At 35.8% G+C, this 514,731-nt stretch overlaps 4 protein-coding genes across 6 annotated transcripts; 3 read left to right on the top strand and 1 right to left on the bottom strand.

The window, feature by feature from the left end:
• Positions 1 to 66,222: 66,222 nt before the first annotated feature.
• On the bottom strand, positions 66,223 to 289,954 carry Dnaaf3 (Dynein axonemal assembly factor 3). Of its 2 annotated transcripts, none has more exons than XM_090410152.1 (16): positions 289,930 to 289,954; positions 283,239 to 283,348; positions 263,893 to 263,934; positions 251,709 to 251,809; positions 245,309 to 245,402; positions 229,443 to 229,536; positions 201,056 to 201,119; positions 176,180 to 176,262; positions 151,849 to 151,942; positions 127,881 to 128,003; positions 103,846 to 103,968; positions 97,884 to 98,010; positions 84,799 to 84,913; positions 70,417 to 70,491; positions 70,233 to 70,314; positions 66,223 to 66,575 (listed from the first exon to the last, which is right to left on the bottom strand). In XM_090410152.1, exons 2-16 carry the CDS (start codon positions 283,327 to 283,329, stop codon positions 66,519 to 66,521), a joined length of 1,365 nt encoding a protein of 454 aa, XP_090266278.1. In that variant the 5' UTR covers positions 283,330 to 283,348; positions 289,930 to 289,954; the 3' UTR covers positions 66,223 to 66,518. The 2 variants fall into 2 exon arrangements, with proteins under 2 accessions (XP_090266278.1, XP_090266277.1); XM_090410151.1 differs by lacking the exon at positions 289,930 to 289,954 and adding an exon at positions 289,683 to 289,904.
• Positions 289,955 to 292,481: 2,527 nt separating this feature from the next.
• Positions 292,482 to 294,800, top strand: LOC150095476 (protein Hook homolog 3-like). Its single transcript, XM_090410687.1, is given in 4 exon segments — positions 292,482 to 293,591; positions 293,594 to 294,119; positions 294,217 to 294,235; positions 294,322 to 294,800. Coding segments are annotated over 4 exon segments (1,932 nt in total). The 5' UTR covers positions 292,482 to 292,619; the 3' UTR covers positions 294,737 to 294,800.
• Positions 294,801 to 307,060: 12,260 nt separating this feature from the next.
• LOC150095475 (pre-mRNA splicing factor cwf19l1) lies at positions 307,061 to 468,676 on the top strand. Of its 2 annotated transcripts, none has more exons than XM_090409920.1 (14): positions 307,061 to 307,136; positions 337,473 to 337,557; positions 345,988 to 346,063; positions 346,221 to 346,322; positions 350,636 to 350,844; positions 360,923 to 361,041; positions 376,643 to 376,727; positions 397,494 to 397,619; positions 415,955 to 416,066; positions 435,585 to 435,664; positions 442,427 to 442,636; positions 450,654 to 450,767; positions 461,826 to 461,923; positions 468,455 to 468,676. In XM_090409920.1, exons 1-14 carry the CDS (start codon positions 307,117 to 307,119, stop codon positions 468,594 to 468,596), a joined length of 1,578 nt encoding a protein of 525 aa, XP_090266046.1. In that variant the 5' UTR covers positions 307,061 to 307,116; the 3' UTR covers positions 468,597 to 468,676. The 2 variants fall into 2 exon arrangements, with proteins under 2 accessions (XP_090266046.1, XP_090266047.1); XM_090409921.1 differs by lacking the exon at positions 307,061 to 307,136 and adding an exon at positions 307,549 to 307,664.
• Positions 468,677 to 476,693: 8,017 nt separating this feature from the next.
• Positions 476,694 to 514,451, top strand: RpS11 (ribosomal protein S11). The gene is made up of 4 exons (XM_090410125.1): positions 476,694 to 476,726; positions 493,245 to 493,373; positions 500,023 to 500,228; positions 514,284 to 514,451. The coding sequence occupies exons 1-4, from the start codon at positions 476,715 to 476,717 to the stop codon at positions 514,405 to 514,407; spliced, it is 471 nt and encodes a 156-aa protein (XP_090266251.1). The 5' UTR covers positions 476,694 to 476,714; the 3' UTR covers positions 514,408 to 514,451.
• The last annotated feature ends 280 nt before the right edge of the window (positions 514,452 to 514,731 follow it).

Raw genomic sequence — 514,731 nt, 5'->3', positions numbered from 1 at the left:
TTACGTAATTATCTTGCCAAATCTCCTGGATAAGATCGATTAACACCAGCTATTCCTCTCTTTTTCAGAGATGTGTTAATTTTAAGGATATGGATTTCAGTCAGCTTATTATTAATCTGTTTTCCATTCCATACATTTTATTCATCTGCTGTGCAGCAATTTTAAAGGAGCCTGCATTTTTTAACGTATGATACTTGGAATTCGTATAATGGGATACACCCTATGTTGAGCCATTGTTTCTCCAGATTTTGAGAACGTGTCTGTCAAAGGAAAGTATTGTCCAAATAATATATGTGAATTACTAATGCGATCAGCCTTGCAAATATTGAAGTACCTCTGATGTATTAATATTTATTTATTATTAATTTATTAATCTTCTTTATAATATCTTGAACTATTCCTAAATTACGGAAGTTATTTCTGAAAATTTAATGGAAAGAATGCATGGGCAATAAAAATGTTGGGAAAACAAGAGATGCAATGTTATCGATGGGAGGAAGCCATTAAATAAACTTTTAAAATCATTTTTAAGCGGTTCGTATGATATTACGGGATTTTTTTAAATTATTCACCAACCTTGGTACTGTTATCACATTCACGGCATCTGAAGGATCCCATTATGCTAAAAAGCACTGCTTTAATGCCGAAATCTTCTTTTGAAGTGTGCTTTAGCTTTAAAGCAGTGCTTTTTAGCATGCTGCACTTAATCGAATACACTGTAGTAAGTTTTAAATAACCGAAGCAAGACTGTGTTTGTCGCAATTCTCAAACATTAAAATATCACGACTATTTCTTTTCTAAAGATGTGTTTTCTATAAAGACAAGCTGACCAAAAAACACACGCAACTGATACATAACATACATGATTCGTAGAAAATGCATTCTGTATGCTTTTGATTTTTGAATTATGGCCGAAGCAAGTAAGTCTCTGAGGCCAGTGTTTTATGCATATTATTGTGTATTTTTCTAACCAAGTTTTATGGACGAAAAAATCAGTTTCTGAAAGGGGAAAACCTTGCATCTCCGCATGGAACCAGCTACATCACCTTCAGTTACGGAGGAATGAAACCGTTTAAAGATTCTTTGCATTCCTAGACAGATTTCGAACCCAGGTTTTTCCAACCAACCAATGTGCTATGAAATTTCTTATAATTTGAGTGAAAAACCGGCTTGTTTGGCCGAGTAGACAGCATAACCGCTCTTCAACCAACAGTTCTTGGGTTCGAATCCAATCGTGGTCATGAATGTTTATAAAAGCCTGATCCTCTTGATGAGCGTGTATAACTCCTTGAGTTTATAAGAATTTTTTATCATAAAAAATACAAAAGTGCTTTCCAATGGGAATTCTGGCAGCCTAAGAAGGCATCCACCCATTTTCAACTTTCATTCCTTCTGATGATGAAAGTTTCCTCTGAAATTTCTAAAACTTTGGGCTAATGATTTTGTAAGAATGCAGTGCACTACTTCTAAAGAGTCGAATTGATTGATGAGAATAGTTTTACTTTCCATGATAAGGATCCTATGAATCAATTGTGAGATCATTATCAAGTTTTTGGAATGTTTTTTTTTTATTCCCAAATAGAATTGTGTTTACTTTTTCCTTCGCGACGAGTTAATTATAGGCTACTAATGATTTCAAAATCCAAGAGTCACGGTAATGATTCGCTGACTACGTTTATTATAAGAGTAATTATGGCAAAAATTCGACAGCATGTAAATTAAAATGCCGAAGATAATACTTTAGGTACTATCGTTCAACAGATTTCGATCGTTTGTTGACTAATTTACCTGCTTCATTATAGCTTATTTTCGTGCTTTTTAAAAGGATAATATAGGAATACATTACTCACTGAAAACTAATCTAATACAAATTAAATATATAAATATATATTCAAAGTTTGTCACAAGAATTTATTCTAGGAAGTGCAGTAACTTGGGCACTGCCGTAACCTTTGCTATGGCGCAGTGTGACCTTTGCTGTCCTTGCGCCGATAAATCTTAAATCAATCAATCTCCTATTGATAGGTTTAGACGAAATTATTAAATAACTAAAACTAGCATGTACTGAAAATCGTTATAAAATAGTTTTCAAATTGCTCTAAAGCGGATAATTTCCTCTAAGCTATTTTGAAGTGAGAGTTAATAAGTAACAGAGGTACCAGCTCACACGGTAATTTATACTTTGGAAGTTGAGCAAGGAAAGAGGTACTTTTGTAGGGATTTCTGGGTTTGAAGCTATAAGTTTTTTGTTGGGAAATTGATAGAATTTAATATAGATAGGAAGAAAGCATAGGCAAGGAAAATATATAAAGAGCAGCGATATTTGACTTCCAGTTTAAACAATGGTATAGATGGAGCCGGAATAGCTGTTACCTCAAGAGAAACTTCGATTTCATGGTATATACTTTTGTTCGTCTTTTATTTGATTATAAAAGATAGACTTATTCTACCTTATGACGATATTTAACTGCCAATTCCATGTTCTGAATGTGGTGATTTAATAATTACAGGATATTTGATTGCATAAAAAATAAACCAAAAGGGCTGTTTCGAGTAACCCATAAACCCACTTTATCTAGGACAGAAGTTTATCATTTAATTAATTTTTGTGTTCTGGTGTTTAAGGGCATGCTTACGGCAACAAATTGTGAAAGGACGTGAATATATATATATATATATTTCATTTGACGTAATTCTAAATTCAAGATTGTGTTACAATTGTTTTTAATTCCAAATACTGTATTTAGTATTAAAACAGTAAAATGATTTGTAAATGAAGCATATTTTTCTGTATTAATCACTGTATAATCAGTATCATATCTTCTCAACGTATTTTAATAAACACAAATCAATTAAATGCATTAAATTTTCTGTTCACTACAATAAATCATAGCTGATAATATACTCAAATCAACACAACGATCTGCCTTGAAAAGAGCACTAAAAATTTAGATCACGACTAAAATCAAAGATCAACAACAAAAAAACATCTAAATGGAGGGTTGTCTAAATTCAAAGAAATACTTCGAAAAACGAGGCACCAAACAGAAGAAGTATTCATCGATACCACGAATCGATAGCATTGCCAGGAAACGCGAATAGCCGGAAACGGAATGGAGAGACAGCAGTTTGTGTCACTCGGACTTTTCTAGTTGGATACAGAACAGAAGACCGATGTGTTTTATATATTATACAGATTTTAGTTAGCGCAGGATTAATAGTCCTGTTTTGTGCTTTGTATGATTAATATTTTAAAATTGAGAATACAAATAATGTCAAGCTGTAGAATATGAGTTGCTATCTCGCTATTATCTTATTAAATAAAAGATAGGGAGAAAAGCGATATAGCCTCGTTCCATGACAGAATTAGAATCTTGTTCCATTCCTATGAAAACCATTATTGTTAAAAATGGCGAATTTGTAATCAAAACGGAAAGATTAAAGAGCATTTTGAACATAACGGTTTTTATAACAAAGACAAAAAGAACGAAGAAATCGATAACTATAAAATGTTACATTAAGAAGAAAACCAATACAGAGACTATCAATCGAATACATGAATGATAAAGTCGTTTCTCTTTCCACTTATTACGAAGATAATTCCTTGTTAGACTGGTCCTTACATCGATAGCGTTGTCATTATTTTTACCTCAAATCAGCATCCTTTAAATCTCCACGTAATGCTCTTCAACATGTATTTTGAAATAGGCAGATGCAGGAATCGCATGACTCATAAGCACAAAAGTAAAAAAACAAAATTTATCAACGCGAGATACACAATGGGATGCAAGTGTTTTTCCAGATAGTGCAAGTAGAACTAAAATCATTCGTTGAAAGTATTGTATAGCAGAGGTAATGCTGTCAAGGGTCAATGCCTTTATATCACTAGTAATGATAAAAGACAGTGAACCAATCAATGAAACAGTAAAATAATGCTTAGTGAAGGATTTCATAGCCATGTAACCAAGATCAGTTATCTTTTATCAAGAGATAACCTACCAGTATTTAGTACTTTCGACCTAACGCGTTCCAGTTGTACGCATCGCGACTAATTCACTTGGCGTAAACAACAAACAATTTCGTACAACAAAACTTTTCAAATTTCGATGTGGACACCGTGAAATCTTTCTGCAAACGTACTGTATGTTCCATATCCACATATGTTAATTGGACAAGAGTCCTTAGCACAGTGGCGAGGACGATGTCACATTTGTGCTACCGTTGGAAAGACTGGTTCGTTCTCGTCTAAGACGAAAACCCTTTATTGGGCTTTCTAAGCGAAGACGAGAACGAACCAATTGCCCCGCTCGGATTTTTCATCCAGTATTTATTATCAGTCAGATATTTAGAAAGTTATTTTGGTAGGAAAGTTAAAATACATACGAGTTCCCTCACGTTATGTCCTTGAAAGTTCCATCCTTATTGTATCATTTCAACGAAACTTCATTTGCTTAATGCATCTCTGGTGGGCCTGTTTGGAAAACGCCTGCAAGTTGCATTGTCATATTCAGTTCCATATCCTTTGCCTCGAAATCATTTCTTCTGAAGAAAAACACCTTGGTCTGTAGAAGAAGACACGGTTGGGAGCAGAGGGGGAGATGAAATCACATGTGGTGCTGTACTTGGCTAATAGTTGCTGGAGAGAGACCGGCTTCAAATAGTTCAAAAATCTGGTATTTATGAAACTATTTCTGAAGATCTGCATTTCGAAGGCGTTGGTGAAGGTGAAAAATGCTGCACGCTGTAGGTCTGTATTATGGCCTCCGCGAGACCAAAGGGATCATTTACGTTACACATTAAAAATCAAAAGTAATAGACTTTTTCCCCCTCTAAATCTTGCTGCTCTTTCATAAACGCTCACAAGTAAAAGTTTTTTTTTTAATCCCTTAGGGTTTAAAATCAATGTACTGATGAAGTAACGGGAAGAAATTGGATGATTGTCTAAAGGCAGAATCGAGTTTCGCATTTATCAAGTCATTCAAGATTCGCAGTGAAGTATTCACAGTTCCTTTTTTATTACTTAATTTATAATAATTACATTATTGTTTTTTTTCTTCTTTTTAATAACATCCATTATATAATGGGTTAATTTCATCTTTTACTTTAAATTTGCTTTCAAAAGTCATCCGTATTGTAACTCTTTTTTCGTCAGAGGCATCTCTTAAGTGTATTCCTGAGTGGTATGGCATTCGTTTCAAAGTGGAAACGAACGAAACCTGTCGGTTAAGGATCTCCTGTTTCCTGATACTTCATTTTTGGTGAATACTGTCCAAAACTGCATTTGTAAGCGAACTCTCTATGGCTAAAATGTGGCAGACAACATAGTCTGACTCATGGTCTTGAGAAAGAAAAAATTCTGTCCCGTGATTCTAGCTTATGTTGATCAGTCCTCATATATGCTTTTCCGGGTTAGCTAAGTTGATGGCTGCAGGTTCGAATCTCGTGGGCATAGATATCTTCACGGTAGTACAGATTTTCGCCTGGTGGAAGATCATCACTACCACCTTGATTTCATGTTTTTTCCTAGAGTATTTTTTATGGGGGGGGGGGATGGGTTATCTACGTCTTAGCCCGGCCTTTGTCCTAATGTACCTTAGGTTTATAACCATTTGTGGGTAGGCTGCACGCATGCGGGCACACACACACACACACACACACACACTTGCAGAATGTTTCCTGGAAGAAGGAATTCTGCTCACATCATACTTTGAAGGTAGTGTTATGGTGCTTGGTTACTCTTAATTTAAGCATTATATAAATTGTAATGGAACAACCAAAATGCTGGAGGAATTGCTTTGAACATAATATTCTTACCTTACCCTCGTATTCCTACTATATTCTTCTATCATTTTTTTTTCTCTCCAGTTGCACTAATTGTATGTCCATTCCACAGCGCAGCTGCGAAGAGGAAGACCTCGGTTGCGGGAGGGGGCATAAAAACGCAGTTAGCGAACATACTGGTCTCGTAGCTTTAGTTTCCGTGGCTGTAATGTCAAATTGCGTAACCGTAAAGTCATTCGTTTTTTTTTTTTTCATTGCAGAATGTCCCGCAAACAGTATACTCTGTCAACACAATATGCCATTTCTCTCAAAACGAAGTGGATCAAGCTTAACGTTGTGCCGAGACCTGAAGGAAGTCCCTATCGTTAATCCGCTAACAGTATCTAGAAATATTTTCGAGAGATGAATCCAAGCTGGACAAGGAATTGCTTTGAACACAATGTTCTTGACGAATATATTGTGCAGAATGTTATAACTGCTAGTTTTCTGTCTTCCTCTGCCATGATGAATGACCTTTGAAAAAGAAGCCGTTAGAGAACTGTTGTACATGAAGTAGTCATCCGCTTAATTACAAAAACCTTATACTGTTAATAGTTAGCCATTAATTTGAAGGTCTACAGTTTTCCCCTTGTTGTGATCCACAAATTTTGTACGCAGTTTTCACTCACTTTATAATAGGAAGGCAAATTAAACAAAAAAAAACACTCTATTAAGATGCTTTTAATTTGACATCAAAATAAACAAACGAAAGGGGAATATTATTATTTTTTTTAACTACAAATTTTTGTATGTATTTGTTCCATGAGTTTTTAACACCTCAGAATGTGACTGGCTGTTCACTGTCATTGGTATCAACCTTTTCGCAATCTTCTTATTATGTAGACAGATAATCGTGAGTGTTATCGTAAACGGTTCCGTACGAAATGTGAAAATCGACTGTTGCTTTTTGAGTGACAGAATCCATGGTAGCAGTATTATACTGTGATTGAATTCTAACCTACCAGATCTTTCTACGTTGTTGACCTAGCAGAAAACGAGCATTCCTCACCTTGTTATCTGCCGATCAATGTCACTTGGTATGACTATCTGCGGTAGCAAAAATCGCATGCAATTTTGTTGTGCGGTTTTTTAGATGCAAATAAGAGACACCTCGCTTTTTAAATGGACTAACAGCTAGCGCTGTGAAAAAAGGAAAAAAAAAATATAAGGAGTTATCTTTCGTTTGTGTATCTGCAATTTTATTGACAACAAATATGTATGCTAAATTAAAGTTTTTTTTTTTTTTGCAAACGTGACTTTCACTGACGCCTACAACAACTTCCTGAATACATTCAGTAAAGATATTTTTTTGTACATCCCTTCTCCAACCATCAGAAAAACCAGAAAAGGTATCTATTCAACATGTGTTGCCGGCCTGATAGAAAAACACCACAAAAGAACTCAATTAGGCGAGTAGTGTCATTCACGAGACAATTCTAATGATTCTTCCACCTGCGCAAGAGTTATTGTTGATCGGTAGGTGTGATACTTTGTTTCCTGTGAGCCAGACGCATTCATGTGGATATACTGGGGGCGGTTAGATGAAGAGCTAATGCGACAGGAAATTAAGAATTTCTACTTCTTTATATAACCTGTTTTGCAACAAAGATTGAATTATATTGGGGAAGCTGTAAAGCAGTTTTTACACACTGGGATTGGTTTAATAGACTTCCGAGGAGGTATTTTAACGAATGCACGTGCAATCTTAATGACGGAAACAAAGAAGAGAAAATAGTTAAAAGGAAATTTTATCATTCAACAAAACACGTCTCACTGCATTCACTCAGTTAATGATTTTATTTATAATTGGGTATTTAATTGCAGTAGTGATTAATTACAAGATTTTGAAACGTTTATTACCTCCTGTTACTAATGTGGACTTACCGCCGGAACACGGCATTGTGAATACAGATTTACAACTAATTCATGATGTTTGGTAACTGAACGAGCTAATGGCGTGGGCATAGCAGGGAAATCCTAGAAACAATGAGAATGTAGAAAAGCATGTATTTAACAAAGTACACTGACTGATGAATTGCTAACGCTGTTTATGCCCAAAGGAAATTAAAAATCAGTTTATTTTACTAAATACTCTAATAAACGCAATCAGCACTTTTTCTATCTAGCTATCGTATAATTGCCACCAAATTTTGCTTGCAACACACTCTTGAGAATAAAATTCGATTCCATTTAAAGCACTGACAACAGATTTTCTTATGTCTTAAATAAGAAAATCTGTTAGAAATTCTAACAGCTTTTCAGTTAGTATTTAATACTGAATCGCAAGTACATCTCTAGAGCTTCACTCTTGCTTTCCCTGAGCAATCCAGGAAGAGTGTATTCCACACCTCTTCTTCCTTCCTACTTCTCTTTATACTTTTTCCTGCATTATAACTTCGTCATTCCAATCGGAAGAGTTGTCTTCCTCTTGCAAATTATTCCCCAGCCTCTCACACCTATCTCGCTTGAAAATTTTAACCGCAATTATCTTTTATTGAATAATATTACATCTATTCAATCTATTCGAAGCGTATTAGGCTAACCTAGTGGCTGTGCGCTTGGCAACCATATGCCTAGGGAAGGAGTGTCCTAGGTTCGATTCCCGTCGGTGACGTGAGGAGCTGAAGGATCTTCCTCAGCCATATCCAAGTTAACCGGTCTTGGGCGTGGATAGTAGGTTTTTTCCCCAGTTTATCCTGGGCTTTTTCATCCCGCAAAGCAGGCAAACCAGTATTGAGAACTTAATACTACAGGACATAGGATATACCGGGGTTGGGCTGACCACCTTTCCTATGAACGATTTGAGGTATGATGATTAATAAACATCTCATCTCATGGATGTTCTTAAATTCAGACTGGAATATTGTGTTGGTCACTCTTCCGTGCGTATCTCTTCACCAAACCTTTTCCTGTGTATCTCTTCACACTACGTGTTTACGATCACCGCTTTCTGGTATGGAAGGCTATTGTACATTAAGGGATGGTACTATAAAATTGCCTCGCTAAGATACAGTTGTCCAGAAGATCGATTGTAGGACCCAGCATTCATGATTCGATGCACTCTGACCAGCGGACCTATTCGCTACCAACAGAAGCAACTTCACTTCATTACAATATCACCTTCCAACGTTATCGTTTGGGGCAGTGAGCTTTCTCCAGTCTTCGTCCACGCCCAAACATGAACATGTCCATCAGGCCAGAAAAGCATGTAACCGTCGCTTATCAGAACCAATTTCCATTAGTATTTTGTTTAATTAATTAATGTTTGTGCTATACCCCGTGCCAACTGCGTATTTGTTATGGATAAGAAAGATTTCTTCAACCAAAATTCATGGCACATATTTCTGTCATGGGAATATTTATGGGATTACTTGTGTTGCGTTGCATCTCCAAACATATTCTTTACGATCTGATGGCGAAATGAAGTAACCATTTTCCCGAATGAATATCCAAGTGGATTACGTTACTGCTTTCCGATTTCCAGTCAACACAGTTCGAACTGAGTCCAAACCCCATTGTAGCATTATAATTGCCACTGCCTTGTGTGACACTCACCCTTCTGTTTGACGGAGTTCTGAAGTGAATTGGAAGAGTACCATGTTCGTGTTTGGTCTCAAAAGTAGTGTTTCATATTATGCAACCCTTGGCCCATTGACGACATTAGGTGTAATGTAGTGCTGTCAGTAGGACAAGGAATTTGAATCGACATTTAAAGAAAAAGAAAAAGAAAAAAAAAAAGCATTGAGCGTTCAAATCAGTCAGTATCTTCCTCTGACCTCCATTTCTTAGCTTGTTACCAACGCTTGTTTGGGGGTTGGCATGCGTGATTGTTGCTCCGTATCAAGTACAGATATCCTTTTTCTTAAAATGATAGTTTTCTTTCGCATTCCCTCAGAAGTCCTGATAAGTGACTTTCGTTTACTTATCGTTATTCATTCAAGATCATAAACATGAAAAACGAATTACTTTGTATCATTTTATTAAGTTCGATCAGGAAATGGTCTTTTATTCTAAACGTTTTATTAAGTACATCCAAGCAATTCTATGGCATATCGACATAATATAATACGCCAGCTTGTTTTGTCCCTCCCCATCCAACGTCTCTCAGTCATTTAACGATTTCACTTCAACCTCCTTTCATTACATTTAATGTGACGAACTGTTTCTTATAAATTAAAAATAGTGAATATGTAAATTAGAGTAGGACGTGAAAAATATACGAATCAACTTTATAGCAGGTTATAAATGACGCAGAAGATAGAGAGAGAGAAGACAGAACTAATCTTGACTACGTATTTTAAATATGCAACTTTCTCTTTCCATTCGACAAGAAAAAGAAGAATAATGACGAGTGTGGGCGTTCGGAATAATGTCAATAAATTGTGCTCCTGGCCGGTTTGCTGTTTTAGGAAATGAAGAAGAATAAGAAAGATATACCTGTGAGAGATAGAACGTAAAACAAGCGTGTTTTTGAAGCATCATAAGCAGTTGTCAGTAGGGAAGTCGAACTATGTGTTAATGTTGTGATTTTGTTGTGGTGGCTGCTCACGAATCGATTTTTTAAGCAGATGTATACTCAACGCCTTTGTGTGTTCGTAGCTTCAGTGATATTCAAACGAAGTGCTTGTTTAGTATGCATTGAAACCTTTCCTTCGTGTCGTTGTTTTTCAACTCACTCTCTTCAGTCAAGAAATGTTGAGATGTTCGCTGTTTCTTGTAGCTGCCAAGGATAAGTCTGGAACATCTCGCAAGCATCATTAACAGTGTTTTGATTACCTCTAAGTAAGCCAGAAGATTAATCATGAACGACGTATAGTCACGGTATGTGTCAGTATATATTTGATGGTCCAGTGATAACTTTTATATGGGCGATTAAGATCGTCCTACAAAGTTGCCACTTCTTTCATTCATTGTGAATAGTCGTTTGCTTGGACAGGACCAGACTGTCCAAATTTCACGCTGCATGGTAGCGTGAAGTTTTAAGTAGTCGTTATAATTTTGGTTTTCTTTCTCTTTCTATCTTGTATTAGAACAGTTGCTAAAATTAAAGGTAGCTTTATAATTTTGTGATAAGTAAGCACAATGGTGAGCACATTTCTTTTTTTTTTCGTTTTGGATTAAGAGCTAAGGTACAACCAAACTAACGGAGATTACGATACTAAGCATGCTGCAACCCTTTTCCCGCACACACAATACACCATGCCCAATTTAATTGAGAACCTAGGATATGACTGTCAAAAATGCCACGAGAGAAAAGCAATAATTGCTGGCACATGGGAATACACAATTTATGCAGAAGTGAAAAGAGATGGGCGTGTCGCGTTTATGTTTATAGACAAAAAATGGTTTAGTTCCGTAGCTTCAAAAGAAACTTTTTTTTTTCTAAAATACATTTGTTGAAACTCTTGATATTTTTTGATTTTCGTTTCGAAAAGAAATATATCAATAATATAGCGATAAGTAGTATTAATATAAATGCCGTTTAAAGTAGTCTTATTCCCAGCTTACAACAATGACGCTGTGAGTAAACATAATCAGCTGTCACTAGTAAGCAGCAACGGAACATAGATGTGAATTCATCCCCCCACCCCTTTTTTTTTCTTACCTACGCCGTTTAGTCATTTGTTTCACGTTTCATCCAAGAAAGCTGACTTTTGTAAAAATCTGAAAACAGGTTTCAAAGATGCCTGTAAGTTGAAATGGTCGTTGTAATATATTTTCCTTCCCCAAAGAATAAGGTCCTGTGTCTAGGACAACCACATGTCATTTCGCAAATTTAGGCACAAGGCTCTAATCGAATGCCATATCCTACTAATGTCCATACGTGTAGTATCTGCACTAAGTATAGACACTAGGATTCGTTTGAAAAACTTGGAATTAGGTTTTAATAACTGGGGGGAAATAAAAGCATTATGATTTCGGAAAAACCAAAAAAATAAATCGCAGCAAAATGCTCCTGAATATAAGAATTTTTGAGTAATTTAAGTCAACATTGAAAGAGAGTGGTGATGTGTTGCTAAAAAAAATAAACACATTCTCGTAAACTAACGCACTTTTTTGTGCTTAGAAACATCAATGTATGAATAAGCCATTCGTTGTAATTCTGAATAAAAAAATTCTCGTTCATTCACTTATTTTTGCGTGATCCTCCATCTGAACTTCCTTTGTATATTAACTGGCCTAATGGTCATTTTAAGTAAGTCAAATAACTTGAAAAAAACTAATTTTGGTAATTACCAGGCGGTTTATCCTATCTCCATAAGTCGGACCAAAGACATTGTGTTAATAAAAAGGAGTGGTGCAATAAATTACTTTTCATGAATGAAAAAAATTGATATATTAAAAATTTAATTCCACCTTTCAAACCCTAATACGAACATCATTTTGAAATCTCGTAATCTTATGTACATTCATAGGCCATTTCAAACGAGTATCACCCCTACTCTCACCCAAGTATGCAGAAGTTGACAATCGCTATGGTAAGCAATTCGTATTTTCCCGCTATGCAGACAATGTGGGAAGAATTTGCACGTTTGAAGCGAACTGCAAATTATTTTTTATACAGATGGAGTGGACAGATGCCGATCCTTTTACAAAAACGGCGATCCCACACGTTTGCTCATCAACTGGATATTATTTTGTTTCACGAGAAAGTGCAAAGTACTGTCGTCGGAAAAATTATGGATTCTATTCGTAGCTATTTGGAGAAGGTTGAAAGGAGACAAAAGTGAAAGAATGGAGCCCTGTGGTACTCCGGTATTCTCAGTTCTGAGAATAAAGACCAGAGAGAAAGCTGGCATTCCCGTTGCAAAAAACAAGAGACTGTTAGATAGAATTTAACAATTGGATGGTTAATAGAACTTTGTATCAAATTTGAACAAACGCCTTAAAGGTATCAAGCGCAACTACTTGAATTTCTCCAAAGTTTTCCATAGTATTTGTTCGAAGGTGGTAACATAAGCAAAAAGATCCGCTCTTGACTGCCAATCTGCATTCTTCGACTCTCGAAAAAAAGTTTGATCAACTATTTATTTTCCAGGGTATAAATTTCAAATTTATTTATTTATTAAATTATTTACATTTTTCCCGCTTTAGAAAAATTTGAATAAATTCGTTTTGAAATTTTCAAAAAAAAATTGTTTTCCAAACTGTTGACTAAACCAATGGAATCGAGAAGTATAAAAAAGGCACTCCGAACACAAAATGGGTGTTCGGGGTGAATCCTAGAACACAAACTTTCAGAAGAATCGGATATGCGTAATTAAGATGAGGAGACACGTTAGTATACAGATCAGACAACAGATTCTTCTGATCTGACTAACAATCTATTTCTTCGGATTTTTCTGAGAATTTTCTGAGGATATTTACTGAAAATTGAAGGAAATTATAAATTGGAGGAAAATACAAGCCAGGATATTTATCTTTATTGTATGAGATAATGGAAGAGAACCATTTTGGATTTCTAAAGTGGGGGAAACAAGGTTCAGCAAAAGATACGGCCAATAACGTTTGGTATTAGAGACCAAAATATACGATTTCTGTCTGCAGTTCATTTCTGTCCATTTCTGTCAAATTCACACACAAGAGTGGTGAATTTGACAGAAATGAGTTTGACAGAGTGTGAATTTGCCATAAAAAGCTCATGCTGTATATGAAGAATTTTGAGGACTAAACATAATTTCAAAGATATATCGATTTCGTTTTTTTATAATGTAATTATAAGAAATTATGGCTGATTTTTTTTTAAAGCGATTAACAGGAACTTAAAATTCTCCGAGCTGTTAAAAGTTGTTTAATTAAAATTTAAGTAGGCTGTACAAAAAAAGAAAATAAAAAAATATCTGTCTCCCGATTTGTGGCGTGTAGGATGAAGAGAGACCAGTTATTTATTTTTTTTTTTTTTTAGTAATAAATCACCACGCGTGTTTTGCAGTCCAACGTCAAATAACGAGTTTTACTAGTGAAAAGTGGGCTTAGCGTTTTTTGTTAAAATCTTTTTTTTTTTAAACATTTGTTAAAGGCTCCAGCTTCTTCTTCTAACGACGAAACTAAGTTCATTACGCAGTTTCAGGGAATTTTTCGCAATTCGCATGAAAAGGGGCTCCTTTTAGGATGCTATTCAGTATAAGAGCGGAACATTTGTACCTTCCCGTGAGACCCGCAATATGGGATCAAACTTACATGGGCCTAATGAAGGCTCCGAGGAGATTAACAAAAGTTATCAGTGTAAAAAGATCCAGAGAAATCTTGTTCCGTTGGGGTCCTCAATGATCGTAGATATTCTGCTGTGACAAAGTGTGTTTGATACCAAGAAATGCAGGCCAGTTTTGAGACATTTAGCTGGAAGTAAGTCAAAGGGGTTATACAAGTCCCACACTTGATATTTTACATACGACAGTGTGGAAAATGTTTACATCAGAAATCATACAAAGTGCAGATTCTCACAGCGAAGTGAAAATGAAGGATTTCCCAAGTCAGTTTTTCACGTTTATTTTTTGGTGACGAGTATGTGGGTGGTATAATAAACATAGTTAGGATTTAGAAAGTAAAAATCCTCCTATACCGAAAATTATGTTCGTGACGCACCAATACTTAATATTTTTTTTTTTTTTGCGTCATGAATAATAAGGCGTATGTCCCAACATTTTTCACATAAGACAAGCATGTTAGTAGTATTGTATACTTAGATGTGCTCCAAATTTTTTTGGAAATTATATTAATTTTTTGTTTAATTTCAGAAATGCATAGGAAGCTCTTTGACTATCTTATTATGCATATTTTTATATAACGTATATCGATAAAACAGTACAACTTTCAATACATTTTTTGTACAACTTTACAAAGTTGCATTTATAAATTTGCCTTTAAAATATAATTTAAAGGCAAAATCGAAGTGAATTTCGCTCGAGATAAGTTTAAAACATTGTAAATAACCATATCCACCCAAATGCAGCAGTGTACACAAATTTCTTACGCGCCACAGTCGCATATCTTCATGAATACGAATATCACTTTCGCAAACGATAAAACTGTATTATAAAATAAAAACGCCTTTCATTTTACTGCATGCATGCAGCAATTTTATTTTATTTGTCTGATAAGCATATTTTACGTAAAAATCTTGTACGAAATCCAAATGTCTGAAACATTCACATCACTCTTTTTCCTAAAGCATTTTTTTTCTTTCTTGAGATTCTCAGGAGCCCCAAGACTAGATGCACGAAAGATAGCTTGGAGGAGAGTAACAGCAGATTTCGGATCAATCTAAAATATCAACCACTACATCCTGCATTATCCTTGCTGCAAATCGTGCACGTGTAACTGCTTATCACCATCCGTAACAGGAAAGAATATGTTATCGTGAATCTTGAAGCACCTAAGATTTGATCAATATTCGAGAAAGTAGGACAGGGCAACGGAGACTACATTCTTGAGTGTCTTTTTATATAAAAGAAAACTCTCTGACACACTTCCAAATATCTCCTGGGAAACAGAATGATCAATACAGTCGCAATTTCATTTTTAGATATTATCTGGAAACCCGGAACACTTGCGTGTATGTCTCGGTAATGGCCCTTCCGTTGCTGATTTCTTCCATTAGAGAATATGAGTAGTATTCTAAGTATTCTCACAAATATTCTACTGAATATGGTTTCTTATTTCAAAAGATTTACTGCATGTAAAAGTCTTTTTTGTTCTGTTCTTCGCTATCACTTTCTGAGCCAGGAGAAAATGAACATTAAATGGAACAGCTATCCGGCACTGAACCATTTCGATTCAGTGTCAGGTAGCTCTATCATTTAATGTTCATATTATGCACAATCATGAGAGACAGGGTCCGCTTTCAGTATGGGTGTCAGCTCTTATAAAATTTTGAGATACGGTGAGGAAATGAGGGATTGTTTTAAAGTCACACACACAAAAAAAAAAGTGTGTGTGATTTTTAAAAGTTGTGAAACTAGTTCAAAAGAATTATATGCGCATATCCGTGTCCCTCTGTAAAACTGGTTACAACCAGTTTTGTTACATTCCTGTTTTAAAAATCAAGAACCTACACAGGTCTCGGATTTTGATATTTTCATTTTAACATTACTCAATAGAATAAGCCATAGAATACATTCTATGGTTTTACTTCCTCAATAAGTAGTTCGATTAGTCGACCATATTAGGTCCGGTCTTTTTGAAAAGTAAAAATCTGTACGCTGTCTTGACATTGGCAAGGCGCTGTCCATTCTTAGAGCAAATGATAGTCAGATGAAGCTACGTCTAGACTGGATACATGTACTCTTTAATTTTTTTTTTCTTCTTTTTCTGTTCGAACTGCTGTGATTTGTCATTGTATTGAAGGAGTTGCCGCTTTCGATTGACCATTGATAACAGCGCTCGAAAAGAACAGCATGCTCACCGTAATTGAAAATAGATGTCAGTGGTGATTCTGGAACGTGATCAAACTGGGTTAGTTCCTCAAATTTTAAAAAACACAAATGTCTTTTGTTAGCAAATCGATCCCTTGCCAAGACTACTTATTACGTTGATTCATCTATTTTGTATGTTCGGAAGGTTCGATTAGCTCTGCTTTTCATCGCGGATAACAGATTAGTTTAAAATGAGGAATCGTGAGGATTGGCAAGGAATTATAAGCACGGCGGTGAAGTTTTTTCTGATGTATGTCAGTTCGTGCAGAGTGTTTGAGTATCTTCTGACTTCAGGAGAGAGAGAGAGAGAGAGAGAGAGAATGTGACAATGCACAGTGCCTGTCCACAATCAACGTATTGGCCGCATCGTCTTGATGCAGTGTCTCGATCAATTAAGAGTGACCGTCTTGAACGAGATTGTTCTTAGCGATTTCGGTGGCCTTGAACTTTAAGAACCGTCAAATCAAACGCAGTATTCTTCACCATTCTGGTCTTTTGCTTTGCAGGTGTTTAGAACTATATTTGCTGAATGACCAAATTGGAATTCGTTAAGAGTTTATTCATTTTTTTATTATTCAAGAAATGAGAAACAATAATGTAATAAAAACAACACAAAAAACAATTACATGAAAACAGAGCTATTTTGTATTACTTTTTGAAATCGAGGGATATGATTCCCGTGCAAGTTTCAAGGTAGTAACCTCCTATACTGAAAGGCCTTTCATTACTTTAAGTTATGTGAATCGATTAAACACTAGCTATACTTTAAATAGTTTTTTAATTTGACTAAATTAAACTCTTTAGAGTTTAATTTAGTCAAATTGTTCAACACAATCTTAAATTGTGAAGTTAAGGCTGTTGTATCATTTGGGAGTCACGTATGCAAAACTTAAATTATTATTGCATGGTGGTGGCACTCTAAATGTTTTCTTTTAATGGCGGTGTTCTGTTTAATAACCAGCGTTTATTTAAATGAAGGAATATTAGTATTTTGTTTAGGCAAATCTGTCATAATGTTGTAAACGTGATCACTTTGAAGTTATTGTATGCTTTAGAAGCGCGCAACGTTAAATGTTACTTGGAGTTTTTCTGGACAAGTAATTAGATTGTGTACATTTATTTTGCAGTCATTTCCCAGACTGCATATTGCAATATTGCGTGGCCCCCAAGAGTAATGAAGAGTGTATATAAAATTTTCTTACAAATTGTTTTAAATAATAAAGCCTATATAAGATGTCAGCCTATTTCGTAAAGTACGTGTATATGTGCTCAGTTTCAAGTTACTCTCCAGACACTAAGGTACTTCTAAGAATCAACTCTCCAGAGCTGTACTGTTGTTTTGTAATATAATTTAACTGATGGTATTATCATCAGCAGGTCATTCTTCTTTTTGGAGCTGATCTAGTGTACTGTATATTAAAGCTACCTTATCTACAAAACAAGTTAGAGAACTTACAACTAACTGTGAAAATAGGGGTCTCTATAGACCTACAGTTTCAATATAAAGTAGTTACTAAATGTCTCTCCTAATCTTATTGTTTTCTACTTGCCAGGTAACTTTTAAACTATTCATTACAATGCACCTCGCATTGAATGTGTTTTCAACTGAAGGCGAGTTAGCCGGCCTCTAACCCAGTTGAAAGCCCCCCCCCCCCACTTCTTAGAAAATTAGATTTTTTATTCAGCAACCATTCCAACCGGCCAGAAAAATCTATGCAATTTACACACAAGAATATTTATTTAGGCATAAGGCTGACCTTATTCTAAATTTTTAAATTAAGTTTTTTTCTCTAAACCAAAACTGGCAGTCGTGAAAACAACTTCACTAACAATTTATCATATTTTCTGTTTATATTTTAATCGCCTTTTCTAGAAACAAACAAAATCGATATTAGCTTGTAGTTACCGATAAGTTTTTGTCTCCTGCTTTAATTGATGTATTAATAGCTAATTTTAAAATACATGTATGTTAAATATATAGTGTGCGTGAATCCCATCAAAACTTGTTACCCTTTTTATAAACTTTAGACGAAATAAGAGTTAGATAATCCTGAAATTTTGCAATAGAGATCTAAATACGATTTTTTATAGCCACTTTAGATCCCCGATAAGCAGGATGGTGATTTCGCATCAATGAAATTCATCTACAACCTAAAAGCATTTGCAAGAATTCATGCTGAATCTCGGTGGTGGGTTCAAGTCTTAGCCTGTTGGTTGGAAATCACAGACCCAATCCACTCGGTTGAACAAGCCGGCAAGTTAGCTACCATTCATATATATATATATATATATATTTTTTTTTTAATTGAACAAATTATTCATATACTCTACTCGCAAAAACAAGTTCTTTAAGTTCGTATGCAGAACGATAAATAAGGCCACCAAAACAGTCCGAACAGTTTTTATGAAAAAATCAAAACATTCGTAAAAAACATTATAAACTGGATATAAACATTATAAAACAGGCAGCTTTATCATTAACAACCTTTTACCAACAAGATCGATTTATAAATATCATTCCTATAAACCTTCAGAAGAGAGAAGTCGTTCAGCTTCATTTTTCCCATGTCTCCAGTTTCGAAATTATCAGTTGCGCATGTGGATGTTCAGCGATAAGAAAATTTGATAATCAGACTGCGAGATATCTGGGGAGGACCGAGGAATAGTAGGGATAAATTTCTGTTCAAGGCTGTGTGATTTGTCCCTGGCTATCCATGCAATGAGTGAAGACACGACATGAATAACCCACAAAAGTTCCAACTTCACACTGTCCTGAATGTACACAATGACTTTTGTGGCTAGTCATTGCAGGCTGTGTTGGGAGTAGTGCATCACGAACTTTCTAAAATGATGCCGAGTAGATGTTCCATATGATCATTCGGTCAAGGGATTGAAATTCGTAATGGACGATACCACCTGTACCTACTAGACACATCAAACGTTTCTGTTTATGAACTGAAACTTGAGGCACAGGTTCGCCGGGTGGGTTTTTCTACATAAATTATTCTGCGTCGCGCGTCAACGACCAGTCCAATAATGGCTTCTCATTGTGAAAGCAAATAAGCAGTGATGTTCTATGAAGTTTGGCGTCGATTGTGATTTTGTGAAATCCATTTGCTCAATTTGTGCACCTTTTTCAAGTGTATAAATATAAACGCTAATGGGTTCATCACTCGTATTCATGCTTTCAGAAAGCACCTGGCATACATATTTGTTTTGAATACGGGACATTTCATTGAAATTATCAAATTAAAAAATAAACTAATAGGCTATATAATTTTGCATTTTGATGACAGTAAGCTATTTGGTTACATTAGATGAAAATCCTTTAGAATGAATGACATTTTTTAAGGTTTTTCATGACGTCCTATTAATTATGGCTTCCATTTTTATTTGGCTGATCCACAGGAGTTTTACAATTTCGGAAGATTTGATAGATGATCATAACTTATTTCCAGGTTGTCCAATTTCTGATGTTTACAGCAATTTTAATACCCAAGATATGTTTTTTTTTCTTATTTGCACTTTGAACCAAACGTTTTGTTTTTTTTTTCAAGATGACGGCCACCTGTTTTATATGTTCCAAACGCTCTTTTCCCCTGCCTTGAACTTTATCCTGCAGCCTTAGGTTGAACCACTAGTCTTATTGTGTTTGTGTATTTTACGTAAACATGTAGTGGAATATGTGGGCCGAAAATCACCGTGATAAAGCCCTTCTAAGAAAAACATTATCTGAAAATATGTAAAAAATTAAAAACTGTTAATTATGAAGCCTAAGGTGTGAGAAATAATTGGCAATAAAGAAAAATTAGTCTCATTCTGTTATTTTGATTACTGAGGGATGAAACTGAAAAAATAAAACGCACTATTTTTCTAGCTTATTTTGTCAAACATCCACCTATCAAGGCAATTTTTTTGGATTATGACTGGTGTAAGTGGTGTTCTATATGAAAATGGCAAATTGAAGAATAAAAATAATTTTCAAAATAACATAAATATGAATAAAATAATAATAAACAAACAACATAAATAGCATTTACTCGTTTCATTGAGTAAATGCACAAGTCTGTTCGATGTTTAAAAGAAAATGATTTGTTTATAATCTGAAATACATCAATGGCTGTCGGACACACAGCGCAGTACTAATTCGCACTTTTTAGAGTTCGATAAGCGATTTAAAAGAAGTTTCCCACTTGGAAGATATTATTTTAGTGATGGCTCTTCCACTCAGTTATACTGAAAGAACTTATACCGAGAGTTATACTGAAAAAGCGGAACTTTTTAAACCAGACTAACTACAAAGATGACTGGTTTATTCGTAGAGTGGGATTTTTTTGCCACATTTCATGGCAAGTCGCTGGGAAGGGGAGTGGGGATATACAATTAAATGTTTTTTTTTTAATTTGGTACATCTGCCATAAGCATGATGTACCAATCTATGTGAAATTGCAAGTCATTCTATGAAGTAGTTTGTTTTATACAGCTGTCTGAAGCAAACGTGTTGTCTGTATCCCTTGAAATGGATAAAACTGAGTATCGTGCTGTTATAAAATTCTTTGTAAAAGAAGGTTTAATACCAAAAGAAATTCAATCGAAGTTCATAAAAGTTTATCAGAATAACGAAGGAAAAGCACTCTTTTCCTTCGTTCTCAACAATTAAGAAATGGGCTGCCGAGTTTAAACATGGCCGTACAAGCCTTGAAGATGATCCACGTGAAGGACGTCCAAAAAGTCTAACAACACCAGAAATCATTGATCAAGTGCATGCTATGATATTGGATGACCGGTTAGTCAAAGTATGTGAAATTGCTGAGACTATAGGCATTTCAAAAGAACGTGTAGGATATATTTTGCATGAAGAATTGCATATGAAAAAGCTCTGCGCAAGATGGGTGCCGCGCTTGCCCACAGTAGATCAAAAACGCACTCGCACGAAAATCTCTGAACAGCGCTTGGAGCGTTTTAACAAGAATAAAACTGATTTTGTGCATCGATTTATTATTATGGATGAGACTTGGATTCACCAGTACACACCAAAATCCAAAAATCCAAACACCAGTGAAAACAGTGAAGAGAAGCGGGTTGTTCTCTCAAAGAAGACATAGTCGGTTCCATCAGCAGGAAAGGTATGGTATCGGTGTTTTGGGATGCTAAAGTTTATTAATTATCTTGAAAAGGGTAAAACAATAACTGGGGAATATTATTCCGATCTTTTAACCAGACTAGACAAAAAAATTCGTGAGAAAAGATCCGGTTTGCAGAAGAAAAAAATCATCTTTCATCAGGAAAATGCACCTACCCACAAAGGTGTTTTGGCAATGGGAAAATTAAGGGATCTGCACTATGAATTGTTGGAACATCCACATTGTTCCCCAGATTTGGCTCCCTCTGACTTCTATCTCTTCCCAAAACTAAAACTCTTCCTCGCTGGTCAGCGTTTTTTTCGAATCAAGAGGTGACTGCAGCTGTAGAGGGGTATTTTGCAAATCTCACTGAGAACCACTACTGGGACGAGATAATGGCGCTGGAGTATCGTCGATAAATGTATTAGCCTTAAGGGAGATTATGTTGAAAAATAAAAATAATTTCGAAATTATAAATTCGTATTTTCATTGTTAGACCGAGAAATTTTCAGACCACCCTCATACATATGGCCCGTAATCTATCTGAACTGATTCTCTATTTGATTGTAATTATAACTAAAAGAAGAATGCAGATCAGCGCCCAATGTAGTAAAAGATATGATACGGAATATGTTCGGAGTCACTTGCATTTTTCTCTTAAATAATGTGCAGCATTCATTATCAAAATTAATTACGTGAGCATGGGACTAGTTTTAGACAAGTTGCTATTGAAATATTTTCGCTTTAATAAGGTTAAGACTGCGTTTTCGGCAAGAATGCATTGTGTATTTTTATTCTTATGAGACAAATAGCAGAGAATAGTAAAGGATCAACATAAATAGCATTGACACTATAGCAGGAAGATGTTGTTCTCTTATACTCGTAATTAAGATGAAGAGCAAATAGCATTGCTCTTACGACAGATAGTTGAAGACAATTTCTTCATGGCAGCATGACCGAGAAAATGTGGTTCCCACTTGGACTGTATGAGGAAGATTATAAAGATCACTTAAGATTCTTTACGAGCCTCTGTAGCTCAGTCAGTATAGACGAAGCCCTTTGGTCGGAAAGACCTGGGTTCGATTCCCGTCAGTGACGTGAGGAACTTCATCTGGTCTCTTTCGACCAAAGGTGAGTAAGCCGGTCTCCTACTGAGGTAGGAGTTTTTCACCCGGAAACTCGGGTTTTTAGATCCCCAGAACAGGCAAACCGGCCCCGTGAACACACATGAAGCACAGTCATAAATACGTTCCAGCCATATGCCGGTCCCGAGCCCGGATAAAATTGGGGGGTTGGGGAGAGCAATGGTGAACTGCCCTGTAAAAATTTCACCAGGAATACTTTATGGGCAATGACTACAAAGTCACCTACGGTCGGAACCAACTGAAAGGAAAGATCAAGATTCCTTACTTCAAAGCGCTGGCATTTCAGAAATATGTGCCGGATGTTCATCACTAGAAGCTAAATGGTCTAACGTTGATAGGTTTCTACGGAAGCCATATTGAAAAAGTTCATTGCTCTAGTTACAACAGAAGAGAAGCACGGATCATTTTCTTCAAGATCTTGCTCATGCAACTGATAAGAGTAATGAGATGATCATGAGTTTTGATCCTTTTTCACTTCTGGGAAGGCACAGTAATAATTGCCTTCTGCCATTAATTTCGAATGTGCCCTTCTGTAGGTAGTCACTCTGGGACTCTTCGTGCTGTAGCACTGACTGTAATGCTGTTTTTTGTTCTTCTCTTCAAGAATGAATGATTATGTGGTTCTAAACTATGGAAGAGAGATGATGGCCTGGAAAGCAGGACGGTGTCAACAGAGAAGAATGAGTCTTTGGTTTGAATTTATGATAGAAGCAACAATGAGACCAATACTGTATTTATGTGCGTTAACTGCGTGGTTTTCCTCATCCGTTCACTCGTGTAGTGGAATGAAAAGACGAGGAAAACCTTTTCGGTTTTAATCATGAACTGTTCCTCGGTTTTGTTCTTGGATCCAAGTGAGGAATGACTTTTGTCGTGTTGTTGTTGTTGTGCAGCCTTCGTCAATAAGGTGACGTGTGATACTTCTGGTAACAAAAATAATATTCCAGATCGTGATATGCACTGCCAGTGGGTAACGTCTTTACGACGATGTATTGCAAAACACGTCAAATATGTTTTATTTTAAATGTCTATATTCTAAAATTACGTATGATCAGTTTTGCTTACGGCAGGGTGAACTAATCTTCACTGCAGGCAGAGATTAGTCGTCCTGTGATTTCCACTGCAGTTAAATAATATGTAGTTTGTCTATTAAGTTCAGGCTTTGGGAAAAATGCATTTCGCAACCAAACATTTCAGAATAATCTCGAGTCCAAAATAATTTCGAGATGATCTCTGAAGTGAATATTTGGTTTCGAGATTTAAAGTGTTTTCAGTTTGAAAGTAATGTGGATTGAAAATGTGAATGAGGAGTTTTTGTTAGATTTTAGAAAGAAAAACAGAATAAATGTTTTTTTTTATATAATAACTATAAAATACCAAAGATTAAACAGCCCCCAGAAAGGTGAGATTTATTCTAGAATTAAAGCCTTTTCAGCAAACTTTAGTCCAAGTTTAAAATCTGATAAACGATTTCCGAAATCATAATTACTTTAACATCGTAAAGACTCGATCAGTTTGTGATTTGAGGTCATGTGTAGAAAAAGTTATGTTACTTGCGAATAAGTTTTAAATTTTTAAAAGTTAAAGGCTTAATGAAACGTATTTTACGATAGTCCAGTCCAGGAGTCAACTGGGATGATAACAAATGATAATTTAGTCGTAAACTGACCGGACGATACTGAGCGATCATTATAATAAGGTAACTGTTTGTTGCATGCGAATGTGTTACGGTGCTACCTTTTGCACTTGATAACGGCATTTTACAGTTTACTGTCTTACACCGAAGACTGAAGAAATTTATACTGGAATGGGATGAAGAGCCTTATCATTCTTGTTGGTCACATTCCACCCCCCCCCCCTCCTCCTTATAATCTCTTCCTTTTTTGATTGAAAAGAATAGCGAAATACAAGTCATGAAATGCTTGTCAGGCGCTTTTTCACATGAAGGCCAATCGAGAACGGAGGTGCACTACACATGAGCAAGAAACGATTACCCACATGATTGCTTTTTATCGACAATCCGTGTTGTCATTATCTTTACTACGATGAACAGTGATATACATTGTCACGGCGAATAAAAAAAAAATTATTGTCTTGATCGGTGAATGACGTATACGCAAAATACTTGTCGAAAATGCTTAGCTTTTTCGGTTTCAACTAGCCAGTCCACACTGATGGTGGTTCGCGAGCAAGTAAACACTTCACAAACAGTAGAATATATAAAATAATGCTAAAAAATCAGTCATTTTTTTCTTATTGTTGGGTAGCGTATGAAATATTTGGCTGCGAATGGTTTTTATTTCTTTGCACCACCTTTTGCCTTTTATTACTGCAGAACACTTCTGTGGCGTAGAAATCAGATTACTTGCTGTTTCACTGCTGAGTTCACGATACCACATTGTTTGCATTTCACTTTGCATTCTTAATGCATTCTCCAGGCTGTCATCAGGACGATAGTGTTAGGGAAATTATTTTTTTTTAACATATTTCGATGTTTTTTGACCACTGCTATAATTCAAGAAAAGCTAAAAGTATCCATTCAATCTAAGCAAAGATTGTTTTCCTATAAAATATGAACAATTGTTTTTCTTTTTTCGGTTTTAATGCCAAGTGCTTGATTAAATTTCATATTGCTGTGTGGCCATGCAACCGTAGATTAGAAGGATCATATCAGCAACATACCGATGCACCTGAGCGCAGTATTTTATTTTTCTTTGGAGAATTTCATTTACATCAGCCACTACAGCACAAACTGCTTTTTTCTTTCATAATTATTTTATAACTAGACGATCTTTATAGCAAAATGTAACTTATTTGGTACGTAGTTCCACGAAGCTTGATTTATTTTTCCGTACAGAACAAAAAAAAAACAAAAAAAAAAAACAATCCAAACTCCAAAAGCTTAAAATTGTTAATGAAACGAACAATTTTTGTTTTTCTTAAACAAATAATTAGCATTCAGTCAAAAATATTGTTTACAGCGATGAAATCTGTATGTGTTAATTTGCTTGTTTCACATCTAGTTCTTCGTTTTTGAAAGTTTCTTCTTTTTTTTTGTCATAATTTTAACCGGACATTTTCAACGAAGTTTTCTCTTCATATATTTTGATTTTGTATGTCAGTGGTACCAAGCCTACTGCCCACGAACCGGACATATTCCACTAATGAATATAAACTCGACATTCAAGAATGTACAGAAATCTTTTACAAAAGACTTTTAATATATACGGAAGCATTAAATCGTGAATTTCCACACGCATTGAAACATTGAAATTGTTGCATACGAATTTTCCATTGTTGGAAGCAGTGCTGCAAGTCATCAGATGTTATCTGCTTCAGCAGGGCTACCGTTTTCTCCTTTACCTCATCCACTGACTGAAAATGGATGCTCTTCAATGCGGATATTGAATATGGTTTGTTATAGCTCTAAATATGAAGTACTCGAATTGCTTCAGATTTTTTTTTTCTTTTTACCATTTTAACAAAAACAAAAAAATCGATATGAAATTGATGAACAATACAAACCACAACAATATATTTTTATCTTCTTTTTGGGGGTTACTGTAGATGATAGAACATTTAGATGTTCGCTTCTTCATCAATATTCTTATCTTTGTTTCAACATCACTTAAACAAACCAAGGAAAGAGATTTAATGATTCAAGCATAATATATATATAATATATATTTATTATTATTACATGACACCGCCAGGGAGTCCAGAGACTCATCGAGGGAGGACACCTACTCTACATCTCTCTGTTTCCACCACTCAATCCACCAACTACCGCCTGCCACCACCACTAGTATTTCCACAGACAATCACAAATATCTATGCCCACGGCGGGATCCGAACCCACAGTCTTTTATTTGGAGAGCGGATACGCTAACCGCTCGGCCAACCAGGCAGGCCTATACGGAAACTTTCATATTATATGAAAGTTTCCGTCAAGTACCCCATTCCAAATGTGGAAACACTGCCCTAAGTTTCGGATTTGTTCAAAATCAGCTACGCAGGTTGAAAATGACATCTTGAGTGGAAAATGATACTTTTCGAGGCGAAAGAGGCTCTGGATGCGATTTGAGATCATTGAAAGATAACCAGGCGAACGAAGCCTTCGGGATATCAGGGTGATGATGATAGTTCATAATACATGGTTATATATCCGTCTGAAATAATACGGTACGGCGCAAAAAAAAAAAAAAAAACAGTACTGAACTTCGACACCCCCCCCTTCAGTACATAACATATATCGTTGTAATTATTCAGTACTTTTTTTTTTGTGCCATATGTATAATATTCTCAAGAGATTTGAGATGTGAATCACCCATAAACGACTATGTATTAGCCGTGTGCGGGCAATAGGATGGTTCTTTTTAAACCGCATTGGAACTTGCAGCATATAAACCTAATCCCGAAATTATAATCTCAATATCGGTTAATTTGCAATTGTACATCAGCATTGTTGGTAGATGCGTCTTGAAGTTTACTTGCTGGTGATAGCCAAGTACCTATTGCCTAACAACAAACAAAAAAAAAAATCAGACTATTTGAGTGAATCAGTGGGCCGGCATTACATTTTTAAATACCTTACTCACTGTGAAATAAGATTTTTTGTTAAGAAAAGCAGCAAAATAATTCCATCTTGTATTGTATTTTCATATGACATTTATTTTTGCAGAGTATGTGCAAATTATAATTTATAAGTAAATTGCAGAATAGCAATACTTTTATCTATTGCACAATAGCGATGCATTCCCAATGGCGAAGTGACAAAATTTCATTTAATAAATAAATTATAGAAAAACTTAGTGATGAGTTGTTTCGTTCAACAAGCCCAAACGTTGTGATCTCATTTTCTTTGGTTCAAAACGTTGTCCTGTTTCGGTCACCACCTTAGCGACATTCACACCACAATGAACGTCAGCAGCTGTGCCATCGCGCTTGGTGTAGTAAAGGCAAATAGCACACGTTTTTCTTGATTGGTGTCGATAATCGATGCGGAGGTCGGGAGCACGAGAATGATTCTGAATTATGTATCTGCAGCAGCCTGTTCATTTTCGGAGTGTGCGAATTAAACCGGACGAACTGACAAAAGAAAACACCTGCCAAAAGTTGCATGGCCGGAAAAAAAATCAGATGTTGTTTACGCTGCGAAGTTGAACGCGATTGTCTTTTTTTTCTATATATCTGTGAAACAAATAGCAATTTATTCCGCAAGAGTGTTATTTGTAGAAATAAGACATTTCAATTGATTTTGCCATGAAACTCGTATCATTATGATAATCATTCTCTAGATAGCATTGTATGTCATTTGATAATAATTAGCAATGAATTATTTTGCAAAATAACTAGCTGATATGCAGGCTTAGAACGAAATTGAAATTTTTAAAAGTAATTTTTTGTTGGTGTTGTTCTATCCGCTGGTTAAATTCAGTCCTCTTTCCACCAACCCCTTGAATTTTCCAGTCGCTTGGCGGAGTTTGCCACAAAAATAAACTTGGAAGCCGTGGGTGTGAATGGTTGTGATTGTCTTCATTAGGTGGAGTATGAATTTAATCGCCCGGTGTGAGGTCACCTTATTGGAGTCCTGAAGTAGCATAGAAAGATCCCATATTTAGTTTCTAGAAAAAAGTTTCCGAACTATGTAAAAATAAATTAAAAATGCAGAAAATTAGTAAAAAAAACTATGAAAAAAATCTTCGCACACCCGTATGAATGTACTATAGGTTTACAAAAACCTTTCATGACTGGGAGCTACACTAAAAAAAATATAAAAAATAAAAAATGGCCGCCTAGACATACTTTGACGACTACTCGAGTTTTTAATGGTGAAAAGAAATTGATATAATAAAAACATTTGGACAAAATAGTTCTTTTTATTATATTTAAAAAAAAAAAAAAACCTCATTGAGGTATTCATGTCTGTTGGACAATTTGCCACACAAGCAGTATGTGTCAGGTAATGCATAAGATTATAACAGAAAAGCCCGTTAAGAACGTCTTGGAAATTTTTATAGTGTGACAGTTTGACAGCATCACTGAAGACCGTGTTATGTGTCCATCATGATTGACTTTGAGGACTAAACAGAACAGAACTGAATGACAAACAGAAAACCACCTTACATTATTAATATGATAAGAACATCACCGAGGCAATAGTCAGTATTGAATGATCAGAAACGTCGTGCACATTGCGCTTCTACCCTTTCGAACTATTATGCTACATTATCCCCTAATGTGTGTTGAGATGCACATAAATGAGACAAATTCATTGGTATTCACGCTGCACGTAGATGGCAGTACAAATCTATAAACAGCGTGTGAACACGAAATCAGACTTTTTCATTTTATGCCGTTTTGAGTTATAAGCTAAAATTAAATAGCCGTTATCACTTTTCTTTTATTTGTTCATAACATTTAAGTTCATTTTCATATTAATAGTCTTATATTACATTTTTACTGGATTTGGATGATATTTTTGGTAGTTCTAATACCTGTAACTATTAGATAGTATGGACTAAAGTAACATTTCAGTAGTTCAAAAACACAATATCTGTAAGAAGAGATCGGACTGTAATTCCACTTGTTGGTGGAAACATAGGAAGGAGAATACCGAGGATACAAGTGGTAAGATGATATACAACTTAGTCTTGGCTAGAGTTTGTTCTGTGAATTTAAATTAATTACTACTCTGTATCATTTCAAGGAAAGCCAGGAAATCATGTGATCGGCGACCGACATGAAAGCTTAGAAATAGTTGAGAAAATGAGCGAAACTTGCGCGCTACAAATTATTCTTAAAAAATAAACCCTGCCCTCTTCACTTTTTCATTATTTGTTTGTGCTGTCTGTAATCACCCCCTTGCAAATACTAATCATCTGCATGCATTCTCACAGATCATGGAATAACGCCTGACGTAGGCAACTTATGTACCGTATATAAAGGAATCTTGGGAGAGTGTGCTTATCATAGGATCATAACTCGAAAATGCATTAGACGAATAAATTACTGTAACATATTGCAGTTTAAAAACAAAGCCTAACAAAGTGTACAGCACGATATAGAATGCTAGCTCTATAATATAATACTTTTCTAATAGAGCTATTATAACGCATAATATCGAAAAAGTATCTTAATGCAAAATGCCTAACACAAGAAGCAATACGCTTCTTAAAAACCCAAACAGATGATCCAGCACAGCAATAAATGATATTACGAAATATACACCGATAGCAATTATATAAAATATACAAACAATTTTGTGTGTGTTATATAAAATCGGAATCTTCATAATAAAGATTTAAATTTTCTGTTATGTTTGGATATATCTTTCCTCAGTAAGCAGTAGAAGTTTGGAATTTTTTTTATCCTGTAGAGACCTTGAAGTGTCTGAGTGATCTCATTTTTAGTTAATGATGCTAAATTTAATTATTTCACATATGACTGAAGGAAATTTGATTTCTAATTATAATCTTTTCGTGAATGTATAATATAATGCTTTTTTCCCCACTATCCTACTTCGCCTATGTGCATTATATTGTCATGGCGTTTTAGTTTATTGCAGTTTTGATTACACCTATTAAAAATAACTGATATATATCACCTTAGCGTATTTGTCTTATGGACATTTTGATGCACTCCAAGATAAGTAGGTCTATTTATCTGTTTAGTTTCCTTACTGTCACTTTTTTTTTTTTTTTTTCAGTGATTACAACTTTTGACGTGTTACGAAATTGGGAACTTTAAGCAGAGAAAACGATACATTTAGACTCATTTTTATAGAAATAACCGTAAAAATGCATTTTATTACGGTCAAAATTTAATAAGGTCAGTGACCCCGGTTGAATCGGCTGCTGTGAAATGTCAGCTCTCCCCCTCCCTATAATTGCATGAGCAGCCATCTCTTTGTAGAGTTTCCGAATCAAATATTCTGTAATTTTGCTGAAACTCTCAACCTGGAGCGATGTTTGCTGCTTATTTTGGTATTATCCTACACATATATTTTCATTTAATTTATTAGATTTTTTAAAAAGTTATTTTTGTAGATCTTCTGGTTTTGGTGTCTTAACTTTTCACAGAAAGTTATATACTTAATTCAATTAATTGGAAGTTTTTTTCACTTCAGTTCAATTCAATTAATTTAATTAATTAGTTAATGAATTAACTTAGTACTCATTTTGCCGTATTATATTATAATATGAGGCATTTAGTTTTTTGATCCATAACCCATAATCCTCTGAAACTAAAATAAATAAAATTTCATCTAGGATTTGTATTACTAATGTCGTAGTTTTGTGCAACTAAAATTTTAGTTTTATTAAATAATTTTCATTAAACATTAATGAGAAAACTGAAGTATTATTCATTGCACTGTTAAGGCCTTCATACCAAGCGAAGCGCACATCAGCTTCATGTTCATATGAAACAACTCGAGATTGGATGAACTAATTTTGATGAAAGTTAATATACAATTTTTGAAAAAGAATTGCCGAGAAGCTTCCATATTTGTAAAACTTGAACAATATAATTTTTACATGAAGAATAAAATATATTTTTTAATACACCAATAAAGTCACTGAGTGACGATGCACGCTGCTGTTACCTTCCGCATATAGTCTAAGACGCTAAAAACTTCTGATTTTCAGTTAAGGGGGGAGTCAGCCGGTCTCATGGGTTTTTTCCTCCTACAAAACCGACAAGAACACCACACCAACTAAACTAACGTACGAACACACTGCCCTCATAGCCTTACTTAATTAACAAAAAAAACACAATTCGATTAATATCGAAATCAGGATTCGAACTCGATGATCTCGTGCCAGCACCTGTTGCTCTATTTATAAGTAATATTTCCTAAATAACATATCTTATATTGCGAAAGCACATTCTGCGAAAACAGTTTCCTAAATTGCTTGTAGCATACGCGTGAAAACTTTGGAATATTGCGTGTGAGAAAGAGCAAATGGTTCCCTAAGAAAACCCAAGAAGTTCTCTATTCTCTCTAGCAAAAGCAATATATAAATACCTCATATGTTGTATCCATATCCACTGCCGCTTCTGATACCTACCAAATTATAAACGTATTAGGTATGCAACAGATACAGTCAAGTCACTCAAAAATTTTTATCGGATGCTCTTAAAGTTAGCCTTAAGGTCGGTAATACACAACTGACAAATAGCGCATGCGCCTCAAGGTTTTATTATTAGTACTAAACATTCATTATTTTTAAAAAAATCCTTAGCAAACGCACGGAAAGTGTTTTAGAACAGGTTTAAAAACTTTTCATGGATGGAAATCGCATGAAAATTGCCATGTAACTGACTCAATATTAGAATAACGCAAGGTTTCTCCTTAAGTCCAATTATTTTATGTTTATAACTTTTGCTTCTGGAGGTTCAAATAAATCAATAAAAACATCGAGGACATAGTCTTACTGTGAGCATTACACAATGCTAAATTAGTGTGTCATGAACAATATCTGCCGTATTCTTGATATGAGGTCAAGGTATGAAGTGATTTTTTTTTTTTTTTATTGCAAGAGTTTACTAAAGGAAATAGCTTTAAAGCCTTGTTCTAAGTAAAATAAGAGGAAATTAATAATCACTTGGTTTGATCAAAAGGAGAGATATGACTTCAGTTAACAGGAAAAGTTGATCACAATCTTTGGTGTTCCATTACTAAAAAAAAAGCATGCATTTCTAAAACTATAAAAAGCAAACTAAACGAACAATAAAGGAATCTTTTTTTCTAGCCAGCTCGAGCTAAAGTCACATATTCCATAACTTCACTTTTTTTCAGCTCATTTCAACAAGCTTCATTACTTATTACAAATAAAAAAATTCTAGAAATTCTTTATTAATTGCAATGACAGCACTAGCGGTTAATCCTTAGTGCAGTCATCGCATTTTTAACTAAAATTAATTTATGTGATTTTAATTTATTTCGAGTTACTTAAAACATCTAAAAAAAACTAATCTAAAACCTAAGCCTGAAATAAAATAAATCTATTGCATAAGGATTTTAACTTGTACAGCCTGTACTCTCCGCACCTGTCCAAATCAATTGTTCCGTACGACAAGGGCTCTCTCTCTCTCTCTATGGTCCTCTTTGTATTAGCAATCGAACCACTAATCAGAGCAAAAACACAAATAGGAACAAATATTCATGGAGAAAGCGAAGCAAAATTGCTATTTTATGCAGACGATATAACACTCGCACTAGAAAATGAAAAATCCACGAAAGAAACAATAAAAATATTGGACTCCGATGAAAAGCCAAAACGGCTATTTTTCTGGCGAGGTTGATAAGTTAAGGGGATAAAAATCCCTTATTGTTTTTCAGCCAGTAAGCGAAACTAATGAGACCTCAAAAAAGGTTGAAACCGGTCTGGGTAGTGACCTCTCCTCATAATGTAAAACAGTACTACATCTCCTAGGAGCTGTGTGTTTACATTCTGAAAAAATATCAAGAATAGTGAGGGATCTTGCTCCACCTTTGCAACGAGTTGCCGTGGTGTGGCACTACCAAGTGGTCACGCTTGGATCTGCCGACAGTTCGTCGGCATGAAAACGTTCAGATCGTAGTTTTCGATCTTAGTTTCGCTTACTGGCTGAAAAACAATAAGGGATTTTTTATCCCCTTAACTTAAATATTGGACTCCTTTGCAAAGGCGTCAGCTCTTAGGGTGAACGTGGCGAGGTCTTGCTGTTTGGTGGTTGGCGACCTGGAAAAGGAACCAGAAATACCGGCCCAAATGTTGAGAAAAAACTACTTGCCAGTATTAGGAATAAAAATTGGAGGTATAGACACATTTGTAGATCAACGGAAAGAGTTGTATGAACCCAAATTTAAAAAAATAATAATAATATGCGAAATAGACACCTTTTCGTGAGAGGCAAAGCTAGGATTTGCAATATGTACTTAGCCTGAAGACTGTGGTACAAAATACATAACATTCCATACCACGGACAGTGGGCGGATAAAATTCAATGGCTCTTTGCGACATACATATGGGGGTTCACAATATGAACTAATGCGCCGTACAACACTCTTTCACGAAATAGAAACTGTAGGTCTCGGTTTAACATACATCTAAAGACCTTGATTATCTGAGCCATAACTGCAGTAAAAGCACATAATAAATCATACCATAGATATGCAATTGCTTTTCTACAAAAGTGCCTCCCTGACAAGGTCATCAGCTCTCTTCCTTCGATCAAAAAGAGACCACCCAGAATGTTCACCGAAATGGCTGAAGGATACCGGTTTATAGAAAAAAATTAGGGCATTGACAAATTACTATATACGAAAACAAGAGCAATATATGCAAAGCTAACTAGAACCATTTTTCCATTACCTCAACTTCGAGAACAAAAAAGAGGGAAGACCAAACTAAGTTCAGTGTTAAATAATATATTTCGTCTTCCAATAAGTCCGTTCTACAAAACTTTTTCTTTAAAGTGCATCATGCATGTTTGCCAACCAAAATGTGGGTTGTAGCAAAGGGATACCACTAGATGGTCTTGCAACCTGTCAATTCTGTAAAGAGCCAGAAAAACTTTATCATAAGATGATTTATTGTAAAAAAGCAGAAGAAATCTGGAGTCTTGTGAAACAATGGATGCCACAGAATCAAATAATTAATGAAAATCTAATATTTTGGCTAAATGAGAAAAAGTTAAGCAGAGTACAAACAATCATAATTATCATAACAATGTATACTATCTGGACATACAGGTGTGACCATATGTATGACAGAACACGCGGTGAAAACATCCAAACAAAATTCAATAGATACTTGCAAGATGTCATGAGGAATTCTATCCAATTGAAAATAATGCAGAGGAATGGGAGTCCTTGGGAATTCACACACATCAAATTAACTAATGCTACCCTTCAGATAGCTGAACAGGAAGAACATTCATAATTGTGTTTATGTTATGTTATGTTACTTCTGGTGTGTGGGAGAGGGATGGGTCATCAATTATCAAGAATGCTAAGTGAACTTTAAGGACTCGAAATATGTAATCAAATAATGGTGTGGTAAAATAGCTAACAATTAAAATTGTTAATAACAGTAATACAAAGGTATCGAGATTTAAAAACTGAATATAATTAATAATGTAATGTCATGTAGCTGTTCACTGTTAAAGGCGATGAGAATTAATTTCGCAAAATGAATTACTTGTAACAAATGGTAATACCTTTAAGGAGGTTGAAGCATATGCAAACATATGATGAATATATCTATCAATGATGTATCTATTTTACTGCTGTGTATTTATTTTTATTTGTATAATAACAGTAATACAAAGGTATTAAGAGTTAAACCTAAATGCAACTAACTGAAATGTTATATAACTGATCCCTGAGACTATTAGAAATAAATTCACAAAATGAATTACTTGTAACAAACAGTAATACAGTACCCCTAAGGAGGTTAAAACAAATGTAAATATATAATGTATATACCTACTTGTGATGTGTTTATTTTTACTACTATGTATTTATTTGTTATTGATCTGATAACAGTAGTACAAAGGTATTAAGAGTTAAATCTGGATGTATATATCTATTTATGATGTAAATATTATACTAGTATGTATTTGTTTGTTATCGTTTTAATAAAATATACTCAGTGGATGTGGCGTTTGCATACCACGGCGCTTGACTGCACGAAGGAAGACTTGCTTTTGAATCTAGTCAGCGATTAGAGGAAATTTTTCTAAACCTTTTTTCGACATGTTCTCGAGTTAGTCGATTTCTGGCACAGGCAAGCGGTTTTTTTTCCCGGAAACTCGAGTTTTTCGTCCCGTAAACTCAAGAAAATCGACCGTAGAACCCACACTAGTTCAGACATTAAAATATTGTGTTAGGGACACGAGATGGCGGCACTTGTTGAGCAAACTTCTTCATTGCGTGTCGCTTAATTAGTAATGACCTTGGGCCAGCTATCTCTGATTGGCTACCAGGGGAGATTGAATTGTCCACTCAGTCTCCAAAAGTCACATACTACTAAAACGGCCTCGCCTACTTCCTATACGGGAACAAAAAGGCGCTAGCTGTGTTTTTTTTTTTTTTTTTTTTTTTTTTTTTTATTGTCCTTCCTATGTTTTTGGAATATTTTAGGAATTAATATTAAAATTTAAATTACTTTTTTAACTTGATTGTCTCTTCTATCTGTTATGGCTCTCAAGGTATGTAGCGGCAGTTTGAAAAAGAATTAAAGCATGGTTATGAACACGTCTGAACATTCTTTCATCAAGAAATACTGGAACAGTCGGTTTGTTATCAACCGCACTCTTTGAATCTATTATCTCTATTGTTTACAAGTGTTGAGCAGTGACAATTACCGCTCGCAGCAGCAACTGCATCTTTCATTAATCTGGATGTCAAATGGGGACCGACATAAAATGTGGATTACTCATAAATGCTGTACGTCATGTAAAGTGAATTTAATTCGATCGATTCAGAAAAAAGGCCCACCTATTATTTTTGAAGTAACATTCACTTATAGCTACCGAAAGAATTACGTAAGTCATTGATAGTTCTGTTTGATTACCCAATATATCTTTCTCCTTGGATCTTCCATTATTCACTGCTGCGGATATTGCAGTATTAACGGACTGCGAAGTTTCTGCTTCATTGAAAATAAGAAGTTGGTATATCATCAGATGAATGCTTTTATGAAATTGTCAACAAGCTTCATGTGATTGAACAGAAGGAATTAAACGACCACTTTAAAGATTGAATTTTCTAAATAACAATCCCAACGGTTGAAATCTGGTCTTTGACTATGAAACTTATTACTTCAATGAAAAATGTTTGTTTCTTTTTTGAAATATTCCTTGAAAAGATTTTACAGCAGAAAGAGAGTAAACAAGAAGTCGCTGATCCTAGGAATAATTTCTGCTACTGTTACACATTTAAACTGGGTCATATAAAATATTTTGAAGCATCAACAAAAATCTACCCAAATTCCAGTGCCAAACTGCAAGATTAAATAAATATATATTATATTATCGCCTGGATTCCTTTTCTTGTCAACATTAGTGCAGTGGGTGACGGGTAGAGTGAACAGTTAGACCAGGACCACATGGTAATAGAGCAACGACACCGAAAAAATAAACTTCAGGTACAACTGTCGGAGAGGTGCTTCCGAGAACTAGTACTTATGTAAAATGATATGCATATTTTAAAATTATTTTAGTACTGTAGATAAAGTACATTATACAAGTTGTGAAGTTTCGCTGTTTATATTAGTTAAATTAATTTTATAATTGAATTTTTTTTTATATAAAATAAATTTATAATCGGGATTTTTTTTTCTTTGAACAATACTAACCAAGCTTATGTATTAGCATACTATATAAAAAAAAAGTCAAGTTATATTTTTAAACTTGAGCACCCTAAAAACACACAGGCAACCATTTGTTTTGATGCTAGCTACGAAATTCTTGTTTACCAATGTTATTTGAGAAAAATATGCCATTTAATATGCAAACGAATACTGTTCATGATTTATGTTATGACAAAATATGGAAACGTTTACTGAAAAACTTCCTTTTGTTTCATAACATACCGTATATCAATTGCTAGTTCTCTCCTATTATTCTTTGCAATGCCGTCTTCAGTTATCTTTTGCAGTTATTTTCCAGCCAGCGATCTGCAACATCTTTCTTCCTTTTTGATTTCCTCCTTATTCTATTTTCCTGCCCTTTGTCCTTCATATACCAGTGGAGAATCGCCAGAGAAATCTGTCCTTACATTCTTTCATATTCCTATCTATCATTTCCAGCCATTTCGGTGGAGTTGAATACGAATTCATTACTCGTCGTACACATCGGTAGATAACAGTTCATTCCCCCCTCCCTTTCAGGAAAATCAAAATCCACGGACTCTATTTGTTTCGCACAAGTCATTTCTTTTCTTTTCATATATTTTAATTTATTTATTTTTAATCGTTTCTTTTTTTAAATATTTAATTTGTTTAATAATATATAACATACAATAGAAATGATGTAATCATTTCTTTTCTGAAATGTGTGATTTTACTATTTTAATGTTTCGATATGCATTCCTTAGTTACATTTAAACCTCGGTAGAATACTATACTTACGGCTGTGATCACTAACGAATAATTGCATGAGTAATCACTATCTCGATTGCCTATAATTTTGAATGCACATTTATTATAGCTTTCCAGTGCAATCTGACCTAGCTATTATTGCCACATACCCTCCCCCCATTCATGTTTGAACACTTCCTAGCAAATTTGAATGATTTTCTGTACTGCACTACAAATTTTGAGTACTGCAAAGTATTCAAAATTGTACTGTCTGTTGCCATTCTAAGATCAACGCAGTTTCTGAAAACTGTTATTCGTAAATCTCATCTCACGATGGCAAATTATGCAACTGCTGCATAATTTGCCATCTCCGATTGCAAATAACGTTGAACTGAAATATGACAGAATAGTGCATGCTGTATTATAAGCATGAATATTTGCCAGAGTACTTCATGTAGATTAAAAATTAACCTTGTTTACTTTGCTCTTTTAAGGATAAAAAACATGAAGTGGAACGTTTTAGATGTTCCCCCCCCCTCATTCATATATTCGGAGTATTCCTACCGAGGAGAATTAAAACTGGGGAGAGTTTTTGCATCAAAACTTTAAAAAAAGAAATCAGCATGGATTCATCCTGTGAATCCACAGCAAGGAATTAATAGTGGAAACGAAAAGTTTTTACTTTGAATGTTCTGCCGTGTTTGACGTCGACAGGTTCATTTTCATTGATCATTCACAAATGTACGTGACTATTTAAAATAATTTCATATAAAATAAATATATAAATTTATTATAGTTTTATTTAAAAATAAAACTTTATAAATTAAAAACTATGATATTAATCTAAATGATACCAAATTTTTGAGGTGGGGAGGAAAGGCACTGCGTAAAAAGAACTATTCCGGCCATTTCATAATTTTGTTGCCTTAGGCAGTTGTCTGTTCGTAAAAATGAGGGTGAACTCTAGTGGAGGAAACCAGTGTACACAAAGGAATGATCATCAAGCTTGGCGAACGTGACGAAAATGTTAAAATAAGTGTTATGAATAAAGAAGTTAAATATAATAAGCAAAGCGTTATGATTTATCCCGTTAAGTAATTTAAGAGAGGACGAAAACGTCGTTTTGAGTTCACTCGTATGGTTATTGTTCGTACGGGATACGGTAAAGGGAATTCCCTCTACTGTGCGTTATTGTGCACAGTAGAGTTTACACAATCATAATTGATCAGGTACAATACTGGTACCCGGTCAATTATCATTTGAAGTGCCTTTATCGGAGCTTTTCAATGGAATGTGATTTTAGTCGGTTTCATAAGGGTATGAAGTTCTTTTTTTTTTTTTTCTCAGAAATAAAATTTGTGAGTCCCGCAACCAGGCAAACTGGTCATGAGAAAAGACGTAATTTACACACACAGAAAAAAAAAAAAAATAACAATAATCTCTGGTGTTACTATTGTAATACTAGAGGCCGCAATAGCGTTACCGTTGTTCAATATCTTCAATTTGTTGTTCTGCTATCATGGCCAACTTTCCTACTTCAGAATTTGAGGAACCGTTAACAGTTGCATATCTAATCTTGAAATGCTTTTCAGTGGTAAAAATAAAGAAAAAAAAATTTATTGATTACTTATTTCTAGCTCCATTTACACATTCTTATGACTAAATGGATGCTGCTTTTAAATTGCTCCTTCATCCATAGTTTCTTTCTTGGCCCTACTCCTGACACCCAAAATTTAATGGTTAATTGAAACTTGAATACGCCTTACTAAAAATCATTTTAAAACAGTGTTTAATTATAGAATTCACTGAACAAAATGTTCAGTGAATGAGTAACTGTACGAGGGTTGCTACTATCAGGAGATAGTAGCAAATCATTTCTTCATGGGAGGCAAGTGACACTGTTGATGTTGCAGAAAATTCATTACTCACCTTTTTTTTTATTTCAGTGTGCTCATGTGTATAATCAAATATAGCTAATAATTCATTTTACTTTTTCTTGAAATACTTTGCATTTTTTTGAACTACTTTTCAGAAAAATACTAGAGTACAGTATAATCAATAACCGAATGCTTAGCCTCTTTTAGAGAATTCATGTTGCATTTTGTCAAACATGAAATATCTCGCTGACAACTGTTCATAACAAATGATCTTGTATAAAAATTGTAATAATCAAAATGTTACATTAAGTACTATACTTAGATCTTTATTCGTGGTGAATGTTCGTTAAGTGAGCTGCTGAGATGTCCTATCGATTACTTGGTGTCTAAATAAAGTAGTTCACGCTGACTATTTTGAAGCACATTAATGATAGTTATAAGGCCACAAAGATTCCATTAGTATTATTCATTTACTTAATAACTCAGCTTTATCACTTCAGCAAAATTATTTAATGCTAAGGAAATGTATACAATGTATATATACAAAAGTACTCATTCCATAAACAAATCCTCTATTGTCTTTTTATTCCTCAAAGGAAGTGGACGGAACTCTTTAACTCTAACATTTTGGAAATTGGTAGACAACCGTTTATCAATAGCTGATTTCGTGATTACTGATGATTTTAATGACTTCTTGGCGTGCGTACAGTAAACAACTATCGCCATTTCACGAACCCAGTCCTTGATTAGTATGACTGTCTAAAACAGCATGAGTTCTGTGGTCAGTTTTTCTGAAGTGCAGTGTTAAAACCCGAGTTTCTAGGATAAAGTCCAATTTTTTTGAGCTAAAGATAACTTGCGAACCAGCTAAAAAGAACACTAAAAAAAGTCCTAGTCGGAGACAAAATCAAACCTACAACAGTCTTTCTTTTCATAGTGTATCATTAGATTACTAGAAACCTTGCCACAATGTTATATTGAGCATCCTGATTCCTTCAATGAGATAACAAAAAGTTGATCGTACATTTAACTCTCTTCTATATACAAGTCCTCGGTGACACATCCAATGGAGAAATTAGTTTTTTTTATTTTTATAAATTGATGGTTTTATTAACCACATCGCATTTTTTGCACTAGTTTTTCTGTTTTTTTTTTTTTTTTTTTCTCAGATTATTCGACTCATGCTATAATTCAGGGTGTCCTTCTGTTACACCTAATATCTGATTTTCTTATTCTTCGATTAGCATTTGTCAACCGTTTTGCCTCTGGATTTAGCCATCTATAAATTTTCTGTCTAGTAATATTTGTATTTCATTGGTTTTCACCTTGTGACGTGGACTGTGTGTATGTCTTTTTCGCCCATTTAAGAGAGTGACTATCTTTTTCTCCAAATTCCCACCATTTTCTATTCGGTTTAACGCTCCCAATCCTTAACACTTCTTTCCTGTGTTTCCATTAAATGCAGTAAAAATTTAATAAATTATTAAATGCACTCAAAGGAGTGCTATATTGAAATTTCATGGTTTTCAAAAATAACCTTTTAACTAAATTTTCCACAGAAATTTAGTTGGCCGAAAGTAACTGAACCATGGGAGAATATGCGAACAATCACGAAGGGGATCGATTAAACATAGACCTGACAGAGCTTACAAATGTACAGTATTGTATGAGAGGAATTCTCGATTCCTTTTCTTTTTTGGCATCAAATACTTCTGTTCAAGATTATGCTAGAAACGTTAACTAGATTTATATTTGGATGCGAGATTATTTGCTTTCTGTCAGCTTGAGTTGTTTTTGTAGAATATTACTTCTTCTAATTTGATTAATGATGCTTAATCACTTCCGGAGTTATCTCACTTAATGACAATTGTGGTGACGAAAGTCTTGGGATATAAAACTGTAGAGCAGGAGTGGCGCAACGATCTTCGATGTGGAAAACCAAGACTGAAGTTTAGCGATGCAAATTGCAGCTGCCATAGAGGAGCCATGGCAAGCGATAGAGATCAAACGATTTATGAATTCCTTTTCTTTCTAATTAAGATCTATGTTACGAAATAAAGCAATATTTCAGCGTGTTAAACCTATTGTATCATTATAAAGACGTAGACGGCTCAAACATAATGTCAACATTTGTGATGTAGCAATTGTGGTTAATCGTTATACTGAGTTGAAAATAGTTCTAAAGAGATCTGCACAAGAGTGTGATATTTACCATTAGTCCTCCAATATTCTCATTCTCAAATATAAATCCGCGAGAAAGCGTTGAAGGAATTTTTAAAAACCCGCTTTCAGTCAACCGACAAGCATAATAAGTGAAGGATATAATGAAAAAGAACTAATTCCATAAATGTTGATGTATAGCAGAAAGAGATTATAAATAAATACCGAAGATTAAAAACAATGCTAAGTAACTTTTTAATTAAATAATAGTAGTAGCAGGCAGATTGGTCTCAGTATTTTTCATGTAACTCTTCATTTTTCAAAGATAATATATGCGTTTTTTTACTTTTTTTTTAAAAGGCGTTTTTGTCCCTATCTCCCAGAGAATACGAAAATGTATTCTCTAGGAGATATTCTTTTGCTATTTGCACTCGTTTACCACCCTTTAAACTAATTTAAATTCCATTAAATGGGCACGAAGGCTTCCAATATTTGTCTTAGACTCTGCCAGTAGAACTAGACAATCTTCTGATTGTCCAGTTCTACTGGCCCTTGCTTTAGAAAGCAAACAAGATACTTTATTTTTTTTTTTTTTCAAGCTGCTTCAGAGTATCAGTCTCACATCAAGAAACAAATACCACCTACCACCCAAACACATTTTCGCCATTCATTCCACAGCCTGCTACTGGTTGAAAAGTTGAAAAGACATCCACGCAGCCAATCAGGCTAATAGATGATAATTTTATTTTAATTTAGCATTTTGCTGATCGAGTGCAAACCCAAATGTCACAGGAAATTGGCTTTCACTTCGATGTCATATTACGCAATTTACTGTCACTGGGTCCTGTTAATGCGTTAACTACTTAGCATTCGAGCTAGCTTGCAACATGAGTCACCTAGTCATATTAAGAGTAAATTTCAAAGGGCGTGCCATTACTAAATGATGATAGAGCTATATCATAGCCTATTTGTATGCAGTTGCGACATTCTCATCTCTGTATGATCAACAAATTCTAATTCCTCGTACTGTTTTTACATCTCGACAGCAGGATGTAAAAACAGACATATTTTTTTCTCTTATATAAAACATTTTCGCTTTCTGAATGGTTGAAGATGAATGTGATATTATGTTTGTTTTTATGGCAACAATAGGTTTCAGCTGGAATATATGAGGTAGAACAAAAAAAATTATGAGTGAAACAAAAACCCTTGAACGCTTAATGGAACTAAAATTCTTTGATAGCAGTGTTGAAATGCTGTTTCACGTTCTTGTTGTAGTAATAGGAATGTTTACATGTCTTAAAAAAACATTCGTGTAAAGTCCGGTGATGGAGCAGACTACTAAGTAAATATTCTCGCCGATCTCCATTTAGAATTCCAAGGTATAGGTGGCTCCACTTATCAATAACCATACCACCTGTATTCTTTTGACATCTTCCACTTGCAACAATACGAAACATATAAGTTTCTTTTGTTACCGATAATGCCCCCCCCCCAAAAAAAAAAACACGATAATGAAATAGGACATTAATTCCAACGACATGTTCAGCTTGGGGTTGCCTTAAATCTCATTTATTAAAATTTTCTGTAGGTATGTTATCAATCCAGTTGCATAAGTGTCTCGTTTGCAGATGCACACGGATTAGTCTGTCCTTTTCCAATGTGTGCCAAATATGGACCTCAGAGAAAGAAATGCTGTCTCATGCGGAGAATTAATTTGATTCAAAGTGGTGCCAGAGTTTGCAGTTTTCGATCTCCAGCTTGGGGAGACTTGAGGAGGTTCGCAGAAATGCTTCCTTTACAAGCTCAAACAGGTCTCCTTTCAGAATCAAGAACACCCGGTTTTTATAAGCTTTTTTTGTGCCATGTCCTGGTACTGTTCTTAGATGGTGGAAGCTTCTGAAAGTGGTTTTATTTAGTCCTTTATTTAGCTTAACATAAGTTTCCACTTATGACATCGTCATGCTTTGATTTTTTGTAACATAGCGTCTCATGATTTCCGATTTTTTGGGTGTTATAGGCGTACAGCAGCAGCAGCGGGAGAAAAAACTTTCCACCATCTGCAAACAACTGCAGATCATCATTGAAACTCCTCCCAATATCATTCACATACAAGCTAAGCAATAAAGCCCCAAAACAGATCCTTGGAGAGCACCACTAGTTACTTATCTTCAGGAATATTGCTCTTCCATACACTACTTGCTGATACCTATCAGACAACCTGTCTCGAATCTAGCTCACTAATCTACTATCCAACTCCATCCATTTCAGTTTCATTACCATATTGTCATGTAGCAATCTATCAAAGGCCTTGGCAAAATCTAATACCACTGTGCATGTATTACCCTTATCCGATGAATTTGTCACCTTGTTATAATAGTAGATTGCTAAAACACAACTTTAGTAATCGCATGCTGATCATCAAAGAGAATGCTGCTGTTGTCAATCTTGGTACTCGCTTACCTCTCGAACACTTTAACCACAACCCCAGAGAGAGAGAGATCAACCTATAATCCGAAGCTTTAGTCTTATCACCTCCCTTATGAAGCAGAACAATTTTGCACTATTTCCAGTGCTTTGGAACTGGACGAAATGTAAAACTCGCGTTTTACATTTCGTCCTAGTTCTAGTTCTACTCTTGTACTAGTTCTTGTTAAATTCCATGGAACATTCTCTTAAAACACTGACGATATGTCATCAAGCCTTATTAACATAAAGTTTAGTTTACTCAATTCATCATATACCCCTACTCACTCGCCATCCTCGCCTCCTCCCCTTCTCACTGCATTCATGTTCTGTATGATGTCGCATACACAAGAATGAAATACCTTTATGAATTGCTCATCAAATACCTTAACTACGAGCATATCCTCTGCTGCATTTATCATTCTGCCGTTTTCACCAACCATAATATATTTCCATAACGATAGTTTCTTTTACTGGTCACGTATCAAAGACCTCCCTGGGATTTTTTTAAGCCAGGTTGGCTAACTGCTAATCGTACTGCTCTTCTGTTTCCCTTGCCAAGAGTCATTTTTGTACTGCTCATGCAACTGGTTATGACCACTCACTTTGTGCTGCTTCCAGAATACCTTCTTCCAGATTGCATGCCTGGCCTCTTCATTCATCCATTTCACACTTGTAATATTTAACCCCCTGACCCATGGAATATATTCTGACATTGACTTCACCAGATAAACACATCGCCCACTGAACTATAAACCTTTACGTGCACTTGCGTATAAGCAAAATACTTGTTATAACTTTCATCAAGTGTTCTAGGCAACTATCTAAGAATGCAGCTTGTCAGTAATCGTCAGTAGTGCTGATCACAATGGGAAAAACAAATGATCTTTCGAAGTTCGACAAAGGGCTTATTGTGGGTGCCCATCTCGCTGGAGCTGCGATTTTGAAACCAACACAGCTGATTGGTTTCTCAAAAGGCGAGATATCCCGGTTGTTTAATCGGTGGAAAAACAATCCACATGCTTGTCTAAGAAGCATAACTGTGGTCCTAAGACCTGTCAAGAACGAGATCGCCGTTGTCTGAGAAATTTGTATAAGCAGAACTTTTTGTAAGCAGCAACTGGCCGAAGCATTTAACAAAGGCTGTTCCCGACAACCTTCATGTCGGGAAGTGCAGAAAACATGTCTTGGTGCGACTTGTTTCTGCACACATGCGCAGGAAATTGAAGAGGATCGGTATTGGCTGTCGCAACCTATACGAAAACTACTGATTTTTGCGAAGAACCGGTAAGTTTGGTTACAGTGTAGTAACACCGTGACTGGGTATTGGAAGACAGTCATGTGGTCCGACGAGTTATAGTACACGTTGTTCTGTGCCGACGGTAGGCAGAGAGTTTGGAAGAAGCCACATGAAGCAATGAAACCAGCTTGTAAACACAACTCAAGGTTCTGGAAGTAGTGTCATGGTGTGAAGAATGTTCTATTGGTATGGAACGGGGCCCCTGATATTGTTGGGTGTCCTACAAGGAATATCTTATCGTTGTTGCCGAAGAAGTCCAACCACGCAATGTTAGCTTTTTATACAGCAGGATAAAAAGGGTATAAAAAGGAATTGTTCAGCAGTGGTTCAGCGAGCATGACAGCGACTTACACCATCTTTCGTAGCCATCATAAAGCCTGGATCTGAACCGCATTGAGAGTGTATGGCATATTATGGAGAGACAGATCTAGCAGCAAAGTCCCCTTCCGTTAAATCTGAGCCACTCGAGGTTGTCTGGTGAACGCCGGTGTGTTGCAAATGTAGATGAAATCCAACAGCTTGTGGAATCTATGCCAAACTGCATATGTGCAGTAATTTCGGGCTAATTTGTCATAAAGAAGGTCCAACACAGTAATAAATAAAGGTTTCTAATTCAGTGGTATGTATGTGTAGTTTTTGCAGGGCCCAATCAGCATTGATCTACTTTCCATTCCGTGATATTGCTGCAAACTGTCTCCTGAGTTTGTCAAAATCAGGAGACAGTTTGTAGCCTTATAGTTCCACATGTATTCCTTTCTCACGGAAATCCTCATATGGCTTGCCATCATCTAGATTCTAGATGATCATCTCATAATCACTCACCAAGGATTTGATACTCCATTTATAATAACATTCTCTGATGAGATGATCAAATAAAAGACCCTTGATCAGTGGCATAGAAATGCTTTGGCGTTGAGGCAATTGCCAGCGGCATCAGTGGAAAGATATTTTACTAGCTATCGAAATTGTCACAAGCTGTAATAAAGGCGCATCGCTACGAATTTCCCAGGGGCGTCAAACATCTAGCTACGTCGCTGCCCACGGTCCTTGTATGCCCTCTGTTACTTACTGCCTAAGGCAGTAAGTAGTACCAAAGAGATACCAATCTCTTCATTGGTATCTGGGAACAGTCTATATTATATTACCATAATTGAAATCACCCATAATGATCACTCTTATTTACCAGGATAATTGACCTATACATTGACTTCTCGCTGTCCTCCACATTATCAAGCCTATTCTATTTATCAGTCTATTTTTCTACCCACTACAGGGTGAAGGCGTCTCCCATTGTAGGAGGTTTGGGGTCTGCTGCTCCCATGGTGACCCAGTCCATATTGGAAGAGGACATAACAAACATCCATACCTACGTGGGATTCGAGCCCACAGACTGTTGGCTGGGAAGCGGATATGCTAACCACTCGGCCAGCCAAGCCGGCCTATCAAGCCTATAGCAACACCCAATTAAATATTTCATACTGCCTCAAACCACTGCCACTATTTTTGCTTTGCATCTCCATCCTAAGTGGACATAATTTCTCTTTTAATATTACCCCTCCTCCTTTCTGCCTTGTTTATCTTCACGAAAAAACATTATATCCATAAATCTCTATCCTGTCAGGATACTGTCTACATCCAACCATACCTCACATATTCCGAGGAAATTTTTTAACTAATTAATTCGTTCAATGCAACAATTTCGTTTCCCTTATTTTGTATACATCTTGCATTCATAAACACGTACAACAGCTCATTTCTGGTTCTATAACAAGTCCTACAGACCACTTCTCGGATGACTCCTCATTACCTTCCCCAGTCCTTCCTTTTGTACTACTGCCTATTCAACAACCCTTTCCAGAACAAAATGCTCCACTTACACCCCCAGGCTAGCTTAGTTCCTATTTACGAAGGTGGTCTGAAAAGTTCTCGTCCTCGACCATAGATGGCAACACTATCGGCAAGATTTTGTGTCTAAGTTGGTATATCTGTCATAAGTATCCATGTGAAATTGCAAGTCATTCTATCAAGTAGTTTGTTTTATACAGCTGTCTGAAGTAAAAGTGTTGTCTGTATCTCTTGAAATAGATAAAACTGAGTATCGTGCTGTTATAAAAGTTCTTTGTAAAAGAAGGTTTAACGCCAAAAGAAATTCATTCGAAGTTCATAAAAGTTTATCAGCACTCTTTTCCTTCGTTCTCGACAAATAAGAAATGGGCTGCCGGGTTTAAACGTGGCCGTACCAGCCTTGAAGATTATCCACGTGAAGGACGTCCAAAAAAGTGTAACAACACCAGAAATCAAATTCCGCGAAATTGCTGAGACTATAAGCATTTCAAAAGAACATGTAGGATATATTTTGCATGAAGAATTGCATATGAAAAAGTTTGCGCAAGATGGGTGCCACACTTGCTGACAGCAGAACAAAAACGCAATCGCATGAAAATCTCTGAACAGTGCTTGGTGCATTTTAACAAGAATAAAACTGATTTTGCACGTCGATTTATTACTATGGATGAGACTTGGATTCACCATTACACACCAGAATCCAAATAGCAGTCAAAACAGCGGGCAGAAGCCGGTTGTTCAGCGCCAAAGAAGACAAAGTCGGTTCCATCAGCAAGAAAGTAATGGCATCGGTGTTTTGGGACGCTAAAGGCATATTATTCATTAATTATCTTGAAAAGGGAAAATCAATAACTGGGGAATATTATTCCAATCTTTTAACCAGACTAGACGAAAAAATTCGTGAGAAAAGTCTCGCTTTGCAGAAGAAAAAATTCATCTTTCATCAGGACAATGCACCTGCCCACAAAGGTGTTTTGGCAATGGAAAAAATGAAGGGATCTGCACTATGAATTGTTGGAGCATCCACTCTAGTCCCCAGATTTGGCTCTTCTATCACTTCCCAAAATTAAAACTCTTTCTCGCTGGTCAGCGTTTTTCTTCGAATCAATAGGTGATTGCAGATGTAGAGGGGTATTTTGCAGATCTTATTGAGAACCACTACAGGGACGGGATAATAGCGCTGGAATAAATGTATTAGTCTTAAGGGAGATTATGTTGAAAAATAAAAATAATTTTGAAATTATAAATTCGTTTTTTCATTGTCAGGCCGAGAACTTTTCAGATCACCCTCGCACATCCAACTTTTTTTTTTTTTTTACGATTAATTTGATTTTAAATGCTGGTATTTATTTCATCCGTAATTACGGGAAATAGGCTTTAAAAATTCTCCATTTGGTATTCCTTTTTATAAATAAAGATGTTCAGTGTTTGTATGTCAGGATGCTAGTTCCGTTAAAGTATCACATAATTTGAAGCTGTCAAAAGCTTTTACTAATTATTAGTTTATTATAAAAAGCATTTTTCATTTTTTACAGACTACATTAAACTTGCAAGAAATTATATTCTTGTTGAATCCTTTAGCCGATTGTAAGCAAAGTCTGCGCATGAACTATATTCACGAACAGGCTACTTGTACATAGAGGCTGATGACTTCACATTCATTGCCATAGTATCCCGTAATGCAAAGCACACGTCCTTTCGAACGTATATAAAGACATGCTTTATGGTATGGGTCACTACCCGGATCGGTTTCGACTTTTACTGAGGTCTCATCAGTGGAAGCCAGACTAAGAGATACCAAGGCTGAATTAATGCAGAAATGATATATTTTCCAAGTAGTAAAAAGATACCACCTTATCATTAAAATACTCCTGATTAGAGATAGATGAAAGATTTTTTCATTTGGTTAGGAATTAAATTAAACTTGCCAAGAAATTATATTCTTCAATCCTTTATCCGAGGGTAAGCACACAGTTTGCACGTGAAATATCTTACACTCCGAAAGGATGTACGCTTTGCACGATGGGATACTATGTCAGTTGTTATTAGCTTCTATATGCATGTAGCTTAGTCGTGAAGATATTTCGCGTGCAAACTTTGCTTATACTTGGATAAAGGATTAAACAAGAAAATAATTTCTTGTTTAATTTAGTTATTTGCTTTAAAAGAAATATGTACCATTAGTATATGATCTCCTTTTAATCATGGTCCTTGTTCGTCATTATAATTTACGATTTTCGTTCTTCAAAATTTGTTCTTCAGAAATTTATCCTCGATAATTTTATGCGCAGATATTTTTTTTTCTTTAAGCTTGTAATTTTTTTTAAAAAAAATGCGTAGTGTAATATAATTACACAAAATTTGACGTTGATATTTTTCATCTGGTGTTATTTTAATATTTGTTTTGAAACAAATGATACCATCACGGTTTTCTCCAATGTTTCTTAAAAATTTTCAGCTACTATTTTGAAGTTTTCCTTCCTCAGAACTATTAGGCACTTATTTTCTGCATTTTTTTCCCGTACATATTATCATCCTTTTATATCGGTTTGAAAACCACGTTATTACTGCTACACCTACATTTGTTCTCCGTACTACACGAAAAATATAATCAACTGAATTTAGGCATTTCTCTGTCGTATTCCTTATTTGTTTTCGATATTCATGCTATTTTTACATATATCTAATTCTTCAATTCGTTCTTGTTTTGATTTAAGAAACGAAAGGTTATAAATTTCCAATTTCTCATGTTCTGTTTCCAATGTATTTTCCTTTTGTTCTTTCCCGATCAGTTTCATTTGAGCAGTCCGATGCATTTGATATTGCTCCTCTGAGCATTTCAGTTAGGTTACTAGGTCTGCTTGTGATTGCTGATTTGGCCATTTTGATATGGTCATTATAGCAGTTTATACCAGAAGCGAATATCGGCTATTGTAGTAATTTGTGGTTGTAGTAATCGGAAGGTATATGTGTGCAAACATAAATTTTCTAATAAAGTAATTTAAATAAAAACTGTAATATATCGAAGAACATTTATCGGTCAGATGTTGCTATTTTTTTTTTTAATTATAAAATGTAACGGTATGCAGTTTTATTCTGCTGTTCTTATTTATGAAACATGGCTTGGTAAACCAATTTTTAATTACGATAATGGTTGCTGTTCTTTCTGGACAATTTGTCAGTTACCTACCTATAATTAAAACAGACACAAACTTGGCCGCTACTTGTAAAATCATTAAATGGCATTTCATTCCTGACGTGATTTTCAACAGAAAACGTTTTTCCCTTCAGAGGTTTTGCATGCTCTTTTTTGCCCACCTACAAGTCTTCGACAGTGGCTGATTCCGTTTCCTTAATAACTTTCGCCTCTTGTTTCCACGACTTTAATAACCGCTGACGCCGTACTGGTTTAGTTCATGCCACCCGACGCAACTTCCCGATTATATCAACCTCATTTGAAGTAGCACAGATGGCAAACCACAGATGGAAGCAAATTAAACCATAATTTATTTAAAGAATTGCTCAGTATTTGATTCTACACTGACGTATTAGTAATTGTTAAAATATGTAAAACAAACGAACCGCTTTAGCAGAAAATTCGTACAAAAGTTGAATTTTTTTTCGGTGAAAAGTAGGATAAGTGAAGAATCAAATATTGTTTAATCTAGTTTGCTCAATGTAAAGTCTTATTGGTTGAGCTAGTTAAACAGCATTTGAAGCCTCCACCTTTAGACGTATCTCAAGTTGAGAGACCTAGCGCACTTCATAAATGGATTTATTTATCCTCTCCCCCTTTAATGATGGATAGAAGCAACAGATAATTTTTATTATGATTTGAACCATTAGTACAACAACATAGAGCATTTGAGTACAAGAAGGCTTGCCATCAGTACCCAATAAATAGTAAGAACAAACATTATTGAGATTGGTAGATTGAAAATTATTTTATTCGTAAAATGAACGTATTTATGACCAAATACTCCAGACTGCTTTAGTAGGCTCTTATAATCGTTTACGCTGTTTGAAATTTTTAGAACGAATTTTCAACTGTTGATATTTCCATCGTTTTCGTGGAAACTATCATGATGACTGACAAATTTGTAGCATTCAAAGACCATGTCGAATGGGAGTACTGTTGGTAAGAATCCGAAAAGTGTGTAATAGTTAGCTTGGTTATGAAATGGTTTTTTCAGCTTATTCATTGCAGGCATAATTTTTGTCTAATTTTGCTACTACAAAGACCCAACAAATTTTTACAAAATTCAATATACCAAATATCCATAAATTACAACCTTTAGTAAAGAATAATTACTATTGGGTTGAATCATTTTGCCAATAAAAACGATCCGATTGTCCATATGGATCAACAAAATTGAACCATATGGACATGTTGTATTGTACATCCGTTATGGTTTATTATTATATTTTTTTTAACTTCCATTCAGCGAGAGTTAAGTGATTGCCGTATATAATTTCGAGACGCTTTGCCTCTACAAATCACCCGATTGAAATTAAAACTTGAAATAGCTCGATAAATATTTCGTCTTCCTTCTAATGTGGATTTTTTTAAAACAAATAACGATCGAAATACAATTTCAATGATGATAATAGTTATAAAAAATAACATAAATAAAAATTTAAAAACAAAACGTGTCTAGAGTTAACTTTGGTTGTGCCCATCTTAGCATTTTGAGAAATACTTCTAATAAGGACCTATTTACATTAATTTCGGAGCATAACCGAAGTACAGAATTCAAACTCCGTAATAGTTAAAATTATCATTCAATATTCAAAGGACATCTAAATTGAAAAGAAAGGTGACCCACCACACGGAAGTAAAATTAGTGGAAATACTTCGGGTAGAAATATTCTGATGAAATTTCTGAAAAATCAAAACAGCGATAGAGGTATTTTCATTCAGTGCGATATTGTGCACAGTCTTGGACAGTGTTTTGCAGCACGAAGTGAGAAAAGAAAATTTCCGGACTGACAGATGTAGCTAGTACAATATTTCTTCAGTAGGTGTACGTAAAGCATAATCTGCTGTCTTATTCACCATTTATTTCAGAATTGTAGCTCGCATTCTTGCGAATAGCACCTGAATTGTGTAGTCACGAGAATTATGTGAAGTTTCCCCTTCGTGTTTTTATTTTATTTTATTTTTTTAAGTGAATCTCACTTATGAAATACTGTTACCCCATAGTACATTACCTTTAGTATCAGTGAAGGGCTAAGGGTTACATAATCCGGAAATCTTGCTCTAGAGACCAAATGTGGAACTTTTTTCAAGCCGATTCAGGCTTACAATCAGCAGGATGTTGGTCTACATACCAAACGATGAAATTCATCTCACCTAAAGACATTCACAAAATATCCATGCTCGCGGTTTGATTCGAACCTGTTGCCGGTTACTTGGAGGGTGTATGCACTAACTAGGACGCCGGTCCAAATCCCGTTTAGGATTCAAAGAATATTTACAAAATCTTCAATTAGAATTGAGTTAGATAGTTTCATTCTTAAGTGGCAGGGTTTTAAATCTCGGATTTTCAACCTACAAAGCAAACAAAAATGAACAGACGTAATATGCTAACCTTATACATAGTCAAGTATCTATGTAGGCTGCTTGCAATTTCCATAATTCATGCATCTAGTTTTTGTTTCGAGCGACTAAAAACCTTCGAGATGTTGAACCTGTTTTCAGGGAATTTCGAAATAATGCGCAGAACTAATTTTCCAGGTGAAGTAATATGTTGATTGAAGCTGGATGCTCATTGACAAGAAAATATAACCTGGTTCTAAGCAGATGTTTTGAGTCATGTGCAGAAAAATGTCAGCGAAAACGATTCAAAAGAGAGAGGAGTAGAAGGGATTAATTTCTCTACCATGACAATACTCTCGTTCAGCTTTGTGCTGAAATTTGTCTAGAAACAGCATGTTGTACATTAATTTCCAGATCTGACACTCTGCTGGTTTTTCGAAATTTAAGTTGGCATTAAACGAAGGATATCACGACAGTCATAATTGGAGGGGGAGGAGGAACTGCATGCACGGAGTTAAAAAAAAATTAAGAAAAAAAACCTCCCTACAAATGTTTTCAATAACGGTTATAAACGCTGGACCCACAAAGAATACTTTAAAAAAATGAAAACATGGAAAAAGCGCATAGTTCGATTACCTCTCTGAGAGAGAGATCAGAAACTTTTTGATCACATATATTTTGCAGGGAGGAGGAATGAAAATGATTCCTTAAAATATAGGATCACTTAATATTTAAAATGTTTATGTTAATTGTAACTTTTATTTCGTTAACATAAATGGTATGCTATGTTTTGTTATTTGATTAAATAAATTCTGCACAGATTTTTGGCCACTGAAGTTAACTGCCTCATCTCCTTGCGCATAGGTACTAGAATAGTCGGAGAATAAAGGCGAACTTTATTTCCTTGCACGGATCTTAAGAGGCAAGAGACATACGGATGTGACGTTATGTATCCATGACAACCATATGCTTTGTTCGATTAGTAGCCGAGCTCATCATGCTTTAACTAACAAGTGGTTATGTGACAAAGCAATAACAGAAATCTTCAAATATTTTAATATGTCTGTAGAGTAAAGATACCAAGAAATTATATTCTTGGTTTAATCCTTTATCCAAGTGTAAGCAAACAAAAGTATGCGCATATAGTATCTTCAGGACTGGTCTACTTATATAATAGAAGCTAATAAGTTTACATCAATCGTCTTAAGTATCCCATAATGCAAAGCGCACCCTTTTTCGGACATGTATAACGCTATGCATTATGAGAAGGGCTATTACCTAGACCGGTTTCAGGATCTGGCTCCCACTGATGAGATCTCAAAGTTCGAAACCGGACGTGCATAATGCATAACCTTTATACACGTCCGAAAAGGGATGTGCTTTGCATTATGAGATACTAAAGCAATTGGTGTGAAGTCATTAGCCTTCATACTAGTCCAGTCGTGGTGAAGATGCTTCAGCGCAACACTTGGATAAAGGATTAAACCAAGAATATAATTTCTTGGTATCTTAATTTATATTATTATTATTATTACGTGACACCTCCAGGGAGTCAAAAGACTCATCGAGGGAGAGCGCCTACTCTACAGCTCTCCGTTTCCACCACTCAATCCGCCAACAACAGCGAACCGCATCATCCACAGTCCATCGCCAGCACTAGTATTTTCACAGACAATCACAAACATCCATGCCGGCGACATTCGAATTCGTGGCCGTTACGCTGACCACTCGGCCAACCAGGCCGGCTAACCAAATGGAAAAAAAAAAAAAAGAAGTTTCAATATACATGTTGTTTTATAAGAAATATCTGGATTTCGTTCAAGAATAGCGAGTTGTTTTGCTTAGTGTTCGATATTATTTCTTTCTTTTGAAAACTTTGAGCGTAAACGTATTAAAAAATGAGATTCGTTTTATTATTATTATTATTATTATTCCTGATACCTCCAAGGAGTCCGAAGACTCATCGCGGGAGGACATCTTCAACTGTCTCTACACCTTACCTCTACTACGAATCAACGCCATCTACCGCCCACTTCCAACACCACAACTAGTAATTTTTGTCTGTAAATTGCGTGTGTTCTGAAGGGCCGATTTGTATGTATGCGGGATGAAAAACCCGAGTTTCCGGGAGAAAAAACCCTGCTACCTCCGTATGAGATCGGCTAACTCACCATTGATTGAAATCGACCAGATAAAGATTCCTCCCGTCGCGACGAGAATCGAACTTAGGCCTATTCCAATCGAAGGGCGCAATGTACCGTCGTTCTTCCAATTGCGCTACGGAGGCGCTTTATATGCAATATAAAACGTTCAGGATCACGTTTTTTAATTATGCCGATTTCAAATTTTACGTACTTCATTAGAGCGGATGGAATGTAAAATACTTGAAAGATAATATCTGTAATCACACAATATTCAGCAATATTGCTTCATTTAGAATGATTGTCCAAGTGCAAATAACGAGCAACTTGACGAAATCAGTAGAGACTTGCAGCATTTCTTCCGAGCGGATCAGTTGAATGAATAAGAAAACGCGTCACTCTGAATTATTTACCGTTCATGTGCAGTGGCAAAGAGCGAAAGAAAAACAATTGACCACGGAATAACGTACGGAAGCTTTTCCTTCGAACATACATCAGATCAGGGTTGTCAAGTGGGGCTCCTGTTTTATTACATCACTCTGTTAGACGTACGTCAGACATGATTATTTTTCTGCCACAGTGCGAGAAATCCGCATCTTCCTCAATACGACAAAATAGTTGAATGTTGTCTTACTTGTAATACAAACAGAAATAGAATCTGTTATATCTGTGTTAGGACTGAACAAACGACCAGCCCACAACGCTTTCTGAAATCAAAAGCTTCGCACAGGCACTCCATTTCAGTGATGTGATAGTATTCAAGGTAAGATTAGTAAAATTATTTGATTCGAATAATAGCAACGATGAAAATGTCATTACTTGAGCAAATCTAGGCAGACTAATTGTATCAGTGATATTTTCATTACTGATTAACGAAGTTCAAATACTTTGCATCATATTATCAATATTTTCTTTTTATTGTAGTATTATCTTAAAATTACTTCCTTATATCTTTGTTAATCTAAGACAACTCTTAAATGAAGTAACTTTCTCGAGAAATTTTTTTTTTTTTATTCCACATATCACGTATCGCTTTTTAAAGGAAAAACTATGTAAATACATGAAGTTTTTTGCTTTTAAAATTTTCAGATAATTCTTTTACATAAATTATATTAGTATACAGTATTTTGAAATCATAACATTAAACCAGATGGTACTGGCCTAGATTTGTTGTAAATTCTGTTACGCTAGGTTTTCAGGACTTGTAGGTTCTATTTTGCTAGGGACTAGAACTTTTTAAACAGTTTTCATAGTTAGTCGAACTTTAGTGCAAGGAAGTAATTTTTTCTCGAAGAAAGAAACTGAGAAACTCTTAACTATTTGTATGTACTCAGCGTAAGACACTGAGTACGTATAACAAATACCAGTTAGAATTAGCAACATCTCTTTTGCCTATAGAGGAATTTACTGAGGTTTTTACTCCTCTTACTGAAGAAAAAAAAAAAAAAAATATATATATATATATATCATACAACTCATTTACGAAGAGGATAAGAGAAAATCGGAAGAACAAGCTGGGGTCCTGTAAAATACTCTCAGTATTAGCATTTTTCTACTACTACAAACACACACACTCGAGGGGGGGGGTCTGGAAAGTTCTGATAAACCACCTAGAACAAAAAATTAATTAATTTTGTCTTCTTATATATCCTAAAAGAAAAAGAACAAATTATTAGAATTTGATGAAACATGGGAATTAAAGGGTTTTAAGATGTGTTCTTTTTTGTGGTTATAGCAGCTGATTTAATATATTTTTGTTTTAGGTGTTTATCAGAACCTTGCAGATCCCCCCTCGTATATTACACTTTTTTGATTTTACATAATCGTCCTGTATCTACTTTTTACCCAAAACATCTGTGGATTTATGTACTTAGTAGTGTCTTAGAAGACCGAATTGTAAGATTTGAGAATATTGGATATCTAAGAAATAACAGATTAATTTAGAAGAAAAGCACTGATCTAATAAAATTGAACTTTAGTGCAATAATGGTATGATGGACATCTTTTGAAGGAGGTACAGGAAGATTATGTAAAATCAGGTATAAGAAAATAAAGCGCATTAAAGCTGATATTAAACCAGAAACATTAAATTTAACTCTACGTGTTATTCAGATGTTATTCAATTCAGTTAAGAGGCTAAGGTTTGAGGGATTTATTGAGGAATATAACGTGTTCAGTAAACGTTATGTTAACCTGTTATATTTCAAATGTGTTTTTTTTTTGTTGTTGTTGTTTTGTTTTCCTGTGCCAAAATCATTTGCAGGTAAGAGGTTTTATAATACGTTTATTTCAAATCCTTTAATTTTTACCTTTTGAAAAATATTTTAGGGTCCCAAAGGGTTTCTTGCACCCAGATCTCCTTTATAGAGAAGGTCAGCCCTGCCCCTGTGCCTGAAGGCATGCAACTGGGGAAGAACAGAGCGCTTCCACAAGTAGAACTAGTTTTTATGATGTGTCTAGGTCAAACCCAGAAGGAAGCTTGGTCACAGATGTTGCTGGTTGGAAAGGGGAGGCTCCCTGTTTCACAAAAAACCACAGGATTGGAACTTGGAATGTTAGAAGTATAAAGGAACCAAGGTAAGCTGGAAATAATAAAGATGGAAATGGGCAAGAAGATGGATATTGGTAATAAGTGAACTTAGATGGACAGGAATGGGCCATTTTCAGTCAGGGGACTATATGGTGTATTACTCAGGACATGAGACAAGTCGTAAAAATGGAGTATCTTTCTTACTCAGGAAAAAGATGGCTAGGTATGTATTAAGTTATAATCCAGCAAGTGACAGAATCATTTCTCTCAGAGTGAGTGGACATCCAATGAATATGACCATCATTCAGGTTTATGCACCCTCTACAGAGGCACCAGCAGAGGACATTGAAGAATTTTATGCCAAGTTACAAGGAGTGATAGATGCAACACCAAAGCAAGATTATGGCTACTTATTGGAGATTGGAATGCAAAAGTGGGAGAGATTGAGGAACAAGGAATAACAGGTCATTTTGTTTAGATATTCGTAACGCTGCAGGGAAGAGACTAGTTGAGTTTTGTGTAGAGAATTCTTTGTTTGTTGCTAACACCTGCTTTAATCAGTACAAAAGAAGACTTTACACATGGATATCACCTGATGGACAATACAGAAATCAAATTGACTATATACTTGGACAAAGAAAATGGAGAAGTGCAATTCAGTCTGTCAAGACTTTTCCAGGTGCAGACTGTGGAACAGACTATGAGTTATTAGTGGTTACGATACATGTGAAATTACAGAAACTGAAAACAACACAAATGTCGATCAGATATGATCTTGGAAATATATCAGCTGAATACAATATTAGTATACAGAACAGATTCAACACACTCAATCTGTGTGAAAGAGAACCAGATGAACTATGGGAAGAGATTAAAGATACAATTAAAACAGAAGCAAAGAAGAATACTCCAACAGTTTGTAAAAAGAAGTTTAAATGGCTGTCAGAAAATGCCATCAAAGCTGCTCAGGAAAGGAGGAAAATGAAGGCCACAGGAAATTTGCAGGAAGTATGGCATTTGAATGCAGAGTTTCAATGACAAGCCAGAAGAGACAAGGAAAAATACTTTAACCAGGAATGCCAAGAAACAGAAGACCAAAACAAGAAAGGAAAAACAAGAGATCTTTTCAAAAAGATCAGAGAACTAACAGGGAAGTTTAGTGACAAGGTGACAATATTGAAAAGTAAACACAAAGGATATCTTACAGAAGCTGCAGACATCAAAGAAAGATGGAAAGAGTATACAGGAGCCCTTTACAGAAAGGACTCCAAAATTACTGAGAAATTTGAAGAGCAGGATTATACCCAGGAGCCAGTACCACTGGAGAGTGAAGTGAGGTGAGCACTGCAACAGCTATCCAATAAAAAAACACCAGGAGGAGATGGAATACCTATTGAGCTGCTCAAATCCTGGAAGAAGAGGCAGTTAAAATGTTAACAACTCTATGTCAGCGAATTTGGATCACAACTAAATGGCCTAGGGAATGGAAAAAATCAGTTTATATACCTTTATTGAAGAAAGGCAATGCAAGAGAGTGCGAAAATTACAGAACTATAGCACTGATTTCTTATGCAAGTAAAGTCTTACTTAAGATCATTCAGAAAAGACTGGAACCATTCATAAAGAGAGGAATTCATAAACAGATGAACAGTCAGGATTTTGAAAAGGCAGAGAAGCAAGAGATCAAATTGCCAATGTGAGATGGATAATAGAAAGAGCACAGGAATATCAAAAGAATGTCTACCTTTGTTTCCTTGACTATAGCAAGGCTTTTGACTCTGTAGATCATGTGAAACTGTGGAATGTGTTAAGAACAATGGTAGTACCAGAGCATTCTCATTATCCTTCTGAGGAATTTTTATTACGAACAATAAGCTACTTTCCAAACAGATCTTAGAGAAACTGAGTATTTCACAATAGGTAAAGGGGTGCGACAAGGATGTATTTTATCTCCGTACCTGTTTAACTTGTACAGTGAATACATTTTAAGAATGGCAGGGCTGGAGGAGTCTTCAGTTGGAATTAAAATTGGTGGTAGAAATATTGATAATTTGAGGTATTCAGGTGATACCACTTGCTAGCAGAATGCAAAGAAGATTTGGAGGAACTTATTATGAAAGTTAAAGAAGAAAGTGCTAAATATGGTCTTAAACTTAACCTCAAAAAACAAAAGTTATGACAACATGTGAACTTAATGATTTTGAAGTAGATGGGGAGAAAATGGAAGCAGTTAACAATTTTGTGCTCCGAGGATCCCGAATTCATAAAGACAGTTATTGTACTGAAGAAGTTAGAAGATTATTACTCAGAAAGAAAGCAATGACAAATTTAAGCAAGATCTTTAAAGATAAAGATATTAGCCTCGCAACAAAAATCAGAATCGTGAAAGTAATAGTATTCCCTGTGGTACTGTATGGATGTGAAAGTTGGACCTGAGAAAGAGTGAAAGAAGGAAGATAGATGCATTTGAATTATGGGTTTGGAGACGCTTACTAAGAATACCATGGACTGCAAAGCAAACCAATAAATGATAGACAGCATAAAGCCAGATTGCTCTCTCCAAGCTATGATCATCAAGCAAAAACTGTCATACTTCAGACATATTACATGAGCAAATGACAGTCTGGAGAAGATGATGATGCTTGCTAAAGTTGATGGAAGCAGGAGAAGAGGAAGACCAAAAATTAGATGGGTGGATGGAGTTAAAGAAGCAATTGGAATGCACTTGGAAATTCTGAAAGATATGGGCAGGGACAGATCTGAATGGAGAATGTATGTTCATAGAATCACCAGGAGTCAAAAACGACTCAATGGAAAATAACAACAACAATGATGGTGATGTAAATGAATTCGGTTTTGGAACGAATGGTAACAAGCACATAGATCAATTTATGGTGATATCATTTGAAAAATATGCATTAAATTCAGAAATCGCTTTCACGTGAATTTGTCAACAAAAAGCAACAATGCTGAGATAAGTTGTTCACCACAGGTGGTGTTCCAATAGTGTACCACGTTTCATCAGAAATCGAACATATGATGTGTATCATGATGTTGAAAAATTCATTCTCCGCGAATCTAGCGGGGGAAGGGGAGGGAATGAGATCTATTTCTATTCCTTGAATAATTTATGTGTAGTCACTTGAAAGATTTATAGATAACCAAGTTCTGTAAAGAATCACAGATCAGGACAGGTGGAGTATTGTCAGGAAATGCTTAAGCAATTCACTGCACTGCCGTCCTTTGTTTCCACATTTTCAGAGAACAGTTATGAGATATATTTGAATGGGAGCCATCTGCAAAATTTGTTCTGTGGTCATAGAAATTCCTCAGTATATCAAAAATATCGAAGATAAACCCATCACACGTGATGTGGGTGATGATGAAGAGACAGCACTGCATCATTCAAAACTTTTCTTCTGGATCTTTTTACTTACATTCCTTATGCAACTGTTCTCTGCTCCTCTCTCTCTCTCACTCTTTCTTTATGCTTTTTCCACCCATAATATCTGCATTTGCAATTCCTGTTTAATTTCTCTAGTCATCCATTTGAATCTTAATTGCTTTATCTTTTTCACTCGAGGTATACCATCTGCCACTGCTGTCAATTTTTTCTTAAGAATTTCCCATGTACTACTGACCTCTTCTTCTTTCAAATTCTTTCATACACATGTACTACTGACCTCTTCTTCTTTCAAACCAGCTTTCAGCAGTGCAGTGCACTGCTGAAAGCTGGTTTCTAAGTCTATGATAAGTGCCTACCTCTAACTCCACATAAATTTCTTATGCTTTGATACTTCTACATGCCTTTTCACCAATCAAATCAGGACCACATGGTTGCTCTCACCAAACAGGGAGAAGTATGATATCTTAGTGTCACAATCAGATCTTCTGATGCAATGACTAAGTTCAAAAAAATTGATCCCCATGTTACCTCCACCACATGCTTACTAAGAAAGTTGTAGCTTAAGAAGTCCAAAAAATTCAGTTCCCTTAGTATGCCACCTTCTCTGCCCAATTTATATTGCTATAGTTGAAGCCCCCTCCTCCCATAATGATTACTTGCCAAGCTAATTTGCCTAAATATTCCCTGCACATCTATAGCAACATCCCAACTAAATTATAGTTCATATGGACTAATGGATAAGGCTAATGGACTTCAAATCAGAAGACTGCTTGTTCGACTCCTGTTGCAGACATTAAATTTCACTGGCTGGTTGGCCATGTGGTTAACGTACCCATTCTCCAACCCACTTTAGATGGGAGATGAATTTCATTGCCTGGTGTGAGATCACTGCCCCCACTTATTGGAGGCATGAAGTGGCTTGAAAAAGTTCCACGTTTGGTCTCTAAAGTAGAGTTTCTGGACTATGTTAAAAATATAAACAAATTATATAAAACTGATCAAAAAAATAGAAAAAAAAACAAAACCTTAGCCCATCGACGATACAGAAGGTTTGCAATGATGAGTGGGAGCAACATAAAAAAAAAAATCTTGTCTCATAAAATTTTTATCTCGCACCATATTCTCTCAACACCACGAAGGTTATTTCTACTCATCTCTTATCATGAGTAACACTCCACTACCACATTTAGCTTCCCTATCCTGCCAAAATATTCTATACCCTGATACCAACAATCTTTGGAGAGACTAAGTCAAGTAATGTCTCAAACTCAATCCTGTTATTCCTAATGCTCCCAGCATTTGTATACACTGCATTGTTGATATTCATATAGCTATTATCACTCTCTGTATATTCCACCTGGCTCTGCAATACGGTGTACACTAACATGTCCAGAAAACAAGTCTCTCCAAATGTAATCCATCTGTTGCATACAGTTCCCTTCTATCCTCAAATATACTCCATGCATCTGCATATCCATCCTTATAAAAAAAACAAAACCATGCTAGGTAAAAAAGTACATGAGGAACGCCTAAAAATTGGGATTCTGTGTAATAATGAATGAAATGACTATCAACAATGGTTAATAATCAACCTACGTTCTTTCTTTAGGTAAAATTAATTTTTAAGCAAATTTCAGAACTAATTTATGATGGAACAATATTCAATGGCAGGGCAAATTTTTGGGATTTTTCAAGATTTAAAAAAAAAAATTCTAGTTGCAGAGAGTAAGGAGGAAGGAAAGCAATATCATAGAAGAGCAACATTCCCCATTACAATGGAAAGATCTAGGCCGGAATCTCTTCAAGAAACCAAAGAAAATTTATAGCCCTTAAAAAAAAAAAAAAAAATTGATAAAAATCAAGTGGATATTAAATCCAGCATTATTTCAAAGCTGAATACAGAAACTATATAAAAGTTTCATATGAAATTTGACCAGAGAACTTATGGGAATACACTTGCCAGCATCTTTCCTATAAGATTAAAAGTAATTTTTATCTACTTCAAAAGAACATATACTACATAACTTTTGCCAAGAGTTCTTGCAGGCATTCCTGATTTCTGTCTAGCATCTGAAGATAACTGTATGGTGCAATTTCTGATTATTAATTCTGACCTAATTAAATGACTAAACTTAAATGTCTGTAAAAATACTAGTGGTGGTGGACAGTAGATGGCGCTGGTGTATATGATGATAATAGTTGCAGTTCACTATAGTTGGTGAATTGAGTGGTGGGGACGAATAGTTGTAGAGTAGGCACGCTCCCTGAATGAGTCTTCAGGCTCCTTGGAGGTGTCACATAATAATAATAAACATAAATTATGTAAGAAAAAAATAAAGAAAGTAATACAAAACACTTATTTCTGATAATGGCATATATATCTCATGCCATTATTAGAGTGAATACACAACAATTGATAGCTACACAAATTTACATAGTATAATAATAATCTTGTAACTTCTAGTAACAAGAAGTTACAAGAGTGAAAGAAAACAGACTTCATAAAGTGCATTCATTTTACTGCTCAGAGGCCAGCAGTATAACATTAAAAGCTAAGGAACAACTGAAACAAAATATGGAGTGCATTACTAATAAGGTACATGTATATATAAAAGGAAGCCTCCTACATGAACAATAACTATACAATATACAAAAAACTGTATAAGAAATATATATAGAAAAAGGGGAAAAAATTAACAGATTTGGTCGCAAAGTTTTCATGGTGACGAGGATATGTTGGAAAGGGTCCAGAGAAGATTCACAAAGGTGGTCAGTGGTTTTTGGAATATGGAGTATGAGGACAGATTGAGAGAATGTAAGCTGCAGAGCCTGGTGAATAGGTGGAAGAGGGAGAAGGGTATATGATTGAGACATATAAGGCTAGTCATGGATTATTATCACATCGACATGGAGATTTTTCATAGAATGGGAGAGGGTGCTAGGACAAGAGGTCATCGCAGGAAACTGTATAAGGAGAGTGTGAGCAGAGGAGTGAAGAGTAGATTCTTTGCATGGAGAGTGGATGGTAAGTGGAATGCATTGCCTAGTGTGTTGTGGGTGTAGATACATTGAACCGGTTTAAGGTACAGTTGGATGAGCATTGTGTTCAATAGTGTGTACCTACCACGATGAGTCTCTGACTCCATGGAGGTCAAATGCTAATAATAATAATTAGGAGTGATCATACAAAATCAACAATTCCCGAAATTTTTAATACATTCACAACAGGAAGTTTGTGCTGCGTTGCAAAATACAGCAGAGACAAATACCAGGTGAATGTGTTAGTCACTGGGATTCATAACTGATCGCAGAGCATCATTCTTTAAATAGTTTTTCAAATTTGAAAGAGTTAGAGAAAGATTTTGTCTCAGAGGATTCCATAGGGTAAATTAAAGATGCTAAGAAATTATATTCTTTTTTAATCCTTCATCCAAGTATAAGTGAACAAAGTTTGCTTGTGGAATATCTTCACAACTAGGCTACTTGTATATAGTGGCTGATGACTTCATATTAATTGCATTAGAAATTAAAGATGCCAAGCAATTATATTCTCGGTTTAATCCTTTATCCAAGTGTAAGCAAACAAAGTTTACACAGGAAGGCACTTCATGACCAGGTGATTTGTATATAGAGGCTAATGACTTCACATCATTGCCTTAGTATCTCATAATGCAATGCATATGTCCTTATGGCCATGTAATGTTGTGCATCATGGAAAGGGCCACTATGCAGACCAGTTTTGACCTTTATTGAGGTCTCATCAGTGGGAGCCAGACCTAGAAGTGATATCAAAGTTGAAGTAATGCATATTTCTATATAAAAGTGGTCAAAAGGTGTCACACCTTATTGCTAAAATACTTTGGATTATAGACAGATGTTGAAAGTTTTTTCACTTCGTTATACTATAAATTAAAGATGCCAAGAAATTATAATCTTGGTTTAATCCTTTATCCAAGTGTAAGCAAACAAAGTTTGAGCATGAAGCACAAACTTTATCCAAGTGTAAGCAAACTTTGTTTTATGTACAAGTTCATACTTCCCTTTTTTTTATGTAGGTTTGATGGCCTGTCACAGCCAAGTAAGTTGTCCTCTTAGAATCCTTCTTAAAGCTTATGATAAAGCAGTTAATGTATCTGAATTGTCTGCTATGTCTATAAATTGCATGTGTTCTTCTGGTAGGCCTGCCTGTTTTATGAAATGAGAAACTCAAGTTTAAGGGAAAGAAAAACTCTGCTGCCTCTGTATGAGACTGGCTGACTCTCACCTTCACTTGAAAAGTAATGATAAAGGTTCTTCATGTCCCAGACAAGATTCAAACCCAGGTCTTTCTAACCAGAGAGCATTGTCAATACCAGCTGAAATATGGAGGCTCATATGGATGTTTCTGTTTACATATACAGAATTATATTAATAATATTATCTAACTAATAATATCTAATTATAACTAATATTATCGATATTCTTAATATTAAGAGGTAGAGGCTCTTATTATATTGCTAGCTTCAAGTAATAAAAAGAATGCACTTAATGGCATTCGTTTTCATTACGAAAATGAATGCCATTAAGTGCATTCTTTAAGTTCATGAAACTGTCCAATTATTGTATGTCACTCTGTGATGAGATGATGATGCAGGCAGTGTGCACAAGCATAAAGTTTAATGAAAATTGATATGCATTTTGTTATTTTATGAGAGAAATTATATGTACTGAATATAAGGATTAAGACTTTTAATTAAAATATCCAAAGTAATTCCTAATATTTTAGCAAAAGTTGAAATGGCATCATCAGGAAATAACACATGTATCGATATCTGTAGGCATGCATTTGAGCAAAGTAAGACTGAAACAAGGAAGAATACAGTTTGTGTTCAGTTATTCATTAAATTGCTATTCCCCACCCACCCACACACACACACAAAAAACATTACAATAAACAAACATGCTCTCCTTCAGGATATTCTCTAAAGTAACATAATAAAATTAAAATCATCACAAAAGTAGAGCTAGGCAATATGGTCAAGTTAAAATAACTTCAGTGTGTGTGTGTGGGGGGGTCTCTTAACAGTCATAGCATGGAACCACAACAGTCTTAAACATGATCCTCTACTTAAATCTGGTACTTGATGTAAAGCTAGATGTCATCTGCTTTTCAGTAAAACATCAAACCATCCTGCTAGCTTATTTATTTCTGTAGATAAATATTAATAATGTGAGTCTAGCTGTAAAAGTTAAATCCACCTCTATTTCTTCTCTCGTCTTCCACTGTTAAAGTACTGTTTATACCTATACTATAAGTGAATTTTTAATAAAACCAGTCTCTTTTTGAACATTCTAAAAGTAACTTGATTACCTACTATACAGATGGTAAATGATGATAAACTATCTCAAAATATTTGAGTGTTTTTAATACTTTCTCTTGAAGTATGTGGAAAGCAAACCACCTAACACAGTAAGCAGTCAGTAAATACTTACTTCCATTAAATTCAAACCAACAACTATAGATATTAGTACATAATCAACTTTCAAAATGTGATTTTTACCCCAAAAATCTAACAATATTTTATACATAATATTTCTGAACTTATTTTTTTTTAACTACCATGAAATTTTGCTATGCTTAGATGACTGCTTTTATATGAAATTTTACTGAAAAGTTTTTTATATTTCAGTGTCCATCCCATCAACTACTTCTGGAGAATATCATAAATGCATCATTTTCCGAGTTTTCAGATATAGGCTGAAAAAAAAAGAGCATACTATATAATACATATATATAATAATTAATTTTAAGTATGACATTCAGAAGCTTTTAAACTGCCCAAGAGCATTATTCAGTGGGCAGTGTGCACAAGCATAAAGTTTAATAAAAATTGATATGCATTTTGGTATTTTAGGAGAGAAATTATATGTACTGAATATAAGGATTAAGACGTTTAATTAAAATATCCAAAATAATTCCTTATATTTTAGCAAAAGTTGAAAATGGCATCATCAGGAAACAACACATGTATGATACCTGTAGGCATGCATTTGAACAAGGTAAGACTGAAACAAGGAAGCCAAATGTCTTACAGAATCCGTGAATACAAGGATTAAATCCATTGTCAAAGATTCTCTGAAAATCTGGAGTGGTACTTAGCAACATTTATAACACAGTCTATGGGTATCGGGACTCACTGAGGTTCCCACAAAAACATTCCCACACACCATAACACTCCTCTCCTCTCCTGCCTGTCTTTCTGCTGGACCATAACAATGGAGTGATTCCTTTTTCCAGGTTTTCAGAGAATCTTCGGCATGATATCTTTGTGGCATAACTGGAAGAATTTTTCAAGGTATTGGCTGAAACAAAGAAAAAGGAAAAGTTTGGTTAGTGTTGAAGATCTAATCAGCAATTAAGAAATGATTACCAGACATATAGAAACGTTTTGGATAATTTGGAGAAAAGAGTAAAGCTAATAATAATGGTAAGTAGCTGCTGAATTTCTGTTCAGGACATGGGCTAGTTATTATTAACACCATATTCCAACATAAAGATGTGCCCAAAGAGAAAATGTAAGAAATAAAAGTCTCAATGACTCTTGATAGCAATGCCTTCTTGCAGGTTCATGACGTTAGTATACAGACAATTTGAAATTACAAGTGATCACCATTTAGTTTTGAGCACAAAAAAATTGAATATCATATTGAAAAGAAGTGTTCAGGAAAGTTTTAAAACAAGTCAAAGCTGAGCAGCTTTTAAAGATGAACTGCAGATCCAAATACACAAATATCATCATAATCTATTTCCTGATATGTACCCCCCCCCATACTATGACAGTACTACATGATTAAGTTTACATTATTATTAATCTCCTATCAACAATTTTCCTCCAAATTAGTCTATTACTTTAAGCACTCCAATATTGTCATATCTAACATGTGTCTTATCTAAGGCACTTCTGACTGGGCAGCACATCACATTGACCTTGCTTGTGAGCACACGTTTCCTAGAAGAGATACCTCTGTACTTCACTCGCTCTTGGAGGAGTCAATAGCACAATCCACACGCAAAATGAGGAGTTCCTGATTTTCACATGTTTTAACTTGTTGCAGTATTTAAAACCATTCCAGGCTCATATTAATTTTGATAATTTTTCATGGAACACTTATTCACTTTCTGTGGACCACCGGTATTCCACAGAACACAGTTTGGGAAACTGGTCTAGAAGAACACAAATCATACATCTGCAATCACGACTATGGTCAATCTGGACTTGCAGACCATGTTTTGGATACAACCCACAGGATCACCTGGAGAAAAAACACCATGCTCCACCATAGTAAATTCAAAAAAGAAAGATTGTTTTTAGAATCTGTGGTGGCACCCAGAAATCAACCAAATTTAAATAAATATGATTGCATAAAACTTCCCAAAATTTGGGAAACATTAATTATCAGAGATCCCACATTACATCCTAGGCCACCTACAAATGTCCATAGAGGGTGCACCACCTAGATAGGACTTTAGAGTCACCAACATGTTTCACTTAGTATTGTATTGTGTTGTGTTGTGTTTGAATGTGTTGTTCCAAAAGTTATCTGTAATTCCTGAAGATGTCTCAGTGACTGAAATGAAATATTGGAAGCATTAAAATTCATTTTAATCCCAGTGCTGATAATATTCCATTAAACCTCCAACATGATGTCCTTACAGCACTTGAGCCTAAATACATGTATGGATGGGAGTATTGGAGATATCGACCATTGCATGGGGCTAGTGAAGAAATATTTATCAACAGCAAATATAAATTACATTTCTCAAATGAAAAAATTAACAAGATTTTAAAAAATGGATGCAGAATGCAAAGAGGTTGTGGAAAAAGTATAGAGAGGTGAGAGCAGCAGGAGAATATAAGATGCCAGGAAAACAGCTAACATTGTTAGAAAGACAAAACTAGAATACAAGAAGGGCCTCATGATCCAAGGAAAATCCTAAGGACTTCTTTTAGAGGAGAAATAATTACGGAAAAACGGAAATAAGAGGGTATCAATTGACCAATGCATATGATATATATATATAGATTAGTATAATAATTTTATTGATATTTCATCCTGGAAAAGTAAATTTCATTACAAGAAGGATAAGGAGAGTTCAAGTACTAGAAGAGCACAAGGAAAATATGTTTTGAATACCAAGTACTCTGGATGTTAATGAAGTCTTTGGGACCAACTGAGATTTCACCATATATTTTAATAGAATGTCCTAGGGAAAACTGACAGCTCTAACAACTGACCTGGCTACTCAATGAAAGTTTAGCTAGAAAGAGATAGGTAGGTACCTAAAGAGTGGGGTAGTGGTAGAATGGAGGTATCAAACTACAGACAAGTTTGGTTTGTACTTCTTAGGTTTTGGAGAAATAGTGAGAGATTGTGTACAAAATTGGACAGATGAAGATAATGCTATTTGTGAGAGTCAGCATGGATTTAAGGGCATTCTCGTTTCAGAATCTGACCAAGTGTTAATAAAGTAACAAGAGCAGTTGTGAAGGAAAAGGCAGGTACTGCCTTTTTTGAATTTACAAAGGCAATTGACAGAGTGCTACATGATAAGCTGATAATCAAATTGCAACATATGGGTTTAGATATCGGGTTAGTGAACTGGATTGGTTCTCTGATAAACATAGTTGTGTGCAAGGAAGTGGTATCAAAGGTCATAAGTGGGTTTCTACTATAGGGTTTAGTACTGGGACCTCTGCTATTTAACCCTTATGTCGGTGACATTGTTAGTGGACTGCAGGAGGATATTCAGTTGTTTTTGGATGGTACAAAACTGGGAAGGGTTGTTAGTGATGGTGCCAATGTCAAGGCACTTAGATGTGATTTGAATAAGCTGGGCAGGTGGGTAAATGAATGACATTTCAATTTAATGCAACAAGTAAGGTCTTGACATTTGGGCAAGTGAGCATGTATCAATGAAAAGATGCATCCTCACTTGATGGAATTATACTAAAGGAGATAAGAGATCTTGATGGTGATTGGTAGAAATTGAAGTTTGGGGGAACATATTGCGAAGACAATGAAGGTAACCCAGAGGTGTGCTGTAGTACTGAGAAGGATATTGATCAGCAGGGATAAGAGTGGTCATTCAATTGTATAAAGTTCTAATTAGACCACATCTGGAGTATTGGGTTTTGATTCTGGTTGCCCATGATTTGAAGACAATAAAATAACCTTAGAAAGAAGTTAATTTATTATGTCTTTAAAAAGATGAGAAGTGGTTTCTCGCCCTCTTACTCAAATTGTAAATTAGAAAAAGTGTATGGTAATTGATGTGAATGAATACTATTTAACACAAGTAGTATTCATTCAGACAAATTCGTCACATATATTTATAACTATAATCAAATCTTACCTGAAAATTAATTTCTTTAGCCATATTTGTTACTTTTGTACGAAATTCCTTCAAGTGTTCTGGTCTTAAGTCCAGCATAAATCTAAAAGATGTTTATACTGGCATTAATTGTTGCATGAAAAAATAAGGTAAAATAACAAAGTTTTTGCACAAAGTATGATAGTGATAAAAAAAACAAACTTACTTTGCAGTTTCAGCAATAATAAGGGCATCAGAAGACAGAATCACATCTATGTCAGGCTTCAGGTAATGAACCATACTAAAAATATTCACAGTAAAAGAAATGCTTTAACAATTTTACTTTAATGTTAAAAATTGTTAAAGTTAAAAATGGATAAACTTTGAAAAGCTTTTACATGAGGTAAACAGTGACAGAAGATATTCAAGAGAAATGCAGTCAGTAGTATTTACCAATAGCTGAGGTATTTATAAAATAAAATAAAAAAAAGCCAGTAACAACCTGAAATATGGAAAGGTAGTTAGATTAGTTTGATATTTAATTGGAAACATTCAAATATTTTACATTGGTTATGCTGCATAACTCATGATGCTTGGTCAGAAAGTCAAATTCCATATGAACTGGAAAAGAACTCTCGGATGAATCATTTACAAAAAACAATTTGGGTTCATGGCAAGTTATAGGGGGTTATCAGGACTAGAACGTAACTTTATAACAACCACAAAAATTTTCACCTTAAAAAAAAGTTTCAGATTAAAAAATTGTAGTGCCATTATTTTATTCCCTTTTTCACTCTATGAGACTTTCCCTGTTACAAGGATCTTATTAAATAAACAATTATCAAGGATTTCATTAACTCCTAGAGCACACCTTGAAACTACTTCAAGTTTACTCACTTTCGATCTGTCTATTTCCCATTGCTCTAACTTTGAAGAAAATTACTAATCAGATTGAAATACTTAATAAAATACATGTTTAATAACTTCATATTTTCTATAAATGGTATCTATGTTACCATAAGGAAAAGCTTTTGCTTCCATAATAAAAAGACTGCCAGAAAAAAAAGTTACAGGTCTGAATCTGTGAATCTAGTTGCTGATACGAGGAACTATATCTAGGCTCTTTTTGTACTAATTGCTGAGTTGGCTGATGTCTAGCACAGGCAAGTGAGGTTCTTTTTTTCCCCTAGATTTTTACCCATGCCACTAAAAAATAAAAATAAAACTGATTGTAGAAATTGCTATATTTCAGACAATAATAATACCAGTTAGATTAAAGATACCAAGAAATTATATAGTTGGTTTAAATCCTTTATCTAAGTGTAAGTAAACAAAGTTTGCACCCGAAATATTTTCAGGACTGGGACAACTCGTATGTAGAAGCTGATGATTTCACATCACTTGTCTAAGTATCCCATAATCCAAAGCACATATCCTTACAGGTATGTAAAATGCTATGCATTATGAGAGTCTGCATGGATTTAAGGGCATTCTTGTTTTAGAATCTGACCAAGTGTTAATAAATATTAAGTGTTAATAAAGTAACATGAGCAGTTGTGAAGGGAAAGGATGGTACTGCCTTTTTTGAATTTACAAAGGCAACTGACAGAGTGGTAGTATCACTCTGGGTAGTGACCCACAGAGTGATACTACCCTGATAGATTTTGACTTTTATTGAGGTCTCATCAGCAAGAGATAGACCCAGAGGTGATACTAAAGTTGAAGTCATAATTTCTTATACGAGTAGTCGAAAGTTGTCGCACCTTATTGTTATCTTTAAGTTTATTACTATCAGCCTGTATATACGAGTTGTTCCAGTCCTGAAAATACTTCAGGTGCAAATTTTGTTTGCTTACACTTGGATAAAGGATTAAACCAGGTATATAATTTCTTGGTATCTTTAATTTATAGTATAACCAATTGGAAAAATTTCCAGCAAATACTAGTTAGAGTTTAGAAGTCTTGAAGTTATTGGTAGTCAGGAACTCAATTACTGGTGGCAACCAGGGGCTACCACAAGACTGGCTGTGTATTTATAAGGCTAAAGGAACTCAGCCTATACCCTTTCGGAAATATAAGGTATTATGGGATTTATTTATTTTATATCCTATGTAACGATCACACAACCACCATTTCCACCAGTCAACAGGACTTCTTGGGATTTTGTTCGGTTTGATTGGCAACCTAGTACTAATAATGTTGTGGTTTCTGTTTCCCTCCAATTCTTACCATTCTTCTTTCTGGTGTGCTTTATACTCTTCATGCAACTTTTGAATTTCTCCTGCCTCTCTATAGCATCTCTGCCAACCTCAGTCCATGATGCTTCCAAGCTGTTTTGTAAGTCTTTTATAATCACCTGCAGTACTGGAAGCCCTGACTCACTTTCACCATTTTGATTTAGAATCAAACCTAAAACTCTTAAGCTCAATCTCTGTTTGCATGTTTAAAGTAAGCAGGTATCTGTCAAGACAATGCCTAAACATTTTTTAGTCATCCCTGCTCTCCACATGCTTTGGTCCTAGGTTTAATTATCTCATCTTCAAACAGAATGGGCTCAAACCACTGCAATGTTATTCTCTTATATTGTCAGTTTTAGTAGGAAATTAGTAGGCAAAATTGCTCTGCTATCATGAACAACACTTCCTACCTCTTGTTTTTCCTACATTCACAAAAACTACCATATTCTTAATTCTTTATTCCTATCAGTTCATCATCATTGTGTAACTAAGTTTGGTTTATGCCAGCTAGTGCTACAAACATTCCCTTTATTTCTGAAACATTAACATTTGTAAACAGTGTGATCCATAAAGCAACTTTTTGCCAGTAATCAGATGGTGTTTTGGATTCTATTACTTGAAAACTATGCTCTCCTTTATAACATATTAAAAGTGATTTCACTTAACTATCTACCCCAAAAGAAAGGACAGCAATAGTTCTAAAGGGAATAAAGGTCGCTAAACCAACCATAAGTACTAAGTACTCAAAGCAGTTCAAGAAAAGTTTTCCCATACTTTATTATTGGCTGTAGACAGCATTAGCAGTCAACATGTAGCCATGTCTGCATACGAAGCAAAGATGGTGGCAACAAAACAGAGTGATGACAAAGTGCTAAGAGTTCTATTGCCACAGATAGACCTCTAGAAACTTTAAAATGCCAAAGCTGCAAGATAGACATTATGGAGGGAAAAAACAGTTTAATTTGCACTTTTTTGTTGCCAGTGGACTCATGCCAGTTGTGCCAAAATCAAAAAATTGGTGCTCAAACCCTTAAGCAAACTCAGCCAGCCATTTTTCTATCACCCATGGAACAGCACCTTATCATGCTCAATGAAATCTTCTCCCAGAAAATTTACACAATTGAAAAACAGCTTGAAGCAATCCATGACTAGTCTTGAAGCTAATATGCCTACTGCAGATGACACCAGCAAGCTTTGTAATGAGATTTCAAAGCTTGCTGGTGGTTTCATCAGTCCAAGACATGATTGAGGCAGAAAATAAAAAGTACAATGCCATCATCTTAAATTTCCATTTGGAAATTTAACTGACACACAACTCTAAATGATGACACTTGCATGCTCCCTGAACAATGCATCTTGGACCCCAAGAAAACTGTCACATGTTTGGTATACCACAATTACATGGAGAGATGGAGCAAACTTCCTGAGCTTTTTAAAAGCGACCTGTGATACCTCAACAAGCAGATCAGCATTCATATCAGTTGTGAACAGCAAGTCGGGAGGCACCAGTCCTGAATCATATGTATGAGCCCAGCTGGATCTGATCTATGCACAGCATGAAAAAAAGAGAGCAATTACGAAAAGAAATGGAAGAGAAACATCAAAGTGAAGATGAAGAATGGACAATCAATTACAAAGAAGGGACACTAGTGAGAAAATCAAACTCTGTAAATAACCAACATGAAAACCTAATCCACTGCATAGCGAACATGTAGGACCCATGTGATCAAAAGCAAACTTCACAGAATCTTCCAGATACATTTCACAAACATATGTGGGTCTCAGCTCTAACCTTAATAGTGTTCACTTCCACCTTCAGTCTGCAAAACCTCACTTACCCTGAATAGGTGAGGTTTTTACCTCACCTACTCTTCCTTCACTTACTTACTTACTTTTGCCAGTTTTGACCTCCTTTGGCTAAAAATCACTATCTCATTCTACCAAATTCATATGATTCAATCACCTTTCCTCACCAGCAACCCATCTAATTATGCTGTGAATGTTGCTTCCCTCTAGGTGGCTCAGACCATAATATAGTGCGGATCTCTTCTCCCATGGAGCAACACACAGAAAACCACTCGAATCCATGTGTTAAATGTCATTACCAGAAAGCCAAGTTGAACAATCTTCGTAACTTATACGTCTCATTTCCTTGGACAGATTACTATTTTCAGCCACCTGAGCCAAACTTAAGTACAGAAGGAATCTCTGAAATAATTCTCATTGGCATGGAAACATTTATTCTCCACTCCATCCTAAATTCTTAGTTACACATACTCACATGAAGTATGTGTAACATTATTATATTTAAAGCTTTGATAATACATACATATATATTTGTTAAAATAAAATTATTAATAATGAAAACAAAACAAAATTATATACAAAAAATATGAAACTTCAAAAAGATATTGCATATTCCCATGTTTAAATTCCTGGTTTCGGTTCACCTGCATTTTTTTTTTAAAAAGTATTATTATTATTATTACGGGTATCTCCATGGAGTCAGTAGACTCATCGCGGGAGACCCAAACTAGCAAAACAATATCTGTCATATCTCTTCTTGAATTCATTTACAGACGAAGAGCTCACAACTAAGTCAGGCAATGAATTCCACTCATTCACCACCCTCCAGGCAAAAAACCTTGTTCTGACACCTTTGTTAACCACACTCTTCTTTAATTTCCAGAGATGACCTCTTGTTCTTCCATCACTTTCACACAGCTGAAACATTTCCCCTGCATCAATCCTATAAAAACCTTTTAGTAATTTGAATGTTTCTATCATATCCCCTCTTCTTCGCCTATCAACCAATCTCTGCAATCCACAAGCTCTCAATCTATCAATGTAGGGAGCATTTTTTATATCACTCACCAACTTGGTCACTCTTCTCTGAACCCTCTCCACAGCCTCCTCATCTCCAAGGAATCCAGGTGACCAGACCTGAGCACAGTAATCCAAATGTGGAAGTATCAATGCTTTATAAAGGGGAATAATAACCTCTTTATCTCTGGATGTCAGTGTGTTCCTCAACAACCAAGTAATCCTATGTGCAATCTTGGACACCTTAGCAATGTGTCCTCTGAACTTCATCTCCCTATCAACCAATACCCCTAAGTCCCTAGCCTCATCAATCTCTTGGAGTACCTTTCCATTGATGTAGTACACAGCTGGTAATCTTTTAATCCCAAAATGCATGACTTTACACTTTTCCACATTGAACTGACATCCATTTTCTTTTGCCCATTTTACCAGCTTATTTAAATCCTCCTGCAAACTTTCAACATCAGCTTGATCCTGTGTTAACTGCCTGGTTTTTCTTTTTCTTTCTTTAAGGAGTTCAGTGTAAGGTCGAAGAGATGCGATTACACTCCTTTTTATGTTTGAACTCTGTTTCCAAATCGTGGTCCATTTTGCAGAGTTCATCAGTCAATGTCTCTATGCTTGCAAGGATATGCTGTAAATTGGCTGTTTTCATATCTCTCAGAGGACCTTCTTCGTTTTCTTTCTCCTCTTTTGAATGTTGACTTAATTGTTCAGCTAATTCTTTTAAGTCTTCATTGGAAAGCGGTTTATCATGGCTCTCTAAGACTTCTGTCACATCTTCAATAACATTCTCCTCTTGCTCTAATTCCTCGAAGTCATGCATAAATGCTGGAAGAAGTTTTCGCCATGCTCCTTTTAAACACTTTGCTGACACGTCATTCCAAGCTACCTCGATGTTGTTAATGCCCTTCAAAATATCGAATGACCGCCAATAGTCTTTAATAGTTTTTCCTGAAGTGTCCAAGACTCTTACCATTTCCATAAATGTTATACGGAGGTAATAGGCTTTGAAGATTGATATAATCCTCTGATCCATCGGTTGCAAAAGCAACGATGTTGTGTTTGGGAACATGTAAACAACCTTGACATTCAATGGTGTTCTTACTTCAGCAAGGTTTCAAGGATGTCCAGGGGCATTATCCAAGAGAAGCAATGCCTTGGCTGGCAAATCATTTTCTTTACAGTCCATGCAGTAGGACAAAATGATTTGTCCTACTGCATGGACAAATCATTTTGTCCATGCAGTAGGACAAAAATAATTTGTGTACCAATCTATAAAAATGTCTTGTGTAACCCAAGCTTTCTTGTTCCATTTCCAATTGACTGTCAGCATGGCTTTTAGACCCTTGAAGGCAAGTGGTATCTGTGAATGGTACACCAACAGTGGTTTAAGCTTCAAAGTTCCGGAGACATTTGCACCCAACAAAAGCGTAAGTCTATCTTTTGCAGCTTTAAAACTTGGTTCTTCACAGGAAATGAAGGTGCAGATGGAGGTAAGTTCATACTTCTACAGACGTTAGCACGTGTCGGCCCATCTTCCATTCTTCGAATCACCTCCATCTTCTTTTCAAGTGTGATTGATTTCCACACCTTCTTAACACCAAGTTCTGCTAATTTTTCTGCACTTCTATTATCAGACATGGTACTTTATTAATTTAAATAGAACAATTAGGTAGATTCAACATTAAAACTGGGTTTGATACATATACGTCGTAGTAGCTCAGTAAACACTCAAACACTAGAGTGCCTGCTAGCTTTGTTTCTCAGTCAACCACACTACAGTAAGAAAGGATGCGCAGGCAACTGGCGTTAATATGAATCGGCATAAATTGAACCGTCGTAAACTGAGGGCTGCCTGTACATGTATCTCAGTTTGATAAAAACTTAAAAACTGAATTGGCACTTCTTGAATGGCATAGATATTATTATTCATGATATTGCTTCAATGATCCATATATATTGTTGCCATTCAGATTGGATATAAGATAAACACTTAGTGAATAGTTAATATTTTATGTGTCATACAAAAAAAAAAAAAATCTCATCTCAGGCTTTTTTCATCATTGATTATTATTTAGAACAGCAAAAGACTCATCGATATATATATATATATATATATATTAGGGTTACCAGGTAATTTTATAAACTTGATTATTTTACTCCTAATCCCAAGTAAGCAAACAGTTAAGTTTGCGCCTGAAACGTAGTTCAAGTCTAAAGGTGGTGCAACACCAGGGCAACTCATTGTAAAGGTGGGTAAAGCTCTGATCACTATTCTTAGTATTTTCCATAATGTAAAGCACATCTCACTAAGAGATGTATATTGCAATACATTATGGGTGGAGTCACTACCCAGACCGGTTTCAACCTTTTTTGAGGTCTCGTCAGTGAGTAGCAAGACCATAAATACCAAGGTTTTAGTAATACAGAGCCTTATCAACTTTACCTATCCAAGTTGCTAAAATGTGTTTTTATTTTGAATAATCTCTGGAGGAGATATAGATGTAAATAAGATTTTTTAACTTGGAAATAATGTATATTAGGGTTACCAAGTAATTTTATAAACTTGGTTATTTTACGTATATTATTTCTGGAAAAACTCCCATGTTACTCCTCTTAATAAACTATTATAATTACGGCTATTTTGCCTGTTTCAGTTTAGGAGTGCCCCTGTTTAAATGTCAAACCCCGACCAATAGGCGATAACACAAACACTTCAAAAACAGAAGCACCTACCCGACCTGAAATAGCATCCACTTTCCCAATGTGTTCAGATGACGACCGAGAATAGTCAAAACAGACCGCACCCCGTCAACCCTCTTTCCCCTTCCCCCCCTTTTTTTAAAAAATCAACCCTTTCACCTTTCCCCCACCCTATACAATATAGTAATATAATAAATATGTTTATATATATATTACTGGGAAAAAAACCTGAGTTTTTCTAATTTAATTCTCCCAAATTGCCTACCCCCCCACACACACTCAGTAGTTTTCAGACATCACATAAAGAAGAAAAGCCGCAACACCCAGAAAAAGATATGTGTAAATTTCTCTTCCTTATGCTACATATACTTTTTGGTAAATTACATCTACAATGCCCTAAGAATCCGTGAGTAAATAGCCAATGACATTTAAACAGGGGCACTCTTAAACTGAAACAGGCAAAATAACCGTAATTATAAAGACTTGAATTTACAATGAGTTGCCCTGGTGTTGCACCACCTTTATACTTGAACTATGTTTCAGTAAACGTAACTGTTTGCTTACTTGGGATTAGGAGTAAAATAACTAAGTTTATAAAATTACTTGGTAACCCTAATATACATTATTCTCAAGGTAAAAAATCTTATTTACATCTATATCTCCTCCAGAGATTATTCAAAATAAAAACACCTTTTAGCAACTTGGATAGGTAATGTTGATAAGGCTCTGTATTACTAAAACCTTGGTATATAGGGTCTAGCTACTGAGGAGACCTCAAAAAAGGTTGAAACCAGTCTGGGTAGTGACCCCACCCATAATGTATTGCAGTATACATCTCTTAGTGAGATGTGCTTTACATTATGGAAAATACTAAGAATAGTGATCAGAGCTTTACCCACCTTTACAATGAGTTGCCCTGGTGTTGCACCATCTTTAGACTTGAACTACGTTTCAGGCGCAATCTTAACTGTTTGCTTACTTGGGATTAGGAGTAAAATAACCAAGTTTATAAAATTACTTGGTAACCCTAATATACATTATTCCCAAGGTAAAAAATCTTATATATATATATATATATATATATATATATATATATATATATATATATATATATATATATATAAAGATTTATATATATACACACTTTCCTTTTCTTTATTTGTATATTTTTTTGTAAGATGATGCAAGTGTTCATGGCAAAACTAAGGTTTCCACCAACCTTGTTACAAAAAATAAACAAACTAGAAAAACAAAATCTAATTCCAAAGTAAGACTACTAAATGATTCAAGTATAAGAAATTTATACCAACAGAGGATTAATAACTACTTAGAAAAAATACAAGAAAATGAAGACATCGAGAAAGAATGGAATAATATAAAAGAAATTATTACATCAGCAGCATATGAAAGTCTAGAACACACAAAAAAATTACATATATGGGACAATGAAATAAAAACAATTTAATTGAAAATAAAAAGCTAGCTTTTAAAAGATGGTTAAGTAGCAAAAAGCAAGAAGATGAAATTGAATATAAAAAAAGATGAGCAACAGCCAAAAGAGAAACCAGAAAGAGACACAGAGAAAGCTGGGAAAAATTTGTATCATATCTAGAAAATGACATATACAAAATAAGACCCAATGCATATAAAAGACTAAAACACATGAATGCAAATATAAAAGAAACTGCAAATATAAATTGCAAAATAGACGAAAAAGAATTCTTATTATTATTACAGGCAACTCCAAGGAGTCCTTAGACTCATCGAGGGAGGCCCTAACATCATGTCAAGAACAACTGTTCAACAATCACACAGTATCTATCATACTTCACCTTGAACTCATTCACAGTCATGGCACCCACAACAGACTCTGGCAGCTTATTCCACTCATTCACCACTCTCCAAGTAAAAAACCACCACACTCTCGCCCAGTTTCCATGGATGTCCCCTAGTCCTCCCACCACCAGAAAATCCAATTCTTGGATTACTTCACAGATCTTTGGACAGATAATACCAACATAAAAAAAAATTATGCCAATAACTTACAAAATGCTCTAAATGATATAATACAATGAAAGAATTAAAAGACAACCTAAGTAAAATAAAAAATGGCAAATCAGCAGGAGAAGATGGGATAAACTCTGAACTGTATAAATTTGCTGGAAAAAAATTTCATCAAATTATTAAAATTTTTAAATAAAATATATACAAATGGACAAATACCAATAGAAAAAACAAGTATAGTAATACCTATATTTAAAAAAGGGATAAAACAAAATCTGCTAATTACAGAGGTATTAGTTTATTGAATACTTGCTACAAAATATATAGTAGAATACTTAATGAAAAATTGAAAATATACAGCGAAAAAATATTATTAAAATGTCAAAATGGATTTAGAAAAAGACACTCTACAATAGATGCAGCTTTTTGTTTAAAACTGCTTATAGAAAAAAGAATAAATTTAATTTAGAAACTCATCTTTTGTTTATAGATTACGAAAAAGCATTTGACAAAGTAAAAAGATACATACCGTTTGATATATTATGAAGAATAAATATACCTAATATTTTACAACATGCAAATTGAATATATACAAAGATAATGAAATAAAATAAAAATAAATGAAAAGTTTTTCATTCTCTGAAAAACAATCTATTAACCAAGGGATATCCTCTATCTCCAACACTTTTCAATATTTACATTAATGAAATATTAATACAATGGAACACTTTAAACAATTCAGGTATAGAAATTTCCTGGAATAACAAAAATGCACTATTATTTGCAGATGATCGGGTAATAATAGCAGATAAGGAAGACAATTTACAAAGAGCAATATATAATTTAAACGTTATAGTAGAACAGTTTGGAATGAAAATATAATATGAAAATATATAATGCCATTTTGTGGACAAACTCCAGTTAGAAGAAAAATAGTTATTAATAATAAAATAATAGAACAGATAAAAACTTTCGACTATCTTGGATGTGAAATATCATATGAAGGAGAAAAAGACATAAAATTAAAAACTTAAATATTTTTACAGATTATAGACCTGATAAATAGAACACTCAGTCCAAATATAGTACAAAAAAGAAACGTGTTAAAATATACAATACTTTAGCAGTGAAATTTGGGCAAAAAACAAACAAGATAAAGACTAAAAACAAGTGAAATTAGATTTATGAGAAGAACTGCAAAATACACATTATTAGACCAAAAAAGGAACGAAGATATTTTAAAGGAACTAAAAACTAAACAATAATAAACAAAAATGGACAGAACATATAAACTGAATGGCCAACGCCCAATATCCTAAACAAATAATAAAATATAAACCAATTGGAAAGAGAAGGCCAGGTAGAGTAACTAAGTAACACAGTACTACAAACCAATCATCTCTATGCGTGCTAGCACCGTAGCAGCAATTCATTGTTTATCATCAAGTGGCCTAGACAAAAGAAAAGAATGGTGTGAACAGATATCAATTATGTATTATTTAAATTAGTGAATATTAGTCAGAGTTAGAATGGTGAGTCTGTTGCCGCGGTATGATAGAGAGGAGTTTAGAAGGATGGCCATAATCGCAAATGACATTATGTGCAGGTTATGCAGATGGTGTGGTGTGGAATGAGTTTGATGGGCGAAAGGATTTATACAAGATGGATGGCCTGCATTTGAATGGATTTGGTGTGCGAAGACTGGAAAAAGTGTTGCTAAATGAAGTGAAAATGGATGTGCAGAACCAGGTAAACTAGAACTGCCAAGGATGGGGGGGGGGGGGAGTGATTATGCGGATATAAGTGAGACAGTTGAGTGTAAGAATGTATATAATGTACCCGAGCCAGCACTAAGGACAAAAAATCGGAATGGTTATTGGGATAGTTAGAATATCGTATCAAGATAGCGGTGGGACAAAGGGATCACTGCATTTCATGTATACTAATGCCAGGAGTATTAGGAACAAGAAGGAAGAATTTTTGGCCTTGATTGGATCTTCCTGGCCACAGGTTATTGGCATTAGTGAAACATGGCTGACAGAAGATGATATAGTTAGTGGGATAGAATGTGTAGTTTATAGTGTGTTTAGGAGGGACAGAGAGAATAAAATGGGGGGGGGTGTTATTGATGATAGCTGATGAACTGCAGCCAAGGAGAATTGAAGTTGTATTGCAGGATAGTGAAAAGAGCTAATTTGAGGCTATTTAGTGTGAGATTGAGACTGGCAGAATAAAATATACAGTTGGGTGCTACTATAGACCAGGTGATGGAATAGATAGTGGAGATAATATGCATAAACAAATTGATGGAAGGAGGGTAATTATTATGCGGGATTTCAACTATGGTAACATTGATTGGAAGGAGGAGAGGACATATGTGAGGAAGGAAATGGATTTTATTCAATTATTAAGGGATAACTATCTGAGACAGCATGTAACTGAAAATACTAGGGGTGTAAGAGTGCTTGACCTGGTAATAGCATCTGAGATTTTGACTGTAATGAATATGACCATGTTGCCACCAATTGGTGAGAGTGATCATAAGGTCTTGACCTGGGAGGTGGCTAAAGGTGTGGAATTTTCGATTAAGACAGGGTATATGTGGAATTACCGTGCTGGCAAGTATGACAAGCTTAGGAGATTGCTTGGATCAGTGCCATGGCATGTACAACTGCAAGGGCTGGATGTCGATAGAGCATGGGAAGTGGTCAAGGAGCATTTACAGGAGGTTATGGCTGATTGTATATCTAGGGTCCGAATAGTAAAACAAGTAGGGGTTAAATGGATGAATAACACCATTAAGCTTGAGCTGCAAAAAAAGAAACAACTGTGGAGGGAATTTAAAGAAAGAGGTGACCTGCAGGCACATGAACGGTATAAAGTGCAGGCCAGAAGGGTAACGAGTGTGGTAAAAAAAGCAAAAGCGGATTATGAAAGGAAACTAGCTATGGAAGCTAAAGAGAATCCCAAACAGTTCTTTCAATATGCTGCAAGCAAGAAAAAAACTGTACACGGCAAAATGATTTTAAGGAATGACAATGGGAAAGAGGTCACTGAATCAGTCGATATAGTGGAATTACTGAGCGAGCACTTTGCAAAATTATATCATCCAGGTGGTGACATTGAAAAAATAAAGGAACCATTAGTTTATATGGTAATTGTGATGAAGTGGAGTGAATAGTCTATTACAGAACCTTCATGTGAATACATCTGTGGGATTGGATGGTATACCGGCACGGGTCTTGCATGAAGCGGCTAAAGAATTATCAGTGCCCTTGACCATTTTGTTTAATCTGAGTCTCGGGTCTGGTTTAGTCCCAAAGGTGTGGAAAGAGGGGAAAATAGTACCACTGCATAAAGGAGGATCCAAGACTATGGTTGCAAATTACCGACCGATCAGCATATCAGGAGTCGTTGTCAAGGGAAAGGGCTTGGAAAAAGTAGTCAAGGGAAAAATACAGAAATGGATTGATGATAATGAGGTACTGTATGGGGGACAGCATGGCTTTGTGAAGGGTAGATCATGCCTCAGTAACTTGCTCAAGTTTTATAACACGGTGACGGCTGAACTGGATAAGGGTAATGGTTTACAGTGATACTGCTGGACCTGGCAAAGGCATTTGACAGATACCACATGGAATTCTTATCCGTAAACTACAACATATGGGAATGGATATAGGGTTGGTGAGATGGATAGGTGGGTGGTTGATGGACAGATAGTAGCTTATTCAGGAGTAGAGTCCAAAAGACGGCCTGTGTAAACATCAAAGAGTAGTTTATTCAGGAGTAGAGTCCAAAAGACGGCCTGTGACTAGTGGTGCGCCACAGGGTTCTGTTCTTGGACCACTGCTGTTTAATTTGTTCATTAATGATATAGGGAAGGATCTAAGAGGTACAGTTCATTTGTTCGCTGATGATGAAAAGTTAGGTAGGGCAAGTGAATGCAGAAGATGTCAAAATCTTGCAGGATGATTTGGATAGATTGGAGTTCTGGGCTAAGGAAAATGGATGTCAATTTAATGTGACAAAATGTAAGGTTATGCATTTTGGGGTGAAAAGATTAGCAGCAGTATACCACATTGGTGGAACTGTACTCCAGGAGATTGATGAGGCCAGGGACTTGGGAGCATTGGTGGATAGGGAGATGAAGTTTAGGGGGCACATTGTGAAAGTAACAAAATCAGCTCATCAACTCACTTGGCTGTTGAAAAATACCTTGATGACCAGAGACAAGCAAGTTATTGTACCTCTGTACCGAGCCTTAATAAGACCTCATCTCCGCTACTGTGCCCAGATGTGGTCACCTAGGTTCCTTCTTGATGGGGAGGAGGTGGAGAAGATCCAGAGGCGAGTGACTAAGATGATAGCAGGTCTATGGAATGAACCATATGAGAACAGGTTGAAGATTTGTGGGTTGCAGAAATTAGTTGATAGGCGGAAAAGGGGAGATATGATTGAGACATTGAAGTTGCTAAAGGATTTCTATAGGATTAATTCAGAGGATATTTTTGAGATCAGGACTGGTGGTGGGAGAACTAGGGGACACCTATGGAAGCTGGGCAAGAGTGTGGTTAGAGCTGGGTTCATTACTTTTAGAGTGGTAAATGAGTGGAATAAGCTGCCAGAGTTCTGTTGTGGGTGCTATGATGGTGAGTGAGTTCAAGGCAAGGTATGATAGATACTGTGAGAATGTTGTATAGTTGTGTGGACATGATGTTTAGGGCCTCTCTCGATGAGTCTAAGGACTCCCTGGAGTCACCCGTAATAATAATAATAATATCAGAAATATTAATTAACTCACAAATTATTTTATGATGTTCTAAGATTATGATAATTACCTGTTTGAAAAATAAACAACATCAAAAAACTTTTCATATATAGATTTCTTATGAAGTCCTAAAATAGACGTCAGAGAAAGAAACCATACTTTTGCCCATTCTGTAGGAATAAAATCTGAAAAATTTTACTTAATATTAATTAAAGAAAATGTCATACTACATAAATATAATTAGAGATATAAATAAAAGTTGATTGTAAATTTTTGCATTTAGAATAGTGTTCAGGATTTTAAGATTCTATATGATAAATATGTTGTCAGTTGAATGAACCTCCCATGATGAGTCTGTTGACTCTATAGAGGGTGTAATAATAATAATTAACAGGGACAGGAAAGTCATTTGATTGTAACACTAAATATATTTTTCTAATTAATATAAATCACAAAAAATTACTGTTACTGCTAATGAAGAGAAAAAAAAATCTATAAAAATAAATCTTTACTGAAATCCAAGTGTCACTATGGTTTTAAACTCACAAATATTCTAACATAAAGCAGAGTGATTATTATTATTACACCCTCCATGGAGTCGACAGACTCATTCTGGGAGGTTCATTCATTAATTAAGTAAAGAACATTATATAACAATTAGTATTTACAAATAACTATATAAAATTATATATACAAAATTAGGATTAAATAGTGCAGATGGTATGGTGGACAGCAGGAAACAGAGCAGAGTTTTGCACTGAGTTCTTGGCCTCATTAGAAGTTTCACATAATAATAAAAATCATTTAATATAAATAATTAATAAATGATTATTATTCAGGAACTTCATGGGGTCATAACTCATCATAGGAGGTCCATCTTAAACAACATTCTATCATATCATACCATTCCTTAAACCCATTCACTATTCATGCTCTCACCACCCAATCAGGCAATGCATCCATGGTCCAATCACCCACCATTGCAAAAAAAAAAAAAAAAAAAAAAAAAAAAAAAAAAAAAAACTCATCCTCTTATTCCTGTTCTAACCAAAAAAGAATTCCCCAGTGTTAATCCTGTAACTACCTCTCAAAAGTTTAAATGTCATCTCTTCTATCAATCAAACTATGCAGTCTGCATGTCCTCAGCATATCCTTATAGCTAGCAATGTATAGTGCTGATATCATTTTTGTTATCTGCAATTGCACCCTCTACAAGGTTAATTTATTCCCTTCAAATCCAGCAAACAATTCAGAGCACATTAATCTAGATAATGGCATGACCTGAGCTTTAAGAAAGATGTTGACCTGCTGGTCAGCATCTTTCTTAGTCAACATTTTTCCTATTGCAGCAATCCTTTGGGTAACCTTTCTGACATGTCTCCTAAACTTCAAGTTTCTATCAATCATCACCTCACAAGTTCCTTGTCTCCTACAGTTCCTTCAGCAGAGCATATAGCCTCCCATCTATGGATCCCAAACTTCAAGACCTTAAGACTGGATATTAGGAGGTTGTTGAGAAGGATAAAAAAAAAAAAGATAGTGTGATAGGAAAGGTAGTCAGCATGCTTCCCAGATATAAAAGTGATAACATCAGGCAGAAATCAAGGATTATAAATGATGTTAGCAGAAATTTGTAAAGAGAAAGCAGTGTAATTTAAAGATACCAAGAAATTATATTCTTGGTTTAATCCTTTATCCAAGTGTAAGCAAACAAGTTTGAACCAGTGTGACACCTTTTGACTACTCGTATAGGAAAATATGACTTCTGCATTACTCCAACCTTAAGGATATGTGTCCGTAAGGATATGTGCTTTGTATTATGGGATACCAAGGCAAGTGATGTGAAGTTATTAACTTCTTTATACGAATTGCCTCAGTCATTAAAATACTTCAGGTGCAAACTTGTTTGCTTACACTTGGATAAAGAATTAAACCAAGAATATAATTTCTTGGTATCTTTAATTTATAGTATAACCAAGTGGAAAAACTTGCAAGGAGTGTAATTTGTTAATGTGTAGAATGAGTTTAAAGGACAAATTGAGCTGTATAACAGCAATGGACTTCATTTGAATGGTTTTGGTGTGAGTCATTTGGAGGGACTTCTGCTGGAAGGGAAAGTAATAAGTACAGAAAATGAATTTGAGTAAGTAAGAAGTGATGTGAAGGAGCAGAAGAGTAAAGAAGAAGAGACTGAAGTCATGCTTATCAATAGAGGTGAGTAGCATGAGTGTAGAGAATAAGTCTGCAAGACAAACAGTGAAACTCAGGGTGAACAGGAGAGCACAGCATGAAAATGACTGATGCTCAAAGAGGAAGCATACAAAGACAAGAAGGGAATGGGATGGACTGAGATGTAGGGAGAACAGTTGGATTTGAAGAAGGTCCTAGGATGGGTAAGGGGAAAAAGAAATGGCTTGAGAAAGGTATGGAGAGGTCACATCTCATACATGGTATCGGTAGAACTTGTTATAGATCCAGGAATGAACTGTTATGTTTGTATATGAATGCCAGAAGTATAAAAAAAAACAAGGGAAATGAAATGGTTACATTGAGTTTGTTCATCCAAAACCTGTTGGAATAAGTGATGCATGGTTGGATGAGGATGACAGTCTGGAATAGAAATGGAAGGGTATGATGTTTTTGTGAAGACAGAAAGGATAACAGTAAAAAGGGGGGTGAAATGCTTCGATAATAGAAAACAATTGTCCATACAAGGTAGAGATGAAAGGGGGAAATAGTGGCAGTGCTTTTGAGGCAGTATGGTGTGAGACAGAGATGAAGAGAATGAATTACTTAGTAGGATGTTGCTATAGTCCTGGTAATGTGGATGGTAGTGACCATGAAATGTATAAGCAAATTAGCAATCAAACAGGAAAAGGGTGATCATTATGTATGATTTTAATTATGGCAATATAAATTGGGATGATGAGACAGCAAATGGAAGTAAAGAAAATGAATTTCTTGAGTTTTTGGGGGGATAACTACCTCAGACAGTATATACCACAGAGGGCACATGAGGATTGAGGGTCTTGGATTTGATCATCTCATTGGAGATGTCAAATCTCCCTGCAATTGGTGAGTGACCATGAAGTGATTACCTGGGTGATTGCCAGCCATGTGAGGACTTCCAAGAAGAAAGGATATATGTGGAACTAAAAGGATGGTGATTATGAGAAGCTCAGGAGACAGCTTGCAGCCATTGCATGGAATGAGGAGTTGGGTGAAAAGGAGATCAGTGCTGACTGGGTGCTAATTAAGAACTATCTAGTAGAAGCAATGTCTAAATGTATTCAAAGGGTCAGAAGGTTAAATTAGGTAAGTGTGAAATGGATGAATGAAGAGATTAAGGATGCAAATACAGAGAAAGAAGGCATTATTGGAGGTAACATAAGATGAGTGGTAATAATTAATGTCATGAGGAGTACAAGAACAGGCAAGGAAGGGACACACTTGGTGAGAATAGCAAAAGAGCAGTATGAGCAGCAGTTAGCTAATGAAGCCAAAAAAAAAAAAAAAATCACTAGGGAGTTCTTTTGATTATGTATCCAACAAAGAAAAAAAATTACTGTAGGATAATACTGACTGGAAAAAAGGTATAAGAACAACTTCTGCAGAGGATATAATTAATATTTAATGAGCAGTTCATAAAGGTCTTTCATCCTTGTGAATGTGACATCATGGAGAGTTTGAAAGTAGCAGATGAGGAGGAAGAGAGACTGACTTTAGGCAAGCAAGAGGTATATGGTGAATTGAGCAAATTTTATGTTAATAAGGCTGTATGACTTGGTGATATATTGCCATGTATTTTGAAGGAATGTGTCAGGCAGTTGACATCTGCCTTGACATATTTGTTTTATATAAATCTTACATTGGTCAAGTTCCCAAGGAGTGGAAGGAAGGGAAGAGTGTACTGCTTCTAATGGAGGTGACAGTATCCTAGCATCAAATTATAGTTAATGAGCAGTTCATAAAGGTCTTTTATCCTTGTGAATGCGACATCAAAGAGAGTTTGAGAGCAGCAGATCAGAGTGTCAGGTGTTGTCGTTAAAGTGTTGGAGAGGCTAGTGAAAACCAGGATCCAGAATTGGGTTGACAACAGTGGTATTATCTTTGATGGACAGCACAGATTTGCATAAGAGAGGTCATGTTTTAGTAATCTACTTACTTATTGCAATAAGGTGATAGCTGCATTGAACAAGGAAGATGGATACGCAGTGGTATAGTTAAATTTTGCAAAAGCTTTGGATAATTGCCACATCATAAGTTAATAGTGAAATTAGAGCTGATTGGGTGGATATTAGACTAGTGCACTGTATTGGAGGTTGGCTATCTGATAGGTATCAGCAAGTTGTGTATGGGGTGAACAATATCCCGGAAGAGTAAAGTCACTAGTGATGTGCCTCATGGATCTGTTTTAGGGGCATGACTGTTTAACCTGCATGTTAATGATATTGGGGAGGATTTGAATGGGAATATTCAGTTGTTTCCAGATGATGCAAAGTTGAGAATAACTATGAGGAGTAGAGCAGATATCATGGCCTTCCAAGAAGACTTGAATAGATTGAGTGAATGGCCACAGAAGTGGAGATGCCAATTCAATGTTGCAAAATGGAAGGTTTTAAAATTTCGAAAACAAAGATGGGATATAAAATTTACTCTTGGTGAAGATATATTGTTGGAGGTGGAGGAAATCAGAGATCTTGATGTGATGGTAGATAGGGATGTAAAATTTAGAGGACACACTGCCAAAATTGTGAGGACAACACAACAAATTCTGGCAACGATACAGAGGACACTGACTTGTAGAAGTTAGAAGATTCTGGTTCCATTGTATAAGGCCTTGATTAGGCCCATGTGGACTACTGTGGTCACTTGGTTTTCCAAAGGAAGAAGAGATATTGGAAGGGGTCCAGAGACAATTGACTAAAGTAATTTCTAGTCTTTGGAATCATTTTTCTAACTTCCTCCCTATCAATCAATCTATCATGTCAGTCAATCACTTAATGAGATGCTCAGTTTCATCCTACGCATGCTTCATTCACTCTTCATTGTCCCCAACTCTTTCTTACATCTTCCACTCTAATTTCATTATTATCACTATTAGCAATTCCATCTCTTAAATTGTTTACATTGATCATGCTACTTTCATTTTTCAAAGAATACAATCTATTCATATTGTACAAGTACATGCTCTTTCTTTTCATTCCTCATAGTCAAAAACTTTTGGCATTTTTTTTTGACACACATTGGTAAAGGAAAGAATTTAATATAAATCCTATATATTTTGCTCATAGTAACATGATTATCATTCAGGGAGAATACAGAAAACTGGTTACAACACTCAAAATATATGAATCACAAAGCATGAGTATACTTGTCTCTGTCACAGCTTAGTGAACAGGAAAGTACATGATTAAAGTTCAAGAGAATCAAGTATAGCTTTGTAATTCAAAGTTAACTAAATAATTGATTTTAAAAAAATTAAAGTTTATATCAATTACTTCCCAGAACTTTAAATTCAATCATCAATTCCTTGGAACTTGTGAAACCATTCATCATCTCCTCCTAATCTCAACCAATCCAACTGCTTGCTGTCCCGCTGTTACCTGCTGTGGCAAAACAGTCATCTCCTTAACTGAGATCCCCATTCTGAAGACATTATCAAATCAAACTCTTTGATCCAATTTCTTTTTTGATGTAGTTAATGTAGCTTTGATGTAGTTAATTTATTTTATTTCATTTATTTATTGTAATTTTATTTTCACTAGAGGTCAGGCCAGTAGAATAACCATTGATCAAATCATTATCTCCTCAGCATACTGTGTGAAATGTAATTTAGCTTGTCTCTATATATATATGTGTATGCTCCAGATGATGAATTTAATATGAAGGTCAAAACATCGGGAAATTAAAATAATTATTTATAACATGGTTGTAGACTCCATAATTTGTGTAAAATGAATGCTGATCATTGTGTAACGCTAAAGGAAAGAAGAAAAAAAAATGGATCTAGTTTCTTCTTTCACTTGCAGACTGAGAAAGTTGTCTTGCAACATCTCAATAAATTCTCCTTTATTCTTATCATGAGTTTACTCTTCTATCCATCAATATTCATATGATTAAGTCAATCATAATGATTACTAGTTTGGTACCTATCAGGGTAATTTGGTGATGCACTTCATCATCTCCATTAACTGAACTGTCAGGTCTGTAGTCACACTCCACCACATACTTTATCCTGTTAGCCTCTAATTCATACCAGAGTCTCAAACTCACTGCTACATGGACATTATCACTAGCATTGTTTTCATACCTTCTCTATTATCCTTCCAAAAAGTACTGTACGTTTACTATCGATCCAGTTACTAGGTCTGACTTTGAGAGCCACGTTTCACTAATGCTGACAACTTTAGCCACAGTATATTGACCCAATCAAGAAACTCAAGTTCTTTGTTCCTGACTTGTGACATTTGTGTATAGACATATTAAGTTATCAGCTGGCTTATTCATATACTGACATCTGCAGTCTGCTGGGCACAACTCCCCCCCCCCCACACACAATTACTAATAATCCTCAAGTTTCATCATCTGTAAACAACCGAACATATTCCTGCAGTCTTGTGACAATATCATTGATGTAAAGATTGAAGAGTAATGATCCGAAGACTGAACCCTGTGAAACTCCACTAACCTTCCTACTCCCTGATACTGCTCCCCCATATACAACTCTGATATCTACCAGACAGCAGATCACCAATCCATTCCACTAACCTGATATCCAAACCCATCAAAAAAATGGTGGCTGTGTATGCCTTATCCTCATTCACTGCTCTTGCTAAGCTATTGTAAAAGGTAACCAGATCATTAACAACAAGAATGCCCTTTAACAAATGTATGCTAGCCTGCATAAATAATATTGCCCTCATTTCCCCAATTCTTTGAGTTCTTATCAATCTCTCCAGAATCTTAACAACTACAAAAGAAATGCAAAGTCTATACTTTGATATCTCTATTCTACCACCACTCTTATTGCAATGGTACTATCTTATCCTCCTTCCACTCACCAGGAACCCAGGATCAGAGTTTTCCTCTTCTTTTCAGTAGTATAAAGTATTGGGAGGGAGAGATGTTTTGATTAGATGAAAGAAGGAAAGAATTTTAGTTTGTCAGGCTGGTATGGTTATCATACAGTCGGTGAGTTTATTGCACTAGAATTTGTTCTTTTATCACATTATTTTAGAAGTACAAATAAAACATGTTTTTGAAAACTAAAACCTTGTCCCATATTTAATCTTTGAATTTTAAAATTAATGTTATCTTTACATTTGAACAATACTTAATATTTAATCTTAGATTTAATGTTTATTCTTCTGTTTTGCATTTAATTCCAAATTTCACTTAATATTGTCAGGTAAAATTTCTATCTCTAAATAAAAAAAAAAAAATAAATAACTTCTCAGAAAGTTCAAAACTCATTATAACCTAGGACAGGACTCTTGAAGTATATCTTTTAACACTCTTAAATAACCAAGAGTGTTGAAAGATATTAAATATATTCATAGAATTGTTGATATTAATGTTTGTTAATGTATCTCTTGACTCCATGGAGGTTATTGAAATAATAAAAATTATTATTAATTTGAGGATTAGTGAGTAATGGATTGATCCATATAACTTAAGCTTAGCTGATCACTTTTTTCATCCACATTTTTCAATGTGGAATGAAAAAATAAAAGCAGAAAAGCAGGGAGTATGGTAAGTTTGAAACATTGTGAAATTTTTGAAGATTTTTGTTACATGGGAGGATGAATGGTGGGCAAGAGTAAATAGCTTGCAGAGAGAGAGATAATGTGCTAAAAGAGAAAGTGGAATGTCTTGGGAATGAGTTGAGAGTGTGTGAAAGAAGAGATTAGGCAACTGGAAACAATGAATGTAAAATGAATCAGAGTAGGAGTAAGAGAGAGTTATGGGAATGATAAAAGAGGAGAGAATAGGTAAACCAGTAAAAGAGAGGGAATGAGAAAACTGTGAGAGTGCTGGAACCAAGGATGGATAAATGATAGGAAGATAGGTAAGTAGGGAAACAAAGAAAGAAAGTGTTTAGAGGAGAGAGAGAGAGAGAGTGAGTGAGGAATACAGGTGAGCAAGGAAGAAACAGTGGTAAGATGTGTGATGTATGAAGATTCGATGATCTGTTTGTGTGCAAAATAGGATGCCTAATGAGTATTTGCCTGGAGGAACGATAGATAGTGTGACTATTGCAATTAAGCAAGGTGAAAGGGTGGATGAGATGATTGTAGGCACGAATGACTTGAGAGGCAGTGTGAATCGGGTGGATCTGAGATCTGAGGTTCATGCTTCAGGTTTTATGGAAGAAGACAGAGGGAAGATTGTGTATGTGTGTTGCCCAAGTATCATAATGCAGAGCCACAGAGAAGAGCATCAGTCATCATCATCATCATGCGTATCAAGGATTTAGGCCTGGCATGGCCTATTCCGGCCTTAGAAGTCATCGTTGAATCATTTCAGAGGACGTCCTGGTTTTCTTTTTCCTAATGGCTTGTACTTTAAGGCTTGTTTTGGTAATCTTTCTGTTTTCATTCTTTGAACGTGTTCCATCCATTGATGTTTATATTTTATAATTTTTTCTATTACTGGTTCTTGGTTTAATTCTTTCATAATTTCTTCATTTCTTTTGTGATCAAATAGGGTATACTTAGCAGTTTTTCTCATAAACTTCATTTCTGCTGTTGTTAATCTTTGTTTGTCTTTTTGTTTTATTGTCCAGATTTTGCTTCCATACATTAAGACTGGTAGGGCTAATGTATTGTATACTTTTAGTCTGGTTTGTTTTTGAACTAGGTTTGGTTTAAATATAGAGTTAATTACACTTGTTATTTTTAAATATTTTGTGATTTTTACGTTTATATCTTTTTCATTTTCATATGTGATCGTACATCCTAGGTAGTTAAATGAATTCACCTGTTCTAAGATCTTGTTATCTATTACTATTTTAGTTCTTGCTGGATCTAGTCCTTTAAAGGCCATAGTTTTTGATTTTTCTGTTGATATTATCATACCATAATCTTTGGATATCTCATTTCTTTCTGTAGTTTATCTTCAGAGTTTGTAATTATTATTTGGTTGTCGGCAAAGAGGAGAGTGTTTAAGTTTACTGTAGGAGAAAGTTTAATTCCTTGATGTATATTTTATATTAAAAAGAGTTGCTGAGAGGGGACATCCCTGTCGGACCCCTTGGTTTATCTCTCTCTTATATGATATCTCGTGATTTAATCTTATTTGTATTTGATTATTTTCATATATACTTGTGATAGCTTTTAGGATATTATTTGGTATTTGTCTTTCTTTTAATATGTTAAATAATATGTTTCTTTTAACTTTGTCAAATGCTTTTTCAAAGTCAATAAATGCAATATCTGTTTCTAAATTGTATAAATAATTATTAATTATTAAAATTATTATTCATTTTAGGCAAAAGGCTGGGTCTATACATGATTGTCCTTTTCTAAATCCATTCTGTACTTCTAAAATAAAGTTTTCGGAATATTTCATTAGTTTGCTATTTAAGATTCTGCTATATATTTTGTAACAGGAATTTAGTATACTGATACCTCTATAGTTTTTAGGGTCATCTCTATTACCTTTTTTAAAGATAGGAATCACAATTGCTTTTTTCCATTCTATTGGGGGGGATACCAGTTGAATAAATTTTATTTTAAAATGATAAGAGTCTTTCTTTGAATCTAATTCCTGCATATTTATATAGTTCTGAACCTAGTTTATCTTCTCCAGGTGATTTTCCGTTTCTTGTTTCTTTCAGGCTGATTTCTAATGAACAGCATCAATAATGAATAGTATAATAGTCAGAATGTGTCAAAAGAGGCTTAGAATACATGGATGCTTGGAGGGCATTTGAGAACAGTGAGGAAGTGTATGTGAAAGGCAGCCTGCATTTGAATAAGGAATGGCATCTGGAGAGAGTGCTGTTCTCTGAACAAATCAGTATGTCAATGCAGGGGAACTAGAATTATCAGGGTGGATGGTAGCAAGGGTGGCTTCTTGTAGGAATAGGTGATTGGGAGAAGGGGAAATACATTGGGTAATGCTGAATCCAGTGGAGTCTGGAGGAGATAATGATAGGTATAGAAACAGTGACAATGCCTTGATTCTTTATACTAATGCCAGGAGTACCCAGAATAAAGGAGATGAATTGGTGGTGCTGATAGCTTCAGCCTGTCCATAGATCATTGGGATCTCTGAGATGTGGTTAATGGAAGATGATATACTGACAGGAATAGAACTAGCAGGGTATAGCATTTTTTTGGCAGGATAGGAAGGGAAAATGCGATGGTGGAGTACTGCTTATTATAAGTGATTATTCAGAGTGGAGGATTTGGAGGTCAATGGCACTGATGGTTTTGAAATCTTATGATGTGAAGTAGAGGTGGGCAGGACAGGATATTTAGTGGGGTGTTGCTACAAGCTGGGGATCTCTGAGATGCGGTTAATGGAAGATGATATACTGACAGGAATAGAACTAACAGGGTATAGCATTTTTTTGGCAGGATAGGAAGGGAAAATGCGATGGTGGAGTACTGCTTATTATAAGTGATTATTCAGAGTGGAGGATTTGGAGGTCAATGGCACTGATGGTTTTGAAATCTTATGATGTGAAGTAGAGGTGGGTAGGACAGGATATTTAGTGGGGTGTTGCTACCAGCTGGGGAGCAGAGAGGGTAAAGAGCAGGAGATGTTTAGGCAGTTGAGCTTGGCAAGTGCAAGAAGAATGATTGCTATGGGAGATTTTAACTACAGTAATATAAACAGGGAAGAGAGAACGGAATTTCTGGATTTTCTTGAGGGCCAAATGTCTTGGGCAACATGTAGTAGAAGGAACATGAGGTTCAAGAGTTTAGATTTGGTCATAGCATCAGTAGAGCTGATTATAACTGAGATGAGATCTTGGCCCCAGTTGGAAAGAGAGTGACCATGTTGTTCTGACTTGGAAGATGAATAGACATGCAGAAGTATCAAACAAAAAGGAATGTATGTAGAATTATAAGGCATGTGATTATAATAGTCTTAGATATAGACTTGGGGCAGTTTCGTGGAGGGAAGAATTGGAAGACGAGAAATCATCAGTGCTTGGGAAATCATCAGAAATATTTATTAGCAGCAACAATAGCAAGCTATATACTGCAAGGGAAGAAGAGAACACAACTGAGTTTAAAGTGGATGACAAACATCAAACAGGAACTGTAGGTAAAAAAGAGGCTATGGAAGAGATATATCTCTTATAAGGAGAGGGCGTGGAGAGCAGATGCATGAAGAATATGAGACTCAGGCAAAGAGAGTGACTAATATGGTAAAGAAGGCAAAACTGGAATATGAGAAGAGATTGGCCCTGAGATCCAAAGAAAATACTAAGGAATTTTTTTTCACTATGTGGCCAGTAGGAGGAAAAATGATTGTGGAAGAATGATATTGTTAGCTAAAAATGGGAACAGAGTGACTTTTGCAAAGGACATAGTGGGGTTGTTCAATGAACACTTTATTGGGTAATTCATTCTGGAGAAGTAGGTTTTAATACTTGAGGGATAGGGCAGTTTCGAGGTTTAGAAGTGCAAGAAGAGAGTGTGTTTTAATTACTGAGTACTCTGGATTTCAATAAAGCAATGTTACTGGATAGGACTTTTCCATGGGTTTTGAGAAAATGTGCTAAAGAACTGACAGCTCTGTTGACCTGGCTTTTCACTGAAAGTCTGGCCAAGGGTAGTAGTAGATTGCAAGTGTCAAACTATAGACCAGTTTGTACTTCATCAATAGTTATTAAGATCTTGGAGAAATTAGTGAGGAATCATTTACAGTGTTGGGCAGGTGAAGGTAATGTTAACTGTGCAAGTCAGAATGGATTTGTTAAGGGATACTCTTGTTTTAGTAATATGACTGCTTTTTATAACAAAGCGACAAGAGCAGTTAATAAGGGAAAAGGCATATTCAGTCATTTTTTCCACTTGGATTTTACAAAGACATTTGACAGGGTACCATATGATAAGCTGATATTTAAGTTGCAGCACATGGGTTTACATGTAGTTTAATGAACTGGATTTCGGATTGGCTATCGGGTATCAGAGAGTTGTGTATTGGGGGGGGGGGGAGCAGTATCAAGGAGGCAGAATGTTACAAGTAAGGTCCCACAGGGCTCAGTACTGGGACCTGTATTGTTTAATCTTTAATTCTTGAAGTTTGGGATACATCAATGAGAGGCTGCATACTCTGTTTGAGGAACTTAACTGGAGGAAGTGAGGGAGACAAGGTTCTATGTGTGTGTATGGGGGGTGGAGAGTGATGACTGATAGAAACCTGAAATTCATGGAACGTATTGCAAAGGTGGTGAAGGTAACCCAGGGGATTGCTGCAATACTTAGTTAATTAGCATATGATGATACAGCAGCCGTGAGTGCAATACTGAGAAGGATGCTGGCCTGCAGAGATAAGAGTTGTCATTCCATTATATAAAGCCCTGATCAGACCACACTTGGACTATTGTGCTCAAATTTGGTCCAGAGGATTTGAAAGGGATAAATTAACCATGGAAAGAGTGCAGAAGCAGATAACTAAGATGGTATCAGGACTGTACAATGTTAATTATGAAGATAGGCTGAGGGAGTTTGGACTGCAAAGCTTGGTAGATAAGAGAGAGGTGATATGGTTGAGACTTTTAAACTGTTGAGAGGTAGTTACAGGAGGATTGACACTGGGGAGTTTTTCCCTTTTGGTGGAACAGGGGGATAAGAGTGAGGACAAGGGACCATCTCCTGAAAGTTATGAAAGGAAGATTGAACTGTGGAATGCAATATCTGATAGTTGTGAGAGCACAAACGGTCAATGAGTTCAAGTATGATAGAGTTTGTTTTGTAAGATAGGCCTCCCACAATGATTCTCGTGACTCCATGGAGGACTGAATAATAATAATAATAATAATAATAATAATAATAATAATACATTTATGTCTCTAACTCCATAATATTACTCATAGGCTTTAAATGTACTGAATTCTAACATACAACTCTTACAAAAACACATGTAAGAGTTTAATATATATATATATATATATATATATTGTTAACTTACCTGTTAATTTCACTTCTTCAATAGATGGCAAATCAGAGGAAACAGGTGATGGTTGTTTTGGTTTTTGATGGTGAATCAATTCATACAGTAAAGTATAAATATTATGAAATGAAATATCTTGTCCATTCTATAAAGTATATAAAATACATAATGTGATGCTAAGAATTTTGACATTATCAATAAATTAAGATCAATGTAAATGTAAGTTGCATATACTGTTGTTGATATAACAAATACTACCAAACAGATAAAATGTATATTCAATGTTATATAATGTATTCTTATGGAAACTCTTGAATGGTGTGTGTGAATCACAATTAATGAAGAATGAATTTAAGAGTTCAAGGTATGATAGATACTGTATGAATGTCGAATAGTTGTGATGAAAATGATTTGGGGCCTCCCTCGATGAGTCTAATGACTCCCTGGAGTTGCCCGTAATAATAATAATAATAATAATAATATGTCAGTGAATCAGTCAGAAACTAGATTTGTCTCATCTCAGATGATAATCAACAATTCAAAACCAATGTTCAAGCCAGTGAAACACATAATCAAAAAGCAGTAATAAGCAGCAAATATGGGGACTCTGAATGGAATATGTATCTTTTACATAGTGCAATATTATCTTAATGTTCTAGTTTTTGATCAATTTTGAAACTTAAGTTTTTAAGAGCAAACATTGTTTACTCTTGATAAATTAAATTAATAGTACTGTTTATAATCATTTTTAATAAAGTCCAATGCCAAGCTGACTTTAATTTTACCTTTCAGCTTTATATACTAGTATAAAGAATTGCTGTTTTGTGACAAGGCCTAAACATATTAGATACACATTTAGTGAATTTAAACAGCCAACACCAAAAATCCACTTCATAACAACAACAAAAAAAAAAAAAAAAAAAAAAAAAAAAAAAAAAAAAAAAAAAATAACTATCTGCCTTTCCTAGACAGTTACATGCCTTTCAAATGGTCCATTATCTTTTTCTATTTATAGAAAGCTAACCCATACTGGGAGATGGAGATATTTAGATAATGACACCAGCCCAACAGTACAATATACTAAAATCACATAGAGTGAAGGCGATCTGTACCATTGATATTGCTCTTATCCAACTGAACTTGCCTATCTTCACCACACACACACACTTTCAGCCAATAGCTATAACTCCCCCCCCCACAAAAAAGTAATAAAATACTAAAAGATCCCCCCCCCTCCTTTCCCTAATACACAAAATCAAAGCAAAATTGTTACTATCCCATATATTCAGAGCACATCTGAAAAGATATCCTGAGTGCTTAATAAATATAAGCTTCACACCATATTCAAACTATGTATCAAACTAGCAATCCTCATCCATTCATCAAGGACAAATTTTATCCTTTATCACATCCAGGACTAAATAGGTGCCTTATACTTACGATATGGTTTACTATGGACAGATAGGAAGATCTACTGATGTAGAAATACATTTGCCACCATCCTGATGACTGACCATGCTTTGGATCCCACCACCTTCCCACAAAATGAAAAGAAACCAAAGTGCTACACAAAGTCATTATTACAAATTGGAGAGGCTATTTTTGGAGTTGGCAACAGCAGCTATGAAGTATTGCTCAACAAGTATGGTTGTATTGGTTTGCTAAAAGTTTTCAAGATGGTCATTTTAAAATTGAACTAATACTTGTAAAACTTCTCTTTATCCAGTAATGGATAACACTAAATTAAGTATTATGCATTACAATTTTAAACCACTTCCATCAATAAGTAATTGTTGATGTTTACATAATGTGACTAACTGTGCTCTCAGGATCATGGGTATAAACCAGCAAAATGTTAGCATCTAAATAATGAAATATCTTATTTATTTCATTATTTAATTGTGTTATAAATTTGGTGACCTCATGTGCAAAGTTTTAATAGTAAAAAAAACTGCTACTCTGCTGTTTAGATTTCCAACAAGAACAAGCTCTTCCTGTATCTTTACAGCATAATACTATCCTCTTCAAGAGAACTTTTTTTAAAAATTGTGCTGCTGCTGCTTCTTGACTCGAGCCTTATTTGTACCTGTGGGACACAGTCACAAATGAAAAGACAAAACCATGAAAACAGGCAGAAACACAGAAAACATTACCTGCAATCTCAATAGAGTGCCTATAGTATAAGAAAAAGATTTCAGCTATTTGGGTGTCTTTTTTAATCAAGTTGGAAAATTAAATATGGGAGTAGACAATAGAATAAGCAATGCTGATGCAAAGAAGGAGCCAGCTAAATAAACTAATATGGAAAAACTAGTTGAATAAACTAATTTTTCCATATTAAAGAATGCTAGACTAGAAGTATACAAGACTATATTCAAACCAGTTTTAACTTATGAATCTGAGAATTTGATTACAAATAAAGCAATATATCAGCTATAGACAATAGAATTGTAAGAAAACAAAAATACAAGATTGAACAGATTGCATCAATGGCAGTATCATACTGAAAACTGAAGATATTATGAACGAATTTCATTGTTAGCATTCCGGAATATGTATTTGCAGAGCTAATCTAAGATGTTATGCTTACTTGGTCTGCATGTTAGCCTAATGGCTTTGCACTTCGCAACCATATGCCTGGGGAAGAAGTGTTCTAGGTTCGATTCCCATCGACGATGTGAAGAGCTTAAGGATCTTCCTCAGCCATAGCCAAGTTAGCCAGTCTTAGGCATGGGCAGCAGGTTTTTTTTTCCCTAGTTTATCTGGGGTTTTTCATCCCACAAGCAGGCAAACCAGTCCCGTGAACACACATGCATTACAGTCAAGAATACCGCCCTTATGGGATGCGGCAGAGGAGTGGCGAGCCAGCTGCATTAATACGCCAGTAAACCTCTCATTAGGAGGGGACTCAACCCGTCCTTGGACGGATGAGTAAATGGAATGGATGGATATGGTCACTTAGCAAAACAGATGTCTGATGTCAAAATGGCAAGAAAATTGCCCACAAGGAGACCAATATCTAGTGGTCTAATGTAGTTAGAAGACTGAAATATAAGATCTGACAGTATGCAGATAACAGATTAATTTGGAGGAAAGTTGCTGATAGGAAATTTACATTATTTTATTTTATTATTTATATGCTTTTCGTATAAAAATATCAACATGTGTTGTTTGACTGTTCACCTTAGAATTCAATGTACTTAACATATGCAAAGTATCTCGTTTGTCTTGTGTTGATAATTCAGATTTTTCAGAACTGCATACTAGACAGCTGTGGTAACCTGCATTATTGATGTGATAAACTGGATATTCTAACCAATTTTAAATATTATCCCAAGGAGCTAGTGCTTGCCCTGATAGAAACGAACAACTGCTTTAATCCATGAAAAGTTCCTACAAAAAAAAATGTTTGTTCTCGTAGACAGGCTTATACGTTAGTTATGCATTACTAAATCAATTAAGGAATTTAACAACATAGATACAAATATAAATTAAATTACACTTTAATAAATATTTCCAATCTTTCGGCAATGTCACATTGCCATCTTCAAAAGGAACTTACAAAAAAAGGCATGTGCATGTAGGCAATACAACACGGTAACTGAGAATGAAGAGATGAAGCAATTGTTCTCCTAAAAGTCCTGATGGTGTCCTCCAGCAGGCTAAGTAGGTGTTCTTGGCCGTTGTGCTGAAAGGCTGCTGATGTAAGCCTCCCAAATTTGGGGCAGTCGCATACAACCAAATTTGTTGAGGTTTGGAGAATTTCTTAGGGCTGAGGCTGATTTCATAAATAGTCTTTCGAATTTGTATTTGCTATGGTGTATTACTGTAGTAAATACAAATAGCAAATACCAGAATGGCTGTACTTGTGAAAACGGATGTAGTCCTTGTGTTCAGAAATTCTGATATTCGCTGTCCTGCCTGTTTGGCCAAAATAAGACAGTTTGCAACTGCAAGGGACCTGGTATACACCAGGTAGGTCTAGGGGAGGTGATTGGTCTTTAGTGGAGTGGATAAGGGATGCCAATTTTCTATAAGGCCTGTAACAGGAGGTCAGGTCATGTTTTTTTAAGATTTTGGTAATTTTTTCCGAGGTTCCTCGGATGTAGGGAATGGTGATGGATTTAGAGTAATCCTTGTTGTGGAGGTGGGGGGGGGGGCTGTGGCTTGTAGGCTTTAATATTTTTTGGATTTTTTGGGGGGTAGTCATTGGCTGAAAAAGTGTTGAGGATGTGATTTAGTTCAGTGTTTAGGGCCATGTCGTTAGAACAGATTAGTTTTGCCCTGTTGTATAGTGTTTTCACCACTCTATATTGTTGTGTGTGTGTGGTGGGGGGAATTGTTGGTGAATGTATCTGCCTGTATGGGTGGGTTTTCTATAAACTGAGAAAACCAAGGTTCCATCAGGCTGGCGGGTGACTAGTGTGTCTAGGAAAGGGAGGCTGTTGTTTTCCTCTTTTTCCGGGTAAACTTGATTCTGGGGTGTTGGTTGTTTAAGTGTGTTAAGAAGGAGAGGAGTGTTTCAGAGCCATGTGGCCAAATAGCAAACACATCATCAACGTAGCTAAGCCATATGGTTGGTTTTTGTGGGGCAGAGGCTAAGGCTTTTTCTTCAAAGGTCTCCATGAAGAAATTGGCCAAGGGTGGAGAGAGTGGTGAACCCATGGCTGTCCCCTCTGGGTTCACCACTCTCCCTACCCTTGGCCAATTTCTTTATGGAGACCTTTGAAGAAAAAGCCTTAGCCTCTGCCCCACAAAAATCAACCATATGGCTTAGCTACGTTGATGATGTGTTTGCTATTTGGCCACATGGCTCTGAAACACTCCTCTCCTTCTTAACACACTTAAACAACCAACACCCCAGAATCAAGTTTACCCCTGGAAAAAGGAAAACAACAGCCTCCCTTTCCTAGACACACTAGTCACCTGCCAGCCTGATGGAACCTTGGTTTTCTCAGTTTATAGAAAACCCACCCATACAGGCAGATACATTCACCAACAATTCCCCCCCCCCACACACAACAATATGAAGTGGTGAAAACACTATACAACAGGGCTAAACTAATCTGTTCTGACATGGCCCTAAACACTGAACTAAATCACATCCTCAACACTTTCTCAGCCAATGGCTACCCCCCCCCCCCAAAAAAAAATCCAAAAAATATTAAAACCTACAAGCCACAGCCCCCCCCCTCCACAACAAGGATTACTCTAAATCCATCACCATTCCCTACGTCCGAGGCATCTCGGAAAAAATTACCAAAATCTTAAAAAAACATGACCTAACCTCCTGTTGCAGGCCTTACAGAAAATTGGCATCCCTTATCTGCTCCACTAAAGACTATCCACTTCCCCTAGACCTACCTGGTGTATACCAGGTCCCTTGCAGTTGTAAACTATCTTACTTTGGCCAAACAGGCAGGACAGCGAATATCAGAATTTCTGAACACAAGGACTACATCTGTTTTCACAAGTACAGCCATTCTGGTCATGCAGACCATCCTCTGGATACATGCCACAGAATACAGTGGAAGAAATCTACAAATTTGAAAGACTATTTATGGAATCAGCCTCAGCCCTAAGAATCTCTCCAAACCTCAACAAATTTGGTTGTATGTGACTACCCCAAATTTGGGAGGCTTACATCAGCAGACCTTCAGCCCAATGGCCAAGAACACCTACTTAGCCCACTAGAGGGCACCATCAGGACTTTTAGGAGAACAATAGCTTCATCTCTTCATTCTCAGTTACTGTGTTGTATTGCCTACATGTACGTGCCTTTTTTTGTAAGTTCCTTTTGAAGATGGCAATGTGACATTGCCGAAATATCGGAAATATTTATTAAAGTGTAATTTAATTTATATTCGTATCTACATTTTTCAGTTCCTTAAGTGATTTAGTAATAAATAAAATGTTTGATGTTTTAAGTTATGAAAGGCATGATATGTTTTTGTTAATATTCAATGATAAAGACTGTTACCTTTATATACTTTCCAGAAGATTTTTTCAAGAGCTCTTTCTCTTCACATTCAATTCCATATGCAAGATATGGGCTGGAAACTATATCACCCCAATAACGTGTTGAAATATTGCAATCTTCTCCCTGTATAGAGAATTTGTGGCATTAAATTGTTAATTTTTTACATATAAAAATAACTTGTTCAATGTAAGCAAAATTCATTGTATTATACAATATAGATGAGGTTTCTTAAGTACTGTACATTTACTTATAATAGTAAGAAGAGACCTCTTTAGCCTAGATCATTCTCAATTCTCATTGGGACATGGATCCTACAAGTTACTGAAAAGTGTTCCAGGAATGCTGGTCCATGCTAAATTGACTCTATCTCATAGCTGCTTCAGAATGAATTGCAGCAGATCACTGTCATAACAGCTCATTCTACAAATGGTAATTTGGACTGTGATATGGACACTGAGCAGGCCAGTGAAGTATGGTAAAGTCATCCTCATGCTCCTGGAAGTAACTGCTACAAAATGGATAAACTGTAAGCATGAAGAGCTTTTTAGTCAGCAACAGCATTCAACTGGGCTATGGCATTCACACAACATATGCCAAAGAAATAAATAATATCTGTTTAGCTCATAACATCACCGATAATTGCATGTAATTGCAATGTCTGTCTGGCTTGATGAGTCATTTAACTGCTCCTGCATATAATAATGGAATATGTTGACATATAAATACATAAATAGTGGACATAACTATAAATAATTATACAGTAAGTGTAATTTATTTTATTTATTTTGTAAGTGAATACTTACAAAATAAATGAAAATAAATTATTTAATGACAGCAAAATTTTTGGCTTCTCTCAAGACCACTTTCAGTGCAATTAAGAGAAAACAAAATAGAATAACAATTAGTAATAATAGTACATATTACAATATGATGTTGTTTATTATTTTAACGGTATAATAGAACACAGAAACTAAGTAAATAATTAATTTATTAACTAGATGCTGATATTTCGCTGGTATTATAACCAGCATCTTCAGAGCACAAAAACACTGTTTGTCACAATACGCGAGACTAAAACAACATGGTGTACTTCAACAAAACTGTAATAGCAACACAAAGACTAGAGTCCTGATTTTGGCACCCTCTATCTGAAAAAAAAAAAAAAAATTCCATTCTGTACTTTAAAAAGGCACTGGACATTCTTCCAGTGCCTTTTTAAAGATTACCTCTGCGTATATGTTGAACAAGGTGGTGGAGCATGCATCCTTGTCTCACTCCTCTTTTGATGTTAATATCACTGGTGGTAATGTTGTCTAATTGAATGGTAGCTGACTGATTCCAATACAGATTTCTTATTAGTCTTATGTCTTGTTCGTCTAGCCCTATTTGTTGAAGGACTTGTGTGTCTGACTTTGTTGAATGCTTTTTCAAAATCTATGAAACACATAAAGACAGATTTCTGTTTTTCTGTGCATTTTTGTATCAATATTTGGGCACAGAAAAGGCCTCTTTAGTACCAAAATCATTCCGAAAGCCGAATTGCGTTTCACTTAGAGTTTCTTCACTTTTTCTATAAATACGATTCTCATTTACTTTAAAAAATATTTTTAATGTTTGGCTCATTAGACTAATAAGGCAATATTCACAGATATTAAAGGGATGATAATGTTTCCCTGGTTCTCTTCACATCTGAGCATGCCTGGAATTGCTTTGTAGAGCAAATTGTAGCTCATCCATTGATCTCAGGTCCAGTTGATATGAGCCCTGGCCCATTTTCATCAACCTGTATGCAGACTACTGGTTGACAAGCATACAGGTGACCTTCCTGAGTACTTCTGTGCACACTGGAAGCGGATACCAATGTTTCTGTAGCCAAAGCAAGGTTGAATTTTATCTGATTCAGGTTAACACTTCTGTTTTGGCGAGAAGATAATTGGAGATATCAGTCACCCACTGCAGTTTTAGCCCTGGCTTTCCCTCACTATATTTCTGGGATGCTGTTTATGATTGTTGTAATTAGTTACACAGTCTGAACCATAGAACAATGACTCAATGCAACAATCTGGCTACCTCTACCTGAATTTGGCTGGCATCTAGTCTTATGATGGTTCACTACCTGAATTCATCAGTTAAATGGTGCTTGTAGCCACATCCAAAAATTTTTTTTTATCATAAAATGTCTTGTTTTTGCTCCAGACAAAATGAAAAAGACTCCAAAACACATGCTTTTATGCCATAGCTCATTTGCATATACTGCTCTGATAGTGCCTTTCGTTTGTATACGATAACCAGACTCAGTCACATTTTACATAATGTACCTGACTTTTTATATGCCCCCCCCCCAAAAAAAAGAGTTATATCTGTTTTTCTATTTGTTCTGTAATTTGTGGAAACCATTATAGATATAATACTTTCATATTTTCAATATATAGAAAATTGGACAATTTTCTATATATTGAAATTCTTCAAAATAAAATCTTCACTTATACCTTTCCTTGAATGTATTAATGACAGAGCACTCATAACAGATTCTGATAACTCATTCCACTCTCCAAATGAAAAATGCAATCCTCACTCCCTTGGTTATAAAGAGGAATGATAACTTTCTTCTCTCTTGTGTGTATATTCTTCACTAACCAAGTAATCCTATTAGCTAATTTGGTTGCTTTTGCAATATGTCATCTAAAAAATTCCTTATCCACTAGCACCCCAGATTTCCTAGCCTCAATTTTCTAGTACTGTTCCCTCAGTGTGGTACACAGCTTGTAATCATTTCATTCCAAAATGCATAACTTTGCACTTTAAACATTAAACTGATAACCCACTGGTTTTTGCCATACTGTTAGTCTGTTTGAATTATTCTGCAAGTTTCCTCCATCACCTTGATTTTGCATCAACAGCATACAACTGAACATTCACTTCATATCATTTATGTACAAATTAAACAGCACTGGTTCAAATACAAGCACTGTGTATACCACTCTTTGTGTAACATGTCATCATATAACCATTCCCTTTATCCAACTCACCTGTCACTATTATAAAAAGTTAATAAAGTATGAGCTACTCTTCACAAGCTATGCTCACCTCCAAAGAACATCATTTTCTTATCCACCCATTCCAGGATCATGTCTTTGACCAACTTCACATGCTATTTCTACCTTTATTACCATTCTGGAGATAGAAAATGGTCTGTAATTTTCTACTGCAATTTTAGAGCTGAACTAGACTTAAATTAAATGGTAAAGTCAGAGTCGATGCCAATTTCTTTGCATATTTACATAATACGTGAACTGATCCCATCTAATTCCACAGCCATATTTGCACAAAGATTCTGGAATACTCCAAATATACTTCCACTTCATCAACCTCTATTTTCATTTCAGTTCTATTACATTTGTCAGTATAGTATTTTCACTTGGATGACCCTTGCAAAATGTCACTCAGTGACTGAACTGCATCTGTCACCTCACTACCATCACCACTTATTAAGATCATTCCATAGTCATTTTTCCTTGTACTTTCCACATTTTAAAAGAACTCTTTGGGATTTGCTTTGGCCTGGTCAGCTAATTTGTTCTCATAATTTGATTTTATCTACCTTACCCTGTTTGTCCTCGAGCCTCGTAACTACTCATGCACTTGCTGATCACCTTTCTCCTTATATCTTCCACGACATTTTTTTTTGCTACAGTAATAACACTACTCATTCATCAAATTCCTACCTGATTGATCTTCCCTGGGTATGCAGCCTGATAATTGCTTCTTGCAGATTGTTATGCTACGGCACCACTTCAGGCTGCCTCCTAAACTTCTCATAATCACTAGTCCTGTTGTTCCACATATACCCTTTCTTAAACAAAATTCCATATATTTGGCAACCAACCTCCCAAGTCAAGACTATATGATCACTTCTTCCAATTGGAGGCACTATGTCCACTTTGGTTATGAATCGATCATATAACAAGATTTGGCATTCTGAATCCCTGATTCTCTTCTATCACTGCTGTTTCTAATAATTGTAGAAAGTTCCAAGTTTTAATGAAAGCTAAAAACTTCAAGTCATTACCTATTAGTAGATGAATAAATTCCATTTCCTTCCCTTTGTGTGATCTTTCCTCCAACCAATCTATATCCTCACAGTTGAAGTCCTCCATAATAATTATGGGGTAAAACATGATGATGCATATTTTCCACGTCACTTCTGGCATGCACCCACTATAGCAGTAACAGACAGTTATAGACAGTTATGACAGTCCTATCAACAAGATAATAATGAAGTATGGTTATTGTTCTCTTAAAAAACATTTCTGTAGGATTTCGGTTCTGTATGTCTAAGGTAATGTACTTTGGAAAAAAAATGTTCTTAAGTTCAAAAAAGAACAAGCCTGATCTGTTGTCCCATGCAAGAGTTTGCCAAGTGTTTTTATCATATGTCTATCTGTACCTTGATCAATCAGATAGATCACCATATAGCTGTTTAGAAGAACAAGACTATATTAGATACTAATTCTTACACATCCAGTCTGTGTAGTTACTTCCATTCAGAGTTCGTTGGAACAGAAATATTGCTTCCATTACCTGTTAGAAAAACTGTATAAAGGGACCTATGAAGTCCTGTTCTACAGATAGAATTTAAAAGAAATGATTGTTTTAAACTATCCCAAGTTTGGGAAGTTATCCTACTTTAATAATCTTAAAAATGCTTAATAATTTCATTGTTATTTTCTTTGAATTCAAATAGTTACAGATCACATTCCTCCTCTTAATTTAACATCATATTGTAATTGTTGTTTATTATTTTGGTGTACTTCAACAAAACTGTAGTAGCAACACAAAGACTAGAGTCCTGATTTTGGCGCCCTCTATCTGAAAAAAAAAAAAAAAAAAAACGCTATCATATATTACTAGAGTCCTAGAAAAGTGCTAGTTTTTTCTTAACATGACTTAGGATGTTGGTGAGGTGTGGACAGTATAAATAGTCCCACATACAAACTAGCTTTTTGAAGTACAGAATGGAAGAATTGTTAGTGAGAGTGGCTAGTAGCTTCGCTAAATGTCTAGCTAGTTTGTATGTGGGACTATTTATACTGTCCACACCTCACCAACATCCTAATCAAGTCCAAGCCTCCAAAAAATAATATCCCACATAAGGAATTCATTGCTATAAAAGAGCTACACAACAACAGCCAGATTACCATAACAAAAGCAGACAAAGGAAATGCAACCGTGGTGATGGACACAACTGAATATGAAAACAAAATGCACACACTATTACAAGATCAGTCAACATACAAAATTATAGATCGCAATCCTACCAACACACAAAAGAATAAGGCATGAAAATTATTAAAAAAAGTCACTTCCTGGCCCAAAGACACAGTTAACAAACTCAAACCCTTCCATGTTAAAACACCTAGGATCTATGGATCACCAAAAATTCACAAACCTGGCACACCCCTACGCCCAATTGTGGACAGTATAAATAGTCCCACATACAAACTAGCTAGACATTTAGCGAAGCTACTAGCCACTCTCACTAACAATTCTCCCTCCTTTATCAAAAATTCAGCACACCTAAAAAGCATCTTACAACACCTCACCCTAAAAAGCTCAGACTTAATAGTAAGCTTTGACATCACTTCACTATTCACAAATGTACCACTAATAGAAACCCTCAATCTACTGAAGTCACACTTCCCCCCTGATATATTTGAACTATTCAAATTCACAATACATGCAGGATATTTCACATGGAAAGGGAAAATATACAAACAAATTGATGGGACAGCCATGGGCTCCCCCCTTTCTCCCCCCCTAGCCAACTTTTACATAGAACACCTGGAAAAACAAGCAATCAATACAGCCACTCTCAAACCAACACTTTGGCTATGCTATGTTGATGATGTGCTTGCTATTTGGCCACATGGCCCTGAGACATTGAAAACATTCTTAGCACATTTAAATAGCCAATATCCAAAAATCCACTTTACTATGGAACTGGAAGCCAACAACTGTCTGCCCTTCCTGGATACACTCATCACACGTCTCCCAGATGGTTTTATCATTTTCAGTTTTCAGAAAACCCACACATACAGGCAGATACTTACACAAACAATCACACCATCATCCTTCTCAACAATATGGCATATTAAAAACGCTAACCCATAGAGCGAGAGCAATCTGTTCAAATGACAAGGCTCTTACTGCTGAACTGACTCACTTATGCCAAACCTTCTTGGCCAACGGCTACAATCCACAAAAAATAAACAAAATACTAAACACTCCTAAGAAACCCCTCCCACCATCCACCACAGAGAACTACAACAAAACAGTCACCATCCCTTACATTAAAGGCACATCCGAAAAGATCTCAAGAATTCTCAATAAACATAAACTACGCACTACATTCAGACCATGTAGCAAATTAGCCACCCTCATCCGCTCACCCAAGGACAGCATTCCTCCTTTATCACATCCAGGAGTCTACCAAGTACCCTGCTCATGCAATCAAGCCTACTACGGTCAAACAGGAAGAACTGTGAATATCCGCATCAGCGAACATAAACGATACGTCCGGAAATATCATTATGGGAAGTCGGGCCTAGCAGACCATGCTCTGGATACCCCTGCACACAGGATCAACTGGAAAAACACAAAAGTACTACACAGAAACCCATATAAATCAGAGAGATTGTTCTTAGAGGCGACAGAAGCCCTAAAACACACTCCAAATATCAACAAATATGGCTGTATTAACTTGCCGAAGATCTGGGAGACAGTCATGTTAAGAAAAAACTAGCACTTTTCTAGGACTCTAGTAATATATGATAGCGTTTTTTTTTTTTTTTTTTTCAGATAGAGGGTGCCAAAATCAGGACTCTAGTCTTTGTGTTGCTACTACAGTTTTGTTGAAGTACACCATGTTGTTTTAGTCTCGCGTATTGTGACAAACAGTGTTTTTGTGCTCTGAAGATGCTGGTTATAATACCAGCGAAATATCAGCATCTAGTTAATAAATTAATTATTTACTTAGTTTCTGTGTTCTATTATACCGTTAAAATAATAAACAACAATTACAATATGATGTTAAATTAAGAGGAGGAATGTGATCTGTAACTATTTGAATTCAAAGAAAATAACAATGAAATTATTAAGCATTTTTAAGATTATTAAAGTAGGATAACTTCCCAAACTTGGGATAGTTTAAAACAATCATTTCTTTTAAATTCTATCTGTAGAACAGGACTTCATAGGTCCCTTTATACAGTTTTTCTAACAGGTAATGGAAGCAATATTTCTGTTCCAACGAACTCTGAATGGAAGTAACTACACAGACTGGATGTGTAAGAATTAGTATCTAATATAGTCTTGTTCTTCTAAACAGCTATATGGTGATCTATCTGATTGATCAAGGTACAGATAGACATATGATAAAAACACTTGGCAAACTCTTGCATGGGACAACAGATCAGGCTTGTTCTTTTTTGAACTTAAGAACATTTTTTTTCCATAGTACATTACCTTAGACATACAGAACCGAAATCCTACAGAAATGTTTTTTAAGAGAACAATAACCATACTTCATTATTATCTTGTTGATAGGACTGTCATAACTGTCTATAACTGTCTGTTACTGCTATAGTGGGTGCATGCCAGAAGTGACGTGGAAAATATGCATCATCATGTTTTACCCCATAATTATTATGGAGGACTTCAACTGTGAGGATATAGATTGGTTGGAGGAAAGATCACACAAAGGGAAGGAAATGGAATTTATTCATCTACTAATAGGTAATGACTTGAAGTTTTTAGCTTTCATTAAAACTTGGAACTTTCTACAATTATTAGAAACAGCAGTGATAGAAGAGAATCAGGGATTCAGAATGCCAAATCTTGTTATATGATCGATTCATAACCAAAGTGGACATAGTGCCTCCAATTGGAAGAAGTGATCATATAGTCTTGACTTGGGAGGTTGGTTGCCAAATATATGGAATTTTGTTTAAGAAAGGGTATATGTGGAACAACAGGACTAGTGATTATGAGAAGTTTAGGAGGCAGCCTGAAGTGGTGCCGTAGCATAACAATCTGCAAGAAGCAATTATCAGGCTGCATACCCAGGGAAGATCAATCAGGTAGGAATTTGATGAATGAGTAGTGTTATTACTGTAGCAAAAAAAAATGTCGTGGAAGATATAAGGAGAAAGGTGATCAGCAAGTGCATGAGTAGTTACGAGGCTCGAGGACAAACAGGGTAAGGTAGATAAAATCAAATTATGAGAACAAATTAGCTGACCAGGCCAAAGCAAATCCCAAAGAGTTCTTTTAAAATGTGGAAAGTACAAGGAAAAATGACTATGGAATGATCTTAATAAGTGGTGATGGTAGTGAGGTGACAGATGCAGTTCAGTCACTGAGTGACATTTTGCAAGGGTCATCCAAGTGAAAATACTATACTGACAAATGTAATAGAACTGAAATGAAAATAGAGGTTGATGAAGTGGAAGTATATTTGGAGTATTCCAGAATCTTTGTGCAAATATGGCTGTGGAATTAGATGGGATCAGTTCACGTATTATGTAAATATGCAAAGAAATTGGCATCGACTCTGACTTTACCATTTAATTTAAGTCTAGTTCAGCTCTAAAATTGCAGTAGAAAATTACAGACCATTTTCTATCTCCAGAATGGTAATAAAGGTAGAAATAGCATGTGAAGTTGGTCAAAGACATGATCCTGGAATGGGTGGATAAGAAAATGATGTTCTTTGGAGGTGAGCATAGCTTGTGAAGAGTAGCTCATACTTTATTAACTTTTTATAATAGTGACAGGTGAGTTGGATAAAGGGAATGGTTATATGATGACATGTTACACAAAGAGTGGTATACACAGTGCTTGTATTTGAACCAGTGCTGTTTAATTTGTACATAAATGATATGAAGTGAATGTTCAGTTGTATGCTGTTGATGCAAAATCAAGGTGATGGAGGAAACTTGCAGAATAATTCAAACAGACTAACAGTATGGCAAAAACCAGTGGGTTATCAGTTTAATGTTTAAAGTGCAAAGTTATGCATTTTGGAATGAAATGATTACAAGCTGTGTACCACACTGAGGGAACAGTACTAGAAAATTGAGGCTAGGAAATCTGGGGTGCTAGTGGATAAGGAATTTTTTAGATGACATATTGCAAAAGCAACCAAATTAGCTAATAGGATTACTTGGTTAGTGAAGAATATACACACAAGAGAGAAGAAAGTTATCATTCCTCTTTATAACCAAGGGAGTGAGGATTGCATTTTTCATTTGGAGAGTGGAATGAGTTATCAGAATCTGTTATGAGTGCTCTGTCATTAATACATTCAAGGAAAGGTATAAGTGAAGATTTTATTTTGAAGAATTTCAATATATAGAAAATTGTCCAATTTTCTATATATTGAAAATATGAAAGTATTATATCTATAATGGTTTCCACAAATTACAGAACAAATAGAAAAACAGATATAACTCTTTTTTTTTGGGGGGGGGGGCATATAAAAAGTCAGGTACATTATGTAAAATGTGACTGAGTCTGCTTATCGTATACAAACGAAAGGCACTATCAGAGCAGTATATGCAAATGAGCTATGGCATAAAAGCATGTGTTTTGGAGTCTTTTTCATTTTGTCTGGAGCAAAAACAAGACATTTTATGATAAAAAAAAATTTTTGGATGTGGCTACAAGCACCATTTAACTGATGAATTCAGGTAGTGAACCATCATAAGACTAGATGCCAGCCAAATTCAGGTAGAGGTAGCCAGATTGTTGCATTGAGTCATTGTTCTATGGTTCAGACTGTGTAACTAATTACAACAATCATAAACAGCATCCCAGAAATATAGTGAGGGAAAGCCAGGGCTAAAACTGCAGTGGGTGACTGATATCTCCAATTATCTTCTCACCAAAACAGAAGTGTTAACCTGAATCAGATAAAATTCAACCTTGCTTTGGCTACAGAAACATTGGTATCCGCTTCCAGTGTGCACAGAAGGACTCAGGAAGGTCACCTGTATGCTTGTCAACCAGTAGTCTGCATACAGGTTGATGAAAATGGGCCAGGGCTCATATCAACTGGACCTGAGATCAATGGATGAGCTACAATTTGCTCTACAAAGCAATTCCAGGCATGCTCAGATGTGAAGAGAACCAGGGAAACATTATCATCCCTTTAATATCTGTGAATATTGCCTTATTAGTCTAATGAGCCAAACATTAAAAATATTTTTTAAAGTAAATGAGAATCGTATTTATAGAAAAAGTGAAGAAACTCTAAGTGAAACGCAATTCGGCTTTCGGAACGATTTTGGTACTAAAGAGGCCTTTTCTGTGCCCAAATATTGATACAAAAATGCACAGAAAAACAGAAATCTGTCTTTATGTGTTTCATAGATTTTGAAAAAGCATTCAACAAAGTCAGACACACAAGTCCTTCAACAAATAGGGCTAGACGAACAAGACATAAGACTAATAAGAAATCTGTATTGGAATCAGTCAGCTACCATTCAATTAGACAACATTACCACCAGTGATATTAACATCAAAAGAGGAGTGAGACAAGGATGCATGCTCCACCACCTTGTTCAACATATACGCAGAGGTAATCTTTAAAAAGGCACTGGAAGAATGTCCAGAGGAATCACAATAAATGGAAAGATTGTTAACAACCTACGATATGCAGATGACACCATGCTAATTACAGATAACATTATGGATCTCCAAAAACTCATTGACAGAGTATACATAAAAAGCCAAAGAATGAGAATAAATATAAACATCAACAAGACAAAATACATGGTCATCAGCAAACATCTAATCTCATCAATGAAACTGACACTCAATGGGAAAAATATCGATCAAGTGTCAAGATATAAATATCCTAGTTGCTGGTTTAATGAAAGGTGGGATCCTGAAATAGATATAAAGACAAGGATTGAAGTTGCATGGCAGTCCTTCATGAAAATGAGGACATTATTCTGCAATAAAGACCTGAACATGGAAGTCAGATGGTGAATGCTGAAATGCTACGTGTGGTCTATTCTGCTCTATAGAGCTGAAACGTGGGCATTGAAGGCAACAACCATCAAGAAAATTGAAGCCTTTGAGATGTGGCTATACAGAAGAATGCTAAAGATATCATGGACAGAAAAAATTACCAATGAAGATGTCTTAAAATCCATTGGCAAAGCTAAACATCTTATACAAATAATCAAGAAACAAAAAAAAAACATCATATCTTGGCCACATCATGAGAAATAGCAAATACCAACTTCTACAAACTATTTTGGTAGGAAGAATTGATGGCAAAGGAACTAGAGGAAGAAAAAGAATATCATGGTTTAACAGCATCAAGACATGGACAGGAAAGAGCAGTGCACAACTGCTCCAATTAATGAAAGAACGCAGTTTGTTTGCAAAGATGGTCGCTGACCTTCGATAGAAGATAGCACCATAAAAAGAAGAAGAATATCTGTGAAAGGGACTTATGGCGGAGGTAGTGCGGTGGCTTGGGGAGGCATCATGATGGATGGACACTCAGGCCTGTATGCACTTACTAGTAGAACCATGAATTCTGCAACTTATAGAGACAAGGTCCTGAACCCCCATGTTCATCCATATGTGGGTGCAATAGAGGAGACATTTATCCTACAACACGATAATGTTCATCCTCATCGAGCAAAGCTCATGGACCATGAGCTTCAAGAAAATGTCTCCCCCATTTGTCAAACGACAGTTCATCACATGTTGCAAATGCGTTTGATTGAAAAAACAATTCACCAATAATTTTTCAATGAATTATTTTATAATTTAAATTATATATCTAGTTTAATCCTTTATCCAAGTGTAAGCAAACAAAGTTTGCACCTGAAGTATCTTCAGGACTGGGGAAACTCGTGTCAAAGGTGAACTGAGTTCTGATCACTTTCCTTTGTATCCCATAATGCAAAGCACATCTTCTTGCAGACATGTATAATGCTATGCATTATGGGAAGGGTCACTACCCAGACCAGTTTCCCTGTAATAAGTGCAGGGTTACCTCTCTGAAAATTCGTGAGAACCCCCAGATTACCCAACAATGAGTGACCTGAAGGATCAAAACTCAGCGTTGTTCCCCTCAGCGTTTGGCTCTACCCAGTGGCAGGCTCACCCTCACCACCAAGCAGAACTGTTTATATTTCATCTGAGGGGGTAACATCAACAGCTGGGCCTCAGTTGACTTCATGGGCTACAGCATTGCCATCCATTATCCCTCTACCTGGGTAACAGCAACAGCTGAGCCTTAGTTAGAACTTCATTGGCTACAGCATTGCTATCTATCACCCAAGTTTCCAACCGGTTTTGACAGGTGATACTAAGGTTGAAGCAATGCAGAAGTCATATTTCTATATGCCAGTTGCCAAACGGTGTCACACCTTATTATTAAATTACTCTGGATTAGAGAACTATCTTGGAAGTTTTTTTTTTCACTTGGTTAGACTATAAATTATATATTTAGTTTAATCCTTTATCCAAGTGTAAGCAAACAAAGTTTGCACCTGAAGTATCTTTAGGACTCACTGGGAAACTCGTGGCAAAGGTGAACTGAGTTCTGATCACACAAGTGTAAGCAAACTCAAGTCAAGGCATATGGAAATATGACTTCTGCATTGCTTCAACCTATCACCTCTGGGTCAGGCTCCCACTGACAAGACTCTAGATCGAAACAGGTTGGACGCGTCGGTGGTGGATAGCAATGCAGTAGCCAATGAAGTTTACTGAGGCAAGGCTGTTGCTGCTACCCAGATGGTGGTGGTGGTGGTGGTGTTGGGGGGGTAATGAATGGCAATGCTGTAGCCCATGAAGCTAACTGAGGCACGGTTGTTGCTGTTACTCCTCAAATGGAATATGAGCTGCTCGGTGGTGGGGTGAGCCCGCCACAGGGTAAAGCCAACACCAAGAGTTCTTCTCAGTGACAGGGTGAGCCTGTTACTGAGGGGAACAATGATGAGTTTTTGATTCATTATTGGGTGATCCAGGGAATCCCAAGAGATTTTGGAGAGGTAACCCTACACTTATTACAGGGAAACCGGTCTGGGAAGTGACCCTTCCCATAATTCATAGCATTATACATGTTTTTCATTATCAGATACTAAGGAAAGTGATCAGAACTCAGTCTACCTTTGCCACGAGTTGCCCAATGTCCTGAAGGTACTTCAGGCGCAAACTTTGTTTGCTTACACTTGGATAAAGGATTAAACTAAATATATAATTTATAGTCTAACCAAGTGAAAAAAAAACTTCCAATATTTTATAATTTGTTGAAATAATTTTTTTATGTGTATATGATTTAATGATTATTTTATAATTCATTGAAAAAAGTAATTTTCTTGTGAACTATTGTTTAAAAGTGTTTGGTAACATACCTAATGTTACTCAAGATACAGAGACAACATATGTAAGTAGTCACTGAGATGCAATAATTATTTTGTTGTATTTTAGAACAAATTGTCTGTAAGTATACATGCTGCTTCATTATGTTCATAGTGATTTATCTCTAGACAAGAAATTTTGTTTTACCTAATTTTTTCACAAACAACAATGGTCAGATTGAAATCAAACCTAAAAAATGTTAATATAGATCTTAACTATAAAATTTCATTAAATTTGATGAGCTAATTCAATCATGATATTCAGAAATGATATGAGTAATGTGAAAGTATATCATTTCAAAACTTCTTTATGAAAATGTTATAATAAAAGTGATCCAGTTAGAATTAAAACTAAACTGAGCAGATAACGTCTTGTGCAAACAAATTCTTCAAATTCCATGAAGTCAGAGAGTTATTATAATATATCATTTTGATACATTGTCCCTCTGTAGCCTCAAATATAGCTGAACTGAAAACTAGAATGATTCGACAAATTTTTGTGAAAATTTCAAATACCAAATCTGAGTAAAATTCATTCCATATAACTGTGTGTGTGCATGGAAGTCACATACTAATAATAACAGTAATAATAACGGAGCCTCCATAGTTCAGTAAATATGAACACACATACTTACATATCAATAAATATGAAAAACTTATTCGACAAGAAAGACAATAGGAAACCATGTTGTTCTCGAATTATTCTCTAGTAATGTAACATTGCTATCCCACCAACCATTAGGTTGATGAGAGGATGATGAGGGGGAATAATAATAACCATTGTTATTACTACTACTAATAATAATAATGCACCTACTATTAATAATAGTAATTAGTAGCAATAGGTGTCTTTAATTAGGAATGTAAGGATTCCATGCTATGAAGCACCCATGTCTATATAAAGATTTGTTACAAAATCTTTTCAAGATTATGTAAAACAAAAACAAAATACATGAAATGCATATACTGACTGAAAAGCATATCTCTCAAAAAAAAAAAAAAAAAAAGAAAGAAATAAAAAAGAAAATTACCACACACACATATAATATATATACAAAGGAGGATATCATACTAAGCTTCAACTGAATCACAAACTAATCCAATAAAAACTACAGTTCTTTTTGATAAACACACTACATTTCAGATCTTATAATTCATGTTTCAATGAACTGTTCATTTGATGATTTGTAGTTTCAATGAATTGTTGGTTTTTGACAAATTGCCTTTTGATAAATTATGTTTTCAATGAAATACTTTTTCAAGAAACTGCCTTCCAATTAATTGCTTTTTCGATTAACTGTTATTCAATGAACTGTCTTTAAATTTATGGTTTATTCGATTGTGTTTCAATAAATTGTTTTCTGTGAATTTTCTGGATACTGTAAATATGGACTGGTCAGTCAGGTCTCCTGACCTTAATCCTATTGAACATGTCTAGGATGCTCTAAGTAGATGTGCTACACTACTCCCCCCCCCACTCCCCAAAACCTTGACAGACTTAGAGTGCTTTGCAGGAGCAATAGTTATTACCAGCTGAGCTCCTGGACACCATCATAAACAGTATGAAACATTGTGATAAATGATACCTGACACTGGGTTTAATAGGTTGTGATAATATGGTTAGATAGTTAAACTGACTAGTTTTGCTACATATGCTGGTGTTTCTTCTGGGTTAGGAAGAACAAAAAAAATACAATAATCAGTAAACAAGAACCATTACATAACTAAAACTTAAAACATGTAGGAACCGTTACACAACAGTAAATAAAACAAACATGGAGTGTGGAAGCTGGCATGGGTCAGTCATTGTTCGGTAAGTATGCATGATAGTTGGCAGAAAAGTAAAAGTCTGACATGTGGAAAAATCTAATAAGTGGCTTCCAAATATCACATAAAATCACTCCCTGGTTTCTACTGAGTGTGCCTTCTTCCATACTTATCACAGTATTGAATGAGACAGGAGCTCCATGCCTTACATAGAAGATGATTTCAGTGCCTTCAACATCTTAGACTCTTTGATGTTGAAGGCACTAAAGTCATCTTCTATGTAAGGCATGGAGCTCCTGTCTCATTCAATACTGTGATAAGTATGGAAGAAGTGGAAAGCTAGGCCTGAGCTGTCTTCTGTTATTAACATCTCCAATATGCTCTTTTTGTCTAATTTCAAAACTTCTAGATGTTTGCCCTATGTACAAGGATGGTCTAAAAAGTTCTCAGCCTCAACCATAGATAGCAATACTATCAGCAAATTTTTTTTTTACAAATTGGTACATCTGTCATAAGCCTCTGTGTGAAATTACAAGTCATTCTATCAAATCGTTTGTTTTATACCGCTGTCTGAAGCAAAAGTGTTGTCTGTATCCTTTGAAATGGAAAAACTGAGTATCGTGCTGTTATAAAATTCTTTGTAAAAGCAGGTTTAACGTCAAAAGAAATTCATTCAAAGTTCATAAAAGTTTATGGGCACTCTTCTCCTTCATTTTTGACAATTAAGAAATGGGCTGCCAAGTTTAAATGTGGCCGTACCAGCCTTGAAGATGATCCATGCGAAGGATGTCCAAAAAGTGTAACAACATCAGAAATCATTGATCAAGTGTACAATATGGTATTGGATGACCGTCGAGTTAAAGTGCATGAAATTGCTGAGACTATAGGCATTTCAAAAGAACGTGTAGGATATATTTTGCATGAAGAATTGCATATGAAAAAGCTCTGTGCAAGATGAGTGCCCTGTTTGCTCACAGCAGATCAAAAATGCACTAGCATGAAAATCTCTGAATAGTGGTTGGAGCATTTTAACAAGAATAAAACTGATTTTGCATATTGATTTATTACACCAGAATTCAAACAGCAGTTAAAACAGTGGACAGAAGCCAGTTGTTCAGCGTCAAAGAAGACAAAGTCGGTTCCATCAGCAGGAACGGTCATGGCATCAGTGTTTTGGGATGCTAAAGGCATTTTGTTTATTAATTATCTTGAAAAGGGTAAAACAATAACTGGGGAATATTATTCCGATCTTTTAACCAAACTAGATGAAAAAATTCATGAGAAAAGATTCGGTTTGCAGAAGAAAAAAATCATCTTTCATCAGGACAATGCACCTGCTTACAAAGGTGTTTTGGCAATGGGAAAAAAATAAGTATCTACACTATGAATTGTTGGAACATCCATCCTATTCCCCAGATTTGGCTCTCTCTACCTCTGACTTCTATCTCTTCCCCAAACTTAAACTCTTCCTTGCTGGTCAGCATTTTTTTTCGAATCAAGAGGTAATTGCAGCTGTAGAGGGGTATTTTGCAGATTTTACTGAGAACCACTACAGGGTTGGGATAATGGCACTGGAATAAATGCATTAGTCTTAAGGGAGTTTATGTTGAAAAATAAAAATAATTTTGAAATTATAAATTCGTTTTTTCATTGTTAGGCCGAGTACTTTTCAAACCACCCTTGTAAGCAAGGCCAAAAGAATATGGAAACTCCATAATGTTTGTAATTCTAGTAAAAAGGCTTATACATTGGTCATACATAACTGGTAATTAGCTTACAGAATTAACAACGCATATGAAGGATATTAATTAAAGGCAACTTTAATGAATAACTTCTATATTTCGGCAACGTCACGTTGCCATCTTCAGGGACATAAAAATATGGTATGTGCACACAAGCGCTAACAAAATCAAATGAGGAAGAAGGCAAGAAACTAATATTGTTCCTAAAGTCCTAATGGTGCCCTCTGGCGGGCTAAATTTGTTGTCTTGGCCATTCGGCTGAAGTTCTCATAACGTAAGTCTCCCAAATTTGGGGAAGTTTCATGCACCCAAATTTGTTGAGGTTTGGAACGTTTTTTAGAGCTGCTGATGATTCCTTGAATAATCTTTCGTACTTAAACTTGCTGCGGTGTATTATTTTAGTTTTCTTCCAACAAATTCTATGGTGGGCATCTAAAGCATGGTCTGCCAGCCCAGAGTGGCTGTACTGGTGAAACCGGATGTAGTCTTTGTGTTCTGAAATCCTGATATTTGCTGTCCTGCGTGTTTGGCCAAAGTAGGACAATTTGCAGCTGCAAGGGACCTGGTATACACCAGGTAGGTCTAGGGGAAGTGGTTGGTCTTTGGTAGAGCAGATAAGGGATGCCAACTTTTTATATGGTCTGTAACAAGAAGTAAGGTCATATTTTTTGAGGATATTGGTTATTTTCTCAGAGGTGCCCTGGATGTAGGGGATGGTGATAGATTTGGTGTAATCTTTATTGTGGAGGAGGGGAGGGGGATTGTGGTTTACTGGTTTTAGTATTTTTTGGAGGTTATGGCCATTAGCTAAGAAAGTGTTGTGGATGTGGTTTCGTTCAGTGGTTAGGGCCTTGTCATCTGAGCAGATTAATTTTGCCCTGTTATATAGTGTTTTTATAACCCCATATTGTTGTGAGGTGGGGGGGGGGGGAATTGCTGGTGAATGTATCTGACAGTATGGGTGGGTTTTCTGTAAACAGAGAAAACCAAAGATCCATCAAGCTGGTGAGTGATTAAAGTGTCTAGGAAGGGGAGGGTATTGTTTTCCTCTTTTTCTAAGGTGAACTGGACTCTGGGGTGTTGGTTGTTTAAGTGTGTTAGGAATATAGAAGTTAATCATTAACATTGCCTTTAATTAATATCCTTCATATGCGTTGTTAATTCCGTAAGCTAATTACCAGTTATCCATAATGTTTGTTGAAAGGGTTGTGGTCCTTAATATTTTGCAGGCAAAGAGATCTTTAAACTGTGAACTGAAACAGGAATATCAGAATGAAATGGGTGACAATACCTGCTATAGGCGACCTGAATGCAGGTTTGGTTAAGAGCAGTTGTAAGAATAGCAGAATTAGATGAACAGGTTGCTGAGGTAGAACCTGAGAGAGGGGCTACAGTACACCTGATCTGGGGAGAGGAAAAAAAATTCATCAACCTGGATTCTTCTTTCTTCTTTAGTATTCTGCAATTGAGCAGGTTTTTTTTTTAGTATCAGAAACTTTCCTTCCACTCTCTTCTGTTCTGAGTCTTCTCTTTCGAGGTGTGTACCTGTCTCCATTGAGCATGTCATCTAGCACTGTTTTCCTTACTCTTCCTCCAGGTCTTTTTCCATCTATTTTTCCTTTGATGGCATCTCTGATGATTCCATTCCCTTTCAGAATATGTCTGATCCAGTTTCCCTTGCTTCTTTTTATCCTCCTTAACATACTTCTTTCTTTCTTCTACTCTTTTTAAGACCTCTTCATTAGTTATTTTATCTGTCCATTTGATTTTTTCCATCCTTCTCCAAATCCACATCTCAAAGCTTTCCAAAATCTTATTTTTTTCTTTCTTCAATGTCCAAGTTTCAGAAGCATAGAGGGCAACACTCCACACATAACATTTTATTAGTCTTTTCTTTAGGTTTCTATCCATTTCACTTCTGAATAAATTCCATTTTCTATTAAACGCATCTCTTTCCATCACTATTCTTGCTTTTATGTCACTTTTACATCTTCCATCACTGATAGTAACACTTCCTAGATATTTAAATGTCTTTACTTAATTCAATTTTTCCAATTTATTCTGATATCCATATTTTCCTCTTTCCTTGCTATTTTCATCACCTTTGTTTTTCTGATGCTAATTTTCATTTCATAATTAATACAGGATTCCAGTAATCTGTTCAACAGATGTTGTAGTCCTGTTTCAGTGTTTGATAGTAATGCCTTGTCATCTGCATATCTTATTGCAAATATCTGTCTACCTCCAATCTTTATTCCTTCTTCCGAATTCTCCAGTGCTTCTTTTAGCATTGATTCAGAATACATGTTGAACAAAACTGGTGACAGAGAGTAGCCTTGTCTTACTCCTCGTCCAATGATACCTGGTTCTGTTGTACCATATATGTCTCTCACCATGGCAGTTTGTCCCATATCAGTCCAATCGCATCTCTTGTTCCCCTGGAACAAGAGATGCAATTGGACAGCAGAAAATGCAATTCCACAGAAGAAATCAGAAATATTTTGGATATTTCCAAGGCATTTGACAGTTTTAATCTCCCATGTACCACATGGGATATGCTTACATCTCCCATGTGGTACATGGGAGATGCTTACATAGGAGATACATGGGAGATCCAATTTAATCTTACATCTCCCATTGTACCACATGACAACCTGGATTAAGGACTAAATTGGAACCTAAGATAGTGAGATGTGAGATGAGATAGTGAGCTAGGCAAAGTGAGAATTTTGCCCAGCCTCTAATTGGTAACAAATTAGGGGCTGGGTAAAGAACCTTCAGCAAAGGACAAAGGACAATCCATCAGCAGAATACTACTGGCCTCTTAAAAACAGAACTCTGAATCATTTCATCAGAGAAGAGCAATATAAATGTAATCAAAGTGGGAAAAAAAACATTCTTTTAGATGTTTTTCTTTATACAACATTTCTACTCTAAAAAACATAGATTAAACTGAAGTTTAAGGTTCATATTGAACAAAGAATAAATGACTTTTACCATTAAAACTATAGTGTTTCTGTATGCTTAAAGCACTGTGCTCTCCACAGAAGAAATTAGAAATATTTTGGATATTTCCAAGGCATTTGACAGGGTACCACATGACAAGCTGATTTTTAAGTTGCATCATATGAGTTTGGATATCAGATTAGTGGTGATTGGTGATTAGCTCTCTGATTAGAGAGTTATATATGTTGGAGCAGTATCAGAGAGTGGGAAGGTTACAAGTGGAGTTCCACAGGGCTCAGTCCTGGGACTATTGCTGTTCAATCTTTGTTAATGATATTGTCACAGGACTACAAGGTGTTCAGTTGTTTGCAGATGATGTGAAGCTTGGGAGAATTATTAGTAATAGTGCTGATGTTTTGGCTCTTCAAGAGGATTTGAATAAACTGGAAAAGCAGACAAATGAATAGGGATGTCAGTTTAATGGAACTGGAACTAAATGTAGGGTTTTAAAATTTGGGATCCACAGATGAGATGCTTCATACTGACTTCGTGGAGTTATACTGGAAGAAGTGAGGAAGTAAGGGATCTTGTGATGATTGTGGATAGAGATTTGAAGTTCCAATGACATATGACAAAGGTTGTGAAGACATCTCAGAGAATTGTTGTAATGTTGACCATTAACCATGAGAGATAAAAGTGAGTTGTCCCATTGTATAAAGCTTTGATTAGACCACATCTGGATTTCTGTGCTTAGATGCTCTCACTGGGATTTGAAGGGGATGAAGTAACCTTGGAGAGTCTGTAGAGAAGAATAACAAAAACAATATCTGGACTGTACAATGTTGATTATGAGGATAGAATGTGGGCATGTAGACTGATTTATTTATTTAGCGTATGATGTACAGGTCTCAGAATAAAACATACAAATTACATAAAACAGCATAAAAACAATTGTAAAAATCATATTAAAAGGGGTACACTAAGTTGAAATGATTAAACATCAGAATTAAGAATCAGGAGTCAGAGCTTAATCCTTAAATCCCAGATCCACTCCAGGGATTCTGGGGTCAGTTTAAAAAAGCCCTCTTTAGAACCCGAGAATGAGTAGATAGGGCACTCAAGCACAATGTGATTGATAGTCTGGATCCCTCTTCCGCATTCACAGTTTGGAGTATCAGACCAGTTCCATTTATGCAAGAGATGCTTACATCTCCCATGTCCTGTTCTGATCCGATTTAAAGTGGTCCATACATGTCTAGGGAGATTGAAGCCCTCCAGACAAGATATCAGATTTGAGATGGGTATTTGAAGATTGGAGGTATGTTGAAACCAATACTCTCCCCATGACTCGCATAGGTCGAAGTTCTGGTTGTTTATTTGTATTGCACTCCTCCAGGCAGGGTGCCTGGATTTCAGTCTTTGTGAAGTATGGAAGGAAATGTCTTGGTGGATAGGCAAGGAACTGTTTCGAATTATTTTTGTCCATAGTTTGCTTAAGGCTTGGGTCCTGCAGAGTGAGGGAGGAGTTATATTACTGAGAATTGGGAGCCAGTAGCCAGGAGTAGATCTTAAAGCTCCAGAGATTATCCTCATAGTTTGATGCAGCTGGACATCGACCAAAGAAGCATGTGCACTGTTCAACCACACAGGAGCACAATATTCTGCTGTGGAATAGACCAAAGATAGTGCAGTAGCAGCAGTGTGTTGGCATCAGCACCCCAAGAAGTACCAGCAAGTTTATGCATTATATTACTACGAGTTTTTAATTTCGCAGCAATATTTTCTAGATGATATTTAAATGTTAAACTTCTGTATAGGGTAACTCCTAGGTATTTTGGATGATTGTTAAATTTCACCTGTTTATTTCTGAAGTAAACTTTTGGGATATAGTTGGCCTGGATATTACTTAAATGAAAGGATGCTACTTCAGTTTTGTTCAGGTTAGGTTGTAATTGCCATCGTCTAAAGTATTTATCAAGTACAGCCAGATCTTCAGTTAAGGTGTTCTCAGCTTTTTGGAATGTTGAATGTTGAGTTGCAATGGCAATATCGTCAGCATACATGAATCTCCGTGATGCTGTCTCTGGGATATCACTAATATATAAGTTAAAGAGCAATGGGGCAAGAACTGATCCCTGAGGTAGGCTATTTTTAATCTTAAAGAATTTACTTTGGGATTAGTTGAGAGATACTTGTATCCATCTGTCTGCTAGTATTTGATTAATTAGGTTGGCTAGTTTTGGGTGATGGGATGGTTTCTAGGAATTTTAAGATAAGACCCTCTCTCCACACTGTATCATAGGCAGCAGAGAGGTCCACGAATACCGCTATTGTTTTCAATTGTTTTTTATAACCATTCTCTATAAAGGTTGTCAAGGCCAGTACTTGATCACAACAACTTCTGTCAGGTTTGAAGCCAGCCTGTTCCTGTGGAGTTCTGTTATGTATACTTGAAGAAATTCTGTTGTATAGCATTCTTTCGAGACGTTTCAGGCAGATACTTAACAAGGCAATAGGATGGTAGTTGGAAGCAATTGTAGGGTCTTTGCCAGGTTTTAAGACAGCAATGATTTTAGATCTTTTAAAAATTGATGGAAGTATGCCAGAGTCCAGGATATTATTGTACATAGCAGTAAGCCATTGAATAGTTTTTGGTCCACAGTTCTTAATGAATTCAGGGTAGATGTTATCGAGTCCAGCCGCCTTCCCAGTCCTCAATGAGTTAATTTGCCTGGGTTCCTGGGAAGTGAAAGCCTGAGATAGCGATGATGGTGGAAGATCTGTTTTGAGATTTTTTAGTTTTTGTTTCACCTCTCTTGTGGTTACTTTATCTTGAGGATATTTAGTCATTGAGACTATATGCTTTGCAATGTGGTTTGGATCTATGGCGGGCAGTTTACCAGAAGTCCTTGTATTAGGGTAAAGCTTCCTAATCAGGGACCAAGCTTTTCGACTGAATGAGTAAAATTCAAATTGTTCATTGTTTTAATCCATTTGTCTATTCTAGCATTGTCAAGAGACTTCAGTAGATCAGTGGACATAACTGAGCTACTGAAAATTTATGCTTCTGTACTGCAGACGATTATGGCAGCCAAATTCCCATCTCTAGGAAAGTATTAGACAGTTTTCCAAATAGCCAACATCGACCTATAATCTATAAAGTAGGCCTAAATATTCCAATCATAAGAACAATATTAAAACCTAGGTGGAACTTTCTCAAAGCTGACTGGGATTCTTTTAAGAAACAGGTTGACACTTAATAAGATTCATAAAGCCCACTGTAAACTCCGGACAGAAGGCAGGAGAGGGGGGTATATGATCAACATGATCAAGACATATGAGTCTTGTGATTCCATGAAAGTCAGGAAAGTAATAATAATCATAATGATATTGAGAAATCAACACAAATAGATGAAGCTGGGATTCACTATAAATAAGACGGCATGATCATAAAGATGTGAAATAGGCTAGTATACTATAGAACCATTAAATTTCATTTAATGGACAAAAGGAAAAACATGACAGACAATTTCAAGGTGTCCATAAAATTTGTGGTCACTATAAAAAAACACTTAGAAATAACCATACCATAAAATATGAGTAGTCTTCAGAAAAACATGAACCAATGAAAAAATGGGCTATATGAAAAACTTAAAAAAAGTATTGATGAGCTATCACATAGAATAAAGACATGCAAGTAACTAAAATCTTGAAGGTTAATTTGATGGAAAATTCCAGTCTTAACTGTATTAGATTTATACAAATTCCAATCGTGATAGACAATATAGGTGACGTATGTTAGATAAATAAATAAACATTTACTTATAACTGCATACATTTCAGATATAGTTTCATACTACTGTGTTAAGTTAGTGTTACAACATTTCCACATTCTACAAAATCAAGTTACTGACAATTAAAATTTTTTTATTTAACTGAAGTAGTGATTCATAACATGTTTGAGGTGAAAGAAGCAAAATGTCAGCGAATAAATCTGTGACTAACCTAAAACCAAGATGACAAAGCATGAACAGTAAGGCCCTCCTGCTATATTTTCTCTTCAGCAAATTTTAAGATTTCATATTTAAATGTCTAAACATGTCTATCACTATGGTTCAGAAGTCCAACTTACTGATATTGTGGATAATCTTGAAGAGAGCGTTTTATTAGGATATGTATATATTCCTTCTCTCATTTCAAAGGCAACACCAGTGTCTCGCCATTTATCATACTTCTCTATACTAATCATGTCAGCCTGAAACAATGAGTATAATGAAAAAAAAAAGTAGTGTTTTAATAAATCATAATATATATTGATACATATATATGTATTCTTTAAAAAAATTTCAAAGGTACTAAATTAAAGAATTCTTTAATATGATATAAAGAGAAAAACTTCATTTTTCAAAAATTTAACAAGTACTTGTAAAGTGTCCACCAAAAGGGCCCAAAGAAAGCCAATTACTCTATAATTTTGCTGCATTCAGCATTCCTGGTGAATTTCTCTGACTCACGATCTGTAAGCAAATATATTATTATTATTATTATTATTATTCAGGCCTCCATGGAGTCAAAAGACTCATTGTGAGAGATCCTTCCTAGGAAACACAAAGTGTATCCTACCCACCTTGAACTCGTTGACCATTCTCGCTCTCACAACTCTATCAGGGAATGTATTCCACTGTTCATCCACTCTCCATGCAAAGAAACCACTCCTCACCCTTTTGCTCACCGCTTCCTATTGCAGCTTCCAGGGTGGCCCCTTGTCATCACTCCTTTCTGCTGTTCCATCAAGCTACAGAACTCCCCAGTGTCAACCCTGTAACTACCTCTCAACAATTTAAAAGTCTCAATCATATCACCTCTACCAAACTTTGCAGCCATTCCCTCATAACTAACATTGTACAGTCCTGAAACCATCTTTGCTATCCGTCTCTGTATCCTTTCCACAGTTAATTTATCCCCTTCAAATTCTGGGGACCAAATTTCAGAAAAATAGTCTAAGTATTGTCTGTTCAGGATCTTGCACAATGGAATGATAACTCTTTTATCTCTGCAGGTCAGTGTCCTTCTCAGTATTGCAAAACTCCTCTGGGTTACCTTCACCACCTTTGCAATATGTTCCCTGAATTTCAGTTTTCTATCAATCATCATCCCCAGATCTCTTGTCTCCCCTACTTCCTCCAGTGCATCTCCTCCAATCTAGTATGCAGCCTCCTATCGATGTATCCCAAACTTCAAGACTTCACATTTTGATACTCTAAACCAACATTCCTATTCATTCGCCCATCTATCTATTGGGTTGTTGCAAATTAAATGCCATTGAATGACTGTCAGGTTTCTACTGGTTGCTGAAGAAAGCAAGCGCTGAAGTATATGCAAATTTTTATGTCATGTGACAGCATCACACGTGGGTGATGAAATTGTAGTATTTGTTTCATTCAACGAGCATTAAACATTGAATACTACTGACATCAAGTCAATCATGGAACCCAGTCAATTAAGGTTGCTATACCTTTATGAGTTCAAATTGGGAAATTCTGCAGCAGCTGCAGTAAAAAACATCAATAAAGCATTCGGTGGAGGAACAACTAATGAGAGATCCACTCGCCATTGGTTTGCAAAATTTCGCTCAGCAGATTTGAGGCTACAAAACAAACCCCATGGCCTTCGTCCTTCCTCCATTGATTCGAATAAATTAAATGATTTAATCGAATGAGATCCACGACAAACTGTAAGAGAGATCGCCAAGACACTAAATATACACTTCTCAACTGTTTCACAGCACTTGGCAATAATAGGAAAAGTAAGGAAGCTCGACAAGTGGGTGGCTCACGAACTCACTGATGAAAACAAAGCATGGTGTTTGGAAGTGTGCTCTTCTCTCTTAAGAAGTAAAGAAGAAGGGTTTCTGCAACGAATTGCGACTGTGGATGAAAAGTGGATATTCTACGACAATCGTACATGTTCGTCACAGTGGTTGGGAGTGAAAGACGCTCCAGGAAGGGCTCCAAAGGCACCTCTGCATCCAATGAAGATGTTTACTGTATGGTGGTCTTCTGCTGGTGTTATTCACTACTCATTCCTTCCACGAGGTGAAACAATAAATGTAGCTCGATATTGTACAGATATGCAGAAAATGCATGACAAATTGTGCCTTAAGCAACCAGCTTAAGGCACAATTTATACCAAATGTGGTATAAATGACCTTGCCACACGGCAACAATGCATTGATGCTGCTGGAGATTACTTTGATTAAACAGGTATTCTTCTTCTTTTTCAATCGTCCTTAAAATCAGCCATTTCATTTGCAACAACCAAATAGTTTATTCAAATCCTCTTGCAGGATTGCTGCATCTGCACTATTACTAATAACCTTTCTCAGCTTCACATCATTTGTAAACAACTGAATATCCTCCTGCAATCCATTGACAATGTCATTGATATAAAGATTAAACAATACAGGTTCCAGTACTGAGCCCTGTGGGACCCCACCTATAACCTTCTGCCTCCGTGATACTGCCTCAGAATACACAACTCACTGATATCTATCAGACAGTCAATCCCGAATCCAGTTTACAAACCCGACATCTAAACCCATGTGCTGCAATTTATCAGCTTATCATGTGCCACCCTGTCAAATGCCTTTGCAAAATCCAAAAAAATGGCAGTATATGCCTTTCACTCATCAACTTTTTTTGTCACTTTATTATAAAAGGCAATCATATTACTAAAGCAAGAGCACCCCCTTAACAAATCCAATTTAACTCTCACAGATAACATTACTCTCATCTGCCCAACACTGTATATGGTCCCTCACTAATTTCTCCAAGATCTTAACGACTACTGATGAAACACAAACTGGCCTATAGTTAGACACATCCAGTCTGCTACCACCCTTATGAAATGGCACTATCTTACCTTCCTTCCAGTAATATGTCTTTTTTTTTTCAGTTATATACATTTTTTAATGTAGTTCTTTGTGACTTTCTGTGAACAAAGAGTAAGAATTATTAACATTCCTTAAAGAACATAAGAATATAGGCTGTAATCACTATGGCAAGTCAGGATTGCCAGTCTATATAAAAACAATTACAAGTCTGAAAGACTATTTTGACCTTGGTCTAAATAGTCTTTCAGACTTGTAATTGTTTACAAGTCTGAAATTTAACATAGTTATCCAAGTGAAGTGTGATCAAAGAATTTAACAAGAATCAACTACATAACCATCTCCACTTGCAAACATTCTTTCTCACCAGATTTGTAATGTTCTCTTCTATTTTTTTTTTTCTCTCTCTCTCTCTCTCTTCAAAGGTCTGTTTATCATTACTCTGAGGCCCTTATTCCTCCACTTCTTCCAGTACATTCTCACTCCAATATAGTATTCAGTCTTCCATCTCTGTAATTCAAAGTGCAGAACCTTATTTTTAGCTATATAAAATGGCAAATCAATCAATTCTTTTCCTAATGAGACCATCACATCCATCCATCATATTTCTGAAAACTATCCTCAGTTTAATATGATCAGAATACAACTGAATAACTCTTACCCAACCTCCTTACAACATCATATAGAGGATGAATTGTTTTTATAGGAGATGTCTCGGACCAAGAACACAGCTCTGCTGTACACAACTTTTCACCCTTCTCCTTTTAGACACTACTCTTCCATAAGCATTTTCTTTATCTTTCTCTTGGCCAATCTTTTATCTGATCTGCTATTCTACCATATAACTTTGCCTTATGGAATTTACTAAGGAAATCTATCAAATGCTCTTGAAAAACAAGAAAATGCTACAGTAAAGGCATTCCACTTTGAATGATGAACTTACACCATTTCTCTACTAGAAAAATGTAATTAAAGCATGAGCATCCATGAACAAACAATGCTTGCTGGTCCTCACAGGGAATCATGATCCCACCCACACAATCTGGTATAGTACTAATCAATTAAGGAGTAGTGAATCAAAACCTATATCGAATTACACACTACAGCTGACTCTCACTTTTGCAAAGTTGGGGACCACAGAAATAGTTTGCTAGAGTGAATTTTTTTGAAAAGTCCTTACAAAATCTCCATATGGAGATTTTGTAAGGACTTTTCAATAGTTTGTTACAGTGGGCAGGTTTGTTATCTCCACTAAGAATTGACTATAATTGGATGTAGTCACATTAAATTTTACCTTTCTTCCACTTCACTGGTAACTGGTATTCTTCCCAAGAGAAAGGATCATTAAACAGCAGAGGTAAAGATACCATGAATTCCCTAATACACTGTAAACACACCCACAGTCTTACCAGCCTCTAGATTATTTAATATTCTGAACACCTCAAATTCTCTCAATTCCAATTCCACAGATTTCTTTCTCTCTCTCTCTCTCACACACACACACACACATGTGATTTAAAAACCTACAGCATATCAGTACCATGCATGGGTAAATGCTATATTTCACTGTGGAAAGTTTTGTCACTTGGTTGTAAATTAAACTAAAGATGCCAAGAAATGATATTATTGTTTAATCCTTTATCCAAGTGGAAACTAAGTTTGCACATGAAATAGATTCACAACTAAGCTATAAATACTTGAACATATACAGGCCAATAACAATACTTCACATGAGTGTTTGCTTACACTTGGATAAAGGATTAAAAAAGAATATAATTTCTTGGCATCTTTAATTTAATTAACAATCAAATGAAAATCTTTCAACTAGTGATAATCCAGAGTATTTCAATAATAAGTTGTTACACCTTTTTAGTACTTGTATATGAAAAATATATGATTTCTGCATTATTTCAATCTTGGTATCTGATATTGGATTCAATATATAACCTTAGTGTCATACCGTTGTTTATAGTAATGATCCTATTTGATCTTTATTTTTGTGTCTGTGAACATCAGTAGCTGATTAACAGGTAAGAATTTAATTTAATTTCCTATTGAAAACTTAAACTCACATGACTTAATCAAAAATTTAGACTGAAATCAAGAACTTCAGCTTTTTAAAAAGCTGTTGAAGAAGTTTGAGGTCAAGCAGGTGGGATATTTAAATCTATATTCATTGGCAAGTGACCCAGAAGGTGATGATGCTGGTACAGAGGATGAAAATATAAACTTAATGGTCTTCCCACCTAAGGAGTTCCATCAGTTGGATTCACAGTAGGAAAATGTAAGTAAAAGACAAATGACTGAAGAGGATCACATGAAGGATGATTCTCTCCTATAAAGAATGTGCCATGTAAGAATGAGAAGGTTCCTCCAGTCATTCATTATGGGTGATTTTAATTATGGCAATATAGACTGGAATGAAGAGATAGCAACTGGAAGTAAAGAAAATGAGTTTCTTGAGTTTTTGAGGGATAACTACCTCAGACAGTATGTAACAGAGGGCACAAGAGGATTAAGGGTCTTGGATTTGGTCATCTCATCGGAGGATGTAATTATCAATGAGGTATCAAATCATCCACCAATTGGTGAAAGTGACCATGAGGTGATTACTTGGGTGGTTGCCAGCAGTGCAAGGACCCCTGTGAAAAAAGGGTATATGTGGAACTACAAGGGGGCTGATTATGAAGAGCTCAGGAGACAGCTTGCAGGTGTAGCATGGAATGAGGAGTTAGCTGGAAAAGAGATCAATGCAGCTTGGGGGATTTTCAAAAAATATTTAGTGGATGCAATGTCTAAATGTATACCACGGGTGAGAAGGTTAAATAAGTTAGGTGTGAGATGGATGAATAAAGAGATTAAGCATGCAATACAGAGAAAAAGGGCATTGTGGAGGCAGCATAAGAGAAGTGGAAGTAACCAATTTCATGAGTTCTACAAAGACCAGGCAAGGAGAGTGACTTGGTTGGTGAGAGTAGCTAAAGAGAGGTATGAACAGCAGTTAGCTAATGAAGCGAAAAAGAATCCTAGGGAGTTCTTTCGATATGTAGCCAGCAAAAGAAAGAATGATTATGGAAGGATGACATTGATTGGAGGAAATGGTATAAAGACAGCTGTTGCAGAATGTGTGGTGGAGATACTTAATGAGCAGTTCATAAAGATCTTTCAATCTTGTGAATGTGACTTCATGGAGAGATTAAGAGCAGTTGATGATGGGGAGGAGAGACTGACTGTAAGTGAGCAAGAGGTGTTTGGGGTGTTGAGTAAACTAGATGTAAATAAGGCTGTGAGACTTGATAATATATCACCACATATTCTGAAGGAATGTGCCAGAGTGTTGACACCTGCCTTGACATATTTTTTTAATACGAGTCTTGCACTTGGTCAAGTCCCTAAAGAGTGGAAGGAGGGCAAGATTGTGCCACTTCATAAAGGAGGTGATCGTACTCAAGCATCAAACTATAGGCCTATCTGTGTGTCAGGTGTTGTGGTTAAGTTGTTGGAGAAGCTTGTGAGAACTAGGATCCAGAGTTGGGTTGACAACAATGGTATAATCTTTGATGGACAGCATGGATTTGCTAAAGGGAGGTCGTATTTTAGTAATCTACTTACTTATTACAATAAAGTGACTGCTTCCTTGGACAGAGGAGAAGGATACACAGTAATATACTTGGATTTTGCAAAAGCTTTTGATAGAGTACCTCATGATAAGTTGACAGTCAAACTAGAGCAGATGGGGTTGGATATTAGATTAGTGCATTGGATTGGAGACTGGCTATCTGATAGGTATCAACAAGTTGTGTATGGGGGTGCAATATCCAGGAAAAGGAAAGTCACTAGTGGAGTGCCTCAGGGATCTGTTTTAGGGCCATTACTATTTAACTTGTATATTAATGATATTGGCGAAGATTTGGATGGAGATATTCAGTTGTTTGCAGATGATGCAAAGTTGGGACAAACCATAAAGAGTAGTGAAGATGTTGTGGCCTTGCAAGAAGACTTGAATAAATTGAGTGATTGGGCAAGCTAATGGGGATGCGAGTTCAATGTTGCAAAATGTAAAGTTTTAAAATTTGGAAAACAAAGATGGGATGTAGAGGAAATAAGAGATCTGGGAGTGATAGTGGATAAGGATCTAAAATTTAGGGGACACATCGCCAAAATTGTGAAGACAACACAAAGACTTCTGGGAATGATGAGGAAGACACTGACGTGTAGAAGTAGGGAGATTCTTGTTCCATTGTATAAGGCTTTGATTAGGCCACACATGGATTATTGTGCCCAGATTTGGTCACCTGGTTTTCAGAAGGATGAAGAGATGTTGGAAAGGGTGCAAAGGCGACTGACTAAGGTAGTTTCTGACCTCTGGAATGTCGAGTATGAGGAAAGATTGAAAAGATGTAATTTGCAGAGTCTAGTGGAGAGAAGGAAGAGGGGAGATATGATAGAGACCTACAAGTTGGTAAGGGGTTGTTATAGGATCAATGGTGGAGAAATTCTACAGAGAATAGTGCGAGATCAGGGGAGAACCAGAGGTCATACCTGGAAACTGTATAAAGAGGGTGTGAGTAGGGGAGTGAGAGGCAGGTTTTTTTCGTGCAGAGTTGTGAATGATTGGAATGCCTTACCTGAGAGTGTGGTGTCTGCAAGGAGTTTGAATATGTTTAAGACCCGGTATGATGAGATGTGTGTGAGATAAAAGGACCTCCTAGATGAGTCTTTGACTCCATGAGGTCTTGTTTTAATAATAATAATAATAATTCTGTGCAACAAAGAAAAGTGGACTTCGGTCACACAAATCATTAAGGATCATAATACTGCCTACTCCTGGCAGTATTATGATCCTTGTGAAGGCATAAAATTCAGCCTACCACAGTTAGCGATTACCATTAGTTAACTAAACTTATGGACAATTTAAAATTAGAATACCACACTTTTGCCCTAAATAGTGAAAGAAACCTGAGGGTATCACCTCAGAAGAGATCACAACAGATCTTATCAATCATGGTTTGACTCCAATTAAGGTGAGTTGCCAATGCCACTTGTGTTAGGGGAAATTAACAACACTCAAAAACAAATTTATGAATTAACATCAATCTGCAGTCTCAAAATTACTACTGAACCCCTTAGATAGAGAACATCATCCAGGCAATGCTATAGATGCCAAAAATTTGGCCATGTCCAGAAGCTGTGCAGGGCTGACTATAGATGTCTGAAATGTGGTGAAAGTCAATCAACTAACTCCTGTGCCAAACCAAGAGCCACACCTGCCAAATGCACCAATTGAGGCAGGCCTCATCCTGCCAACTACAAAGGATGTAGTTTCTATCCAAATAAAATCGATGGTTGGAAAGAAATACACAGCCTCCCTCCCATTTGTCCACCATTGTCAATCATACTGATCATTCTCCAACTTAAATAAACTACAAATGAGGAAGGAAAGCTACCACTGAAAAAACTTATGCTGATGTGCTGCATTCCAAGAAATCGACACCATGATCAAATAAATCCCAACCTAATTGTAGTTATAACCATTTCACTAGCTACCATGCTAAAGATTTTAGCAAATCCAGCCTACTGATTTCTACAAAAATATTTTTGCAAGAGACCCACTCTATTCTATCTGCACTTAGTAATGAACAGAAACAAAATACCAACCCTCTTCTGATCTCTGCTTGGAATGCCAATGGTCTCATCAACAAAATCCTTGAACTGCACTCAGATACAACCCAGATGTAATTCTAATCAGTGAGATGCATCTTCGGCCAGCAAACAATCCAAAATTACAAGGATACACGCTATGTATAGAAATGATAGACTCGATTCTAGAGGTGGTGGTACTGACATCTTTATGAAAAACTACCTTAAACAATGCCATAATCAACTCCCAGACCAAAAATCTAGAGATAACAGGCATTGAAGTTTACATCAACAATGCTGAAAAAAAGAAAACGATGCAAGCTACAACTCACCGAGTAAAACTTTACTGATGGCAATTTAGATGCATCTTAGGTAACATGGATTCCATCATCATTGCAGTGAATTTAAATACCAATAGAGATTGTTGTATACCAAACAATTACATGAGGTTCAATTATGTTGCAGTAGCAGGTCCCACAGAATCCACTCATTGTTCTAGAAACTTGCTATCTTACAAAATATCAGATATCAGTATCAGCTGCAAACAATTAATGAGCTGTTATTAAACCACAACCCTATCTTACTTAAATTAGGCACTCAGGAATAATTCTTCCCCCTCCTCTCCATTCCTTGCCAGCTTGGAAAACATTATCCAAAGTATTCCCCAAAGACATTGGTTCAGCACCCATCATACAAAAAAAAAAGGAAATAGACAAAGCAATAGCCAACTTCACAAATCAAATTAACAAAGCATTAGCAGCAATCACCAAGACTTCAACTGCTTATAAGACCAACTGTCTCCCAGATGATATGAATCTAATCAGGGGAAAGAACAAAGCCAGGAAAAATTATCACAACACATGTCCCCCCCCCCAAGATCGAAAACTCCTTAACAAATTGAACATTCTAGTTAGAGAAACTCTCAGAAACCAGAGAAAGAAAGAATGGAAAAAATAAGCTAACATTTCTCAGTCCTGAAGATCACTCAATTTAGAAATTTTTGAAAACTCTCCATAACAAATGTAAACCTTTCCTCCCTATGCAGGCTGAGCATGGTATTGTATATACAGATACAGAGACCACCAAAGCTCTCGTCAGCAATCTGAAAAACTAGTGCAGTCTAGCATATGAAAACATAAATATCAACCTTATGTACAAAGTTCACTAATTGGATGCACTTTAAGATAATCCAAAAACAACTTAGAACTGATGAACTCTACTTCTCCAGCAGAATTAAAACATCAAACATCTCAACAACAAAAAATCACAGACAGCATCACAAACAAAATCAAACGACTCCCACATGAAAATACTGCAATATGGAAAATTGCCGACATTATTCCAATACACAAACCTGATGAAGATCCACAATTTCCTATATATAAAACTACCAACCCACCAGCTTACTATCTAATCTAGGAAAAATTACTGAAAAAAACATCCTATCCAGACTGCAAGAATCAATGGATAAATTAAACATCATTCCAAATGAACAATTCACTGTCTGACGAGGCCATAGTGCAGTTCACAAATCCACCAACTTGTTGAATATATTACCATAGGATATAACTGGAAACAGCACAGTAGTGTTGTATTCCTTCACAGCTCTATATGCAGATGATACTGTAATATTAACAAAATCTCTCCACCCAGTATATTGCCATACTGGAAAAATGGTTCTCTGTTTGGAGGCTTCAAGTAAATCCTCGAAAAAAAAGCACAGCTATACTCTTTACCAGAAGGCTAGTATCCCCCAAAGGAGATATCCAACTCTTTAATGCTTAAATCCCATGGCAAACAGAAACTAAATATCTTGGGATACAATTAGATAGAGGACTACAATTCAACAGTCCCATCAAACTCATTTGTACAAAAATATCCAAAACTATCGCTCAACTTTATCCCATTATTAACCATTGTAGCAAACTGAATACAAGGAACAAACTATTACTTTATCAGATGGTGATATGTCCTATAATCATTATGCCTCGCCAGCATGGAACCATACTTTCAAATCTAATATACCGAAACTACAACAAAAGCTTACAGATGATACTAGATGCCCCATGGTTCATCAGAAATAATCAGATTCACTGTGATACCAATATTCCATATATCTCTTATTTTCTTCACTCTCTAGCAGTAAAGTTCTTATCAGCCATGCATCCAAATCAACTGATCAAACAAGCTGCTGATGAATTTAATCAATCCTAAGGCAATTTTACTATCCTGTGAGTATATTTAATCCCACAGCCCCCAAAGGATGAGCTTAAAGCTCCAAAACTATTCCTGCCACCATGATTTCTTAATGAGCTGTTAAAGCTCAGATAAAGGGAAATATGAAAAGCAGTTCTCTTCACCCATCATATCAGTAACATCGTTGTTACCTTGGTATCTTTTCTGAGTCTGGCTCCAAGTGATGACGTTTATTAATGCTTATCATTAGGTTTGCTTGGCAATGTAGTGGAGGGATTAAGGCTGAGGACATCCTAAAAGAAGGTGGAGTGATGAATTGCCAAATTTTGTTGGGAAAAGCTGGTCAACCAATACCAAGACCAGGGAAAGGTGGAAGGAACTGGAGGAGGCCTTCATCCAGCAGTGGACAGAAAATGGCTGAAAAGAAGAAAAAGATTAGGTATGCTTGCTTCCTGGGGAGTACAGAGGCTACACCTGGTGGCTGGTTTTTGACTTTCACTGGGTGGAACCATTGCTGAGGCTTATGTCCTGGAGTGATTCAGGTCAGGAGTAATGAGTATAGCAGTGATCCTTTAAGGTCACTCAGTGAAATTTAGAGTGATTGTGTAGATCATTCAGTTTTTGGTAAGTTTTTGAGATAGTTCCTGAATACTACAACATTCTGGCATTGCCATTCTTTCCATTAATAAAAGCAAAACTTGGTATAAAGAAATCTTTAACCTCTTTCACCACAAACTTCCACAGCTGGGTACTCAATACTTGTTTCATAATGTACTGAAGTTCCAATGATATCCTAACAGGAGGAGGGGGGAGGGATCTTGCTTGGATAATTGCGTATGATCACCTTCCAGTAAATGCTATCAAATGGTATTTGAACATCAGAGATCCAATCTGTGACATCTGTTACCTTACCTTTTTTATACCTTGGAGTTACCTATTATACATTGAAGATGCCAAGAAACTATACATTTGGTTTTTAATCCTTTACCCAAGGAAGCATCACATGTTAGTACTACATGAAAAATGTACACCATTATTAACTTCCAATCAACAATTTTTTCACCAAATTAATCTGTTATCTGTCAAGATTCCAATATTACAGATCTTATATTGTCTTTTAAGGCACTTTTTACTGTATCAATCTATCTACAACTTGGTCTTCCACTGGTCTTTTCCCTGCCAACCTGGCAAAGAACACTTGTTTTGCTAATCTTTCCTCTCCCATTCTGTTTATGTGACTATATCACCTGAGATTAGCTCTACTAATGCATTCCCGAATGCTAACAATGGCAAGTTCTTTCCTAACATCCTCATTTTTAATGTGATACTGCCATTGATACCATCTGTTCACCCCACTAATCTTTCTCAGAATTCTCATATTAGAGGTATTCAGTCTTTGATCAAGTGTTTTATTTCTAACCCAGTTCTCAGATCCATAAGTTAAAATTGGTTTGAACACCATCTTGTATACAGCTAATTTAGTGTTTTAACTAATTTTTTTTTTATTCCATATAAATTTATTCAGCTTATTTCCTACTAGAAACCAGCCTAACTCATCAATTATCTCAAACTATAAACTGTGCCTAAATAGCTGAAATGTTTTACTTGTTCCATAGGTTCACCATTCAGGTTACAGTTGATGTTTTCAATGTTTCTGCTTATTTTGTCTTTGTCTTTTAAATGCTGATTTTCATACAAAATTTATTACAACATCACAGAGACAAGGTCATCCATGAAGTGAGGTATATAATACAGTGTAGTATGATATCTGCTATCGCATAGCAGTGCCACAGTTGATTTGAATTAGATGTTTTGCAGTTAGTGAACAAAATGTCAGACCTCGGTGACCTCCAAAAAGGTATGATCATTGGAGTGTGGCTTGCAGGAGCTGCAGTAACCAAAATGACAGAAATCGCAGATGTATCACGAGCCACAGTATTGAAGATTATGGCAAGGAATGGAAACAGACAGGCATTACTCCAATTTGGTTCCAAGGTTCAATCACATTTCCTACCCGCAACATCATCGGCACAGTTGGGACATATTTTGCAGGAAGAATGATCCCAAATTCTATTATCTTAAGTACTAGGCGTTTCCATTATTTTAATAACCTCCTGTATATACAGTAAAGTAAGTTCCCACAGCAGCGTTGGCATGTGTGAACACTGCTGGCATCAACATGCTGAAAGATGGAAATTTGAAAACAAACCCACAAAAAATGGCTGAGCAGATCATATAAAGTAATGAAAAATAACAGTGATGTAAAGAAGTTTTCCTTCATATGTATTAGTGAATTATCTCAAGCTAAAGTAACCACTGGCAGAGGTTTGTGCTACAACATTACATACTGAACTCTGTAGTTTGTTTCCAATAAACAATTTTGATATAGTTCTTCAAATCAGATTTGTTTAGGTACAGCAGCTGTCAGGAAAATGTTATTTACTAAAGAGTATCTGGAAGTGGTGTGGCACTATTCTCCTCATCTCTTGGTACAGTGTCTGGAAAAAATTGACACCAAACTATTGATATTTTGCACAATTCTTTGTTTTCCTACACTACGATAGTTCTAAGGAAATGATTCGGCTGCATATCAAAAATGGCATCTGTGAATAAGCTATGTTAAATTTGTGCTCCCACATCTTATCGTAATTACAAGTGTTTTTTGTGTAAAATAAGCAGTAAATGGAAAACAAACAGAGGGTACTAAGGAACTGATTATTTCCACACAACTCGTAAGCACCCATAGTCCATCAAATCAGTTATTTTTTACAATTAAAAATAGCCACGTGAAAGTGCCCACTATGCCTACCGTTGTGAAGTAAAGATGGCAGCAACAAAGGCCAATGACAAAAGATTACCTTGAGTCCCATCAGCATAGCGCCGCCAATCGCCAACAAACCAAATGCCAATACAAAGCACCGCAGCTGTGAAATCGAAGTTACTGACAGAAAAAAAAGGTATATTGTATGATTTCTGTTGCCACCGGCTACATACTTCCTGCATGAAAATAGACGAATCGGCGCACAAGCTTCTACCAATTTCAACCAGCCTTACTTCTCTACGATGTACCTCCCTTCCATAAAACAGCTACTTAAACCTAGGCAAATGAGTTGAAAACCTCAAACAACACCTTAATACTATGATCGATACCTTCTCCTCCAGAATCCAAAAGTTGGAAACTAAGCTCGAGACACTCAATGACCAGCACCCGATCGCAAGTGCACCCGTGCCCACTAATGAACTTTGTGAACTAATCACATCAATGGTACATGAGTTGCTCGAGGCCGAAAATAGGCGACTCAATGCTGTTATCCTGAACTTTCTGAAGGAAAATGGTAAATCATTAAAGAAGACGTTGAAAAATTAGCAGGACAATGCAACTTTGATCCCAGAAATATCGTCGAATGTCATCATTTCAGACCCATAAACAAAAGAAAGGACAGAACGAACTTTCCACGTCTCATTAAAGTGACTTGCGACACACCGACAAACACATCCAAATTTATAATGACAATAAACAACAAGCTAAAGGACAATTGCCCCCCCCCGTCGTATGTATGTGCCCGACCTGATTTAACTTTTACCTAGAGAGAACAAAGACACCAACTCCGAGGACAACTAGAAGAAAAAAGCCAAAATGGAGACAACAATTGGATGACAGACTACAAACAAACTTTTTGCACTAATTTGGTAAATTAGTGCAAAAACCAAGTGATGCCACTAGTGGCCACCAAACAGACCAGTATGCAGGAACTACATAGGAAACGGGCAAGACCCTTGAGGTCAAATCCATGCCTCACAGAACTTTGCATACTCCACTTCACCAATATCCATGGCCTCAAATCCAACCTTAATAGTGTCTTTTTATCTGCAGTCTACCAAACCCCACCTACTCTTTTTAACAGAAACTCATATCTCACCTCCCCCAGCACTATCCATCTCAACCTTCCTAATTATACACTATTTAACTCCTTTCGACCCAAGGGTGGTGTCTGTGCATATCCACTCTGACATACCCTGCTAGAGAGCACCTAACCTAGAATAGCCCAATTTTAACCTTCTTTGGCTGAAAATATCCCTCCAAAACTCAGTCAAATTCATCTGCTGTCTCTATTGCTCTCCTAATACCACCAACCACTCTGAGCTCTTTCATTTCCTCTCCTTAAAAGTTGATTTTCTCAAATCCCACTCTCCTAACAGTGAAATCATCCTCCTGGGTGATTTTAATATCCATAATCAACTGGCTTTCCTTTTCCAGTTGTACAGATCCTGCAGGCAGAGATGCTGAAACATTTGCCATCACACTTGACCTTACACAAATTGTTCAAAAGCCGACCAGAATACCAGATAACCCGAACCACTCCCCAAATGCCCTAGATCTCTTCCTTACCAATGACCTCTACAAATATGCAGTGAAAGTAGTGAGCCTCCTGAGTAATTCTGACCACAACCTAGTGTTCATCTCCTCCCACACGCAACAACACTTACACAGTCACTCCCACACAAGAGTAGTTTGGCATTATAACAGTGCAAATTGGGACAGTCTCCGAGACTACTATGCTTCATTCCCATGGTTGGATCATTGTTTCTGGTCTTCCAGTCCAAACATATGCACCGAATGTATCACCAAAGTAATCCTCACTGGCATGAAAACATACATTCCCCACACTACTCTCAACTGCTGTCCCCTATCCAAACTCTGGTTCTTCAAAAGATGTGCCAAGTCTGTACAAATGAAAAATCAGGCATTCTACAACTGGCTCAAATCAAGAACTCCATCCTCCTTCAATGTCTATACTGAAGCCTGAAACAGATGCAAGAAAATTATCAATGTTTCTAAAACAGAATTTGAACAGGTAAAATGTAGGAAGCTTGTCGTAACTTTTGCTCTACACTATTCCCACTCCCCTATCATACCTATATGGCTCAATTGCAACATCACCCACAGGAAAAGCTAACCTCCTGGCTTCACACTTTGCCTCTACAAAACTGACAATGCCAAATGCAATCCAGTCATTCCAACTGCCCAACATACAATGCCCCCTGTATCCTTTTGCCAAAAAGGATACAGGGAGCTTTGTATGTCTAAATTAGACACAAAAAAGTCTCCTGGCCCTGATGGCATTCCTCTAATTGTCCTGAAGGTCTGTGCACCAGAACTGACTCCTATCCTATGATGTCTGTACATACCCCAAAGCCTGGAAATTGGCTTATATTCAACCCATTCTTAAAAAGGGTGATAAATCACTGCCATCTAACTACTGCCCTATCTCACTCACTTCAGTCCTATCCAAAGTGATGGAGAAAACCATTAACTCTCAGCTCCTATTCTACCTTGAAAGTACCCAGCTATTAAGTGACCACCAGTATGTATTCTGTTGATGCCAACATCAACGAAATCCGTACATCACACATCGCTGGACAAATGCCATGGAGAAATTTGGTGAATCTCAAGTGGTTGCACTTGATATCTCTAAAGCCTTTGACTGGGTCTGGCACAAAGGCTTACTAAGCAAACTCCCATCATTTGGACTGTCTCAGGACTTCTGCAGATGGATTGCCAGCTTCCTGTCTGGATGCACACTATGTGTGATGGTAGACGGCTCCCTATCCTCTCACCATCCAACTAATGCTGGGGTCCCACAAGGTTCAGTTCTCTTACCGATCCTCTTCCTTCTGTATATCAATGACCTATTTCAGTTGACCTCCAACCCAATACAGAGTTTTGCAGATGACAGCACATTGCACTGCTCCCTTTCATTTGATAAACCTTGCTCTACACAATGCATTCAACACACAGAGCATCAACCACCACTGTCCTTAATTCTGACCTCCAAGCCATCCTCCAATGGGGCTCAGCTCAGATAACCTCATCAACTTCAATGCTAGTAAAACCCAGTTCTGTCTTATTTCTCACAAAAAAGAACCATTTTCCCCAGCATTATTTTTGATAACATTCAAATTCCCAGACAAGATGAGATTTCTCTTCTTGGAATTACTCTGACATCAAACCTCTCCTGGCATAAACACATCACATCCATTGAATCCTCAGCTTCCAAAAAACTAAGTTTTCTCTTTCGCTCGAGATGTTATTCGAGACATTACTCTAAACAGCTGTTAGCCTTATACAAATAGCAAATCCACCCAGCTATCGAATACTGCTCTCACATTTGAAGTGGGGCTCCTAAAAGCTCCCTCAAAATCAGTACAGACTTAATACAGAGGAGAGCAATTAGATTGATTAATGACCCACCTCTTACCAACTCACTCCTCCCACTTTTGCACAGATGTTTGATTTCTGCAATTTGTATATTCTATAAATATTTCCATGGAAAATGTTCATCTGAAAAAGCATCAATAATTCCCTCAATCTGTACTAAGCCCATTGTAACATGTACAGCTGCTGCCCAACATCCATTCACAGTACACCTTGAAACCCATAGAACTAGTTTCTTTTTCTTATTCTTCATCCTTGCTACTGCTGTACTGTGGAACAGCCTCCCCCTGATGTATTTCCTAAGGAATACAACATACAGGCTTTTAAATCAAATGTAAACAAATTTTTGCTTTCCCAACCCACTACCCATATACAGTACTAACATACTATAGGTTGACCAGCCGACCTCTCGTATATGTCCTGTCCTGTCAGGTGTCTTCTCCCTCCAGGAGATTGACTACCATGTGTCTCCACCATGTCCTATTCTGCACCTCTCTGCTGCATTCCTCATATGAGAGATAGGTCCAGTCTTCTATATTTTTCATCCACTCCAGTCTATGTCTTCCTCTCTTTCTCTTTCCCTCAACAGTTCCTTTGAGAAGTGTCCTTTGTAGGCAGTTATGTCTCAGAATATGTCCAAAATATCTGACTTTTCTCTTTTTAATTTCTTTCATCAGGCTCCTGTTTACGCCTGCCATCTCTAGTACCTCTTCATTTGTCTTTTTCCATGATATTCTCATAATTCTTCGCAGCATCCACATTTCAAAGGCCTCCAGTTTTTTCACACTCAGATTGGAGAGTTGTCCATATCTCTACTCCATATAATAATGTAGACCATATGTAGCATTTAGAGATTCTCAGTCTTGTTTTCAGATTTAATTCTCTAGACGTTAGTAGATTTTTCATACTGTTGAAAGTTGACCTTGCAATTTCAATCCTTTTTCTAATTTCATCTTCTATCCTGCCATTCTCTGTGATCAAGTGTCCGAGGTATATGTATTTTTGCACCTATTCTAATTTATTTCCTTTTATATTGATGCATATTTTTGGTATTTTCTTTTCTCTTGAAATTATCATGATTTTTGTCTTTTTAAAGTTGAAACTGAGGCCATACTGTTCGCTATACTTGAGGGTTTCATCTATAAGAGTTTTGAGGTCATATTTGTTTTCAGCTAGAAGAACCATGTCATCTGCATATCTTAGATAATTAATATTTCTGCCCCCTACAGTGATTCCTTTGAGGTTACTAATTTTATTAAATATTTCTTCTGTGTACAGGTTAAAGAGAATCAAAGAAAAGATACAGCCTTGTCTCACACCTTTCTGAACTGGAAATTCTTCTGAGGTCTCGCTATTTATTCTCAAAGATGCAGTCTGTTTCAGGTAAAGATTAGTTAATAGCCTAATGTCTTTTCCATCCATGCCTATTTTTGAAAGGATTTCAATTAATTGTTCATGTTGGACATTGTCGAATGCCTTTTTGTAATCTATGAAGCAGAGGTACACATCTTTTTGTTTTTCTAGATATCTTTCTATGATGGTTCTGATGTCGTAAATACCTTCTCTTGTACCTACATTTTCCTTGAAGCCACTTTGTGTATCATTTATTTCTATGTCTATTCTTCTTTTATTTCTTTCACGAATAATGTATAGGAGGACTTTTGAGGACTTTTCATCTGACTGATGAGGCTGATTGTCCTGAACTCTTCACATCTTGTAGCTTTTGTTTTTTTGGGAATTGGAACAAAAATTGAGTGATTAATATCTTTGGGTAGAAATCCAGTCTCGTATATTTTATTGCATAATTTTGTTAGAAATGTCAATCCTCCTTCATCGAGAGCCCTCAACCATTCTGCCAAGATATTATCTATTTCTGCAGCTTTATGTGGTTTTAGTTTTCTGACGGCATTTTCAACTTCACAGAGTAAAATGGATGGTCCTTCTAAATCAGTCTGTTCTGGAATATCATTTCTTTGTTGTTCATATAATTTACTGTATTCAATCCATCTTTCCATGATTTCCTTTTTATCCATTAGAATATGGTCTCTTGAGTCCCTAATGACACTTGCATGATTTGCTGTATTTATCCTGCTTGTCATTTCTCTGATCTTTTCATGCATTTCTCTGCTTCTGTGTTTTCTATAAAGGTTTTCTATATCTATACATTTATATTTAATTCATTCCTCTTTGGCTTTCCTGCATTCTTTTTTTATTTCTTTATTCATGCTTTTATATTCAGGTTTGTTCTTTAACTTTTTTCTTTGTTCCATCAACGTCAGTATTTTTTCATTCATCCAAGGTTTATTCCTTTTGCTTTTTAATTGTGAAAGTGTATTTTTGGCTGCTTCATTGATGCTATTCTTAAATGTTTGCCAGTTCATGTTAATTTCATCAACTGGTGTTCTATTTTCTGTGTGAGTTGTGGTGTCAGACTTGTTAAGGGATTTTGTGAATTCTTTTATAAAGCAGTCTTTAACTTCTTGGTTGTTAAGTGAGTCTGAATTATAAGTTTCTCTTATGAATGGTTGGCTTGGTATCTTAAGTTTTATTTTGATTTTTGCAATCACTGGGTTGTGGTCTGATCCTATGTTTGCTCCAAGATATGTTTTTGTTTGTGTTATTGCATTTTGGAATCTTTTGCTTATTATTATATAGTCAATTTGGTTTCTATAGATGTCCCCAGGGCTTTTCCAGGTATACAGTCTTCTGGGAGGATGTTTAAACAGTGTGTTGGCAATTATTAGGTCATTGGTTTCACAGAATTGAATTAATCTTTCACCTCTTTCATTTCTGATTCCAAGCCCTTGGTTTCCCATGCAAAATGAGATTTTTTCTGAGCCCACTTTTGCATTTAGGTCACCCATCATTATAATAACATCATCTGACTTAGCACTGGTGATTGCAGTTTGGATGTCTTCATAAAACTGTTCCAACTCTTCATCTGGGTGATCTTGGGTTGGCGCATATGCTTGAACAATATACAGGTTGAATCATTGTGCAGTTATTTTGGCTGTTATGATTCTGTGATTTATGGGCCAATATCCCTGTAGAGATTTTGCAATTCTATTACTTAGGACAAGCACTACTCCATAAAGGTGTAAGTCACTGCCAGAGCTCGTATAATGAGTCCAACATAAAAAAAACAATATATATATATATATATATATATATATATATATATATATATATATATATATATATATATATATATATATATATATCACTATGATAAGGCACTTATGTCCTACTGCATGGACTATTATTCAAGAAAAGACTATTTGCTGCCTGGTCAGCAAAGAGTCTTTTTATGGAATCTAAACTCTATAAAACACTATTGGGAAGAGTTAAATTATTGATTGAGTGCTTTGATATTGCTCTCAATCAATAATTTAACAACATCTGCAGGAAATGACTGCCTTTTATCCAATTTTAGTGGAAACTTTCTAGGAGAGTAGCACCTGGAACTGCAGTAATACAATGGGACAAAAATGTATTGAAGTTTGCAAAAGCTCTGTGGCCTCACATGGCTGCAAAGGTTATATCTACAATGCTTGAAATTAACAAAACTGATTATTATTACTTTTCTTCCAAAATGAAGTATAAAATAAACACTTGTTCCTAAAAACAAGTATTTGTTAGCGGCTCTATTTTTTTTTTTAAATTCTTCTTCTCTATCTGCAAGTTATATTTATATAGGGGAGATATAAGTTATATAGGGGAGACAAAATTTGTTTCCCAAATTTTGTCTCCCCTAGCTTTCTAATATAGAAGAAAGAAGTTAATTTTTTTCCCTGCTATATCTCAGGATTTATTTAATCTTTAAAGTTTGTGGCTTGAATTCCTTGCAATGGGAATCATTATGGCAGCATGGTTTTGATTAAAATGGAGTTTTACTGAGGTTGAGAAGAATAGACCAAATAAGGATGGCAGATAATGTTTGCACACTGCATCGATTTAGTCTTCCAACTGAATTAATGATCTACTCAAGCCACGCATTGTGCATGGATAGAGGAGAGGAGGAACACATCTGACACATTATTATGATTATCCCAAGACCCCATGGAGTCAAAGACTCATCTAGAAAGTCCTTTTATCATACACACAGCTCATCATCATACACACAGCCCATCATACCTTAAACATACTCAAATTCTCTGCAGACACCACACTCCCAGGCAAGGCATTCCAATCATTCACAACTCTGCATGCAAAAAACCTGCTTCTCACTCCCCTGCTCATACCCTCCTTATACAGCTTCCAGGGATGACCTCTGGTTCTCCCCTAATTTCCCCACTGTTTTCTGTAAAACCTCTCCAACATTGATCCTAAAACAACCCCTTACTAACTTGTAAGTCTCTATCATATCACACCTCTTCATCCTCTCCACCAGACTCTGTAAATTGCATCTTCTCAACCTTTCCTCATATTCGACATTCCAGAGATCAGTCTTAGTCAGTCACCTCTGGACTCTTTCCAACATCGCTTTGTCCTACAGAACCAGATCTGGCACAGTAGTTCATATGTGGCCTAATCGAAGCCTTATATAATGGAATAAGAATTTCCTTACTTCTACAAGTCAGTGTCCTCCACATCATTCCCAGAATTCTTTGTGTTGTCCTCACAATTTTGGCATTGTGTCCCCTAAATTTAAGATCCTTATCCACTATCATCCCAAGATCTCTTATTTCCTCCACCTCTAACAATATATCCCACCAAATGAAAATTCTACATCCCATCTTTGTTTCCCAAATTTTAAAACCTTACATTCTGCAGTGTTGAACTTGCATCCCCATTCCTGTGCCCATTCACTCAATCTATTCAAGTCTTCTTGTAAGGCCACCAAAACCTTAAACCAGAACATTTCACTGATGGTATTGGAGCAATCACGCCCTTAGAACTGCAGAGCTTGGAGATGCTACTATCATGTGAACTCTCATGTTCATTCACAGAAAACACAGGGGAAGACAACATCATAAGTTTCTGAATTTGCATTACAATGGACTAAGCAAAAAAAAGTTAGGTTTTTCATTTGGTGAATGAGTGAATAGACCACACTCTGAAAGCATTCCTTAGAAGCAGAGACTGAAAATGAATTTAAAGTGCAATGTAACAGACAATGTTGCTGCTTGTATTGGACCCCTTTCAATGAGTCTTAATGAATAGATAGCGATCTGCTGATAATAGCACTGCATTGCATAAAACCGGCAGGTATTTAACATTATTAGCATCAACTTATTAACCAGATTTTTCTGGAACATTTCTGTAGGATTTCAATTCATTTCTTGCTCTATTTATACCCAAAAAAGAACCAGCTTTTCCACTTTTTCTTTGTCAGTTATCCTGTAACATTTCAAAGAAATCCTCTCTTTGCAACTAGCACTTCAGTTGAACTATTGAACAAGGAGACATATTTGTAGCTATTTTCCATTCTAAAATTTGCCATATCACTTTACTTGCAATTACCTATCATTCAAGAAGTTTATGTTTAGTGTTGAATACTGTAACTATTCCTTCCTTCCTTTTATCCAATCATCACTTTCTGAATAAATCCTATAGAAGTAGCATGTATTTTAGTATTCATCTCAGCAATGGTAATTATGTTGACATGGGATTTCTGTAATTTCTTTGCTTGCTGATCCTCTTTTCCACTAATGCTTCTTACACTCATGATGTCTGATCTTCACTTCTGTACATGACTTATCAATATTTGCCCTGATTCTGCGGGAGGGGGGGGGCTTATTTAATTGGGTGAAGCCAAGGCTAGTATAAAATTTGATTACACCACACCATTATATCTGTGGTTTAATCAATACAGAATAAAACCAGGTCATCTGGTGCTCCATTTCCAACCTGTTTTCACTCATTCTGTATTCAAGTGGATGACTATTAACAAGATGCATTACAAGAATATTGGAATTAGACATTTGTTTAGAAGTTTCCGTCATTTCATGTTACTAACAGGCTGTGTAGAAGTCTCTTCCTAATTATACCAGCACTGATTTAGTTCATATGTTTTTTAATGGATCATGCAAGAAAAAGACTACCAGGAAGAGATTTGCATTTTGCTACCATCAGTTATAAGGGTTTATCAACTGAAGGCGAGTTCCGTACTCACTAGAATCTTACTTCTCTGAAATTTCGGTTGTTCATCCAGAAATACAAATGGGCAAGCAGGGCACATTCAACTAACAGAAACAATATATACAAACATGAGCCCCACAATCTTAGTTTCTTCTTCTGTGAACAGCAGTCTACATCAGCTATAATTGTAAGTCCCATGCTTTGTAAGAATTTGTTTGACCCAGATATCCTTATTTTTCTTGCATCCACACAAGTATACAACCTGCATTTCAAAATATCTTCTATCAAAAAAAGAAAAAAAAACAGTTATAATGGGATGAATATGGGGGTTAAATCTGTAATCTTGATAATTTGTAATGCACATTAACAATAAGAGATGTCCAGAGAAGAGTGACTGACAATATCAGGAATATGAAATGTTCGCTATGAAGAGAAATTTACGAAATGTGGATTGCAGAGTTTGGTGGATAGGAGGAAAAGAGGTGATATGATAGAGATATTTAAGTTAGTGAGGGGATTTTATCAGATTAATCAGGAGAAGATTACAATAATAGTTGATGGTGAGAGCAGAAGAACCAGGTGCCATCCCTGGAAGTTATGTAGAGTGTGGTGAAGAGGGGTGTGAGGAGTAGATTTTTTACATTGTCAGTGAATGGAATGAATTACTGAAATATGTTGTTAATGCAGGGAGTATTAAGGATTTTATGATTCAGTATGATAGAATGAACTTCCTATGATGAGTCTGCCGAGTCGATTGGTAGAGCCTCTGCTACTAATGGCTCACGAAAAAAGTTAAGCAAGTTTCAGCATGGTTAGTAGTTGGAAGGGGTTTAATTCGATGCTGTTGGCACACTCTCGAGCGATGAGTCTTTGAACTCCTTGGAGGTGTCACATAATAATAATAATAATAATAATAATAATAATAATAATAATATACTACTAAAAGGAATTAGCAAATTAAGTTTCGATTAGTGACATGATTTAAATCTGGCCTAAATCTAAAAAATTAACATGCATATACTTTTTGTGTATACTCTGCTAAATCAAATGAAAGAATATCTAAGATAGCATTTGTACATTTTTATCTATTAATTTCATATGGAAATCCCAGTCATATGCTCCATGTCTACTGTCATACCGCACACCAAGATACTGCCGAAGTCTTGTGTCCCTTCAAAAAAAAAAATAATAAATAAATAAATAAATCATTTTTTAAACTTCAGTTTTATCATTAAAAATTACAAATTTTATCAACAAAAAAATTGAAGTGTTTACAGAATTGACTCTGAATTGAATTATTTATTTTGTTTGATCCAGATATCCTTATTTTTCTAGCATCCACATAGGTATACAACCTGCATTTCAAAATATCTTTTATCCAAAAAAAAAATTAGGTATATAATAAGATTAATGTGGAGGAAAAATTGTAATCTTGCTCATTTTAATGCACATTAATAATCAGAAAGGATCCAGAGAAGAGTGACTATGACAATCTCAAAGTCATCTGACATCAAGACAACATCAGGACTATTCTAAGACTGCAGTAGCAAATTATAGACTAATCAATATCTCAGGCTGGTGGTAAAAGTACTGGAAAAATTGGTCAAAAAAAAGATTCAAAAATGGGTGGATAAGATAAAAATATGATACTGTATGAGAGGCAATGTGGCTTTGTAAAGGGTCAGTCATGCCTTAGTAATTTATTAACTTTTATAATCAAGTAACAGTTAGTTGGACAAAGGAAATGGCTACACAATGATTCTGTTGGATTTTTCAAAGGCATTTGACCAAATGGAACTCTGTTATGCAAATTTGGGATGGATATGACACTGGTTATGAATAAGAGGGTGGCTGCTGGACTGATATCAAAAAGTGATATGTGGAGGGACAGAATTAAGGCAGAAACAGGTGATTGGTGGTGTGCTGAAAAGTTCAATGCTGGGACTATTACTGTTTAATTTGTGCATAAATGATATAGGAAATATTCAATTGTTTGCTGATGTTGCAAAATTAGGTAGAATAATAGTTGATCAAGATGATGTGGAGAGCTTGCAGGATGACTTAAGTAGGCTGTCAATATGGGGCAAAAGATAATGGGTATCAGCGTAATGTGGAGAAATATAAAGTTATACATTTTGGGATTTTCATAGAATGGGGAAAGGGGGCACAAGGGAGATATCCCTGGAAGCTGTACAAGGAGGGTGTGAGCAGGGACATAAGGAGCAGTTTCTTTGCAATGGAGAGTGGTTGGTGAATGGAATGTGTTGCCTAACATTGTGGTGAATGCAGACTGAATGAATGAATTTAAAACAGTTTGATGGGCTTTGTGTGTAACAGCGTGTGCCTCCCACAATGAGTGTTTTGACTCAATGAAAGTCTGGCGCTAATAATAATAATAATAATAATAATAATATTTAAGTTGTAAGTCAGCAGTTAGATTTGAAGGAGGTACAGAAAGATGGTCTGCCTGAAAAGTATATCTTACTAAATGGAACACTTAACAACTTGGCTATTTGTGAATGTAAAATCAGATGTAAAACTATTTTCACTGTTATTTATCATCTGTATAGGTCACATTATGAAGGAAAAGGGCATTACACCTGATAACAAAATTGTAGGTATTGTTAATCTCTGCTGTTTACTTTATGCTGATGATGTTATATTCCTAAATAAATCCAGTGCAAGTTTTCGGGATTCCTTAACTAATTGAATAACTGCTGTAACAAATGCATGAAATCAGCAATAAAAAGACCAAAACTATGAAAATAGGCAGGGACACAGACCATAGACTGTTGACTAGACTATAGACCTTGTTAAACATTTCAGCTATTTAGGCACAACTGTTAGTGAAGATAAATTAAATATGGGAAACAGATAATAGTATAGGCAATGCTAGTTTGGCATGGAAAACCAGTTGAAGAAATTTATATGGAATAAGAGAGAAATTAGTCAAAACACTAAACTAGTAGTATACCAAACAGTGTTCAAGTCAATTTTAATTTATGGATTTGAAAGCTTGGTTAGAAGTAAAAGAATTGATCAAACACTGGAGAGTACAGATGTGAAAGTTCTGAGAAAAATAAGGAGAGTGAATGGATGGCATCAATGGCAGAATCATATTAAAAATGAATATGTGAGGAAGAACTCTTTTAATATCTCGACATTTCGATCTTCATATTAAGATCATCATCTGGAGTATATACAAATGCATAAGCACAAGCTGAGTTACATTACATGCAGTGAGTAAAGAAACAATGAATTTGATCACAAGTTATTCTACTGGCATGACCTCTAGTGAAAAAAAAGAAATTTAATTATTTAGAAATTACATCAAGCTAAATTCTATTTATGATAACATGAATAAATTTTTTTTAATATTTTTCTTCACTAAAGGTCATGCCAGTAGAATAACCTGTGATCAAATTCATTGTTTCTTTGCTCACTGTATGTAATGTAACTCAGCTTGTGCTTGTGTATTTGTATATACTCCAGATGATGATCTTAATATGAAGATCAAAACGTTGGGATATTAAAAGAGTTATTTCTAATGTGGTTGTAAAGTCCATAATTTCTAAAATGAATGCTGATCACCGCACAACACTAAAAGAAAGGATGTGAGGAAGAACTTGACAAAACAGAATATAAGAGGAAAGATCAGAAAAACAGGTAGGCGATGGCAAAAAGATCAGAGGGAAATAAGATCTCGGTGAATTGATGCAGTTAAAAGATCGAAATATAAGATCTGACAATATTGGAGTCCTGAAATATAACAGACTAATTTGGAGGAAAATTGTTGGTAGGAAGTTAGTACCACGTGAAAAGTTTACTTTATCACTATCATATGTCTTCCCTGAGGGCATATATCAGAAGTTTGCTGATGAATAACAATTAGATCATGTAATAATAGAAATATCAGAAATAGTATATTAATATAGTATAGAAATAATAGAAGTATCAGTTAACAGAAATATCAATGGAAAAAATTAGAAATGACACCAAACTATAGCTAATTGATGGATTAATGTTTAACACATGCAATGCACTTTGAAATGAATGGCTAATACAGGTGTAAGCAAGCATGGAGCAAAACTCCAGATATAAATAGATATTTCTAAGAGATTTGGATATATGGATAGCATAATTTTTTTTTTCTGCTTTGGAGAGAGAGAAAGTGAGAACAATTTATTCAGAACATTCTTTTAGCTCTTATTAAATGGGAAATTAAATGGGAAATTAAATTTCCCATTTAATTTCCCACTGTAGTATTTGAATTGAGCTCTAGCAACACCAACTCTAATTCATCTACACCAGTATTCTCCTACCCCCCCCCCCCAGCATCCAGAGAGGTCATGGATCTGCCTGAAAAGTATATCTTACTAAATGGAACACTTAACAACTTGGCTATTTGTGGATTTTACGTTTTTCTGCCATTTGACTTGACTAAGTTTCTTCCTCCATCATGAGATTCTCCTGAATTTATTATTGGATTAATTCCCTTAGCTTGTTTGGGTAACTTTTTTTTTGTTCTGATTTCACTTTCCTCCCCATGGCATTCATTCTCCTGGTCTCTTTATAGTGATTCTGAGGCCTCAACATCTTTTTATCCTCAAGTATCTCTATTCTAGTGTTTATGCTTATATTGATTATTACTCATAATAGCAATTTTAGGAAAGGTGATAATGCAGATTATATGATAACTAAATAAAATAACTAGATTATTATTTCCAATATTATTATTATTATTATTATTATTATTAAACAAGACTTCATGGAGTCAAAGACTCATCTAGGAGGTCCTTTTATCTCACACATACCTCATCATACCGCGTCTTAAACACATTCAAACTCCTTGCAGACACCACACTCTCAGGCAAGGCATTCCAATCACTCACAACTCTGCACGAAAAAAACCTGCCTCTCACTCCCCTACTCACACCCTCTTTATACAGTTTCCAGGGATGACCTCTAGTTCTCCCCTGATCTCCCACTATTCTCTGTAGAACTTCTCCACCATTGATCCTATAACAACCCCTTACCAACTTGTAGGTCTCTATCATATCTCCCCTCTTCCTTCTCTCCACTAGTCTCTGCAAATTACATCTTTTCAATCTTTCCTCATACTCGACATTCCAGAGGTCAGAAACTACCTTAGTCAGTCGCCTTTGGACCCTTTCCAACATCTCTTCATCCTTCTGAAAACCAGGTGACCAAATCTGGGTACAATAGTCCATGTGTGGCCTAATCAAAGCCTTATACAATGAACAAGAATTATGTGAAAGACAAATTGAATCATCAGGTAGCAGGCACTACACGAGTAAAGAAAACTAACATAATGGCAAGTCCTAAATTATACTATGGGATTTGAATAGGCAATCTTGACTGATAGTTTGAAAATAAGCATTTCCCAGATTTGAGGCAATTTTATGCAATCCAAATTTATTCAGCTTAGGGATACATTATTAGAGAGATTCAAGGAACATTTTTTCATACTTTGCTTCTGAGAAGTATGGCCGCTTCCAAAAGATTCTGTGGCAGGTACTCTTGCAGGGATGATTTGCAAGTCCTGGCCACAGTAGTGGTACATCATCTATCTTCTCATGAATTCAAATCCACAATATTCTCTTTTTATGCAGATCCTCTTTTAAAGTGTGATCCACCTATTTAACTTCCATGCAACTTATTCTCCTAACTCTGGAGATTCAGTTAGATATAGCTTTCTTCAGATATCTTTGAAGAAATATTCAAAGATATCTAAAGCTTTCATCTCATTTACGGATACTATAGACCTAGGTTCTTGTGCCTGTCACTTCCATCATGTACTGCTTAAAGTAGTTATCCCTCAGTAATTCTGTAAATAGCAGAATTATCAGAATATATTCTGTAAATATCAGAATTTTTCTTTCCTCGTCTTACACATTTTCAACCTCCAGTCTATATATGAAAGCTTTGCAATCATTAGCAATATTCCTCTCCCCCTTCATATTTTGTCTGTCCTCTCTGAATATACTGAATCCCTCACCTTCTATTCCTATAATAATATCCTCTTTTGTCAATCAGAACTCACTGATGTATATGTGTTGGACTGGTTTTACTTTTGTTATAATAAATTGTTTAAACATGTACAGACTTATGTAGAACATGCTTATGAATCTTTTTTTTTTCCTCTCCTGAAGACTCAGGTTTTTCATCTTGCATACAGGCAAACTGGCCAGAGAACACAAGCAATTTACACACAAAAAAAGTTTGCGTGTGTGTCTTGCAGGGGGGGGGAACAAATGGATGGATCGATAGTGGCATAGTGTGTATGTGGCGAATTAAGCAGTGTAAACAACAGTTGAGTATTCATTCATGATGAATCATTTAACTTCTTGGAGGTGTAACATAATAATAATAATAATCTTAATAAATGCAGGATTTGAATCTTTTTATTGTTAAGAATCAAGAAGTAACTTAGTCAAATAACAATTTAGACACATTCTCTTTTTGATTGGTTCAGGTTTCTAGAAAAAATGTACAGATTTCGTCTCGAAAATCAAAATTTTAAAACTCCAGCCTTCAGATATCATGGTGAGCTTTGACGTGATGGCCCTCTTTACGAATGTTCCAAGTGAAGAGGTTCTCGATATTTTAAAGAACAAGGTTTCAAAAAAGATGTTTTCCTTGCTATCACATTGCGTTCACTCTGGCTACTTTCAATATGAGAAAAAAGTTTACAAACAAAATAAGGGATTGGCAATGGGCAGCCCCTGTCTCCTATATTAGCTAACATCTTTTTTTTTTGAAGATTTCGAACAAAAGGCAATTTCCTCAGTTACTCTAAAACCAAAAATTTGGCTGAGATTTGTAGATGACATATTTCTTATCTGGGAACACGGCACCGATAACTTTCAGTCTTTTTTAAATCATTTAAACAACTTCCACCAAGACATCAAATTAACAATGGAGGTTGAAGAAAATGGATCTCTTCCCTTCCTGGACATAAGACTTACTAAGACATCTGATTCTATAAAAATCTCAATCTTTAGAAAATCTACACACACACGGATAGATACCTACATGCATCCTCACATCACTATCCTGCACAGAAAGTGGGTATCATCTCAACTCTAGCACATCGTGCCAGATCTATACTGTCAGATAATGAAGAGCTAAAAAATGAACTACAACATCTACAAAGAACCTTCACAAGTAATGGCTACTCATCAAAAAGTATTAATAAGCATATATACTGCCGTCATCAAAACAACTCAGAAACACAAGACAACCCAAAGGTTATATCTTCTTACCATACATCAGCTCGCTCTCCACAAAACTAAGAAGAATTTTACGAAAGTTCAACATAAAACCTGCTTCTCTACTCTTCCTAAACTAAGATCGATTTTAAGCAAATACAAACAAGCTCACAACCATCTACAATTCCCCGGAGTGTACAAAATCACGTGTGACTGCAGGAAACAATAGTATATCCAAACTGAAAAATCCATCCTCCTACGTCTGGAAGAACACCAGAGGGACATTGCCTACAAAAGAACTAGAGCAAGTGCCCTATCAAGCCACGTACTGTTTTCAGTAAACACAAATGATGACGGCCGTCAACATGAGATAAACTGGACAACAACTTCAAACCTTCATATATGCCGTGACGAGTGCCGCATAGTTGAGTCTAAGGAAATTGTTATGGACCCTCATCAAATAAATAATAACCTTAGTTATAATCTACTGGACTCTTGCCCAACAACAGAACTTCAACACGGACTGCAGCTACAGTTCAAAGCTAACTGAATTTTATAATAGTCGTTTTTATAGTGATACAATGTTTCTTATAGTGTTTTTATTTGCTTTCTATATTCCCACACCTGAAAAAGTCAGACAATCCAATGAAGCATTTTGTGTTTTGAATAAATTTAATTGTTATTTCTAGTTCTCAGTTCTAAGTCAGTATATATAAATATGTAACTTTCACATTCTCGCACAGATCATTAAGAGAATTTGGATGACCATGAGGCTAGCAGCCTCGTGGCGTGAGCATGATTTTGCGTGGTAAATTTAAAGGCACGTTAATCAAAACTCTTGCCGCGTATATCAAGGGATTGCCGCAATTAATTTTACTTTAAATTTACCACGCAAAATCATGCTCACGCCACGAGGCTGCTAGCCTCATGGTCATCCAAATTCTCTTAATGATCTGTGTGAGAATGTGAAAGTTTTTTCCCACCAAATCAACATTAATGCTACAACCCATGGACATGGGCTTCATTGCAACTTTCAAAGCCTATTTTCTTAAAAAGATATTCTCAAAGGTAGTAGAAACAACAAGGAGAAAATGCGATTACGCTCCACGAATTTTGAAAAAAATTTAACATTAAACACACAATCGAGAACATTCGTGACTCATGGGAGCAAGTATCTTCTAGTTGCATGAAAGCTGTTTGGAAAAACCTTCTGCCAGAATGCGCTAATGACTTAAGTTGTTTTCAAAATCCTGTGAACAACATGGTCAAAGAAATCATTGGAATTGGTGAAGACCTCGGTTTTGATGCTGTTGATGCAGAAGATGTTAAAGAATTATTAGATTCAAATTCAAAAGATTTCAGTGACAATGATCTTCTTGAAATTGAGCAACGCACATATGAAAATAAAGAACAAATGGAATGTGAAGATGAGGTTCCAAAGGAAATAACAGTCAATGAACTGGATGGAACATTTCGCAGTTTAGAATCGCTTAAGCAGCAAGTAATGAATATGGATCCAGATGTTAATCGAAGAATGCTTGTTTGCCGAGATCTGGAGAGTCATTTGGCTTGTTATCATAGAATTTATGCCGATAAGAAAAAAACTAAAAGTGTTCAAACGACTCTTTATAACTTCTTTTAATTAAAAAAAATTGCAGTAACTAATGTAGGTACAAGCATTTATTAAACATTTACCTTGCATTCATTTTTTATCTTTCCTAAAAGAGTACCATATAAAACAAACTATTAGTACAGTAATCGATCAGGGACGAATTGTACTTTTTACCATTGATTATTAGATTTGATTAACGTGATTTTGATATATGTGGTGACATCGAGGGATTAATTAACTGCGTTAATCGAGGGATACCTGTATATATACTATATATGCCAGCGTATAAGATGACTCTCAAATACTACTGAAAACCCCTCGAAATCTTGGGTCGTCTTATACGGCGAGTATAAAAAGAGAAGCTTAATTTCTTGGATGAACATTTAGGTAGTTACAATACATCGTTATATAAGAAAATAGGCAATGCTTATAAACAAATTAGATTAATTTTTTGTTACATAAATTTATTTAAATATTACAAGAGACGTAAGTCTTAAAAAAACAAATAATAATTATTAACCTCAATTTGCATGTTAATTTTCTTTGTCATCTCTTGAAAATAGTTCTTCAGATTCATTGTTTAAATCAGGGTTTCTCAAACTTTTTCTACGACAGAACACTTCACAAATCCTGAAATGTTCACGGAACACTTGGTTATTTTGTAATGTATTAATTAATAATTAATACATTACATATATTATCAATTAATGCAATACATTAATTATCAATTAATTAATAATTGATAATTAATTAAACATCAATTAAACCATCATTAAATTAATTTGTGCTGATTTTCATTGACATATCCCATTCTGATCACCAAAAATTTTTAATATTATTATAAGTACTTACGAGTGAATGCAGACTTTTTCTCCTGTGTGCTGGATTTGTAGGTTAGGTAAATATAAATAAAATAAATGAATAAATCTAAGCATTAAGAAAAAACAATCATTTATTGTCAAATATTAATTAGTAAAAACAAAACACATAAAAATAGTAAAACGTATATTGCAAATTAAGTTCTTAATGACTCTGAAGTTTTTGGGTCATCGAATTACAAATTTTTTTGATATCAGGCACAATATTAGAAAGTTGAATTCTCATATTTGGTGTAGCGTCGAGCCTGTTCCTGCGCTTTGATTTGGTTGCAGCATAATATGAAAATCCTGCCTCGCATAAACATGTCATTGTAAAAGGAAGTAAAACAAGAATAGTTTTTTACATAGTTTTGACATGCTGGGGTACTCTTCTGTTAAATTTGTCCAGAAATCATTTATTGGCAGTTCCTTGTATTTTTGTTTTAAATCAGAGTCACTAATTAAGTCACTTAGATTCTCATAGTCACTTGCGCTGAAGCCTACTGGCTTAGCTAATTTTTGGAAAATATTGCAAAAGGGTTGATTGCAAGTCATGCAAGTGTTCTAAAATTACGTTAGATATTTCTTCATTTACTTTTGAATTTATCTCAGTCAAAAATTCATGCAAGGTGGGAAAACAATCAAAATTAATCTGTTCAACTGTAGAAATCCAGAATTGCAACTTCCTATCAAAAGATGCAATTTTATCTCTTGTATTAAAAATTGTAATATTCTTTCCTTGTAATGATAAGTTAATTTCATTGCACTTTGTAAAAATATCTGCCAGATACGCAAGACTCATCAACCATGAAGAATTTCTTAATAATTCAATAAAATTTTGTCCTAAATTATGTGACATCAAGAAGACCATTAACTCACTACAAAGTTCAAAAAGCCTCAATAATGCTTTTCCTTTGGATAGCCATCTCACTTCAGTATGTAATAAAAGTGCGTTATGTGCACTACCCATTTCATCGCACAAAATTTTAAATAATCTGGAGTGAAGTGGTCGAGATTTTACATAGTTGATCATTTTTACGGCTTCATCCAAAATAGTTTTTAAATATGTAAGAATTCTTTTTGTTACCAGTGCTCGTCTATGCAAAACACAATGACTTTTGGTGGCTCTTGTGGCTATTTGCAGTATATGTGTCAATACACTTCTCCCAACTGATTTCCTGTTTTGTAATATAATTATTAATACAGCTGAATATATCTTCTCCGGTAGTTTTTTCTTATAGATATTCGCACACGAGTAAATCTTCTTTAATACTTTTATCAAATATGTAACGAACAAACACTAGTAATACAGCGAGTCCTGCAACATCTGTAGATTCATCCATTTGCAATGAATATTCACTGCAAAGTCTAAGTCGATGAATTCTCTTTTTCTATGTCAGCAGAAAGATCTTTGATGCGGCGTGAAACAGTATCATTTGATAATTGTACTGCATCTATTTTTTTAGCAACCTGCTCGTTTAACATGGATGATACAATGTCTTTCACACAAGGCTTAATTAGCGTCTCACCAATTGTATGAGCTTTACCATGAAGTGCAATGCGGTAACTCACGCGAAAAGACGCCTCTGTTGCATTTTCAGTTGTAGCAATTGTAGCCATTTGAAGTTTAGATTTTTCAAGCGAGTCACGTCGTCTCTTAAAAAAAATGTATATCTTTTCCTTTGTAATCAGTGTGTTTTGTTTCGAAGTGCCTACGAAGTTTAGCTGGAGCAAAAGAACTGCTTACTAGTATTTCATTACATAAAACACACATTGCATCAGGAGCATGTGTATTGCCAATACACGTAAATCCATAATTTAAATAACTTTCATGGTACTTCTGTTTTGGTCTGTTCTTAGATGACTCTTGTTCTTTAATATTAGCTTTTGAAGAAACCGCAGTTTGCAATTCCATATCTTCTCTAATCATACGAGTAGATGTGTCAGCAGAAGTACTTGTTCCTCCTTGTGTTAAAGTTCCTGTCTTTAAACAAGGATCCATGGGTATTTTTTCAATAATATTCAAATTCCAATATTTGTCAGAGCCATAATAAAAACAAATAGAATTGTGTTATAAAAGGTAACTTTAGTATGAAAAACAATAAGATTATAAATAAGAAATGTCGCATAATATAAAAGTAAATGAATAATGCAAAATAGTAAAAAAAGACTGCAACACTCAAAAGTAAACTTGTAAGAAAAGTACTAAACCGTATCAAATAATGTAAAAGCAATTGTAATAAGAATGATTTGATAAAATGTTCAGTAATAAAAAATAAACAGTTCGAAATAAATCAGATATTAATTATAAAATTAGTTTAAAGAGTAAGAAGAATTCTTTTTTAAGAGCCGCCTCGCCTACTCCTTATATACGGAAATAAAAAGGCATCAGCTGATTTCTTTTTTTCTGAGGGCCCGGTCCAAACAAATTTACTTGTAAATACTTTCCGAAAGTTTTTAAAGTTCATACATTAACATAAGTATTAATAATTAATTATTGCATAATCATAAAGAGTATTAGTACACTTATGTATAGGGTGTGGCATGTTGACAAATATAAATTGCATTTAAATTAGTTATCAATCACTGGACTAATGAAATCTTGTGGCATGTCGTAGTTTCTTTGGGCAAACATCATTAAATTAATTTGTGCTGATTTTCATTGACGTATCCCATTCTGATCACCAAATATATTTATAATATTATTATAAGTACTTACGAGTGAATGCAGACTTTTTCTCCTGTGTGCTGGTAGTTTCCACCTCCTTTTGTACATCCTGGAGATCTTTGTAGGCTTGAGGTGGATGACTCACTATCTGCTCCGTCATAAACGCCTTCAATAAGAGATTTCTTAATACCAAAATTAAACAAAGTGCCTTGTCTCTTATTCATATTAGATTTTAACTCTGTATTCCTATTACTTTTAAAAAAATCATGGCACTCCGGTTTCAGAACAAGCACTTACACACTGCAATAAGAACTTGCAAAGAAAGTATTCAGTAGTAATAGATTTGAGAACCAGATACAGACTACCTTGATCTTCAATTTCAGTGGAAAAATTTTCTTTATACTTCCTTGCTGATTGGTCACTAACATTTGCAATGCAGATGTTATTTCGTTCAGTTTTGAGAACATGCCGCCCATCATCGTAATCGGCTTGCAGGCAATATTTATGATCGGTCATAAACGGCGGTATTCTCTTTCCCGATTGTTGAAAGATTTCAATGTGTGAAAATTAACGATAATTCATGAATATTTCCATATTTAAAAATATACTGCCTGGTCACTGACATTTGCTACACAGATGTCATTTCCTTCAGTTTTGAGAACGGAGGATATGACACCAATTGTTGTAATGAGCTTGCAGGCAATTTTTATGACCCGTCATAAACAGCGGCATTCCCTTTCCCAAATGTTGGAAGGTTCGATGTGTGAAAATTAATGACACACAGATGTTATTAGGTGTTGTGGGTCTGAGCTTTTCGACATATTCACGAATATTATTCTCCTGAGAATATTTTTACTATAAAATATTTATTCATGAAAAATGCTTAGAAAACTAAAATGACAAATTTCAGAACTTCCCGTGGAACACCTATTCACCTACTGCGGAACACTAGTGTTCCACGGAACACAGTTTGAGAAACCCTGGTTTAATTGATCGTCATATGGATTCCAGTTAGAATCCGGTGAATTGATTTCGTTTTCATCGTCATCAGTGTCCTACAACAGATCATCTTCCATACCATCCATAAGATTAAAAATACCACACTTTTTTAAATGATTTTATTACAATCTCTACTTTTACTTTATTCCATGCTTTGATTACAAAATTGCACAACATATTAAGTGATGCAGCATGCATAGATCCACCATTTGTACATGATTTTTCACCAGTTCAACATCCAATTATTCCACATTTCTCACATGTGATCTTTAAACGGTTTGTTCTAGCAGTCGTCTAGTGGTTGCAACATAGAAGTTAAACCACCTGGTATAACAGCAATTTTTGTGTTATTTTTTTCAAGAAGACGTAGTATTCTCAGTTGAATGACTACGAAACATATCCCATACTAATAAATTGTGTTTCTTCATTATACCACTGGTCGTGTGTTCCACCCATTATTTATCCATAATTTCACACCATTTTCTCTTAGGTTTAGTTTTACGTTTGAAGATGATCATTGGATTTAACTTGGTTCCATCAGCCAAACATGGAACACAACCATAATGTTTTTTCATGACCTGTACTTCGAACTAGCACACTCTTACTACCATTAGACTCCACTGTTTTATTGCTTATCATATCAAAGCTCATAGGAGTTTCATCCAAATTTCCAATATTTGACAATAGAAATTTATGTTCTTGTCTCAACTGAATAATAAATTTATGGAAACTGGTAAGTTTGTGGTTAAGATCTGCTGGTAGTTTTTGAGCAATTTTCGTTTTTTGTCGTATTACCAGATTTTGTCAGTTCATAAAATGATTATACCATCCTGAAGTAGCTTGAAATTCTATACTTTCATCTGGATTCAATCTTGACCATTTTAGTGCATATGATCTAATCATATTTCTTGTAAAAAAAGATAACTATTCTGCCTTTGTTTGAATACCCATTCTGCAACATGATTTTCAAGTTGCGGCCATTGGGTGATCCCGGTTCTCATCGCACATTTTTTCTTTGTCAATTTTTTTTAAATATCTTCTTTCTTCCTCCATTCTCTTACCATCTTCTTGGTTATGTCAAACTTTCTTGCAGCAGCACAGTTATTAGTTTGCTTTGCCATTTCATAACAAATTAAGTTTAATCCTTTATCCAAGTGTAAGCAAACAAAGTTTGTGCCTAAGGTATTAAGTGCAAACTTCAGGACTGAGGCAACTCGTAGTAAAGGTGGACCATGCTCTCATCACACCTTGTCTCAGTATCTCCCATAATGCAAAGCACATCTCCTTGCGGACATGTATAATGCTATGCATTAAGGGAAGGGCCACTACCCAGATCCTTGGATAAAGGATTAAACTAAATTTATTATAGTCTAACCAAGTGGAAAATAAACTTACAACATCCTTCTCTAAATCCAGAGTAATTTAATAATAAGGTGGTAAACCTTTTGGCAACTCTTTTAAGTAAATATGACCTCTCCATTGCTTCTGCCTTAGTAACACCACTTCTCGGTCTTGCTCCCACTGACGCGACCTCAGTAAAGGTTGAAGCCAGTCTGGGTAGTGGCCCTTCCCTTAATGCATAGCATTATACATGTCCACAAGGAAATGTGCTTTGCATTATGGAAGATACTGAGACAAGGAGTGATGAGAGCTTGGTCCACCTTTACTACTAGTTGCCTCAGTCCTCAAGATACTTCAGGCGCAAACTTTGCTTACACTTGGATAAAGGTTAAACTAAATTTATTATAGTCTAACCAAGTGAAAATAAACTTCCAGCATCTTTGCCATTTCAATTACCCTTATTTTAAATTGAGCTTCATACTTTCTTCGTTTTTTTTGCTAGTTCCATGATTTTAAATGATAACAATTTTAATAATCCTAAAATTTAAAAAAATGCAAAATTAATAATTGATTAAAATTGGAGCTAATCACTTTTAATTAGGGTAATTCACATAAATACTAAATCTACGCATTGCAAAAAAATAACGGATATGCATAGATATAAAAATAATGGATATAACAACAATACCTAACGTTGCATTAATACAAGAAAGAAGAAAGTGGGGGATCATCTTATACAACCGATATAAGCTTAAAACCTAAACATAGCCTAAAATTTAGGCCTCGTCTTATACGTGGAAATATATATATATATATATATTATTTTTTTTTTTAAGTACTGCATATACCTATGGGATTTTGGTTGGGACTTTTCACTAGTTTGTTATATATAGAGAGAGAATTTATTATAGTTGTATTTATTATATTAAAAGTAAACTGTAATATGTAAAAGAATCTCTTAAATCAGTATTTTTCTGTTATGGTCTCCTTTTCATGCTATTATTTCCAAGCACACAGATCAATATAAAGCTGAAATTAATAATACACAGGTATATAACACAGGTATATACCTGTGTATTATACCTGTGTTATACAGAAATATAACACAGGTAGCAAAGTGGACAGCTTTACAAGCATCTAATTTACTGACAGATTGTGTTGCAGGCTCAAATCCATAGTTGTTTTGTCAGTCTTTAAGTGACAGATGATTTTTATCACCACATATGAGATTGCCACCTTGCTTATTTAGAGGATTGAAATGACTTGAAACAGTACCATCCGCAGATTCAGTTAGATATACCTTCCTTCAGACAATATGGATAGAACTGCCATAAACATAAAAATTAGATATAGATTATGCAAACTGGTGCAAGTCCTATAAATATTTGTAAAAGCAAAACACTTAAACTAGAGGAAATCTTTAAAAAATGATCATAAATAAAAAATGATTTGTCTTCACATTTCAAAAATGCAAAAGATATATAGCAGCAGACATTAGTTTTCCAACATTATTTTCAACACCTAAGCTAAGATTTTCATCACTACACAACTTAAATGGGTAAGGTTTTATTTTTATTATAATCTCCACTGTTGCCACTCTGTTTGCAACAGAGTGGCAACAGTGGGGCATCACCATTTCTTAGAGTCAGTGTTAACTTTATTATTAATATTATTATTATTTATCACCTCGAGGGAGTCCAAAGACTCATCGAAGATGGGCATCTACTCTACAACTCTGTCTCCAACACTCACAATCCACCAATGACATCTATTGCCGAACACCACAACTAGTATTTTCATAGACAATCACAAACATCTATGCCCACAGTGGGATTTGAACCTGCAGCCTTTTAGCTGGGGAGTGGTTAGCGTATAGCTGTGACTTCAGAGAAGATATGTTTAGAAAAAAAAAATTCTTTTATATACATATATATCCAATAATACTGACCATTTCATATTACAATATACTAATTATATTACTACATGACACAAGTTATTCCTGAAGAAATGTGAGTAACATAACAAAACATAAAATAAATTTGTATAATTAAAATTATTTGGGTATTTTTATCCATAATTTTTACATATCAAACATATATGTATTTCACAACTACTATATATGGCTGCATTCAAAAATCCCATGTGCATAGCTCTGACTTCAGAGAAGATATATTTAGAAAAAAAAATTATTTTATATACACATATATCCGAGGCACTTAAGGGTCAAAGCTATATAACTGAGAGGAGACTTCCACATAGTCTTTAAAGGAATGCAGAGAACTGATTAGGGCTTATGACACAATGAACAAGCCTCACCTTCTCCTGGCAATTTGGGGTTTGGCCGACCAAATTGTATCCTTATTGGCTTAAAACAAAATAAAAAATGATGGTACAACATGACAAAATTTCATGCCCACTGGGGCATCACCTGGTTAAACAAGGCCCCCCATTGTTTTCACCAGGGAACAAGGGCAAACAGCAAAAAGTCAGCTACTGGAACAAATCCTAAAATCTACCCATCACAAGAGTTCAAGATCGGTACTATCAATATAAGAAGCCTGAATGGCAAAGTAATGGAGCTAGCTGAGGAATTGGATAAGTACCAAAAAAGGCAAAGACTGGTGAGATCTTTCTGAGCAATAAATACATGATGGTATATTCAGGCAATGACAATCAAGGAAAAGGAGTAGCCCTAGTATTCTACAAACATCAGGCTAATCTTCTTGAATGGCAGACAGTCTCAAGTAGAGTGATGTGGGCAGATATCAGAATGGAGAACTGGACAATGAGACTAATTTGTGCTTATGGTTCCACAGAAGGTTCTACTAAGGTAGAAGTGGAGGAATTTTTTGAGACTTTAGAGAAAGCAACTGGCACAATGATAAAGGAAAAGTTAGTCCTTGTTAGGGATCTAAATAGCGGAGCAGGAAATGATTGTCAGACATACAACAATATTTTGGGAAAATTTGGAGAAAAAAGCAAAGCTAATAATAATGGCAAATACCTGTTGATTTTAATAAATTTAGTTTAATCCTTTATCCAAGTGTGGGCAAACAAAGTTAGCGCCTGAAAATATCTTTAGGACTGGGGTAAGGTAGTACAACACTGGGTAACTTGCAGCAAAGGTGGAGCAAGCTAACATCACTCCTATCTCGGTATCTCCCATAATGCAAAACACATCTCCTTGCAGATATGTATAGTGTTATGCATTAAGGGAAGGGCCACTACCCAGACTAGTTTCGACCTTTATTGAGGTCTCTTCAGTGGGAGTCAGGCCCAGAGGTAGAGAAACCAGGGCGAAAGATGTTGAAAGTTTATTTTTCACTTGGTTAGACTATAATAAATTTAGTTTAATCCTTGCACACTTGGATAAAGGATTAAACTAAATTTATTATAGTCTAACCAAGTGAAAAATAAACTTTCAACATCTTTCTCTAAATCCAGAGTAATTTAATAAAAAGGTGGCACACCGTTTGGCAACTCCTATAGGTAAAGATGACCTGCAGTTGCTTCTGCCTGGTTTCTCCACCTCTGGACCTGGCTCGCACTGAAGAGACCTCAATAAAAGTCGAAACTAGTCTGGATAGTGGCCCTTCCCTTAATGTATAACATCATACATATCTGCAAGGACACCCCAGTCCTGAAGATATTTTCAGGCATAAACTTTGTTTGCTCACACTTGAATAAAAGATTAAACTAAATTTATTATAGTCTAACCAAGTGAAAAATAAACTTTCAACACCTATTGGACATGGACTGGTTATTACTAACACAATGTTCCAACATAAAAATGTGCAAATTCACATGGAGAGAAGAGGTAAGAAATAAGGAAGGTCTCATTGACTATGCTGTTGTTGGTAGTGATGCTTTTCCCCTGCTGCTTGACACTGGAGTGTACAAAGGATTTGAAATTGGAAGTGATCACTAGTTAGTCTTGAGCAGGATAAAACTGAATTTCATATTGAAAAGAAGAACATGTAAGAAAGTTTTAAAGTAAATAAAAGTTGAGCAGCTCGCAGAGGTGAACTGTAGACTAAAATACACAAGCATTATTCAAGAAAAAATGAAAAAGTTTGAGAACAGGAACCAAACCTTGGAGACTCAGTGGCAAGCCCTGAAGAAAACACTGATTGAATCAGCCAGAGAGGCATGTGGTGAGGTTATTTGTAAGGATAGAAAAATCAGAACTCCATGGTGGACACAGGAAGTTAAAGAGGCAGTAAAAGAAAAGAAGAAAGTATATCAACAATTCCTGGCAAATAAGTCAGCTTGTGCTCTTAGAGAATACAGAGACAAATGTAAGAAAGCTAAACACTCTGTAAAACTAGTTAAACAAAAGTAATGGGGGACTTTGGTAAGAACATGTCCAAATATGACAAATAAGAAAATAAATATCAAGAAGGTGGCAAGTTATTCTAGAGGTTGTTGAAGCTCAGAAATTGAGCAAAGAGTGCTGTAACAAGAATTATAGATGCTAAAAATGACATGAAAATAGGAGAAAAAAGATATCCTTGAAGAATGGAATAATTAGCTTGAAAAATTACTAAATGAAGAAGCAGTGATGGTACAGTGGTAAAAAAACACTGACCAGGTATGTAGTCAGGAATACATATCCATACTTGAAGTAGAAAAAGCCAAGAAAAACCTGAAATGGGAAAAGGCAGCAGGAGTAGATGATATTCGTGAATATTCGGGTTTGTGTTCGTCCGGTTCAGACCCATCATATGTGTGCAAAGATGTCTACATGTGTAAGGCAATAGAGAAGAATAGAGATCTGCATGATGTCCAACTGTGTCAGGCAGATTGCAAACAAGAGTATACAAAAGAACATGCAGGTAGATTATTATGTCTGCACAAGAATGCTAGGAGTATCAGAAACAAATTAGTAGAGTTTGTTGCCTTAGTCAATATGTTGCAACCTAAGATTGTAGGAATTAGTGAGACCTGGCTATCTGAATCAGACGTGCTAACTGGTATTGAGTGTCATGGGTACAGTATTTTTAGGAAGGAGGGGGTGTACTGCTAATGATATTGGATGACTTAAATCCAGTTAGAGTTGAGACCTATGAATGTAGTAATACTACTAACAATATTACATGTGGCAATGAGTTTGAAGCCATCTGGTGTGAGGTGGAATCTAACAAGACAAATTACGTAGTGGGGTGTTGTTACAGATCTGGTGGATTGGTTGCTGGTGATGAAGAAATGCATCACCAAATAGAACAGGTGAGCACGAAAAGAGTAATCATAATGGGAGACTTCAATTATCCAAATATTGATTGGATAGCAGTAGAATCTCATCAGAAGAATGAAAATGCATTTATTGAGCTGTTGTGGGACAACTTCCTCAAGCAGCATGTGACAGAAGGAACTCGAAGTCAAAGAGTGTTAGATTTGATTATAGTGTCAGAGGGCATTTCAGTTAAAGACGTAACTATTCTGCCTCCAGTTGGTGATAGTGATCATGTGGTACTCACTTGGGAAGTGACTAAGTTTATGAATTTTCCATTTAGAAAAGGTTACATGCTGAACTATAAAGCAGGAAATTATGACCAACTGAGGAGTATACTGAGTTCAATGGAATGGGATCGGTTGCTCGATGGAAAGAATATAGACAGTGCATGGGAAGCATTTAAACAATACTTAAATGATGCAATATCAGAATGTGTTCCGAGAGCTTAAAGAATAAATAGAATAGGAGTCAAGTGGATGTGTAATCTTATTAAGCAAGAGATTCGAAAGAAAAGGACGATGTGGAAGGAATACCGTTTGCATAAGGATGACGTTCGTTATGAAAGTTATAAGCAGCATGCTAGAATAGTCATAACTGTTGTACAGAAAGCAAAGTCTGATTATGAAAAGGCTCTGCGTGCTAAAGACGATCCACAAGAATTCTATCGATATGCTGCAAGTAAAAGAAAGAATGAATACGAAAGAATAACTCTTCTAAATCCAGATGGCATGAGGGTTACAGATGCAGGAGAGGTTGTTCAGTTAATGAGTGCCCATTTCGTCAAAAGCTATCAACCTGGTGAATGCAACATTGAGTTCACTGTTACCTCTTTACTAGATGAAGAAACACAGGTGGTGAGGCCGAGGTATTAGAGCTGTTGCACAAACTGAATAAGAATTCATCAATAGGGACTGATGGAAAACAGCAAGTGTACTAAAACAGTGTTCAGCTGAACTGGTCATTCCTTTGACCAGAATGTTTAATATGAGTCTCAGAACAGGGAAGATTCCACAGGAAAGGAAGGAATGTATGGTAATTCCATTGCACAAGGGTTGTACAAAGACCAATGTATCCAACTATCAACCAATTAGTATCTCAAGAGTTGTGATGAAGATTTTGGAAAACTTGGTTAGGGCTCACATTCAGAAATGGGTTGACAGTGAATATCTACTTTGCAATGAACAACATGGGTTTACTAAGGGAAGGTCATGTTTTAGCAACTTGCTCACATTCTATAATAATGTTACAACTGAATTAGACAAGGGGAATGGATACACCATGATACATTTGGATTTTGCTAAGGCTTTTGGCAGAATACAGCATGGCAGACTGCTGCATAAATTGGACAAAATGGGTTTGTGTTATACAATATTAGCATGGATAAGAGGATGGCTGACTGACAGATATCAAAAAGTGGTATACGGGGGATCTGAGTCTGCAAAGTTTAAAGACTTAAAACAGCTTGGGCTTATGCAGAAGGATATAAAAGTTCTTTCCTTGAGGGCCCTACAATGATAACTAGAACAGGCATAGGGTAAAACACTTGTAAAGGCTTAGGCCTATATCAAGTCTGGACGTGATGTCAGAGTAGTACTGCTCATAACCAGTACAAAGATTAATAAAAAAAAATAAAATAAATAAATAACAAGAGATGTACCACAAGGATTAGTGCTTGGTCCACTGTTATTCAATCTGTACATTAATGATATTGGGAAGGATTTGACAAGTGACATGCAGTTATTTGCTGATGATGCAAAGATAGGTAAGGTAATCAGGAATTCTGCTGATATGCAGATTGATTTGTATAGGCTGGAATTGTGAGCATGGGAAAATGGGTGTCAGTTCAATGTCAGTAAATGTCAAGTCATTCACTTCGGCATGATTAGATATCCAATGTTGTATTATATTGGTGGGATTAGGCTAGAAGAAACTGATGAGGCTAGGGATTATGGAGTATTAATAGATAGGAAGTTGAAGTTTAGGGGCCATGTGGCAAAGATTGCAAATACAACTTAAAAAATAATTGCAATGCTAAAACGAACGTTCACATGTAAAGATAAGCATGTTATTTTGCCTCTTTACAAGGCCTTGATAAAACCTCACTTGGACTATTGTGTGCAGGTTTGGTTTCCATTGTAATTCTGATATATGGAGAGAGTACAAAGGAGAGTGTTAAAAATGGTATCAGGATTGTAGAATACTGATTATGAAGACAGATTGAGAATTTGTAAACTGCAGCCACTAGCAAACAGGAGAAAGAGGGGTGATATGATTGAGACTTACAAACTTCTGAAAGGGTCATACAGGATTTCAATTGATGGAATTTTTCAATTTATGGAGGGTGAGGAAAGGACGAGAGAGGCATCCTTGGAAGCTGAGAATGAAGGCTGCCAAGACGGGTGTGAGGGCTAGATTTTTCTCTCAGAGGGCGGTGCGTGATTGGAATGGATTGCCATTGGATGTTGTGAGTGTAAGCAGTGTGAATGAATTCAAGAATGAGTATAATAGCTGGTGTATGTAGTATGTGGCCTCCCTCGATGAGTCTCAGACTCCCTGGATATAATAATGGAATTAAATCATGTAAAATATTCTTTATTCGTAGAACTTTTGCCTGAGTATCACAGGCATCATCAGTACAGGTACATGAGTTAATTCCATTATTATAATAGTAAGTAATATGTCTACTCACTTTCAGTAAGGAAATATCCTTACTGAAACTTATATCGAGACTTCAAGGAGAGTCTACATCCAAACAATGTGTTAGATATAGTAAAGTATTAGTTAAGAAGGTGAAATGCATTAACAGAATAATATTCCTAAAGCACTGTAAGATGGCTCAGGTTATTCCTACCTGCTGTAAACTAAAAGAAGTTTTTTAAGTCTCAAAGAGCCCATTGGATTTATTTAAACGGCACTAGGTCACTGTTAAATTATCAGCTACAAGAAGCAAAGAAATCTCTTGCCCTTTCGAACAAAGAAATAGTATATATCAAGAACACTATAGAACCAGTATTAGAGACTGAAAATTTTAACACCATTTTATGCATATCATCGATGTCATACCAAAAGGTTTTTAATGCTTCCCATGATAGATTAAAACACAAGTTTGATTCACTGATGAGACACCCCAAATCTAGCAATATTGTCAGTGATACAGATAGAGTAGTGATCAATGTGTCTCCGGCCAGCCGCTAACAGACAGCAAACGTTTTGTTCTGTCCAAAGGTCATAATTTTGCCGTTGCTTCGAATAAGGTACCCATAATAGATTTTTTCCATAGCATAGACAGAGGTATTCAATTCTTACCCCAAAAAACAGCTAACAGGAGAAGATTTGAGTGTGCAAAAATTCTTTTTAATGCCAAGCCTCCTTGGCCGAACCTATCATACACTGAACAAAAAGCACTGAAATCGCTGAAAAATAACAAGAACCTAATTATTATGAAAGCTGACAAAGGGAAGGCTGTAGTCATTCAAGACAGAAGAGAATACAAAAGAAAAATGTCACTGTTACTCTGCAACTATTCGACTTATAGGACCCTCACTTCAGATCCTACAGGTAGCCAAATAAAAAGACTTAATGCTCTTATAGAAAAAATATCGATATGGGATGAAGATAAAAAGAAAACACTAAAGACCTCCTACGGGTTCCCACTGAAATTATATGGTCTTCCAAAAGTACATAAGCCAGGAATTCCATTAAGACCTGTTGTAGACTGTAGAGGTTGTCCCACTTACAAAATATGAAAATCTCTGTCAAATTTACTCACTTCTTCAACTAGAAGAACTGCTACGTATATAAAAAATTCTGTGGATTTCAGAAATAAAATTTCTGATCTGCATCTAGATGATTCGGAGATTATGATTAGTCTAAATGTTGTTTCACTATTTACAAATGTTCCGTTGGTGGACAACATTGACTGCTATTGCCAACTACTTCATGGAACACTTCGAACAACGTATCTTTGACAACATTACACCCAGACCTAACCTTTGGTTCAGATATGTGGATGGCATTTTTGGCATATGGAAGGGTGCTTCGGACAACAGTTTCTCTCAAAAATAAATGCACTTCATCCAAGGATCCAGTTCACCCTAGAAGTAGAAGTAAATAAGCAGTTAGCTTATTTACTTTGCCATTTACTTCTTAATTTTTCACCAACCAGATGGTAACCTACAATTCATAGTCTATAGGAAGGAGATTCATACGGGCCAGTACATCCATGCTGAATCACCATCCCAGTCAAAAGGCAGGTACTATAAAAACACGGTTCATAGAGCCCACTCCTTTTGTTCTTCAGAAGAACTATTACAAAAAGAATTACAATATATTAATTCCTCCTTCATATCCAATGGTTATAAGAATTCTTTCATAAAACGAGCTTTAAGTAGTCATGCTTCAGCATCATCTTCAAATACAGAAGAACCTACACGTATACCTATTCCCTATGTGCAAGGCATTAGCGAATGCATAGCTAAAGTGTTAAAACCACTAAATATTTTTGTGGCCATTCTAAAAATCTCCATATTCCTCATATCTCCAAAGGACAAGCTCCCACATCTCAGCTATCCAGGTGTCTACCAGATTCCCTGCTCTTGTGGGTTATCATATTTCAGACAAACAGGAAGATCTGCTCTGATCCGGTTAGAAGAACACAAGTTGTACATCCAGTACCTTGAACCCGAACGGTCTGGACTTGCAGATCATGCCATCAACACTACACATAGAGTTCAGTGGAACAAGACAAAAGTCATTCACAAAAGTCGGTTCCTCCTAATGGAATGGCTTTACAAAGAAACATGTGAAACGTTACTTCACTCCCCTAACCTAAAGGGGAGTGAAATAACGATCCGATGGTCTACGTCTTTCCCCCTTGTGGGAGATAGTACTCTATAAATCAGCAAATCTTTCCTAACTTGTAATTGTACACACACACACACACACATATATATATATTAAAAAAATAATTTTAAAAAAAAATTTTTTAAATATATAAAATTTTTTTTTTTAAAAATAAATTTAGGAAATTTAACCTTGGCTACTTAGGTGGCGCTTTGTGAATATAACAGTTATTGTTTAATTAGCCTTTGTACCTGCACTGATGATGCCTGTGATACTCAGGTGAAAATTCTATGAATAAAAAATATTTTACATGAGTTAATTCTGTTATTATAATAGTAAGTAATATGTCTACTCAAGGTATTTCCTTACTGAAACTTAAGATCTGATAATGTTAGAGTCTTGACAGGTAACAAACTGATTTGGAGGAAAATTGTAGATAGGAAGTTAGTAATGATGTAAATTTTTCATGTAGTACTATCATATCCTGTACACCCCTTGAGGGTATATGCCAGGAATTTGATGATGATGACATATATATCCAATAATACTGACCATTTCATATCACAATATACTAATTATATTACTATACGTTGAATGGCAGCTTAACTCTTAAACACAACTTACCATTGTGCTGATATATTAAATGCCTCTACATCATTGTTTCTCCAAAATTTAAATATGGATTCTAGAGCATCAACTTCTTTGTACTAAAATGAAATAGTTTGAAAAGATTAAACCAGGATGTTATTTATTTGGATAACAAAATTTCAAGTTAAAGTAACTGAAGTTGGGCATAGACTAAACAGCATATGAAATAAAAAGAGATAATAAGGAGAGCTGACTTTACATGGTACTTTTATAGCGTGTTACTATAAAACATTGGCTGATTTGTCTAAAATTACATGATGCAGTCAACTCTCACTATATCAAACACCACTATAACAAATTTCTTGAATCCCAACCAAATCCCCATTGTTAGGATGCTATGCTAAAAGAAATTTGCTAGACAAAAATATTCACTACAGCAAATTATTCCTGTGGTCTCAACAAGTTTGTTTATAGAGAGAGTCAGCTGTATATGAACTGCCTTAAACAAAAACATTAGAAAAATGTTATACAAAGAATTACACAGGGAGTTATTTAATCATTAGTAGGACAAATACACAATCACAAATGTTAAACTCATTCACCAGCATCAGCAAACATCCAGCCTCATCAATGAAACTGACACTCAATGGGAAAAATATTATCAAGTGTCAAGATATAAATATCTTGGTTGCTGGCTTAATGAACAGTGGGATCCAGAAATAGATATAATGACAAGGATTGAAGTTGCACGGCAGTCCTTCATGAAAATGAGAACACTATTCTGCAATAAAGACCTAAACATGTAAGTCAGATGCCTAATGCTGAAATGCTACGTGTGGTCTATTCTGCTCTATGGAGTTGAAACATGGACATTGAAGGCGACAACCACCAAGCCTTTGAGATGTGGCTATACAGAAGAATGCTAAAGATATCATGGACAGAAAAAATTACCAATGAAGATGTCTTAAAATCCATTGGCAAAGCTAAACATCTTGTACAAATAATCAAGAAACGAAAAACATCATATCTTGGACACATCATGGGAAACAGCAAACCAACTTCTACAAACTATTTTGGTAGGAAGAATTGATGGCAAAGGAACTAGAGGAAGAAAAAGAATATCATGGTTTGACAACATCAAGAAGTGGACAGAAAAGAGCAGTGCACAACTGCTCAGATTAGCACAAGAGTGCAGTTTGTTCGCCAAGATGGTCGCTGACCTTCGATAGAAGATAGCACAATAAGAAGAAGATTCACTGACAAAGCACTCACAACTTATTATGGCAACTCATTCTCCCACTCTCCAAACAAGAAATTTATCCCTTGTTAACCACACTCTTACACAATTTCCATGAGTGGCACTTTGTTCCCTCCCTTCTTGTCATGGGCTGAAAAAATTTCTTCTGCTCTTTAGACACTTGCATGTTTCTATGATTGCTCTCTCTCTCTCTCTCTCTTATCCATCTATCAACAATTTTTTAAATCACAAATCTTCAATCTATTTTCTAAGGAAGCATTCTGCAGACCTGCCATATCACGGTCGCTTGCCTCTGGAATTATCTTCACCACTTCCTCATTTCCAAGGAACCCAAATTCATGCACAGTAGTTAAGATGTTAGCAGTATCAGAGCTTTATAAAGAGAGATAATAACTTTCTTATTCCTGCTTGTCAGCATGCTTAATATACAACTGATCTTAAGAGCATTTTATCCACTTCTGCAATATGCCCTCTGAACTCCAACTTCTTCCTATCAAACATTCACTTAAAATCTCTAGACTCACCAATTTTCTGCAGTTCATTTTCATCAAGGTAGTACATAGCTTATAACTTTTCATCCCAAAGTTCATAACCTTATATTAAATTGTCAGCTATTTAAATCATCCTGCAGGACTCTTCATTACTTTTATTAACTAGTGCTCAACCCAATTATGCATCATCAGCAAATATTCAATTTGCTGATGATGCAGATGAAAGTAATTTCCTCTATCATTAAAGTACAAATTAAATAATAGCAACCCAAGCACAGAGCCCTGCACCATGCTGCTAGTCACTCATCTTCTCCTGAATTCTATTCTTGGATATCTGCCCATCAGCCACCATTTTATACATATCACCAGCTTCATTCCAAATCATTCATTCCTACTTGCTCTAATTTATATATCAGAGGTCCATGAAGATTATCTGCTTGAACTGTTTTTGCAAAGTCCAGTAGTATCATTGTGTAGTCATTTTCTTATTCCAAATCAGCTCTCATCAAAAAAAGTTTCTTTGGATAAAAAGTGAGTAAATTACTAAGGCAAGACCTTTATGAAACTATCCCCCTCCCCCCAAAAAAGGGTATCATATCATCCACCAGTTCCTGAATTCTTCCTCTTACCAACTTCTCTAAAACCTTAACCATCATTAATAAAAAAAAAATAAATAAATAAAAATAAAAATAAATGACATTGAGTACTATGGACTATGTGGTTTATAGCAAATGGAATAAGAAAACAAAATGAAGGACAAAGAAATTAACTTGAAAGGTGTATAGGAAAATATAGAACAAGAAAACGAAATGAGTGAGGAAATATGATATTAAACTTTATGATGAGAAACCAGTTGAAAGACCAACTGGAAAATGGACATTGATTAGTCCAAATGGAAAACAAAAAGAGAAATAGATTACATTTTATCACCTCACATAAGAAGATTTAAAGATATTTCAGTCATCAGTCAAACTGGGCATAGGAAGTGATCACAGAATAGTTAGAGGGAAAATAGCAATAGAAGAAAAAATTACAGGATGAAATAGAATAAAAAAATATATGTAAAGATAAATAATAAAACATTAGTAGCCAACAAAAAATACCAAAAGAAGAAATTGCAAAAAAATTATACAATCAAAGAAATAAATGAAATGAATGAAAACAGAAATCTTCAAATGGATAAGGAAATGGAAAGGAAGGAAGGTAAGATAGTGCCTTTGCATAAGGGCGGTAGCAGACTGGAAGGGTCCAATTAGAGGCCAGTTTGTGTTTCATCAGTAGTTTGTTAAGATCTTGAAGAAATTAGTGAGGACCATATACAGCATTGTGAAGATGAACGTAATTTTATCTGTGAGTGTCAACATGGATTTGTCAAGGGGTACTCTTGCTTTAGTAATATGATTGCCTTTAATAATTAAGAGACAAGAGCAGTTGATGAGGGAAAGGCATATACTGCCATTTTTTTTTTTTTGGATTTTGCAAAGGCATTTCACAGGGTGCCACATGATAAGTTGATATTAAGTTACAGCATGTGGGTTTAGATGTCAGGTTAGTCCACTGAATTCAGGATTGGCCATCTGATAGGTATCATAGAGTTGTGTATGGTGGGGCAATATCAAGGAAGCAGAAGGTTACAAGTGGGTCCAATAGGGCTCAGTACTGGGACCTGTATTGTTAAACTTTTATATCAATGATATTGTCAGTGGATTGCAGAGGAATATTCAGTTGTTTGCAGATGATGTGAAGCTGGGAAGGGTTATTAGTAATAGTGCAGATGGCAGCCCTGCAAGAGGATTTGAATAAACTAGACAGATGGGCAAATGAATGGAAGTTTGGGATACATCGATATAAAGCTGCATACTTGATTGGAAGAGTTGTACTGGAGAAGGTAGGGGAGACAAGAAATCTGGGGGTGATGATTAATAGAAAACTGAAATTCAGGGAGCATATTGCAAAGGTGGTAAGGGTAACTCAGAGGATTGCGACAATACTGAGAAGGATGCTGACTTACAGAGATAAGAGTTATTGTTCAATCCACACTTCGACTACTGTTCTCAAATTTGGTCCCCAGAATTTGAAGGGGATAAATTAACTGTGGAAAGAGTACAGAGGCAGATAACAAAGATGGTTTTACAATGCCAGTTATGAGGATGGACTGGGGGAAGGTGGACTGCAGAGTTTGGTGAATAGAAGAAGAAGTGATATGATCGAGACTTTTAAACTGTTGAGAGGCAGTTACAGGGTTGACAATGGAGAGTTCTTTCACTTGGTGGAACATGGGAAGGAGCAAGAACAAGGGGCCATTCCTGGAAGTTATGAAAGGAAGGTGTGAGCAAGAGTGTGAGGAGTGGTTTCTTTGCATGGTGGTTGGTTGAACTGTGGAATGAATTGCCTGATATAGTGGTGGGATCAAGAACGGTCAGTGAGTTCAAGGAGTAGTATGATAGACTATGTTTCCTAGGAGAGGACCTCCCACGATGAGTCTTTTGTCTCCATGGAGGCCTGAATAATAATAATAATATAAGGGAAAATTATTTAAATTAAGGGGATATTAAATCCCACATTATTTTAAAACTGAATAAGAAACTCAAAGATTGGAATCAGAGAATTTCATGCCGAATATTTAAGTAACTTAATAAGGTAAAATATTAATCTTATCATTATAGAAAAAGCACACATGAGACTGCAAAAGATAAAATGGTTAAAAATAAATACTTCTCAGAGAAAACAATAAAATCTGTTGGAGAAAAGATAAGAGCTTGAAAATTTAATATCCCTCTTAATTTAAATTAAGAGGGATTTAATATCCCCTTAATTTAAATAATGTTTATATTGCCGAAATGAAGCCATTGGCTCTTTATAAATAAATAAAACTATCAGAAAAAATATTAAAGATGATAAAACGATAAAAGAAACAATATATAACAACAAAAATATGGAAGTACTGTGAAACAATCTCACTATAGGAAGAAAAATAACACTAGAAGGTGAAATGGGAAAGATATCAAAGATAAATAAAGCATAGTAGAAAGGGCTAGACAGTATTTTTCAAAATTGCATAACATTACAAGCACCATTGAAAACAGTATTACATGGAAGCCAGAACAAAAGAGTATCCCAGAAAAATACAAACTTTCAAAATAGAACAATCAATGAAAGATATGAAACATAATAAAATGCCAGGAGAAGATGGAATTACAATATAAATGATAAAAGCAGCAAGAGAAATATTAACAGAATTATTAACAATAAATTACATGATAACCACAATAATTAACTTTAATGAAATTAATGAACAGATATTTCGTACTGAAAATAACAGTACATCATCAGTGTGTAGAAACAAGCAAATCAAAGAAACAGGAATACAAGGTACATACAGCAGTCGGTGGTTTACCAAATAAAAACTGTTGCCACGTGCTAGATATTAATATTAAATAATAATATTACTAAAAACTATTTTTTTGATGGTTACATAAAATAAGAATCTCCGAAACTTTTGAGAGAGAGAGAGAGAGAAAGACAATCATTCCGATTCAGTCAAAATGTTAATGGAATTTAATGGTTACAACCTTAAAGAAATCCAGCAGATAATTGACTCATATCCAACACCTCAGGATTCTTCAACAGACCAGGGTTCCAATCCCTTATATTTCTGGCATCTCTGAACTGATTGGTAGAATTTTGAAGAAGTATCATCTTATTCCCACATATTTTCCTATCAAAAAAATTTCTCATCTGTTGCCATTTACAAAACACAAACTTTCACCTCTATCATTAGCTGGCATTTACCAGATACCTTGTGAATGTAATCTAACATACTTTGGACAGATAGGCCATTCTATAGAAAAAAGAATTAATAAACATCAATATTATATTGAGTACATGAAATATCAAAAGTCTGAAATTGCACAACATAGTAGTCACAATAAACACAGTATCCAGTGGGATGAACCTCGTCTTCTCCTAAAAGCAGGTTTAAATCTGAGATTAAATCTGAGAGATCTGAGATTGGTGCTTGAAGTTGTGCAAAAGAAAACGCAGAGAAGGAAGATTGTGTGTGTGTGTGTTGCCCAGGTATGATAGTTACGAGCTGAGCAGAAGAGCAGCAATACTGAATCACATAATAGTCAGAATGTGTGAGAAGAGAGGATCGAAATATGTGGATGCTTGGAGGGTGTTTGAGGACAGAAGGGAACTGTATGCTAGAGACTGCATGCATTTGAATGAGGAAGGACGAAGGTATATGAAAAGATTGCTGTTTTCTGAAAGAGTCAGTATGTCAATACAGGGAAACTAGAATTCCTAGGATGGATGGTAGCAAAGGTGGCCTCTTGTGGGGAAGGGGGACTACATCAGATAACATTGAACTCAGGGGGGGGGTTGAGAGGGGACAATGATAGATATAGAAGCAGTGACATTTTTATGCTCTATACCAAGGGTTCCCAACCCTATGCCCATAGGCACCATGGCACTCGTCGACTAACTTGTGTGTGCCCGCCGCTATTCAACCGTGTGCCGTATAGTTTGAAATAATCACGCAACAATTCATGGCATGCTATATGACGCATGCGTTAATGACACATGACGAGAATAAAATGCATACAATATAAAGTAGACGCGCATTCGAAGTTGTTCATTCTAGTTTAAGAATTGGAATATCATCATATTCTCCTAATTATAAAGCACTAGCCAATGAAATGCAATGCCAAAGATCACACTAACTTACATATATATATTTAAATTTTTATATAATGTAAACTTTTAAGTAATAAAACATTTGATTATAATGTAAACTTTGTATGTATTCATTTAACAAATGAATTCAAAAAATTTGCTTGAAAAAGTAGAATGGTGCCCATCGCCCTACCGGTATTTTAGAATGTGCTCTAGGAAACAAAAAGGTTGGGAACCCCTGCTCTATACTAATGCCAGGAGTATCCAAAATAAAGGAGATGAATTGGTGGCGTTGATAGCATCAACCTGGCCAAAGATTATTGGGATCTCTGAGACGTGGTTGATGGAGGATGATATAATAACCGGAATTGAAGTGGCAGGGTACAGCATTTTTCAGCAGGATAGGAAAGGAAAACATGGTGGTGGAGTACTGCTTATGATAAGTGATAGCTTATGTCCTCTATGAGTGGAGGTTTTGGAAGGCAGTGACACAAATGGTTTTGAAAGCATATGGTGTATGGTAGAAGTGGCCAAGACAGGATATTTAGTGGGGTGTTGCTATAAACCAGGGAGCACAGAGGGTGGTGACCAGGAGATCTTTAGGCAGTTGAGCTTGGCAAGTGCAAGAAGAATGATTGTTATGGGAGATTTTAAGCAGTATAAGCTGGGAAGAGGAAAATGCAAGTAGTAAGAAGGGAATGTAATTCTGGAATTCTTGAGGGACAAACGTCTTCGGCAGTATGTAATAGAGGGAACAAGAGGCTCAAGAATTTTAGATTTGGTCATAGCATCAGAAAAGCTGATAATAAGTGAGATGACATCTCTTCCACCAGTTGGAGAGAGTGATGACCATGTGGTTTTGACTTGGAAGATGAACAGACATGCAGGTGTATCAAAGAAATGGGAACGTATGTGGAATTATAAGGGGGGTGATTATAATAGTCTTAGGTATCAACTAGGGGCAGTTCCATGGAGGGCAGAATTGGAAGGCCAGGATATCATTAGTGTTTGGGAAATTGTGAAAGAATATTTGTTAGCAGCAATAGTAAGCTGTATTCCATGGGTGAAGAAGCAGACACAATTTGGAGTAAAGTGGATGACAAACGATATCAAACAGGAACTGCAGTTGAAAAAGAGATTATGGAAGAGATATAAGGAGAGGGATGGAAGACAGATACATGAAGAATATAAAACACAGGCCAGGAGAGTGATCAGAATGGAGATAAAGGCAAAACTGGAATATGAGAAGAGATTGACACTAAGCACCAAAGAAAATCCTATGAAATATTTTAGCTATGTGGCCAGTAGGCGGAAAAACGATTGTGGAAGAATTACATTGTGGGATAAAAATGAGAACAGAGTGACTGATGCAGAGGACATAGTGGAGTTGTTCAATGAGCACTTTATTGGAGTATTTCATCCTGGAGGAGGCTTTAATACTAGAGGGATAGGGCAGATTCAGGGTTTAGAGGTGCAAGAGGAGAGTGTGTGTTCCAAATACTGAGTACTCTGGATACCAGTAAAGCTGTTGGTCTGGATGGTATTTCATCACGGGTTTTGAGAGAATGTGCTAAAGAACTGACAGCTCTGTTGACCTGGCTTTTCAATAAAAGTCTGGCTGTGGGAAAGGTACCCAGGAAATGGAAGGAAGAAGGTAAGATAGTGCCGCTGCATAAAGGCAGTAGCAGACTGGAAGGTATCTAATTATAGGCCTGTTTGTGTGTCATCAGTAGTTGTTAAGGTCTTGGAGAAATTAGTGAGGGACTATATACAGTGTTGGGCAGATGAGGGTAATGTTATCTGTGAGAATCAACATGGATTTGTTAAGGGGCGCTATTGCTTTAGTAATATGGTTGCCTTTTATAATAAAGTGACAAGAGCAGTTGATGAGGGAAAGGCATATACTGCCATTTTCTTAGACTTAGCAAAGGCATTTGACAGGGTGCCACACGATAAGCTGATAATTAAGTTGCAGCACATGGATTCAGGATTGGCTGTCCAATAGGTATCAGAGAGTTGTGTATGGTGGGGCAGTTTCAAGGAAGCAGAGGGTTACAAGTAGGGGTCCCACAGGGCTCAGTGCTGGGACCTATATTGTTTAACCTTTATATCAATGACATTGTCAGTGGATTGCAAGGGATGTTCAGTTGTTTGCAGATGATGCAAAGCTGGGAAGGATTATTAGTAATAGTGCAGATGTGGCAGTCCTGCAAGAGGCTATTGAATAAGCTAGATGGATGGGCAAATGAATGGGGAATTTCAGTTTAATGCAGCAAAATGTAAGGTCTTCAGGTTTGGGAAACATTGATGGGACACTGCATACTCTATGGGGAGGAGTTATACTGGAGGAAGTAGGGGAGACAAGAGATCTGGGATTGATGATTGATAGAAACCTGAAATTTAGGGGACATATTGCAAAGGTGGTAATGGTAACTCAGAGGATTGCTGCAATACTGAGAAGGATGCTTTCCTGCTGAGATAAAAGAGTTATCATTCCATTGTATAAGACCCTGATCAGACCACACTTAGACTATTGTTCTCAGATTTGGTCCCCAGGATTTGAAGGGGATCAATTGACTGTGGAAAGGATACAGAGGCAGATAACAAAGATGGTCTCAGGACTGTACAATATGAGTTATGAGGATCGACTGAGGGAATGTGAACTGCAGAGTTTGGTGGATAGAAGAAGGAGAGATGATATGATTGAGACTTTTAAACTGTTGAGAGGCAATTACAGGGTAGACATTGGAGAGTTCTTTCACTTGGTGGAACGGTGGGAAGGAGCAATGACAAGGGGGCCATCCCTGGAAGTTACGAAAGCAGGCAGTGCACAAGAGGGTGAGGAGTGGTTTTTTTGCATGGAGAGTGGTTGAACCTTGGAATGCATTGCCTGAGAGAGTGGTTGGAGTGGGAATGGTCAGTGGGTTCAAAGCGTGGTATGATAAACTTTGTGTTTCCTAAAAACGACCTCCCACGATGAGTCTTTTGACTCCATGGATTCCTGGATAATAATAATAATAATAATAATAATAATAATAATAAATATGAATGCCTTTTCAAAGAAAGTTGCAAAACTCTTTTACATCAGCCAAATCTGAATTGAGACGATTGTCCCTCCCTCTCAAAAGTTTGGAAGATTCTTATTTTATGTAACCATCAAAAAAAATAATTTTTAATAATATTATTTATTAATTTTAATTTCTGGCATGCAGCAACAGTTTTTATTTGATAAACCACCAATTGCTGTATGTACCTTGTATTCCCATTTCTTTGATTTGCTTGACACTGATACTACACACTGATGATGTGCTATTATTTTCAATACAAAATATCTGTACTTTAATTTCATTAAAGTTAATTACTGTGGTTATCGTGTAATTTATTGTTTATAGTCATGTCACAGGTACCATTAAAGATTAACAGAACTAAAAAGTCTATTTAATAAATGTCTAAAAGAGCAAGATATATAAAACAGCTGGAAGAATAATGCTATCATGACATTCTCGTTCAAAAGGGGTAATAAAATTATCATTTATTCATGTATGAATAGGGGAAATATATACAGAAACATTCATATCAGAAAACTCATGGAGATAAAGTCTATCGGATGAAAATCAGCCAAGTTGCAGTTTTGTTACAAATGGTAAATGGCAGACGATTCACAAGCCTCATCTTTAAAAAGAAGGTTTACTTAGGTAATGTCAAAACTGTTTTCTTGATCTTTCTCTGTGTCCATTAGTTGGCCTGTCGAGAGCAAGTGCACTGAGCATAAGTGAAGGTGGATGTCTAGGCTGATGTACCAACCATTTCAGTTGATGTTTTTTAAACCTTTTTTTATTACGGGGTCTTTGCTGGCTTTCTTCAAGAATGACAGTATTAGGAATGTGATCTTGCCATGTACATAGTATTGTTTGAAGGCACAACGTCCCAAAGCTATCGTTATTAGCTACTCATTGAGTAGTGATGTTCCATGTCTGAGCACCATATGTAAATATAAACGTTGAAGTTTCTGGAACATGAAACTATGGAGACACTGGAATCTAAACAAGGAATTTATTAGCTTAAATTAATTATTTACAGCTGAAGGTAAGATAGTGCCATTGCATAAGGGCGGTAGCAGACTGGAAGTGTCTAATTATAGACCAGTTTGTGTGTCATCAGCAGTTAGTTAGTAAGATCTTGGAGAAAGTAGTGAAGGACCGTATGCAGATGAGGGTAATGTTATCTGTAAGAGTCAACATGGATTTGTGAAGGGGCGCTCTTGTTTTGGCAATATGCTAGCCTTTTATGATAAAGTTACAAGAGCATTAGATGAGGGAAAGGCATATACTGCCATTTTCTTAGACTTAGCGAAAGCATTTGACAGGGTGCCACATGATAAGCTGATATTTAAGTTGCAGCACATGGGTCTGGATGTCAGATTGGTAAACTGGATTCAGGATTGGCTGTCCAATAGGTATCAGAGAGTTGTGTATGGTGGGGCAGTTTCAAGGAAGTAGAGGGTTACAAGTGGGGTCCCACAGGGCTCAGTGCTGGGACCTATATTGTTTAACCTTTATATCAATGACATTGTCAGCGGATTGCAGGGGGATGTTCAGTTGTTTGCAGATGATGCAAAGCTGGGAAGGATTATTAGTAATAGTGCAGATGCGGCAGTCCTGCAAGAGGATTTGAATAAGCTAGATAGATGGGCAAATGAATGGGGAATTTCAGTTTAATGCAGCAAAATGTAAGGTCTTGAGGTTTGAGAAACATCGATGGGACACTGCATACTCTATGGGAGTAGTTATACTGGAGGAAGTAGGGGAGACAAGAGATCTGGGATTGATGATTGATAGAAACCTGAAATTTATGGGACATATTGCAAAGGTGGTGAAGGTAACCCAGAGGAGTTTTGCAATACTGAGAAGGATACTGACCTGCAGAGATAAAAGAGTTATCATTCCATTGTGCAAGATCCTGAACAGACAATACTTAGACTATTTTTCTGAAATTTGGTCCCCAGGATTTGAAGGGGATAAATTAAATGTGGAAAGGGTACAAAAGCGGATAATAAAGATGGTTTCAGGACTGTATAATGATAGTTATCAGGATCAGCTGAAGGAATGTGGACTGCAGAGTTTGGTGGATAGAAGAAGGAGAGGTGATATGATTGAGACTTTTAAACTGTTGAGAGATGGTTACAGGGTTGACACTGGGGAGTTCTTTCACTTGGTTGAACAGCAGGAAGGAGTGTAGAAAGTATTTTTAACTTGGGTATAATTATGTTAAAGATACCAAGCAATTTTAAACCTGGTTTTACTCCATTTCCCAAGTGAGCAAACAGACAAAATGTCAAGTTTGCGCCTGCAATTGATGCAAGACTAGCTGATCCCACAGGTGGTGCAAGACCGAGGCAACTCGTGGTAAAGGTGGAGCAAGCTCTGACCTTCTTCTTATTGTGCTATCTTCTATCGAAGGTCAGCAACCATCTTGGCGAACAAACTGCGGTCTTGTGCTAATCTGAGCAGTTGTGCACTGCTCTTTCCTGTCCACGTCTTGATGTTGTCAAACCATGATATTCTTTTTCTTCCTCTAGTTCCTTTGCCATCAATTCTTCCTACCAAAATAGTTTGTAGAAGTTGGTATTTGCTGTTTCTCATGATGTGGCCAAGATATGATGTTTTTCATTTCTTGATTATTTGTACAAGATGTTTAGCTTTGCCAATGGATTTTAAGACATCTTCATTGGTAATTTTTTCTGTCCATGATATCTTTAGCATTCTTCTGTATAGCCACATCTCAAAGGCTTCGATTTTCTTGATGGTTGTCGCCTTCAATGACCACGTTTCAACTCCATAGAGCAGAATAGACTACACGTAGCATTTCAGCATTCGGCATCTGATTTCCATGTTTAGGTCTTTATTGCAGAATAGTGTTCTCATTTTCATGAAGGACTGCCGTGCAACTTCAATCCTTGTCTTTATATCTATTTCTGGATTCCACCATTCATTAAGCCAGCAACCAAGATATTTATATCTTGACACTTGATCAATATTTTTACCATTGAGTGTCAGTTTCATTGATGAGGCTGGATGTTTGCTGATGATCATGTATTTTGTCTTGTTGATGTTTATATTTATTCCCATTCTTTGGCTTTCTATGTATACTCTGTCAACGAGTTTTTGGAGATCCATAATGTTATCTGCAATTAGCACGGTGTCATCTGCATATCGTAGGTTGTTAACAATCTTTCCATTTATTGTGATTCCCTCTGGACATTCTTCCAATGCTTTTTTAAAGATTACCTCTGCATATATGTTGAACAGGAGTGGTGAGAGCACACATCCTTGTCTCACTCCTCTTTTGATGTTAATATAATATCACTGGTGGTAATGTTGTCTAATTGAACAGTAGCTGACTGATTCCAATACAGATTTGTTATTAGTCTTATGTCTTGTTCGTCTAGCCTTATTTGTTGAAGGATTTCTATTAAGTTAGTGTGTCTGACTTTGTCGAATGCTTTTTCAAAATCTATGAAACACATAAAGACAGATTTCTGTTTTTCTATGCATTTTTGTATCAATATTTGGGTACAGAAAAGGGCCTCTCTAGTACCAAAACCATTCCGAAAGCCGAATTGTGTTTCACTTAGAGTTTCTTCACTTTTTCTATAAATGCTATTCTGAATTACTTTCAAAAATATTTTTAATGTTTGGCTCATTAGACTAATAAGTCTGAAGTCACCACAGGAATTCGCTTTGGGTTTCTTTGGGATAGTGATAAATGTAGATTTGAGCCAATCTGATGAAAATTCATCACTTTCATATATTTTATTAAATAGTTTTTCAAGAAGTTTGATGTTATCTGGTTCTATTTTATTCTATTCTATTCTATTCTATTCTATTAATTTTAAAAATTCTGTTTGCACACCATCTGGTCCACTGGCTTTTCCTGTTTTACTTGTTCGTATAGCATTCTCTATTTCACATTTCATGATTGCTGGTCCTTGAATGTTATCTTTTATATTTATAGGCTTCTGTCTAGTATCATTGAAAAGTTCTGTTACATATTTTATCCAAATCTGTGCTTTATTCTCTTCTTCTAGAACTATTTTTCCATTTTCATCTCTTAGAGACACTATTTGCTTTTTCCTCAGTTTTCTGGAAATTTCGTTGATTTTCTTATACAGATTGAAATTATCATGTTTCTTCTGAAGCAGTTCAATTTCAGTACATAAATTTTTCATCCAATTTTCCTTGGCTTCTTTTATTTTTTTCTTGATGATGTTATGTGTTTCTGTATACCTGGCTAGATCTTTGTTTTTATACATTCTTCTTGTATCAATAAGAGAAAGAATGTCATCTGTCATCCATTCCTGTTGTTTTATATTATTCACATAACCTACTTCTTCAATACTTGTTGTTACGATGGCATTCTTTAAGCTATTCCAAAGAGATTCCACACTTTTATTTTCTTCTATGTTAATCTGTTGTAATTGCAGGTTAAGCTGTGTCTTGGCACTTTTATTTATGTTCGGGTCTTTCAGTTTTTCTACATCAATTTTCTTTTTCTTCTTTTGTGATTTTTTAGCTGATTTTAATCTAAGACGTACTTCTGCAACTATGGGATTGTGGTCTGATGAGATATCTGCTCCAGGATAAGTCTTTGCACTCTTTATACTACTGTGGAATCTTTTATTTATCAGTATATAATCAATTTGATTTCTGACAATATTATGTTGGTTATCTTGAGGCGATTTCCAAGTGTACAGTCTTCTGCGTGGAAGTTTAAACCAGGTATTTGCTATTGTTAGATCTTCTTCCTGACAGAATTGGACTAGGCGATCTCCTCTGTCATTTCTGGTGCCTAAGCCATGTTCGTCAACAATTTCTCCATCACCCCCTCTTCCCACTTTTGCATTGAAGTCACCCATCACTATGTTTATATCATGTTTCTTTGTTAGGTTTTTAATCTCTTTTAGGTGTTCATAAAACTCTTCAACATCTTCTTCACTTTTGTCAGCTGTGGGTGCAAAAGCTTGGATGATATTTATGTTAACGGGGTTTCCCTTAAGTTGTAACAGCATTATCCTTTCAGAAAATGGAATCCAATTTATTACTGATTTATTGATTTCTTCATCTACTATTACAGCTACACCATGTCGATGTTTGTTCTCATCATTCCCAGAGTAATACAAGTAATACATTGTCATATTATCTTGTTGACACTTTCCAGATCCTGGCCATCTTGTCTCACAAATTCCAAAAATCCGGATGCCCAGCCTCTTCATTTCTCTTGTGGCATTTCTTAATTTGCCAGCTTCATACAGAGTTCTGACATTCCAAGTTGCAATTTTAAAAGTGGATACCATTTTGAGCCCGGAGATTCTTCGCACCCCTGTCCCATTTAAGGGACGCTGGGAACTTGGGGCCAATTGTAAGGGTTTGCTCGCCATGGTGGTTGTTCTGGAGATAAGGTTGAGCAGTAGTTTCTCCGTTTGCTTTCTGCTCTGCAGTATTACAGATGTACACAATATAATCATATTGCCATCTGCAAATCTCTGATCACAAGCTTTTCTGTCATCATTTGGCTTCAACCTTGTGTCAGTACTGACAATGCTGCTTCCCAATGTCAGGGGCAGTGACCCCAGCAGGTACTTATTTAATGGCGGCACTACTCGCCATGTCACCGAGTTGTCATTGGGCTTTGTGAGGTTTTAAGTGAGACAGAGTTGCCACTTCTGCTCCCCCACGCCCTGATAGCTCAGTCGCTGTTGGTCCACGGCTGCTTATTCGCCAGATTGCTCTGCTTATATCGCAGCTAACCTCCATATCTGAAGGCTGTTCCCCGATCCGCCACCTGGGGACGCACCCGGTAGTAGTCAGCTCTGCCCAGGTCTAATCTTAATATTTACCCTTAATGCCAAAACACATCTCCAAGAAGGGGATGTATGATGTTTTGCATTAAAGGCAAGGGGCCACTACCCAGACTGGTTTTGACCTTTATTGAGGTAGAATGGGAGTTCATGCCTTTCATCACTTGGCCTCTTTAGATTTAAAAAAGTTGTGCTGAGAGTCAGCTTGATAGTGAGAGAGGAGAAGGAAGATAGAGTGGATAGTAGTAGATAGTTAAAAGAGGTCTCAGTCGATCTACTTGGCCTGACTTAAATGCCAGCACCAAGCAGATCTCCGACATTATCTCCCTCCATCCGTTCTCCGGCCAGCTACCTCATCAGATGTCTGGCCGATGAAAGAAGTGAAAAAACAAATGCAGGAAGACACACATAAATTGAAAATCAAAAGAACTAAGACACACATAAACAGAAACAACAAAGGAGCTAGAACACGCATAAACAGAACAACAAAAGTCGGTGAATTAACAGAAACTACTGCAAGAACGGGGGAAGAGCCTGGCCAGAGTGATGCAGCCCGCAAGGAGCTGCACTGCCTCGCTGTAAGCCTTCGCCGCTCGGGTTCTCAGGTCTGCCCCCTCCTATGTGGATTAAGCGTGAACATACAGAAACAGAACCAAGAAACGTAGAAGGGGCTTTTTTTTTTTTCCCCCTTTCTGGCAGATCGATACTAGGAGTCGACTGACTTGTTAGGCGAGGTTTAAATCCTCCTGCTGTCTATTGTTGTGAGTTTTAATGATGAGATCTGCTAATCTGTCTCCACAGATGTGGTTTAGCATGTAGAGGCTTCTGTGCAGTGCTAGTCCCATGTCGTCCTCTGCATCGATAAGACCAATGATCTTTTCAGGAGTGATTTCATCTATATTATCGGCAAACACGTCGTTCCATTCTGCACTGACGACTCTTGGCCCGTTTTGTCCTGTGAGTATCAGTTGAATGTCTCCGAATGTTTCTATTGCTTTTCGTAGTCTCGCCTCCTCCTCGGAGAAATCTTTTAAGAGATGCAATATAGGTGCATTGGCCTTTGTGTGAGGGAACTTTGTGGGTTCTGAAGTTGACTTTATTTTTCCAACTTCAGCTGGTTTTGGTTTTTTTATATTTACTTCTTCAGGGCTGGCTGGCCTCTTTTGTGTGTTTTCTGCATTGTTGATTTCCATATCTACTGCCTCCGTGTAAATACAAAACAGACAAAATGTCAAGTTTGCGCCTGCAATTGATGCAAGCTTGCTCCACCTTTACCACGAGTTGCCTCGGTCTTGCACTACCTGTGGGATAAGCTAGTCTTGCATCAATTGCAGGCACAAATTTGACATTTTGTCTGTTTGCTCACTTGGGAAATGGAGTAAAACCAGGTTTAAAATTGCTTGGTATCTTTAACATAATTATACCCAAGTTAAAAATACTTTCTACATTTATATCTCCTCCTGAGATTTTTATTTAATAAGGTTAAAACACCTTATGGTAACTTGTTTTGGTAAAATACTTATAAGCTCTGCATTACTAAATCTTGGTATTTCTAGCCTGGCTCAATAAAGGTCGAAACCGGTCTGGGTAGTGGCCCCTTGCCTTTAATACAAAACATCATACATCCCCCTTCTTGGAGATGTGTTTTGGCATTAAGGGTAAATATTAAGATTAGTGATCAGAGCTTGCTCCACCTTTACCACGAATTGCCTCGGTCTTGCACTACCTGTGGGATCAGCTAGTCTTGCATCAATTGCAGGCGCAAACTTGACATTTTGTCTGTTTGCTCACTTGGGAAATGGAGTAAAACCAGGTTTAAAATTGCTTGGTATCTTTAACAGCAGGAAGGAGTGATGACAAGAGGCCATCCCTAGAAGTCAAGAAAGGAAACTGTGAGCAAGAGGGTGAGGAGTGGTTTCTTTGGATGAAGGGGTTGAACCATGGAATGCACTGCCTGATGGAGTGGTGAGAGCGAGAACGGTCAATGAGTTCAAGGAGTGGTATGATAGACTTTGTGTTTCTTAGGGGGGGGGGGGACCTCCCTTCGATGAGTCTTGATAGACTTTGTGTTTCTTAGGAAGGACCTCCCATGATGAGTCTTTTGAGTCCATGGAGGCCTGAATAATAATAATAATAATAATGTTTTGCTAGCTTAAGCCAGCATTATCAGAGGCAATTTTACACTATATACAATCAGTGAAGACAATCTTAAAATGACCTGGATAAGAAGGACAGTCGTGTGTGTGTAGGGTGACATCAAAGAAACTGTTCCTGGAAGCAGCACAAGTTCTAAAAAACCTAGTTAAGTGCAACAGAACGGATGGTAAGATTTTAAACAGATTTTGGTGCACAGCTCTATCTCTCCATCAGCATTAACAACAAGAATTGCGATGAAGAGTACCACTGTCAATCTCCACTCACGTGATTGTTCTTGTCATGTTTGTCTTCACTGATTGTGTAGTTAAACTGCCTCTGATAATGCTTGTGAAACATCAGCTGTAAATAATTACTTTAAGCTAATAAATTATTTGTTTACATTTCAGTATACACATAGTTTCATGTTCCAGAAACTTCTATGTGAATAACAGCAACAGCTACAGGAATTTAAACATTGAATTACATATGTAGATATGGCTTGATTGGTGGTTTTGAGCAGATGAATTTTGGTATTTGTTGTGATGAGATTGGATTTCCAGATATTAGACTTTTATTGAACCGAAGAGCTTTGAGCTTTCTTTACACTATGTCTGTTAGCGTATTAATGTAGGAACTAAGTTACTGAAATTCATTTACTTTAAGAATGTGGTCACTCAGCCTGATATTTCCTTCTATTCTGTTCTTTTGGGCTTCAGTTTTACTGCTGTTGACTGCCAATCCAATCACCGCTGCATTTTAGAGGGCCTGGCTAGCTGAGTGGTTAGCGTATCTGCTCTCCAACCAAAAGGCTGCAGATTCAAATCCCGGCATGTCCATAGCGGGATTTGAACCCGTGACATGATTGTCTGTGGAAATACTAGTTGTGGTCGTGGTCGGTGGTAGATGGCATAGGTATAGTTATAGTCAGTGGAAGTTAGTGGATTTGAGTGGTGGAGATGGAGAGTTGTGGAATGGGTACCCTCCCTCGATGAGTTCTTGGACTCCCTGGAGGTGTCACGTAATAATAATAATCTAAGTGGTTTTTGGGCAGTCTGAATATTAGTCAATCAGTACATCATCTGCAAACCAGATTACTTATATGGATATGACCTGCCAAATCTTCGAGAGTTATTCCATACTCGTTTCCTGTGAGTCTGGATATATAATCAAAGATAATAATAAAAAAAGAGATAGTGCCAAAGTGTCTCTCTGAAGAACTGCAGGTGGATTTGTCAATGATATGGTAACAATATTGAGGAAAATTTGGATGGGGATATTGTTGTTTGCAGATGATGCAAAGTTGGGACTAACTATAAGAAGTAGAGCAGATGTAACCTTACAAGAAAACTTGAATAGAATTGAATAATTGGGTATGGGAGTGGGAATGCCAGTTCAATATTGCAAAATGTAAGGTTTTCAAATTTGGAAAACAAAGATGGGATGTACTTGGAGATATATTGTTGGAGGTGGAGGAAATAGGAGATCTTGGGGGTGATGGTGGATAAGGATCTAAAATTTAGAGGACACATTGCCAAAATTGTGAGGCCAACACAACGAATTCTGGAAATGATGTCAAGAACACTGACTTGTAGACGTAAGATTCTGGTTCCATTAGATTACGGCCATACAGGGCCATAAGATGGCCGTGTATGGCCCTGATTAGGCCATACACGGACTACTGTGCACAGATTTGGTCACCTGGTTTCCAAAAGGATGAAAAGATATTAGATAGGGGTCCAGAGGTGGCTGAATAAGGTAGTTTCTGTATTCTGGGATGTTGAATTTGAGGAAAAGTTGAGAAGATGCAATTTACAGTCTAGTGAATAGCAAGAAGAGGTGTGATATGATAGAGACATACAAGTTAGTAAGGGATTGTTATAGGATCAATGTTGAAGAGGTTTTTCATAAAATGGTGGGAGATCAGGAGAGAACAAGAGGTCATCCTTAGAAGCTGTATAAGGAAGGTGTGAACAAGAGACAGTGAGAAGCAGGTTTTTTTGCATGCAGAATTGTGAATGATTGGAATGCCTTGCCTGAGCGTGTGGTGTGTGCAGAGAATTTGAATGTGTTTAAGGTGTAGTAGTATAGTATGATGAGCTATGTGTATGACAAAGGGACCTCCTAAATGAGTCCTTGACTCCATGGGGGTCTTAGGGTAATAATAATAATGATAAATAGGAAAGCCATATCATAATTAAAAAATGCATACATATACCACAGTAATTAAATTTTAATAATATGTAGATATTTCATCCTAAGTATCTTAAGAAAGATATCATCAGTACATTATTACAAACAATATTAGGAATTACATATAAAGGAACAGTTAGTGCGCATGCTTACAATGGAATCCCTCTATGCATAGAGTAGCATGTTTGAGGACTTAAAATTAATTTGGTTGTAATTAAAATTAAATTCAAGTATATCTGATGAATTTATTTTATACAATTTAGGATAATAATTTCCCAGACTTTTAGGATAGTGAAGACAGTCATTATGGTTCAGATTGGGTATGCGATGTGAGGCTTCAGCACTTTCCTTATATAATCATCCTAATGCTCATGTTTATATAAGGATCTATGTAATAGCTTGGTGTTTTTCCATTGGATCCGACAGTTAGGGTTTTAAACTCCATGTTGTGTGATTTGATAAGATGGATGTGATCTTGATGTTCAGAAATTCTTTTCCCTATAGATCTTCCTGTTTGTCCATAGTAAGAAATCTTACAAGAACACTGAACTTCATATAGCATCATAGGTGAGAGTGTGACTTTTGTAGAAGGTAGCAAATTGTGGATCAGTTTGATTGGTTTATAGGTAGCAGCAAGTTTGCATTTCTTCATAATTTTTGACAGTCGTTCCAAGATGCCTTTGATATATGGTAGAGGAGTCCTATGCGCTTCTTCTTGTCTGGGTTGATGTGTAGGGAAGTGGCTGATGATTTTTTTAGTTGTTTTTGGATTGCATCCATTTAATGAAGCTGTATCTTTACATGGATACAATCCAAAAACAACAACAACTGAAAATTTCCTCAGTAGATTGACAATGTTATGCAACCTGAATAGTTCAGCTGGAAGATATCCATTTTCATTTGTTGTACTGTGTTATATGAAATGCCCTACATTTTTTATCATCATCATCAAATTCCTGATATATATCCTCAAGGAGTGTACAGGATATCATAGTACTACATGAAAAAATTACATCATTGCTATCACAATTTAATTACATCATTGCTATTTTCCTCCAAATCAGGACATTGCTATTTTCCTCCCTGTCAAGACTCCAACATTATCAGATCTTATATTTCTATCTTTTAAGGCACTTTTTACTGTATCAATCCACCTATATATTGGTCTTCCTCTGGGTCTTTTTGCTACCAACCTGGCAGAGAACACTTGTTTTGCTAATCTTTCCTCTCCCATTCTGTTTAAGTGATCACCACCTAAGATTAGCTCTGCTGACGCATTCCTGGATGCTGACAATGTCAAGTTCTTTCCTAATATCCTCGTTTTTAATATGATATTATCATTGATGCCATCTGTTCATTCCCTTAATTTTTCTCAGGACTCTCATATCTGCAGTCTCTAGTCTTTGGTCAAGTGTTTTACTTCTGACTCAGCTCTCAGATCCATAAGTTAAAATTGGTTTGAACACTGTCTTGTATACAGCTAATTTAGTGTTTTGGCTAATTTCTCTAATATTCCATATAAATTTATTCAGTTGACTTCCTACCATACCAGCTTTGTTGATTCTGTTGTCTATTTCCATATTTAATTTACCATCTTCACTAAAAATCGTGCCTAAATTGCTGATTTTTTTTTTTACTTGTTCTATAGGTTCTCCATCCACAATGCAGTCGATATTTTCAATGTTTCTGCCTATTTTCATTGTCTTTGTCTTTTTAATGCTGACCTTCATACCATATCTACTACAACAGTTATTCACTTCAGTCAGGGAATCTTGCAGTGGATTTATTTAGAAGTATAGCATCATCTACATAAAGCAAAAGCTGAGATTAACATCTCCAATTTTGATGTCAGGTTTAATACCACTTTCCTTCATAATATGATCCATATAGACAATGAATAAAACAGAGGAGATAATGTACATCCTTGGCTGACACCAGATTTAACATTAAACCATCTTCCTGTACTTCCTTCAATTCAAACTGCTGACTTACATCTCAAATGAAGACAAAGTATTGCTTGATATAATGCCCCATTGACACCATATAACTGTAGCATTTCAAATAACTTCTCTCTTGGCACCTTGTCATATGCCTTTTCCAGATCTACAAAACTTAAATACAGATCTTTGTTATATTTCCATGATTTCTCAACTATCTGTCGTAAAATGAAAATCTGATCCTGACAGCCGCTATTTGCCCTGAATCCAGCTTGTTCTTCACCAAGCTTCTCTTCCACAATCCTTCTCAACTGTTTCTCAAGTATACTTGCATATATCTTACCAGGAACACTCAGTAATGAAATACCTCTGTAGTTCTCACATTCAGTTCTATTTCCATTTTTATATATAGGTACTATGAGAGCTCTACTCCAATCATGCGGAATTCGTCCCTCTCTCCAGGCCTTCTGAACTATGCAGTGCAGCCACTGTAAGACTTTTATACCACCATACTTGAGCATTTCTGGTCGAATATCATCTACTCCTGCTGCCTTTTCACATTTCAGGTTTTTCTTGGCTTTTTCTACTTCAAGTATGGATATGTATTCCTGATTGCATGCCTGGTCAGTGTTTTTTTTACCACTGTACCATCACTGCTTCTTCATTTTTACCACTGTACCATCACTGCTTTCAAAGTAATTATTTCAAAGTAATTACTTCATGGATATCTTTTTCTCCTGTGTTCATGTCACCTTTATTATCTACAATTCCTGTTACAGCACTCTTTGCTCCATTTCTGAGCTTCTTCAACAACCTCCAGAATAACTTGCCACCCTCTTGATATTTATTTTATTATTTGTCATATTTGGGCATGTTCTTACCAAAGTCCCCCATTACTTTTGTTTAGCTAGTTTTACAGAGTGTTTAGCTTTCTAACATTTGTCTCTGTATTCTCAGATAATTTATCCTCAGATAAATTATCATCATCACTGCAGCAGTACTTTTGTTCATCAGAACAAATGCTCTCCTCAGTAGTAACAACTTGAGCTTTAGGCACTGCCTTGTTACAGCAAGTTTTCGGCACCATTCTTAAGAGTAGTAAAAATTAATGATATTTCTGCAGTTATGTTATAAAATGCTGTGTCACAATAATTACACTAAAAACTAGAATAATATACTAAAAATACACAATTAAATCTATGAAAACACTTAATTTGGAGCAAATGGGAATGGATATGAGGTTAGTGAAGTGCCCCAGGGCTCTGTACTAGTACCACTACTGTTTAATTTTTATATTAATGATATAGCAGATCTGAATGGGGACATTCAGTTGTTTGCCAATGATGCAAAACTAGGGAGGGCAATAGTTGATAAAAATTATGTAGTCTTAAAAGATGATTTAAATAAACTAGCAGTGTGGGCTACAAGAAACTAATGAGGCTAGGAATCTGGGGAGTGATGATGGATAGATTTGAAATTCAGAGGACATATTGTAAAAGTTGGCAAAATAGCACAGAGGATTATCTCAACTACCCCACTCACCTCCCCAATCTATTCCATTTCTGTGCTAATCATTCCCATACATACATTCACTGGCACTTTCAACATCCACTCTCCCTATGCCATGTCTCCCTGTCCACCTACTCACCCTGTTTCCCTGCAACTCTTGCATTCCAAATTCTCTATTCAAATCTCGCACTACTACTGCTTCCATTGCCAAGCACTTCAGTCTCTTCAATACCACTCTTTTATTCTTTCACTTCATCTCTGACTTCTGATATCTTGCTTTCATCATACACTGCACTTCCATCTAGCAACAGTTACATCAGTTCATTCACTCCAAAGGCATTCATATGCAATCCATCGTGTCTGTATTATCCCATTCTTCCTTCAAATGCATGCCATACATCCACAAACTGCACTTCCTTCTCCTCACATAGCTCCACTAGCATGCCATTCATGATTCTGACTCTCCATCTCAACTCATCATTGTGATATCTTGGCAACACACTGGCAACCTTTCCCACTATCTGTTATCTTTCACTCTCCTCAATAACAGTCCTGATATTTGTCCTTACATTCTCCTTATGTCCACTTAAGTCATTTGTCCCCCACAACCACCACTAATTCTCTTGCTTATTTCCTCCTCATTTCTAAAGCATGAATTATCTTGCTCATTCTCCCTCCTGGATAGCAGATCTTATGGAGTCTCTCATTAACCAATCCTCTAACAATAGAATCTGCATACACTGCTACTCTTGAATTCGTGACCTCTTTTTTCTTTTATTCCATCCTTTTGCATACTTTCATTTGTTTTCACTAAACATCTAATATCACTCCCCATATTCCTCATTTTATTTTTTATTTTGAATAACTCTTTCCTCAAATCTTGCATTCTGGCAATTTCACTCTCTGTTGTTCCCAAAGTCTTGCTACCTCTCATTCTGCAGCATCTTCTTTCCACTTCCTCATTCATACTTCCTTTCACTCCCTCAGTCTCACTATATTTTGTTCCATTTCTGTTACTTTCATTTATGCTAGCTTTAATTCCTTCAGTCTATTTCACATTTGTTAACTTGTAAAACCAAATATCACACTTTATACAAACCCATACTTTCTCTCGTATCCTATTCATTCTGATTCTATTTTATCATTTATGAGAGATAGTGCAGTCATAATGAATCATATAATTTCTAATAATATTTAAGCATTTAGAATGTAGTATTTATGAAACATGAGTGAGATTTATGTTAATAAATAATTTTATACATAAGATATCTGAATGATAAATTACTTATCTATATCTACTTATGTTCTCACTCTTCAACTGATCTTCTTGCCATGCTGAAACTATTATATCATAATATTATAATAATATATATATATATGCAGGATGTACCAAGAAATCTGCCAAACTAGAGGTTGATAATCTGAGTAATTTTAACTTTTAAGCAAAAAAAAAAACAGTTTGTCAACGTATTATTCTGGATGGATGGAAAGATAATCATGCATGATTCTTCCAAGTGAAGTAATGCTACCTGAATGTGCACATATCATGATCTAGAGTTAAGTAGTCTAGTTTTCATAAAGGTAACCTGAGCTTGTGAAGAGTGTTTCATTATGCATTATAGGACTGACTGTTCTTTTGCTCTTGTCACTTAAATCAGTGCATTTGCTTTGCATTTATTCAAATGCTACATAGTCACTTGCATAAACCAATGGTTGTAGTAAAATACAGTATAGTATACAAAGTAGACAAAATGAAAACCAATAATTTTACACTTTATCAAAACCGCACATCACTCAATGAAAAGAAGATTAGAATATGTATTACATTACATATAATATGTGTTAATCAGAACTCACCTTTAAGTTATCCAGGTTTATCAAAGGCATCATTTTGTGAAGAAAATCAAAATTAGTCACCATTCTGGAAATTTATAGAAAATAACAATCATTCAAATACTGACAAAAGACCCTTCTGAATAGCAGTTATGCTTTAATGTAGAATCTAAACAAATACTTTTGTGAACAAACTAAATTCAATATGAAAAAAAATTTCTGTATAGATTGATAACATTTTAATTCATGTCAAAAATGAATGGGGCCTGTGTAGCCTAGTGGCAACATTTTTGGTTTCATAAGGCTTATGGAACTAGAAACATTGGTTCAATTCTAGTTCCTGAGTAGGGAAGAATTTTTAAAAATTGAGAAGCTGATTGATGTGAGACAAACAAGAAATGTAAGAGAAAGCTATGGGAATGAGAGAGAATAAATGAACAAGCAAAAAAGTGAGAATAAGAGAAAGTCAAAAAAAGCGCAGGAGCAAGAGAAAGAGAGATGAGAGGAAGGCAGATGATAAGTGAGAGAGCAGGGAGGGAGAGTGTATTGGAGGAGATAGATTGTGAAGGATGCTGGTGAACAAGGAATAAATGGATCTGTGAGAGGAGTGATAGTGACTGTTTGTATAAATGATCAGAGAAAGTGTGAATCAAATGGCAAGTGATGTGAGATTAATAGTAGGAACTGTGTAGTAGAAAAGTGTGAGAAAAGTGAAAGATAGAGTATTGTGCAGAATTGAGGGGGGGGAGAACAGCAATAATGTATGACATAATAGTGAGAATGTGCCAAAAAAGATGTCTGGAATATGTGGATGCTTGGAGTGCATTTGAAGATAGAACAGAGCTGTATGCAACAGAGAGAGAGAGAGAGAGAGAGAGACTGCATTTGAACATAGAAGAGCACAGGCATCTGGAGGGATTGTTGTTCTCTGGGCAACTGAGAGAGAGTGTTAGGGCAGAGAAACTAGAGTGCCAGGGTTTGGTAGTAGTGATAACCTCTTGTTGGGATAATCATCTGGGAGATGGAAGAATGCATGGTACATTGCAGAATTAAATAAAGTCTGGAGGGAGTAATAATAGGTATAAAAGTGGTGACAATTCATTGATGTTTCTTTATACAAATGCTAAGAGGATCAGAAATAAAGAAAGTGAATTGGTAGCACTGATAGCTGCAGCCTGTCAGATTATTGGAATTAGTAAAGTGTGGTTGACAGGAGATTTTAACAGAAGTAGAGGGTATAGCATATTTTGACATGAGAGGAATGGCAAAAAGGGTGGTGGAGTGTTACTTATGATAAGTGGAGTTCAGTCCTCTCAGAATAGAAAATTTGGAAGGAAATGGCACTAACAGTTTCGAAGCTGTGAGGTGGAGGTGGATTGAAAAGGACTGAAGGTGGCAGAAAAGATATCATTATGAGAGATTTTAACTGTAGTAGTACAAATCAGGCAAAAAAAAAACAGAATATAGTAGTAAGGGAATGGAATTTCTAGAATTCTAGAGACAAATATCTCAGGCAACATGTAGTAAAGGGAAGATGAGGATCAAAAGTTTTGGAATTGGTCCTTACATTGGAGAATATGATTATAACTTAGATGCCTGTTATGCCCCCCCCCCGCCACCACCATTGGTGAGTGACTGTGTAGTCTTGACTCAGAGGCTGAATAGATAGGCAGAAGAACCAGGTAGAATAGAATTTGTGGAATTATAAGGGAGTTGACTGTAATAATTTTAGAAATCAGCAAGGAAGAGTTCAATGGATGGAAGAATTGCAAGGAAGATCAACAGTGCAAGGCACCAGTAAAGAAATATTTATCAAATTTATCACCAGCAATGGCAAACTGCATTCCAAAAATGATAAAGGTAACATGATTTGGTATAAAGTGAATGGTTAATGAAATCAAATAAGAGCTGGAGATGAAAAAGAGGTTAAGGGAAAAGTATAGAGAGAGAAGTGGAGAACAGTTGCATGAGGAATATAGGACTCAAGCTAGGAAAGTGGCTAGTGTAGTAAGAAAGACCAAAATGAATTATAAGAAGAGATTAGCTCTACAGTTCAAGGAAAATCCTAAGGAGTTATTTCATTATGCTGCCAGTAGGAGTAATGACTGTGGGTGAATGATCTCGTTAGATGAAAAAATGGTCAAGTGACCAATGCATATCACATAGTAGTGCTGTTTAATGATCACTTATTGTGACATTTCAACCTGGAAAAGCAGGATTTATTCCTATAAGGATAGAAAGGATTGAAGGTTTAGAAGTGCATGAGGAGAATATGTTTCAAATACTAAGCACTCTGAAAGTCATTATGGCAGTTGGACTAGATGGGATTTTACTGCAGTTTTAAGAGCATGTGCTTAGGAACTGACAACTCTATTGATATGGCTGTTTAATGAAAGTCTAGCTACTGGGAAAGTGCCCAAAGTTGAAGGAGAGTAAGATAGTGCCACTGCACACAGGCAGTGGCATATCATGCTGTAGACCATTTTTATTTTTTATATAGTTGTTGAGGTTTTGAAGAAATTAGTGAGTAATTTCATATAGAATTAGGCAGATGAGGGTAATATCTGTTACCCTCATCAAGATCAGCATGAATTTATTAAAAGGTGCTCTTGTTTCAGGAATTCGTTTACCTTTTATAATAATGTGACAAAAGCAGTTGATGAGAGGGAAGGAATATACTGCTATTATTTATTTATTTATTTTTCAAAAGCATTTGAGAGGTTGCCACATGATAAGTTGATATTTAAGTTGCAATGGATGGGATTAGATATCAGGTAAGTGAATTGGATTGGAAACTGGCAATCCCTGTTAAAGAAATCTCTGCACATAAGTGTGGAGATCTGTTTATTCCCTAACTACATAATTTAACTTTTATTTTCATTCATCTATCCAATTGTCAATCCATTCAAATCCTCCTGAAGGGCTATCACATTTCTTACAACTATCCCAGCTCTTTGCATCATCAGTAAACAACTATCTCTCTCAAAACCATAACTCTTTGATATTTTTCTCTCAACCCAACCAGTCCTCTATCCATAAATGAAATATACTAATAAACTTAAAGATAATAATAAGGTGTGACACCTTTTGGCTACTCGTATGTGAAAATATGACTTCGGCATTACTTCAACCTTAGTATCACCTCTGGGTCTGGCTCCCACTGATGAGACCTCAATAAAGGTCAAAATTGGTCTGGGTAGTGCCTCTTCTCATAATGCATAGCATTATACATAAGTAAGGATATGTGCTTTGCATTATGGGATACTATGGCAAGTGATGCGAAGTCATTAGCTTCTATATACGAGTTGCCCCAGTCCTGAAAATACTTCAGAAAATACTCCAAGGATGAAACCAAGTATATAATTTCTTGATATCTTTAATTTATAGTATAACTAAGTGGAAAACTTCCAACAACTATCTCTAATCCAGAGTATTTTAATAATAAGGTGTGACATCTTTTGGCTACTTGTATATGAAAATATGACTTCATCATTACTTGAACCTTAGTATCACCTCTGGTTCTGGCTCCCACTGATTATCACAGAAGCTGAAGAAAAGCAATTATATAGTAAACCTGTGCAATTTCAATCCAGCCGATACCAAGAAGTAAAAAAGGAATTTCTTCAACTATCAAAGAAGCATGGAGGATTTGGACTTTTAGTCTTAAAATTCTGCTATTTAAGCAATACAGCTTCAAAAATATTGCAGACTAATCACACATGTGCAAACCTCACCTCTACTACTTGGGTTTTCATCTTCCCATGTTTGGAGTTAATGATTACAAAGGTCCAAAAGCTGAGATTGTTCCTGAATACTATGACACTCTGTGCTTAACTCTAAGACTGCTAAAACACTCTGGAATTGACACTCTTTCCATTAAAAAAAGGTAAAATTTGTTATAAAGACATCTTTAATCTCTTTCACTGAAATGTTACACAGTTAGGTACTGACAACAATACTTTGTTTCATAACTTGTTGAAGTTCCAAGAATACCCTAACAGGAGGGATCTTGCTTGGAGAATTGCATATGGCTGTCAATACCATCAAATGGAGGTACTTTAACTTCAGAGATCCAATCTGTGACATCTGTTACTGACCGGAAACAGTAGAACATGCATTCCACAGCTGCTCTCTTGCCCTGCATATTTGGAATATATTATGTAATGAGCTGGACATTCCACTGCTTACAACAGAACAGGTTATTTTTTTGCAATACCCACCAGCTGTCAGCAATGAGAAGAGAATTTTGATCTTTATAATTAATTAATTAAAATACCATTTATGAAAGGTTAGAAAGAAACATGGATTTGAAAACCAGCAATATGATATCCAAATGCTTTATAATATTGTATTGTGGAAATTTTATTGTTCAGTCAGACAATTTTTGTATTTAGAAAGAAGCATTCTAGGAGATATCAAATTTATGACTAGATGGTGTAGACCACCCACATTATGCAATATTCACCAGGGGAAGATAAAATTCTGTCTATTTTTGCTATGAGAGGTTTTTTAAATAATTCCCTCCTCTTAATTCAATGTGGTCTTATAGTCAATTGCAAGGATGACTGGAGCACAATCCCAGACAAAAAGGGCCAACTCGAGGCAGTTAACCCAGATAGGACTAACCACATGGGTATCAGTCATCTTTGTGCTTTAGTTTCCATTAGTCTTTTAGTTGTTCATCTATACGAGATTGGTGATAAAGGAAAACTGATAGCCTTTGGCTATATGATGATATAAAAGAGTTGAGGCCTTTTCTCTATTTCTCACGCTATCTATCTGTTTTTTCTTTCTCCTAATACTACCAGGCTCTCTTGCACTCCTATACTAACCACTGTAGGCCTATGATCAGCACTCCTTTACTTTTTCACCCCCCAAAAGGTCGAAACCTGTCTGGGTAGTGGCTAGTGGTCCTTTCCAAATGCAGAGCATTATATGTCTGTAAGGATATGTGCTTCGCATTATGGGATACTAAGGCAATGGATGTGAAGTCATTAGCTTCTATATACAAGTTGCCATAGTACTGAAGATACTTCATGTGCAAACTCTGTTTGCTTACACTTCGATAAGTGTAAGCAAACAAAGATAGTTGGGTACTGCTATAGACCAGGTGATGGAATAGATGGTGGAGATAGTATGGATAAACAAATTGATGAAATGAGTGGAAGGAGGGTAATTATTATGGGTGATTTCAACTATGGTAACATTGATTGGAAGGAGGAGAGGACACATGTGAGGAAGGAAATGGATTTTATTCAATTATTAAGGGATAACTATCTGAGACACCATGTAAGTGAAAATACTAGGGGTTTGAGAGTGCTTGACCTGGTAATAGCATCTGAAAATTTGACTGTAATGAATATGACCATGTTGCCACCTATTGGTGAGAGTGATCATAAGGTCTTGACCTGGGAGGTGTCTAAAGGTGTGGAATTTTCGATTAAGACAGGGTATAGGCGGAATTACCATGCTGGCAAGTATAACAAGCTTAGGAGATTGCTTGGATCAGTGCCATGGCATGTACAATTGCAAGGGCTGGATGTCGATAGAGCATGGGAAGTGGTCAAGGAGCATTTACAGGAGGTTTTTGGATTGTATACTTAGGGTCCGAATAGTAAAACAAGTAGGGGTTAAATGGATGAATAACACCATTAAGCTTGAGCTGCAAAAAAAAGAAACAACTGTGGAGGGAATTTAAAGAAGGGTAACGAGTGTGGTAAAAAAAGCAAAAGCGGATTATGAAAGGAAACTAGCTATGCAAGCTAAAGAGAATCCCAAACAGTTCTTTCAATATGCTGCAAGCAAAAAAAAAAAAAAAACTGCACACGGCAGAATGATTTTAAGGAAGGACAATGGTAAGGAGGTCACTGAATCAGTCGATATACTGAGCGAGCACTTTGCAAGAGTATATCATGGTGGTGACATTGAAAAAATGAAGGAACTGTTAGTTTATACAGGAATTGCGATGAATGAAGTGGAGGTGAATGGTCTATTACAGAACCTTAATGTGAATACATCTGTGGGATTGGATGGTATGCCGGAACAGGTCTTACGTGAAGCAGCTAAAGAATTATCAGTGCCCTTGACCATGTTGTTTAATCTGAGTCTTGGGTCTGGTTTAGTCCCAAAAGTGTGGAAAGAGGGGAAAATAGTTCCACTGAATAAAGGAGGATCCAAGACTACTGTTGCAAACTATGAACCGATCAGCATATCAGGAGTCGTTGTCAAAGTCTTAGAGAAAGTAGTCAAGGGAAATATATAGGAATGGATTGATGATAACGAGGCACTGTACGGGGGACAGCATGGCTTTGTGAAGGGTAGATCATGCCTCAGTGACTTGCTCAAGTTTTATAACACAGTGAAGGCTGAACTGGATAAGGGTAATGGGTTTACAGTGATACTGCTGGACCTGGCTAAGGCATTTGACAGGATAGCACATGGAATTCTAATCCCTAAACTACAACATATGGGAATGGATATAGGGTTGGTGAGATGGATAGGTGGGTGGTTGATGGAGAGATATCAGAGAGTAGTTTATTCAGGAGTAGAGTCCAAAAGCCTGCCTGTGACTAGTGGTGTGCCGCAGGGTTCTGTTCTTGGACCACTGCTGTTTAATTTGTTCATTAATGACATAGGGAAGGATCTAAGAGGTACAGTTCATTTGTTCGCTGATGATGAAAAGTTAGGTAGGGCAAGTGAATGCAGAAGATGTCAAAATCTTGCAGGAAGACTTGGATAGATTGGAGTTCTGGGCTAAGGAGAATGGATGTCAATTTAATGTGACAAAATGTAAGGTTATGCATTTTGGGGTGAAAAGATTAGCAGCAGTATACCACATTGGTGGAACTGTACTCCAGGAGATTGATGAGGCCAGGGACTTGGGAGTGTTGGTGGATAGGGAGATGAAGTTTAGGGGGCACATTGCAAAAGTGGCTAAATCAGCTCATCAACTCACTTGGTTGTTGAAAAATACTTTGACGAGCAGAGACAAGCAAGTTATTGTACCTCTGTACCGAGCCTTGATAAGACCTCATCTCGACTACTGTGCCCAGATTTGGTCACCAAGGTTTCTTCTTGATGGGGAGGAGGTGGAAAGGATCCAGAGGCGAGTGACCAAGATGATAGCAGGTCTATGGAATGAACCTTATTAGAACAGGTTGAAGATTTGTGGGTTGCAGAAATTAGTTGATAGGCGGAAAAGGAGAGATATGATTGAGACATTCAAATTGCTAAAGGGTTTCTATAGGATTAATTCAGAGGATATTTTTGAGATCAGGACTGGTGGTGGGAGAACTAGGGGACATCTATGGAAGCTGGACAAGAGTGTGGTTAGCAAGAGTATTAGAGTGGTAAATGAGTGGAATAAGCTGCCGGAGTCTGTTGTGGGTGCTATGACAGTGAATGAGTTCAAGGCAAGGTATGATAGATACTGTGAAATGTCAAATAGTTGTGTGGACATGATGTTTAGGGCCTCCCTCGATGAGTCTAAGGACTCCCTGGAGTTGCCCATAATAATAATAATAATAAAGGATGAAACCAAATATATAATTTCTTGGTATCTTTAAATTATAGTATAACCAAGTGGAAAAGTTTCCAACAACCGTACTCTATCTACCCAACCAATTTACTATCTAATCCCATCTGGCAAAGTTTAATAATAATTTGCAATGTAACAACTGCTAAATGCCTTTGAAAAATCCAGAAATATAGATTCCCCTTTTGAACCTTTGCTGGTACTCTATTATAAAATGTAATTAGATTGTTAAAACACGGCCATCTCTTAATGAATCATGCTGACTCTCACAAAGAATCATATTTCTATCACCCCAGCTTTGTATCCTAGTCTTAATCAATTTCTCCAAAACTTTAATTTCCATTCCAGAAACTCATGCTAGTCTGTAAATTAATGTTCCTAGTTTTGCATCACTTTGTGTATTGGCACTTTATTTTCCTTCTACACCATTTGCTGCATTTCCAATTACTAAATTGAGTAAAAAAAAAAATGCTGCTGAATCTTTAGTACACTTTCCACGACACTTGCAAATTTCACCAATCCGACAGGTTAAGACATCTAGAATAATATATATTTTGAACAACTCGAATTCACCCACTTTCAATTTGAGAGCTCTCGCTCTTCTGGAAATACTGTATTTCCACACTGAAAAATACTTAGTCAAGTGATCATTAAATAGGTACGTTATATCACCAGCACTAGTTACTCAATAAAGTCATTCTACTATAATTATTATTTATTTTCATATTGGCACACATCATGGGAAAACTTTTTTTGATTCCTTTTTGCCTGTTTTGTGGCCTCTTCTCATATTAAAATTTCCCTTTCATTACTATATCTGTCAGTTTAGCAGTTTCCATTATATATCATTTTTGCTGTTCCTGACGTATTTTAGTTTATACTTCTCCACAGCAAAGATGGAGCAAAGAGCAGAGTCAGGCATAATGATGTTCATACATAAATCTTTGAGAAGAAATATTATACATTACAACTACTGGAATGATAGAATCATAGAGACAAGACTAAAGATAGAGAATATTTGACAATAATAGGCACTTATGCCTGGGAAAAGAAGAAGAATCAGGGAATTTTTATCAAGAACTACAAAATATTATAGATCAAATGAACCCTTCTGATTATATTATAATAATAGGTGACCTAAATGCAAGAATTGGTAATACTTCACATAAACCTAACATAGGACCAATAGGTGAACTAACATATAATAATAATGGGAAGAGATTAAGAACATTCATCCTATACAACAATTATAGAATAATAAATACCTACTTTAAACATAAAGATATTCACGGATTTACCTGCCAGGCAAGAAATACAAAAAGCATTATAAACTATATAATAGTTAATATGAAATTATCAAATATGATCATAGATACCAGAGTATATAGAGGAGCAGAGATAGAATCAGACCACTACTTACTGGTAGGGGAAAATTAAATGGAAACCAAGATGGAAGGGAAGAAAACAATCAAAAGAAAATAGAAATACAGAACTATATAAAAAATTAAACTCTGAGATGATGAGAATATTAGAGGCTTGTATTAGAATAGAATTAGGGATTGGTTGAGCAAAATTGATCAACCAAATTGATCAGAATTGGTCAAACATCAAATATATATTAGAAAATGTTGCAAGAGAGAGTTTGGGAGCAAAAAGAAAATGGATAAGATGCAATGGGATGAAGAGATCAAACAGATAATTGAAGAAAAAAAGACAGCATATAAACAATGGCTAAATTTAAAGACAGATGAATCACTCATTGAAAATAAAAGGAAAAGAGCAATAGCAAAGAGAGCTTGTAGAAAAAAAATAGAGCAATGCATGAAAATTTTATTGCAAAATTAGAATGGGACTGCACATTAAAAAGATCTAATACATACAGAATCCTCAAACAAATGAAGAATGATTTAAAAGAAAGAACAAAAATTGATATGATCAAACCAGAAACTTGGCAGGAATATTTCCAGAAGCTATGGCATAATAACTCCTTGATACAAGAATCCTCCCTGAAATATAACGTCAGTAATATAGATGCGTTTACATACGAAGAACTACAAAATGCACTCAAACAAAGCAGAACAGGCAAATCACCAGGAGAAGATAATATAAACACAGACCTTATTAAATTTGCAGGTAAAGAATTTAACATCAGATTTCGAAAATTTATAAACCAAATATACAAAAAGGAAAAATCTCCAAAAAGCTGGGATAGAGCTCTGTGCTAGCTCTCTGTGGTAGAGTTCTAGTGATACCAATTTATAAAAAAGGTCTAAAAACAGATTGCAATAACTATCGCGGCATCAGCCTTCTCAACACAGGATACAAAATATATGCAAAAATGTTAACAAACAAGTTAATATCCTGTATAAAATCACAACTGGGAGAAGAACAGTACAGATTCTGTAAGGGAAGATCATGTATAGACTCAGCTTTTATCTTAAAAATAATTATAGAAAAACATAGAGAATACAATATTCAAACACACGTGGCTTTCATCAGTTATATAAAAGCATTTGACAAAATTCTGAGAAATAAACTATGGGAAACTCTAAAGGAATATCACATTCCAAACCAGCTATACAATGCTCTATTAAACATATACCATAATAATGAAATAGCAATAAAGCAAAATTATATCATATCCACTTGGAAACCAATAAATAGAGGAGTCCGTCAAGGCTGTCCTTTATCACCCATATTATTCAATATATATATATGGACAATATTATCAAAATATGGAGAGAAGTAAATACATGTGGCTTCCAAATCGATCGATGTACAAAAATAGACACACTACTCTTTGCTGGTGATCAGATCATCTTTGGAAAGACTGAAGATGAACTACAGAAATCAATTTATAATTTCAATAATATTATACAACAGTATGGCCTAGAAATGTCAACAGAGAAAACTAAAGTCATGGCTTTTTATGGAAATAGTCCTGTCAGAAGTAAAATAGTAATAAATAATAAAATAATTGAGCAAGTTAATAATTTCAAATACCTAAGCTGTAAACTGTCTTACATAAATGAAATAGATATTGCAGGCGTAGACTTCTGTGGCTAATTGGTTCAAAAGACATATTTCGGTGATTACACCACATTTTTTATTATTCAGTTATACAATATACTGAAATAATAGTTCCCGACAAGTTTCATAAATCGTAGGATTTACATCTTCAGGGGTAAATAGTATAACTTAAAGTTTAAACAAGAGAAATTAATAAATACAAATCATAACCATCTGGCTATTCATAAACTCAAATAACAGAATGCAGATATAAAACATTATTGATGTTGAACAATACAGGACGATGTCACATGTTCTTGTTCTCGTTTATACAGTCCGAGCTCAGATTGAGGTAGATTTTTTATTAGAGCTGACCACACTTGATGGAGAATTAACCTTGATTTGTATTGCATTGGGTTGGGTTTTTCAGCATATTAGCAACTTCTTTAAATTTTCTTATGTAGCAACTGTTTTCTATGTATGACATCATCGTTTTTTGCCAGAGTACATCGTGTCCAGTGGAAGTGGTATGAAAAGCAAGACCCGTTTTTTGTTCTCTTTTGTATTGTACGCCTTTTTGGTGTTCAGTCATGCGTATTTCTCCAGATCTTCCTGTCTGTCCTACGTAGCAAATCCCGCAAGAGCAATGGATTTTGCACACTCCTGGTTTTTTAAGAGGATGATGAGGTGGTTTTGGTGGACGAAAGAATCTTGAGATTTTTTCCATAGGAAGGAAGGCTCCTTTTACGTTGTGTTTGTTCATTAATTTGGCTAGCTTATCTGTAACATTTAAGTTACATATAAGTTATATATATGTTAAGATTTTTTCCATAGGAAGGAAGGCTACTTTTACGTTGTGTTTGTTCATTAATTTGGCTAGTTTATCTGTAACATTTAAGTTATAGATAAGTTATATATATGTTACAGATAAGCTAGCCAAATTAATGAACAAACACAATGTAAAAGTAGCCTTCCTTCCTATGGAAAAAATCTTGAGATTTTTTCCATAGGAAGGAAATCTTAAAAAACCAGGAGTCTGTAAAATCCATTGCTCTTGCAGGATTTGCTAGGTAGGACAACAGGAGGATCTGGAGAAATATGCATGGCTGAACACCAAAAAGACGTACAATACAAAAGAGAACAAAAAACAGGTCTTGCTTTCCATACCACTTCCACTGGACACGATGTACTCTGGCAAAAAAAGACGATGTCATACATAGAAAAATTGCTACATAAGAAAATTTAAAGAAGCTGCTAATATGCTGAAAAACCTAACCCAATGCAATACAAATCAAGGTTAATTCTCCATCAAGTGTCGTCAGCTCTAATAAAAAATTTACCTCAATCTGAGCTCGGACTGTATGAACGAGAACAAGAACATGTGACATCGTCCAGTATTGTTCAATGTCAATAACGTTTTATATCTGCATTCTGTTATTTGAGTTTATGAATAGCTAGACAGTTATGATTTGTATTTATTAATTTCTCTTGTTTAAACTTTAAGTTATACTATTTACCCCTGAAGATATAAATCCTACGATTTAGGAAACTTGTCGGGAACAATTATTTCAGTATATTGTATAACTGAATAATAAAAAATGTGTTGTAATCACCAAAATATGTCTTTTGAAATAAATACTGATTTTAAGATGACAAACTTTATAAATATTGTAAAACAGTTGTTCTTAACTTTGAAAATTATAAAAATAAGATGTTTGAATTGTTATGGAGTGACACTTACTTAATCCTCAAGAGAGAGAGAGAGAGATCCCACTCGTGAACTCCAAAACCAGACCAACAACTCATTGAAAACTACCTCTGAACTGTCTAGAAACATTCGTCTTTCTCTTCGCCCTCCCCATCCAATTATTCCACGTCTATATGGAGTTCCCAAGATCGACAAGAAAAATACCCCACTTCATCCTATTGTTGAAGGTATTGACTCTTCAACATGCAACCTTTCAAAATATCTGGCAAAATCTCTCAAATGTTTTTTCCGGCAAGTCATCGTCTTTTATTAATAACTCTGTGGATTTTGTGTCATATATTAAAGACATCATTGTCAAGGAAGATGAAATCATGGCTAGCTTGGACATAGTCTCCTTGTTCACAAATGTTCCGATGAAGTTCTAATACTACTCAAGGATAAATTATCCAAAAAAATCTTAGCCTTACTTACTCATTGCATCAAGTCTGGATACTTTAAATTTCATGATACCATCTATAAACAAAATCATGGTCTTGCTATGGGTAATCCTTTATGTCCTGTACTTGTCAACATTTATCTTGAAGATTTGGAAGTTAAAGCTATCTTCATATATCTTAAAACCAAGAATTTGGAAATATGTTGATGACATTTTCCTTTAACAAATATAGTTTAATCCTTTATCCAAGTGTGAGCAAACAAAGTTTGTGCCTGAAAGTATCTTCAGGACTGGGGTAAGGTGGTACAACAGTGGGCCTGGCTCCCACTGAAGAGACCTCAATAAAGGTTGAAACTAGTCTGGGTAGTGGCCCTCCCCTTAATGCATAACATTATACATATCCGCAAGGAGATGTGTTTTGCATTATGGGAGATACTGAGATAAGAGTGTTGTGAGCTTGCTCCACCTTTGCAATGAGTTGCCTGGTGTTGTACCACCTTATCCCAGTCCTGAAGATACTTTCAGGTGCAAAGTTTGCTTGCTCACACTTGAATAAAGGATTAAACTAAATTTATTATAGTTTAACCAAGTGAACAATAAACTTTCGACATCTTTCTCTAAATCCAGAGTAATTTAATAAAAAGGTGGCACACCATTTGGCAACTCCTATAGGTAGAGATGACCTTGCTAATGCTTCTGCCTGGTATCTACACTCGGGTCTGGTTCCCACTGAAGAGACTTCAATAAAGGTCGAAACTAGTCTGGGTAGTGGCCCTCCCCTTAATGCATAATATTATACATATCCGCAAGGAGATGTGTTTTGCATTATGGGAGATACTGGGATAGGAGTGTTGTGAGCTTGCCCCACCTTTGCAAAGAGTTTCCCGGTGTTGTACCCCCTTACCCCAGTCCTGAAGATACTTTGAGGCACAAGCTTTGTTTGCTCACACTTGGCTAAAGGATTATAGTCTAACCAAGTGAAAAATAAACTTTCAACATTTTCCTTATTTGGAGCCATGGCCGTGATTCTCTCTTTGAACATCTCAGTGGTCAATACCCAAATATCAAATTTAGGGCTGAGTTTGAAGCTAATGTTTCCCTGCCTTTTTTAGACTTCAAACTGATCTGTTCTTCAGGAAAACTAAAAATATTGATCTACAGGAAACCTACCCACACCAATAGATATCTCCATAGTCAATCCCATCATTATCCTCCTCAGAAATTTGGAATAATTCCTACTTTGGGACACAGAGCTCGCTCTCTTCTTGATGACCAGATTGAACTTCATAAAGAAATCAATTTTCTTAGATCTACTTTAAGACTAATGGATATTCTCAAAAAATTACTAAAAAATTCCTATTTAATCCTCCTAGTCGCCATAATGAAGACATGAATAATGTAAAAGGCAATATCTCTATACCACACATAAGCTCTGTTTCTCCAAAATTAGCCAGATTCTCAAAAAATTTAACATAAGAACTTTGTTTACTCCACTTCCAAAAATCCATTCTCTAGTAAGTCATCCAAAACCTAGTCATCATAATCTTAAATATCCGGTGTTTATCAGATCTGGTGCGATTGTGTACATTCCTTACTTTGGCCAAACAGATAAGTCAATTGAGTTACGCATTCAGGAGCACAAGAGAGAGATATCGATCACAAGAGAACACGTGCCAGTGCTTTATCTAGCCATGTTCTATTTTCGGCCAATTCTGATGTCATGAAACCATACTCATACAATCCTTTCAGACAAATCTAACAACATTTTCTGTTGCCATGACAAATTGGAGAGGAAGATTATAGAATCTAAAGAAATCATCCTCAACCCTGTACATCTAAACAACAACCTACGCTACAACCTTTCAAACTGTTATTCTGCTGTGATCAAATACTGGCGCTCACGAGATACTATACGCATGCACATGTCTAACAATGTAGCCAACAAGGGAACATCTTTGAATACATTGACTGCAACGTTTTAACATTATATATATACATTTACTTTCCGTGATGTTTAGTTGTTTCTTCCATGTTTAATGGTTATTTCTTTTATAATGTGCACCTGACGTAGGCTGTCAAAAGCTGAAACTAGTTGTGTGATAATAATAAACCTTTTTTCCTTTTCTCTCGGTTTAAGTCATTCAATTCTCTTTAAAAAAAAAATATATATATATATATATGACAGAATGATCATTAACTCAGTTAACATACATATTTTTATGAAGAATTGAATGACTAGAAATGAGATTTAAGTAAAAAGGTTTTAATATAAAAACACTACTAGTTTCAGCCTGTAACAGCCTTCTTTAGGTGACATTATAAAAGAAAAAAAAAAACACTAAAAATTGAAGGTTAAAAGACTATGAACAACATAGACAGTCTCTATACATAATTAGCAGAGCCGGTGCTAGGGTCTTTGCCGCCTGCATGCAATGTCTATCTAAGCGCCCCCCCGTAACGATCTGGGCATGTGGGTTCTTTTACAATAATAAAAATTTAAATTATTTGAAATTTCTTAAATAAATTTTGACAGAGCAACCACACATTGGCTTGCTAAATGTAACAAACCGGGGGTGTTGACTAAGCAGGATAATCATTAAAAATCCGAATATTCAAAAAATTCTCAAAAGTTAAAACAAATTTTGATAAAGCCACTTTACTTTAATCGGTGAATATAATCATACAGGGATTATAGCCTTCTCACAGACCTGAATTGCTAACAAAATTAAAATGAATTTTAATTAAACTTAAAATTTATTTGAATTTAAGTTTAAAAAATTCTACCATTTTACAAGTTACTAAATTCTTAGTAACTAGTAAAATTTTTTAATAATTTTTATAAGCAGAACTATCTTTTAGGAAAATAAAAGAAACTCAAGATAGATGAGAAAATAAGAAAAGAATTCAGAAATAATTAGAACATTTAATATAAGTATTCAAAAAATAACATCTTTACAGAATAACAGAAAATAAATTAAATCACATAAATATACTTGAAATTTTTTTAAATTAAAATTTTAGGATTTTTGATTTCATATTCATAAAATTAGAAATAACGGTCTTAACGTCTAATTCCGAACATATATCATTTTCAATAGCTATTAATGCCAAACTAACAAGCCTTTTTTGTGACATACTTGTTCTTAAGTAGGTTTTAAATTAAAACCTACTTTTAATCAATTTCAACTTGGAAATGGAACGTACACCGCTCGCTACACTAACAGGTAAGGTTAATAGTATTCTTAAAGCAATTGAAAAGTTAGGGAAAGATAAATTATTGGACACAATAAAATTAAGAATATCAAAAGGGTTTTGAATATTTAAATTATCCTTCCCAAAAATATCCCAGAAAGCACATAACTCGTCATATAATTCTATTGCATTTACATCTTTATTGTCGCCGTTCTTCAAGAGAATCTCTAAATCGTCACAATTTTTTTGTAAAACTTTGTTATTAATTTGTAGTAATCTATACAAGAAATTGAAATTATCATAATATGTTTTTAGTTGTTCAAAATGTTCTATTAATGAACACATTGCAACATCTAGAAGTGTATAAAACACATTCACTATAAATTTATCTTCTGGAGATTGTGGTGTTTTGTCATGATGCTTGTAGTCAAATTGTCGTGTCTTCTTTCGTCGTTGGACTTCCGTACCAGTTTTAAATTCTTGTTCTCCGTCCGCCTCTTCACTCAGTTCTTTTGCCGTTTTAGAACTTCTTTAAAATTTGTATCTGGTTGATACTCTTGTAAGAATATTTTTAAGTTTTTGATAGATTCTAAAGCAAGTGTAATGTTCATATTTTTGTCTTGAAGCATTTTACTCACAGGGTTTATTCTGTTAAGTAAATCATGCCATTATAAGAGAGAAAATAAATTTGTAGTCCTTTATTTTAGCACATAATGTTTGTGCTTCATGCTGAGTTTCTTTATTAAAATTTTCATTATTTAAAATTTCAAAAAGTGCATTGTAAATTTCTCGTAACTGATATCGTAGATTGCATTAATTTTACTTTCCCATCGCATATCTGATGGCTGTTTCAATGTTAATTTTTTTACAAACTTTAAAAGGATTGCCCAATGTTTGTAAGAGAATGAAAAGAAATTGTATATTTCTTGAATAATTGCAAAGAAACTAATTGTATCTACATTCACCTTGGCTGCATCGTTAATGATTACATTTAGAGTATGAGCAGCACATGGAATGTAAAAACCTCGAGGATTTTTGTTCAAAAGCAAATTTTGGAGCCCATATGTTTTCCCTTTCATATTTGCCCCATTATCATACCTTTGACCTCGCATGTCTTCAATGGGAATGTTCCATTTTTCCAGTTGTTCCATTATTGTTGCACATAAACCACCTCCTGTGGAATCTGATATATCTGCAAAAGCTAAAGTTTTCCCTGATCTTGACAATTCCATTGTCACAGGAAACAAAGCGAATAATAATGGTCATTTGTTCTGTTTTACTTACATCAGGTGTGCAGTCTAAAATTATGGAATAATATTTAGATTTTCGAATTAATAATAAAATTGTATCCCTGATTGCGTTACTTAAAGTTTCCAATATTTCAATTTGACTATCTTTATTCAAATAGTGTACTCTATTGTTTCATTGTAGGGTCCTTTCAACATGATTTTCCATAACGGGATCAAACTTCGCAAACAGTTTGACTAATTTTAAAAAATTGCCGTTATTCCTTTCATATCATTTATCAGATGATCCACAAAAAGCTAAATTTTGGCTACCAAGGAATTTTATAATTTCAATCAAGCGTTCTAAAAAAAAAATCCAATATTTCTTTTCCATTGAGTCTCTCAATCAATAGTAGTTTTGTTTTTTAAATTTTTATCAACTTCCTTCCATTTTATCTAACAGATAAGCTTAGGTGTTGATGGTTATTCATGACTTATTTTTCACGATATTAACAACACCACAAACACTTTTATCAACAAAGATGTTTTATTAACACTTATATTTCGCTGATTTTCAACTCAGCATCATCAGAGCACAACACACATGTAAACGCGACAGTGAGTGAGTGAAACAATATAATTGCAAAAGACAAAAGATCTAAAGTCCTATTTTTGGTGCCCTCTAACGAAAAAAAAAACAGCAGTTATCCAGGAGTTTTTCTTAGGATAACTGTCTCCCAAATTTTTGGCAAATTAATACAACCATATTTGTTAAGGTTGGGAGAATTCTTCAAAGCCATTGCTGACTCAAAAAATAATCTTTCAGATCTATAACAACTCCTAAATAGCACATTCGTTTTCCTCCATCTAATCCATCTAATCCAATCCAAAGCGTGGTCTGCCAGACCCGACTTGCCATAGTAATAGTAGCGAATGTATCTTTCATGTTCTTCCAGGCGGATGTTCACTGATCTTCCTGTTTGCCCATAATAGGCCAAGTCACAGTCACATGGAACTTCATACACTCCTGGGTGTGCTAAAGGGTGAAGTTTATCCTTAGGTGAGCGGATTAGAGTTGCCAGCTTGACATGAGGTTTGAAGGTGGAGCGAAGGCCATGTTTCAACAATACTTTGGCTAACTTTTCCGATGTACCTCTGATACAGGGAATAGAAATGGTTGTGTTGTATTCTTGTATATTAGGGGAGGGCAGCGTAATGAGCCTATATAGTATTTTATCTATTTTGTAGGGATTGTAGCCGTTGGCTAAGAACGTATGGCAATATGCCTCCAAAAAGCAATATGCCACGTAAGCAAATAACTGCCCTAAAAAAAGTTATATAATAATAAAAATATTATTATTACAAAAGCTGATAAAGGAAATGCAACAGTCATCATGAATAAAGAAGAGTATAAGAGAAAAATGCAAGTTCTCATATGTGACAATTCCACATATCAAATTATACATCGAGACCCTACGATGTCGCAAAAGAAAAAAGTCCGAAAATTACTGAAAAAAGTGACATCATGGCCCAAAGAAATCATCAGGAAAATAAAACCAATTCATGTTAAAACACCCCGTATTTATGAATTACCAAAAATCCACAAAACTAATATTCCCCTATGCACCCATAGTTGATAGCATAGATAGTCTCACATATAAACTGGCCTGGCATTTAGCTAAGTCGCTTGCCCCTCTTACTGGCAACTCCTCTACTTTTGAAAAAAATTCATTCCATTTCAAAACACTGGTTAAAAATCTAATCCTAAAAGATTCAGACATAATGGTTAGTTTCGATGTCACCTCCTTATTTACCAATGTACCACTTATAGACACTCTTGATTTAATCAAGTCTGAATTTCCCCCAGATATTTTTGAATTATTTCAATTTACCATGAATGCAGGTTACTTTACATGGGGGGAGAAATTCTACAAACAGATTAATGCTACTGCTATGGGTTCCCCCACTCTCCCCCATTAGCAAATTTTTACATGGAACACTGAAAACAAAGTACTTACCACAGCTACATACAAGCCACAAGTGTGGTTGCGCTATGTAGATGATGTGTTTGCCATCTGGCCCCATGGACAAGACACTTTGGATGCTTTTGTCACCTACCTAAACAGCCAACACCCCAAAATTCACTTCACAGTAGAAAAAGAATCAAATAACTGTTTACCATTTCTTGACACATTAGTCACCTGCCTTTCAGATGGATCACTATCTTTTTCTATTTACAGAAAGCCTACACACACAGGAAGATACCTACATAAACAATCACATCATCATCCAGTCCAACAGTACGGCATTTTAAAAACACTTACACACAGAGCCAGAGCCATTTGTTCTAACGATACAGCTCTGGCCACTGAACTCCAGTACTTGCGCCATACGTTCTTAGCCAACAGCTACAATCCCTACAAAATAGATAAAATACTACATAGGCCCATTACTCTGCCCTCCCCTAATACACAAGAATAGAACACGACCATTTCTATTCCCTATATCAGAGGTACATCGGAAAAGATAGCCAAAGTATTGTTGAAACATGGCCTTTGCACCACCTTCAAACCTCATGTCAAGCTGGTAACTCTGATCCGCTTGCCTAAGGATAAACTTCACCCTTTAGCACACACCCAGGAGTGTATGAAGTTCCATGTGACTGTGACTTGGCCTATTATGGGCAAACAGAAAGATCAGTGAACATCCGCCTAAAAGAACATGAAAGATACATTCGCTACTATTACTATGGCAAGTCAGGACTGGCAGACCATGCTTTGGACACTCCTTCACACAGGATTAGATGGAGGAAAACGAATGTGATATTTAGGAGTCGTTATAGATCTGAAAGATTATTTTTTGAGTCAGCAATGGCTTTGAAGAATTCTCCCAACCTTAACAAATATGGTTGCATTAATTTGCCAAAAATTTGGAAGTTATCCTAAGAAAAACTCCTGGTTAACTGCTGTTTTTTTTTTTCGTTAGAGGGCACCAAAAATAGGACTTTAGATCTTTTGCCTTTTGCAATCATATTGTTTCACTCACTCACTGTTGCATTTACATGTGTGTTGTGCTCTGATGATGCCGAGTTGAAAATCAGCGAAATATAAGCGTTAATAAAACATCTTTGTTGATAAAAGTGTTTGTGGTGTTGTTAATACCGTAAAAAATAAGTCATGAATTCCTTCCATTTTAAGAAATTTTTCATGTGAGTTAAACTAGTCTTATGTATATGCAAAGTTGTACTTACATTTCTCCAATCGTTATAACCTTCTACAAGACTACTTGATTCGGTAGGTGCGAAAGGTTTGCAACAAAAGCAAAAAACAGAATTTAAAGTTTCGGAATAAATGAGCCATTTTCCTGGCACGAGGTCACCATTTTCCATTTTTCTATTATAATACGTGTCGCCAAATTTACGACCATATGTATCTCTGGGATATATTATATTTTTATTTTGAACAGGCCCCATTTCAATTAAAACAACTCGTAATTTTTCATCAATATTTCCCTATTCGCCTGGATCTTCTAAATTTACAGAGACTAACAATGTGTTAGTTTCGTGGTCAACTACAACTAAGTCTTCTCCTAACAGTTTTTCACTTAAGTCATGCATCTTGTTATCTTGTTCAATAGTTGCAATAGTACTTTCATGCAAACTGGATGATGTGCACAGTTCTTCAACTCTGATTTTTGATGTATCGAGTTGGTTACAATCTGCATCAGAATATTTTAATATTTTAACAAATTTATTAAGAGCCCCAGTTTGTTTCTTAACATCTGCTTCTTTTGCAGCATGATGCTTGTGATTTTGTGCACTGGATAACTTTTTTTTAAATTTTTGATTCCATTTCTATTTTATACCCACAAAAAATTATTACGCAACATGACACAGAGACGAAATAATAGTCTGCACTGCGCTACTGTCAGTAGCCTGCTGAGATGTGTACCATATGACTGGTTAAGTAGCAACAAATGTTTTGTACAAAAATTTGTTTCTGCCCATAAAAACTGTTCACATTTCACTTTAGATAGACTGCAGTGGACACAACATTCTGCAGGCATGTATTTAGCCTGCTCTTGCTGCAAAATTGTAAACAGCCGGCTGATCAAAGAGGCGGCAATATACAATTTTTTTTAATTTTTATTCGGTGTATCCAACCTTATTTATTTTAATATTGATCATTCTAAGAATTTTTTGTTTTCATGATTAAAATTTTGTTTCTTAAAAATGAACTCATGAACGGTGCCCCAGTGGCGGTGCCCCCTTCGTAGCGGCGCCCACATGCACCGCATGCTCATTATGCCTGCTTCCGCCAGCCCTGATAATTAGCATGAAAACGTAGTTGTATTTGAAGCTGTTCTTTCGTTTGTTGCATTGTTGGGAGAGTGCGTGCTTGCAGCATCATGTGAACGCCAGTACATGATTACAGCTGAATGACCATTTTTCTAGAGAGAAAAATTGTGGAATCTAGAGAAATCATGTTCAATCCTGTTCATCTAAATAACAACTTGAGCTACAACCTCCCAGATAGTCATTCAGCTGTAATCATGTACTGGCATTCATTCTCCCAACAATGCAAGAAATGAAAGAACAGCTTCAAATACAACTACAACGTTTTCATGCTAATTATGTATAGAGACTGTCTATGTTGTTCATAGTCTTTTAACCTTCAGTGTTTAGTGTTTTTTCTTTCTTTTATAATGTCACCTGAAGAAAGCTGTTACAGGCCGAAACTAGTAGTGTTTTTAAATTAAAACCTTTTTACTTAAATCTCGGTTCTAGTCATTCAATTCTTCATAAATATATATATATATATCGCTTTCTACTTGAGACTTATAGATGCCTACCTATCTCCCATGTAAGGACATTGTGATCACTCTATCCAATCAAAGACAAAACTTATGCTTCATTCACAATCACATTCCCTGATGCTATTATGAAGTGCAGAATTTGTGATTCTCCTGTTCCCTTCATTATATGATACCTATGATAATAATTGTTCCAAATTTTTTTCCTTATTCCATTTAATGATTCTTGTTGGAAGTTTTTTCCCACTTGGTTAGACTATAATAAATTTAGTTTAATCCTTTATCCAAGTGTAAGCAACCAAAGTTTGTGCCTGAAGTATCTTCAGGACTGAGGCAACCTGTGGTAAAGGTGGACCAAGTTTCCATCACTCTTTGTCTTAATATCTCCCATAATGCAAAGCACATCTCCTTGCGGACATGTATAATGCTATGCATTAAGGGAAGGGTCACTACCCAGACTGGTTTCAACCTTTATTGAGGTCTCGTCAGTGGGAGTCAGAGATACTAAGACAAGGAGTGATGAGAGCTTGGTTCACCTTTACCACGAGTTGCCTCAGTCCTGAAGATACTTCAGGCGCAAACTTTCTTTGCTTACACTTGGATAAAGCATTAAACTAAATTTATTATAGTCTAACAAGGTGGAAAAAAAATTCCAACATCTTTCTCTAAATCCAGAGTAATTTAATAATAAGATGAGACACCTTTTGGCAACTCATATAGGTAAATATGACTTCTGCATTGTTTCCACCTTGTTATTGCCACCTCTGGGTCTGGCTCCAACTGATGTGCTTTTGTGCAGAAGTGATACCTTTCCTTGAGGTATGAGAGGCTCAGCTTGATGTAGGTTTTTGCCTGTCTCTGAGTGGGGCCACCACTGAGGTTATGGCTCTGTCTGGTGGTGGGGTGACCCTGCCACTGGGTAGAGCCAACGCTAAGAAGTTCTTCTCTGTGACGGGGTGAGCCTATCACTGAGTGGAACAATGTTGAGTTGGACGGTCACCCATAGGGAGTGGGCTTGGGGGGGGAACACTTTATTTCTAGAGAGGTCTTTACTTAAACACACCTCAATAAAGGTCAAAACTGGTTGGAAGCTTGGGTGAGGAATGGCAATGCTGTAGCCCATGAAGTTAACTGATGCAATGCATGGCTGTTGCTGTTACCCTTCAGATGCCATATGAGCAAATGAGCAGCTCTGCTCGGTGGTGAGGTGAGCCTGCACAGGATAGAGCCAACGCTGAAAATTCTTCTCAGTGGCAGGGCAAGCCTGTTACTGAGGGGAACAACACTTAGTTTTTGGAGTTTGATCTGTACTTGAACATTCAATAAAGGTCGAAACCAGTCTCGGTAGTGGCCCTTCCCTTAATGCATAGCATGATACATGTCTGCAAGGAGATGTGCTTTGCATTATGGGAGATACTAAGACAAGGAGTGATGAGAACTTGGTCCACCTTTACCACGAGTTGCTTCAGTCCTGAAGATACTTCAGGCCCAACCTTTGTTTGCTTAAACAAAAGTTGGGCCTGAAGGATTGGATAAAGGATTAAACTAAATTTCTGATTCTTCCTTTTAGTCTCTATTGCCATAAATGTGATTCCCCTTGAAATCACTAAACTAATTTGCATAAGCATTGCTAAATATAGCAACATCCTAATAAATATTCTTTTCTTACCTTCATCTCATACCATACTTTCAGTACCATTTCTATCCCCCCTATTTTCATTCTGGTTCTCTACTCTGAGGAAGCATAACTTTTCTGCTTCAATTAACAATATTCCTCTACAATTTTTTTCTATCTTCGTTGAATATGAACAGGAAAAGAAAAGAGGAATAATATAAAGTAATTCTTGATTAACTGTATTTTACTAATACCGATAATTTTTGGACAAATGAATCTACTAAATCCATTATTTATGTAGAGTCATCCCTCAACTTATGTCCTCTCAAAGATACGTCAATGATCCCATAAGGGAATAAATAACATTTTCAACTATACTTTTGAACAAGACGCAAGCGAGCGTAAAGTAAAGCATGCTCAGTGGCAACAGCACTTTCAGCAGCAAACTGCCTCGGCAGTCTGCATGTGTCTTCTTCCTCTGTTGATTTTGTGTTTGAGAAATGGGTTATTTGTGTATTTATTGTTAAATATTTCACAATGTTTTGTGCAACATGGCCCCTGCACACAATCAAAAAACCTAGTGAAGAATCACAGAAAAAGAGGCAAGCAATTGACATTGAAATGAAGTTGCAAGTTATAAAGCAACATGAAGCTGGTAAGCCGTCAGTGTGATTGCACATAACTTCAGATGGTCTTATTCTACAGTGACGACCATTTTGAAAAATAGGGATAAAATCGTAGTGGCTGTCAAAGTATCTGCTTCCATTAAACCAACGATAGTGATGAAGCAACGACAAGATCCTAGAGGTGATATGGAAAAGCTACTTGCATTATGGATAGAGGACCTGAACCAAAAGAGCATACCCCCTTAGCACTGTGACCATAATCGGCAACGCACGAAGTCTCTTCAATATGTTGAAGTTTGGTTCATAATATTTAAGCAGCATTTTGCGCTGCATAATGTAAAAATGTATGGGAATCTGCAAGTGCTGAGAAGGCTGCCAAGGAGTTTGTGGAAACATTGGATAAAATTATTATGGAGGAAAATTATTTGCCACAGCAAATATTTAATATGAATGAGACGTCCTTGTTTCAGAAAAAAATGCACGAGCAGACATTCATCCACAAAAAGTTGAAATCTATACCTAGTTTCAAAGCTCTTAATGCCCATTTTACGATTCTGTTATGGGTAATGTGGTTGCATGTAAACTGAAACCTTTTGTGATATGGCACAGTGAGAATCCATGAATCTTCAAAAACATAACTAAAGAAGCATACTCCCAGTTCATTATCGGAGCAATAAAAGTCGTGGATGACTCAAAAATTGTTTGAGGATGCCTTAATCAACTATTATGCGAGTGAAATAAAAAGCTATTGTGTGATAGAAAATGTACAATTTAAAATTTTATTAATTCTAGATAATGCTCAAGGTCATCTATCTTATACGTCTTATAGTGGTGATCTTCACAGTTCTTGCAGTGTTTAAGGCTTATTATTATCTATGGAGAACTTTTTCACAAGCCATTTCTGCTACAGAAGGAAATGACCAGACCCTCATGCAATTTTGAAAACATTAATATTTATCATGCTATTAAAAATATTGCTGTGACTTGGGACGAAATGCCCTCAAAGTGGCATATGAAAAAAAAACATTAAAAAGGTTTGTGAATGATTTTGGAAGTTTGTAATAGTGGGCCTATCAAACAATCTGAATCTTGAAGTGAACGATGACGACATAATTCAACTCATAGAAAGTTTTCCTCTGAAGAGTTGACCAATGAAGAATTGGTTGAACTAGAGGAACAACTGTTGCAGAAGAAGAAAAATGAGAAAAGGAAGAGGGGAGGGGGAAGAGAAACAGGAAGAGGTAGTTAAACAATTTACAGTGAAGGGTCTTGCAGTTAGTGATGTTCTCAAAATGGCTGAAGACATGGATCCCAATGTTGAATGCTACTTAATAATAGAAACGAAAGTACATGATGTGTTTGCTTGCTATGAACAAATTTACAATGAAAAGAAGAAGAGGAATAAGCAAAGCACATTGGACATTTTCATCAAAAAAACAAAGGTTACACTAGAAGAGCCACAACCTGATCATTCACACAGGGAAGGTAATGAAGATGTGATTATGGAGGAAGATTTGGGTGATTATTCTCCTGTTTTATGTGGCAGTAATACACACAGTACAGTTTTATAATAAGGTTTAAAAATTAAAATGACAGTATACTTATTACAGTTAAGTGCCTAACCCCAATAACTCTGTTGATTTAATGTATCGACTTACTTCCTGCGGATGGAAAAGAACCTGAACATAAGTCTAGGGATCACTGTATTTCTATGTTTATACAAAGCAGTGAACTTATAGAGTGCTAAATAGTCATATGCACATTATTGGCCTCTTCAAGTTCAATCAAATATTGCGACATGTAATCCAATGTTACTCCTTTACAGCCATTATCTTTACCTAGGGACATCCATTATTTCTTCCATTTTTTGGTTCGTTTCATTTAACTGCTAAACATCAGTCTCTCTAAATGCATATATCTGCTATAATCATTCAAATACAACTCATCATTTGTTCAGAGATCTCTTTTGTCATCAGACATCCACAGACTGCAATCCTCTTTAACCACAAACATTTTATTATTATTATTATTATTCAGGCCTCAGTGGCATCAAAAGACTCATCACAGGAGGTCCTTCCTAGGAAACACAAAGTCTATCATACCTTTCTTGCTCTCACCACTATATCACCAATGCATGGTACAATCACCCCTCCATGCAATGAAACCACTCCTCACCCTCTTGCTCACAGTTTCCTTTCGTAACTTCCAGGGATGGCCCCTTGTCATCACTCCTTCCTGCTGTTCAACCAAGCAAAAGAACTCTCCAGTGTCAACCTTGTAACCACCTCTTAACAGTTTAAAAGTCTCAGTCATATCACCTCTCCTTCTTCTATCTACCAAACTCTGCAGTCCACATTCCCTCAGCCGATCCTCATAACTAACATTGTACAGTCCTGAAACCATCTTTGTATCTGCCTTTGTACCATTTCCGCAGTTAATTTATCCCCTTCAAATCCTGGGGACCAAATCTGAGAACAATAGTCTAAATGTGGTCTGATCAGGATCTTATACAACGGAATGATAACTCTTTTATCTCTGCAGGTCAGCATCCTTCTCATTATTGCAGCAATCCTCTGTGTTACCTTCACCACCTTTGCAATATGTCCCCTAAATTTCAGGTTTCTATCAATCATCAACCCAAGATCTCTTGTCTCCCTACTTCCTCCAGTATAGCTCCTCCAATAGAGTATGCAGCATCCCATCAATGTGTCCCAAACCTCAAGACCTTACATTTTGCTGCATTAAACCCTATTCCCATTCATTTGACCATCTGTCTAGCTTATTCAAATCCTCTTGCAGGGCTACCACATCTGCACTATTATTAATAACCCTTCCCAGCTTCACATCATTCGCAAACAACTGAATGTCCCCTTGCAATCCATTGACAATATCATTGATATAAAGGTTAAACAATACAGGTCCCAGTACTGAGCCCTCTGAAACCCCCACTTGAAACCTTCTGTTTTCTTGATATTGCCCACCATACACAACTCTCTGATACCTATCAGTCAGCCAATCCATTTGACTAACCCGACATTTAAACCCTTGTGCTGCAACTTAAATATCAACTTATCATGTGACACTCTGTCAAATGCCTTTGCAAAATCCAAAAAAATGGCAGATATGCCTTTCCCTCATCAACTGCTCTTGCACTTTATTATAAAAGGCAATCATATTACTAAAACAAGAGTGCCTCTTCACAAATCCATGTTGACTCTCTCGCAGATAACATTACCCTCATCTGCCCAAAGCTGTATACAGTCCCTCACTAATTTTTCCAAGATCTTAACAACTACTGATGACACACAAACTGGCCTATAATTTGACACTTACAGTCTGCTTCCACACTTATGCAATGGCACTATCTTACCTTCCTTCCATTTCCTGGGCACCTTTCCAGTAGCCAGACTTTCATTGAAAAGCCGGGTCAAAGGAGCTGTCAGTTCTTTATCACATTCTCACAAAACTCGTGGTGAATTACCATTCAGTCCCACAGCTTTACTGACATCCAGAGTACTTAGTATTTGGAACACACTCTCCTCTTGTGGCTCTAAACCTCGAACCTGCTCTATCCCTCTAGTATTAAAATGTACAAAATATTATCACAATATCTTCTTAAAAAACGTTTAATTTTCTTGACCAAAAAGCTCTGGAATGACTTTTAATGGGATTATATTGATCAAGTGCATATAATAAACAACTATGTTATACCAACTAGTTTCACCAACTAAGGCTGTTGGCATCTTCAGGGTACATAACTGATGTAAGGCACTAAAAAGTAAAACACTGTTACAAACTATAATCAACCGATTCCAATTATATTAAACAAAGAACAGAGCACATACATCAGTTATGTACCCTGAAGATGCCAACAGCCTTAGTTGGTGAAACAAGTTGGTATAACATAGTTGTTTATTATATGCACTTGATCAATATAATTCCATTAAAAGTCATTCCACAATATCTTCTTGTTTAATTCTTTATCCAAGTATAAGCAAACAAAGTTTGTGCATGAAATTTCTTCATTACTTCATATTGCATGAAGTCATTAGCCTCTATATGCAAATAACTTAGTAGTGAAGAAACTTCACCCATAAACTTTGTTTTGTTTACACTTGGATAAAAGATTAAACAACAATATATAATTTCTTTTCATTTTTAATTTTATTTATAACTAAGTGAAAAAGCTTTCTACAACTTTGCAGATTTGTCTAGAATTTATTTCCTAAAGAAATTTAATAATAAATACTTACTTTATGAAGTCACATGATTTTTTTTTTATGTATTCATATGTCTGGAATCTAATTAAGCTGTTTCCATAAATTTCCAGAAACAATTCAGTCTTATCTGCAAAACATAAAAAAATGAAATATCATTATCATTAAATTCCTGATATGTACCCTCAGAGGATGATGTTCTGGATAATTATGATATTACTGCATGAAAAGTTACACCATGCCTAACTTGCGACCAACAATTTTCCTCCAAATTACCCTCTTGTATATCAAGACTCCAACATTATCAGATCTTATATTTGTATCTTCTAAGGCACTTTTTACTGTATCAATTCATCTACATCTCAGTCTTCCTCTGTGTCTTTTTCCTATCAATCTGGCAGAGAACACTTGTTTTGCTAATCTCTCCTCATGCTGTTTAAGTAACATACCACCTGAGATTAGCTCTGCTAACACATTCCTGAATGCTAACAATGGAAAGTTCTTTCCAAATATCCTCATTTTTAATGTTGAAAGTACCTATGATGCAATCTGTTCACTCACTCACTCCACTAATCTTTCTGAGAACTCTCATATCAGAAACCTCCAGTCCTTGATCAAGTGTTTTATTTCTAACCTAGCTCTCAGATCCATGAGTTAAAATTAGTTTTAACACTGTCTTGTATACAGCTAATTTAGTAAATTTAGTTTAATCCTTAATCCAAGTGTAAGCAAGCAAAGTTTGTGCCTAAAAATATCTTCAGGACTGAGGTAGGGTGATGCAACACCAGGCAACACCGAGCAAAGGTGGACCAAGCTCTCATCACTCCTTGTCTCAGTATCTCCCATAATGCAAAGCACATCTCCTTGCAGACATGTATACTGCTATGCATTAAGGAAAGGGCCATTACCCAGACCGGTTTCGACCTTTATTGAGGTCTTGTCAGTGGGAGGCAGACCCAAACATGGAGATACTAAGGCAGAAGCAATAGGAGAGGTCATATTTACCTATACAAGTTGCCAACAGGTGTACCACCTTATTACTGAATTACTCTGGATCCAGAGTAATTCAATAATAAGGTGGTACACCTGTTGGCAACTCTGGATTATTCTGGATCCAGAGTAATTCAATAATAAGGTGGTACACCTGTTGGCAACTTGTATAGGTAAATATGACCTCTCCTATTGCTTCTGCCTTAGTATCTCCACGTTTGGGTCTGCCTCCCACTGACAAGACCTCAATAAAGGTCGAAACCACTCTGGGTAGTGGCTCTTCCCTTAATGCATAGCAGTATACATGTCCACAAGGAGATATGCTTTGCATTATGGGAGATACTGAGAAAAGGAGTGATGAGAGCTTGGTCCACTTTTGCTGATATTTTCAGGCGCAAACTTTGTTTGCTTACACTTGGATAAAGGATTAAACTAAATTTATTATAGTCTAACCAAGTGCAAAATAAACTTCCAACAGTCTTTTGACTAATTTCTTTCTTATTCCATATAAATTTATTCAGCTGACTTTCTACCATACCAGCGTTACTAATCCTGTTGTCCATTTCCATATTTAATTTGCCATCTTCACTAAAAAAAATGAAACATGAAAAATTGCAAAATGAAATAGTGAGACAGAAAATAAAATCTGGATATGAGATAAGAGATAAGAGAAAATAGATATGATATAGAAATGTAGTATCCATAGCATAGGATAAAGAATTTCTATGTATCATGAACACCTTTACATAATTAATGAAATTGTGTGTGTGTGTGTGCACGCACATGTGGAGGATTTAACTCTAATTAGTTCTAGAGTTAATTATGAGAAGATCATTGTCAGTGATAGATTTACTATGGTTGGTGGCTAAGGTCTTTGTATAAAAAAATTCTACTACCTACACTTTCACCCTATCATTCATCCAACTTTCAATTTGAATGATTCTTTGTTTCCTCCATCTCTCTCTCTCTCTCTCTCTCTCTCTCCTGCTTTCTAAGCTTGTTCAAACCTGTCAGAATAATGAGATGTGTTCTCTTTGGAGAATAAAGACCTGAGTTCAAATTCAATTTAAGAAACAAATAACCTCCATTAGTTTTAAATAACTAATTCCTTTCCTTCCAGCTCCATCATGCTTCTCTAATTCATTTCTATCATACTTCTTGTTTATCAAACTCTGAGACATAAATTATCAGTTTATCCTTAAAATTAAAACAACTTACATTAGCTATGATGCAACTTACATGATACTTATTGTTAATTTAAGTTGCATTAGTTGGATTAAAAATGTAATATTAATAGTGGAAAGTAATAGAGATTTACTACAATGATGCTATATCAAATACATTTTGATAGTTTATGGAAGATTTTTCACTTGGCTATGCTACTAATTATATATTGGGTTTTATCCTTTATCCAAGTGTTTACACCTGAAGTACTTTCAGGACTGGGGCAACTCATGGTAAAGGTGGTATAAGTTCTCATTACTTGTCTTAGTATCTCCTATAATGCAAAGCACATCTCCTTGTGGACATGTATAATGCTATGCATTAAGGGATGGGCCACTATCCAGACCGGTTTTGACCTTTATTGAAGTGCTATTTAAGTAAAGACCTCTCTAAAAATTAGGTAGTTCCCAAGACCACTCCCTACGAGTGACCGAAGGACCGTCGAACTCAGCGGTGGCTCCACTCAGTGACAGGCTCACCCTACCACCAAGCAGCCATAATCTCAGTGATGGCCCCACTCGAGATAGGTAAAAACCTACCACCAAGCAGAGCCTCTCACATCTCAAGGAAAGCAACCGCTTCTGCGCAAAAGCACATCAGTGGGACCCAGACCCAGAGGTGGTGATACTAAGGTGGAAGTAATGGAGAAGTCATATTTACCTATACAAGTTGTCAAAGGTAGTCACACCCTATTATTAAAATTCTCTGGTTTAGAGATAAGTTTATGGAAGTTTTTTCACTTGGCTATGCTACTAATTATATATTGGGTTTTATCCTTTATCTAAGTGTTAGCAAACTTTGGCAACTCATATAGGTAAATATGACTTCTCCATTACTTCCCCTCAGTATCACCACCTCTGGGTCTGGTTTCCACGGATGAGACCTCAATAAAGGTCGAACCTGGTCTGGATAGCGGCCTTTCCTTTAATGCATAGCATTATACATGTCCACAAGGAGATGTGCTTTGCATATTGGGAGATACTAAGGCAAGTGATGAGAACTTATACCACATTTATCATGAGTTTCCCCACTCCTGAAAGTACTTCATGTGCAAACTTTGTTTGCTAACAGTTGGATAAAGGATAAAACCAATATATAATTGGGTTTTATCCTTTATAGCCAAGTGAAAAAACTTCGATAGCTAAGCCATAGCCAAGTGAAAAAACTTCGATAGCTAAGCCATAGCCAAGTGAAAAAACTTCGATAGCTAAGCCATAGCCAAGTGGAAAAACTTCGATAGCTAAGCCATAGCCAAGTGAAAAAACTTCCATAGCTAAGCCATAGCCAAGTGAAAAAACTTCCATAAACTTATCTCTAATCCAGAGAATTTTAATAATAGGATGTGACACCCTTTGGCAACTTGTATAGGTAAATATGACTTCTCCATTACTTCCACATTAGTATCACCACCTCTGCATCTGGCTCCCACTGATATGCTTTTGTGCAGAAGTGATTGCTTTCCCTGAGATGTGAGAGGCTCTGCTTTGGGGTAGGTTTTTGCCTGTCTGAGTGGGGCCACCGCTGAGTTGGATGGTCACTCGTAGGGAGTGGTCTGGGGGACTGCCTAATTTTTAGAGAGGTCTTTACTTAAACAACACCTCATAAAGGTCGAAACCGGTCTGGATAGTGGCCCTTCCCTTAATGCATAACATTATACATGTCCGCAAGGAGATGTGCTTTGCATTATGGGAGATACTAAGGCAAGTGACGAGAACTTATACCACCTTTACCACAAGTTACCCCAGTCCTGAATGTACTTCAGGTGCAAACTTTGTTTGCTAACACTTGGATAAAGGATAAAACCCAATATATAATTAGTTACATTTTGATAGTGCTTGATTATATTTGCATCATAATTACTTCTTATACTCAACATTAGCAGTGTTGATTTTGTAAAAAAAAAATATATATATATATATATCCAAAATGTTAAAATGTTCATACATGCTCACTTGAGGATATGTAACATATACTAGTAATTTATATGGTATAGTCATGTTTTTTAGTTATCACAGTATGACACAAAACTAGAAATGTTTGAATTTAAAAGGATAGTACAATATTTTAAAGTTAGACAAAAATAGGCATCCTTGTTTTCACCGTACAACTATACTATTTATCAATAATTGTCCGAACACTTTAGCAATATACAGTCGATACCAGAAGGCAAACCCTAATATCGAGTATGTCCACCTTTGGCTTTGATCACCTCCTGCACCCTTTGAGAGAGACTTTCCACCAATGTACGACAGACATCAGGTGGAATTGGTCTCCATTCCTCCATCAAGGCAGCACTGAGTTCAGCAATAGATCGAGGATGTGCTGCTATGGACCTCAATCACAGCTCCGATTCGTCCCACAGGTGTTCGATGGGATTGAGGTCAGAACCCTGCGTTTAACACCAATTTCTTCACACCATTCCATAACAGCTGCAGCATTGTGGCATGGGGTATTGTTGTCATGATAGTAACACAGATCCATTGCATAAAAACTCCACATTGTAATCCTTCGCTGTATATAGAAAACCCACTCACACCCAGCAGATACATTCACAAACTTTCCCACCACTACCCTTCTCAAATGACATCACTAAAACTTTATAGCCTATAATCTTTGTTCCAGTGAAACCTCTCTTTTAACTGAACTCAACCATATACACAACACCTTCCTATCCAATGGCTACAGTGATTACAGATTTAAAAAAATAATCAGTTCCTTCCCCATTTCTCACCCATCTCTTAAGAAGGATTTCAGGAATGCCAGCACCATCCCCTATGTATGTGATACATCAGAAAAAAATAGCAGGTTGTTATAAAAAGTACAACCTCTATGCAGCTCAACTTTCTCACTAGTCGCTCACAGTTGTGGTGGATGGTTTCCCCACCAAAACAAGGGTACCCCAGGGTTCCATTCTCTCACTCACTCTCTTACTCTTGTATATAAATGACATACTCTCTCAGACTTCCAGTCTTATCCATAGCTTTGCTGATGACAGTACACTCCATTCTTCCTTTTCATTTGGCAAACCTTGTAGTGCTCATATATTAGAATCCCGAAGATTCACCATGACCAATGTCCTGAATTCTGTTTTTACGGGGTAAAAACAATTTTACCCCGTATTTCATATATTGAAATGTAGATTTCAATGCTTAGTCCTGTCTGATCTCACATATCTGTTCTACCAAAGATCAGCTCCCTCCTCACAGTGCCTGGAGTATATAAAGAACCCTGTTCTTACAAGTCGGCTTACTTCAAACAGACAGGTAGAGCAGACACCATCTGTTCAGATGAACAAATCTTACATCTACAATCATGATTATGGTCAATCTGGCCTTGCAGACCATGTATTGGACACAACTTGCAGGATCTTCTGGAAGAAAACTACCATGCTCCACCATAGTAAATTTAAAAAGGAAAGACCGTTTTTGGAATCTGCAGACGCACTCAGAAATCAACCTAATCTAAACAAATACAGATACATTAAACTTCCCAAAATATGTGAAACAATAACCATCAGAGGTCTCGGGTTACATCCTGGGATGCCTACAAATGCCCATAGAGGGTGCACCACCTAGAAAATACTTTAGAGTCACCCACGTGTTTCATTAAGTATTGTGTTGTCTTTTGTGTGTGTGTGTGTGTGTGTGTGTGTGTGTGTGTGTGTGTGTGTGTGTGTGTGTGTGTGTGTGTGTGTGTTACGAGTGTTACTTGTACTCCCTAAAGATTTCTCAGTGACTGAGACGAAATATTGGAAGCATTAAAATTAGTTTTTAATCCTTTCCTAGTGCTGTCAATACTCCATCCAACCTTCAACATGATAATTTTACTTAGTATTATTTTTATTCTAATCATTACTTCACTTCTGCACAACTCCCGCCACTTTACAAATTCCAAATCTATCTGATCCTTTGAATGTTATTTTCACATTCAGTTTGGTGCATCCAAAACTTCCCTCCAAATCCTTGACTGTATCCAGAAGAGGGGGTATCCAATTAATAGATGATCACTCTCTTTGTCATTGACTCTCTCTCTCTCTCCAGTCACTTTCTCATGAATCCTGTTTGTATTATGTCTTTTGTTATTCTTGCTATCTATTGCAAAAACATAACCTAACTGCTAAAACAAGAGTGCTCTTTCACAAATCCATGTGGCCTGAATAAATAATATTGTCCTCATCTGCCCATTTCTATATACAAGTTCTTACTGATTTCTTCAAAATCTTAACAATTATAGAAGAAATAAAAACTGGACTATAGTTTGACTATAGTCCAGTTTTTATTGTCCAGTGACTATATTCCTGCCACTTTACTATAGGTAGTAAAGTGGCGGGAATTTCTATACCTATAGTCAAACTAGCATATATAGTTTGACTATACAGGGTGTTAGGGATAAATTTGACAGTTTCGTAAGGAAAAAGAAAATCTTCTTTGTATCTATTAAATTTAATGAATTGACAAAAAAACATTACAGGCAGAGTTAATTACAATACTATCAACAAGATTTACTCAAAATAACCACCATTAGCATCGATCACAGCTTCAATTCTGCTTCGGAACCTCGAACAAGCTGATGCTACAGTCTCCCTGGGAAGATCCGCAAAAACTGTTTTAATTTTATCCATTAACTGGGCTTTTGTATTACTGGAAGTGCGATTGGTGTCTTTTTCAACTGCGCCCCATACAAAATAATCCATGGGGTTAAGGTCTGGGGAGTTTGGAGGCCAAACATTTGGACTGGTGAAGTCGTAGAAATTTTCAGACAACCATTTTTGACTTTTCCCAGAGGTGTGGCAAGGGGCCGAATCCTGCTGCCATACATACGGCCTACCATTGGCTACCCTTGTTATCCAGGGCTTGACTACAGTTAGCAACTCCACGAACAAAGCCCGAATTCCAATGCCAGGGTTCTTCAACACCTGTTCCTGCAGATTTGCGAGGAATTCTGCTGTACGAACGCAATCAGATCGTCTGCTAGGGATCTTTCTTCTTGCTACATCCTCGTAGTCACCATTGCAAGTCTCTAGTTCATGCCTGATTGTTTTTACTGTATTCAGGGAGCATTGGGCAGCAGTCGTAATATCCTTATTTTGATGGCGGGCACGAATCATCATGATACAAGTTATTCTCTTCCATGATTCAGGTGGGTTCCAGCTATCCATCCTTTCTGACATCTTGTATATGAATGAAGAAGGGTCCAAACTTTTAAATGAAGAGAAGTGTGTGTTAATACATGTAATTTATGGAAAAATATAATTAATTATAAATATGTCAAATTTATCCCGAACACCCTGTAGGTACCAGTTTGCCTTCCCATGTTACATCCTGGATAATGCTAAATGAACTAGTAAATCCGGATGGCCAAATAATCTGCAAGATCTCCTGGCCAGTATGCATCACAAGGATTAAATGAATATGAATCAAGCCCTAGGTCCCAAGGACTACAGGACCAGAAAACTTGGACAAAATGTCCAAATCTGCCAAATCAATATAAAAAGTATAAGCTGGGCTAAATGCCAGTACTAATCAAAAATCTTATTGGATAACAACATTGATCTGGTTGCAATACAGAATATCCATGCAAAATATGAGGAGCAATTATGGAAAAGAGGAAAAATCCCAGGATACAAAGTCTTTAGAGCAACATTTGACTTATCATATGGGATTGCTATACATATATTAGAAATACAATCGAGAATGTATCCTTGCTTTCAACTTCTACAACGATATCCATGAGATTACCATCAAAGTTGGTGGTAATCTCATGTAACAATTATCAATATTTATAAACCACCGACTACCTCGTGGCCTGAGCAAGTACTCTATCCATGTAATCACCCAGCTGCGTATAAGGTGATTTCATTAGCCACCATGAACAATGGAAATATTGGAATAATAACCAGCATGGAGAAGCACTAGTTACTTGGGCTGAGTCACACGAAATGCGCCTTATTTTTAATGTTAATGACTGCAGCACATTTAGGTCATTCCTGGATGCTTGGAACTCTAAGAAGGCCAACTGGTCTATTTTCTCTGAAAAACTTGATAAATGCCTATGATGAATAGCCTCTTCCAGTGACGATTGTGATAAATTTGTGGATGTAGTGATTATCACAGCTAAAAAGACCATCCCCAGGGGATACCATAAAGAGTATATATCCCTGGGTTGGATGAGACAAGTGACATCTTAGACCAGGAATTCTTAGAAAATGGAGATCAAGAAATCACAGACAAATTAATCCATAGTCTTGATATCGCATGGAGAAAAAATGGGCGAAGACAGTCAAAAACCTGGATTTCAGGCACTCAAGTCAGGAGGCATGGGCACTCTTATGGAAGATAGGAGGGAATAATCCCCTCCCCCCATATGTATTAATACATCTGTAACTCCAGATGCAGTGGCTTCACATATAGTAAATCTATCATGAGCACCAAAAGACAGAGATCATACTATCCAGGTCAAGTTCAAACTCAGAACTCTTAAATCTATCAGTGAGACAATATACGAGTACTCCCGCTCCTTTTCTGTGGAAGACATCTCATCTGCTTTGAAAGATGTAATGGTGAGAAAAGTTCCAGGCTTTGATGACATCTATCTGGATTTTGTAGTGCACTGTGGAAAGAATATGCGAAATGATTGCTGGCATGATTTCTCACTGACTTCCTACAGACCGGAAACATCTGTCGATTGTTCAAATGAACTAAAATAATCACCATTCTGAAGCCTGGGAAATCAAACAACCTTCCCCAAAATTATCGATCCATTGCCTTGCTGAGTGCAAGCTATAAATTACTAGAGTGCCTCCTACATAATAGGATTAGCTCAACATGACTTGAAAGAATTCCCCATGAACAAGCTGGCTTCTAACCTAAACGGAGTTGCTTGGATCAAGTTATCTCTCTTATTTCTCACACAGAGGTGGGCTTCCAGGGGCAGCAAAAAACATCAGAGGTGCTCATCAACATCTACTGCATATGATATATGATACAGTCTGAAGGCAAGTACTAATCTGTAAACTTCGTGAAATTCCCTGCCAGATCACTACTTGCCTTATAGAAAACATGCTTACCAACAGAACATTCCATACTATTACTGGAAATTCCACCAGAAAGCAAAGGAAGCTTAACAATAAATTAAAATTATCCACGATTATTCTCCTTATATGTGGCTGACACTCCAAAAAGTTTGGGTATGCTGATGATTGGGCTATAGCAGCTAGACATAAATCTGTCGATATAACAGAAGAAATCCTAATTACCAATGTGAACTCCCTTGAAAAATATTTTCATGCTTTCACCTTAAAAACAAATTGACAAATAGACCTTTAGATAATCTCTTCCATATAAGCAGTACCCTAAATACCTTGGAATCATCCTTGACAGGACAGTTGAAAAACTGAAAACGAGAAATAATATATACAAAAACTCTGCATCACCTCTTGGGGTGCTACGGCTAACACTTTGAGGTATCAGCCGTAGGCCTTGTCTACTCTCCCACAGAATACTGTGCTCCAGTTTGGATGAATAGTGCCCATGTGAAACTTATAGATGTACAACATGTGCCTGATCTCAGATACAATTAAATCAACTCCTATTTATTGGCTCCCAATTCTGAGCCATACTGCACTGCCAAACCTACACAGATCGAATGCACTTCTTCAAGAATGCAAGAAGATCATGTCCAATTAACAGCTTCTCATCTGCTCTGACCTTGAAGACCTTAATATTAACAGACCTCACTTTAGAAAACCCCTACTAGGAACTGCAGAGCTGCTTCTGGAAAACAACTTCTGCATGAACGATGCCTGGTCAGCAAGGTGGTTTGAAGAATCACCAACAGAGTGCCACACTGTGCCATGTATCACAGAGAAACCCCTGGTTTTGAATTACTGTGTAGAATCTGGTCATCCCTCAATAGAATCAGAACAGGACACAGTACATGTGCTGATGCTTTTTCCAAATGGGACAATGCGGTTCCCCAAACTGTGATTGTGGAGCCGAGAAGCAATCAGTGCAAAATATTATACAAGACTGTCACTTAAGAGCCTACAAAGGAAGTTTTATTGACTTCCTGTTTGCAACCAAAGAATCAATTGATTCTGTTTGTAATCTAGATGTTAACTTGTAATTTTTTATTGTTTGTCATAAATTTTATACTTTGTGATGTGTAATATGTCATGTGCTAAATAAACCACCACATTTATGCAATGGCACTGTCTTACACTCCTCCTGCTATCCAGGAGTGCGAAAGCTACAGAAATCAAAAATGCTAACATTATTAAAAGACAGCATACTACTACAACATTCATTCTTAGCTTAAGAGGGGGGGGAACACACTGCCATCTAGTGGATGTATACCTTTCTGACTCAAAGAAACTAAGAAACTCTGCTCAATCAACCCAAGGCTTTCACACTGCCTATCTACTGACTACCAAAAATTTATAAACCCAGAACACTACTCAGATTAATATTACATGATACTATGCTATACAGATCAGTCAAACTATTATCACATGAAATAGGATACACATACCTATCTCAAAACACTGCCTACTACATAGCCTACATCAAAAATGTAGACTTAAAAAAAAACATGCATAGTAGTAAATTCTAACACTGAAAGTTTTTCACTTGGTTATACTATAAATTAAAGATGCCAAGAAATTATACAATTTCTTGGCATCTTGGTTTAATCCTTTATCCAAGTGTAATTTTTATATGGAGGCCAACGACTTCACATTATTTGTCTTGGTATCCCATAATGCAAAACACATATCCTTATGGAAATGTATAATGCTATGCATTATGGGATAGGTCACTATCCAGACCAGTTTCAACCTTCGTTGAGGTCTCATCAGAAGGAGCCAAACCCAGAAGTGATACCAAGGTTGAAGTAATGTAGAAGTCATATTTTGCAAACGATTTTTGCAAAATATGACAACCCTTATAACAAAACACCAGCTCTAAAAAAAAAAAAAAAAAAAAAATACGTTCCCACTGGAAATTATTAAAAGGACATGTACTATTTCCCATAATCAAATTATAATAACTAGTACATGTTCACCAGATATTTTGCATGGCACAAAACAGCTATACAAACGGTTAAAGGACACTATCATGGAATTTCCCTCCACCATTTGCTAGCTTCCTTATGGATCATTTCAAAGAGAAATAGAACAATTAAAAGCCCTTCTAGTTGAATGGCTACACAATGGATTTTGCAAAGGCATTTGACAAATTAACCTTATGGCACACCACTAGGTGTGCCACAAGGTTAAGCGCTGGGACCATTGCTGTTTAATTTGTACATAAACAATATAGGAGATAACCTGAAAGGAAATATTCAGCTGTTTGCTGATGATGCGAAATTAGGTCGGGTAATAGTTAATCAAGGCAATGTGGAGAGTTGCAGGATGATTTAAATAGGCTGTCAGTATGGCCAAAAGTTAATGGGTGTCAGTTTAATGTGAAGAAATGTAAAGTTATGCACTTTGGGATAAACAGATTACAAACCATTTATCACACTGATGGCACTGTACTCCAGGAAATAAATGAAGCTAGAGATTTAAGGGTAGTGGTAGACAGAGTTAAAGTTTAGATGACATAATGCTAAGAATGGTAAGGGAGCACATGAGATTACTTGGCTAATGAAGAACACATTCACAAGTAGAGAAAAGGAAGACGTTATTCCTCTTTATAAGGCTTTGATACACCCACATCTGGATTACTGTGCTCAAGACTGGTCCTCTGGATTTCTTGGGAATGTGGAAGTGGTGGAGAGGCTTCAGAGGAGTGCAACCAAGATGGTGAGTGGCCTGTAGAATATGCCCTATGAGGATGGATTAAAGGTGTGTAGATTGCAGAAGTTGGTTGATAGGAGAAAAAGAGGGGATATGATAGAAACATTTAAGTTGCTTAAAGTATTTTATAGGATAGATGCAGGGGAAATGTTTCAGCATTTGGCTAGAGGGACCAGAACAAGGGGTCATTCCTGAAAGTTGAATAAAGGTGTAGTCAGTAGGGGTGTGAGGACTAGATTTTTTGCTTGGAGAGTTGTGAATGAGTGGAATGGGTTGACGGAGTCAGTTGTGTGAGTGTTTGTCAGTTAATGGGTTCAAGGAGAGGTATGATAGATTGTGAGAATAGAGTGGATCTCCTGTGATGAATTTTCGGAATCCATGGAGGTGCCTATATAATAATAATAATAATGTTTATCACAGGAAACCATGGCTAAAACATGCTGTGCACACGTTGATAGAAGCAGATAGGATTCCAACTGCTGTCAAAACTGCAAGTATTACAGCGGTTGGAAGGGTCTGACAACAAATAAATCAGTGTGCAAGTTGTAGAGGAAAATGTGTCTGGTATGTTGATGCATGGAGTGATTTAGTAAAAAAATTATAAAATAAAAAGGATTTCCATATGAATGTTATTGGAAAATTTTCCACAGATGGCTGTGGAAAATAAGCCAGTATTAAAAAAAATACTGGCTGACATCAATAAGTATGTATATCATTAAAACTGAAATTTCCATCCTCACTAGGAAAGAAGAAAATATTTACTGCAACTGTAATTAAAAAATTAAAATAAAAGAAGGAATAGCCATAGTATTCAACACAAAATACGAGGCTAATCTTCTTGAATGGCAGTCAGTCTCAAGTAGAGTAATGTGGGCAAATATGAGAATGGGGAACTGGACAATGAGACTTATTTGTGCCTATGATCCCACAGAAGGTTCTATTAAGGTAGAAGTGGAGGAATTTTTTGACGCTCTAGAAAAAGCAACTGACACAATGAAAAAGGAAACGTTGGTCCTTGTTGGGGATCTAAACAGCAGAGTAGGAAATGATTGTGAGACATACAAAAATATTTTGGGAAAATTTGGAGAAAAGAGCAAAGCTAATAATAATGGCAAATATCTGTTGGATTTCTGCTCAGGACATGGACTGGTTATTACTAACACCATGTTCCAACATAAAAATGTGCACAAATTCACATGGAGAGAAGAGGCAAGGAATAAGAAAAGTCTCATTGACTATGTTATTGTTGATAGTGATGTTTTCTCCCTGGTGCAGGACACCAGTGTACAGAGGATTTGAAATTGGAAGTGATCACTATTTAGTCTTGAACAGGATAAAATTGAATTTCATATTGAAAAGAATAACATGTAAGAGAGTTTTAAAGTGAATAAAAGTTGAGCAGCTCTCAGATGTTAACTGTAGACTAAAATACAGAAAGATTGTTGAAAAGAAAATGAAAGAGTTTGAGAACAGGAATCAAACCTTGGAGATTCAGTGGCAAACTCTGAAGAAAACATTGATTGATTCTGCAAGAGAGGCATGTGGTGAGGTTGTGTGCAAGGATAAAAAAATCAGAACTCCCTGGTCGACACAGGAAGTTAAAGAGGCAGTGAAGGAAAAGAAGAAAGCATATCAAAAGTTCCTGGCAAATAAGTCAGCTTTTACTCTTACAGAATACAGAGACAAATGTAAGAAAGCTAAACAGTGTGTAAAACTAGCTAAACAAAAGTCATGGGAGGACTTTGGCAAGAATATAGAAAATAAATATCAAGAAGGTAGCAGAATATTCTGGAGGTTGTTGAAGAAGCTTAGGAATAGAGGAAAGAATGCTGTAAAAGGAGTTAGAGATGATAAAGGTGACATGAAAACAGGAGAAAAAGATATCCTTGAAGTATGGAGTAATTACTTTGAAAAACTGCTAAATGAAACAAGCAGTGATGACAGCACAGTGATAAAAAACACTGACCAGGCATGCAGTCAGGAATACATATCTATACTTGAAGTAGAAAAAGCCATCAAAGGCTTGAAATGTGGAAAGGCAGCAGGAGTAGATGATATTCGACCAGAAAGGCTGAAGTATGGCGGTATAAAAGTCTTACAGTGGCTGCACTGCATAGTTCAGAAAGCCTGGACAGAGGGACGAATTCCCGATGATTGGAGTAGAGCTCTCATAGTACCCATATATAAAAAGGGAAATAAAACTGAATGTGAGAATTACAGAGGTATTTCCCTACTGAGTGTTCCAGGATCTATGCAAGTATACTTGAGAAACGGTTGAGAAGAATTGTGGAAGAAAAGCTTGGTGAAGAACAAGCTGGATTCAGGCCAAATAGAGGCTGTCAGGATCAGATCTTCACTTTACGACAAATAGTCGAGAAAGCATGGGAATATAACAAAGATCTGTATTTAAGTTTTGTCGATTTGGAAAAGGCATATGACAAGGTGCCAAGAGAGAAGCTATTCAATACGCTGCAGTTATATGGTGTCAATGGGGCATTATATCAAGCAATACTTAGTCTTTATTTGAATTGTGAGTCAGCAGTTAGAATTGAAGGAAGTACAGGAAGATGGTTTAATGTTAAATCTGGTGTGAGACAAGGATGTACATTATCCCCTCTGTTATTCATTATCTATATGGATCACATTATGAAGGAATGTGGTATTAAACCTGATATCAAAATTGGAGATGTTAATATCAGCTCTTTGCTTTATGCGGATGATGTTATACTTCTAAATAAATCCGCTACAAGTCTGCAAGATTCTCTGACTAAATTGAATAGCTGTTGTAATAGATATGGTATGAAGGTCAGCAATAAAAAGACAAAGACAATGAAAATAGGCAGAATCATTGAAAATGTCAACTGTGTTGTGAATGGAGAACCTGTGGAACAAGTAAAACATTTCAGCTACTTAGGCACAATTTTTGCTGAAGATGGTAAACTAAATATAGCAATAGACAACAGAATCAGCAAAGCTGGTATCGTGGGAAGTCAATTGAATAAATTCATATGGAATAAGAAAGAAATTAGTCGGAACACTAAATTAGCTGTATACAAGACTGTGTTCAAACCAATTTTAACTTATGGATCTGAGAGCTGGGTCAGAAGTAAAACACTTGACCAAAGACTAGAGACCGCAGACATGAGAGTCCTGAGAAAGATTAGAGGCGTGAACAGATGGCATCAATGGCAATATCATATTAAAAATGAGGATATTAGGAAAGAACTTGACATTGTCAGCATCCAGGAATGCGTTAGCAGAGCTAATCTCAGATGGTATGGTCACTTAAATAGAATGGGAGAGGAAAGATTAGCAAAACAAGTGTTCTCTGCCAGGTTGGCAGGAAAACGACCCAGAGGAAGACCAAGATATAGGTGGATTGATACGGTACAAAGTGCCTTAGACGATAGAAATATAAGATCTGATAATGTTGGAGTCTTGACAAGTAACAGACTGATTTGGAGGAAAATTGTAGATAGGAAGTTAGTAATGATGTAATTTTTTCATGTAGTACTGTCATATCCTGTACACCCCTTGAGGGTACATGGCAGGAATTTGATGATGATGATGATGATGTAATTAAAAAAAAAAAAAAGAAAAAAGGTGCTACTGTTTATTACTAAAATAAATACTGAAAGTTATTTGGATATGTGAAATATAATGTTCTGGTTTTCATTTAACTCAATCTACAACTCAAAACCATGTTAGACCATTGTATCCTATCAACTGTGAAATGCATATTATTATAGACAACACTAAAAATCAGTTTCTTCATTCCTTTGATATTGCAAATATCAATCTAAATTAATAGAACAATGTTAATTTATAGTAATTATATAATTGCTACATATGAATGTAGTAATTATTTTTAAAAAATTTTAAATGAAATTACCTTGAAGTCCAAAGACATTTTGTGGTTCTAGACATGATGCCAATAACAGCATCTGACGAGCATAGAGTTCCATGGAATTTTCAATAACATATATCTGTGGTTTGTTTTATTTAAAAAAAATCAGAAAAGATAAATATTACAAATACTGTTTACTGAAACAATCTACATTTGAAATTTATTATTCTAAGTAACATTTTCTCTAGATTATTTACAGTATTTTCAAAGAGAAATGAACCTCAAGGGAGCAAATGACAAAGAGAAACATTACATTGTTGAAATTTGATCTACCACATGCCTAAATCTAAACCTGTACTTCTTCCAACAGTAATTAGAATAGCCTTTAAAAAGTTTTCAGAAAAAGAAATATGGTGAAGTAAGATCTACAGTCATAATCCATTTTTTTTTTTAAATAATTTGTCTAAGAAACATAGATGTCAGGTAAACAAAGGAAGTGAAAAAGCTGTGAATAGTTATAGTATCTTGTTGAAATTTAGGAAGTTTATATGGCAATAATTTCCACAAATATCAGCAAAGTTTGTAAAATGGAATTCACTGCTGAATCTGTTAAGAAGACATTCTGTTTTATGAAGAAGATTCTCTTTTGTGATATTACAAAACTAGTTTCCAACTTCTGCCAATTCAGTAATTCTGAGGACTGAATATATCCCAGTACAAATGCAACTGTGTTTGCCATACTGCAATCATTTATTTCCTCTTTATCAGAAGTCAGATGTTTCATGAACTATTTACAATATTAGTGATACAGGTATCCTGTGTGATGTCTTAAATTTATAGGAAAACATAAATAATTTTTCTTCAGAATGTCTTATAGACAGATGTCACAGATACACCACTCTGTGATGAAAACTTCCTTATACACTATGATTACTACAGAAAAAATGTTCATATTTCTTTTCTGTAACAAACAATGAAATTAGTACAAGAAAGTGTATCAACAATGTAAATGGTATACAGGCTTAAGAAGTTTAAGTAGAGGTGTAAGTGATGAAGACAGTGGGAGGGCTGCACAGGGCAGAGTGCCCTCCCAAAATGAGTCTTTGAACTTCTTGGAGGTGTCATGTCACTAAAATATCTGAGTATATACATTATCATTATATATATATATTATGATAACTGAGAGGAGACCTCCACATACCCTTTAACATATTATCGGTCTTGCATTGTTGAGCATTAGATGGGACTTGTTTAATGTATATTATGTTCTTACTGCTTTTAGGCAGGCACATTTTTATAATTTTTTCAGTACATATGGAAAGATGAGTATGCTGACTCCATGGAGGAGTCAAATTATAATTTTTAGTTTAATTTATATAGTTATAATTATATAAATTAAATATATAATTTATATAATTATTTATATAATTTATTTAATTATAATTTATAGTTACCAAATAATAATAATATATACAAACATTATTTGCTTTTGAAAATTTGCATTAACCAAATAGGTTGGTTTCTGTACTGAGTGGGATATAATATAAATGCTTACTGATATTTTAATTTTATGATTATATCATACTTTATTATGTACAAAAATAACAACAAAAAAAATTAAAATCAGTGGAATCCCCTTTAGCTTTAGCAATATTGGGGTTACACTTCATATACACTCATTATGAACGGGAGTGACCATATATTTGTTACAACTGAAGATGTTTTTTTTTTTTCTTAAAAGAAAACTTGATAGATAAAATGTTATGGTTAGAATGAGAGGAAAGGATATGAACTCCTTGGGAAGAAGAATTTGCAAGTGTGTTTCAAATGATAAGTAGTGAACTTGAAATCATTTTATATGCAAATATTAAACTGAGGAGTAGTTTCCATTCTTATCTCTACTAGTCATTGAAATACAAATATTGTGTAAAAATCACCCATTTACATTTTTCACATTTCATAAGCAGGTTGTGGAAGGACAGGAAGAGGATGGATACAAAGGTGAGGAAGTGATTATAGCAGAGCAAAGTGATGCAGTGCAAAACGGTGGAGATGATGAGAACATAAATGAAAATCAGAGTCATGATCAAGGAAATGGAGATGTTCAGGATGAAGAGAAAAGTGCACTAAAGCAGAGAGAGAGAGAGAGAGAGAGAAAGTGATTGTCTTGATGGGATGGCCTAAGAATGGAGAAATGTTATGCTTGTATATTAATGTATGGAGTATCAGAAATACAGGGACTGAGTTTGTGGCATTGACTGAATCAGCATGCCCAAAGATAATATGCCCATATCAGTACAGTGTCGCGAGTGAATGTAGTGGTAGATTTGAGCTGTGCTAAAAAGTGTTTTTAATTACTGTATAGTGTGGCTTTTTTATTGCAAATTGTGCTGCATTTTTTCAGTTTGGATACAAGTGTCATTTCTGCTTCTGAAAATGGCATCCATAAAGAAATGCATGTCAGCAGCATGGAAGGCTTTGGTATGAAGATTGAGCTCTGTCTTTGATTTTTTGTTTTGCAGTGAATGCATCATAAAAATTCCTATATGTATACACCGAAAAATTTGAAAGATTTGTGGACTGTTTGAGTAAATGAGAAGAAGGAAAGCATTAACATATGTGAAAAGTGTCTTGATAGATTAGAGCTATTAGAAATGGGATCAAGTCTTGGGACTGTAGTAAAAGAGCTTAAGCAAGACTTAGGAAGAATGAAAAGCAAAATGAAGTTCTCATTTTCATCAGCCAATTTCTTCTTTAGAAATTGGCTGATGAAAATGAGAACGAGGAAGTAAGTTTTATGAAGAAAGAGTCAAAGAATAGTCATATATCATTAGAGATGTGATGACTAATAAAGTGCAAAAAACATGCTTTCCTGGTGGAAAAATGAAGCAAATAACCGATGCATTGCAGAAAAGAAAAGACTGGGCATCAAAATTAGTGGTTATCATGGGAAAAATGACTTGATTGGGGCAAAAAAGAATGTTGATAGAGACTTCAAGAAGTTGTTGTGGCAGGTAAATAATAATAGGGTTGTTGGAAAAGTCATAGGCGTGTTGCCTAGATATGACAATAGTGAATTGAGAAGGGGAGAAGAGATAGCTTAGTTCCGTGAGGAAAAGGGGATTCAATTTGTATATCTGTGGAGTGAATTTGAAGAAAAGTTGGAATGGTTTAAAGTTGATGGATTGCATTTGAATGGGTTTGGTGTTAGGCATTTAGAAAGGCTACTGTTTTCTGAGAAGGCACAGAGTCAAGAAGTTAATGTAGTAAATGATCAGAGTCTACTTGTGAAGCAGGATGGCACAACTAAATAGATTGTACAACAAGAGGAAGATGGATATGACGTTGAAGATGTAGTTACAGCAGCACAAGGGGATGGAATGCATAAAGGTGAAAATGAGACAGGTAGGAATGGAAATCAGAGTCAGGATCAGAGAAATGGGAGTGATCAGATGGAAGAGAGAGAGAGAGAGAGAGAGAGAGAGAGAGAGAGAGAGGCATGGTATAGCAGCTAGAACAGAGAATAATGGAGCTGATAAAATGGCTTCAAAGACAGGAATTGTTAGGTTTGTACACAAATGTAAGCAGTATTCAAAACAAGAGAGCTGAGGTAGTTGCATTGATTGAGTCAGTATGCCTAAAGATAATTGGAATAAGTGAAACTTGGTTGTCTGAGGAGCATGTCATGTCGGGAATAGAAATGGAAGGATATATAATTTTCCAGAAAGATAAAAATGTGAAAGGAGGGGAGGGGATGCTGATAATGAGTGCAGAGGAATTGTGTCTGCAAAGTGTGGAAGTTGATAGCGCATGCACACATGCAATTTGGGTAACTTGACTGTGTAACATCAACTTCTGGAGATAAGTGATCAAAGTTGGCAGCGTATGGGGATGGGGGGGGGGGGAGTCTAGGAAGTTTTGATAAACACCTAGAGCAAAAAAATGATATTAAAGCAACTGATATGTTATATCCTAACATGTAAGTTGCTTTAATATCATTTTAATAACATATCTTAAAACCCTTTAACTTTAATGTTTCATCAAATTGTAATAATTTGTTGTAAGCTTTTTATCCTTCTTATAGAATATATAAGAAGTCATAAAATTAATTAATTTTGGTTCTAGGTGTTTATCAGAACTTCTCCCCCTTGTAGTTGTCTGAATTAGGAGAGAGGTTAATGTAGCAAATAAAAACTATGGTAAGGAAATCTTGATCCACAACAAATAGAATAATGAGGATTCCAAGTTTGGTAACTTCTGGCAAGAAATGTCTGATCGATCTCTCTCTCTCTCTCTCTCTCTCTCTCTCACACACACAAAAAGAAACAGTAATGATGGAGCTGACATAAATGATTGATCACTAAGTGAGTAGCCAAAAAAAAAACATGCAACTAATCATAGATAGAAAGCTGAGCAGGGACCCTCCACAGCTGAGTCAGTTTTGACAATGTTTTTCAACTGGAAAGACTTGGGTTCAAATCCTATCTAGAACATGAAGAATCTTTATCAGAATTTTCAACTGAAAGTAAATTAACCTGTCTCATACAGAGGTGGTCCTCCTCGAAATTCTGGTTTTTCATCCCACAAAACAAACTAAAAAGAAGAACAGACAGAGTTAACAAACATGCAGACAGGATTAACAGCCCATTAATCAGATTGAAAACAAGCCAAGTTACTTGGCCATGACAGGTCATTGAGCTTAACATGCAAGTAATGATGGGAAACGAAAAAGCTGAGCAATTAATCAGAGAACAAGTCTGAGACCACGAGCATTCAAATTGAATTGGATTTGCATATATATATATATATATCAACAAAACCATTACAAAACAGAACTGGGATGTAGTAGTGTGTTGGGTGCTACATCAGCTCACTACAAAAATGAAACAGAGAAGACTAGAAACCTGCAGCAGATTATTTAAATGTTACCAAAGGCAAGACTTTTGCAATATGACAATTGTATGGGGCAACATACAAGAACATATTTAAAGTTGCAACATGCTCCCTATTTCCAGGACTTGGCTTCATCAGACTTCTGCATATTTCATAAATTGAAGATATATTTCAAAGCTATCCAATGTAAAAATGATGAACAGGTCAAGGTATAAGTGAGAAAATAGTTGTTCTGCAATCAACATGAAGAGTTTTATTATTTATTAATGTTTGAAAATACTTGTTATGGAAGAGAGAAAATGTTTTATAATATTACACTGAAAAATAGTGTATAAAATATAAAGTAGACTTAAAGCTATTTTTTTTTAATTTCACTGGACATAACTCCTTTGTAGGAAGCTATTATAAATGTAGGCATCACTTTTGGAATCCCTTGTATAATTAATATTTTTTTAATCCAAATTACTCTGAGATTCTCATGATAGTATGTGGATCAATGTTACCAAAAAGTACTTATTTAAAGAGGAAATGTTTTACAACTAAAGAAGGAAGAAAAAGTAATAAGAAGCAAATTTATTAGTTATTAAAATATGGAAATTATGCCTACTAGTTTTACATACCTACAAAAAACTGGTGGCTTCATCAGGGCTTAATAAACATGAAAAATATATAAATAGATAACAAAGTTGTATAAATGCTGATAAAACATTACAAAAAATAATAATAAAATAAAGTAAATAAATAAATTCATGCTAACAAATAAATGTGAAGTCGCATGGCATGCATCAGCTGTCTGCAGTTAACAACAGAAGGTGATTGTTAGCAATGTTAGTCTGTGGACTAACTTCACTAAATAAATACCAAGACTGGTTAATACCAGTCCTTGGTATTTATTTAGTAATTTATATGAATGGATGACCATAACTAATTCCTTCAGATCTCTGGAATAAAACTTTTCTTCTTCTACATAAGGTATGGTAAGGTAAGGTAATTGAAACATTCTAATCAACTGCATGGCTGGTATTATAAGTATGGTTGGCCAGATATAGCTTTTCTTTTATGCTCGACATCTGAAAATGTTCCTTCTTTCTGAACTCAAATCCATGGCTTGTCTGTCCTATGTAGGCTAAACTACAAGAGCAGTGAATTCTATATACCCTTGGGTATTAGTGTAATAAAGTGTGCTTATTAAATATTTTATCACAGACTTGAACCTTCTGTCATTAACTGCAAGCAGCTAATGCATGCCACAAGACTTCACGTTTACTTGCTAGCATGAATTTATTTATTTACTTTATTATTTTTTTTTGTAATGTTTTATCAGCAGTTATATTTTTCATGTTTATTATGCCCTGATGAAGCCACCAGTTTTATTGCGTGTGTGTGTGTGTGAAACTAGTAGAAGTACATGTAATTTTCAAATTTTAACAACTAATAAATTTCCATATTATTATTACTTCAAATTGTTATTGTCAATAAAATAACAGAAAAAATTTAATAGAAATAAAATTATTAAAAAATATGATTTTTTGCTAGATAACAATATACTAACATTTAATTGTTTTCTTTGGTGGCGATAAGCTTGTGCAATAGTCTTTATTATATGTCTTGCATCTCCAGCTCCAGTTATTAGAATATTACAATCTTTGGTTGCTGGGGAAAAAAAAAAATTAACTGGAATGAGATTAAATGAAAAAAAAAAAAGAATTTACATATATATGAAAAATATATATACAGTATATAATTAATCTATATGCCAGTTAATAACTGATATTGTTGCTCTTTTTCCACATTCATCAAGTTCAATTTAAACTATAAACTTTTTTAGTTTAATAGAAGAATAAACCACCACTTAGTCTAAAAATTCGCATATTAAAAGCCCATTACCAATGCTATTGTTTATCATACTAGGTCTACTACTTGAACTAAGAAAAATAGCAGCTACAGATTTCAATCACATAACATTAAAACAAAATACCTTGTACTATTGGAGATCTTTCTCAAATAAAATAGCCTTGTTACTAGTATAATTAAATTTCTTTTACATTTTTATAAAAATAGAAGTCAAAGTTGTCACTGTACATTTTGCAGTGAAATGTGAAAGGGCAGACATCACAGAGTAAAATTACAATGTTCTGCTGTAGAAAGAATATTTAAGTCAAAAATTATCAGTCTGAAAATTCCAAATAGCATTCACAGTACATAGTAATTTGAGATTTTATTTAAAACTGAATTCCATAATTGCATTTACCTATCAACTTGAGACTCAATTTTATTATTATTGATACTTCACTGCCATGATGTGTTTAACATAATGAGAGGTCCCATTCGTATGAAATGCCTTAAACTCATCCACACTCAGCACCCTTTAGCTGTGCATTTCACTCAGAAGACCATTTATTATTATTTGGTAACCTCCATGGAGTCAACAGACTCATTGGAGGCACACTCCACCAACATCATGTTTATCATAATGAGTTCAGAAGTTATTTACACTACCTGCACTCACAACACACTCAAGCAATGTACTCCCACTTACTAAAAACTCACCACATAAAAAATCTACTTCTCATATCCTTCTTCACATCTTTATACAACTTCCAGGGATGACCTTTTGTTCATATCTTAACATCCCCTCTTTTTATAATTTCTTCCGTGTTAATAAGATAGAATCCCTTAACTAACTTGAAGGTCTCTATTATATCTCCTCTTTTCCTCCTATCCACCAACTTCTATAATCCACATTCTCTCAAACGCTCTTCAAAACCAACATTCTAGAGCAGTGATTTTCAACCTTTTCCATAATACGGCACACCTAGACTAATTATTAAAATTCTGCCACACACTAAAAATATATTCTTTTAAATGTTTTGATGATCTGGCAAAAAATAGGCATAATTTTGATTGATTTCCACACACAAGAAGAGGGAAGACAGATACTAATAAATAAATGCGCAAATTATGGCATTATTTCTTTCAATTAATTTGTTTTCATAAATCTCACGGTACACCTGAAGACCTCTTGTGGCACACCGGTTGAAAATCACTGTTCTAGAGTCCTGATATCACTTTGATTATTCATCGTTGGACCCTCTCTATATTTCCACATCACAATGAAAACTAGGTGACCAAATGTGGTCAGATCAATGCCTTATATAGAGCAACCACCACCTACTTATCCCTACATGTCAATGTAATTTTTATCATAGTACCAATACGATATGCAATCTTTGCAACACATGCAATGTGCACCCAGAATATCAATCCACTGTCTATTATCACTAAAAAGATCCCGAATCTCATCCACTTCCTGAAGTACAGCTCCATCAGTACAGTATGTAGCCTTATATCAGAGTGTAACCAAACACTTTCCATTTATTAATATTAAAACTCCAACCCTACTCATTTGTCCAAGAAAAAAGTCTATTCAAATCTTTATGTAGAGAGCAGTGAGTAGAATAGTATTTCTTTAGGAGTAGTGAGTGCATCTAGTGTGAATGAATTTAAGGGAAGGTATGACAGCTGGTTTGGATAATTTATAACCTCCCTCGATGAGCCCTTGACTTCCTGGAGGTCTCAGATAATAATAATAATAATTAACATCAGCACTCTACTGATAATTGTACTTAACTTTGCATCATTGGCATACATTTCAAAAAAAAAAAAAACAGTCAATGCACACGAAATATTATTTCCAAACAAGTTAAACAGTAGGGGCCCCAAGAACAGAACCATGAGGCATGCCACTGGTCACCTTTTCTGAGACAGAACTCCATTGTATACAACTTGCTAGTATCATTCAGAGAGCCAATTTCTGATCCATCTAACCAATATACTATCTATTCTTATCCTGTGCAAATGCTTTTGCAAAGTCTGAGAATATCACTATATATGATTCTCCCTTATCCAACATATTTGTCACTTTATCATAAAATATAAGCAGATTGCTAAAACAAGACCTGCCCTTCATAAACCCTGTTGACCATCACAGAGAATCCTATGTTCATCAACCCAATCCTGTATTCTATTTATAGGTGTAGGGTATTAAGTGAGTGATCTCAGAGGTCTGCTTCACCAAAATTGTTATATTTAATGTGTCATTTGTGTTCTTTTATACGAATAGGAATTGTACATCCAGTTTCACCAATATAAAAGGTAAATTACAGGTGCAATGGATTGGATATAGTATACTCCAGGGTGGGTCAATGGGGAAAGAGGATCCTTAGAGAAGTTGAATATGTTTTTTAATTTTATAGGTCGTTTAAATGTAGCATTAAGATTATAATGGTGTAAAATTCTATTTATTTTATCTGATAATCCTTTAATGTATGAGATATCTATGGTCTTACTGTAATCTATATTATATACATTATTATTATTATTATTACCCAAGACCCCATGGAGTCAAAGATTCGTCTAGGAGGTCCTTTTATCACAGACACAGCTCATCATACCATGCTTTAAACACACTCAAATTCTCTGCAGACACCACAATCACAGGGAAGGCATTCCAATCATTCACAACTCTGCATGAAAAAACCTGCCTCTCACTCCCCTACTTATACAGGAGTGAGAGGCAGGTTTATACAGTTTATAAAAAACTGTATAAACCTGCATCCCTGGAAACTGTATAAAAAACTCTTTATAGTTTCCAGGGATGACCTTTGGTTCTCCACTGATCTCCCACTATTTTCTGTAGAACCTCTCCAGCATTGATCCTATAACAACCTCTTAATAACTTGTACGTCTATCATATCTCCCCTCTTCCTCCTGTCCACCAGACTCTGCAAGTTGCATCTTCTCAATCTTTCCTCATACTCGACATTTCAGAGACTAGAAACTACCTTAGTCAGTCACCTCTGGACCGTTTCCAACATCTCTTCATCCTTCTAAAAACCAGGTGACCAAATCTGGGCACAATAGTCCATGTGGCCTAATCAAAGCCTTATACAACGGAACAAGAATCTCCCAACTTCTACATGTCAGTGTCCTCTGCATCATTCCCAGAAGCCTTTGTGTTGTCTTCACAATTTTGGCTATGTGTCCCCTAAATTTCAGATCCTTATCCACTATCATCCCCAGATCTCTTATTTCCTTCACCTCTGACAATATATCATCAGCAAGCATAAATTCTGCATCCCATTTTTGTTTTCCAAATTTTAAAACCTTACATTTTGCAACATTGAACTCACATCCCCATTCCAGTGTCCAATCACTCAATTTATTTAAGTCTTCTTGTAAGGCCACAACATCTTCTCTACTCTTCATGGTTTGTCCCAACTTTGTATCATCTGCAAACAACTAAATATCTCCATCCAAATCTTCACCAATATCATTAATATACAGGTTAAACAGCAATGGCCCTAAAACAGACCCCTGAGACACACCACTAGTAACTTTCCTTTTTCTAGATATAGCTCTCCCATACACAACTTATTGATACCTATCAGGTATCAACAAATATGTACTGGATGTACAACAGGTCTCTAATCCAATATAGCCAGTCTCTAATCCAATGCACCAATCTAATATCCAACCCCATCCACTTCAGTTTGACTATCAACTTATCATGTGGTAATCTATCAAAAGCCTTTGCAAAATATAAGTATATTACTGTGAATACTTCCCCTCTGTTCATGGAAACAGTCACATTATTGTAATAAGTAAGTAGATTACTAAAACATGACCTCTATTTAGTAAATCCATGCTGTCCATGAAAGATAATACCACTGTTGTCAACAAAATTCTGAATCCTAGTTCTCACAAGCTTCTTCAACAACTTAACTACAACACCTGACACACAGATAGGCCTATAGTTTGATGCTTGAGTTCTATCACCTCCTTTATGAAGTGGCACAATCTTGCCCTCCTTCCACTCCTTAGGAACTTGACCGAGTGCAAGACTCATATTAAAAAAATATTTCAAGGCTGCCATCAACTCCCTGGCACATTCTTTCAGAATACGTGGTGATATATTATCAAGTCCCACAGCCTTATTTACATCTAGTTTGCTCAACTCCCCATACACCTCTTGCTCACTAACAGTCAGTCTCTCTTCCCCATCATCAACTGCTCTCAATCTCTCCATGAAGTCACATTCACAAGATTGAAAGACCTTCATGAACTGTTCATTAAGTATTTCCACCACACCTTCTGCACAGAACAGCTGTCTTTATACCATTTTCTCCAATCATTGTCATCCTTCCATAATCATTCTTTCTTTTGCTGGCTACATATCAAAAGAACTCCTTAGGATTCTTTTTAGCTTCATTAGCTAACTGCTGTTCATACCTCTCTTTAGCTACCCTCACCAACCAAGTCACCTGCCTTGCATGGTCTTTGTAGTTCTTTGTAGTCCTCATAGAATTGGTTATTTCCACTTCTCTTATGCTGCCTCTATAATGCTCTTTTTCTCTGTATCGCATACATAATCTCTTTATTCATCCATTTCACACCTACCTTATTTAATCTTCTCACCCTTGAAATACATTTAGACATTGCATCTACTAGATAGTTTTTGAAAATCCCCCCAAGTGTATTGATCCCTTTTCCAGCTAACCCCTCATTACATGCAAGCTGTCTCCTGAGCTCTTCATAATCACCCCCCCTTGTATTTCTACATATACTCTTTTCTTACAAAGGTCTTCACACTGCTAGCAACCACCCAGGTAATCACCTCATGGTCACTCTCACCGATTGGTGGATGATTTGACTCCTCATTTATAATTGCATCCTATGATGAGATGACCAAATCCAAGGCCCTCAATCCTCGTGTGCCCTCTGTTTCATACTGTCTGAGGTAGTTATCCCTCCAAAACTCAAGAAACTAATTTTCTTTACTTCCAGTTGTTATCTCATCATTCCAGTCTATATTGCCATAATTAAAATCGCCCATAACGATCACTCTTTTCTTATTTGCTTGGCTAATTTGATTATACATTTCATAGTCACTACCATCCACATTTCCCGGTCTATAACAACATCCAACCAAGTATTTCATTCCATACACTTCTATCTCACACCATACTGCCTCAAAACCACTGGTACTATTTCCCTCTTGCATCTCTACTTTGTATGGACATAACGCTTTCTCTATCATCAATAGCACTCCCCCTCCCTTTTTACCCCTTCTATCCTCAGGAAACACATCATATCCTTCCATCTCTATTCCTGTCAAGATGTCATCCTCTTCCAACCATGTCTCACTTATTCCAACAATTTTGGGGTGAACAGACTCAATTAGTGCAACCATTTCATCTGCATTGTTTCTTACACTTCTGACATTTGTACATAAACACAACAGTTCATTCTTGAATCTACAGCTAGTTCCACTGATAACACTCATTCGAAGTGATCTCTCCATGCTCGACTGGGGCCATTTTCCTTTCTGCTTATTCATTTTATAATCCTCTTCAATTCCAACCGTTTCCTCTTGATCCCAGGTCATCCCATTCCTTTCCTGTCACACATGCTCTCACATCCTCTTGGAGCATCCACCTTTCTCATGCTGTGCATCCCCCTGTCCACCCTGAGCCTCCCCATTTCCCTGTTTATCTTGTACACCCATTCTCTCCTTTTCCATACTCATGTCACTTAGTTCCTCACGTGGATAGATTTATGTGTTCGTCAGACATGTTGTAATAGATTTAACGGTATTGATATGAACACAGATGGATAAGAAAATAACTATTTATTAACTTAAAAGCTAATATTTCACAGGTTATATTATATCCAGCATCTTCAGTGCACACAACACAAAGTTTGTTACAAATGCAAGACAACCACAATCCGGTGTAACAGTGGGGCTAGTATAAGTAATTGCAGCGTGCAACAAAAGACTAAAGTTACTTAAATATAAAGAGCTACTAAGCTTCATTTCTGCGATATAAACATTATTTAAATTAAGGGGATATTAAATCCCACATTGTTTTAAAACCGAATAATTCCAATCTTTGAGTTTCTTATTCGGTTTTAAAACAATGTGGGATTTAATATCCCCTTAATTTAAACAAGACTAAAGTCCTAATAGGGTGCCATCTAGGTTTAAAAAAAAAAAAGTAGTTCAAAGTTTTGAAGATGTAGTCCAAATAATAGTCTTAGAAAGTTCAAAAAAATAAAATAAAATAAAAGTAATAAATATTAATTTGGTCTTAGGATGACTGTCTCCCAAATCTTTGGTAGATTTATACAGCCATACTTGTTAAGGTTTGGAGTATGTTTTAAGGCTTCTGTTGATTCCAGGAATAACCTTTCTGACTTGTAGCAGCTTCTGTGCATTACTTTTGTTTTTTTCCAATTGATCCTGTGTGCTGGGGTATCCAAAGCATGGTCTGCCAGACCCGACTTGCCATAGCGAAAGTGTCGGATATATTTTTTGTGTTCACTGAGGCAGATGTCCACAGTTCCTGTTTGTCCATAGTAGGCTTGATGGCAAGAACAGGGCACTTCATAGACTCTTGGATGTGATAAAGGAGTGCATTTGTCCTTGGTGAACAGATGAGAGTTGCTAATTTCACATAAGGTTTAAATACAGTGTGCAGTTGGTGTTTGTTAAGCACCCTAGATATCTTTTCGATGTGCCTTTAATGTATGGGATGGTGATAGTTTTGTTGTAGTCTTCTGTGGTAGATAGAGGGGATCTCTGGGTAGCATTTAGTATCTTATCTTATGGAGATTATAACCATTGGTTAAGAAGGTGTGACATAGGTGAGAAAGTTCAGCAGTGAGAGCAATGTCATTGGAACAGATTGCTCTAGCTCTATGGGTTAGTGTTTTTAAGATACCATATTGTTGAGATGGGTGATGGTGTGATTGTTTGTGTAAGTATCTCCCTGTATGTGTGGATTTTCTACAAACTGAAAACGATAAGGAACCTTCTGGAAGATGTGTGATCAGTGTGTCCAGGAAGGGCAGGCAGTCATTGGCTTCTAGTTCCATTGTAAAGTGGATTTTAGGGTGCTGACTATTTAGATGCACTAAAAATGTATTCAATGTGTCTGGGCCATGTGGCCAAATAGCAAACACATCATCAACATAGCATAGCCAGAGACTAAGTTTGAGAGTGGCTGTGTCGATAGCTAATTATTCCAGATGTTCTATGTAGAAGTTGGCTAAGGGGGGGGGAGAAAGGGGGGAACCCATAGCTGTCCCATCTAATTGTTTATATATTTTCCCTTTCCATGTAAAATAATTTGCCTGTACTGTGAATTTAAATAGCTGAAATATATCTGGGGAGGAAATTGTGAATTTAGTAAGTTAAATGTTTCAATCAGTGGTACATTAGTGAAGAATGAGGTGATATCAAAACTCACCCTTAGGTCTGGTTTTCTAACTTAAGGTGTGGTTTTATAAAATACTTTTTAGGTGGGTAGAATTTTTAACAAAAGAGGGAGAATTGTTTGTGTAAATGGCTAGTAATTTTGCTAAATGTTTAGCTAGTTTATATGTAGGACTGTTTATACTATCTACAATAGGAGCACCATATATTCTGGGTGTTTTAATGTGCAAGGGTTTGAGTTTTTTGACAATTTCTTTTGGCCAGAAAGTGACTTTGTTCAGTAACTTGCACACCTTATTCTTTTGTGAGTTGGTGGGATCTCGATCTGTGATTTGATATATCAACCGGTCTTGGAGCAGTGCATGCATTTTGCTTTCATATTCTGTTGTATCCATTACTACAGTGCCGTTTCCTTTGTCTGATTTGGTTATTGTAATGTGGTTATTATTGCGTAGTTCTTTTAGAGCTATTATTTCTTTATGTGGGATATTATTTTGGGGAGGCTTAGAATGGATTAGGATATTGGCCATGTCTAACCTAATATTATTGGCTATAGCTGGAGGCAAGTGGTATATCCCACTTTCAACGGAAGCCTTTATTTTGGTTTTAGGAACTTCTTTAGGAATAATGACAAAATTGTGTTTAAGACTTAATGTACTCATGGCCTCTTTGGATAAGGTTGTCGATGATAGGTTCACAACAACGCCATCTTGATGAAATTGCATCTAAATTTTTTAGTGCATCTAAATAACCAGCACCCTAAAAACCACTTTACAATTGAACTAGAAACCAATGACTGCTTGCTCTTCCTGGACACACTGATCGCATGTCTTCCAGAAGGTTCCTTATCATTTTCGGTTTATAGAAAACCCACACATACTTACACAAACAATCACACCATCATCCTTCTCAACAATATGGTATCTTAAAAACACTAACCCATAGAGCTAGAGCAATCTGTTCCAATGACATTGCTCTCACTGCTGAACTTTCTCACATACATCACACCTTCTTAACCAATGGTTATAATCCCCATTAGATAAGATACTAAATGCTACCCAGAAATCCCCTCTATCTACCACAGAAAACTACAACAAAACTATCACTATCCCATTTTAAAAGCATATCTGAAAAGATATCTAGGGTGCTTAACAAACACCAACTGCGCACCGTATTTAAACCTTATGTGAAATTAGCAACTCTCATCCATTCACCTAAGGACAAATGCACTCCTTTATCACATCCAGGAGTCTATGAAGTGCCCTGTTCTTGCCATCAAGCCTACTACGGACAGACAGGAAGAACTGTGGACATCCGCCTCAGTGAGCACAAAAAATATATCCGACACTTTCACTATGGCAAGTCGGGTCTGGCAGACCATGCTTTGGATACCCCAGCACACAGGATTAATTGGAAAAAAACAAAAGTAATGCACAGAAGCTTCTACAATTCAGAAAGGTTGTTCCTAGAATAAACAGAAGTCTTAAAACATACTCCAAACCTTAACAAGTATGGCTGTATAAATCTACCAAAGATTTGGGAGACAGTCATCCTAAGACCAAATTAATATTTATTACTTTTATTTTATTTTATTTTTTGAACTTTCTAAGACTATTATTTTGACTACATCTTCAAAACTTTGAACTACTTTTTTTTTTTTAAACCTAGATGGCGCCCTATTAGGACTTTAGTCTTGTGTTGCAATTACTTATACTATCCCCACTGTTACACTGGATTGTGGTTGTCTTGCATTTGTAACAAACTTTGTGTTGTGTGCTCTGAAGATGCTGGATATAATACCAGCGAAATATTAGCTTTTAAGTTAATAAATAGTTATTTTCTTATCCATCTGTGTTCATATCAATACCGTTAAATCTATTACAACACTTACTTCCTCATTCATAACCACCACTTCAATCTCTCCTGTCGTACTCTCCTACTCTTTCCACATCACCTCCCACTTGATGTGATTCATTCTCTATACTCACTTCTCTACCTTCCAGCAACAGTCTCTCTACTCACACCATAACCACTCAAATGCAGTCCATCACTCCCATACAGTTCACTTTGTCCTTCAAACTGATTCACACATTAACAAATTGTACTTACCTCTCCTCACACATTTCAGCCAACATACCATTCATAATCCTTGCTCTCTGCCTCATCTCACCAGTCATACCTAGGCAACACGCTTACTACCCTTCCTGTCACACTATTCTCTTTTATCCGTGTAAGGCCTCCTGATATCCATTCTGACATGCTCTTTGTCTTCTGTTAAGTCATTCGTACCTATTAAAACCATCAACTCCTTTGCTTGCTCCCTCCTCGTATCCAATACCTCAATCACTCTACTCATTTTACTGCCTGGAAAACATACCTTGTGCATCCTCTCGTCCAGCACATATTTAATGATGGAGTCACCATACTATGCCACTCACTCATCTTTCGTTAACTCTTTCATACCTACTTGATTTGTTTAATCATTTTCACCTGAATTTTCTTAATTTCACTCTGCATCCATTTCATCTCTTGCCTCATCCAACCCAATTTAACTTTCGAATCTCGCATCACATTCTCTCTATCATTCAATCTTTCTCATTTTTGAACTCTCAACTCCTGCTTCACACTTTCACTCTCATTCATCCTTTTGAGTTTCTATACTTTAGATCCATGCATCCAACTTTCATTTTCATTCATTCTTTCCATTTTTCCCACTTTCAATCCTTTCGTCACGCTATTTCCGTTTTCATTTGTTCTCTCAATTTCGTTTCCTTCAGCCACATTCGCCTCGCTTTCATTCTTTTTACCATCCATTACAGTTTTTAAATCATTCATTGTTCATTTTCAATGCTTTCTTAACAATTTTTCGCCTTTCTTTCACACCATGCTTCTCTTTTGAACGAGCATTCATTCTTCCCGCAACATTCTCGCTACTAACACTTTCTGTCATCAAATTCATATTAGCACTCATCTCCATCCCACCCTCCTTCCATCAGCTCTAAATGTCCACAAATCATTTATGTAATCAAAAGAATACATGTAGCACACCTCAAACTTCACGAAACGACTGAAGTCTAAGTTAAAGTCATGCACTGACAAAGCAGCTGCCATCTTTCCTCTGCCGGTTACTACTCTAAGGACTAAAAAACAGTGAATTTGTTATTAAGTTTAAGCAAAATATCCCACACTACTAATAATACTAGTAGCACACAACTTTTATACCAGCTCTTACTCAAACAACATTTTCTCTCGAAGTTTTATGAAGAACTTTACTGATGGTATTTTTGCCACCGTTATTGTTATGATTAGGATGGTTGATGACTCTAAGCAATTTCAGCTCTTATTGGCCATCTTCTATTTTTTTTTTCCCACCAAAAGTCAGGCCAGGAGTTTTAATGGTTGACTAAATTGCTGGCTTTAGCATATACCATGTAGGGTGTAATGTAGCTTGTTTTTTTGTATATATGTGTATACTCCAGATGATGATCTTGATATGAAGGTTGAAACGTCTATGATTATTTTGGTTTATTTATATCAAATTAAAGTTTTACTATAACATGGTAATGGTTTCCATAATTTTTAATAATGAATGTACGAAAATCTCAGTTAAAGATTATGTAGGAAACTGGTTAACATTCCCTTTTAAAATAAAACTTAGCTCAATAATTTTTTTCAAAATAACTTAATTGTTTTATTTAATTTTTTTTTAATATTACTCGCACACACAAAAGGTGGAAGGACCTATGGCAAACACATGCTGTGTGTGTGTGTGTGTGTGTAGGCAGGGATCAGGAGCAGAGTAATCTGTTGATATTTTCATTGAACTGTTGGAGGTCATAGTCCTTTGGAAATGCTTCACAGGGAGGCTGTTCCAACAGAATTGAGGTGGGTGGAATGAAAGATGACTGGGAGAGTTCAGTGAGTACTGTAAAGAGATGTTGAGTAGCTGTTGCTCCCGTTCCTGTTGATCTGGAGAAATGGGAGGCATAATGGATACTAGTTCTGCTGAACAATGGCCATGGAACAGTGGAAATATCTATAGAAGAGACACAATGCAGAAACTGATCTTCTAGGGAAAAATGGCATGAGAGTCTGTAAGAAATATCATTAATTAATCAGGCTGCTCTTTTCTGAAGAGCATCAAGAATTTTTAGGGAGGTCTTAGTTGAACCACCCGAAACATGAGAGCAGTATTCCAAGGTTCATCAGATTTTGGGATTTATTCAGAGTAAGTAACTGTTTAGCAGAGAAGTACCATCTTGATCGGAGAAGGATGCCAAGCTTTTTGGAAGCTAATGGTGCTACAAAAGTGACATGAATATGCCAGGAAAGGTTTGAAAAGAGATTTGGTATTGATTCTTAGCTGAGCATTATCAAAAGTAAGTGGAAAAGAATATATATAACAGCAATAATGCAACATATATTAGCTTTTATTAAAAAAAAAAAAAAAAAAACTCACAATCTTCAGTATTTGATGACCGTTTCATTCCACATGATGAATCTGAAAAAATAAAGAAGGATAAATTAATACAGAAAATGATAGAAACAAATTATCAATTGCAGTTATACACACAATATATCTCCTTTCCTAAAGGAAATCAAAACTTAATGGAATTAACCAAAAATTAAAAAATAAAAGCATCAAGAAACTAAACCTTATCAGCTGAAGCAAGACAGATTGTTAACAGGTGACTTGAAGTAAAACATCAAATGCATTATGAGCATGATCTTACATACATCAGATGCATCATGATCATATGACTGTGCATGACATTATCATATTTATTTTTTATGTCTAGCCCTTTCATATAATGCACAAAGTCAAACTCTGCATCCCTTTGGAAGATTAACTAAAATATTTATTAAAAATTTAAAACTGAAGTTCCAGTATATTTCTTTTTACCAATAGTCTATAATTATTCTTCCTCTTGCTTGCCATATAGTGGAGGAATTCCCATGATCTATCCCTGGCTTAACCAGTGAATTCCTTCTCACACTGCACCTTTCCTTTTTTATCATGCTCATCACCATTCTAGCCTGCACCTTATACTCATTGATCTGATTGCCACCGACTGTCTTGTATCTTTTACATAACATTTTCCAACACAACTTACTTGATTTCACTGTTCATCCATTTCACTCATACTCTATTTATTTGCTTAACTCTTGGTATGCAGACATTGCTTGTGTCAGATACTGCCTTATAAATTCACATACACTGTCAACATCTTTTCTGCACAGCTCATCTAGCCAGCATATCAGTGCTAGTTGACTACAGAGCTTCCATAATCACCTACCTTATAATTCCACATATATCCTTTTTTACCAATAACTTTTCTCGTTTCATCACTTCCCAAACATGTACCTCATTACCATTCTACCAAATGGCATCAGTGTTAATACTCCATTAACAATCACATCTTGTGAAATTATCACTAAATCCAACACTCTAAAACCTCTAGTTTCTTCTGTCACATTCTGCTTAAGATATTTATCCTTCAGAAATTCCACAAATTCACTCTACTTGTTCTCATATCTCCTCCTTCCAATCTATATTCCTGTAATTAAAATCTCTCATTAGAATAACTTTCTTTTAACATTCCTAACCAATCTGCCTAAAGATTTCACAATCAGTATTCTCTACATGCTAGTCTGGTTGGCTGAGTGGTTAGCATATCCACTCTCCAGCCAAGAGGCTGCAGGTTCAAATCTCGCTTAGGCATGGATGTTTGTGATTGTCTTTCACCTTCATACATTCACTCATTCATTCATACAAGTGAATAAACACTCTCCCAAGATGGACTGGGTCACCATGGGAGAAGTATACCCAACCCTCCTGCAATGGGGGAGGCCTTCACCCTGTAGTGGGCAGAAAACAGGCTGAACATCATCATTATCATTCTCTACATTCCCTGGCCTATAAGAACATCTTATCAGATATATTAGTCTGTTAATTTCAACTTCACATCACATCACAAAGATTTAAAATCTTCACTCGTATAATCATTTTCAACCTCCACTCTTTGTGGACACAATTCCTCTGCAATCCTCTGCTTGTCTTCCTCTCCCATCTCTTTTCACCTTACTAAAATTGTATATCCAGAAGGATAATTTTAAGGACAATTTTAGGATAATTGTATATCCTTCCATTTCTATTCCTGACAAAACATCATTAGACAACCAAGTTTCACTCACATCAATTATCTTTGGGCATACTGAGTCAATCAATACAACTCAGCTCCCTTATTTTGAATACTCCATACATTTGTACAGAAACATAACAATCCTCCTCCCAGTTTTTGAGGCCATTCCATCAACACTGACATTTTCTACTGTAGCCTCTATACCAAACCTCTTTCTCTTCAGTCTGACTACTCCCAATCGCCTGATCCTCACTCAGATTACCATTTTTCTTGTTTTGCCACAATCGCATCTCCAATCTTATATCCATCTTCTTCCAGCCCTACAACATGTTTTGGCTGTGCTAGCCTGCTTCACAAGCACCCTTTGATCATTATCTACAGTAACTTCATGATTCTGTGCCTACTCATCAACCAATAGCTTCTCTAAATGTCCAACACTAAACCCATTCAAATGCAATTCACCAACTTGAAACAGATTCACAAACTCACAAACTGAACCCCTTTTGCCTCATACAAAATCAGCCATCTTGTGCTATTCATTATCTCTGCTCTCTTTCTCAACTCACTATTACCATATTATTATTATTTTTATGTGACACCTCCAAGGAGTCCAAAGATTCATTGAGGGAGGGCACCTACTCTACAGCTCTTCATCTCCACCACCAATTACAGCAAACCACATAATCTACACCAATGCCATCTGCTGTCCACCACCACCACTAGTATTTTCACAGACAATCACAAACATCCATTCCCATGGCAGGATTCGAACCTGCAGCCATTTAGCTGGAGAGCAGATATGCTAACTACTCAGTCAACTAGGCCAGCAATCATAATGGTGGAATCAGATACAGTCTTAGTGCTCCAAGATCATGATGTTGACTGTCCTGATTGTTTGAACAAAGTAAGAAAAGTTGCAGCTATAGGATACCTTGTAAACCTCAGGTAAATCCAGATATTGCAACTACTCTTCAAGAAAGCAGATAAGGGATGCTAATTTCTTGTGTAGTTTGAAGGTAGTCGCAAGACTGTATTTCTTAGCCACCTTTTCAGAAGTGAAACTGGTTTAAGATATGGTTCAACAACTGAGTCATTTGATGTCATGAAAATCTGATGATGATGATGATGATGATGATGATGATAATAATAATAATAACAACACTATGAAAACAGGCAGTAATATTCAAAAAACCAGCTGCATCCTGAATACAGAATTTAGTGAATTAAACAAGTAGGGAGTCAACTGAATAAATCTATACAGAAGAAGAGAGAAATTAATCAAACCACCAAGCCAGCAGTATATAAGACAGACTTTGTTCAAAACAATTTTGACTTATGAATTTCACAATTGAACTAGAAACAAAACACTTGATCAAAGACCAAAGACCACAGACATGAAAGATCTGAGAAAAAGAGTGAACAGACATAATTAATGTTGAAAAATTATTTTTCACTTCGTTAGACTATAATAAATTTAGTTTAATCTAAATTTATTATAGTCTAATAAATTTAGATTAAACTAAATTAAACAAAGTTTGTGCCTGAAAATATCTTCAGGACTGGGGTAAGGTAGTACAACACTGGGAAACTCGTAGCAAAGGTGGACCAAGCTAACATCACTCCTATCTCAGTATCTCCCATAATGCCAAAACACATCTCCTTGTGGATATGTATAATATTATGCATTAGGGGAAGGGCCACTACCCAGACTAGTTTCGACCTTTATTGAGGTCTCTTCAGTTGGAGCCAGGTCCAGAAGTGGAGATACCAGGCAGAAGCAATGGCAAGGTCATCTTTACCTATAGGAGTTGCCAAACGGTGTGCCACCTTTTTATTAAATTACTCTGGATTTAGAGAAAGATGTTGAAAGTTTATGTTTCACTTGGTTATTCTATAATAAATTTAGTTTAATCCTTTATCCAAGTGTGAGCAAACAAAGTTTGTGCCTGAAAGTATCTTCAGGACTGAGGTAAGGTGGTACAACACCAGGCAACTCGTTGCAAAGGTGGGCAAGCTAACATCACTCCTATCTCAGTATCTCGCATAATGCCAAACACATCTCCTTGCGGATATGTATAATATTATGCATTAAGAGACGGCCACTATCCAGACTGGTTTCGACCTTTATTGAGGTCTCTTCAGTGGGAGCCAGGCCCAGAAGTGGAGATACCAGGCAGAAGCAATGGCAAGGTCATCTTTACCTAAAGGAGTTGCCAAACGATGTGCCACTTTTTTTTTGGTAGTGGCCCTTCCCTTAATGAATAACATTATACATATCCTCAAGGAGGTGTTTGGCATTATGGGAGATACTGATATAGGAGTGATGTTAGCTTGGCCCACCTTTGCTACTAGTTGCCTCGGTGTTTTACTACCTTACCCCAGTCCTGAAGATATTTTCAGGCGCAAACTTTGTTTGCTCACACTTGGATAAAGGATTAAACTAAATTTATTATAGTCCAACCAAGTAAAAAATAAACTTTCAACATCTTTCTCTAAATCCAGAGTAATTTAATAAAAAAGTGTCACACCCTATAGGTAAAGATGACTTCGGCATTGCTTCTGCCTGGTATCTCCACTTCTGAGCCTGGCTCCCACCGAAGAGACCTCAATAAAGGTCGAAACTAGTCTGGGTAGTGGCCCTTCCCTTGATGCATAACATTATACATATCCACATGGAGATGTGTTTGGCATTATGGGAGATACTGAGATAGGAGTGATGTTAGCTTGGTCCACCTTTGATATTAGTTTCCCGGTGTTGTACTACCTTACCCAAGTCCTGAAGATATTTTCAGGTGCAAGCTTTGTTTGCTCACACTTGAATAAAGGATTAAACTAAATTTATTATAGACATAATTAATGGCAGGATCATATTAAAAATGAATATATTAGGAAAGAACTTGACATTGCAAGTACTCAGGAATGTGTGACCAGAGCAAAGTAAATCTCACTTAAATACACAATCTGTCCAAAAAGAAACCAAACTGGAAAATAAAGCACAGGCCAATTATAATTATTCAAATCATTTATTTTAATCAATATACTCTCCCTCAGCTTCGATACAGCATTTGACAAGGTCATTAATTTGTTAAATGAGTTTTTTATATAGGTTTTTGGGATACTGTTGAGGGTCGTGGTTACTGCCGCTTGAATGTTTTCAATGGTGTCGTATCGCTTTCATCGGCAAATGAAGTTGGGAGAAGAGAAAGAACTCACAGGGTACTAAATCAGTTTAATATGACAAGTGATCCAACATGCAAACTTGGTTTTTGCTCAAAAACTGTCTCACAATGTTCGAACGATGAGATGGTGCATTATCATGTGAATGTGACCAGCTGCCTGTATCACGATATTCATGCCGTATGCGACGAATTCTCACTATCAATTGCTTCAAAACTTCGAGATACCATTGACCTTTTGGCCAGGTTCTTTGTGGATAATGCCCTTGGAATCGTAGAAACAAATCAGCATTATCTTTACTTTTAACTTCTCCAAGCGACTTTTTTTTTTCGGATGCCCCTCTTCTGGTGGTCTCTACTCAGCACTCTGGTGCTTTGTTTTGGTCTCATACTCAAAACACCACATTTCATCACCAGTAACGATCGTTTCAAGGAAGTTTGAGTCCTTACGAGCATTTTTTAATGAGGTCCTTGCAGTGTTCAATTCGATAAATTTTTTAGTGATCAGTCAACTTGTGGGGAACAAATCGTGAATTCAATTTATGAAAGCCCAAACTCTCGGTCAAAATGTCGTACACAGTTGATTTTGGAATCCCCAATTCATCTTCAATCAATAGCACGGACAATTTCGGGTTTTCTTTGATGAAATCACACACTTTTTGGATGTTAACTTCGCTCAGTCCAGTTTTTGGACTGCCTGGCTTTTCGTCGTCCTGAAGAGTCTCACAACCACTTTGAAATCACTTAAACCACTTGTAAACTTGAGTACGGGATAAGCATTCATCACCATATTCTTTTTGAAGCATTTGAAGCATTTCGGTAAAACTTTTACCAAGTTTAACACAAAAGTCGATCGCAGCTCTCTGTTTGAAACTCAATTTCCGACCGTTCGTTAAAACACACTGTGACTCTTGGCACTATAACTCAGCTTCTAATGAAACAAATGTCATAAACAGTTAACACAACACTAATGAAGGTTGCTGCTTTTGACAACAAAAATATACAACAGGTGGCACCACTAGTTTCTTCTATTTTTGAAAAGTTCGGTTTCTTTTTGGACAAGGGTGTAGAATGGAACATGAAAGATTACATGTAGCAAAGTGGTTTATCAGCATATCATTAAAACACTGAATGAGAGATGATTTGGGAAGTTTTTCCATTTTCCAGTTGATTAGAAAGAAATTTATATCAGACAAGAAATTATATCCTTGTTTAATTCTTTACCCAAGCATAAGAAAAGTTAAATTAGTGAATGATAATATCACAAGATGAATCATCCAGTCAGAAATAACATAATGAATCGAGTGAAAATAGATGTGAATAAAACAGGTGCTAAGAATATTAAGAAATTTCAATGGGATTAGATAGGATGTATCACAATGAAATGCAAGAGAATTGGCAGTGCTTGTATTAATCAGGCTGTTCACTTAAGTCTCAGGCTTGGTGGGTCACTGAATGTAAGGGATAGAAAATTCCTCCATTACATATGAGGTTCCAAGACAGAGATTGCAAATTAAAGAACTGCAATATCAAAAATGTTACCTTCAATAGAGAGTATGATTGCTAGAATGAAATAATTAAAGTGAGAAATGAGATTTTTTTTTTTTTTAATTTTATGGAAAGCCCATCCACGAGAGGTTGGTATTGTATGTTAGTATCATGGATAGGCAAATAAGGAACTTATTCACATTTGATTTGAAAAGCTGTGAGTTGCATTCCTTGGAAAACATGTGGTGGAAGACTGTTCCAGATAGAAGCAATGAAAGGGATAAATGAAGAAGACTATAAATTTATTCTGTGAGTTTGGAGTTGAACTGTGAGAGTGTGTTGGTTAGCTGCTGCATACATTACTGCAAAAGGATCGAGAAATTACTGATGCCAATTATGATGAGCAGCAGCCATAGACATATTTATAGGATATGCAGGCTGCAGAGACTGAATGGCTATGCAATAATGAGCAGAGTATATTAGTGAGAGAAGGACTGTCAATCAATCTAACTGTTGTTTTCTCTACAGAATCAAGTATTTTTATGGAGCTCTTAGGGGCCCCAGATTTATTATTATTATTATTATCAACATTTGACCTCAATGGAGTCAGAGACTCATCGTGGGAGGTACTCACTATTGCACACAATGCTCATCCAACCGCATCTTAAACTGATTCAATGTGTCCACATCCACAACACACTCAGGCAGTGCATTCCACTCACCGACCACCCTCCATGTAAAGAACCTGCTTCTGACTTCTTTGCTTACATCCTCCTTATACAGTTTCCAGCAATGGCCTCTTGTTCTACTCCCCTCTCCCATTCTATGAAAAATCTCTTCCATGTCTACCTGATAACAACCCCTGACCAACTTATATATCTCAATCATATTCCCCCCCTTCCTCCTATTCACGAGTCTCTGAAACTTACATTCTCTCAATCCTCGTATTCCACATTCCAAAGACTACTGACTACCTTTGTGAATCTTCTCTGTAACCTTTCCAACATATCCTCATCACCATGAAAATCTGGAAACCAAATCTGTGCACAATAATCTATATAAGGTTTGATCAAGGCCTTATACAATGGTATTATAACCTCTCTATTTCTGCATGTCAGGGTCCTCCACATCATTGCTATTATCTGATGTGATGTCTTCACAACTTGTGCAATGTGGCTAATGAATTTCAGGTCCTTGTCCACCATCACTCCAATATTCAATAGTCAGGTGGATTTGTGATTTGTATAGCATTATAAACTGTTCAGAATTAAAGTAACACCTTGAGTGAAAAAGAAGGCCTAATTTTATGGATGTAGAGAAAGCAATAGTTGTTATATGTTTGTGCCAAGAAAGATTAGAGGTTAGAGTTATTCCGAGAAGGTAAATCCCATCTTGAATAGAGATTTGAGTATTGTTAAGGGTAAGATTGGAAGAACAGGGTTGTTTTTTATGCAAAATAATGCAGAGCTGTATTTTGCTGACACTGAAGTTGATAACATTATCCAAACCTCATGAATGCTTTGAAGATTGAAATTTAAGGTAGTAGAGATTAGATTTCTGGAGGCTATGGTGGTATGCTTGGCAGGATTTGTCAAATGAAAGGAGGAGTGTAATAGCAAAACCATGTACTGGATTGGTCAGCTGGAATAGATAATTTATGCATAAGAAGAAGAAGAAAGTGGGCAAGAGAACAGAGCCTTGTGGGACTTCAGCATTAATCATATAGACAGAAGATAAGGAGCCATCAGCCATCACTCGAAATGAGCATCTAGCCAGAAAGCTGGCTATCCAATTGTAGAAGTCAAGAGGCAGACCGAATGATGGGAGGTTTCCTAATATGCCTTTTTGCCAAACTCAGTCAAAAGCTTGTAGATATCAAAAGCAACAACTTGAGATTCACCAAACTTTTCCAAGGTATTTCTCCAGAGATGGGTAATATAGATTAGTAGATACTCTGTTGATCAACAGTGATGGAATCCATAATGTCAGTTACTTATTAGATGAGAGTCTTCAAGGTAGTGTAGGAGTTGGCCGTTGATGGTTAGCAGGAACTGAGGTGAGAGAAACTGCAGGGTAGTTTGAAGGTAAAGATTTGTCACCTTTCTTAGGAATAGGTTGTACATGGGCTAATTTCCAGACTGCAGGATAGATACTTGTGGAATAAGAAAGTGTAAATAGACAGTGGGAGTCAGCTCTGGGGCACAGACCTTTAGAACAACTGGAGGGATGCCATCAGGGCCAAGAGATTTTTTGGTATCCTGTTTCAGGTATAAGAGATGAGTATAAGCAAAGTAAAATCAGACATTGGTAGATACAAAATTATGATATGGAAACAATAAAATGAAAGATAGTGAAGAAAATGAAATGGGCAAATGATTCAAGAGTAGCACTGTATAGAGATTCTATTATAAAAAGTACTGTGGATGAGAAGGCGCATGATGTCTCTTTTCTAGTAGTCTAGGAATCTTTTCTAAGTCACAGGGAGGATGAACAGAGTGACAGATGCATTGGATATGAGAAGTATGTGTGAGATGGAATTAGGGGTGCTAGGAAAGAACAATTTGGTCGAGCATAGTGAGAATGTGAGGATGGATGTCAGGAGATTATTAAAGAGAGCGAAAGAAAACAGTGTGGAAGGAAGAGTAGTTTGTGTTATTCACGCATGACAACGATAAGTTGAGATAGCAAGTAAAAATCATGCTAGCAAAGCTGTATGAAGAAAAGAGAGCAGAATGCATTTGAGGGTCAAATGGAAATGTATAAGAGAGATAAATATATTCAAATAGTTTTGTATGAATCAACTAAAGAGAATGTTGCTAAAAGGAAGTGTAATGAGAGATATGAACAATTGAGAAGAATGGATCAGGTAAGACAGAGGCTTCGTGAATGGAGATGAGAGTACTGTGAGAAATAAGAATGTGAGGACAGGAATAGAAGATGGACATGGGAGTTAAGGGGAGCCATGGAAGTCAGGGAAACACAGTATAAGAATTTTGGATTTGGTAATGAATGTGTGGGAAGGGAGGGTCAGCATAGGAATTGGATGGTCTAAGATGCATGACAAGTAGTTGAGTCTGGGGAGATATATGGGGAAAAAATTAAAGATGAGAAGATGGGAGAAGGTGTGTAAAAGTCACAGCTGGGGTAACGTGGATAGGACTGGTTATAGATGAAGAAAGGAATTGCTATGCTCATTTATGAATTCCAGGTATATCAGAAATAAGGGAGATGAAAGTGCTGCAGTGATTGAGTTTATTCATCTGAAAACAGTTTAGAATCAATGAAAAATGGCTGGATGAGAAACATCATATCCTTCCATTTCTATTACCATCATGATATCATGATGGTAATAGAAATGGAAGGATATGATGTTTTTCTGTCAGGATAAAAAGAACAAGAATGGGGAGAGTTGATGATAGTGGGGTGGGGGGAGGATTATTATTACCCAAGACCACATGGAGTCAAAGACTCATCTAGGAGGTCCTTTTATCATAGACACAGCTCATCATACCATGCTTTAAACACACTCAAATTCTCTGCAGACACCACACTCACAGGGAAGGCATTCCAATCATTCACAATTCTGCATGAAAAAAACCTGCCTCTCACTCCCCTTCTCACACCCTCTTTATACAGTTTCCAGAGATGACCTCTGTTTCTCCACTGATCTCCCACTATCTTCTGTAGAACCTCTCCAGCATTGATCCTATAACAACCTCTTAATAACTTGTAGGTCTCTGTCATATCTCCCCTCTTCCTCCTGTCCACCAGACTCTGCAAGTTGCATCTTCTCAATCTTTCCCCTCACACTCAACATTCCAGAGGTTAGAAACTACCTTAGTCAGTCACTTCTGAACCCTTTCCAAACATCTCTTCGTCTTTCTGAAACCCAGGACCAAATCTGGGCACAATAGTCCATATGTGGCCTAATCAAAGTGTTATACAATGGAACAAGAATCTCCCTACTTCTACAAGTCAGTGTCCTCAGCATCATTCCCATAAGCCTATGTGTTGTCTTCACAATTTTGGCTGTGTCCCCTAAATTTCAGATCCTTATCCACTATCACACCAAATCTCTTATTTCCTCCACCTCTGACAATATATCCTTAGCAAGCATAAATTCTGTATCCCATTTTTGTTTTCCAAATTTTAAAACCTTACATTTTTCAAAATCGAACTCACATCCCCATTCCTGTGCCCAATCACTCAATTTATTCAAGTCTTCTTGTAAGACCATAACATCTTCTCTATTATTCATGGTTTGTCCCAACTTTGCATCATCTGCAAACAACTGAATATCTCCATCCAAATCTTCACCAATATCATCAATATACAAGTTAAACAGCAATGGCCCTAAAACAGACCCCTAGGGCAACCACTAATAACTTTCCTTTTCCTAGATATCACTCCCCCATACACAACTTGTTGATACCTATCAGATAGCCAGTCTCCAATCCAATGCACCAATCTAATATCCAAACCCATCCACACCTGTTTGGCTATCAACTTATTATTATTATTAGTAGTAGTAGTAGTAGTAGGGGAAACTCCAAGGAGTCCTTAGACTCATTGAGGGAAGCCATAACATCATGTCAATAACAACTAATCAACATTCACACAATATCTATCATACTTCGACTTGAACTCATTCACAGTCATGGCACCCATAACAGACTCTGGCCACTTATTTCACTCATTCACCACTCTCCAAGTAAAAAAAACCTAGTTCTAACACCCTTGCTTACCACACTCTTGCCCAGTTTCCATGGATGGCCCTAATCCTCCCACCACCAGTCCATTTCCCAAAACTATTTTCTGAATTAATCTTATAGAAATCATTCAGTAATTTGAATGTCTCAATCATATCACCCCTTTTCTTCCTATCAACCAATTTCTGCAACCCACAAATCTTCAACCTGTCATAAGGTTCATTCCATAGACCTACTATCAACTTGATCACTTGTCTCTGGATCCTCTCTACCTCCTCCCAATCAAAAAGAAACCCTGGCGCCCCGATCTGGGCACAGTAGTCAAGATGGGGTCTTATCAAGGCTCGATACAGAGGAACAATAACTTGCTTGTCTCTGCTCGTCAAAGTATTTTTTAGCAACCAAGTGATTTGATGAGCTGATTTAGCCACTTTTGTGATGTGCCCCCTAAACTTCAACTCCCTATCCACCAACACTCCCTATCCCTGGCCTCGTCAAACTCCTGGAGCACAGTTCCACCAATGTGGTATACTGCTGCTAATCTTTTCACCCCAAAATGCATAACCTTACATTTTGCCAGATTAAATTGACATCCATTCTCCTTAGCCCAGCCCTCCAAACTATCCAAATCATCCTGCAAAATTTCAACATCCTGTGCATTCACTATTGCTCTACTGAACTTTGCTTCATCAGCAAACAAATGAACAGTTCTCAGATCCTTTCCTATATCGTTAATGAACAAATTAAACAGTAGTGGTCCAAGAACAGAACCCTGTGGCACACAAATAGTCACAGGCTATCTTTTGGACTCTACCCCTGAGTAAACTACTCTCTGATATCTCTCCATCAACCACCCTCCTATCCATCTCACCAACCCTATATCTATCCCCATATGCTGCAGTTTTACTGATTAGAATTCCATGTGGTATCCTGTCAAAGGCCTTAGCAAGGTCCAGTAGGATCACCTTAAACCCATTACCCTTATCCAGTTCAGCCATCACTGTGTTATAAAACATGAGAAAGTTACTGAGGCATGATCTACCCTTCACAAAACCATGCTGACCCCCATAGAGTATCCCATTTTCATCTATCCATTCCTGTATTCTCCTCTTGACTATTTTCTCCAAGAACTTGACAACGATTCCTGATATGCTGATCGATTGGTAATTTATAATAGCAGTCATGGAACCTTCTTTATGCAGTGGAACTATTTTCCCCTCTTTCAACCCTCTCGGGACTAACCCAGACCCAAGACTCAAATTAAAATAAATGGTCAAGGGCAATGACAATTCCTTAGCTGCTTCATGTACGACACGAGCTGGTATACCATCCAATCCCTCCCACAGATGTATTGACATTGAGGTTTTGTAATAGACTATTCACCTCCACTTCATTCACCACCATTCCAGTATAAGCTATTGGTTCCTTCATTCCTGCAATGTCACCACCTGGATGATATACTCTTGCAAAGTGCTCACTCAGTAATTCCACTATATCAACTGATTCGGTTACCTCCCTGCCATCAGCATTCTTTAAAATCATTCTGCTGTATGCATTTTTTCTTTTACTTGCAACATATCAAAAAAACTGTTTGGTAATTAATTTACGGAATTGACAACGCATATAAAGTAAATTAATTAAAGATAACTTTAATGAATCACTTCTATATTTCGGCAATGTCACATTGCCATCTTCGGGAACATAAAGATATGGTATGTGCACTAAGGAACTAACAAAGCAAATGAGGAAGAAAATAAGAACTAATTTTGTTCCTAAAGTCCTAATGGTGCCCTCTTGCAGGCTAATTTGGTAGTCTTGGCAGTTGGGCTGAAGTTCTCAAAATGAAAGTCTCCCAAATTTGGGGCAGTTTCATGCACCCAAATTTGTTGAGGTTAGGAACGTTTTTTAGAGCTGCTGAAGATTCTTTGAATAGTCTTTCGTATTTAAACTTGCTGCGATGGATTATTTTTGTCTTCTTCCAACGAATTTTATGGTGGGTATCTAAGGCATGGTCTGCCAGCCCAGAGCGGCTGTACTGGTGAAATCGGATGTAGTCTTGGTGTTCTGAAATCCTGATATTTGTTGTTCTGCCTGTTTGGCCAAAGTAGGACAATTTGCAGCTGCAAGGGACCTGGTATACACCAGGTAGGTCTAGGGGAAGTGGTTGGTCTTTGGTAGAGCGGATAAGGGATGTCAACTTTTTATATGGTCTGTAACAGGAAGTAAGGTCATATTTTTTGAGGATATTAGTTATTTTTTCAGAAGTGCCCTGGATGTAGGGGATAGCGATAGACTTGGTGTAGTCTTTATTGTGGAGGGGGGGAGGGGGGTTGTGGTTTATAGGTTTTAGTATTTTTTGGATTTTTTTGGGGTTGTAGCCATTGGCTAAGAAAGTGTTGAGGATGTGGTTTAGTTCCATAGTCAGGGCCTTGTCATCTGAGCAGATTAATTTTGCCCTGTTATATAGTGTTTTTATCACCCCATATTGTTGTGAGGGGGGGGGGGATTGCTGGTGAATGTATCTGCCAGTGTGGGTGGGTTTTCTGTAAACAGAGAAAACCAAAGTTCCATCAAGCTGGCGGGTGATTAAAGTGTCTAGGAAGGGGAGGGTGTTGTTTTCCTCTTTTTCTAATGTGAACTGGACTCTGGGATGTTGGTTGTTTAAGTGTGTTAGGAAGGAGTGGAGTGTATCTGAGCCATGTGGCCAAATAGCAAACACATCATCCACATAACGAAGCCAAATAGTGGGTTTTTGTGGGGTGGAGTTTAAGGCTTTCTCTTCAAATGTCTCCATAAAGAAATTGGTCAAGGGTGGGGAAAGTGGTGAACCCATGGCTGTCCCCTCTATCTGTTTGTAGAACTTTCCTTGCCAAACGAAATAGCCTGAGTTCATTGTGAACTGAAATAGGGCTGAGATATCGGGAGGAAACTTGGCTTGGATGAGCTCAAAGGTTTCTTTGAGTGGGACATTAGTGAATAGGGAGGAGACGTCAAAACTGACCATTATGTCAGTGTGTTGGAGTGTGAGGTTTTCTATACTGGCTTTAAAGTGGGCCGAGTTTTTTATGTGTGATGGTGTGTTGCCAGTGTAGTGTGTGAGCGTTTTGGCTAAATGTTTGGCTAATTTATATGTGGGGGAATCAATTAAAGCACCGTTTCACTTCCGAGAAAGCTCTACGCATTTACAACCGCACTAGCTTCGCCCTGTTAAGAGAACAAATTACCGCGACGCGCGTTCTCTTTGCCGACGAAAACAAAACCTTACGGGCGCTAGAGGAAGAGCTTTCTAACACACTCGGCCTTGATCTATGGTCGATACTTCATGACATCTCATGCACATCGGCAAGAAAGGAATTCGAAAAAATACGTAGTCGACACGTGAAAAAATACGAAAACCTGACAAAGACTTCTACTTCTGTACCCCAGCCACCACTCAACACAGTAGTCAACCTCTCGTCGGCAGTTTTAAAGCCTGAAGCACTCACCGCACTTTCACGTGGTCACAATACCAAAACCTCGTTTTATACTTCAACAAGAGAAATCATCAAAAAGTCCTATGATGGACTTAGATCTGAATGTCACTATGAGTCAAATGGCCAAAAAGTCTGATATAGGTAATGTAAGGCAGCCATTGTCAGAGATTAAACATCTTGAAACGATGGTTTCTATCCCACTTAATAAAATTAAGCTGGGTAAATATTTGAAAACAACATCTGACAACTCAAGTGACACTGTTATAGATGACTTGGTATCATTAAAGGATAAGGAGTCAGACTTGCCAAATGAGTATGGTCTAAATCAACATTCAAGTGGCCTTGATCTGGATGCTGGAGGCCAACTGTGAGATGAAGGTCTACATACCATATCAGTTACTGATTCTTCAGCTAATTCTCACCTACCAATTCAAAATCCTGGGTAGTGATGACAACAATCCTTTCATCAATTCAGATGAACGTGTGCATACCAGTGTATTATCCCATTCAATTTCTGATTCTTCAGCTAATTCTCACCTACCAATCAAAATCTTGGATAGTGATGACAGCAATCCTTTCATCAATTCAGACGAATGTGTGCATACCAGTGTATTGTCCCATTCAGTTTCTGATGCTACAGTTAATTCTCAACTGCAAATCAAAATCTTGGGTAGTGATGACATTGATCCTTTATTTTCTAGTTTTGATATCTCATCTGAGTCAACCATTTCTTCTGTAGTTGCTAGGGATGTCAATCCAGATTACTTAACATCTTTATCATCTATTGTGTCTATGGTATCATTTCTTGAATCTGATGTCAAGGCAGAAATGAAAGATAATGCAGTCCATTTCACATCTTTTAATGTATCAACTGTTTTGCTTGTATTAATTGACTCGCATAAACACCAAAGTTTTAGTGTAATATATGATGATACATCTGTTTGTCTAATGTCCCAAGTTAAATGATCATCAAGACTTCACAGTTAGGTGCCATCAGTCTCATAGGAAACATTCCTTTTTTATACAGTCATATCCCAATGTAACTGATAGAAGCATGTGAAGTAAACTGTGTTGTGCAAGTTCCCCTGAGACAAAGGAACTGATATTTTTAAATGATTGTAATATATGTTGGTCTGACCAAATTGTATAGTCTATATTATTATTATTATTATTATTCAGGCCTCCATGGAGTCAAAAGACACATCGTGGGAGGTCCTTCCTAAGAACATAAAGTCTGTCAAGACTCATCGAGGGGAGGTTCCCCCTAAGAAACACAAAGTCTATCATACCACTCCTTAAACTCATTGACCATTCTCGTCCTCACCACTCTATCAGGCAATGCATTCCACGGCTCAACCACCCTCCATGCAAAGAAACCACTCCTCACCCTCTTGCTCACAGTTTCCTTTCGTAACTTCCAGGGATGGCCTCTTGTCATCACTCCTTCCCGCTGTTCAACCAAGTGAAAGAGCTCCCCAGTGTTAACCATGTAACCACCTCTCAACAGTTTAAAAGTCTCAATCATATTACCTCTCCTTCTTCTATCTGCCAAACTCTGCAGTCCTCATTCCGTCAGCTGATTCTCATAACTATCCTTGTACAGTCCTGAGACCATCTTTGTATCTTTTCCACAGTTAATTTATCCCCTTCAAATCCTGGGGACCAAATCTGAGAACAATAGTCTAAGTGTGGTCTGATCAGAGACTTATACAACAGAATGATAACCCTTTTATCTCTGCAGGTCAGTGTCCTTCTCATAATTGCAGCAATCCTCTGTGTTACCTTCACCACCTTTGCAACATGTCCCCTAAACTTCAGGTTTCTATCAATCATCAACCCCAGATCTCTTGTCTCCCCAACTTCCTCCAGCATAACTCCTCCCATAGAGTATGCAGCATCCCATCGATGTTTCCCAAACCTCAAGACCTTACATTTTGCTGCATTAAACTGACACCCCCATTCATTTGCCCATCTATCTAGCTTATTCAAATCCTCTTGCAGGGCTACCACATCTGCACTATTATATTTCAGCATTCCAATACATTCTAATGTTTTTATGGAATAAAAAGTATGGGGGGATTAAGAATGACATGGAATGAGAATGACAGATTATATAGTAATGGATTAAATGAGTGTGTGCATGGATTAAACAGTGCAGAAATACACACACAGAGATTGCTGAGCGATATACAAAAGAATGTGGGAGAAGATCAGGGACAAAAACAAGCATCAGTGGGGGTAAAGGATGTCAAGTGTGGAATTTTCAATTAAGAAAGGGTACATGTGGAATTACCGGGCTGGTAAGTATGACAAGCTTAGGAGATTGCTTGATTCAGTGCCATGGCATGTAAAACTGCAAGGGCTGCAGGTTGATAGTGCATGGGAAGCGGTAAAGGAGCGTTTGAAGGAGGTAATAACTGACTGTGTACTTAGAGTCCTGATAGTAAATCAAGAAGGAGTTAAATGGATGAATAACACCATTAAGCTTGAGCTGAAAAAAAAGAAACAACTGTGGAGGGAATTTAAGGAGAATGGTGACCTGCAGTCCCATGAACAGAATAAATCACAGACCAGAAGGGTAACGAGTGTGGTAAGAAGGAACCAATAGCTTATATGGGAATTGAGGTGAATGAAATGGAGGTGAATAGTATATTACAAAACATTAATGTGAATACATCTGTGGGATTGGATGGTATACCAGCTCGGGACTTATGTGAAGCAGCTAAAGAATTGTCAGTGCCCTTAACCATTTTGTTTAATCTGAGTCTCGGGTCTGGGTTTAGTCCCGAGAGGGTGGAAAGAGGGGAAAATAGTTTCACTGCATAAAGGAGATTCCAAAACTGCTGTTGCAAATTACTGACCGATCAGTATATCAGAGTTGTTGTCAAGGTTTTGGAGAAAGAAGTCAAAAGAAAAATACAGGAATGGATAGATGAAAATGGGATACTGTATGGGGGACAGTACGGTTTTGTGAGGGGTAGATCATGCCTCACTAACTTGCTTACGTTTTATAACACAGTGACGGCTGAACTGGATAAGGGTAATGGGTATACAGTGATACTGCTGGACCTTGCTAAGGCATTTGACAGGATACCACATGGAATTCTAATCAGTAAACTGCAGCACATGGGGATGGATATAGGGTTGGTGAGATGGATAGGAAGGTGGTTGATGGAGAGATATCAGAGAGTAGTTTATTCAGGGGTAGAGTCCAAAAGACAACCTGTGACTAGTGGTGTGCTGCAGGGTTCTGTTCTTGGACCACTGCTGTTTAATTTGTTCATTAACGATATAGGAAAGGATCTGAGAGGAACTGTTCATTTGTTTGCTGATGATGCAAAGTTGGGTAGAGCAATAGTGAATGTACATGGTGTCAAAATTTTGCAGGATGATTTGGATAGATTGGTGGACTGGGCTAAGGAGATTGGATGTCAATATAATGTGGCAAAGTGTAAGGTTATGCATTTTGGGGTGAAAAGATTAGCAGCAGTATACCACATTGGTGGAACTGTGCTCCAAGAGATTGACGAGGCCAGGGATTTGGCAGTGTTGGTGGATAGGGAGTTGAAGTTTAGGGGGCACATCGCAAAAGTGGCTAAATCAGCTCATCAAATCACTTGGTTGCTGAAAAATACTTTGACGAGCAGAGACAAGCAAGTTATTGTTCCTCTGTATCAAGCCTTGATAAGACCCCATCTTGACTACTGTGCCAAGATCTGGGCGCCAGGGTTTCTTTTTGATGGGGAGGAGGTAGAGAGGATCCAGAGGCGAGTGACTAAGATGATAGTAGGTCTATGGAATGAACCTTATGAGAACAGGTTGAAGATTTGTGGGTTGCAGAAATTGGATGATAGGTGGAAAAGGGGTGATATGATTGAGACATTCAAATTACTGAAGAGTTTCTATAATATTAATTCAGAGGATATTTTTCAGAACAGGACTGGTGGGAGGACTAGGGGTCATTCATGGAAACTGGGCAAGAGTATGGTTAACAAGGGTATTAGAACTAGGTTTTTTACTTGGAGAGTGGTGAATGAGTGGAATAAGTTGCCAGAATCTGTTATTGGTGCCATGACTGTGAATGAGTTCAAGGCAAAGTATGATAGATACTGTGTGGATGCTGAATAGTTGTTCTTGACATGATGTTTAGGGCCTGCCTCGATGAGTCTAAGGACTCCTTGGAGTTGCCCGTAATAATAATAATAAATAAAAATCCATCTTTTAGCACTTAGGAGGACGAAGGACACTACCAGCACTGTGTTTATCATAGTGTCATATTGCTACACACACAAGCATATCATAGTGAGATGCGAGCTATTAGCATCATGCGTCACTGTCCATCGTGCAGTTCCACTGTTGTTTATATACAGTTTGTGCACGTAGTAGAGTGTTCGTAATGCTTATTGTGTTTACTCCATCTCTTTAAATATTTAGACATTACAATTAAAGACGTAACATTTGTTATAGTTTTTATTTTAGAACATTATTGGGGTTATGATAATGGATTTTATTTTTAAGTAATTTTAAATTATACCAAACAGTATAATTTTATTATTAATAAACAATATTTTTCCATGTTTAATTTTTTTTAAAATTTTTACCATAATTTTGATATTTTATCCAAACACGTATACACTGTACTTACAGCGTAAGTACAGTGTATACATGTATGTATATTTCAAAAGTTGCAGCACCCCCACGATTTCAAGCCACAAGCCGCGACTGGATATAAGACATATGATTAATAAGGGAATAGACTATATAAAAACATAAAACTAAGGCACATGATAAAGAAATAAATAATCAGTCAGCTCACCTATTACTGTTTGAAAATCTAATGCAGGACTAAATCCCCACCAGGTTATCCTTCCTGAACCTGCTGTCATTTTGGTACAGCAGCTATTCATACAAAAACATATTCACAACCTGCAATGGCAAATTTAGAAAATCATTATTTTACAAAACATATCTATAAGATGTTCAATAAATACTAAGAACTTCTGAGTGCATTTGCTATAATATATCTAATTTAAATTTTTAGGATACCTGGTTATATAATATAAGTCATAAGGCTGTACAAAAGCAAATCAAATATATATCACTGAATGAATTATAGAAAGAAAAGTCTATTTGTGAAATGTAACTTAACCTCATGTTGTTCATGTGGTGTGATTTATACAATCATAGCTAGACATTCTACTCATTCTCATTTATTCCTCAAGTTATACTGCTGGCAGTATAACTTGAGGTATACTGCCAGCAGTATAACTATAAATGATAATGTATAGTTATACATTATAAGATATTTATAATTTGTGGTATAAATGAAAATTTATAATATCTTATAATACTGCAGTTCTAATACTGTTCTTCTCATTCAAAGATCACTTTCGCCATATGTTGTTGGCAGCTTCAAAGAAACAACCCATTGTATAACTAATTAATTGTATAAGACCCTGATCAGACCACACTTGGACTATTGTTCTCAGATTTGGTCCCCAGGATTTGAAGGGGATAAATTAACTGTGGAAAGGGTACAAAGGCGGATAACAAAGATTGTTTCAGGACTACAATGATAGTTATGAGGATCGGCTGAGGGAATGTGGACTGCAGAGTTTGGTGGATAGAAGAAGGAGAGGTGATATGATTGAGACTTTTAAACTGTTGAGAGGTTGTTACAGGGTTGACACTGGGGAGTTCTTTCGCTTGGTTGAACAGCAGGAAGGAGTGATGACAAGAGGCCATCCCTGGAAGTTACGAAAGGAAACTGTGAGCAAGAGGGTGAGGAGTGGTTTCTTTGCATTCCGTGGTTGAACCATGGAATGCATTGCCACTATCATATCTATCATACCAATCCTCGAACTCAATGAGTTCAAGGAGTGGTATGATAGACTTTATGTTTCTTAGGGGGGGGGGAGAAAACCTCCCCTCGATGAGTCTTGATAGACTTTGCGTTTCTTGGGAAGGACCTCCCGCGATGAGTCTTTTGACTTCATGGAGGCCTGAATAATAATAATAATAATAATAATAAAAACATAGCTTGTGTGTGTGTGTGGGTGGGTGGGTGGGTGGGTGGGTGGGAGGGTAATAATTTGCAGTTTAAATTGTTTGAATTCATATTTTATTCAGAGATATTTTTGCTGTTTCAACCTCCAAGTTGAACTAACTGCAGCAACTGTATGAGGAGAGATTTAGGGAGTGGCATTTGCAGAGCCCTGTGAATAAGAAGAGGTACAATACAATAGATGTTTAAATTGGTAAGTGGTTGTTACCAGGCTAATGTAGAAGGGATCTTTTATAGAATGGAGAGAGATGGGGTAGAACAAGAGGCTGTCCTTGGAAACAGTATAAGGATGATGTGGGAAAGGTAATAAGAGCAGGTTCTTTGTATGGAGAATGACTGGTGAGTCATTGCGTGAGAGTGTGGTGAATGTAGAAATGTTGAAAGTTTTAGACATGGTTTGATGAACTTCATGCATGACAATGGAGATCTCCCATAATGAGTCTTTTGACTCCATGGAGGACTGGTGCAAATAGTAATATGAAGTTGTCACTCGTGATGCTATTTTTTTTTTATATTAATCACACTCACAAAAGGCTGTTATCCAACAGTACATTAGTATCAATTAAAGATACCAAGAAATTATATACTTGGTTTAATCTTTTATCCAAGTGTAAGCAAACAAAGTTTGCCCCTGAAGTATTTTCAGGACTAGGACAACTCGTGGTAAAGGTGGTATGACTTCACATCACTTGCCTTCGTATCCTATAATGCAAAGTGCATCTCCTTGCAGACATGTATAATACTATGCATTATTGGAAGGGTCACTACCCAGACTAGTTTTGACCTTTATTGACATTCATCAGTGGTAGCCAGACCCAGAGGTGATACCAAGGTTCCACAAGGAGATGTGCTTTGCATTATGATATACTAAGACAAGTGATGTGAAGTCCTACAACCTTTATCACGAGTTGTCCCAGTCCTGAAAATACTTAAGGTGCAAACTTTGTTTGCTTACACTGATAAAGGATTAAACCAAGTATATAATTTCTTGGTATCTTTAATTGATAGTATAACCAAGTGGGAAAACTTTTGACAACTAACTATCTATAATCCAGAGTATTTTAATAATAAGGTGTGACACCTTTTGGCAACTCATATATGAAAATATGACTTCTGCATTACTTCAACCTTGGTACCACCTCTGGCTTTGGCTCCCACTGATAAGACCTCAATAAAGGTCGAAACTGGTTGGTAGTTTGATTCTGGGGGGAGGAGAGTTTTTGCTCACTTAAGGTTTCTTCTGAGTCTGGCTCTGAGTGAGGGGGGGGCTTTAGATTTTGGGGGGTTTGCTTTGAGAGATCACTTTGAATCTCTGGGGAGAGTGTTTTATGGTGTGGCCTGTGTGGAGCCTTGTCAGTGGATACTTTTCCCTGGAATATGAGCGATTCTGCTCAGTGGTAGGGTGAGCCTGTCACTGAGTGGAACCAACACTGAGTTGGGCGATCCTTCGGTCACTCATTTTGAGTGGTCTGAGAGATCGCCTAATTTTTAGAAAAACCTTTTACTTAAACAGTGGTCAAAACTGGTTGGTGGTTTGATTCTGGGGGAGCAGAGTTTATGCTCCCTTAAGGTTTTTACTTTAGGGAGCTATTGAGCATCCAGGGATTCGGATCTGTTGGGATGGACTGTATTAGAGCTTCCTTGGCTGATACTTTTCCTGGAATAATAATGGTTCTGCTTGGTGATAGGGGAGCCTGTCACTGAGCAGAGCCACCACTGAGTTAAATGATCACTCAGGTCACTCATTGTTGGGTGATCTGAGTGATTGCATGAGTTTTAGAAGAGGTAACCCTGCACTTAAACAGAGAAACTGGTCTATATAGTGACCCTTCCCATAATGCATAGCATTATACATGTCCGCAAGGAGATGTGTTTTACATTATGGGATACTATGGCAAGTGATGTGAAGTCATACCACCTTTTTTTCTATGAGTTGCACCGGTCCTGAAAATACTTCACGCGCAAACGTTTTTACTTATACTTGGATAAAGAATTAAACTACGTATATAATTTCTAGGTATCTTTAATTGATAGTATAACCAAGTGGAAAACTTTCAACAACTAAATACATTAGTACTTATAAGTGAGCTAAGGGGATAATCTAATTAAGTACCTAGTTAAAAATGTGGGCATCATCACCACACTACATTTATTATTTTTAAACACATGTGTGAAAATCTAAATTAGAATAATTAACTTTTATTTTATTACAGTTTTAATATTTCATTCATAATTCCCCATCAGTCTGCTCACACAGGGTAGTGACATCAATTGCTAAATGAAGTTTTCAAAGATCTGGACATAATAATACCGAATTTAACAAAATGCAATGAGAGTAAAAAAAAACATTAACAGAATTGACATTCTTATGCAAAATGTTAAAAGAAGAAAAAAGAAGATAAAACTAAAAAAACATACCATAATGCTAATCATTGCAAATTTGATCACTAATGTTTTATAATGAATGTTGGCATGATGCTAGGATTCTACAGGAAATGCATGACAGTTTTAATCAACACATAAAGCTGAAAGACCTCAGGTATATTTAAGAAAAAACAACTATGTACCCTTCAAAACAAAAAGGGAGACATAATATCTGAAAAGGATGATAAAATACAAGAAAGGGTGAAATATGTAGAAGACCTCTTTACTTAAAACAGACAAAAACCCAGAAAATAGTTATGAACAGATGGACGGTCCATACATTCTAAGATCAGGGGTAGAGAGAGAGAGAGAGAGAGAGTGTGTGTGTGTGTGTGCGCGTGTGTGTATGTGTGTGCGCGTGTGTGTATGTGTGTTTGTTGAACTCAGCAAAAAATGGCAAAGCCTTAGGCCCTGATAGAATACCAGCAGAAATAGTAAAGTTATTACAAGGTGACAACATTACTATATTAGCAAAGCTATTTAATAAGATCCATTGAAAACAGACCCTCAAGACTGGTTACAGTCGACCTTCATCATGCTACCTAAAAAAGCAAATGTCAAAATTTGCAATGACTATAGAATGATCAATCTAATGAGCCATGTTCTCAAAATGTTTCTGTTCTAAAAATAATTCAAAAAGAATATACAGAAAATGTGAAGACACCATCAGTGATACGCAATTTGGCTTTAGAAACAGTTTGGGAATGAGAGAAAGCATTTGACAACATCCAACATACTAAAATGATGGAATTATTGAAAAGAATTGGATTAGATGGTAAAGACATCAGGATCACTGAAAACTTATACTGGAACCAAAAGGCATCTGTTCAAGTTAATGACATTATCACAGAATCCATTAACATCAAACAAGGAGTAAAGCAAGGATGCATGCTGTTGCCTCTTCTTTTTAACATATACTCAGAAGTCATATTTTAAAAAATCTTAAAAGGAAGAAAAAAAAAAGGGATTAATGTAAATGGTGAAATCATCAGTAACATCCAATATGCTGATGACACAGCTCTCGTGGCTGATAATAATCAGGATCTTCAAAATCTTCTCAAACTAGTGAATGAAGAGAATGAAAAAATGGTATAAAGAATAAATATCACCAAAACAAAATCCATGGTTATATGTTCATAGCTGAATTAAGAATTCATCACTTTCTTTAAATGGGAAACAAATAGAAAGAGTGAAAATATTTAAATATCTTGGATGCTGGTTAAATGAAGAATGTAATCTAGAAATGGAAATAAAATTAGAATTGAAATGTCAGTAAAAAAATTTCTAATGATGAAATCAACACTGTGTAACTGAATTAAATTTAGAGGTTAGAGTAAACATGGTTAAATGCTATGTATAGTCTGTACTGCTGTATGATGCAGAAACTTGGAGACAACACCAATAAGAAAACTTGAAACCTTTGAGATGTGGTTATACAGACAAATGTCAATAATCCCATGGACAGCAAAAAACATCTAATCAAGAAGTACTGGAACAAATGGGGAAATCAAGTCAACTTTTAGATACCATAAAAAAAAAGAAGAAAAACTGCATATGTTGGTCACCTACTTCGTAATGAAAAATATAAGATACTTCAATTGATTATAAAAGGGAAGATAAATGGAAGAAGAAGAGGACAAGGAAGACAAAGAAAACCTTGGCTGGCATACATCAGAGATTAGACTGGCATGAGGCTCCGGGGGACTGTTCAGAGTGCCTGAGGATCACTCAAAATTTGCCAAGGTGGTCGCCCACCTCCAATAGGAGATGGCACTCAAAGAAGAAGAAGAAGGATTTTAAAATAATTTTTGCTATAACTAGATTTTATTTAATAATACAAATGGGTATTATTTATGATTCATTAACCAAGAAAGGTGCTTTTATAAAACATGAAGAATTAGTAAAAAAATAAGTTGAAAGCTATAATTTAGTTTCTGTGTATGTATATATATATATATATATATATATATATATATATATTTTTTTTTTTTTTAGGAGATATGGGATCCACATCTAGAAAAAGAAAAATGCAACCGGAATGCATGAAATTTGTTTCTGTATTTTTAACAGGAATATACAGAGAGGCATTTAGGGAAAAAAATTAAAAATACAATGATAAAAAATATGGAGCCCAATTTAATGCTTTACAGTTGATTTTTTTTTTTTTTTACCTAAATTTGCTAGCTTGGTTTACTTGAATAGATAATATGTCCACTCTCTTCAAATCCCATCATGTGCATAGATATCTGTGATCATCTTTAACCATCAACCAGCTGGCCTGGTTGGCTGAGTGGTTAGCATATCTGCTCTCCAGCCAAAAGGCTGTGAGTTCGAATCCCGCCGTGGGCATGGATGTATGTGATTATCCGTGAAAATACTAGTGGTAATGGTGGTCGGCAGTAGATGGCGTTAATGTAGATGATGAAGATTGTTGCGGTTAGTGGAGAGTTGCAGAGTAGATGCCCTCCCTCAATGAGTCTTTGGATTCCCTGGAGTTGTTAAATAATAATAATCTTTAGGTAGGCGATTTCATTTCATCTACTGGACCACTGCTTATTTGGTGGCCAGAAAAAGTTCCAGAAACCCTGCTGTGGTCTCCAGAGGAGGGTTTCTGAACTATGTTTTCTGAAATAGAAATATAAAATATATGTACATATAAAATTGTTAAAAATAAGGGGATAAAAATTCTTAGCCCAATACTGAATGAAGCTTTTTTCCAACCTTTCGTACACAGAAGTCACATGAAAAATTAAATAAAATAATTATCTATACCTAAAAATATGAGTCACATAACCTGTCCTTGTGGTTATTCTAAGCCTCCAATGTGCTGAGTTGAAGTAAATTGTATTTCAAACAACACAAGTTTTATTTCTCTGTTATGCAAGCTAAAATAATTTACAACCAAGATTCAGATGAAATTTTAAATCTTATTTACATTTTCAGCTTTTCATTATTTAAAGCTAAATACTGCAGATTAGTATGTTAATAGATCCACAAATTTCATTAACTATAACTTTACCCATTCCTATGCTTAAAAACATAAGCCTAGAAACTACTCTATCCTCACGCTGCCCTGGCAAGGCACTTTGTATCAACAAACCGGTATCCAAGCAACCACTTTTAAGAAGCATTCATTTTATTTCCATAATAATTCTACTAAAAAATATACATTTCGACTAAATAATAATAATAAAATAAAAATAAATAAATAAATTACCGATCGAAAAAAAATCATTCTGGTGATTTCAATTTCATTTTGCTTGTGCATAAAACTAAAATTTCCTTCAGACTTAAATAGTCTCTGTCCGAGAACATTATTAAAATCATTATTGCAACCTCCGTAGCGCAATTGGAAGATTCGATTGGAAAACACCTGGGTTCGATTCTTATCATAGTAAGAGGAATTTCATATGAGCTTTTTCAATTGAAGTTGAGTTAGACGATCTCATAAGGAAGTACCAGGGTTTTTTCCTCTCCGAAATTCGGATTTTTCCTCTCTTACAGAAAACAAGAAAGGAAAAACAAGAGATCTTTTCAAAAAGATCAGAGAACTAACAGGGAGATTTAGTGCCAAGGTGACAATATTGAAAAGTAAACACAAGATATCTTACAAAAACTACAAACATCAAAGAAAGATGGAAAGTTTAGAAGCCCTTTACAGAAAGGACTCCAAAATTACTGAGAAATTTGAAGAGCAGTATTATACACAGGAGCCAGTACCACTGGAGAGGGAAGCGAGGTGGGTACTGCAACAGCTATCCAGTAAGAATGCACCAGGAGAAGATGGAATATCCATTGAGCTGTTCAAAGCCCTGGGAGAAGAGGCAGTTAAAATTTTAACAGCTCTATGTCAGCGAATTTGGATCACAACTAAATGGCCTAGGGAATGGAAAAAATCAGTTTATATACCTTTATTGAAGAAAGGCAATGCAAGAGAGAGTGCGAAAATTACAGAACTATAGCACTGATTTCTTATGCAAGTCTTACTTAAGATCATTCAGAAAAGACTGGAACCATTCATGAAGAGAGCAATGCCAGGTGAGCAGTCAGGATTTTGAAAAGGCAGAGGAGCAAGAGATCAAATTGCCAATGTGAGATGGATAATAGAAAGAGCACAGGAATATCAAAAGAATGTCTACCTTTGTTTCCTTGACTATAGCAAGGCTTTTGCCTCTGTAGATCATGTGAAACGGTGGAATGTGTTAAGAACAATGGGAGTACCAGAGCATTCTCATTATCCTTCTGAGGAATCTTTATTACGAACAATAAGCTACTCTCCGAACAGATCTTGGAGAAACTGAGTATTTCACAATAGGTAAAGGGGTGCAACAAGATGAAATTTATCTCCGTACATATTTAACTTGCACAGCGAATACATTTTAAGAATGGCAGGGTGGGAGGAGTCTTCAGTTGGAATTAAAATTGATGAAAGAAACACTGATAATTTGAGGTATGCAGATGATCTCACCTTGCTAGCAGAATGCAGAGAAGATTTGGGGGAACTTATTATGAAAGTTAAAGAGAAGAAAGTAATAAATATCGTCTTAAACTTAACCTCAAAAAAACAAAAGTTATGGCAACATGTGAACTTAATGATTTTGAAGTAAATGGTGAGAAAATGAAAGCAGTCAACAATTTTGTGCTCCTATGTTCCTGAATTAATAAAGGTGGTTATTGTACTGAAGAAGTTATAAGAAGGTTATTACTCGGAAAGAAAGCAATGACAAATTTAAGCAAGATCTTTAAAGATAAAGATATTAACCTCACAACAAAAATCAGAATCGTGAAAGCTATAGTATTCCCTATGGTACTGTATGGATGTGAAAGTTGGACCCTGAGAAAGAGTGAAAGAAGGAAGATAGATGTATTTGAATTATAGGTTTGGAGACGCTTACTATGAACGCCATGGAGTGCGAAGCAAAGCAATAAATCAATGATAGACAGGATAAAGCCAGATTGCTCCTTCGAAGCTATGATCAACTAGCAAAAATTGTCATACTTCGGACATATTATGAGAGCAAATGACAGTCTGAAGAAGATGATGATTCTTGTAAAGTTGATGGAAGAAGAAGAAGAGGAAGACCAAGTATTAGATGGGTGGAATGAGTTAAAGAAGCAACTAGAATTGTGTCGGAGCCTTATCGAAGTTGATAAGGCTCCAACACAACGATGGAGCCTTATCAACTTTACCTATACAAGTTCGTACAAGGTGTATTTATTTTTAATAATCTCTGAAGATTATTAAAAATAAATACACATAATGTATTGCATATTACATCTCTTAGTGCGATGTGCTTTACATTATGGAAAATACTAAGAATAGTGATCAGAGCATTACCCACCTTTACAATGAGTTGCCCTGGTGTTGCACCACCAGGGCAATACATATATATATATATATATATATTAGATGAACTTATATATATATCTAATATATATATATATATATATATATATATCTTATATATATATATATATATATATATAAGACTCCAATAGCTGATATAGAAGCCTGTATAGTGGATGTGGCAGAAACTGCTTGTCTCCTAAAGGGGGTGAAATGCAAATGATTCTGTTTAAGTTTTCCTACTTTTTTAGAGCAATTGGTTTATTATTATTGAAATTTTAAGTTAGCCATGAAGAGAATTTGTTGTGTTTAGCTATGAGAGTGCTTTGTTTTAACCGGTTTTAAAATAAACTTTTATCATTATGGAAGACCTCACCGAAAGCTTAATAATATGGCTTCAGACATTTAATATTCAAGCACGCCATGGTTCTGTGGAAGAACTTTCAGATGGTGTAGCAATGTCACAAGTATTATCACATATAGCACCAGAATATTTTGACAAGACTTGGGTTTCCAAAATTAAACCAGAGACAGGAAGTAGTTGGAGGCTTAAGGTTAGCAATCTCAAAAAGATTTTGAAGGGAATTCTTGACTATTACATCGAGGTTTAGGGCCAACAGATTACTGAATTTAAAATGTCTGATGTTTTAGCTGTAGGAGAGAAAAATAATCCAGCCGAACTGGGTAGACTATTGCAATTAATTTTAGGTTGTGCTGTTAAATGTGATAGCAAACAAGAATATATTGAAGCAATCATGGGTCTAGAAGAATCAGTGCAACTTGTAGTAATGAATGCCATTCAAGAACTTATGACAAAAGAGTCACCAACTGCCTACACTGCAGATTCGTACTCTGATCTTAATGAACAGTTCAAACGTGTTGCAGAAGAACTTCATGTAACTAATATATCAAAAGAACAAATATCTCAGAGGTGTCATGAACTAGATATGCAGGTTGCAGTCCTTCAAGAAGAAAAAGCTAGTTTACTATTAGAAAATGAAAAGCTACTAGAGAGACTAAATCCCATGGAGAGCCTTGAAGATCCTAATACTGCTACTGGAAAAAGATTTCAGCAGCTCCAAAAAAAGATGGAAATACTTCAAAATGAATTGTACAAGATTGAAACAGCAAAAGATAAGTACGAATTGAAAGCTGAATTGAGAGAAAAAGAAATTCTGGAACTTCATCAAAAAAATGAAGAACTTCAGAAAGCTTCAGATGAAGCACAGCTCTTAAAGGATGAATTAGATGTACTCAGGCATACATTTTCAAATGTAGAGCAGTATGAAGCCACAATAGGGTCCTACAAGAAAAAACTAGAAGATTTAAGTGACACCTCAAAAGACAAATCAAGTTACTTGAATTAAAAAATACACATTACATGCAGAAGAATGTTGAATTAGAAGAGGAAGTGAAGAAAGGAGCTATGATAAAATCTCAAGTAGATATTTACAAAAAACAATTACAAGAACTGCATGTTAGGTTATCTGAAGAAACTCGCAAAGCTGATAAAGCAGGATTTGAAAATACCCGTTTAGCAGAAAAACTTTCTTCTGTGCAACAGGAAAAAGAGAAACTAATAGTTAAAAGAGATTCATTAAGAGAAAGTATTGAAGAACTCCGTTATATGCAACTACAAAATGATACAGAAGATATGAAGACTTCGGGATATGTATCTTTGTCAGATTCAGATATATTAGAAACTTTGTCACCTAATATTAGGGAAAAGCTAATTCGCTTGCAGCATGAAAATAAAATGCTCAAGTTAAAGGAAGAAAGTCATGGTCACGAGCAACTTTCTTTACTCCAGAGTATGTTAGATGATGCAAGAGCTCGTGTTAATGAACTTGAAAAGAAAACAGGTTAGGAAATCACAGAATTTTGGAATTAGAAAGACACATCAGAGATATGCAAGATAACCAGTCATCAGTAAGCAGTCAAGAAATAGAACTTAAACAGAAATTAAATACTACAACAAGTAAATTAAAAGAAAGAGATGAAGACCTCAAGAAGAAAAGAGTCTTAATAGAAATATTAGAAAGTCAAATAGAAGAATCAGTTCAGAAAATATCAGTTACAAGTGTTAGTAAACATAAAAGACAAAGAAATGAAAGCTATGGAAGAAGAATATACAAAATATTTGGAAAAAGCTAAGAATATAATTCGAACTTTATATCCAAGTAAAAATAAACCTTATGGAGAAGAGATTATAATGCTAAAGATGCAAATTTCAGAGAAAAATAAAGTTATTGCAGATCTTGAGAGAGAGGCAGAAAAAGCTAGGGCACAGCAGGATGAAGAGGAAAAACTTATAAGTACAGCATTTTATAGTTTGGGCGCACAACTTCAAAGGAAAGCAGCAGAAGAAAGGCTAACTCAGAATATTAGTGGCCAAACCTTTTTATCTCGTCAGAGGCAAGCAACATCCCGACGGTTCAATGTTACAGGAGTCATGGCTCGCGATTTCTTCGAGAACTAACTCTGCATGTCCCGAAGACACCAGACATCTGACACGATGATTTATTCCTATAATATGATCTTGTAGTTGCATGTACTATATTTATACAAAAGTAATTTTTTACCTGTGTTTTTTTTGGGAGCAGGTAAAAAAAAAACTGTAGAGAATATATGAATTAAAAATAGTTTTGTTTATATATTTTAATATAAAAAAAAAGCTCAGTGGATGTGGCATTTGTACATCACGACTCTTGGCTGCAAGAAGGAAGACTTGGTTTCGAGTCTAGTCGGCGACTAGAGGAAATTTTTCTAAGCCTTTTTTTTCGACCGATTCCCGAGTTAGTCGATCTCTGGGACGGGAAAGCGGGTTTTTCGTCCCGTAAACTCAGGAAAATCGACCATAGAACCCATATTAGTTCAGAAATTAAATATATTGTGTTAGAGTTACGGACCACGAGATGGCGGCACATTTGAGCCGTCTCTCTTCACTGTGTGCTGCTTAATTAGTGACAGCCTTGGGCCATCTATCTCTGATTGGTACCAGTGGAGATTGAACTGGCCACTCAGTCTCCAAAAGTTAGATAGGGCTAAATGGCCTCGCCTACTCCCGTATACGGGAATAAAAAGGCGTTAGCAGATTTATATATATATATATAGCCTTTTAAAGAATATATTTATATTCAGGGTGTCCCAAAATTCACGAAAGATTTAAATTTAGCGCCATTTGTGCGGTAAAGTGTTGCAAACGAGAAAAAAAAAAAAAAAAGACAGCTGACAGTTCAGGGTTATTAAAAATGTAGCCCTACATGAAAGAACAACGCATTTTCATTGTTGAGCAATATTTTAAAAATAATGAAGGTTTGGCAGCTACAGTTCCCAATTTTCGTACAAAATATGGTCGGAATAGTGATTTAACTTTATCAACTCTGAAAAGATTAATTAAAAAAGTCAAGGAAACTAGATCAATTAGTGATCTTATACACTCTGGACGTCCTTCAACAAGTCGTTCAACAGAAAACATCGAAGCAGTTCGTGAGAGTGTTGCTGAGAGTCCAGGAACATCAATTCGGCACCGTGGTCTTGAATTGGGCATTTCGAGAAGCTCTCTACAGCGTATTCTCACGAAAGATTTGCATCTTTATGCTGACAAAGTTCAATTGACTCAAGAACTGAAGCCTACTGACCACACACACAGCAAAGAGAGTTCGATGAATGGATTATGGAACAACAACAACAACAAGTGGATGCTTATTTTTCGAACAAAATCATCTTCAGCGATGAGGCTCATTTTCATCTTGATGGTTTCGTTAATCGACAAAATTGTAGCATTTCGGGTTCAGAAAATCCACGAGTGATTGTTGAGAAACAAATTCATACACAACGTGTCACTGTTTCGTGCGGAATTTGGGCAGGAGGCATCATCGGTCCATTCTTCTTCGAAAATGTAGCTGTTAAGGCAATAACAGTTAATGGTGTTCGCTATCGCGACATGATAATCCAGTTTTTTGTGTCTAAATTGCAAGATATGGATGTGGACGACGTGTAGTTTCAACAAGACGGTGCCACGTGCCATACAGCCCGAGAAACAATTCAATTTCTGCAAGAGTCATTTCCTGGTCGTGTAATTTCCCGTTTTGGTGATCAGAATTGGCCGACCAGATCATGTGACTTAACGCCGTTGGACTTTTTTCTTTGAGGTTTTTTGAAGTCTAAGGTTTATGCCAACAAGCCCACTACCAGCCACGCCTTGAAGGAGGAAATGGAGCGCTGTATCAACGAAATTCAGCCACATTTATGCAAAACGGTCATGGAAATTTTCGACAAATGAGTTCGTATGTGCCAGCAAAGCCGTGGAGGCCATTTACCCAATATGCTATTCCATGCATAACCCTATACTGATACTTTATGAATCAATAAGAAATTACAATTTTTAATTAAAAACCTGTGTTTTCTATCAAAATTACTTTTTGCTTGAATTTTGGGACACCCTGTATATATATATATATATATATATATATATATATATATATACAATTTAAAAAACTTATATATCTCAGTGGAAATGTCGTTTGCATCCTTCGCTTGGCCGCTCGAAATTAGACCTGGTTTCTAGTCTAATCGCTGACTGGAGGAACTTTTTTCTAAGCCTACCTTCGACGGGTACCTGAGTTAGTCGATCTCTGGCAAGGGCAAGCGGGTTTTTCCTGCTGGAAACTCGGGTTTTTCATCCCATAAACACAAGAAAATCGACCATAGTACCCGCATTATTTCAGACAGTGACATATCTTTTTAGGGTTAGTTCCAAGAGATGCCAGCACTTGTTTGCCAGCCTCTTTTTCAGTGGCTGCTATAATTAGTGATAGACATGGGCCAGCTATCTCTGATTGGCTACCAGTGGAGATTGAACTTTTCACCACTCAGTCTCCAAAAGCTAGATAGAGTATAAAGGCCTCCCCTACTCCCTATAAGGGAATAAAAGGCATTAGCTGATAAAATTCCTGATTAAAGACATGCTACTGCCTGAAATAATGTGGGGGTGCTACGGTAGGTTTTCTGGAGTTTGCGGGATAAAAAAAAACGAGTTTCCGGGCGGAAAAACCGCCTGCCCGTTCCAGAGATCGACTAATTCGGGAATCGGTGGAATCGGGAACCAGTGGAAGAAAGGCTTAGAAAAAATTCCTCCAGGCGGCGACTAGACTTGAACTTAAGTCTGACTTCACGCGACCAAGCGCAGAGGACGCAAGCGTCACTTCCACTGAGCTACATAATATATTTACATATATATATAATTCTAATGAAAGCAAAAATTTTGACCATCAATAATAACAGCAAATGCAGATTATGCAATCAGAATGATGAGACTGTAGAACATCGAATCAGTGGCTGCAACAAGATAGCTCAAACTGACTATAAATACCCCCATGATCAAGTGGCCAAAATAATTCATTGGCATGTATGCAAAAAATATCGCTTTCCTGCTTCTGATAACTGGTGACAGCATTAAATAAAGACTGTATTGGAAAAAGAACAGCAAAAATTCTCAGGACTTTAGAATATAAACTGATCGGCATTTTGAACACAATAGACCTGACATCACAATTATCGAACATCGATAGGTTTGGATTATTGATATCGCAGTACCCAGTGATAACAACATTAACAACAAAGAACTGGAAAAAATGACTAAATATCGAGATCTGGCACTCAGACACATCAACTGTCATAGTAAGCTGTTCCATGCTTTGTATGTCAGCTTTACAAAGGTCTTATTTGATATTGTCGATCCATTTAATTCTGAGTTATCACTTTTCCTAACATGTGCAAGTTTTTAATATTATATTGTTAATCAAGCAAATGTTCCACATTCTCTAACGTGATCGAACCATCACAGACTTTTCTGATGGGCTCAGTGACTGTTGGTTTTTAAGGACCTTGTATGAACCTGGTGAGTCACTTTGACAATCATGTTTTCTGCCTATTGTTTTTGACCATTGTCTTAATATTATTATTATTATTATTATTATTATTATTGCTGACACCTCCAAGGAGTCCGAACACTCATCGCGGGAGGACACCTACAACTATCTCAACCACACACCGAATCTCTCCTACGAATCGTCTCCATCAACGCCATTTACCGCCCATTTCCGCCACCACCACAACTGGTATTCAATGTCTGTAAATTGCGTGTGTTCTGAAGGGCCGATTTTTCTGTATACGGGATGAAAAACCCTGCTACTTCCGTATGAGATCGGCTAACTCATCTTCGATTGAAAATCGTCCAGATAAAGATTCCTCCCGTCGCGACGAGAATCGAACCTAGGCCTATTCCAATCGAAGGGCGCAACGTACTGTCGTTCTTCCAATTGCGCTACGGAGCGAATTAAACTACAGGGTAGTTCGTAAAGTCGCCATACGTAGGAAATGATGTATCCATTATTCAATTATATGCATAACACCGGAAGTGTGAACGCGAGTTCAGCATGTGTGCGTGAGAGAGAGAGAGAGAGAGAAGTATCTGTATATAAGTGTTTTTAGGGGAAGTGGCAACCATGTGGCGCATGATTTGTGAATAAAGTGACAGTTTGTTATAAAAGAAATTAAAAGTGACAGTTTTTCCTAATGTGTGAAGACTTTTGAATTTCTCCTGTACAGTATTTATTTTCAGTTTTTGTGTGTTTCTGCTACATTTCATTCATATTTTGTTTCCCTGAAGTACATAAAAATTCGTTATACAGTTTTTGAATTATCATGAATTTTCTCTTTGTTCCTTAATTTAGAAAATCAGTGTACATGGGATTTTCCACCTCTCCTCCTCCGGAAGCTATTACATGGAACACATTGTTATATAACAGATTTATAGTGAAGGAAGAGAAGGCAACGACATATTCGCAATTTGGAACATATATCTGTCGTACTTCGATGTTTTTTCATTTACAAAATTAATCCTATCCTTATACTCGTATATAGAAATTTAAATTTCCCGTGGAAACAGCAGACAATCATAACATTTCTTTGCTTAGATATTCTTATCCAAAGACAGGCAAATAAAACCTTACTACTGCTAAATAGATCCATGATTCTTCCCATCATCATCATCATCAATATCAGACGTATGTAACATTTAAAAAGGCCCTTCATACTTCACAGATCAGATTGTCTTCTTAAACAAAAACAGCCATTTAACAGCATACTTACATCGAATGATTATACGTTCGATATCTTTTGAAGATTGAGGGGAAGTCGGTCTCCTTTCTTAACCAATCAGATATAACTGGCCCAACACTATTTTTTTTGGCAGCATCCGGTGAAGACATGCACTTGTGTGTATCACTTCATTGGATGAGAGAAATGGAAATGTTCCCAACTTGTGATCTTTAACTCTAATGCAATATATTGTTTTGGTTCTACTGTCGATTTTTTAAGTGTTAGTGGATGATATTTTAATACCATGAATATTTAAAACCAAAGGACAGCGATACCTACGTCGTTTCAATAATAATGTCCATGAAGCTCACTCTGCAGAAGAAAAGACCTTACACGTTCAATTCTGCCATCGACTACAGAAGTTTTTTCTAGGGCTTTTAAAGATACTAAGGAGATCCCCTATCTTTTACACCAGTAAATTCAAAATGGAAATTTCGTTTTGTTGAATACACCTCATGATATCTGCTGCAAAACGGCTGTGCAATTAATAACAATCATATACCAGAAACGTTGAGAATTAATGATGTATGAAGGAGCTAGAGATTTCACTAATCTTTCTGCCATGATGGATATTGGTCACTAATTGATTTCCAAAAAAAAAAAAAAAACCGTTAGGGTAAGTGTGCTGTCATCATCCTTTCTACAGCAGGAGAATGAAAGGTTGTAGTGGATTTAATGATTTATTTGCAAGTGCATGAAAGACGTTATGTTATCATCAGTCAGTTAGTCATTGCAAAGGTAATAACTGGTACCGAACTAAAAGAACACCGTGTTTTTATTGGCTGTGTTCATTCCAGAACAATAAAGTAGTATGTGATTTTTGTGGTCATACGCCATCATGTCATTGACATTTATCAGCAAGCAATTCTTGCAGGAGTTCAGCATAGGGAGACAGTGTCAATAATGCAAAACTTTTTTTTCGGTGTAATACTTAAGATGGTTTAATGTTTTTTTGGGCAGGAGGGGAGTGAAAGAAGTCCTACCTGTTTTACAGTTTGCATACTGTCTTCAAAAATAATTATTAACTGCGGCAGTTTGAATTTCACTTGCCAAACTGCACCACACAGCCGGCCGATTTAGTTCAAGTTAACAAAACTTCAATGGGTAGAGACGGACAGTCCATTATCCTCCTATTATGCAACCATAATACAAATAAATAAATAAGTCACTTAATCTGCATATGAGAGATTAAATTTGTCTCTGTTCATCCAGCGTTGAAACAAAACAAACAAACAAAATAAACAAAAAACTGTCTTATGGAGAATGATCATCTTCTAGATAGGAATATGTAAATATGTTCATGTTATCAGATAAAAAGGTGTTGGCAAATTTTCTCCATTTTCTCTTATACATCACAATGGCATATAAAAAAATGAAAAATATAGAAGTTATAATAGCATTAATGAATGAATGATAAACCCCAATTATATACTACGAATGTTATACAGAAGACGGCAGTATTACTAGTTCTCTAATTCTAACTCCCAAACTATTGAAAATTCTATTTAAGTCACTTGCTGGTAAAACGGTTTTATGCTTTTTTTTTTAAGCCATTGCCCAAGTTTGTCAATATTTAGCCATAAGAAAAATCAACTCTACAATTTGCATTCTCTTCCCTTCTTCTCCTCTTCTCTCTAAGACCGGTTGAATCTTCCCCTGAGCACGATCTTCCACTCTTCTCTATTCCTTGCTGTTCGAAAAATCCTTTTTTATATCAGTAAAGTTCAGTAGTTCAGTTTATTAGCATTGCAAAGTTCATTTAGCATTACTTTCAGCTATAATAGCAGTCAGGGTCTAGGAACATAACATCAACAATATCTATCGTAATCTCACTCCATGGCATCTTCAAAATCGTTAATGTCCATGAATTACTTTTGGAGACGACTAACCCTGTCTACAGATATTCAAAATTTACTTTGTACTGAAAGAGTTTAGCTTATTTCTTTTCGAGAATAAAAGAAGTTAGATGATTTATTTATTGCATAAATGTTATCTTATTTATTCATTAAATTATTTATTCCATTAACTCTGTTTAGTCTTTAAAACAGTGTTTACATCCTTAACGCTAGGCCGCACGAAGAAAGATGTTCTGATTTCTACTATAATCTCCAAATAGAGAAACTTTTTAAAACTCTTCCTTACACCGATTTCGAGTCAATCGATCTCTGGTAGGGGAAAGCTGGTTTTTCTCCAGAAATTCGGGTATTTAGTCCATACAATAGAATCGACAATATAATCCTCACTATTTCAGACGATAATATATTGCGTCAGTGGTATGGATTGCGAGGGGGGGCGTAAAAGTTCTAATAAACACCTAGAACAAAAATTACATTAATGCAATTGATATAGCCACAAGAAAGACAATATCTTAAAACTCTTTAACTCCATGTTTCATCAAAGTGTAATAATTTGTTCTTTTCCTTTTAGGAAATATAAGAAGACATGTCAATTCCTTTATGGTGATTATCATAACTTTTCAGCGCACATTAGCATTTGGTAGCACTTGTCTGCCTCCCTTCACCAGATGCAATTTAAAATTAGTGGTAGTCTTGAGCTGGTTATCTGTGATTGGGTATGACAACAACTGATTATCCCTTGGTCTCCAAAAAAGTTAGACAATGTAAGGCCGTACTTACACCTTTCCCAAGGCGGACTGGGCCCGAGGAGCTACAGTGCTCTATGGTTTGGATAACCGTATTTCCTTGAGACAAAAACGGGATATCGGGATGGCAAAAACGGGACGGGAGTTATGTAATATTCTTACACATCTTACAGATCTTACACAGCAAATTTTGGTCTTTCAACACCTTTTCATAAAACTGCTCACACTCCATGACACAATTTTGTCTTACAACTAAGATAGCCCTCATTGTCTCAACACTTAATATAGATTCTCCTTTGACCATATACTGTTCACATCAGAAAATATTCTCTGCACATGTACTGTACTTCCTGGAAGACAAAGAATAAAATCTACAATATTACAAGTCTTGAAAGTCTAGGCGTTTTTCGCTCATTTCAGAAAAAAATCTCTGCCCATCTATCAGATACAGGAATGAGATGTTTTCTTTATTCCATCTATCCAACTGCCTCACAGTTATAGAGTTTATGAGGGTTCACTGATCGAATACACAAGTTTTTTTTCTGCTTCTGTGTGTGTGTGATGAATTCCTCGTTCAGGCTGTCCTCTATTTCTTTCCATTCAGGTCCATTTCTCTCCATTGCACGTCCACCTGTTGACATATTCTAATCTGTTTCATAGAAACTCTCATCTACCTGAAAAAACTTAGCCTCATCAATTTCTCCTGAATTTACTAACATTTTCAGTTGTTTTTACATCAGTAGTTACAGACAATTCACTTTTTCTGGACTCTAAATTGTTTGCAATATTTTCAATCTTCATGGCTACTTCTGTAGCTGAAATATTATCTTTTCGATTAAGGTACTGTATGTTTGGAACGTAGACACTTGATATCTTGGAAATGACAACCACAGTTTTCAAATAGGGATCTTCAAACAATTTTCTCAAGATAATAGGACATTTTTCTTGAGAAAGAAAACATGAACGAAGCCCATCAAACATGCTTAAAATTTTGTCAATTGATGGACCCAAGGACAAAAATCTTGTATTTCCATGCTCTAACAATTTAGCGTAATATTTTCCTGCAAAGTGACAAAAGTATTTCAGTTCCTCAACTCTGGTTGTGTATATATTGAATTATTTGTATACTTCCACCGCAAAACATTCAATATCAATTGGTAAAGTCGACAGCATACTGGAGACAATTGTGTATAATGCGTGCCCCACAACAAATACCGATAATCTGCCTCTTCAGTTAAATCTCAAGTTTTTGCTACACATAATATTTGCCAAGTCTTTTGCAACCACCAAAATTTGGGTATTACGTGTTATCACAAAACAACAATTTAGTTTTGTAATCAAACTTCCCACTTACTTCCTTCAACATAGCACACTGTAGGTCGAATATTTCACAAAAGGAAATAAAGTCTAATTTTGTCTTTAACACCACAGTTTGGAAAAAAGTACTGCATAGCGATTGGAAAAAGTTTAGTGTCCTTTTTGTATGATGCATCTAAACGGACTGTAATGCTTTTTGCCTGCTTGTGTGATGATAAACCCCAGATAAACTGACGGAAAAACCCTGCTGTCCACGCCCAAGACGGCTATCTTGGTTATGGCAGATCCTTAAGCAACTCACGTCGTCGACGGGAATCGAACTTAGGACACTCCTTCCCCAGCACAAAGTCACTAGGCTAACCGCGAGGACATTGGTACATGCTGAAGAAAAATTTGGCATATGCTTTGGTACATGCTGAAGAAAAGTTTTGGTTCAGAAATTTTATTTATCAATGTCGACAAACAGTCATTTGCGCGAAAACTTTGACCGTGACGCACAGTATGATAAGCAACAAGATTTTCACTTGCTGCACTTTTATCGCTTTCACTGTCACCATCACATCTCACCATAACAACGAGCTGGTGTTTTTAACTGAAGTGGAGTCTTTTCAGCATCCTTGTTTCTGGCTACGTATGTGTTCATTGATGTCGTTTCTGCCGCCGTAAGCTACAGAAAAATGAACATTGCAATGTTGGCATACCACATTTGTTCCATCACTACTGGTTTCAGTTTAATAAATTTGGAGCTCGTCCTTAAAACTGCAGTTTCGCTTCTTTGGCATATCGTTGCAAGGATAGAGTTAAAGCTTTAAAAAATAAGAGTTAAATCTTTAAAAAATAAGAGTTATATCTTTAAAAAATAAGACTTAAAACTTTTAAAAATATGAAATTTAAACCACCAGCATTGAATAAAAAAGCCACCGGTTAGCATAAAGGCAAAACAAAACTAACGCTACAGCAGAACGCTGGACCGCATCTGAGACGCGCAAGTGCTTCCAACATGTATTTTTTATTTTCTCTGAATAAATCACTGCAGATATCGATGTTTAGTATCAAACAATGCACTCCATGGTTATACAAATTACTGGTATCCATGATATTGATATACGATCATAGGTAAAAAAAAAATCAGCTAACGCCTTTTTATTCCCGTATACGGGAGAAGGTGAGGCCATTTAGCCCTCTCTAACTTTTGGAGACTGAGTGGGCAGTTCAATCTCCACTGGTACCAATCAGAGATAAATGGCCCAAGGCTATCACTAATTAAGCAGTACACAGTGAAGAGAGACGGCTCAAATGTGCCACCATCTCGTGTTCCCTAACCCTAACACAATATATTTAATGTCTGAAATAATGTGGGTTCTACGGTCGATTTTCTTGAGTTTATGGAACGAAAAACCCGAGTTTCCGGGAGGAAAAACCCGCTTGCCCCTGCCGGATATCGACTAACTCGGGAACCGGTCGAAAAAAGGCTTAAAGACGTTAGCGGATTTATTTAATTTTTTTTTCTGCATAAATACTATTACTTTATTTCAAAACAGTAGGCGAAAGGTATGGTTTTATGTTAAATTATTTAAAGTGGTGGTGTTCATCCTTATCTTTACATCTCATTTCAGTACCTATTGTCGGGAATGTTTTTGGCAACAACAAAAAAGTAAAATAGAGAGAGAGAGAGAGAGAGATTTGATGATGGAAACTCTTTGTTTTGGAGATATAGCATGGGGAAACCCTCATATTGGGATTTTCCCTCTCCAAAACTTACATCTTCCCTTTCCCTAAACTTTTCTCACACGGAACATTTTTGTTTTTCTAAATTACTAAACAAATTATCTTGCTCATGTCTAGAAATGCTCACAACTTTGACTGTCATATACGGCATTGACTCTAAGTCATGGATAACTTTCTTGGTATAATGTGTAATTAGTTTAATTAGTTAAAGTAGATAAAAGACAAAGATCCGTTCAAGAGTAATGTATATTACTCTTGAACGGATCTATGCTAATGAAATAGCTGTAAATATTTCAAAAAATTAAAACAATTCAATGCAATAGCTTTGCATTTAAAATATGCTTCCCCAATATTTTTGAAATTAACTATTTAAAAAGTTCATGAAAAAAATATTTTGTTTTTTTAACAACAACAACAGTCTGTGTAGCTCAGTGGATGTGGCGTTTGCACACCATCGCGCTTGGCCGCACGAAGGAAGACTTCATTTCGAGTCTAGTCGGCGACTAGAGGAAATTTTTCTAAGCCTTTTTTCGACCGGTTCCCGAGTTAGTCGATCTCTGGCAGGGGCAAGCAGGTTTTTCCTCCCGGAAACTCGGGTTTTTCGTCCTGTAAACTCAAGAAAATTGACCGTAGAACCCACATTATTTCAGACATTAAATATATTGTGTTAGGGTTAGGGACCACGAGATGGCGGCACATTTGAGCCGTCTCTCTTCACTATGTACCGTTTAATTAGTGATAGCTTTGGGCCATCTGTCTCTGATTGGGTACCAGTGGAGATTGAACTGCCCACTCAGTCTTCAAAAGTTAGGGCTAAATGGCCTCGCCTACTCCCGTATACGGGAATAAAAAGGCGTTAGCTGATTTTTTTTTTTTTAGAACAACAACAACAAAACTTATGATCGTGTCTTGCTTTTGCTGCTGAAACATTCCAGTTTTATAAACAAAGATAAAAGGGTGGAATAATTAAGAGTAAATAGTAATCGGTAGCACACGTTGTGAGATCCAAAACACTAGATCAATCCATGATCACCTCTTTAAAGAAGCCAATCCGAGCACAGCAATGTGCTCATCCTTAGGAAGCATATATTTCATTATTAATTGATCTTTCACAGCTTTGACTCTTAATGTGCCTATATATTATATGCACTGTTGATAGTCATTATTATTATTAAGTGACACTCCAAGGAGTCCAATGACTCATTTTTCTGTAGAATGAAAACGAAATAAAATCTATATATATGCATATATGTTGCTTTCTATATTAAAAGTGTATGGAAATAAAAGACCCGAAACTCATGTTAGATGACCGTCTTGTAATTCTCTCTGTGGCTGAATTGATTCATTGCCCAAAGTTTGTTTTCATGGACATTCTCTGTGAGGGCACTTACTCTACAACTGTCCATCTCCACCACTCATTACACCAACTGCCATCATCATCTACACCAACGTCATCTACCGCCCATCACCACCACTAGTATTTTCGCAAACAATCACACTCATCCATGCCCACAGCGAGATTCGAGCCTGCAGCCTTTTGGCTGGAGAACGGATATGCTAACCCATCTAATTCTGTATAGTTGGAATTAATCTATCATGAAATTAAATTTATACAATCATTTATTAGTGTATCTGTGTATTTACTGTGTATTTACGATGAGATAATGCTAGTCGTTTTCAGCGAAACATTATTTTGTATATATTTTGATTTAACCAGTTGTATAATCATCTTTATGTGCTCACTATTTTTTCGAGGTAGTTTCAGTTCCGAACATATCTGTCAATGTGAACTAATAGAATATAGTGAATGGTCTAGTAATTTGGTGGGGAACTTTCAAATAATTAGAAAAAAATAAAATGAGGACACATACTTACAGTATGCTCTTTCATATTCATACTCGAAGTCTGTCCAAATGGTTATAACCAAAGGAAATTATAATATTCACCTAAAAAAAAAAGTTTACAGGTGTTAACATTATTTTGTGCTGCCATCTGTTGCTGAAACTGTAAAACAGTAGTTGTGTTCAAAGATTTGTTTTCTAATTTTAATGGGATCACCTCTAAAAATGTAAGTCTACTGTGATACAAGTATAACGATATATATATATATATATATATATATATATATATATGTATGTATGTGTGTGTATGTGTATGTATATATATATATATATATATATATATATATATATATATATATATACACACACAGATACACGCGCACCTAATTTTCTGTAGTATGGAAAACGAAATAAAATCTGTATATGCATATATGTTGCTTTCTATATTAAAAGTGTATGCAATTAAAAGACCCGAAGCTCATGTTAGAAGGCCGTCTTGTAATTCTGTCTGGCGCTGAATTGATGTATTACCCAACGTTTGTTTTCGTGGACATTCTCTGCGAATGAACTGGAGGAGAAACGATGCACTTGTGAATTTGCAGTTGTTTTATTTACGTTGTCCAAAGTTTCACGTGGTCAGATATGCCTTGTTAGCGACCGCCGTTTGTATTGTATTGTAGATATTGTAGGTGTCGTGTAGTAATCAGGGTGACCACTCAGCAAAAATATTTAGTACCAATTTATGCAGGGAAAAGGTACTAGATCTCAAAAAAAAAAGTACTAAATTTTTATTTGATTTCGTTTCATCCACTCTGTTTAGGGCATTTTACGGTATTACTATCATAGATGAACGCAGTGTAAAACCGCTAAATTAACACATGTACGACAAATATAAAAAAAAAAAGAAGTCAAAACTCACTTCACTGTAGTCATCTATGAGTCTAAGAGCTGCAGTTGTCAATCATCATAACAGTAGTCCCAATTGTAACTCTAGTACTTAATAACGTGTATTAATTTACCATATAATTTTTGTCTCATTTTAGTGTTTAAAATAATGTAACATTAAATTTTCAGTTATTTAATATGCTATTTACATATATAGGGGGGGGGGGGTTCCCACTCACAAGAAAAATACTGGAAGTATTAATTCATTATTTTTAAAGATTTTGATAAATTAATTAACTATTCAGAAATAGTAAAATCTTTAGTTGATAAATGTTTTAATTTTTCTTTTGTCAAAAGGAGTCCATTCATCAAGGGAGTATGTAGTTGATTTCTAATTTTATTCTTATTTATTTTCCCTGCTGAATATATTCTTTCAGTTGCTGCTGATGAATGAGGGAGGCACAGTACAGCTTTAACTGATGTTGTTAAATTAGGAAACATTTGTTCTCCTACAGCATTTTTTTCATTTCAAAAACTTTATTCCAAAAAAACCCATGAATTCTTGACTTTTTTTCAATGCTTTTACGGTCTTCAAAGTTGCCATTCTTTATATACATTTTCTATGTCTAAAAGCTGACTATTGTCGGCTGGATTTCTCTTTTCAGTGGGGTCCAAATTCCGCTGTGCATCAATTTATTTATTCATATGGAGTTTCCTCTCTTTTTTCCCCCGTCCCCATTGGGGCGAGTTGATCCCCTTCATGGGGGGGGATTAAGTATTTATGGCTGTAGATCCATGTGTTCATGGGGCTGGTTTGCCTGTTTGCGGGATGAAAAACCACAGATAAACTGGGGGAAAAACCCTGCTGTCCCCACCCAAGACTGACTAACTTGGCTATGGCTGAGGAAGATCCTTAAGCTCTTCACGTTGGCGACGGGAATCGAACCCAGAGCACTCCTCCCAGGCATATGGTTGTGAAGCACAAAGCCACTAGGCTAACTGCACGGACTGTGCATCAATAAAAAATGGTTATTCATATTAAAATATTTAATTTTTCCACCTTTTTTCATTGTTGCAATGATCTTATGATGCCAAGAAGTATTTGATTAGCGAAGAATATATTTTCATTGGCTAATACCAGCCAGATAGCATGACTATGGGATCGGGGGAGAAGAGAAGGTTAGCGAACAGTGAGAAGGGGAGGGGAAGAAAAAAGAGAAATCATGCTTGTATCACTGAATACCTTGTATCACCTGGTAGTAATAATAATAATAATCTTAACTTTCGCTGCAGCTGAGATGTATATGAAATTCTTCTCTCTGTGAAAAGAATTCACGCATGTTCTTTCTGTCTTTGAGAATTTCTTGCGCACGTTTGATGCTGAGTAAAAGGAGAGATGCTTACATCACACCCATAAACATTTTACTTTTTACTATCCTGTCATTTGCTAGTTTAGTGTTCTAACATTCCCATACTGAAAAAATAAATCCATAAAAATAATTGCTTGGCGATAGGCATATCATTGTTTAATTCTGTTAAGTATTCGTATTCTTTCCATTGGAGGGATTCTTTCCCTGTGCCAATCCTTGCAAATTAGCCAGAAGAATGTACACACAAAAATGTATATTTAAGCTTAAGACCTTTCATTATCTTTCATTATGGTACAAAAGCCAAGGATACTTGGCAGGTCATGGACATGCAAGTTAGGGTTATTTATTATTAGTATCCTTATATGAAGTAATAATCAATTGTATGTTATGCTAAAAACTTCTCAAAAATGCTTGATGCTGTCTAGAAGAAGGCAGAGATATTGACGATCCTTTTGTCACAAGACTACAACCACTGTTGTAGATGGCTGTCTTCTCTGTCATTTCTTTTCTAAAGATACTTTTTTCGTGAGAGGGAATCATTTCTACTAAAACTACAATAACACAAGCAACAGCTTCCCAAGCGAAACTGCTAATCCACCAAACCAGCTATTCCCACTCATCTTTCATTCCATCACCTTTGTTTTCTGGAATAGCCTTCCCCATGAAGTATTCCTCAAAGACTACATAGTTCTTCAAAAAGAACACCAACAGATTCTTTCTCACTTTATTCCCTACTTGCACATAGCATCAGTTTTCTATAGTTTCTGCAACCTTGTGTGTACATATGTTATAGTGGTATATCTGTAATGAAACAAACTCTGCTCATTGGTAAGGTTGTGTATTACTAGAAAGCCATTTGTGGGAAGTCAGTTTAATGCAGCAAAATGTAAGGTCTTGAGGTTTGGGAAACATCGATGGGATGCTGCATACTCTATGGGAGGAGTTATACTGGAGGACGTAGGGGAGACAAGAGATCTGGGGTTGATGATTGATAGAAACCTGAAATTTAGGGGACATATTGCAAAGGTGGTGAAGGTAACACAGAGGATTGCTGCAATTATGAGAAGGACACTGACCTGCAGAGATAAAAGGGTTATCATTCCGTTGTATAAGTCTCTGATCAGACCACACTTAGACTATTGTTCTCAGATTTGGTCCCCAGGATTTGAAGGGGATAAATTAACTGTGGAAAGGGTACAAAGAGGGATGACAAAGATAGTTTCAGGACTGTACAATTTTGGTTATGAGGATCGACTGAGGGAATGTGGACTGCAGAGTTTGGTGGATAGAAGAAGGAGAGGTGATATGATTAAGACTTTTAAACTGTTGAGAGGTGGTTACAGGGTTGACACTGGGGAGTTCTTTCGCTTGGTTGAACAGCGGGAAGGAGTGATGACAAGAGGCCATCCCTGGAAGTTACGAAAGGAAACTGTGAGCAAGAGGGTGAGGAGTGGTTTCTTTGCATGGAGGGTGGTGCATTGAACCGTGGAATGCATTGCCTGATGGAGTGGTGAGAGCGAGAACGGTCAATGAGTTTAAGGAGTGGTATGATAGACTTCGTGTTTCTTAGGGGAGACCTCCCCCTCGATGAGTCTTGACAGACTTTATGTTCTTAGGAAGGACCTCCCACAATGAGTCTTTTGACTCCATGGAGGTCTGAATAATAATAATAATAAAAAGTGTTACAAATAAACAATTGCTGTTCTGCATAAGTATATTTAATACTTTAGTGACTAGGTGGAGAACACACAATATCATGATAGCACTATGAAATCCCTAATTCCATCACACCACATAGCCTCTGTCTTCCAAATGCATAGAATATCTTTAGGAGAAATAGTGAATTAAATTCAATCATATTTATTAATGTTAACATTTAGTACAAATGCAACAGTACAGTGCAATACAAGATGAGATAAAATACTAGAAAAATGATTATAATATGTAATTACAATATGTTTTATTAACATTTATACATAGTATAATGCAATATATCCAATACAAAATACAAGACCAAATTTACAATATTGGATGAAAATCATTCCAACAGTATAGTATGTAACCTCTCTTCACTGGATTTCAGATATACTAACTGCATTAAACTGACATCCTATTAATTGTACACACTTTCCAGCTTATTTAAATCCTTCTGAGCCACAGCATCAGCACTGTTATTGATGACTCTTCTAATCTTTATATGAGTGCAGGTCGAGTGATTATTATTATGGGGTACTTCAACTATGGAGATATAGACTAGAAGGAAGAAATATCACATTGCAGGAAAGAAATGGAATTTATACACCTATTGAGAGATAATTACTTGAGACAGCATGTGATACAGAGGATTAGTGATGTGATAGTATTGGACCTGGCTATAGGATCAGAAGAGCTATCCATAACCAAGGTGACCACATTGCCTCTGATTGGTGAAAGTGACCATGTGGTCTTGACTTGGGAGATTGTAAAACATGAGGAATATTCTGTCAAGAAGGGGTATATATGGAACTACAAGGCAGGTGATTATGACAAACTTAGGAGGAAGTTTAAATTTGTGCCATGGCATAAAACACTTCAAGGGAACGATGTTAGTAGTGCATGGGAGATAAGGGGAATCTAGAACAAGCAGTATTAAATCGTATACCTAAGGTAAGAAGGGTTAATCAGGTAGGAGGTAGATGGATGAGTAATATCATTAAGCATGAGCTGCAGAAGAAGAAAATGCTGTGGAGAGTATAAGGAAAAAGGTGACCAGCAAACTCTTGAACAGTAAAAGGCTCAGGCAAGAAAAGCAGTCAGCTTGGTAAGGAAGGCAAAATCAGATTATGAGAAGAATCTAGCTGAGCAGGCCAAAGGAAATCTCAAAGAGTCCTTTTGTTATGTTGCAGTACTAAGGAAGAATGACTATGGAAGATTAACCTTAATGAGTGCTGATGGTGACAGAAGCAGATAAAATAGTTGAGCTACTGAGTGATCACTTTGCAAGGGTATGTCATCCTAGTGAGGTTACTACTGTAACATGTCACAGAGTCTGAAGTGGGAACAGAGGTGGATGAATTGGCAGTTCTTAGAATATTGCAGAATCTCAATGAAAATACAACTGTGGGATTAGATTGCATATCAGCATGAGCTTTGTGAGAAAGTGCAAGGGAACTGAAAATGCCGCTGACTAGGCTCTTTAATTTAAGTCTCAGCTCTGGTAGAGTTCCAAGGGAGTGGAAAGAGGACAAAATAATCCCTTTGCATAAGGAAGGTTCTGAGACTACAATAGCAAATTATAGACCAATCAGTATCTCAGGTGTGGTGGTAAAAGTAGTGGAAAAATTGGTCAAAAAGAGAATTCAAGAATGGGTGGATAAAAATATGATATTGTATGAGGGCCAACATGGCTTTGAATGGTAGATCATGCCTTGTCAGTTTACTTACTTTTTATAATCGAATAACAACTGAGTTGAATAAAGGAAATGGCTATATGATGATTCTGCTGGAGTTTGTAAAGGCATTTGACAGAATACTACATGGAACTCTGTTAGACAACTTAGAACAAATGGAGATGGATATAACACTGGCTAAGTGGATAAAAGGATGGCTGCTGGACAGATATCAAAAAGTGGTATATGAAGGCAGAATTGAGGCAAAAACAGGTGATGTGATGTGCTGCAAGGTTCAGTGCTAGGACAATTGCTGTTTATAATAAATTTAGTTTAATCCTTTATCCAAGTGTAAGCAAACAATTTTGCGCCTGAAGTATCTTCAGGACTGAGGCAACTCCTGGCAAAGGTGGCCAAGCTCTCATCACTCCTTGTCTTAGTATCTCCCATAATGCAAAGCACATCTCCTTGCAGACATGTATAATGCTATGCATTAAGGGAAGGGCCACTACCCAGACCGGTTTTGACCTTAATTGAGGTCTTGTCAGTGGGAGCTAGACCAAGAGGTGGTGATACCAAAGTGGAAGCAATGGAGAAGTCATCTTTACCTATACAAGTTGCCAAAAGGTGTCTTACCTTATTATTAAATTACTCTGGATTTAGACAAAGATGTTGGAAGTTTTTTTCACTTGTCCAGACTATGATAAATTTAGTTTAATCCTTTATCCAAGTGTAAGCAAACAAAGTTGTGCCTGAAGTATCTCCAGACCCAGAGGTGATGATACCACCTCTGGGTCTGGCTCCCACTCACGAGACCTCAATAAAGGTCGAAACCAGTCTGGGTAATGGCCCTTCCCTTAATGCATAGCATTATACATGTCCACAAGGAGATGTACTTTACATTATGGGAGATACTAAAACAAGGAGTGATGAGAACTTGATCCACCTTTACCACGAGTTGCCTCAGTTCTGAAGATACTTCAGACACAAACTTTGGTTGCTTTCACTTGGTTAGGGATTAAACTAAATTTATTATAGTTTGGCCAAGTGAAAAAAACTTCCAACATTGCTGTTTAATTTGTATATAAATGATATAGGAAATAACCTGAAAGGAAATGTTCAGTTGGTTGTTGTTGATGATATGAAATTAGGTAGAGTAACAGTTAATCAAGGTGATGTGAGAATTTGCAGGACAATTTGAATAGGCTGTCTTTATGGGCAAAAGATAATGGGTATCAGTTTAATGTGGAGAAATGTCAAGTTATACATTTTGGGATAAATAGATTACAAGCTGTGTACCACATTGATGAAATTGTACTCCAGGAAATAGATGAAACTAGAGATTTATGGGTCGTGGTAGACAGAGAGTTAAAGTTTAGGGGATATTTTGGTAAGGTAGCTCATAAACTTACTTGGCTATTGAAGAACACATCAAGTAGAGATAAGGAAGTTATTATTCCTCTTTATACAGCCTTGATACGTCCACATCTGAATTACTGTGCTCAGGTCTGATTTCCTGGGTTTCTTGGGAAAGTGGAAGCAGCGGAGATGATTCAGACGGGTGCGACCAAGATGGTGAGAGATCTGTGGAATGTTCCCAAGTGAGGATAGATTGAGGGTGTGTGGATTGCAGATAAGAGAAAAAGAGGGGATATGATAGAAACATTTAAGTTGCTGAATGGGTTTCGTAGGATTGATACAGGGGAAATGGTTCAGCACTTGGCTAGCAGGGCCAGAACGAAAAGTCATCCCTGGAAGTTGAGAGGATGGTAGGTTGTGTGGATAGTTTGGGTCTCTTGTGATGAGTCTTCGGACTCCATGGAGGTCTCCGTACAATAATAATAATATCATCTGTATTTCCCTGCAATCCAGTGACAGTATCAATTACATAAAGGTTGAATATTAAAAATCCCAGTAACAAACCATGTGGAACTATCTCTTGTGACCATTGGTTTAGATACCTGATGCTTCTTCCTCCAATATGCTATCTAAGGATAACATATTGGAGGAAGCCAATTTCCAGTTCAATTCACTAAGTGATATGTAAACTCATACATTGCAACTTGAATATCAATTTATTATGTGGCAACTTGTGAAATGCCTTTGAAGATTCCAATAAAATCTTAGTATATTCCCTTTCCTCATCATCTGCTTCATTATTATAAAAGACAACCAGATCACTGAAAAAAAATTCCCCTGTAATAAACCCATGTTGACCTTCATAGATAATATTACTATAATCTGCCAAATTTTTTATGATCTCTTATCAATTTATCAAATATCATAACAATCACAGAAGAAATAGAAAATGTTACAGCCCTTATGTAATTTGCACTATGTTACTATCTTTCTATTCCTTTTGGCCTTTTCCATTAGTTTTTGTTAAACATCCAGATCAATGGAATTATCAGTTTCCTAGCACATTCTTTTAAAACACGTTACAAAATCCCATCCAGTCACACTGCTTTATTGTCTTCTACCTCCTCATACACTTATCGAGCTTTAACCCATCATCTGCATTGGCTTCTGTCTCTCTCTAATCTTGTCTTGAATCTTATTTATTTTTTATGCAACTGCTCTCCCTTCCTCCCTCTCTTTACTTTTTCCATAACCTGTGCAATTTGCCATTGTTGTTGATAAATATTTCTTATCTAGCTCCTGTACACTGCTTCTCTTCTTTTCAATTCTTCCACCCATGAAACTTCCTCAAACTGATGCCTAATATTGAGGAAGTTTCATGATATGCTGTCAAAACTGTTAGTACCATTTACTTTCAAATTCTGTATCCAGAGAGGGCACAACTTATCATAAGTAATAATCCAACATGCCATTTACCCAAACAGCAATAAATAATGTATAAATAATAAATTAATCACAGAATAAAGGAAAAAAAAAAAGAGTGCCAGAAAAATTTTGAAAATAGTGAATTAAAAGGGTTTAGGTTATTCTGTAACATGGGCAGTCAAGTCTGACAAGTGCATTATGTCCAGCTCTTGTGGCAAAAAAATTCCTGAACAGGAAAGTTGAAGTGGGTAGTAATGGCTGCAAGTGCTAGTTAAGGTTCTTTTAAGAGTAATAGGTCAGATTTTGATGTCTATAAATGGTGACACACATTGTTTATGTTGGGATTGAATGTTGAAGTGGATGTTGAAGATATTTTGTAAAGTATATTTTTGTTATATAGTAATTTACATTATTAAAATTATTTATTTAATATCAGTATTTCATCCCAAGAACATTCTCGGGATATCAATAATAGTTATCGATAATAATCCTCATGCTATTCCAGAATCGACAATGATTCTGGAATAGCATGAGGAGATGACAGTAATCATGTAAATTAAATTTTTTATGAATTTACAAGTCCAGTATTATATTTGTCTTTTGCATTATCTGTTAACATATATGTATTGTGTGCATGCCCACATGTACTGTCCAACCACAGATGTGAGAGCCTAGTCTGGCAGCCTGCCAAGAAGACTCAATTCATGCTGAAGGGGAAAAAGAAATACAGGATGTACGCATTGGTCGCCAACATGCAAAATCACGTGCTTTATACATAAAATTTTCCAACTGTTATACAAGCAAAATAGTTATCACTTTAAAAACTACAATGTTCATAAAAGAAAAGTTAATTTTCCGACGTGTAATAATAAACAACTCATCCCACAAGACGGATTGATTACCCTATTATCCGAATGGATTCTCCTTCTTTTGACATGCGCAGAATTGTCAAAGGGTCTCGTATCTGTGGGTATACAGTATGTATATTTTTTTAATGTGACTCCCACTTATGGAAGGTTATAAGCCTATAGGATGTTATGTTAGAACAAGGCCATTTTTATTCTTTTATATTTCATATGTATGTATATATATATATATATATATATATATATATATATATATATATATACATACAGTATTATTATTATTATTACATGACACCTCCAGGGAGTCCAAAGACTCATTGAGGGAGGGAACCTACTCTACAACGCTCTGTCTCCACCACTCAATCCACCAACTGCTACCCCAACGCCATTCTACCACCCGCTACCACTGCTAGTATTTCCGCAGACTATCACAAACATCCATGCCCACGGCAGGATTTGACTCCGCAACCTTTTGGCTGGAGAACAGATACTCTAACCTCTCGGCCAACCAGGCCAGCAGTTAGCATATATAATATAAAATAATATAAAATATATAATATATATATATTATTTTTATTCCCCCACATAATCTGGAAATCCTGCACTAGAAACCAGCACGATACTGTTTCAAGTCATGTCAGGCACCTCCGTTAAGTGAGACGGTGGTTTCACACTGGACTAGGTGATGAAATTCATCTCACACCTAAAGGCAATCGCAAACATTCGTGCCTATCATGAGATTCAAATCTGTAGTTTCTTAGCTGGAGAGCAGGTACACTAACTGCTTGAGCAAGGCTAGGAAAAAAATTTTCATCACAGATTACATTGGTTATATTGATTATGAAGATTACAAGTGGAGTTCTTCAGGATTCAGTACTGAGACCATTACTGTTCAATCTTTATGTCAATGATATTGTCATAGGACTACAGGGCATTCAGTTGTTTGCAGATGATGTGAAGTTTGGGAGAGTTAAGAGCATTTGAATAAGCTGGAAATGTGGTCAAACAAATGGGAGATATCAGTTTAATACTACTACTTCTTCCTAACATGGGTTTTAGGCCAAGTGGCATGTTCCAGTATCATGCCATCTCTTTCTTGATCTTCCAATTCTTCTTTTTCCACTTATTTTATATCTGTATAATATTTTTGGTAGCCTGCTGTTGTCCTTTCAATTTAAATGTTCTAGCCATTTTTGTTTATACTGTCTTATGTAGTAATTAACTGGTTTTTATTTTTAAGGATTGTAAGATTTCTTCATTTGTTTTATGGTCCCACTTGGTATATCCAGCTGTTTTCCTGAGAAACTTCATTTCTGCTGTTTGAATTCATTTTTCATCTTTCCTTTTTATGGTTCATGTTTCACTTCCGTATAGTAGAGTTGGTTTCGACAAGACATTATATAGTCTGATTCTAGTGTGTTTTTTTACTAGGGATGGTTTAAATATATTATTTATTATGCCATTTACTTTGACAAAGTTTGACATTTTGGTGTCTGTCTTTTTCTTCTTCGTATGATAAATCACATCCCAAGTATCTGAAAGTATTTACTTGTTCTAATATTTTATTATCTATCACTATTTTACATCTTATTAGGTTTTCTCCTTTGAATGCCATTATTTTTGTTTTTTCTTTAGATATTGTCATATATTGTTTTGAGATATCATTTAATGATTTTAATGATCTTTGTAAATCATCTTCTGATGTAGCTAATATTATTTGATCATCTGCAAATAGTAGTGTATCTATCTTCATTTGTGGGGTTATTTACCAAATGGAGTATACTGTTTTCAGATTGTTATAATTTTATATATATATTGAAAAGCAGAGGTGAGAGGATACATCCTTGTCGTACTTCTTTTGATATATTTTTCCATTCTAAGATTTGTTCTAATTTAACTGCTATTTTATTTCTTGTATATATTTCTTGAATGGATTGTACAAGTTGGTTTGGTATGTTTAAATTGATTAATATTTTAAACAATTTTTGTCTATTAATTGTGTCAAAGGCTTTTTCATAATTAATAAAGGCCACATTTGTTTCTTTTTAAAATTCTCTTCTCTTTTCTATTAATAATTTTAAAGTAAAAATTAGATGTATGCAGGATCGGCCTTTTCAGAAACCATTTTGTTCTTCTAGTAGTTTGTCCTCTACAATACTGCTTAGCTTCTCTTTTAATATTCCTGCATATATTTTACATCCTGTATTCAGCAGACTAATTCCTCTATAGTTATTGCAATCATCTTTGTTTCCTTTTTTATAGATTGGGATAACCAGTGCTTTTTTCCAAGAGTTAGAAGTTTTTCCAGATATTCAAACCATATTAAAAAATTTCAGAAGTCTTTCATTAAATTTTTCACCTGCATTTTTGTATAGCTTCATATTTATATCGTCTTCTCCTGGTGTTTTCCTATTTTTCATCTTCTTTATTGTATTTTTCAGCTCTAACATTGTGATATTTTCTATTAGGTCATTCTTTGTTTTATAAAATTTTATTTCATTGTTCTCATCTGTCCAGAGATTTTGGAAATAGGTCACCTATTTTTCTAAATCTATTGTTTGTATTTTTATCTTTTCTTTTTTATTTCTTTCTTCATGTATTTTATTACTTTATATTTTTGGGGTTGTGGCTTAAATAAATCTTTTCATAGTTCTGTTATGAAATTGTTCCATCTCTCTCTCTCTCTCTCTATGTTTTTTCCCTTCTCGTTTTGCAATAGTACTGTATTTCTGCTTCTATTGTTTTGGAAGTCAGTTTAATACAAGGTTTTGAAATGTGGGATCTACAGATGAGATGCCTCGTACTCACTTGGTGGAGTTATGCTGGAGAAGTTGAGAAAGCAAGGTATCTGTAGTGGTTGTAGATAGAAACTTGAAGTTCTGAGAGCATATTGCAAAGGTTGTAAAGATATCTCATAAAATTACTACAATATTCAGGAGGATGCTGACCACAAGAAAAGGGTAATGTCCCATTGTATGCTTTAATCAGACTGCATCTAGATTTCTGTGTTCAGATCTAGTCACCAAGATTTGAAGGGGATGAAGAAGTAAACTTGGAGAAGGTACAGAGACAGATAACAAAAATGATATCAGGACTGTATAATATTGAATATGGGGATAGACTGAGGGCATGCAGACTGCAGAGTTTGCTGGATAGAAGACAAAGGGGGGGGGGAGGATATGATCTATGAAATTAGACATTTCAGCTGTTGAATGGTTATCATCATTTAACACTGAGGAGATTTTTCATATGGTAGGACAAGGGGCCATCCCTGAAAGTTGCAAAAGGGAGTGGTAAGTAAAAGGGTATGAACTAAGTTTTTTTTGTATGGAAATGGTTTGCCACCTCTTAGGTGATGCATAGAATATATTACTTGAGAAGGTGTCAAACGTGCAGACAGTGGATGATTGACTTTGTGTTGACCTCCCACAATGAGTTTTGTGACTTCATGGAGGTCAGGAAAATAATAATAATAAGTGATGCAGTGTATATATATTCTTTGTATATTATTATTATTATCCCAAGACCCCATGGAGTCAAAGATTCATCTGGGAGGGCCTTTTATCACGCACACAGCTCATCATACCGTGTCTTAAACACACTCAAACTCCTTACAGACGCCACACTCTCGGGTAAGGCATTCCAATCATTCACAACTCTGCACGAAAAAACCTGCCTCTCACTCCCCTACTCACACCCTCTTTATACAGTTTCCAGGGATGACCTCTGGTTCTCCACTGATCTCCCACTATTTTCTGTAGAACCTCTCCAGCATTGATCCTATAACAACCTCTTAATAATTTGTAGGTCTCTATCATATCTCCCCTCTTCCTCCTGTCCACCAGACTCTGCAAGTTGCATCTTCTCAATCTTTCCTCATACTCGACATTCCAGAGGCTAGAAACTACCTTAGTCAGTCACCTCTGGACCGTTTCCAACATCTCTTCATCCTTCGAAAAACCAGGTGACCAAATCTGGGCACAATAGTCCATGTGTGGCCTAATCAAAGCCTTATACAACAGAACAAGAATCTCCCTACTTCTACACATCAGTGTCCTCCGCATCATTCCCAGAAGCCTTTGTGTTGTCTTCACAATTTTGGCAATGTGTCCCCTAAATTTCAGATCCTTATCCACTATCACCCCCAGATCTCTTATTTCCTTCACCTCCAACAATATATCCTCACCAAGTATAAATTCTACATCCCATCTTTGTTTTCCAAATTTTAAAACCTTTTGCAACATTGAACTCGCATCCCCATTTCCGTGCCCAATTACTCAATTTATTCAAGTCTTGTAAGGCCACAACATCTTCTCTACTCTTCATGGTTCGTCCCAACTTTGTATCATCTGCAAACAACTAAATATCTCCATCCAAATCTTCACCAATATCATCGATATACAAGTTAAACGGTAATGCACTAAAACAGACCCCCGAGGCACTCTACTAGTGACTTTCCTGGATATCGTTCCCCCATACACAACTTGTTGATACCTATCAGATAGCCAGTCTCCAATCCAATGCACTAGTCTAATATCTAACCTCATCTGCTCTAGTTTGACTGTCAACTTAACATGAGGTACTCTATCAAAAGCCTTTGCAAAATCCAAGTATGTTACTGTGTATCCTTCTCCTCTGTCCAAGGAAGCAGTCACTTTATTGTAATAAGTAAGTAGATTACTAAAACATGACCTCCCTTTAGCAAATCCGTGCTGTCCATCAAAGATAATACCATTGTTGTCAACCCAACTCTTTATCCTAGTTCTCACAAGCTTCTCCAACAACTTAACCACAACACCTGACACACAGATAAGCCTATAGTTTGATGCTTGAACTTGATCACCTCCTTTATGAAGTTGCACAATCTTTCTCTTCTTCCACTCCTTAGGAACTTGACCGAGTGCAAGACTCGTATTAAAAAAATGTCAAAGCAGGCGTCAATTCCCTGGCACATTCCTTCAGAATACGTGGTGATATATTATCAAGACACACAGCCTTATTAACATCTAGTTTACTCAACTCTCCATATACCTCTTGCTCACTTACAGTCAGTCTCTCCTCCCCATCATCAACTGCTCTCAGTCTCTCCATGAAGTCACAATCACAAAATTGAAAGACCTTTATGAACTGCTCATTAAGTATCTCCACCACACATTCTACAACAGCTGTCTTTATACCATTTTCTCCAATCATTGTCATCCTTCCATAATCATTCTTTCTTTGGCTGGCTACATATCGGAAGAACTCCTCAGGATTCTTTTTGGCATCATTTTCTAACTGCTGTTCATACTTCTTTAGCTACCCTCGCCAACCGCATGGAATTTGGTTATTTTCACTTCTCTTATGCTGCCTCCACAATGCCCTTTTTCTCTGTATTGCATGCTTAATCTCTTTATTCATCCATCTCACACATACCTTTTTAACCTTCTCACCCTTGGAATACATTTGGACATTGCATCTACTAGATAGTTTTTGAAAATTCCCCAAGCTTCATTGATTTCTTTTCCAGCTAACTGTTCATTCCATGTTACACACGCAAGCTGTCCCCTGAGCTCTTCATAATCCTCCCCCCCCCCCTTGTAGTTCCACATATACCCTTTTCTCAGAGAGGTTTTCACACTACTGGCAACCACCCAGGTAATCACCTCATGGTCACTCACTAATTGGTGGATGATTTGACTCCTCATTTATAATTGCATTCTATGATGAGATGACCAAATCCAAGGCCCTCAATCCTCGTGTGCCCTCTGTTTCATACTGTCTGAGGTAGTTATCCCTCCAAAACTCAAGAAACTAATTTTCTTTACTTCCAGTTGCTATCTCATTATTCCAGTCTATATTGCCATAATTAAAATCGCCCATTATGGAGCAACTGTTTAATTTTAACAGTATTACAAACCAAACAAAACTAATTATAAAAGGATGTTTATTAACTGAGTAATATTTGGTGGATTTCAAACTATCATCTTCAGAGCAAAATAACATGTTACAGTTTGACAATGAATAAGTAAAACAATTCATGTAATGGACAAAAGATCTGAAGTACTACAGATGAGTAGCAGTTGATCCTAATGGAACAATCATCCAAATTTTTGGTAGGTTAAGGTTAGGAGAATACTTCATAGACATTGTTGACTCTAAGAATAGTCTTTCTGACCCAGTGGCGCACTCAGGATTTAATCTTGGAGGGGGCTGAGCACTCAAGATTTAATCTTGCGGGGGGGGGGGGGCGAGTTGCGTAGACGATTTGAGAATACATAATACCCATTGCATACGAGCTATGACTGAGCATCTGCAGTGATTGCCAATACATGATACCCTTGATCTTCTCTGGCTCGACTTGGGAAAATGAAATAGCACCCGAGCACTACTTAGTTCGCCTTTCGTTCACAGCGACCAGGATTCCCGATAGCTATAGGGTAATCCCCTTATGTGACTGCTAATTCATAAGTAGCATAGAAATAGAAGACAAGACACAACATAAATTTAAAAAAAAAAAAAAAAAAGAATTTTAATTAGGAAAAGATTTTTGGAAATTTTTTTTTTCGTTTTTCCTTTTTTTTTTGGGAGGGGGGCAGTGCCCCTTGGCCCCCTCCCTCGGTGCACCAATGTTCTGACCTGTATTGACTTTCATATAGCACATTGGTTTTTCTTCCATCTAATGCTGTGTGAAGGGGTGTCCAAAGTGTGGTCTGCCAGTACTGACTTGCCATAATAATTGTAGCAAATGTGTAGCACAATTGGAAGAACGACGGTACATTGTACCCTTCGATTGGAAAAGGCCTGAGTTCGATTCTCATGATGAGAGGAATCTTTATATGGACTTTTTCAATTGAAAGTGGATTAGCTGATCTTATATGGATGTACCAGGGTTTTTTTTTTTTCCCAAAAACTCAGGCTTTCATCTCGCTTATAGAACAATCGGTTATCAGAACACATGTAATTTACAGATAAAAAATACTGTTGATAGTGGTGGTGATGGGTGGTAGATGGCATTGATGGTAGTTGTGTGCAGTAGGTGAATTAAGTAGTGTAAGGGAGATGGTGAGATGTGTATGTAACGGAGTGGAGTACCCTCCCACGATGAGTCTTTGGACACCTTGGAGGTTTCATGTAATAATAATTTCTGCAAGTGGATGTTAACAGATCTTCCTGTCTGTCCATAGTAGGCTAAGTCACAGGGAACGTCGTGCTTTTCATGATATGCTAGAGGATGGAGTTTGTCCTTAGGAGAGCAGATCAATGTTGCTCATTTGACATGTTGTTTGAAGGTTATATTTTATTAGTACTTTGTCTTTGAATTGTTTCACTTTATCATTGTTGCATGTAACATGTTGTTGTTCTGCTCTGAAGATACTGGTTTCAAATATTCGTGTATTCATGACTGCTCGTCTGATAGAAAAAAGGGACAGTGTAGAAGAGTAGCACAAGAATGGTAAACAAGTTTTGAAAAAGTGATCTGGTGATGAACTTAACAATCAATGGTAAGAAAGATGAAAGCGATATGAATGTAACAGAAATTAAAAAACAGAGTGCAATTAAAAGTAAGGTGATGGGCAGCATTGACTGCAAACAAGCAAGTATGGCTGGCAATAAATTTCTAAAGAGGTAACAAAAGACCCGTGAGTGGTGTTGTATGGAGATTCAATTATTAGAGGTGTGGTGAATGATGCACAAGGTCCAGGAGATAAAACGAATTCAGTCATTGGATATGAGGAGTAAGCGAGCAAAAGAGTTGGTAGGGACAAATGACTTGACTGGGAACAAGGAACATGTAAGATTGGATATCAGGAGGTTCTTGAGAAGAATAAAAGATAATAGTGTGATAGGAAAGGTAGTCAGTGTATTACCCAGGCATGGCAGTGATGAAATGAGGCAGAGAACGAAGATTGTGATATTCTTCTTATTATTATTATTTGACACCTCCAGGGAGTCCAAAGACTCATCGAGGGAGAGTGTGCCAACAACATCAAACGATTTGATTCCCTTCCAACTACTAACTGCGCTCAAACTTGCTTAACTTTTTGCCTGAGCCATTAGTAGCAGAGGCTCTACCAATCGACCAGCCTTTTAATCTGAGTGAGGACTTTATGACTGGTAACATATTCGTAATTGAAAGTATTTGTAGTGAGATGCTACGAGGAGGATGAGTGCTCGTCTGATATAAAAAAGGGACAGTGTAAAAGAGTAGTGCAAAAATGGTAAAAAAGTTTTGAAAAAAAAAGTGAACAAGTGATCTGGTGATGAACTTAATGATCAATGGTAAGAAAGATGAAAGCGATACGAATGTAGCGTAAGTTGAAAAACAGAAGACAAACAGGGAAATGGGGAGATTCAGGGTGGACAGGGGAACACAGCATGAGAAACTTGATGCTCCAAGAGGATGTGAAATGTGTGTGTAGACAAAAAGGGAAAGGAATGACCTGGGATCAATAGAAAATAGTTGAATTTGAAGAAAGTTCTAACATCAACAAGGAAAAAAGAAATGGCTCAAGTTAAATATGGAGAAGTTACATCTAATAAGTAGTATCAGTGAAACTTGCTTTAGATCTAGGAATAAGCTGTTATGTTTGTATACAAATGCTAGAAGTGTAAGAAACAAGGCAAATGAAACGGTTGCATTAATTGAGTCTGTTCACCCAAGAATTGTTGGAATAAGTGAGACATGGTTGGATGGGGATAACACCTGACGTAATAGAGACAGAAGGGTATGATGTGTTTCGTGAAGATAGAAAAGGTAAAATGGGGGGGGGGTGCCATTGTTGATAAAGAAAGAGTTATGTCCATATAGGATAGAGATGCAAGAGGTAAATCGTGCCAGTGGTTTTTAGGCAGTATGGTGTGAGATAGGTGTGAATAGGATGAAATACTTAGTCAGATGTTGTTATAGACCTGGTAATGTGGATTGTAGTGACCATGAAATGTATAATCAAATTAGCCAAACAATTAAGAAAAAGGTGATCATTATAGGTGATTTTAATTTTGACAATATGGACTGGGATGATGAGATAACAACTGGAAGTAAAGAATATGAGTTTCTTGAGGGACAACTGCCTCAAGCAGTATGTAACAGAGCACACATGAGGATTGAGGGTCTTGGATTTAATCATCTCATCAGAGGATGTTATTATAAATGAGGTGTCATATCACCCTTCAGTTGAGTGAGAGTGACCATAAAGTTGGTCACTCTCACCAACATCACAGAGGTCCCCCACCACTGGCAACCTGGGTGGTTGCCAGTGGTGGGGGACCTCTGTGATGAAAGGGTATATGTGGAACTACAACAAGGCTGGCAATTATAAGAAGCTCAGGAGACAGTTTGCAGGTGTAGTATGGAATGAGGAGTTGGCTGGAAAAGAGATCAAAGCAGCTTGGGTGATATTCAAGAAGTATTTAGTAGAAGCAATGTCTAAATGTATTCCAAGGATCAGAAAGTTAAATACGGTAAGTGTGAAATGGATGAATGAAGAGATTAAGCATTTGATACAGTGAGAAAAAGGTATTATAGAGGCAGCATAAGAGGAGTGGTAATAATTAATTCCATCAGGATTACAAATAACAGACAAGGAGATGTGACTTGGTTGGTAAGGGTAGCAAAAGTGAAGTATAATCAGCAGTTAGCTAGTGAAGCCAAAAAGAATCCTAGGGAGTTCTTTTGATATGTAGCCAACAATAAAAAAAAAAATTAATAAAAGATTATAGAAGGATAACATTGATTAGAGAAAATGGTATAACAACAACTGCTGCAGAAGATATATTTGAAATATTTAATGAGCAGTTCATAAATGTCTTTCATTCTTGGAATGTGACATTAGAGAGCAGTTGATGATGAGGAGGATCGACTTGACTGTGAGCAAGAGAAATCTGGAGAATTGAGCAAACTTCATGTTAATTAGGCTGTGGGAACTTGATAACATATCACCAAGTATTTTGAAGGAATGCGCCAGAGAGTTGGCATCTGCCTTGACATATTCAAGGCAAATGCCAATTCTCTGGCACATTCCATCAAAGTCAGGTTCCAAAGAGTGGAGGGTAGGCAAAATTGTGCCACTTCATAAGAGAGGTGACAGAAAACTGGAATATAAATTAAATTAAACTTTAATATATACTTCCTATATTTCGGCAACGTCACGTTGCCATCTTCATGGGAACATAAGATTAAGACACATGCACGCAGGCACTAAAACAGCAAATGAGGTCGAAGCGAGGAAACTACTGTTTTTCCTAAAGTCCTGATGGTGCCCCCTAGCTGGCTATATTAGGTATTCTTGGCCGTTGGGCTTAGGTTTTCAAGATGTACGTCTCCCAAATTTGGAGCAGTTTCATGCATCCAAATTTTTTGAGGTTTGACATGTTTCTAAGGGCTTCTGTGGCGTGTATCCAGAGCATGGTCTGCCAGCCCAGAGTGGCTGTACTGGTGAAACCGGATGTAGTCCTTGTGTTCCAAAATTCTGATGTTTGCTGTCCTGCCTGTTTGGCCAAAGTAGGACAGTTTACAGCTGCAAGGGACCTGGTATACACCAGGTAGGTCTAGGGGAAGTGGCTGGTCTTCAGTGGAGCAGATAAGGGATGCCAATTTTCTATGTGGTCTGTAACAAGAGATCAGGTCATATTTATTCAGGATTTTGGTAATTTTTTCCGAGGTGCCCCAGATGTAAGGAATGGTGATGGATTTAGAGTAATCTTTTTTGTGAAGTGGGGGGGGGGGCTGTAGTTTACTGGTTTTAATATTTTTGGCGATTGTAGCCATTGGCTGAGAAAGTGTTAAGGATATGATTTAGTTCAGTGGTTAGGACATTGTCATTTGAACAGATTAATTTAGCCCTGTTGTATAGTGTCTTAATAACTCCATATTGTTGTGTGTGTGTGGGGGGGGGGAATTGTTGGTGAATGTACCTGCCTGTACGGGCGAGTTTTCTATAAACTGAGATAACCAAGGTTCCATCAGGGTGGCGGGTGACTAGTGTGTCTAGGAAAGGGAGGCTGTTGTTTTCCTCTTTTTCCAGGGTGTACTTGATTCTGGGGTGTTGGTTGTTTAAGTGCGTTAAGAAGGAGAGGAGCGTATCATGGTCATGTGGCCAAATAGCAAACACATCATCAATACAGCGAAGCCATATGGTAAGTTTTTGTCGGGCAGAGTTTAAGGCTTTCTCTTCAAAAGTCTCCATAAAGAAGTTGGCCAAGGGTGGGGAGAGTCGTGAACCCATGGCTGTCCTCTCTATCTATTTGTAAAATTTTCCCTGCCAAATGAAATAGCCTGAGTTCATTGTGAACTGAAATAGGGCTGAGATATCAGAGGAAATTTGGCTTGGTTGAGCGCCAAGGTTTCCTTGAGTGGGACATTTGTGAATAAGCAGGAGATGTCAAAACTGACCATTATGTCAGTATGTTGGAGTGTAAGGTTTTCTACATAGGCTTTGAAGTGGGCTGAGTTTTTTTATGTGTGATGGTGTGTTGCCAGTATAGTGTGAAGTGCTTTTGCTAAATGTTTGGCTAATTTGTACATGGGGGAATCAATGCCATCCACTATGGGATGTAATATGGCACGTTTTGTTTATGTATTTTTGGGAGCCCATATATACGGGGGAAGGGGGGGGGGTATAGAGTTATAAGGTTTTAATTTGTTAGTAATTTCCACAGGCCATGAAGTGACCTTCTTAAGGAGCCTATTGAGTTTTCTGATTTGTGAGTTAGTGGGATTGTATTCATTGGGGAGTTAAGTTGCCCGATCTAATAATAAAGCATTAAGCTTACCTGTGTAGTCAGTATGGTTGAGCACCACGGTGGCGTTCCCCTTATCCGCTTTGGTGATTACTATTTCTTTGTCTTTCATTTCCTGTAGAGCCTTATATTCACTATTGGATATGTTGGTTTTTGGTGGTCTCGCTTTGGTGAGAACACAGGTTACATCCAGTCTAATATTGTTGGCGATGTGGTTTGGAAGGTGGCAGATCCCACGTTCAATCTGGATCATGATTTCTTTGGCCGGTATTTTTCTAGGAGCAATGGCGAAATTGTGGCCACTTGCTAGAGCGTTGAGTGCTTCAGGCTTCAAAACAACAGAAGAAAGGTTGACTACCTTGTTGAGTGGTAGTTTTGGTTCGGTGGTAGAGTTCTTTTTTAAATTATCAAATTTCTTGATATGTCGACTCCGTATTTTCTCAAATTCTTTATCTGCCAAAGTGCACGAGACATCATATAGAATTGACCAAAGTTCGTGATTCAGTGTTTTGGAAAGCTCTTTCTCTAATATAGGAAGTATATATTAAAGTTTATTTTAATTTATATTCCAGTATACGTTGTGAATTCCTTAAGTTATTTAGTAATCATGTGTAACCAACGTATAAGCCTTTCTATGAGAGTTATAATCTGAATGATACTATCATTGAAGTTGTATTATCCACTCTTACTCAAATAGGAGATGTTATGCTTAGTTTTTCATTCTGTGTTGATGATATTATCTTCTTCAATGAATTCTTTTCTTTTAGGCTTACACGGTGATCCGAATGCATTTTTGAAAATTATGGAGACAACTACCGTGTTAGAATAAAAACTTTAGTTTAATATAACTAAAATCTACATTCGACGTTTCGACCTTTATGTCAAGGTCATCTTCTGGAGCATACAACTATACACAGAAAACAAGCTACACTACAATCAAACTGGTTTGTTAAAGACACTGACCAACCGCTACAACAATTGTTGGCCTGACCTCTGGTGGAAAAAAAAAAAAAAAATTATACATCAACGTTAGAGTCCTATTATTAGTATTATCTGTTGGTTGTAGAAATACATTGGGCACAACAACAAGTATCTTTCTATATACATATTAACATCATGTACACATTCCAGCCAGTTGGTATAGAATGGTGTCTAATACTAGCTGATGATTGGCTAAAGTCCTGATTTATGCTGGATCTTATATATTAGGTAGGCTGAATGTGTGCTATCCAGATCCTTGGAATTTTCATGCCATCTTTGTTGTTGATATTTGGGTGGTTTATCAGGATTTCACAGGCTTCCTTAAATTTGTTTTGTACCAGGTTTTTGTGCGGTGTAAAGAGCAGGTGCTTTCCCAGTTGATTTGGTGTAAGGTGTTGAGTGCGTGGTCTGAGAGGCCTGCTTCACCATAATGGTTATATTTAATATGTCTAATGTGTTCTTTCTTGCGTATAGGGATTGTCCGTCCTGTTTCACCAATGTACGGTAAGTTACAGATGTAGCGGATGCAATAGACTCCAGGATGTGCTAATGGGAGGAGAGGATCCTTAGAGGAGTTGAATATGGTTTTAAGTTTAGTGGGTGGTTTAAAGGTGGCATTGAGGTTATAATGTTGTAGGATTCTGTTGATTTTTTCCGATAACCCTTTAATGCATGGGGTGGCTATGGTTTTACTGTAATCTAGATTCGTTTTTGTTGTAGTTTTATGAAGTATTTTATTAACGGTATTTTTGTTATAGCCATTATTTATGAATGTGTCGCTGATGATTTTTAGTTCTTGTTTCAGGACTTGCTGGTTAGAGCAAATTGTTGTAGCTCTGTTTTTAAGGGTGTTAATGACTCCATATTTTTGTGATGGGTGGTGGTATGAATTAGCATGTATGTATTGGCCAGTGTGTGTCGGTTTTCGGTAGACCATGAAGGATAGACTGCCTGAAGGAAGACTTGTGTCTAGGAACGGGAGCGAATTTTGGTTTTCGATTTTGATGGTAAATTGTATGTGTTCGTGTTGTTTGTTCAGGTGGCTAAGGAATGTGTTTAGCATTTGCCGCCCGTGCGGCCAGATCGTGAACACGTCGTCAACGTATCTAAGCCAGACTGTCTGTGTCTTAGCGTGGCGGAATCAAGAGCCCTTTGCTCAAAGGTTTCCATGTAGAAGTTAGCGATTGGAGGGGGAGGGATAGTGGTGAGCCCATGGCTATACTTTCTTTTTGTAGGTAGAATTTGTTTTGTCACACGAAGTAACCGGACTGTAGTACGTGGGCAAAGAGGGCCATAATGTCAGCGGGAAATTTGTTCTGTAGTAAGAGAATTGTGTCATTGATGGGGACATTAGTGAAAAGGGCAGTCGAAACTGACTAATAAGTCGTCTTTGTTGAGTGTTATGTTTTTAATTTTGTTTATAAGGTGTTGTCTGTTTTTTATTTAGGAGGGGGAATGACCTACCAACTCCTTGAGTGTTGCCGCCAATTTCTTGGCTAAGTGGTAATTGGGACTGTCTATTTCTTCCACGATTGGTCGAAGGGACACATTTTGAACAACAAACAAGGGGACAAGGAGCGACCAACCAATGACAAGCATGAACCCTGTGATTAACCTATCAAGCCACACCCTGAACAACGCCGAATTTACGCTACTGAATAATGGACTGAACTATGCAATAGCACCTAAAAAGGTAAACAAATTGGATTTTATCTACCACATTGAAAGAGGTCCCTACCTAACAATATAGCAGATAAAATACGACTAGAAACTAGAAATGTCCTGAACACTAAGAAAACCATACAGAACAACCTCACAAAAACAGAATTAGCAGCAATTAAATCATTTAAAAGCCAAACAAAACATAATAATAACGAAAGCGGATAAAGGCAATGCCACTGTTGTCCTTGACAGGTCAACATAAGTACTTCAAATGAATCAACTAGTAGCCGATAACAACACCTATAAAATGGTAAATTATAACCCAAGGTGCTGGTCCCAAGCCCGGATAAATGCGAGGGTTGATGTCAGGAAGGGCATCCGGTTGGTAAACTTCAGTGCCAACTCAAACTATGATTATGAGTCGAAGAGAAAATGATATAAGGGCTAGGGCGTACCCCTTAAGCGACGCGCAGCCACATCGCCCTACAGCTGTGAGAAGTGGACGAGGGCTACCGCATCAAGGGTGGGTGCGGTTAAAGAAGCGAGCCCAGCAGGTGGAGAGGATGTTGCGAGTGGGAACACTGAATGTTGGAAGCATGACTGGAAGGGGAAGAGAGATGGCAGACATGATGAGGAAGAGGAAGTTGGACATTTTATGTGTGCAGGAGACAAGGGGGAAAGGCAAAGGAACTGAGAGATGGATATAAATTGTTCTACTCTGGAGCGAATAACGAGGGAAGAAATGGTGTAGGAATTGTGGTGTGTGGCAGAATGAAGGATGAAATACTGGACGTGGGTAGAAGGAACGACAGGATCATGCGAATGAAATTGGGTCTTGGAGAAGAGCGGGTGGTCGTATTATGTGTATATGCCCCGCAAGTTGGTTGTACAGCAGAGGAAAAAGATGAGTTCTGGAACGTGTTAGATGAAGAAATGAGGGAATTGGAAGAAAATGAGATGGTGATTGTCGGAGGAGACTTGAACGGGCACATAGGAAGACAGAATAGAGACTGTGAAAGGGTGCATGGTGGCCACGGAGTGGGAATGATGAATCAGGAAGGAGAGAGGGTTGTGGACTTTGCAGTAGCGTTTGATCTGGCAATTGTGAACTCATTTTTCTTCAAGAGGGAAGAACATTTGATAACATTTAGAAGTGGTAACAACAGCTCACAAATTGACTACATTTTGACTAGAAGAAAACATCTTAAGATTGTGACAAATTGTAAAGTAATTCCAACAGATCAAGTAGCACAACAACACCGACTGCTGTGCGCAGACTTTAAAATAAGGTCGAAGATAAGAACTTCTGGTTGCCATGGGATGAAGACAATTAAGTGGTTTCGCTTAAAAGAGGAGAGTGTGAGGAATCATTTTAGGGTGAGAGTGTTAGAGAGGATTTCGGATGGACTGGAAAGTGTACAAGATTGGTGGAAACATAATTCAAAAGTAATCCTGAGCTGTGCAATCGAGGTGCTTGGTGAGACATCTGGAAAGATTAGAGAGCAGAAGGAGGGTTGGTGGTGGTGGAATAATGATGTACAAGTGGCAGTGACAGCTAAGAGGAAGGCAAAGCAGAAGTGGGATGAGTCAAGAGTGGAAGAGGACAGAGAGGTGTACAAAGAGAGAAAGCAAGAAGCCAAGAGAGTTGTGGCACAGGCGAAGGCCATGGCATATCAAGATCTGTATGATCAATTAGAAACAAAGGAAGGACAGAGGAAAATTTACCAACTAGCGAAATGTAGAAATAAAGCAGCTAAGGACATCTTACATGTGAGGCAGATCAAAGATGCTGAAGGAAGAGTATTATGGAGGGATGTGGACATAAGAAACAGATGGAAAATATACTTTGAGGGACTTTTGAATGAGGAAAATGCAAGGACTCACAGAGGAGATGGGCAGCCTTCTGAGGGGATGGTGCAGAACATCAGTAGAGTGGAAGTGACGGAGGCCATGAAGAGGATGAAGAATGGAAAATCCGTGGGCCCTGACAGAATTCCAGTGGAGGCATGGAAGGCACTGGGGAAAGAGGGAATTGACCTGCTGTGGGACCTGTTCGTGAAAGTTTGCCAACAGGAAAATATACCCGAGGAATGGAGGGAGAGTACTCTTGTCCCCCCATCTACAAGGGTAAAGGGGATGCACAAGACTGTAAAAATTACAGAGGAATAAAGTTGATATCCCACACAATGAAAATTCTAGAAAGGGTTCTTGATGGAAGATTGAGGAAGGAGGTGGAGATTGCAAAGGAACAATTTGGCTTCATGCCTGGTAGATCAACAACAGATGCTATCTTTGGGTTACGGCAGATGATGGAAAAGTTTCAAGAGAAACAACAGGAGCTACAACTGGCATTTATTGATCTGGAGAAAGAATACGATAGAGTACCAAGACAAGAAGTCTGGAGGTGTCTGAGGGAGAAGAAGGTGCCGGAGAAATATGTCAGGTTGGTGCAGGAAATGTACAGAAATGTGAAGACAAGTGTTCGGACCTGTTTGGAACAGACAGAAAGTTTTCAAGTAACAGTTGGCTTGCATCAAGGGTCAGCATTAAGTCCGTTTCTGTTTAATATTGTGATGAAGGTGGTAACAGAGGAGGTGAGAGAAGATGCACCTTGGACAATGTTGTATGCAGATGAAATCTGCATACAACATTGTAGATTTCATCTGCATAGATCTGTGTAGATTCAAGAGAAGAAGCAGAAACTAAACTGGAAAGATGGAGAAAAGTACTGGAAGAGAGAGGTATGAGACTGAGCAGAAGTAAGACAGAGTATATGTGTTGCGCAGTGGGCGGTGGCCAGGAGACAGATCTGGAGCTGGAAGGAAATGTCATCAGGAAGGTGAGAGACTTTAGATACTTAGGTTCAACAGTGGAAGAAGATGGAGGAGCTGAGAAGGAAGTGGGATGCAGGATACAAGCGGGTTGGAGGAACTGGAAGGAGCTGGCTGGAGTGTTATGCGATAAAAGGGTGCCAATCAATCTGAAAGGCAAAATTTATAGGACAGTAGTGAGGCCAGCTATGACATATGTTATAGAAACTGTGGCCCTGAGGAAAAATAACATCGGCAGGATGGAAGTAGCAGAGATGAGAATGCTTAGGTGGATGTGCGGTGTGACCAGAAAGGATCATCTGAGAAATGACTATGTCAGGGGAACAGTGAAAGTTACGAACTTAGGAGCGAAAATACAGGAGGCAAGGTTGAGATGGTTTGGTCATGTGATGAGGAGGGAGGACGAATATGTGGGAAGAAGGATCATGCAGATGGATGTGCAAGGAAGGCGGAAGCGTGGGCGGCCAAAGAAGAGATGGAGGGAGCTGGTAGAAGAGGACTTGAAGATGAAGAACTTGGATGTGGTGACAGCCCAAGACAGGAAGGTGTGGAGGAGACTCATAACAAACAGTGACCCCACTTAAGTGGGAGAAGCTGTAGAAGAAGATAACCCAACAAAAAGGATAAAGGATAAAACAGAGAAACTACTCAAATCCGTCACTTCTTGGCCACCAGACACAGTTAAAAAACTCAAACCCACTATGCCCCCCCCCCCAGAATATATGGGGTCCCGAAAATACACAAACAAAATGTGCCCCTTCGACCAATCGTGGAGGGAATAGACAGTCCCAGTTACTACTTAGCCAAGAAATTAGCGGCCACACTCAAGGAGTTGGTAGGTCATTCCCCCTCCTACATAAAAAATACACAACACTTTATAAGCCAAATTAAAAACGTAACACTCGACAATGACGACTTATTAGTCAGTTTCACTTGTCTCCGTCAATGACACAATTCTCCTACTACAGAACAAATTTCCGCTGACATTATGGCCCTCTTTGCCCACGTACTGCAGTCTGGTTACTTCCTGTGGCAAAACAAAGTCTACCTACAAAAGAAAGGTACAGCCATGGGCTCACCACTATCCCCCCCCCCCCCAATCGCTAACTTTTACATGGAAACTTTTGAGCAAAAGGCTCTTGATTCCGCTACGCTAAGACACTGACTGTCTGGCTTAGATACGTTGACAACGTGTTCACAATCTGGCCGCACGGGTGACAAATGCTAAACACATTCCTTCGCCACCTGAACAAACAACACGAACGCATACCAATTTACCATCGAAATCGAAAACCAAAATTCGCTCCCGTTCATACCACCACCTCATCACAAAAATATGGACTCATTAACACCCTTAAAAACAGAGCTACAACAATTTGCTCTAACCAGCAAGCCCTGAAACAAGAACTAAAAATCATCAGCGACACATTCATAAATAATGGCTATAACAAAAATACCATTAATAAAATACTTCATAAAACTATAACAAAAACGAATCTAGATTACAGTAAAACCATAGCCATCCCATACATTAAAGGGTTATTGGAAAAAATCTACGGAATCCTACAACATTATAACCTCAATGCCACCTTTAAACTACCCACTAAACTTAAAACCATATTCAACTCCTCTAAGGATCCGCTGCACCTGTAACTTACCATATATTGGTGAAACAGGACGGACAATCCCTATACGCAAGAAAGAACACATTAGACACATTAAATATAACCATTATGGTGAAGCAGACCTCTCAGACCACGCACTCAACACCTTACACCAAATCAACTGGAAAAGCATCTGCTCTTTACACCGCACAAAAACCTGGTACAAAAGGAAATTTAAGGAAGCCTGCGAAATCCTGATAAACCACCCAAATTTCAACAACAAAAATGGCATGAAAATTCCAGGGATCTGGATGGCACATATTCAGCCTACCTAATATATAAGATCCAGCACTAGTCAGAACTTTAGCCAATCATCAGCTAGTATTAGAAACCACTCCATACCAACTGGCTGGAATGTTGTACATGATGTTAATATATGTATATAGATAGATACTTGTTGTTGTTGTGCCCAGTGTATTTGTACACCCAACAGATAACAATAATAATAGGACTCTAGTGTTGATGTATAATTTTTTTTTTTTTTTTCAGCAGAGGTCAGGCCAACAATTGTTGTAGTGGTTGGTCAGTGTCTTTAACAAACCAGTTTGATTGTAGTGTAGCTTGTTTTCTGTGTATAGTTGTATGCTCCAGAAGATGACCTTGACATAAAGGTCGAAACGTCGAATGTAGATTTTAGTTATATTAAACTAAAGTTTTTATTCAAACACGGTAGTTGTCTCCATAATTTTCAAAAATGTCTTTAATGAATTGGCTGTCACCTTTGAAGAGTGTTTAGCCAAATTAAAGAATTGCTGTGAAAAATCATTTTATCAGTATGAAAAGCACTGATAAGATGACTAAAACCTAGAGTTAACAGCAGCCACTCCTCAGGTGCTGTTAATTGTTATTTAAATGCAATTTTTTTTTTTTTTTTAGTTAAAATGCCAATTAAATGCCAAACCCAGCCTGGTTGGCCGAGTAGTTAGCGTATCCGCTCTCCAGCCGAAAGGCTGCAGGTTCGAATCCTGCTGTGGGCATGAATATTTGTAATTGTCTGTGGAAATACTAGTGGTAGCTATCGTTGATGTAGTTGTGGTTAGTTGTAGTTGGTGGAGAGTTATGGAGTAGGTGCCCTCCCTCGATGAGTCTTTGGACTCCCTGGAGGTGCTAAGTAATAATAATAATAATAAAATATGGAAAAAGGCAATAGAAAAAGTAAGGGTGGGAAGACAGTTAAATAAATTTATATAGAGAACAAGAAATAATCAAGCCAGCAGTGTTCAAGAGAAGGTTGGAACCAGTTTTAGCATATGTATTTTAGAGTTGGGTAAGAAATAAAGTAGCTTATCAAAGATTAGAGATTGTAATATACAAAATTCTGAGGAAAATGAGGGCTGGGGAACAGGAAGTGCATAGATTATACCAGGGATGGAACCATATTTAAAAAAAAAATAAAAAAAAAAAAAAAAATCGAATAATAACGTTGTCATTATTCATTAAGTGATGCTTGTGCCATGAGAGGTTTCTTCAGATTAACATGAAAAACACAAGGGACAAGTAATACTATTTATTTAAGGCCATCATTAACTATTTGCACCACTGATGATGGCTTGTGATATTCAGACTGAAATATATGGCCTTAAATAAATAATATTTCTTATCCCTTTTGTTGTCATTATTCATATTAGAATGTGCAAGCAGAGCTGATCTAAGATGTTAATGTCCATCTCTCCCTGTTTTATATATGCTTATTTAATATGCTTATTAAATAGCATGCTATTTGTACTTAAAGAGAATGGAAGACAAAAGATAAGCAAAATGAGTCTGAGGCAAAAATGGCATGAACAAAAATCCAGATGCAGAAGATTCTTATTACTCTTATTATTATCTAATGCTTCCAAGGGTTCATCACAGGAGGGCACTCTACTCCACTACACACACACACCTCTCTCTCCCCTGTTACTTGCTTAATCCTCCAACTACAAACAGCTCACCATCACCACTACACTACTGTCATCAACAAACAACACCATCTACCAGCTGCCACCACTAAAAGTATTATATTTTATTTTTGTCTGGAAATTGTGTGTGCTCTCATGTCAGCTTTGTCTGTATGCAGGATGGAAAACTTGAGTTTCCAGGAGAAGAAAATTCTGCTACCTCTATATGAGATTAGCTAACTCACCTTCACTGGAAAAAGCCCATATAAAGATTCCTTCCTCTTGTTACGATAAGAATCGAACTTGGGTCTTTTCCAGTTGAAGGGCTACTGCCCTTTTATTCTTCCAGTTGTGCTATGGAATCACTTTGGCTGAAAGATTTTTAATTTTTATATTTATTTTTGTTCTGCTGCTCTTGAGTTTACTTTATGTACATTATGTGAGACAGTTTAATTAGGTAAAAAAGTGGCTGGTGTGCATATGCACATATTCATGTGCATACATGACTGTGAACAGCAATACTGAATTCTTTACATTTTCTTTCCCTGCAGTCTCGTTAGTGGAGATGTGGAAGGCAAGTTTCACACGTTATTTAATCGTGTTGCAGCTGTTAATAAAAAAAGTGGGCCTTTTGAGGTAAGCTTGTTTTCAGCATTGATAAAATAGCATATTATAATAATTCATATATTCAGTATATTCAAAATGCACGTTATTCTGTTCTGTTTCAGTAGTAATCTGTCATTTATCGCCTTCAAAACATCAACCCTTCAGTTAACTGACCCTTGCATATCAACCAACTTCTGATAGAGCACCATGTAATTGTACTTCAGTTATCAGAACTCATCATTCTGACAATTGAAAGGTCAAATAAATGGTAGATTACTGCATTAGATATTTCTATTGTATTCCCTCAGTCATATGGCTGGTGGTGGTAGCTATATGCTACCATACTAGGGAAATGATTATGAGCAAGGTGGTTTTCCATTGCCTTCCTTGCCGTATTATATCCTATGACTGTAGCCTGTGCACTCACAGGGCCAGTTTGCCTGCTTGTGGGATGAAAAACTCCAGATAAACTGGTGGAAAAGACCCTGATGTCCACACCCAAGACTGGCTAACTTGGCTATGGCTGAGGAAGATCATTAAGCTCCTCACGTCTTTGACAGGAATCAAGCCTAGGATACTCCTTCCCCAGGCATATGGTTGCGAAGCACATAGCCATTAGGCTAACTGCACGGACGCATTAGATATAGTGACTGTTTATAGAATATGACTTCTTTTTTTGCAAGCTTAAGTTTCTGTGCTGTAACCCAACCCATTACAAAACATATTTATGAATAAAACTTTAGAGTAACTTATGCAATAATAGCATACATAATATCCGATCATTATTGAAATTATCCACGCTTTTAGGAATCTTTTTTTTTTTTTTTTAAAGTGTCAGCGGCTCTTCTGTCTTACCAATAACAGATATCTCACAAATGTAGTGTTTTGTTGTAGATCAGCAACTTCTTATAATACACAGAAGTATTCATTTTTATTCAGGAATAGATAATTTTTAACTATGTCCGTTGTTTACGAAGACTAGAATAAAAATGTCCCTATACTGTTCAAAAACTTTCCAACCCAAACCTCAATATCCGTACTTATTTCAAATGCCATTCTCTGTCTCTGGAGAATAATAATTTTTAGAGAAAGATTGCCAGTATAAGGGATGGAAACTGAGGCTCTGTAGTGAATGTCATGGATCTGTTGTGGAGAGGGAGTAGAGAATAGTATTCTTTGTAGTATTTTTTTAGAATATCCATTACTGACCAATAGTTGGAGGAGAGAATGCAATTCTTCTTTTAGTGTTTCTTCATCTCTTATAATAGAGACTGTCCTCTTTTTCAGCATACAGGGGGTCCTCAACCTACGTCGTCCTCGACATGCGTCGTTTCGACATTATGGTGGTAATCCCATAAATAATTTAAAAAATAAATTTCGACTTGAAGCAGCGCGCCGTAAAATTCAAATGTCACGGGTGAACTTGTTTGTGAGCGCGGCAGAAGAATACGCTGTTACGCGGCATTTGTTTGGGAGAGGTGCCGTCACTTGGGTCCCAGCATACACTCTTTGGGTACCGCGTGCTTTGTTTACATCTGCTCTCTCACTTTTGTGTTTGTGGTTTTTTGTGACTTTTTACTCTTCAATCTTCTTCTTCTTCTGCAGCTTCTCCCACTTAAGTGGGGTCACTGTTGATGATGAGTCTCCTCCACATCCTCCTGTCTTGGGATGTCACCACATCCAAGTTCTTCATCCTCAAGTCCTCTTCTACCAGCTCCCTCCATCTCTTCTTTGGCCGCCCACGCTTCCTCCTTCTTTGCACATCCATCTTCATGACCCTTCTTCCCACATATTCTTCCTCCCTCCTCATTACATGACCAAACCATCTCAACCTTGCCTCCTGTATCTTCGCTCCTAAGTTCATAACTTTCACTGTTCCCCTCACATAGTCATTTCTCAGATGATCCTTTCTGGTCACACCGCACATCCACCTAAGCATTCTCATCTCTGCTACTTCCATCCTGCCGATGTTATTTTTCCTCAGGGCCACAGTTTTACCCTTACTTTTTACCCTTCAATATGGCTCCAACGTAAGGCAGACTCTTCTGATGGCAGTGTGTCGAAGAAAAGGAAAGCCATTACATTAGAAGTGAAATTAGACATTATTAAAAGGGCAAAAAAGAAAGAAACGCCAACGAACATCGGCTGCACGTTGAACTTAAGTCGTACCACAGTTGGGACTGTTATCAAGGATAAAGTTCGCATCCTTGAACACGTGAAAGGATTGGCGCCCATGAAATCGACTGTGATTATGAAAAAATGTAGTAGGCTCATGATTGAGATGGAAGGGCTTCTTGTTCTTTGGCTGGAAGACCAGCATCAATGCTGTATCCCAATTAGCCTCATATTAATTCAAGAAAAGGCGAAAATATTGTTTGAGGCATTGAAAAGTGAAATGGGGAAAACGAGTGCAGGTGAAGAGTTTAATGCTAGTAAAGGTTGGTTTATGCGGTTTAAAGCTCTGGGCAATTTACATAACTTTAAGGTGCAAGGTGAAGCTGCTAGTGGTGATGATAAAGCAGCTGGTGAGTTTCCTGAGGGGTTGGCTGAGATAATAAGGGAGGGGACCTACAGTGCTCAACAAGTGTTTAATGTGGACGAGACAGGCCTATTTTGGAAACATATGCCTAATCATACCTATATCACCAATAAAGCTAGTAACTAACTAGCTTTATTGGTGATATCTCCTTAACTATCAAGGAGAGACTAACTTTGCTTCTTGGAGCTAATGCTGCTGCCGACTTAAAACTGAAGCCCTTGTTGGTCTATTAGGCTGAAAATCCAAGGACATTTGGAAGGGTCAACTGCCTGTCATCTGGAGGTCCAATAAGAAGGCATGGGTGACACTTCAAATCTTTGAGGACTGGTTTACCAACCATTTTGTGCCAGATGTTCAGAGGTACTGTACAGCCAAGGGTCTGCCCTTTAAGGCATTGTTAGTGCTAGACATTGCCCCTGGTCACCCTGCCCACTTGGATGACTTTCACCCTAATGTTAAGGTGGTTTACCTTTCACCAAACACCACAGCCCTTTTGTAGACTATGGACCAGGGTGTTATTGCTTTCTTTAAGGCCTACCACCTCTGCATGACATTTGTTGTGGCTTTCAGGGAAACTGAAAAAGACAGCAACTTAACCCTCAAAGACTTTTGGAAATCGTATAGCATTTAAACATTGAGCACAGTGAAGTGAAGCTGACAATGGAAAAAACTGTGTCCCCAGTTTGTGAATGATTTCCATGGCTATGAGGAGACAGTTGAGGCTCACAAAGAAGGTTGTTTCCCTGGGGAAGCAGATGAATTTGGAAGTGGAGGCCAAAGATGTCACAGAGCGTCTGGCATCTCACCGGGAGGCGTTGTCAGCAGAAGACCTCATTCAGTTAGAGAAGCAGCTGATTGAGGAGGAGTAAACAGTTCCAACCCCTGAACCCAGGAGATTCACCACCAAGGTTGAGGATGGGCTGGCCAAGTTTGAGGCTGAGGATCCCAACACTACTAGGTACACAAAGGTCTTCCGAGGGGTTGTGGATTGCCTGCAGTGTTATAGGGAGATATACGAGGAGAAGAGGATGGTATCATTCCAGACTAGCCTGGAACGTTTTTTCACGAAGGTAGAGAGGCCTGCAGCAGGTGCTGTACCTCAACTGTCTCTTCAGTTCATCTCCTGGCCTCTCCATCTTCTTCAGTTGCACCTGCAATATCTCCTGCACCTTCTGCAGCCTGTCCTGCCTCTCCATCCTCCTCCTTCCATTAAGTCAGTCTCTCCCTCCTTGCAACTCCCCTTCCAGTGTGCAAGCCAACCACATAATAAAAGGTAAAGAATTGTTTTCATTTTTTTTTTTTTTAATCACCTGTACAGAATGTACAGTTACATTTGTCATTTTGGGGATTGTTCTCATTTTTATGTTTGTTTTTTTATTACAGTTTCATTTTTGTAATTTTTCTGTACTATACAGTAATTATGTTCTCCCTTTCATTTTCCTATGGCCTAATTCTGTTTCTTGATATATACGTATGACTTTAGGGTGTTTTAGGTTAGGTAAATAACTTAAGCTATGGTAATTCCGACTTGCATCGAAAATCGCCTTATGTCGGTCTGTAGGAACGGATCTCCGACGTAACTCGAGGACCCCGTGTATTTACAATACCTAATTTTTGCAATATATGGTGCAATGAAGAGAAATGTAGATAATGACCTGTATGAGTAGGCTTACAGTATATGTTAAGAGAGATTCTTCCTTCTGCTTTTTTCGAAATTAGAACATCCAGGAAAAATAATTTTCCTTTATTTTCAAGTTCTAAAATGAATTTGATTTTATGGTGGAAGGAGTTAATAGATGAAAGAAAATCATGTAACTCATTGACATATTTATATTATGAAAACACAAGTTCTAAAAGAACTTGTGTTTTCATAATATAAATATGTCATCTACATATCTCCACCAAAGTGAAGATTTAGGATTTGTAGATAGCAAGATATCTTTTTCAAAGTTTTTCATGAATAAGTCAGCATGTGGAGGAGATAGAGGCCTTTCCATTGCAAGGCCAGATAGTTGTTTGTAGATTTTCCCATTCCATCAAAAAATTGAGTTTAGACAGTGTCTAAATAGTTGAGGGATGTCTTGAGGGAACAGATTATCTGTAGGTGACATAACTTCGTCCACTGGAATATTTGTGAACGATGATGCAATATCCAGACTAGTTAGAATGTCCATTGGGACAAGAGCTCCATGCTTTACATAGATGACAACTTCAGTGCTTGCAACATCAAAGAGGCTACGATGGTAATCCACTCACAAGGCACTCTCAACAGAAACCAAGGAATAATTTTATGTGTCATTTGGAAGTCACCTATTAGATCTTTCAACACATTGGACTTTCTACAATTGGATTTTTCTGCAAACTATCGTGCACACCTGCTGAATGATGACTAATCCATGCCAGCTTCCATGCTCCATGTGTTTCTGTTTTTACTTTTATTTTTGTGTCATGGTTCCTACATATTCAGTTTTTAGTTATATAATGATTCATATTTACCATTTATTGTATTTTTGTTCATCATCAAATTCCTGCCATGTTCCCTCATTTGGTGTACAGGATATGATAGTACTACATGAAAAAATTACATCATTACTAACTTCTTATCTACAATTTTTTTCCAAATCAGTCTGTTACTTGTCAAGACTCCAACATTATCGATCTTATATTTCTATCATCTAAGGCACTTTGTACCGTATCAATCCACCTATATCTTGGTCTTCCTCTGGGTCATTTTGCTGCCATTCTTGCAGAGAACACTTGTTTTGCTAATCTTTCTTCGCCCATTCTGTTTAAGTGACCTTACCACCTGAGATTAACTCTGCTAACGCATTCCAGGATGCTGACAAAGTCAAGTTCCTTTCTAATATCCTCATTTTTAATATGATATTGCCATTGGTGCCATCTGTTCATGCCTATAATCTTTCTTAGGATTCTCATATCTGCGGTCTCTAGTCTTTGGTCAAGTGTTTTACTTCTGACCCAGCTCTCAGATCCATAAGTTAAAACTGGTTTGAACACTGTTTTGTATATAGCTAATTTAGTGTTCTGACTAATTTCTCTCTTATTCCATATGAATTTATTCATTTGACTTCCCATCATACCAGCTTTGCTGATTCTGTTGTCTATTGCTATATTTAGTTTACCATCTTCAGTAAAAATTGTGCCTAAGTAGCTGAAATGTTTTACTTGTTCCACAGGTTCTCCATTCACAAGACAGTTGATATTTTCAATGATTCCTCCTGTTTTCATTGTCTTTGTCTTTTTATTGCTGAACTTCATACCATATCTATTACAACAGTTATTCAATTTAGTCAGGGAATTTTGCAAACTTGTAGCAGATTTATTTAGAAGTATAACATTATCTGCATAAAGCAAAGAGCTGACATTAACATCTCCAATTTTCATATCATGTTTAATATCACTTTCCTTCATAATGTGATCCATATAGATAATGAATAACAGAGGGGGATAATGTACATCCTTGTCTCACACCAGATTTAACATTAAACAATCTTCCTGTACTTATTTCATTTCTAACTGTTGACTTACAACTGAAATAAAGACTAAGTATTGCTTGATATATTGCCCCAATAAACTACACCATATAACCGTAGCGTATTGAATAGCTTCTCTCTTGGCACCTTGTCATATGCCTTTTCCAAATCGACAAAACTTAAATACAGATCTTTGTTATATTCCCATGTTTTCTCGACTATTTGTCGTAAAGTGAAGATCTGATCCTGACAGCCTCTATTTGGCCTGAAACCAGCTTGTTCTTCACCAAGCTTTTCTTCCACAAGTCTTCTCAACTGTTTCTCAAGTATACTTGCATAGATCCTGGAACACTCAGTAGGGAAATACCTCTGTAATTCTCACATTCAGTTTTATTTCCCTTTTTATATATGGGTACTATGAGAGCTCTACTCCAATCATCGGGAATTCGTCCCTCTGTGAAGGCTTTCTGAACTATGCAGTGCAGCCACTGTAAGACTCTTATACCACCATACTTCAGCATCTCTGGTCAAACATCATCTACTCCTGCTGACTCTCCACATTTCAAGCCTTTGAAGGCTTTTTCTTCAAGTATTCCTGACTGCATGCGTGGTCAGTGTTTTTTACCACTGTGCTGTCATCACTGCTTGTTTCATTTAGCAGTTTTTCAAAGTAATTACTCCATACTTCAAGGATATCTTTTTTCTCCTGTTTTCATGTCACCTTTATCATCTCTAACTCCTTTTACAGCACTCTTTCCTCCATTTCTGAGCTTCTTCAACAACCTCCAGAATATTTTGCCACCTTCTTGATGTTTATTTTCTATATTCTTGCCAAAGTCCTCCCATTACTTTTGTTTAGCTAGTTTTACACACTGTTTAGCTTTCTTACATTTGTCTCTGTATTCTGTAAGAGTAAAAGCTGACTTATTTGCCAGGAAAACTTTTGATATGCTTTCTTCTTTTCCTTCACTGCCTCTTTAACTTTCTGTGTCCACCATGGAGTTCTGATTTTTCTATCCTTGCAGACAACCTCACCACATGTCTCTCTGGCTGAATCACTCAGGGTTTTCTTCAAGGTTTGCCACTGAATCTCCAAGGTTTGGTTGCTGTTCTCAAACTGTTTCATTTTTTCTTCAATAATCTTTGTGTATTTTAGTCTACAGGTCACATCTGAGAGCTGCTCAACTTTTATCCGCTTTAAAACTTTCTTACATGTTATTCTTTTCAATATGAAATTCAATTTTATCCTGCTCAGGACTAAATAGTGATCACTTCCAATTTCAAATCCTCTGTACACTCTGGTGTCCTGCACCAGGGAGAAAATATCATTATCAACAATAACTTAGTCAGTGAGACTTTTCTTATTCCTAGCCTCTTCTCTCCATGTGAATTTGTGCACATTTTTATGTTGGAACATGGTGTTAGTAATAACCAGTCCATGTCCTGAGCAGAAATCCAACAGATATTTGCCATTATTATTAGCTTTGCTCTTTTCTCCAAATTTTCCCAAAATATTTTTGTATGTCTCACAATCATTTCCTACTCTGCTATTTAGATCCCCAACAAGGACCAACTTTTCCTTTTTCATTGTGTCAGTTGCAAGGGTCAAAGCTGTATAACTGAGAGGAGACCTCCACATAGCCTTTAAAGGAATGCGGAGAACCGACCAGGGCTTCTGACCTAATGTCCAATCCTCACCTTCTCGTGGTGCACCCTGTTGGGTATCTACTTGGATACTGAACGAACGAGGATGGGCTGGTAATTTGGGATTTAGCCAACCAAATTGTATTCTTATTGGTTAAATCAAAATAAAAAATGGTAGTACAACATGTATATTTGTTTGCTCTTCCAAATCCAGATGAAACTGGTAGGTTTAATTAAATAACTATTATGATCTATAAACCAGTGTTGTTAATTGTTACCTCCCAGTTATTTGTTACATTCGTTTTTGGTCAAAAATATCAACATGCTCATCAATCACATATATTCTTTTTTTTTTTAATTTAAATCACTGTTTATTAAAAAAAATAATGAAGAAAACATTATTTTACTCTAGAAAAATCTGGTGTATGTTATTTTATTAGCATTTGTTTTTTAGAGTATAATGAATTTAATTCACTATATTTTAAAAGCTAACTTGGAAAAGATAAAAATAACTTCTGAGAACAATAAAATTTAGTATGGAATATATATTAATTTGGTATATTTTTCTTTTTCCTTTTGAAGACCAGTTAATCTTAAAGCAATTTGATATGCTGCTTTTTTTTTCCTTCCCCTTCCTCCACTTAAATTACTACTAAGCCTAAGAATTAATATTAAAAAAAAAAAACAGAGAAAACTAAGGTAAAAGCAGGAATCATATGAATTCTGTTATACTTCATATATTTTATGATTTGGGATTTATTTATTATTTTATTTTATTTGCAGATGCTTTTGTGTGCTGGCAGTTTTTTTGGAGATGATAATCAGGAGTGGGAGTCCTACAAAAATGGAACTTCTAAAGGTATCCTTTTTTTTCTTAGATTAATTGGCAAATCTTATTTTAAACCATTCATATTTCATTTCGTTTCAGATATTAATCATATATGTTATGTGGTTATTTTTATTTTATTTTACTTACTGTGTCTTTATATTTTAATTATGAAATCCATTTTCTAAAGTTCCAGTTGCAACGTATATCCTTGGGCCATGCAAACCTGAGCATAAGCAGTTTTTCTCCACATTAGAAGGATGTGAAATTTGTCATAATATAACATACCTTGGTAAGTAGTGTACTATCAGTGTTTTTATACTTTGAATCTTCCTTGATATCAGTAGCCTAGTTTGAGTTGTATAAAGGTGATAAGTAACTTTTAATTTGTCATGTGTATCAGAATATAGAAAGCTAAAATATAATGAGGATATTAAATAGCCATCATCATTTTAAAACCAAATAAACATAAATGTTTCGAATTTTACCAGTCTACAGAGAGCAAATCTTATTGCTGAATATCGGAAACAGTAAAAAACAGTTTAGTCATGGCAGACAAGATATGTTTATTTGTATCACAGTTGAGACGAAGCTTCTCAATCACTTGATGCCTATTCAATACAATCTGCAGAAAATGTGTATAAATAGTTTATTTCCAATAATATAAAAAAATAAATATGTAGCTACACTTTGCTGATACTTCTTTTTCTTACTGTGAAATGAAATGTTATTTTCATTTGATGGTTTCTACTTTGTGGCATGGTTAGGCTTAATGGCCTTGCTAGTTTTCTACTGAGAATGACACTTCAATGAATAGAGCTTCATTCTCTGTACAATGGGATATTGTTCTGACAAGTTAGCTTAATGTTTCAACTAACAAGAAAATTTTCCCATAGAGACAAATTTTGTAAAGATGCTTAAATGAATTTAAACCTCTTTACAGATGTGTGGTTCTTGATACTTTTTTATTTTTTTTATTTTACAAAGCATGCCATAAAGCATTCCACTTCTAGTGGAAGATGCAATCTTGCTTTTCCATGTAGTCATATACTGTGCCATTCACATCTAGTGAATCCTCTTAATTTTTGATCATTTATTATTTTGTGAACTCATGTTTGCCTGGTTGACTGAGCGGATAGTGTCTCTGTTCTCCAAGCAACATACTTTGGGTTTGATTCCTGCTATGGCATGCATGTTGTGGAAATCTTTAGATGATGGATGATTTTCATCACCCATATGAGGCTGCTAACCAGCTTATTAGAGGCCCCAAGTGGTTAGAAAAATACCATTTCGGTTGTGAGAACATGGGAATCAGAATGTGCAAACTCTTATCCTATTGTGATAAGTTTGCAGGCTTTCACAGGTGAGCTTCCAGTTTTGTTGTTGCAGTGCAGGGGTATGATGCTACAAAAATGGAGCATGCTGACCTGCAGACATTTACAGTATGAGTTACAATGTCTTAAGCTAGTTTGAGTGAGTGAATTCTAAGCTGCAGTAGTCCATTGTAAATACACTACTGCCAAACATGTGAAGCTGCATCCTTGTCCTTGTTCATAGATATTATGTCAGAGTGGGACATAGGTGTAAAGCAAACTGATCACCTAGATTTAAATAATATATATATATATATATATATATATATATATATATAACCCACTATAATTTAGAATTCTGCATTGCATATTATAAATATACTGCAGATTATCTGAAACTGGAAAGAAGACTTGAATAAGTATGACAAATGTTATGTCATCCACCGAACACATAAGCACATTACATAATGTATGGTAAGAATTAATAACTATTAGTTAATGTGTAGGAATTAATATGACTAATAGCTAATTTTACTGTTAATGGAACTGTTGAATTGAGGATAAGGAACATTATAGTATGTTGGAGCTCTATTGAGGACACATTATGGAAAGAGAATAGTTTCTCTCTCTCTCTCTCTCTCTCTTTGTGCATATCCAAAAATCCCTCTCCTCTCACTACATGGACCTGATCTGTCTTAGTCTGTTACCTAATCAACAAGAAATGTATGACAATCGGTGGTGGTGGTGGTGTCACTGCAATTAAAATAGACCTATAATTAAAAGAAACAACACATCAACCAGGAATATACAAAACACGCCAAAATCACTCAAAATAAATAAATACTTTTACATCCATTTTACCAACATTGGTGGGATATAAATGCCAACATAAGTTATTTATATTCTGTCAAAAATAATTGTTTTTGACAGAAATCCAAATTACAGCTACAACAACCACAGTCCACCTTAAATGTTTAAATCACACTTTCACCACAAGGATAGTGACCTGCCTCTGTGAGATCAGAAATAGCTTGCCAGAGAATGCTAAATTTAGAATCCTTTACTTTTGGCCTCCTCTAGCTTAGGTTTTCTTGCTTTATTTGATTACATTTACCTGTTATATTTAATGCTTTCCAAATACCAAAAACCACTCTAACCTTTTCATCTTCTTATCCATTAAGCTTGACTTAATCCACCTATCCAGATAGTGAAGGCATATTCCTAGGCAACCTTAATGCCTACATTTCCAGATGTCTTTTCTTTTCTGCCACTGCTGACCAAACTAGATGAGATGCAAAAATATTTGCAATAAGCTGTGACCTAACAGATATTGTACATCTACCAAACACTTGACAGTCCTCTCACTTTTCCAATACCCTTGATCTTTTATTAACCAGTTCTCCTTCCAGTTACTTCTAGAAGTAACTGGAAGCAGAACTCCACTCATTAACTCAGATTACAATCTTGTACAGCCTTCTGTCCCAGAGCATCCTCTCTCTCTCTCTCTCTCTCTCTAGTCCTGTCTAACTTTGTATCCTTTGGCACTACAAAGATATCAAGTCAGATGACTTCTGGTGGAATTTCTACTCTTCCTTTTCATAGTCAGACCACTGTTTTGAACTAAACATTTGCCCTGAGTGAGTCACAGAAATTTTCCTCACTGGTGTGAAGGCCTTCATTCCCATTCCATCCAGATGTCTCACCCACCTTCCCAGTCATGTTTAACCCAAGGTATATTAAGCATTTGAAGAAAAAAAATTCAGTATATCTAATTGGCTTGCAAAAAAAAACAACAAAAAAAAAAACTTTTTCATGTTTACTCTCTGCTGAAGCATGCGGTGAATACACAGTAAGCATCAACAAATTGAAATCTAACTTCATCAGGACCACTAGCAAAATAATTCACTTTCGATCTATAGCAAAGGCTATTGGATGCATCTTCTGCTCACCAATACCCCCCCCCCCTCTCTCTTGCTCACTCACTCACATTCAGATGGATGGCACAGCTGTTATAGTACATAGAGATAAAGCTGACTCATATCATCCTTCTCCTCCAACTTTCTGCATAGATGACCAAGGCAGTTTTTTTGCTTCCTAGAATACCAGAAACAGTGCAGTTTCTGGTATTGTTGGCATTTACCTTGTTATATAAAAGCAAACATGTATCGTACCTGTTCCAAAAAAATAAGATAAAGGACTTTTGTCCAAATACTGACTGATCACCATCATCTCAGTCCTCTTTAAAATAAACTCATGAACAGTCAACTTCTCCAATGATTTATCTAGAGACCTATCAATTAATGGATGACCACCATGGATTCTGCCACTCTAGATCTATATCTGATCTCTCAACCTACATTAACCATCATTGAGTATTGACCATGGAAAGGTTTGGAGAAACATGCACTTGTTCCTCTTGACATTTTCTTCTTTTCAAGAGACTGCTTTTCACCCATTCAGCTACTAACTCTCTCTCTCTACAAATCCCAAATCTGCTCATCCTTAGAATACTGTTCATATGTTTGGAATGATGCAACCAAAACCTCTCTAAACATTTTGATACTGTTCAGAGAAAAGTGATTAGACTGCATTTCAACCACCATGTCACAGATTCCCTGTTTTAGCTCTGTATCATTCCTCCACTTTCTGTTGTGCCTGTTAAATCAAGAGCAGCAGCTTCCCAGCATTTCTTTTCAGTCCAGCTACAAACATACTGAACCTCTTTTCCTTCATCAGAAATGGACCTCCTTATAAAGTGTTTCCAACAGCACAATCTCCCATTCTTCAAGAAAAATGTCAATAGATTTCTTCTTTCCCAACCTTCACCCTCATCCCATACTGATATGTTATAGGTTCTTCTACCTCTTACGTATAGAATTGATATTAAAAACAAATTTGTGTGCTAAATGTTCATAACCTAGATACTTGAATCTCAGAATCATTGACATAGACAAACAGTCTTTTATTGTTGAAACCATACTAAGCTTTGATTAGTGTACGTGTAGAATAAAATTGCACAGCATACGTACCACTGGAAACTAAACTGAGTACATTTATATAGGTTGGAAATCTTGCACTTATACATGCTCCTATAGGAATCATGAATTAAGGCTTGATGTTTGCTGAGCCCACTCAGTGGTGTGATTAGTATCTTATCTTGACAGTTTACTGAGCTGTGAAGATACTGTAACTCATGCTCAGCCTTTACATGCGTTATAGAAACATATATTATGTTGACATTAGCAAATGTGATAAGACTGTATTCTTATTTTATTTATTATTTTTTTAACAGGTTGCAAGGGTGTTCTGACTGGTATTTCAGGATTAAGTATTGTTTATCTTAGTGGTCTAGAGGGCAGCAATAAAGATTGTTGTCACTATACTGTCAAAGATGTTGAATACCTTCAGTTGCCATTCCTAGAGGGTGGAAGATCTAGAGGAATTGACATTTTGTTAACATCTCAGTGGCCAAAAGGAGTAACTAAATATGCAGTACCTCCTGTGAGTATCATAATCCTTAAGAATGCATTTAATATCTTCAAAATATCAAAAGTAGAATTAAGAGAAAGTTAATGTAGATAGAGAGAGAGAGAGAGAGATTAAATTTTAAAGGATTAAAGAAATTTCTGTCTTGAATAATGTGATCATTCATTAACCAGATTAGCAGCTGTATGTCATACTAGTAAACTAAGTGTGGTATCGAATTATGGATATTTCACAAAATCGAAATTTTGATTGTCTTAACAGTAGAGTTTCATGTTGTGTGTATGTAGTAAATTATGTTTTATTCCACAGAATGCTATGATATTGAAATATGAGGTCTGACACAAAAAAAACGAGACTAACCCTATAGCTTGGGAATGGAAAGTGGGAAGGGAGAGACAAAGTGATGGTTATAGAGCATGTTCTAACCTGTCACCGCGAGACAAGGCTCAACTCCATTGCTTTACTCAGTACGAGTGGACGCATGTTCAAATATAGACATTTTCTTACCCTCGGTTGGAAAATGTTGGAGTGCAAGAGTAAACATCAAGTTTTTTGTGAAACTTGGTGTGAAATGGAAATTTTTCAATTATTGACTGAGGCTTATGGTGAAGAGTTGCATGTCTTGTGCAAGTATTTTTGAATGGCATAAACGATTTTCAGAAGGCAGAGAAAGTGCGAAAGATGATGATTGCTCAGGCCGCCCACGCAGAGCAGTTACCGATGACAACATAAAAAAGTACAAGATGTGATTTGAAAAGACAGAAGGTTGAGTGTTTGAGCTGCAGCTGAGAAATCTGATTTGGACAGGGAAAGTGCTTGACACATTTTAATGGAAGAATTGAACGTGAAAAAGGCTTGTGCAAAAATGGTTTCAGAAATGTTGTCCTACAAACAAAAAGAAGGAACTGTGTTTGGACCTTTTGCAACGCATTAAGGATGAACCAGATTTGTTAAATGCGGTAATTACTTGTGATCAAACTTGGATATTTATGTATGATCCAGAAATCAAGCGACAATCAATGCAGTGGAATTCAGCAACATCTTCAAGACCAAAAAAAAGCATCCATGAGTCGTTTGAAGTTCAATGCCATGTTCATTGTTTTCAATATCCAGGGTATTGTAATGGCAGAGTGGGTTCCCAGTGGCCAGACAGTAAATCTGCCTTGAAGTTTTGACAAAACTGCAAGAATGCATGAGAAGGAAATGACCAGAATTGTGGAGAAATGGTTGGATTTTGCACCAAGACAATGCACCAGCCCACAATGCTTTGTCTGTGAAGCAGTTTTTAGCTAATCACAACATCACTGTGCTTGAGCACCCACCTTATTTGCCAGACCTGGCTCTCTGCGACTTCTGCCTCTTCTCAAAGATCAAGTCAGTGCTCAAAGGAACCCATTTTTTGTTAGAAGATATAAAAGCAAAAATGATGAAGATCCTCCACAGCCTTTCAGAAAATGATCTGAAGAATTGCTTTGAATGTTGGCAGCAGCGTATGCAGCTGTGTGTCACCTCAGAAGGGAACTATTTTGAAGGGGATCGTAGTTGATTTTCTCAATTTGTTAAATAAAAAGAGATAAAGGCACAATCTCATTTTTTCTGTGTCAGACCTCATATATCTTTACTTGGTATTTGGGACAGTAACTCCCTACTGCAGTTGAGGATGTTGTGTGATTTGAACTGTGATTATAAAGACAATGGGTTAGCCAGCCAGATATGAAAATGGCAGGATTTTTTTCATAAGAAATTTGGGTTTTTCATCCTACAAACTGCAGAACAATCAAACCAACTAAAGAACACACGATTAACAGATATAATGCAGTGATATCATAGCTTCAGTTTCTTTGGCTGTAATTTCAGCCGACCTAACTCATCTCTTAGTATTAGAATGTATTTAATGATTTCCTGAAAAATATAAAATAAAAAAACTAAAAGAATAGGCAGGCTTTGCCTACCTGCTCTTTCCATGTAGCATCTTGTTAAAGACAGTTGCCTGCAAACTTCGCCCATATTTATAAACTGGAATGGAGGCTTCCAGATAATCTATTAAGCAATTTATTTATTTTTTCACTATCAGGTATGTTCAGTGAAAGCTTGAATAGTGATACCAAACATCATTGGTTTAGTATGCCATGTTATTGTTGCAAACTACAAAGAGATGCAGATGTTTGTATAAAATGCTACAGTTGCAAAATGTGAATGTGTAGTAGTACAAAACACAAAGATAATACCTGCTCTTAACATAATTTTGCAGAATTAACAAGTGGAACCCATCATGGGAATGTGCATGTAACATTTCTTCTCTTTTTAAAAAATAAGAAAAAAAAAGAGAGAGAGAGAGAGAGAAAGTTAGCAACAAATTAGTAGGTATCGAACAAAAGAACTGAGTAAAATCAGAATTAATCAAAATAGAAACAAATAAAATAATTCAACAACTACATCAAAGTCCAGAAGAATTAAACAAGAAACAAGTGGAAATGTGAAACATAAGCAAACATGATAAACTAGAACAGGAAGGAACATCAGTGGAAGTTATTATTATTATAACTGTGTTTCCATGGAGTCAGAAGACTCATCGTGGGAGATCCAAAGTTGACACACCAACCATTTTTCACATAATACCTATCATACTTCTTAAACTCATTCATAGACAAAGCACTCACAACCACCTCTGCCAATTCGCCACCACTCCAAGCAAAAAATCTAGTCCTGACACCCTTGTTAACCACACTCTTACACAATTTCCAGGGATGAACCCTCATTTTCTCCCTTCCTACACTGTACTTGAAATTCTATGAAACTCCTTTAATAACTATATGCTTCTATCATATCTCCTCTCTTACAAATGTCAGCTAGTGTTTGGAGCTCACAGATCTTCAATATTTCCTTATAGGAAATATTCCACAGACCTGCAGTGATCTTTATCACTTGCCTCTGGATCTTCTCCATCATATCTTCATCACCAAGGAATCCAGGTGATCAGATCTGTGTGCAGTAGTCCAGATGTGGTCTTATTAATGCCTTATAAAGTGGAACAACAACTTCCCTATTCCTGCTTGTCAGTGTGTTCTTGAACAACCATGTAATTTGATGTGCTGTTTTATCAAAATTTGCAGTATGCCCTCTAAAAACTTAAACTGGCAGCCAAGTTTTCAGAGCTTGATTGATGTTTGACTAATGGCATTTCCATTTTCAAGCTAACAGATTTCAATTCCACTATAGGCATGAATGTTTATGATATCCTGTATGACTTTATGACCATTTATGGAACGTTCTTTGTTTCTCTCCCCACCACCTTGAGCCACTCAGAAGCCACTCATTCATATCAGATCTGATCAGTCTCTTCTAGCATAATCCTACCAATATAATATGACATTCAATATCTCATCACACCAAAGTGCATGAAATAACTTATGTTTACTAACATTGAACTGATAGCCATTTTCACATGCCCACAATTCCAGCCTATTCAAATCATTCTGCAAGTACTGCATATCAGCTGCATTCCAGATTACTCTGCCTATTTTTGCATCATCAGCAAATAGTATTGTCTCCTGTAAAATCCTTCTCGATGTCATTAATGTATAAATTGAATAACAATGGACTAAGGACATCCTTTTGTTACACCACTGATTACCTTAAATTTTGAAAACTCATATCTCCTATATACTACTTTTTTGATATCTGTCAGTCAGCCATCCTCTTATCCATGTTAATATTTTATAATACAGAACCATATTCCAATTTATGCAAGTCATCCATTCTATTGCATAATCTCAAAAACATCAGATATTCTAAGCCCTTTTGTATTTCGAGGCCTGGAATATTGAAAGCTAAAAAATGAAATTGGCAAAAGTGGAAAAGATTTAAGAAAGCAATTAAATATCTCTACTTCCAGGCAGGTAAGCAGGAATTGTTCCAAAGAAGAAGAAGAGAAAAAAGAAATCCTTCAGCAAGAAGTAAGCATTTTTAAAAATGTACAGAATAGTGTTTTTTCTGTGATTTCTATCCATGAGTGGTGCCAAACTTATAGTGCATTAAAGAAGTAGGTGGATCATGGCTTATATAAACTGGAACTCCCTCCTACCCCTAGAGAACAGGCATGGAGCATTTTCAAGCCACTTCAGCTTTCCAGTAAGCAGGGTAGTGGTCTCACACTAGGAAATGAAATTCGTCTGTCACCTAGGCTGTTATTTGATGTGGATCAAGAAATCCAAAAAGGATGTATATAAATCAAAAATAGAAATAGACAAAAGAAGGCAATCAAGAATCTTTACATTTCTCCATGAAGTTGGCATTATTTTTTCCTCCTTTTAAGACAGAAGACACCGTAGTTCATTGGATTCCTGATATGTACCCTTGGATGGGGGTGGGTTGGAATATTATGATAGCACTGCATGAAAAAGTTACATCATTACTAATTTCCTGTTGACAGTTTTCCTCCAAGTTAATCTGTTATCTGATGAGACTCCAATATTATTAGATCTTATATGTGGTGGCTAATAAGTCATGAAGGGGTTTAAGCATTTCATAACTTTTTATTTATTAATTATTTATATATATATATATATATATTTTTTTTTTTTTTTTCATTATGAAATACAAAACATGCAGATTTTTTTTTTTTTTAGTTATAAAAAACCACATGTAAATGTCTCATTTTCACCATACCACCTGAGATTAGCTTTGTTAATACATTCTTTAATGCTAACAATGTCAGATTCTTTCCTAATATCTTCAATTTTAATCTGATACTACCTTGGATGCCATATATTCACTTTCCTGATTTTTCTCAGGAGTTATCTTTGGTCTCAAGTTTTTGATTAAGTGTTTTTTTTTTTTTTTGTTTTTTTTTTTCTAATCCAGCTCACAGATGCATAAGTTAAAATTGGTTCAAACACTGCCTAGTATACAGCTAGTTTAGTGTTTTGACTAATTTTCCTCTTATTCCACATAAATTTAGTTGCTTGAATTCCTACCATGCCAGCTTCGGTAATTCTGTTGTATATTTCCATATTTAATTTGCCACCTTCAATCCTTTATACTCTCTCCACTATATCAGAAGCACCATGCAACCAGGAGACCAAACCTCTGCACCATAGTCCAAGTGAGGGCTTATCAAGGCCTTGAAAAGAGGTGGAACGACTTATCTTTTCATGGCAAGGTTGTGCCTAAAAATTGTGCTTGAGCACATGAAATGTTTTATTTGTTCTTCAGGTTTTCCATTCAGGATGCAGTTGATGTTTTCAACATTTCTGCATATTTTCATTATCTCTGTCTTTTGGAGGTTGTCAAGATCTGTTTTTTACTTTATGACAAAGAGTGGAGAAATCATGGGAATATGAAACGAATCTGTACTAAAATTTTGTAAATCTGGAAAAGGCATATGACAAGGTGCCCAGAGAAAAGCTTTTCAAAACACTATAATTTTATGGTGTAAATGTAACATTGTACAGAGCAGTGCATTGTCTATATTTAAGTTGTAAGTCAGCAGTTAGGACTGAGAGTACAAAGAGATGTTTGATTAAAAATCAAGGGTAAAACAAGGATGTACATTACCTCCACTCTTATTCCTTATCTATATGGTTTGCATTATTACAGAAATTGGCATTAAACATGATTTTAATATCACGTCTAATGCCAAACTTAGTGCTTTGCTATATCAGATGATGTTGTAATCCTAAACACAACTAGTATAAATATCCTGGATACTTCTGCACAACCTGTAAATACTTATAGTGTAGCAAATCATTTATCTTTCCAGTCAAAAATCAGCCACATGTAAGCACACACTATGCCTACTGTGTGAAGCAAAGATGGTGACAACAAAAGAGCACCTCATGTCTTGCCAGCACAGCACTGTCGATCGCTGACATATCCAATAATAATTCAAAGTGCTACAATTGTAAAATTGGTTTAAAAAAAGGGTATATTGTAGGATTTCTGTTGCCACTAACTACATGTTTCCTGTGTAAAAATAGATGAAATGACACACAAGGTATTTATTGACCTCAACTAGCCCTTTTTCTGTTTGTTGTGCCTCCCTTCTGTAAAACAGCTTCTGAACTTAGGCAAATGAGCCAAAAAACTTGAACAGCACTTCAATACCGATTGAAACTTTTCCTCCAAAATTCGATCACCAGAAGCTAAGCTTGAACTAATTGATGATCAGCACCACAGTTCAAGTTCACCCCTGCCTGCTAATGAACTGTACGATTTACAGCAGTACATGACTCGATTGAGGCCCAAAACAAAAAAATCAATCCTGGTATCTCAGACTTTCTGATGGAAAATGGCAAATCACTAAAAGAAGATATCACCAAATTAGCAGAAGAATACAACTTTGATTCTAGAAATATCGTCAGGTGTTATTGTTTCAGACCCTTAACTAAAAGAAAGGACAGAACAAACTTTCCACTCCACATAAAAGTGACTTGTGACACACCAACAAGCACATCTAAATTAATAACAGCGATTAACAACAAGTTCAAAGACACTTGCCCCCTAATTGCACATATGTGCTTGACCAAACCTAAGATTTGTCCGGAGAGAGAACAAAGACATCATCTTCAAAAACAACTAGAAGAAAAGTGCTAAAATGGATAAAACAATTGGATCATAGACTACAAACAAGATAAATTAGTGCAATGCAAAAATCAGTTGACGCTACTAGCAGCCAATATGGAGACCAGTATGCAGACACTGCGTAGCTAATGTTCAAGACCCTCGCTGTTAAATATGTGCTCCATAGAACCTTGCATATACACTTCACTAATATCCATGGCAAGGGCGAATTCTCCATGCTTACTGCGCAAGCTCATTAATTGAGAAAGTAATAATATTTATTTGTTAATAAATGCATGCATTTATAAGCATTCCATTTAGGCTTTTATTTTTGTAGACAGAAGACGTTTTAAGCTTGCACTGCAATAATTGAGCTTTGCGTTGTGTATCGAAGGCCAATGCTTGCTCGTCTAGTCAAAGCTACCTTGGCTTGCTTGGTTGTAAGAGCTTCCAGGTCCTCGCAGCAGCACTGTGATTTCATGCACATACATAGCCATTTCACTTCATCTCACTCTGTTGCTTAAACACAGGCCATACGCAGTCAACGTAGCTCTATCCAGCCAGTGAGCTTCAGCTAGCCTTTACAAGTGTGCATTTTGCTTGAGAAAATTAAGTTACAACCAACTTTATATGACGATGTTATTGACCAGTTCATAAAGAAGAACCGTAGGGTAGAATTTCTATTCAAGTAGATAAATTGAAAAAGATAGAATATCATTTGTAAAATAAATGTTGCATTTGTGTCATTAAACGTACATAAATTTCTAAATAAATAGTTTTAAATGGTCAGTAATTCATTATTCTGCTAATCAGACTTCAATTCACACTTCTCACTCCCTGAATGATAGCAAGAGCAAGCATGAATTTCAAGACCAGCATTCACCCCTGATCCATGGTCTCATCTCCAACCTTCCAACCTTAATAATATTCACTACCATCTTCAGTGTACCAAACCCCACATACTCTTTTTGGCAGAAACTCAAATCTCCCCTCCTAGCACTATTCATCTCAACCTTCAAAACTGCGCACCCTTTAACTCCTTTCGACCCAAGGGTGGCATCTGTATATACATCTGCTCTGACATACCTTGTCAGAGAACACCCAATCTAGAATTGCCCAACTTTGACCTTCTTTGGTTGAAAATATCCCTTCCCCACTCAGTCAAATTCATTTACTGCTCTATTGCTTTCCTAATGCCACCAATGGCTCAGCTCTTTAATTTCCTCTCCTCAAAAATTGATTTTCTCCAGTCCCACTTTCCCAACAGCAAAGTCATCCTCCTAGGTGATTTTAATGTCCACAACACCAACTGGCTTTCCTCCTCCAGTTGTATAGATCTTGCAGGCAGAGATGCTGAAACATTTGCCATCACTAACAATCTTACACAACTTGTTCACATGGCAGCCAGAATACCAGATAACCCGAACCACTCCCCAAATACCCTACATCTCTTCCTCACCAATGATCCTTCCAAATAAGCAGTGAATGTACTAGACCCCTAGGTAATTCTGACAACAAAATAGTGCTCATTTACTCCCCCCCCCCATGCAACCAGATATACCAGATCTGCCATATCAGATGATGATAATATCATCACGTATCTTTGCCAAATTTTTGATTGTGTTCCTTGATGCTGGAAGGTTCTTTTTACAAACCACTCTATGAATATTTTCAGCTAACCATGGAGATAGGGGAAAGCCCATTGCTAGTCCTTCTTTCTGCCTAAAAAAATATCTTCAAATTTGAAAAAAAGTACTATTGATACAGTGTTTAAAGAGATCTAGTGGAAAAATGTCTCTAAGTAGTTGTATGGTATTTGTTCTTAGAATGTGAATGATAAGATTTACCATGTCCAGGCTTGCAATTATCTCATTAGGAGCCGTTGTGATGTCTTTGATGTTTTTTATGACGTGTATGGTGTTCTTTACATAAGAGGATTTTTGCCTTATATAAATTTTTGGTAGATTTGTTAGATATTTCCAATAAAACATTAATATTTCTTTTTCAACTTTCCAAGTTTTCATATTCACTGTAAGCTAAAACAGTGTCAATTATTACTGTTTTGGGTTATTATGTCTTGATTAGCTGGTTTCTGCACTTTCTTAAGATAGTGATATGTGAATATCCTGTCCTTTTATTTGTCTGTTCCATGAATGGTGACAAGATAATTGATAATTGACAAAACAGATATTTGTAATAATTAATTAAGATAAGTAAGATTTAAAAAAAAAAATTATAGCATAAAACCATCATAGAATCATAAAAGTAGTAAAGAAGTTGGAGAATATCTTGCATCAACAATTGGTCTCAATGGCAATTCTTCATTATGCAGTTTGGGAACTCCACATTCTAGGAAGCAGAAGGTGTCTAGTTCAAGGTGCTTTTTTGTTTCTTCAAACCAGTTCAGCATATTTATTATTATTAAATTGTTGGTTTTATGATCCACATAGATTACCATTTTTACCCAAGAGCATTCAAGGAAATAGTTGAAATGAAGCATCCTCTATACAGTGCAACAAAAAACGATGGATGATTTTACATCATGTGTGCGTTCTTTATTAATCCATCATGACACTCTTGTATCCACTAGTAGTATACAGCAACCCATTACAAGCAGCCAATGTAATAGAGAATGCACATTTTCCATTATTTAAATGTGTTCAAATATTTTTCGCTAGAGATGTTAACTGTTATTACTTCCTTTCTAGTTTTTTTATTTATTCGTGTTATTTCCTGAGGAAGTGAAACAAAGTATTTCATGAAACTAGTCAAAAGATAAAAACAAATAAAAACAGTATTTCTTTGACATATTTGTTTCTGGTTTAATACCTGATAAAATATTTTTTCTTATTTCTTTTTCACCTTTCAAAGTTCTCATATTCACCGTAAGCTAAAATAGTACTCGTTACCACTGTTTTAGGTTATTCTGTCTTGATTAGCTGGTTTTTGCACTTTCTAGAGATAAAGTGATATGTGAATATCTTGTCTTTTTATTTAACTATGACATTAATGATGACAAGATTAATGATAATTGACAAAACAGACATTTGTAATGTGCAATTGGCAGGCTCCAATAATTGGGATAAGTATGTATGAATGAATGAGCAGACAAGTGCTTTTTTTTTTTTTCCCCTCAAGCCATGGATATAATAAATTTGCTCTCCTGGCTAAGTAATGCTATATCATGGAAACTAGTAAAGGTGGTGCTATCACACTACAATGGGTGGTGAAAATCATAACTCTTTGTTTGGATTGAGGGACCTAATTTCTACAAATGGAAATGAGGCTGGATTCAAATTTAAGTTTGTCATTGAAAAAGCAGTGGAATTACATACATATCATCCTTTATGGTGTTTTTAAGCATACTCTCTGTATGTGAATGATAATAATTTTGAAACAGCTTTGGAAAATTGAAAATAAGGAAAAACTCTTGGATTTTAAGATATTTGTTGTTGTTTTTTATCAGTAACTTTTTTATTATTATTATTTTATCTATAATTGCATAAAATAAATTAATATTTGTACCTCTTAGAAAGATGTTGATCCAGATGAACACTGTTCTGAGCTCATCTCTAAATTAGTTTCTACAGTGCGTCCAAGATATCATTTCAGCGGATTAAGGAATATTTATTATGAACGACTTCCATACAGGTAAGCATATTATTTCATCTGAATGAATACAGTATGTACATGTGCAGCATTAGACAATGAAGTTAGTTTTTTCTATTGATTATTTAACACTGTTTATAATTAGTGTTAATGAATCATCAACATTAATGATATTGATGATTAAAATCTGATTATTACCACTGTTTTAAATTTACCTGGAAATTAAATTTACCACTGGTAAATTTCATTTCCAGAAACACAGATATTCAGAACTTTATCCGCATCTTATCAAACCGATGTAATTTTGCTAGCAGCAACCTGGTCATTCAGGTTGAGAACAGAAACTTAATTGGAGCCAATTGCAGATTTTAGTATATATATATTTTTTTAATTATAATTCCACAAGTGTGCTGTTCAACAAGTAATACGTTAGTTTTGTGGATGCACAAAACAAATAATTGAGTAATAGGGGAAAACTTGTTAATATTGGGTTTGAAGATCTGCAGATACTACATCCTACTCTTTAAGAAATAGATAACAAGGGAATGAACCAAGAGGAGGATAGATTGTTTTGTGGGTTTCAGATCGAACTGTGAAGGGATGGTGATAGCTATTATTTGTCTATTAATAAATGTGAAAGAAACTCCTAGAGTGTGGAAATTATTCTTCTTGTAGTTCTTTGATGCATTATATGAGTGTGAACTCTCAACAATTTAGATGAGTATGAATGAAACAAAAGTGTGTTACTTCCTTTTCCTAATTATATGGTGTCAGAAGTGATTTCTGTGCAGCAGCAGGAAAGAAAGATTCATTTAAGCTATGCAAACCAGAATCCTTTTTAGTCTTAATACATTTTAGTTAAGTTAAATTGTTCATATTTGGCCTAATGTATTAAAAGACCATAAGATTTAATGATTACAAATACATAGAGCTAACAAGTTTCACTAGCCACTGTCTAGCATTTTCAAGGCTGTACTGGTGTGAAAACAAATGCATCAAGTTACATGAAAACATACACTTTAGTAAATGCTAGGCCGTTACATTTGATAATTCGTGTTTGATGGCGTGCATGCATTCAAATTCTTCAGTCAGAATCCAGTACATGACCACGTGTTGTGTAGTTTTTCGCATATTGTAGTTCTGTTGAGCTGACAGAATTGATGAGATATTTCCATATGTCTTTAAGAATAGCACCTTGATTTCTATTTAAATTATTGCCTGTGCGTAGCACCACTGCTGCTTCTTTGAAAGTTCCGTGTCTGTAGACATTCTCGATGTAAGGCATAGAACTGTTTTTCCAATCTATAACGTGATTCTTCTATCCTCACCAATATGTCAAGGAAAGGTAGTTCTTTGTTCTTCTCCAGTTTCATAGTGAATTTGAACTTATTATGTGAGTTGATTTTATTAAGAAACACGAGAAGGTTTTCCATGGTATCCTTCCAGATGATGAACACGTTATCGACATATCTCCACCAAATCGACGGTTTAGGTTAAATGGTGGAAAAACTATCCTTTTCAAGTTTTTCCATAAATAGTTCTGCGCATGGTAGTGACAGGGGGCTACCCATGGCTAGACCTTCCAATTGTTTGTATACTATGTTATTTACTTTGAAGAAATTTGATTTCAGGCAATGATGAAACAACTGGGTGATGTCCTGAGGGAAGAGATCTTTTAGAATGTTGACCACCTCTACCACCGGTACATTAGTGAATAAGGACACTAGCCATAACGTCCGTTTGTGATATTTTGCTACTCTTGATTTTTTCCACAAATTGTTGAGAGTTTTTAATGTAGGTCTCTATTTGTCTAATTTTTCCTTTCATTAAATTTGCCAGATGCTTTGCTAGTAAGTACGTAGGTGAGTATCTTCCATCAACTATTGGACGAAGTGGTACGTTATATGTTTTCACAGTAGTACAGCCTTGAAAATGCTAGACAGTGGCTAGTGAAACTTGTTGGCTCTTTGTATTTATAATCATTAAATCTTATGGGCTTTTAACAATAAAAGTTCTTAGTTTTAATACATTAGACCAAATATGAACAATTTAACTTCACAGATGAAACATAAAGTTCGGTGCTTAGAAAAGGACAAATGCAAAAAAGTTAAGTTACTAAATCACCTTACATTTCTAAAGAGAAGTAGAGATTTTGCTGTCATCCCGAAGTTCTTAGTAGCAAAAGGACATATCCAATCTGCAACAGCCAAAAGAATATACTGCAAGACTTCGTTAGATTAATCAGAGAAAGGATACAACATACCAGGTATGAGCTTAACATTATTGAAGCGAAGTGCAGAGAACAGTTTGATGAAATATCTAACAGTTTAGACTACACGACTTGGAATAACATAGACCACTTATTACATCGTAGCTACGAAAAAACTTTCAGAGCGAGTAAAATCACAGAAATTAAAAAATTTGAAGGTACTGTATAAGAAAAAATTCCAGTGGCACCACGGTCGCCCTAATAACAAAGTGATTTTCAACTTATCAGATTACAGCCTTTTTAATCATGAATCAGATATCCTTAAAAAGGGTTTCAACTCTGCTATAACCCCGAATTTTATTCCTAAAATGGATTTCATATGCGAGATAGAAAAAAGTCTATCATCTTCCAGAGGCTACAGCAAATACTATCAGATTCAATAGTACGATTATTCTTGCCTCAACAAAACCACCAATACCTAATACTACTCCATATGATGAGAAAGCAGTCTGCAATTTACGTAACAACAAAGACATTATAATAACCAAAGCAGACAAATGAAATTCAACATTCATTCTCAACTCAAAAGATTTATTTAATAAGATTCACTTGTTACTAGCAGACAGTTCCACTTACCAAGTCTTAGATAAAAATCCCATCATGAGTAATCATCTAAAGACTAATGCTTTTATCTACAATATGACTGGTTGGTCGGATGAACTAAAAAAACAACTTAAATCCTTACACCCTATTAATCCACACCTTTATGATGCACCGAAGATTCATAAAGAAAACGTACCACTTCGTCCAATAGTTGATGGAAGATCCTCACCTACGTACTTACTAGCAAAGCATCTGGCAAATTTAATGAAAGGAAAAATTAGACGAATAGAGACCTACATTAAAAACTCTCAACAATTTGTAGAAAAAATCAAGAGTATCAAAATATCACAAATGGACATTATGGCTAGTCTAGATGTAGTGTCCTTATTCACTAATGTACCGGTGGTAGAGGTGGTCAACATTCTAAAAGATCTCTTCCCTCAGGACATCACCCAGTTATTTCATCATTGTCATCATCATCATCATCAAATTCCTGCCATGTACCCTCAAGGGGTGTACAGGATATGACAGTACTATATGAAAAAATTACATCATTACTAACTTCCTATCTACAATTTTCCTCCAAATCAGTCTGTTACTTGTCAAGACTCCAACATTATCAGATCTTATATTTCTATCGTCTAAGGCACTTTGTACCGTATCAATCCACCTATATCTTGGTCTTCCTCTGGGTCGTTTTCCTGCCAACCTGGCAGAGAACACTTGTTTTGCTAATCTTTCCTCTCCCATTCTATTTAAGTGACCATACCATCTGAGATTAGCTCTGCTAACGCATTCCTGGATGCTGACAATGTCAAGTTCTTTCCTAATATCCTCATTTTTAATATGATATTGCCATTGATGCCATCTGTTCATGCCTCTAATCTTTCTCAGGACTCTCATATCTGCGGTCTCTAGTCTTTGGTCAAGTGTTTTACTTCTGACCCAGCTCTCAGATCCATAAGTTAAAATTGGTTTGAACACAGTCTTGTATACAGCTAATTTAGCGTTCCGACTAATTTCTTTCCTATTCCATATGAATTTATTCAATTGACTTCCCACGATACCAGCTTTGCTGATTCTGTTGTCTATTGCTATATTTAGTTTACCATCTTCAGTAAAAATTGTGCCTAAGTAGCTGAAATGTTTTACTTGTTCCACAGGTTCTCCATTCACAACACAGTTGACATTTTCAATGATTCTGCCTATTTTCATTGTCTTTGTCTTTTTATTGCTGACCTTCATACCATATCTATTACAACAGCTATTCAATTTAGTCAGAGAATCTTGCAGACTTGTAGCGGATTTATTTAGAAGTATAACATCATCCGCATAAAGCAAAGAGCTGACATTAACATCTCCAATTTTGATATCAGGTTTAATACCACATTCCTTCATAATGTGATCCATATAGATAATGAATAACAGAGGGGATAATGTACATCCTTGTCTCACACCAGATTTAACATTAAACCATCTTCCTGTACTTCCTTCAATTCTAACTGCTGACTCACAATTCAAATAAAGACTAAGTATTGCTTGATATAATGCCCCATTGACACCATATAACTGCAGCGTATTGAATAGCTTCTCTCTTGGCACCTTGTCATATGCCTTTTCCAAATCGACAAAACTTAAATACAGATCTTTGTTATATTCCCATGCTTTCTCGACTATTTGTCGTAAAGTGAAGATCTGATCCTGACAGCCTCTATTTGGCCTGAATCCAGCTTGTTCTTCACCAAGCTTTTCTTCCACAATTCTTCTCAACTGTTTCTCAAGTATACTTGCATAGATCCTGGAACACTCAGTAGGGAAATACCTCTGTAATTCTCACATTCAGTTTTATTTCCCTTTTTATATATGGGTACTATGAGAGCTCTACTCCAATCATCGGGAATTCGTCCCTCTGTCCAGGCTTTCTGAACTATGCAGTGCAGCCACTGTAAGACTCTTATACCACCATACTTCAGCATTTCTGGTCGAATATCATCTACTCCTGCCGCCTTTCCACATTTCAAGCCTTTGATGGCTTTTTCTACTTCAAGTATGGATATGTATTCCTGACTGCATGCCTGGTCAATGTTTTTTATCACTGTGCTGTCATCACTGCTTGTTTCATTTAGCAGTTTTTCAAAGTAATTACTCCATACTTCAAGGATATCTTTTTCTCCTGTTTTCATTTCACCTTTATCATCTCTAATTCCTTTTACAGCACTCTTTCCTCCATTTCTGAGCTTCTTCAACAACCTCCAGAATATTTTGCCACCTTCTTGATGTTTATTTTCTATATTCTTGCCAAAGTCCTCCCATTACTTTTGTTTAGCTAGTTTTACACACTGTTTAGCTTTCTTACATTTGTCTCTGTATTCTGTAAGAGTAAAAGCTGACTTATTTGCCAGGAAAACTTTTGATATGCTTTCTTCTTTTCCTTCACTGCCTCTTTAACTTCCTGTGTCCACCAGGGAGTTCTGATTTTTTTATCCTTGCACACAACCTCACCACATGCCTCTCTGGCGGAATCAATCAATGTTTCCTTCAGAGTTTGCTACTGAATCTCCAAGGTTTGATTCCTGTTCTCAAACACTTTCATTTTCTTTTCAATAATATTTCTGTATATTAGTCTACAGTTCACATCTGAGAGCTGCTCAACTTTTATTCGCTTTAAAACTTTCTTACATGTTATTCTTTTCAATATGAAATTCAATTTTATCCTGCTCAAGACTAAATAGTGATCACTTCCAATTTCAAATCCTCTGTACACTCTGGTGTCCTGCACCAGGGAGAAAATATCACTATCAACAATAACATAGTCAATGAGACTTTTCTTATTCCTAGCCTCTTCTCTCCATGTGAATTTGTGCACATTTTTATGTTGGAACATGGTGTTAGTAATAACCAGTCCATATCCTGAGCAGAAATCCAGCAGAAATCCAAGCTAGCTCCATTTCTTTGCCATTCAGGCTTCTTATGTTGATAGTACCGATCTTTAACTCTGGTGATGTTGAGTTGGGGTTTGTTTTCAGATTTGTTCCAGTAGCTGACTTTTCGCTGTTCGTCCTGGTTCCCTGGCGAAAACAACAGGGGCCTTGTTTAACCGGGCGACGCCCCAGCCGGCATGAAATTTTGTCATGTTGTACCATCATTTTTTATTTTGGTTTAACCAATAAGAATACAATTTGGTCGGCTAAATCCCAAATTGCCAGCCCATCCTCGTTCGTTCAATATCAAAGTAGATACCCAACAGGGTGCACCATGAGAAGGTGAGGATTGGACATTAGGTCAGAAGCCCTGGTCGGTTCTCCACATTCCTTTAAAGGCTATGTGGAGGTCTCCTCTCAGTTATACAGCTTTGACCCTTAAGCACCCCCATTGTCTTCATCATTGTATGAAATCAAATTTCTTCAAAGTAAATAACATAGTATACAAACAATTGGAAGGTCTAGCCATGGGTAGCCCCCTGTCACTACCATGCGCAGAACTATTTATGGAAAAACTTGAAAAGGATAGTTTTTCCACCATTTCACCTAAACCATCGATTTGGTGGAGATATGTCGATAACGTGTTCATCATCTGGAAGGATACCATGGAAAACCTTCTCGTGTTTCTTAATAAAATCAACTCACTACATAATAAGTTCAAATTCACTATGAAACTGGAGAAGAACAAAGAACAACCCTTCCTTGACATGCTGGTTGAGAAGAGAAGATAACAATGTCCAACTGTCCATTTACAAGAAACCCACAGATACAGGTAGATATCTACATTATTCGTCTAACCATCATAGATCATAAAAACACAGCATCATTCATATCTCCGTAATAGAGCATTAAGGTCTATTTCGAAAGAAGTAGATGTACAGAGAGACTGTCACAAATTGCTAACACTCTATCTCTGAATGGATACCCTTCTAACATTTTAAACAGATTTCTTTTTAAAGACCTCCAACAACGCAGAACGGAGTCCCAATATGTGTCCACAGCTGTCATTTCATATATTAGTTCAGTATCCACAAAATTGGCGAGAATGTTAAAAGCTCATAACATCAGATTAGTTTTCAAACCAACTACCACGATCAGACAAGTCTTAAGATCACCCAAAGATGAGGTATCTTTCTTCAAATTTCCTGGAGTATATGAAATTCCATGCACGTGTGGCCTTTCTTACATTGGACAGACTTCTAGAAGTTTTGAAATAAGACAGAAGGAACATGTGGGGGATGTCAATCACAATAGAATCATCACATCTGGTTTAGCTCATCATTTCTCAACATCAAATCACTTTATAGATTGGAAAAACAGTTCTATGCCTTGCATCGAGAATGTCTACAGACACGGAACTTTCAAAGAAGCAGCTGTGGTGCTATTCTTAAAGACATATGGAAATATCTCATCAATTCTGTCAGCTCAATAGAACTACAATATGCGAAAAACTACACAACACGTGGTCATGTACTGGATTCTGACTGAAGAATTTGAATGCATGCCATCAAACACGAATTATCAAATGTAACGGCCTAGCATTTACTAAAGTGTATGTTTTCATGTAACTTGATGCATTTGTTTTCACACCAGTACAGCCTTGAAAATGCTAGACAGCAGCTAGTGAAACTTGTTAGCTCTTTGTAATCATTAAATCTGATGGTCTTTTAACAATAAAAATTCTTAGTTACATTTTAGTTAAATTGTTTAGTATTTAAGCGCTGTAGACTAGTTTAAGAACTTTTGTTTTCTATATACAACTTCTATTAAAAGCACAGTGGTTAGTTGTTATTTACTCTTTAAAGGTGGATACAAAATTTAAATATATGGTTATTTCCACAATTTTTCATGTTATGCTCTTTTGTTTGGCTAAAGCTTTTAGGCATGATCTTATGGCTCTGAGACATGGCTGTTTGTAATGTCTTAGCTGAATTTGTGGAATTGGCTAGGTACTGATTGAACCTTGAGGATGTGAATGTTTGCATTGACTAGGCTCGGTTCACAGGATCAGCCGATTCTCTTGCTCAATGTTTTTGATATAATGTTTAGTTATTGATCAACCATTTTCCAATAATGATGCTAGTATTGGTAGTATGAGGTTATTATTAAACCAACAGGATCAAACAGTGTCATGTTCTTGAAGAGCAAAAAAATGTGATGTAGATATTATTATCACTAGTATTGTTGGTACTAGTAATGAAGCCAGTGTTAGCTATAAGAAATGTTGAATCGAGAACCAGGAATCATGTCTGAAAATATAAACAGATAAAAAATATGCTTGCAGAATGAGGGGATGTGCATGTCACCAGAGTGAGCAACACAGATACAACTGAGTAGGAAATCTACTAGTTAATGAAAATATCATGCTGAAATTTATACATGGTTCACAAAGCTTAATATTTCTTATTGGGGATGAATACAAAAGTATTAATCTCTAAAACTTTTCTCTAGAAACCTTTCATTAAATATTTCTTTTAATATTTCACGTCACTGTTTCGATTGATCTTGACTGACAACACTCATCCAAGATACCCCTTGGTTGGAAAGACCTGGTTTCAGATCCCATCGAGGATTTGAAAAACCTTTATAAGGGCTTTCAAATGAAGGTGAGTTATCTGGTTCCATGTGGAGGTGACAGAGTTTCTTTGTCCCTGAAACTTGAGTTTTTCATCTTGTGAAACAGGCAAACCAGCCAGAAGAATGTACACACAATTTACAAATATAAAATAGCCTTGGTTGCTTTGACTGTAATCCCAAATAACATCATGAATATAACACACACTATGAAAAGGAGTGGTACAAGTCAATTAATACTTTATTCAGATTAAATAGAATATCATTGCTATGTTTTTGGGAAGAAAGTTTTTCATCTATATAGCAGAATCATCAGGATAATAACTAATAGCCTCCGTAGCTCAGTCAGTATAGGAGAAGCCCTTTGGTTGGAAAGAACTGGGTTCAATTCCTGTCCATGATGTGAGGAAACTTTATCTGGTCTCTTTCGACTAGAGGTGAGTTAGCCAGTCTCATACGGGGGTGAACAGTTTTTTTTCTTCTGAAAACTCAGAAGAAAACCCAGGTTTTTCATCCCTCAGAACAGGCAAACCAGCCCCCATATAACCTTCCCTTCAAAGAAATACAGAGAACAGACCAGGGGCTTCTGACCTATTGTCCATTCCTCACCTTCTCGTGGTTCACCCTGTTAGGTGTCTACCTGGATTCCGAACGGACGAGGATGGGCTGGCAATTTGAGATTTAGCCGACCAAATTGTATTCTTATTGGCTTAAACAAAAATTTCAAATGATGGTACAATATGACAGAATTTCATGCTGGCTAAGGCGTCGCCCAGTTAAACAAGGCCCCCCTTTGTTTTCGCCAGGGAACCAGGGCAAACAGTGAAAAGTCAGCTACTGGAACAAATCCTAAAACCCACCCCAACTCAATATCACCAGAGTTCAAGATGGTACTATCAACATAAGAAGCCTGAATGGCAAAGAAATGGAGCTAGCTGAGGAATTGGATACGTACCAGATCGACATAATAGGGGTGACTGAAACAAAAAAGGCAAAAACTGGTGATATCTTTCTGAGCAATAAATACAAAATGTTATATTCAGGCAATGACAATCAAGGAAAAGAAGTAGTGGCCATAGTATTCAACACTAAATACGAGGCTAATCTTCTTGAATGGCAAGCAGTCTCAAGTAGAGTGATGTGGGTAAATATGAGAATGGGGAATTGGACAATGAGACTTATTTATGCCTGAGGTCACACAGAAGTTCTACTAAGGTAGAAGTGGGGGAATTTTTTGAGGCTTTAGAGAAAGCAACTGACACAATGAAAAGGAAAAGTTGGTCCTTGTTGGGGAGCTAAATAGCAGGGTAGGAAATGATTGTCAGACATACAAACATATTTTGGGAAAATTTGGAGAAAAGAACAAAGCTAATAATAATGGCAAATACCTGTTGGATTTCTACTCAGGTTATTACTAACTGGTTATTACTAACACCATGTTCCAACATTGAAATGTGCACAAATTCACATGGAGAGAAGAGGCAAGGAATAAGAAAAGTCTCATTGACTATGTTATTGTTGACAGTGATGTTTTCCCACTGGTGCTGGACCAGAGTGTACAGAGGATTTGAAATTGGAAGTTATCACCATTTAGTCTTGAGCAGGATAAAATTGAATTTCATATTGAAAAGAACAACATGTAAGAAAGTTTTAAAGCAAATAAAAGTTGAACAGCTCTCAGATGTGAACTGCAGACTAAAATACACAAATATTATTGAAGAAAAAATGAAAGAGTTTGAGAACAGGAACCAAACCTTGGATATTCAGTGGCAAGCCCTGAAGAAAACACTGATTGATTCATCGAGAGGCATGTGGTGAGGTTGTCTGCAAGGATAGAAAAATCAGAAGTCTATGGTGGGCACAGGAAGTTAAAGAGGCAGTGAAGGAAAAGAAGAAAGCATATCAAAAATTCCTGACAAATAAGTCATCTTATGCTCTTAGAGAATTACAGAGACAAATGTAAGAAAGCTAAACACTGTGTCAAACTGACTAAACAAAAGTAATGGGAGGACTTTGGCAAGAACATAGAAAATAAATATCAAGAAGGTGGCAAGATATTCTGGAGGTTGTTGAAGAAGCTCAGAAATGGAGGAAAGAGTGCTGAAAAAGGAATTATAGATGATAAAGGTGACATGAAAACAGGAAAAAAAGATATCCTTGAAGTATGGAGTAATTACTTCGAAAAATTGTGAAATGTAACAAGCATTGATGACAGCAGAGTGGTGAAAATCACTGACCACACATGCAGTCAGGAATACATATCCATACTTCAAGTAGAAAAAGCAGTCAAAAGCCTAAAATGTGGAAAGGCAGCAGGAGTAGAATATTCGACCAGAAACGCTCAAGTATGGAGGTATAAAAGTCTTACAGTGGCTGCACTGTAAGACTGCATAGTTCAGAAGGCTTGGACAGAGGGACGAATTCCAGATGATTGCAGTAGAGCTTTCATAGTACCCATATATAAAAAAAGGGTAATAAAACTGAATGTGAGAATTACAGAGGTATTTCATTACTGAGTGTTCCTGGTAAGATATATGCAAGTATACTTGAGAAATGGTTGACAAGGATTGTGGAAGTGAAGCTGTGAAGAACAAGCTGGATTCAGGCCAAATAGAGGCTGTCAGAAGATCAGATTTTCACTTTACAACAGATAGTTGAGAAATTATGAAAATATAACAAAGATCTCTATTTAAGTTTTGTAGATCTGTAAAGGCATATGACAAGGTGCAAAGAGAGAAGCTATTCAAAACGCTACAGTTATATGGTGTTAATGGTGCATTATATCAAGCAATACTTAGTCTTTATTTGAGTTGTAAGTGAGCAGTTAGAATTGAAGGAAGTAGGAAATACAGGAAGGTGGCTTAATGTTAAATCTGGTGTCAGACAAGGAGGTACATTATTCCCTCTGTTATTCATGATCTATATGGATCACGTTATGAAAGAAAGTGGTATTAAACCTGATATCAAAATTGGAGGTGTTAATCTCAGCTCTTTGCTTTATGCAGATGATGTTATACTTCTGAATAAATCCGCTACAAATTTGCAAAATTCCCTGACTAATTGAATAACTGTTGTCATAGATATGGTATGAAGGTCAGCAATAAAAAGACAAAGACAATGAAAATACGCAGAATCATTGAAAATGTCAACTGTGTTGTGAATGGAGAACCTGTGGAACAAGTAAAACATTTCAACTACTTACGCACATTTTTTAGTGAAGATGGTAAATTAAATATGGAAATAGACAACAGAATCAACAAAGCTGGTATGGTAGGAAGTCAACTGAATACATTTATATGGAATATTAGAGAAATTAGCTGTATACAAGACAGTGTTCAAACCAATTTTAACTTATGGATCTGAGAGCTGGGTCAGAAGTAAAACATTTGATCAAAGACTAGAGACTGCAGATATGAGAGTCCTGAGAAAGATTGGGGGCATGAACAGATGGCATCAATGGCAATGTCATATTAAAAACGAGGATATTCGGAAAGAACTTGATATTGTCAGCATCCAGGAATGCATTAGCAGAGCTAATTTCAGGTGGTTTGTTCACTTAAGGCAGAATTGGAGAGGAAAGATTAGCAAAACAGATGTTCTCTGCCAGGTTGGAAGGATAAAGACCAAGATATAGGTGGATTGATACAGTAAAAAGTGCCTTAGACAATAGAAATATAAGATATGATAATGTCGGAGTCTTGACAGGTAACAGACTGATTTGGAGTAAAATTGTAGGTAGGAAGTTAGTAATGCTGTAAATTTTTCATGTAGTACTATCATATCCTGTACACCCCTTGAGGGTATATATCAGGAATTTGATGATGATGATAATTATTTGGAAATCCCTCTGAACACTATATATATGTGAAACTTTTTTAAGTGGTTCAAGCTTCCAATATGCAAGATTTAATTTATTAAATTTATCTGCCACCCTATAGACATTCACACACACACACACACATCTTTGCCTTTAGTGGGATTTGAATGTGAACTATTAGTTGAATAGTGGAAGCTTAATCATAACATACAATGTTTCAGAGCTGTGAACAGTCTGTACACATATTAATGTGCTGAGTTATTCATTCTGATGAAGCTTCTATATAATTGACAGCAAAACATGCCATATTTAATAAGAAGATGAGTATTCTAATATTGGTTATCCTGTTTTCTTCCCATGGTAATTTTTTTGTTTCTACAAGAAAAAAAAAAACTTACTATCTGCCTGCGAATATGAGTAATCATATTGGCATCATGAAACCATTGAACCATGCACTTTATGATACTTCTTCAAATGTGACACTTCAGGCCTGTAATAAAAAGTGATATTCACTGCTGAAAGGCAAATCATATGTTGAAAATAATTGGTGATATTAGATTCATATTTACTGGCTTACTGTTTTTATAAGTGCTTCCTTGTTTGTTTCTAAGAGTTCCTTTTGCAGTTATTAGAAAGGGAAAAAACATCTGTTATGTTATTTGTTATGGCACTGATGTTAAATAGAACAGTGGCAAATTACAAGTGCGCTTTTGTTCATTGCAGTATATGCTTTAGTATAAGCTTTAGTTCATTGCAGATTTTTTTTCTGGAAGGAGAGCAAGATTCAAGAATTTTGAAAGTGAGTATCAAAAATGTGAGGAGAGTAAGTATAATAGTGAAGAGTTGAAAACAGAAGGCAGGAAAGTGTGACTAAGAATATTGGTGAGGCTGTTGTTGAAAGTAAAGTGGTGGAAACTAGTGAGGGTGAATATGGTACAAGTGAACAGTGTGAAAGAAATGATGGAAGGTGAAGAAAATGGTGAGATGGTAATGAAAGAGGTAGCATTCCTTGGATTCCTTCCTAAGACAAATGTAAGATAGAACAGTTGGAGAAATGCCTTCAAGTGCCATGACAAAGAAGCAACAGGAGAGAGGGGGGGGGATGAGAGAAGAAAAAAAAAAAAAACGTCAGAAAGAGCAATGTAAGGAGGGGGAGAGAGAGTTTACTATGAAAACTTCATGATAAAATGAAAGCACTTGAGGAGAATGACAAAATTGTGTTTTCCTTGGGCAAAGATTAGAAAGTTAGTGTGGATTCCAAGAGGGAGAAATGAAAAAGATTATTTTGACATGTAAAAATAATTACCAGGAGAGAAGAATGGCGTGTGAGAAGATAGGAAAGCATTGTTGGCACAAGCAAATAAGAACAGTGAAAAAGTGAAGATTGTGAGTCTCCACCATAGTATGATAGAAGTGAGTCGAGGAAAATGGCTGTTTGCAAATCAGTCAATGCATGAACCGTCTGTGGAACCATAAGCAGAAATAAATCTGATTGTCTCATTCCCCATTCTGAGGTTTGCCTATATCACTTTGCTTGATATTGCCTGCCATTCAATAAAATTATCCTTGTATTTGTAGTTGAATAATGTAGCTAACCCTTCTTTTCCCTGATCATTATTACTTGAATATAACATGTATTTGTTATTTAGAAGAATCTCATCTGTTTTCATCTTCCTTGTTTCAGGAACATTTATTATGTTGATTTGGTATTTCTCTAATTCTTCTGCTAGTTCCAATACTTTTCTGTTGATGCTTCTTATGTTGATAGTGCTAGTTTCGAATTCTGTTGATGCTTGAGTTGGAGTTTGTACCATTAGCTGACTTTTCACTGTTTTCCTGACAAACAAAATTTGTCAGGGAACCATTATTTTGTTTAGGTTTTTAAGCCAATGAGAATACAGTTTGGCAGCTAAATCCTAAATTTCCAGCCTTCCCCATTCATTCAGTATCCAGGTACCAGATACCTATTGACAAGCATATCGAGGGTGGCTGAGAATTGAACATTAAGTCAGAAGCCTTTGTGAGTTTTTCAAATTCCTTAAAAAGACTATGGGGAAGTTTCCTCTGAGTTATCTAACTTTGACCCTTAAGCAACTCCTTTTTGTAGTATAAATGTCTTATACACATACTGTCACTGAATTAGAAACTTTTATTTAATACTGTGTTGAACCTCTTTTAGCCTGAATTACAGCACATATGCAGAATGGCATAAATTCCACAAAGTGTTGGATTGCATCTGCAACATACTAGGCATTCACCAAACAGTTTTCTAACTGACTCTGATTTGATGGAAGAGGCCTTTGTTCCTGGATCTCTTTTTCTTGCTGAGCCACTGCTGAAACAGTTCTTGAACGATGGACAGTAGCATTGTCATCCTTGAAACACTGTCACCTTCTGGATAAAAAAGTCAACATTGCAAGATGAACTTCATCAGCAACAGTGTTCAGATATTCCTTGGAGGACACCTAACCTTCCATAAATCTCAGTAGATCTATTCTGTACCAGCAGATCTACTGAGATTGTTATTTAGAAGAATCTCACCTATTTTCATCTTCCTGTTTCAGGAACACTTGTAGTTTCTGTATTTGGCTACGAAATAATGTTGGATTCAATATCCACTTAATTTGAATATCTTAGATAATTTAAAATTGAATGGTGATTCCCACTAAATGCATACCATCATATGGCAGGCTTTGTATATAATTGCAAGTTTCTTTGTTCTTTTTAGCTCTTTAATTTTTTAACCTTAAAAATCGACAGCCTGTTTGATTCATTATCTTCTTTGTGATTTGTTTTCTGTTCATGTCTCATTTCAATTATTGGATATATAATTCTGTTCCCACATTTTAAGTAAGGTAGCAGAATTTGTTGAGATTTATATTTTTATAAATATATTGACAAAACAATTGACAAATATATTTGTCAAGTATAATGCTGTGATAGATTCCAGAAATAGTCTCTCCAAATTATATCTACATAAGTGATGTTTCTTGTGCCATTGGATCCATGGCATGGTCTGCTGGTCCAGAACAGCTGTGCTGTAGACAATGGACATAGTTGCTTTGTTCCTCCAGATGGATATTAGCTGTCCTTTCCCTTCATCCAATGTATGAAAGTTTGCAGTAGCAAATTATTTTGAGATCTTCAGCACGATTCCATCACTGCATCCATAAAAGGCACCAATTAGGAAAGTAGGATTCTGACCTTCATACTCACTCTCTTTGCCTTTCTGTTAGTGTGCCTGCATGCACATGGTTAGTTGTATTTCTTTGTGCCTATGAAGATGCCTTGGTGACCAAGGCAAAATATTGGCTTAATAATTTATTAACTAAATAAATGTAGTGATTATTATCTCTAGACATGTGCTTTCTGCAGAATGTGTGTATGAGTGCACACACGCTGTTGTAGTCTGATGCTAATCTTAGTTAATTTTTTCCCCCTTCTTATTTTTATTGACAGGAATCATCAAGTTTTAGCTGAAACTGCCTTACATACTACTCGCTTTATATCATTAGCATCTGTGGGAAATTCACAAAAACAAAAGGTAAAAACTTGAATTTGCATTTATGTTTACATCATGTAATTGTAAAAAGTTCATTAGCATCTGTGGGAAATTCACATAAAAAAAGGTAAAAACTTAAATTTGCATTTATGTTTACATCATGTAATTGTAAAAGTTCTTTTTATCTTGAAGACCCTTCAGAAAAAGATCTGGGAAGAATTTTCTCAATGTTAAGTAGATGTCATATATTTTTCAGTTCAAAACTTAGCTGGAATTGTTTCAGTGTGTTGGCTGAGTTGTTACCATATCTCCTCTCCTCCAACAGGTGTAGAAGATGAATTTTATTACACCACCCTCACTATTGGGGTCTTCAAGTTTCCTGAAAAAGTTATGTTTGTTCTCTAGAGTGGAGTTTTATAGATTATACAAAAAATAAATAAAACTTTACAAATGAATTAATTAAAAAATCATTAGCTTAACCCTTTGTGCTCATTTGGCATCATAGGGATGACATCCCCAAACGTTCTCTAAGATCACGTGCCTATGACTAATGGCATGCCCTACAGCTGGATTGCAGTCTCTAGGGTGACGATGGTATCTTAGCTTGGGTTGCTACTGCACTGTGCATTCCCATCAGCTCGGCCATTGTTTCACCATTAGAGAAGGAAAAACGTCTTTGTATACTTTTTTTTTAAACATTTCTTTTGTATTAGATGTATGAATTGCTCTCTCTCTCCCTCTTGAATGGTTCACCAATAAAGCAGAAATAGAAATGTTTTGTTTAAAAATTGTGCGACTCTTTGTTAGTGCTCACCGTAAAAGAAACATCATCTCTCAGATGGCTACATGTTACAGAGCGATTTGCATGCATCGTCTTGGAGATGCTGTTTGATCTATAAGCCATGACACAATCAAGCTAGCAACAAGTACCAATTTCTCATCTTACATATGACATCAGACCTGCAGAGTTACATAAACCTTCATAGATGGTAGTCACATTAAAGAACGGAGAGGGATGTCAGTGCAGTAGCACACAACAAAACACTGGGTTTATATTCACATTTTTAAAAAAATTCACAGAATAGCACATCACAAAATGCTGTTTACTAGCTCTGGGAATGCTGCAAGAACTACACTACATAAATAGATCATGATAAGTGCATGATAGGTACTGCAGTATCTATCCAGAATTAGAATCGTATTGGTGTGTGTATTTTTATATATTTCTCCCATGTGCAAGAAGTCGAGAGATCTCTAAGCACATTAGTCCCTTATGTTGGGGTGCACATGTGGACTGAGAGAGTAGTTTTTTGAAGAGTTGCAGGTTATTGTTGTTTGGAAATACTTCATGACCAAGGACAGAGGTGGATGGAATAAAAGAGAAGCAAGCTTGGGTTTGCAGCTGCTGCTCTTGTATTAACAGATGCAAAAGAAGGTGGATTGCCATTTGGAATTTGTGTATAGTTAAGAGTTAGTTGGATGTAAAATAGCATCTTGAATGAAAAAGAATGCCTAGTTTTTTTTGGATGTTCAGGTGGCTATTGATGTGATGTGTTTATGCCAGGAGAGACTGGATTAATGTTAATCCAAGCAGAAAGAGATCTGAACTTGTCTGATGATATGTGTATTACTGAGGGTAAGGGTAGGTGAGAGCTGAGATCTCTTTTGCAGGAGAAAGAGACAAGACTGTGTTTTGGTAGCATTGATTATGACAAGATTGTAATTGTCCGATTAAAGGATAGTATGTAAATCAATGTTTTAATGCACTAGTTGTAGATGATCTTGTAGGCTGGGATGTCAGAATCTTGCATGGTTTATCAAATCATTAAGTACTATTGTCTGCAAAACTGTGGATAGAATTAGTGGTGATTAGATATTGCATTTATGTACAGGATAAAGAGAGTAGATGATAGGACAGAGCCTTGAAGCACTCCAGCATTGTTGGTGGCAGAGGTGAAGCTTGAAAATAGGAAGCAGGAGCCATTCATCATGACTCATAAAGAACCACCAGAGAAAACACTAGCTACCCAATTAAAGAAAGTGTCAGGGAGACCAAAGAATAGCAATTTGTTTAATAGGCCTGTATGCTAGACATAGGTGAAAGTGCTGGAAATGTCAATAACAACAGCACAAGTTTCTTTGAACCATTCCATAGCATATGTCTAGTGGTGGATGATGTAAGCCACATGAAGGAATCCATACTGGTGGTTGCTGATTAATTGATGGGCCTCTAAGTAGCAGAGGAGTTGGCTATTTATTTCCATCTCCCTTTTTGGAATAGGATTGGTATGATAAAATAAATTAAAGATACCAAGAAATTATATTCTTGGTTTAATACTTTATCCAAGTGTAAGCAAACAAAGTTTGCACTTGAAGTATTTTCAGGACTTGCCAACTTGTATGTAGAAGCTAATGACTTCACATCACTTGCCTTAGTGTTCCATAATGTAAAGCACATATCCTTACAGACATGTGTAATGCTATGCATTATGGGAAGGGGCACTACCCAGACCCGTTTCGACCTTTATTGGGGTCTCATCAGTGGGAGCCAGACCCAGAGGTGATACCAAGGTTGACATAATGGAGAAGTCATATTTCCATATATGAGTAGCCAAAAGGTGTCACACCTTATTATTAAAATACTCTGGATTAGAGATAGTTGTTGGAAGTTTTTTCATGTGGTTATACTATAAATTAAAAATACCAAGAAATTATATTCTTGGTTTAATCCTTTATCCAAGTGTAAGCAAACCTTTTGGCTACTCATATATGGAAATATGACTTCTGCATTACTTCAACCTTGATATAACCTCTGGGTCTGGCTCCCACTGATGAGACCTCAATAAAGGTTGAAACCAGTTTGGGTAGTGACGCTTTCCATAATTCATAGCATTATACATGTCCATAAGGATATGTGCTTTGTGATGTGAAGTGATTAGCTTCTATATACGAGTTGCTCAGTCCTGAAAATACTTCAGGTGCGACCTTGTTTTCTTACACTTGGATAAAGGATTAAAGCAAGAACATAATTTCTTGGTATCTTTAATTTATAGTATAACCAAGTGAAAAAAAACTTCCAACAGGATAAATATGAGATTGTTTCACCCATTGGGATAAGTACTAGCTATGTATAATAGAAGGTAGAAACAATACAGGATGGGTATTAGCTCTGGAGTGATGCCATCAGGACCTGAAGGCTTTTTAGTGTCCAACTTATTTAGTAGGTTTCTTATGTCTTTTTGTTGAAACACTACAGGAGGCATACAGTGCTTGTATTCTGGCATGATAGGTGATTTCCCTTGGTCATCTATGCAGGAGTTCAAGGAAAAGTGCAATACTAGGAAGTCAGCTTTATCTTTGGGTGAAGTAACAGTGGTACCATTAACGATCAGAATGAGAGGGTGGTGGAGTAGAGTGCAGGTGAGCAGCAGAAGTTGCATCCAACAGTCTTAACAAGGGACCAAAAAGCATGGCTTTCATTTGGATAAGAGGCAGATTTTCTACTGTTGGCCTTTATAAAGTCTGAATTGGATCTACTGATGACTGATCTGCATGTGTTATGTGCTTTGGTATAGACAGAGTATGAAGCTAGAGTTCCTGATGTGAGCAACCTGCAGTAAGCAGAATTTTTTGTTTGACTGCTTTGATACACTTTCTGTTGAATCAGAACTTGAAAAGCAGTTGAGGATTTTGGGTTGATTGGATGATGAAGGTCTTCATGCCAGCAAGAATAATTTCTGTGACTCGTTTGCAGCAGGTGTTAGGGTCAGATGAGCCAAAGCAGTCATCCTGGGTTTCTGTCAGGAGTGATGATGCACATCATTTATGTTTGTGTTAATTCTGCAGATATTAGTAAAGTGGATGTAAAAGTGAGTTTAGTGAAGAGATTCTGGCTTGGTTTGTATGTTGTTACTGGTTGTGATGTGATTTTTTTGATGGGATTAGTTTATGAAAGAGGTTCACTTTTGTTGCAGTGCCACTTGTCACTGTTTGTAAATCTTCATAAGTTTAATCATGATTAGAGGAAGGATATAGTGATTGACGTGCAGTGAGAAGATACTCTTGGACATTCATACAGAGAGAAATCAGTCTCCAGAGTATGTGACAGCCAAATTATGGACTATTTGACTGGAAAGTCTCATAACTCATTACTGACAGGTTCGGACCAGTGCATTAACTAGTGGCCTTCCTGTAGCACCACCGTTTTAATGGATGTACCTTTTAAATAGAGGAGTTATGGGTCTCTAAGTATGTTTGGTATAACCTTGAAGGGTATCGCTCACACTTTATGGAGAATGTGGGGAGGTGGGGGGGTAGAGAAGGAATCCTTGCTCTGAAGAGCAAACATGGCATTTGCCACTTCAGAACTCCTAACCCAAGTTGTGGTATATCACTGGGCAATGAAAAACATCTACCACATAGTGGTCTAGTTGGCATTTCCTCTTGGCATATGAACTCTTTTTTGCTCTGGTATATGCCCCTAAGCTCGTACCTCTTCCTTCTCCTCCTCCTTAGACATATATTAGGCCTTAGTGGCCTATTATGTTTGTATCAGGCATGGTCTATTATGATTCTAAACTGCGACCACCTCAATGATAAGAGGGTTAGCCCTTATGCCTCCTGGTGTATCCTATGTCTGTAGATGCATGGACTGGAATCAAACCCAGGTCTTTCTGACCAAAGCACTTTGTCTATACTGACTGAGCTACAGAAGCTCTAAATTCATATAGGATACCATAATAATTTATATAAACGTTTACATCATTACTAGTTTTCTATCAACAGTTTTCTTCCAAATTAATCAGTTATTTGTTACATCTTCAATATTGCATCATTTAACATTACAGACTTCATCACTTCACCTAGATCTTGGTCTTCCTCTGGACCTTTTTTCCTGCCAGCCTTGTATGAAACGAATATTTTTGATAATTGTATCACTTAGAGAGGAGAATGGAAGAGATTATCAAAACATGCAGACTTAGGTTAGCTCTGGCTGTACATTCAAGAATGTATACAGCCAGAGCTATCTGAGGAAAACCTCATTAAAAATTAAGTTTTCCTCAGAACTCTATCATGATCTGCAACTTTTGATTAGCTGTTTTATTTCCAACCCAACTTTCAGTCATAAGTTAAAATTTGTTTAACCTCTTCATCATGAAGGTATTTTCTTGATTATAAATTAGTATAATAATAATATTTGGTTGCAGATCAAGTGTTGGTCAATTTTATTATTAAACTGAACCAACTAGTTTCGCCACACTTTAACTGTTGGCATCTTCAGGGTACATTAAAAGTTTAAACAATCTCACAATTATGCGTAACTGCAAACCCACAAAATTAACTGTAAAAAACTGACTAGAATAATTACAAATAGGATAGTATCGAACGTCAGTGAGACATGTATCGCGTGTACAATGTTAGCTAGCTGTTGCTAAGGAACTTTCTGTAGTTTGTATTAAAGTTTATTTCTTCCATTTTTAAAGTTCTGATTAGGGTTTTCCATATCTCTGGGAGTATTAGGCCTTGATTTCTGTTAAGGTTGACAGTAGAACAGGCGACTGTGGCTGCTTCTTTGAAAATTCTTGAATGGTAATCTTCCTCTATGTAAGGAGAACAGCTTTTGTCCCACTCGATGACATGGTTAGTTGTAGAGAAATGAGATGATAGGCCAGAAATATCCTGACTTATCATATCATCTAATATCCAGAAATTCGCATCACAACGGACAACGAGACCCTTCAAGATGAGTTAAAATTTATTTCCAACAATCTGTATTTGAATGGCTATCCAAGAAGACTAGTCAATAAAGTCCTTTTCTCTGAACCACCACAAAGAGAACAAGAAGATACTCAATATATAAAAACAATTGCAATTCCGTTTGTAAGTGGCATCTCCAACAAGCTCGCCAGCTTCCTCAAACAACAGAAAATAACAGTAACATTTAAACCAATAGAATCTATTCATAAACTACTGAGATCTCCAAAAGACAATCATCCTTTCTATAAATATGCTGGAGTTTATAATATTCCATGCGCTTGTGGCTCTAGTTACATCGGACAGACTTCGAGAAGCCTCGAAATCAGGCAAAAGGAACACATTGGTTATGTCTAAAACAACAGACAGGATATTTCTGGCCTATCATCACATTTCTCTACAACTAACCATGTCATTGAGTGGGACAAAAGCTGTTCTCCTTACATAGAGGAAGATTACCATTCAAGAATTTTCAAAGAAGCAGCCACAGTCGCCTGTTCTACTGTCAACCTTAACAGAAATCAAGGCCAAATACTCCCAGAGATATGGAAAACCCTAGTCAGAACTTTAAAAATGGAAGAAATGAACTTTAATACAAACTACAGAAAGTTCCTTAGCAACAGCTAGCTAACATTGTACATGCGATACGTGTCTCACTCACGTTCGATACTATCCTATTTGTAATTATTCTAGTCAGTTTTTTACAGTTAATTTTGTCAGTTTTACAGTTACGCATAATTGTGAGATTGTTTACACTTATAATGTACCCTGAAGATGCCAACAGTTAAAGTGTGGCGAAGCTAGTTGGTTCAGTTTAATAATAAAATTGATCAACACTTGATCTGCAACCAAATATTATTATTATTATTATTGTTTAACCTCTGTTTTATGTTCTGCTGGTATAGTGCTTTACTTGTTCTCTTATTTATTTCCATATTTAATTTTTTTCATTTTCGCAAAAAAAAAAAGGGGGGGGGGTAGCTGAAATGTTTTACTTTCTCAATATTTTTTTTTTTTGACGAAGAATGCAGTTAAAATTTTTTTTTGTATTTTATGTTCCTGCCTATTTCATTTTTTTTTGTCTTTTTATTACTGATTTGCATATCAGATTCGTTACAGCAGTTATTTTTATGAAAGTTTTAAGAGTGCATAATGCATAAGCACTCATCTTAATTGTTCCAATGCAATTAATTGTAGGCTAACTTCAGATATTTTAATTTATTTATTAATATAATTTTAAATATGAAAATCATAAAGGTCAAATGAACAATATTTATGCTTTATTCGCACCGTTTATGTGAGAAGCACAAATGGTTTACGCTTCATGATGGGATTAGATTTTCATTGACAAATACTAGAGGGAGACACAGATAATTTGAATATTGATACAATTTTTAAATACAGCCATAAGATGTACACAGAAATCGGAAAAAGTAATCACTTGGGAAATTTTTTTTTTTCTGGACTGAACCAAAGAAAGGCTGAAATAATTCATTTTACTAAAATAAAGAGCCAAAGGCTTTGTTTTACTTATTTATACATGAGTGCCAACTTCCTTTGACTATAATCATACAATCTGCGAAAGCTGTAGCAGAAGGCAGAGGACACTCAGTAGATCGTCAGTGCTGTTTCCCATTGTAAATATGGGCAAAAAAGTTATAAATTATTTATAGAAAATCATATATTAAAACTTGTCTATATCGGTGTCCTAAACATGTCAGTTCACACTTCACACATGCAAAATAGGTGAAACTCAAAAATCAAAAACAACAAATCATGACAAATGATAACGTTAAATTGGATTGGCTGATGTAATAATCAATTAGAGCCGTTGATTTCTGAGTGCTGTTGTCTCAGTGCACACCTTGCTTTGCCTTCTGGGTGGTTTAAAACCACTAGAACACTAGTGGTTTTAAACCACTAGTGTTCACACCTGGATTGTTCGCATGAACAGCCCGCACAGTTGGGCTCTTCATGCAAATATGATGCAATGTTTACATGCCGAAAAGTGTCCTCTTCATGAAGCATCAGTGTATTGTGTTTAATTTTAGGAATCACGCGAAGACAGGAAACAATTAGGTGAGTCTAACAGGAATAAATGCAAAAATATAATATCAGTGATATTGCTGTTCTGTGGGTGTGCACTGCACCCCTAACACACCCTTAATATATGCTCCTGGATCTTAGGTATGGGCTATATACTTTGTATCCTTGTTATATTCCTGTGATACAGTAAAATCTCGATTCAGCGGACTTTGGATTTAATGGACATAATTCGACAAATAAATACAGATAATGAAATAATTAATTAAAAAATAAATAATATGATGGTTAATCAGAAGCAATCGGCAGTGTTTATAAATTGCGTCTTTAGATACATTTGTGTATATTTGTGATATTTCATGTGTAATAGTTCGTGCACGTACATGTGCTTTGGTTCAGTAGCATAGCGTCAGTAGCGTTGCTAGAGCAAAACATATAGTATTTAGGCTGTTGCTGGAGTAATTTTTAGTTAAGCCATTGTTAATCATTATTAATATCAGTTAATATGTCTGGTGTTAAAAGAAAATGAGTAAACTTGACGGTAGCACAGAAACTTGAGTTAATAAGTAAGTTGGAAAGTGGTGCATCTGTTGCTCATGTGTGTGTGAACTTTACAGAGTGAAAAAGCAAACAGTTTCGGACATATGCAAAAATAAAGACAAACTTACTCAGTTTTCGCTAAAATGTAGCATTGAGAGCACCAAAAGTGGTTTCACTCTGGTGAATAAGAAACGTGAAGTTGGCCAAGCATAATAATTTAGAAGAAGGATTTTATGAGTGGTTCGTTCAACAGCAGTCTAGTGGCGTTGTTGTTCGTGGTGTTGAACTAAGGTTGGCTGCTGAAAAACTGACACATCACATGGGCATACAGTTCCAGGCAAGTGATGGGTGGCTTTGGCACTTTCGTAAATGGCATGACATTACGAACAGGCAAACGTGGTGAAGCACTGAGTGCCGATATTGAACAAGTTGAGCCCTTCAGAAAATACATCAATGAAGTCATTGAATCTGAGGGTCTTATTTTATCTCAAGTTTATAATGCAGATGAGACCGGCCTGTTCTATCATGCTGTTCCCAACAATACTTTCGCAAACAAATGTGAGATTAGCACGCCTGGTCTCAAGTTAAACAAGGAGCGCATTTCAGCCCTACTTTGTGCTAGTGCCAATGACATGTATCGCCTTCAGAGCATCGCGCTTTGAAGAATGTTATGAACCAGCTGCCTGTCATCTATTCCAACTCAAGGAATGCCTGGTTTACAAGTCACATTTTTTCCGACTGGTATTTCAATCACGTACCTGAAGTGCAAATCTACCATGAAGAGATCCAGAAAATCTCTCCTGAAGATGTAAATGCTGTTTTACTTCTTGATAATGGATCAGCCCATCCTAATGCTGAGAAGTTGGTTAGTAGGAATGGAAGAATAAAATGTATCTTCCTTCCTCCAAACACCACTTCTATAATACGGTCTTTAGACCAGGGAGTCATTGTTGCCAGCAAGAGGTTGTATAAGAAGAAGTCTCTTGAAGAGGCTATGGTTGTCTTGGAGAATGAAAGCGATCCCAAAGAAGATACAAGAGGAGCCAGGACAATTCAGAATTTGTATGCATACAACATCAAGTCTGCCCTCCTCAGCCCATGTCACTGTTTTCAATCAAAGTTAACCATGTCGGTGTGACTTTTGTGTCCGTGGCTTATTAAATTATGTTTTTATTGAATAATTAAGCTGGTGTTCACAGAGCACATTGTTAATACATTCCAAAACATGGTACAATCAATAACAATAGCAAAAAAATTATTTAAATAATTGTTTAAACAAATAAGCATCGGAAAAGCGCGAAAATGACTGAAAAATTTTAAAAATTCATATCTCCACTTGTAATAGACCAAAAACCCTTGTTTGTTTTTTTAGTTTTGTAAGTAAATGTATGTACATTAACGCTATAGCAATCATAAAAAGATAAAAAAAATGATATAAATGCATGATTTTTTTATTTACACGATTTATTTAATAAAAATATTCATTCAAAATGTATCGTTTACGTTACTTGCAGCAGATCGAATGTTTTGATTAGTATGCAAAACAATAATGCTCAAAATATCATCCATTATAAGCAAGCTACATGCGTCTAATGGACAGCAAATATTTAATGCATCTCCTGATGGAGACAGAAAATGCATTTGAATATCCAATGATCAATGACCATGTGTTTCCAGAGAATTTGAAGACCACATGTGACCGTTTCTACCTCAAATATAAGGTCTTTGTCTGTGGAAAAATTATTGCCTTCTTTTTCTGTTTCTAAGTCTTCATCTTCTACTTTATCTTCTTCTTTGGACGCCTCGCTCTCGACATAATTAATGGGCTCATGCTCGCGAAGAGAATAAACAATCTCATTTGAATTGCAAAGAGCCATTTTTGGAGCTAAAAAATTTAGAAAAATTAGCATTTCTCAAAAACTTTTTTTTTGGCTAAAATTGTTGTAAAAAAAATTTTTTTAACACATCTTACCCTTCTTAGTAATTTTTGCACAAAAATATCACCAGAGACAGTAAAAAAATGAAAAAGAGCACAAACTCAGTATTTCATTTGACACCCATTGCTCATGTCGGTGGGATTTTTTTGTCCTTCAGCAACTTTGAGGCCTCTTTAAAGGACAAAAACTAATGGACTACCAGCCTACATTGTAGTGCTCGGCCTAAAGTTTTTTTACCACTATCACAGATGGTGCTACCTGTCCCATCCTAAAAGATATTATAACCAATAATTTTCGGCTGGACAAAAAAATCCCACCAACATGGGCTGAGAGTTAATTTTGCTACCTCTTAGGAGATAAAGATTACAACATTGGCTAATGGCTGGACCAAGTTACTGAACAGGAGTGAACCGGAATACGATTTCAGAGGTTTTGAAACCTTTGATTTCCATGAAACTTTGATGCAAGCTGATGATAATGTTAGTGAGAATGACATTGATGAGGGTGACCCAGGCTACCAAATTCTCAGCCAGAAAGAGATTGCTGAAGATGTTCTACCGGGTGATCAGGAGGTTGACAACAAAGAAGAAGAAGAATTAGTTCCAGCTGGTCCGAAACTATCGGTGGATAGAGAACACATAGATGACATCATCTCATTCATAGGCACATCTTCAGATCCAGAAGTGATTGCTTATTACAAACATTTTTGGCAATTTCGATTGTTAATTATTAAGAAACAGTATAAATGTGGAAAGCAACTGAAACTTGATGCTTTTTTCAAGCCCAATCCTCAGTAAAATGGTACAGTATTTACATAAAAATGTTCTCATTAAAATATATTAATACCACTGAAAGTATTTTATTTTCAAAACTATTCCCAAGTTTCACGATTTAACGGACTTTCAATTTTATGGACAACTCTTAGCCCCTAATAGTCTGCTAAATCAAGATTTTACTGATTTAGCTTTTGATTTCAAATATTTGTCTTAAAAAAAAAAAAAGAAAAAATCTGATCTGATAACTTATTTAACTGAGCTTAGATTAGTCCTTCCCATGTTCCTCTTCTGCAGTTTTTCTTCGCTTGTTCTCAGGTATGCTTGAATAAATTTTCCCATAATTAAATAGGTGAGTCCATCTGCAATTCGCACATCCAGCTTTATTTCCCATGAGGTACTATGAAAGGTCTATTCTGATCACCTGGAATTTGGCCATTTTTGAATTCCAGATTATTCGAACAGAGTAATATTCCAAATTATATATGAATCTGCTATAAAACTTTTATACTTTCGCATTTGAGCATTTCTGCTCAAATATGAAGGTAATTTCATTTAACCTTGTATGTTTCAAATTTCTGAATGTTTTCTAATCTTCATTAGTGAAATGTATTCTTGAATGCATACCACCAGAATGTTTTCTACCACTGTTCTGTCACTGCTTATCTCATGCATATGCAGCAAATGTTTCAGAACATTTGCTGCATATGTGTTAGTTGTTCTTCCTTCTGAAGTCTTTCCATCACTCTTGTTTAGTTTTCTTACATTTTCCCTGTATTCTCTAAAGCAGTGCTTCCCAAACTGTGGGCCGCGGCCCCCTTGGGGGCCGTAGGTTTTGTTGAGGGGGGGGGGGGGGGGGGGCATGAAATAATGAAATCAAATTTAAAATGTTTTAAGACTAAGTAGATTTTTTTATTTTAAAAGAAACGTATTTAACTTTTATTATTTATTATTTCTTTTTTGTTATTTTTTATATTTTAATGGAAAAATTCACACATTGGTGTTGGTTCACAAACTTTGCTCTCTGCGTATTTTGGCACTTAATGAATATTAGTAAATATTGCTTATTCATATGTTTCATTTCAAAGCAGTGGTTAATTGTATTTACTTCGAATGCTCTCCAGGGAAGCTCCAAATCTTCCTGTCCCTTTCATCACGCATTCGTAATCAGAGACTGTTGATATTGACTTTATATACATATCAAAACTCGTTTTATATTATCACTGTCATCCGAGCTAGTTTTCTGTTACCAATAAAAGTTTCGCATATACTTCACACATGAAAAAAGCTTAAACAAGTTCATGTGGGGAGGTAGTAACTTGCTTGCAGTGGTAAACAACACGCCCTCCCCTAACAGCCACTATACTACAGAGGCAATAAAAACAAGTACTTTTATTATGCCAGTGAATAAGGTATAAGGAGTCTGTTTAATATATTTCTCAACAAATAGTGCAATTAGAGACAACTGGGATAAAAACACACTAATTAATGAATCACATGTCCCCTCATACAGAAACTATGCTGTATAGACTGAAACAAAACCATATGTTGCATGGGCAAACACAGTATCTAACTAATAACTATTGTTATTAATTAGATGTGTGTGAGTTCGATTTCCCAAGGCAGCAATAAAATTCAACTGAACGTGTTAAAATTCGTAAAAGTGTTAAAACTAAGTAATATATATATGTAATGAATGTTATGGCAGTTTCACATATGGAATTCGGTTGAAGAGAGTTAGCATTTCAACTCAATTGTCAGCTATGCTTTTATCTTTCGGCTGCACGATCCTTTGTTAATACCGCACCAATTATATGCACGTTTCAATAACCTGCCTTTGCTGTCTGTTTCGCGTTAGGCTTAATTACCGTAAAGGGAGAAAAGTCACAAAAGAGAAAAATGTTCCTGGTCCGGGGATTCTCTCATTCAGGTAATATTCACTAATTTCATGTTATCAGTCTGTGGTGTGCCAGTATCGGTAAGTGGTGATATTATTTGATCTATTCTATATTAAAAAATTTAACCCTGAGATGGATAAGTGGCTGATAAAAAAATAAAATAAAAATTCCCATGAACAATCAGAAGAAGCAGAAACAGACTGAAAAAAAGGACAGTATTTCATATTTTACCAGAACAGCCCGCATCGTCTTCAGAACCAAACGGTAAGAGGCAAAAAATGTAATATATGCATTTGATTTTTGCAATATTCGCTGTGTATGTTTTGTATTGAATATAAATACAATAAATATTATAATAATATATCTCTCTATTACAATTTTTTTTAGAGGTGGGGCGGTGAAATATTTTAATTTTTGTAATGGGGGCCCTGACATCCAGTAGTTTGGGAAGCACTGCTCTAAAGCACATACTGTCTTACAAAGAACTTTGCTTCATTGCAGACTTCAATGTATGCTTCTCTGGCTGAATCACTCTATGGCTCTTTTAGATTTTACCATTGAATCTGTGAAGTTTCATGCTTGTTTTCAAAATCATTTTTATTCAATAATATTTGCATATATGAGTCTGCAGATCACCTCTGCAAGCTGGTCATGTTTATTTTAAAACTTTTATGCATATTTTGTTTTTCAATGTGATACTAATTTTAACATAATTATATCCTGGGAGAGTTTAATATAGTAATAGCATCATCTGATGATTACTTCCTGTTTCAATTCATAGTGAAGAATTTATGGAAAAAAACATGTTGGAGTAATTACTTTACTTATAATTAAGAAAATAACACTCAACATGACACTACACAAAAGTAAAATAAATCTAAATGGTTTGTTAATCGTTTACCCTAGCCTGACCTCTGGTGAAAAAATAAAAATATTAAATAAAATATATACAAAATGAAAATTAATTCACAAAATAAAATGAACTTTTTATACATATCAGTATAATAATATACTGATGATATTTAAAAAAAAAAAAAAAAAAAGTAGGGTTTTATAGCAGAACTACATTAAACAATTTCTGTAGCCCTCTCATATTAACATTTTCTTCTGTTTGGGATTATTCAGGATGTTATATGGGTTGAAGATGGGTCCTCCAGATTCTTGGAATTATTAATCCATCATTCTTGTTGAGATTTGGATGATGTTTCAGCATCTCACAGGCTTCTTTGAACTTGCTTTCAAACCAGGTTTTGGTGCAAGTAGGGACTTGGTTCCTTTCTAGTTGATTCTGCAACATGTTTGAAATGCATGGTCTGACAGGTCGAAACCAGTCTGGGTAGTGGCCCTTCCCATAATGCATAGCAATATACATGCCTGCAAGGATGTGTGCTTTGCATTATGGGATACTAAGGCAAGTGATGTGAAGTCATTAACTTCTATATATAAAGTTGCCCCAGTCCTTAAAGTACTTCAGGTGCACACTCTGTTTTCTTACACTTAAAAATAAAGGATTAAACCAAGTACAGGAATACCTCGATTATGGCGGTTATTGTTGCTGCAAAAAATACTGCGATAATCGGGATAAATAATGCGTGTAAAATGGGTGATCAATGCCAAGGATTTTTCAAATCTATTAATTAAATTTTATATATCAACTAAAAAAGAAATGTGTTAAGTAAAAAATGAAGGTTAATTAAGAAAAACAAGATTATTCTTTAATCTTTATTTATATATAAGAAGTACATACAGTACATACAATTATTCTTGGATAAAAATTATTGTAGAGTTGTCTGGTGGAATTTTTTCTTTCTTTTTTTCTTCATATAAAACTCGGTAGCAACGGATGGAATTTTCAATTTCCTGACGAACTTTCAGTGATCACTCGAGATTAGGATCGCCATTCAAGATTTTTTCTTTAAAATTTTCAGCAATTTTAAACATTTCGTCCATTTCTTTGAGGGTAAATTCCTTCAGTGCCAAGTCAATTTGTTCGTCATTATCATCGATTTGAGCATCGTAAGCACGTTCTCTCTTAAGGTTAATTAGGTCTTCATCATCCAGCTTCTTATCATGTGACTGAAGCAGGTCCTGAACATCATCTTTTTCCATTTCTTTTAGTCCTAGATCGAAGCCCTAGAGTTTGCAGCGTGGTCTAAAATATGGCGAACAGTTGATCATTTAGACTGTACGCTCTTGCAATTTTGGCTTTGGTTATGCCTGCTTCATACTTATTTATCATATGCAACTTATCTTCTAAGCTGATCACTCTACATTTCTTCTTGATAGCTGTAGATTTGAAATCATCCTTGTTTCTTTTAGCATTCATTGTAGGGGTAAATAACAAGAGAAATAGATATCCACATGTACTTTAGGCAAGTGCGGATAGTTACTGGTAAGTGGTGAGAAGGCGTCATCGGATAAAAACAAAGTGCTACACCTGGAGAGTGGTGACTCGAACTGGTTGCATATGTAGTGGGCTACATCTCGTGGCCATGATAATTCGAATTTGGAGTGCAATAATTGGAATTTTGGTATCAAATTATAAACCGTGATAAATCGAGAATCGCGATAATCGAAGTATTCCTGTATATAATTTCTTGTTATCTTTCATTTACGTCTGAGATTAGCTCTGCTCACACATTCTGCAATGCTAAGACTGTCGACTCCTTTCCTAATATCCTCATTTTTAATATGATCCTGACATTGATGCCATCAGTCCATTCCCCTTATTTCTCTCAGAACTCTTATATTTGTGGTCCCCAGTCTTTGATCAAGTGTTTTATTTCTAACCCAGCTTACAGATTCATTAAGCTAAAATTGATTTGAACACTGTTTTCTATTTAACTAATTTAATGTTTTCCATATAAATTTATTCATTTGACTCCCTACCATATTAGCTTTGCTAATTCTGTTATCTGTTTCCTTATTTAGTTTGCCATTTCACTAAAAAGTGCCTAAATGGCTAAAATGTTTTACTTGTCATATAGGTTCTCCTATAAGACAAGTAAACAAGTAAAAAATAAACAAACAATGGAAAAGATCAGTAAATAATGTACGAACATTAAGAAGCTTTGATTTCGACACTGACCACAAACTATTAAGTGCCAAAGTGAAGATAAAATTCAACAGGAAAAACAATATCAAAAAAAGAAGAAAACATCAACCTATCAAAACTAAAAGATAGCTCAAGCAGAAGTCGATTTTTTTAGGACAGATGTGTTTGAAATTAAAACCCTCCATCTTCCAGAACAACGGAAAATACTGGGAAGAAGGGAAAAAAACAGTGTTATCAATTTCAGAAGACACTCTAGGTACCAAACCCAAAATAAACAAACAGTGCATAACCCAAGAAATCATAGCTACAATAGAAGAGAAAAGAGAGGCCAAGATACTTGTAAATCAACAAAACAATGAAGAGAATAGAGAAAAATACAGAGCACTAAAAAATAAAGTTGATAACCAATGCAAAAAAAGCCAAAGAAATATGTTGTAATAGGTTTCACGGTATAATAAGAACACAGATGATTAAGAAAATAACTATTAACTTAAAGCTAATATTTCGCTGCTATTATATCCAGCATCTTCAGAGCACACAACACAAAGTTTAAGACAACCACAATCCGGTGTAAGTGGGGGCTAGTATAAGTGATTGCAGCGTGCAACACAAGACTAAAGTCCTAATATGGCACCATCTAGGTAAAAAAAAAAAAAAAAAAAATCAAATTGAAAAAATATAAATTAAAAAATATTAATTTGGTCTTAGGATGACTGTCTCCCAAATCTTTGGTAGATTTATACCAGCCATACTTGTTAAGGTTTGGAGTATGTTTTATGTGTTATGTTTTGGAGTAGTAGGCTTGCCATCAAGCCTACTATGGACAGACAGGAAGAAATGTGGACATCCGCCTCAGTGAACACAAAAAATATATCCGACACTTTCGCTGTGGTAAGTCGGGTCTGGCAGACCATGCTTTGGATACCCCAGCACACAGGATCAATTGGAAAGAAACAAAAGTAATGCACAGAAGCTTCTACAAGTCAGAGAGGTTGTTCCTGGAATCAGCAGAAGCCTTAAAACATACTCCAAACCTTAACAAGTATGGCTGTATAAATCTACCAAAGATTTGGGAGACAGTCATCCTAAGACCAGATTAATATTTTTTAATTTATATTTTTTCAATTTGAATTTTTTTTTTTTTTTTTTTTTTTTTTTTTTTACCTAGATGGTGCCATTAGGACTTTAGTCTTGTGTTGCATGCTGCAATCACTTATACTGTCCCCCACTGTTACACCGGATTGTGGTTGTCTTACATTTGTAACAAACTTTGTGTTGTGTGCTCTGAAGACGCTGGATATAATACCAGCGAAATATTAGCTTTAAGTTAATAAATAGTTATTTTCTTAATCATCTGTGTTCTTATTATACCGTGAAACCTATTACAACATGTCTGATGAACACATAAGCCTATCCACGCGTATAAATGTTCTCCAAAGAAAAATGGTTAGAAGAAAAAGCTAAGAAATGCCAAGAAGTATACCAACAAACAACCTAAAAGTCTTCCATGACACTATAAGAGAAATTACAAAGGAATTTTCAGCAAAAGCAGGTAACAATGATGAACAACAAGATGACTGAAACCAGGAATATTGAAGATGTAAGAAAAATCTGGTCACCATTTTAAGACCATCTTTCACCAAGGAAACAAAACTACAATGCCAACAATAGAAGAAAATAATGACCACTCAAAAATTTTACAAGAAGAAGTTAGATATGCAATAAAACAGATGAAAAACAATAAAGCACCAGGCATTGATACTATCCCTACTGAACTGCGGTCATATGGAGGCAGCACATCAATAGAATATTTAACAACCCTATTCAATAAAATATTACAAACAGGAGAGATCCCAGATGACTGGAGAACTGGAAAGATCATCCCAATATACAAGAAAGGAAACAAAAGAGACTGCAGAAATCACAGACCAATCAATTTACTCTCCCACACCTATAAAATATTCATAAGAATTATACAAAATAGATTAAAAAACACCTATAAAGAACTGATAGGCATAGAACAAGCTGGTTTCCAAGGAAACTGTTCAACAATAGACCAGATGTTCACATTGCACCAACTAGCAGAGCTCAGCTGGGAAGACTATAAAGAACTATATTGTTGTTTTGTGGACTTTAACCACCCAACCGGCCAAGACTGTGTGTGTGTGTGTGTGTGTGTGTGTGTGTGTGTGTGTGTGTGTGTGTGTGTGTGTGTGTGTGTGTGTGTGTGTGTGTCCAGGTTACCATGGATGCGAAGTGCATATTAAAATTGTAATACCAATGATATTACATTGAAATATATGATGGATACGAAGTGTAGAGGAGTGGTGTATTTTATCCATATTGACAGCGACGTGGTTAAACAAGCTTTTGATAGCATCAGCAGAGAAATCCTTCTTAAAGTTCTACTAGAAAAAACAATAGACAAATATATAATACAGTTTCTGATAAAATATTACTCTAAGACAAATGCAATAATTAAAAAGGACACACTCACAACAGAACCCATAGAGATCCAAAAAGGAGTAATGCAAGGATGCCCATTATCCCCATACCTATTCAACATATATCTAGACGAAGTTGTAAAGAAGGCAATAGACAATGAGCCTGGAATCAATGTCAATGGTTTAAACATAAATAATATCAAATATGCAGATGATGTCGTCCTTATTGCAAGAACCCCCAAATGAACTACAAAGGTTGATAAACAAGCTAAACGAAACCTGTAAAACATATGACATGACAATAAATATACAAAAGACAAAAGTTATGAAAATAGAGAGGAACAGAACTACCATCTCAGCCCTAAATGGAGAACAAATAGAACAAGAGACAACTTCATATATCTTGGATCAAAACTAACAGAAACAATAGATGAACTCAAAACAATCAAACACAGAATAGCGATAGAATGGACCACCATGGGAAAATTACAGAAAATCTGGAAAACAAACAAGATATCTAAGCAAGCCAAAATCAAATTATACGAATCAATAATTATACCAACAGTCATCTATGGAGCAGAAGCGTGGACAGTAAAGAAAAGAGCGGAGAAAACACTGCTGACATTTGAAATGAAATGCTTAAGAAAAATAAATAGAACAAGTTGGATAGAAAAGAAAACAATCAGCACAGTCAGACAAGAATTATTGTATAAAATGACAATAATAGAAAAAATTTATGAAATGATGAATAACAATGAAGATAATGTGCACCCTTGTATCCCACCTAACCTAACATCAGACCTTCCTGTACTTCAGTTCTAACTGCTGACTTACATTTCAGACATAGACTATGTATTGTTCAATATAATGTTCCACTTATGTCATGTATTTGCAGTTTTCTTGAACATCTTTTCTCTTGGCACCTTGTCATTTGCCTTTTACAAATCTAGAGATACATATCCATCTTATAATTAGAAGAAACACACATATAAACCACAGTGAAAATTATTTAATTGTAAATATTTCATCCTAAGTATCTTAGTACGTCATCAGTACAGTATTTAAACAAAATTAGGAATAACATACAGTTAGGGTGCATGATTACAATAGAATCTCATGAAAACATGCATAACGTTTTTTTTTTTTTTTTTTTTTTTTTTTTTTTTTTAACAATTTAGCACATTTTCATGAGATTCTATTGTAATCATGCGCCCTAACTGTATGTTATTCCTAATTTTGTTTAAATACTGTACTGATGACGTACTAAGATACTTAGGATGAAATATTTACAATTAAATAATTTTCACTGTGGTTTATACGTGTGTTTCTTCTAATTATGAACACACCGCAGGTTTCGTTATTTAAAAAAAAAAAAAAAAATATCCATCTTATAATCCGAAGATTTGTCAGCTGTCTTTCTTAAAGTGAAAATTTGATTCCAACAACCTCTATTCGGCCTTATGTGTTCAAGGTAAGATTTATGGTTGCATAAATTTTACCTGGAATACTCAGTAGAAAAATTCTGCTGAATTTTTCTACTGATGGGGTACTATGTGCTCTACTCCAGTCATCTGGAATTTGACTCTCTGTCAAGACCTTCTGAATTATGCAGTGCAGCCACTGTAAAATTATATCTCCATATTGGAGCATTCACTGTAAAACCTTTATATCTCCATATTTGAGGATTTCTGATTGAATATAATCTACTCCAGCTGTGTTCCCACATCAGGTTTTTGGTAGCTTTTTCTACCTAAGTATTGATAATCAATATATACTCCTGATTGCATACCTCTTTACTTATACTGTCACTTCTTGTTTCATTCAGTATTCTTTTAAAGTAATTATTCCAATCAAGAATATCTTTATCATTAGTTTTTGTGTCACTTATACCATCTCTGATTCCTTTTACAGTACTTGTTCCTATATTTCTAAGATTTTCTTCGGTCTCCAGAACGTTTTGCCACCTTGCCGATATTTGTCTTCTATGTTTTTACCAAAATCTTCCCATGACTTTTATTTAGCTACCCCTTTATATCGCTTCATTTTCTTACATTTTTCTCTGTATTTTCTCAGCGCACATGCTGACTTACTTGCAAGAAATTTTCAGTATGCTTTTTTCTTTTTCTTAACTGCCTCCTTAGCTTCCTGAATCCACCATAGGGGGATTTAGATTTTTCTGTCCCTACAGACAACCTCGTGCCTCTTGCTGAATTAGTATTTTCTGAAGGTTTTGTCACTGAATATCTAAAGTTTGGTTTATATATATATATATATATATATATATATATATTATCTTATTATTATATATTGTTTATTGTTATATTATATATATTATTATGTGTTTTTTTTATTATTTTAAATCAGTGGTTGTATGCATTTTCTGTTTCTCCAATGATTTCCATGCGACACTCAGAATTGGTGAAGCAACCCTTGGACGTTACTGAGTGTCCATACAAATTCAGTGACATGGAACTTAAAGTTACTTTTCAGGTAATTTACTATTATTATTATCTTGATGTGATTGGTATTGTGTGAGTGCATAAAATGACATTTATTTATCTTTTTGTCTTAAAAAAAATAACATTATTTTCAAAAACTGCCATGTATTAATAGCACAAACTTGAATCTTAGTTTATCTTCCACTGTAGTATATTACTACTTGATTTCTCAAGGTAATATACTATTGCTACTTGAGAAACATTGCATGAGACTAATTTATAGTCTCATGCAATGTTTCAAGTTGAAGAGGTCAAATAGCTTGTTTTCTTACTTTCACCACCACGAACCATGGGCTCACTGCTCGTTGGTGTCTGATGCCTCCTTCACTATCTTCTTCCATCTTTCTTTGTCCAGTGCACATTGTCGCAGTGTCTGTACACCCATTCCACACCAGTCCTTTACATTGTCTATTCATTCTCTGTATGTTCTACCTCTCTGTTTACACCATCCATAATACCAAACATGAATGTCTTTATCTTCCGATCCTCACTCATTCTGTTCATGTGTCCAAATAATTGCATCTTCTGTTAGATTTTTCTTTGGTTATACTTCCGATTGAGCTCTTTGTTTGTAATTTTCTGTACCCATCCTATTCTTAGAATCTTCCTGTGACAAGTTCTTTCAAATGCTAAAATTATTTTTCTTGACTCCTTATTTATCACTCACGTTTCAGATCCATACAGTACACCGCTAAAGATGCATGTTTCCAGCACTCTTAGTTTTGTTTGAAGGCTGATCACTTTACTTTTCCAGATGTTATCCATGGTCTTCAGGTTTGTTCTTCCCTTTGCAATCCTGATCTTTATTTCTTTTTTACAGTCCAAATCATATGTCATTTTACTTATGTGAATCGGTCTGCATTTTCTATATCAATTCCATTTACTTGTATTTTTTGTTCATGTTCTTCTCACCAAATATCATTGTCTTTGTTTTTTGTAGTTCTCTTTCATCTTCTTCAGTAATAACAGTGTCATCTGCAAATCTCAGATTGTTAATTCTCATCCCATGTACTGATTTTCCTTTTGCATCTTCCTTCATTTTATCCATTGCTCTTTCTAAATGTGTGATGAAAATGCTTGGTGATATTGGGTCTCCCTGTCTAATACCTATGCTTGTTGTAAACCATTTCCCCAAATCATCACCTATTCTAAGCTGCTGCAACTGCATTCTTATACACTTCCATTAGTTTTCTATCAATTCCATAGGATTCTATCACTGCTAATGTCACTTTCTGGTCGATAATGTCAAATGCCTTCTGAAAATCAAAACAAGTATATTATATATGTTTTTGTTTTTTCTCTTATCTTTCTCTGCCATTAACTGCATTGTCAAAATCTGTTGAAGTGTACTTCTGTCTTTCCTAAATCCTGCTTGCTCATCTGCAAGATATGCTTCCAATTGTGTTCTCAATCTTTCTGTCGGTATCATCATCATCACATTATCAAGGTGACTTGTCAAAGCAATTGTTCTATAATTTTTACATTCTAGCTTATTTCCTTTCTTGTATAATGTCAGTGATATTGATTTCAGCCACTCCTCTGGCATTTTCCTTTATTTCCATACCATATTACATAGCTCTTTCTGTAATCATACTTTTGTCACCATATTTAATCATTTCTCCAGTGATGTTATCATTACCAGGACTCTTATTGAGTTTTAGCTGTCCTATTGCTTTTTCAAACTCTCCTCTTAAAATGTCGATATTATACTCATTACCTGGTGGTGATATCTGTTTCAATTCTTCATTCAGTTTCCCAACGCTATCTAAATCTAGTTTTTCTTCACATAACTCACTACAGTGTCTTGTCCACCGCTGTACAATTTTATCTTTATTCATCAATACGTTGCCTTTTTCATCATTAATTGTGGTCTGTTTTGGTTGCCACCTTCTATTAATAGTTCTAATCATTTTGTACATCTCCCTAGTTTTATGCTCTCCATAGTGCTGTTCTATATCATTGTAATGGGCTTCTAACCATTTCATCATATCCATTCTGGCTGCTTTCTTCACCTCATTACACTTTCTTCTATTTGTTCTGATGTATCCCTTCTTATCTTCAATATTCTCTTCTCCTGTACTAACTTCGGTGTTTCTTGTCTAATCCACTTCTTCTTGATCTTCTCTTCTGGTACTGTTTCTTCAACTGCATATTCTATTGCCTTCATTACTTCTTTCACTTTTAGATTCAAATTTTTTTTCTCTGTCCACACTTTTAAGTTTTTCTTCTATACCTTCTTCCTATTTCTGCTTCACTTATTCTTGCTGTGTCTCTTCGTTTCTAATTGTGGGGTTTATATTTACTTTTTAGTTTCAACTTGATGTTTGCAATCACTAAACTATGATCCAAGTCTATATCTGCTCCTTGAAAAGTTTGACACTGCTATACTGATGTTATCCATCTTCTTTTAATCCTAATCATATCAATCATGTTCTTGTTTTTCCCATCATTTGACCTCCACATCCATTTTCTGCACTCCTTTTGCTGGAATCTTGTGCTACAGATCATCTTGCTTTGGTATTATTTCTATTGTCTCTGTCATATCTTTGTAAAATAAGTCAGTATCTTCATCAGTGCTGTCAGATGTGAGTGCATATATCTGGACTATTGATATATTAAATGGTTTTGCTTGAAATCTTGCTACTATGATTCATTCATTGACTAGTTTGTAATAACCTAACAGTGTTTCCTTTCTTCCTTTACATGATTTAAATTACTTGTCAAGTTATTAGTAGTATTCTCCTGCACTGTGCTCTTAAGTTCCTTGTTCTGTTTTTTTTTTTTTTTTTTTCCCTTAGAAGTGTTAGAAAAAAAAAAGAAACATTCCTGATGCTGCATCATTGCACTTTACCTCCATTGATATTGATCATTTGCACACCATGCACCATGTCAGTTGCTATCAAAATTTTACACAGACTCAAATGCATACTTTTCAACTTTTTCTTACAAATTTTACAGAAAATTACCTTCTTTTTTTTTAAATAATTATCATCTTTTCATGATTTTTAAAATTCTGAAATGTTAGCTAATAAGAATTTTATTAAACTTTCATATTTGGAATACTTAAAAATTTTATTAAACTACACCAATTGTTGTCAGACCATTAGCATGGGCTGAAAGAGATAAAATATAGTGAAATTCTATATTGCAAAAGCTCTGCTCTGGTTGTATGGAATTCTTTCCATATCAGTCTTACAAATGAAAAGTTGCAAAACTTAAAAGCATATTAGCATATCCTTTTGTTCTGATGTGTGTTTGATGAGGGGATAATAGAGTTAATTTATTGTTTTGACTGATTTCTCTTATTTCATATAAATCTGCTCAGTTGATTCCCTACCATATCAGCTTTGTTAATTTTGTTGTCTATTTCCATAGTTAAGTTGCTATCTTCACTAAAAATTGTCTAAATAGCTGAAATGTGTTACTTGTTCTAGAGGTTCCCCATTCAGGATGCAGTTGATATTTTCAGCGTTTCCTGCATATTTTCATAGTATTTGTCTTTTTATTGCTGATTTTCATACCAAATTTATTATGGCAGTTACTCAGTTTGGTTAGGGAATACTGTAAACTTATACTGGATTCATTTAAAAGTATAACTGCATAAAGCAAAGAGCTGATATGAATATGTCCAATTTTGATATTAGGCCTAATTCCACTTTCTTTTATAATATGATCTATATAGATGATGAATAACAGTGAATATAAGTATGCATCCTTCCATGTGATTTTACATTAAACCATCTTCCTGTACATTTGCCACCTTCATGGTATTTATTGTGTATATTCCTAGGAAAGTTGTCCCACGACTTTTGTTTAGCTACTTTTATGCATTGCTTTTTTTTTTACATTTTTTTTTTTTTTTGTATTATCTTTGAGCACATGCTGGCTGACTTGTTAGGGACTTTCAGTAGGCTTTTTTCTTTTCCATGACTGCCTCTTTAACGTCCTGAGTCCAAAAAAATAGAATTATTTTTCCATGGGAATTTTCCCAGAAATAATACCTAATAATAATTACTTTTCCAACCATGCAGAAAACTTTACCACATACCTCTCTGCCAGAATTAGTCAGTGTTTCTTCAGTCTTCCACTGGATCTCCAGTCTTTTCTTCTTGAATAACATTTGTATATTTGCATCTATAGTTCACCTCTGAAAGCTACTTGAATTTGATTTGTTTTAAAACATTCTTACACAGTTTTGTTTTCATGGTATTCATTTTTATCATCAAAACTAAATGATCACTTCCTATATTAGCCTTTCTCTGTACTCTTGAACTAGCATAAAGATGACAAGAAACTATATGCTTGGTTTAATAAACCAAGATTATAATTTCCTGGCATCTTTAATTTGCAGTATAACCAAATGAAAAAAATGTTCAACATCTATCTGTTGTTGATGAGTGATGAGTTTAGAAGTGATCCTTTAGGGTCACTCAGTAAGATTTAGAGTGAACTTGCAGATCACTCAGCATTTTTAGAGAGATATCCCCACACTTTAACATACTTAATGAAGGTTGAAATTGGTCTGGGTAGTGGTCCTTCCCATAATGCATAGCATTATATATTGCACACCTGAAAGGATGTGTGCTTTGCATTATAGGATACAAAGGCAATTGATGTGAAGTAATTAGCCTCTATATTCAAGCTCAGTTATGAAGATACTTCACAATCAAACTTGTTTTGCTTACACTTGAGTAAAGGATTAAACAAAGAATATAATTTCTTGGCATCTTTAAGTTATAGTATAACCAAGTGGGAAAAAACTTTCAACATCTGTTTCAATATCAGCAATAATATAGTCAATGAGGCTTTTCTTATTTCTTGCATCTTCCTGCCATGTGAATTGGTGCCCATCTTATTAGTAATGAGCAAGGCTTGACAGATTTGCTCACTCACTTGTCTGTGGCATGTAGATTTTGCCAGCTGGCTAGTATCTGCTTTTATTTAATAAAAAATAAACTTTCAAAACAATTTTTTTAACTTTAAGAAAATACAGAAGCCTATGCATAATATAAAAAACCTTCTAATAACAAAACTTAAACAAATCGCTTTTCCAAAAAATTAATGCTGTTTTTATTCTTCTTCCTATTCTTTATTTATTGATTTTTCCTTCTTGGAATTGTTCTCACTCAGTGAAAATGTTCTCCAAACAATGATACAGCACTATTAATTACTTTATGTAACTCCTCTTGATTTATTGGGATTATCCATTGAAAAATGGGGAGGATGGTAGATTTTTTTTTCTTGACAAATATGATTTTGCATAATTTGTCAAGCCTGGTCCATGGTGCATAGTCCATGTCCTGAACGTCAATACAGGAGTTATTTATCATTATTATTAGCTTTGCTCTTTTATTTCAAATTTTCTCAGAACATTTCTGTATGTTTAATATTCATTTCCTACTTTGCTGTTGAAATCTTCAAGAAGGACCAACTTTTTGTGTCAGCTGCCTTCTCTAATGACTTGAAAAATTCCTCTAATTTTTCCTTACCTTGCCATTCAAAAAGCTTATCCTCATGTTTTGTATTGAATACTATAGTGACTCATTCCTTTCCCTGATCATTCTTGCCTAAATATAGCATCATGTAATTGTTATGTAGAAGAATCTCGCTTATCTTCTTTGTTTCAGTACTACCAAATTATGTAAACGTGGTTTCTGATTCTGCCAGTTCAATTATTTTTTATTTTTATTTTTTTCATTTATATTTCTTACGTTTTGATGATGCCAATCTTTAATTCTTCTGAATGGAGTTCGATTTGGAACCTCCATCTATAGAATTCTATTGATTCGGAGTTCATTCCAATAATTTACTTTTCACTGTTTGTCTTTATACCCTAACAAAAATAGTGAGGGAGTGGTCCTTTGTTTAACCAGGTGATGCCCCAGTTGGTGTGATATGTCATTATCTTATACCATCATGTTTATTTCTGGTTCTGTTCTTCTTCTTCTTCCTTTTACATATTAGGCCTAGTGGCCTGTTATGGAGCTGTCCTTAGCTCCATAACAAAAGGTACATTTTGGAAGGGATGTACCTTTCCCGAGGATAAGGTGGTTAGCTCTATGCCTCCCAGTGTGTCCTATATCTGTAGTTTGTGTTCACAGGGCTGGTTTGTCTGTTCTGGGGAATGAAAAACCTGAGTTTCCAGGTGATAATAACTCTTACCTTCATATGAGACCGGCTAACTCACCTTTCATCAAAAGAGACCAGATATAGGTCACGTCACTGACAGGAATTGAACCCAGGTCTTTCCGACCAAAGGGCTTCTTCTATACTGACTGAGCTATGGAGACTCTATTTATTTCTGGTTAAAGCCATTAAAGAATACATATAGGTTCAGCAAAATTACAAATTTCCAGCTCATCCTTGTTTTGTTATTATATTCATGTAACAGTAGATACTTACTAATGAGTTGCATCACATCAAAAGCCTTGATCATTTCTCCAGTTTTAAAAAGGCTGCATGGAGATTTCCTTTGATTTTTTTAGCTTTGAGTCTTAAATAACCCAGCAAGTTTAGTTCCTGTGAATTAAACTCTCTGGGTTACATGATTGCTATTGTCAAATGCATCCCCCCCCACTGAATGTCCTTCACCCAGCCACTCTAAATCTTGTATCCATTAGCATTACACTTATGCCAAATAGATTACATCTGATTTTCTACTCTTTTTTTTTTTTTGGCTTCCTCTTTATTATTTTTGTTCTATTTATCCAAATATATGCTCTGTTTGTACAACTAAAATAAAGGCCTTTATCCCTCCCCATTCCACTCAAAAAATTGTCTAAATTGTCACTTATTGAAAAACATTTGGTTTTTCAATAAGTGACTCCAGATCAAAGTCTGACTCATCATCAAGAAGATTAATAAACCCAGTCTCAGAAGAACTGAAGATAGGAACCATCAGTATAAGGAGTATCAATGAAAAGAAATCGAACTTAGAGAACTGGAAAAATACCACATGGACATAAAATTGTTGTCCTTCAAGATTTCCTGAAATAGATACAATTCCAACTACCAATGATAGTTCTACAATCATGAAAAATTCAGAAAATGATTGCTAATCTTTCAATAATTTACGTTACAGTCATGCACTTCATCTTGCTGTGATAAAAGTGTTTTATGTAAAAAAAATGAAAGATTGCAATGATAGTAGAGAAAGTTATAATTACTGAGATGATGTAAATAGTGTTGAAGAAGCACAATGAATTAAGATTCTGATAATTAAATCTTAATTATCAGAATCTTAATTAAATTTTAAGCTTCTTAAAAACAGAATTTTGTAAAACAAAATTCTGTTTTTAAGAAGCTTTTGAAAAAAACTAAACAGCAACTTTTCAAATATAGAGATAAAATCTTAGTATCACTTATTGTTTAAATGAGGTATGTGATGATTTTTGTGTTAAGACAAATGAAACTGAAATTATGCAATTGCAAAATTGTGTAACTCATAGCCTGTAATGTTTGTGCATTGCTATTTTACTAAATTAACAGTAATTTTACAAAAAAATAATAATGTGAACAAAGAAATTTTGAAATATTATGATCTTGGTGAACTAGAAAGAGATTCAAAAATGGAGATAAAGAGATGTATTCGTTTTGATGGAAAAAATCAATCCCAGTTCAATCAAAGTATTTTCATTGTTAAAATGTGAAATTAATTTATATTGAATGACATGTATATTGGCACCAAATCGAAAAATTCTATTATTTCTTTCAAGGTTACACACATGTTAGAGCAATTACTTTACTTATAATTGAGAAAATGAGACAATGTTTCGGCCTATTTTCGAGGTCATCATCAGGAAAACATACATTGAACTACACGTCTTGTAAGCTACATGACACTATACCAAAATAAGTGAAATCTAACTACTTATTAATCGTTTATGGGTTGCAGATGAATCTTCCATATTCTTGCAATTACTTGGAATTATTCACAAATCAGCATCACAAAAATTCTATTAGATGCACTACTAACAATTAGACCTACACCAACCTAAAAATGAAAGAAATTTTTCTACTTTAGATTTATTGGTAACTAAATAAAAATTCTGACTTTCCAACCAAGCAGTTAAGGCTTTGGATTTTTTAAATTCTATTTTAACAAATGTAAATATTGGTATTAATTTTTTCCCTAGCATTAGTGCATACTTAGAATTTCTTTTATTTTAAACTCAAATTCATTGTTTTTCAACAGATATATATAATGTTACCTATCTGTATGTTGTTCCAATATAATATGTTTTGTTTCCAGTTGTCAAACTTTGAGACATATGTTTGAATATCTAATACTAAATAAATTTTACTTTTTACCTATATACTAAAATGTATATGGTTCATTGTTATTGTATTTTATTACTATAATAAACACAAAAATTCTTATTTAAGAAAAAATGGCAATATTAAATCAGTGAAATATGGACTATTATGATGATGTTTTGTTTACAGTGATGAAGAAACATAATGAATTAAGATTCTGATAACGAAGAATATGCTTTACAGTATGCTGGCCTTGTTGGTCAAGTGGATAGTATACCCACTGTCTGACCAACAGGTTGTGGGTCCCACCACAGGCATCAGAGTTTGTAAAAGCCTGCTCTGGATGAGCTAGCTAAGCTCTTGAGTTTGTAAGGCTTGTCTTTTTTTTTTTTTTTTTAATAATAATAATAAAATAAATTAGGTATAGTTTCTGAAAAAATTCCCATGCTACTCCTCTTAAACACTATTATTATAATTACGGCTATTATAGCCTGTTTTTGTTTAGGAGTGTCTCTTATTTTAAAAACATTGGCTATTATTACTCAAAAAAGGGTATATATATTTTAGGGCATTATGGGTGAGTATAGAAGGCAATTATAGCAGAATAAAAGAGGTGGAAAAATTTTTTACATACATTGTTTCGATACTAGGATGTCTTCCAATTTCATGATCCTGCTGAAGGTTGTTTATAACGAGGGGGAAAGGGAGCGTGGGGGGTTGACGTGGGAAAAATAAATTTGGAAACCTGGGTTTTGAATTAATAATATATATAGAAATATATATATATTATTGAGTTTAAGGGCACTTTTTTTTGGGGGGGGGAGAAGGGGAAGGGTTTACTTATGGGGAAACTGGGGCAGGTGAGAGTGTTAACGAGGTGTGGACTGTTTCGGTCGACTGACCATCATCGGAACATTTTCAGAATGAGTGTAAGACTATGTCAAAACTGCAAGTTGAATTTGCCAAATAAGGGCATTTGTTGTCGCTAAATGGCTGGAGGCATGGCTTAATTGGTAAGTTCTGGATTGTCCAACATTTGGATATTAGGTAGGGGCGGTGGACGTTGATTGAATTTTCATCGCATTTTATGGCAATAGTTTCGGATATTCTAAGCATTGTTTCGTTGTCTTGTTTGTCTATGAGTACAAGGCCATAATCATAGACAAACAAGACAACGAAACAATGCTTAGAATATCCGAAACTATTGCCATAAAATGCGATGAAAATTCAATCAACATCCACTGCCCCTACTTAATTTCCGAATGTTGGACAATCTAGAACTTACAAATTAAGCCATGCCTCTGGCCATTTAGCGACAACAAATGCTCGTATTTGGCAGATTCAACTTGCAGTCTTGACATAGCCCTACACTCATCCCGAAAATGTTCCGATGATGGTCAGTCGACCAAAACGGTCTGCACCTCGTTAACGCTCTCCCCTGACCCAGTTTCCCCATAAGTAAACCCTTCCCCTTCTCTCTCCCTCCCCCCACCACCAAAAAAAAAGCACCCTTAAACACAATAATATATATATATATATATCATCATCATCATCATCAAATTCCTGCCATGTACCCTCAAGGGGTGTACAGGATATGACAGTACTACATGAAAAAATTACATCATTACTAACTTCCTATCTACAATTTTCCTCCAAATCAGTCTGTTACTTGTCAAGACTCCAACATTATCAGATCTTATATTTCTATCATCTAAGGCACTTTGTACCGTATCAATCCAACTATATCTTGGTCTTCCTCTGGGTCGTTTTCCTGCCAACCTGGCAGAGAACACTTGTTTTGCTAATCTTTCCTCTCCCATTCTATTTAAGTGACCATACCATCTGAGATTAGCTCTGCTAACGCATTCCTGGATGCTGACAATGTCAAGTTCTTTCCTAATATCCTCATTTTTAATATGATATTGCCATTGATGCCATCTGTTCACGCCTCTAATCTTTCTCAGGACTCTCATATCTGCAGTCTCTAGTCTTTGGTCAAGTGTTTTACTTCTGACCCAGCTCTCAGATCCATAAGTTAAAATTGGTTTGAACACAGTCTTGTATACAGCTAATTTAGTGTTCCGACTAATTTCTTTCTTATTCCATATGAATTTATTCAATTGACTTCCCACGATACCAGCTTTGCTGATTCTGTTGTCTATTTCTATATTTAGTTTACCATCTTCAGTAAAAATTGTGCCTAAGTAGCTGAAATGTTTTACTTGTTCCACAGGTTCTCCATTCACAACACAGTTGACATTTTCAATGATTCTGCCTATTTTCATTGTCTTTGTCTTTTTATTGCTGACCTTCATACCATATCTATTACAACAGCTATTCAATTTAGTCAGAGAATCTTGCAGACTTGTAGCGGATTTATTTAGAAGTATAACATCATCCGCATAAAGCAAAGAGCTGACATTAACATCTCCAATTTTGATATCAGGTTTAATACCACATTCCTTCATAATGTGATCCATATAGATAATGAATAACAGAGGGGATAATGTACATCCTTGTCTCACACCAGATTTAACATTAAACCATCTTCCTGTACTTCCTTCAATTCTAACTGCTGACTCACAACTCAAATAAAGACTAAGTATTGCTTGATATAATGCCCCATTGACACCATATAACTGCAGCGTATTGAATAGCTTCTCTCTTGGCACCTTGTCATATGCCTTTTCCAAATCGACAAAACTTAAATACAGATCTTTGTTATATTCCCATGCTTTCTCGACTATTTGTCGTAAAGTGAAGATCTGATCCTGGCAGCCTCTATTTGGCCTGAATCCAGCTTGTTCTTCACCAAGCTTTTCTTCCACAATTCTTCTCAACCGTTTCTCAAGTATACTTGCATAGATCTTGCCAGGAACACTCAGTAGGGAAATACCTCTGTAATTCTCACATTCAGTTTTATTTCCCTTTTTATATATGGGTATATATATATATATATATTATTAATACAAAACCTGGGTTTCCAAATTTATTTTTCCCACGTCAACCCCTCCCCCCACGCTCCCTTCCACCTCCCCTCTTGCTATAAACAACCTTCAGTAGGATCGTGAAATTGGAAGACATCCCAGTATCAAAACAAGGTATGTACAAAATTTTTTGACCTCTTTTATTCTGCTATAATTGCCTTCTATACTCACCCATAATGCCTTAAAATATATATACCCTTTTTTTGAATAATAATAGCCAATGTATTTAAATAAGGGACACTCCTAAAAAAAAAAAAATAAAAATAAAAAAAAAAAAAAAAACAGGCTATAATAGCCTTAATTATAATAATAAAATAAAATTTTCTTGAATTCTTGGGAACAGCCATTACTCTTTCCTGATTCCTGAAGATTAAAAAAATGTCGGGAATTTATACAGGAAACATATTCAGAATTTCCAAAAGTACAACTGGCAGCTACAGTATATTTTGAATGAGAGCTGGTGAATAAAAGGTTCAGAGTATTGAAAATATGGTGAAGATTATCCAAATTACTAGGTAGATCATAATAAGCTACAAATATTAAATATGATATATCACTATGATATTGAGTTGGTTGTTTTTGCTGTAAAAGAACATGGCATTATTTATATTGAAGAATGTGGTAAGTGGAGCTGATCTCAGATGGTACATATGATCATTTAAATTCAATGAAAAATGCAGATTAGAAAAATGGACAAAGAAATTTGCTCTAAAATGACAAGAAAAAGTGAAAGAGAAAACCAAGATGGATCATGAACTGTTACATTGGACTGCTTTGACATATGATTCAGGAAATGAAGGTAAATGATTGTTATGATCTGAGCAGTATAACTATTCCAAGTTTGGAGATAGTTTTAAACTTTAAGAAACTAATAAAATTATCATTATCATCCATTTCAATCATAACAGGTGATAGTTCGGTATTCACAACCTGTAATGTTTGTTGAATGCTTGTGTATTACTTTACGTACTTTACTTATCGTTGAGGGAGGAATAATCATAATTGACAAGAATCAAAAATCTCTGCCACCATCATTATGTAACTGCTTTCATGGAGTCAAGATTCATTGAGAGGAGGCCTCTTCCTGATCATGGTACCTGAATATCTTTCGTATCATTCTTTAAAAATATTCAGAGATATTCTCAGAACACCCAGTGATACTAGTAACCCATTCCACACATTCCATGCAAATTTAACTCTTCCATTGCCTCTATTCTAGTTAAATAATTATGTTTTAGAACAAGTCAGTTTATTTAGTTTAAAAAAAAAAAGCTTCAAATATAAAAATGAAGATTAAATAAACATAATATCTAAATGTATTATACAGCAACTACTTTATTATTTCACAGTTATAATAAAAGTCAAATGAGCATATAGTTCATATTCATATAGCATACATTAATGTTAATCCAAATATTGACCTTGTCCATTTTTCTGAAAAACACATAGGCAGGATAAAGTTCCACACACACCTTACAGCCTTATGCTATTACAGCCTTTCTGTATATGTCAGCATTGTTCATTGCTAAAGACTATCTCCTGTTTTGGCAGGTGAGTCTACTAAGATTTTTTTTTTCTTTATGCTAATACTGCTAACCACCTCAAATGCCAGAAAGAAAGAAAAATGTATCTACCAAAATAATATTGTCCAGTGCATTATTTGAAATCTTAATGTTACAGTATTAGAGTTGAAAATATCACCAGAATTATTTCTCTACTCTGATCTCTGTTATAAGTTGACAGACTATTCCTGTGCTGTCTTCATAGTAGAATATTAGTTAAAAAGGGTATGAGTGAAATAATATATTTTCAAGGGCTATTATAAAAGCAGATTACATAATTGGACCTGTTTATCTGTTCAGAAAAAAGTGAAATTTGTTTTGCATCATTTTCTTTTATGGTATATGCACTTAATTGCATTTAATTTTTTTTAAAAATTTTTTTAGTTATCATGTTTTTAGAAACAAAAATTTCTCATTGGAAACTGTTTTATATTGTATGTGAGATGCTATCCAAAAACACGTACTGTTGCTCATTTGATTTTTATGAATAACCATTAACGAATGGTTAAAATTATGTTCCCAAAGACTTTAAAGAAGTAATTCGTTGAATTTAGTTTCAAATTTGAACTTGATTCACTTTGTTTTTAAATCATCTAATTTTAACTGGTATTTATTTATATGTACTGTGTGTGTGTGTGTGTTCTGTGGTGATTTTGTTGATCTCCATATTTGATTTTCTAGAGCAAGGTTTCTGAAATATCTAATCCATCCATGGTGCCAGTGTAATATAGTTTATTCGCAACCTTTTATAGGTGGAATTCACTTGAAAACACCTACCTCTACTGAAGGTTTTAATTAGCTTGCCAAAATGCCTTAGTCTGTATCCATTGCACTTTTAGCATGATTAGTGCACCATAGTTCTAAACTGACAAGTTTTACACAGTGGTAAGATTGAATGTGAGTTTTTGATAGTTTGTTTGACAAGGATTTAACATCATCGTTATTATCACCCAGGCATCTTGGTCCAAAGGCTCATCGTGGGTGACCCACACTAACCACAGTGCCTATTATACCCCACCATAAAGTCATACCAGAGGTAGTTGTAACATTGTACAACCACCTTGGGTAGCATATTCCACTCATTCACTACTCTGTGCTCAAAAAATGAAGTCCTCACATCATTGCCTTAGAGGTGACCTTTTGTTTTCTTCCATCTAGTGATCTACTGAAAAGATTCTTTAGCATCTACCCTAAAGAACCCTTTTAGTAAATTATATTTCTTTAATATTCACTCTTTTCCACAGAAAAGAGGGGATATTAAAGAATGGATGCTTATTTAGGGGAGAAAAAAAAAATCATGCTGATAGTGTTGCCATCTATGGTCAAGGCTGAGAACTTTTCAGACCACCCTCGTACTAAACTAGCAGTATACAAGACAGTGTTCAAACCAGTTTTAAGTTATGGGTCTGATAGTTGGGTTAGAAATAAAACAGATGGTCAAAGATTAGAGACCACATATATCTGGTTTCTGAGAAAAATTAGAGGAGTGAATGAATGTCGTGAATGGCAGAAGATGTATCCAAAATAAGGGGACTGAAATTGTTCCATTGAACGAATTTATTAGTTAAAAAAATTCATCGGAATATGTGAGGTATGGTTGGATGTAGACAGCATCCTGACAGGATAGAGATTTATATAAAACAAATTACTTGATAGAATGACTTGCAGTTTCACATGGCTGCTTATGACAGATGTACCATTTAGGGGAAAAAAATCGTGCTGATAGTGTTGCCATCTATGGTCAAGGCTGAGAACTTTTCAGACCACCCTCATACTAAACAAGCAGTATACAAGACAGTGTTCAAACCAGTTTTAAGTTATGGGTCTGATAGTTGGGTTAGAAATAAAGCAGATGGTCAAAGATTAGAGACCATATATATCCGGTTTCTGAGAAAAATTAGGGAAGTGAACCAATGTTGTGAATGGCAGAATCATATTAAAAATGTGAAGACATTAGGAAGAAACTTTACATTGCTTGCATTCGAGAATGTGTGAGCAGGGCTAATTTATGGTGGTATGGTGACTTAAACAGAATAGTAGAGGAAAAGGTTAGCAAAACAGGTGTTTGATGCCAAGATGGCTGGGAAAAGACCAAGAGGAATACCAAAGTCAGAAGTGCCTTATAAGAATGAAATGTTGAAAGTTTATTTTTCACTTGGTTAGGCTATAATAAATTTAGTTTAATCCTTTATCTAAGTGTGAGTAAACAAAGTTTGCGCCTGAAAATATCTTCAGGACTCGGGTAAGGTAGTACAACACCAGGCAACTCGCAGCAAAGGTGGAGCAAGCTAACATCACTCCTATCTCAGTATCTCCCATAATGCAAAATACATCTCCTTGTGAATATGTATAATGTTATGCATTAGGGCAAGGGCCACTATCCAGACTAGTTTCGACCTTTATTGAGGTCTCTTCGGTGGGAGCCAGGCCCAGAAGTGGAGATACCAGGCAGAAGCAATGCCGAAGTCATCTTTACCTATAGGGTGTGACACTTTTTTATTAAATTACTCTGGATTTAGAGAAAGATGTTGAAAGTTTATTTTTTACTTGGTTGGACTATAATAAATTTAGTTTAATCCTTTATCCAAGTATGAGCAAACAAAGTTTGCGCCTGAAAATATCTTCAGGACTGGGGTAAGTTAGTAAAACACCGAGGCAACTAGTAGCAAAGGTGGGCCAAGCGAACATCACTCCTATATCAGTATCTCCCATAATGCCAAACACCTCCTTGAGGATATGTATAATGTTATTCATTAAGGGAAGGGCCACTACCAAAAAAAAAGTGGCACATCGTTTGGCAACTCCTTTAGGTAAAGATGACCTTGCCATTGCTTCTGCCTGGTATCTCCACTTCTGGGCCTGGCTCCCACTGAAGAGACCTCAATAAAGGTCGAAACTAGTCTGGATAGTGGCCGTCTCTTAATGCATAATATTATACATATCCGCAAGGAGATGTGTTTGGCATTATGCGAGTGGGAGCTATGCCCACAGGTGGAGATACCAGGCAGAAGCAAAATCCAGAGTAATTTAATAAAAAGGTGGCACACCATTTGGCAACTCCTATAGGTAAAGATGACCTGCCATTGCTTCTGCCTGTTATCTCCACCTCTGGGCCTGGCTCCTACTGAAGAGACTTCAATAAGGGTTGAAACTAGTCTGGGTAGTGGCCCTTACCCTAATGCATAACATTATACATATCCGCAAGGAGATGTGTTTGGCATTATGGGAGATACTGAGATAGGAGTGATGTTAGCTCGCTCCACCTTTGCTGCGAGTTGCCTGGTGTTGTACTACCTTACCCCAGTCCTGAAGATATTTTCAGGCTCAAACTTTGTTTGCTCACACTTGGATAATGGATTAAACCAAATTTATTATAGTCTAACCAAGCGAAAAATAAACTTTCAACATCTTTCTCTAAATCCAGAGTAATTTAATAAAAAGGTGGCACACTGTTTGGCAACTCCTATAGGTAAAGATGACCTGCCATTGTTTCTGCCTGGTATCTCCACCTCTGGGCCTGGCTCCCACCGAAGAGACCTCAATAAAGGTCGAAACTAGTCTGGGTAGTGGCCCTTGCCCTAATACATAACATTATACATATCTACAAGGAGATGTGTTTTGCATTATAGAAGATACTGAGATAGGAGTGATGTTAGCTTGCTCCACCTTTGCTGCGAGTTGCCTAGTGTTGTACTACCTTACCCCAGTCCTGAAGATATTTTCAGGCACAAACTTTGTTTTCTCACACTTGGATAAAGGTTTAAACTAAATTTATTATAATGAAATGTTAGGTATGAGACTATTGGAGTGGCGACAGGTGATAGACTTATTTGGAGGCAAATTGTTGATAGGAGATCAAAAATGTAAGCTTAATCATATAGCACTGTTATAGTAGTCTGAATCCCTTGAGGGTACACATCAGGAAATTGGTGATGATGACAAGCAGTATGCTTATTTGGAGCAAATAGTTGATAAGAGATCAAAAATATAAACCTCTGCCTATCTTTGTGCATTATTTAACACAGAAATAGACATAATTCTGACAGTGGAGTTGATTCCATGGTGATGGGAATATATGTTTAATAAACTGGCACTTGATGTTTGTGTGTCTATGCTCCAGCATGATGGAAGCACACAATGCACCTCAGTAATTGTTACTCTGCTAATGGATTGACCATGATCTAAAAAATTAGCCATTCAAGTTTCTGGACCTGAACCTTTTATATGTTGTGTATGGGATAGATAAAAGAGATAATATATCAGACAAAAGTGGCAATGTGACATACATTGCTGGGACACATTTTGGATGCTGCAGCCTATATGAAAGATAGTCCTAATGCAAATTTGCCATAGAAAGGCTGCATTATGTATTAATACTGAGATGTTTATTTTTGACAACCCTTTTTATGGTATATATCTATTATTATTTTTTTAACATCATTCCTATACGCATTAAGTAAAAAAACTATATTACATCAGTGCTGTGTGTGGGATGCAGGTGAGGATTGATGTTAAAAAAAAAAATTAATAATAAATATATGTAAAAGATGATCAAAACTGACACTTCAGTCTCATTACACAATGCTGCTTCTGTAACATTAGTTAGAAGAACCTATATCAATCAGTGTGCCATGTGAGAATTAGAAGAAATCTGTTGGCAATTTTCTTGAAGAATTGGAGGTTTTAGCTGTTGGGAAACATTTTAATGAGGAAGACTATTCAGAAGGACAGATAGATGAAATAAATGAGGAAGAGAAACAGGTTCAGTGTGTTTGCAGTTGGACAGAAAAGATATATTGACCAGCTGCTGTTCATGTTTTTAACAGACCTAACAGTAAACAGAGGAATGATGGTTACCAGTTTTCAGTGGAGTTTTGATCATGGAAATACCTGTGAGACAGGAATTAACCATCAGCCAAACTGTGCTCTCCTCCGGACAGTACCATCTGAAACATGTGAACAGTATTCACAGGCAGATAAGAATGGGTGGATTTTGGATTTGTACAGAGTTGATAACGGGATGTGAAAAGTAACATCTTGAGTGGAAAATTTTTTTAGAAGCTCAGGAAACTATTATTGTGGTGTATTTATGACAGGAGAGGCTGGAAGTAAATGTGTATACAAGGAGTGAGAGCCAATCTTCTTTGATGATTTGTGTATTACTGAGAGTAAGGATATGCAAGCTGAGATTCCTATTGCAAGAAAAAAAAGACAAGACTGTATTTTGATAGCATTGAAGGTGACCAGATTATCCTCATCATATTAAAGGATGAAGAACAGGCACTAGTTGCAAATGACCTTGAAGTTTGGGATGCTCGAGCTTCATAGCTTGTTGAATGAGCAGGAGGAATGAAGTGTATTATCATCATCAAAGGCCATTATCTGTTTGACAGTAGATTGAATTTTAGATTTGTGTGTGTGTTATATTTTATATATTTATATATATAGAAATATATATATATATTTTTTATATATATTTTATATTTTTATATTATATATATATATATTTTTTTTACACTTAGAATCAGGTATCTAACCAATATTTTTATGATATGAATCAACCGAGTAGCGAAATGCAAAAGAAAAGGTCACACCATGAAGAATTTAAGGTTACCAAACATCAGAAAACTGCTCGTAAGTTGTTTCATTTATGAATAGATAATTTACTCCTTGTTTATTGTAACAGTAAATGCTGTGATTTTTTTTTATTAATAAATTACTGTGTTTTATTGAGCTTTATCATTTTATTATTAATAAATTACTGTGTTTTATTGAGCTTTATCATTTTATACTTATTTCATAAGTATAAAATGATAAAGCAAGATTTTGTTCAGCATGTAGCTCCCTGTAATAATGGACTGCTTTTTGGCTAAAGTTGCTTTAAACTAAATTAAAGGAAGAAAGACTGTGAAAGTAATGGTATAATGAAATCTTAGGTCTGCTGCCTTTGCAGTAGTAACTCCTCTGGAACAGCAGAATTCTTAGAAATGAAGTTACAATGGTTTCCTTTGGAATCGAGATGCACTTGAAAACAATCATTTGGACATAAGAATTAAATGACATAAAATTATGGACAAAAAAGTAAAAAGCAAAGTAAGATGGACATCATATTGTCATTTAATAAAGAGAAACAAGCTTGAAAACATATTTTCATACTTGTCTGTTTGTCTTTGTCTGGTAATAACATGAAGTCCATGGTAGGATGAATTTACTTTAAAAAGGAAGATCATAACTCACATATGAAGAAACTTTATTAACTATTTCTGAAAATCACAACTCATATACATGGGTTGTGATTTTTGGAAATGTGCATTTCCAAAAGGTTACCAAATATACTACTCTAAAGAATGGAAGTAGAAGGGATAAATTAAGAAGAAGTAAGGTTTGATTGATATCTTCAAAGTTTAAATGAAGCATGTCTGGGTGCTGCCTTGCTGCTAGTATTTTGACACATTTATAAGAAAGTATTTGGAAAGTGATAGGTGAGTGGATTGCATTCCTGAGGGTGTGGTTGAGGGCAAGAAAAGCATTAAATCAGCTTAAGGCATTATGATTGATATTGAGGATGCAGAGAATCTTGACTCCTGATGATGATAAAATCTTTTATGGAATACTCAATGAAGCAATTCCTCTACAATGAGAATTCTACTCCAAACATCTGGAGTTTGATCTTTAAATTCTTTAACATGTTCAGGTCAGGACGATCGTAGCTCGCTCACCATGAACCCAACCATTGTCAAAGCAAGCAAATTTACTGCATTTTTGTTCCTGTGTGTCGTCGGACTTTTTGTAACAGTTTCTTTGATTGTAACTAATCCCACATTGAGGAGAGGGGATTAGGTGAAAAGGAATGGTCTTTTTGGGCTTGATTTACTAAAAGATGTAAAGAATTGCAGATATAAGAGAAAGAATACATGTGAATAAAAATACTTTCGGTACTGTAAATTATGAATAAATAAATATTATGAATAATTTACATCTGTGATAATACTATATGTGCACTTGTGTTATAAGTATCTGGGGTGGGAGGGAAGAAGAGACTTTCATATTTGCATTTATGATTGGTATAATTTTTTTAAAAAAAACTTGTTGCAGACTGTGTAATATATTTGTCAATAAAGAATGCATTTAGAGACAACTGGGATAAAAATGGCACTACCTAATGAAACACATCTCCTCCCACAGAAACTATGGTTAATAAACTCAAGCAAAACTGTCTGTTGTACTGCCAAACATAGCTCTAACTAAAAGCATTTGTCCTAACATGTGTCCAAATTTTCAATTACATGAAATAAGTGTTTGTTCAATTGCATTCGAAATTTTCAGTGTCATTTAGACAGATCACAAATGCCAACTTCAAATAAAATTCTACCAAAAGAGTTGCAACAAACATGCTGCATAAACTTTGTGTCAGTTGAGGCCATCTGCCAGCCCAACATGAGGAGTATCACACAAGAAAGCCATAGTACACTTGTACCAAAAGGGTTGTAACTAACATTTGTGAAAACTTTTTATCAGATTGGCCCATCTGCATGATGTGAAAGCAGTACACAAAACTGTAATGAAAAGTCCTGTTGGTACAATAAACATGCAAAACACTTCCCAACTTGAACATGTTAAGCAATGCAGTATAGGAACTGTAAAAATTTTATTCCTTCACATGTAAACATTTCTATCAAATCAACTATTCCAGCTGATTTTCTAGTTTCAAGTATATACATTCCTCTAGAATATTTTCAGATACTGTTTTATTACTTTTCACCTCATTTAATAGTGAGAGGAGAACAGCACATTGTCTTTAAGGAATGTGGAGAACTGACTGGACTCCTGACCTAATGTCCAGGCCTCACCTTCACGTGGCATAAGCCATTAATTGATGGTACAATATCATGAGATTTCATGCCAGCTGGGGTGTCGACTGGTTAAACAAGGTCCTTGCTGTTTTCATCAGGAAACCAGAGCAGGCATTGAAAACTCAACTAATGGAACAAAAACTGCAACTCAAGATCTAGAAGAAGATTAAAACCAGCATAAGAATAACTAAATACTGAAACCATTCAATATAATGAGTATTAATGGAAAGGAAATCAAACTTACAGAAGAACTGGAAAAGTACCACATCCATATAATTGGCTTTACTGAGACAAAGAAGACAAAAATAGGTGAGATCTTATTACATAATAAATAGAGGATGTTATATTTACTATATAATGATCAGGGAAAGGAAGTAGTAGTAATGATAGCATTCAACACCACACATTAAGACAAATGTCTTAATTGTAGAACAGTTTCAAGTAAAGTTATGATAACAAACATCAAAATGGGAAAATGTATGACAAAACTTATTTGTGCCTATCGTCCCACAGAAGGTTACCCTAAGGAAGAAGTGGATGAATTTTTTGAGTCATTAAGAGAAGGCAGCTGACACAGAGAAAATTGAAAGTGATCCTTGTTGGAGATCTAAACAGCAGAGTAGGAAATGAATCCCACAAGGCATATAGAAATGTTTGGGGAAAATTTCGAGAAGAGGCAAAGCTGTAATAACTGTAAGTATCTGCTGGATTTCTGTTCAGAATATGGACTACTCATTACTAACACAATGTTTCAGCATAAAGATTTGCAGAAACTCACATGAAGAGAAGATGCAAGAAATAAGAAAAGTCTCGTTGACTATGTCATTGTTGATAGTGATATCTTCATGCTGGTTCATGATACAAGAGTGTCCAGAGGATTTGAAATTTTTATCCTACTTTCTGAGTAGGATAAAAATGAATATCACATTAAAAAGAACAGTGTGTAATAAAGTTTTAAAGAATTAAAGTTTAACAACTTTAACAGGTAAACGATAGTCTCAACTATACAAACATTATTGAAGAAAAATTGAAACAATTTGAAAACAAGAACCAGACCTTGCACTCCCAGTTGGCAAACTTTGAAGAAAGGTTGATTAATTCAGCTGAGAGGTATGTGGCAAAGTTATCCGCAAGGATAGAAAATAAGAACACCATGATGGCCACAAAATGTTAAAGAAGCAGTCTTGGACATGATAAAACATACTGAAAGTTCCTTGCAAATAAATCAGCAGATACTCTAAAAGAAAACAGAGGAAAAAATGTAAATCAGCTAAACTATGTGTAAAAGTACTAAACAGAAGTCATGGGGAGATTTTAGTAAGAATATTTAAATAAACATCAGAAAGGTAGCAAAAGGTTCTAAAGACTATTGAAAAAGCTCAGAAATGGAGGAAAGAGTACTGCAAAAGGAATCAAAGATAATAAATGTGAGTCACATGCAAACTGAAGATAAGCATATTCTAGATATCTGGAGTAAATACTTTGAAAGACTGTTAAACAAAACAAGCAGTGACAGAACAGTAGTAGAAAATTTGCAAGAGGAATGTAAACAGCAGTACATATCAATACTTGAAGTAGAAAGAAACATCAAAAACTTTTTTTTTATTATCCCATGGTATTATTACACCAGATCATAGAGATCAAATTCATGTATTTTATAAAGCACCTTTTGTGGATTGTTATAAAGTTCGCATTTAGAAATATTCATACAAGTTAGTAAATGCAGTGATGATGCTTCCTCGATGTTACAGATTTTGCAGATGGGGGAAGTCTTTTATACCATTACTAAACTTGATTGGTCTTGTGTGGCCAGTCTTGAGGCGAGAGATCATGGTAGTGGCATAGCAATTGAATTTGGAGTTGATGATAGCTCCTGGTTTTTCTGCTGAATACCAGTGGTGAGTCATATCCTGGAGAATCATTCTTTTTATGTTTTCTTTTTGAGTAGTTTTTAAAAAAATCAAAATCTGTGGTAGCACTTAATGTTGCAGCCATTTTTGCTACTTCATCTGCAGATTCATTTTCCTTTAATCTTACATTGGATGGAATCCATTGAAAAATTATTTCAAAATCCTTATGTAGTTTGTTTATGTTTTTTGATATGTCTCTAAGTATATTTTGATAGCTAGTGTAGCAGTTCTTAATAGCTTGAAGGCATGCTAAGGAATCTGAAAAATATAAATTCCCTTGGGTTTTGTTTATCTAAATGCTGCAGTGTTAATGGCTATTAATTCTGCATGGCATGAGTTGCATCCTATACTGTTGGTTGTTTTTAGTTCTCTATTTTAAGAGCCATAGATGATTATGCCACTCCGAGAATTGCCATTGGGATCTTTGGAGCCATCTGTGTAGATCTTTTTTGAATCGGGTCCATATTTCATTATTTTTGAAAGAGCTAATGATCTCAAAATTTCACGGTTTTTTAGGCTTTTTTCTCATGTTTCCTTATTTCAAAATTAATAACTATATTTTAATATTATTTTAAAATTTAATATCCACTTGATTTACATAATTGTGCATTACCGAAATGAAGCGTTTTGGCTCTGTATTTTAGTAAATACTTTATGCACCAACCGAGAGTTCGCTCATGAAAAATACACCTCTCGAACACTTCGAGTTCCTTAGTACTGAACGAGAGTTTTTGCTCTCTTAAGGTTTCTGCCTGGTTTCTGAAGAGAACTAACCAGTTCTAAACTGGTTGGTTCTCAGCTGTCAGGCCAGTGAAACCTTATCAAAATGGACCGATAAAAGATAAATATATAGATGCTTGGATGGTGCCAATATCTTCTATATGGTCTGTGCTAGGGCAACTCATAAATGCTGGCGAGTGTGTTCCTGTAAGCTCTCTGGTCAACTTCTTTATGAAACTGTCATAATTTCTATATTCGGCTTTGAAATAATGTTGGATTTAATATCCACGTGATTTTTATAATTGTGCATTGCCAAAATGAAGCCTCTTGGCTCTTTATTTTAGTAAATAACTATATTTTTCCTGTCTTGATTTGGAGGAAATGCTGGATAGTTGGCTATTCTGTTTGGACAGTCTAAGGAAATTTTATTTTCCATGATTTTATGCATTGTTGATTTTTCTTTATTAAAATAAAGAAAAGAGAATAAAGAAAAATCAAAAACTTGAAATGTGGAAGTTTTATTTTTACTTGGTTAGACTATAATAAATTTAGTTTAATCCTTTATCCAAGTGTAAGCAAACAAAGTTTGCACTTGAAGTAAATTCAGGATGAGGCAACTCGTGGTAAAGGTGGACCAAGCTCTCAGTATCTCTCATAATGCAAAGCACATCTCCTTGCGGACATGTATAATGCTATGCATTAAGGGAAGGGCCACTATTCAGACCGGTTTAGACCTGTATTGAGGTCTCATCAGTGGGAGCCAGACCCAGAAGTGGTCATACTAAGGCAGAAGCAATGGAGAAGTCATATTTACCTATACAAGTTGCCAAAAGGTATACCACCTTATTATTAAATTACTCTGGATTTAGAGAAAGATGTTGGAAGTTTTATTTTCACTTGGTTAGACTATAATAAATTTAGTTTAATCCTTTATTCAAATTTGCACCTGAAGTATCTTCCTGAAGAGACAAGGAATGATGAGAGTTTGGTCCACCTTTACCACAAGTTGCCTCAGTCCTGAAGATACTTTAGTTTAATCCTTTATCCAAGTGTGAGCAAACAAAGTTTGCTCACACTTGGATAAAGGATTAAACTAAATTTATTATTGAAATGTGGAAATGCAGCTGATGTAAATGATATTCAACCAGAAATGGTTATATGTGGAGGTATAAAAGTTTTGTAGTGGATGCACTGCATAATTCAGGTCAAATTCTAGATGATTAGAATAGAATGCTCATAGTTCTCATCTATGAAAAAGGGAATAAAGCTGAGTTTGAGAATTACAGAGGAATTTCTCTATTAAGTGTTCCAGGTAAGATTTATGCAAGCATACTACAAAAGAGGTTGAGAAATATTGTGAAGGAAAAACTTGAAGAACAAGCTGGGTTCAGACTAAATAGAGGCGTCAAGATCTGTAATATTCCTATGGTCCATCCATTTGTTCATTGGACATCAACAGATACTACATGTATGGTAACTCAGATGCTCAGTGATGTGCCACACCAGTCATCACCATGTGGTTTTGTTGTATGCTTTTCTGGAGGCTTCAACTCTTTGAAGATCAGTCACTCCAGACATCTGTCCATCTCATTGACAGTTTACCCCTTCCTCTTTTTCCAGGAACTTTACCTTCTATTACTGGTCTGAGAAGTCCTCCTTCCATCCTTTCAATGTGTACATATTTACATGATTTTAGGGAATAAATAGGATATTATACAGAACAATACATAGTTTATATCTAAGTTGTAAGTCAGCAGGTAGAATTAAAAGAAATACAGGAAGATGATTTGATATAAAGTCAGGGGTAAGACATGGATGCACAGTATCTGTACTCTTACTCATCATGTATAAGGATCCCATTAGGAAAGAAAGTAGCATTAAACAATATATATTGAAAGATACATTGCTTTACATAGATGATGTTGTACTCCTAAACACATCCAGTGCAAGTCTCTCTGTTCACTAACTAAATTACATAACAGCTGCAACAAATTCAAGCATGAAAATCACGATAAAAAGAACCAAACTCTGAAATTAGGCAGGAACATAGAAAACTTCTTCTACATTTTCAATGGAGAACTTATAGAACAAGTAAAATATTTCAGCTATTTAAACATGGTTTTTAGTGAAGATGCAAATTAATTTTGGAAATAGACAACTAAATAGGCAAAGCTGGTATGATGGAAAGCCAGCTGAATAAAAGAGAAATTAGCCAAAACACAAAAGTATCAGTATACAAGAGGGTGCTCAAGCCAGTTTTAAGTTATGGTATCTCAGAGTTAGGTTAGAAATAAAGGACTTGATGAAAGATTAGATGTGAGAAAAATCAGGGAGATATCCTTATCTTCAATTTTATATCGAATTTATGATTTTTTATTCTTTTTCTAATTTTCTTTGTTTTATACCAAATTCTCCAAATATTTTCCCACTTTCTTCATAATGTTTATCTTTTGTATTCTTTCCATGAATTGCTTTTCTACCTTTTTTTACATAATTTAAACTTTTTAATATCTTTCTATATATTCTCCAAAGTCCATGCAGTTAGCTTAGTGCGCTTCGCAACCATATGCCTGGGGAAGGAGTGTCCTAGGTTCGATTCCCGTCAGTAATGTGAGGAGCTGAAGAATCTTCCTCAGCCATAGCCAAGTTAGCCAGTCTTGGGTGTGGACAGTAGAGTTTACCCCCAGTTTATTCTGGAGTTTTTCAGGTAAACCAGCCTTGAGAACTCAACACTACAGGACATGGGATACACCTGGTTGTAGTGCTGACCACCTTATCCTGTGAACGGCTTAAGGTCCGATGATTAATAAACCCTCGACACTGCAAGGTAAAAGGAAGATGAGATATTCCCAAAACCATTTATAGACCTTTCTGTATGACTTTTCCCTTTTCAAAGACTTTTTCTTAACTTCCTGTTTGATGATGATCTTATTATTATTGTCATTGCAGACAGCTTGCATCCAAAGTTTTGTTCTTCTTTTCACTGATATCCTGTATATGCTTATATCTTCTAATGAAGACATCACTATGAAGAATAATATAATTAATATGACTTCTTATTTATATATGTTCTCTCTCTCTCCCTATGAATTTATGCTTTCTTTTTTTTTTACATCGAAACACAGTTCTACTAACTTGTGCATTTCCTAAGCAGTATTCTGCAGTACTTAACCATTATTATTAGCTTTGCTCATTTCTGCACATTTCTGAAAAGATTTCTATATATGGGATTTATTTTCTACTCTCTGCAATTTAAGTCTCTGACTTGAAGAAGAATTTCCTTTTTCTTTGTCAGCATCTCTCTGATGAGTCAAAAAATTCTTCTTCCCTACACTAACCTTTCCTGGGACCGTAGACACAAATAAGTCTAATTTTCTCATTTTGACATTTGCTCACATTATTCTGCTTGAAATTGACTCTTATTTTATCTACATATTCTGCAATGATTATTAATGTAACATCCTTCTCTGCTCCAGCGTAAATGAATCATGCCTATCATTAAGGAGGATTGAGACAGGCATTAAGTGTTAATTATTTAATTTAACATTTAAAAGACATTATTTAAAAGAATTTTTTTAATATCACTCCTACACACACAAGCTGCAAGAATTATAACAGATAAATTTCACATCTGGACTAGTGTCAAGAGCAAAGTAATTGGTTGATATTCCTCTTAAGAGGTTATAATCTTAGAGAATACTTCATGGGGAAGGCTGTTTTACAGAACTGAGGTATATGGAATGAAAGATGACTGGGAGTAGCTGGTTTGGTGAGTCAGAATTTCAACTGTAAAAGGAAGAGAAGTTTCAGGTTCACCATCCCAAACATGAGAACAGAATTCCAAGATTGGGCAGATTTGGGATTTGTACAGAGTAAGTAACAGGAAAGGCAAGGAATAACAGTCAGTCCAAGAAGAGAGGTCTAGGCTTGACTGTTAATTTGTGAATTATCCAAAAGTAAGGGGTGAGGTGGGGGAGAAGTTGTTCCATTGCAAAATGTGGAGATCTGATTAGGATAAGTAGAGAGTTCTGTTATCAGTAAAACTGTGAAGAGTATGAGATTAGTGAAATCAGGTCACTGTATATGATTACGAGGGTAGGTGAAATAATAGATCTTTGAGGACCACCTGCATTAATAGGAAAATGTGATGAGAGTAGTTCCCACCATTACCCATAGTGAAAAACTTGAGAGAAAACTCACAGTCCAATTTGCAAGTTTCTCCAAACCTTTTCCATGGCGCCTGTGTAGAGTTGAGTGATGTATGCAAGGAGATCTGCTGTGTATATTTGATTGGTGAAATCCATATGAGTAGTCACTGATGCCCATAGTTTGAAAGAAACACTTATCAGCAAGTTCATATACAATCAATTCCTTTTTATGGAATTGATTGTATATGAACTTGCTTCTATGCTGTGTGGTATACCAACTGAGAGAGCGATGGTAAAGAATATTTGATAATGCAGGAGTACATCTCTTGAGCACAGTTGATGGGATTCCAACAAGACCACAAGCCTCCTTGTTATCCTTTTTTTTTTTTTTTGAGTTTCTTCCGATGTCTTTCTAGCAGTAGGTCAACATTGCAGGTTCTGTAAATGATTTGCATTGGTCATCTTCTGTATTTAGATGAGAAGAATGATGCCAGGAGATCAGCTTTATCTTTGGGTGGTGTTGCCATACTGCCACTTTAATGATAAAGAGGTGAAGCACAAGTGGACAAAAATTACACCAACAGCCTTTTGTAGGCTACAGTATAGGCTGTGAATAAAGCTACGGTTTTTCTCTCAAGCTGCTTGTGATATGCTCTTTTTCTTGAACTATCCTGGTCTCCACTTTTTTTGGGGGGGGACCAGGCTAGGATATCAAGTAGTAATTTTGCAGAGTGAGGATAGGTGGCATAGCTGGTAGTGAGATTATGCACTAGTTGATTAGAAAGTCTGCTAAATACAGTACCATCAGGTTCAGTCTCGTTGAAGGCTCTCATTCCAATATAAATAATTCATGTAACAAGATCATAACAGATATCTTGATCTGGAGAATGGAAACAGTAGTCTGACCATGGAAAGGAGGAGCAAATGTCTTGGAAATCTTCCCATTTGGCATTGTTGTGCAAAAGTTGGTTGGTTTTTAGTTTATTTGGCACAAAAACTACAAAAGTCATACTCTGCCATACTAAGGTTACAACTATACATAAGCAGTTAAATAAAATTGAAACAATATGCGTGTACAAAAATTAGGTTCCACAAAGCAGCATCTACATAGAAACAGAATTGCTATAGAGGGCACAGCAACACATAAGGTTAAAGGTTACAGTAGTACAAAAATTGTCAACAATACAAGTTAAATAAACAAAATGCATGTACAAGACACCAAGCCAAGGAATGCAGTATCTACATATAGTTAAAATTAAAGCAGATATTTTTACAGCCATACATAAATAGGCAAAAAGGAATTATTATACAACATGCATTGCATAAAAATAAAATTTGACAATGTGGTATCTACATTTTAACAAAATTATAAGAAGATTACAAAAACATACAAGGTGTCCTACAGCAATATATAATTAGTCAAAAAAAATAGTAAATAATATATATGTGCAAAAGTTAAGCTCGGCAATGCAGTAATCTACATACAAACAAAATTAATGCAGTTTAAGGCAGTACATAATTAGACAACAATACAAGTTAATAAACAAAATGCATGCACAATACCAAGCGAAGGAATGCAGTATCTACATATAAGATTACTACGATAGGATTACAACAAATGTTATTACAGTAATGCATAAAGTTAAAGAGGAATTATTATACAATATGTATGCATAAAAATTAAGTTTAGCTGCATGGTATTTACATATTAACAAAATTACAACAAGGTAACACAAGGCTACAGAAATACATGATTGGTCAGAAATTAAATTAATGAATAATATATACATTAGTACTGAACTCCTGCACATGTACGTTACAAAACATTACATATTTTGTAATATATATGTACAAAAGTTAAGTGAAGTAATACAGTATTTACATATAAACAAGATTACAGTCAAATGTGTTTGTATATATTAATTCTTTGTAAAAAATTAAAAGCATCGTGCAATTTGCTTGAGTCTCTCAACATCTGCCTGAGTGTATATGATCTAGCCAGGTAGGCAAAAATTTCATTCCTCTCTCATGCAAATGCTGGCACTCTACCAGTATATATGATAAATAGTGAGATGTTATTGCATTTTTCACACATGGTAGGGTCATTAGCTCTCAGTGAATAAGAATGTGTAAGATGGCTCTGACCTATGCAGAGCCTAGTGAGAACAACTTCCTCTTTTCTCTTTATTCGTCGACCAGAATGCCAATGCTTAATTTCAGGTTTAATGTCATAATTTGTTTGTTAATGCTTCCTGCCATGATGACTGCCATTGAACAATTAGCTTTGATCATATAAACTGTCTGTATTGGTACTGTCAAACAGTATGTGGTAAAAGTTTGAGGCTAATTTAGCAGCTGGATCTGCAGCCTCATTTCCCTTAATTCCAATGTGGCTGGGAATCCAGCACAACTGAACATCAAAATTAAGGATTTTCATTTTGTGAAACAGGTGTAACACCTCATAAAATACTGGATGTGGATTATACAAAGGAGATGAGATAGCCTGTAAAGAGCTCAGTGAGTTTGTATAAATTATACACTTTTGGTAGCAGTTTTCTTTTATATGAACAAGTGCAAGCTGGATGGCATGTAACTCTGCTGTATAATTACTGCAATCAGGTGGGATATGGTTGGAGATAGTAATGTCAGGAAGCACAGCCAACAGAGGATTAGTTCTTGAACCATCATCCTAGATAGGCAAGAAATCAGAGTATGCTGCTCTGTGTGCATTAAACAATTGGAAGTAAACATATTAAGAAATATGAGATTTCTGTAGCTGACAAAGTGAGAAGTTGCAGGATGATGTGCAAACCTGCCATAGAGGGATGCTGTTATATTTAGTGTATGCAATGTTGTCAACATTTATACCAAGAGCTTGCATAGTCTCTTTAACACTTATACCAAAAGGACGTGTGGCAGTTTGAAGTGTGTGTTATTGAGCAGAGAAAAGAGACTAGTCCATGTAGGATGATCTGGGAGAGACTTTATCTTTAGGGCATAATTAAGAAACAACTGTTTCTGTTGAAGTGATAAAGCTGGTTCATTTGCTTCAACATAAAGAAGCTAAGTGGGTGATGTGTGAAAGGCACCAGTAGCTATCCGTATATCCTGATGATGGATGGAATCCAACCATCGCAGGTTACTCTGTGTTGCAGAACCATAGACTTGAGACCCATAATCCAGCTTTGAATGTATAAATGCACGATAAAGATGGAGCAGTGAAGCTCGATCAGCACCCCACTCAGTATAGGATAGAGTGCAAAGAATGTTCAACGCTCTCTTGCACTTTTCTCTTAGTTGACGAATGTGTGCTAGAAATGTAAATTTACTGTCAAAGATCAGTCCCAAGAACTTGGCTTCTGTAGCTACTGGAATAATAGTGCATCCCATTCTTAATTCAGGATCTGAGTGAAGAGTGCATTTTCGACAGAAGTGTACACAGACCCTTTTTCTGTTGAAAACCTAAACCCATTACTAAGAGCCCACAGAGAAACATGATCATTTGCTTGCTGAAGTTATCTTTCAATTACCCTCATGTTACGGGAGTGGCAGTAAATTGTGAAGTCATCAACATATAGAGCATTGTCTACAGTGGGAGGAAGCTGTTCAGTGATTGAGTTAATTTTAACAGTGAAAAATGTCACACTTAAGACAGAGCCTTGGGGAACACCCTGTTCTTGATGATATGATCGAGATAGCATATTTCCCACTGACTTGGAAAATTCGCCTGGAAAGAAAGTTTTTAATAAAATATAGGAAGGTTCCTTTAAGACTCAGGTTATAGAGGTCTTTTAATATGCCATATCTCCAGGCTGTGCCATAAGCTTTTTCCATATCAAAAAAAAACTGAAACAACGTGTTCTTGCATCAGTTATATAAACTGAAACTTGTATAAAAGAAACTTTATAAAAGATTGCATCTTTTATACAAGTTTCTAAACAAACTAAATGGTCTAAAGTTGAGCGATGTCTACAGAACCCACATTGTGTATTGGAGAGAAGATTGTTGCTTTCTAAATACCAGAGAAGTCTTGCATTAACCATTTTCTCTAGTATCGTACAAAGACAGTTGGTCAGAGGAATGGGTCGATAATTATTTACTTGTGTTGGATCTTTTCCTGGTTTTAGGATAGCAATGACAATTAACTTATGCCAAGACTAAACTCTTCCTCTGCAAGTATTCTATTGTATAGTAAGAGAAGGAGATCCATAGAAGATGATGGTAGATGTTTTATCATTTCATAATGGATGTCATCAGGCCCTACTGCACTAGGGTGAGATAGTAGGAGAGCTCTTTTTAGTTCCTCCTTAACAAATTGGCTGATTATATGGCTCAAAAACATTGGTAGCAAAATTTAGCCTTTGTTTCTCTTGCTGTTCTTTCATAATTAAAAATTCAGGAGGATATGAAGCCGTTGCTGAGATTCTGGCAAAATGTTCTCCCAGAGTGTCTGCAATGGCTTTTGGATCAGCAATAACATTCCATTATGGTCTAAAGTAGACAAACAATGTGTTCTATATCTGCCTTTCATTTTCCAGATTTTATCCCATACAATTTTTGGACTGGTCATTTGATTAATTGATGTAGTAAATTGGATCCAAGATTGTTTTTGACTCTGATGCCTCACATAGTGTGCTTTGGCTCGAGCACGCTTTAAAGCTATAAGGTTTGATGTGGTGGGATAACTACGAAATATATCCCATGCTCTGTGTTGATCTTTTTTGGCTGTCTGACATTCTGGGTGGAACCCAGAATGTCAGACAGCTTTGGATAGGGTGGAAACCGAGATGATTTTTTTGGGATGGAGGCTATTGCTGCCCAGACAATGCACTCTGTGATATATTTTACTGCTTCATCGATAGGCGTTTGACTGATGGCATCAGTATTAAATTTTGCAAGATGAGAGAAAGTATTCCAGTCAGCCTGGTCCATTTTCCATATAGGTATCCGTGTGGGTGAACATGATTCCTGTGAAGACATTGTGCAGAACAGGAAAGTGATCGCTTCCATGTCTGTTCTCTTCAGTGTCCCATGTGAGCAGTGGAAGAATGGAAGGGGAGCAGATTGTAAGATCAATTAAAGAATATGAATGGGTAGGCATATGGAAGAAAGTATTGAGTTTATTATTTAAAAGAGAGGGGTTATTATTATCAAGAATTCTTTCAATGATTCGAACTCGTCTATTAGTGTTGGCAATAGAGTATTGTGACCATTAAAGTCACCCATCAAAAGTATGGGTTCAGACAGTTGTGAGATAAGGTTATCAAGATCAATTTCATTTAACTCAGCACTTGGTGGTAAATAAATTGAACATACTGTAATAAGAAATCCCAAGGAAAAGCGAATAGCTACTGATTCGACTGGTTCCAGAGAAGTATTAAGTTGGACCTGATGGAAAGGAATATGACTTCCCACTAGGATAGCTACTTCTCTATGAGCAGGACAACCTCCAGTTCTATCATTGTGTGCAACAGTGAAATTTCTAAAAGTAGGATTTTACTCTTGAGAGACATTTGTGACATTATGATTAGGAATTATAGACACGTTAACACAAGAATATTTTTTCACAACACAAGAATTTTTTCCCCTCTCTTTAATGCTCTCTTTAATGCACGTAGCTCGTTCTACTTTTGAATGATCAATTGTTGGTATTCCACCTTGTTAAAAACTGTTCCTGTGTAGCCACTGAAGATAGTCTGTTAGTTTCAGACTGAAATATTTGGCAAACATTAAAATATTGTTGTGTTAACGCGTCTATAATTCATAAAGGTAGGGTCCTCATTGGGTCTTAAGTATGTTTCCTGTAGAAGACAGAAACAGAAAGGTTTGTGTTTCTGCAACAAAATCTTGATATCATCGATATTCTGGCGAAATCCATGGCAGTCCCATTGTACAAATTTTCCTATTGTTTTGGTTTTATAGACTTGTCTGGTTTTCTGGAGGTTGAGGGCTTACCTTTGTCATATTTATATTTATCAATTGTTTTGGGAAAGTATGGACTGCCAGTGTCCATCTCTTCCTCTGGTAGAGTATTCGATACATCTGATGTGTTAGGTCAGTTGGTAAGTTTAGTTTTCATCGAGTGGGATCATTTTTGGAGTTATCTCTGGAGTAAGGCCATAGGTCATGTGATTGGTGCCTCAACAGAGAAGTACTTGTGATCATAAGGTTCAGGTATGGTGAAATTATCAGATGGTGGAACAGACGTACAAGTTTTGAGTTACTACTGTCACTTTCTTAATTGTTATCTTCTAAGCATAAGAGGATCTCAGAGCAGGTGTGATAGTGGCTAGCTTTCTTTTTGCATCTTGTTATGTTATGTTTTGCTCTGTTCTCATTCTTTGTATTTCTTTTTCATCTTTCCATTTCTGACATGCACATGAGTAAGCTGGATGATCTCCCTGACAGTTGACACATTTAGCTTTTTTTGCACAGCAAGATTTGTTATCATGCTCTTTATTGCCACACTGAGCACAGGTAGTAGAACCACGACAGGCAGTTTGGGCATGTCCATATCTCTGACATTTAAAGCATCTCAGTGGGTTAGAGGTGTACATTCTAACAGGACAGCTGAGATACCCTGCTTTTACAGCTGTTGGAGGCTTAGGTGTATCAAAAGTAAGGATGATGTTCTTGGTTGGAATTAGGCAACCATCCCTACTTATCAGGATGTGCCTCACACCTGTCACTCCTTGATCTTTAAGTTCTGAACATATCTCCTCATCAGGCACATCAAAGAGATCTCATTCTGATATCGCTCCTCTACAAGAGTTAAGTGTTTTATGAGGTGTTACTGTAATTTCTATTCCATTCATTGTTGTTGCTCTCAGTAGTTTCTCGGAATGTTGCTGACACAATATTTCCACAAGGACATCACTAGAACCCAATTTCTTAATAGTTTTGGAAGGTCCTGCCAATCCTTCTAAACCTTTTTGAATAAAGAAGGGTGATATTTTCCCTGTTGCTTTTTCACCTGTAGCATGAATGATTAAAAATGTTGGTACATTTATGTTAGCATCATATATCTTTTGTTTCTTACTTCTGTTTCCATATGCTGTATCTATGGTATCAGTACTTGGTTGGGACTTGTTAGGACCCCTGAAACATTTGAGGATGAAGGGTTCATGCTCAAGAAGTTTTTGGTTCGGCGCCAGAGCTCCCCACCCCACCATGGAGCCACAGATGGATGCCCACTGCCTAGTAAGCAATGAGTGCGCTCAGGAGTGGAATGCCAGGGCTAACCCAGACACTATACCAGCACTACAGCAAGCCTAGGATCCCGACCCTGGACCCCTAACATACCCCCCCCCCTTCCACCATCACAAAAGTTGACAGAACTCAATCATATTAAAGAGCATTGTCGTTAACCATGTAAAAAATACAGACTGGAATTGCCTACTTAAAATAAATGATCCAGTAACATTATATGAGAATGTCCAACTAAAGTTCACAGAAATATACAAAAAAGCAACAAAGCCTTCACAAACGAGGCAACAAAATCTATGGAAAAAACTAAAAAAAAAAGTCGCCCAGTAACACACATTTACAAACCTTATACAAAAACACAAGAAATCAACTTGCAACAAAAATTCATAGGGCAAAAAGACACTAATACTTCCAAAAATTCATGGATTATAACAACAACATGAAGCAAACATGGGCTACACTCAACGAATTATTAACTTGAAAAAAGAAAACTTCAGCACAAGATTTTATTGTAAAAAGTTTCAGTCAGGACACAAACGTAGAGTAACTAGCACATTCATTCAACCATGCCTTCACTAACAATATCACACAACTCAAAAAAGACAATCTACCAATGATCAACAAAAAACTACCGACACAAAGTCAACAACAAACTATGTATTTTCCACCTGTAACAAAACAGGAACTGAAAGAAGCACTCTTACAATTAAAACCAAAGACCACTCCAGGAATAGACAAAATAAGACTCACAGAATCTTATTTTGTCTATTCCTGGAGTGGTCTTTGGTTTTTATCACTCTTTGTGACCTTTTATCACACTTTGAACAAATAATTCCAATATTTTAAATTAAGGGGATATAAAATCCACATTGTTTTAAAACCGAATAAGAAACTCAAAGATTGGAATCAGAGAGTTTCATGCCGAATATAGTAAACTATAAAGTATCGGCAATCACTAGCGTGAGCTAATGATACCGGACTAATGATACAATACTGGACAACTCGTTGCAAAGGTGGGGAAAATTCGGATCGCTATTCTTAGGTATTTTCCATAATGTAAAAACACATTTCCTAGGAAATGTATGCTGTTATTACATTATGGAGGGAGGTCACTACTCAGACCGGTTTCAGCCTTTTTTGAGGCTTCATCAGTGAGTAGCTAGACCAAATTAATACCAAAGTGTATAGCGAAAAGAACTTATATACTCTGCTATACGAGTTTCCAAAGAGGTGCAACCATTAAGTTACTTAAATATAAAGAGCTAATAAGCTTCATTTCGCTTCATTATTAGCTCTTTATATTTAAGTAACTTAATGGTTGCACCTCTTTGGAAACTCGTATAGCAGAGTATATAAGTTCTTTTCACTATACACTTTGGTATTAATTTGGTCTAGCTACTCACTGATGAAGCCTCAAAAAAGGCTGAAACCGGTCTGAGTAGTGACCTCCCTCCATAATGTAATAACAGCATACATTTCCTAGGAAATGTGTTTTTACATTATGGAAAATACCTAAGAATAGCGATCTGAATTTTCCCCACCTTTGCAACAAGTTGTTCGGTATTGTACTAGGGTCACTTGCATTAGCTCACGCTAGTGATCGCCGATACTTTATAGTTTACTATATTCGGCATGAAACTCTCTGATTCCAATCTTTGAGTTTCTTATTCGGTTTTAAAACAATGTGGATTTTATATCCCCTTAACTTAAAATATTGTTTATATCGCTGAAATGAAGCGTATTAGCTCTTTATATTTAAGTAAATAAATCCAATACTTTTGAGACTCATGAACATAATATTTGACACTGGTATTATTCCACAATAACTAAAAACTGCAATAATTACGCCAATATACAAACATGTAAAAGCAGCGCTACTCAGAACTGCAGACCAATAGCTACCCTACTAGTTATTTCAAAAATTCTAGGAAAAATAACACACACTAGACTACAGAACTATTTACAGAAGTACATCATCATCTCAAAAAACCAATATTCAGAATTCACAAATTCAGAAAACAAAAAGCACCATCACATTATTAGAAGGCATCACCAATGCAATAAACAAAGCTCTCGATAAAGACAAGTACGCACTTGTTTTTATACTGCTTGACTTAACCAAAGCATTTGATAGACTTGAACATGACATACTACTCACCAAAATATACTCAATAGGTATAAGAGGAACATTGCATACATGGTTCAGGAACTACCTCTCAAACAGAACACATGTAACAAAAATAGGTACATGCCACAGCCAGGATATACAAATAAAACACGGTGTCCCTTAAGGCACCATATTATCACCCACTCTATTCAATATATACATTAACGATGTTCATAACATGGCCATAAGAAGTCAAATATTTCAGTACATAGATGACACCACACTACCAGCAATCCACACAGACATCAACTGGCTCTCTCCAAAGCACAAAACCTAAATGAAATCACAACATACTTCTACCAAAATGCAATTGTAATCAACAGCACCAAAACATAGATGTTTATAATACACAACCCAAGAATCATGCGTCCTGCACCACTATCGATACACTGTCACACATACCTCTGCATTAACAACAAAAAAACCTGCCAATGTCCCAAAATCAAGCCTGTAACACATGCAAAATACCTTGGTCTCCACATAGATTGCCACCTTAAATGGACAAAATATATAGAATACCTACATACAAAACTCCCGATCATCACTGTCTTTAGAGTTCCTTTGATAACGCTGGCAAAATGTCGGTGTGTAAATAATTAATTAAGTTAGTAAATTATTTATTTTTGATTCTACTTTCATGTAGTTTTTATTCCAGAAACTTCAATATGATGGGATATTAAAGTTGCTAAGGAAGATAACTTCACTGTTAGGCTAGTTGGATTGCAGGAATTCAAACTTCAAGGTTAGAGAGATCAGGATAACTTTCTGAATTAGAGGAGTGGTAGACTGCAGATGAATGATTCATAATGAGACAAGAAAAGCTTAAGCCACAGAAGGTCAAAAAAGGGGAAATTCAAAATTAAGCATCTGCTGGCAAGGAATGTTGGATTCTACAAAAGCACACGTATTACATTTTGTATGATCAATGGAAGGAATTGTACAAAATGCAATTTTGACAGTTAAGATGAGCTGTATTGTTATAGTGGTAATTTGGAGTTTAGTCAAAACACATGAAGTTTGGATGTCTCTCCTAACATACTTCAATTATTAGTATAAATTTTCATATTATATATAATATTAAAGAAAATTAGCATAAGTTAATAAAATTTATAGTCTTAAAATTTATGAGGTCTTTAATTTCCACTCAGCACAAGCACAAGGTCCCTGTTGGTTTTGCTTAGCAAGTCCTGAAGTAGAAAAGCATTTAGTTGTTAGTGTTGGAGACTATGTAAGTATATACATTTTTATATTTCATATTTAATATTATGCATTCTGAGTATGCATATTTATGTAATACTTCTCATGGATTCGCTTTAATTATTTATGCTACTGTATGCAAAAATTAGAATAAAGAACTGCAAACAACAGTGACCCCATGAATGAATGTATGCATGCACCATGAGAGAACTTAATCTTCAGTTTGCTAGATAAAATATTACTGCAGCTATTCGTATGCATGTGTATTATTCTTCCTTTGGTTTTTCTGTGTAAAAAAATGTCATGCTTATATCAACTAATAAATGCTATTTGACAACATTATAAAGAATAATTTAGCATCTAAAAACTTGATTTTTTAACTGTATTGAATGTGAATTGCAAAAGAACATTCCATCAGACTCAAGAGAATCTAGTGTTCAGTTTCTTTCCAAGGATGGGAGTGGAGTATGTGTGTACAACACTATAGTTTTTTAGAATTCAATTTATATATTAACAGTGGAGGTTATGAACTCAGGATGATATCTGACCTGTAGATATGGATATTAGCCAATAACTTCCTTGAAGATGAAGCTTCTGTAAATTAAGCTTAATTAATTTAGATATAGAGGTGCCACTTTGGAATAAGTTGCCGTCATGTGCTCCCATATTTTATTTTTTCAAAAATGTTTTCTTGATAAACTCCACCAAATGAAATCACAGCAGTAGAGCTTGAGGGGCTAAATATTCCTGTGTAGTTCATAACTTATGAAGTGCCTCAAGAGCCATGGCCAAGTGCCCATTATCCTTACTGCACAAAGCAACAATGAAAAAAGGCTACAACGAAATTCAACAATGATAGAGCACTTCAGAACTCAGCAGTGTGGTGCACTCAGACACTGACAAAACCAATATTGATATGAATTGCCACTTTACAGACCAGACATCACCTATACATTTAATGCTAAGGACCATAGCACATTTAGGTACACATTGATGCTAAATATCCATAACCCTGACTTATGTTTTGTCACCTCTGACAGATTTAAACAGCTCCTACCAACCTACAGACAGATCTTGACAGAATCCCTCACATAGCCAGCACTGCCCAGTTATTGAAGGCCAGTTGACCTGCTTTCTCTGACGCTGAAAAACTTGACAAATGCGAAGGATGGATAACCCCTTCCATTGGCAATTATGACAGATTTGTGGGTGCAGTAATAATTGCAGCTAAAAAAACCATCCCAGGGGATATCGTAAAGAGTATATCCCTGGGTGGAATGAGACAAGTGACAACTTATACCGGGAATTCTTAGAAAATGGAGATCAAGAAATCGTAGACGAATTAATACGTAGTCTTGATATTACACGGAGAAAAAAAAATGGACAGAGACAGTCAAAAACCTGGATTTCAGGCACTCAAATTGGGAGGCATGGTCCCTCTTATGGAAAATAGAAAGAGAGAATCCTCCTATACATCTGTAACTCCAGATGCAGTAGCTTCACGTATAGTAAATCTATCAAGAGCAACAAAAGACAGAGATCATACCATCCAGGTCAAGCATGAACTCAGAACTCTTAAATCTGTGAGTGAGTCAATATATGAGTACTTCTGTCTCTTTTCTGTGGAGGACAACTCATCTGCTTTGAAGAATGTAAAAGATAGAAAAGTCCTTGGCTTTGATGGCATCCATCCTGAATTTTTAATGCACTGTATAATGAACCTATAAAGGAGATCTTAGTGACTTGATGTTTGCAAGTGAAGAATCAGTTGATTTTATTTGTAATCTAGATGTTAATTTGTAATTTTTTATTGTTTGTCATAAATTTTATGCTTTGTGATGTTTAATATGTCATATGCTAAATAAAATAAATAAATCATCTACACAAAAATGGTTTTGATTTTTCGTTTAATATTTTATAGTGTTCAGCATTTATTTTGGTAAAATTATGGAGAGAACTACCATCTCAAGAGTACAAACTTCAATTTCTCTATGTTTTGACCTTTATATTAAGATCATCATCTATAGTACACACACACACACATACAGAGCAGAGAAAAAAAAATTACATTACAATGCAAACATTTTGCCAGAGTTTCCTAATTAGATTAACTGTTACTACACTGGCCTGTCCTCTGGTGGAAAAAAAAACTACATCAATGCTGCATCCTGTTTTACATGGCCAGAGATTAAATTTATATTAACCTTTAATGATACCAATAGTGGTAGTATTTAGAATATGGGATGAAGTTTGTTATCATCCGAAATTATTATGATCTGTTAGAATAAAAAGGTATGTGAATCAACTATGTGTCATCCATATTCTTGAGAATTTTAGGCCATCATTATTGTAGAGATTAGGGTGGTTGATTAGGATTTCAATTTCACAGACTTCTTTAAATTTTTCTCATACCAGGTTTTGGTGTGATGTAAAAAACAGGTGCCTTTCCAGTTATTTCTGTATGGTACCCTGAACATGAACAGAAAGACCAGATTTACTATAATTATTAAATTTAGTGTGTCATTTGTGTTCCTTTTACTGGATAATGCATCTGTTTCACCTATATAAGACAAGTTACCTTTTCATTATAGTGTAGCTTCTACTGTGTGTGTGTGTGAGATAGATGAGGAGCTTAACATAAAGGTTGAAACACATCAGAAAATTGGAGTTTTTACTGTTGACATGGTGAATCATAATCCATGAGGATTTAATGCACAAACATTGCAATCACCATGGTAAGATAAAAATATGCTTCTTTTTTGATCAGTCAGCTGTCATTTTAAAAAAAGTGTAGTGGTAGCATCTGATTCAGAACTGCATCAAGCTAAAAAAGAAATTTACCTCAGTGAAAGCACTCCAAATTTAAGTGTCTACAAAGAAAGCAATACTCAGATGGCAAATTAAGACTTCTTGTAATACCTTAGCACCTCCCCAAAATCAGGTTCTAAATTTAAAATCAGAACTTTGCAGTTATTTAAATCCTATATAGTTGGGAAATCCTCAAGAGGATTACTGACAGCTCATCTAAACACATTCTGGAAATAAATCTTTTAACCAGATTTATCAGACTGAAACAGCGGCAAGTTTTTAATAGCCAAACAGATAAATCCTCAAGAGGATTACTGACAGCTCATCTAAACACATTCTGGAAATAAATCTTATAACCAGATTTATCAGACTGAAACAGCAGCAAGTTTTTAATAGCCAAACAGATAAATGTGAATATCTTATTATGACTGAATGACTTCAGGAACAGTCAACCACAATGAGAAAATGATAATAGGAGCAACCAACCACCTATAATTGACATTCATGCAATTAACCTGTCAAGCCACATCCTGAAGAATGGTGAACTTGCATCATTTAGTAAATACTTTTCTAGGTGTCCTGTGGCACATAGGACTGTTAGCAAATTGGAGTTCATATATCATATTTAAAGTAGTATAAGGTTTAACTGATAAAATGTGATAAGAATCTTCTAACATTTTAACAATACTAAAGGAGTAACTAGCAACCTCACCAAAACAAAATTACCAGCTCCGAAACTATTAAAAGCAAATTAGGTTATCATGATTACTAAAGCCGATAAAGGTGGTGCTGTTGTTATTTTAAACTGAACAGCTTACCTACAAAAATGATCAATTAGTCTCTGACAACAACATCTATTGACTTGTCCTTATACCTGAGCCAAACTTTGGGTTTTAAAGTAAGGAATCTAGATTCCTTTACTTCAAAATCAAACATTTGGCTTAGGACCTTTAGACACCTTCTCAGCCACCTGAATAAACAACACAAATGCATACAATTCACCAATGAAATTGAAAGTCAAAACACACATCTTCCCTTGGGCAGTCTATCCTTCACCCTACATCCAGTACATATACCAAACTCTTACCCCCACCCAACACAAAAAGTAAGTGTTATTAACACAACAAAAACAGAGCTCTAAAGATTTGTTCCAATGAGCAAGTTCTTGAACATGAATTAAAAATTATCAGCAATACTTTTCAAAAAAATGGCTACATTAAAAATTCTATCAACAGAATTCTTCACAAGGCTGCATCTAAAAATAAAAAATTAGATTACAGTAAAACTAATTCTGTTCCATACATAAAAGGGATATCAGAAAAAAAATAAACAGAACACTACACAGATATGACCTTAATGCCACCTTTAAACTTCCTGCAAAATTAAAGAATTTTTTCAAATCCTCCATGAATCCGCTTCCTTTTTTTATAAACTCTTTTGATACTGTATTCACTGCACTAGTAACTTGCTTTATATAGGTGAAACCGGATGCATGATTCCTATCCAGAAAAAGGACACAAACAATACATTAAATTTAATAACTGTAGTAAACAGGCCTTTCTGATCATTCCCTGGATACTCTACACAGAATTGACTGGAAAGGCATCTGGCCCAAGTACAAATTTAAAGAAGCCTATGAAATTCTAATCACCCACCCTAAGAAGAAAATACTGAATATTTGAAAATAAATACATTTACTGATTTACAGCTCACTTTGATATTATTTGGCATTTTTGAAGCAGCTATACTTTTAGTATTGTGTTACACTAAACATATATAGATTCATTAGATCCATTCTCTCAACTGAAATACATTTTTAATTTTCTTGAATTTATTTCAAAATAAACTGTAATCTGAAATTTATGTATTTTGAATAGGCATTTAAACCCCTTCCCCTCAAAAATATAGTTAAATGCCTATGTAATTTATAGCTGCACTTTTTTTATATCAGACAATTTTTTTGATATTGAAATGAATTTGTAATTATTATAAATTAAAAAAGTCTGTGATCTTAAAGTGATAAGGCAGAATTAATTTTGATAAAAATACTGTATCAGCCTTCCAAAGAAATATCAGTATTTCTGTTTAGGATATTAAACACATGAAAATGAAACAAGAAATTTCTGAGGCCTTCTCCTCTACTGCTTGGACTCTTTATGTGACTTCTGTGATGTTCTTTCTTTTCTTTCTTAATAACAGTCAGCAGTCTTAGCTTTCATCCTGTTGCTGAGGCAGAGAGGATTATTAGCTGGTATATTTAAGACATAACTTATTTCAAAAATGGCAACCAGCAGCATTAGAGATAGTAACGTTCAGGACTTTTTTTTAAGGACCAAAAAAAAAAAAAAAAAAAAACAGTTAAAACGATAATTTCTTATTTATGGGATAAATATGAACAGTTTTTATTTAGTGAAAATATAACATGAAATGTATTTGTAAAACTTACCTTGTATACTGCTATAACCATTGATATAGCATGGTATGATCTTTTCGTTCCTTACACCACTAAAACCATAAGTCATCGTCAACATTAAAGGTTTAATGATAGAGTAGGGTAATTACTTGATAAAAGACAGAAAGCTGTTTGTGTTTTGATTCTAAAGTGGTTTCTGTATTTCATTCACTTTGGCTGGTAGGGTGGTTAACATACAGGTGAAAGTGCAGAACCCTGGGAAAATCTTGAAAGAGGAAACTGTCCACCATAACGTAGTGAATGATGAAGGAGAAAATGGTGACTTGGCTGTAAACAGAGGAAAATACATTGTAAAATAAGTGGTAGCATAGTAAGCAGGCCTCTCATCAAATGCTCTTTCAAATGCCAAGAGTGACCATGTGAGTTTCTTTTCATTATTATTATCTCGCTTATAGAGAGCAACACTCGAGGCTTTAAGTGTCTCGAAACATTACTAATACTAATGTATTATTAGGTTTACCAGCATTTCTTGGGTAGGATCCATTTTTTTTAAAATAAAAGTAGTTGGCTTTTAATGACTTTCTCCATTGTTTTTGAGTTTGAGAGGATTGAAATATGAACAGTGGGATAGTAGTATTGATGGCTGCCCACCACCCTCTTTCTTGCTCTTTCTCTTTTTTGAGAGTGGACATGAATATAAGAACTTCTTTCCATGCTACTAGGTAGATGTCAGATGAGTATGACAGTTTGTATAGGCAATATAGGATGGCTGTTAATTCTCGAGTGCACATATTGGGCATAAATTGATTCTCCTGTAATTGGAGCAGATCATTACATTACCTTTCTATACACTACCTATGGATATGATGCTGATTCCATTCATCTGGAATTGTTTCATTAATCTGGATTTTGGCAGAGCCTTGAAATATTTTTTACCTACATTTTTCATTAATTCTGTTTGTATCATATCCATTCCTAGAACCTTATTGTACTTGATTTCTAATGGCAGTTTCCATTTATGCAGTTTAGGTAATAGTTCAACTGCTTAAATTGGTTCAGTAATTCTTAGAACTACTGAATGCTTGGAGGTCAGACAGTCAGTAATTTATTTGAGCCATTTCAGAAGCCTCTAGCAAATTATTTTTGTTTTGTCAGGTCAACATCTAGTCATGTATAGATGTTCATCATTAAGAAGTTTTCCATTTTGAATGAATATGTATTGGCATCCATGATAACTGTTCAGATTGCCTTTTCTACTCTTAATTCACTGTCATTATTATAACAAAGGTTTCTGAGTGCTATTAACTCTTGTTTGGATATATTTCTAAAGCATTGTTTTGCATTAATCTCTTGCACATGTATGTAAACAAATCACTGCTTATAATTCTCATGCAAGCAGCATTCATAGAACACACTGTCTTTTTAGAAATTATCTGTTTCCTCAGAAATTGATATATTATCTGGGAGCTTCTCCTAGATAATGCATCAACTTTTGGTAACTGGGATCTATATATTTTGTGATTATGTAGTGTATATATTTATTCTGTTTCTGTTATTTATATTTTTTTACAGAATTATGTTGCTTTAGCAAAAGGAGGACTAACACCTGATCATGTTCTGATATTACCAGTTGGCCATTATCAAGCAACAGTAGAACTTCCTGATGATGCCCTTCAAGAAATTGATAAATATAAAGCTGCACTCTTAAAATATTATCATTCAAAAAATAAGACAGCTGTATTTTTTGAACGAAATTATAAAACTTCACATCTTCAGATACAGGTTTGTTTGCATTCTCTAGTCTTTTGTTTATTTAAGAATGAACAATATTGAAAAAATGGTTTTCTCTTGTTTTAGTATAAGTTCCATTTTAGTTATGTCTCTGCTTTTTCAGTGCATTATGAAATTGGGGGGGGGGAGAAATTTATTGCCAATATATTTTGTGATGTTCAAATCATCTCAAGCTTAGTTGTACTGAATTTCAGTGATGTCTAGTCATTCTGCAACAAATAAATCATATGCTTATACTTATTAATTAACGTTGATGAGTTGATTAATAGTTCTAGATATATATCCTCCAGTACTAGTCATTTAAAGCATCCATCTAAAGGAGAATAGCTAGGATAAATTTGGTATTAGGCATTAAGAACAGGCATACCCAATTAGTTTTCTTTACAGTTCACTCATGCCATGATAAAGGCTGTGTTCTCATATAAGGCCTGCATTCCTATTAATGATCTCTATTCTTCCTTCCTCTACATTCTTAATATTGTCATGGAATGTATATTCCAACAGTTAAAGTAACATATACAAAAAAAACAATCTCCCTGAGATATATGTAGAAAGGGTTATTCTACAGAAACAAAAAGTTGGAATAGCAATAAGAACATTGCAAATATCCTCTGTCTTCCTTTAAGAATATCTCTAGCATGGTCATTTCCAAAAACCATTATTAACATTGTATAACACAGAAAGCTACCTTATAGACCATCAAATTCATTACAATATTTTGTGAACTCACACTGAGGAAAAAACTGTCAATTACTAAGACACTTCAGTAAATATTGAGACAACAACAAAGATAAAGTAGATGCATCCAGTATGCTCTAGTGTGTTCCATTTTTATCAAAGGTAACATGATCCCACATCGTAAACACCATCTTATATGGTTCAAAATGTATGGTTCTGACAACAGTACCGATCCACTGTTTGATGCATTCAGTATTGGGAGCTTTAAGTAAATTCCAACCCTCTTATTTGTAGGTCCAGTCTGTTGTTGCTTTCTTCTACCAGAAACTTTACTTCTTTCTACCTCTGTCAACCATTTTTGAAGTCTGCTTGACTTCTAGCTTCATAGTGTTGTAATTCCCAGTCTTCAAAAAAGAAACTTCTGTGATCCTAGCAACTATAGAAAAATTTACTTTGTTGTGCAACTTGAAATTATGGAAACCATTATCGGTAACCATTCTTCCCTTTGTTTGCAAACTACCATACCTAGATGGAAATGTGAATTGACATAAAAATGTATGACACAGAAAACTATTATTTGAAACTTGAGAGCAGTAGTATTCATGATTTAGTGCAACAGACAGTCACACAGATCACTAGCTAATGTATTCATTTTTAATATGATTCTGCCATTGATTCACTCTCCTAATTTTTCTCAGAACTTTGATATCTGTGGTCTCTAATCTTTGACCAAGTGCTTTATTTCTAACCCAGCTCTCAGATCCATAACTTAAAACTGTATACTATATACAGTATAAAAACAGTATACTATCTTGTATACTGCTAGTTTAGTATTTTGGCTAATTTCTTTCTTATTCCATATAAATTTATTCAGATGGCTCCCAATACACCAGCTTGGCTAATTCTGTTGTCTATTTTCAGATTTAACTTGCCATCTTCACTAAAAATTGTGCCTAAATAGCTGATTATATTTTACTTGTTCTATAGCAGCTCCATTCAGAATACAGCTGAAATTTTAAATGTTCCTACCTATTTTCATAGTTTTGGTCTTTTATTGCTGATTTTCATGCCAAATTTGTTACTGTTATTCAGTTTAGGTAGAGAATCCTTGAGACCAGCACTAGATGTATTTAGGAATACAACATCATATGCATAAAGCAAAGAACTAAGTTTGACATGTCCAATTTTAATGTTGGACCCGATGTCACTTTCTTTCTTAATGTGATGCATATAGATGATGAATAAGAGTGGAGATGATGTGCATCCTTGTCTTACCCCTGATTTTATATCAAACCATCTTCCTGTATTTCCTTCAAATCTAACTGCTGACTGACAACTTATATATAGACTATGTATTGCTCTAAATAATGTTCCATTTACTCCATATAATTTTAGTGTTTTGAAAAGCTTTTCTCTGGGCAGCTTATATGCCTTTTCCAGATCTACAAAACTTAAATACAGATCCTTGTCATCTTGCCATGATTTCTTGACTATTTATTGAAAAGTGAAAATCTGATCTTGACAACCTCTATTTGGCCTGAACTTGTTTCATTTAACAATCTTTTGTAATAATTTCTCCAGAATCTGGAATATCCTTATTAGAATATCCTTTCTAATCTTTAATCTTTTTGAATAGTCGCCAAAATATTTTGCCACTTTCCTGATATTTACCTTCTATATTCTTACCAGAGTGTTTGCATGACTTTTGTTAAGCTACTTTCACACATAGCTTAGCCTTCTTGTATTTTTCTCTATGTTTTTTAGGATATCTGCCAAATTATTTGCTATCAACTTTCAGTATGTTTTCTTCATTTCCAGGACTGTTTCTTTTACATCTTGTGTCCACCATGATGTTTTTATTTTTCTATCCTTGGAGATAACTTCACCACATGCTTCCCTAGCTGAATCAATCAATATTTTCTTCAGAGTTTGCCACTGAGACTCACAGGTTTGGTTTTTGTTTATGAACTGTTTCATTGTTTCTTCAATAGTGTTTGTATAGACTCTACTGTACAAAATTGCTGCTCAACTTTAATTCTTCTTAATACATTTTTGCATACTTACTCTTCTTTGCAATGTGATATTCAATTTTATCCTACTTAAAACTAAGTGATGGTCACTTCCAATTTATAATCTTCTCTTCATTATTGTATCCTGAACCAGCATGCATATATTATTATTATTACATGACACCTCCAGGGAGTCCAAAGACTCATCAAGGGAGGGCACCTACTCTACAACTCTTTGTCTCCACCAACTACAATGAACTGCAACTACACCGATGCCATCTACCCACCACCACTAATATTTTCACAGACAATCACAAAGATCCAGGCCCACGGCAGGATTCAAACCTGCAGCCTTTTGGCTGAAGAGCAGATACACTAACCACTCGGTCAACCAGGCCGGCATATATCACGATCGACAATAACATAGTGAGTGAGGCTTTTCTTTTTTCTTGTGTCTTCTCTCCATGTGAACTTGTGCACATCTTTATCTTGGAACTTGGTGTTAGTAATGATTAGTGCAAATTAATTCTCAGGAAGAAAAAGCATAAGACAGTTACGTCGGAAAGTAATTATTCTTCGCTAACAATCTTCTCACTATAGTTGATACAGATTAAATACAATATCATATGGTTATATAAAAAAAGTTATGCAGGTTTGTTTGTGATAAGAGGAAATGTTAAATATAACTTAAGTTGATGAGGGAAACAAATTTTTTATGTAAAAAATGCTTCTGAAGAGAGAAATGGTTGTTTCTTTTTCTTTTTTTTCTTTTTTTTTTTTTTTTGTAAAAAACTTCCATTATTTATAACAAAAAAAAAGAGTAAATACAGGATAATTAGAAAAGAAGTAATATACTTGTAAACCTAACAGAAAATCATTGTTTCAGTTTATTGGAAATGTAGTTAGTTTTTTCTAATAAAGAGACTCGAGTTTTATTTCTGCATTGCTGTCATGAGTATATTTCATTATTTTTAAAGATACCATTGTAGTTAAAATAGTATTAGCTCAAGAGTGAATGCTCTGATATAAACAACGTTAGTTTAATAGAAAATGTGAGAAACAGAGCCTGTATCAACATCTCAAAGACTATGAATCCACCTGTAAAAGAGTCTGGTTGGTGAAGAATCAGTAAAGGAACCATTTCAATGCAGCCACTGAAAGACCACCATTGCCATTAGCTATCTACAGTTTGAAGATGCCATGCAATTTGATGGTGTATTTCCTATATTGTTCTCTCCAATGAATACAGTCTCCAAACTTTTCAAGAAAGTACAATAACAGATTCTTTTTTTCTTTCAAATTATTATTGTTTAGACATGGCACACTGTTTGTTATAGGTCTTGGGACCTATAACAAACAGTGTTATAGGTCTTGGGACCTTGCGTGCGTGCGCACGCAAGGTCCCAAGACCTATAACAAGACCTTATACAGTAGCAAACAAATTAATCTGAACACTCCCATTTTAAAGAAAAATTTTAATTTTTCAAGAAAATAAGTACCAAAATTAAAACTCTAACTTTACCTAATAATTTATATGTGCATTTCTGTGTTCCTAATAAGTTCATTAATTCACTTAGACATGGAACTCTATCAACATATAGAGTTTGGGCCATCTCGAAACCATAGTTTTATAATGGATTGTATTAAGTTATCCTTTGTATCACAATTTAATTTTCCAAGTCTCTTTTTCTCTATGGCCCAAATTTTCTATTGGGTCAAAGTCAGGAGAGTTACCTTCTCACTACTGCAATTGGATGTTTTGATTTTTGAGGAACTCTTTCACTTTTTTTGAAGTGTGGCATGTTGCAAGATGAGTTCTTTGTCTTTCTGGATCTGTGGAACCACTCTTTTCTCCAGTTGTTATGTATTTGTCACTTTTCATTATGCCATCAACAGACACAAGTGATACTAGACTGTCATGTGTAAAACAATCCGATCTTTTTAGCTGGGTGTTTAGGAGCTTGTTGAAGGTGGATGAGAGAATTCTTCTCAGCTGCTGATTTGCAAACATAGGGTATTGCTCTCCTTGGACAAAGAAATGGCTCTCATTTGAGAATATGACCTTCTTCCATTTCTCAACAGTCCAATCTTTGTACACTATTACCCACTAGAGCCTCTCTTTCTGCATCGCCTTTAACAGTTGTTTCTTTTTTGGTCTGTTGACAGTCCTTCTTGCTTCCAACAATATTCGATGGACTGTCATGTCAAAAACATTAATCTTCAGGTACCAAGTCTCTATTTAGGTCTTCAGCAGACAATCTTGAATTCATTTTGCTTTTCCTAACTAGAAAATTATCTCGAGTAAGTGTAGTTTTCCTTTTTCGCCAACATTTTCCTTTTATGTCAGGAGAAAAGATACCTGTCTACTTAAACCTCTTTAAAATCACATTAACAGTTCCCCAACCAACATTAAACTCATTGGCAATTTTTCTTTGAGTCATGGATGTGTGCTGAGAAAGAGTACACATTTGTCATTGCTTTCTTGGACATGCATCCAATTTATAGCTACGCAAAATGAATAAAACATTAAACGTCAACTTGTTTATATTCTTTAAAAGGCACATCATTGTTAATAAACATCATAGAGAGACAGTAAAAACATGCAACCAAACCCAAAAATGGTAAACAAAAACAAAAGTTATTGCGAACTAAAACAAAAACCAAACCAGAAACTTGACAAAAATTTGGCTTGTTCGCTGTTGTACATGTCAAAAAATTATACTTCCATTTTTATCCATGACTAGTAGTTTTGCATACCAAAAGACAACTTCATCAGTAGTTATCTAAGTATCATATAATGCAGAGCACATCTTAGAAAATATATATTGACTACCATACATTTTAGTGAAAGTCATTTCCCAGAGCATTGGAGTACTTCAGACTTTTTTTTTTTTTTTACTCTGGCCTACAAACAAACACTTTCTGTAGGCCAGAGTCAAGAGCAAAGTTGATATGCTTTTTGAAGAGCTGGAGGTTGCAATCTGAGTAATACACTATGGAAAGGCTTTTCCACAGGTAGATGGAATGAAAGATAGAGAGAGAAGTTCATCTCATATTACTGTAGCTTTAGCAGGAATAGAGGCATAATGGATGCCAGTTCTTCTGAACAGTACCCATGGAAATATTTGTAGAAGAGAACAGTGCAGGGTGTACCTATATCTCTAAAAATTCTTGATATTTTTAGAGATATAGGTACACTCAAATGTGAGAGCAGTATTCCAAGGTTGAGTGAATTTAGGATTTGTACACAGTAAGTAGCTAGAAAGATGAAATGTAATATTTTAAGTGAAAAAGGATGCTAGGTTTTTTGAAAGTTGAGGATTTCATAGAGGTGATGTGCTTGTTCCAGAAAGGCTAGGATTATTCCTAGCCTTTCTGGGAAGTCAATCTGAGAAGAGAGACCTGGTTTTGACTGTTAAATTGAGCACCCTCAAAGAAGAACTAAGGTATTTTTGCAAAGGGAGGGGGAATTGTTTTAGAAGCATTGAAGGTGACTAAGTTGTTATTGTCCTATTGCACAATAAAGTGGAGATCAGAGTTCAGGGCACTTATTGTAAGATGATCTTGAAGCTTAAGATGTTTGAGCATTTCAAGGTGTGAGTAGAGTGAGTGAAGAGTGTCATTATCAGCAAAACTGTGGATAGGGCTTGACATCAGTTAGAAAAGGTTATTTGTGTACAATATGTGAGGGAAAGAGTGGCAACAGAGTCCTAAGGTACACTTATATTGATATGATAGGAAAATCTGATGTGAGAGAGAGAGCACATCCTTTACAATTACATTCATTAAATGATCCGAAAGAGAACTGGCAATTTGCGGAGAAGCCCTTGGCTCCAAATCTATTATCTATTATGATATTGCGCACGACAGAGGAGAACATTTCACCAGAGATTAAACTTGGATGAGATTGTGATCTGAATTCTCAAGAGCAGCAGTCATTTCAGCAGTGTACCTAGAAAGAGAGATGGTTAAAGAAATATCCATAATGTTGAGTGAGTGGAGAGGATTGTCAGGAATTCTGGTTGGGAGATGAACAGTTTGTTTTAGATCATTGCTTATAGAATACTCGTTACTTCAGGCTTGATCAGCGGAATTAGAAAAACTGAGCCACTTAGAGTTGTGAACATTAAAGATGTGCCAAAAAAAGATGACATCACTGTTTCACTGGAAATCAATCTTCAAGGACAGGAAGTCAGAGAGATCAGAATAATTTTCAGAATTGGAGGAATAGATGATACATAATGAAGCGAGGAAATCTTACACCAGGCATCCTCTGACAAGGTATATTCAAATTGCACAAAAGCATACCACTTTTGTGTTGGAAGGAATCATACACGGTGTAGTTTGGGCAGTTAACATGGACTGTGGTTGTTATAGCAGCAGTTTGGGGTTCTGTTAAAAACATATCAGGTTGAGATGTCTGTAAGTGATGATGCACATTTAGATTGGTGTTTATACTGCAAATGTTGGTGAAGTGTATGTGGAAGAAATTTCTTTTTGTAAAGGTTTTTGAGTTTTAAATTTTTGGGGAAATTTTTTTGAGGGAGGGTTGTTTATTTTAACCACATTGGCATTATTTAGGTCTACTGTCATGTTAGTATTTCAGGGTTAAAGAAAAAAAGAAAGAGAACATACTGTGTGAGTGCTCTTTCCAGTACCATTACACTGCTTGCTACTGGCATGTCTGGCAGCTTACATGATAGCAAGATTATGTTCCAGCTGATTGGGAAGCTTTCTAACGATGTTATCATCAGGTGTAATCCCATACACTATCTTGCTGGCAGCCAGCAGAATTCTCTACTAATGTATTCTTGAAGATGGTTCCACAATATGTTTAGCATGCCCTTGAAGGACATCACTTGCACTGCTTCACTGCTTGTTAGAAAATTGGGAGAAACAGAAACTGGAACAACCCCCAACTCTGGAGACCAAACACGATCCCAGCCACTTTAGGAGTCCAGTAAGTAAGCCAGTTGTATTTTACTGTATGATGAAATTCAGTTACATCTGTTAGGTCTAGTTGCCATTTCCTCCAAACAGAATGATATCCTTTTACAGCAGAAATGCTTTTTGGTATTGCCAGAGGCATTGTGGTGGAAATTATTTTTATTTTTTTAATTTTGTTGTTTTATTGAGAAGGCTGCATCACCAGTTCATAGTGGCTTGAATTTATAGCACTTTATTATTTATTACAACAGTATTAGTTTTTACTATATAACCATATTTTGTTGTGCTCTAGATTTATCTGATAGTGGTATTTTATGATGTAGTGATAGCAGTATCTGATAGTACAGAAAGTGCAATAATTTAACACTTTCCAGGTTGTGCCATTGCCCAAATCACATCAATCAAGGCTAAAAGAAGTATTTGAAGATATTGCATCTAGCAAATCAGTGGATTTAAATGAAATTCCAAAGCTTTCTGATTTAAAACAAGTAAGATACTTTTTCATTGAACTTCCAACTTCTAAAAGGTGAACCTTCATAATTTATTCAATAATGGTACATGCCTACTAAATATACACGTGTGCCATTATTGAATGTGTAAAGAGGTTTTTACCAGTTATTGTAAAGACAAAAATTGTTAATGCATTAGGTTTACTTATATTTTTATCATTATAAATTTCTTCAACTAATGTGCTTGTTATTTCAAATATTATTTCTTTCTTATTTTAACTTAGGCAGTATATGAATTTATCACCTGGTGTGAGACTAGGTGATTAAATTCAAGCTACCCCAGGAGATCTGGGGTAGGAGGACTCAAGGATAAAAGGACCCAAGTGGATTGAAAAAGTTCCATGTTTAATCTCAGTAGCAAAGTTCCCAGATTATCTAACCATTAGCACACACCCACAATACCAATGTACTATAGGTTTACATCCTCTTTCAAGTAGGATTCACATAAAAAAAAAAAATTATATTTTGCTCGATTTCAAACCAGCTTCCTCAGAGCACAACTGTTTGTTGTAATCCACAAGCAACAATGAGTATAGGAAATGATTCAAACTGTATTGATAAAAGGCCTAAAGTCCTAATTTCATGCCCCCAGTGTTGTATAAATATTTTTTGCCATTGTTGAGTTGATGCTGAATTTTAGAAGACTGCCCACTAAATTTTTTGCAGATTAATGCAACCATATTTGTTGAGGTTAGGAGATCATTTCATAGTTGTTTTTATATGACTCCTACCTATGAAAGGTTTATGTGAAGCTATAGTAGATTTTTTATACTGGAAGTGAACCAAGGATTTTTTTTTCATCATCATCATCAAATTCCTGACATGTATCCTCAAGGGGTGTAGAGGATATGATACTACTACATGAAAAATTTACATCATGACTAACGTCCTATCTACAATTTTCCTCCAAATCAGTCTGTTACTTGTCAAGACTCCAGTATTATCATTGTCAGATCTTACATTTCTATCATCTAAGGCACGTTATACCATATCAATCCAATTATATCTTGGTCTTCTTCTGGGTCGTTTTCCTGCCAACCTGGCAGAGAACACCTGTTTTGCTAATCTTTCCTCGCCCATTCTGTTTAAGTGACCATGCCACCTGAGATTAGCTCTGCTAACGCATTCCTGGATGCTGATAATATCAAGTTCTTTCTTAATATCCTCGTTTTTAATATGATATTGCCATTGATGCCATCTGTTCATGCCTCTAATCTTTCTCAGGACTCTCATATCTGCGGTCTCTAATCTTTGGTCAAGTGTTTTACTTCTGACCTGGCCCTCAGATCCATAAGTTAAAACTGGTTTGAACACTGTCTTGTATACAGGTAATTTAGTGTTCTGACTAATTTCTCTCTTATTCCATATTTAATTTACCATTGTCTTTTAATGCTGACCTTCATACCATATCTATTACAACAGTTATTCAATTAGTCAGGGAATTTTGCAAACTTGTAGCGGATTTATTCAGAAGTATAACATCGTCTGCATAAAGCAAAGAGCTGACATTAACATCTCCAATTCTGATATCATGTTTAATACCACTTTCCTACATAATGTGATCCATATAGATAATGAATAACAGAGGGGATAATGTACATCCTTGTCTCACACTAGATTTAACATTAAACAATCTTCCTGTACTTCAATTCTAACTGCTGACTTACAACTCAAATACAGACTAAATATTGCTTGATATAATGCCCCATTGACACCATATAACTGTAACGTATTGAATAGCTTCTCTCTTGGCACCTTGTCATATGCCTTTTCCAGATCGAAAAAACTTAAATACAGATCTTTGTTATATTCCCATGCTTTCTCAACTATTTGTAATAAAATGAAGATCTGATCCTAACAGCCTCTATTTGGCCTAAATCCAGCTTGTTCTTCACCAAGCTTTTCCTCCTCAATTCTTCTCAACCGTTTCTCAAGTATACTTGCATAGATCTTGCCAGGAACACTCAGTAGAGAAATACCTCTGTAATTCTCACATTCAGTTTTATTTCCCTTTTTATATATGAGTACTATTAGAGCTCTACTCCAATCATCGGGAATTCGTCCCTCTGTCCAGGCTTTCTGAACTATGCAGTGCAGCCACTGAAAGACTTTTATACCGCCATTCTTCAGCATTTCTGGTCGAATATCATCTTCTGCTGCTGCTGCCTTTCCACATTTCAAGCCTTTGATGGCTTTTTCTACTTCAAGTATGGATATGTATTCCTGACTGTATGCCTGCTGAGTGTGTTTTACCACTGTACTATCACTGCTTGTTTCAATTAGCAATTTTTCGAAGTAATTACTCCATACTTCAAGGATATCTTTTTCTCATGTTTTCATGTCACCTTTATCATCTCTTACTCCTTTTACTGCACTCTTTCTCCATTTCTAAGCTTCTTCAACAACCTCCAGAATATCTTACCACCTTCTTGATATTTATTTTCTATGTTCTTGCCAAAGTCCTCATATGACGTTTGTTTAGCTAGTTTTACACAGTGTTTAGCTTGCTTACATTTGTCTCTGTATTCTCTAACAGCAAAAGCTGACTTATTTACCAGGAACTTTTGATATGCTTTCTTCTTTTCCTTCACTGCCTCTTTAACTTCCTATGTCCACCATGGAGTTCTGATTTTTCTATCCCAGACAACCTCACTGCCTCTCTGGCTGATTCAATCAGGGTTTTTTTCAAGGCTTGCCACTGAATCTCCAAGGTTTGGTTCCTGTTCTCAAACGCTTTCATTTTTTCTTCAATAATCTTTGTGTTTTTAGTCTACAGTTCACATCTGAGAGCTGCTCAACTTTTATTCGCTTTAAAACTTTCTTACATGTTATTCTTTTCAATATGAAATTCAATTTTATCCTGCTTAAGACTAAATAGTGATCGCTTCCAGTTTCAAATATTCTGTACACTCTGGTGTCCTGCACCAGGGAAAAGACACCACTATCAAGAATAACATAGTCAATGAGGCTTTTCTTATTCCTTGCCTCTTCTCTCCATGTGAATTTGTGCACATTTTTATGTTGGAACATGGTGTTAGTAATAACCAGTCCATGTCCTGAGCAGAAATCCAACAGATATTTGCCATTATTATTGGCTTTGCTCTTTTCTCCAAATTTTTCCCAAAATATTTTTGTATGTCTGACAATCATTCCTACTCTGCTATTTAGATCCCCAACAAGGAACAAACTTTTCCTTTTTCATTGTGTCAGTTGCTTTTTCTAAAGCATCAAAAAATTCCTTCACTTCTACCTTAGTAGAACCTTCTGTGGGACCATAGGCATGAATAAGTCACATTGTCCAATTCCCCATTCTGATATTTGCCCACATCACTCTATTTGAGACTGCTTACCATTGAAGAAGATTAGCCTCGTATTTTGTGTTGTATACTATGGCCACTCCTTCTTTTCCTTGATTGTCATTTACTGAATATAACATTTTGTATTTATTGTTCAGAAAGATCTCACCAGTTTTTGTCTTTTTTGTTTCAGTCACCCCTATTATGTCAATCTGGTACTTATCTAATTCCTCAGCTAGCTCCATTTCTTTGCCATTCAGGCTTCTTATGTTGATAGTACCAATCTTTAACTCTGGTGATGTTGAGTTGGGGTGTGTTTTCAGATTTGTTCCAGTAGCTGACTTTTCGCTGTTCGCCCTGGTTCCCTGGCGAAAACAACGGGGGCCTTGTTTAACCGGGCGATGCCCCATCCGGCATAAAATTTTGTCATGTTGTTCTATCATTTTCTATATTGGTTTAAGGCAATAAGAATACAATTTGGTCGGCTAAATTCCAAATTGCTAGCCCATTTTCGTTCGTTCAGTATCCAGGTAGATACCCAACAGGGTGCACCATGAGAAGGTGAGGATTGGACATTAGGTCAGAAGCCCTGGTTAGTTCTCCTCATTCCTTTAAAGGCTATGTGGAGGTCTCCTCTCAGTTATACAGCTTTGATCCTTAAGCACCCCTTTTTACATATATATATATATATATATATATATATATATATATATATTTTTTTTTTTTTTTTTTTTTACCTGGTCCAGAAACTGATCTAGAGACCCAACAAGATAATAATCTTTTAATCTGGTAATTTTTTCTTCTCCATAACTTACACTTTTCCACATTAAACTGACATCCATTCTTTTTTGACTGGTCAGCCAATCTACCCAAATCATCCTGCAAAATTTTGACTCATCTGTATTAATTATTGTTCTACCCAACTTTTCATCTTTCATTTCATATCAGCAAATAACTGAACAGTTCCTCTCAAATCCTTTCCTATATCATTAATGAACAAATTAAACAGTAGCAGTCCAAGAACAGAATCCTGCAGCATGCACTAGTCATGGGCCTTCTTCTGGACTCTACTCCTGAATAAACTACTCTCTGAATTCTCTCCATCAACCACCCTCCTATCCATCTCCATGTGCTTGAGTTTACTGATTAGAATTCAATGTATTACCTTGTCAAAAACCTTTGACAAGGTAATACATTGAATTCCAGTAGTATCAGTATAAACCCATTACCTTTATCCAATTCAGCTATCACTGTATTATAAAACATGAGCAAGTTGCTGAGGCATGACCTACCCTTCACAAAACCATGCAGCTCCCCATACAGTATCCCATTTCCATCTATCCATTTCTGTATTTTGCTCTTGACCAACTTCTCCAATACTTCGACAACAACTGATATGCTGATTGGTTGGTAATTTGCTACATCAGTCTTGGAGCCTCCTTTATGCAATGGAACTATTTTCCCCTCTTTCCACCCTCTCAGGACTAACCCAGAGCTGAGACTTAGATTAAACAATATGGTCAAGGGTACTGACAATTCTCTTGTCACTTCACATAAAACTCAAGCTGGTATACCATCCAATTCCCACAGCTGTATTCACATTAAGATTCTGTAATATGCTATGAACCTCCATTTCATTTACCTCAGTTCTCATATAAGCCATTGGCTCTCTCATTCCTGCAATATCACGACCTGGGTGATATACTCTTGAAAAGTGTTCACTTAGTAATTCTACTATTTCGACTGATTCAGTCACCTCCTTACCATCATCATTCCTTAAAATCATTCTGCCATATACATTCTTTCTTTTACTTGCAGCATATCTAGAGAAGTGTTTGGGATTCTCTGTAGTCTTCATTGCTAACTTCCTTTCATAATCTGCTTTTGCCTTTCTTACCACACTAGTTACCCTCTGGCCTGTTCCTTATACTGTTCATGTGCATGCAGAGTCGCCTTTCTCCTTAAATTCCCTCCACAATTGTTTCTGTCTATTTTTGCAGCTCCAGCTTGATGATGATATTCATCCATTAAACTCCCACTTGATTTACTCTCCTAACTCTAGGTATGCAGTCTGCCATTACCTCCCTCAAACACTCCTTTACCATTTCCCATGCAGTATCAACATCCAGCCCTTGCAATTTTACATGCCATGGCACCAATCCAAGCAATCTCCTAAGCATGTCATACTTACCAGCCCTGTAATTCCACATATAAACTGTCTTAACTGAAAATTCCACATCTCACAGGTCAAGACCATATAAACACCAGTTGGTGGCAACGTGGTCATATTCTCAGATGCAGTTACTAGATCAAGCACTCTTGAACCCCTAGTATATTCCATTACATGCTGTCTTATGCATAGTGACCCTTCCCATAATGCCTATCATTATACGAACCCGTAAGGATAATGGGATACTAAGGCAAGTAATGTGAAGTCATTAGCTTCTATATATGAGTTGCCCCAGTCCTGATTATATTTCAGGCACAAACTTTGTTTGCTTACACTTGGATAAAGGATTAAACCAAATGCAGGCAGCCCTCGGTTTACACCTCATTTCCATTCCTGATAAAATGAATCATAAACTGAATCGGCATAAAACAAACCCAGTTTTAATAGGAAGTACAAAGTTATGTTCTGTGCAGTCAAAAATATGCACATGAAGTATGTGTAACATTATTATATTTAAAGCTTTGATAATACATGCATATATATTTGTTAAAATAAAATTATTAATAACAAAACAAAATTATATACAAAAAATATGAAACTTTGAAAAGATATGTTCCTGGTTTCGGATCACCTGCATTTTTTTGAAAAAAGTATCCAGTGTTAACTGTCTAGATTTTCTTTTTCTTTCTTTAAGGAGTTCAGTGTAAGGTCGAATAGATGTGATTACTCCTTTTTACATTCGCACTCCATTTAAATTTAATAAAAAAATTAAATAGAACAATTAGGTAGATTCAACAGTAAAACTAGGTTTGATACATATACGTCGTAGTAGCTTGGTAAACACTCAAACTCTAGAGTGCCTGCTAGCGTCTTTCTCAGTCAGACCACACTACAGTAAGAAAGCACATGCAGGCATCCTGTGTTATTGTGAATCGGTGTAAATTGAACCGTTGTAAACCGAGGGCTGCCTGTATATAATTTCTTGGTATCTTTAATTTATATGCTGTCTTAGATAATTCTCCCTTAGTAACTGCATAAAATTAATTTTCCTCCTATTTGTCGTCTCCTCCTTCCAACTTATATTCCCATAGTTGAAATCTCCCATAATAATTACTTGTCCTCCACTCGTTGAGTCTATTTGCCGATGCATACTATCTCCGTCTTCTTTTCCATCCCCTAGTCTGTAGCACCATCGAACTGTATATTTTGTTCTGCTGGCCTTATTCTCACACCAGATAGCCTCAGATGTGCTATTTTCACTGGCCTGAAGTTGAACTTCTACTCTCTTTGGTTGCATTTCATCAGCTATCATCAATAACACTCCTTCCTCCCATTCTTTTCTCACTATCTTCCCTGAATACACTATACCCTTCACATTCTGTCCCACTAACTATACCATCTTCTGTTGGCCATGTCTCACTAATGCCAAATAACTTTTGCCCAGGATGAACCAACGAATGCCAAACATTCCTCCTGCTTGTTCCAAATGCTCCTGGCATTAGTGCACATAAAGTGCAAAAGCCTCTTAGGCCCACCATCATCCTGATGCTTTATACTAACTATCCCATTTTGGTTTGTTACCACTGGTACTACTAACTTAGGCATATTATACACACTCTTACACTCAACTGCTTCACTGATGTCTGCATATCCACTCAACACCTTAAACATCTCCCTAAAAGCTTTAGTTTCCCTGATCCCGCACATCCACTTTCACTTCATTTAATAACACTTTTTCTAATCTCCGAACACCAAATCCATTCAGATGCAAACCATCTTTCTTGTATAAGTTCTTTTGCTCATCAAACTCGCTCCACACATCCACAAACTCCACACCACTCCTCTTGCATAACTTGCGCATCAAATCATTTGCTATTATGGCCCTCCCTCTCAACTTTACTCTGTCATACCACAGCAACAGACTCGTGTGTATCACTCTTTTCTTTTGCTACTTCCAGTAATTCTTTCATGTACTCTCTCATGCCATACTTTTCTTCTTTTAAATCATTCGTTTCAGCCACTACAATCATTTCTTTCATTCTACCCTTTTGTGCTCTAATGGCCTCACTAACATTAATTTTTGCACCAGGAAAGCACAATTTTGTCAAACTGTCACCAATCACATCTTTTCTGATTAAATTGCCATACAACACTCACTCCTTGATTTTTCTTTCTCTCTTGGTCAAGCCCTCATTTTTCTTATCTCACACTTCTGTTATCAGCTGATCCACTCTCCAGACTTTGCATTCACTCCAGCTCCCACTTTGCCCTGTGTATCACTCCATGCAGCCAGGCTATTTCCCTCATTGCAGCCAACTCTTCATACTTGACATCAGTCATACTATTCTTTCATTCAACACTTTTACCCTCTCTCAATCTTGTCACATTTAATCTCACTCTCAATGCTATCTGGCATTACATCACACACATTTTCAATCATATTCTGAGTTCCATCCACTACATCAATCTCGTGACCTGAGACACATTTTTGGTTGTTGCTCTCATGGCATTTTTTGCACACTTTCCTACAACTATCACTTTCAAACCAAATTCCAGTTGCCTTTGGTAGTGCATACATTTCGCAGACATTGCACTGCACAAAATCCCTGTGATTAAATTCTTTAAACAATGATGACTTGGATGCCATTGTTCTGCTTCGCATCAGTGCCATGTACTACGTTACGTAAGTTACCTTGCAAAAGACTAAATTAACAATGTTTAAAACAAAAAATTATATGCATGCTGTATGACTCATTCTTGTATTCAGAATTTAAATGTTGTTAACCAGTTTTGCTGTCTTCTCCCTAAAAGAAGCTCATGAAATGTATAGGAGTGGTAAATGTGTGAAGCCATTATTCAAAAAAATAGTACTTTTATAGTAACTTAAATATAGTAACTTATATATAATATATATATAATAACTTATATAGTGACTAGTTTTTTTCTCTTGTTATCTGAGGATGACTCCTCTGAAACGGCCAGTAGCATACCATTTATACCCATACAAACACCCATAGAAGACTTACCACCTAGCTATGACTTCTGAGTCACATCCATGTGTTTTATTTAGTATTGTTTTCAGTGTGCATTAAGTATTAGTTGTATTCCCTGAAGATGTCTCAGTGACTGAGATGAAATATTCGAAGCATTAAAATAGTTTTTTAATCATTTCTTCCTGCTGTCAATACTTCATTAAACCTCCAACATGATTGTTCTCCCAGCACTTAAGCCTTAATGCATAGTTTTCAATGTTAATGCTTATTTTCATACCAAATTTATTCACTTTAAGTCAGGGAATCCTGCAGACTTGTACTGGATTTACTTAGAAATATAATATCATCTGCATAAAGAGCTGAAATTAACATCAATTTTGATATCAGGTTTAATACCACTTTCCTTCATAATGTGATCCATATAGATGACGAATAACAGTGGAGATAATGTACACCCTTGACTCACATTCGATTTAACATCAAACCAACTTCCTGTTCTTTATTTCTAACTGCTGACTTAGAACTCAAATACGAATGCTGTATTTCTCAATATAATGTGCCATTTATGGCATATAACTGGAGCACTTTGTGAAGCTTTTCTCCTGTTATATGCCTTTTTCAGATCAAAATACTTAAATATAGATCCTTGTTATATTCCCATGATTTCTCAGCTATTTGACAAAGTGAAAATCTGATCCTGAGAAGTTATATTTGGCCTGAATCCATCTTGTTCTTCTCCAGACTTCTCTTCCACAATTTCTTAGTCGTCATCTTCTCTCCACTATACCTGCATAAATTCTACCTGGAACACTCAGTGGGGAAATCCCTATGTAATTCTCACATTCAATTTTATTTCCATTTTTATAATGAATATTATAAATACTCTGTCCCAATCATCTGGACTTCACTGCTCTGACCAGGCTTTCTAAGTTATAAAGTGTAGCCACTGTAAAACTTTTATACCTACATAATTGAGCATATCTGGGATATGCTCAATTATGTAGGTATATCATCTATCATATTTCTTGATATGATAGATGATATCATCTACTGCAGCTGCATTTCAGGTGTTTGATGGCCTTTTCTAGTTTAAGTATTGGTATTTATTCTGGATTGCATTCCTATTGACCGTTTTCTACTACTATGTTGTCACTACTTGTTTCTTTTAGCAAGTTTTCAAAGTAATTATTCGAGATTTAAAATATCTTTATCTTCAGCTTTCATAACACCTTTATCATTCTGGTTCCTTTTACAGTATGCATTCCCCCATTTCTGAGCTTTTTCGATAACCTAAAGAATATTTTGCCACCTTCCTAATATTTATTTTCTATATTCTTACCAAAGTCTTCCTATAACTTTTATTTAGCTAGTTTTACACTGAGCTTCAATTTCTTACATTTTTCTGTGTATTCTCTAAGAGCACAAGCTGACTTTCTTGCTAGGAACTTTCCATACGATTTCTTGTTTTCCTTGACTGTCTCTTTAATTTCCTCAGTTGACTATGGAGTTCTGATTTTTCTATCCTTGCAGATTACCTCACCACATGCCTCTCTCTCTCTGGCTGAATCAATTAGTGCTTTCTTCAGTGTTTGCTACTGAATCTCCAACATTTAGTTCTTGTTTTTAAACTCTTCTTTTTTCTTGAATAATGTTTTTGTATTTGAGTTTACAGTTCACCTCTGATGGTGTTCAAATTTGATTTGTTTCAAAACTTTCTTGACACCGTTCTCAGTATGAAATTCAGTTTTGTCCTGCTTAACACTAAATGATGATCACCTCTGATTTCCAATCCTCTGTATAGTTTTTCCCTGAACCAGTGGGAAAACACCACTGTCAACAATAACGTAGTCAGTGAGACTTTTCTTATTCCATGCATCCTCTCTCCATGTAAATTTGTGCACCTTTTTATGTTGGAACATAGTGTTAGTAATAACTAATCCATGCCCTGAACAGAAATCCAGCAGTTACTTACCATCATGATTAACTTTGTTCTTTTCAAAATTTCAAATTTTCCTAAAACATTTCTATATGTCTGGTAATCATTATCTACTCTGCTGTTTTAGATCTCCAATAGGAACCAACTTTTCCTTTTTCTTTGTGCCAGCTGCCTTCTCTAATGCCTTGAAAAATTCCTCTGTTTCCTCCTTACTAGAATCTTCTGTGGGGATTTTTTAATTATTAAATAATTCCATTATCTTAACTTAAACTTGCTGGTTGGTAAATAGGTGAACTCCATTACTATAAAGTTTAGCATTTTGTTTTGTATAGTACTTGAGTTCTTTTGTCTATTGCAATTTGAATTGTTTCACCACTACTTGATTGTTTGTACCTGTGTACTGTGAAAAGATGATAAGGTTTGTTCATAATTCAGCAAAATATCTGCAGCTATACAAATTGAAATTCTTTTTTTTTTTTTTTTTTAATATCCGAATGAATATTTTTACATGGTGTTTATGTAAAAATTAGTTATTTGTATATATTTTATATTTCGTGTGAACCTTTGCTAAAATATTGATAAAACTGTTACAAAATTAAGTATAATTTTAATGTTTTACTAGAACAGTACTTTCTTTTACAGATTATATCACCCAAAGCACCTTATTTTTATGTTGAACTAGAAAGTGGAGAAAAATTATTTTGTAAAATTAAAAAAGGCTTCCCTCTTCAGTTTGGAAGGTAAATATTGGTTATTTTATCTTGAGAATAAAATTTATTTTATTCTCAAGATTTAATTTATTTAAAAAAATTGGTCATTACTATTACTTAAATATTTTGTGTTTTTAATGTTAATTTAGTTTTTTACCATGATGGGCGCGTTGTTTCATTTTAGGTGTCTCCACAAATGCAGATTACAAAGTTTCCAGTGATGATGATCTTGGGCCATTTTTTTTTCATTTGTTTCCTATCACTCTGGTTAGAGGGTCTTCCCATCTAGTTGGAGGTCTACCAGGTTTTCTCTTGGTTGATCCTGGATACCAATTTGTGACATGGTGGGTCCACCTGTTGTCTTCAAATCTTGCAATATGACTTGTCCACTGTGCCTTGCTGTCATATATGGTTTTCACTACTTATCTTTTTTACTTATCCCTAAGATTCTTCTTTCCATAGCATGCTGGGTAGTTTGAAGGCTAAGTTCCTCCTTTTGTAGTGCTCCAAGTTTTGGAGGCACAGCTGTTGAACATGTTCGCTTTTATTTTGATATCAAGCTTAGGATCTGATTATGGATATGATATGGTTAAAGGAGGTCCATGCAGCTCTTTTTCTTTTTGATATTTCTTCAGAAATATTATTGTCCATGTTTATTGTTTGACCAAGGTATGTATAGGATTCTACACTTTCTATGGTGAAATTATTTAGTTGGATGGTGTGGGTTTGGCAGTATCTGTTTCTCACCCATTTGATTTTGTCAGGGTGAATTTTTAGTCCTGTTTTATTACAGGCATCATGCACTTGATGAAGCATTGTTTCATGTTGTGAAAGGTCTTGAGCTATGAGTATTATATTGTCTGCAAACATTAATATTTGGAGCAGCTCCCCATCAATGTTTATGCCACCTTTTAAGTCAGTTTTCCTTAAAGTGCTTTCCAGGATACATGTGAAGAGGTTTGGTGATATGATGTCTCCTTGTTGCATACCTCGGTTTATGGTGATAGTTATAGGGTCGTCAAATAAGGTTATTTCTGTAGCTCTATGAGTGCTAATTTCTTTAATTAGATCAATGTAGACTGGATATGCCTTGCTGTAGTAGTGCCTGTAAAACTGTGTTATGGTCTATCTATGCTATCAAAGGATTTTTTTTAAAGTTGATAAACAGATACCTAAAAGCATCATTCGCTAAGTTGAGTAACTACTTGTATGTGATCCGTTGTAGAATATCCTTTTTTGAATCCTGCTTGTTCTTTGCTGTTATTTTCTTGAAGGGTAGTTTTGATTTTGTTACATATAATTTTTTTCATTAACATATATATATATATGTGTATTGTCTGATATGTGAATTGCACATATATATATATATGTGTGAATTACCATCCTATATGTCTGCTATCAATATACATGTATATGTATATTGATAGCAGACATATAGGACGGTAATTCTTGAAGTCTTCCTTACCTTTTTTTTGAAGAGAAGAATTGTTTCTGAGGTCTTCCATTTTGATGATATTTTTCCTTCTTTTAGGTACCAAGTAAATCTTTCAGCCAGAGCTTTATAAAGTTGTGGTTTCCTTGTTGAATATCCTCAATTTTCATCTGATTGATGCTGGGAGCTGTATTGGGTTTCATGTTTTTGAGTGCACGTTCTATTTCGTCTGGGAGCACTTCTGGCACATTGTATATAATTATCGAGTTTTAGTTCATAAAGGATATTTTGATCTAGTATTGCTGTTGGGATTACCTTTTTCATAGTTAATTCTCTTTCAACTCTTTTTATACTCTTTTTATATTCGGCAGCATTTCTCAGTCTTTTTTCCCTAGGTTTGATAGTCCTCTGTGATCTTTTTTCTTAATACTTTGCGAATAATTTTATATTCAAGTTGTGAGTTTGGTTTATCTTTTAATTCTCTTCTCTTTTTTAGTAAATCCATTTGTATGGAGAGTCTCATTTTTGGGATGTTCTTGATTGATTTTAGAATTTTCCATGCACTTAGATAGACATTCCAGGAGCATGTCATAACTCTTGTCGATGTCATGTTCGGTAATATTCCATTTTATTTGATCAGCAGATTGCTTAAACAAATCAAGCTCTAAATGTTCGAGTCACTTTGCATAGTTTGACAGTGCCTGTATTTTTTCTTCCTCCTTTTGGTAAATTTGTAGGATAGCACTTAGTGGTCGGTGGTCTGAATGGATGTCAGAATGCTTTCTGCCAATTGTTCGTACATCTTGAACTATTCTTTTGCAGTCTATTAGAATATAGTCTATTTCTTGTTTAAGTTAAGGGATACTACATCCCATATCGTTTCTTAGCCGAATAAGAAACTCAAAGAGTTTCATGCCAAATATGGTAGAAACTATATAAAGTTCAGCGATTCCAAGCGTAAGCAAATACCTGGATACTGCAGCAACTGACCCTTAAGGTAGTGCAAGCTGAGGCAACTCATGTCAAAGGTGGAGCAAGCTCTGATCACTATTCTTGATATTTACCCATAATGCAAACTTAGCTCCTAGGAGCTGTATTACTGTTCTACATTATGAGAGAAGGTCACTACCCGGACCGGTTTCAACCTTATGTATAGGTGAAGCAGGCTCTAAAAATAAGACGATCCCGAAAGATCACCCAACTCAGCGTTGTTCCACTCGATGACAGGCTCACCCTGTCACCGAGAAGAACTTCTCAGCATTGGCTCTACCCAGTGGCAGGCTCACCCCACCACAAAGCAGAGCCATAATCTAAGTGGTGGCCCCACTCAGAGACAGGCAAAAACCTACCTCCAAGTGGAGCCTCTCAAAGCCAGATCCGCCCCTGCACCAGTTTCCACCCTCATTGGGGTCTCATCAGTGAGTTGGTAGACCTAGTTAATATCAAGTTTGTAGCGAACAGAACTTACAACCCTTCTATGAGCATTGCCGAGAGGTGTCCTAATAAATTATTAGATATATGAAGAGCCAAAGGCTTCAATTCGGAGACATATGACTTGTTTAATTTAAGGGATATTACATCCCATATCGTTTCTTAGCCGAATAAGAAACTCAAAGAGTTTCATGCCGAATATAGTAGAAATTATATAAAGTTCGGCGATTCCAAGCGTAAGCAAATACCTGGATACTGCAGTAACTGACCCTTAAGGTAGTGCAACTCATGTCAAAGGTGGAGCAAGCTCCGATCACTATTCTTGATATTTACCCATAATGTGAACTTAGCTCCTAGGAGCTGTATTACTGTTCTACATTATGAGAGAAGGTCACTACCCAGACCAGTTTCAACCTTTATTGAGGTCTCATCAGTGAGTAGGTAGACCTAGTTAATATCAGGTTTGTAGCGAACAGCACTTACAACCAGGTATTTGCTTACACTTGGAATCGCCGAGCTTTATATAGTTTCTACTATATTCGGCATGAAACTCTTTGAGTTTCTTATTTCGGCTAAGAAAATATGGGATGTAATATCCCTTAACTTAAACAAGTCATATGTCGCCGAATTGAAGCCTTTAGCTCTTCATATATCTAATAAATTATTAGGACACCTCTCGGCAATACTCATAGAAGGGTTTAAGTTCTGTTCGCTACAAACTTGATATTAACTAGGTCTACCTACTCACTGATGAGACCCCAATAAAGGTTGAAACTGGTCTGGGTAGTGACCTTCTCTCATAATGTAGAACAGTAATATAGCTCCTAGGAGCTAAGTTCACATTATGGGTAAATATCAAGAATAGTGATCAGAGCTTGCTCCACCTTTGACATGAGTTGCCTCAGCTTCACTACCTTAAGGGTCAGTTGCTGCAGTATCCAAGTATTTGCTTACGCTTGGAATCACCGAACTTTATATAGTTTCTACTATATTCGGCATGAAACTCTTTGAGTTTCTTATTCAACTAAGAAACGATATGGGATGTAATATCCCTTAACTTAAACAAGTCATGTGTCGCCGAATTGAAGCCTTTGGCTCTTCATATATCTAATAGTATATTTCATTTCTTATATTGCCATTTGGGATTCCCAAGTCCATCTTTTTTTTTTTTTTTTTTTTTTTTTTTTTTTTTTTTTTTTTTTTTTTGAAGGTATTCACGATGAAAAGTTTTTCTGCTTCTGCAAATTTTAGAAGTTTCCCTCCTCTTTCATTTCTGTTACATAGTCTAAAGGGACCAATGAAGATTTCTTGATTTCTGCCCTTCCCAGTTTTAGCATTGAAGTCGCCACATACAAAAGTGTACATGGACTTTTGCTTAGTTAAGTAAATTAAATTAATTTAGTTAAGTAAAAAAATTAAATCCAATTGCATTTAATAATTTTTGAAAATTTCAGGAAAGATTACTGAAGTAACTTTTCCTTATACCTTTCCGAAATGGATGTACTATAGAAATCTACAAAAGACCTAATTTTCTGTTGATTCCAGGTGTTCAAGAAATCTTAGCTGTTCAATGGATTACTTAATTTTGTTGAAATATTGCTCATGTAACATTAGTATGTCTTCACTACAACTTAAATACTATGTTATATTCATTAACCAATAATTTGACAATGTTATTATTATTAGCACTCCTTTTCTTCATCCACATCAACTCTTTTCACTTCAGATAGAAAGGGAACCAGAAAAGGTGTCATAAAAATAGTCTGTCTTTACTACTCTGACTTGTATTTGGTGGATCACCATTCAAAATATTGTTTTGAACATGCAACCTGAAACATTCAAACTCTCATGATAATCACTGCTGACTAATCTGAACGATGGACTGCTTTTATTACCTATTAATAAGGAGACTTAACATCCATCTTAGAAACTCACAATACTGAGGAGGTACAACTAAGAGAGTACAAAGGCAGATGCATCTTCTTTTGGAAAAGGAGAACAGAAGAAAGAAAGAAAAAAAAACAAATTCAGTCCATTTCGCTATCAAAAAGAACTTGTTAGACACACAACCATATCTAGCTGTAATCAACAAGTGTCTTTTGACCTTATGCATACATGTGATCAAAAATCAGCATGCTACAGTTAACAATGCATGTGACCTAACCACAGATACTGATGATGGCTTCTTTTAAGTCATCATTACCATAAGTTGTTAACCATATTGGTCAACAAATTATGTGAGAGTTGAGTGTTCCTCAGTGCTCTGACAGAAAATGTTAAAGGAAGGTTTTGGAAAATCACTCGAATTGAATTTCCCTGTTGACAGAGTGTGCTGAACATGACTTTATCATTAACCAATGTACATGTTTTCATGAATAAAACAAATTCCAGACACTGGATATGCCCTCATTGTGGTATATCCAGTGTCTTGAATTTGTTTTATTTATGAAAACATGTACATTGCCATCATTCCATTTATCATGCAAGTGTTGACACTTGTTGCTCTGATCATCACTTATTAGTTCCATTATGACCAAGCCTTGCCCACTTGGCTATGTGAGTAGATTTTGCCAGCTGGCAAGGAGCTGCAGACTGGACAATATAGAATATTTTTATTTAATAAAAAATAAAATAACTTCTCCAATCATGGTACAGCACTGTTAGTCAAGGGAAAGTGTTGAGTGAGTAAATTGTTTGCGTAGTGAGTAGGGTTTTACATAAATTGTCAAGCCCTGATCATTGCCATCAAGATTGCATGTAAGGATTGAGATGCTGCAAACTATTATTATTATTACGGGGCAGCTCCAAGGAGTCCTTAGACTCATCGAGGATGAGTCTATGAATCTATAAACTATATAGATTTAATGTCTCTAAAAGAGCTCACAAAGTGCTGCCTGGCTATTTAGTCTGCCATCCTGGCTACCTGCAAAAAAATGGAAGAAATCTTTAGAACAAAATTGCTGATTAATAGAGAATTTAAAGAGTGACACATGAAGATTCAAAAGATAATAACTATTAAATTTAATACAACAAAAAAAAAGAACATCACAATAACATAAGTCATTTCCTTGTGTTCCTAAAAAAAAACAATGCATTTTCTGATGAGTTATGGAGCTTTTGAATTTGATCTAAGACATGAACTTTTTTAAGAGCGTTTAAACATGGATTTTTCATCCCACTTGACAATCCTGCCAGAGAATACTTGCAGCTGATACAGATAGTAGAATATGCATATAGGCTGCTATGTGTGACAATTAACTTCCAATATCATTTTATGGGGATTAATTATGGCTGCCACAGACACTTTTTTTTTATAGATGCAAATAAATTAATGGGAGCCTCTGCAATGAAGCTTGGTTACTTTTTATGTGACCATCTCATTCACAAAAATTCTAACTAAAACTGTAGTGCCAAATTACCATGAACAGGTTTGATGATCCAAGGTATCCTTGTTCCAGAGAGACCAAGCATGGTACTTTTTTCAAGCCACTTTATGCCTCCATTAAACAGTTTGAAGGTAGTGAAAATCATCTGCACTCAAATGAAGTGTACATCATGTTACTGATCAGCAAATTTCTGAGTATTCATTTTATAAAACTACATGTTGTTATCTAAATTGCTGTCAAATAGAAAAAGAATTAACATAATTGTCATGCATATATTATAAATATAAAAAATTACATGAATGTTTATTTCAGAGAAGTACTAGCGAGTGAACCACTTCTCAATATGCCCCATCGAGCAGACTGGAAAGAATGCAGTTTTACAAAAGAAGAAGAAACCAAGATGGCTAAATATTTTCAGAAAGAATTCCAGCCATTTGATTTTACAATCATGTAATTAATTTTATTCTGAAATGCTGTAAATAATGTAATTCTTTTGTATGTTTTTCATGTAATAAAATTGTTATTTTATCAGTATATTATTAAACCTAGAAATATCTCAATTTTGACCTCTTTTGGCTAAAAATCACTCTACCTCATTCTACCAAATTCATATGTTGTCTCTACCACTCTGAATTCCCCAATTACCTTTCCCTAAATGCTGATTTTCTTCAATCCAACTTTCCTAACGGCAAATCTTCCTTGGATATTTCTATATTCACAACACCAGCTGGTTGTCCTCTTCCAACTATACAGATCAAGCAGGTAGAGAGGCTGAGACATTTGCAATCACAAATAATCTCTCACAAATTGTTCACATGTCCACTAGAATACCAGAGCTCTAACCACTTCTCAAACACTCTGGATTTCTTCCTCACCAGTGGCATCTAAGTACCTTATAAATATGATGGATCCTCTAGGCATCTCAGTCCACAATCTAATGCAGTTCTCTTTCCCCAAGGAAGAATGCATGGCATTACAAGAAAGCCAAGAGGATGATTTTCGAAATTTCTGAACCTTATTTCCTTGGTGATTTTACTATTTCCAGCAATCCAAGCCAAATGTGTGCAGAACAGATCACCAAAATAATTCTTATTGGCATGGAAACATTTATTCCCCACTCTACTCTAACTTTCTATCCCTATCTAAGCCCTGGTTCTCCCACAGATGTGCTTGCACTGTACAAAAGAAGAGTCAGGTATACCACAACTGGCTTGCATCCAAAATTGACACACTAAATCCATTCAAATGTAGCCCATCTCATATACAGCACCATCTGCCCCTCAAACTCATCCCACACATTCAAAATGAACTCCTTTCTCCTCACACAACTCTGCTAGCATACCATTCGAAATCTTCGCTTGCCTTCTCAAATCATCATCATACTTGGGCAACACACTTGACTACCTTCATATAATACAACTCCTCTTGAAGAAAGACCATTAGAAGTTATACATAATGGTCTTTCTTTTTTTTTTCCTGACTAGACGAATTTTACTGGGTCTTTCATTAGCCAATTTCTGAGTTTCGTTTAGGCATTTCAGGGTTTTCTCAAGGAAACATTGCAGCTACTTGTGAAATTCCACAATAAAACAGACTAGTTTCAGATAATAGAGCTGAGGTTTAGAATCATGAAGTGGCAACACTTGACTGCCATGTTTACCTTCCCAGTGGTAATTTAACACAATTTATTTATTCGTGCGGGTTTTCCCCTTTTTCCCCCCTCCCTTTGGAGGGGTGGTTGAACCCTCCTAAAGAAGGATCAAGTATATGAACCGTTTGTGTTCATGGGGCCGGTTTGAGTGACAAAAAAACCTGAGTTTCCAGGTGAAAAAACCCCTCTACTGCCGTCAGACCAGCCAACTCACCTTTAGTCGAAAGAGACAGATAAAGGTTCTTCACATCATGGAGGGAATCGAATCCAGGTCTTTTTGAATGATTGGCTTCGTCTCTACCGACTGAACTATGGAGGCTCTATTTAACGCAGTAGAAATCATCGATAGCTGTAAATTGTTCATGACTACCACCAAACACACACCAAAAAAAAAAAAAAACTAGAACTTAAAGTATCCGTTTATTCCCTTGGTGAACAAAATGGTTCTGTTGGATTTATTTTACTTTTTATTTTTATTTATTTATGCTTGCAGTAGCATTCTTGTAATTCATATATTGAGTTGGATAGCATAAGTTTTAGGGATGTGTTAACTCTCGTGCCAGTGCTGCTGTCCAGAACGCTGCAGATTTATGGTTTGTTGCATGCAGTGGCACACCCAGGGAGGGGGCCAAAGAGCCCTGGCCCCCAAAAAAGAAAAAGGAAAAAACACTAGAAAATTTTCCAAAAATCTTTTCCTAATTAAAATTATTTTTTTTTATTTATATTGTGTCTTGTCTTCTATTTCTATACTACTTATGAATTAGCAGTCCCATAAGGTGGGAATACCCTATAGCTCTCGGGAATCACGGCCACTGTTAAATGCGAGGTGAACGAAGTATTGTTCCTTCGGACCGAGCGCTACTTCATTTGCCCGAGCCGGACCAAAGGAGATCATGGGTATCATGTATTGGCAATCACTGCAGATGCTCAGTTATTGGTCGTATGCAATGCATAGTTTGTATTCTCGAATCATATACTTAACTCGGGTCCCCCCCCCAAGATTAAATCCTGAGTGCACCACTGGTTACATGAGTGAGTTTATTTATTATGAGCCAAATCAGAACTTTCAGTATCTGTCTGGAAGAACATAATCAATACATGTGCAACCGCAATTATGGCCAGTCAGGTCTGTTAGACTTGACTATCCACAGAAACATATGAAAGATTGACTGCAGCAAGTAACAAACACCAGATGGTAATTAATTTTTTTTAATCAGCATTTGATTTTTAAAACCGACCTAATATCAATGAATGTGTTTTGTGAAAATCTCCTTGATATGAAAATGCACTCTCAAAATCAAAGCTCCCTGTTAATACTAAAAGAAGGCTACCTTCCTAGAATTTTTGTTTTGTCTAACCATTCTATTACCTACACAAGTAATGCCACACTTTTTATACATTATATATTAAACATCTGCTGTTGTTCCTGTGATAGAGTGAAATATCGAGTTACTGAAGCCAATTGTTTATTTTATTCTTGTGTACTACTTCTTTCCAATAAACCATAGAATATTAGTTTCAGTATGACTTTGCTGGCCTGATTTGATCACTAACAACAAATCATAAGAAAAATAGATAAGTCCCCTGCAGTTAGAGGAATACCGTTACTCCTAGTCTCCAGACAGCAAAATTGTAGCATGTGGCGATGCTCAGAGACTCTGAGTCCATCTACATTTATTTCGGCATTTTGCAAAGATTCAGCATGGCCAGTGGTCTTCGCATTATTACTTCAAAGACAAAAATTAAAATTTTTGGAAATTTCCATAGAAATAACCTTCCCTGCGGTTTAGTCACGCAAACTCAGCCCCCAACAGTACTAGGCATCCCATTCACGGCGAACCCGGTACTGCCTGTTAAGAAACTGCGGGAAGAGTACGAAAAGAAACAAACCATTTAAACCCAATTATTTCTCCTTCTACAGAAGGACAGTAATAATCCCCATGCTGATGCATACAATAAATATAACTAATATAAAAAAACCCAAGAGAATCAACTTTACAAAATACTAATAGATTTTATTTGGAACGGAAGAAGGCATGAGGTTAAAAAAGAATATCTAAAACAATCAGAATATCTCAAAACCAATCAAGGGGGTTTCTCACTTCCGAAATTAAACTGCCTATACTATGCAAACACTCTCAAAACCATAGGGAAGGCCTTAAAATCTAACCATATTTCAGAATCCCTAATTAAATACTTTCTAGGGCATTTTCTTCCCTACTTTGGGACCACGGGACATGCTGATCCCAGTGCAGAGGTTGTGCCAGAATGGTATAATCCATTATGCCAACAGCTTAAAATATTTAAAACCGAACGGAGGGAAATCCTAAAATTAAAGCCACAAGCAAGATATTGGGAGTTCTTTCAACTTTCCAGATGTGATATGCCAAATATAGAAACTAACATGGAAATGCTATTTCAATATATCAGAAATAGCTGGGGACAGCCATTTCACCGCGACCTGGCATGGCAAATAGCCTATGGTCAGCTACCGGTGAAACTGGTTATGTCCTGATAAAATTCAAGACCATGCGACGTCTGCCAGAGTGTTGAAACGGTGGGACATTTCTTTTACTTGTGTCCCCCCCTGGCCGACATGCCTGGCAGAGATTAAGCGCAGTACTGGGAATCCAGCCGCTTACACCAGAGGAGGTCTTGTACCTGCAATTTCCCCCACCAGTCAAGAAAATTCAGAAATTTACAATTTTCCTCATCAATGTAATCAAGTATCACATTTGGAAAGTGCGGAAAAAGTCCCAAATCAGCGACGAAAACATAATACAAGCCAGAATACTCAGCGGGACCTGTTTCTACCTCCCTAGGTTTTTCGCACAAGGGGATGGGAGGCTATTAAAACATAAATCCCTTTATGTTTTAATAGCCGGGTACGAAACTCGGATCGAAATCCATGGAGTTTCATGCCGAAAAAACTATTGGCAGGCCCAAGTGTAACTGATCACTTGGGTAGTACCACACCAGGACAACTCCATGCAAAGGTGGAGCAAGATCCCTCACTAACTTTAATATTCTCTCATAATATAAATAATGTAAAAGCCAGCTCCTAAGAGATGTATATATATTGTTTTTACATTATGAGAAGAGGTCAATACCCAAACCGGTTTCAACCTTTTTTGAGGTCTTATCAGTGAGTAGGTAGACCTGGAATAACAACCCACGACCGTACGGATGTCTGTATGCGATGGATTGGGTGTGCTCTGGCACATATTCCCGCAAGCGACCACACGAGATACCGAACTTCGCTAAACAGGATGCGGACAGCTATCCTCCTTGCCAGCAGAGTTGAGCCTCACCATGACGTCACTTTGCATAAATATCGTTTCATCTCCGATTTTGGAGATGGATTAATTCCAAAACCAGTAACGAGAATAATCGTAAATATAGTCCAAATAAATAATATGATATAATTATGTTACTACTTACTTTTAATGAGATGGTTCAGCTTCTCAGCCTTTGCAGAGGTGCTGGATATCTGGCTCAATGATGGTCAACTTCAGTCGAAGATCGACACACACACTAAGACGATTTCTGTATTTTGATTTCATTTGAAAGAGCAATGAAAATCCTTTCTCACAAAGATAGGTTGTAGAAAACTCCATGATAATATTCAGTGCTTCTTCAGATAATTCGAGAAATTCACTTCTCACTGAAGGAGAGATCCAGAATCGAGCCAACCCAAGATCACGGAATTTAATTTTAAGGCCGCTGTCACTTGAAAGTTCAATTAACTGTTCCTCTTTCGATAACGAAAGGTCGTTTTCATGACTATAAACCTGAAATAGATCTCGAACCCACAGAGATTTCTTATAAAAGTTATTCGGAGAATATGTTTCAAAATTCTGTTTCAGAGTTTTGAGGTGGTCACAAACTCTTTCCAGAAACTCAGAATCAACAAAACAGATCATTTTCCACAACTTTTACATAACTAATGCACAACACCAGTTTTTTTTTTCTCTCGAATGCCTTTATTTTGTCATAGGCATCAAGAACAGTTAATGAATTTCCTTGAAGGGAGAGATTTAGTTCATTTAATTTCGAAAACAAATGTCCGAAAGATAGGATGGTGTTAATAACCATGCTTCGTCAACAAGGAGTGATGGAAAATTAAAATTAAGTTAATTTACAAATAATAAAACTTCGTGTCTTATTTGAAACAAGCTTATTAGTACTTTGCCCATGGAAATCCAGCGAATTTCAGAATGAAGCAAAAGCTGATTATATTCACTGTCCATTTCATCGCAGAATACTGAAAATAATCTATTATTTACAGTCGAGCCTTAATAAAAATTAACTAGCTTTACAACGTTGTATAGCATAGTTTTAAACTCTTGTGGCATTACTTTGGAGGCTAACGCTTTCCTATGTATGAAACAATGTACCCAATTCGTATCCGGACCGCCTTGACCATAGAAACAACCCCACTATGTCAGCCTTTAAGGGTGCGAGCTCTATCCGAACAGAAGCCTATACATTTTCCTCAATGGATCCCTTTGTGTATTATGTAATTATTGAGAATGTGAAATACTTCTCCAGTTATTCAGGATGACAAAGTTTTACAAAACAGAATATCGTCATGAGTGTTGTTATTATGCGCATATCTTATGTAGGATATTAACTGCGCATCATTTATAACATCAGTAGTCTAGTCTATTTGAAACGCATAATAAGGGCTCTTAACTCTTTCGATTAACTGAGATTCTACGTCATCTGCCATATCATTAATTCTGCAACAACAGTGTCATTGAAAGAGGAGTCAAATGAACATCTTTTAGTAACTTGTTGCCAAACATAGTTTTTGCCACATCTTTTATAGCTGGAAGTAGTAAAATTTCTCCTATAGAATGAGGTTTCCATGTTTTCGCTATGCGCAAATTTAAGAGATAGATGCATCCAGTGCCTTGTTATTAATCGAACCCATGGCCAAAACTACATCTTTCCCATGATTTAATGTCGCTAAGCTTCGCTGAAATTGGCTTTTTTTTTCTCTTTTCAATTTGCTTATCTTCCACATCACGATGTTTAGTTTCTAAATGTCGGAGTTTCGCAGGTTTCATACTCTCGTTCGAGAACACTTCATAACACAAAACACATTGAGGTTTCTATTTACTTTCATCTCCACACAAGTAAACCCGAATTCGAAATATGAGCTGTTATATTTCCTACTGTATTTTTTTAAACTGCTTGTTTCTTCTACTTTAATAGTATCAGATTTACACACCGTTGCAACACGTGTATCACAATTAGGGTTAGCATCTCCTGTTTCATTTGCTCTTCTTTTCTAAGTCCTAGTTCTAAGACACTATTCCATTATTAAAAAGTGTTTCCGAAAAATATATAAATATATAATACTGGGGTTAACTCACGGCACACTTTGTCCGAGTATCACTTAACACTTCTGAAGATATACTGAACCTTGGTTGAAGAAGGGAAACCTTCAGTAATAAAAATCAATAAACAACAAGCAATTGGCTGAAATGTGGATAACACATGTTCACTTCAAATCTGACAAAACAGCAAGGGAAGGCCGAAGCAATAAAACAATATTGTTGTTCACTTAACCCCTCTTATTGTTCATCATTCTGCCACTACAAATTATTGTAGTGCCAGAATGACGAGAAATTAAAGAGGGGTGAAGTGAAGGACAATATAGTTTTATTGCTTTCGACTTTGAGCACTCTGACGCTATTTGTTGCTGTTTTTTTTAAGTATCCATTTGATTTCAATAATTTTTACTTATTCAATTTTAATTTGTTTGGATAATTAAAAAATATATATTTATTTAATTAATTTAAGTCTGCCTGCGGACCACCTGTCCCATCGTCGCGGACCACAGGTGAGAAACACTGCTCTAGAGGAATAAAAGTAGATCTTTCGATTTGTCCAAAATAAGATAATTCACAAGAGCAAGGAATCTTGGAGACGCTTGTAAAAACTGAGGATGGAACCTTTTGTTATTAGGAGAAACAAGAAATGTGCAGATTTTTCCGATGATGAGAAAGGCAACAAAAAATGTTCAGTGGGTTCAAAACTTTCGCTATGCGTTCAGAAATGCTTTGCACATATAAGAGAGGAATGTGTTATTTCTTCTGAATTGGAAGAGTTAGCGATACCGTTATTGATAAAAGGTTTTTTTGATGAAAGAATCCTTAGAACCAAAAGGTGGAAATATTGTATGCTGTAATTATTTCTGTAAAAGTTCATCTTAAGAACATAAAGAATGAGCACGATGTTCTAAATCTTTAATAGTTTTCTCTCTGGGATGTCATAGAGTGAGACATCAGATCCACGTATGTGGGACCAAAGTCAAATGAGCAGTTGTGGGTAATGCTGCAACAGGCATGGCCGGAATTACCTATGGCATCTGGTGTAGTCAAGTTCTGTTATTCAGGCGTTAGTCACACTAGAGGAGGACCGACACGGTATTAGTTAGGCATCTCTGATGCTTTGCCCATTGAGTGTAGATGGTCACTAGTTAATTATTATTATAATTATTACTTGACACCTTCATGGAGTCAAGTAATATTTAAAAACATTTAAACTTTTAGTACTGATTTTTTTTTTGTCTACTTTGTATTTATCCTAGTTCTTTAATGAATTATAGTGGCAAGCTGAAGCCTTTTTAGTATTTTAATCATTAATTTAGTTTTTTATTAGAAAGTGTACGTTTAAGTTATAAAGTTTCAATGATCTTTTTGTAGGAAAACATCTGAAAGAAAGAGAAATTCTTTTTTAGTAAAACGTCTAAAAGAAAGTTATTTTTTCTAGGTTGGCGCATATATATATATTTGTTACTATATATATATATATATATATATTTTTTTTTTTTTTTTTTTGCTTATTTGAGAAGATGTGCCATCTATCGGTAAATTCTGTATTTTGAACTCTTTTCAGTTTAGTTCTGTGATGGCTGAGCAGGTTAGTTATATTTTTGATGTATTTCTCATGAATTTAACTCTCATTTGGATTTGTGTTGAAAGTTATTTTACAGTACATAATATCCTGATTACTATAAATTTATTATCGTATTGATAAATCAGCTAACTGAAATACCATGTTCTGTTATTAAGCTTGCACGTTTTGATTAGGCCACGAAATCACTTTCTTTTAATGTAAAAGTTCTGCTTATTGAAAAATATGAATAAAATCGAATAGGATATGTGGTAATTCTCCTTCTGAATATATATGAAAATGTTCTTAATGAATTCTGAGTTGGATTAATGTGGATTTCTGCAGATTCGTCGGATATAAGGATTTTGTCGATGTGATGGCGGATTTCTGATTGCTGTTCGTGTACAGCTTCTTTCAAGATGGTTTAAATGATATTTTAATTTGAATAATAGATTAGCGAAACAAGATTAGGGTGTTTTCTCTAAGCTGTGATTGTTATTCAGTGCCTGGTTATTATTTCTCCTGTAAATATATTCTTTGGCATAATATAATTAAAACTTGTGATTTACATATGGAGCATATACATTTTATAAATCAACTTGTAAGTGCAGAACTACCTATTCCGTCCACCTTAAAAGAAAAGGAAGTTCGGTAGAACCAGACCAAGTACAGAATTATTTTTATGTAGCGTTTGGATTTGTTTAAAGTCATATTATTTTTATTTTATTTATGTATTTATTTATTTATTATTATTTTTTTTTTTTGAGCCTACGATTCATTTCATTAGTCACGCTCTATATTATTTTGTTTTTTGAATGAAAACATTAATGAGGCGAGATTTACTTTTCTGCTAGTACTGATTTCAATACTACAGAGCCATCTTTTTTTTTTTTTTTTTTTTTAATCATTAGACTTATTTGGAGGAAAGCTGATTTATTTGTTTTGAATATTCCTTTGGATTAGCTCCCATCTACTTGTTCACTTGGCACAGATTGCAAAATTCTCGTTACAAGCTTATTTATGAGTGAAATATGGATTTTCTTAAAACTTGAATTGAGAATAGGCCTTTCTGTATCTTTGATGCTTTCCTTCACTTTTTGAAGCAGGTTTTGTTTCAAATTGCAAGTATCAGTCTGCAGTCATACTTTCACTTTATGACGTGTTCATATTTTGGTGAATTCTTAGAGTCCTCATTGTTATATATACAATTAGCTAGTAAACAGTATAGTTTTTTTTTTTTTTTGGTCCCTGATCAGTTTGCATTCATTGCTTTCTGTTTTTTGGGTAAATGGTTTGGTACTTCAATGGTAAATTGTAATCTCTCGACTTCAGGATTTAATTACAGTATATGCCCAACTGAAGATGACAATGCACTTTGCTGTTGAGAATGCTAATTAACCATTGCAGTGTGTGTGTGTGTACACTTTTTTTTGCATTGTAGCAAAAGGTGTGCATAGAATAAACTTATTTTTATTTCAAAATTTTCATTCATAGAAATGTGTAATATGTAAATAAAACTCAATGATGAATTTAAGTAGTTGGTGATTCTTGAAATGGAAATCACATTGGTAGTCAGAGGTAAATTGAAAGTTTTGGTTTTGAAAAGTAGGGTTTGGTTGTGGTTCATTTTATTGGTCTATGTTAAAATTGCAATCCTCCCTCCATATTACATACATACATTAGTTGATAATTTCAAAATAGATAGTGCCAGTTTTGCTGGTAAGGTTTGGAAGAATATAAAATACAATGTAATTACAAAAATGATGACTAAAAGTAATTTTTTTTCACAAATCATCAAAAAATAAAATCAATAGCATTAATGAAATTACAATGTATATTAAATACTAAACTCTACTCCATTCTTCAGTGTTTCCAAAACAGTTTTTTTCTTTTTTTGTAAAAAAAAAAAAAAAAAACTTATTTCTCTTACCTTTCATAATGTTCAAAAGCCAACTCCCTCCTGCCCTTTCCTGTCATTAGTTCTATAGCATTCTTGGCTTCCAAAAATCTTGGCACTTTCACTCATCTGTTCTGTACAAATCCCAAATCTGCATGGTGGAATATTTTTCCCACATTTGTAGCAGAGCAACTAAAATCTTTGAAAATTTTTTATTCTGTTGAGCAGAGTGAGGATTTCAACAGATGACCTTGATAGGGTCATCTTTTGTGTGGGTGTGGTGCATGTATACATGTAAGTTAAAATACCACATTTGTGCTACGAATTATCCCAAATTTCAAGACCTAACATTTAGTTGCATTAAACTGTCATATTTATTGCCCATGTTATCTAAATCTTCCTGAAGTGCTACCTCATTGCCACTATTACTAATAATCCAAGATTCACATCATCTCCAAATAACTGAATACCTCCCTGCAACCCAGTGACAATATCATTAATATAAAGATTAAAAAGCAAACATCCCAGTACTGTGATCACTCTAGAACTCCCCTTGTTACATTTCTTTTCCTTGATAATACTTACCCATATGCAACTGGTAGCTGTCAGAAGGCCAGTTTCCAATTCAGTTCACTAACCTAATATCTAATCCCATTTGTTGCAACTTAAACATTGGCATATCATGTGGGACAGTCAGATGCCCTTGTGAAAACCAAAAGAATGGTGGTTATTATAAAGGTCAAGAAAATTACTGAAACTAGAGCACTCAACAAATATCCATGCATATCTTTGCAGATGATATTGCTCTCATCTGCTCTGCCCAATTTTGTGTACAATCTTGCTTATTTCTCAAAAATCTTAATTACACAAGAAACACAAACTGGTGTATAGTTTACCTGCTTTCTACTGCTCCCCTTGTGCTACTGCACAAGGGCAGTGGAAGAAAGGTAAACCATCTTTCCACTTGTTTAGCACTCTCCCAGTAGCCAGACTTTCAGTGAACAGTGAGGTCAGTGGAGCTGTCGGTTCTTGGTACATTCTCTTAATTAAACCACGCATGAAATTCCATCTTCAGTTCTTATGCTTCATTGACTGTATATAAAACATGTTCTCCTCATGCACTTCTACATAATCTTCAACCCCTTCCATACATTCTGAAACAAAACCTGCTTTTAACTGATCATTACATTGTTTCACTGTCATCTATATTGGTCATTTGGCTTCTTTTCAAATTTAACAGGGCCATTGGTCTACATTCACTTCTCTTCCTACTAGCTACATAACAAAAATAATTCCTTTTGGATTTTCCTTGGACTAGGGCTAATCTTTTCTCATATTCCATCTTTCTTACTATATCACGTTCATAGTTTATCTTATGTTCCTTGTGCACCTGTTCTCTACCTCTCTAGTTATACTTTTTCAATAACCTCTTTTCGTCTACAGTTCTTCCTCTTTGATTTCATTAGTCATTTACTTTGCAGCAAATCTTGGTATCTTTTTCACATGAGAAATGCAATTTGCCATTGCTGTTCGTAAATATTTCTTCACTAGCCAACATGCACAATTGATATTTCATCGTCATCAAATTCCTGACATGTACCCTCAAAGGGTGTACAGGATATGATAGTACAAAATGAAAAAACTTACATCATTACTAATTTACTTCCTATCTACAATTTTTTTCCAAATCAATCTGTTGCCTGTCAAGACTCCAACATTATCAGATCTTCTTCTAAGGCACTTTTTACTGTATCAATCCACCTATGTCTTGGTCTTCTTCTGAGTCTTTTTTCTTGCCAACATGGTAGAGAACACTTGTTTTGGTAATCTTTCCTCTCCCATTCTGTTTAAGTGACCATATCACCTGAGATTAGCTCTGCTAACACATTCCTGAATGCTAACAACGGTGAATTCTTTCCTAATATCCTTATTTTTAATGTTGTAGTGCCATTGATGCAATCTGTTCACTCCACTAATCTTTCTCAGAACTCTCATATCAGAAGCTTCCAGTCTTTGATCAAGTGTTTTATTTGTAACTTAGCTCTCAGATCAATAAGTTAAAATTGGTTTTAGCACTGTTTTTTAGCATTAATTTCTCTCTTATTCCATATAAATTTATTCAGTTGACTTCCTACCATACGAGCTTTGATTTTGTTGTCCATTTCCACATTTAATTTACCATCTTCACTAAAAATCACACCTAAGTAGTGAAATGTTTTACTTGTTCTATAGGTTCTCCATTCACAATGCATTTGATATTTTCAATGCTTCTGCCCATTTTCATTGTCTTTGTCTCGTTATTGCTGATTTTCACACCACATCTATTGCAACAGTTATTCAATTTAGTCAGGGAATCTTGCAGACTAGTACTGGATTTATTTAGAAGTATAATATCTGCACAAAGTAAAGAGCTGATATTTACATCTCCAATTTTGATATTACCTGATATCAGGTTGATATCTTTCTCTTGAAATTCTACCATCCATAGAACTGTCCCTGGCTGATTTTGAAGATTATTATAGTCACTTGCCTATAATTCCACATAAATTGATACTTCTGCATCTATTCATCTTATAAGTTTAGACTGCATGATCAACCTTACAGTGTGTGTGTGGCTGGGGGGGGGGGGGGCAACACTGACATCTCAGTCAGGTCCTCTGATACAAAATCCAAAACTTTTGATATTCATGCTTCCTCTACTACATGTTGCCCGAGGCATTTGCCCTTCAAGAATTCCAGAAATTCCATTCCCTCACTGTTGTATGCTGCTATAGTTAAAATCTCCCATAACAATCATCATCCTCTTTCACTGGTGAATGATGAATAATCATCATTCACCAAACTGATCTGTCTAAATATTTCCTGCTCATCATCCTTTGTGTTCCCTGGCCTGTAGTAACATCCTGCTAAATATTTTGTTCTGTGCCAACTAAGACTATATGCTTACAAAACTGAGTGCTATTTCTTTCCAAATTCCAAGAGGACAACTCATCATTCATCAAAAGTAATGCTTCACCCCATTTGCCTTTCCTATCTTCTGAAATATACTATACCCTTCTATTCTTCTTAGGGCATTGTCAACCATGTTTAACTGATTACAGTAATCTTTGGACAGGCTGCAGCTATCAGTGCTACCAATTCACTTCTTTTATTCCCAATATTTCTGACATTTGGAAAAAAAAAAAAAAAAACATGAATGCACTGTCATCCATTCTGTACCTCCTATTATTTCCTCCAGACTGCATTATACCATATTCTCTAACATCCACTCTGGCAACTGTCCTACCATGCTCACCTGCACAGAGAACAACGATCTCTAGATGCCTATTCCCTTCCATGTTAAAATGCACTCTCAGCATCCATGTATTCTAATCTCTGTTTTGGCTGGAGAAGAGAAGAACTGAGGAGAAGAGCATTAATAATGAATGATATGACATCAAGAATTATTAATGCTCTTCTCCTCAGTTCTGTATTATCATATTTGAGCAATAAACTCAATTTCTTCTCTCGCTTTTTTTACTGCATAATTCTTAACATTTCTCAACCTTTCTTTTAGTGTTACACAACGATCAGCATTCATTTTAGAAATTATGGACTTTACAACTGTGTTATAAATAACTTTTAATATCCTGACGTTTTGATCTTCATATTAAGATCATCATCTGGAGCATATACAAATATACAGGACAAGCTAGGTTACATTACTTACAGTAAGCAAAAGAAACAGTGAATTGATCACAAGTTATTCTACTAGCATGATCTCTAGTAGGAAAAAAAATTATTATTATTTATAAACTACATCAAGCTAAATTCTATTTATGATAACATGATTAAACCCTTTCTTTTAAGCTTACACGGTGATCCGAATGCATTTTTGAAAATTATGAAGAAAACTACTGTGTTTGAATAACAACTTTAGTTTAATATAACCAAAATCTACATTTGACGTTTCGACCTTTATGTCAAGGTCATCTTCTGGAGCATACAACGATACACAGAAAACAAGCTACACTACATCAAACTGGTTTGTTAAAGATACTGACCAACTGCTACAACAATTGTTGGCCTGAAATCTGGTGAAAAAAAAAATATATATATATATATACATCAATGCTAGAGTCCTATAATTAGTGTTATCTGTTGGTTGTAGAAATACATTGGGCGCAACAACAAGTATCTATCTATATACACATATTAACAGCATGGTTATACTTGTACATTCCAGCCAGTTGGTATGGAATGGTTTCTAATACCAGCTGAAGATTGGCTAGAGTCCTGCCTTATGCTGGATCTTATATATTAGGTCGGCTGTATGTGTGCCATCCAGATCTTTGGAATTTTCATGCCATCTTTGTTGTTGATATTTGAGTGGTTTATCAGGATTTCGCTGGCTTCCTTAAATCTCCTTTCATACCAGGTTTTTGTGTGGTGCAAAGAGCGGGTGCTTTTCCAGTTGATTTGGTGTAAGGTGTTGTGTGCATTGTCTGAGAGGCCTGCTTCACCATAATGGTTATATTTAATGTGTCTAATGTGTTCTTTCTTGCGTATAGGGATTGTCCATCTTGTTTCACTGATGTACGGTAAGTTACAGGTGCAGTGCATGCAATGGACTCCAGAATGTGCTAATGGGAGGAGAGGATCCTTAGAGGAGTTGAATATGGTTTTAAGTTTAGTGGGCGGTTTAAAGGTGGCATTGAGGTTATAATGTTGTAGGATTCTGTTGATTTTTTCTGATAACCCTTTAATGTATGGGAAAGCTATGTTTTTACTGTAATCTAGATTCGTTTTTGTTGTTGTTTTATGGAGTATTTTATTAATAGTATTTTTATTATAGCCATTATGAATGTGTCAATGATGATTTTTAGTTCTTGTTTCAGGGCTTGTTGGTGAGAGCAAATTGTTGTAGCTCTGTTTTTAAGGGTGTTAATGACTCCATATTTTTGTGATGATGGGTGGTGGTATGAATTAGCATGTATGTATTGGCCAGTGTATGTGTGTTGGTTTTCGGTAGGCCGTGAAGGATAGACTACCTGACAGAAGACATGACTAGTGTGTCTAATCACTAACTTCTACATGGAAACCTTTGAGCAAAGGACTTTTGATTCTGCCACGCTAAGACTGACAGTCTGGCTTAGATACGTTGATGACGTATTTGCGATCTGGACGCACGAGCGACATATGCTAAACACATTCCTTAGCCATCATGTTGGAGGCTTAATGGATTTTTTACAGCACTCAAAAAGAATTAAAATAGAATTTAACACTTCCTATATTTCGTCCTAGTCACTAGGACATCTACGGGGATTACAAAAACAGTTAATGTAACATACACACAAATAATAAACAATACTGAGCCCAACCACGTGGGTGACACTAATGTCCTATCTAGTGGAGTGCTCTCTAAGGGCAGTAGTAGGTGGCCTGGAATGCAAGGTGGGACCTCTGGTGATGAGTGTTTCCCAAATCTTCGGAAGCTTAATACAACTGTATTTATTCAGATTTGGTTTTTTTGAGAGCTGCTGCTGCATCCAAGAAAAGTCTCTCTTTCTTGAATTTGCTGTGGTGGAGCATGGTGGTTTTCTTCCACGATACCTTGTGGGTGGTATCCAAAACATGGTCAGCCAAGCCTGAATGGCCATAGTTGTGTTTGCAGGTGTAAGACTTGTGTTCCTCTAAGCGGATGGATGCTGATCTGCCTGTCTGTCCAAAGTACGCCAGCTTACAGGAACAGGGTACTTTGTAAACTCCAGGCAGAGAGAGAGGAGGGAGCTGATCTTTCGTAGAACGGATAAGGGTAGCAAGTTTGCGGTGGGGCTTATATGCTGTGTGTAGGTTGTACTTTTTTAGTATCTTGGCTATTTTTTCGGATGTGCCACGGATGTAGGGTATGGTGATGGCATTTTTAAATTCTTGTTGACGAGAAGGACTGGGAATGGGGGAGGAGTTGATTTTTTTTTGATACTGTGATCACTGTAGCCATTGGAGAGGAAGGTGTTGTGTATGTGGTTAAGCTCAGTAGTGAGGGCGGTTCCACTGGAACAAAGATTGTGGGCTCTCTTGGTAAGAGTTTTAATAATGCCAAATTGTTGAGAGGCGTGGTAGTGGGAGAGTTTGTGAAATATATCTACCTGTGTGTGTGGGTTTTCTGTATACAGTGAAGGCAAGTGTATCATTAGGCAGGCGTGTGACTAAGGTGTCTAGGAAGGTAAGCAATTGTTCTTTTCCTTTTCCTTACCTTTTAAATTTTAAGATAATACTTTAAAACTTACCCTTAAACGCATACAATTTACCATCGAAATCGAAAACCAAAATTCGCTCCCGTTCCTAGTCACACGTCTTCCTTCTGACAGTCTATTCTTCATGGTCTACCGAAAACCGACACATACTGGCCAATACATACATGCTAATTCATACCACCACCCATCACAAAAATATGGAGTCATTAACACCCTTAAAAACAGAGCTACAACAATTTGCTCTAACCAGCAAGCCCTGAAACAAGAACTAAAAATCATCAGCGACACATTCATAAATAATGGCTACAACAAAAATACTCTATAAAACAACAACAAAAACGAAGCTAGATTACAGTAAAACCATAGCCATCCCATACATTAAAGGGTTATCAGAAAAAATCAACAGAATCCTACAACATTATAACCTCAATGCCATCTTTGAACCACCCATTAAACTTAAAACCATATTCAACTCCTCTAAGGATCCTCTCTTCCCATTAGTACATCCTGGAGTCTCTTGCATCTGCTGCATCTGTAACTTGCCATACATTGGTTAAACAGGACGGACAATCCCTATACGCATGAAAGAACACATTAAATATAACCATTATGGTGAAGCAGGCCTCTCAGATCACGTGCTCAACACCTTACACCAAATCAACTGGGAAAGCAGCCACTTTCACACAAAAACCTGGTATGAAAGGAAATTTAAGGAAACCTGCGAAATCCTGATAAATCACCCAATACCAACAACAAAGATGGCGTGAAAATTCCAAGGATTTGGATGGCACACATTCAGTCTACCTAATATAAGATCCAGCATAAGTCAGGATTTTAGCCAATTTTCAGCTGGTATTAGAAACCATTCCATACCAACTGGCTGGAATGTACAAGTATAATCATGATGTTAATATATGTATATAGATAATTACTTGTTGTTGCGCCCAATGTATTTCTTCAACAACAGATACTACTAATAATAGGACTCTAGCATTGATGTATAATTTTTTTTTTTTTTTTTTCACCAGAGGTCAGGCCAATAATTGTAGTGGTTGGTCAGTATCTTTACCAAACCAGTTTGATTGTAGTGTAGCTTGTTTTCTGTGTATAGTTGTATGCTCCAGAAGATGACCTTGACATAAAGGTCTAAACGTTGAATGTAATTTTAGTTATATTAAACTAAAGTTTTTTATTCAAACACGGTAGTTTTCTCCATAATTTTCAAAAATGCATAACATGAATAAACATTCTTTCTTACAGATAGTGTTCTTTCTGTAACAATGATGTCCTATTTTTAGCATTACAATTGTTATTTTTGATTTAGGATTGGATTATCTAGTTCTGTTTATAGTTGCTTTTCGAGAGGTGGGTTCCGTAGGTCGAAATATGCCTTCCATATGTTTGGGATTTTAGACCATTATTGGACAGATTGCGGTGGTTGGTAATAATCTCACAGGCTTCCATAAATTTGCGTTCATACCATGTTTTGGTATAATGTAGACCAGTGCTTCCCAAACTTCTGGATGTCGGGGCCCCCTTTATAAAAATTAAAATATTTCACGGGTCCTGCTGGGGAAAAAAATCGTGATTGAGACACGTATTATTATAATATTTATTGTATTTATATTCAGTACTAATTTATATCCAAAAGCATGTGCAGCGAATATTGCAAAAATCAAATGCAAATATTACATTTTTAGCATCTTACATACACATTATCTCAGATTTTTATATAGATAGATATATTGTTATTGTACGTTTGCATGTTGTACACAAGCACATGAAACGTAAGACGATTAGTAATAAAGAAAGAATTAAAAACATAAAAGAAGTTTAATAATAATTTAATGTGATGTGTTTCAATACTGCTACACAAATACTCAGTATCAGGTGAAATATTTGAAATGGCTATTCTTAGATTTCTTTCCAATTCTTCCATTGATAAGCAGGACCTATGTTTACTTTTAAGTAAACATAGGTCCTACATACCAAACAGCATTTTCATCAATAATGATGAAAATGCTGTTTGGTATGTAGATGCGAAAGGAATTAACATATTTAAGGCTGCTTGTGCTAATGAAGAACATTCTTTTTGTCGTTGAATCCAAAATTCGGATAAATCACTGTTAAGAAATTCTAATTCAAGGGTTGAATCTGCTGTCATATCAATTAGTTCTTCTTGGGATGACCATGGAAGATTGCTAAATTGTAGAGAAGGAGCAATTTAGCAATCTTCATTCAAATTAGGAAAATATTTTTCGAAAAAAACAGAATTTGTGAGGTGGTTAATTATTATCCTTTTATTTTCTGTTGATAGTAAAATATTATTTTCTTTAACATTTATGAACAGAAGTAAACATTTCCATTTTATTATCCTTAAAACTTTTTAACCATGCAGAAAATTTACTTTGAAATGCTTGCAATTTAATATTCGTGCTTTTTCCTTGCGGAGAAAGATTCAATTCATTAACTTTTTCGAAAAAATCCGACAGATAAGAAATGAAACACAACCAATTTTGATCACAAAAATGAGATGCTAACATGGGATTCTTATCAAGAAAATTTCATAGTTAATCCTTCAATATTAAAACTCGTTTTAGAATTTTTCCATGGGACAACCAGCTTACTTCTGTGTGATATAAAAGAGTGTCGTAATTGGAATCCATCTCTTGGCATAAAATACGAAACAGTCTTGAATTAGTAGCATTACTTTCTGTATAATTAACTACAGTAGAAACTTCTGATAACACTTTACTCAGTGATTCTTCCATTTGTTGAAATACTAAGTTTTCTCTATGGATAAGGCAATGAACATGTCTTGCATTCCGATAAACTTTTTACTTTTGCTACAAAACCTGAAATTCTCCCCGTCATGGGTGCGGCACCATCAGTGCGAATCCCGATGCACTTTTGCCAATCAAGTTCATATTCTTTAAAAAAAATTATTCACTTTTTCAAATATATCTTTTCCTTTGGTTGTACCAGAAAGATTTCTGCAAAACAGTAGATCTTCATTAATTTGAAATTATAGAGGTATCTAACAAAAACCATTAAATTAGTGTCCTTTGTATTATCCGTAGATTCATCAAGCTGAATGGCAAATGCATTACTTTGATTCGTGAAATTAATGTAGACATGATATTATCAGCAATGCAATCTGTTCTTCTTTTAATTGTATTATTAGACACCGGAATTTTTTTTAAAGATTCTGATATTTCGGAACCTTAGATAGTTTAGCAAATTTTTATTGCTGCTGGTAAGATAAGTCTTCACCAATTGTATGAGGTTTCTTTGTTTTTGCAATTAACAAAGCAATTTCGAAAGATACTTTTACTAATTTGTCATTCAGTTTAGCATGCTTTGAAAAACATTTAGTTTGTTGTTTTAATTCTTCAGCCTTTCTTTGAAAAAACTCAATTGTCTTACTCTTATATTCCCCATGAACAGTATCTAAATGGCGACAAAGTTTTCCGGGTCGCATGCAATCATTTGATAACTGTTTACAGCAGATTACACACACATAGGTTTGTTTGGATTATTATATGATGGTACAAACCCATATTTCAAATAAGGAGGATCGTATTTTAAAATTTTTTCATGCTACATTTTTTGCATCTTACTGTTTGGTGATGAAGATGACGCGGGCTGTTCTGGTGAAATATGAAATACTTTTTTTTTTTTTGAGTCTGTTTCTGCTTCTTCTGATTGTTGGATTTTTTTTTTTATCAGCCACTTATATCCATCTCAGGGTTGAATTTTTAACGTAGAATAAATCAAATAATAGCACCACTTGCCAATACTGGCACGCCACAGACTAACAACATGAAATTAGTGAATATTACCTGAATAAGAGAATCCCCGGACCAGGAACATTTTTCTCTTTTGTGACTTTTCTCCCTTACGGTAATTAAGCCTAACGTGAAACAGACAGCAAAGGCAGGTTATTAAAACGTGGATATGATTGGTGCAGTATTAACAAACGATTGCGCGACTGAAAGATAAAAGCATAGCTGACAATTGAGTTGAAATGCTAACTCTCTTCAACTGAATTCCATATGTGAAACTGCCATAACATTGACTATATATATATATTTCTTAGTTTTAACACGTTTACAAATTTTAACACATTCGGTTGAAATTTATTGCTGCCTTGCGAAATCGAACTCTCACACATCTAATTAATAACAATAGTTTTTAGTTAGATACTGTGTTTGCCCATGCAACATATGGTTTTGTTTCAGTCTATACAGTATAGTTTCTGTATGAGGGGACATGTGATTCATTAGTGTTTTTATCCCAGTTGTCTCTAATTGCACTATTTGTTGAGAAATATTTTACACAGACTCCTCATACCTTATTCACTGGCATAATAAAAGTACTTGTTTTTATTGCCTCTGCAGTATAGTGGCTGTTAGGGAGAGCGTGTTGTTTACCACTGCAAATGAGTTACTATCTCCCCACATGAACTTGTTTTAGCTTTTTTTCATGTGTGAAGTATATGCGAAACTTTTATTGGTAACAGAAAACTAGCTCGGATGACAGTGATAATATAAAACGAGTTTTGATATGTATATAAAGTCAATATCAACAGTCCCTGATTACGAACGCGTGATGAAAGGGTCGGGAAGAATTGGAGCTTCCCTGGAGAGCATTCGAAGTAAATACAATTAACCACTGCTTTGAAATGAAACATATGAATAAGCAGTATTTACTAATATTCATTAAGTGCCAAAATACGCAGAGAGCAAAGTTTGTGAACCAACACCAATGTGTGAATTTTTCTATTAAAATATAAAAAAATAACAAAAATAATAATAATAAAAGTTAAATACGTTTCTTTTAAGATAAGAAAAATCTACTTAGTCTTATAACATTTTAAATTTGTTTTCATTATTTCACTGCCCCCCCTCAGCCGCTGCCCTCAGTTTGGGAAGCACTGATGTAGACAACTAGTACTTTTCCAGTTAATTCTGTGTAAGGTGTTCAAGGCATAATCAGAAAGGCCAGCTTCACCATAATTATTATATTTAATGTGTCATTTATGTTCATTTTGTCTGATTTTGTCTAACATTTCTCAGTTTGGAGCCAGGCACATGCTTCTTTAATATGTGGATTCCATCTTTGGTTGCTGTCCATTTTAATCCTAAATGTTACTGTATTCATATTTTCTTTTTTGATGCAGTTACAATTTAATTTACTTCTACATCTCCACTTATGTACAAATATATAAGAAGAAAAAAATTTTTTTTTCTCTAGTGTTTAGAGTAAGTTTATTAACATGAACTTTTTTCCAATCTGTGTTTACCATATTTTGAACTTTATTTACAAAATTTGCAGTGTCATCTGTGGAGGTGTTTGACTTGACAGTTATAGATTTATTAACCTGATCCAGATTTCCAGATGTTTATAATGTTATACTGTTACAACAAAAAAATCTTTTGTAACATTATATTCAGTGTCTGTTATCAGCATCAGTTACTGATTTATTAGTAATTCTAAGAATTTTCTGTTATAACAGTTGTATCATCAGAGCATGTATACTTGAAAAACAAGATTGCTGCTATATATAGCTGCAATAATATTTCATCCACTTTAGCTGCAATCAAGCAGCTATGGTGAATGAAATATGTCAATCTTACACTTCCTATCTATGTCATGTCCATTTCAAAGGCATCTCACTGGTATTGTAATTTTATTGGTGCACTTCCTTGCATCATGTTTTGGTTGGAAGAAATATACTCTGTCAGCTAAGTGGTTGAACAGAGCCTCTGTAGCTCAGTCAGTATAAATGAAGCCCTTGGTTGGAAAGACTTGGGTTCGATTCCCGTCCAAGACGTTAGGAACCTTTATCTAGTTTCTTTCAATCAAAGGTGAGTTAGCCAGTCTACTATGGAGGTAGGAGCTTTCACCCGGAAATTCTTGTTTTTCATCCCCAGAACAGACAAACCGTTCCCATGAACACATGCATCTACAAATATAGGACACTTTGGGAAGCATAGGGCTAACCACCTTATCCTTGAGTTGCGGTTGTGATGAAGGTGCTTAAGTGCTTGTTAGTACCACTGAATGAAGAAGTGGTTGAACAGACATTGAATGGAACTATGTTCAGTCATCATTGTAGAGAAAATAATGTGCGAATTGCAAAAAGATAAATAGTGCACTAGAAAACACTATTACAGATTCAAAAAATTGCATTAATCATATTGATTTGGTCACCTAGATTCTGTGTGAATGAAGTTGGTGGAGATGATCTAGAAGTGAGTGAAGATTGTTGGAGGTCTAGGAATGCTCCCTGTGAAAATAGATTGTGAAGGTCTGGGTTTCAAAAAGCTAATGGGCAAAAAAGAGTGGACATGACAGAAGTGTTAAAGGAAGTTTTATAGGATTGACACTGAAGACTTCTGTATATGGCAGGAAGGGAGAGAACAAGGAATCACTCCTGGAAGGTGTATGAGTGTAGTTAGCAAGGTGTTTGAGGACTTTTTTGCTTGAGGGGTGTGAATGGATGGAATGGTAGTCATGAGTGCTTCATCAGTGAATGAGTTCAAAGAGAGGTGTGATATATATTTTGTGAATAATGAGTTTTCTGACTCCATGGAGGAAATACCTATATAATCAATGTTAAACTGCTATGCCATACAGTAATTGATAACATCAGATATTATTTATTTTGACACCCTTAGAAATTATTTCTTTGTTCTATATTGTTAAATTTTAAGAAAATAACTATCATATTTTATTAGTTTAAACTATCTTCATTTGAAATTATTTGTGTACAATCATTGTTTTTTATTATTTATCTTTTTATCATTGGAAGTGTTTTATGTTATCCTCCACTAATGCCAGTTATCAGCCCTATTAGTGCTTGAGGCTTCTGCAAGTTGATGAATGTTATTATTCCTTCCAGTTGTTTGGCTGAAAAAAAAGAAAAAAAATGACATTAACATCCAAAGAGTTTTACATTTTACCATTAGGCATAACATAAGCACTGTCACAATTATCTCTGATAAACGTGATTTGCCAGTTTTATGAAAATAAATTGATTACTTTTTTGTAATAATTTTGATAATGGTTTACCATTGGAGGTTAAGAAAAATGTCTCTTATTTGCATTTGGTGTTTGCTTCATCACTGAAAATGTATATACAGTACTAAATTGTTGAACAAAATAGGGTCCAAGAGCATGTAGTGCCATACTGGTGCCTTTCAAAATGCTTGTCTAACAGACTGAAATGAATGGTGTCAGAAATAACTAATGAATATTAATAAATTTGGAAAATGAACTCTTATTAATCTTAGAATGATAAGACTATGACTGATTCACTAACTGCAACTACACCAACAGCATCTACTGCCCATCTCCATCAACACTAGTATTTCCACAGACAATCGCAAACATCCATACCCACAGCGGGATTCGAACCCACAGCCTTTTGGCTGGAGAGCGGATATGCTAATCATTTGGCAAGCCTGGTTGGTCAACTTTTTTTTGAAATAAAAGTTATAAAGTTAAATTCTGATGGAGGATTTTTTCTAGGTAAACTTGTCAAACTTCTGTTTGCCTTTAACTATATAACATTGCCATTCTAAGATTAATATCAGTACATTTGTTAATATTTATTAGTCAGAGTTAAAGGATAATTGTCAGTAGGAATTCAGTAATACGCACTCTTCATGTAGTGCTATCATAGGTCGATTGGTAAAGCCTCTACTAATGGCTCACAAAAAGTTAAGCAAGTTTGAGCGCGGTTAGTAGTTGGAATGAGATTGATCGTTTGATGCTGTTGGCACACTCTCCCTCGATGAGTCTTTGGACTCCTCCCTGGAGGTGTCACATAATAATAATAAATCTCTTGAGGGTATATATCAAGAATTCAATGTACATGATAGTCATTTCTGTTTGTGTGTCGTGGGAGCATTTCGAAATGTATTGATGTGGCAGTACGTAGTTCTGACTTCTCCCCTTCTTTTTGCAGTCATCATAAATTCTTACTATTGTGCATATAGTGTAATTGATCTTGATGCAGTAAAGTGGCGAAGATATTCAAGAATTATGATGAGATTTGATTGGTTTATCAGCATGGGACTCATATTTAGGTTCACGATTAATGCCTGTAGTGTTTTAATAAACACTTGCGCAAGGCACTACAAATGTTTATGTACTGGAAAAAATTCTGCAAAATATTTTAAATAAGTTTTTTTTGCAAATACTTAAAAGTTCTTCCTAGTAATCATTGTCATGTTAATGAAAAGCACTTCCTATTGCATTAGGGAAGGTATTCACAAAACATTCTTGTCAGTTAACACAAGAGGTCATTCCCAGTGTATGTGCATATGTATACCATAGTTTTAAATAAATTTAATTAATAATTATTAATACTTTAAAAACTTAATTGTTTTCTTTATTTTTCAGACAGAAAGAGCATTTCAGAAACAGCCTACTGTTTTCCTAAATAGGAAACTAGGTCTAGCAAAAACAAAATCAAAGAAAACCCTTCGTTATGTGAGAAATGTTGGTTTAGGTTTTAAAACCCCTAGAGAGGCAAGTATGAGATAATGTATTGTTGAATTCGTTATGTTGTAAAGTTGATATTATTTATTTTCTGGATATGCTTTAACTTTCTTTTATTCTAAACTATCTAAGATAGCACATTTATTGGATCATTCTATGGCCTTTTAATCACAGCTCACAGGTACAATTGTTTAACCACTCTGTGAGCCATAATTAAAAATTAGATTCTACATTGTTTCAAAATGTGCATTGTTAATAATGTTGATAATCAACTCAGGTTGTCACTCTACAATAGACAGTGTCTTCTTCTGGGTCTATTTTTTTCCTGGCATCAAACATCTATTTTACTCCCATTCAGTTTGTCACCATGCCCACAGATTGTTCCTTTCAAACTCCTTTGACAAACCATAGTCAAAGGAGTATGATGAATGGAGTGTGTTATCATTAGCAAAACTGTGGAGAAAACTGGTTGTAACGAGAGTGGGTCATTTATGTATAAGAGAAAGAGGGCAGGTGAAGAGTCAGAGGTACTCCTGCATAAGTGGGCTCAAAGAGACAGCGCCATCCATCTGTAGTGTTTTATATGGTTACTCACTGCCACATGCAGTGAGCAACCATAAAAAGCTTGCTATCCAGTTGGAGGGTGATAGGTTGAAGAAAGGTAGTTTGCAAAGGAAGCCTCAATGCCAAATATGACTGAAAGCCCTGGGAGTGTCAAGGGTGACCATGACCTCTGTCACCCTTCAACCCAGTGGCTTAAACAATAACCTGGACACTCATATAAATCGGTGATCAATCCCTGTTTCTACTTTGCACATCTGAGAATTTAGAAGTGGTATGTGCAGATGGTGAAAACTGAACTTTTTTCTACTTCTACTTTTTTATCCAAGCATTCAGCAGAACTACTCATGTCTCACCTGTCAATTGATGTTATTATTATATAATAACAATTATGAATATTAATATTATTAATTTAATAATATTAATATTAAGCCAACAGTGTATTACACAGTTGGCTTCATTACTAATTGTCCTGTCCCTCTCCTAATGTAATTTCATGCAATGTAATTTTTATGACTTGTGGGCATCATGCCCTTCCTATGGATAGTAAAAATTTTATACTATCCCAATGAAGACATGGACCATCTGATTTTAGATTTTTTCTGCTGTGAGCACTACTACAAATGTTGCTCCTCTAGATAGAAGATGACAGATGTGCTTGAGTTTAACTGTATTATATTCATAATGGATGTCACCTCGTGCATGCAAAATTCAAATGTATTTAAAAGTTAGTTCAGAGATTTTTTTTTAATGCAAAAGTGCACTTGAAAATATCTGAGCTTAGCTGATGGGGAGTGACCCTTCCCTTAATGTAGTGATGGCAAACTTTTTTTACCCATGTGTCTCAAACATCTTTTTTTTTTTAAATATCGACATTGTTGATATGCCACTTGCATACATGCATTATAAATTTAACTACATAATCATAGATGGTGACTTATACAATAATTTATTTAAAATTGGAGCATAATATCTGAACTAGCAGAAAATATATACATATCAATTTAAATTATAAGCATTAATTTTATTTTGTAATGACCAATTATAGGGAAACCAAGAAGGGGAAAGTGCAAAGAACAGTCTATCCTATCCCAATGGCTTTAACAGGCCTTTAAGGCCCACAACCTTCCAAGTATGTTTGGATTTCGTAACCGAAATACGAGTATAGAATGATCACTCCTATGCCTCAAGGTATTCTTGGCTGTATCCCTGTGTGTTCAAGGGGCCGGTTTGCCTGCTTGCGGGATGAAAAACACCAGATAAACTGGCGGGAAAAAACCCTACTGCCCGCGCCCAAGACCGGTTAACTTGGCTATGGCTGAGGAAGATCCTTCAGCTCCTCACGTCTCAGACGGGAATTGAACCTAGGACACTCCTTCCCCAGGCATATGGTTGCGAAGCTCAAAGCCACTAGGCTAACCGCGCGGACACAAAGAACAGTAGATTACAATATAAAGAAAAAAAATTTAGTGATATGATTAAAGAATTTCATTATTCTCTATAAAGCAAAGTCGCTCAAGCACGTCCTTCAGGAAATCTGTGAAGTATTCTTCGAATCATGATTTTTGAACAAAAATATAACATAATCTTGAACGTCTGCAGCCGGTTTTTTTAAATAATATTTCAAATAATTATCGTGAATTAATTTCTTTAACAAAGAAGAACAAAGAAAATGTGTTGTGGAGTAAGCGATTAGAAAAAATTAGCGCACACAAAAAAAAAAAATTAAAAATTAAATTGGATCTCGAAGGTAACGCAATATTTAAGTGAAGAAATTATGCAAGGATCTGTATTTTGTCCAGCCATTAAAATTTTATTGTACAATAAAACGAGAAAATAAAAATAATTTCTATATTTTTAGTTTATCCAATATAACTAAAATTCAGTTACCCAGCATGGAACAAGGAACTGCATTTCGTGTTATAGGTAACTGAGTCACAGCTATGAGCCTGAGATAATCTAATTAAGTGCTCTCTTCAGCATGAGGGATTATCACACCTTCTAATGGACATGCTGGCCGAATTGCACTTCTTATCCATGTTCTTTCAACAGATAGCATGCATTGTATCCAGATTTAGCTGGATGTCTATAGACGTCCTGGCCGGTTGGGAGGTTAAGTTCATTTAGGTGCAATGAAAAATGTGAAAAACATCAGCTTACTGAGCCAAGCAGAATCGTTCAACTGAGAAAATTCGTGCTCCATGCCCTTCATGTTTAAATATAATCTAATTTCCTTTAAATATTCAACAAACTGTTCAAGTACTTGGCCATGACTAAACCATCGAATATTATTGTACATTGATTCAACTTCGCTTAAAAGTGAATTAAATTCTCGTTTGTTTAAAGCCCTGGCAGCAATAAAATTAGTTACCTTTGTCACAATTCTCATCACATCATCCAAATCCTTTAAGCCTGATTTTGCACACAGTGTCTCCTGATGTATAATACAATGGAAACAAACCAGGGGATGACCAACATATTCTGTGAATTGTTTGATAAAACCAACATTGCGGCCAACCATATTAGATGCGCCATCAGTTGTAATCGAAAATATTTTCGATAAATCTATGTTTCTCACGGAACACTTTAAGAACACAGTCGCATGTCTTTACCTATTGTGTTTTGAGGTCAATTTTCTAACTATGAATTCCTTGTGCATAGATCACCTTGAACATACTCAATAATAGCCAATCCAGCTGATGACGTAATATCTGTAGTTTTATCGAGACAAATGGAAAAACTTTTAAAGAACGCAAAGAATACATATCACAACATCTAAAACTGGCAGAATCACAATCAGGGACTTTAAATTTGTTTAAGGACCCTCAAGTTTAGTATCCGCAAGTTACAATATTTCACATACTATTGTTGAACATGGGAAACCACTTAGTGATGGTGATTATATTAAAGAAGCTTTTGTAAAGTGTGCACCATTTTTATTTCAGGATTTGCATAATAAGAAAGCTATTGTAAAGTGCATGAAAGAGTTGCCATTAAACAGGAATACTAGAGTTATAATCCATGAATGCTAGTATAGAAAATGAAATGCAACAAACATTGATATAACTCTGTCTTCAATAGTATTCCTACTTAATGTTAACCTCTTTCATGCACTTTACAATAGCCATCACTAAGTGGTTTCCCATGTTCAACAATAGTATATGAATTACTGTAACTTGCGGCTACTAAATTTGAAGGTCCTGAAACAAATTTAAAGTCCTGATTGTGATTCTGCCAGTTTTAGATGTTGTGATATGTATTCTTTGCATTCTTTAAAAGTTTTCTAGGAGCCATTTGTGCTTAGTTTCAAAATGTCTTGCATTCCAAATTCTACTCACATATAGCTCACTACACAATTTACAGAGAACTTTATCGCCTCTATCAATAACACCATATTGTTCAGACAGGCATCTTGGAAATTTCTTCCACTTCCTTTCTGTGATAATTTTAGTTTTTTATTAGTGCTAGTTGCCATTGTAAAAATGTTCACAAATTAAAAAAGAGCACAATTATATACAGGGAGTCCTCGACATGCGTCGTTTCAACTTTACGGCAGTAATCCCATAAATAATTTTTAAAATAAATTTCGACTTGAAGCAGCACAACATAAAATTCAAACATCACGGGTGAATAGTTTGTGAGTGCGGCGGAAGAATATGCCATCACGTGCCGTTTGTTTGGGAGAGGTGGTGTCGCTTGGGTCCCAGCATACACTCTTTGGGTACTGCGTGCTTTGTTTACATCTGCTCTCTCACTTTTGTGTTTGTGTTTTTTGTGACTTTTTACCCTTCAATGTGGCTCCCAAACGTAAGGCAGACTCTTCTGATGGTAGTGTGTCAAAGAAAAGGAAAGCCATTACATTAAATGTGGAATTAGACATTAAAAGGGCAAAAAAGGGAGAAACTCCAATGAACATTGGCCGCGTGTTGAACTTAAGTCGTACCACAGTCGGGACTATTATCAAGGATAAAGTTCGTATCCTTGAACACGTGAAAGGATTGGCGCCCATGAAATAGACTGTGATCACGTAAAAACATAGTAGGCTCATGATTGAGATGGAAAGGCTTCTTGTTCTTTGGCTGGAAGACCAGCATCAACCCCATATCCCAATTAGCCTCATGTTAATTCAAGAAAATATGAAAAGATTGTTCGAGGCATTGAAAAGTGAAAAGAGGGGGGGGGGAACGAGTGCAGGTGGAGAGTTTAATGCCAGTAAAGGTTGGTTTATGCGGTTTATGGCTCAGGGCAATTTACATAACCTTAAGGTGATGCTGCTAGTGGTGATGATGAAGCAGCTGGTGAGTTTTCTGAGGGGTTTGCTGAGATAATAGGAAGGAGGGCTTGCACCTTCCAGTGTGCAAGCCAACCACAGGATAAAAGGTAAAAAATTGTTTTCATTTTTTTTATTTATTTATTTATTACTTTTTATTTTTATTTTTAATCATCTGTATACAGAATGTACAGTTTCATTTGTCATTTTGGGAATTTTTCTCATTTTTATTATTTTTTTTATTACAGTTTCATTTTTGTCATTTTTCTGTACTATACAGTAATTATGTTCTCCCTTTCATTTTCTTATGGCCTAGTTTCTTGATATACGTGTGACTTTAGGGTGTTTTAGGTTAGGTAAGTAACTTAGGCTATTTTAATTCCGACTTGCATCGAAATCGCCTTACGTCAGTCTGTAGGAACGGATCTCCGACATAACTCGAGGACTCCCTGTACAGCGGTGATTAAGGTAATAATTAATAAGAATTAACAATTACTGGAAATGAATTATACACCAGCAACTCAGATTACTTAAGTGGTAGACCATGCAGGACTACCACTACTTCTTTCCAGATTACCAGATTTATTACCGGTACGTTCATAGCAACCTTGTTGTGTTTTACTCTCTATCATGCTACTAAATAGCAGCTATTTAGTAGGTTTTGTTGCGATGTCATCGCAAGTTGTTACTATTTGCATTATTTAACAAAATTTATTGCAACTATAAAAATGTTTTCATTATTTACTCAGATAAATTCAACATTTAATGCTGTGAATTATATTTTCTGTTAAAGTGGTTTTAAATATGTTTAGAACTTGTATTACTCAGTTGAGAGACTTGGAATGCATGCATTGAACGAATTTCACACAGAAGTCAAATGAAAACTTTAAGCTTATAATATATAAAGCACGTATTTATAAGTTTGTATCATATAATATTTTATAAGTTTTTATAATATCGTATGACTGCAGAAATTATAATGATTAAGAAAGAAAACGTAAACTTAAAAAATGCTTGTTGTTTATAGGCTAGTTACAAAATGAAATAAAAATAAGCTAACTACAAAATAAAATAGAAATAGGCTAACTATAAAATATAATTCTTTCAGTGAACTGAAACCTACCTTCGCCTTAACTGAGAGTGATCTTACACGATTTATCTCAGTTTTTTCATCAGAATACCAATATCTTTCTCAACATCTAAGGTGTGTCAGTGCTGACACGGCTGTCATAGGTTTGCCATCACTGCCCTAATGCATAGCAGTGTAAATGTCTGCAAGGATATGTGCTTTTCATTATGGGATACTAAAGCAAGTGATCAGAACTTATGGCACCTTTACCATGAGTTGCCCTAGCCCTGAAAATACTTCAGCCACAAACCTGAGCTTAGCAGTGAAAGGGTTGATTAGAACTGATTTTATTATGAATTTACTACAGGATCATAATTTAAAAATATTAAATGGGGCACAAAAACATTCAGAAAAAATGGTGTTCCCAAGTTATGATAATTTGAACTAATTTCTTCTAATGAAGTTTAATAAGAATATTGATTAAAAAAAGTTTTATGATTTAGTGCATCATTAACGGTTGAATGGTTAAGTATTTGAGGAAAGTGATAATGAAAGGCATAACATTTGTCAAATATAACTTTGCCAAACATCAGGATTAGAACTTTTATTTTTTACTGTCCAGTGTAATATTCCATGACTTGAAATCAATGAGTTGTTTGTTAGGATTTAGAAGTTTTTGACAAAAATATTATTGCAAAGGTCTGGTTACAACTGAAACTTCTTAAGTATGCTTTTTGTCTTCTCTGCATAGTTTAAATATAGGTTATTATTTTTACTAGGCCATCGAGGGTACCTATATTGACAAAAAATGCCCATTTACTGGTGATGTAAGCATAAGAGGCCGTATTTTGAGAGGCGTCATCATTAAGATGAAGATGCAGCGTACAATTGTCATCAGAAGGGACTATCTCCATTATGTTCGCAAATATAACAGGTTTGAGAAGAGACATAAAAACATGTCTGTTCATCTGTCACCTTGTTTTAGGTAAGTTAAAAAAAAATATTGGTTGCAGTTAATAATAATTTAGCAGCAGTTTGCACTTAAAATTACTGTGATCTCTTGGTTATCCATCCTTGAAATGAATGAACTTTATAAATTAACTAAATGGTTTAGCATGTCAGGCAACTTCTGGTACAGCACCACATAATTATATATGCAGTTACCTAGCTGGCCAATTCCTCCCCCACTATAGTTGGATAATTTGGGGATTACTGGAGTTGTGTATCTTAACTCCTTCAAACTTATTTTAATACCTCACTGACCAGAATGCACCGTGGCTCTTGATTTTCTTAGTGAGCACTTCCCCCTCTCCTAAAGCCTGTTACAAGATATTTGTGCAGTATTGAGCAACAAAATGAAAATTTTTGTTTGGCTTGAAGCAGAAATATAGCCTGATTGATTTTGACATGCTGAATTTGAACATAGTTTAAATTATCTTAGTCATGTTCCACTAATCAAAATTTTGTGGATAATATTAATTGCATTTCATATAAGTATCATTTATGAACTTGAGGATCTTCCTCAGGCATAGCCAAGTTAGTCGGTCTTGGGCACGGGCAGTAGGGTTTTTTCTGCCAGTTTATCTGGCATTTTTCATCCTGCAAGCAGGCAAACCGGCCCCGTGAACATACGCTTCTGCAGCCAAAAATATATCCCCCCCCCCCCCACACACACACAGCGGCAGGCCAGGCGACAGGTCAGTTGGGAGTGGTACAAGTAGTCGCATCTAAGTAACATGTGGACCCTGCATAGGAAGCGGGAATAACACATAGTGAAAGAAGATCATTATGCACTTAGGTGCACATTTTACTGTTGAAAATGTAATCCCCGGCTGGCATGAGTGGTCTCTGATTAAAAATCAGCAAATCACACTGGAGTTCCTTGTTTGGATTGGAACCAATTTCTGTACAAGAAACATTCTGATAGGAATAATTTGCTATCTTTGACAATGAAAGTCAGTATAAATTCTCTAAATATGTAAAAAACATTGGTTAACTAGTGAAAATATTTGATAGACAAGTAGATACCTGTGTTCTAATACGTATAGTTTGGATTTTCAAAAAAGCCAAATTACTTGTCCATAACAGGTAATCCAGTCTGATATGTGAAATAGACAGTGAGATAAATATACCATTAAATAATATCTGACCTTGCTTTTGACATACTGTATTTTGATAAATTTGCTTTGGATTCAAGCAATGTTGGAAAGCATAGTAAATAGCTAAGTTTGGGATCATCTAGCTTTTATACAAAGATGGACTTTTTCTCCTTATTTAAAGATGTGACCATTTCTCAACCTTTTTTTTTTTTTTTTTTTTTTTTTTTGGATCATACCCCACCTCAACATCTCAAAGATTTTGATCCCCCCCCCCCCAAGCATAATAGTCAGCCAAGTTCTGAAAAAAGTATAATATAAATATGTACATTTTCTAATTGTCCCCACTGGGGTGTATGTCCCACGTTGAGAAACACTGATGTATGTGAAGGACAGAATGTGTTTTTTTTTTTTAATCATAAAATTTCATCCTGATGTACAGTACAACCCAGATATATCTACATCTGGGTTGTATGTACAGGAGAAATTTTTAATATATTCAGTTCAACATATAATAGTTGTGGGTTTGGTGCTAGGCTGATTTCTAATTTGGAAAAAAAGTAATCCGAATAAGCATATCGTATGGTTGGGGAGCTAGTTGAATGTAAAGAGTTCTATATTAAATGTAAAATTAGTTTTATGAAAATTGCAATAAAATCTCTGAAACGAATGATGATCTATAGTCACGACGGTCTACTGAAAAGTAGTGCTGAATTTTTCATGACATTTTCTGAAGTTTGATCAGAGAATTTTGCTTTTAGTTGTAATTAGTGTATAAGTATCAAAAGCTTTTCCCTTTTAATTTAAAGCATTTTTAGGAAATTTTCTACTATGCATGAAGTGCAGTTGATAGCAGTCTTATACAGAGGTAGAGAGTTTTAAACCCTGAAGCTGGTTTTTCGTTTCTCAGAACAGGCAAACTGGCCTGTGAACACACACGTGGATATACAGTCATAAAATACATACTTAATCCCTCACTAGGAGAGCTCAAAACATCCTAAGGGACAGTTGAGGAACGGGCAGGACCCCCATACAAATAAATAAAGTTATGTTGATGAGCTACCATTTCTAAACAAAGTCGCTGAGAGACATGATATCCTTTTGTACCTCAGTTGATGTGAATATAGTCTACAAGTATGAACAGGTTGCTTACCTATCTGAACTATTTGAGGCTATGTATTATTCAAATTAATGATATATTAGTACCAGTGGCGTCGCTTGCCCATTTCGGTTAGGTGTGCTGTTGTGTGGGTTATACAACCCGCATTACAAATTTCACGTTAATTTGACCATATGCATGCGTCCGTAGAAAATTTTTCATGGGGGGGACATAATTGGAGACATAATTGCATCAATAAATTTTTTTAATTATTGATTTACTTAAATAATTACATCAATAAACACCTTTTTTTTCTTTTTTTTTTTTGATGCAATTATTTGTCAATGTAAACTATAAATACATTATTTTGATTTTGCATCAATTTTAATGATCTTTAATTCTTGTGGAAAAAAGTATTCAGAATTAATAGTTTTTAGCACAGCTTCATATATAAAAAAAATTGACTGGCATATTTTATTAAAAATCAACTAATTAATTAATCCTAAATTAAATTATTCCAGTTTAAATAAAATATTCATAAAACTAACAAGTAAAATAATATTAAATTACATACACTTTTAAAAATGTATTTTTCTGTTTAACTCTCTGCCCTAGCGATTCCAATTGGAATCAATCTTGGCTTTCGTAGCCCCTATTACGTGGCAAATGATTCCAATTGGTATTGTACGTTGTAGTTCCATTTTTTTTTTTAAAATATAATGTATTATACGTATAAATCTTACCAATATCGGTTTTTACGACTTAGTAGAATAATATGCATATATTGGATTATAGAGTATAAGCTCAAAGTTGAATATTTGCTACCAGAATATAATGATTCCATATGGAATAATCAGCCGGTCAGAATTCCTACCTGAAATGTATTTTTCAGAAAATACTTGATACTTTTGCTTTTTTTTAAACCTAAAGACAAAATAAATAGAAAGAAAAATTTTTTTCACTTGGAAAAAAAAATTCAGGTCAGAAAGGGTTAAATTTTATTATTATTATTTTTTTTTTTTTTTTTTTTGACACCTCCAGGGAGTCCAAAGACTCATCGAGGGAGAGTGTGCCGACAGCATCGATCGATTGGCCCCCTTCCAACTACTAACCGCGCTCAAACTTACTTAATTGAGCCATTAGTAGCAGAGGCTCTACCAATCGACCAACCTTTGCCAGCTTCACTGTAAATTTACAATTCACACTTCACTCAGTGACTCACTAGACACAGAGGGCAAACTAAGCGGTCACTGTTCATAAATCAGAAAAACAGGAACACATGTTTTATTGCTGCAATAAAACACTTATTCTATGGCTACCCTGCCGTGGGCCAAAACAGGCCAACCCATAATAAAATTTTAAGACAGTGTCCCAGGTCAAGGGTGTAAGATTACATATCTCAATCAATTTTACAATTATAATTTGTGGAATTTTTTTAATGATCTCAGCGGACGCCCATGACCACGTGATTGCATTTTTATCCATGTATGAAAGTTTTGAGAGGGCATAGCGCATGATCGCGCATCTTAATTGGTCCAATGCAATTAATTGCAGGACCAATTAAGATAATTTGGTATATTTGAAATACTCAAAGATGAAAATATGTGAACCATCATTTATAAGACGTAAAAATAGAAAAGAATAAGTGTGAGTAGAAACACTTTCATTAATGGTAAACGAATTATTAATAATTATCATTTGTGGTATGTGTGTCCTATAAGTTGCTGGGTAGAGCGAATAGCACGATCCTATAAAGTCTCAATATGAATAGGTGAATTTATGATGGCATAATTTAAAAAAAAAACTAATGAAGGGAGAGAGTATTGCAGGAATAAATGTGGATGTGGTTTGATGTAGCAGGAAATTATCTCATAAAATTTGTTGCACGTTATGTGTATTTTGCTTAGTTTTCCAAGAATTTTATTTACTGAGACTCAGTATACATAACATCCGATCATCATCGGAATTATCCACACTTTCGGGAATCCTAAATTCATTTTTTTTAAATTTTTTATTTATTATTTATTTTTTGTTTCAGCGGTTCTTCTGTCTTATCAATTTGATCAACAACATCTTATAATACACAGAATATTCATTTTTATTTAGGAATAGATACTTTTTACTGTCTGTTGTTTCCGAAGACTAGAATAAAAATGTCTGTATGCCATTAAAAAGCTTTGCAACCTCAACAGATGCTATGCTGCCCAAGCAAAAGATAAAACAATTAGCTTTTTTCTCCTAACATCCACTTTCAAATTTTCAGTTCCAGAAAACGTGTAACAACTGTTTCTAATACAGCCATTCGATACAGAAAGCGCTCAATTTATGATAAGTGACTGTTCAATTGGATTGGTTGACACAATAACCAATCACAGAGCTGGACGAGCTCAAAATGTTAGTTCACCCAGCCTTGCCTTCTCAGCTGTTTAAAAATACTACAAAGCTAAGAATTTGACCCACTGCACCCTCTTGACATCTTTTTCGAAGGGCTCAAAGGTGTATGCATTTCGAAAGCACACCCGGGCTCTTAACGCGAATGTGGTAATTTAGTAACAAACAAAAATAAAAATGACTAATTAAATGACCACCTGAGATTAGCTCTTAATACATTCCTGGATGCTTGACAATGTCAAGTTCTTTCCTAATATCCTTGTTTTTAATATGATATTGCCATTGATGCCATCCGTTCACACCTCTCATCGGTCTCAGGACTCTCATATCTTCTCTTATTTCATATGAATTTATTCAATTGACTTCCTACCATACCAGTTTTGTTGATTCTGTTATCTATTTCCATATTTAATATACCATCCTCACTAAAAATTGTGCCTAAGTAGCTGAAAAGTTTTACTTGTTCCACAGATTCTCCATTCAAAACAGAGTTGACATTTTCAACGATTCTGCCTATTTTCATTGTCTTTGTCTTTTTATTGCTGACCTTCATACCATATCTATTACAACAGTTATTCAATTTAGTCAGGGAATCTTGCAAACTTGTAGCGGATTTATTTAGAAGTATAACATCTCCAATTCTGATATCATGTTTAATACCACTTTCCTTCATAATGTGATCCATATAGATAATGAATAACAGAGGGGATAGTGTACATCCTTGTCTCGCACCAGATTTAACATTAAACCATCTTCCTGTACTTCCTTCAATTCTAACTGCTGACTTACAACTCAAATACAGACTAAGTATTGCTTGATATAATGCCCCATTGACACCATATAACTGTAGCATATTGAATAGCTTCTTTCTTGGCACCTTGTCATATGGCTTTTCCAAATCGACAAAACTTAAATACAGATCTTTGTTATATTCCCATGCTTTCTCGACTATTTGTTGTAAAGTGAAGATCTGATCCTGACAGCCTCTATTTAGCCTGAATCCAGCTTGTTCTTCACCAAGCTTTTCTTCCACAATTCTTCTCAACTGTTTCTAAAGTATACTGGCATAAATCTTGCCCGGAACACTCAATAGAAATACCTCTGTAATTCTCGCATTCAGTTTTATTTCCCTTTTTTTATATGAGTACTATGAGAGCTCTACTCCAATCATCAGGAATTTGTCTCTCTGTCCTGGCTTTCTGAACTATGCAAAAACTGTAAGACTTTTATACCACCATACTTCAGCATTTCTGGTCGAATATCATCTACTCCTGCTGCCTTTCCACATTTCAAGCCTTTGATGGCTTTTTCTACTTCAAATATGGATATGTATTCCTGACTGTATTCCTGTTGAGTGTTTTTTACCACTGCTATCACTACTTGTTTCATTTAGCAATTTTTTTGAAGTAATTACTCCATACTTCAAGGATATCTTTTTCTCATGTTTTCATATCACCTTTATCATCTTTTACTGCACTCTTTCCTTCATTTCTAAGCTTCTTCAACAACCTCCAGAATATCTTACCACCTTCTTGATATTTATTTTCTATGTTCTTGCCAAAGTCCTCCCATGACTTTTGTTTAGCTAGTTTTACAGTGTTTAGCTTGCTTACATTTGTCTCTGTATTCTCTAAGAGCAAAAGCTCACTTATTTGACAGGAACTTTTGATATGCTTTCTTCTTTTCCTTCACTGCCTCTAAGTTCCTATGTCCACCATGGAGTTCTGATTTTTCTGTCCTTGCAGACAACTTCGCCACGTGCCTCTCTGGCTGAATCAATCAGGGTTTTCTTCAAGTTTTGCCACTGAATCACCAAGGTTTGGTTCTTGTTCTCTTGTTTAACTCGAACCAATATAAAAAAATGGAGTAAAAGAATTAATGAGCCAAAAATAGAAGTGTGAAAATGATTCACAAAGTAATCTGATTGGAATAAAAACTTGAAATAATAAAGAAAAATGAACAAGGCTAGTCCAGAGCAAAGATAGGACAAGAACACAAAAATGGGTGAAACTGATGAAGACAGTTCATTCCCCCATTTGTGAATGAACTGTCTGGTGAATGAAGACAAAGAGAAAGGTAAGGCTGCTTCAAATTCATCATGCATGCATTCAAAATCAAAGTATTATAATGATTGAATTTGTGAGACTTCTTTTTATATGGATCGAAGATTGTAACCAAAAACAGATCTCACTAAACACTGGCCTTTATTAAATCATAAGCATTGCCTCTTTGTAACCTGGAAAGAAAGGGCTATCAATGGTGGAAAAGAAGAATTCCACTTTAGTGACGGGTGATTTGAGCGTTTCAAAAAAAGAAATAGCCTACATAATGTTCTAATCATAGGCGAAGCTGCAAGTGCAGATAAGGAGATATCCAGAGATTTTGAAGAAAATTGTGTAAGAAGGGGACTGTTGTGATTAAATATTTAATGTCGATGAAACCAGTCTTTTTTAGAAGCGAATGCCTTCCAAGACTTTTCTAGCCAAATCAGAGAAATCTCAAGCCTGGTTATAAAGTCACAAAGTCGAATGAAATTACTGCTAGCAATATGCGAGCTGTTTAGAAGCACGTTCTTCCACATTGTGCAAATGATTTTAGAGGCTTTTCAAATGAATCTAAGTTAATTAAATCTCATTCTGAGAAGTTGAGTGATTCTGACCTGCTAAATTTAGATGCACAGTGGGAAGATCCTGAAGAATATGAAGAAAATTTAATCACCGACAAGCCCAAAGAGGTTTCACAGAAACAATTTGAAAATAGTTTTAGTACAATCGAAGGTTTTTTAGCAGCAATGTTTAGTGACTGACCCTGATGAAGAGAGAAGCAGTAAAATTTGCTGAAGTGGTAGAGGAGGCAATAGGACCATACCGTCAGTTGTATGAAAAAAAAAGAAACAGAATGCCTGCCAAACTACGTTAGCTCAATTCTTTGTTAAGAAGCAGAATAATAAATTTATATTCTGAATGTTTTATTGTCTTTCAGCTTCATAGTTTTCCTTTAACTAGGCCCTGAGACATACCCTAATTCTTTTATAAAAAAAATTAAGGGTTAAAAAAGAAATCTGAAGAACGAATTATACACTTTCCCATAGGTTATTATATTCTATTAGTGCATTTTTGATTAATTCGCCTGTTTTAAAGAGTGCATTAATTGATGGATTGCTGTATATCTAGTTTGAATGCTAGTAATTTAAATTTAAAATAGTTATGAAGGTTGTAATATCCCTGAAACTAATGATGATTTATAGTCACGACGGTCTACTGAAAAGTAGTGCTGAATTTTTCCATGACATTTTCTGAAGTTTGCTTATGCATATATTTCTAGTTTGAATGCTAGGAATTTAAATTTAAAATAGTTATGACGGTTGTAATATCCCTGAAACTAATGATGATTTATAGTCACGACGGTCTACTGAAAAGTAGTGCTGAATCCATGACATTTTCTGAAGTTTGCTTAAAATTTCTAGTTTGCTTGAATTTGGTATATATTATGAAATAAAATCTCTGAAGCTGATGATGAATTAATCATGACGGTCTGCTGACAAGCAGTGCTGAATTTTGCCCAAAAAGGCATTTTCTGAAGTATGATCAGGGAATACGTTATGAATTTGTTTATATATAGCATTAAGTTTTTACATGATATTTTAGATATTTTTGTAATGTGGACATGTTGTATTTGATTCTTCCAACTGATGATGAATTAATCATGACGGTCTGCTGACAAGCAGTGCTGAATTTTGCCCAAAGGGCATTTTCTGAAGTATGATCAGGGAATGTGTTATGAATTTATTTATATATAGCATTAAGTTTTTACATGATATTTTAGATATTTTTGTAATGTGGACATGTTGTATTTGATTCTTCCAACTGATGATGAATTAATCATGACGGTCTGCTGACAAGCAGTGCTGAATTTTGCCCAAAGGGCATTTTCTGAAGTATGATCAGGGAATGTGTTATGAATTTGTTTATATATAGCATTAAGTTTTTACATGATATTTTAGATATTTTTGTAATGTGGACATGTTGTATTTGATTCTTCCAACTAAATGTTTGTAAAAGTTGTGAGAATATTTTGAAAATAATATGAAAATAAATTTTATGAAAACAGGTATTTAAGAGATTGCTTAGAAATGGAAGAAAGAGCAACAGAATGTGTCAGTCCATAAAGGTTATATGAAATTATAAATGTTTTGGTTTGCTAGAGTGATTATTTTGAAAAATGATTAAATCAAGTTAAAAAAGAAATAGACCAGTGACAGAAGAAATCCAAAAAGATTGCAATTAATGAGGCAGAAAAAGCCATCAGAAGTAATGTGGGCTGCTGAGATACCGTGGAAATACCAAATTTGATAGTATGTTTTTCTGGTTTGCTACCTAATCCAGAAAGTTTTGTTCAAGGTTTTTAATTTGTCACGAAATTTCTGATATGCACCTTTTAGTGGAGAGAGTGTACATGCTATGATACTGCTGTGCTAAGAAATTACATCATCAATAACTTCATACCACAATTTTGCTTCGAATTACTCTTATCTGTCATCTAAAGCACTTCTTGCTGGATCCTGCTCTTTTTTCCTCTGGACTTTTGCTGCCAAAATTAGAATAATGTGCAGCTTTGTCAGGATAGCCTTGCATAATTCCTCCATCAAACCACCTTCAGTTCTCACTGTTGACTTACAACTCAGATTATATACAGATTGAATTTACATTATCACTTTATAATAGTGAAAAATAGTATTTTGAGCAGCTTTCCCCTTGGCACCTTGTATTCCTTTTGTAGTTCTACAAAACTTAAATAGAGATCTTGGTTATATTCCAAGATTTCCCAACTGTTTGTCTTAAAAATCTGATTCTAGCCTACTTCTCCAAGCTTTTGTTCTAAAATTTTTCTAAGCCTTTTTTGAAGTATACTTGCATAAATCTTACCACGATAGGGAAATTCTTCCATAATTTTCACATTATTTTATTTTATTTCTCTTTTTTTTTATAGATTGGTATTACGAAAGCTCTACTCCTGTCACCTGGAATTTATTTCTCTGACCAAGTATTTTCAATTATGCAGCGTAGTTATTGTAAAAATGTTATACCTCCATACGAGGAGGATGGGTGAGCCTGAAAAGTTCACCTTGGGTGTTTAGTGAACAAAACTGATATAACCACAAGAAAGAACATATCTTAAAACTCTTTAACCCCCATATTTCATCAAATTGTAATAATTTATTTCTCTTTTAGCATATATAAAAAGACATCAATTCCTTCATGGTGATTATCATGACTTTTCACAACACCCTCATATGTGAGCATATCTGGTTGAATATCTACTCCCACTGCCATTCTATATTTCAGGTTTTGGATGGATTTTTCTAAATCAGATATCGATATGTACTCCTGACTGCATTAAAAAAAAATTCATGAGAAGACTGGTCAGAACATAAGAAATAAATACGAGATATATGGTAAAATATTCTGTAGGCTATTAAAAAAGCTTAGAAATGAAAGAGTACTGTAAAAGAAATCAAAGATGATAAAGGTGACATGAAAACATGCTCGCTCTGGGTAATTATTTTGAAAAAAATGATAAATAAAACAAGCAGAGTGACATCACAACAGTAGAAACATTAGTTTTGATTGTTATGCCAATGGGCACAAATGAGTCATTATTTAGTTTCCTCATTCTTATATTTGCCCACATCACTACTTATACTGCCTACTATTCAATATTATTATTCTCATATTTAGTGTTGAGTACTGTGATCTGTATTGCCTGAATGTAATATTTTATATTTGTTGCTTAGAAGTATGTCACCAGTTTTAGTCTTTTGTTTCAGTAACACCTATTATGCAATTTGGTACTTATCCAATTCTTCTAGTTCCATTGCTGTTGCTTATGTTGATGGTGCTGATTGAACTCTGCTGATGTTGAGTTGGGATTTATTCCTAGACTGAATCCTAATGAAATAGAGCTTACACCATACTAATTTATAAAAAGGAAAAGGACCGAATCAGAGAATTATATGAGGAGTTTCCCAGGAAATACAAGCACATTTTGGACTGCTTAAAGATTAAAGCTAGATAACCGAGAACCAACCTCCACATAGCATTTTAAGGCAAGTGGAGAACTGACCAGGATTTCTGACCCAATGTCAAATCTTCACTTTCTTGTGGTGCACCCTAGCAGAATAATTAGAGAAATACCAAATCAACTTAATAGCTGTTACTGAAAGAAAGAATCAACCGGTGAGACTCAACTAAGCAGCAAATACGAGATGTATTCAGGCAATAATAATAATAATAAGGTTAAATAAGGGATAGCTATAGTATGCAATGCTAAATACAAGGATTATCATCTTTAATTGCAGGAATTATCAGGTACAGTGATATGAGCAAATATCACGACAGAGAAATATGAATTATTTGAAGTGAGGCAACTCTGACAAAATATAAGATTTTTCCTTTGTTGCATATCTTGTGAAGAGAGTAGGAAATATCTGGGAAAATTTTGAGAAAAGTGCAAACGTAATAATAATAATCATGGAAATTACCTGCTAGATTTCTGTTCAGGATGTGGAGTGGTCATTATTTATACCATATTCTATCATAATGATGTGCAGAAATTTACACAGAGAGAAGACAAGAAAAGTCTCTCATTGGCTTTGTTATTGTGTATAGCAGCATCCAGGACATGAGTATACATAGTATTTGAAATAGGCAGTGGACAAAATTTAGTTTTGAGCAGAAGAAAATTGAATATCACATTGAAAACAAAAACATACAAGAGTTAAAAAGAATCAGTCGAGCTTTCAGATGTGGCTTAAATCTTCTTGGAAGAAAGAAATTTAAAGAGTTTTTTTAATTTTAAATTTAAAGAAAGAGTTTTAAAACAATACCGTATTTACTTGAGTATAACTCGCACCCCTTATTTTACTTTATGAGAAACTTTAAAAGAAATCAAAACGTTTTGCACAAGAAAAAAGCTTAAACAGGTTCATGTCAGACCATAGTAACTTGCTAGATGCAGTAAACAACACACCCTCCCTACTGAATGCAAGAAAAACAAGTAGTTTTATTGTATTACTGAATAAGGTACAAAGACATTTGCAGTCTGTAATATATTTGTCAACAGATAATGCAGTTAAAGACAACTGCACTATATAAATCACATGCCACTTCCACAGAAACTATGCTGTATAGACTTAAGTAAAACCATATCGTATTGCCAAAAACTAAAAACTAGTGTCCAAATTTTCGATTATATGAAAGAAGTATTTAAATTTCATTTGAAATTTTCGATGTCATTAAGACTGATCACAAAGGCTAACTTCAAATAAAATTCTACTAGCGAATTGAACCTAAGATGCGTTTAATGTGTCTGTGAGTCCACCCACCAGCCTACTGCAGAAGCAGCACACAAAAAAACAGCAATAAAATTCAACCAGAGGGTTGAAACTTTGTTTCATTGGAACTTGCCTACATGATGTGGAATTGGTACACAAACAGAATGAGAAGTTCCTTCAGAACAATAAACAGGTGAAACACCACTCCGACATGAACTTCTTGAAACCTAAGAAATACATATATAGTGAATGTTATGGCAGTTTCAGATATTTTGCAATTCGGTTGAAGAGAATCAGCATTTCAGCTCAACAGTTGTTGAGTTGCATGATCTTTTGTTAATACTGCACCAATCATGCACGTCTTCATAGTTGCTCTATCTCTACTGGCCTACCATTGTCCATTTCATGCTCTGCTTTCATTTCTCATTAGTCATTTGTGAAGGATTGGTCATTATGTATCTCAAGTCTTGTAAATTACTAATAATTTTTGCTTGAAATATGGAGAGACGTTCAAGTTACTGTGTTGGTTTTAAACTCAAAGATCTTATGATTCTGAAATGATAAAAGAACAAGCAAGAATGAAACTGTGTTTTAAGTTAATTACAGAAGCATTGTCACTAAAGATTCAAATATATCATGTAATGGTGAGCAGCCAGTCACATAAATAACTTTGATCAGTAAAATTTAAATGCATTCATTTTATAAATACTGTGAGCAATTATAATAAATGCTGAGGATTTTAATTATAAATGTCAACTCACTTTTTTCCTGAAAAAACTAGTTTCCTAAAATCCTCGCATATATCTTGCACCACGATTTTTTAACATGTGATTTTTTATCCCAGTTATCTAATTGCACTATTTATTGAGAAATATATTATACAGCCTGCAAATGTCTGTACCCTATTCAGTGGCATAATAAAACTAATCATTTTTCGTTCGTCTGCAGTATAGTAGCTGTTGTGGAGGGTGCGTTATTTACCACAGGGAGCGAGTCACTATCGCCTGACGTGAACGTCAGGGCGATAGTAATTCTCAATTTGAGTAGAATTCATGCATAATATAATTTAATATATATAATTTATTAAGAAATATATATGTTTAAATTAATTTTTTTTTCTTAATGATGCACAACCAAAAATTGCCATGTACCCCCGGGGTATGCATACCACACTTTGAGAAACACTGTTTTAGGCAATTGGCATCAGTTCAGATTAAAATAATTCTCTTCTCTTCCCTAGCAACAGTCTGAAAGCTTTCTTCTGCTGCTGAGAGAGAAAAGAAAGTATCCCAGAATTCATACACAAAGATCCTCATGAAGTGCAATACACATCAGATTGTTTAGTTTCCTTTTGATCTATTTGATTAGCAGATGACCTCAGAAATACTGATTTCTTTTGTTGGCTGTACAGTATTTCTGTCAATTAATTTGGCCTAATAACTACTTGTGGATCATAATTTCTAATAATCAGTTTAATTTTTATGTAAAAATTATAAACTGCAGTTACCCCGCATGCAAAACAGTTGAATATATGGTATTCAACTGTTTTGCATGTGGGGTAACTGCAGATTTATAGTTTTTCAGATCTATTTATGAAAGAATTTAAAAACATATTGTGAGCTTGCACGTTTGTGAGCTCTCTGATAGTTTTCTTTTCTGATATGATTGACATACTTCCAAAACTATTGTTAACACGTTCGCTGCCAACTACGAGTATACTTGTAGTTGGTAAACCAGCTACGAGTATACTCGTATGACGCTTACTGCCGGCAACGAGATTACCGTACTGACCTTGAAGAAGTGAAATTGCTCGGCGTAGGGGAACAGACTATGCCAAAGTGGCATGACAACAAACGTGTTAAAGAAATCTGCTTAACAATGTTTTAGGAGTTTATCAAATGAAATTCAATGAAACTAAATATAATAAAAATCTCTTTGGTTCATGTTATGCTATTCCAGTGTATTTTGACATTTATTGGAACATGCTGCTTTTGACTTCTAAATATTATCAACCTTTTGATTCTTTAGTAAATGTTAATTTTGTTAGTTATTTTTAAAAATGAATTATTGGTCATTGCCATTAATGAGTCATGTCTTCTTGGCACCTTTTTATATTTCCAGGGATGTAGCCATAGGAGATGTGGTCACTGTTGGTGAGTGTCGTCCTCTGAGCAAGACTGTGAGATTCAATGTCCTCAAAGTGACAAAGGCTGCTGGTGCTAAAAAACAATTCCATAAACTATAAAAATTTGAGTTTGTATTCAAAATAAACTGTGCTTAAAAATGTAATTTGTTGTTTAGGATAAAAATTTGGGAAGGGGATTCTTTTCAGACAATTACTATCTTGCTTAAAAAAAACGTTAGTGTGTAACAAACTCTTTGACTCCTGCAAAACAGACATGATCTGAGAACAGATAATGCCTTATGGATTTAAATGCTGCAGTAGTAATTTCATGTATTTTTATGTTCAACCGAAACGATATATTCTTTGAAAATGTAAAATAGTTCTTTCCGAAACACAAAACATAGCTGACTTTTACATAAAAATTAAGCTAGGCTGTACACTTTA

This window comes from Typopeltis vanoorti, chromosome 20 (assembly GCF_054136105.1).
Source record: "Typopeltis vanoorti isolate ZY-2024b chromosome 20, IOZ_Tvanoo_1.0, whole genome shotgun sequence".
NCBI lineage: Eukaryota > Metazoa > Arthropoda > Arachnida > Uropygi > Thelyphonidae > Typopeltis > Typopeltis vanoorti.
The sequence above is the reverse complement of the archived record's forward strand: the minus strand, read 5'-3'. Positions and strand labels throughout refer to the sequence as shown.

Bases quoted from the DNA above. Each gene is read 5' to 3' on its own strand.
- Dnaaf3 (XM_090410152.1), bottom strand. From the start codon at position 283,329: ATGAATAGCTGCTGTACCAAAATGACAGCAGGTTCAGGAAGGATAACC. The intron at 151,943-176,179 runs GTAAGTTGTGTT...TTTTTTTTGAAG, and splicing joins TTTAATATATCAGCACAATG to GGACACAAGACTTCGGCAGT. The intron at 128,004-151,848 runs GTACAAATGCTA...TCATTGTTTCAG, and splicing joins TGAAATTAATAGATAAAAAT to GCTGACATGATTAGTATAGA.
- LOC150095475 (XM_090409920.1), top strand. From the start codon at position 307,117: ATGGGATCACCTCTAAAAAT. The intron at 361,042-376,642 runs GTAAGCATATTA...TTTTATTGACAG, and splicing joins TATGAACGACTTCCATACAG to GAATCATCAAGTTTTAGCTG. The intron at 376,728-397,493 runs GTAAAAACTTGA...ATTTTAAATCAG, and splicing joins GAAATTCACAAAAACAAAAG to TGGTTGTATGCATTTTCTGT.
- RpS11 (XM_090410125.1), top strand. The intron at 493,374-500,022 runs GCAAGTATGAGA...TATTTTTACTAG, and splicing joins GTTTTAAAACCCCTAGAGAG to GCCATCGAGGGTACCTATAT. The intron at 500,229-514,283 runs GTAAGTTAAAAA...TTATATTTCCAG, and splicing joins CATCTGTCACCTTGTTTTAG to GGATGTAGCCATAGGAGATG.